Consider the following 441,656-nt stretch of genomic DNA (forward strand, 5'->3'; position numbering starts at 1 on the left):
CAAGGATTAATGATGGAAAATACTAGATGAATGAGTATTATAAAAGTTGCCAAAGCTCAGACTCCCATATCAGTTACACTTTACCTTGGTGTAGCAGTAAATTATTAATGCTGAAAACTGTTATTTCATTCATGAATAATTGAATATGGCACTGGATGGGTGATGGAGGGATAGTATACAGTGTAGGAATAAAGTCAGTGGCTCCTGCTGATCTAAGATGCTCTGCATGCTAAGCAAGAAAAACCCTGGATCATGTTGTGCACCTAGAAGGCAAGAATAGAATGGATGGATCCTGGAGCCCTTCAAAGTGCATCTGGCCTGGGCTGCTGAGTGATACCAGAAGCAGTATCTACAGAGAAAGTTTCAAGGAGTGGTATTTAAGGTGTGTGAAACTTCACAGGGAGGGTGTGTTTCTCTGCTCAGTATTGCATAGCAGTTTCTCTGCAAAGAGTCAAAAGGGGAAACTCCATTTGCACCATCAAACATGGGAGCCAGAAGGAAGAGCTGCCTGAGCTCTGTGATAGAGCTGACCTCATATTGTCAGGAGGGGAATGTGGAGTACCCTGGAGTTTTCCTTGAGTGCTGCAAACTGCTCTCTGGAGAACATTTCCCACGTCCAGGGATCTCAAACATGTAGATGCTCTCAGACTGCTCCTCAAAATTCTGCCTCATTCTTGCTTTTGTCATTTGCAGTCCCTTTCTGGAATGGGACTTCTGGAGTTCTGCTCAGGGAACAGAATCACCCTCCCTTGATGATAGACATTGATAAGGTCCCCTCTCAGTCATCTCAAGGCTGAACAGGCCCAACTCTCTCAGTGTTTTCTCATAAGAGATGTTTCCATTTCTTAATCATCTTTGTCTGGACCATCTCCACTGGGATCACCCCAGGAACTCCATGCCTCTTGTCCTGAGAAGCCGAGAACTGGACGCCGCATTCCAGGTGAGGCCTCACAAAGGCTGAGTAGAAGGGTAGGATCACTTCCCTTGACCTGCTGAGGGTGCTGCTGGCTCACAGATGGTGGCTTGTTGTCCACCAGGACCGCCAGGTCCTTCTCTATTGAGTGGCTTTCCAGAAGCTCAGCACCCAGCTTGTGCTTGTGCCTGGGGCTGATCTTCCTCAGGTGCAGGACCCTGCATTTGCCTTTATTGAATTTCAGATGTTTCTTTTCTGTTCATCTCCAACCAACAGAGGTCTCACAGAAGAGCTGTACATTCCTCCCAGAGTATCAGCCACTCCTCCCAGATTAGTGTCATCAGTGAACTTGCTGAGGAGACTTCTGCCCCTTCATCCAAGATATTGGTGAGCAATTTGAACAATACTGGGGCCAGTATTCACCCCTGGGGGACACCACTAGTGACAGGCCTCCTGTGCCACTGATTGCAAGCCTCTGGGATCTGCTGTTCAGCCAGTTCTCAATCCACCTCACTGTCTACTCATCCATTCCATGCTTCCTGAGTTTTCCTGAGGATGTCAGAAAAAAGCCTGGGAGGGGTGTGTGTAAAAACCTGGCTGGCATTGAGATAGACAACATCCACCACTCTCCCCTCATCCACCCCAGCAGTTGTTTTGTCATAGCAGGCAGTCAGGTTCCTCAAGCATGATTTACCTTTTATAGATTTGGTTGCTGCTCCTAATCACCTTCTTGCCATCCATGTGAACAGAGATGGCCTCCAGAATGACATGCTCCATCAGATTTCCAGGAAGGAACAGTTTATTGAAGCCCACCACAACTCCAACTATAGCATGTATGTTATATTTCTATGCCATATTTAATAGCATTTCCTATAGAGCATTGGAAAGTATGTGATCTCTGAGGATGCAAAACTGTGCTTAAAGTGCGCTTGCTTGGAGCACATGCACATCTTGGCACTAGAGCACCACTAAGTGAGCTGCAGGGTTGTCTATAGGTTGACCTTACAGCCCAGTCACCACTGGGGTGTTATTTTCAGTTTTCAGGCTTCACTATCTTTTCAGATGAATCATGAAACCCAGGGTGAATTACCAAGTTTCTGGGGTGATTTCTCTTTGTAGAAGTTTCACAGCTTAGTTATTTGTTGCTAGCAGGGATGGAAATGTTAAAGTTTTGGCGATGAAGGAAGATTTCTCACTGTGGTATGCCAGTTAATTGGTTCAGGGATGATCTGAGACCAAGGGCTTTTCAAGTATGTAAAGAAAATGAGGAAAAGGTTGGATTTACCACAATTTTTTTTATTTTTTCCTCTGAAGCATCTGATGGCTGTGCAGAATCTGCATTCAAAGAACCAGGAGTCTGATTTTCCTGTGCTGTTCATTTTAGTGTGATTACAGAGGAAAAAGGGGGCCCACCTCACCTTATCCTTGCATAAAATGAGACCTTATCATGCATGTGTGCAAATAAAGAGGAGAGTGCTGGGAAAAACTGCTTCCTGGAGTGAGGGAAAAGCTAAAAGTGCAGTTATTCAGTGTCTGCTTTCATCTTGCTATTCTCTGGATACTTCTACGCCCTTGCTGATGTTTTTTATTTATTTGTGCTTTGCAACATTGAGTTGGTACTTTGAGTAATGTCTAAATCCATGTTCTGTTGTCTTCAACACAGAGAGAACTTCTCCCCTAATTTTGCTGTCAAGGCAGCAATCCCTTGACTCTAGCATTGAAGAATATTATCTTGGTGCTCTTAGCATTGTTTGGCAGTGTTTATACCTGGCTCTAGTTAGACCATGCTGACAGTTTTTTCCTGACTTTGGGGTTATCACTTATCTTAATGAAGGGGATGCATTTTGCTTAACTGGCACTGTTCATGGTACATGATTCCATTGCCTGTGAGTGACTCTAAGCCACAGAGAAAGGCTCATAAACATGATATGGATGAAAAGACTAGCTGATGCCTTGTTTTAATTTGCAGAGATATGGTAGAGATAAGTAAATTAAATTATTCATTTATGCTAATTTCCCATGTACACCAAATAACGCATGCCACTTTTGTACTTGATTGTAATATCTCTAATTTATGGAGATTATAATATAAAATCAGCAATATTGAGAATTGAGTAATTGGTAGAAAGTCCATGGCTCTCAAAGAGAAAGGAATCTGCCTCATAGTAAGGCTATCTTTAGAAATGAAAAAGACGGGGAAAGGAAGGGTGGGCACATTTCATGGCATAGTAAAAAATCTATTTGAGTCAGGTAAACAATCTATAAACAATTGATTTGGAAGAGAGCAGGGCAAAATAAACCATACGATTGTATAGGAAAAAAAAAATCTAAAAAAAGTTTTGCTGTAGCTGGACATAATTTAGGCCAACAAAGATGTGTCCTGTTGCATAAATAATTTTTTTTGTGGTTCTTGCCTTATATCTGTATGATAGGAAGTAAGAGTCGGCTCTTGCTTGGTGAGAATATCTTTCTTTCCATGCAGTTGCTGCAATATTATAACAATGTGTCTAATCAAAATAGCCTGCTTACTTCAACCTGATCTCCTCCTGCATGACAATTAAAAGCCTCATTGAGCCAAAGAGCTGCAACTGAGAGAGTCTGTGAGCATGGTGGGCATCAGGAATGACTTCTCTCGCTAACACAGCTTGTGGACAGCATAAACACCCAGGTTTTATCTCTGGAATTGCTTATCATATTGATAAAGGTTAGTTAAGTTCACTATCAGCATTTTTATGAAAGATTTGATTGGAATGGTAATTTGTGCTTGTTAATTAGAAATCACATTGAAGTATCTTGTGACCTAGATATCAGGATAATTTGCATGCAGAGGCCTCTGCACCCAGTAGTGTTGTAAACTGAATGATTTTAGATGCAGCAATAATAAAAATGTTTTTTTCTGTTTGATGTTTCCCCCCTTCTCATGTTTTCTCCTCTTCAGAAGTATAACTATTACTGATACAGAAAAAAATCTGAAAATTACCAGCACAGTTCTGTGACGAGTGTGTTGCTAGACTGTTGCCAGCTTAGTTAGACCTCATGTAAAAACTGCATACACTTGTGTTTATTAATAAAAACGGTACCACATTTTGAGGGCAGGAGTCTCCTATTCCAAACTTTCCCCTTCTTTTTTTAATTTCTATGCCAGGTCCAACAATATTCAGAGTACTATTTGAATCACTGACAAACATGTAGTTCAGAGACATAGAAAATTCTGTCTCTGAAAAATGAAGGTTCTTGTAACAGGGGCATTAAAAATTGGTTTTTCTGTCTGTAAAATGTTCAGATGTTTCAGCTTCCTCATAAAAATACGGGCTTGTGAAGAGGAACTGATGTTAGCATTCAAATGCTGTTCTGTGTTGTTCTGATGTGCTTGCACATATCTCAATGAGTTGCTTGACTAAATCTGAGCAGAGTACTTGGAAAGGGTTCACAACTGCATCATGCTCTGCCTTGAAGAGCAGCAAGTTGGTTGATGGATGCAGTGTTGTGTAGCCCAGGCCTCTGATAGATGGATCCTGGACACAATCCTATCACAGGAATGTCCCATGGGAAAGCAAAAACTGAGGTGATGGTGTCTGGGTTGGCTACAGACTAATGCTGGACTTGTACATCAGTGTGGCCAAGTCACCATTACAGAGGAAATTGTCATAGATGCTGTATTTTTCCCTTTGCAAAAACTGCATTCCTTCTGGAACGGCCTGAGGAATGGAATTGGGTCATTCTGCTGATGTTGCCTTTTGAAAGGTGGATGAGGAATTTTGGGGTCTCAGAAGGCAAAGCCCATCTTCTCAAGAAGCAGACTTCTTTTCACAATTGCTGGTTTGCTTTGTTTCCCTCCTGACATGGGAAAAAGAAGTTGAGCTGAGTTCCATTTGAGCTGAGTGGTTAAGAGCAGAGTAGGTGTTACACTGAATCACTAAAGTTGTTTGTCCAGGTAGACATTGGATTCTTTGGTGTTAAAAATAAGCCAATCTCCTCCTAGCAGTCAGGGAAGATGATTTTATGTGGTGTGGGACTCCACATGCAGCTGCCATCCACATGTCTGTGGATGTGTGGACTTGCAGCTATAAAAATTCTTCTGGGCTTTGCAGGGAAAGTTTTGAATAGAGAAAGTTTTGATATGCTTTATTTGAATCTTTAGTTCCAGTACCTGTGCTGTCATATCTTCCACCTCTTCTCTATTAAAAAGTTGTTCTTTCATATCCTGAAATAGACCCAAGAGTGCTTGCAAAAGGAGAACCACCATCTGGTCGGTGGGATTCAGAGAAAGTCTCTCTTATTAATTTTTCTGGAGCGGAAGTAAAAGTGCCCAAGGGTTTGATCCAGCTGTTCTGTTACCTTTTGATGAAGCCCTGAAGTCTTATCTGAGCCCTTCTTGCTGTCTGCAGCACCTGGTTATAAGTATTAAGCAGGCAAATCTGCCACCGATTCTTTTATTTCATTTCAGTAATCAGTAAAGTAGTGCTGGAATACATTTGGGATGTTTGGAAAACAAGGCCCACTTAGGACGACTCTCATCCTTGGAACATTTGTAAATCTTGACTTGGGAATTCCAGCAGGGTGTCTGTGACTTGTATCTGCCTGATCAGGGCTGAGGCCACAGCAAGATCTTATCTCATGTAAAGCACTTTGCTGATTAATGCCATATAGGTAGCTTAGGTCTCAAGGCAGGGCTTTCACAGCCTTGTGGCAGTCACTTCATGTCTCCTGAAGCCTGAATGATGCAAGATTACTTTTGCCACAATTTAATTTACATTTTACTGATAAGGCCCAAAGTAGACCTTGTTCTCTGACTGCACAAGTCTCCAAATTTTTCCTTTGCCCTTTTATTGAGAATTAAATAAAGCTGAATGGAACTGCTGAAAAGAACAGTTGCTTTTGGAAAATGTTAATATCTTGTGATAAAGCAGTCATTGCCATTTTATGATACCTGACAGAAATTACCCAGTTTCTTTGCACACATAAATGGAATTATCAGCCCATTAGGTTAGATACATTTCACAGTAGGAAAATAAAACCTAATGTTTACTTATCAATGTTTAAATAAATTGTAATTATCATTCCATGACAGTCTTGTACTACTGCAATTAAGCTTTAAAATAAAAGGTAATTGGAATTAAGAGGGCTTATCTATGTTTCATTTAGAAGTTATTGTTGAAGTCAGCTGTGGTAATGTGCAATAACTTTCAGAAAACAGCACTCACCTGTTTATGCCATGGATTCCATGCAATGATGCTGGCACTTTAGAGAAGGAATTTGTGAACACCTTACTGAGAGTCAAAAGGAGCCAGCTGCATGTTTAGGGAAAATTCCTTATACTGAGCATTGACATTTTATTTTTCTCCTTTTCTTGGAATTGAGTGCCTTTTGAGACTGAATGTCTTTTGAGACTGAGCTGAGCTTCTTTGTTTTTCTCCCGCTCTTTGATTTCTGTTTCTTGCAAGAATAAGTTTTTCAGTTTTCAGATTTTTTCCACCCAGCGTGGCAAATTGAATGATATGGATTGCTGGCTTTTTGATTCAGCAGGCTGTGCACACAAACCTTTGATTTGCCAAGGAAACTCGGGGCTGGGTGAACAAAAAGGGCCCAAATATACTGCTTGGGGACTTCTAAATTCCCAAATTTGATGCAGGCAACAGGACTTAGACCTTCAGGGGATTGAGTGTATATATTCAATAGATATGGGGTGGATGTGGGGAGTGCCCCAGGGAGAGAAATTGGCTGTCCCCTCAGTAGCAGCAATGTAGAATCAGTAATGCTTTAGCTGAGACAGCTCTTTGCACTACTCCCTGAAAAAAATGGTATGTCTAACTCTCAAACACACCTTAAAGACTTCAGCAAAAGGATTTTAAAGGGGGCATGGGCTCTTCTGAAAATGGATGATTCAGAAAACACTTGGAACAAACAGCCTTCTGTCAGATGTGTCAGGAAATGGGGCATTCAGGTTCCCACCAGCAAAGGGATGTTCAAGCATCAGAAAAGTTGTAGCCTGTGGCTGCTTAGGTAAAAATGTTTCTTTTGGGACTGTGCCAGACACCAGGATAGACTGTTATCAAATCTTTTGTGCAGGTTGTTTTTTGTTGGTTTTTTTTTTTTTTTTATGTATTAATTTTTTGAAGGCTTAGAGAGGCATACTGTTTAGTTTTCTTTAAATTTCATTTGGATGTTGTGAATATTTTGCATAAGCAAAAGAAAGCAGCCATTCAGGTACATCAGTCATTTGTTTGAAGCTGTTCTGGTGGATTTGGAGTTGATCTTGTTTCCTTCCCTAAATTGCCCTATATCAAGAATCTAAATTGCCTAATTAAAGGTGATATTTGTTTGAGTTTCTCCCTTTAGTTCACCAACGGAGTGGACAGACCAGAGCCTCACAGGCAAAATGCATTTGACATGGGATGAGCTCCTTTGGTTTAGGCTTTCTTTGCACATGACCACTGATGACATTGCAGCAGTATTGCACGTAGTCTTTACTCCTTGTTCTCTTCCTGCTGTGAGTAGGATGAATTTTCCTTTTCGTCATGCTTTTCTGTTCTTCCTGGAGTCTGTGGGATTCCTGATACACTGTTAGGGCACAATAGCAAAGTTCCAAGTACCAGGAGGCACATCTTGAATATCTCCCAGATGGACCTGTTCGTGTCTCAGAAGCCTGACAGAGGCCACCGTAGCTGATGGACACACTCTCTCACACTGGGAGATCTCATGGGCTCATCCCATTTTGTGAGAATAGCTAGGAAGATGCTTCCTGCTCTGTAGTTACCCACAGTAATATCTTGATTTGAGAGGGACAGCCTATGCCAGAACATGAAGTCAGGACTGAGAAAGCACTGTACAATGTATAGGGGTTAAAGTTAGCTTTAATTGCCCAGATTGCTATCAGGTTTTGTCTGGTTTCTCATTGTTAGGTCCTAGTATTTCTCACAAGCCTATATAATTTTAGGGAGACACTTTTAAATGGTAGATTTAAGACCTATATTTTAATTTGGTACTGGGCTTGGAACTCTTCCTATGAAGTAGAGTCTATAAACATTCAAAATGCTCTGAACTAAAATTCTGTCACCAACAAGGAGCTGCTCCAAAAAGGAGCTTGTTTTTTAAAAATATTTTGAGGATTGTTGCTTTTTAATATTGAGGGGGACCTTTTTGAAAATGTCAAAGCTGGATCAATTTTTTTTCTTGGAGTGTTTAAGTGGATTTGGATTAAAGCTCATCTTCATCTTAAATATAATTTAAGAATGTAGAGTGAAGACATAATGACATTCAGGACTAGCAACTACGTCACTTTGAAAACTAATTAGGGAACAAATCAAGCTGGAAGATCATATTAGTTATGCAGTATTGCCACATAATTTTTTTTTTTCTTAAGGAAAGTAAACACACGAGACTATTAGTCAGCTGGGATAAATCAGACTTATTCCTGTTACTATGGATTTATATTAGCTGTAGATTTACTTTGACTTCTGGGTGGTACAATTCAAAATTACTCATTTCTGATTACCTTGAGATTTTTTTTTTAATCTTACATATTTTAGAGAAAGTCAAACTAGCAGCTTTGCCATTGCAGTTAAAGAACATGAGATGGCTTGGAAGAGAATTTTCATGGTTTTTTAATCTATATTCTGAGGTTGGAATGATAGGAATTAACTACCTTCTTGCGTTTAATGTGGTATGATTTTTAGCAGTTAGTCTTTGATATTCATAATAGGAATTTTTTGTTTGGTTTTTGGGGGGTTTGTTTGTTTGGTTGGTTTGGGTTGTTGTTGTTGTTTTGTAGTGTCTATTAAATCTAGAGTTTGGTTCATCATTTTCATCATGGGTAGATCAGAGGACCTAACCTGATTTTAATACCAGACAGGAACCTGCCCATGAAGTGAGGACCAGAATTCAAAATATTTGGAAGTGATTTTTAATTATTTTCCTTAATTATTTGTCAGTGTATTCACAGAATTCAGATCTTATTTCTCTCTTTTTTTTTTTTTTCTCTTAATATAAAGGGAAAAACAGTACCTAGATTAAACAAATAAAAAAGGAGGTGTCATCTTACAACCAAGTTTATGTTAAATTTTAGTGTTGAAGCCAAAAAAATGCCTCTGAAGCCAGCCAGCTCTGGAAGCTTTAGTTTGATGTGCTAAGCTAACATAATTGAGTGTGGTTACAGATCCACTGAAGTTAGAAGTAAAGTTTCCATTGTTAGTGGGCTTTCATCAGTAGTTGAAGAGGGGGGATGTCAGACACATTGATCTCCATGTTGGCTCTATTCACAGTTAAATTAGTGGGTTACACACAGTTTCCTGGGTCAGATCTGCAGTTTTGAGGGTTCTAAGTTGTGCTGTGTACTTTCAAAGGCAAACATCAGAGAGAAACATGGATCATCCAGACAGCTTGCTGAAAAAGAAAAAATCTTCTTCGTGGAATTGGTTGGCAAGAGGGGCAGCTGGGGGTGGCAGCAGTTTGCTAGTTACCAGCAGCTATGTCCCTTTGGTGAGGAAGTTCTTGTGAGAGCTGTGCAGCTGTTGTTCTGCCTTCCCTTACAACCGGTACCTACCTTTGATTATTGGAAGCTGAGAAACTTGTGGAGTGAGGTTCTTCCTTACTCTTCCTATGAGTGAGAGCACAACAAGCCACCTCTTGGTTGCTAACCTTCAGGATGTGCTTTGATTTCCTGAAGGGTAAGAGACACGCAGTCTGATAGACAGCCACAATCTCAGCTGCATCTTAACAGGCTGGGGTTTGTGAAGGAGCATGATGTAATACATATGATAGGTAAAAAGTTTTGAAACAGTAGAAGTAGTTTTAAAATTCCAGTGCTTGTTTATTCTCAGTTTGTGATCTTTACCTTGGAGAGCAGATGACCTAACACCTCCGTTTGAGCCTGAAGTGGTGGAGTGTCATCATGCTTTCTTATTCCAGATAAAATTTTACATTGGATGCAGTTGACATTTTGGTGCAATGGATCACAAATTAATGCTGGTATGAGCTATAAAAGGAAGGACATTAGAATAATCAAGTGGCTACAGAACTAGTTGAGTGGGGGACTGTCTATGGCACAGAATTTTTCTATACTTTTATGAGCCTGCTCGCTTCACTTTGTCTATATCCAACATACCTTAATTTTATTTTCTCTCCAACATAACTCAAGGGATTGCTGAACCTCTTGAGTTATGAGATTTTTGTGTCAACAGAAATTTAATTACTTTAGTGAAATGAATCACTGTAACCCATCTACAATAAATCTCCACAATATAATCCAGAGAATATGTTTTTTGTTGAACCATAAGGTGTGATCTTTATCAGCATTTGTCTCTCTATTAGTATCACCGTGTTAGAGACATACTTGTTCACTTTTTTGTTTTGTCTTCCTCTGTGTGTGCTTTTGCTGCTGTAGGCTGATCTGTTATGAAGGTAAGGACCTGTGCATGGCACATCTCCCACACTGAGGTTTGCATTTCACAGAGACACTGTTAGCACTCCTGAAGTGACTTGCTCACGCTGTGTTTGCCGATATGAGGTGACTACTTTACACAGGAGTTGACAGTTTTTCACCCTGCCAATTATCTAATCAATGTTAATGGCACATTGATTTGCCTTAAATTGCTCCTGTTTTAGAAATTAAGGCCTGGACTTCTTTTCTGTGGACTGTTTTCCAGGGCATGAGCATTGACAGGAGCTGGGGAGTAAGGACTTAAAATGAGAGGAAGGAAGGGTTTTGCTCTGTGTTATAGCTGGAATGGTGTACTCTGATTCATGTATATTTGACCTTACCAATGTGACCTGTAAATTTGTTAATTCAAACTGAGTTCTATATAGCAACAAGACAAGATTTCTGGTTGTGGGTTGGTGGTTGGTTGGTTGGGTTTTTCCTTAATCAGAGTTCAAAATGGAAAATAATGCTAGTGCAGGAGTCGGGAGTTCTTTCTCATTAGCAAGTTGATGAGCAGATTTCTTTCCAGTTCAGAAAGAGGATAAACTACTTTTAGGTGCACAGTAGATTTGAAAGCTTTAGTTTCCACTCGAGTTTCTAAGAAAAGTTGTGACTGGGGGGAAAAATATTGCTATTCTTTTTTTCCCACAAGGAAGACCAACCTTTTTTTTCCTTATAAGTTTCTTACTGAATGATAGTCTCAAAGGAGTGAAACTGGTTGTCATCTGGGTATTTTGCTCAAATATCTGCCATGGCAATACAACATTGATGTATTTCAATGTCTCATGTCCTTGTTATAGCCAGTAATTTGCTCTGAATCAAATTTGTTATTACTGTGTTATTTCTGTGTTATTGCAGATTTGTGATGGTCTACAAGATGATGTCTTGCCTTCTGTAACCCATCTAAATAATTTTCAGTTTTGATCCCTGTGATGTTACATTTCTTTCTAAAAGAAAATAATCTCTCTGTTGGAGTAAAGGTGTATAATCTGGTGCTATATAATTTGCTTTCACATAGGAATTCACTTTCTTGCACCATGCTTTGCAAATATGCTCTTTACACTTGGTGACCCATAGTCCTGTGAATATTATTGGAGCTGGTGTTCTATCCATGCTGTCAGAGAGGTTTCCTTGTTTTGGTAGCTGCTTGCAGTGAGGTCAGTGGGATCAACTATGATTCAGAGATTCTCTGAATTCTCTGCCAAATTTTATGCAGAGAAATCATCTGGCAGTGAAGAGATCTGGGATGTGCTGTTTGTGACAGAGGATATTTTTCTATCCTTCTGTTAGCCTGTTCACAGCCTTCAGCAGTCAGGATTACTCACCTTTTCCAGTCAACTTTTTCATAGAATCATGTAGAAATCCTTTCCTATATTTATCTTGAAGCTGCTTTACTGCAGCTTACTCCAATGGCACGTCTGCATCTTTAAAGATGTGGAAGACAGAGCCCTTGGCATGTTTTATGTGTGGACATTTTACATTTAAAGCTATCATACTTCCCCTCAAGACCTTTCCTTTTAGGTTATGCTCTGAACTTATTATGTCTTGTTGATAGGTGCTGTTTTCTAGACCTGAATTATTCATAGTGTTCATCTGGATTTTGTCTAGTCGCTCCTTTGGGTTTTTTCCCACCTAGTATGTTCGATTTGTCAGGATCATTTTGGACTTAAATGCAGTTTTACAATTTGGATTATGTCCCTGCTAGTTCCATATGCTCTTCAGTGGTGTTTGTCACTACTGAATCATTCAGGTAGTTCATGAAACTACTGTCCTTACTCAAACCCTATGGTGAATAAGCACAAAAGCATCTGACTTTAAGGATGGGGTTACCTCCTTCTTTTTCCCTCTAGATGAATGTTACACCTGTTTGAAATTGTGCAACTTAGGTACAAATGGGTTGGGCGGGTAATTTTTTAATTATTATTTTTATTTCCCTCTTTTTTCAGTGTCTGCCAGTTCTTACACTTCCATAGAAATGCTTCTTAATAACTGAAAAATAAAAATGTTATGAAGCAGCTCATAACATTGCTCTTAGGTCTTAAATAGAACTGACAGAGCAATTAATTTTTGCTATTCCTAATGACACCAACATCACAGAACATTTAGTGTACTTACCTGCACAGAGAGAAAGAATTAAAACATTCCTTTTGACCAAGGAAAGGATGAAAGAAATATGAAGACGGGAAAGTGAATACAAAGGACTACAGTGTACCTTAAAAATATGACACTCTGAAATGAGAGTCTCCAGGATATTTTCATAAACCTCTGCCATGTTGTTGCAGTGGAATGAATCATCTGAGGACATCAGCAAGCTAGTGGATGCTTTGTTTTAATTAAGGATTGCTTTAGTGCAGGCATATTATATTTTATATACATATATGTATATTTGCTGAAGCTTATATGCATACTAAATAGGCATAAACAGAAGTCCTTGGTTTCTGTCCCCTGTGCCTAGTGGTACATAAGGCTGTCAGTCCTCCCTTATAGGAGTACAGCTTTTTCTCTCAAGCAGCTGTAGCTTGTCTTGCTGTGACCCTGCTTGATCCCTCTGGCTGGCTTTAGGCAGTATTTTGAAATCTGGTTTTTAAAGCAAATAGCACAGCAGACCTTTGTGGACATATATTGAAATGGTTCTTTGCTCATCTTCTGCTCTGCTTGCCAAGAATCACATTGAAACTAAGCTTATTAATATAAAGTAATTTACTGCACATCCAGTATTCTCAATCTTTCCAACATGCTCTGTCATTGTACAATACCTTTGCTGTTTAAAAGTGCCTGCAAGATACTGACAAAGATTGCTGCTGTTACAACCCAGGTCCTCACTTGCTGTAAATCACTGCAGTTAATACAGCAATACCAATTTCTCCAAGAAATGTTGAAAATACAATTTTCCAACAGAAACTGCTTATTCAACAAGATCAAAACATTTTGTGGAACATACTGACTTCAGTCAAACTCCATTTATAAAAGAAATCAAAGCGAAGTAGGCTTTTACCTCATTAAAAGATAGCTTTTTGATTTTTTTACTTTGAAATTTAGATGAGGAATTAGAACATGATATTTTTAAACATGTTCAGTTTTCATTTATTAAATGAAATATTTGCACAAATATGTACTTTAGGGATATTTTGACAGTTGGCAGTTTATTCAGATGCTGATTTAAGTTTGTGAGTGGTGGGAATTCCTGCACATCTGAGGACTTTTGCTAGGCATTTAGGGATGCAGATCAGAAGCCATCATCACTGATGACTTCTTGGCATTTTCAAATATAGCCAATGATAGATTAAGAATGGAGAAGCAATTCATCCTTAAGATAGGAATGGTCCCTCTTGATATCTTATAATGGGGAAAGTATAGGGAATTTTGCATTTTATGCAATATAAGGCATACTTGCCTTATAAGGCTACGCATTTATGGATGAAAATGATGCAGGATTACTTTCAGATTTATTTCTGTATTATATAAACACATAACATGATAATAATGTCTTTAAGTACAGGTGATGAAACTTTATTAGCCTGTGATAGCTATGTCAATAAAAATGTGTAGGGTGTGCAGCTGTTCTGAAATAAGCTTTGAATTGTGTGTGGCAATGGAGTTATTGCCATCTTTGCTAGATAACAACACTCATTGTAGAATCATCAGAGCTTTGAGGAAATGAGCAGGAAGTTGAAACTCTGGGTCAAGATTTCCTGCTTTTCTGTGAAAGTGTGCACTTTATTTTGGACGAGAAGGGGAAATGCTGGCTCTGAGACTGTGGTTTAACCAAGTGGATGATGGGGAAGGTAAGAGGCAAGCCAATGGAAAACCTCTTGGGAGAGTATTTGCTGGGGATGTTCACATTAAGGCCATGGCAGTGTTTGGTTTCAGTGTTTCCCTGAACTGAAAATCTGATGATGAGATGGATGAGTGGGGTAGGCACCATGCCCATGTTCCTTTGTAAGAGCAGACAATGCTACAGTCATCTGAGAAAACTGGAACTTGCTGCCTTTGGCACCCCTTGTATATTTGTACTGTAGCCAGGAATGGTCATGATGTAAAAAGCCTTGGAGACACCAATGAGGTTTGTGGTAGCTGCTCCTGCAGTCCTTGGAGAAATTCAGTCTTAATCTATGATTAATTAAGAGCAAGAAGCAATTATGACTCCTAAGCTCTAGCTGATATATGATTGTAGTTGACTGCATGTCCATATAAATCTGACAGCCAAATAGTAAACAATAAAGTTGTGCTATAAAATCAGGCAGTGAATGCTCTGGTGTTGAGCAATGCTTGGATCCCACATAGTAGAGATGGTTTGTGCTTTACAAATAACTAATAATCACATACACAAAGTTTTGTAAATATCACCTAACATGATGGAATATATGTGTAACAATTTGATAATGTTTCTAACTTTGGACAGTTCTATTTACCTGTGCTTCAGGTGCATTTCTGTGTGTAGAGATGTGATCGCCCATCTGTCCAGGCTCTGCTTTTCTATTGGTGTTTCATTACTGTGGTACGGGCATTTCAGAGAGGACTGCTGCTATTTCTGCCACTTGTGTTATTCCATTTCCTGCTGTTCACCTGTTTCTGGATCCCTCAGTGCTGCAGCAGCACAGTTTTCTTTTGCTTTCATAGCACCAGACTAGCTGACAACAGGGAAGGATCCAACCCAAAATATAAAAGTCACCCCAGGACAATAAGAAACACCATAGTGTTATGAGGTATAACATGTTTCTTCAGAGTTACCTTGGATGAACTGCAGATCAAATTGAATTGAAATTCTAATTGCTGAGTCATACCCACATATGTGTCTGGCTGAAACTGGGTACCCTGAGAAATGAAAGATGCAAGTCAGTACAGCTCATTTCAGTGCTGAGTTTCCACTGATCTTAAATATACACAATTTCTGCATTCTTTTGCAGGAAGGAAAGAAGTAAAACACTGTCTGAGTATATTTATACATATATTTGCAGTCACATTTTTTTTACTTTTAAAGAGACTGTGGAATTCAAGGTTCACAATACCAACCTGTTTTGGTAGCAAAACAAATTACTCAAGGGCCTTTTCACTGTAGGGAATTTTTCTTCCCGAAGAGAACAAATCTGTTTTCTTTCCAAGTACAAATTAAAGAACAGGAGTTGCATTACTGTTGGCAGGTGAAAAGATGGCTTTTTCCATGCTGTACGCTGATCAGGGCTTAGAGTATGAAGCTGAAGTTACATCAGATACATTGTTTTAACCAATTCTTAGGCAGAGCAAATTTTTCTACTACATTACGGCTTTTTCATGATGGAGAGCATAGTATCTGCTTTACAATTTAACTTTGTTGCATGTTAAGATACCAGAAACTTTGCTAGACTTAGTTAGCAAAGTTAGCAAAATCCACTATCTCATCCTTTGCTTATATCCAGGTATAGCCTCTGGATATTATCCAGGGTTGTTAAGTGATTCAGAATATTTTAGCACATCTTTGCAATTTTGCTATCCCTTCAGGTGATACTATTCATTAAAACTCTGTTCATTAATTTACTACTGCCTGTGCAAACTTTCTAAGTGGCAGCACTAATATTCAAAGTTATCAGTTATTGTTTTCTTCCAAAGTATTTTGTTGTCTCAGCTTTGTACAAGCCAAACACTTTAATTGCAGCTTTTAATCTTTCAAAGTGCTTTGCAAAGATTAATTAATTAATCATCATAGCCCCCTTGTTGAGCCAGTTCAGTTGTAGTGGGCATAAATTGTAGGACTCTGTGCTTGCACCTGAGTGCCCACTTATGTCCCACATGGGTGTTGTATCAGGAAGATGTCAGAGGACTTCAGGCATTTAGGTTCTCCAATTTCCAGTAATTTACATGGAGGAATATAGAGGCTCTGGCTGCAGAGCTGAGCTAGCCTAAGTGAGATGTGTCCCAGAAGAAAAGGGTCACTGCGGACAGTGGATGAAGGCAGTGATCTCTGTCTTATAGCCCTTAAGGTTTAGGATAATGTAGTGGTACCCTTTGCTGTGACATCAAATATTCCAAATTTAGTGCAACTCATGCCCCTGCAGGTCTTGTTTGCTCATAGTGAGAAGCACATTCCTTCCCCTGAGCTTCCCTGCCCATAATTTAGTTGGGGGCCTGGACACCCTGGTTCTTCAGTGGCCAGTCCCAGGGACTGAGAGGTTCACCTAGGTAATAAAAATCAATGTATGTCAGCAAAAGCTATTTCCCTTCCCTCTCAAGAGTAATGCTTGCACCCAAAGTCTGCTGGGGGAGCCTTCTACATGAAATGCTCGTTCTTGTTGAAAAGTAAATTGGAAGCAGTCATGTCCTATAAATCTTTGACTAAAAAGATAGGTTGTCAATTTTATCAAAGTTGCACTGCAGAATAGCCTTAAGCAGAAGTTTCTAAAACCCTACTTCATTTTCTACAGATAAGGATAAATTATAAGCCTCCTTGCTATATATCTCTGAAATATAATGTACCTATGTCTGTAACATAGGCTATAAAATGGAAATGAGATAGCCAGCACTGCGGTGTTTTTCTGATGTACAGAGGTTATCCTGGTAATATATCTCAAAAACCTCCAGCAATATTTTAAAAGATCAGCAATGTCAATTTGCATAATTTGGTATATAATCTTTTCATTTTTCCTAATGGCTGAGGAATGGTGAATAAAATTTCACACTGTTCACAATAAGAACAAATAATTAAATGTGTGAAAATGCCACTGTTATCTGTTACACAAGGACCAAGGTGAATACACTATAGGTGTGACTTCCAGAAACCTGTCAAAATTATCTTGGGCTTATACCTTGCACTGATAGTGAAGTTACCACTGGAAATTATTTAATTACCTCTTTGTCAAACTGAATGGATATGGAAATTTTGTGGTTGACCTTTGACATTTTGCTAAATTTAGTTAATTAGATTCAGCATTTAACGGTGTACTTAGCTTGGATTACTGCTGTGACAATGTACGCAATTCTTTATAATAAATGCTAGGTACTCAGGGTTCATAATTCAGTGGGACTGCCAACCATTAGACCTTTACTGTTTTTAACTAGGTCTTCACTGGATGAAATCTGTTGGGCTTCATTTTTCATGAAGACCTGGGGTTTCCATTTTTTCAATGGACATATTTGGTTAAAAAAATTAAATTATCCTGTGAGGGAGATTTTCTTCTTGGCTTTGGGGGGGGAGAATTGAATATTTGCAAAACAATAAGCATTTCAAAAATAATTAGCACCAACTTCAAATTCCATGTTCTGCTTTCTCAGCAAGTGAGAAATAATTTCTTTCATTTTGAATGAAATTTTAACTGTCTGATTTGGGGACAAAAAATAGAAAATGCCACTTTGAAGGGAAAAGTCAATACCTCTGTTTTAAAACATGGCCACAAACTTCTAACTTGTGCTAGACTTTAGTCCTAAAGTCAGAGAGATCACCCCATGTTCTATGTTAATATGCTAGGTGTCAGAAGACTCTCATTAGCCTCTCAACCAGGTAAATATCTTTGGTTTGTTCAGTTGCATCTGACCTATTGATATGACAGGCTGTTTAATCCGCAGATATTTCTTCTACATCTACCTCTCTGGAAATATTTGTTCAGCAAGTTAAACTTATTAACTGACTTTTTCCAGCTCTTGAAAGCTGATCAATTCCTTGGACTCAAAGTATATAAAATCTCTCTCATACATCATCTTTTCATCTCATGGATCCCCATATTATAACTTTCCTCTACATGTTTTTCACTGGGGGCTGTGTTGAATGAGACCAGACCAATTTGATCTGGAGGTCCATATTTTGTCTTTTTTATTTGTGTTTTGTGAGAGCTTTCATAGCTGCTGTTGCCTTCAAATTACTGCTGTGCTGCAGGGCACACAGGGTGAGTGTATTCCAGCTCTGCCCAGATAAGACTCTAACTGGCTGTGCAAATGTATTTGCTCCAGAACTGTGTTCATTCTTGCACACAGTCACAAATTTGGAAACAATGCCAGTCACATTTTTTTTAATAGAAAGTCCTATAATTCATGATATATAAGGATATTGCAATTTTCTTCTTTTCCCAAAAGATCATTTTCACAAACTGAGTCATGCTTGGGAAGATATATTTTGGATATCTCTAGAGCAAACAAATATAGAATATAGGGGTTTTTTTTCCTCCAAACAAATACAGAATATAATTTCTTTTCTCCATTTAACTATATTGACAAAGCCTTATCTACTCCATAATGAAAAGTTTTGGTGACTCAATTTATCCTTTAAAAAAAATTAACCTGCCTGTTTAACGCATTTATGAGTTTGTCTCACCCAGAGTTGGTATGAATACTAAAATGTGTATGATGTGTTGATGCTTAGTCCTTGTTGAAAAGTGTCTTCACACAGTTAAAACTTACTTTCCTTCTGCTTCATCTTAAAACCAGAGATTTGGTAAGTCTGTGCTGTAAGATCCAATAAAGGAGTGAACTGAGACTTAAGGATCTTAATGCATCAGCAAAATATCATCTGCATATTGAATGTTCCTCCAGTTTAGCTTTTCTGTCATCTCAAACTGTTTTTTCAGGGAGTTTCTCCTGAAGGCTCAAGTGCAAGCACTGATTGAAATGAGGGAGGGGAATACCCTAGCTTCTCTTCCTCATCCTAGAAGAGCAGGGTCAGGCACCCATTACCACTTTCCCAGAAGACTGAACATCATTTTTTCATGTATTTGAAGACCCTGGTTGGTCTTAAGCCAATCCTTTCAGCTGTAAAAGAAAGGGACACCCTCACATCTCATGAGATTACATCTCATGTGAATAGTGGAAGTGCTCAGAATGTGCCCTGTTGCTTTGGTCTCCAGGAGGCCAGATCTGCATGTGCTGCTGTTTCATCATGCACAAAGTCCCCAGCTGTCATCATTTGCACCTAGCTGATGCCTGCTGTATCCAGTAACATCTTGCATCTGCTCTGTGGGTGTTCACTGCACAGTCACTGATTATTTCTTCAGCACCATATGTAGCCATTTCTGTGATAGTGGTGTTTACTGCTTGCTTCTGGCCTCAGATGGATGTGGAAAACAGTTTGTACTTCACTGAGACCTGTGGCTCATGAGCTTGACTCTCATTCTGGTGGCAGTACTGCCACTAGTTACAGGAAGTGATCCTGGGGTTTTAATGTCATGCTTCTTGCAAAAGCTTCTTAGTCCTGTGGCCATACCCTTCTTGACATTACCCATGTACAGGCAAGAGTCCCTAAGAGAAGTGAAATGTCTCCACTGCTGCTTTTAATAGAATATGTGGTTTGACTTAAACATCATTTTTGTTAATGCTGTGTTTCATTTAATCAGGCAGAGCACATGAGTGTGTGTGGGGAAATCAGTGGACTTGTTCTATGTGAACGAGCACTTACTTGCCTTTTTTGTGAGTGATTTCCTTATTTGCAGAGGCAGAATTGTAGTTTGGGCAATGAGCAGACACCATGCTGTCTTACAGGTGCAGGAGATGGAAGGGACAGGATAGTGCCCCTGCACGATATGGGACAGTGGGCTTGTATCTACATTGTTCTGTTCCAGACCTCAGTCCTTGAAATTCATCAAGACTGGAATATTTGCATTAGCTGAAGCCAAAAGTCTGTTGTTTGACTCACAGCTGAGATAGTCTGGGGGCCACCAACTTCCCAGAACTCCTAAGGCACATGTCAAAATCTCTGTGTGCCTGAGGTTCATTCAGCTTATCTCTGGTGCGAGTTGGAAAAGGGAGCTGTACGTATAGTTGCTGGGTGGCATATCCATGACACCAGCTTCCTGGAAGTCCCACCACCCTGTTGTAGAAAGGCACTGGCCCATTAGAAAGTTGTGGAGGACACTGGATGCTGGACTCATCAGCCTCTTCTGACTCAGAGCTTCACTTGAGAGCGGCTTTCCAAGGACCATCACAACTGCTGGCCATGTCAAACTCTCAGCCTGCTGAGCACCTAATCTTGTACAGAGTTAGGGAGGATAAGGCAGCTGAGAGGCATTAATGAAATGAGGAAAGAGCTGCAAGGACCAGTTGGTGGGAAGTAGCACAGGGAGATGAGGGGATTGAGCACTGAGATTTTGGGTGAAGCTGGTAAGCTAGTATATAACTACTTCTGTGAGTTTGCAGTTAGTCTATAGATTGTGTCACAAGGTTTCTTGAAATTAATTGTATCTTTTGAATATAAACTTTCCCAGGAGCTTTTTGGGGCTGCTTTTTGTCTTTTGAATGTACTTATGTGACGCAGAGCAAGGCATTAATGAGCCACACACTGAAGAAATTCTTTTCTTTGAGACTTTGGCTCTCAGTGATTTCTATACAGCAAATCAGAGTGGCAGTGGAAGGAATGCATGGGAACACAATGTGCTTAGAAAACCTTACCACTATTAAAATTCCTTGAAAATCCAAAGTGTAAGAGAACATGTCATCTACAGTTTGCCCCCTAACTGCAGGGAGCAAATGTAAGTTAAGAGAAAGACAGCCTTTGAAGTATTTGAATGTTTGAAAATATTTCAGTTAGTTTGTCCAGAGGTTGTCTCTGCAGGTGCAACATGGATCTGAACAGGTAAGACTGGCTTTAGAGATCTCATAAGGCAGGGGAAATGCATAAAATGGATCCTGGCAAATTACTTAAGCCAAGTCTACAATACCTAGCAAAATCTAGTACTGGAAGAATCTGAGATGGCTCAAGCCCTGCACAGATGGCCCTGCTCTGTGCAAACATTAGTGCAATGCATAGATCCAGGGAGAAGGTACCACTACATTTGAAGTATTATTCAGCAAACAGGATGGGGTGCCAGGACAAGACAAATAGCCTGTCAGCCTGAAAGTAAAGGGACACTTGTTAGTTTGAAGTTGGACAAAAGTTCAGAAGGCAACATGGTGCCAGAAACCATGTTAGCATTGTAGAAGAAACCATAGATGATTGAGAGAAAATAGTTAAAAGTCCAGGATGACAGCTGGGATCTGGTCTTTGCTTTAGAAATACTTGAACCAAATGTGTAGCTAACAAGGTAAAATAGATACAGTTTGTAAAAGCATCTGAGAATGGATCACCCAGTGGGTTAGAAACAAAACAAGTCCTTGGTTGCAAAAGGAAAATGCCGCTTTTGCAAGAGTAGAGTAGAGATTTACATATCTCTACCCCTGAAGATGTCCACAGACACCTTTCATCAACCTTTCTGCACTCTGCCAGAGTCTGAGCAAATCCAACTGGAGATCAAGATGCGTTTGAATTGTCAACCTTTGGCTCAGAGTGATTACAGGGGCTCGTGCCACAACAAGCAGAAGATGTCTGATTTTTTTCCTCATGAATCAATGCCTCAATCAATACTGCCAAGACATAGTATTTCCAGACTAGGAAATATTTCCAGGGGCAGCTAACCACTCTGGAATGTGTGATTGAGTATTTTCACATGTACCCATTTTACCATGGTAGGTGAGAGAAGAATGTTGTGCAAACATGGAACAGTCAACAAACTCCTGTCTGTTCACCTGTGAGCTGCATGTCTATCAGTATGTTTCTAATTCAACTTTACCTTACATTAACATGTTTCTTGGGTAGTTTAATCTTTCCAAGTATATGTTTGTGGTAGCTAAGTAGCCATTGAAAAGAAAGCTATAGAGATGGACTGATGTAAAAATAAGTTTTCTTTCAGTTCATCAAGCTTCAGTTTGGGTGCTGCACTCATGCTCCTGCTAAATCAACAGGAATCATGCAGTTTCTTGGCATTTGGTGAAAACAGCATTTAATTGAAGACCCAACCAGTAGTTACAGATTAATACTATTCCTCATTTTACTTCTGGACACTTTAATCAACCTGCCTGCATGTTAGGATCAATCAGTTTCAGCAGTTCTGTTCATTCATCTTTGTCCTGCCATTCATCTCATGGCAGCAACTGTGTAATTCATCTCATGGAGAACACTGTGTAATTGAATTTAGTTGAAATCTTATAAAAAGAAAAACTGTGACAAGCCACCTATAATCAGCTTGATTCTGAATTTTCAGAACAAGCATTAGCTTTGTATTTCCAGGAGGAACATATTGGGGGTCCCACAGAGCTTCAGTGAGAAACCTGGCAAAGACAGTGAAACACTGGAGTTTTGTAGTTTGGTTGCAAATTTTTTGCCATTGATACTCATTTAAAATAGAAATTGTTACATCTTGCTTGCTTTTCACTCAGCTTCTACACTGTTTGCTTAATTAGAAGGGAAATCCACCATCTTTTCCCCTGTGTAAGAGGTATAAAACAACATTGGGGGGGGGGGTATGTGTGTATCTACCTTGTTTTTTAAGGCTAATGTAAAAAATCATAGAGATGAAATCTCAAAATATTTTCACTGAAGTTGATGTAGGACTAGACTTTAATTTTTTCTAAAGTGCTCAGCATTTGATCCTCATTTCCACATGGGCTACCTTAGAAATGATGTACAGTGTCATGTTCATGTGGTTACTGCTTTTTTGAAAGCAGGATATTAACCACTTGGGTTTAACATGCTGTAAGTTATGTGTGTTGTCTTTAGAGTTTCAGCTGATCTGACTCGACTGAGTATTCCCATGGAGCAGTGCCTTTTTTAAGTCTTTTACCATTGCAGATCTTTCTGACAGAATTGGAGGACATGACTATAAACAGAAACCAACTTAAGAATACTCAAAGGATTTCTCACTGCCTATAAATTCTTTATTTTTGGTAGTAGTTTTACACATGAATTGCAAAATGCATTCATAATCTGAAATAAGGGAGGTAAAATTGGAGAAGGAAAGGTCTCTATATACATATGTATGTGAAGGGATTGCAAAATAGTCCATCAAGGACCTATTACAAGGGCTTATAATGTGTTACTCAAATAGGATATTTAGTAAGATATCTCTTTTCTTATTGCAATATATTGCCAAGCCCTTACAGAGTTAAACTCCTAGGAAGTGCATGTGCGACCATTTTTTCATTTTTTCAGTCCAAACGTGCTGAGGGGAATGTGTATCAGGATACAATTCTAATTTTTCCATAATAGTTAGACCCTACTAGCTTCCAGACAGTAATATTCATGGTCCTAAGGTTGTTAGAGTACATCATGTGTCCTGATTATATATACATATTAGATCGTTTAAGCAAAGTGCTTCAAAAATATGATTAGTTTGGGAGAGGAGTAATAAGCCTATTCCTCATATGCCTTTTTAAGGAAGCTAGGAAAATATCTACTTTTCTGGATCTTGACTCCTGTAGCTATGTCACTGAATAAGAAATGAATATGCTCAGAATGCAGCTTTTGGCTTTTTGGTGGTTTCAGATTACGACATCAATGAGTGCTTTAATGTTCTACAGTTGAGAATGTCTGTGCAGCCACCCACTGTGCAGCTTTTAACCATGAGGTGCTGCACAATTTTGAATTAAGCTTCCCATATTTTATGCACCATGCTGGAATGGCATGTAGAGAAAATGGGTATAAAAAAAAAAAAAGTAGAAGCTGAATCACATCAGAGTACCATTTTTGCATGTTAAGGGACTAGTTTAGCAGCCTGTGGCCATGCCTGGCTACAGGAAAGGAGTGGCTCTGTGTACAGCACGGTAAGTTGTAGGCGACTTGTTTCTGTACCCAGAAAAAAAACAAAAAAACCAAAAACCTTCTCAAATAGCACCATGGGCACAGTAGTTAATTTTCTCTCACTTTAAACAAAAGTACAATTAATTGTAATTGATTGCTGGCTATTCTTGTTATTTCTCTGCTGTGGGAGGAAGGTCTTGTGTAAGCAGTCCAAACAAAAAATATCCAAGACCCAAACCCTGTCACTGTAATGTGAGGTAAGTAAGAGTGGGAGACTACTACAGGGTGGGCAGTAAGCAGTGCACAGTCTGTTAATGAGGTCAATGCAATTAGCACAACAAATTCTGGCCAAATCATAGCAGGTGCTTGTGCCAAGAGGTTTAATGCATTTTTTCCTTTCATGTAAAAAAACTGTGGCAAGTGCCTAAGTAGAAACATGGCTTTATTTTGATTTTTGTCTGAAAGTGTTTTTTTTTAACTCAGTCTAAGTCAATAATGTCTAATTACAATGTTTTTGTGTGTACTCCCTTTGCTGCTTTCTATTAGTGTATTTTTTAAATCACTGCGATGCCTGGAAATAATTCGACTACAACATCCAGGATGTCCTCATAGGCATAAATATTATGTGGGAATGAGGTTGCTAAATCTTTTTTATCCACTAAATTTGAAACACATATAGATTATATTCTGAGACAGAACATAATTTAAAGGGGATGTAACAACTCTCATTACATTCCCATTAGACAGTAACGTAAACCACTTTCTAACTGTGGAAGACTTCATATGAGTAGGCTGTGTTATTGTATGCATGAGATATTATTCATGGTAGTGAGTAATTCCTGTAGTTTCGGAGATATTTGGAATATGTACCTGACCTGCGCTGCCTCCAGTGTTACAAGTACCCACTTTCCTTACTTTTCTTTCCTCATAACACTATAACAAATTCAAATTTTCAGTCTTTCTTTGGGTGACAGAGCTGTCTTCCAACAGCTACAGGTATAATTGTCTACTGGTGAGAACAGACCACTCCAAAACAGAGTGTGTTCATTATAACAAAACAGATTTTTTTTTTTTAATTGTAAGTTTTAGTGTGCTGCAAGAGGGAAGGGAAGAAGAATGGTTTTGAATGAGATTAGCTGAGTTATTCAGGCTGCTTCATCCCAGGTGAAATGACTTTTTAAAAAATAAATTCTTCCAGCTTCATTCTATTACACTGAGTGTTTCATATGTTGTAACCTTTGTCAAATTTTTTACCAGGGCTTTCACAGTGTTTCTAGATACTTCTACTGATATCAGTAGAGTTTGCCTTTCAGTTATTCTCTTATTTTTGCCAAATTTTACTAATTTTGAGGTATCTTTTAAAGCCTGAAAGGATCATTTCATTATCTAAATGCATATGCTAATAAAGACTCAGACATCCCCTCTATAATGCAACTCAGTAGCAGAGAGGTTTTGTAGGCCTGGAGAGGGATTAGAAGTGGGTTCATGATCCAGATTCTTTATGTCTCTGTTTATCCATTTTGCATTCAACAGTTATCATTTTCTTAAATCTACACAGCAGAAGAGACTAAGGACAGGAACATGGAGACTGCTCCCCTTCTGAAAAGATTTATTTCATACTAACAGCACTTATACATAATACACTCTGTGAAGAAGAAATTTGGGTCCAGAAAGTTGGTGGGAGTTTAGCTCAATGCTCTCAAAACGCCAAGATTTTGTTCTGTCTCTTGTGCTTTAATTTACTGTAAACAGCAAAAGCATTCCTACTTACATATGTTGGGAGGTTTGTATCATTTGTAAGGCAGTGCAAACAGAGGAAAACTTTATATGCAGCCTGTCAACAGCAAATGTCAATGGAAGAGCATTAGTAATAAATGTCATGGTGTGCTCTAATTACCTCCTACAGCTCTGCTCCTTTAGGGTAGATGTTCTATCCATTGAGGTCATGCTGTGGTACATATTAATTAAATCTGTTCAGTGTTATCTGCTGTTTCTGGAAGGCAGCAAATGTAATGTACAAAATAGTGGCTTATCTGGAAGGAAAAGAACACATCCCAGAGCAAAGAAATATCTTTATTTTTTTGAAATAGATATCATCTATTATTAAAGAAAACAGAATTGGTACCTGCTTGATTTTCTGCTCTTGTTAATAGCATAGTTTAGAAATATTGACTAGAAAGAGGAAAGGGAAATATGCTCAGACATGAAAGCACAAGGGCCATATTGAGTAAATATGTGTTTCTATTAAAATTATGATCCTGTAGAATCAGTGGCTAGTGAAGAGAGACATTCATAAGCATTGGAAAGAAATGCTGCTACAAGCAGCTCTTTGCCCTTTGCTTGCAGAGATTCCCTTTTATCTGATGGAGAAGCAAATTGTTCCAATCTGAAACCCTAAAACCCACTAAAGTCAGCCAGTGAAAAAATGTGAGGCTCTCCCTTGATGCACGTGTCTGGCTCAGATTTCTGGTACTCTTCTCATATATAATAACACTCCCATAGCCATTTTTGACAGAGCTATTTTTTTAGAACTATTTTTGCTTTTTTATTTCAGCTACAAAAATATATATCTGCACAGGCAAAACCACCTTTTGCCAGTCAAGAAATAGGATCACTGCTTGATGACACAGTGGAAAGTGGAAATTTTTGCAAACTGTCTGGGGAGAATACACTTTGGGTTTGAGGCAGCTTGCATTCGTGTCTTTTAGATCTTAGCAGAAATGCTTCTTAAATCTTTGAGAGTCTTCAGAAGAAGCAGTCTTCACTCCTCTTAGAATTACTGAAGAGCAGCTTATTCTAGGAGCAGGGAGTTGGTTCAAAGTGGATGAGAAAACTGCTTTGGTTAATTAACAAATTTAGTATAGTCCAAGAGTAATGAGTTAGAAACACTGCAGTCCAGTTTATTTGGCTCTCTACTGTCTAGTGTCTTGTTGATGAATTGGGTTCAATATTCTGTGGCAGGTGAAAAAAAAGGAATTTCCATTACACTCAGTTATAATGTTCATAATGTGTGGGTTTTTTAGGCTATGTCTGCAACATGAATATCAGTGGACAAATATTTAGAAGAACTCAAGAGTATTTAAGAACATAATTCTCAGGAAAGTTAAGGAGCAAGTAATTCCTCTCATTCCTAGATGTGCACATCAGTTTTGAAACCTGGCTACTGTTTTAAGTTTTTGAAGGACTATATTGGCCTATTAAGTATCTGATTAAAGACATTTTGGATGCAGCATCTGATGAGACACAAAAGTCTAACTCTGTCAATAGCATGAATGTACCTCATATGTGTTACAAAAGTTCTGGGTCCAGCCTTAGGCTCCATTAAGCCCCAAAAACCCAACTTAGCTGTATCCTGGGTGGATCCCACCATTACATGGTGATTTGATTTATGAAAGTGCTGGACTGCTGGTCATCTTGAATGCTGATGGTCTCAGCCTCGACACACACAGGTCTCGGCTGAACACAGTGTTAGTGCCCGTACATCCAATGGGGACCTGGCAAGCCTAAGATTACTGTGCATGTGCTTACACTGGGAGAGTAATGCTGTGACTGTTCTCTTCATCTTGGGGACCCTAGATTTTAGTTGGTGAGGGTTCAGGGTAGGGAAAGCAATGCTTCAGAGGGGCTCTGCAGGGCTGCTGAGGCTGTGATAAGCTACTTAAACCCTCTCCCATACCTGAAGTAGTGTTTGGATATTGAATAGCAACAGCTATTAGCATAAATTATTACTTTAAGGGACATACTTTGGTCTACTGCCAAGCAATTACAATAAGTAGTGTTTAACTAGGTGTTACCATGAAGGAGAATTCCTTTCTTCTCTGTTGTACAATCCAAGAGTTAGCATATAAAGTTCAAAAGATGAAATGGAGAAGAAGAGCACAGTGGAAGAGGATTGCATTGCTCTGTTACCACCCAGATCAAATCTCTTCCTCAGTTTTCAAAAGTACAAGGAACAAGTACCTAGATGGGTTCCTGAATTTAAAGCCAAGGTTCTGTCCTGAACGTTTCTGTGCCTCAGGTCAAATCCGAATTTTGGAGGAGAGTGAACCTGGATACAGAGATTATCTAGCTGCTTTTGAACTAAGGTGCTTTGTCTAGATGTGGTGTTTTGATGCTAACTTTTACTCCAGGCCTTTTTCTAGTTTAAAATGTTTCCGGATTGGACTTGTTTTTTTCCAAGGCAGGGAAGAAACAGGGCAGCCCTGGAAAAAGAGGATGTTGTTTTCTCTGTATCTCACTTCTTTACAATCTCTCTGCTCTTAACTTATAAATATTTAGCTACGAATACGCTTGTCAACTTGTCTTCATCCCATGCCTAGAGAGAAGGCTCCTGCAGATAACCACCGCCATTTGTTAGACAGATTTGCCCCAATCTGTCTGCCCTGAATATCCCTTAGTGCAGATATGTGCTTTATGGGGTCCAGGAATTGCTTTGGTCTCTGCACACATTGCAGTCTTTCAAGCTGTGGGTCACTAGTAGGTTTCAGAGGCCACGGGCACCTCAGCCTCTCACTGCTTGCTGCATTTCTTGATCAGGCAACAAGGAATTCCTGTGGTATTTACATGGAAAAGGAGATCTCATTATGGGAAGAGCAGAATATCTGGATATCTGTACTTAGCTCTTGGCTGTAGTTCAACTCTCATCTGTTTTCACCAGGGGCCGGGGACTGGCATTGACCTTTCTCAGCAGACATGAGGTAAAAAAGTCACATTAGAGAAGCTAAACAAAACAAACCAAAATATTGCTATATATTTTGAAGTGTGGGCACATAAATTCTCTCTCCACAGCACCAGGGCATAGGTATGTTACAAGTAATTGGAGGTTTGCATCTGTTACTTGATATAAGACCTTCCCAAATAGTGATTTTCTGCTGATTTCAAATAGTCATAAAGAAATTATTTTAATTATCTAAAATAAATGGATCTTCCCAAATATCAGTACCCAAATGTAGCTGTATGAGTGTTAGATTCTTTTTCTGTTAACCTGAGGTAGTAGCAATATGCAAGAGCATCATACAAAATAAATTTATGCCATTAATGATGTTGCAGCTGTCTAATGACATCTGCTCTTTTTATTACTCTACATCTTCTGGTGATGTGACAAATGATATGGCTAAGGCCATGGCACAGAAAGATACCTGGATGTCAATTTGCACATAGATGAGTGCTGCTTTCTGCCAACAACTCATTAGAAAGTCAATGAACATAGGCAGTTGCAGACAAATTTACAAACATTTCTCTTTATTACATCAAGTGGTGTCTTTGATGTCACTGAGGCTACTCCTTTTCTTCACCTACCTGAAACATCCCAGTGCCCAGCTGGGTCTCCACCTGCACTGAAGGCATCCTTTGGGAAGAAAATGCCAATGAATGAACTTCAAATCCAGTGCATTATTCCAACAATTTGGATGGATATGAATTAGGGCCCAAGACCTGCTTTAGGTAGCAGCAGAGTTTTCAATAGTGTGCAGCCCCCCTGTTTTCCTGGGATCACTGGATGGGAAACCACCTGGCACTCACAGTTATACTGGGAAGACATAGAGGGGAGTGCAGCCAAAGGGAGCTGAGTTTTAACTCCAATTCTGACATCATGCAGAGAATCTTGAGGAAGTAATTTTGCATCACCTATAGGTAATTCTGGACCTGTGCCTTTCTTAACATGTTCCATGTTGATTTTACTCTCTGGCATTAGTTTGAGAAATTCTTTTCAGCCCTGTAAACAGCTAAGTTGTTAAATTGCTTTTTAAAAAACAAGCAAAATTGCAGTGCTGGTGTGAAATAAAATTGTATCTATGCATGTTAATGCTTAAGCGACAAATATTCCACTTGGCAGGAGCTCCAGTTGCTTATGTTACCTTCCTAAATCTGAGTGCCTGCTGTCACATGGCACTCAGCTGTCAGGTATCCAAAATACTGCAGCCTTTGCTTCAGGACAGACTTGGTTCAGCAGCACGGCTGTGAGGGGTTAGAGTCTTGAGAAAGAAGTACTGGAAGCACTTTACCATGACCACCACAGCTCTCTGCTCGGTTCCTGCTGTCTGGCTCCAAAACAAATACCTGCATGTCATGTTTCCTCTTCTCACACTTTGCCTTTTTGCTCACTGTTCCTTATTGTGTGTTTATAGACTGTCTGAGAGTGATGGAAAGCTCTGTGCTTGCAAGTATTCTTCTAGATTTTATGGTGCACATAGCAATTTTAAAATGCTGTTTATGGAGGTTCCCACTTAAAGGACAATGTTTATAAACAACTGGTTAATTATACACCTTGAGATAATACGGCTGGTTTACAGTCCATATAGCTTAACTTGGTGTGCTTGGGAAATACTGGGGTTCTTTAACGCACTCCAGGTAAAATGGTTCTTGAGTTATTCACATTTCCAGCACTGAATCAGTCTTGCAGGAGGAGTATCCACACTTCAGTCATTAAGTAAATCTCCAGGAAACTAAGTGATTTTCGTCAATATTCATAAATCCTGAGGTCTGAAGTCATCCTGAAATCTCCTAGATTTCCAGAAATGCCACAGAGAATTGAATACAGAAGTCTTTCTAAACCTTTCTAAGGCTGACTTTCTTAGGTGTCATATTTTGAAAAAAAGTGCTTCAGCTTTGCTCTCCCAGATTATTTGGTGAGTTTCTTCAATATATGCACTGATTATGTTCACGGCATTAAGTTCTTGACAATCTCCTTGCCCTTCTATTTTCCGAAGTATTGACTTTTTTATTATTTACAGGGAGAAAGGGAAGGAGGCAGAAAGTATTTTGAAAAAACAGAGTTATATTCAGCACTACTTTGAAAAACTGTCACTTGCAAAAAAGTGTAAACATTCTTGGTATCTGTTATGATTTTGCAGAGTACTAACAATAGCAAAAGAGAGCAGATTCATAACAGGGAGTATTTTTCTTCTTTGAAAGAGAACTGCAGTTCTTTTAAAAAGGAGGATCATTTGTATTGGGCACTGTGGTTCTGACAGATTAGTAATAAAGCTGCAGAATTTTTCCTTTGAAATCTGTGCTTTGGGAAGATTTATGGTGGGACAGAAAACTCCATTTGATTCTGCTCAAAATTTTGGGCATGAAAAGCTTAAGTCTAAAATTCTTTTGAAGAGAGTCCAAAGTAATAGAAAAGATAATTTTGAAGGAGCTGTGGCTTAAAAAAACTATTTGTTTCAGTTAGGAGCTCTGCAATGAATTTTGTACTTTTCACAAGAGCTGTAATGTAGTTCTTCTGCAATGGCTTAAGGCCAAATACTTGCCACTACTTTCAGGAAAGTGATTTACAACGTGCTTGTGCCTTTAAATAACACAGTTTGACTTCTCTCCAGAATCTTTTCTGTCAAAGCCAGTCACTGCCAATCTTTAGTGACCCACAATATATTTCTTTAATCGGCTACCTTTGGATTAGATTTTTTCTTTTTGAGGTTTTGTTATCTCCTTGACAACCTTCAAAGTATAGCAGTGTTAAAAAACAACAACATTTTAAAATAGAGGCCTTTAAATCTGGCTGGTTGCTTGTGTTATGTCTTTTTGCTTGGTTTATGACTGTTGAGAAATTGCAATGCAGATAGATATATTTTTCAGCTATCCTTTAAAGGAAGTAGCTCCTGCCAAACCACCTTCTTTAATATCATTTATTAAGAGTGACTGAGTGTGCCATCTGCTTGGAGACACTGTGCTATATTCAGATGATGAAAAATTCATCTCACCTGTGTGATAAGGATTGCAGCACACATGCAGCAGAGTTTTTATGTAGCACTAGAGCTGATTTCCTCAGAGCAGGGAATATCAGCGGGATCTTTTAGATGTTACTGTGTGACTAGACCTTATGCTCTTTAGGAGAGGAGTTCTGCTGGACTTCAGCTTCAAATCTCACATCAATTTTGATAGCCTTAAATAGTTTTTGTACCTTGGAATTAATTTAAAGTGATCTTTTCTCCAAATTGATTACTGACATGAATTCATGTTCTAGAAGGGAATGGACAATATCTAGCCTTCAGGATTCATTCTCAGGATCTACATTTAGGGTCAGGAAGGTGGAATATTTCCTGGATAGTCACTTCTCTCTGAGTTTGTTCAGTCTACCTCCTTTACTTCTGTATCTACAGTGACTAATTCATGTGTTCTCCAGGGTTTCCTTCATGTATTGAGGTTTATTATTTTATCTCTGTTTCCATTTACTGCTATAATTTGGCATAATGAAGTAGATTTCCAGTTGTGTCCTGATTTTATGCACATTTATTTTCAGGTGGCTGCTAGAAAATCAAGTACTACATATAGTTATTCTTATTATTTTGATGGACATCAGTATTCAAGTGTCAAGTAGTTGCTTATCTCATTTTGTAAGGAAGAGTAAAGCACTTCTGTGAAGCCTTTTACATCATCTTTCCTATGTTTTTTTCCCCTGTTGGGATTTGTCTTTTCCTGTACCCTAGGCTGTGATATGTAGGCACTCTTTTGTGCTAAGTTTCCTGGTGCAGCTCATCCTATAGTGCTGGTTTTGGGAATGGCTCATTTTATCTCTGTGCTGAATATTAGGATGCATAAAAAAAGGACTTTATTTTTAGGGAGTAAGATCCAGATACACTTACAGTCACTCCCAATTCCTCCTGAGTGCTAGAGACATCATTTCAAACTACCATAAAAATGGATAAATAAATAGTTTTACTTTGAAGCAAACATATGACTGTGGAGCCCAGCTAGGTCCTCAGATGTTTAAGTACTGTTTCCACTGGAAAATGGGCCTGTCCTGCCTGGGAACACAAAGCAGAGTTTGGCATAACACAGAGGCTCAAAAATTATGAATTGTCAGTTCTTACTGCTCTAGTTTAAGGCAAGGCTGCAAGAAAACTAAATAACCACTCTGAGGCCTAACATTGCTTTTCAAGAAGCAGAGAATGTCTGTTGGGGAGATTTTAAAACCTGAGTTTATATTTTGAAATAAGTGGCCTGGATTTCACATATGTTACAACATACATTGCTTCTTGAATGTCTTACCCTTCTCTTTCCTGCTGCTGTCTCTGCTGCTCTTCACCATCCACATGGTTTTAACTTCCCACAAATAAACATGACGGATCCCACGCCACTCACTGTTAGACTGGAGGCTAAACCAGCATGGAGCCACAGCAATAGCCATAACACAAAGTATCCTTAGATTTAAGAACTCAGCCTGTGTTTTGCTGCTCCCACCATTCTCACAGAAGCCTTTCATTAGAGAAAGCTCATCTTGTTGATCATCCTGCTAGACTTGAAGTTCCAGAATCTACCACAAAAACGAGCTGGGTTCCTCTGACATTCCATTTCACCTCTCCTGCCTTTGTTTCCCCTACCTGCAAGGGGCTTCCAGTGTGGCCTTTGGACATTCTGCAAAATCAGGACCTCCTGCAACCTGCAGGACAGGTCAAATGGGATGAGCTCACATTAAATTAAAAGATTGCACCTTGTTGATGGAGACATGCTTTTTCCTTCCTCTGTAAATTATGAATGGTGATGGTTTGGGCAGCATTTCCTCAGTGAAAGCACTACCAGCTCAGTATTGTGTCTCACTGAGCAGCACATTCCTATAATGGTAGGCTTTTAAAATATTTTATGGGGTATTTGTATGGGACGGAGTAAGACTAAATAGAATTGCATAGAAGATTTTTCAGAAAATTTGCTATAAACCTCTAACAGGGCAAATCTCATTGCAGACTAATTAAAGAGATCCTGCTGAAATGAAATTTGTCTTTATTGCTCTCACTTGAATAGTCTGGAATATAGCAGTATAAGCAGACCAAAAGATTTTTTAATCTTAAGATATAGTAGAAGTATTTAATAATATTTCTCTCTGTTTAACTAAAAAAACAACATTGTACTAGGTCAAATCATCAAGGATCATCTTTTAAAGCTGATCCAATATTTCAAAACAAGCTTTCCAGGCAGTCCTCACACTTTGTCACTTCCACATGGTAGGCACTTTCTCTGCAGGTGTCAGCACCCTCCCTGCAGCTCTGATGAGCAGCCAGTGCTGTGCAGGCTGAGGGTTTGTTTAAGTTCAGTGGTAGCTGTTGATAGGGTTTAAACACCTATGTGAAGTCTGAAGCTGGAGCAATATCCTTGTGGTAAGAGAGAAGAGATGGTACCTGGCTTTAAATAGATTAGGTGCAGAGCTCTTCCAACTTCTTCCTGTCTCCAGACTTCCCCAAGTGCCTGGATTCTGTCAGGAGCAAAAATAACAGATGCCACAATCTTCATCTGCAGGCCAGAGAACACATCTTTATATCTACTTTGATTTAGGTTTGTGGTTTGTTTTTTTGTTTTTGGTTTTTTTTTTTTTTTTTATTTTCCATCTTGCCTCCTGAAACTTGGAAGAACTAAGAAATTTGTGTAGTAGAGGAGAAAGACTATTCTTAACATGTGTGATAATTGCACTGTCTACCCTGGTGTGTACTTCATTATATGATGATAGCTTATTCATTAAGAGTTTTATTACAAACACAGACATCTGACATTTTAATTGAAAGAAATGGAAAAGTTTGAAAATTGTTTTGTGCTCAACTCACGTAAAAATTACAAACTATTTCTCTTCCTGATATATAATGCCGATTTTTCAGGCTGGAATGCTCTACCTGTGAAATTTCATCCAGGAGTGCATTTTAATAGCTGAGTTCTTAACCCTTCTGAATAAAAGATTATAATGGAAATAATGATAGACTGAAATTCCACCCTTAATTTGAGCTGTGTTGGAAAGCCTGGATATAACATTATTCTATTACTTTTTCCTTTTTCAAAAATGGCTATGTACTTCTGTCACTTGGCTTTATGCATATTCATACACCATTTAGCACCCTTTGCTCAGCTGGATGAGGTATTCTGTAGGTAATCTAGCTCATTTATCTTCAGCAATGCAACTTGTGCTCAGCATTATTCACCAGTGGGGTGTGTTAGACTGGAATGGGTGATTTTTTGTTTGTTTGTTTTGTTTTGTTTTAGCTTGTTTGTTTAGTAATGTGTATGTTTTTTCAGTTGTAATATATTCTGAATGCTGTATGTTTAGATGTCAGGGTATTCCACATGATAAAGCCTGGCTGAGTTCATGAAATACCATCTGTAGAGCATTGCAGACCCTGTCCTCTGCTGCATTGTCCCCATGTATGTTGGTATGACCACTGGTGTAGGAGTGATGGAGAGGAGGTGTGACAGAATGGAATATCAAATTCTGAATCCCCAGGCGCTTTCCAGGCCGTTACGGTGAATTCTCATTTCTGGAAGACAGCAGTGCATGTGAACTCCAGCGCAGGTCACTTAGCTGCACAGGAACTTGGACCCACTTTGGGCTTCTCTGCCGGATTCTGGCACTGGCTGTGGAACAACTTGTGCATTTTTTTGTCTGCTAGTAAGTGGCCATAGAAGGGGAGAGAACAAGTTTCAAGTCCTCTTTGAAACCTCCTTGATGGGAAATTGTTGGGTTTGGGCTTTTTTAATGACTCTCTACAGCTTTAGATTATCAGGATTTACAGATTACTGAGGAATGTTGTTGTTCTTTAGCTTTAAACTTAAGGACAAACAGTGATTTATGCTCCACAACTTTGGAGCACTTGATTTTGATTTAGGCTGTTGCCTGCTACTTGCCAGTAGAAAGAGAATGTTAGAAACGAGCTGTGTCCCTGCATAAGGAAAATATCCTCTGGATGTAAATGTCCCATCAGTGTAGGTCTGTCAACCTGCATTTCAAGAAAAATTGATGCTTTCTTTTCTCCTTCCCTTTAGGCAATGGTGAACCATTCAAAGAGCCTTTTATTTGTTTACTGTGGGGCCAACTCCATGGGAGCACGGATGTCATGCATGATAGATTTATTGACAGATAATCATTTGTTTGGGGATCTACCGTGAAAAATGGTTGGACTTCATAAGCATCACCTTCAGAAATTATTTAGAGCCTTCTCTGTTTAAATTATGAATCTTTGCAGCAAGGAGAATCCTTGACAGAAGCTGTCTGAAGGAACAGGAAGCCTTCTCATATATGAGTAGCATTAACCAAGTAACCTCCTCCAAGGTACATTTACATGGCCCAGACACTCGTGCAGGCTCAGAACAAGCTGCAGTAATGTAAAATTGTGAGCTGGTTTCTCTTCCCTTTTAGGTATGTTCAGACCCTCTGTAGCTCAGGTAAAGACAGTATGGAACTGATTGCAAACCCAGATGTCCCCAGTACCTGCAGGGCTTGGGGCGACTTGCACAGTACAGCTCAAAAGTGAGTTAAATCAGGTAGGGAAAAAAACACCCTAAATATAAGGAGACGTAGAAAATGTGAACTTAATAAAGATGGAAGTAAATGTGAATAGTCTGGTACAGTCTCTGCAGAATTAGTAGTACATGTACAATTCAGAGTAGCTTAGCTTGTCCTGATTAAAAGACTCTGAAGAAGAGCTTTGCATTGATGCTTCATGAGTGGCTAAAACCTGCTGCCAGTTGCCTCAGTCTGCAGACCTCATAGGGAAACAAAAACAAAGATCCTGCAGGTGTTTTAATTGGTGTTCACAGAGCAGCCCTGTTGTGCTTCATGGATCTGATTCAAGCTGTTCTCAGTGCCGAGATGGGAGGTGGCAGTGCTGTTTCCATCTACACTCTGCGGGTGCTGCAGCCTCTCAAGGAGTCCCAGCAGGTGCCAGGGTTACAGAGCAGCTGGAGCCAGGCAGGGAAAAAGCATTCCCCTCTTCCTGGTCTAGGAGCCCAGCAGTGTGTGGCAGGTGAGCCAGCAGGTGATGCAATGTGGGGGAAAATGCAGAACAGCAGGGAATGTAGCACAGGCAGTTGCAAAAACAGCGGAGAAGTTAAATCCACATCAGTTAACACCGTAACTGGTACCTGATGGCAGTGCTTTCCCAGCAGTGAATGTAGGTTACTTAAGAATGATAAAGAAGTTACCTCTCCCAAAACACTATTTCCTTTGGGGGCTGTTTTATGTCCTATACCATTTACTTGATCCATTATGAACAGCTCAAATAAGTTTAAGACACACTATACAGAAACTGCAGTGCTTAGAAACACTGTATGGATATTGGATATATACTGATGATAATCCTGGCAGATAAAGGTAAGCCTTGAATACCTGCCATTAAATACTACAGTGTATTTGTTACAGTACATTTTCTCAATAAATTTATGTGAGAGAACATTTTGTTCATGTCAGGCCTGAATTGTTTTAAAAGTAAGAGGTAAAGCAATCTGCTAAAATTAGCTAGAAATTAGGCAAGTTATTGTGAAAACTGATGTCTAGCTGCTCCCTTTTGTTTCTTGCAGTACAGAGTGCTCTTGTGTCCAAATTATTATAGATTGATTCAGTTGTGCATGAATAAGGCTCAGTAATGTTAAAACAGGACAATGTTTTTTAGCATTTACAAACCATTGTGCATATTCAAAGCATTTAAAAATATGAAACTTTAGATTATGATCCACTGCAGTTAGTATCAGCCATGAGTCACTGGTCAGTAAAGAAGGCAATACAGGAGAAACATTTCCCTGCCTGTGTAAAAATTCTTGTTTGCCACATAAATGGAAAAATTCTCATCAAATGATATTTATAGGTCTCTAGGGTTATTTGTGCTCAGGATATCAAGGCTGACTGTTATATCAAGAGTCAAGCCTGATCACGCAAAATGTGAAGTGCAGTTTTTATTTAAAGCAGAATCAAAGCAGAACTGGGTCAAATTCTTCCCACTGAAAGTTGATTGAAAATGTGTGCCTGAATGTCTTTCAGCCTTTGAAAATCCAGCCTAGATACTTCATTTTAGGAATCATAATCAGTTAAACTTGTAGGGTTGGAGGCACGTACTTTGAATGTGTTATTTTCTATAGGACAATTTTATAGGCTGATATGATCCTTCATCATTGTACAGCAACTTGACTTCATGGTGATAAGCTACTTCATTCAGGTGTTCTATCAGTTAATATTTTAACATTTCCTGTAGGATAAGTGTAAGTCTGATGCTTGCTAATTTTTATTCTGATAGCAATTTTATACCTCCAAAGAATGTATCTTAAGGCCAGTGGGCACAGCACTGAAATGTGTGGTCTGCCTTAGCTGTTAGACTGCTGCACATGACTCTTTTTTCTGTACTTGGACTTTTATACCTGGCTGTGGTTCAAAAAGAAAGCAATGATTTTGGACTTCTCCATAAAGTGCTCTGAGATGTGGCCTATTAGTTAATAATTTTCTGTTTGCTTGCTGTCTCAAAATCTAATTTCTGTAACACAGTCCATGCAAACTAAGTGCTTTGGGGGCTAGAAACTATTGAGGTAGTCACATTTTCCTTGAAAACTGAGGTTTCATACGAAGAAGCAATGAGTTAATAAGTTACCCCAAATCTCTGAATTCATCTCCTCAGATTTCTGGCTAGCTTTACCTGCTAATGCCAGGCAATTTTCACCCATATTCTATGCAGCTGCTTTAGGTTTGCTCTTGTGCTAACATATTTAAGGCAGGACACCTTTTCAAGTGTGGAGAGGCTCATACTCGTGAAATATATACAAAGAAAATGGTGAAGACTACCAATGCCAAATTAATAAATTACATTATCAGTGCCTTAGAGAAAGAGCCATGAATCACATTACAAGATAAAGAATGAATTCTTCCCCTTTGCTTTTGATAGAAAAAGCAATATATGGTCTGAAGTCTAGCTTTGATATTTCTCTCTACTCTTCTCCCTCTCAAAGCTTTTTATAGCTAATAAAATTCACAGGTTTGCCATATCTTATTCAGTGAGAAGGCAACTTAAAAACTAATATGCTGAATTGGCACCAAGTGAAAGAAATTGATTTAAAAGATGACAGCAAAAGGGCCATGCTGAAATGTGTATAGTCAGGCAGTGTCACACTTCGTTGGAAAGCATTCAAATCAATTTCTCATTGATATGTATTCCTGAGGAGCTGTATCAGGCAAAAAAAAAGCTTCCTTCAGGAAGCTCTCATCTGTCCAGTAGGCTCCCATCAGTGCACTTCCACTGTGCCACCCTGGAAAGATTTACTGGATTAAATGTACCTTTACATTTCTCTGGTGTGTTAGAGCAGTCTGCCTGAGGTGGCAGACTATGCTGGAGCCCAGGACACCCCATGCTGATGTCAGCTTAATTTCTCATTTGTCCATTGGTCAGGGGCAAGGGCACATCCTCTTCAATTCACTTCAGTTTCTCCATCTGCAGAATAGGACAACTGAGTCTCTTTACTCAGGATTCTGAAAAAGTGTCTGAGGAGGAAAGGATGATACAGCAGCTCATTGCTGCTGCTACAGCTGTTAAACTTTAGTTCAAAACATCTGATTTAGATATCAGGGTTTAAGACCCTGATAGATTATAGACACTTTTCTGTTCTCATGCTGTTTCAGTGGCCATGCCAAGCTCCAGGTTTACACAGGAAGGACCAAATTTCTGAGGGAAGTTGTGGGATTTGTGGATAACAGTCTGAAGCAAACCACCAGCATTTATTTTTCAACATTAGAGTCACCAGCCACAGGAAGTCCTTCTTAATGTATTAGGGATAGCTGACTTTGGACTTGCACAGTGGCCGGTTGTCCAGAGAGCCAAGAGATTATCACAGGAAGCAGAAAGTTTTGGTAAACTCATAACTTTATGACAAAACCTGTTGGTATTTAAAAGTACAGATGAGCTTTTTGGAAGATACACAATACCTAGAGAAATGGAGATTATAGCCATAAAGCAAGGCAGTGAGACTGGACTGTTTAGAAACTTGTCTTTTAAGAAATAGTGACTGCAGGTTTCATATTCCCAGGGAATGAGATTGCATGTGCACCACAATACTGAAAGGGAATAATAATGTGAAATGGAAATAGAGCAGATGAGCGTGAAGGTTTTCTGGTTGCTGATCTTCCCTTCCTCCCCTGAATTAGAGAGTGTGTCTGCAGAAAAAAAAAAATGTTAGAAGTGGTTTCTGGTATTTTCCCTGGCAGACAATGCTTAGCAAGTTGCTAACTTAGAGGTTGTCTTTTGCATTTTTTTAAAGAAGATCATCATCATTCCTCATGTGCACGAAATCCTGTATATATGTATATCACCTCGGTGTTGCTGAACTCTCTGCGGTTTCAGAGTTCATTATTTGAGGGATTAATTTTCTATTCTACTTAATGGTTTTGTCTGTGTGGTTTATGGGTTTTGTTTTGAACTACTGAAAAATACACTTGCAAACGCTTCCTGTATCTTCAAAATCATAGAATCATTTAGGTTGGAAAACACCTCTAAGATTGAATTCAGCTGTTAACCTAACAGTGCCAAGCCTCGAGTGCCTGCATGCCATCCTTTTGGATGCATATTTCCCTTCCTGCTTCCCCTTTGCTCTTAAGGAGACAACCCTTTGCTGTTTGACTAACTAAATTATATCCCTTCCTCTTTCCCATAAAAATTTCGCAAGAAATGCCTTAGTATGTGCAGTCCAGCTCTGCCTTTGAGTTACTGGATTCTCTGAAAGTCCACCTTGAAGTGGATCCCACTCCTGATTAATTCCTTTGTGTGTGGAGGCCAGGTGGCACTGAAACCAGAGAGTCACTCCAGGACCAGCACCAAGCATTGATTTCCAGGTCCTCTGTAAGCATATCTTGTAGATGGTTCACATGAGGATGCATTTGAAGGAGCTGAAGGCACTGCATTAGTTTATTCAGTTATGAAAAGGTAAATGCAGCTCTTACCAGGGTCTCCTGAAAAAATGGGTGGAGCTGTCATGGAAAAAAAAAATATGAGGACTATGAAAAAAAGAGTTTCAGTTTTTGTCATACTTTATTCCTGTTTCTTTGGTGAAATGAATGGAAAACTGTTGGTTTAGAATTAAGCAGAAATGAAATATTTTCATTTAGTACAGGATGAAATGTTTTGGAGTTTTTCCCCCTGAGACTTGTGCCTTGTTTCTAGTTTTTATCTCTTATCTCAATCCACTTTTGTAATGATGAAAAGGAGAGAGCAGGGAAAGAAAAAAACTGCAAAAACTGAAACCTGAATTTTCCTCTCTGATTTTTATCAGCATATAATTTACTTTGGTAGTCAGAAGGTTTTGCCTCTCTAACCATCTTTACTGTTGATGAAGGGTATAAGGCAAAAGTGTGTCATCTGGATATGTTAGAAACAAGGTAACATTGCTTAAAATTTAATATTTTATAACAAAACAAGCTGATGCTTTGTAAGTAAATAAAATAGCATGTGAAGAGTATAGACGAGTCTTGCCAGTTTTCAGTCAGGTAATCATTGGAGTATTATATCAGTGTGTCAGTTTTTCCTGGAGGAATAAGCTGGGATTATTTGATTTGGTAGCATTTTGTTTCCCAAGTGGAAAAGTCTCAATATTTTCTGATATCTAGCAATCAAATATTGAGGATTTTATATCTCTATTGTTGTGCTATCAACAGGTCAGGACTGAGCCTTCTTGTATGTACTTATTTTTGAAAACAATAATAAACCCTCCAAACCAGACTTATTTTGTTGATTTCTTCTCAGCAATTCTTCTTGCACCTTGCAGTATCATTACTTAAACCAGAACTGTATTTTGGAAATATACTTCACTCTGCCAGTCTGGCTTGATGCACTTACTAGACAGTGAGATTTTCCTGTTTTGCAGAGGCTGATGTGTTAGGTGTTTGAGCATAAACAGACTGAACTGAAAGTTATCTAAATATTCAAGTGTTCAGTGCAGTCATTCACAGACACATCTTGTCATAGCAAGTGGCTGCAGTAGTGGAAGAATCCTGGAAAACATGGGGTGGGATACAGAGCTGGCTACCACCACTTTGCTCAGAATCATCTTGGGCATACCCCACTTTGAACACACCGCACTGCGAAGATCTGGCTGGCTGGGCCTGTTCTCTTATTTTCTTTGACTGTGGGCACAACAGTGACTATTGTAGTCTCTGCACTGCTCATCAAGCTCAGGTTTTATGAGTATCAGGCTGAAAGATGAGCAGTGATGCCTGCCTTTCAGCTCAGAATTCCAAAGTGTCCTCAACATCCCCTTGTAATTGTCCTACAGCAAAGCTGAGCTATGGGCAATGGATACATCCGGGGTGCTCCTTTGCTTTGGTTGTGTATGATACTAGAGATTAATTCATTGAATATTTTATTTAACAAAAATTAAAATAAATTAGTAAGCAGCATATTGCTTGGCCTGAACACCCAGTTGGAACTAGTAGTTTTCATTATCCCTCAAGAAATCATTGACTATTTTATGTGATGCAGTAATGTATTATTCATAGACAATTTCGTTGGTAACATTATTGTGGGATTGTCAATATAGCAAGAATGTACATAAAGACATGAAATCCTAAGGAAGAGAAAGACAGGTGATCTTCCATATAAATGAGAATGTACAGTGCATATTAATGCACACAGATGACTATAGATCTTCATGGAATCAGGCAAATGCCTGATCCTGATGGTGAGCCTTATGCTTAAAGCATGCCTGCTATTACACATTATAATGCCCTAATCTCTCTCAGTTTCTTAATGATAGACTTTAAATATCTACATGAAATGTTGTTCTCTGCCTGAAGCTGGATATTTTCAGTCCCATTGTTAGCAGTGCACCTGTATTTATTACATGGATGAATGCCTGCATTCCCATTCATTTCATTCACCAGGCTTGGGAGGTAAGAGTATGCACCTGGAGAAACTCATCTGCATAGCTTCAAGTCTCATCTACTGCAGTGACAGAACACAGCACACAGAACTGTATACCCCACACTGTCATCTGAGAAGGACTGGATTTCATGGTGTCCCTGGCAATGTAAAGTAACAGTGATTCAGAGACATTTGTTCCATCTCCTCTTGGTGTGAAGATGCATAACTTTTCTGGCATCAGTGGATTCACCTATTATCATTTCAGACCATGTCATCAACCATAACTCTGCCTTTCCTCTTCCTGGAGTTTCAGGTTTCCCAGCCTGAATGTTGAATCCAAGGCAACTTCTTGTCTTTCCGCAGCAGCTTTTTGTCAGCAGTGTGCTTCCTTTTAATCCATGGTTCTGCAGGCATTGTGAAATTGAGGAATGAGCCTTTGTTCCAGTGGTAGCAGACAGCACTGCTACTTAATACTTCCACCCCAAAGCACCACCCAGCTGGCATGGGCCCTGCTACAAGGGGTGAACTGAGCTCTGCCTCACCCAGTGCTGCTGCACAGGCTTAGCACAAATTCTTGTCTGCCTTTGGAGACCTTGGCTCTGTGACTGCATTATAAGGATATAGGGATTATAGCTCTAGAGCTACTGCCATGCCCATTATCAGACTGGAATCTGTATAAAGACAATGGATCTTGGATTTCACATCAAAGTAAAGGTCTAAAACTGTCACTGTATCCTGCACAGTGTGTCCAAACTGTGATCTTGAGGGATGGACTCAGAAACTAAGACCTTATGATACTTGCACTGAGTGCAGTGTAAAAGCATATTGTGTTAATCCTTTTCTTTTTGCTCTATGTCTTATGGTTGTCCTTGAAACCTTGCAGGAGATGTTGTTATCTAACTGAAATATATTGCTATGAGAACTTGCTACACTGCACTGGGCTCTTTAGAAAGCTTTTACCATTTCATAATTTAAATGTATGTTTTTTACTCTTTAATTGAAAAGTTGTTAGGAGTGAAAGGTTTGTGTGTCTGAATTGTTTGAAGGCTGCTTTGACTTTTGGTTGCCGAGGAAACCGTTTTAATGTAGAATTGTATTCCAGTGACTTCAGTCTCTGTTCTGTTATGGTTCATGCATTCCTTGGGATGGGAACTGTTTCAGTGGGAAACTGTTTCAAAGTAGTTTAGTCCCATCTGGGTTTGACATATCTAAAAAGTCCTGATGGGGCTCCAAAATTCAGCTTACACTGAAATTTCTAGGCCAGTTCTGTGTTCCATATGGATCCAGGACTGGACCAGGCACCAAAACTGCTAACTTGTGACTTTGGAACGCATGCATCATCACGTGTATTTTTTTATTCTGACTCATATCCTCAACTTCTTGTATTACTCTTTTGCCTGTTCATACAAATGGAGTATGCACCACCAAAGTAATGGTTTACTGAGTGGTGATTACGTGATTATAATGGAGAATCTTCACATTAAAGCCCCTATGAAGATGGGAAAACTGCTTTGTACAGGAACTGATGAAATCTTACATGAAGAAGGCAAAGGAGGTGATGGGTCTACAGGTCTGCAATCCTTGTCCCTCTCATGCTCAAGGTGTTGGAGAAGAGAATCCATCTCTTAGAAATCCATGTTGAGACTAGGATGCCTCTTCACTCTCAGGTCACTGTGTTGTCCCCAGAGATGGGTGACATTGGTGCATAGGATCTTCCATCTGTAATTTAGAGCTGAGCCATCAAAGTGTAGAGTATGGATTTGCTGAAGTCCTTGGAAATATTAGCTTGACTCTGGTCAGGTCATGGGATTTTTAGGAATGCAGCCTCTGTCTTGGCTGCTATTCTCATTGTTCCTGAGGCTGGGATAAAAAAGTCCATGTAACTTGAATGGACTTCTTCGGCAGCGAGGCCTCTCTTCTCACAAGTTGTCAGAACTGCAGAGCAAACAAATGATGCTACTGCTTAGGGGCAGGAGGACACAATTAAACCCAGGCATTTCCTTTTCGCAGGCAGGTGTCAGAAGGTTGAGTGGTAGACAGTTCTTGGCCTCTCTGCAGCATTTAGCAGACTATCTGGAATGGTATGGAAAGCCCATTGTAGTCCAGGCACTGGGCTGAGGAAATAGAGGGGAGGGGGAAAACTCTTGTAACTCAGCAGCTCAGACATCTCCCAGCCAGAAGCAGCTTCAGATCATGCAAGTTGCAGAAGTGCCTTTCACCAACAGTTCTCTCCCATGTCAGGAAAAGACAAAGCTGATCTACAGTAGTAGTTATGGGGAAAATAGCTTTTAAAAAAAATGTATTTTCTCCTGGAGGCACATCCTTATATACCTTTTATGTGGAGCATGAATACATTAGTACTCACTTCAATAGCAGGTTCTGCTGTGCAGCAAAAGGCCACAGCTGCATGGATGTGGGCCTCCAGCCTAGAAGGGGAATTGCATATCAGCTTTGGAGACTAATAAAGACATGACCTTCTTGCTTAATGAAAGAAAAATTTCCCAGGAGATGCTGTTCCCTGCTGGCTGTTTTACGTTTTCCCAGCCACAGGCCACAGTCCGGTCCCTCCTTTGCAGTCAGCAGCCCTTGTGTTGTTACTCGAGCACCAGCTGTGGGAGGGAGGAGGTCTGGCTGGATATGAAGCTCTGGGTAATGATCAGGAAATGTTTGTCAGGCAAAGAGGTCAAAAAAAAGTATTTTATTGCAAAAGAAGCACAGGATAGGAGGAAGTTCAGCAAAGAGAATTCTTGAAGGTGGCTGGGAGATGTGGGTGATGAGCCCTGTGTAGCCAAATGCTTTAAATGTCCTGGAGTTTGAGCCATCAGGAGCAAGGCAAGGAGGCTTCAGGATATCTGGACCATTTTTTCAGTCCTGGTGAAATACAATCATTATTACATTGAATGAGTTTTGAAGGTTCAAGGGCTGAACTGGACCATAGGATTGAGTTATTTGGAGAAACCTATGTGAAACTGATGTACTCATTTTGATTTCATCACAGTCCAAATAGTTCCTGAAAGTGAATTGTTTTCTGGGCTGCTGTTTGGAAGCAGTGGGGGAGAAAAATCTTGACTAATGTCAAAACATCCCATTTTAAATCTGCAAAGACTCCATTTGGGAGGAGGGTTTTTTGTTTGGTTGTTTTTTATTGTTTGGGGTTTTTTTTTTCCTGATTTTTAATGGTCTCATCATTATAATGCAATGTATAAATGCAATCTAATTTATTTCATAGCACAATGTTAGATCAGTCCAAAGCAATTATTTTTCTCTGAAAATGTCATGTTTAATTTTGCCTGTTAATGAATTTAGAATTGGAAATCTCAAAGCTGTTGATGGAACCAAATGTTCATCATTTTTTTGGACAGCTCTGTTCAGGTGCTCTACATTTGGCTGTGGTAGAGTCACTACATAGCACAGACTGCAGCGTCTTCCTCCTACCCTGAATCTTCACTGGTTGGGGTGAAATCACTTCAGAAAAGAAAGGCTTTTTCCTATGTAAACTGTGAAGTGGAAAGGAGTAGTAATTGTCATCAAGTTTTCCAGGGTCTACTGCAGTACTAATTCAGGCCACGTATCTTGTAACAGGCATTAACAACAACTGTATATATAAGTTTGACACATTTGAGTTCTAAAAACCTTAAACTCCAGGGATTCAAGCCAGCTTCATTAAAACGGTGGAAGAAAACATTAGCAAGTCATTTTAAATGGTGTTGGCATATATACACCTTTTGACTTGAATCACTTACTGTTGTCCCAGTAATTCAGTTGGGTTTTCTGGCACACTTTGTGAATCTAAGGAGGAAGTGGTAGAGTTCCCTTAGATTCCCACTGATGCTTTGGCTGTTATCTTTGCAGTACTGCTCCCTCTGTGTGTGTGGGTTTATTTTTATTTTTTTATTTATTTATTTTATCTATTGGGAAAAGCTTGTATTTTTTCATATGGAAAGCATTATGGAGCACAAACCCAATTTTTAATGCTGAAGTCTTTTAGGTATTTTACATCTTGGTTGCTATGGTAGGTAGTAGGGCTTAAATAATTCTGCTATCTGGACGTGTATAATCGTCTGTCTAACCGTTTTTGAAGCTGGTGGCCAATTTCAATTGTATTTTGAAGAGAAGCAGAGGTGTCAGAGGGACTGCACTCCTACAAGTTTTTAAGGATTAGTGGCTCAAAAAGGAGCCACAGTCAAGGAAAGCTAACCCTTTGTTAGCAGGAAGAGGATACAGAAGAAACTCTAGTGAACCTGATTTACTAGTTCATATGGCTCATTAAAATTATTTGTTTAAACCTGAAATACACGTAATTTATACAGAGAGCAGTGTGTCTACATGTATTTGTCTGTTATACACATACCTAATGTTCATTGAAATCCTTCCAGAAATTAATTGTGCTCCTTCTTGCTAAAAACAGAACCTCAGCTCCATCTGGTGGTTCTGTGATTGGCAAGACAAAACTAATGAAATAGGTCTTGTCTGTGATTTTGCATTTTGTCTAGTGAAAAAACATGAGCACAGAACCAAGCACACAGGTAAGTATTAACTCCCTCGAGATAGATTTTATCTATTACAGAGAAGGCCCTTATGTTTTGATTCCTTTCTTTAAGGAGGGTTGTTTTTCTGAACTTAATGTTTTTAGAGATTAGGGGGCTTTTTCTTCAATCATGAGCTAAAACTATTTAGGACAAAGGGGAAAATTTCCCTCTACCTCACCTCCATCTCTTGAGAGCAGAAGGTAAAGCTTTATGAGAAAGGTCAAATATTATATCTGAGTTGCAATGTCTTCCTGATTTATGGCTCTTGTCATGTGACCCCTGGAACAAAACTTCTAGCCAGCTCTAAAACCAGAAATACTCATGGACTGGTATAGCTAATTCTTCACAAATAACACATTTTGATAAAAGTCAATGCTAAGAGAAGGTATTTCCTTCCTTCATTGCTTTTTCTCTGCTTATATTAGAAAGGCCTTGGGCCTAGATTTTCTGTTTTGTAGTTGATTTGTAGTAAGAAATGAATTTTGTTCCAAGTAGGATAACAAAAAAAAATTTTGAAATTAATTTTTCATCAACAATTAGTGTTAAATCTGGTAGAGTTTTTGTTTTTATTTTGGTCATGTATTTTTAAAAGAAAAAAATTAGGGCAATGCTAAAAATAAAAAGAAACTGTTCAGTTCAAACAATAGGCCAGGCTTCACATTTTCAGTAAAATAAGTGGATGAAACATCTTTTTGGTGAAAAATAAAATGGCTTGTGGCAGTGAGCTGTGCTGTCTCTGATTTTGCATGAACATGAGGGCCTGGAAGTAGGGCAGTGAGAATTAGTATAGGCATGCATAAGGTCAGCTGAAAATTAACTCCTTTGCTCTTTTTCCATTGTGAATTGATACAACAGCACTACTGAAAACTCTGGGCTAGCTCGTGTAATTTAAATACATTCTAAATTGAAAAGTTTTGTTTTAAAAATGTTGATTTCCCTCTGCCTACCACTGTCTTCTGAACCTGACTAAACTCAATGGCTGTTTGGATAGGCTCAGAAACATGTCTTTAAATTTTAATAATGTGGCTGACATATAATTCTTCACCCCCTTTTGGCAATTAAAAGAATTGGTGGATCATCGTTCAGCTTTCAGTTCTTGTTTTGTATATTGCATGTGGCCATGAATGTGGAAAACCTTACACTTTAGGTCCTGTTGAAGAGGAGAAGGAAGAGATTGTGACCTAGTCTGATGAGAGGAAAGCCAAACCCAACTTCTTCAGGAGATACTTGCTGAGAGAAGCAGCAAGGCCCAACACTGTGGTATAGAAACAGTAATCCAAAACTGGAATTCATTATTCCTTGTACTACCTTTGTCCTTTGGCACAACCTGTCTCTACTTTGCAGCAACATCCCCAATGCTCGTACTGCTGCAAGCAGTGAGCAAACCTGAACCTACACAGAGGAAGAATGGAGAAAGTTGGATCAAGGCATTGTGAAGTGAAGCAAATAGAGCCAGGTAGAATGAACTTTTGAATCAAGAGCCTGAGTAAAACCACCATATCTTGCAGGCAATTTTAATCCTTAAGATTCAAATTTGCTACAGAGGTGCCTTCACTGAGGTTTACGGTCTCCATGTGCTCCTGGCTTATGTTGCACTTACCCATCGCTAGGCATTTGGTAGTGGAGAAGTTGCACATTCTCTCCTTTTTATACATTGCACTTTCCCATGTATGGGGAAGAGTTTTATATAGCCACAAAGAGTTTTATATGCCTTGGTGACATTTAATCTACATACTCTCCTCTACTTCTCAGTTTTCCTAATGAACAAGCTGTAGGCTGCATATTTTGCATACATTAATGCTTCGTCACTTCAAACTCGAGGCAGAAGACTGTTCCAGGCAGAAATACCACCTTCTTCCTGTCATAAGTCTTAATACAGGAGAATATAAAAAAACACAGCATTTGGAACCTTTCAACCAGTTTTAAGCAGCACAGGGTGTTTTCTGTCTCATCTGTTTATAATAATGCTTAAGATCTTAAATGAGAACAGTTTCTCCATGTGGGAAGCACAGAGTTCATTAATAATAAAATACAGCCTTTTCCTAAGTTGTGTACAGTCATGATAGACTGTGGCCAGGAAATGTTCATCGCTCTTACCAGGAATTGGTGCAAAAATCACCAGATATGACCAAGGTTACAGAGTGGTTGCATCAGAAGGGAGATTTAATCTCTGCTGCCAAAAATAAGAACATACACACATAGGCAAAATGTAGCAAATTACTTAAGACTGAGGCTAACTGAAACAAATGTGTAGTTTTTGTAGTAGTTTACTGCTAGGCAGTTAATGTAAATGGTGTGCTTCAGAGAAGGGAGATGAGCAAAATGGTTAAGCAAAGCCCATGTGACAAAACTATCCCCCCATTTCAGCCACTTGCACCTTTAAGTGGATGCTAAATGCATGTTTGAAGGATGGCATCTGCAAGATAATATTTTCCCAAGAACAAACAGCCTTGTTGGGGAGCAAACCTGTTCAGTGTTTTCTATTCCACTCATGAAATGGAGGTGAACTTTTCTGGCATTTATAGAAAGAAACAAGCCCAGAGGACACAAGAGAGCAATCATACTTGCACATGTTTGTGCTCACATTCAGGTGCAATGGGGGATTGTGGTATAAGAAGGCCAGATACTGATCTGGGGAGCACAGACTTCTCAGGACAGGCTGCAAGGATCCACAAGAAGAAAAAAAAAAAAAAAAAAAAAAAAATCATCACAGCCCATAGGGATCCCTTGGCTTTCCCCCACTTCTGAGCAGCCCCACTTCTGCTTCAGAGCATAAGGTGCAATTCCTCCATGTGCTTGTGTGCACATTTTCAATGTGGCATTAAGGAACAAGACTCTATGTACAGAGGCAGGATTTGTTGCAGGAGCATCCTATGCTGCCTCAAAAAGGGCACTGACTTAAAAGTTCACCATCACACATCCCCACAGAGACCCTGGAATGTCAGATCTTTAAGGATACAGGAGATCTAAAAGATTTGTTTTAGGAGGAAAGTGGTCTTCCCCTACTGATCTCTAAGGGGCATGGAAAGGATGATGGCTTGACAGGTAGATAAACACACAGCATACACCTCTCACATCCCCTTAGCAATCATCAAACCTTTTTTTAATGGTAGGGGAGACTTTTGGGGGGGGTTGGCTTGGGTTTTGAGTTTGGATTTTGTTTGGAGTTTGTTGCAGGTTTTTGGTTTTTTTTGTTTTTTTTTTCCAGGGAGCAGGGTTCATTTGTTTTGTGCAAGCAGAGAAATGGGCAACAAAAAGCCAGAACTGTGTGTTCATAGCAGCGCTGCATGTCTGTAGCATCACCACCTTTTCTGTGGAGATTGCAGTGTTTGGAAGCATTCCCTTACAGCAACTCACTAATAATTATTAGCTAGAGATCACAGGGTCCCTCTGGGAGAGGAGGAAGTATTCACTTTCTCGTGTAGTAGTTAGCTAAAACCTGACCTTTTGATCATAGTTTGACCAAAAAGGATAAAATCAATCATAAAATGAATATATATTCCTAAATCAATGCGTGTTTCCTAGTTGGCAACTTTTTCTGCACTGCAGTAACAGCTTTCAACACGCTTGATGCGATTTTTACACGTTGCAATTTGGTCTGTGGAGTTCTAATGATTGTATGTGAGGTGACATTGATTTTAGGCTTATTTTTCTCGTTTGCTGTTTTTCTAAGTCACCTGCTATGGCATCTGAATCTACACACATAAAATGAAGTGTCACAGCCATGGCAGTGTCATTGTCACTCCCTCTGAGCTTCCCTCCTTTGATATTAAGAGAGCCTGCAGAGCCCAGGCTCCTGGCTAAGCATCAGAAGGATGCTTAATGCAGGCTATCTGAATAGCCTTTTGCTGCCCTTTGTCATTGCTTGTAAGGCTTTCTTAAAGTCACATATTTACTTAACAATGGCGTTTTTAGAGGAATCTTTAGCAAGGACCCAGTGGAATTCATTTTGGGAGCGGTCTCTGAGTACCTTGACTTAAATACATTGTAGATTTGTGTAGATATAGAGGACAGTTGTAGTGGTAGTTTGGGGATTTCTGTCTCAGTGGTTGTCTGCTCTGTGAAGCTGTTTGCACTGCACTGGCTCAGAACAAGAAATGTGACAGTGGGTGTAATGAAAACATTGGGAGCTCTCATTAGGGCTGGCTGACCTTTCCGTCTGAGCTGTGGGTTTGCAGCAGGTTCCATTAGAAGAAAATATCCAAGGAACTGTTTAAAAATAAGTGGTCACTTAAAATAAGTGACAGCAGTATCAGCAGCAGTATCCCTCTGCTTCATAGGCAGCCTCACACAGATACTTCCCAGTCCATAAAAAAGTAATTTTTCAGGATCACAGAAATACCAATACTGGCACAAGGAAGATAATTTTCCACTATGGTGAAAAATTCACATGCTTTACCTAGCATTAACTTAATCAAAATATTAGACACATCAAGTGGATAATTTGACCTTGGCTTCTGAAAATTTTTGGATGACCCTAAAGAAAGCTTGGGCCAGAGAAGATAGACCAGACAATCAAATTTATCTAAACTGAGCTTTTGAATTACATTTATTCATACTGTGCTTGTTGAAAATCTGCATTTTTACCGCCCTTCCCTGGAACAGGTTGCTATTTCTGGCATCAAAATCGGTGTTATCATCAATGTCTTATCAATGTCTTTCTCTATGTCTTTCTCTATGTGTGGCAGCCCCATTCCTCTTCTCGTGGTCTACCACAAACACTGCTCTACTCAGAGATGTTGGGGAGGGCAGGACTTGGTGCACAGTTGTAACAGCAGAGACTCCCCCTCAAGGAGCTTCTGATTAAGATCTTGAGGCAAAGTGCTGTTTAATTTAAGGAAAGATAATACCCAGAGGTGATATATTCAGTCACAGCTTAATTGAAATCAAAGAGCGGGCAAAAAGGTGAGGGAGACAGCAGACAAAAGGTTAAGCAAAGCACCTTGTATCACATGTTCAGCTGAGGATTAGCTGTTGATTGTGGAGCATAAGCCAAAAATCAAGTTTTATTGTGTGCCCTACAGTGATTTCTGTGTTCAAAATGAAATCAGTAAAACAGGCACTTGTTTATCTCCATAAGTTATTGCAGCATGTGTGACAAGAAAATAAAGAAGTCATGAAATATTATTAGTGCTTTCTTTTTATTGATTACTGTGTTTCTTTAGCTGCAGGAAATACTGGAGAAATTTTATGGCTCCAACCTTTAGTTTAAAAATTAGTGTAATTATTAAGCTGTGGAATTATGAACATCTGCTTGTCGTACAGTTACAAAAAGACAACATTTACAAAAAAACACCTAATATTCTGCCTACATCAGAACACTTTCACACAATAACAAGAGCTGATCAGTAAGAGTAATAATCTGCTTTAAAAGGGGAATGTAGATGATAGTAAATAAGAACTGTTGAAACAGGCAGTGCAAGGCACATAATGAGGGTATTTCAAAGAGATTTGCAGTAAATACAGGGGTTTTTTTAATAATATGATGTTTACAAGTTCGTCTCACTTTTTGCTCCTGAGTCTATCACAGTAATTCCACTGGCTTAGATGGCACTGTAATCAAGTCAAGCCTGATGAGAGTTAGATTTCTATTTTAAATCACACTCACTTCATCCTCCTAGTCCACTTTTGCTCGAAAATGTTTCCTCCACAGAATGCTGTGCTCTTCTTTCAGAACAGTTAAATAGTGGGGGCAGTGGCTTTTCAAATAAGCTGTTGGTTTACATCAGCCTTTGTGGCTGACACTTTATCTGTCCATAAATTTTTAAGCTGCCATTACAGTGCTGTTGTATCTTAAGGGGAGTGATGCCTCACTTTGCCCTATCCAAAGTATCTTCTCTCTGCATGAGTTCTGTCTGCCCAGATTCAGAAGAAACTATTTAAAAGAAAGTATTTTTAAAGGTCGTTTCTTGTTTATTGTAAGATATTTCTGTTCCTAAGGCATCTTTTATCAGATGATTAGCATCAAAGCATTTTGTAAGCCTTGATCCTTTAGCTTTCTCAGTAGTCTCAAGGTATTTTGAGAGAAAGGCTTTGTGTAGCTCAGAGTTGAAACATACTTCTTAGCAGCACAGAGCAAGGTGACACAACAGCTTGGGCCAGAACTAAAAAGACAAGTTATGGTTGACTAAAACTGTGAGAGGAAGCTGATGTGGAGAATGGAATACATGAGAGCTTCATATGCAATTGAGACGTCCCTCTCTTTTACCTTCATCTTATTTTGTCCATAAAGCTCCGGAGGAAATAAAGAACTGGCCACTGAGCAGAGATTGCAGAAAACATTGAAAATGGAGGTGTAGATAGAGAAGCAATGCTGAGTCTAAGGTCAGAGCCAGCTTATGTCATTGGACTGCTCTGTCACGCCCAGCAGATGCATTGGATGAGCAGCACCACAGCTGGGATGTCTGGTCCTTGAAAGTCCTTCATGTAGCTGAGAACTTGGAAACTCAACAGCACACAGGAGAACTGCTGAGGATCTGGTAAGGCAAGCCAGCCAGGAAGGGAAAAAGCAAGTGACCATCCTTTGTCAAAAGGGATGTGGCCAACAAAGCCATCCAGTTCTGGCAATTACCTGTTTCTGTTGCTACAGTAGTGCTGAAAAACAGTTATTCAGTGTTAGCTATAAGCTCCCTGAGATGTTTACACATGCTCTCTATTTCACACTAAGAAATGGTCAAAAGAATATTGCAGTTTTCACTGTAGAAAAATTGAACGAGTGCCCAGTCTTTGCAAGAAAGAATAGGCAGATATGACCTTAGGTGTAAGAAATACCATCCAGTGAATCACCTGTTCCCGATTTTCAGGAGCATTTAGCACCTCCACCAGGGATAATGGTTTAAAGAGCTCTGTAGAGTGACTTGGTACTCTTTGGGAAAAATCTATTCCCTTAGCATAATGAAGAGATGTGCACAGGGTGAGCTGGCAGAACATGCTCTGACCCACTACAACACAGACATGTGTCTCAGTCTTCAGTAACTAGCTGTCAGTCCTTAAAGATGATGCTGAAATGGAAAAGGGTATGGAGCCTGGGAAAATAATGGCCAAATTTGTTTAACACACTTTACAACAATGGTTCTGCCACATAATTTTAAGTAACTCTTGTTCATTAGAGGCTGAGTTTCTGCATCCAGTGCTGTAGAAGCCTGAAGGAATCACAAAGAATTTGTCTAATTGGCATAATGGATGAAGGCTGCTGAAGCATGGGGAACGACCAGATCTTCCACACCAGTAATGATCTTATTGCCATAGTTACAGTTGTCTGACTCTCCCGCTCCCTGCAAGGCAACAAATCACATTAAGAATATTTGCAAAACCTTGAAAGTCTCACCTAGGGTACAAGTAGTTGAACAGCTGCGTTAAAAGCCAGTTCTGCCTATAGCCATGCCCAATCCTGCTTCAGCTGTGGGGGAAGCCCTCATTGTCTGTAAAATTAAAACCTTATCCAGGCACTGGCACCCCAGGAACTCCTTCAGCTTTGTGGATGCTGAACAGGCTGAGCCCTATGGAGGGCTATGAGGTAAAGTAGAAGTTTCTTATGAGCCATCCTGCCTAAAGAAGGGAATAAGCCTAATTCTTGCAAACCTGTTCAGATCAGGTGCCAAGTTAGGACTGAGATGAGAGTGAGTTGGTGTTGACTTGTCTTGGCAAGGCTGAAATGTCTTTTCTTTCCATGAGATGAGGGCATTGATTCCAGCCACCCATGAAATTTAAGCCATCTTTCATTTCCCATCAGGAAGCTGTGCTCTACCTGAACAGTGCAGGGGTACAACAGCACAGGATGTGAGTAAGAGCCAGAGCAAGGGCACTTACCACTCTTGTCTGAAGAGCCTCAACTCTTATTCGGTGAATTAAAGAACTGAAGTGTCAAAGGAATATGATTACTAACCCACTATGGCACTTTTAATGCCAGATCATATTCCAACCCTTAAGATTTGTAAGATTTGTATCTTTTTTTTTTTTTTTTTTTTTTTTTTTTTTTTTTTTTTTTTTGCCTCTTCATCTTTCTGTTAGCGAGCAACAGTAGCTTCTTTTTCCACTTTTTTCCATTTTCAGCCTCTCTTGTCTCTCTTGTCTGAGTGGTAAACAGGGTGGCCTGACTGAGTCAGGTGCCTTACAGGTATTAAGATGAATTTTCCTTTCCAAAGCACTTTGTCTCAATTTCCTGGCTTGTTAGGATCTGTGTGGTGGTTTTAGTAGTTTCAGCATACTCTGTAATCCACTGTCTATCTTCTTCCATGGAAAATGTGAGGATGTCATTGTCAGGCATGCACAGCAACTAGACTGCCAGGCATTCTTGCATGTATCTTCTTATTTTGTAAGCTGACTTGATAAATTAAGAATGGGTTTCACACAAACAGACTTCCAAGGCATCACTTAGTACAATTAATGGGATGGACAAAGGGTCATTTTATCAAGCACACTGTCTTTGTGCTCATCTGCCATCTCCTTTTACAGACTCATTTAAGGTGAGCCTGAAAAGCTTTCAAGGTTTCAGGAGAAGCATCCATTTGAATCTTTTAATTGAGACCAGAGAGCAGAAGCAGCAAACAAACTTGAAACTCTGGAAAGGGGAAAAATATGTCAATGGGTCTGAGACAAGCCTTGTTGCAAAGCTTTGTTGCACAGGTTTGGAGAGAGGCAGGGCACGTCTTTTTCTGACAGTTTGCTGTGACTTCTGTGATGGAGTCAGTAAGCCTCTCCCTCCCTCTCAAGCACAGTTTCCCCTCTGGACCATTGCTTTGCAGGGCTCTGAGGGTACAGCAGCTTGCAGAGGGGAATTTTTCAGTATCTCATGGGAAATATAGTCCACTTAGAAGCCCTCAACTTGGAGAGAAACTCTGACACAGAAATGCCCATGGGGAGCCACAATGGTACTCCCAGTTAAGTATCAGTGGCACCTGACAGTGTTCAACTTTCCATTAAAAAAACCAAACCAAAAAAAACCCTCTTTTTTGTGAAAAATGCTTTTCTACATCTTTTTTCTAAGCCTTTGTCTACATCTTTTGGAAAATTGAACCTGATTATCCAGCAGTGTGCAAGGGATGAACTCTGCATCTGCCCAACATGCTCCACACTAACTGCATTAAGCTTGCCTCCTTGGCTATATGAATGAATGCTTTGAACTGTCACCTGTAGCCAATTTCATAATGGCCATTAATAACATCTAAAAGTACATGTGTATTGAAAAAGGAGGGAAGCAAGCACTCTCCTTTAGGTGATTGAGCAGCTGCATTATATCTGCATTGTCTTGGCAAAGTTACTACTTTTGCGTGAAACCGTGGGTTGGGATTTTTTTTGCTTGTTGGGTGAATTGACAAAGATTGTATCAGGCGTGACTTAGAAGGCATTGGATCAACAAAACACAAGGACTCATACTGTATTATGCCTTTCACAAGTTGTTTGAACAGTGGGTCAATTCTCAGTTATCAATAGTTTGCAATGAGAGATCAGGCTGTGGTCTTTGATATGGTTTTTAAGTTGACCCCTACTGACTCAGCTGTGCATGCAGAAGATGTCTGCAAACGCATCTTCGATTTTAAGTTATAACCAAGCTGTAGGAAATAAAACCTCCATGCCAAATAAATTATAGAATACTTTATTTTACTTGATCTTGCCCAGCAAGCTAAAATAAACATGCATCCTTAGATGTACCAGTAAGTCATGTAACATGATAATTACTCCGTATGCAATCGTTACCTTTCCAATAACACTCATTACCCCAACAGCTCTCAAGCTTTTCTGCAGCAACACTTGGCTTGTAGCTATAACATATCATTTTGAAAGTTTCTGAAGGCATTTTTTTGCTCTGACTAGCATTGATTGCATTTCATTTACCTTTTTGCCTCTGCTACAGTTTATTGGCAAGAGTTTATCAATTAGTTCGGTCAAGATCCCAACAAAAACTACAGTTTCACCCACTAAAAATCAATAAGGAAACTCAATAACTCTTTCCAAAACCCAATAAGGAAGCAGCAAATAAAGTGTTCACAGCAGAAATGTGCACAGGGCTTTGGTTGAATAGTTTATCTGATGAAAAAATTACGGTTTTTGTTGACTTTAACTACCTACCAAATGCAGCCTGAACTTGCAAAAAAATTGTTCCTGCCTTGCCCTTTTGCTTTTGTTTCAAAATTCTGAAATAAAGATGGTGTTTTCAAAGAGTAAGTATTTTGATAGTTTAGAAAACATATCTTTAGATAAAGGTTATGGAAATGTGAAAATACTACTATTCTTGAAGGTTAAAACTATGCTAAAACCAAGCCACAATATTGTGTGCAGGAACAGGAAGGAAGAACAGGCAATGTTATGCTGCTCAATTCAGACCAAAGCAAACATTCTTTGCTTCCACTTCCAAGTGACTTTGTAATTGTCCTTTTGACCTCAATGGACATCCATTCTTCATGTTCAAAATGGGAGTCTATCTGGAGTATATTTTTGGGGACATGGGCTAAAGCTCATTTGTGCTTTTCAAGATGAGACTAATGTAGTGACCTTCATTGCAGAAAGCAATAAGAAATTATTTTTTATTGTAGTTTGGGATGAAAAATTCAAGAGGAATATATCTGATGATGAGCTAACTAATTCTAATGCAGAAGCAGTGGGTGTTTTCAGCAGAGCTACAGCAGGATCAGTTTTCAAATGCCTTTTAGATATGGGCAATAATTCTTGCTCTTTTATACTACTGTGGTAGCTACAGGCTTCCAGCCAAGCCAGGATCTGGTATCCTGTGTGATGCTGTAGTGTTTGTGCACACACTGCAAGACATTCCTGTCCCTGAAGATGTGCTAAAATAAGCAGATAAGACAAAAATACTGGGAAAAAGGAAATATTTTTTATTTTTCCTTGTTCAACTATGAAAATAGGGGAGAAGTTGAGATACTTCCTGATTACCCATGAAGTTGCAACCACAGCCCTGAGGCAAACCATTAGTACCTTCATTTCCAGTAGGATACTTTAATCTTGTATTATCCTTCATGTGCACAGGAACCAGAACACAGCAGTTGGGAAACATTGTGCTTCTCATATTTTGAAATGGTCCAGAGCAAGCAGCCATTTTTGGCATAACAAAACTGCTCAAGGCTTGTCAACAATTAACATCGTGTTCAGAATGGAAAACATATATTTTTAAAATCTGCTTCACTCTGATCAGATTAGAAAATAGTGTCAAGGCAATTAAGGGAAAATAAAGAAGGATGAAATTGCTCTCAGAGTAATGGAAAAATAATTATCAGTGTGCCCGCCAATGGCGTATTGTCCCTGCAGGATGCCAGAGGAGAAACATCTATTTTCAAAGTGCTTTTTGGGCCTCATCCTACATTGTGCTCTGCTTGCTCAGTTCCCACGCAATGTGGATAGAAACTAGAGGCCCCCACCACCTCAACAGCTGCCCTGAGCATCTTCCAGGACCAGCCCACCATGGACAAGAGCAGTTTGTGCACTGGCAATGAGAGCAATAGAAAGGAGCTGAAAACACAACAAAGGGAAATAAAATGTGTTGGAAAATTTCTTAATTGAAGATGATGGCTTTTAATCGTAATTTATTAACACAATTGCTGCTATGTTTCCAGTGACTGTCTGCTGTTTTGGAAAATTGTCTCCTTGGATGTGCTGACACAATTGTGTGTGGTTTTGGTGAGAGATCTCCATAAAACAGTTCAGGAGCTGGGAGACTGCTGGTATACTGGAAAGTGTGTTCAGAGGGCTTTTCTCAAGATCTTGGAGAAAAACCCTCTGAACTTTGGTGAGGAGATTATCACGAAGAGACTTTGAAACCTTGTCCTCCTGCTCACAATAAGCTACTCATAGGAAGGAGAACTGAAAATAAAATTCTGATTTTAATGAAAACTTTAGGTATGTTTACATTTGCTTTCATGGCCTTTAGTTTATAAACTCTTGCAGCAGCAAAGGGAGAGGCCAGAAGTTGTACTGGGAGCTAGCACTAGCACCAATGCAGTTTCTCATGGCAGAGGGAAAAAAAATTAGTGAATTCCATTAAGCTGTTGGATTTTATTCTGCCTTGCTGCTATTTAGCAAAGGTAAATGCATTGTGAAGATCAGGGGCACAGCAGTCATATGCTCTGGCCTGTGACATGAACACATATAAATGGTTCTAAAGTCTTCCCTTTCTTGGCTACACAGACAATGGCAGCAGGAGAGCTCATGCCTCACCCTCCTGCTCAAAATGTTCTTAGACCTTTCTAAGTACAGCCAAGGGGAGGACTTTCTTAATCAACCTCATTGGTGATCTGACTGAAGATCTTTAGCAAGGTTTATTATTTTCCTCATCTTTGGCCTGAGTTGGTGAGATGGGTAATTAATTATAGTTTATCCATTTGTCAGAATGATTAAAGCAGCTCTGCTGTCTAGCTTGACCTTCAGGTAACTGGAGAATTCTTTTCACTTAACACAACCCTGCCATTGCATGAAATTTGTGCAGCCTCTTGCACCTAATATTTTCCTCTACATTTTTCTGAATGTTTTGTATTCTTCTAATATGATTTTTTTTTTTTTTAATCTAGAAAATACATAGAATCATTCCCACTAGGATTGGAAGAATTTCTGAGGCCCACAAGTGTGGATGTTCTCAGCTCAGTCAGAGAGAAAGAGAAAGGTTTTCTAACCAGGTGAGAGCCTGGGAAGCAGTTGGGAAAGAATGTAAATAATTCTCTAATCTATCTTGTTGTTCACATTGTTTATAGATATGTTCTACCACTGTGCGTCATTCACTGCACACCAATGGTGTGACATGTTTTTACTCTAAGACCAATGAAATTAGCCCGCACAATGTTCTCTATATATAGAGCGGTGCATTTGAAATAAAGGGGAGTTCATTCTCTTTGCCTTCTAATCTGGAGTTCTCTGTTCCCGTCCTGCTCAATGGCAACACACAAGAACATTCATATTGAATATTGTGAGCAGTCTTGTAGGTTTATTAGCTTTTCTACAGATCTACATCCCTTTTATTGAAACTAATTTATAAAACTTCCCTGCCTCTTTGTGATTTATTCTCTCTTTCTTTACTGAAGCTAAAGATAAATCTTTTGTGATCCTACTCTCAGAGGTTTTATTGAAAACCACACTTTTGCTTATAGAGGCTCCTGAGAGAACCAGTTTAAATGCCTCCCAGAGTGGTGGAGGGTACTGAGGTATTTGTACTGAGACTCCAGACTGATGCTGGAAAGAGTATTCCTTCAATCTTGCTTGTGCTGAAACAGTAAAATAAACTAAGGATATCTTTCAGACTTTGTTTGTCTTTACCATTACTTGGCTTGAAAAGTCTCTCCATTCCTTCCTCTTTCCAAATTATCTCTTTCAACTGCTCTACCTAGACAATTCCTGCAGATATTCCTATTTTTGTCTTGGGAAGGACTTTTGATCTTGGATCCTAAATTGTAGTGGTACAGAACTGGCAGCATGATGGAGGACAGGAAGCCTGAAACTCAGCCACCTTCCTTCTGGTGTCCTCTTGAGAAGTGCCTGCTATTTGCTCCCTGGTGACTTTTCTCACAGCACCATTGTCTGCTAGTTCACCACATGTCAAAGGAAAATGTTCTGATTTAAAATACAATAGTGCCTGGTGATGATACTGTAATTGTGTATTCATATTCATAGATCACTTCAGGAAACTCCAATACTTGCCAGAGTATTGTGATCAAAGTTTCCATAAATCATGAGATTGCCCTAAAATCCCGAGACTCCAAGGTGTGTGGATGTATATTTCTCTTGGGTATTTCTTCAGGGTTTATATTTTTCAAGCTTTCCCTTGTCAGCTGAAAAGCAAGTCACTTACAAATAAAAGAAAAGCTGAGAATTTTCTTCGTGTTAGAGGGCTTCAGGAGCCACAACTTGAGCGTGAAATGTCACTGGGTTTGTAATGAAAACATAGGAGCTGGCAGGACTACCAGCTTTTTCTCCTTTGCCTACTTCTTAAAAACAAAACCCTTTAAAGTTGAACTACTGTTCCTATAATAATTGTAATTAAATATTACTGCCCTTTAATACATGCCTCCTATTCTGTGACCTCATGTAATTATTTTGCATTAAACATATGTTTAACAGGAGATAGAAATGCTTGATAATGATAAATAGTTGAGTATTTGGTGTATGTCAGGTGTGAGTCCACCTCTTTTTTTGTGTTGATGTCTTTTAGCTGCAGTTACAGATCTGCAATCAAGCTGTAGTAAATACTTTGAGGAAACTTTTGCATTATTCCTTCCAAAATAGGTTTTTTTCAGCAGCCCAAACTTTGGTAATTTAAAACCAAACATATGCATTGTCCGCACATTTCAAGAAGCAGCTGGATTAAAACCTTTTGGATGAGATTTTAATGAATGACTGTGTTCTCTCACTGAATCAGTGCAGGGAGTAAATTTTTAATGACTCATTAACAAAGTTAATAGTTTTGAAAATCATTACAGTGCAATTCCATTATTTTGTTTCTTTTTGCAGTGGGACTAATGCTCCATGCATCATAGTAATGTTTTTCTTTTGGTGCTTCCAACAAAAGTTGTTCTGACTCAGAGTTCCTCCAGGAAATGTGTTATGAAAATGGCAATTTAAAAATACTCTGAGATGCTCAGGAGTTGGATTTAGGATCACAATAGACCTACTTGAGGGCCGGACACTACAGCCTATATGGGCCCTTTTAGAAGGAGAAACATACCTAATATGTTTTTCCAAAAGTATTTGAGTAGTCTAACATCTTGATTTAAGTATGAATCAGAGGCCAAATTTCTATTAGCACTCTATATAACCCTGTAAGCTGCCTAGATATTTTTTTCCTTCTTTCACCGTTTGAAATATTTCAGATGGTCCTAGGTCTGCATTCATATGCCCACTGACCAGCAGTCTTAGCCTGGCATAATAAGAGATTTATGCACATTACTGTGTATTCCCTTCTATCTACAGGCAGCACTTCCTATTGGCTATATTTTATGTACAGGCATAACTTTTATAGGAACCTTTTTGTTACAGCTGTCACCATGAAAGTCATTCTGTTTCATTCAGTTCAGATCAACTACTTTGAGTGGATAAAAAGATACCTAAAATTATTTTCTGTAATTTATCTCCTAGTCAAATGCCTGTATAGTCCATTGCCCGCTGAGTGAAGAGAATTTATAATAAATGTTAGCTAACAAGCTTCTTCCTTGCTAACTAGAGCATTAAATTCATTGACAAATGTTGTCATGAGTTGGTTTGTGAGGAAATAAATGGAGTTCAGAAGTAAGGAGAAGAAATATGAGGCCACAGAAAAGGACCTGGAGAAATTTGAAAATTTAACACTTGTCAGCATTAGAGAAAACTTTTGTCCTGACAAAACTATATAGAAAAATATTTAATAAAGTGAATAATGGAGGTAGTACAATCCCCCAAATCATACTAAAAAGTATATAGGGGTTCAGAGACAGCAAAAGGGGTGAATTTAAAACTAAAACTGTGATTCCCATTGATTTGAGAGCAATTCATGGCATTAAATGAGATGAATACAGCTGATCCTACTGTTTGTGAACATTACCTCCCATAGAGTTCCTGGCCAGGCTACCCAAGGTGTCTGAAAGAACCAGGAGATGGTATTTACTGTTTTGCAGACAATGCCAGTATTGAACCCTGCACTCAGGAAACCTTGCAGCTTGAGCCTAAATGTAAAATAACCATAAGCAGAAGTGACTTCCCCTCTTGCCTATCCAGCCCCAGACAAGCATTTTGTAATTTTGACCCTTACAAGATCATTGAAATTAAGGAACCTCAGATTCCTAGTGAGGCCTTAAGGTGCTGTTCTGGGGGCATTACATTTCTGAAAGAATCTAAATTTTAAGACACATCATCTCTATTTTGCATGTTCCCTGCTTGTCTTCATATGCATCTGCGTCATGATGGGGACTGTGATCCAGGAGATCTTCACAGATTATATTTCCTTAGTCTGCAGGCAATAGACCCTGCAATAGCCTCAGTCTTGAGGTTATTATAATTGTTTATTATTTATGAGGCTATTATAATCGTTTTGCAGGGACTAAAGCCTGCTGTCATAAGAGTGAACTGGGTTACTAGCAGAAATTAAATGCTTTCAAGGACAGGACTACAGGGAATCAGGGTTTTATGAACCACCATAATTTCTACCTACCCAAAAACTGCTTGCAGATCCCACTATTTCAGTCAAAAATGGCAAGTTATCCATATGTCACTTATCTCATTCCTGCCCCCCTAATTTGTTCCCCTTTGACAGCGACAGACTTCCTTATCAGTCTCATGGTGCCGGTGCTTAAACTCAGGGCTGGCACTGCCTGCACCAGGAGCTGGCATGACTGAACAAGTCTTCAGGCAGTTTGGTTTCAAAGGAACAAATTTATTTTTTATATTGGAAGTGTCCCCTGATTTTAAGGACAAGAAAGAGATCCATGGAAAAAGAGTAACCATCTTGCAGGGTTCAACCTTGCTAAGCAGCACGGACAAAGAAAGGGAACCAAGATTTTTGGGCACCAGCCTGGAACCATCACGTCTGGCTGTTTCTGCAGGTGGTCTGTAGTTTCTTAACAGGTTATTGCTGTATTATTGTAGGTGCTGATACAGGTTGTAGTCAATCTATGCAAGCTATCATAAAAGTTGGATTTAGGTGCATGCAGCTTTAGGTCAATGCAGAGTGAGAGCAAGCAGCATTTGGAAGGGAGGCTGCTTCATATGTGCTGCCTGTCGCTGGATGTTTAATTCAAGGGGAAATCCAGTGTGGCATTGCGTTCTTCTCACCCCAGTCCGGACGGCTCAGGAGCCCAGCTAGGCTCTGCATTTCGTCCGGGATACCGAGGCTGCCACATGTGTGCGGAACTCTGGGATTGAGCCTCTGCGTGGGCCAGCCACGTTCTGTGGCCGACGCTGAGAGGAGATGAAGGGGCAAAGGAAGGCACACCCTGTCCTGCATGGCTGGAGAACTTTTATTCCCGCATGGCCACCGCGGTGGAGGGCGGCGTCCGCTCCTAGCACGCACGTGGTCAAGATGGCGGTGAGACAAAGGAAGCATGGGATTATATAGGAGGCAGGCAGACAAGGGTGGAAGCCCCCCTCGCCCAATGGGACAGGAAATGGGGGAGTGACGTGGACCACGGCAGCCAATGGGAGCACAACAGGGGTGGATACAGGGTTCTGGGACAAATGGGAATATGGGGATGGGGTAACTGACACAGAACTCTCAGGAATGAACCGGGGGTGGCTACAAGACTGACATGGGAATTCTCCTATGGCAGACAACCTGGAGTGAACCATTGTGAGGGGAAAATGGGGGTACATAGAACTGGCTAACTAACATTATTAAAACCCCACACTGAACCAACCTGGGATACAACAATCCAGTGCTTTGTTCTCACCAGAAATCAGTAAACTATGCTGTACACTAGAAGTTCAGTGTAGAACTGTTCTTAGGAATGGCAGTGCTGAAAAATAAAATGAGCTGATATTATCAGTGGCTCATTCAGCACTGCAGTATTTTTAATGGTACTTATTGATAATATATAGATTCTAATTGGTAATTCCCACTTTTAATTATCTTACATTTAGTTACAGCAAATGGTCCCTTGTTCTTTAATGTAAATAAATTTGTGTGAGCATGTGTTTAATGGCCTCTTTCATATTTTCCTTTTAGCCAACACTGGAATTTATTCTGCTCAAGCTAAGCACCTCCATATTTTGTGGCAGTTTACTTATCTATCATTCTTCTGAAAATATCACAGACAAGATAAATGGATTGGCACCAATTTGGTACTTGGGTGATTAATGTCAAAGCTATTTCTAAACCATTAGTTTGTTATACGTGGCATTTTATCTTTGTTTAGAAAAATAGATGCACTAAGTACGATGCTAACTATAGATTAAGAAAACTTAATTTATTTTGAAATGTAATGAACTTTGAGGGGATTGCCTCCAAAAGTAATGTCCTCACCCTTAAGTGCTCAGTGTTAAAAATTTTTATTTTAAATCCACTTTCACTCATTAGTTTGAGGTGATTGTCTGTCTAAATAATACACTACAGAAACACTGATTTATGTTTTGTTTTAAAAAAACAAACACCACCACTACTCAAAATGCATTGTTATTCCTGCACATCCCCAGCAACTGAGGGGACTGAACAATTTGATACTCCAATTCCAGTATCAGATTTTTTATATGTCACTTCTGAGTGAAAATACTTCATCCCCAACAAAAACCGAAGGCTGTCCTTTAGTGCTTTTTTCACTGATTTAAGTTACTTATGTGATTTTATGCCTGTATACAGCCTGGGTAAAGGTTTGGGTCTGGGTCCCACAGGGCTTTCCATTTTACTAGCTGCAATTTCTACTGAAAGAAGCAAAATTTCCAGCCAGTTCATGCAGAACAAATTTCAGTCCTGACTATGTAGCTGATCAGTGGAAGTCACAATGGTCAGCCAGGGGTGTCACACATTACAGGGAGGGAATGATTCTGAAGAATACAAACTATGAAACAGACACACAGTCACTGTGTGCAGTATGTCACCTGAACCTACAGAGCAATAAAGCAGGGAAAGGGAACTATGAATTACTATGGGGAGGGAAAGATGGTCAATAGTGTGATAGTAATGAGATTCATGGTATGGATTTCCATTTGCAGCTGCAGTGCTGCTGATAGAGAAGTAGTAACAACTGTGATACATCTCATGGAGGTTAGATCTTGTGTGCTATTTAAAAACAAGTTTTGCCCCCCAAGCCAGTTCTTGGTAGCTACAAAGTTATCCAACAGCCCAAAGAGACCCTAGTCCTTGATTAGCTGGGAAATTGAACTTGGAATGATGTCCTTGGCAAACCAATGCTATGGTTTGGAATAGCACACTGTATTTTGACTTCTATCCTTAAATATTCGTTTTTCCTTCTGTATTGTGTCTAAAAATACTTTCATATTTAACTCTAGGGGATTAAAATGGCTTGATTCTTGAAAGTGCTCTCCTAGCAGCAGCCAGGGAGATTGGAGAAGAGTGCCAAGCAACTTGAAGACATATAATGAGCACTGTCAAGCACATTTCCCCAAGGATAGGCCTCTTTAAAAGCCTTGATTTCCAGGAATCACTACGGAAATCAACTTGTGTCCCAAGCACTTTTGCAAATTAGGCTGCTTATGTTGTCAGTGAGATATCCTTGTGCAAATTTGAAATGTTGATAGATTTATATCAGGTTTCTGCAGGGATCATGCATGGTGACTCCTGGACATCCATGGTCTCATGGTGGACTTTGGTCATTTAAAGAATGCACTGACAACAAGAAATGTTTCAGTGTGTCCCACAGTCTGTCTGCATGTGGCATCTCATGTCACAGTAACTGAGAAAATTTTTTCAATTGAATACAAATAATTTTGTAAAATGAGAGCTAGTGAGAAAGAAAACTGAACACAGGAAGATAGAAAATGCCATGACAGAATTAATACAGTAATCTGTTAATCAATTACTGTTTGAAGAATATGTCAAGTTCTTTTATTTTGATTTGTATCAGATGGATCAGCACTGCTTCCAGGAATAAAATCATCATCTTTTTGTCCTTTTTGGTTTCCTTCCTTTCCTGGACACATAATCAAGATCTATAAATTTCTTCATTTTTAACATTCTGATGTGAATTTTTAAAAAAATACTTTTAGCTAAGTCTTAATAGGCAAAACACTTTTTTTCCAGTGATCACCTTAAGGCATGTTGATCTTCTTTCCTGCTCAGCACTTGGAGTGAAACCTTCATCTGATAAGAAAGCTAAGAGGAATCGGTGACAAAGGTGTACCTTAATCTCTATGCAGGAAGCTCTTTATTTCTGGATAGGAAATGCTGCAACTGCATTTTCACTACCTTTCTTGATATAAAATTTTAGGGTTTTTATTTTAAAACTGGCCGCTAAAACATATATGTGTTCAAACTCACTATATGTGTTCCTGCTTTTTGTGTTCCTGCTTTTGGTAAGAATCATAAAATTGTAGTAGAATAGTTTAGGACCTCCCTGCCATGGGCACAGACTTCTGTCACTCGCTACATCAGTTTACTTAAAGCTATGTCCAATTTGACTTTGAACAATTCTAATGATGAAACACCTTCAATTTCTCTGGGCAACCTGTTTCCGTCTCTCCCCCTACATTGTAAAAAAATGTCTTTTTTACATCTAGTCTAACTTTATGCCCTTTCAGACATAGAGGTTTTGAATCTTTGTATTTGCATTGCAAACTTGAGCACATTTAATTAAAATAAGAACAAAAGCATATAAGCATTTCCAATTACTTGGGTGTCATTAATATTTGGATTAATTTTCTTTGAGCAGCTATAATTTCTATGGGATGCTATCAAATAGCAGTTGTCTGGGCTGTTGCTTCTAAGAAGGGATCTGCTGCAGCAGTGTGGTAGATGTGAGCTGGAGCACAGGTCATTGTTTGGCTTGATGAACAAAACCTGAGTCATGCTTGGCATGCTGGGGTGGGGAAAACAGGGTGAAGAGCATACATTTACTGCATTGTGGAGGATAAAACAGAGAAAATAAGAAATGAGAGAGCATGAACATGTGCATGTCTGCAGGTGTACTTGTGTTCGCAGACCTCTAACTCTAGAACTATTCTTTCTCTGTCATCTGAATAAGGGTATTCAGGACATGTAGGAAACACCATTCAGCTGTGAGATATCTTCAGTTCACTGCACCTCAGGAGAGCACTTGACCTATCTACTTTTAAACTGAGTTGCTTTTTCCTGTCCTCCTTCTGATTGCACTGTTCCACTTTGAATGCATCATTAAAAGTTCCTTGGAACAGACAGAGCCTGTTTCTCTCTGGCATGCCAGGTCATTCTTAATTAATGCCATAAGAACATTTGGGGAAGCATTTGCTTGAGAAAGACTGCAAACATATGTGAATTCTCTAGTTACTCAATAGGTTAAGTAGTTTTCTTTTCTGTCCTGTATTCCATCAATATTTGAAGTTTCCATTGGGTTCAGTTTCTGTTCGGGGATTTTCCTCAGTGTAAAAGAAGGAGAATGTACTGCAGAGTTGCAGCATTTCTGGTTGATATTTTCTTTTTGGAGGGGTAGTACTTCAATGTGAATTACTTGTAAAAGGCAGGATTGTGACAGTATGCCTTAGGGCTGACTATCAGACTGGAATGAATGAATGCATTAGCTGTGTGAAACACTGCAGTCCTGAAGTCTACGCTTGTGCATTTGTACAAGATATACAGAAGGCTTCCTTGGATAAGGAGGTACTGAGGTTTTGGACAGGGAGCTCTTCTGTGTATTGATAGCTGTCTCTGGAGTTGTACTTGGACCTCCTGGTTTGCACTCTGCAAGAAATTCCACGTGCTTTATCCTACATGGGAGTGGTGATACCACTAAGGCTATAAATGCAAACATAAATGAAAAGCAGGGTGGAACAGTGCTGTAATTTCCTGGTCTTTTTGCTGCAAGGGCTGGTGACAGGTCAGCTTGAGGGTAATCCTTTCCTCTTTCCACTATATGTGTCCAAAGGCAGTCCTCAGCAGTGATAGCTCTTGTGAAAAATTAATTTACCGTTGCCAGTCCCACTGTATGGGCTCTGCAGGTGGCATTTCCTGGCAGTATCTTTTAGGATCTTTGAGGAGCTCAGGTACCACAAAGGAATGCACTCAAATAGTAGAAATAAAGATCAAGTTATCAACAGGCATTTGCTTTCTTTTTTTTTTTTTTTTTTCATAACCCTTAACTGCAAATACAGACTGTGCTACTGAGGTTTGGATCTGGAGTATGGGCAGGTTTATTTATACATCTGTGTGTATGTACCCCATAAAGGGATCAGGTCAGCTCATCTCTGGTGGGCACAGTTTTGTTCCAGCTCACATTCCAACAACCTTCAAAAGAGACTATGAAGTTCTAGGCCAAGAAATAAAAAGGCAGACTTGAACACTTTTAATTTCTAATTTGATCTGACTTTTTGGTTCATGTGGATGTATGACATTGTATTATTCTATGTGGGAGCTGATCAAAGAAGTGATAGATCCCTCACTGTCATTCACAGAGCACAGGATTTTGGGATGCAACACCAGACTTGACAGCTTCTGGGAGAGAAGGTGGATCTCTGCAGATAGGAATCAAGCTGTAATTTTGATATCCCCATCCTGGACCATCAGCCCAAACCAAGAAGGGAACTGCTGCAGGCAAAGGCTGCAGGGCCACATGTTTGTTGAATTAAAAAGGACTGGAGGAGAGATCAGCTGGGGCAGAATGACCCTGCTTTATGCCTCCACATACTTCTTGAGGGAATTGAGTACTGCTTTGTGTGTGACTGAGGTCCCTGTACAGTCTTGTTCAGAGTTTTCAACTTTGATGTAGTATATTTGCGCTGGATCCTGATAAACTTGTTTAGAGCCATATTGTAAGAAATGTGGTTTGGATAAAATTCTAGTACTGTACCAGATCATAGCTGATCACAACACACTTCTGCAAAGCAAAAGAGATACGGAACCTTTTTAGAAATGTGTGGTTTTGATCAAGAAGAGGTTAAAATATACATTTAACAGCATTTCATTTCTCAATTTACAAAGATCTTTTTGAATGGCTTTCAAACAGGCAACAAAATTGAAACAAAAGTCAGGTATACAGGAAATGTATGATTCCAGAAGTAATTATAGAGAGTGTTACTAAGACAGAGCACCTCAAACAATGCAACTTAATTATCCCAAGATAGATGTAGAACAAATCCTCGCAAGATTAATTAAGGTCAACAAACACATTGAAAAGTCTCACAGAGGGTAAAAAAAATAGGAAGGTTCTTTAGTCATTAATCCAGTTTTAAACCTGAAGGATTCTATAGAAACAAACTCAATAAGAGAGGAAGACAAAAAGTAGAAGAATGATTTACCCATGGAGCACAAAAGCTGCAACTTAAGAGTTCGAAGGTTTTGGTTTGGAGTAATTTGATGACAGTCAGAATGAACCATTTCTACTCATAACTCTACAAGAAATGAAAATGCAGGTATTATTAGCATCTTTAAAAAGACACAACTTTTGGGGCTAAAAATACAATGTTAAAAAGTCTGAAAACAGGGATCAATGTTAGTAATTTTGTTTGTCTGCTACCATGACTGTCCTTTGCTCTCCTGCAGTCTGTCCATGGTAGAGCCACAAGCTGTAGTATCCCCTCTCTCATATCCCTGCTCCGTCAAACATGCCTGGAGATGTGGAAGCTCCTTTTTGTTATTCAGGTCAGAGATCCATGTCGACTAAGAGCTTGTGTCTCAGAAGGGGCAGCCACAAAGATTGTTGAGTCAAGTTGCCAGCATCATGGGATTCAAAGTCATCTTGGACAAGTGTGTGGCAGCCAGCCCTCTCTACATCTTGGGGTTTTTTTGCCCTGTAAATTAACAGTCATGCTATTTGCCATTTCCTGCATGCAGGGTGTATGCCCAATAATGCACTGTGTAGGTGCCAAATCTCTTCACTCATTTGCTTAGCTGTAAATATTAATAGGTCAGAACACTTGACTTGGTGACCTAAGATGGGCATTAACTCAACAGGTTCTCTGCTGATAGCATTAGAATATTAACTCTTTAGAAGCTTGACCTTTTAATGACATACAGTTTTATAGGTTAAATAACAACCTTTTGATGGGTAGAAGAGACTTGGGATGGTCTAGGTTTTAAAAATCCCCTTGGTGTCTTCAGTGGCAGTTTTTCATTCAGCTTAGAATGAGATCCTCATCTGCCCTACCTGACAATGAAATTATTTTAGCAAATGAGAGGACATTTGCTTGTTTGTTAAAGTGGACAGAAACTCTGTAGGATAAAGCAATCTGAAAACATCAGTGAGATACTGGATTTATCAATGTAATGTCACTGGACAGTTGCAAAAAGCCTCACCTGAGTTGATGAGTTGGAAAAAGAAGTACAAGACTATAGAAAAGCCTTTTGATAGGTTACATTGTGTTTAATGATGTTATATTTTGAATTTGGGAAGGTCACAATTTGATACAGACTTTTAGTGACACAAAGATTGGTGCTACTAAATCCCCATCAACACACCTCAGTGGCACCTGGTCCCATTAAAAAATGCTGTAGCTCTTAAAATTCAACTAAGCAGGGAAATTTCCCAGGAATGATCTGAGAATCTCATGACAACTATTTGTATTTTGAGCTAAAAGGAACCATTTTTGAAAGGTGTTATTCACCATTTACCAGCTTCCATTGTTCACATAAGAGTTGCAAAACCAGAGGCTTTTGCAGTCATCACCAGTTTGCTTACCCAAGAACACAGTAGTGGAGCCCTTTTTTTGCAGCAACAGACTCCATATTTTATATATGCAAATATGAAACGTGTCAAAACAAGGGTTTTCCAGTGGAATAGTGCCGTTTCAGAAAGGAGAAACTTCCTGGGCACATATGTAATTTGATGCCTTTTTCAATTGGAGAGATTGGAAGCAAATAGTTTGTTCATGTAATTTAAGTAACACTGAATTGTTTCTCTCAATTGGTTAAAACATTTAATTTTCACACCGTTTCATTTAATTCCATTGATACTTTCATACTGTAACATTCTTTTTAAGCTAACATGTTCTTTATTTTTTCTTATATTGTTTCAATGTTCATTTTAAGCATCCTCTTCTCTTTTTAAACAAAAAAGATTCATCTATATGAAAACACAGCCTTTTGGTATTTCACAAGTTTTGCAAGCATTTTTAAGTATTTTTAAGGTTTACAAGAAACATCAACTCTTGTGCTATTTTGCAATACAAATGTATTTCAAAATGACATAAGATCTCACTGAACAGAAATATTTTCTTCACGGTTCTAGTCGATAAATTGCTTTTGGACTATTACAAGTACTGACAGGATGTATTATTACTTCTACTGTGTGGTATTTTTTCACTATGTCTTCAGTCTGAGTTCTGTCTAGAATGTGTTTAAGTACTCATTATACTGATCTTGTATCACAGGCTCATTTTTTTTAAAGAAAAAGAGTTATGCATTATTCAGTTTTCAGTCATTGTGACCACACACTGTATATAAAGGAGAGGGTCAGTGTCTTTCCAAAGAAGGACATTATGCAATTCCTATTCAGGTTATCCTAGCATAGCACTCTGCTCTTTGGTTTTTGTGGTTTGTTCATTGTTCATTGTTTCAGTTCAGCTTTTTTTTTTTCCTCTGGGTGGCCTGTTATTATTTCTAATCACAAACTAAACAGCTATTCCCATTAGTCAGCCATTTGGGCTTTCTGGTTTTGTTTGTGGAGGGTTTGGTAAGGTTATTCACATTCCTTAGAAGGGGCTGTGTTTTGTCATTCATCTACCTGACCCCTTAGGGTAGTAGCTGGGGTAGTAGTTATGGTATATGGGGTATTTCAAAGCAAGCTTAGACAGCACAGCCAGCATCCTGAGCTAACATCCTGCATTTCTGGCTGTTTAGATGTGTGCGTACTTTGGAGTGTTCTGCAGCCTACAGTCAGCTCAAACACACAGACATCATCCCAACACCTTCATCTGCAGATGGTGTTTGCCCCAGCCCTGAGGACATGACTCTTAATTTCAGTTTTCTTCTACTGCAAACTCCTTGCAGTATTTTGTGAATCACACTTTTGTCTTAGATAAACCCAATCAAATGTCTTTAGTTTTTCAGTGAGGCATGTGATTTACATGCTGACCAATGCTAGTAACTCTTTTGTACTCTCTCAGATCAAAGATAATCAGAAAAGCACTGAGGCAGAAAGGATATGCAGTGCTTTACATGAAGCAGCTGAGCAGAACTGACTCTAGCGGGTAGACATCCACTGAATCTCGGTTGGTAGGTTGTTGGCAGATTGGCCAAGGCTAAAGCCATAAAAATAACTTTCTTCTGGACTGCTCACACATGACATTTTGATGGTGAGGACTGAGTATTAGCAGTTTCAGAACAGCTTGATTTCAGAATTGTGTTTTGAAGTTTAGTGTTCATGCAGTAATTGTGACTGAAGACTTCTGGAGTGATTTAGACTTGTGATGAGCAAGAACACAGCCTTCCCTCTCCCTCATGCTGCCCCAGTGGTTGATGAGAAGAAAACCTACATAAGGTGTGCTCCAAGTGTACTTTCTACACTTACTTTTGCAATCCTTGTAATATGTGAATGTATTTTGGTGTTTTTATTAACTGCAATTAACAAGAAAGGATGAATCTGCTCTCCTTTGTGATTCTCAGAATGGGAAGAAATGTTGCAGGTTTGTTTTTTTCTCAAACTAGCTCAGAGCAGTGCAACCAGCCAGGCTTTTAGTGAAATGTGTAGCTAAATGTCCAAGCTTCTTTAGATAGCCCTTTCCCTGTGTTCCTGCTGGGAACTCATCCCTAAGGCTCCTGTGTGTAATGGTAGGGCACAGAAGAGGGAAAAGAGTGGCTGTGAATGCAGCTCTTATCCCTGCTTCACAAAGTATTTGTAATACACCTCTCTGCTGTCAAAAACCAAGTACCAGAGTTTATATGCTCCTCAGTTCCTGGAAAATTGTTCTCCTATTTATTTTATGTCCTGAGTGCTCTTACGACTCAGTATCAGTACTCTGCATTAAAGAGGAAGGCTAAACAAAGATACAGTATTTTGCTGGACTTGTCTCCTGTGATAACAAAAGAGGAAAACCAGAGAGCATAGCTCATGTAAAGTCCACAGAACACGGTGTCTCTTATTCCTGAGATTCTGCATAGGACCAAACTAAGTGTAAAAAAACCCACCCAAAAACTGAAATGTTAAAATAAGCTTTTCTAATGGTGTTGTTATGGGATCATTTGCTGTTGCAATAACACTCCATCAGCAGGTCTGAAAAAGGTGAAGGATTCCTTGGCCATGCTGGTCCAGATCTTTTATGGCACATTTTCCACTGCAGATGGTCATGTCAGAGCTGGAGGCAGTCAGGACAAAGGAAAAAAAAAAGTGCTACCTCCTCCCCACCCCCACCCCCCCCAAATTATAGTTTCCAAGGCTACAAAACTGAGAAATAAAATCAAAGGCATGACTGTCATTTGGTGTCACTGAAAATGTTTTGCTAAGTGTTCCAGTAAAGATGATACAGTAATGGTGTCACATTGTGCATTTATATGTCACAATGCTTTTTACAGTAGCTATAGACTTTCAGATGCACTCCTTGATAATTTGGCAATTTTATCATCAGGGAGTGATAACCTCTCAGATATGAAAGCTGATGTCAGCGTCTTCTGCCACTTTGATCTGAGTGAGCTGATGCCTTGAAAATTAATGAGAATGCTACATGTGAAATCAAAATCAATCTGCTGTGGATTCTTTCCTCTCTCCGCCTTTCCAGGAGAGCCGGCAGGGGGAGGGGGTCAGTGAGAGACATGCGTTATCAAATCTGAAGCATGGCAGAGTATAAAGGCTGTAATCTCATCTCAAGATTCTTATGGCTTTAATAAACTCTTCATACTTCATTCTTGCAGTTTACTGCATCATAGGGGCCCCTGTGCAAAATTGCAGCCATAAATTTTCCCTTCTGCTGGACAGATTTTACTCCCTTGCTTTGGTACATATGTCATCGTGCTTTCAACAGAATTGAGACATGACAAAACTGATTAAATATTTGTATTATTACCTTTTCAAAATATACAGAGAAAAGTAATTTCTTAGATGGAGGGAAGGAAGGCAAAAAACATTGTTGAGTATAGTTCATGGGGACTTCTTGGTGTTTACAAACAGACAGCAAACAGTAGAATTCAACTTCTGTCACCTCTCGCAATGAAAATTCCTTGTCACTTGATCTGAGATTGGCAAAATAGCTCTATTACCATTGGTATTTGGCAAAAAGCATTAGTCAATCATCCAAAAAAAACATTATTGTCCTGCCATCTGCTCCCACATCTGCTTAAGCCCTGATGGCCCCCAAGAAACTGTCTGCCATTAGCAGTGATCCCTAAAATAAAGTCTTTTTTACTAGGAGTAAGTGAGCTAAGTAGGCCATGTTCTCCCTTAAGATGCTTGTCTGGCTGTGACTGCACATTAATTATGTTTGGAGCTGACAGTTGTAAATTGCAGTAAGTGTTTTTTGGCCTCTGCTGGAGGAGTTTGTGGGGTGGAGCCTGTTCCATCTCTTCCTCACCCGGGCCTAGGCATAGCCTCAGCTCACCCTGCTGCTGGCAAAGCTTCCTCCTGTGCTACATGTACAGCCTGCTGGGGCCAGTTGATGTAGCACAAGGCTGGCAGCAGCAATTGCTGTTGAATTGAGGACAGCAAGGTGTGACACCTTTGTGTTCCTGCTGCTGTCACCCCTTCCCAGGAGGCAAGCACCAAGGGCTGCGGTTTCCTCAGCAGCAGTGCCAGAGCAGAGATGGTTTCAGTGTTCTGCAATGATGGGATGTCTGTGCCTCCCATTTTCCAGCAGGGAAGGCATCCCAGAGCTGCCAAGGGAGGGTAATTGCAGAGTGCAGTTGGAGTCAATACTGTTGGCAGGCACCTGTGACAGCAGTTTGGTGCACACAAGTGAGTGAGCATCAAATCACCAGTCTGAACTGGAAGAAGGCATCTCTGGGCACTCTGTGCATGCATTTAGATTGTAATCTGCACTACATAGAAACTGTACTTACATCTAGGAGTAAAGTTTTGTGTGTTTGGTCTTCATTGCCTGCTGTTTTCAGTGTTAAAATGGGATGACAGTGTGGCACTAGTAAAATATTTGCTTTATGTTTTGACAACTAAGAGACAAACTAACCAGAACCCTTTTTTGGGGGGAGGGTTGAGATGATCAGAAACATGTCTTTTTGCATGGACAATGACCTTAAGAGCTTCATCTCCATTTTCCTAAAATTCTCCAGTAAGCTGCAGAAAAGGTATCATGCATCACAAAAGTTTTCCACTATGAAAAACTGCTTAGTACTAAAACTTTAAAGTTAAAAGCACTGCCCAAACATTTCTTTTGTTTCAGAGACTTGTGTTCAAATTAATCATGACAAATATATAGAAGGCTTTTTTACTGATAATAAAAAAGAAATTTAAATAACCTTGGTGCCTTTGCATAAATGTCACAAAGTTTAAAATAACAAGTCTAGAGCACTAAAACTCAAAGGTCTTCAAATTAAGAGCCAATTTTAAAGTTGCAGCTATCATGCTGGTTTCAGCAGGGAGCGAGTGTAAAAGAATGCACTGTGTAAATTGAAAAAGCCGTGAAGATTTATGTGTCTGCATTAGCATTACCAAAATAATATTTTCCTTCTTTATTTTTAATGGCTAACATAATATCTGAAGTTTCCAAAGGAAAGGAAGAAAAGATACTAAACCTTAAATGTGAAGACAAGCATGGAAAATAAACATTTCACAGTGGAGGAGGCATGTAAGATGGATAGGAAGGAAGATGGATAGACAAAAAGTAGAGTTTCTTCTGGCCTTATTTCCTCTTGTCCTACAAATCTGATCACTCATTCTGATCATCCACATCCATGCTGGGACCCATTGGTCTGTAGGACACTGCTGCTATTTGCAACCCAGAGTGCTGAGAATGGAACATAAAGCCCTCCTACAGTGTCTGTGCCAGCTGTATGTATACGGTGAAAAGACCTTGAGGACCCTTATAGGGTTTCACTGATGTTTTGCCTAACAGGCTGTAACAAAAACAAAACAAACAAACAAACAAAACAAAAAAAAACCAAAACAAAAAAAAAAAAAAAAAAAAAAAAGTGATTGAAATATGGAACACCAGATTCTCATTCTCAGTGGACAGAAAAAAAAAATAGGATTTCCAAAGTACTTGTGGTATATAGGAAGACTGATTTCTTAGGAATTCATAGAGTTGGACAGAAAATTGTTATCCAAAAGATATTTTAGTGGAAAATATGGTTCCTGCTGAATTGTTAAAGGCATTTATTTTCAGTGGCAAAGCTGAAAAGTCCATTACAGGTCACTTTCAATACTTGAACTTTAAGGATCTATGGATCTATGAACATAAGAGGCTAGGGTGTGCATTCTTCTGGTAACTTGTATTTTCAGCCCTTTCCATTTCCTCTAGACAGAGTGTCCAAAGTACTGGCATTTCCAATGTGCACTGTGCTAAAATGCATGCAACTGAGCTGTACCTCACAGCCTGACAGCAAAATAGATCTAGTGCTTTAGGAAAGATGTAGTTCGTAGTAAAATCTTGGGCCATAAGCAGGGCAAAGAACTACAACTTCCAGAGGCCACCTTGGGGATCTCAAATGAAGAAGCAGCCACTGCAGCATTGTTCTGTCAGTTCTAGCCAGACAAGGACTACGCTGATGAGCCTTCACATCTCATTGCAAAGTCTATTTGCTCAAGGCTTTCCTTGAAGGAGAGAGGTTATATGCTGAAGTGATTTGACAATAAAAGCATCAATGTCAGTTCTGCAATCCTTGATGAACTCATAATGTTTTAAATTGAAATACATTTGTTCAGAGCCTGCCATGTGTATATATATCCATCAGAGAGGAAAATGAAGTACCATGCTATTTCTGATCCACCAGCAGCTGTACAGAGGCTGCTGCTCTGTGTCAAATGTGCCGCTTAACCAGGTGGAACAGGGGCAACGAAAGTTTTCACAGCCATACCCTCCTTCCATTGTCCTGCTGTATTGCTTGCTGCATTTCCATAGTCAAAACTTGTCTGAGCATTGGAAATTTTCAACTATATCCAGGACAGCTCATCACCCAGCTTCCACACCAAACCCTACACATTTCAGGATCAAGATGTGAGTCTACTCAGTCAAATAAGATGCTCTTCCTTGCAGGTTTATTCAGTCCCTGTAGTTGCACATGCAGGAGTAGAGCAGGATTCCAGAACAAGTCAGTTCAGGATCCAAGGGAAAAATTAATGCATATCTGCTAAGCAGGAGGGTGTCCAGGAGAACATATTAGCCCATTTACTCCCCAGTACTCTGATTAGACCTGTTTTAGTGAGATTTGTGATCTGTGCTATGTCCTGGAATATCAGAGGATTCAGTCAGTGTAAAGCAATTCTTGTTCATAGGAAACATGGCATTGTCTTTGGTTTTGAGCTGGGTATCTCAAGAACCAAAGGCAGGCTACAGACTTGGTAGCAGTGTTTGGATTGTCTCCTGTCATTGTCATGCATTGTCCTTGTCACTTGGCATTTGCTAGTTTTCTGTCCATTATGCTTGCTCAGCTACTTCATAAGTTCTCATAACAAAGCTACAAGAAACAGGTTAAGCTACATATTAATGTTTCAGTGCAACACTGCAATTTGAAAACAATAAACAGAAGCTTTTATGAGGTTGTAAATGTCTCTTCCATTTATAAATATTGTACTATAACTGCAAGCTCTCGGGTTATCAGGCAGTCAAACCTTTCATCAAAGCCAAATAGTTCCTAAAGTACCACTCTTAAAAATCTTTTGCAGGCATTAATGTTTCATTAGTTTTCTCAAATGAGTCTCCTTGGGAATCTCTATAGCAAGTAAAATCTAGCTCTAACCCATGGAAAAATTAACTGCATTTTTAATTCCCTTCTTTAGAATTTATTCCACATGGCTTGTGGTGGTACATAGCTGGTGTCCCAAATGTACTCAGCTTAAAGGGTAGCAGCAAAATTAATAACATATGTACAAGTGTACATTATACCAATGCACTCCCACCCTGCAGCCAGGATTCTTTCTGCCCATCCAGCTCTCCATCTATCCCAGAGGTGGGACTTCCTGCCTCTGCTTAGCCAAGCCAAATTTATGGAAACTGCTCTGAAGTTGCACGCACAGTGTAACAACCAAGAAAGCACTGTCCAAGTGTTTGACTGATTCACAGATTCTCAGGGCAGCAGGGACCCTGTAACTTCCATGAACACACACTGTTTCTACCCAATGTATTTGAAACAAATTGTGCCAGCAGCACACACAGCCTATATACTCACTGTTCCTTTCTACCTCCAGCCTTGCAGAGTACATATCCTCAATTCTTGTTCCGTGTTTAAATGTGCTTGATTGGCAACCTGTTGTTGCTGCATGTTGGCATGGAGCTTTATAATTGGTGTGAAAGAAAATTATTAGGGCATCTGTAATGGCTTTATCTCAGTCCCTATCTAGCCTTCCAAGCAGCGGTGAATTTTGTGCAGCTTAAACAGGAAACCTTTAATATAAAGCACGGATTGGGCCTGCATCTTTGAATTCACAAGTGACTGACAGTGTTTCCTCTGTGAGAAGGTTTTTGGGGAAGAGTCAAGGCCTGAACTCATCTGTAGATGTGCTTTGTAAGCATTTGTGGTCTTACAAAGTCTCCTTGGGGTAGAAACAAAATGAACTGCCTGCACATGCTGCCCTTGTTGGGATGTTGGGATTTAGCACAGCAGGTGCTGGAGGGAGGAGAGAGGTGAGGGAAAGGCAGGAGCATGTCAAGAAGGTGCATCTCTGGGTGCCTGGCTGCAGCTGTGGGAGTGGGCATGAGCACATGAAGTCCCAAGATTTATACCCCTGTCCACATTATTGGTTTGAATAGGGTTGTAGTTCAAAGTACAGTGAACTGAGCTGTTCCTTACTTGGCCATGCCCTGCTCAGTGTGACCCTGGCTCTCCCAGTTCCAACAACTTTGGGTTTTGGTGTGAAATGAACTGCTAGTATTGGGTAGAAGTGTGAGTCTTTCTTTGAGAGTGACCTTGAACATATTTATACCTGATGTCAGCATGTCCGTAGATTGCTGCAAAATGTCTACATTCATCTCATTCCTCTCACATCTCTGTTATTGAACCAATTGCAAGTGTGTTTACTGATACCCAAAAGCATTGGGAAACAGGGAGTCAGCAACAAAATGGTCACACATCTGACAGGACCCCCCAGGAACCTGATTGGACTGATATCCATTTCTGTAGTCTGGAAGAAACTGTTCAATCTCTGACCAAAAAAATAAAACTAAATTTAAAATTATAGAATTAGTAGAATGAAAAATAGTAATGGGCACAATCCCATTGTATGGGTGCCGTGAGACTGTGTGTTGCGATAGCTTGAGCTGCCCCTATAGCACCATCAGCACAAGGTTCTACATCCAGGAATGCACACCCTGGTTCCTACTCAGTAGGTGGTGTGGAGTGTCTCATAGAATGGTGTCTCAGGGAAGGAGCTGAGCATTGCAAGAGTCGCAGCCCACAGAATGTGAGATGATGACTTCTGCAAACATCTCCCTGTGGCAAACCATTATAATAGGGCACAGGGATGTGTTCCTGAGCCATGTGCTGGAAGCATTTGTCCTGCAATGTCACATGATCATTTGCAGTGAGTACAGAGTCCCAAATTGTGAATTCTCTCCCCAAGCTTTCCCTCTTTCTTTTTCTCACACTTGATGAAGTTACTCTGTGGCAGTGATAAGGCAACATGTAAATACCTTGCGGAAGAGTTATTTGTCATTAATGCAGGCAGTTTGAAGTCCTAATCAAACAGCATTTGAAGGGAAAACTTTTTTAATGAGAATTGCATTAAAGAACTCAATTTAAAACAAATGAAGGGATTCTTCTTTGCACATACCTCTTCCTTCTCAACCTTCGAGCTCTTTTTCTGTCCACTAAAGGGTTAAAAAGAAAAAAAGAAGGCAATTTGGGGTTCACTGAGTTCACATTAAGTCTTTGCCACTTAGGTCCTCACAAACAAGAGCTGGAAAAACTTTCTACTCAGGGAGAAGTGCAGCAGGGATTTTTGATACCAGAAACCTCTAGGGGGAAAAACGGCATCATGAAAATAATTGGCTGGAAAATGAAGCTGGCCAAAATGAGTATATAAATAAAGTGGACATGTTTAACAGGGAAGGAACAGCTAACCTCAAGCTGGGGCAAATGATCTTTCTGTGACATCTCTCTAGGGCAACTTCTAGTGTTCAGTCAGGAATTACGGGGTCGATGCAGAGATTATTTGGATCTTTGGCCTGGCTTTATGCAGAGCACAAGCCTGTAAAATTACAATGATCCTTGAAAATTTATTAAAATGGCTTAAAATTTTTTAATCAGTTTGGAAATGCAGGTCATGGACTCTGAACTAGAATAATAAAGCTTTAAGCCACTACCAATTTTCTGAGAAGTTTGTACAACACGACGGTTCAATTACTCTGTGTGCAGGTTTCCCAGCTAAACTGCAGCCAGACCACATTTGACATCTGTCCTTTCCTAAGTAAATGGGGTTTCCAGTCCTCCCCAAATTCACCCTGTACCCCACCATCACCAATTATTCTCATCAGTGAGGTATATCTGCAAATTTTTACAAGGTTATTTAAATACATTATTGACATCAGAATCAAAATATGCCAGGCATGAGAAATGGGAGACATTAGAAAAAGCTACGGGCACACATTACTGTGCAGGGGGATGCTTTCTTATCTACACAGTAATAATGGCTGTGCTGTTGTATCCCATTGCTCCTGATAAAAGAAGAGGTCATTGTTGTACATATTTTTTGACAGAATGAGGTCGCTGATGTTATCTCTGATTAGTTGAATAATGGTCATGACAGATTCTTAGTTGTCTTACCTTAGAAACAGCAGTCTGCTTTCCTATCCTGGCTGACCTTTTTTTTCTTAAAGGGAACTGTACTTGCAAAGCAGCCACTGAAGCTGAGAACTGTGGGGGCTGGGTTTTCTCCTCCTTCTGCAAGGGTAGTGTGAAGAAAAGGGGAAGAAACTTTAGTAGCGACAAGCGCTCCTGTTTATCTTGCAGCACGCATGAAGGATATGATCTCTGGAAATTCCTTCAGCAAGGCTGTGGCAGATTGCTGCCCCTCAGATGAGGAAGGAGAGCTCCTTGCAAGGTTATTCTATTAGATCATCTGCTTTGCCCTCAATAGCATCTCAGCCCTGTGCCCTGTTAGCAAGCATAATAATGTGACTAAAACATCTCTTAACATTTAACAGCCCCATTAATTTTCCATTGATGCACCCTTGACCTTGGGTATCTAACACATAAAATATTAGATTATGTTTTCGCAACTCTTTTGTACGCTCTCAGTTTTTCAGTGCTGGGAGCACAGACAGGTATAACCAGCTTAGTCAGACAACATAAAAATTTAAACTTTTTTGGCATAGACAACACTAGAGACACAGGAGAAATTCAGTGTCCTTGTCTTGTTTAATAAGTCTGCAGTCTTGAAAGTCTTATTAAGCATTCAGAAAACAAGAGCATGACACACTTAAAGAAAGTTTGTGGAAAATACCTTTTCTTCTTTTTTTAAATTCCTGTTGAAGTTTCCTTGAAAACTGAGAACTGAGAACAGAATTCTCATTTTTGATGCCTTACATTAATTTGGATTGAATGTGAATGTTTTATTTTCCTCTTCAATCAGTTAGCAAGCAAATGGAAAACATATTTTCTTGAAAAACCTTTAGGAAGTGAATAGAAATGAAGTTATTCGAAACAACCACTGCATTAGAGAAGCAATATAAATGAGGTTCTGTTTTCCTGTGAAACTTCTCTTGAATTTGACTTGAAATGAAATGAATTAGATCAGAGACACACCCTATAAGGAACAGTTAAATTATAGGGAGTAGAAAAGAATGTTAAAGTTAGAGCTAGAGCTGACCTGTATCTGTTCTCTGGATCACCCTTCCTCCCTGCCCACTATACTTGGATAAATTCAGAGGGTTTAGTGCATGTTCTTAGCTACTCTCTTAAGTAGCTCATGGGAACTAATAAATCCCTAAGACTTCATGAGGACAAACTTCAGTGAGTTAGGTGGCTACTTTCCTGGAAAACTCCTTCAAACACTTCTTACTTTATTTCCAGCAGGAGCAAGGATGAGATATATATGCAGGGTGTCTGGAAAGAAGGAATAAACTCTCAGCTGAGGCATGGTGCTCTGTTTCTGAGACTAGTGTGCCACAGGCAGTACCTCTTGGGATCTGGCAGGAAGGCAGGGAGGCTCTGACCCTCTGCAGTGTCTGTGCTGGGTTGTGTCAATCGTAACCACCTATGGAGCCCTCAGGGCTTGCTAGACACTGTGAAGGTTTGATGCTGCAGGTTTTTTGAGGCATGTTCTAAGCAACACCTCTTTTTCTTCAAATTAAGTGACTCGTCATTTTGCATCCTGTTAGGAAGCTAACTCAAAGAGCTGTAGTGCTCCAGTTCATCATCCTCTATCATCCCCTACAATGAAAACAATGAATGACAGCTTCATAGAAAAAGAGAGGGGTCAGTCTGGGATGGAGAAAAACAGACTGACAATCTAAAGTTATAACCACAAGGAGAAAGAAAAAATAATATTTTCTGAGGTTGTTATCAGGGAAAGTTAATAATGCTCTAATGAATATTAATTTATATCCATATAGATTGCTAACTTCTGTGTTTTTGCTGACATGGTGAGCAATCAGTATTTAAATGTCTAGTATTTCTTTTGATTTGCCACAATTAATGTTTCATGGAGTGTATGTGAGTCTATAAATTAAAACACTTTATTGCAAGTTGTTCTTCTTGGGGTTTTTTTTGTAAAGACTGAATGGCAAACAGAGCTACAAGGCCGTGACATACTCAGAATCAGGATACTGATATAAATATGGGTAGATGATGCTAACTAAGTTATTTCTTTTTAAATCTCTTCATATCCTGAATGGAAACATGGCTTTATATGAAAATGCTCATTATTCAAATTAGATGGATGTTATTATTGAGTACATTAATAACTTTTTCTCCAAATGCTCGCTTTACAAATGTAATTATTTTTAATCATACTGGTTCCACTAAATTAGAGATTTGGTTTCCTTTTACACTCAAATTCAAGGTCTCTGTATTTAAAAGCACATTATTTTTTATAGATTATTTCCTGTCATTTTACTTCAAAAGCACCTGATAAAACTTAAGTAAATGTGATTAAATAGCACAGGAAAGTTGCCATGGTATTTTTCTTCCTTTCATCATAAAATTGCTGGTTTCTTTATGGCAGGTTTAAGACTTCACAAGAGTGTGGGTGTGTAATTAACCTGATTTCTTAATGAGTGTATTGAAAACATATTTCCTTGCAGTTCAGTGACTGATAGTAAGCTATTGAGTATTTAGCCCTAGCAGAAGATCAGGACAGAGCTTTTATGACAATAAATACCACCTATAGCTTTTATTTTAAAGTCTTTTTATTTTATAAGTATATACTTTATTTTAAAGTCTCATAAGGTGTAGTAGACCTTTTTGACACCTCAAGAATAAGCACAAATTCTATTCCATGCTTAAAAAAATTCCAAATCCTCAAACCCACAGGAGATTTTACTACCTGCTTTTCCCCTGGTCATTGCACCAGAAAAAGCAACCCAGCATCTTGTGCTATCAACAACCATCTGCCAAAATTTCATTATCTGAGCTTTTCAGCTGCTTTGTGAGGGACAATTTAACTCCACAATGAAGACTGTGCAGGCTCACAACCAGATCCAGTCATTTTCAGTACTGCCTCTCTGTTAGTGTGTATAATTAATATGGACTTTGAGACATTAAGCAACAAATTCTGTAACTGGAAGATATTTCATGTGCAGATTAGAAAATAACCATCTGCCACATTCTTTATGCAGTGCTGTGGTTTGTTTTAGAAAGAGAAGAAAAATCTGAACATATTCACTGTTTTGCAAAGACCAAGAGAACCTGGCTTTGCCTTTGCTGGAAATATACACTCTCTACACATGTTTTCTACAGCAATTTTGCTAATATTTTAAGGAATCATACTTCTGCCTCTCCACAATTTGTCTCCTAAATGGATCATGCAAAGATGCAGATGAAGAAAAGAGATTAACTGATGGGCAATTGTAGTTTGTGATGAGGCAGAGATGTGCTATGAATATTTGTATTAGTTAAAGAGAACATAGGCATTCATAAACAGGTAAAAGAGAGCATACACTCAAAAACTGTTCCATTAATAAACACTGTTTACCTCATTGTGTTGACAATTTACCGCATCTTGAAAAAGTGTATGGAAGATTGTTCTTTTTTCATTCTTAATATGACAGGTTGCTGAGCAAAGTATTATAGTATTGATGGTTTATGGTTTCAAAGGCATTTGAAAGGCATTGAAAATCGACAAAACATCTATACCAGTTTTGTAGGAACGAGCAAACGTGTCATAAAGCAGGATCAGAAAAAAAGGCATTGAAGACATTGGTAGAAAATGTAGCTGTGGTAGTTGCTACATGCAGTGGCCCACTTGTAGCCTGTTGGGAGCAAGTGTCCACAGTGCAGGAAGGTGGAAGAAGTCCCAGAGGATCTGGGGTTCTCTGCCTATGTCCTCCTCAATGTTCTTCTGCAAGGGCCTCTTCCTGTCAGCTCAGAGTTTGAAACTCACTCCATAGACGTTTGAATTGATCCACAAGGGTTGTGCATGTAATTCCTGTTTTGATTTTAAAGATCTTACTAAGATGATTCTCTTGGATTTACACATGAAGTTTAAGGAGGTAGGGAGCTGTGTTTCACTGAGTTGTGCTTGTCTCACAGTGTTCTGTAAGACCCCAGGAGAAATATTTCTCTTTTGAACTTCCACTTGGTGAATGGCCACAGAAATCCAGTGCCATAATCTGTCAGGGCAGGAATTACATTGCCAGCATTCTTGCTTCTCACTGGCACATTAAAGACCTGGCAACTTCAGGAGTGGTAGGGTGGATTTAGTTTGGTTTTCTCTAGTTTTTTGTGTCAGTATTGGCTTGTCAGAGGCTGATGGAGGTGACTCAGTCACATCTGTTCCTTCAGTTGGAGGCAGCTAATATATCTCTCTATTAGCTTTCCCAGTTTTGTGAACGTTTTCAGGAATTTACTGTCTTTAAGATCTCTACCTTTTTGTCAAACTTGATGGAAATATTCGCATTTACTGAGGAAGATGTAGACGTGCACACACAAAGAGGGTGATTACGTAGCCTTTGTTTCCTTAGGAAAATTGGATAAAAAATGTCCACTGCATTCCTGGTCCCCATTAGTACAAACCAGTGAAGTTGTCTTTCTTGAAACGCTTTTAATTGTGTCACAGTTTTAAAAGAGAAAGAGTGATGAGAGTTTGTAGGAAATGGGCTGGCTGGTTTTTTTTTTTTTTTTTTTCCCAGTCTTCAGAATCCTTGACATATAACCTTTTGCTTATATAAAACACTTCAGCTGTTCATTCATAGGTTTAACTACGCTGAAGACTATTCAGTGGAAAGAAATCTTATTATCTCCAGCTTAATATTTCATTATCTGGCACAATATGAGGATATTAGACTTTGATTGCTGGTTCTCTTCAGAGATTACAGCATTTAAATTCTTATTCCCATCTGCATTTTAAACTTCTTTTTTTTTTTTTTTTTTTTTAACTGGTCACATTTATGTTGCATTTAAATCTTGTCTTTCAAGTTTTCAGGTTCAAAAGTTTAGGTGCAAAATATTCAAATTAGGTTTGTCCTAAATTTCCCAAACTATTCTGATGTTTCACATCCTAACAATATACAGACATGGTAATGGACATCAAGGAATTGCAATGGTCATTCACCACACACCAACATCACACATCTGACTAAAAAAAAGTCTGTTCAAGAAGAATATGATGACCTTATACACCTAAACCTTTTACAAAACTATTGATCTGTGACAATGTCACCCAAAGTTACAGTAAATAAGCTACTGAAGTAGTTTTATGGGTCACAGTAATGTATCTGTTTGGAATCCGTTGTACTCAGACAGGCATATACATTTGCTGTAAATGGATCTTCAATCTCTGTGAATCATTTTATTCTTTTTATACACACTATAAAATTGCCATTTTTATGGCCAGGCTTGATGTATGATATGGCTGAAGAGCTGTATGAGTTAATTAAAGAATAAAGGGCTGTCCCTTCTGTTCTATATTTCTGTTCATGACATTAGTATATGAGAACCACTGTTTTGTACCATGCAGAGATTTTGACTTTAAGGTAATCATATAGGGTGAGGTATGCATATTATTATACTGTGCAGGGCATGTGACTGGGCCCAAAATCCAGAGGTTTTGTATCACCAATGTAAGCATTTGCCCTTCTGAGGCACAAAAATCACTAGGTTGGAAGAGACCTTTAAGATCATTGAGTTCAACTCATGCCCTAACACCTCAACTAAACCATGGCACCGAGTGCCACATCCAGTCTTTTTCTAAACACATCCAGAGATGGTCACTCCATCACCTCCCAGGGCAGACAGTTCCAGTACTTTATCACTCTTTCAGTGATAAACTTTTTCCTAATATCCAACCTATATTTCCCTTGGTGCAGCTTAAGACTGTGTCCTCTGGTTCTGTCAATTGCTGCCTGGAGAAAGAGACCAACCCCCACCTGACTACAGCCACCTTTCAGGAAGTTGTAGAGAGTCATAAAGTCACACCTGAGTCTCCTCTTTTCCAGGCTAAACAACCCCAGCTCCCTCAGTCATTCCTCATAGGGCTTGTGTTCCAAGCCCCTCACCAGCCTCATTGGCCTCCTCTGGCTGCACTCAAGCATCTCAATGTCCTTCTTAAACTGAGGGGCCCAGAACTGGACACAGCACTCAAGGTGTGGCCTCACCAGTGCCGAGTACAGGGGAAGGATGACCTCCCTGCTCCTGCTGGCCGCACCATTCTTGACACAGACCAGGATGTTGTTGGCCTTCTTGGCCACCAGAGCACACTGCTGGCTCATGTTCAGCCAGCTGTCGACCAGAACCCTCAGATCCCTTTCTTCCTGGGCACTGTCCAGCCACACCATCCCCAGCCTGTAATGCTGCAGGGGGTTATTGTGGCCAAAATGCAGGACTCGGTACTTGGACTTATTAAACTTTATCTTACTGGACTCTGCCCATCCATCCAACCATTCCAGATCTGTCTGCAGAGCCCTCCTACCTTCCAACAGATCAACACACACTCCCATCTTAGTGTCACCTGCAAATTCACTAATGAAGGACCCAATCCCCTCATCCATGTCATCAATAAAAATATTGAACAGAACTGGCCCCAGCACAGACCCCTGAAGGACACCACAGGCGCCTGGCTGCCAACTGGATGCAGCACCATTCACCACCACTCTCTGGGCCCAGCCATCCAGCCAGTTCCTAACCCAGCAAAGAGTGCTCCTGTCCAAGCTGTGGGCTGCCAGCTTTTCCAGGAGTGTGCTGTGGGAGACAGTCAAAGGCCTTGCTGAAGTCCAGACAGACAATATCCACAGCCTTTCCTGCATCCAAGTGGGTGACCTGGTCATAAAAGGAGACCAGGTTGGTCAAGCACGACCTGTCTGTCCTAAACCCATGCTAGCTGGGTCTGATACCCTGGATATCCTGTAAGTGCTGTGTGATGACACTCAGTATAAACTGTTCCAGAACCTTACTGGGTACTGAGGTCAGGCTGACTGCCCTATAATTACCAGGATCCTCCTTCCCACCCTTTTTGAGAATGAGTGTCACATTGGCCAGCTTCCAGTCATCTGGAACCTCACCAGTGAGCCAGGACTGCTGGTAAATGATGGAGAGCAGCTTCACAAGCTCATCTGCCAGCACCCTCATCACCCTGGGATGGATCCCATCTGGTCCCATGGATTTATGAACATCCAAGCGGCTCAGCAGTTCTCTGACTGCCTCCTCCTGGATAACAGGGGGACCATTCTGCTCCCTAACACCATCTACCAACCCAGTTGTCCTGAGGACAAGCTGTCTTCCCACTAAAGACCAAGGCAAAGAAGGCATTAAGCACTTCTGCCTTCTCCTCATCTGCAGTTACTGAATTCCCTCCTGCATCCAGTAGAGAACAAAGATTGGTCTTACCCTTCTTTTGGCCATTAATATATTTGTAAAAACATTTTTTCTTTTTCTTTACAAAGTTGCCAAATTAAGCTTGAACTGAGCTTTGGCCTCTCTGATTTTTTTCCTACATGCCCTAGCAACCCCCATAAATGCTTCGTAAGAGACCTGACCCTCATTCCAAAGATGATACATTTTTATACCTAAGTTCCTTCAAAACCTCCTTGCCCATCCAGACTGGACATTTGCCTCGCCAACTTATCTTTCAGCACACAGGAACAGTCTGTTCCTGTGTCCTCGAGATCTTTGTTTTGAAGCACACCCACCTTTCCTGGACTCCTTTGTTTTTAAGGGTGGCTTCCCAATGAACTCTCTGAATAAGTCTCCTAAACAGGCCAAAGTCTGCCCTCTGGAAGTCCAGTGTACAAATCTTATTGGTACTCCTCCTGATTTTACCAAATATCAAGAACTCTATAATTTTGTGATCACTGTGCCCCAAGCAGCCTCCAACCACCACATCTCCCACCAGCCCATCTCTATTTGCAAACAACAGGTGTAACACAGCCCCTCCCCTGTTGGGCTTGTTCACCAGCTGTGACAAAAAGCTGTCCTCCACACACTCTTAAGAACTTCCTGGACTGCCTCTGTTCTGCTGTGTTAAGTTCCCAGCAGATGTCTGGTAAGTTAAAGTCACCTACAGATGAAACATTCTCCAGCTGCTTATAGAATAAGTTGTCCACCTCTTCCTGGTTGAGTGGTCGATAATAGACTCCCCAGTAGGATGTCAGCCTTATTGGCCTTCCCCTTAATTCCTACCCATAGGCATCCCTAAAATTCTTTGAAAGCTTCAATAACATCCCAGAACACAAAGCAGAGTAGTTTCTATAAATAGTAATCCCACCAAGAAAATGAATGTGGAAAAATAGGGCAGCAAAGGATCATTTAAATTCTGTCTGCTGCCGTCACAGATGCTGTCTCATCCCAGTTAGACACTCACCAGAGCTAAGTCACATCTCTTTCAGCCTCTGCTTTGCTAAGCTCAGTAAGACAAACCCACAGCTCACTCTTGAGAGATAAACTCACCATTTCTTTGATCATCCTTCACCTGTGTCCACTTGAGTTTGTATTTTTGCACAGAGCTGGCAAACACTGCCCCCTAAACTTCAGTCAGTGTTTCCCCAGGTTGCCTTCTGTGGAAGATCACACTCTTATCTCCTGAAAGGAGAAAATCAGGACCACCAAAATGGTTTATGTTGCATCAGCCTTTGGAGGTGAATGCGTGTACCCAAACACCTGACTCTGAACTTTGCACTAACCGGATATTTCCCAGTCGGTAGCTCTTGTCTCATACCAGACTAAAGATGAGCAAAAATCCCATAGTAAGGGAGCATCTTCAATTTCAATTCTTTCCCTTTGAATTCTGGCTGTTGTGCATTAAATAAGATATTTTCTTCCTTTGTGACCATGCGATAGAAGTTCCCATAAGCACTTTCCTTTCATCAAGAGAATATTATTTCAGAGAATATTTACAGCCAAAAGGAAGGTAATTGTAGCATAGGATGATCACTAGGAAGAGAAAAGAACGCCTCCTTATATTTACATTTTAGAAAGCATGAAATTCTGCTTCACTTACTCATCATTATCCAGTATGAGCTAAGACATTTGCAGAATATGTACTCTCCAAAACAGTTTCAAAAGATAAAGTATTCTGATTGCTCTGAAGTGTAGAACAATATTTTTCTCCGTATTAGTGTTAGAGAAAAATAGCACAAAAATGTCAGGAACCATTACTCATTGCTCTTTTTTCGCATAACTTAATCATGTGCCTTCATTTTGAAGCCCACATCCAACAAAGCAAATTCACTTTGAATGACATTGTTAAGAAATTATCCTTCTTCTGTACGGTCTATATTACTGCTGGGCCCCTTCTGTTTTAGTTTTTTCCTTCCTGTAAATGCTATTGTAGATGCAGATCTTTAATATCACATTGATACCTAGGTTTTCTCCTTGAGATCACTTTGTTGTAAGAGAAGAGGCACAGTCTTTACTTGTTAAAATGACAGATGATACAACCTCTCACTCCCATGAGGCCCTCATGGTTTGCTGCAAACAGGCTAGAAAAGCACAGTTAAAGAAATGAACACTTGAGACGGCAAAACACTGCAAGAAAGGTTTCAAATGCCATGCAGGTTATAGGTCTTTAAAAGGTACATGGATCTGTCATATTCCTTCCCAGAACTCAATTTCATCTGCACAAATATGACATACAACTATCATTCCTCTCAGATATTAGGCTTATCATCTCCTTGCCCTTTACAGCCTTCCTCGTGTCCTCTGTTAGCACTAATAAAAGCTAATCCATAAGAAAAGGCTCAAAAGACCAAGCAGACCAAGCTCAATTAGTTCTTTGATTAACTTCATAATTGAGCAATAAAGCCACAGAGTCAGACCTTCTTCAGCTGAAAGGGATGACAGTAAGGTAGAGCTGCCCAACATGCATTTCTGCACAATTTTATTTATTTCATAGTTTTTGTAACTTAATGAATGCATGCAGGGGTTAGGGGTGTATGCTTTGGTTAACACGAGGTAGGCTGCCCACAACTGTGCCCCAAACCTCTCTTGGGCTCGTGACCCTTTCCCTGACATCACACTTCCATTTCTAAGGTTTGGTAAAGGGGTAGTCTGGGTGTAACATGGGCTTTTATTAGGAACACCAGAAGACAAGCAGCCAGACCTAGATATTAACTTTTAAACCTGCTTTTAAACCTATGGTGAGAATGTCCCTCAGCAGTGTACTGCAAAAATGTCATCCTTTTTGAGGCAGCTCTGTAAAGAAGCATTGTATTAAAGAGGGTGAGAAAATCAAGGATTTGGGCTGGTCCAGGAAAGGTGCTGAGACACCAGTATTTGGGAGTCAAATCCAGATGTCTGTTCCTGCAAGGGAGAATCTATCCTTCTTGGCACAGTGTGCAGTATGTGGGGTTTTCCATGCATGTTCCTGCGCTGAGATATCCATATAGACAAGACACCAGGTATTTGGAGATGAGACAGAGAAATATATTTATGAGGACCCTGCAAAGAACTCAGACTGGTTTTCAGAAGTTTTCTCCTGAAATTGAATATTCAAAAAATTCTCTCACAATAAATGTATGCCCATCTGTGATATTCACAGTTTATTTTAACTTTATGATGCTGGAGGCAGACCTCTAATCTCAGCTGGTGCATTCTCACTGAAGAAATGGCCCTATAAAAGATAATGGGTAATTAATATAATAAAAAAATTCCTCAGTAATGACTGGGAATATCAGAACTTGGCTCATATTACCTTTTGGGACCCTGAAAATAAAATTTTATATTTCCCAGAAAAAAAAAAAAAAAAAAAAAAAAAAAAAAGGCTGATCTTTGTATTTTGAGTACATGCAACAACAAATAGTACACTTCCACAGTTTTGTAACATGCTGGCTGGAATTTAATTTCTTCCTTTACTAGTCGAGGAAGGAAGATCTGAAATATCCTCAAAGTCTAACAAGATGCTAATGTGCTAAAAAGAGCTTTGAATGAGCTTGTTTTAGTGAAAATATTGCAAGTGTGCTAATTCTAAGACCTCCAATGACATTAAAAAACACTCATTGACAAATGCTTCATTTTATCTTAATAACACTTGCTTTAATGTTGCTGTAAATGATACCAACTTTGCCATAATGATACAGCACTAGCATTTAAAATGTACCGTCAATGGTTATTTGTATTTTAAATTTTGCATTTTCATTTGATCCCATATGCTTTTGACAATGGATTGATTTAGAGCCAGCTGATTACAGAACACTGAATTAAAGCAGAATCTCAGGTACATTACAGAGGTGAAAGAGCAGTTAGATCCTATGCAACACCTGAGTTAATGTCTCTTTTCTAATTGAGTGATAGTCAGGCAGTTTGCAGTGCCAGCAAGTATGGTTAAATCAAATTGACTTTTAGTGTTAGACCAATGGTGCTAATAGACGGGGTTCACTGTCTATAATGGATATGGAAAGACAAATACATTAAAAGCAAAGGTCATTCTTATCTTTTGCTCTTGGCAGCAAAGACTTAACTGTACAAAGTTTGTTCCCCCTCCAAGAAATTATCGTTTCTACAGTTTATCTCAAATGAGTTTGGTAATGAAAATCTAGAAGGATTTTTTTCTTTCCATGTCATCCTCCATAACTCAAGACTTATCACACTTATACCTGGATGTATTATTTGCCTTTTCTCCTCATGCTCAGATGGGAGTATGGGTTTGTTTTCCTTTTTATTTTTGCTTACAGAATGTATTATAATGACCTCCTGATCTTTGAGTCAAGTACTAATGTATCAACTCATAAGCAACAGTGGGTCCACGTATGGGAAACAGGAAGAAGCTGGGAGTTTTCTGGAGGAACAGAGCATGTGGTGGGAAATATGCCTCTTTCAGCAGTCAGAAAGAGAAATAGGCATCTTGGTGAACTTGAAACACTATTCCCCTGCTGAGCTCATGAACTTTTTGCTAGTGCTAAAAGCATGTCATTTCCATGTAGCTGAATACTGCGGGCAAGGGAGGAGTTTTGATACTGTTTTCAGTATTAAATTTCAGGCATTGAGGGCTGCATAGTCTTAGCCCATTGATTTGTGTGGGGCTTGCAGTCTGCTTGGGGTTATGTGTGTGACTGTCCTGGCTCAGGATGGCAACCAGAGAGCTCTGAAAGCTCATGAATTGCAGATTAATAACAATGCAAGTAGCAGTTAGGGTACAGAATAACTGTCTTCAGAATAGTGAAAATGATGCATGTTTGCAGCTGAAGTTTTGAAGCTCTGATGATGAGGCAAGATGAAGGGAGTTTCATTTCAGTAAGGACTTCAGCAAAAGATAGCAACAACTTCTTATGCTTAGAAGAAAAAGGTTTTGTCAGTAAATAGCAGGATCTACTACCTATTGTCTGATGTTGGCAATGTCTGATTTGTAATGTTATGTTGTATGTAGGACTTTCTGACCCACAATAGGCTGCTGAGAGCCATCTGGGCAGTGCCACGCCCCACACCTGGTCACAAATGCAGAAGGAGAAATTCTCCTGGGAGTCTGATCTAGTAATGGTATCCATGTGGGATGTGCTTCAAATCCTGACAGCACCCACAGGGTGGGGACAGGAAAGAGTTCTCTTACTTCTGTTTTAGAGCCTTCTGATATGCCATACCCGATGGCCAAAATTCAATGGCAATTCATCATTCTGTCCCTCAGTGCTGCCTTACCAAAGGGTTTCTCTCCAGTCTCAGACTCCATGGTTTGTTTTCCTGGAGGAAAGTAACTCATGGAGGGAGTAACTTATGTATGCTTGGGTTTAATGAGTTGAGACCAAGCAGTGCTCTGTGCAGTGGTGCTGAATCCAGGAAAGGCTGCATGATCCTGCTTGATACAGTTTTTTTCTAATAGTTTTATTTTATCCACCAATAGTGCTGCCTATTTGTATTAGTTTGAATGATTAGTAATTTTTAAATACAACTTTCATACACTGCCTCATGAATTCCAGTGATTCTACCATGCTGTAAAGAAACATTTTGACACTGTAAGAATGAAACTTTTGCTAAAACATTTTTGACATTCATAAAGGTAAAATTTTAGTATGGTTTTCATGGTTTTATTATAGACCAGGTACAAAATTCTGTTCCACAGTACATTTTGAGTGTGCAACTAACATTCCTTACTTGATTTAGGGAGGACAGAATAACAAGCAAGCGGAATAGCAAAAGACTGGAGTTTCTAGCAAGTTAAAAATGCCATGGTTTGTTTTCCACTAATACCAAGAGAGATAAAGTTAATCTGAAAGTACACAGAAATTCACATTTACAAAATCTGGTCTCCACAAGGCCGTGAAATCCTTAATTTGTTTATTTCTCCCAGAAGAATATAAATCACTGTTGCATCACCAAATGTTTGTGAGTTTATCGAAAGGAGAGTTTATTCAGCATTCATTCCATTCTGTCATTAAATCCTCTGGATTATATGGCTGTTGTTCTCTTTTAAATTCCTGATAAATATGTTGCTGACAGCCAGCTGTTCTTTCCAATGCATCATAACCTACCATCCTAGAGTAGATCATTAGTCTGCTTGCATCCATCTATTTTATTTATGCCATTCAGGGAGATTACAATGGCCATCTGCAACTGTGGGCGCTTTTTGTTTGGAGGAATGCACCATCAGTGGCACAAAAATGTGAGGGATGGGGCAGAGTTTCAAGAATATCAACTCTCTTGGAGTGAAAAGGCTTGCCTGCTTAGTAGAGGGACACTTTGGTGTCTCTGGTGGCTTCGGCCCTTTTTCCCCTGAGGCAGTTTTGGAACCATGCAGACTGGTGACCCTACATGAAGCTTCTTGGGGCTGAACCCCCAGGCAAGGCATGGGGAAATGCCTGGCCCATCACACCACCTGGTTATCCCTGGGAGAAAAATTTGGATGTACAAAAATTCTCAGTTATGGCAAAGACTTTTCCCCCTCATACTACTATGCCACATTACATATTCTACTGTTTTATAGACTGTAGAATGTTCTTCTGTTGTTAAATAGAAGATGAGAGGTTTCCAGATTTTCCCCCTTGGCAGCAAACTGAATTTTCCTGCTGCTCTTTTGACTTTTCAGTGGTCTGAAGCATCAGGTTTGCTTCACTCACAGTTCAAGCTGTCAAACTCCCATGTACAGAGCAGTTAGAGTTTGTTTCTCCTGGGGAAATCGAACAGTATGTTTTCCAGTTTGCAGCATTCAGCCCACATGGTTTTTTTTCAGAAAACAAGGGAATGCTGCCCCTTGCACTTGTAATTTACAGTAATTAGCAAGGAAATGGTGCTTGCTTTTAGAGAAAGAAGCACACTGAGCAATTCATTCCTAAAAGAAGATTTGGAAAGGAGGCTTACATTGGGAAGTCATACATTTTTATTCCTGGTGTAAACATAAATATTCAACACTTCTTGCAAATCAAAAATCAGAAGGGAGAAATGCAGTGATCTTTGGATTGACTGAACTTTTTTTCCTAGCTTATGCTGAAATGCTTAATATTTCAGCTGTGTGTGACATGCGAGTAACCTGATAGATTGGTTGTATTAATTGAAAAAAAAAAAAACTAACCCAAAAGATCCTAGCTGAGACATTTTATTTTCAAAGAACAGATGGTTTTCTTTACTTACAGCTGTAGAATATTTTGCTGCAACATAAAGGGATCCCTCTGGGGATGAAGGAAAATGAGATGGAGAGAAAACGTTGCAGGGAAAATCATTAGAAGCTCTAGAAATAATAGAAATACTAGGCCTGACTTTTGGTACCACTAACCTTTGTTGGCTTCAGATGATAAGTCTTACTTGAGATCAAGACATTAGCAGGACCCCTACTTGCCCTGAGTTTCCCACCCTCCTCCCCATAAGGACAGCAGCAGGAGAAGCCCCATCTGCAGACATTTCTTGTGGCAGAGGACATTTTTTATATTTTCTCTACCAGCCTGCCTGGCTTAACCTTTTGACCATCCTTCAGCTGCCTCTTAATGTGACCATTTTATCAATGACTGCAGTTAAAATGGCAGTCAGTTTAGCCAGCTCTGTCTGCTGCTGCTTGAAATTTTATGTATTGTGACCTTTTTGTGCCCTTAATTCCTGCTGAAGATGCTCATCTCCTTGCACTGTAACCAATGAATCAATTTTATTTTCTCTGAAAGAGAGAGAATTTTTTTTTTTTGCTGAAAGTGTTGGAGGGGGAGCACAAAGCAAAGTTCCTCCCCCTGGTCCTTATCTGGAATAAGAAAACTCCTGCAGTTTTTCCCTCTTTGTAACTGCCAATTGATTGTGTATGTCAACTGTACATCTGTGGGCGCTGAAGGATTTGATTTTATTTCTGTTTGCTCAATGATATCTAAAAAGTGACTGCTTGAAGGACTGCTGAGAAGTGGGGGGTTTTGTCCACAGGTTTTATAATGCATTATTTGAATCTAATTATATCAGAATGGTGTAATTATACAAGGTATTTCCTTTTACTTGCTTAGGTATTCTTTTTGGATGATACATGCATCTGCAGTCCCAAGACCCCAGAACTGCCATAGATAAGATTGCCCCATACTGCCTCACACATGGCCAGATTTAGTGCTCTTGCAGGAACTGTTTGCCAATAAATAACAGTAGTCATTTTTCTAAGTGTTTGATGGCAGTGGATGCTGTCCTCACTTCTGTTGGTCTGGACAGTCCTCTGCCACCGAGAGCAAGTCAGATGTGTGCCTGAATGAAACAGGCTGGGAAGGACTAAAAGAATTGCCTAAGGAATGAGAAGCAAACATCAATTACTTGCTCAAGGATGAAAAAGTGTTTGGTATGCTACTTATTTAGATGGCTAAGCACATCTTGCTTCAGCATCCTGGCCTTGCACTTATAGCACATCTCCTGTCATATCTGTGATGCTCAAGCAGTTCAATGAGGGCTTGTGAAACTTCTGAAACTGCTTGTCAAGGCCAGGCCATCAGCAAAGGATCTCTGAAAGGAAGTGGCTGAGTTGGGCTTTGGTCTATCATGGATTCAGAACCATCAGCACCGGGATGGGGCAGTCTGTGGGGACTTTAACTCCTGCGTATGATTGCTGAATGCCCTCTGCGAGGCTCACACACTCTGACACCCTCAGTCAAAGTCCTGTGTGTGCGCTTAAGGATCTGGCTATCAGGCCAGATATCAGAGTGTGATTCCTGGGGTGTCCTAGGCAGGGCCCAGAGTCGGTCTTGATGATTTTATTGGGTCCCTTCCAACTCAGCATGTTCTATGATGCTGTGATCCAGCAGCAGGTCATGCAGTAATTCCCTGTGTAACTTGCATTACTCAGTACAAGTCTGTCATGTGTGTGAGTGACAATTATTCTAAAATTGGGATTTCCAAGCCAAGTGCAAAAGTGTTTGAGGTACAGCTTCCAGCAAATATTTGCATGTGATCAAATATATTATCTCTTTATTTCATTCTAGATCCATAATCAAGATCCCCTTTATTAGATTTCAGGAAATCTTTATTGCAATCCCTTTTCCTGGGAGAGGTGCCCAAAGTTCTGAGCCTGTGAGCAGAAGCCTGAATGAAGTAAAAGTAGTTCTCAAATGACTATAGCCCTGTTTAGTTTGTCCCTGTATCTGTAAAAGCACAGTATCTATCTTCCTTTCACCTGCTACACCCTGCTAAGTAGGAAAATGCGTCAAACATGGAGGAGAGTGTTGCTGTTTCTGTTGTTACAGATTTATGATTTCATAGCAAGATACTAATGCAAACCTGGAAGAACTAAACCTCTACTTTTGCAGAGAGAAGTGCCTGAGTACCTCCAGCCCTTCAGAGGTGAAGAGCAAAGGAAGCAAGGAGAAACATTTTGAAGCTAGGCTCAGATAGTGCCAGGTATTGCAACTCACTGCTGCAAGATTTAGCTCTCTGCTTGCAACTGGATTAAGGTGGGATGTTTGGCAAGTTTCTGAATATAGACTAACATTGTGCTTCACATTGGAAAGATATCTAAAAATGGCAGCAAAGTATTAATGCATATATGGGGAAACGGGGCTGGAATTGGTTAACAGTATACAAAAGACTCTACATCCTCAGTGTTTTGAAATGAAGGGGTTTTCCTGTGTACATAATTGTGTATATCAAAGCTCTAAAAACTAAGTAATTAAGAATTTGAATGACAAGCTTACAAGTCCAATGCAAAGCACCATCTGCAAAGAGATAAAGCAAACCAGAGGGTGGAAGAATACAGTGTATGTGTATATATGACAAAAATTCCCTGATGGTTCAAGAATAGGTGCTTTGTTTTTCATTAGATACAGTACTGGAGATGTGTCATCTTTAATCCATTTCTGTCAAGCGCAGTTGTCAGAAAGAGTGAAATTTCTTTCAAAAAAGACATAGCTGCTAATCCCTAAAAGCACAGTGCAACCACATTCTGGTCCTTCCAGATCTCTAATCAATATCTCCTTCTGCAAAGGTGCCCTAGAACCTTGGAAATGGCCTCATAATATTAATAGAAAAGATTAAAAGTACCCTTTTCCCCCTTTTCTTACCTTGAGGAGAGGGACATCTTTTTAAATATTTGTTTCTTTTGTAACTTAGTGTCACAGTTTCATCAGTCAACTGAAAGCTCATCAACTTTTCAGTATGAATTAGAGTTTTAAAAATGATTGATGTGGTGGTCTGTTTCCTTTGGAACCTGTCTTGTAGTGCTTTAAAAGAGTCCCCATATGGTGAAACCTGCAATTTTGAAACAAAAGCCTTTTCCCATTGAGTATGGTCAAGTACTCAGAATACTGAAAGGAATCAGTCATAAAGCTGTTTTACTTTTTCACAGGAGTAATACTATGTATTAGGAAAAAACTGGCTTACAATCAGATTTCTTTGACAAAAGATGTGAAGTTTTCTTTTTTAAATATGGAATTCATTAGTAATATTGACTAGCCTTATCATATTTCTTTTAACTATAAATGATTTCCTCATACTTGGTTCCTGAGTTTTCAAAGGCTTCAGAAGTTACATAAAAGCAGGTACACGATAGAAGACTGGGCATTGTGGATGTGTTAATATATGGCATATTTGTTTTTATCCTAAGCATACGTATTTCAGGACCCATTATCTTGTCTTTTCTTTTGATAAAGTGGTTTTAAATTGACTATTACATTCCAAGGAAATTCAACACTGATTATTTCAGTCATACAGTGACCAACACTCCTCACCTGGACAACTGTTCGTCCAGCTGGACAAGATGGAAAACTAAATGTGTTCTCAAATGTCCTCTCAGGGAAGAACTGGCTGAAAGGCAGTCTTTGGTGTGCTACACAAAGGAATAACCAAACATCACGACCATGATAAAGGCATGGAACAGCTCGGCTTTTGGAGCTGATACCTGCAGAAAGAGTTGTAAGTGTGAGTAACAGGTGGCAGAAGGATATGCAGAGACCATTAACATAAACATATTTCTGTGATGCTAAACATGTGTGATGTAAAAATCACCTTTAATTGTAGCTGTACAGCAGCCTCTGTGTACTCACCTATGATAAACCAGACCTTTCATTAAAAAATATTGTTCATATAGGTACTAATCTGTGTTCAGTGACAACACAACACTTCATCTACATTTATTTATTGAACACTGGGATAGGCATAGAATGTGTTTCTCTAAAAGCTTCCATGAATGTTAATGACAAGGAATATCACTTGTAGACAGCATTTGTGCCTAGGAAAATATAGAAAAGGAAAGCCAATAAAGCATCATGTGAAAAATATTAGATTGCTGAAAAGCTTTTTATGGTTTGAATTAATTTTTAGTTCATCAACACTTGTTATACCTATAAATAGGCTCTTGCCTTCCTATAGCTTTTTTCCTGTTACAGTGTGCTTTAGAAGTCTTCACATTCAGTGATTTTTATTTTATTATATTTAGTTAACACTGCAGGCTCTCTTTCAGAGAACTGCTTTGATAACAGGCTGTTTTATCTCAGTTCCTAGTACGATAAAAGCCAATTTGGAGTCACTTACTTTATACAAAACAATGGAAAGTACAAGATATTTTGATTATAATAGCAACTTTTTAAAAGGATGACCATCTGCCTTTATTCACTTCTCCTGCTTTCAGTGTCCTTTCAAGCTCCACTTTCCTTATGGAAAGATGAAATCACAGAGATCATTTTCCTGTCAGCTGTGAAGATGTGGTAACCATCTTATAAGACAAACATATGGCTGGGTCTTAAGGGCTTTTTCAAACTGGGAATCCAAATATAGGTTGCCAAGCTGTGTAAAGAAGCATCTGCCACGTCAGTTCCCCATCACAACTCCTCCCTGCACCACCAGAAAGCCTGAGCTGGTGCCTGCTCTTTTCCAGGTTGGCATTTTATGGCAAGAACCAACCACAAAAATGTAGAGCTGTGTATCTGAAGGCTTACCTTTAGACTCCTTAATCTGAATGTTTTAGGAATAATTTGGGACCGATGAGACTCATCCATATGGAGAGTTCCAGCAAAATCCCAGTTGTAATCTTCAGGGTGAGCGTGGAAAGACTTGGAAGTTGAGCAATCTCTCCGTGTGGAACAGGGAGTGATTATTTTGAGATACACTTTAGTCCCACTGGCAATGCCATTCACACAGTCCTTATTGGGCAGGCCAGGAAGGATCTGTTTGTTTGTTTGTTTGTTTGTTTTCTATTTACTTATTCCATCTGATTTATTTTTGCATTTCCTGACCACACTGTTGTCTAGTTCCTGTATCATGCTTTACTTGTGGTCTCTTTGTTCCGATGGCTTCCCTCCTGAAGACTGTTAAGCAGAAGTTGCTGCATACATGGATCTGTAGCAGCTCCTCATGGCTAACCAGAACATGTTTCCAACTTCAACCCCTTGATTTTCCTGCTGTCCAGTGCTCCTGCCCTCCTCCCTTTTGTGAGAAATGTTGTCATTTGCCTCTGTGAGCTGTTATGGCTCTTTTTGGAGGTTGACTTCCTTTGACCTTGAAACATGGTGGGATTCTGGTAGTGGGGTGGTCTTGCCCATGCCTTCCTTCTACTGGTGGCTCTGGGAAGTGAGGTCTGCACTTAAGAGAAAATACAGACAAAGGAATTTGCAGCTGACCACTTCCTCATCAGCCCCTCATAGGAGAAAGACCTGGATACATAGAGTTTAATAAGGCATTTTTCTCCAGGTAACCAGCATAATTATGAGAAACTTCCTCATTAAAATTTTTGTGTGAAGACAACTGTTTTTGTTGAAAATGTGCATGGTGCTTGTGGGCTAAAATCACTGTTGATGTTTTTATGTAATAATACTTTTTTTAACTGTATGGGTTTCTTTTCTTTGCTTGGCTTTTTTGGTGGTCTATAAGCAAGGTCTCTGAAATGTTTATCAAAACAAAGACTGGTGATTTTTATAAACGTTTTGTTTTGAAGAAGAATATGCCCCCCCCCATTCCAGGAAGTTAGCTTACCTTTTCTAATTGCCCTGAAAATCAGAGGAGGACGTGTAGGAAGGTAAAGGTGCAGGAAGTTAGATTTATTGCTATTTGTGAGGCCATTTAACACTGTTCAGAGCAGTTTTAGCTCATCAACACCCCACTGGTGAAACTCAAAATATCTATCATGTTTATCTGAGACAGCCTTCTGCAATGTATCTTCATTTGTTCTTACCTAGTGTTTGCTCTCACCCTTTACTTTACTTTTTACCTTACTTTAAAACTTCAGTCATTTACTTCAGGAGCCAAAACTCTTTTCTCCCTTACCCCATGTACTGAATAACCAACTAATAAACAGGGAGCTAACAATTCCAGAAGTATTTCCTCCACCTAAGCTGTTGAATAGGAACCGTGTTCCTAGCAATTGGAATCCCACTGGAAATATGCCTTGAACAGACTTAAAGCTGCAGCCATTGCAATCAAAAGATTAATAGATAAGTAATTGATTTTAATAAGTTACTCTCCAACATGGACTATTTTAAAACTTTAAGATTGTTAAAATAAGACATTTAATAAACACGAAGGGAAAAGCATTTCAGTAGCTGGATTAAAAAAAATCCAGACAACCACCTTTATTCACACATCTAACATTATCTGGAAAAAAAAGAGTTTTAAAAATATTGTGGTTAAGTATTTGATTAAAGAGTACAGAAAATAATTTTTCAAAAATACATCTTTATTACCAGTCTGGGTCAGAGATCCGGATATTCACTTTGAATAGGGTTTTCCATTGAGAAGAATAAAAATTTTGTTTCACAGGTTGCAAGTTAAAAAATGGAAAGTGATGTATTTACATTACAAAGATGAAATTGAGTTACAGTGGCTACTAGGAAAAGTGTTGCAAGCTAGACATTAGAAGAGGGATGTGAACCCAATTTACCAGGCAAATTAACTTTGTTAGAGCACCTGAGCTGGCGCAAAGATAACAGCGCCTTTAGGAGACAAACTGCCTGCCTTGCTGGTGTGCTCCAGTGTTTCTCTAATGATTATAAAATTCTTTAGGCAAGATTTTTTTTCAGTAGCCTAAGGGCACCAAAAGGTATTGATAAATGTGCAACAGAAATAGAATGAAAGCTGGACTCAATGCCCTAACTCTTCATATCGTAATACCTGATGAAACAGTTCTGGTTCTTTTGCTCTGCCTTACTAAAATTGTGCTCCTGCATGACATGGCTGCCACTGATTTGCAAAGAGAGCTACTCAATATCTCCAGGACTTGAATAACAAGCCCAGAGAATCCCTTAAAAATAATGTCCTGGAAAGCAGAGTAGCAGATAGAGCCTGGCCAAGCTGAAGGGGAGCTGAAGCCTGTCAGCAGTGTCCATCTGAGGCAGTTCAGATATGGACTGAAATGCATTTGGCATCTCTTTCCTGTTTGATAATGAGCTGTACTCTTTCACCTTGTGCCCAAGGATTTCACACTGCTTCATACAAGTCAGGTGAATGGTGTCTGGATGCAGTCAGGCACTGAACAAGGGGATCTTAACACTCTTGTTGGTGCAGATCGTTTTCTGCTATTTCCAGCCTTCAGTGTGAGAAAGGGAAGTGTGCCTCAATGATGTACCCAAGATTATGCCTCAAATTAGTTACAACATGGGAAGCGGTCACAAACGGACCCCTTGTGGGATCATGGGGCTGATCTGCCTACCTAAAAGTAAAAGAACGACAGTCCTCTTTGCAGTGAGCAATTTAAGCCAATTTGTATTAAACAATTTGCTACGAGATTTGATTAAAAAAAAAAAAGAAAAATTTTGTGAAGCTAGACTAAACAGTTTTCACAGCATAATGGTCATCCTTTGATGTGATGCTTTAGAGGATCTGAGGCAGAATGTGCTTTTTCTGTGTAGTTTAATAAAAATAAGGCTGTGAAACATCTTATGATGCAAAAATCCAAGACTCTCCTCAACATCTAACACTGAACCTTAAAATTACCATACCTGAATGTAGCAGACGAGTTGTGTTCATTAATTTTAGCAGCATCTGTGCCCATTTACACCAGCTAAATATCTAGCATTCAATATAAGTAATTTTCTTGTCCCTTTTCAATTAGCTCCATTACAGAAAATCTAATTAAATCATATCTTTTAGCAGGAACCAAGAATTCAAGAGATAAATTTTTGCATTTAATTAAAACCTCTTCATCTTGACCTGTTAATTTCCTGAAAAAGATATTCAGTAGTTTTTGCTCTGATCCACGTAGTTCCTAAATGAAATGGCTCATTTACTCTGAGTTGGCTCTTGAAGTGTACACTTAGGCTCCAACTCTGGTGACAATCTCAGAAGATTATGGGAATCATAGCTGCTTTTCTCCTCACTTCTGGATAAAATCTCTTCAGATACAGCTTGTGTTTCTTCTGGGCCCACAGAGACATTTGGATGACCATCAGGAAAGCAAAGATGCCAACTAGCAGGGAAAAAGATTTAAAGAAAAGGATCATATGTGTACTTTCAGTGCCTATTTCTGGAAATACAGTAGGGTTTATGGAAATATTTGCAGTCTCTTCTGTGGGCAGAGACAACACAGCAGTTCCTCTCAGCCTGGCAGTTGCTGATACACCATAGCCGAAGGCTCAGCCTCCACCTCAGAATTCACACAGATGATCTTCGCATTTGTTAGGCTCATCCTGTACCACGTCTGACTCCAACATAAATCCATATATCACAAGGCCTCCCTGGCCATGGTGCTGTCTCAACCCATGGCCTCTCTCAAACATATTTCTAGTTTACTTCTGAACTACAACACTTTGTTTCTACTTCTGCTGCCAACCATGACAGGGAGCTGTGCTCTGGCTCCCTGCTGTGTAGAGGAAGAGCTCGGCCCTAAAGCAAGTAGGCAGTAGCTGCCTGATCCAGCAAATAGGCACCAAATATTTACTGCATTTGCATTTTGCAAATTCATTATCCTTTGGTTAATGTAGAGGTGGTTAATCAGAAACATCCATTTGGCATCTGGACAAGTTAATCTGGGACAATTACAGCAAGAATCATGTGCTGCATATGTTTTTGCTCCTGCCATTGTAGGGACAGCCCTACATTGTCCCCAAACTTTCAGATAATTTCCATACCAAAGCCTAAAACCCAAGAACACTTCATCTTTTGAAACAAAATTTCAATTTAATTTTTGCATGATACAGTTTAACCCACTTTTGAAATTTGTTTATTTTCCGTTTGTAAGCCACGTGGGGCTACTTCTTACAAGTAGTGTTTATAGATTTCTATTTTGAAATGGAAAAATAATTTTAAAATGAATGTTTTGGAGAGATCCGTCCCAGGGACCATATTTTTGTGAGTGTTTAGGTCTCTAAGGATGCAGCAAAGTACTGAGGAAGAGTCGCAAATTCTACTAAGCAGGCTGCTCTTACGAGCATCTTGGAGGTTTATCTCATATGGCAAATTTGATGGCAACATTTCATACACTATAAACTTTTTTGGCAAATCTTAGATTTCTGGAATTCTCTTCCACAAACACTTTAAATGCTGTCTTCATTCTGTTTCAAATTTACCTGGCAGGGTTTGTGTCATCACCGTGAAACTAATCCAAGACCCAGCCTGTTGCAAAGAAAAAGACACAGTTAGTTCTATATTTTATGTAAAGCAAAATAGCAAGCTCCCCATGAAAAAATAGTGTGGTACTTGTACTGGAAATGGGAGAGGAAAAATAGTAAGAAATTAACCCCACAGTGTGCTGGATGGGGTGAAGAGATAGGTGGTAAATCTTTAGATCACTGGGGAGACTGTAGTGGAGGGAAATATAGACAAAAGTCCATGTGACAGTGATGTGAGGGAAAAGGAGGGTCTGGTGGAGAAATGTTTGTGGGAGCAAGAAGACTCTGATATACGAAGCACGAGGATGGATGTGCAGAGGAAACTACATGGAGGTGTTGCAGATTTTCTGCAGAAAAAGGCTGAAATGGTAACCACCTACCCTTTGCACATAAGCAGAAGAAAGGCATGTACCTCATATGTATAGTTGGGACAGGATACCAGCAAGAAGAGCCACGTGAAGGGGTTGTATGTTGGACTTGGAAAACAGGTTCTATTTCCTTGTGAAAGGGAAAAAAAAGGGTGGGGAAAATCAGAACCAGTTTCAGTACAGGGAGAGGGGAACTGAGCCTTATCACAGCCTGCCTACATAATAGCAATCCCCTGGGCCAATGCTCTCAGGGTACAACCTGTTAGAAAAGTTTCAGTGAAATCTTTTGAGGTAGCAAAAGCTGTATTTATCCCAGTGAGAAAGAACTTAAATCAATTTTCTGGCTCTTGCTGCTTTTAAGCTGAATTAAGCCCCTTGCAAGAAATAACATAAGCAGTTTCCTAACCACAGGCTTGAAAACATTCCAGAATAGAAACTGACTTCTGTGTGCAAAGTTGATCATACTGTGGTATTTTCTTGAATAGGGTGTTCTAGTGGGGAAATTACACTATTAGTGTCTGAAAACATATTTTACTTTCTGGTATATATTGTATAATCTTTATTCTCATGACACAAAAATGCAGGAACCCCAACTTGTTAAGAGCATACATATACACTGTGTAAGTATTCATGAGTCTTTCTCTGTGTATTTGCAAATATGCACGTACATCTTTGCCTGAGATGAATGTGTCTAAAAACTCTGCAATATAGTTTAGAAGGTTTTGGGACTTATTTAAAACTAAATACATTGATGTCAGTCACCAGCATGCTTTAAAGAACTTCAGTGCTTAAATCCATATTTAAATTGCAGTTGTGTCTAATTAAGATAAATTTGCTATGTTTTGAAACAACAGCAGTGTTGCTAATGTTTCCTTGTCACAATTTTTTGAAGTTGTTAGACCAATGGCATGGTTACTACTTCATCTTTCTTTATTCAATGGATGTAGGTACATAAATTACTGTACAACAGCAGAAGATGCATAGCTTAAGGAACAGGAATCAAAGACAGACCTGTATTGGTTTGGTGAGCTAAAGCTACGTTGATAAAGTGATTTCCAGCTTCACACATCTGCAAGACATTAAAAACATATTTTCAGTCATATGTCTAAAACGCTGTGGCAATTGTGTGCAGTGCATAACCAGAACCCTCCCCATTACAACTCAGTCTCTGTATCCAGGAAATATGTATTCCAAAAAACAGCCTGTGATCTCTGTCACACACACAAGTATCCAGTGAGCACTGTGGATGCAGCCTGGGGTGAAAGCCCCTGGCACAGCTCCACAGAGCTCTGTGCAGCCAGGCTTTCAGTGGGGCTCCCATGCCCAGCACATGCAATGTGTTTGGCCCTGGGGAGGTGAGGGAGATTTCCTGGCTCTAAGGAATTCATCAAGATTCTCTTCTTGATTTTTTTCTGGATTTCATCCAAGCTGGAAGGAAGCAGGTGAAAAGATGACCTCTGGTTTTGTAAAGATGTCACAAGTTAATGTCCCTACCCCTCTTCCTACATACACTTTCAAAGGTGTTCAGCAGAACAGGAAGGAAAAAAAGGGCAATTAAAAAAGTAGTATGTCGCTATTGGATACGAAACAAGTACACAGAAGCTTGGTAAGTTCAGAAGAGAAAAAGATTTAGTTTTATTCAAACATCTGGTATTTATAGAATTCTAAAGGTGACCGTGGATTGGAGGATGGAATTACCACTTCTCCAACCACACTGGTCCAAAGATCAATCATCTCACTCATAGAGAAATATGTAAACTATTCTATTTATACATGAAATTGTGTGGGAACTCTGACTATCAAATATGTAAACATTATTAGAAGGTTAAAGAAGTTTTATGAGAACTTTAAAACTTTCAGAACTATAAAAGAAAACTTAACATTTTTAAAAATCAGGGCAACAGCAGTAGTCTCTAAAATGCAGACTGGTTGAATGGACAGTAGTCAGGGATTGATGAAGGAGGGGAGCCGTACTATTCCTGGTTCTGGAACTCTCTGGTTATGCTGTTTCCAGCCATAACCAATTTCTCAAAGCTGGTCTCTAACATTTAGGAATTTCAAACCTTTGGGAGAGGTACTGTTTCTCTCCATTTGGTTATACAGCCTGTAGCGGAGGCTGATTTCAGATTTGCTTTCAGTACTTCATCAGTTATGACTGCTGAAGAATGAAAATCAATATTTACCCATATTTAAAATGGGAACTGGTAGGAAAATCAGTTTAAATTCCTGAAGAAGATGACCTGTCATCACAACTATGTAATTTTATGGTTTTCATTTTTCCCCTACTCTGTGAAGAAAACTAAAATGGTGTATACAGTACAAGCTCAGGCTGAATTGAACTTTTTTCTTTATTTCTGGGTTTGAAGACTGATTTGTCCTCTCAAATTGAAACAATGCAGTGTTAAAAAAGTTGCGTTTTCTTATATAATTTGTCATTCTATATTTTGCAACTGTCAAAAATGTTTAAGAAATCAAAATAAGAAGGAAAAATTAAAACCTAGAAATGTTAAAAGTGTGAAGTCACAAAATTGATACAAAAAAGGAAGAGCTTCAACTGTCATTTTTAAGTCAATTCTGAAAGTCATCCATAACAAATTTTTCTTAAAGCTAATTGAAAGAAATATGCAATTTCATTTTATATTGAAATGTGCTATTATCTGAAAGAACATTGTAGATAGAAGAATTGCTGAAGAATTTTCCCCTTTTTGGCAGAGATTTTTGTGGGGTTTGTTTGGAAGATTTAAATCAGGTTTATTCATAAATGGACCTGTTATTAGCTGTTATTCTGCATGGGTAGGTAGTTACAGTTCAAGTCCTGCTGTTCTTTTAAATTCTTTTAATTCCAACTAAATGACAATCCTCTACTATAAATACCAGATGTAAAACGCTAAACGGCCAGAAAATGCAATTCCATTATACAATACCATATCAGAAGCTATAACTCTAAGCATAGCAATGGATGTAATTTTAATTTACATACTTCCAATTATGAGCTGGGAATGTGATTTGTTTTTTTCTGATTGCTATTATTTTAAATAAATAGGTTTTGTGGTTAGAAGTGGTTTTGTAAAACACTATAGCTAATGAGATGACTATAGTATTGTAGAGCAAGAGATATTCACACACTATAATTAACCCCTACTAATTCTAAGTAAAATATGCTAAAGGCATTTCTGCACGGATTTTTATTTGCTTACCTTTGACTCTGCAGCTGCATTCTGCTGTGATTAACTCTTATGTCCCTCTTTAGACATGTGACTGTTAATGTTCTACATTGATAACACTGCTAAATTTAAGCTAGTCCTCAGTTTATCATATATAAAATATAAGGCAGTGGAGAACAGCAGATAAAAAGCTGAAACTATTTATGATTATAAAATATTGAAGCCTACACACTGTTTCCCCTCTTTATATTCCAAGTGTACCCTATGAGAAAAACATCCCTGCAAAGCTTAATTTCTCTAAACGTGAGAATCTTTCAGGAGGACCTGCAGAAACTCTTCATATTACTCAGTACTGTTGTTTACAGCAGCTTCAGATATATACACTTAAATCAGGATGTGTAATAAAGACAAGACTTAAAAGAGGGTTAAAAAAATTAATCTTCCAAATATTTTATTCATATGTTTTCGAAACCTGTGAAAACAGCTCAAATTATTTTATTTTTTATGTTTTAAATTCATTGTCTGGGAATCTGCCAACACAAGATCTGAAAGGGACAGGTCTTGAGTTTCCATGGGTAGGGAGGTCTCAAAAGAGCTGTCAGAATTCAGAGCCTAGACCAGGTGCTGATGCAGATCTTAAGGAGATTGACATATTTTATAGCAAACACCCCCAACAGGACTTTGCTTGATGGCATCATTTTCCTTACAGGGCACGTTACACTGATGCAGGGAAGGATGTTTCAAAGGAAAAGAAGGCTTTCTCTAAGCAGAGACTTTGATGAGGACTAGTTTTGCTGGCAGCACTGAATATTCAGGCAAGCAGTTTGCTTGGATTCAAACACCTCCTGAGCTTGAAAAGGGTGCACACAGCAAGGTTCTGGGCATACTGCTGGCTACCAGTGCCACAACCTCCTGTCTCTGCAGTACTGGGCTATTGCTTTTGGCTCTAGAGCATCATGGAGTGTGTGAACTTCTTCACAGAAGTATTATTCTTGTCTTTGCTGTACCTTACTAGAGCACGAAAAGCTGAGAACTGCATTGACAGACACAAACACTGCCAAAACTGTGACCTTTAAGGGTCCTGTTTTACAAAAGCATTTAAATATTGCTAACAAGTTTTTGGATATTTTTCTGAATAGTGTTTGCCTGATGGAGCCTAGACATATTATTGTCCCATCACCCTGTCATATTTCTGAAAACTGATCTGTATCTGATTTTCAAAGAGGATGCTTTGGCTACTGGCTCAGCAGTTCCAGAGGACAGAGAGGACATACATTTCCATGAGAACTTCTTATCAAGCCTCTGTCTCACTATAAAGTTATGTTCAAACAGCAGGTTGGGTATGATGAAGGAAGTTTTGATGAAGGAAGTCTCAGCCATCCTTCATCAGCTGCACTTTCCCTTGGCTTATCCCAATTTGGCAGGATTTATTTATATCATTTTAATAGCTGTGGATGTAAGTTATTCAGGGTACACTGAACTATTGCAAAATCTGCTTGGCATGTAATTCTTCAGTGTTTTAAAAACTACAAGTTTCACTCTGTCTAAATATAAGTGTTCTAACACAATTACCAGTAGTAATAATGCTGATGATGTTCTCACAGCTCTCAAATACAGTACTTCAGTTTAAACTCTGTGTATGTAAATATTAGTAGGACACTTCCTGACTGAGAAACCTTAATAGATTAGTACTAAATCCAGTCAAACTACACAAGGCTGTGGATATGGACTTATATGTATTTATACACACAAATGCACAGAAGCATTGCTGCATTTTACTAAATTGTGAGTTAATCCTATTCCATTATCATAAATAAAACTTCATTTTTGTACATACCAGAAAAGCAAAAGCAGCGTAAGAAACTTGTTTGTGGCCAAATGCTAGAAAACAGAATGAAATTATAAATTGCATTTTACAGTATGCACATGGTTTGCTATGGATGAAATTAATCTAGTGCTGAGGAGCAGAAATGCTTCTTTCCTGACAGGCTCTGCAGAAAGATTGGATATTATCACACACAGTATGAAGACAATACAACCAGTAACAGCACTCTAGAAATGTTTTACACCACTGATCTCAAGGCAGTTTTCACCCAACTGTTTTTAGTATTTACCAGCTTCATATATCCAAGTGTTTTGTCAAAGCAGCTGCTGGTGGTGAATCCTTTGAAAAGGCAAGGAGGGGAGTGGAGTGAGGTCAGTGTCAAAATCAGGCCAAGAATTGCAGCCTTATCCATAGACCCTTCTACTTCCACAAGCAGAAAACTCAATACACAACCTATCCATTACCTTCTTTTTACTTTAGTAGTGAGGCAATAATGAGGCTTTACTACACAACCACTACCTGCTTCACAGTCATGCAAGAAATACATTTAATATTTGTAAATTTTACCTGCCATCTGGCTGCCCCCTCCTTTTTCTGATTGTTCCCAAACCAGTGTAGCGCTCTACCATGTTCATGTCCAAACATTTACAATTCCCAAGCAAACCTTGGTCATAGCTGGAGGACACGAACCATGTGTACATACCTCACTTGCCTTGGACATGTCTCATCAAGCCTTTACTTTTGAGAACTCCTTTTTCCTGGCTGGCACAGGACTCCTCTGTGGTGCCAAAGACATTTTAAGGCAGTGGCAAGCAATTAGAAATATTTCTTCTGGATGCTTCCTCTTTTATGTCTTGAACAAAGAGTTTCCCCTATAAAGAAGCTGCACTTATTGATTTGATAGCCCAGACTGCTAAAAGCTGTGTCTAGGGAGTTTCTGCATTTTTTGCAGCATTATTGTTAAAGCTGCACCAAGTCCAACTGTCATTCAATGAATCATATAATTTTGAAATATAACTTTTGTGCTAGTTTGAAAGAAAAGCAAGTGTCATCTAGGAGAAATTTTTGATAGAAAAAGCTTAGCAATTTAACTAAGTGTAAATAAAAGTAGCAAAGCAAATGCTTCTGCCCTGAAGTTCATATAAAAATCTGAGATACAGAGGAAAAGAAAGATTAAGGTATAACAAGGAAAGTAAAGTAGCAGAAAATAAAATCTGTGCCAATTATTCTCAAAAGAAGCAAAAGTGCACAGAGCAAACAGAAAAAAATCATGAAGTAGCAACAGTGCAACAATAAAACATGATAAGACGGAACAAAATGATGGATGAAATCAGAAAATTAAAAAAAGAAATCTTTGTGTTATCAGCAGTATGTGATGGATTTTTACTGGTTTCTCAGGGGAAAAAAAAAAAAAAAACCTTAATTTTCATGGAAAGGATGTATCTTTAGCAAATAAATATCTCCTTCAAGAAAATGCAACCAGCTCTATTTCTCTCCTGCCTTCCTTAATACAAATGTTGTAAAGATGAGCAAAATATATTAATCTTTGTGTTTTCTCTGCTTGTCCAAAATGTCCTGTTTGTAAACTGGACAGCGATTGACCACTGCTGAACAGGCATGAACATTCAGTGTCACAAAGCAGAGGTGCTTCCAACACAACAATCTTCCTCCTGACAGGGAACAAAGACTAATTTCTGTCTGGATCAGCCATTAGATTTAATGTGGGACCAATTTCTTGATTTTGGAGAGCTTCAGGTTACACGGCAAAGACTTTTTCAAAGCGAGTTTGTCAGTTTTGTGTCCTACCCATACCTACATGGCGGCGTGTACCGTGGGTGGTTGATGTAGTATGCAATCCAGGATGTGAATCCCCAGTAAAAGGCACAGCCCTGGAACAGACAGATAATTTTTTTGAAAGGGCAATAAAGAAGTGCAAACTGTAACTTTAAAAGTATAAATTCTGCCAAGTATAAAACCTGGGTGACCATTGAAAGGCTTTGCAGTTGCTGGTGAGCCTTAGAATATAGATCTTTCTAAGATGCTGTGAAGCCAATAAAAAATAAATTTGGAATACAGTGTAGATTTTTTTTATTACTGTGTTGAATGTGTTTTATTCCTGTTGTAGGAATTGGCACTTGTCTTCTCCTTTTTTGATTTTACTGCTTATTACATTTCTATGAGTAGTGCTATAGAGGGCCCTCTCCAAGTCTAGGGCTGCTTAACACAGCTGAGCTGTTACTGTACCTGAAATTCGGCATTTCCAAGCAAGATAGAGCAAGACAAACAGAACACTAAACCAGACAAAACAAGAAAGAGTAAAAGTGAAGCCCTGTATCATAGCCATGTGTTAATCTCCTTCACCAAAATCCTAAATGTTTTAAGGGAGGGTCTTTACATCACACTGAATGGGATGGAGGGGTGATATATAATGGCCAAAATAGAGCATGTAAAATAAAAGAAAAGAAGGCCTGTGAGTAATGACACACTGTTGAAATTCAGGAGGCTTTGGAAGAGAGAAGACCTGGCCAGCTCAGTATCTTCCTGCCTGAGGCCTCCATCTACAGAAGGAGAATGCTTTTTTCCTACTTGTAATTTGATTTTCACTCCCTTGCACAAGGCTGTCTCTCTTGCTCTGTATTTATATTGCACCAAGGAAGCAGTGTATGATTTCTGTCAACACTGCTAGATGTTGCAGCAGCAGCAACAATTTTTATCACCATAAAACAGCACTGAGTCTGAAAAATATACTGGACTTGATAATCAGCCCCTTGGGTGAATGAGTCAAAGTGGACATTTACATGCAGGAGCAAAAATGGACATTGATTTCAATTTATATCCTTGGGGACATGGTCCTGAAATCTGTCCTGTTATCTGCATTTTCACTAAACATAATTCCTGGAGCTACAAAATAAATTAATTTATATTTTCCTATCTTCTTCCAAGGATTGATTTGATATGAGGATATTCTCTCTTACACAAGATGATAGAAATATTGTCACCTTTATCATATTTTTCAGAGGAGTGTGCCCTTCCGAAAACTTGTGAACAAATAATGTCTCCAGAAGATGTCTGATATAGTGTAAACAGTGACAGAAGCAGGCCAAGCTGCAAGAGAAAAAAAAAAAGAAAATTAAGGTAAGTGAAAGATTGTTTTTATTACTTCACTGTTAACATCATTAAAGGAATAAGACCTAATATTCCAAAACTGCAGTCACATTAAAATTGTGGGATTTAAGATACTGTCTTAATTGAAGCATCTGGAACCAAAGATTAATGGAATAATTTTCAGTGTTAGACAAAGTTCCTTGCATTTTGCAGGGAAGCAACTTATTTTTACTAGCCTTGAAATAAAAAGAGCTCCTCGAGCTCTGAATGTGATACATAGTCCTGACAAGAGATTTAGACAGGACACCTGCGTATACAGCCAGGCGTCTGACGTGCTTTTCCAGAAGATGTCTCCCACATTTTAAGGCCACCTTAATGCTCCTGTAGGATGTGTCTGACATTTAAAAACATTCTGAATATCTTCTGAGTCGTTTCCTTGTCCTTTGCCAACTCAAGTAGCTGCATGGAGGTAGTTTGTGTTTCATTTCCTTGTGGACGTAAAATGAGATTTTGTTGCAAGTTAATCCATTCTGATGGCTTTTTTGTTGCCTGTTATAAAGAAATGAGGCAATTGTGGTAGAAATTATTATATTGATTCTCTTTTGAGGAAGATTATGAAACAATAACAGGCATTGCTGATTTCCTTCCGAGAATGAGCTGCAGCTCATAGTGATTGAGTTTCAGAAACAAATGTCAGGAGTGATTCCTGATGGCATTTTATCTTGGTTACATTTACCATACTACCATAGCCCCTCTTGCTGTAAACCAATTATAAGACATAAATGAAAAGTGGTTTTCAGCATGTGAAATCTCAAATAATTTTATTATGCATTGTGTATGGTAGCTAAAGTCAAAGATTAAACAATTCCAAAGTAATTAAACCAGAGAGAGTTGAGCTAAGAGAATTTCGAACAATTAACGACTTATCCAAAGCCTGGAGCAAACTTCCAGCTTTGGTGGAAATTTTAAAATTAATTTGGCTTAGGATGGGGACCTCAGATGAACCCATTAAGGAGTAGTCACTGGCAGGATTCTGCACAACCCCTGCCCACATAAAAGAAGGCAAAGGCATTGCAGGTTCTTCTGTGCTGCCAGAAACTCTCTCCTTTTAAGCATATGCACAAGAGAAGGAAGACAAGTATCTTGCAGCTCTGGATTTGAATTCAATTATTCTGTGTTCTCATTCCCAGCTCCACTAACTCCCTTAATGTCTCTCCAAGTGCCTGTTCCTCCATCTGTAAATGGCATTATTACTCAGTATATTTCTCTGCTGTGTACCAGTTACCCTGATTCTGCAATCACAGTGTGGAAGTGTGTGGGAAAGCTGTACAGTCCTTGAGCCTCTTAGGTGCCTGTGTACCCTCCTATAAGCGGTCCAGCTTATGCAGGTGACAGGCTTTCCTTGATCACTTGTCACCCTTCTGCCAGGCACTAATCACCCAGAATGGGGACAATTCCACTGAAGGAAAGTTCCTTTAAGTGTGAACATTCCCAATCTGCCTGGTGCATTCTACCGCCGTCCTGTGAAGATGCTTCTTTTGAGTTTCTTGACCTGACTCATGACATGCACACCTGTTGAATTTCCTCCTTCCTGTGCCTAGGTGAGAGCTGGTGTGGGGGTAGTTATCTTCTGTGCTGGATGCTGATGCTGCTCATCTCAAGAGCAGGAACGTGCTTTAAGGCAACTGGGAGTGGGCTACCTGAAGTCTTGTCCTCTCTGTCAAGCATGACTTTGGGTTGCTACCCACTGTGATTATTATTTCTCTTTTTGACTTGATGTCAAAGTATTTGGGGAAAACACTGCATCTCCATGGTGACCAAGTGCAGTGACCATTGCTGGGATCCCATTTTTGGTCAAGCTTATGTGTGTTGCTAAAATGACTAACAGGTGTTGGTAATAACTGAATATGACACCTGGCAGGCAGCCTCATACCCCCTGTAACATCCTCAGCTCTGGAAATGCAATCTCCATCTCTTTGGTTTCTCATGAGCCAGGAAAATAATTCCCACAAGTGTCACTTACTGAACCACGGGGTGGCGGAAGTTCTTCGTGCTTTCCACTTGATCATATATAGTCGAGAGGCGAATGTAAAAGAGCAGATATATGAGAAGAGGCCCAGTGTATTCTGTTAGAAAAAACTAGAAATGAAAAATAAAATAGCTGTGGCAGAGTAGAAAATTGTATCAGGAAAGGTGCGAGAGAAAGAATATCCCTATCCACAACCCCTATTCATCCTTCAAATAACTTTTGGCTTCATTTTCAGGACTTAAATGACACATAGGGGATTCTTCTGCAGTCTCTTTAGCAAAGGAGCAAAATCCATCTAGGAAATGAGAGATAAGTTTCTGTGCAGAACATTAACCCAGTCAGGAATGCTTCATGCAAGGTGGTCAATATCACAGTTATCTCCTCTTTATATTTTTGGCTGTGCCATCAAGTGCCTATTTGGAATCTAAATAACACTGAAAAACAAGGCCAAGAAACTGAAGGCAGCTTGCTTTCTGCCAGTGCTTTTTGCAATTAAGTAGTACATCAGTTAAAAGCCAACCAGGCATGACAGAAATAAACACAGCTTTGAATCCTGGTAGCTTGTAGAGTCATCTGGAAGGGAGGCTATCATTGCTTGAAATTTGGTGGAGGATGGAAGAGCAGGACCAGCCTGCATGGTGCTTTGAGCTCTTTTTTGGTTACTGTGTGGTTCTCCTCCCTGTCCAGGTACCAGCAGAAATAGCCTGTGGTGGGCAGATCGGACAAATTACCCTACTGTGAAAAAAACAAAGAAGAAATCATTTCATCTCACCATTGTCACCCCTGCAAGGCACAGAGAGCTGAGAGGAGGGGCAGGGAGAGAAGGCAGTCATGGAGATGACATGAGCCACCCTCAGTTTTAATGTCTGACTTTTGTTAGGTACAGTCTGTATTGCTTTTAGTTGGCCACACACAGATGGAAGAAGTAAAATGACATTAGAGTGATGAGACATCTAGATTTGATCACCTGTCACTGACCACTGGACTGAATCCCAGAATAAAATGGAAGTGGTGTAGTCCTACACATTTACAATGACTGGCAAATCATAGCTCAAGTGCCTATCATTGCTTCAGGGAGAAAGATTTGTAACTGTTGAGTTATTTGGCTTTATGGTGTCTATTGGCACTGTTGTAGAATTGTTATGAATAAACACCTGTGGCTTAAGGAAGCAACACTGACTTTAGACCACCTTTTACAGAACTAGTATTTGGCCCCCAGAAGGCTGTTCTTCTAATCAGTCTTCAGAAGAACACTGGAAGAGAAAAGTTTTCCTGCAGGAATATCTGGCAATTAGGTTCCCTTTTCCTCTGTTAGAGGAGGAAACCTTTTGAAATTTTATCCTTTTATAGCAGGACAGTCCCTGAAAGTAACAACAGACTTAAGTGTTCTCTACCAGGGGAACATTAAATTCCCTTTTGTTCCAAGAGGCATTATGACTCCTGTGCTCCATTTAGACTCTGTATGATCCCAAGAGCAGGTGCGTGTTTGTGTGTGTGTAAAAATATTTAATCCAGGAGTCCAAGAGCACTCATTGTGGAATACCTCACAGCCAAGGGCTTATTAGAATTTTGTCCTGATAGCAGTTGTATGGATCTGTTCCAAAATGTGAGTCCACTGTGTTTGGCACTCTGCAAATTCTGTAAGGGATGGCCTCTGCTATTTAAGCCTAATACACTAAATCTAGACCATGGTGCTGTAGGGGACAGAGGTGCAGGTAATGTAGTCTGGGCAGGTCAGAGGAAGAGCCTGGAATGAGCTGCTTTGTTCAGTGTAGCTTTTTCTCTCTGCCATGAGCTGCGCCACAAAGTACAACCATAACTGCCAGCTTTCAACATCTGTTTGGCACAAGCACATTACAAAGCTGCCAGGAAAAGTTTGGCAGGACTTAGCACCAAGTTGTGTTTACTTGCAACTGCACCAAGTGCTCCTCCCTTACCCTCTCACTGATTTCAGATGTTGAAAAGAGAAGGAGAGTTTCGAGATTTAGTAAAAAAACCAGTCTCTTTTTAAAAGCCAAAGCTCCAGACACAAGAAAATTGAATCCTTGTGATGGGGTTTGATGTAGGAAGGGGGGATGCATGAGTGCAACTCAGAGAAGCAGTTGAGAGCACTCACAGTAGCTCTTGAGCTGGGGTGTGTGGAGAGGAGCAGCATCAGGGTGCTCAGGGTGGGGACAGGGTTCAGTCTTGTCTGCGTGTCAGTCACATCACCCAAGTGGAGGCAGATGGTGCAGGGTCAGCCATGAGATTTGCAATCACACTGGGCACTGTCTGGCAGACAGGACTGTACTTGCCTTTGTCATAACTGAGTCACACTGACACATAGTTAAGATCACCAAGTTTGATCTTAACTATGATCAGTAACATTCTGTTTTAGAGGATGAGGCTCAATTTGCTGCAGTAGTTTTTGCTGTAGTTTACTTTAGTTTAGGTAAGTTTCAGACTCTTTCCTTCTGTTGCATCTCCCATGCTGTGATCACTGCTCTCATTCTCTGGCCTACTGATTTTTAATTTGAAATAAATGAAAAACAAGTTCCAGAAAGGCAGGCAGAGAAAGTGCTATAAATTCCCATGAATTCAAGCAGGTGAATGGGAAAGTTGTCTTAAATTAACACAACATTACAATTATTGGTTCTACCCACTGGCAATCAAGGGCAAGCACCATTCTTTTACTATTGATTCTCAATGATTATATGCAATTAAGCCTAACTAGTATCTTCATACTCATCCTGTAGCTGACTAATTGCTGGGCTTGGGGAGTTACTTCTTGTGTCAAGGATCAGGTCAATCCATCATTCATATAGGTGCTCAAAATTAGTAATCTCTGCTGACACACTCTGCAAAAATAATAATCACAATTTAAACAAAGGCCTGAAAGTAATAACATTGGAGCTTGTTGTTTCTGAAAAAAAAAGTATAATTTTATTTTTTTAAAAAGTGATAATTTAAAACACAGAGCACATTTACCCTGTATAAATGTAAAAATAAGAAAGAAAAACAAACAAACAAAAACACCAAACCCCAATATTTAGAAGAAAATTATTTTTTCTTTACCATCTTGTGGTCCTGCCTAGATTATTTTGATGTATTGGGTACAACCAAATATGGTGATCCATAATAAACACGAATATCTTTCCCTGGAGGAGCAGTATGTCTCTATAACAATGAGCATATCTCAATAGGATTTAACTGTTGAACTCATCATAAACTCCCTGAAGAGATAAAACAGAAGATTGCCTTTTTTTTCCACATCTGTACACTCTTCTTCATATCTTGCACAGTGTCCAGTTCTCTTACCTTCCTTCTCTCCTCTCCAGTGTCTGACATTATATACTCTGTAGACCTCTTATTCTCAGTAACATAGAGAAAGTGCTCTTAAATGAAAGCATTCTGGAATCAAAACTTTCACCAGCATGGTCAGCATACAGGATGCTAAAATCAAGCTTCTTTAACCATCTCAGTTTATCAGTCCTCAGAGATCTGATTCAGCAACACCGAAACTGAAAATATCTACTACGTAAACATCAAAACAGAGATCTGAAATCAGTCAAAAGAGAGCTAAGTAGGAGCTTCCATTATCCAAGAGGTGATGGAACAAAAGGTAAAACAATACGAGAGAGCTAATCTGCAAATCAGCAACACATCTTGCATGAGCCAGATTGTACCTTCTTCTTTTATCTCTTATTCAGTTCATCATGCCAGGAACAAATTGCTGAACAGAGTAAAAGCCAGGAATTAAAATCCCAGACCTTGTGAGGTATATTTAGGGAAGTATGAATGCTGCAGAGGTGAAAAGAGTTCTTTAAAGTTATTGCAAGGATTTTCTGGCTGTTAGGGGTGACATAGTGCTTGACACTGTCCCAACAGGTCTGCCAAAGAGAGTAGAAAGGATTTTCATGTGAGTTAAAGTACCATGTGTACTGGTCAGGAAAAAGCAGAACAGGACAAAAGGAAGTTGTAAACACAGGCAGTGGAGTGGAGGGAATCTGAAAAAGGTCCAACCAAATCTTTATAAATGAATAGCCCACATATTAGTATCTTCACATGAGGGCATAGCTAACTCCTCTCTGTAATGTTTATGACCTGCCCTTTGTGTAATATCACACAACACACCCTATCTTGTTGCCTTTTGGCATAGTCTTACACTATCTCATTTATGACAAGCAGCAGAGCTGAGGAAAGGCTATACAGCCTCTTCCAGACTTCCCTTCCTGCAGTTCTTTCCATGCCATGTAGGGCCAGTTTCCCAGTCACCAGTGCTGCTTGTGATGTTTTCTATTCCACTGCCCACGGGATGTCAGGATGGAAACAGAGGGCATGGGATGAGGGTAATTCCTGCAGCCAGGACAATGACTTTGGGTTGCTGTCTGTAGTCCTCAGCCCAGCAAGAGATACAAAACAGCTCAAACATGTCCTGGGTAACTCTGATGGAAAAGCAGCTGCAGTTTATAAATTATCTAATGGACAGGGCTTAGTTTCTCTGATAAATGTGAGACAAAGGCAGTAGTTGCAGGTCGGAGCCAAGGTCAAACTGGCACAGTACATACTGCACAAAGAGGAGGATCTCCTGCTATCAGCAGACAGACAGACCATTGCTGTGTGTGACTGTACACAACACAGCTGGGATTTCAGAGAAACCCAAGAGAAACAGGCAGTTAAATCCTCCCAAGTCCCCAGATCACTTTAAACTTAGCATATAATTGCCTTAGACTCATTTTACAATCCCAGCCCTAAGTACTCTTGAGCTAATGATCATTAAGAAACATTATTAATTTCTAGTTTAATTTCTATTTCATACACTTTGTTACCTCATTAAAGGCCATATAGTTACCTGGGGATGATAATGGCATAATTTTAGCACCTCCCCTTAATCTTCACCTTTGTAAAAGTTTTGTATTTTCATGTTTGCAAAAATCCACAGCAGCAGCAATTTTGTGTCTGGTAATACAGTTCTTAAGGGCTGTTTGAATATTCAATTACTTTTTTGTTCCAGTTCTCACAGAACTGATCATCCATTCTACAAAACTTAAATTGTGCGTGGAGGGGCACTTGAAATGTCCCTTGTCTGGACAGATTTTGTAGGGACTCAGTGTTTATGAGTATTTCACGCTGCTGCTCAGTATTTATTGTAAATACTAGACATAGGGATGGATTTGCTGTAGGATTTTATAGGCAAATTGCAGCTGACTCTGTCCAGTTTCAGGAGCTGGGGCATGAACAGCAATGGATGCTTTTAGTCCCTGAGTCAGGCCTGTGAAATAAGGGAGGTGAAATCCCAACTTCCTCCTGTCTCTTCTCCTAAGACTGACCTGTCTGAAACATCAGACCACTTCTAACTATGGTCAGCATTCTTCCCTGAGACTAAAAGCCATTTCATGTTTCTTACTCAAAATGGAAAATTATTGCAAATTCACGAATGTTATTCTTATGCATATACATACATCTATGTTGTATATGTTTGTACCGATACACATTCAGTGAAGAATTCAAGTTCTGTTTGTAACCAAACAGCAATGTGAGTTCAGATTTGCTGCCAAATCTTTCCAGGTCTTTGACAGCATTTTGAAATCTGCCTTATAATGTGCATCATTTTAAAATGTGTATTTATCATCTGCTATGTAGCTGCATAAACAAAATAGTGCTTCTTTAACACCTGGTTATTGTAAATAACCTTATCTGTGCTTTTCATCCAGAAGTCTCAAAGAACTTTGGAAAGTGGAAAATACCGTTACTTTCTTGCCAATGTTTTGGAAGCTGAAATACAGAGAAATTCAGTGACTTGTCAAGGGCAGTGACTTGGGCAAAGGGGCACCTGGTCCTCACAAACACTGGTTCAGTCTCTGGTTCACTGTGCTGAGCACTGGTTCACCCTATGGTTCACTCTTCTCTGTGCTCTCCTCACACCCTGGATGGGGTCAGGCAAAATTCCCCATACAAAATAATTGTGCTGGGCTTATGCATTCTAGAGGGACTAAACTGCTCAAATTTGCATAGACTGACAAAATGGCAACCTCCTCAGTTACTCTGAATACAAATAGGTAAATGTCTACATTTACCAGCTCTGTATATCAAGCGGCTCTTTGTTCCTTAAGTAGCAGGAAGGGTTTAAGCATAAAGTTATGCAAAACTGAAAGAAACATATTGTTCTATTTTTGTTTACTGAATTCCTTCTACCTTATTTTTGCACTCAAAGGGTGCAAAGGGGTAAAAATTCAAGGGCATCCGTATAAATACTTAGGCATAGGTCTTTCAGTCTTTCAGTCTTTACTGTGCTTAACAGTAACTAGAACCCTCAGAATTAATTTTTCTAGTAGCTCTCTAATTCCCTTTGGCAACTGAAAAATTGACACTCTGGCATGGTTCATTGTGAGCTAGTGGCATTTGTTCCTGAGATCAGAGAGAAATTATTACAACACTGTTTGCATCATTAAAAGCAGCATCTGAGGAATCCAAATCAGCCAGCTGGGCAGTTTCAGAGATCTCCTCTTCCCTTATCAGTTCACTTCATGCTGCCACTGGGCAGTAACAAAGAGCCAGAAGTATGTGTGGCCCAAGGAAAGGCACAAACAATATAAAACCATGACAAGAAATAAGGCAAAGGCAAGCTGTTCTCTCCTGATAACCCTGGAGGCTGAAAAATATTAGACTTAATTAAATGAAAAATAAGAGCAATCTTGTGTGTTTAGTTTGCCTTTATGAGAGGTCACAATGTTTTAAAAAGTTCTCAGCTTTTGACTGGGATCAGCTCAAGACTTGGCCAACTGTACCAAGGCAGAGCAACACTTAATGTGTGTTCAAGCAGAAACCTCTGCCAAGTACAAATTGTTAGCTGTAAAACAGGTGCTTTGCATTACAAATTATTGTAGTTGGAAAACGTGCTGTCAAGGAAATAGTGACTTCTTTTTTTTCCTGGAGATCATCTTCTATACCAAATTATCTATTGATCCAAGAGGCTTAGCAATGAAAAACAATTTGACAATTTTTCTGTCTTTGGCACTTTTTTGTAGCTGTTCTTAGTCCACCCGCAGATTCACACAGAATCAAACTTTCTGTTTATTTGGCACTTCTGCAAAGTTTTTCAGGTATCCACAATTCCCTGAGTGTGTTATTCAATTTGTAGGGTCCTAGTCCCATGACTAATTCTGTCTGAATTGGCCACAAAATATGGAAACCCTGATATGTATCTGCTGAGAACCATATTCAGTGACATTTTCCTCTACATCAAACAGATCCTCAGCTCTCTCTTACCTGGACCTCAGATTCCTTCCTAAACTATGATAATATGAGTTTTCTTACTCTTATCATTTTTACACTGTCTCATTAGTTTGCTGGGATTCCCAGTCCTCACACTTCTTCAAACTCCTCAGAGCCTTTCTTTTTCCTTCTGTTGTAATTGTCTGTACTCTTACATCCCATTGAGAGGTTTTACCTTTACTGAAAGTCTCTACTGAAACCTTTACTTAAGTCTCTTCTTCTGTTCCCAAATTAGAGAAAATATCTTAAGTTGTTCCACATGGGGAGTCCAGGTCTAACCTCAGTGTAGAGAAGGTGGAGAAAATTAGTCTGCAGCAGTTTGGCTGTTTTTTTTCCCCAACCTATCAATATGCAAATTGCTTCCTATCACAATCATCCCATAGACATCCTGGGATTGTTTCACATTTACAGGACCAATGGATTGAGCTGTGCCTGGCAGTCAGAGCAAAATGCTGCTCCCCTGTTCATCAACAGGACCGAAAACTTTGATGCAAGAGGGAAAGAACCACACTGACCAAAACATTGCTTTCTCCTTGAGAGAACAACAGCACCTCTTCATTGTCCTTCCCCACTGCCTACACCTGCTGTGCATAACCACAGAGCTTCAAACACAGATCCCTTCCTGGCTTCTTGTTCATTTCCCACAATGTCTAACTTGGTGATAAATTTGCTTGCCAGACAGGAGAGAACAGATCAATTAGTGAGAAATGTGGATTTTCAGACCTCAAAGATGCTCCTGGGTTTAAAGAAGTATTAGTCTCCACATTTCTAAATTGAGCAGAATCCTTTTCATTGGAAAATCTTAAGTGGAGCAGTTCTGCTGCCAGCTTTACTATTTTAAAACCCTCAAGAGTCAAAGTACTTAAGCAATCCCTAATTTTAAATCACAGTAACAAAAAATATTTACTGAAGTCCTATGTTTCAGAGTTATTTTTCTGAAATTCACAGGCTTGGTTGTAAAAATTTTTTTCAGTTCTATGCTGTTTTCTCAGTTCCATTTGGATCCTTTTGGTAGCTGGCCCAGGTAGCAACAGGACAACAGAAGCTGATAAATCAGAAATTGAATCTTTGCTCAAATAAGGGAAGCTTTAGCAGCAGTGTGAATTTGAGCCAGAAGAATGAATTTTTTTTCTGTTTTTTCTTCTTCTCACTACAGCAGCAGTGTGTATTATTAGCAGTTAAACACCAGCCATGTTTCCAAAAGTCACCATGCCACATTGCAGTTATGTAAAAAGAGATGTCTGTCAAACATGCTTAGGCCCAAAATTGCATAGAGATTAAAAATAAAAGCCATCACTCCAGTAGTGGGAATTTCAAACATCCCTGGGGGTAAAATCTTTACAGGGCCATATAGAACAAATCTATAAACTCAGCTCCCATTAGTATCTCTGCAGCATCAGTCAGCAAACCTCAATTATGCCCTCCAGGCAGGGTAAAGAAATTGGTAAGTATTGTGCAGAAGTAAATTATGTGTTTCAGGTAATATTTGTTTTATATAAAAGAAGGGAGAGTAGAGCAAGAGTTATAACAAATTTCATGGTACTAAGAAACAGGTTTTGTTTGGTCCCTGAACTATATTCTGGAAATCAGCCTTGAGGGCCTCCTTTCTTCTAAAAGAGCCAGCTGAGGTTGAATATCTACTTTTCTCCCAGAAAAGAGCCTCAATGCTCAAAAGAGACTGACAAATAATTGTTCCAGTGGAGGAGAATCACAAATCCCTCACCCCAGTTTGTCCTCCTCCCTCCATCAGAGCAATCCAACCTCTAGAACTTGTTGAAAACTGATCAGCCCATCTCAGAGCTGTGGGGAAGTATGAGCCCAGGGGAAGTCTGGCCTTTCACAGCACAAAACACCAAAAATATTTTGATCACTGTGCAACAGTGTTTTAGGAAAGCTGAGAAGGAGGAAGAAACATCCTTACTGCAAGGTGTCAGCCTCTGGCAGAGGGTCTAAGTAGGCAACAGGAGACAACAAAGCCTTGAGCTGCCAAGGTGGAGTGTGACGAGTGTTGTAAACCTGAGGCTGTCCATGCTCCAAAAGGGAAGTCTTGATTTTCCCAGACTTATTGATACGCAAACTCTTTGTTTGGAAACAGACAGCAGCATCACCTTTTATTTTACAATGTTTGGAAAGGGCACTGCTCCCAGGAGGTAGAGGTCAATTCTGTTTTCCCCTTTTAAAAACCAGAAGTCGTTGTCTTGGTGTAAATCCCCAACACTGGTGTCCTTGGTTCTCAAGTGTGACCTCCAGTGAGGTGACACAACCCCACAAAACCCAACTCTGTGCTGAGTGCTCCCCTAGACAGACCCATGCCCAATGCATGGACTTCTGGAGAACCAACATGTCTCCATGTTCTTCTGTATCTATTTTTGGAGTCCAGACCTGAATGTGGCCCTTTGTACCTTAGCTGTCATTTTGCTGACAAGAAAATAATATTTTTATTCTGTGCCTTGTTTATTTAAATGTCAAACCTTTAAATCAGAAGCCTCCCTTACTGTGTGCATAAATCTGGTAGAGCATCAAGGGGGATGGGAGCACAGGAGATCTAAAGACAGTAAAAATGGCAGTAAAACTACACATCCTGTGTACAAATGCATTTCTAATTGCTGTTGTTAGAATGCAGTCTTCTGTGAACCTTTTCTCTATTGCTATAGACTAGCTATAATATAAAAGTATCTTTTAAATGTTTAAATGACGTGGCTAGGAAGAAGATTTCTCCCACTGACAATGGAGACAATTTAGAATATGGAGCAGAATGGGATAAGATGAATATTCAGAAACTCATGGAGTCAACTTTTTGCATGCAGATTAACTCATAAAAAATGCCACTGCATGCAGTACCTACTCCTGGTCATAACTGCAGTATTTATAAAGGGATATTAAGCTTTAGTTATGTTACTGTCTTAGGCTACATAAACCACCAGGAAAAGAGAGAATAAATAAGGTTCTTGCAGATTACTTAATTGTAGCAAACAGGAAGCTGCAGTAATCACAATTTTGCTTTGCAAGGAAATTCCATGGTTGAGAGGTGGTGGAATGGATTCGTGAAGGAAACAGGACTAGCATTAACTAGTCTGGTCCAGTATGCCATTAATCAGGATGGGGTAAAGCCTCAGTAAACTCACAGACCTCTACTCAAACAGGTAGGTCACACAGTGGGAAATGCTCTAGCTCCACTGAAGTAAACTGCTGGTCACCCCCTGAGAATTTGGATCCTTTCAGAACTGAGAAGGATGGACACAGGTCATATTCTTCTTCACAGGGACTAAAAGCTGCCAGAATTTGTGCTGCTCAGGAGAGGGAGAAATGCGTGTGATCTCAAGGAGATGGATATGTGACCTTATAGAGCTGATCCAGAGGATGACTTTTCCCAGGTCAAGGGTTACTGTTGTGGCACTAACCTTCACCTTGAGTGTACGTTTCAGCAGGTAAGGAACTGTAAAGTAGCATGTCCATTCCAAGTGACTTTTAGGAATTCTTCCTAGCCTGTAGTGACCTATTAGAGAGAGGAACTGGACTATCACCTGCAAGCTGCTCAAATATCTGACACTCAAAAGCTCCATCCTTGTAGGCACAGCCAAGGAAGGACAGTGGCTTGTAGTCCCACCATGTGAACAGAGTGGGATCTGTGAGCTGAGGTAAGAATCTAATAATTTGATCAGCAGCCATGCCAGTTAGGAAAAAACTCACTTGCTTCATTAAAGGAATAGCAAGCAATCGGTGGTTTGCTTTCCATTGCTATGAATAGTCTTACCATAGCTTTTATGGCTTTCAGAAGGTCTGTCTTACCCATGTTTCTCACTGCAGAAATTGGGAATCTTATTACCCATTGTACAGATGTGGGCTGTGTGTTACTTCAGCTAGTGCTCTACATGCAAACTGCAGCAAAAGCTTGTCAGGGCGATCATGAGACTCCTCTCAGCTCCTCCACATGTGCCTGCTGCAGGACATTGGAAAGGTCTCTTCTCCCATTCCTTCACTGTCCTTTCAAACCCTTCTACTGTCTTCTGTCTTTGGGCTGTGAAAGAATTTAATCTTTCACTTCTCACTTTCCCAAAGGATCCTGTAGGGTTAGAGTTCCCTAGATCCTATTTGAGTGAAATGTACTGCTTCTCTCTCAACACCCTGACCTTCCAACAGCTGCTCATAGGAAAATAACTAAAGTCAAACCAGGTCTACATACAGCATAAGACAGCTACTGTTGTCATGGCAAATGCTTTTGTTTTACAAGGAGATTAAAAAGTTTTTACTCTTGATCCTGGCTGGATCTTCTGCCTGGAATCCTTGGCCTCTCTCAGAACTGTTCTTTGCTTGAACAAAGATTAAGTTATTTCCATCCAATTTTTTTCCTGCATTAGTAACAGTATTACTAGAGATCCATTTATTCTTTACAATATCCTTCCACTCTCAAAGCTGAGGAGTCTTTCAGAAAATTAATGTATTTGGCTACAGTTCTGCACAGGCATATGAGCCCAAGATAAGCTAAAACTGTTTTTTAAAATTGGGTTTTTTTCCTCAGGCAATATTTTTATGTTCCCCTTCTAATCCTTAATTGGAAGTCAGAGTTAGCATCTTGATAACTTGGCTCACTCTCCATTTAATTCTGTTTTGAGTGCTGATAATCTAATTACACCCTTTTACATAAGGAAGCACAGGCTGAGGAAGTTGAAGCAGCTTGGTGCCAAAACACATTGCCCATTAAGATGTAGCATGCTGACTGCTACAAGGACATACTTACTGTGGTCCAACCAACCTGCTGACCCAGGTCTGTAAAATACAGTGTAATGATGGAGGAGACGGCAAGGCTTTGGATGCTGATGGAATCCTTCAAAAAGGGCCCGTCTGCAATGACAAAAATGGAAGAGGAGATGGCGTGAATAACAGGTACCCTCTTGGGGGCTCAGCATAGTGCTGAGGCTGCCCTGCTAGTGGTCCAGATGTAGGCCCAGCTTGGATTCTGATTTACTTTGGTGACTTGGTACTTATTCTCCAGGTTAGCAACTCAGAGCTCTTCCATGAGAGTTATTCTCTTCCCATTTTAACAAAAGTGTGGGAGTGCCGTGACACAGGGCATCAAAGTGTGACAGTTGTACGCTGCTGTCTCTGTTAATGTGGCCCATCAGAGAAAGGCCATGCAATCACACAGACAGCTCCACAGAGCACTTCTTGGTCTGGCTTGCAAGACTAATGGCAAAGTCTGTCTTACACAGGCTCTCCCCCACTGACATATTGTGCTGCAGCATTTGCATTCTCAGGCTGTTTTACAACAGGCGGTGCCTAACGACAAATGCAACTTCTTGGGGAAAAGCTCATGATACAAGATTTCTTTGCTAGCTATCTGACCTAGGTAGACCAGGTGTATCTGAGCATTTCGTTACTGTTTGCAGTATTCTGAGGCATCTGCTTTCAGTCCTAATGGATCTAGAGTGTGCAGGCAGACACATGAAATAACAATCTTTGGTTTTCTTTTTTTTTTTAATATAGGCGGTGAGCTGGCTATTGGAAAAATCTAACAGCCACTGGCACAGGATGTTGCCATGGCTGCAACACCTTTTTGCTCTTTATGTATGATCTCCCTTTCAATATCTATTTGTTGACTGTTTACATCAGTGAGGGTGCTAAATTCCATCAGGTGCTGATGGAATTTAGCACCCATCAGTCTCATTTTCTATGGCTTTGCAATTCTACACATCCACAGACCAAACACCAAACAGCCTCTGGCAGCTTTGTTTTCCACTGCCATGTCCACCAAAAACTTGTGGACTGACACAGAGTCTGCCTCTGGCAGCCAGCTGCATCTTCTAGTGTGGCAGTGAGCAAATATTAAAGCAGGTAGTGCAGTGAAGGAAGGAAGGGAGTGAATGGGCTTAAAACTGCCTTGTCCTCATTGTGAGATCATACACTGTATTCTGGAACATTTCACTCAGTGGTTATGAAAACCATTAGGTTCCTTTATTAATGAGAAAAACTAGTAAGTTAAGAATTGATGTCAGTTGATGAGAATGTACCAACAGTTCACCCAATAACACGTATAGAGAGAGCAATGCTGTGAGGAGGAGAATCTGCCAGGATTAGTAATACATTAGGTGGATTAGTAATTAGTAATACATTAGGTGGCTGTATTCAGCCATATGCATACTCACTGCGTTCTAGTTGCAGGCCAACACGGGATGGGTACCACTGGGGACCTGTTCCAATCACAAAGCATGGCTGTTAATTTCATGATAGAAAAGCTGAATTTCTGTTAGGTTTGGGGTGGGTTTTTTTCAGCTGATAGCTACAGAAGTGAGATGGAATAAAAACACCTTTCTTTTGGTCTTATCTATACAAAGAGAATACAAGAGAGCTGAGAGAAGCACACAATATACACCTTAGAGCATAAATCCCTTCTCCAATTTGAGTGTTGGAAGGGCAAACCTCAGTGCTGAACACTCCATCAGCACAACTTGTGTGTGCAGCTCTGGGAAATATAGAGAGGATACTGTTTATTGCTGTATTTGCCAAAACTCAGTACTAAATGTATCAGCCTTGCCCCTCCTTCTAAAAATATGCCCGTGCTAGAGTCTGGTCCAGGACTTTGTGTTTCCCATTTAGGAATGTAAAGCCTAACTAGGGATGTGCAGCTTGTATTAGCTCTCAACCACAGATTAATCAGGGAAATAGAGACACAGAAAGCAGAAGTACATGGGTAGCTAATACTGGGTGACTTATGACTTCCTTGATACCTCCAACTGGAGGATGTTTCCTAGAAGTAGATTTTTAAATGCTCTAGTTTAAAGGTCATTCCAAAATGCACAATGGCAGTTGGCTGTTGTTATTGGATTCCCTTTGGTGATTTGGAACAGACACCTGCCAGGTTGGTCTCTAGCTGCATTTGTTTCCCTTGGTGTCAGATTGAGCAGGGAATTGCCACCAACACACTGCACAGGGGATCATGGCTGTTCAAGTTGTTAATTGGCCAGCTCTTTAGCTCCTCTGTGCAGAAGGCTGTGCTTCTACAGCTGTGCTGCTGAATGGACAACACAAACATTCCTCCTTTGCATCACAAGTACAAGTAACTTTGTTTAACTCATACACACTCTTTTGTTTGCAGTTGAAGGTTTTTAGGGCTGACCTAGCACATTTCTGGGCTCAGCTGAAGCAATGTGGTGAAAACTTCCATAATCCATGGTGTTGACTGACATATGGGGGAAGCAAAGATTGTCAGAGAAAAGTGAGGATCCTGCTGCAATATCACCATCCCCAGCCATTTCTACCACATTTGTTTTTATTTCCTTTGACACATCTGACGACAGTTGATAGCCTGAAGGAGATTTGTTTTGTCTTTTCAATTCAAAGCCTATGTGAAATTGGTCAGATTTTTTTTAGATGTATGTTACAACTCTTAGTGATCCTGTGTTTAAGGTACAAATATTCCCCTACCTCTAAATGGAAAAAATTGTTTGTAGCGACTGTGATCAAACGTGGAAACATTTGCCCCAAGAAGCTGTGGGATCTCCTTCCCTGGAGATAGTCAGGCCTTGTCTGAGGATGACCTTGAACAGTCTTATAGGACTTTAAAGTTGGCCCTGTTCTGAGCAGGAACCCGGATCTGGAGATGAGCTGTGGAGGTTGTTTCTACCCAAGTTATTTCAGGGTGATGAGGAGAGCTTGTTCACTCCACCAGCTGCCAGCTGGAGGGGAAGGGAGCTGTACACGGTGTGCACAGTGCAGTGACACTCAGCACACTCTCATTTCAAAAGCATTTGGTCTGACTTTTGTAGGCAAGAACAAGCATTAGATGAACCCATGAACCAGGGCTAACAGCAGGAGGTGAGACATCCATCAAGTAAGTTGCAAACATTTTTTTCAAGGTACCACAACAATCCATGGATATTAAAGATAACAAAGGGAAGATAGAGAAGGAGCAGCTGTCTGACTTGTCAGGGAAGATATGATTTGCTCCAGGACAGCAGATATCAATAGTTATTTGGGAGCCTGAAATGCAATGTATTTGTGTTAAATTGGAATCTTCCCCCCAGCTCCCCCCTTCATATTACAGTATGTTTCAATAAAAGTCAATTTACCTGATCCTGTGGCAATGCTTTTTTAGGTATGGCTCATAATCTTCACAAGGGCAAACAGAGGTTGTGCATTTAAGCACGTCATCCACATTTCCAGTCCTTTACCCTCAGTACACCATTATGTTCAAACATACTCAAAGATTTAGACAGATGGAAGTGTGCCTTTGCTGCTGCTCGCCTGCAGTGACCTTGTTATTACATCAGTGTGTCTCTGGTTTCCATGCCGTGCTTGGAAAGCTGCTTCCAGAATACAGTGCATTCTGTTTCCAGGCCGTGCTTGGAAAGTGTATTCTTCTGGAAGGATCTGGAATTAGCTGTTCCTTCCCTGCTCTTACTGTTGGTAGGGGGCCACTAGCTAATGTCAAGTGGAAATGCTAAATGGAGTGGGGGATAAAGTCCAAACACGTTTCTGTGTTGGTTTGAGCGAGATCGCCAAAGCTTCCCACTTTCAGTCTTTACTGTCAGCAGATTTTAGCAAGGCTGTTCCCAAGTTTTAGCTGTCCAGGGTCCTGCACAAACCAGCGTTGCTTTCTGGAGAGAAGTGTGACCCCACAAGGAGTCTGCTCTCCTGCCTTGATAAGGCTCCTTTCAGATAGGAGATCTCACACATTCCAAGGCGACCTGCTCACCACTTGGTAACAGTCAGACAAATGGGCCTTGGCCCCACCTGTCACCACTTATTTGCCTTCCTCCTATGACTATTTTCCACAGGGTTCCTCTGAAAATCTCACTAGAACAGCTCTGGATTTCTGTTTGGCAATGTGGGAAGCTATTCCAATCCAGCCTGCCTATGGCAGACACACATTCCTCTCATTCCTGTAGCAGGAAAGCTCTCTTTTGTCTAAAAAGTGAAAGGAAGCCAAACGGAGGAGTAATTATCACTTGTATAAATTCTTGCTACCGCCTGTCAGAATGAGGGGTTGATGGCTCTCTTTGGTATCCAGAGCCAGGGCTGTCTGCCAGAATAGCTTCACCTGGCATCAGCAGGAGTTCAGGAGTGCATGTGGAGAGTCCTGCTCCCAGACAGGGTAAACACACACACTCACTAAGGGCAGAGGCACAGCTGCAGCTGTGGGCAGCCCTTGAAGGCCTCTCTGCACTCCCGCACCTGGCAAAGTTCCCCTTGCTTCCAATCTAAAGCTGAAGGGTTTCTCTTTTGCAGGGTTGTTTTGGGAGGGGGGAGGGGCAGTTAGCAGTGTAAAATTTCCAGTTTTTTCTTATTAATGTTTTCCATTACTGCCTCCTGCAGAGATTAATGGCAATCCAAGACCATGGGTGACAGAAGTTTATCTTGTAACTCCTGTTGCATCTAAGATCAGGCATATATTAATATTTACTTTCTGACATTGTGACAGCGCATCAGAGCTCAGCCACAGCAGGTCACAGTCTCTGTATAATCCTTGTGGTTAGCAGAGCTGTTCAGCTCCCTTATGCAGGGTTTATGGGTTTGGATATGCATTTCACACTTTTAACAAAGTTCTAAAAATAATATTTCAGCCCACTTATATCCCAGACTGGCTTTGACTTGGAAAAGCAGCTATAGACTGTCCAGAGAATAAGAGTGGCCATGGTGGTTCAAACCACAGATCTGTTTAGCCAATATTACATCCTCTAATGTTTAGTCAATATTGTGGTTCCTCCACATCTATTACATTTCTACCATTTATGTAAAACAGCTTTGGTTCCTCTCTTTGCAGCATCATTGGACAGCTTTTGAAATGTCTTCCTAGTTTTCCATCTCTACTTGGTTACGTCTAGTCTGCTGGCTTATCCTTCTCTGGAAAGCTGTTTGCCTCAGACCTCAATATGGTCACCCCCCAGTGGCAGGCATGTTGGCACCTGAAAGCTTTATCAATTCCTCAGCTGAAAAGACATTCACAAATTCCTTGAATTTAAGTGACATCAACTTCATTCTTCACTGAGCAGCCTGATTCAGCTGAGGATGTCCCTGACCATGCCAGAGGGGCTGGACTAGATGATCTCTGACTGTCCATTTCAACCCAAACTGTTCTGGAGTTCTGTGAGTTATTAAAGACATAAACATAACATACATTCTGTGTGTTACAATTCTTTTATGATTCAGACAAAGTTATATCTATGTATACAGGCTTCCATTAGTCTGGAAGTGTAAACAGTTATGACAGGTCTTAAGTATTTGACCATATTCCATCTTCTCTAGGAGGAATTTGTTCCAATTTTGTGTTAAAAACATCCATACATTTATTTTTAAAAACCACCTAAAATATTTTAATTCTATGATGTTTAAGGCATCCTAATTTTCCCAAACAGGATGGTATTAGCTTGGAAAGTAACTCAATGCTTACCTTTAATAACCTCTTTTAAAAACTGGATCTGAGGAAAAACATTTAATTTTGTGTGGGTTATTTGTTGTACCTGTCCTTATTTAAAAGAGAAATTAAAATACCAGCAAACTGATAGGACATATAAAAATGGACAGCCACCTTTAATTTTCCCACCTTAATTTTCCCAGCCAGCTATGGAATTACCTATTAATACTGGCTATAAAAAGGAGATGTAGTGCTGTCAAACAACCATACAAATACCAGCTAAAATGACAGCCCCAGTGTCATGCCCAGCTGCCAATACCACTGAGCAAAATGCACAGAAAACCAAGTCCTGCTGGTCCTGCTGCCCACATGGTGGGTTTTTTTCACTGCCTGTATACTAGAATCCCAGTAAATTAATCAGCTAATCCTAGGAAGCAAGAACAGTAACAAAAGGCCCTATGCAACTTTAACACTGTCCAAAGGTACTCTATCCACATGACTCAAACTGCCCTTAATGTGTCCTCCACCACTTAAATATCACAAGACGTTTTGAAAATTTAACAGCTAAAAAAATCTAAGTACTTGGTGCTTTTCAATAGTTGTGAAAATATGAAGGAATTGATCTAATTTTTATTAAGTTTTGTAAAGAATCTTCTACAAAAATATTAATGCACTGTCTGCTCTACAGTAAATTGCACAATAAAATGCCCATTTGTCACAAAGTATTTATGAAGTTATGTGAGCCTGTATGAGAACAAAGGTAACGTGATGAAGAACTCCCTTGCTGGGGAATTTGGTGTTTTCTTTAGAATGCAGATCTGCAAAAGCTATTCTACTGGGGAGAGAGGAGTCGAAGAAATGCAAAATACAACTTACAGACACAATTTGGAGATAATTAGCAGATTGACTTTCCATCATCAGCTAATTTTATTACCAGTTAAATTGTTTGCTTCTCATTGTATTTCATCACCCATGCATCTCTAATAACAAATAGCCTTAATAATTACAAACAATACCTGCTGTGATATGAATAGGGTGATATGAACAACAAAATTACTATAATCAATCATCAGCAGCATGTTGTTTAAATTTGCAGAAATAGTGGAAATTCCAAGGAACCACCGTGGCACCAACCTCCCTTATCTGATCACAAAAATGTTGCACATGAGCTGAGAAGTGTAACAGCAGCTGCTCATGTGAACTGAGCATGGCTGAAATGCATTCCACCACCTTAACCAGATGGCAGTTTTGGTATCCATGTAGCAATAAGAAGACTTTGCTAGGAAAGATTCACATTTTAGTATGTGTGGGTGTGCTGGCTTTGTGCATATTTAGAGACAGGCAGATGATCTTAAAACTTGCTGAGATCTTTCCTTGACAAGTAAACACTGAACAAATACAGCTGTCCCTTGTCTGTGACCTTAGACAGTGGCCATGCTGTTGTCTCCCTTGGTTGCCGCCTCCCTGTCTGAGTGTTCCCAGGAACACTTCTGAGAAAACAAGGATAGAGACATCACCATGCTAGCAACCACAACCTTTGCAGGGCTGAAGTTTGCCTACTTTTGCTTCACTGAGCTGACAGCAGGAAAAGCAGGATGCTGAAATGACTCGAAGCTATTGCTTTCTGCTTTTATTTGGAAAAAAAGGCTGTGTGATTTATTGTGCTAACATTGCACTCAAGTGATTCCTGAGCATGATGGCAGAAAGCAAAGCACACCAAAGAAATCACAGTAAAACTAAGCTCAGCCACAAGATCAAGAGAGAAAATATCTGAAGTGATTACTTACTGTGCTTGCCTCCACTGTAATAAATGGCAGCTGCTGAGAGCGGCAATCTGAATGATCGGCCCACTTGAAGAATTGCAGCTCTCAGCAGCAAACCTGGGGCAAGCAGGGCCACAGCATGTCTTCACATGGCCCCTCTCAAAAGGCCCTCTTTCGCTGCAGGCCAAGAGATGTTTTGACACACTAAGTCACCTGGGTCTATTTTCCAGGGCTAGTGCAGAGACCAGCTCTGGCCAGGCCCCCTCCAAGTACCACTCAGCTGACACCAGACTGAGCTCCTGAGCCCACCAGGGCTCACAAGGGTCAGGCTACCAATTGTGTGCTGCTTCCACCTCTTGTTAAATCTTTAAGGCACAGGGCTGACCTTGGGAGGGCACTTTCTGGATCCAGGATCATTCAGCTAGGCTCTGTTTTCCTGGTAGAAGGACCTTTGAGAGGGTGTATCAGAATATTTAAAGAGCGGGAGCAGATCTTAAGCTAGATCCATGATTTTATGGGAAGTTAGTGAAAAGAGTAGATCCAGTAAAATCTCAGCAGAGTACTGAAATGGATGCTGTTTTTAATGGCTTCATAGCTGGGGATAAATCCCTTTTCTTTGTCAGCTTTTTTCTCTGAATATTCTCTCTGATTTGTTTCATTTGTAAGTTTTCCAGGGAAGATCTTTGGCCATGTGTTTTACAAAGGCACCTTGAACTCTAGTTGCTATGGGGACACAAAAAAGCACTTTCTTAATGGCATGTGGAATTTGAAAAATTAGCTATTTGATCCTAAGCATCCATTTCTTTCCTCTGGTTTTTGCTGTACTTGAATTTATCAAGCTACAATCACACTGCTGGCTGAGGGAGAGCAGGCAGTGAGCTGGGTGAACGGCTGTCTCCAGACACACTGGCCAAGGCCAGAACTTCCACAGACTACTAAGCAAGTAAACCCCAGCCTGACTGAATATCTGGCTAAATGCTTCTGGTTTACCTGTTCATTTCATTATTCCCATTGGCCTTAAGTGTTTAAAATCTGTGACCACCTATTTTTCCTACATAAAGTCATGTAACAGTCACCCTGGCAGCTCCACTGAAGCCTCACCAGAGAGACTGGTCCGGAAGGTTTCTCAGAGCATACCTAATGTCTCTATAGCACAATGCACAAAATTCCTGCAGCCATTCCTCTTAAGAAAGCTGTCAGAATTTTGCATTTCTTTCCCAGGATCTGGCAAAAAAAGGATAGCCGTGTGCATATGTTGGCTCCTGGGAGCAGTTCAGCTGCTGTGACTGTGCCCAGATGTGTAGCTTCAGCCTGTAGGACTCAGCACTGCACCTTGAGTCACAAATTTACTTGACTGCATTTCCATTAAAAAAACTTATATAAATGCCTGAACTTGTTGAGGAACAGAACATTCCCCCCATGCCTTTTTTTTTTCTCCACTGAAAATAAAAAAATTAAGTCTTATATTTGAGCTATATTCTGATCAGGCAATAATGGACAAATTTCTTAAGAGTCAGCATAGTTTTTCTTAATGGAGATTGATTCTTATTAGTGGTAAACAAAATATTATTTGTCATTTGGATGTCAATTTATGTCAGTGACAGATTAACCTTTCAATGTTCCTTCTGAAACAGTCTGCAAATGAAAGCAACTGTAGAATTTCAGATAAGCAAAAAGCATCAGGAAAAAAAAAAAAAAAAACAACCAAGCATGCAACATTTAGATGCATATGTTAATATTTTTCTACATTATTTTTCCTTTGCAATTCCAAAAAAATCAAGGAGAAATGGGAAAAGCCAGCCCTGTGCATTTCCATTTTCCATGTAGCCTGCTGCAGAAAGCATAATTAATTTTGATCTTTCTGAGTGAATTTGCATTTAAATTAATGTGCGTGGGCAAAGGAAGGGAAAGGGAATGAGACTCACCTTCTATTTCATTAATAACAGCCACAGACCAGAATACAAAGAAACAAGAAAATAGGTACTCTGACAGGCCTGGAGCTGGAAGGAACTTTCCCGTGGGGGACTGCCCTTCATCAATGCAGGGAGGTGAGGAGGTGCTGAGCATGTGGTGCTGCGCAGGGACAGCAGCATGACCCCCACGGGGCAGTGTCACTGCAGTGCTGGCCCCTCACCCTGCCCTCACTGTGGCACAGTCACACACTGCAGGGTGGCAGGGGGTGGTCAGTGCAGCTGGGATCTGCCTAATGGGTTCAGGCACTCTTTGGACCAGGGCTTCCATGCACTGTAACTGCACTGGGTTTGTGTTGGAGTCCAGGACATCCCTCTGGCTGCCCTGGCTGTCTCGAGATCCTGGCAGGGGGCTCGGAGACCTTGCCATGAAGCCAAAAACACCTGTAGCTTCGATTTTAGCCCATGGAAAAAGCTGTCAATTTTATATGAGGAATTACAAGCCACAAGGGTTTGAGTAGTGTGGTAGTTGAATTAACACAGGGTGAAAAAAGTAGAATTTTGGGGCGTTTTTAGAATGGCATTCAGAGGACAAGATGGAGGGATTTGGGCATGTCCTGACCTTCTTCTCCTTCTTCTTGTCCTCCATGTCTTGGTGTGATGGTGACACTTTTCTATTGGTTTAAGGTAGAGACACACTGTCTAACATAAATGATAGATATTGGCACATTATTGTAAACATAGTATATATAGTTTTTAGTATAGAATGTAAACGCCACCCAAGGCGGCACACAGAATCCCATGGCTGACCTGCTAGACAGAGCTCAGCAGGTCAGAGAAAGACTGTTATAGATACAGAAAAATAAACAACCTTGAGAAGCTGATCCTACACATTTCAGACTCCTTCTTTGGCTGCACAGGCTGGGAGAACAAGGACTTTTACAATCTTGGGGTCATCCCAACACCCAGACCCCAAGAGGTTTGCTTCGTGTTCACAGACAGTTGTGCTCTGGCTCTGAAATGCCAGCCCAAATTAAAAGAGAGATGAGTAATTAATGCCAAGTGAGGACCTGTATTCTGGTAGTTGTCTTTGCCTTTGAGTCTCCCATCTCCACCCTCTCCACTCTGGAAAATATAACAAAGATAATTGTTCAGGTATCAAGGAATGTGAGAACTTGAACAGGATTCTCTTCCTAAATATAAGCTCTGTCAGTGAAGCCTTCACATGAAGGGCAACACAAACCTGAGAAATTGCACATTAAGGAACGTACATTTGCCAAACTAAGTATGCGTTTCAGGGCTGAAAAAGATCCTTCCTTCTCTACCTTCTTGTCCATAATTTGGCATGGGATTTCTAAAAATACAGCTTAATATTTGGTGGTTTATGGAATCACTTGTTGTCTATCTCAATCCATAAATGCTCAACTCTCTCTGCTGGTGTGGAGTTGCCAGCCCAGACAAGGTTTTCACTGGCAGCAAAATAGAGTATTTAAACACAGGTATTTGTCCATCCTCGTGATCTCAGGAAACACAGGTAGTAAGCTATTTAGGCCTGTTTTAAAATGTTGTTCCTTTTAAAACCTTTGTTCACGCTCATCCCATGCCAGGTTCTGAGGGAACAAACAGTGCTGTGCCTTGCAGTGTCATAGATATGCTGTGCTTCAGGACACTGATAACACAGGTCACTGCTCCCTCACTTCAGAAAGCTCTGGTGTGGCTACTGCTGCAATCAGCATGGCTGCTGAGTACATTTAGGTAGCAGCTCTCCACAGAGCTGCAAGAGGAACAGAGAGCAGAGAACTGGTGAGGTCAGTGTTTCAACCCAGTGCTGTTTGCACACTGCCTGAACGCACTCCGGTGACAGAAAAGGTTACAGCAGGACTGGAGCACTGCTGGTTTTATATTTCAGTATCAGAAAGAACACAGTGGTCCAGCAATCACAGCTGATACAGAAAAGATGGCTCAAAAGCTCATTTGTGCCTTCCCTGCTGATGTACTGGGAAGAATCCTACCCCAGGCTCTAGCTGTTTCTTTAAAAGCGTTCCACAGTCAATTAGCTAATAAAGTATGCTAATTAAGTATAATTTTCTTTAATATTGACTATCCAGGGGATATTGCTCTCTCCAACCACTAAGCTAATCAGGATGCCTTCCCTTGCTGACCCCCAAAGCAATGTGGGTTTTGTGTCTAATGGCCACACCAATGCCATCAACAATAACTGAGCATATTTGAATTGACACAATTTCATCCTCAGAACAAATTAACTTCTCATAAATTCATTGGTAAATTCACCACACTGAAATTAATCCCCACTAAAACAGGGCTAAACTGTTATTTCTACAGGAGCAGTGAGAAAAAGGCAGCAGAGATCTGCCCTGCTCTGGCAGCAGATCAGACACTAGCATGGGAGCTAGAGGCAGTCATGTTCCACTGTCCTTCCTAGGAGAAGCTTATTAGGGCTGGTTTAATTCCCCCATCCCACCACTTTACTTAGGTTGTGGAAAGGCTTTTGTGCCTCAGAAGCACTGCTATGAGGCTTGAGGGGACCTTATCACTCTCTACAACTCCCTGAAGGAGGTGGTAGGAAGGTGGGGGTCAGGCTCCTCTCCCAGGCAGCCAGTGTCAGGATGAGAGGACATATCCTCAAGCTAAGGCACGAGAGGTTCAGGCTGGACATCAGGAGGAATTTCTTCATGGAAAGTGTTCTAAACATTGGAATGGACTGCCCAGGAAGGTGTTGGAGTCACCATCCCTGGAGGTGTTCAAGAAACAACAGAACAGGGCACTCAATGCTGTGGTCTAGTTGACGAGGTGGTGATCGGTCAAAGGTTGGATGCAATGATCTCAGAGTCCTTTTCCAACCTAAAAGTTGATCAGCAAAGTACTTTTCCACAGCTTTACAGACACAGCCCATAAGGGACTTGATTGTGGTGCTACTGCTTGGTGAGTTTTCATTCTCGTATCTGAGGGGGGATGTTTCATCCAATCTATGTGGCAAACACTTCGTGGCCTTTGAACACCTCTACTGCTTCCCCTCTGTAAATGTGATAGACACAGCTCATCCAAACTGTTTGTGCACTCTGAACTTGCAGCCTAATGGCAAAACATAAAAAAAAAAAATTGATTTCCACTAGTATGTATTTAAACCAGAGCAACATACGTTGTTCCAGTATAACTCACACATCATTTGTTTCAGCAGTGAGTAATTTTCCACAGCAAATGTATTCAATATCATTGCGACTGGGGACAATTTAAAAAGAGGCAAAACTCTGCTACATTATTTTTACTGTGAATCATTTGTTCACCTTCTTGTCTTTGATGCATTGCTTTCATTAACTTGAAACAGTTGCAAATACCAAATTTTGTTTGAAAGCTTTCTTATTTTGGTTTTCTTAGGGTTTCTTTCCCACCATGCACGAATAAGAAAAGAAAGACAGAAATAGCTATAAATATGAGAGAGGGCTTGTGTCTAAACAAACACAAACCAAACCACTATCACAGGGTGAGATCTTTCACATTAAGTTCTGAACAGCCCCCCTTGCTCTTGTGCTCACCTGACCCTACCCCTGGAATTGCAGCTACTTGTTACATCACAGCTCTTGACCCCACAGAAGGAAGGGGCTGCAAAAGCACATCCAGGGAATCCATGAGGAAGAAAAGACCTGGGGGAAAGTCTGAATTTAGAACCTGAAGCTGCTGCCTCTTCTCTAGCCTGTCTATCAGAGATGACACCATAGAACTTGTCATTTATTTCTTTTGTTCTCACAGCTTTTTCAAGGAGGTAGGTTCCTCTCACTCTGGCAAGGGAAATTCACTTCCTCTCCTGTTACCCAGTGCCTGTTGGCTGTCTTTGACAAGCATTCCTGGGACATTTCATACACATCCATTCCAAGCAGCTCCTTCTAAGAGAAGCTGTTGGACCTTTCAGTAAAGTACCAACAGCACCATGTGCCAACTTGGGTGTTCAAAACTGCAGGGACTCTTGTGAAAAACCTGATATAGATGCAGAGCACATTTGCAGCCTCAGGTGACCTTGACCCTGCCTTAATCAACAGACATCTGTCTTATTAATGGACATGAGATTCTTTTCACACTAATGAAGGCCCACTGGACTTTTAGCCTCCTGAGTTCTTTGAATGAACGTTAAGCCCAGAGTCTGCTGGTGAACACCAGATTAACACTGGAAATGAGTCTGTTCTTCAGACAAAAAACATTAATATCTGAGTTTAAATTGATGTAGGAGCAGTTTTAAATCCAAAACTACTTTGGCATCTTCTGTTAACAGTTGAGTAGGCTTTAATTCCTCAAGACTGGATATTCCTATGGCCTGGATTACTTCTATAGGGCCTCCTACTCTAATTTTTCAGTTGTGCCATAGGCACTAATATAAGACACATTGTAAATAATAACAGGCAATTGTGGTAAACAAATTTGGATGTTTTTCATCTAGATCTGTCAATTAAATCTACTGTAAAGTCAAGAAAAGCAAAGAATCTAGCTATGAAATTTCCTTTCCTTAATGAGGCATTTAAATAGCATCTCACATTTGTTCTCCCATTGTTTACATAGGATGTCATTTGTGATGCATTGTTGGAGCCCTGTAAGTCTCAGCTGGGAACAATATCCCAGAGAGCAGAGGGGGACAGTTCTGCTTCAAGCTACATCTCAATAGATTTTCTGCCTTTTCTTTTATTATATTACTCATCTGAAATGATATCTGTAGTCCTGCTAATGAAATGCAATAACATCAGATGCAGCAGCTGTCAAAAAAAGAAAAAAAAAAGAGAAATAATGTGAATTTTCATTTAACTTCTTGAGTTGATCTTCACTTTTTCCATTGCTGATTTAAATATTGCTGGTTTTCTGAAGGTCATCTTATTTCTATAAGGCTTTAATGAATCCTGGCTTTTGTGTTTTAGACACCTTACTCCTTCTGGTTCAATAGGTCATTAAACATATTTAAGTCATTCTTTGTCCCAGGTGTTTCTTATGGGATCATAGCCAAAAGAGACAAAAGATCCCAATGTGGATGAAAGGCAGGTTAATTATTCTTATTTTATAGATGAGAAAATGAAGCTTAAAAGGAAGAAAGTGTCCAGCACACAACTCATCCCTGTCAATAGCATGACTCCCATTGGTCAAGTCTTAAAGACCTAAGTCTTAAACATCACATTCATTTCAGTGTTAATCAGGAGACTTCAAAAGTCCCAGGTGGCCTTCTGGATTTCATGATTATCTTTTGAAGACCAGAATGCTTTAAACATCTCTCTCTGAAAGTCTTGTTTACAGTTCTCTGTGCCCTGCTTCTAAATCAGCTTGGTGAGCCAAACCTCCGCCATATTTTCTGAATTCAATAATAAAATATTTTTGCAACTGTGTTTGTATTTCAGACAGCAAAACATCATGGATACATGATCAGATGCTTTTCAGACTGCTTTAGTATCTCTTTCTCCACAGCTTATAATGAGATTCAAGTGCTTAGCAGAGAAATGAACTGCAGGTGCCTGGTCTGGTACTCACTCTCACTGTTGTTATCTCAGCACCCCAGCTAGAAATGTCCAAATGCAGAATCTGTGCCTTAGCAGTGTCAAGAGATAGGAGTCGGGCTTGAATGGGAGGCTTATGAGCACAGCTCAGGATGCACAATAGCATCTGTGAAGTGCACAGAACCTTCTGGAGGGCGTATTCCATGGGCTCCATGCATTGTCTGTGCCTTTTGGAACATGGCCAGAATCATTTCTTCTGTAATTCCAACACAGAATGGTGTGGAGTGTGTGGTGCCTGAGTATAAGGTAAGCCTTCATTCACTTTGAAGATTAAAATAATGAGGTTAACTCAGTTTGGCTTCTCCTTTCTTTTAACAGTGTTAGGTCAATGATGCCATTCTCATTTCCTGACTGGCTGTTGCAAAGGAGTGAAAAAAATTCCCAGTTTCCACAGAAGGGCTGCAATTATTTTGACAGCCAAGCCATCAATTCAGGTCACACGAATCTGTATCAGCAGACAGACTCCTGTATTTTGTATAGAGAGATTTGCACAGATATGTCACGAACAAGCTAAGAGCAAGTTGCCCTCCGATGCTTCTCCCTGCACAGGATAGAGATGAAGTTAGTGGATGGGCCGGTCTTGTGACTAAAGCCCCATCCTCAGGCAAGAATTCTGATAGGCATGTGCTGCACAGGCAGGAAGCAATTTACTCACGGATGAGATCTCTGATTGTGAGCTGGGAAGGAAGAGGGTAACAACCAGTTTGAGTTTTGTGGCAGAAGCTGTTGCTTTCTTTGTGCTTAGAGCTGGGAAGCAAAAAGTAAAGAATTTCAGAAGATACAAGCCTTACTGTGGCAGTAACAATTCAAGGAGTTTCTAATAAACTGGGTTGTATTGACAGGCATAGAGAAGTAAAAAGATTTTAGAATTGTGTCATTTGAGGGATACTGAAATTCATCAGGAGCTAGCATCCTATTGATCTCTGCTGTGTGACTAAGACAAAAGAAAAATAAATTATAAATATAGGATGAAATAAATACCATGTTTCCTCCTAATCTAGTAATTTCCATTTACAAAGTCAACACAGATGAATGAGCAATTTATACTGATGAAATCACCGTACTTCTTAGGGCCTATTTGTAATAACTGCCCATCCCCAGCGAGTCGCCTTCATTGTGTGATTTCCAAATGAGTTGTTATGAATGCAGAGAGGGGAGAATTTATCAAAAACAATAGCTGGATGTGACTGCCAACCCAATATGCTCTGAGAATCCATACTGGGGACGTAATGCTGGGCCTCTGAGCTCTGCAATCAGACACTGCACAGCAGGATATTGTCTGTCCTTTGGAAAACTCCTTCATATATGGATTCTGGGCTACTGTGAGCTACTTAGGACACAATCAGGGAGGAATGAGTTTGAGATCTGATAAAAGCTATAGACTTTGTAGCTGCCTTTCTGTCCAGGGAGTGCGTCCAGCTCAAGGCGACTCACGGTGGGATCAGATCATTGCCCTCTTTCAAACATTTTGGCTTTCTCAAAGCCTGATCTTCTAATATAGGACAGAATAAAGATCCCTCTGGAAGGCTCTGTGCCCTAGATATAACTTATTTGGGTCTCTTTGGTTTGTGAAACACATGGCTGATTGACAGGCCAAGACTATGAAGTCAACTTTGCTGAGCCATAAATAGCATAATTCAGCTTCTCTGAGTCCCCAGCAGATGTATTCATCAGGCACATGAGTCTCTCCAGGCATCAAAATTGACAGATTTCATTAACTTTTGCTACCTGAGAATCCAGCTGTAATAGACAGTGTGGAGAAATCAGAGGAACTGCAGGTTCTCAGCAAGACTGTGTTATCAGACAGTCCTGATTATATAGAGCCGGTAGGCAAGGACTGGCTTAGCAGTCACCGCTCTCCCTGGTACTGCTCTTAATGACTAATCCCCACAGCATCCTTTCTCACCTCTCGGAGCCTTGCAGTTTAACATCACAGCTGGCCTCCAGAAGGGAATTACATGATGCAGTACAGTCATCCTTTCCAGCATCTCGCATCTTGTGTGTCAGCACAGGCCTGGCAAAAACCAGTTATTTCTGATGCTCTTGCTATTAAAATCCTGCTACTAGGTGCACCTGACTGCTCAGGTGTCATGAAAACCAGAAAAGTTTCACATTCAGAGCATGAAAACCCTTAGCAGCCTTTTTGGAAAGGAGGAAAGAAAGAGGATTTCCTCCACTAAAGAATTATTTTTAGTACTTCTCATGCCTTAAGCTGTGCTCACAAAGCCTGCCTTGTGATTTTTAAGTAATGAGTGATTCTCCTCCTTGCTCTTCATCCTGTCAGCTCAACTTCCACTGTTCGGTGTTTTGAAGATCTGCTTCAGGGCTCTAGGTGAACGAGGACCTGTTGATTTTAAAATGCTGCTCTCCCTGCTCTGCCTGAGCTGAGCACTCCTGGGTGACGGGAAATGCAGGGCTGCCAGTTCTCCTGTGGCTTCTGGGACACATGCAGGATGACAGCAGTAGGTAAAACCTGGCAGATGACACCTAACACACTGCCCTACTGTAGGGAGGAGGCTGAAAGAGAGATTGGTCCCATCATGAAGAAGGAATTGCACTTTTTCTTTGTACTTTCTCTAGAGAGAACCAACAGAAAATATTTCAGCTGCGTTCCAGGGAACATGGCTCCCAGGATCACTATAAAAATACCTGTAAGGAGCAGTTATAAGATGGTATACTAGGGTTCTAAAGTTTCATATTGTTCAGAAATTATGCTGTTTATTCTTGAGTGCCATCTACTGACAATTCCTGTCTTTATGATTTGCTTTCATTGGTATTGCTTATTTTAAATGCCCTATGTAACTTCTGTTAGCTTAGATGTTCCTTATTCCTTGACCCCTTTATTTCCCTCTGTGGACCAGGATACCCATGACATGATGTTTTCAGTTATCTCTTGGACTTCCCTTTTTCCTTCCACCCATCACCAGGCTTCCTCCCTTCCCTGCCTGCTCCTTCTGCCTAGAAGGCAATTTCTAGCCTCCCTATGCTCACCCTTCTGGCTTCATATTGTAGCTGCAGCTGTGCTATTCGCCGTGAGCAGGAGGTTGCCTCTATCAGTTTGTTACAACACTGCTGAGAGATCTTATTTCCTACTTTCCTTTCACTTCTTCCTCTTCTTTCAAGAGCTTTTTCAGCAACTTCCATGCAGTAACCTTGAAAATATTTAATGATCACTGACTCCACTATATTATATATTACATGTTCTAGGAGTATTTTATTTTAGTTATGTGATACTTGAATTAGCATTATTATTACAGTTTTTCATTTTCTATCTGTAAGATTTCCTCCCCCAGCAGTCCAATACATTTTGGAAAGATAAAAATAAATTAAAGGTGAAAAGTTATTGCCAAGGACAAAAGCTCTGGAAATTTAGCCTACAAGATATTTCTTTCTCCATTGAAAACATAATCTGTATAGATAAAGAAAATGTCAGGTAGCTAACTCATTATAAGCAACTGAGAAAATGGGTCAAGAGACTTTTTTCTTATACACACCATTTTTGGCTTGGTTCCATCTCTGCCAGCTAGCCAAAGGAATGAGGAAAATTCTAGAAAAGTCTCCTCATGCACGGCACCATTTTGATTGAGGTTTGTGCCTCAGACAGCTCAGCATGATGGCCAGTGACACTCTGACACTCAGCTGCCACTCAATCTCAGGCAGAAAACATCAAGCTGTAGAAGTGTAGACATTTGTCCACAACATGCTTTTACTGTGGAACTCCTTCCCAGAGGATTTTGCTGAGGTCAAAATTATAAGTAGGTTTAAAAAGGATTAGACAGATCCATGGTGGGCAGGTGTGATGTTTGCTATTAAGCATGACAGCCTGGCTCTAACATCCGTTACAGAAAGCCCCTGTGGAGCTGATGGCTGGAGGGGGCTGCAGCAGGGAATCTGCTGTTCTGGGCTGACCCCAGTTGGTGCTGCCTGTCCCTCCCACAGGCAGTGGCTACAGCAGCCAGGGGACGATTAAAAACAGCTTCAATCTGGACAAAGCCTTTGAATGCCCATGAAAATAGCACTTTGTCTTAAATGGTTATTCTCCACTAAGATCCCTGAATCTCCAGGGATAAAACTGGGATTGCCCCCCTGAACTCAATGCCACAAAAAGCACAAGGTTAGGCCTTTCTGGGGTTGTTTCAGTAGAAACAGTTTTGCTGAAGTGAGGGCTGAGGAGTACTTCAGAATTTGTTCCTGGACTTCTAAATCCATATTCTGCCTTTTGTATAAACACACAGCCAAACTAATATTTGACTAACTTAGAAACTACTTATCAGTAAGATGGCAAGTGTCACTTGCATCCCATTTCACTAATTTTAATGGCTAACAGCCTGTGCTGCAATTCATAATTCAGTCTCTTTCCTTCTTTCTTGAATCAGGCACCAAAACCTGATCAGTGACAGAGATGATTCTTGTGAAATTGCTGCACAAGGGTTCCTCTCACTGAAGGGCTGACAAGACACCAGCTGAGGAGAAAGCTTAATTACATGGGTTATCAAAGGAGAATGTATGCAGACAGGGAGACTGTTAAGGGGGTGTGCGTAGGAGTGTGTTTTAATGAGAGATCATAGGGGAACATGTGAGTCTGGCACACACAAAATGACAGAAATGAATGCATGAGCTGGTACAAAATAGTATGCTAACCAAAGGCACCACAGATCAGCTTTAGCCCCTTCTCAGCCCTTGCCTAAGAGAACTTTATTCTATTAGCTGTCATCCCACTAACTATACAAAGAGAAAAAAGTGAACATTTGATCTTTGCAACTGGGAAAGGAGGAGTGGAGTGGGGGAACCTCGTGGGACAACAACATCCAGGCTGAACGGGAAAAGAGAGATCAAAGCAATGAGCTGAGCTGTGAAGAAGGGACACAGGACACTGATACAGTGTACTCCCGGGAATGGGATGAACTGACATAAAAAATGAGAATTTAAAAAGCATTGAGGGCACTTGCCAGCCCTTCCATGTGCTGCAACACACTGCACGGACAGAGGTTTGGTTCATTATATAATACTGTGCTTTGTTGTATGTTTACTGTCTTGCTTTATACTTAGCTCCACTTACATCACTGGGGGTACTTGAGGAGTAGGATGCCTCTTAATATCAAAACAGGTGCCATTAAAATGTCTTATGCACAGCCTCACATAATTTTAGCCCAAATCCATTAAAAACCTCATTACAGTTATATTGGCGTAAACCTCACTGCCAGTGTTCTTCAACTGATTTCAACTTCATCAATATAAATCCAGTTTCAATTGATTTAAGAGATTCTAGGCAGAAGTGCATTGCATTTGACAAACTAATGGGAGGACATATTCTTATTGAAATATTTAAACTTTTGCACTCGATCTTTTCATATTCAGCAGTGTGGCTTTTGAACTTTTGCCATTTCGTATTTTACAAGCCCTTACAGGGAAGGAAAATAAGTATCTTTGGAGCAGTCAGGTTAACAGCCTCTCGCTTCATCAACTGAACCCATGTGCAACCACAGATGCCTTAAGCTTTAGTGTTTTATAAAATTATAAGGACACAGGAGAAGCATAATGTTTTTCTACGTACCCTACTCTGAACTCAAGCATATTAGTGGCTGACAACCATTTTTTTTTTCCTGTAAAGGGCATCTAGCTTTTAGTTGAACACACCCCTTTTTTGTAAAAATAATGACGGCTCAGTCAGTATCTAAGATGTCACCCACTAGACTAGGTTGCTCAGTGCCCCATCCAACCTGGCCTTCAACCCTTCCAGGGACAGGACATCCACAGCTTCTCTGGGCAGCATGTGCCAGTGCTTTGCCACCATAATTTCTTCTGTCTATTTAACCTAAATCCAGATGTTATTTAATCATTCTGAGCTCACATTCTCCACTACTGCAGCTTTCTGGTCCACATGGTCAGTTTCTGGCCACCTTGAAGCAGTCTATTGTTACTGAAGTTTATCCAATATAACACTGGGAGAAGAAATGCAGTACTGGTCTTGAAATGACACTGTGTAATGTTAAAAACAAGATAAAAACTACTGCCCCTCATGTGCTAGCAGTGATAAATTATGCAGTTCTCTCCTTCCAGTCTCTCCCATCTGCAACAGCTACAATAGAACCTTAGTTCAAACACTATTCTTATTGAGCTCTGGGGCTGTCAGGCCAGTCTCAGCTTTTGTGTAAGATTCCTGAAAAATAAATTAGACAATTTCTCTAAATGAAAGGCCTCTAACCATGTCTCCAGCCTGGTAACCATAGTACTTACATGCTTTGTGAAATTTGTGTTTCACATCAAGAACAGTAGATGCTGGAAGTACCTGGAAAAGAAAGCAAAATGCATAAAGGTTAATTTTCCTTTCTTCTTCACTTTGGGATCCCTTCTCCAACCCTCCCATGAAGAGATGCTTAAATTTGTCTGCAAGTCCTTCAGGCTAAAATGAAAAAAATCAGCACATTTGTTTTCACAGGTTGGTATGTTATTAAGGATTGTCCAAATTTGAATTATACATCACCTGGACCACCTCTGCTTGGTCGATGGAAGGGCAGAATCACAAGGGTCAAGAGGGAAAGCTGCTGGCCCTGCTTGATCAGTTGCCCCCTAGATCAAACTAGTGGGAAAACTTGAAGGATTTAGTTTTAAAGTTAGGTTCAAGCATGCTGAGGTCCATGTCCTGGAGACATGAAAGGGTTCTCTGGAGAAGGCAGTAGCAAAAGTGGTAGGTTCTGTCCTTTCTGCCTGAAATGAGTTTGCTTCTGCATGCTTTTGTTCATGGGCACTGAAGCAATTCAGATGTCACAGTTTTAGAGGGCTGTCCGGAGGCTTTTTAGGCTCTATTTTATTATGTATATTGATTTCTTAATATCCTTTGTACAAATTACCTGAGAAACACATTTAGAATTTACTAGAGCAAGACACTTGGATTTGCCTTTTGTTTACAAGGAAAGGCAATTGGACTCTTGAGGAAGTAGCATGTTGAGTTACTTATTAGCAGATTGTGACAATAACCATGCAAACGAATAAAGAACATAAGGAATTCTCCTAGTAGAGATCACTTAGCACTTTAACATAGGTTGTTTTGTTGAAAAGACTGAGTTTGGAGAAATACTGATGCAACAAAATAAAATTGCTGACTCTAAAGCAACAAATCAGTGCAGAAAGAAAAGTTTACTCTTATGTAATTTGACACTCCACACAAATATACAGTATATGTGCGTTTAATACTTATGAGTAACGCAACTTGCTTCCAGTAATGTGAACAGGCAGAGAGCTCAATACAGATTTCAGTGATCTAAAGATGTAAAATGACACCTGTGCTAAAAGGTAGTAAACTTTTGTAAGTTTTATCTTGGGTTTAGATGAGAACACTTTATTTTCCACAGTTACAGAGGATTTCACTGGGCATTTACAGAAACTGCTGTAAATGAAATTCCACTTAAACCCTGACTTGTCTCAAATGTGGCTGCTAAGCAATGCCAACTCCACCCAAATCAAGGCCTAGGCTCCTTGAAACCAAGGATTACCCTTTTACCCTGTCCCCAACAAGTGTGTTGTCTCAAACCATGCTGAACTGTACTAAACCAGTGTCTTAGGCAAGAGACACTGCCCTTGGAGACCCTTTTCTTCCTAGCTACAGGAAACAGTAGAAGAAGTCACTTTATCTTTCTTAGTTTAAATAGGAAAGAAAATATTTTATCTGTATTTGCTGCACTTAAGCCATTCCATGCAACACCCAGTAGAACATCTCCCGTAGTCTCTGTGTATTTTTCCCATCATGTGTGCAACATCTGTGGACTTGGGGGTGTTATGTTCTCAAAACCTCTAAAAATGTCTGAAATTGCTTTCTCACACTTTGTATCTCACACCTGTGAGGCCTGGAGCCCTGAATCCACCAGATATGGATGCAAGCACTGTTAGCTGGCAACACCTGTTGAGCATACAAGCCTGCAGACCGAAATCTGTCATGTGTCCTAGCATGCGGCAGATGTGCAGATGCTCAGAGCTGGCATTGCCAGCTGAAGGACGGGGATGGTCTTTTCCAGTTTGATGGAGGATGAGCTGCTTTCTAAATGCAGTATAAGCCACATTGCTGCAGGGCCTGCATCCCTACAGATGAGCACCTCACTGTGACGGGTTCTGGGATAGAGTAGCTAGGGCCAACCCATGCTCTGGAGAGCTGATCAACCCATTTAGGCAAAGAAAGCTGAAAAACTGTAAAGCTTAGCATGCTTACAGGGCAGTGCTGGCTCAAAACAGAGCCAGGTCTCCATCTCCAGCTCTCCTGAGTATGTTTTGACTTTGAGGCAGAGCTGCTCTCAATCTGTTCAAAATGTCTAGTCGAGCCCTTGTTAGCAACTCTACCTTTACATCCCTCTCCTTTTTTTCATCCTGAGACAATCAGTGCTTTCTCCTCTCCAAATCCTGCTATGGCAGCAATGGGATTCACATCACCTAACTTCAGCTATTTAAAAAATGAATCTGAGCTCATGTTTTAGGTCCACCTGTGGAGCCACCCACATGCCTCAGGTGTTTAGAAGCTACCAAGTGCTTGCAGTGTCCTGCTGCAGCCCAGGAGCCAGTGAGTGTGCCCCTGGGGGGTGACGGGCAGCACCACACAGCACTCCCAGCAGCAGCAGCTGGTAGGGCCGTGCCCTGTACATCCCTGAGCGAGGCAGAACTCATTAGCAGGACACTGCTGTGCCTGGCCACATCCAAGGTGCTTTAGGCCAGAGCTGGTTTAGGCCCTGCCAGCTTGTGGCCGGAGATGTGCTGGGCTGGCAAGTTGCAGTCTGGCGGCTCTGCGCAGGCTGTGGGGACCCCGGGAAGGCTCAGAGCTCTCATCCAGCCAGGAGGGCAGCAGAACACTTGTTTTATATGAGCCAGCTGCCTTCAAGAAGGACCCTTCCACTTGAGACAAACTACACAGGTCACCAGCTGAAGAATAACACAAATACTTTCCCACTTCAGAATGGGCTGTGACATAGAAAAATCGCAGTCTTCTTTCCCAGGCAGAATAATGAGGTTATAGCCACAAAAGAATGAAATACATTTTTTTATGATCTTGATAATTCTATGTCCTTTTCTAAAGACCCCATAAAACAACCAGTGAAGTTATAGTTTCTAATATTGATCAATGAGAAGATGGATGCTGAGACACCAGCTTACTAGTAAGAATGTCCTCTTCATAGACTATTAATTATCTTTTGTTCTTTTCATTGTACATCAATACAAGCTAAGGAATTGTAAGGACTGGGAAAGCATCTGCTCTTATTACCCTTTGTGCTAACTGAATAAAACACCCTGGAATATTTCACTGTAATTATTAGTCTTACTCTCATTTCATTCTTTTGAATTATTCCTAAAAGTGTTATAACCCTTTCTTTCCTCTATTTCAGCACTTTACAAATATGCAAAGGCAAAACAGAGTGAGAGACCACCCTTTGCTTAAAGCAAGATGGATTTCTGCTCTTATTTGGTATGTATTTTCTACAGCCTGATGGTCAAGCCAGTTTTCCCTACAACTTCTTCACTTGTAGTCTAATGCCTGATTTAAAGTGTAGTCAACTTTCCAGTAAATTACTATCATTTGTAAGGTTCAAGATTATTTTTTTTGAAAAAAATATTATGAATAAATGCATATTTTACAGCTGTGGATTGCAGTCATTACACTTTTCATTCAGAAAAAGATTATTTCAAAATGCCAAATCCTGGTTTTTCTGTACTTTCACAGCCAGAAAACTTTTACTTTTCCATTTGAACCAAATGTAAACTTTTCATTTACAGGAATTCAAGAATTAAAGGACCTTCTGGGTCATCCATATCAGTTCTATTCTTCCTTCAGACACCAATGCACAAAGCATCACATTTGTTTTTAAGATTCAAAATACCATATTAGTATTTTATGCTATGGCTGAAGGAAGAGCACTAAGTGGAAGGTATTAAGGGAACTTAACACTGCCTTTTGTGAGTGCAAGGCAATCAGATAGTTATCCACTTTCATACCTCTTTCACTTTTATAAGTCAAAGAATTATGCCAAATCTGGTGATCTCTATGTAATTGCATCACACAGTTCTTGCACTAAAGAATTATTGTAGGGGTCAGAGGTCAGCAGAATATCAATAAGAATTTGAATAATAGAATTTCAGCAAATAAGTAATCTTTCATTCAACATTTCTCTCTGAATACCTTTTTCTCTTTGTAACATGTAACAGTACCACTGCGCTGCTGAGTCACCTACTTTGTAACAGGCATTTTCCATAATGGCAGAAATTCAGAAATTCTGCCACTCCTGTTGCTCTTTAACCACTGCCCCATCTTCAGCCAGAGTAAATTTGTTCAAAAGGGTGACATCAGTTTATTGCAGCTGAGGATCTGGCTGCAAAACAGATAACCAGCTAATGGGAAAGCCAGGTAATTTCCAAATTCAGCACTCAACAAATACTTCATCATTACTGCTTTTGCACCCTATCCTTGTTTTGGGACCAGGTTGTATTATAAGAAACCAGCAGCATTCCACAGAAAGTTAATTAGAAAAGCACCTGTTCTAGCTGATATCTGTGTTATGTGAATTTGACTTCTAGATCAGATTGGCTGTTTCTTATTGTCAGTTTTGAAAGTCAGAATTAAAAACTGGACACTGTTTTGTTTTAGCCTTTCCCAGTGTGTCCCACACAGCTCTCTTGGTGAACCAGTGTGCTGGTCATGCCCAAAGAGATATAAATAAATGAGCTCACCATGGAAATGACGTAGAGGTAATTACATATAGACATTGCTGTCAGCAGCTACACAAAGGCTTTGTGTAGAATCCAGTATTTTACTCAGTAGACTGCAGTGAAGTGGCTGCCAAACAGCTGGCTCTGACCTCAATGCAGCCTTTCCAGAAGCAGGAAATATTCTGAATTACGGTTTGAGCTGAGGTAGTTTCCATCACACATACGTAAGTAGAGGGCTGTATCACTGAGCAATCTTCCAGATTATTTATTATCTGGTCACATGAACCTTGGCATATGAGATAATCTGACTGACTAATATTTCCAGTGATTATGGGCCAAATTAGCTAAGAATACACATAAACACATGCTTGCTGCATGCAGTCATGTCAATTTACACCAGCCAAGTTTGTCTCTAAAGATTAATTGTTTTTGTACTGCTAGCTGGGTATTTCTATTTAAAAAATAGAAATTTCTTCACAAGAAATTGCCTGAAAAAGTGTCAGACACAAAAAAGAGCTTTTTCTATTTCTGCTAAATATGAGAAGGGAAGTAAAGAAAATGTAATTCATTAGCAGAAAGAAGGTGTGCAGAATTCAACATACACACCTATTTCTGAGCAAATCTGACTAGATTGGTATATTCCCATGCCCTGTGACCTTTTATTAAGGGGAGTTGAGTAAGGTTACTGTTCACCTCAGCAGCTGAACAGCAGAACCTGTCAGGAAGCCTCTGCCACAACACTTTTCTACCAGGGAAATTGAATTTTCCTGCCAAAACCCTGGATGTGTAAATTTGTGTTGACTTCAAATTTTAAAAATGGAATAGTAATTTATTAAAAAATCTGCTTCTGGCACATGCTGGAAAATCTTTTTTTTTTTTTTTGTATTCATATAATGAATATATGTGCTATATTCATTATTTTTTATTTCTCATCTGTATCAAACTTTCATTATTTCTGCATTATTTTAAAACACATCTATCATGATAGTGCAAAATAATATAACACATGGCTCTCAAGTCATTGAAAACAATCCAATAGGAAATAATATGCAAATACATGCACTATTAAGTTGTAAAATAAATTGAACTTGAAATATTTATTGTGTCATAACAGATTGAAATATTTCAAAACTAATTCGTAATGTAATGTCTCCCAAATTCTACCTCATCAAAAATTCAAGACTCATTTTTTTCCACTGTCATTTTCAAAAGAAACAACATTTGGGATATGCATTTAAAAACAAAATAGTTGACAAAAATAAAGTAATATAAACCACAAATAATAAAATAAACATTTTTAATTATAATATTTTCTTAGAAATAAATATAGTGTTGCTTTATTGAACAAAGTATAAATAATAAAGAATAATAAGCAGTAATTTTGACCCATACTTCTGAGCAAGAAAGTGAGCTTAGGGTGGTGTTTATGTTTTTTGTTGGGATTTTGATTGCCAGTTCTAGCATAGATAAAGCATATGGCTGAGCTGTGGAAGCTCTGAATTTGTCTTCCCTTTTCTATCAAATAGCAGTATAGATTTTTGTTTGCTTTTTTATATATACACACACACTGCTAAAATTAAAAATCAAGAAGTGCACCCAAGAAACTCAACCAATATTTAGCACAAGATGGTCACAATCTATTTGGGGAACTGCATGAAATAAAAAAAGCCAAAAGATCAACCAACTCAAAAGAAATTTCACAGAAGAATATATTTTGGCAAAACAAAAGATTCTATGAGTAGCAGGGCTAATAAAGCAGATCTGTGGAGGGGAGTTGGAAGCTAAGAAGCAGCAGAAAGGAATGGGAAATGAGGGTGATATATGAGAACAACCAGGCAGCATCAGGTCTGTTAGAAATCCAAATACTTTTCATTATTCAATACCAAGTGCAATGAAGAGATGCTTGCTGTACTTCTGGTAGAGGTCCTCTGATTGCCACAATTTGTTCTTTTGAAGCACAAGAAATATAGCTGTTAAGGAAGAAAAGCTTGCATTTTAAGAGCTTTTTAAAATCCAAAATTGCTTAAACATAGTCAGATACAATAATAGCATTAACATATACTGCTGGGTATTTAGAGATCCATGACTACATGGCTCAGGTGTTTTGTGAAGAATCACACATTGAATTTCAGAAGGAACCTGAAGCATGTTCTGTTGGAGCAATAAATCATATGCAGGAGTATTTTAATGCTAATATTGCCTATAGGAGATGCCATTATGCACCTAACTTTCCATCATGGGCTGTGCTGTTAACTATTAGACTAATAAAACACCTACTGCTCCCTATGGTCTTGTATTGCTCCAGTACATTTATAATTTACAATAATCTCTGAATTATCTCTGATGCAATAAGGCAAATGTGTGGCTGGGGTAAAATGTCATAACTTTGGTGGGGAAGAGGACATTTTCACACTGGCTGGGAATCTGTCTCTACAGATACAATTTTGGCAATATTCACTGCTCTGGTGGCATAGCTGGCTTTCGCTGCTGGCCAGAATGTTCAGGAAGAGTTGGAGCACCCCCAGTGTCACATAAATTCACTCTTGTTTTTGCTCAACTTTGAAGCAACTTTAATTTTTTTGAATATTTATTATATTTGCTTCTTTATTTCTTCCCCCAGGCTTAGGCTTTTTTTATCTAAAATAAGAAATGTACAAAAATCTGTCATTTAAAGGCACTTCTACACTTTGATTAGTATCAGCTGAAGCATTAGTCATCTGTTGTAGCTTCTAGAATTCTTTAAATTATCCCTTTGCAAATGCTAAATGCCCTAAAGTTACCAGCTTCTCCCTTCCCCAGTCTCTCTCTTCTAGAAAAATCAAAGGCCATTTCTCCAGGTATTCCATTTAAAAAGCCATCTCACAGCAAGCAAAAAGTAATATGTATAGTTGCCTCTTTTCATCTGAAACCATCCGTAGCTATATTGACATTAAAATTATGTGAAGAAAGAAATAAGTGTCATGCATTCCTGCAACAGAATTTGAATATGTTTACCTACTCTACCAAGTATAAGTAATAACTGAGGAAGAAAATACTACTGTTATCACTTCCAGCACTGTGGGCTGGGCATAAGATTCAATGCTTACAGGCAAGAAAAGACACATATTTTATAAATGTGTTTTTTCTCAGTGCCCCCCAGCAGGGGCCAGATCCCCGTTGTGCTGGATGCTGTGAAAACATACAGTGAAAGACACAAGACACCATTAAATCCTCCTTCCAAAAGGAAGTCAAAAAAGAGGATTTCCACAGCAATGAGCCTACATCCAGCTATTTTTGTGTCTGTGTCCCATCAGCCATTTTGCTGTAGGAATTGCTGCTACGTGGGACTCAGCATCCATGTCTCACTATGGAAGCCCCCTACTTTGACACAGCTGGTTATTCACCTTTTGGTATCTCTGGCATCAGAGGTGGCATGCCATTAATGATAGATTGCTTGAATGAGAAAAATTATGATAAAAATCCTCTGCGTGAAATGAGACCACTGTGGATGGTCACAGGTTCTGCTCATTCTCCACAGAGAAAAATATACAGTCCTCTGAAGTGAAATATTAGAAGTGAAAGATTTAGGAGGGGGAAATACTTTAAATGGCCATGAAAGTATTTATCTCTTTCCTGGGAAAGGACTTCTTTACTTTGCTTCCCTAGAATGAGGCTAATGGGAAGAACCTGACATTAGAGGCAATGTTCTGGTACTGCAAAGAGTTCCTTTGCAGAGTTTCATTGCCTACTTTAATGACTGCACTCGCTCACCTAAAATGAATGTGATATGTCTAACCTCCAAGCCATGATGTGAGAAGTTATTTTTATTTGCTAGAGCTGACTGTGCAAAAGAGATGACTGTTTTCCTTGGCTGTTCACTTTCAGTGACAGAGCAGCAACCCACAGGCAAGAGAAAGAGATTTCTGATACCAGAGACAGCATTTCTGCATGCAAATGGTTTTGCTGACATGCCAGCAGAAATTCATTGCATTGTTAAGCCATAGCAAGCAGGTACAAAGACACTGCTGCTTCAGGTGTTTTTCAAACAAACAAACAAAACAAAACAGAAACAAACAAATCAAAAGAAGTTTGTAACTCCTTCAGAGAAAAATACGTCTTTCAGAGCAATCAGAATAAGTCCTAATTCATCTTTGGCAAAAGATGTAGTGATATACACACTGTAATATTTAACTGCAAGAAGTGTTGAATATGTACAAGTGACTAGGTTGATGCATAGACGTTGTGCAAGGGCATTTTAATTCCCTAAAAATATTAATATTCCCATGGCATTCATTGTAGGCATTGCACAGCAAACAATAGAACTCACAAACATATAGCTAGAAGTTCCTCCAGTGTGTACTGTGAGCCATAAATGTTCAATTATCTCTAACTGGGTTTTACAAAGACATTTCAGTGGGAGAAGGCACTGGGTAGAAGATGGAGAGATGGCTTAAGGAACAGTAAGAAAGTAGCCTCCATTATCTTTGCAACACGTCAAGGAAAGAGGCCCTTCCTACACATCTGAAGAAGCAAGAGCTCTTCTGCAGGCCTGAGGAAGTGTTCTGAAAAGGGGGGGTCACTGCACAGTAGCCAAAACCTGAGTTTGTGCCTCTGTTTACAGCTTAGCTTGCAAAATCACAGAGCACAAAACTACTGAGCTCTGAGGCTTTCTCTGCTGGTTTCTCCAGAGGTGATTTATTCTGTAAAAACTGTACCGTGTAACATTTCCTGCCTTAAAAGCAAGTCATGCAAAGTTAATTACATTGCACTGTTTGTGGGAAAATACATTTTACTACAAGTTAATTTGAAGAAAAAAATATTATAAAATGAATGCTATAAAGGAAACAGTTACGAGCTGCTTTAACAGCATTTATAAATCAAATCACTGCACATCAATAACTTTAAAACCAACCTACATCAAGTTTTTGGAACAATGTATGAGGGAAACAGTTTTTGAGTAGCCATGTATTTTTCATAAGTTGTGGGTGGCAAAAAATGTGGGTTATTTGTTAAAAAGTACAAAAAGGAATTGTTTTCTTTCATTTATAAGACTTGATTTTTGCATGTTCTGCTGTTTTCTGTGGCTTTTTGGAAGCACCACAGCAGCCAAAATCCTTAGACACTCTGTGATGCTATTTAATTGAAAATATTTCTTACAAGAAATCTTTAATTACATGCTTTCCTCTTTACACAGAGATAGGAATTTCGTCCATACAAATTAATAAATTGCGAGGGGAAAAGGGACTTTGATTATCTAGGCTCACCTGTTTTTTTACGCTGGCCAAAGAAGTGATTTATTGCTTGCTAAATACTTCTTTCACTCCTTGAGCAAGAAACATGCATGATTCATGTTTCAGCTACAGAATATCTTCACACAAATGCAGTATTGCTGTGCATGTTAAAGAGCTGAACATTGGCCCACAAGACACTCAACTCTTGCTTGCCATCCTTGCCTGTAAAAATATGGGCCAAATTTCTTGGCTAAATTTTCCTAACTGTGGCTTTCAGGCATCAGCTCTTGTAAGGCCTCTGGCTGCTTGGGTAAGAGCCTTTCTGCTCAGAGACATCTTCTCGGTCTGCCTCTCTGGGGAGCAGGGAAAAAAAGAAGGAAAACCCAGGATGCTGTCCTGCAAACTGACCCTGACACCTGGACTCTTGTCCTGTCATGGGCAGTGTGTGGAGCAGCAGGCTGCTCGTACACCTCCTCAAAACTTCAGTGCCTAGTCCCAAGACACCTCCTCTGAGCATTTATATACTGCTTTTAAGGGCAGTTGCAGCCTGAGTTGAAATAACTTTCTCTACTGCGCCTAGTTTGGGGACATTTTGTAGAATAACTGAAAAAAAAAAAACAAAAAAAACAAACCCTGAAGGTGGTTTGGGATTCCTCCCCATCCCCCAAAATCAGAAGCCTCTTCTCCATGGCACATCACCTCAGAATCAATTTCAAGAGCAAATCTGAGGGAAAAGATCTCATGCTGCTATTATTTCTCTTCTAAATTCTTTAAGTAACTCACTGGAAAAGCTTGTGTGCACCAAACTACTTGCATAATGTCATATCCATAGCAGAGAAAGTCCCCAGAGCAGGTTGACAATATTAAATAAAAGAAATTGTACTCCTATAAAGAATTTCATGTTCACAGCATGCATGTGCAAAATAAACTGCCACTGTTGCTGACTCGTGTGAATTTAAGTTTTGCAAGATTAGGTAATTTTCCTCCAGACCCAGCTCCTACAGGAGATGAATATGGGACCAAAATGTCTGGGATTTTTCTCTTCTTCTGCTTCCTTTCATTATTTTTTTCTGCCTTTCCTGGTTGTGGAAAAGTCTGCAATATGGTGTTTTAAAGGCTTAATAAAAAAAAGTATGTATTTATTCTGTTCCTTGAAGTTAAAGACAATCAAGAACTTATAATATATGTGACTGATCCTTCCCAAAAGTGTAAGATAGGAAAGAAAACTAAAGGAAATAATGCTATTTTTCCTTTTTTAAATTGAGAATTAATTCAGAGAATTAATTGTGCTGGATTCAAAACTCTGGATTGATGCCAACTCATTTCTCAAGATGACAAAATCAAATACACCTTTTATAAAATCCTGATACTGCATTGAGGACAGGAAAATATTTCTTGCTAAATACCAGAGCTAGTTAAATGTACCATAATTTTGCAGACTTTACAGAGCTCCCACTAATCTGAATGGAATTCACAGGCGCATGCAAAGGGTCTCTGAGAAACTCAACCTCTTGGTAACAGCTCCTGGTGTTTAACCACAGAGCATTAAGCATTGAATCACTCTGCCTTAGTTTTTATTGGGTGGAGAAAGAAAGGGTTCTTCTCTATGCCATTATAATACAGTTTTTAGATTTATTAATCTAAGAATATTATAAATACATTTGCTAAATCATAATATTCTGAACCACTAGCAATATGCAATAAGAGTCTAAATACATGCATTTTAAAATCTATGGTTCCTATGCTCTCCTATTCTGGCAAGCAGTAATTGCATGCAAACCCAAGAAATTAAGGTAATCATAACTATCTCACAAACAGGAAACAGGCATTAGAAGTGTCATGTTGGGCCTGTACCAGTTATATTTAATTAAACAGAAAATTATGCATAATCCAGTACACCAGTCTCTTGTTTGCTCTAACAACCAACTGAAATTAAGTTCACCGATACTAACAAGAGTTCATGGAAGCAAGGAACTCAACTTCTATAACTTCAGGGTTGACTTAGGGATTATCACAGCAAATAAAGGGACTTAAACAGTCAGGTGAATGAGCATTCAGAAACCAAATTCTTTAGGCAGTCTTGGAAATCTCATCCTTGTAGTATACTTGTACCAATTCCTTGGTACTGTGCCAAAAATATGTTTTAAAGAAGCCCATGCTGCTGGCCATGTAAATTGAACATATATTTCTGTTTCTGAGCAGAGACTTGCAGCTGTTATTGCTACCCTGTGTGTATTTTACCTCTGAATAAAGAGTACTTAGCAATCATCACTCATGTCTCTCTTTTCACTGCTACAGGGGCAGAGTCCATCCTTTGGAGGAGGTGTAGAAAATCTTCAGGATCAGAAAAAATCAGAATAAAGATTAAAACACAGGTCTGGTATCATCCCAGCAGCATGCAGCATGAAAGGATTCCTGAAACATAGCTCTTTGCCTAATGCTGTTTCTGTACTATACGTATTTTATTGACATTATAAGAAATCGGGGTAAGAAACAGATTTATCTTTCTTTTGATCAAAACCTAATTCTAAATGTATGTAGATAAGCTAACAACTGTGTAAATATCACTCAATAAAGTAATGTGAACACTACCATCAGAATTGTTATTAATAGTCCTCCTCTTTGTTTGACCATTTGGTGAATGTTTCCTCTTTGGCTAGGTTAGAAAAAATAGCAAGAAATATTTTGCCCCATTAAGAATTAACAAATGAGACATTTACCTTTAACTTTTAGGCACACAAATTGCAAAAACACCCTTTAAAAGACCAAGAACACTGGAAATCTGGTAGCATTCCACCCTGCATATTTCAAAGGCATAAAACATTTGAAGCAAACTTATCTACCTGTTCCAGCTGTTGCCAATGAGGATAAGGGAATTTTTTTTTCTAGAAAAACAGTAAGTCCCAAAACTCCACTAATTTTCTGAAAATTTCATAGGCTAAATAGATTAGGATTCCAATTTTCATGGCATGAAAGAGACCAACTCTTTCACTGAGGGACAATGAATCACAAGAACTGTGATGAAAATATTTATTAGGCATTTTTAGCTGTTATTTATGGGTTCATGAACTTCCGTCCTACCCAGTCCTCTCATCCTATTTATGCAATTCGGCTATAGTGGTTTTTTTTTTACTCACATTATTAAAACAAACAAACAGACAAAACAAAAGTTCAAAACACCTCTTTTAGCTAAGATCCTTTGTTTAAAACGAAAAATTTTTTAAATTGCCAGGTCCAATCTAATAAGCAGGGAACAGCTGAGTACATTTAGGTACCAGCAAGTACTCATGGTATTGTGTGCACCAAACTACTTGCATAATGTCATATCCATGACATGGTAGGCTTGCAATTGTATTAAAAATGAGTATCCATTCTGAAACAAATGTTTAAGTATCATGCTCTGAAATAGACACTGTAATCTAAGCGTCAAGAGTCAGCCTAAGGATGTAACTTTGTGCCCACAGAGTTGCCAAGAGTTCTAAAACAAACCAGTGCAGGATTATTTGTGAAAGTCCTGGAGAAGACCAGCCCAGGGTTATGACTCACAAGGAATTCTTAGTGTCTCCCAGAGAAAGGACTGAAAGTACTTCTACTATGGAACAAGACCATGCCACACTGAAAACAGAGTCCCTGAACTGACACCGTGTGAACCAGGCACAGCCCCAGCATGCTGGGATAATGCACTCACCTTGTCCACAATGCAGATCTGCCTCTTGCTTTGCACATCAACAATCTCTACTTCAAAGTACGTGATTTTTGAATGTTTGAGTGCTGGTGATGGTTTGATTTGGCCAGCAGAGAGCACCAGCTGAGACAAGTTGAAAAAAGAGCGTGAGTCATTGTGAGACATGGACAGAGCTCCTCCATCGGCTGCGAGATCCCTCCTGTGTTCTGGAGCACTAGGATTCTGGCTCTTGAGCATAGTGTGACCCAGAAGCAGCAATCGTCATATCAGCAGGGGACAGTTCCAGGGAAAAATGTTTCCTCCCTGCAGCAGTTAAATACAGCCACAGACCAACGAGACACAAAAGGTCAAGTGGCATTCCATTTTAAGTGTACTGTCTTATTTAGCAGGAGTGAAAACAATGGCTCTGTAATCTATGTCTATATTTAATCTGCTATCATGATGTCCTGTGTGGATGCTGCTGCTGTTTTCTTGTTTTCTTTTTTTCGTTTAAAACAGCATTTGAAACAAGACATCCTGAAATTCCCTATTAGCAGATATCAGATTCTGAAATTCCAGAGCCCCAGAGGGGCAACCAGAAATGAATGCAGTAAATTCCACTGTTACCTACTGAGACAGATGTTTAAAATGTCCATGTACACACACATGTACAGGTATAAATGTCACCTGTTCTAGAATCATCATCATCTGATGCCATCTATTCTAGAAATATCTACTAACAAAATAGCATGAGTTCATCAGCAAAAAATAGGGGATACTTGCAAATATCTGCTTGGCTTTAGCATGATGGATTTTCTGGTATTTAATGAGGTAGATCTTTCCTTATAGTTCTGCCAGGGAAAATAAACTGAAGGAAAGGAAATTATAACCTTAAAGGCATTCATTCAGGGCTTGGATCATTTCACTATTTTCTTATTCTTTCCTGACAATTTTTACAATGCAAGTCTACAACAAAACAAAAGCAGCTTTAATGGTAAGAATAAAGACTACATAAAACAACAAATTTTCTCTGAAGCAGCTTCCCCAAGCCTTGTTTAAACTTAATTTCTCCATGTATGGCTTTTTAATAGGATTTACCAGAACTAGCAGCACTTTTCCATCCTGATATTCTCCCTATATTTCCCTGGGCTGCCTAGGATTACAGTGTTAGAAGGGCACCATGAGTTTCTGCAGACAGCTCTTTCCACTGAGTAAATTCTGAATACATTTCTCTATGGTAAAATCTCAGGAAATGACAATCACTATTACAAAAATAATATGGGGTTGTTACAATGAGGAAATTAATTAAGTGGAAAAAAGCTTCCACAAGGTAAAAGTCACCACACAATTAATACCTCCTCTGGGATGCAGGGTGGAAACAGAACAGGTCTCTTTTCTTTGATTCTCCTATAACTTAGAGAAAATTAGTGGTTCTTTAGCCATAGTTCTGACTAAAGGAGCTAACCCAAACTCATAGCTAAGATGTTTTATGCCTACATGACATAACAAATTTTGAAGTAGCCTAGACTGAGAGAAAAGTGCCCACTGCTTGGTGATGCAGTCATGCAGCCTTAGAATGCCTTCACTGGATTTGTTAATGGAAAGCCCTGCAGGTGTAAAACAATATTGATCCCCTACTACAAAAAAAAACAGAATGAAATTTTGTCTATACTGAAATCAGTTTGTGTCTTGCTTGCCATTGGTGCAGAACAAGTCAGCATCTACAGGATAAAAGCAGCTGGACTTGAACAAGATTATGTCACATCGAAGTTCACCTGTCTCTGAGGTTAAAAGAAAGGGGTTCAAGGAACCGTCACCTTGGTGGAGTCAATACAGCAAGCAGAAATTTTGGTATAAGCTAGTCACAACACGGAGAATGGCAAATTATTGTCTTAATATAAGAGACTTGCTAAAAACAGCCACCTAATGATCACAGAACACACAGGTCCTAAAATCCAAGTGTGAGATACACTTGTTTGTATGTGCTACCCTAAAGAAACTATACAAACTGTTGTACAAGGGATGAGAAAAACTAATATCCCCTTTTAGCTGTAAGATTTATATGAATAAGTAAGCTGTAATAGCATATATAAATAAATTTCTAAATTTATTTCAATTCAAAACCCATAAAGAATAATATTGATCATTAAGGCTAATTTCTGTGTCTATAAAGGAACTGGTGTTATAGTCATTACTGCAAGTATATTTATAACACTTAAAAGGATAACATCTGAGCTGCTGCTGAGAAAAAAAGCTTTTGATTTACTGCAGACATTTAAATGATCAGAATTTTATTACTGACCAATGAACGCTTGAATACCTGAACCAATTCCAGGAAAATGCTTACAAAAATATACTCCCATTTTTTGCAATCCAAGCTAATAATTTGCAATTTCAATATTTTGATGAACAACCATCTTTACAGACCCAAACACCTTGCTGACATTAATTAGGAGAGCTTCCCTAAAGGCTGGCCCTTTCGTCCCTCTATTGTATTTTATTATTGTATTGTATTTTGATTTAGGATCAGACTGCAGCAAATGTAATGCTTGCATGTAAGGTGGATGAGAGCTACTCTACCAAAAATAATCAGGGATAGAGTTACCACTGATAACCCAAGCTCTAAAAGGGAGATGAATAAAAGCTGTGATGGTTTTGCCATTATTGTAACAAGTGCTGCACTTTCTTGAAATTGCATCAGTGGGTTTGGATGTTCCAGCTCAATATGAAGTCATCCAGCCCAAACTGGGTGGAAATACACACAGAAGGGAAATATTAATTACAGATGGACAGAAGGCACATCTTTCCTTTCAATGCCTTTATTGTACCTCATTCTCAGTCCTCAGCACTGGAGATGGGCAGTCCCAGCACAGGGGGACAAGTGATCAGCCTTATGGAGAGATTTATTGATCCTCACTACACAGCCATAAGGTGCTGTCCCCAGAGCTGTGGCAGGGCTAACAGCCAGCAGCCACCCAGCCCCTGACCTCAGCTTCATTCTGGGACTCTGAGAGGAGTCAAAGAGCACTCAGCAAGAATTAAATCATATCTGACAGCTTCAACTCACACTGAAGTTCAGGCCATATAAGGGGCTGATATTTTTGAGGGGCCACAAGAAAGGGCATCACTCTTCTCCAACTGTGGCTCTGCCTCCTCTCCTCACTTGGCACTCAGCTCACATGAGCTGTTTTGGAGACAGGCAGGCACTTGGTTAAGCCAACCTTCCAAAATGCACTTTTTTGAGGAGGCAGAGAATGCCTGCCCCCAAATCACACAGCCTGGCCATCATCTCTGTTTAATGGAACTGCTGATATTTTCAGAAAAAAAGTTACACTTGTGAAGGATTTTTTTCACCCTTTTAATCAATATCTGGAAACAAGCATCAGCCTTGTCTTGGTCATTATAAAATAGGTAACAAACCACTGGTCAGGGGCTAAGACTTAGCATTCAGTTTCTGCTTATGACACTGATTTCCTGTGAGGTGTTGGGGAGCTGCTGGTTTTCCTGCTGTTCCCTTCCTATTCCACATGCCATCCTTGTGTAAGGCTCTCTTGCACTGTGTATTTTGCAGACAGCCTGGCACAAAGGGATTTCAAAAGATCTCAGCTGGGGCCTTAAGGCGCTTCTGAAGTTCCTTTTCATCTCTGGTTATGTTTTGAACTCCTCCTTCCCCAGTGAATTCGTCATCTCCTTTCAGCCTGCGGAATGTCAGCTGCTAAGTCAGCAGCAGAGGGTCACCTCTGTCAGCCCAGATGCTTGTCAGCAGCCCCTCAATGTCACTTTTTTATCCCACACATTTGGAATGCTTGGCAGGACCAGGGTTATTCCTTTCCCAGAGGCTTTGCCCCCAAGACACAGAACTCCAGAACCCAAAGTATGTGGGGTTCAGAACCACAGGTAATGAAATCTAAAGCAGATTGCCAAGGTCACACTTACCCTAGTGTGCCATTTTTGGAGATTCTGTCATTGGTCTTGCTTGGGAGGGAGATCTGAACCTGTGTGTTCACATGGCCCTTGGCCTTACACCTTTCTCAGCAGCTGTGCAGCCCTTACACCTGGTATTGTGCTTGATCTAACCACCACTGTTAACATCTCCCTAGTAGATTTCATGCTCTCAGGGCCAGGCAGGAGTGTAACTGTTCTTCCAGTGTCTTTTTACTCAGCTGCCCAAGGAAGGATTTAAGAACCTGATCTAATTTACTCATTTGGAAGAACACTAACAACAATTTGTGTGTCTGGCTTCATCTGGCAGAGAGTTTAGGAATAGGTTTACCAGATGATTTGGGGGGCTACTGCATTTAAATGTTTGATTTGATTCTGCTACCCATAGCAATTAAGTAACAACTAGAATGTATTTCCGAAGCATTGCAGAAACTTAAGCATGAGCCTGGCTGCTAGAAAATAAAAATCAACAAAAACAACTGTGCATGAAACTCTGGCATTTCTTTGCCTGCACACACCTACCTCAGAAGTCATAAAATCAATTTAAAACATTCTATCTACATGTTTGCAGACAAAAATGCCACTTAGAAGCAGCTCCACAGCATTCCTACTAAAATTACTCAGGCCATTTCGTTTTCTCTCTTGAAGCTAAGTCTCTTAAATAAGTAGTGGACAAGAGAAAGACACAGAAGGAGTGTGCCCTGACTCTAACTCTAAACAATCTTAAAGCTATTTTAAATAATGCTGAAGTCTTTGGAAGGACTAAACCCCTCCAGCTAGGGGACAGGGTAAAAGTGATATACACCCATGTTCCTCCTCTTCAGCTACACTGGCAGGGCTCCTCAGCAGAGGATGACAACCTTTCTGACCCTGTGAGCTGTGAAATGGAAACATTACACGGCCACAAGCCTCAGGCCACATCCTTCAGGGGCTGTGAGAAGGGAGAGTCAAAGGAGCAGCTTGCAAACAGAGCCCTGGGATCTCCAGTGCCCCCCTTGTCCCTGCAGGAGCTTTTACCACTGACCAGACCAATGATGTTTTGTCAGCTGTTTAAAATCTCACTGTAGTAGCCTGGCTTTATCCTTCTGGCTTTAAAAAGTGAAAAGATTGACTTTAAACTTTGGTGTGGGTGATGCCAATTAGAAGCAAATTCACAGCACAAATCAAATCCAAAGGCAGTGTTTATTTTATCCCCCACAGACATCCATGAGAGACACAAGGGAAATAAGCAAAGTTGAAATAAAGGATAGTAATTCTATCTGCAAGCAGTACACAGTGAAACCTCCACCCCCAGCCCCTGTAGCACACAAACACACACCTACTTCTCTACCAAAATAAGTACAGCCTGATACAGAACTCAAATCTGATGATGGGCAGGATATATCATAACAGGCAGCTGCTGGACTGTAGTATGGAAGAAGCCCAAGAAGATGCTCCTGGTGATGAAGAGACCCAAATGAATCTTCAAAAGTGACCAGTCTTTTAAGGTCACTGACAATAAATAGCATATTCACAGTTGTGAAGTTTCAATTCTTGTTTACATGAAAACAGTGGAAATTGTGCTAGTTCATTATTTGAGGCATGAGGTCTTCTTCCCCATGCATCTGGAAATACATGGCTATCTGAAATGCTATGTGAAAACTCTTTTTTTTATAAACTTTTTTTTTTTTTAACTTAGATATTTTGTCATTCTCTTTCACTCAGGTAAATGTGTACGCCCTTTTAAACACACAGGAACATCTGAAAACTTGACTTTGAAAAGCCTAAGGAAAAATAATTTTTTTCTTAATTTCAAAACAGAGTCTATGATTTTTAAGCTAGTCTTGGCATTTTGCAGAAAGACGGGGAGATCAACACACATTTAAGTCCATGTACAGACAATATGCTTTGTACCCCATTGTTTCTTTGAGGCAAAGATTAGAAAACAGTATTAGAAATTGGACAAAAAAATGTCACCCAAACTTGTCCAAGAACTACTTTTAAGGAAAACTCCACTGACCTTTACCTGCAGAATTTTCGCTAGAGCATTACACCGATCCTTTAGCATGTCCTCAAGCTGCTTTTGCCTTTCAGTGGCAATAAGTGCTTTCATACATTTCCCTTAATGTAGTGTGACTCCCCTTACTGCATCATCAATTCTGCCTAATAAAATGGCACCTCAATTAACAGAGGTTAGAAACTGGCTTACAAATGTCCAGCTTTATTTCAGCTTTTCACAAAAGGCTTTGTGCACCTGAGGAAAGCCACTGGGATGAGCTCCCTGTCAATCTCAGCCCAGTAGCAAAGCTATCAAACAAGGCAGCATCTAGGTGGGTAAGACTCCTCAAAGCATGGGCAGACAGCCAGCTTCCATGGATCTCACTGTGGCTTTATGACATTGTGTCACTTCACAGAATAAAGAGAAAGGGCTGAGCAGATTAATGAAGGACAGGTGCTGATAACCTGTACTTTGCAGCAGTGAAGCTTACTCCATGACCTCACTTAATTTCAGCTTACAGGTATTACTGACAGCATTTTTTAAAATCTCCTCTGAGAACATACCCTGATGAGATAATGGATTGTAATTTCACAGGATAAGATCAAGTAACCACATTATTGGAAGCTGATCAGCCACTAAGTAAGGATAATGAAAAGAAATACAGTAAGGCAAAGCCATTTTTCACAAATGGCAGCAGTACAGAACTGGGAAATCCATATTCTTACAGTTGAGATTAGGTGCATCTTTCATTTGGGCAAAGTTATTACATGCAAGATGAAGTTGGAGTCACTTAAAGTAGTTTCAGGAAAAAAAAATGTTGTTCAAATATGCATTTTTCAGTGACAGTGAAGCAGTCAAAAACATTTACTCATTTGGATGAAAAGATTTTGAGGTTCAGAACAATCTGGTCTCTTTAATAATTTCTGACCAGTAGGAGGGAAGAACAGCCTTGATTAGAACACCTACAGATTCCTAAAGAAGCTATTTTGATGTTAACATATTCAAAAACTCTTGTTTGCTAATGTAGAATGTATAAAATCCCGAAAGCTCAGTGACTGCCACAAAATATAATCACGCTCTTTCAGACAGTTCTATCCAGAGACACATTTAAAAGTTTATAATGACAAAAAGAAACCTAACTCAAATTTACAATCCTTCTTTATTGTCTGACGTTCTTGGGGTGATTGGTCTTTCATTGCTTTTGAAATGCTACGTGGTATTTCTTCTCATACAAGAAGCCAAACTGTTCTCAGTCTTTTTCATTTCAGGGCTTCATTAATTAGGTTTCTGTAACATCTGTCAGCATAACCTCCTTCTTTCACAAACTTTCAAGTTTCCAGAAAAGTTCCCATTTATTATGACATTTTTAATATTCAGTCTCAGTCCCTGAGCTAAATTATCAGTCTTTTTTTACAATCATTTTGTGACTAAAAAATATTCTTGTGACACTTTTATTTCAAAGCTGAATCATTTTGAGAAACAGTTGAATTACTGGAAACTGGAATTAGACAAGTAAACAAAAAAGGACCTTATTTATTTCATTAGAGCTGTTGTTCAGTGCTAGGTTTTTTCAAACTTGAAATGTTTGAAAAATGTTTCTATGAATCAAAATCTGGGGGGGGGGGGAAGTAAGCATGCTCATCAGAATGAAATGCAATTTTTTTTCTTTAATTCTTTCTCTTGTTAAGGCTCTTCTGCTCCCAGACTACTACCATTCCCAGGAACAAGCCTGATAAAAAAGTGACAATGCCCCAATTTGAGTATTGTGCTAGTGCCTTCTGGTTTGACCATTATTTCTGACAAGCCTACATCAGACCACACTCTCCTCACAAGTGCAGGAAATCTATCTTATTTAAAGCACTGCAAGAAACCCATTCTTTATTTACACTTCAAAAGCAGAAAGAAACCTCACCTGTGGACAGATCACTTTTCTGCTGGGGCTGGGGTCTGGTCCAGCATGGGAAGTAGTTGTGAGTCAGGCAGTTCTGCTGGCAGCAGGCTGAGATGGAACTGTCGCTGACTTACTGCCACAAACTGAGTAGGTTCATGTGCTCAGGATTACCACCTCATCAAACCTGCCATCCTCAAAGCACCTGGAGACACCACATGCCCTGAAATAAAATCTGCCTTTCACCAGGAAACCCAGAGGATGCTAACAGAACCACAGAAAGTGGTGCCTCCATGGGGAGCCTAGTAGTACAACCGCATGTGTCATGCTGACCCATGAGAGTTGGCTCTCTCATAAGCCAGGTTTGCTCATGCCTAAACATGATAGCTGCGCACAGACTTAATGAACCTCAGCACAACATCAGGCCATCCTCCCATGCATGACAGGATGGGAGTCAAGGCCTCCCCTCTCTTACATTGTTGACCACAAAAAAATACAGACACAAACAAGAGTGCATTTAGTCTCTATAAAAGTATTATACCATACAGCAACCTGGCACAAGTTGAAAAGAACAGGATGTTAAGCTTGAGCTCCAAGGAAAATGGTACTGTTTGCTCCAGAAAAGCCTCTGTGGCTTCTTGTGAATCACCTGCACTCCAGTGAATAAGGCATTTTCCACCTGGCACATTTTTGCTGGCATAACCCAGTTTATCCACGCTTTATTTTATCACACCAATGTCGGCACAGAAGCATTTTAACATAAAAAATGCTCTTCTGTCCAGCCCAGCTGGCAAGGAAGAATGCACTAAGTTGATTGAGGTTTGAATGCACAGGTTTCCCTTGTCCTGTAGCAAATCAAAAGCAGAGAGGCTTGATGCAGCTTATATTCGTTACATGTGACAACTCAGTGATAAGAGGTTTGGCTCCAGAGGCAAGCTAAGCCAAAGCAAAAGATTGCCATGATGGACTCTAAAACCTTGACAGAACCAGTATGTGAGCCTGGGCTGCCAACAGGCAGCACTTGTTGCTTGGCACATGAGGACAGCAGCTCGTCACTCAACACCTCTGGAGTCTGAGCTCCAGTTGAACAGCTCTCAGTCAGGAATGACTGCAACCAGTCTGCCAGCAGTGGCAAGACAACTGATGCTGTTCCTAGGCTGACAACTGTCTCTGTAAGGCATTCCTGCAATTTCCATAGCCATCTCGGGGGCAAGGTCATAGAGATAGATGTGACAAGGAGAGCCCTGACATTTAACAGTCTGGGAAGCAACACTGGAGGATTATAGGTAAGATATCAACATGCTTCACCACGAGATGAGTTCCTCTAGCAGAAAGCAACTCAGTTCCCCAAACAGCTTAAAAAATGCTGTAAAATAAAGCCCCTGGTTAGAAACAATGTCTTCTCTCTATATCCAGCTTAGGAAGTGCTCTAAAAGGCTGAAGGTGCAGTTCATATACAAAGAGTAAAATTAAAGATTCAGTTTCACATCTGCAGTTTTCCAGGGCTAGAAATAAAATGGTGGGAAGGGAATATCCACAGCTGTCTAGTGGGACTTGATGCAGTTATTTTAAGTATAACAGTCTGATGAGATACATAAATTCTTTTTTGATTGTTGTTTTTTTTTATATTAATAAGAACTGTGGTTTACCTATGCTACCTTCCAGCAGGAGGCTGGGGTATGTCTGCGTTTGAAAGGACAAAGGACAGGGAGGTGTGAGTTGACCAGGGTCACATGCTGTGCGTGTGTGACAGCCCCACTGTGCCTTCACAGTGTCCCTCATCCTTCTCTGCAGAGCTGCAGACAACTGTGGCCATCACTGCCACACAAAAAACACTGCTCCAGCTGCTTTCTGATGCAACTTTCCCCTGAGACCAGACCACATACAACCAGCAGAGGTGCTGTACCTGAGTCCATCTAGTTTCAAGGTTTTTGTGCCTGATCTCTTGGTGGTGTGTCAGCCCCAGAACAACTGGCTGTGCCTGCAAGTTTCTTTTCAGATAAGGAACCTGCTTTGCTGTTGCTGCTCTTCATACAGAGGATCTGGGAGTGTCATTAAAACAAAGCTGATTTTGCATGCAAAAGCAGAACAGCCAAGAACAGACAAGGAAATAAACTTTTAAAAAGACTTGATCACTGTCTTTGTAGGTTAGGTATTAAAGTCTCAGATTTCTAATTGAACATTTGAATTCACAGCATTTAGAGCAAAGCTCACTGACCACTGGTGTCAACTTGTTGTAAGCAAGCTAAGCACAGTACACTACCTACCTAGAGAAAACCACAAACTCCATCTCAAAATATTTCTTTCACAGCACTCCCTTAGCAGACTAATACCCATTTAAACTTAGTTACTTGGTTCTTCATCAAGAAGAAAATACAGCTTTAATGAACAGGGCCAAAAAAAATTAATTTCTCTTGATGTTACTTCCAGAAAACATTTTTTTTTCAGCTAGCTGTAGCTCTCAAAGGGGAAAAAGACTGTCAGAACAGGAACATAGCAGCCTTCTATCTTTCTTTTGCACAGCTTACCACAAGGCAAGGATAAAATAATTTTGTACTTGTTCTGCTTTTATCATTTTTATTATAACTACCACAGCACACCATTTTAAAACACTCCTAAACAGAGAGGGGTTTTCAAGAACACCAGAGGCCCCAGGAATGCTACAACAAAGCCCAGCAGGTGACCTCTTGTAGGTGATGCACAGGCTGGAGTCATTGCCGTTGGCACACTCGGATGGGGAGACAGGCTGAGCTCCTCAGGCCCACACCTCGAGTTAGCACTGCTGAGATGCTGATAAAGAAATAGTCAGACATCTTCACTGGCAAAATCCTTAAAGGTTGTTTTTTAATAATGTTCTGTGGGTTGCTAAAGGGCAAGTTCTGAGCCAGAAGTTAATGGTTTCCTACTTGAAGCCCTTTGGACTTGGAGAGATAAGCATTCCAGAATCAGTAGTTTCTCTCATGAATATACTTTTCCAGCTCTCTCTTGCAAAATACCACTCAGAAAGGCAAAATATTCAGCAGTAGCATGTGCCTCATTTTCAATAGCTCTGTCAACTTTGTCTCAGAGAAGCTGAAGCAGAGTTTACATCTCTCCCTCCTGAAATCCAACAACTGATGGAAACAATGCAGGACAATGTAAAAGTGCCAGTGAAGCATCTGTAACTACTTAAAAAATGACAGAACAAGCAGAAAGTCATTAGTAAGACTACTGAAACCCACAAATTAAATTATATATTTCTCCCCTGAGGAAAATGGGAGGTTGAGCATCACAAACTATTCCAGAGGAAAAGACCATCTGGGCAGAATTTTGAAAATCACAGCAAGTGAATGGACTGGTCATTTGGCCAGAAGGAATTTATCAAAAACTGAAGGCCTCAGGGGGCTCAGTGGACAGGGACCTGGAGGCTGAGCTCTGAAACAACACAAACTGAGATTAAACTCTTTGCAGCAAACAGAAGAGACTTGGTTTTGCTGGAATAATACCAAAATATTCGTGTCCTTGATTAAAAGTAACTGAATGAAGCACTTAAAAAAATGAAATATTGTGAAATCTAAAAGAGATACTAACATTTTATGGGATAAAAGATTTAAAGAGTTTTCAGTTTAGTTATCTCATCCAGGTGATTTTGGCCTAGAAATTCATAAACTACAGCTATTCACACCATCCAGCACAAGAAACTGCATTTTATACCTTTCCTACATACACAGTGAACAGAACATAAATCAAGGCACCTGGATCAGGTCTGAGAAAAAAACCCTTTCCTCTTCCATGGAATTGCACACCTAAGGTCAGGCTCTTTGAACATCCTTGTAGATGCCCACCACCAGAAACTCAAAAGGAATGGAAGCTCTGTTTTCTGCTCTGCTTTGGTCACTGCATGGCTGAAATCCCGGGACTAGCAGACACCTCAGAAGAAGTAGGCAAGGATCCCATCAAGCTGTACATAATCAGAAACTGCACCTTAGACTTCAGCTGCAAAAAACCTTGCTGTAGCTCAGGACTCCTGTTGGACTTAAGTTACTACCCCATTCTCAGAGCAGTGCACGTGAACACCTGCTACCAGAGAGGGAAGGACAAGGCCACCATTCCAACATTAACACTTCAGACAAGTTTTTTATTATGGAAACATCTGCACAAATCTGTTAGCCCCAGCTCATTTATTGACACTCCTTAGGGGGTAGCCAAGATCAAGATCTGGGCTTTCCCCACACACAGTCCAATTAACAGCAGATACAAATACAAAACCATGGCCTACTTGAAGAACTGATTTTTAAAGATGGATATTTATAATTTTTCTGCAGAGTAAATGGCTAGGTTAAGTTTCATTCATGTTTATGAAGGTCCATGAATGTTCCTGTATGAGAGACAAATACAATTATCTTTACTATGGGAATAAATGTATAATGAAATCCTGGCTTTCCCTTGTTAAAATAATATACTTCACAATAAGCATAGATTTTGGCAAAGCAATGTTCCCCTGCCACATAGCACATGTTTAATGAAGTTACTCCTCAGCTGTTACTGAACTGAGCCAAAATGAGATAAGCTGAGTTCGTAAGCACTCCTAGTCTATTAAAATGGAAACCTCCACTGAAGAAAAATGCTTTACAGTTTCAATCTAAAAACTATGTCACTTATTGAAAAGACAATCATTCTATCTTCTCTCAAAGTAATTAGACCAGAAAGTAATCACAGAAGGGAATTAAGTATTCGTGGTTAGATTTCCCATCAGGATCACTCAGACCAGCTGTATTCATACAACCTCGTATCTTTCCATTTGCCTTCTCACATCCTGGCCAGCAGCAGCTCTGGCACAGGTATACTGAAACAATGCCAATGGCACTTGAATGCCCAGCAATTAATATGCAAGGTTCTAATTTACATATTTTAAACATTCTAGGAAGGTAATGAAAAGCCATTTTCTTAACAAAACAATTTTCTCTGGTCTGAACGAATTATCCCATTATTACACAGCCCACATGAACACAGATGGGAAGATTTTTTGGTTTCATTAAAAAAACCTGGGACTTTTTTGCATGGAAAACCATGTCACTGGAACAGTATGAGCTGCAAAGTGGTACTTTAATAGTCAATAAAGACAGAAAAAAAGACACTGCTTGCTACCTCACAGCTAACAGGTTTTCAGATTATGGAATTCATCTGTCACACTCCACTTAGCATATCTATATCACTTCACCAAGTAATGCCACCATCAGATAGTTATTTTAATAGTAAACAGGTAAATGAATAGTGTAAAGAGTGATAGAATGGGGAGGAAAAGGAGACCAGAGAATTAAGTTAAGACTTTTTTCTTTTTCTCTGACACTGTAGAGTGAAGATTCCTCTTTGGCTCACTTTAAAAGGGGAGCAATGTAAAAAAGAGAGAGAAAGAGACATATTTAACAAGGTAATTTCATACAGGAGAAATCTTCAAGCTTGTATCAGGGGCACATCTCTAGTGATGCTTGCAAGGTGCTTCCCAAGGGTAAGCAGAACCTACTGTATATATTTACATAAAGCAAACTGTGGTCCAAATTTAAGAGTGGCTTGAGACTCATCCCTAAAAATTCAAAGCCTTCATCTTTTCAGTCTTGGCTGGTCTGCCAAGTAGTTCTCAAGGTTCTTTAGCAGACTGGTTGTGCCACTGTGCCCACAGTGCCTCCTGAGTGGGCAACACGCACAGGTCTGCTCCACCACGGGGAAATGTGGGCTGCCCTTCACCCCAGCTCACACTTGTTAGCACAGATGAAGCTGTCAGGAGATTTTTAGTAGCCACTGAGTTTTGCTCCAACAAGTTGTTTCCCTCAGTTCCTCCGGCTCCAGCATGATCTTGGGCTCGAGAGGCAGCACAAAACACAACTGCATCCTGGAAGCTCAAGGCTGTAACATTTCATGTTTTGTTTTTAAACTGCCTTCAATTGCTCCTTTTCAGAGCAGGGGAACTGGGGAGTTTAAGGAGAACAAAGAAAGAAGAGCTTTTGCACACAGGGCATGTTTTCTAATGCAAAGCCCCAGCACATGCAGCCCACCCATAAAATCTGCCCCTTTATAAATTGGTGCTGCACACATACTGCCACATTTATTAACCACCCCATCAGAAAAGAAACCTGTTCTTCCAGTCTTCCCATTCCTTTTCATAAAATATCGTGTACCAATTGCACAAGAGATTATCTGAATTTTGCAGAGATCTTTTGTTCATTATTTACTAGAGGACAATAGCATACATTCAGGGAATATAAAAATGTTTTATTCACTATCTTCAGCTGAGTCTTATTTTTCCTCTACCCCAGTAATAGCATTAATACATTTGTACACATCCTCAATGTAGCATGTCACATTCCACCTGCAGATATATCTTTTTGTCTTTGAAATATCTATGAACTGCATTAAACAACCACTGTAAGCCATCTTCTGTTGATAACTTTATCATTTTTACTGCCCTGAATTATTCATACAAAGCCAACACCAAATAGCTATATTATTACAGGAAAGCAATTAAGGTGTGGAATGTGCGGTTTCAGGAAAATGGAAATCCCTCTATTCTGTTGCACAGAGCAGATTGTTTCCACCTTTTACTTAGGTCAGTGTCAGAAAACATCAGAAGTCTGCAGAGCTATTTGGGTGTACGTGTGTGGGAGGGGATGGTTGTTTAGTAGTGTTACCAGTTGCATAGAGGAATAAAGACCGGTTTCTTAGCCCCAGTGCCTGGCTCCAACAGAGCACTTGTCATCAACACACATATAAAGAAGTTGAGTGCAATTTTTCCCCTGGCCACAGATGGTGAAACAGAGCCGTGGCAGAGCCTGCCTCAGGTTATACTCACAGCTCCTGCCTGCTGCAAGGCACCTACAGCTCCCAAATGCTGGTTCAGCACACAAATTGGTCTGCCACACAACCACACCAGCAAACAAAAGCCCAGCCTCATCTCAGCAGCTGGCAGGGGCTGATTTTAAAAATGCAGCAACTGGTTTCAGGTGTTCTAACACTTGTATATTGCTTTCATGTACCTGTGAAAGCCACTGATCCTTTAACACCAGCCTGGAAATTAAAGTCTACACTGTGACTTAATTCATGGAAGAATCTCAGTCCATCTGAGCACTAATCCTCTATCTGTTTGAAACCTGATTTAGTAAAGACATTTATTTCCTTCACAGGACACTCCTTATATGAGATAAGACTATCCAATAATTGTTGGCTTCTTATTTTTTTTTTTCCTTTTAACTCCTGGAACACCGAATTAAGCAATCTAAAATACATATCAAATTCATGGATGTAGTTGATTTAATTAAACCAGCTGGGAAATTTGTATAGAACATCGGTATAGTTTTTGTGTTTAGACCAGATTTAATGCAAACATGCCAGAACAGAAAACAGGAACTGTCCCCACACAATCTTCCACAGCTGTCATTATATCCTGGAACAGCTAGCCTGTGATAAAAATGTATCCTGGATGGTACTGACAGAAAAGGGAAACATGCCACAGTGAGACATCTCCCCAAAGCTCCCTGTTCATCATGAAAAGCTTTTGCTATGAGAAAGTATAAATACCATTAGGCATACAAACATATATATATACACACATATATGAATACAGAAATATATATATATATTTGCGGGGGTTTTACTAGTCCCTGTAATTAGTTATTCTTTTCTAGAAAGCAACAAAGAAGTCAATGAAACATTTTTTCACTCTACAGAGACTTATTTGGGATAATAATTGTGAAATACAAAAGGAAAAAAAATTAAGCCAAAATAAGAGCAGGGTTCAAATACTGAGAGAAAAAAAGAAAAGAAAGAAGTCACTCTCCTTTGAACAGCTGAATTGGTTAAAAAAAATATAAAGAAATTTTTCCTGCTTTGCTGCTATCCCCCACATCAGCAACTGAGCCTTCTCACAGGGAACACAAAACAAACTGGGACTGCATAGTCAAGTAAAAATACCAAAACATGCAGCTGTTACGTGTGGGATGTGAAGTGAAGCCTTTTCCCTCTGCTCAGTGCTGTGCAGCACACAGATGGAACCACAGCCCTATGTGAATAGCAAAATGGCAAGGCTGAGCCTCTGTCCAGCACATCCTTGAGGTCTACAAGACATCTCCAGCCTCTCTGGAAATCCTGCCCACTCAGCGGAGTAAAGTATTAGGCAGAGAGGAAACATCCCTGTAAGCAACAATTAGGAAAGAAAAATAAACCCTCCTGCTTTTAGGTAGCTCTGTCCTCCTGCTAACATGTCCTTTCTTATCAACTGGAAACAGCCCTCATGGATGTACAGCGCAGAAAAATCATCTCTAGGTTTGCAAGAAACCACTTTGGGGTTGATGGAAAGGAAAAAACCTCTCTGTCAAGTCACTTTCTCTGTCATTTGAACAATGAGACAATGGTCGAATAGGCACTATTTGCTTATTCACACTCAGCAACCCAGAGCATAAAACAAACCAGGGAGCTGGCAGGTTAGCTGAACATAACATGTTGTGTAATTTATTATACACAGCTCCCTAATGAGCTGTGAAATAAATTCAGATGTGGCCATTTTAGCAAATTCACAATAATCTATGTCTCTCAAATACCTGTGCTACTGATTCACAGTTTGTTCAGAAATGGAAATATCACTCCCCTAGCCTGTTGTTACTGGTCTGAATGCAAGGGGAGCAGCAACAATTCTGTATCTCTTCTTTACATCAGGTACAGAGGTACCTGAATATTCCAGGCAATCTCAAGTTTTTCTCCTACCTGGAACTGCACAGTCTCTTTGCACCACCCTCACAGCAGGAAGGACATTTTCTAAGAATTTTGAGACAGCTTAGAAAACATCTTAATCTGAGAATTTGGGCAAGGACTATCCAGGCTACTCTTCCAAATAGTTATCATCGCTTTTCTTAATTTAGCTATAAAACAAGCTCTCTATTAAGCATACTTTGATATGAGATTTCGGGTTAGAGTTATTTCTTGGTTTGGGTTATGGGTTTTTCTTTTTCAAAAGAGAGAGGAGCAGTACACATTAAAGGTAGAAAAAAAAATATAGTGGGTTTGTATGACCTTCAAACATACATGATGGCATGCAAAAGGTAAGATGCACATATTTGAGCCCAAGGCTACAAGCAGCTATAAATTTACCACACTATAAATTTCTCAACCTTCAAGACACTTGTATTCTGTCACACCCAGTTTTAAGTCTCAGGCAAAGGTGATTTTCAGACTATTATATTTCATTAGCAAGAATCTTTCTGGATACTCATTTACAATTTTCCCTTCATTAATTAAGTCCAACTACTTCTAGTTACACCTTTGTGTGCTTCATTAAATCATTTAATTTCCTCCTTGGTATTTAACAGCCTTCAGTTATTTGCAGACCGCTGGGCCCTGTTCTCACCCTTTAGGTTGGCTAGTGGCCAAAACTAAACTAGCCAGCTCAGATCCTCAGCTGGCATAAATCACTTCAGAACTTTTAATCTTTCCCATACTGTACAAGTTGTTCATTCCAAGTCAACGATCTGCTCATCAATTTTTTCTCTTTCAGCTCTGACCTCTCCCTACTGATAACACAATCCCCAGACTCAGCACAACGTTCAAGAAACGAGTGCACCACGGTTCTTGTGTAAAGGCAACCCAGATTGCCACTGGCTTTTTCTATGCAGGTTGCAAGCCAATGTCTAATTCTGGTCTGCTATCCAGACAGTAGACTCTGTCTCTTTCAGTATTTTCTTTCCATGCTGTGTACATGTGGATGGTTCTAATAAAAATCATTGGGAAAAATACAATTTAATAAAACTCATCTCACTTCCATGTATAATTTTGTGGGTTTTCCCCACTCCAATGCTTTTGTCAGACTCTCACGTCTGTTTATCTCAGTAAAATGTGAGCACCAAACAAATCTCCTTGGAGTGTGCACCATTTAAGTGTTCGGGATTTGCCACCTCTGAAATGCAATGGCATAACCTACTCAAACCTACTTACCAGGAGAGATGTAGGGAACACCTGTGATGCTTACAGATGGCTACAGTGCAGAACTGAAGGAACAAAGCTAAAGTCCTCCAGTCTGAATTATTATCTAGTAGTGCTAGAGCTGTTCTGCAAACAGAAAACTAGTCCTTGGCTATGCTGCTTGGAGCACATGTAGTTCAAAGAATTGCAGGCCTGCCTGGGATTAATTTTACTGCTTGCTACTGAAGGAACTATGCCTGCTGCATAGTGCTGTCACGAGGTGCAGAACTGATCTCTCTAATTTGATGTATTGTCCTCAGTAATTTCCCAGTGACTTCAGTTGAATAGCTGACAGAAGGAAATAGCTTCAGGCTTCTGTGTCTCTGAGGACTCAGCTTCCCTCACAGCCCAAGGCAGATGTTGCTGTTTCTGCTGCTCCAGGGACTGTTCTTCTAAGCTCTGCTTCTAAGCATAAATGCAATCCCAGAGTCTAGAGTGCTCAGAGGTCATTCTGTGCCACACAGCTCCTCAGAAATCACCCCTCTAACAAACAGACTGCGGATGTGAAGCATGACAAATGGGCGTGCTGCGAACAGCAATGGCTCCTCACAACAAAGATGGCACGCTTACAGTGCTGATAAAAGACATGAAAGACATTTAACATCCAGCTTTTCAATTGCCTAAGTAGAGTGATTATTTTCCTCCAGAAAGAAAATAATCATGACTGGGGTATTGCAAAATAGTGTGAGCTGAACACAAATGCCAGGAAATAGTTTTCGACAGAAGTGACACAGCTGAGCTAGTGTTTAGCAAACAGGTCAGTAGCTGGGGCTATCCCAGAGGGCCCCAAATGTCAACATGGCCAAGTAATTTCTGTGTGAGACGAAGGGAATTACATCCTACCCATTCTCTCAGAATAGCAACATAAGGGACAGTGGCGTGACTGCCAGCTTCTGGAAAGATGACTGTAGTTGTTTCTTGCCCTTCCACCCTAAAATGGAACACCTTTTGCATCCCATAAGGCATATACATCTATCCCACAGAGCAGCAACAGGATGGTGAGCTGAAAATTACCTGAGTGCAGGTTAACAAAATAAAAACTGTCTTCTAAGACACACTGGAAATAACACTACCAAAAAAAAAAAAAACCCAAAAAAAAAAAAAAAAAAAAAAAAAAAAAAAAAAAAAAAAAACACCAAAAACAAACAACCCAAAAAAACCAAAAAAAAAACCACCAGCCCTTCATGCTCACCAAAGAGCAGTCAGGGAATCAGATGTTCGGATTTGCTAATTAGACAATTCCTTGCTATGTCTTACTAAATAATCACAATTAATCATGACAACTGCTTTAGAAAATCCTATTCTTTACCTTCAGATACATCAGGCTGAACACTCTCAACTTCTCAAAGCAGACTGATTAACAGGTTAGAAACTGCAGACTATGAGAAAGCTGTTTCCAATGCATTCATTCTTGAGACCAGAACTGGCCACATTATTTAAAGCTACTCTGGGGCTGCTCTAAGCTGCACCACACGTACAGGATCTTAACACAGACAGTACCAGTGCAGGAAACCAGCAGGCCCCAGACAGATATGCTCTGTACCTTCCTTCCATATGGGCTGTATATTTTTTCTTTCATTATTAGATGCTAGTAGTATTGTAATGAGTGCTAATATTTGTCTCATCAGTGGTCTCACAGGTCAATTCTGCTCTCAGTCACTAAATGTTTGGCCCTGATCTATGCCAAATGTGGGTACATCCACAGTGATCCAGAAATTAATGATGTTATTAACTCTTGACAGGAACATCTCCCATTCCCACATAAAGACCATTTTTCACCAGCTGTGACACATCCTGGAGCTTTGGGATGTCTTTCTAACCCAAGGAAAATCCACACAGAAGCTGTAATTTTAATTCAGGCCCTTTGAGTAGCATAAAGTAAGCTGTGTGTAGCAGAGTACAGCCAAATTTCAGTATACATGAAAGATTTTTGATATAAGAAGATAAGAGAGAAGTCAATACAGGAAAAAGTTGAAATCTGTGTAGTTTACCCAGCAAGTTATAGGAAGAGAAAGTGGCAAGTAAGGCTGAAAAGACAAAACTAGACCTGAGTCAAGAGTCAAGCTCTCATCAGGAGTTCTGACATGCTAGTGCACTGCAAATTATCCTGGACTTTAAAAGCTACAATTTGAAACTAGACAATTTTTAAGCTAATGAAATACAGGAAAAGCAAAGTCTATTTTCTGTTAGAGAGGTCTTTCTTCCTAGGAGGGTATCTTTCCTTTGCTTTCCATCACTTAAACTGTTTTAATTCTGCTACTGACAAAACCAAGTCCCATTATGGCACAGATAACTTTTCTCCAAAGTTATCCTGTTCTGTAAATCAGATCTGCAGAGACATTAGGCACAAACCTTGTAAGTTTTGAGATTTTCTAGACTTCCTGGAAAAATTTACCTCTCAGACTAACCTCTTGGTTATGCAAAACCACACTGATCCCAAATTCTAATGCTGATTTCTTCCCAGTGTATCTAAGTGTTAGGGCAGTGACAAGCTGTTTGCCTTCAATTTTAGAGCAGTTTTACCTCAAGACCCTATCTAATTTGGATGCAGCCACTTCAAAAAGAAGAAATGCGAGAGGGCATTTTCAAATGTCTCCTGCAATGCCTGCTTTAATTAAGCTGTGTTGAATCAACTGCACTTTGAGCTTCTTCTGCCTTTGTTTGCTGGGTATGAATCATCTTCATCATTTCTGATTTCATTCTTTTGGTGATGGAAAAGATAGCAGGAAAGGATTTCTCAGGATTGATTAACTAAGCTCTCACCCCATTGCCCTTGTTAAGTTTAAAGAGAACTGAAGGTTATAATCATCTTTATCACTGCACGATGCAGAGCCATGCAGATTTCCATCTTTCACTTTACCATGATTTTGCACTTAAAGGAGCACTTAGCTGTGCTAAAGCAACCATCCCCTCTCTCTCCAAGACAGTTCTGGATAGACCTAGACCACACTATGTTGTGGAGCCCCCTTTGATGAGCATGGCTTTGTAGAAGTGCGTATTGTGGTGTAGAGTACCTGAGGTTAATTATATGGGTGTTGAAATCAGCGCTTCGTCCTGCATGACTTTGTGTTTTTCAGGTTGGATTACAGGGAGAGAAAAATAATCCTGTAGCCATAATGGCAGTTATTTTTTGTCATCAGCAGAATTAAAACAGTTTAAGTGATGGAAAACAAAGGAAAGATCTCCCCTAGGAAGGAAGATTTCTCCTACAGAAAATATATTTTCCTGTGTTCTTTTGTTGAGCTTGCCTTAGTGATACTAAAGAGATGGCCTGATGGATCTGATGGAGCATTGATTCCATCTCCTGGTTGCCAACTGGAAGTCTGAATTGGAATAAGATTTTATTGCCACAGTAAAGCTTTGTAAGTCTCCTTCTTCTAAGCAGTAAAGCAGAACAAAGGAATTACAAAGAATAAACACATAAAATGTGGATTTTTCCAGAGTTTAAAGGTGAAGTTGTACAAATATCAGAAACTAATTAAGCTGACTGTGTGATATTTAGTTATCTTAGATCCTGGGGGAAAAAAATTGATTTCTGTTGCACTGAATTAAATTACATTTTCACACTGATTGACACAAGCTGACTTTACTTCTATTTGTCTTACATTATCTGAAATTTATTTCTTGAAACTGGGCTGCTGACCTTCTGCAGTGATGCTATTTTAGCACTGTATTGATGAACATAACACTTTGTCTATGGGTAGCATTGGTCTGAAAGGCCTTATATACATCTTACTTCGCTTGTTCAACTAAGTGCAGGTTTGAAAAGGACATTATTTTTCCTAAGTGAAACAGTATTTTTAACCTGCATGAGTATGCTGTGCTGCTACCAGCTTCCACATGCAGAACCTTTCATGTGAGAGTGTGAATGCAAGTAATAAAAGCTTTTTTTCTCCCTGAACTACAATCAGCTTTTAAAACAAAGTCAGTGCCTGGAAAACAAGCACTGTCACATGTTTGAGCTGCATGGCCCTTGCACCTGTCCCAGCTGATACCAAACACCCATCTTCTGGAAGATGAGCCTCAGTCCCCCAGCTGGTTTCAAGTCTGGTGCAGGAAGGATGCTGAGCTGCATGATGGCCCTTGACCAGCAGTGGGGCATGTGTGCAGTGTCAGGGAGGCACAATACCTGCTTTAGCCCACTGCCTGGCCTGCTCTTTCCATGACCTCTTCCACTGTAGGCTGGTTCAAGCATGAAATAAACTGCTGTACAAATATAGGTACAAAATGCTTCAAATTATGAAGCTCATCTTACAAAACCTCCAAATTCAAGGATGTAACATCTACTGCTTGGCAGTGATGCCACAGTGCAAGCATTTGATCTCTCATTGACAGGACAGCTGGTGTTCTTATCCTCTGAATGCTGACTGTACCAGCAGTACCAGCAGTCCACATCACTCCTACACCACAAAGGGAGAGGATGCTTGCAGCTGTGGATTAACAGGGAAAGGCAAGGAGGATGTGGTACACAGCTCTTAAGTGAACCAAGAAGATGGTCCCACATAAGTGGAAAAAAAGCACTAAAACATTTTTGGATGATACTAAACCTGCTTTCTTACTGTGAGAGAATTTATTATTTGCTTGGGTGGGAGGGAAAATAAGAAGGTTAATCTGAAAATGCTGTGTTGCTATTTTGATGCACTTGGTAATGGATGATCATCCTTTGATCTTGTAAAACAATTTTGAGAATCCCTTTGATTCCTATGGAAAACAGGCAGACCTGGAACTGTCCAAAGATTCCAGTTCAAACAGTTTTTTGAATGCCTGACTCCTTCCATTTATTCACGCTTCTCATGGATTCCTGATGATATCTGTAATGGAAATTGCATGTGACATGTCTTTCACACTCATGGGCTTATCAAGGTAAAGCTGACAAGTTCTCTTTTCTCAGCCTCTGACTCTACATGACAACCTGTAGTAAGCCTTGGCAACTTCCAGACAGATGACTACTTCTGTTTTGCACAAGACCAGAGATGTTTTGTTGCAGCGATAAAGTGCGTGTCGCTGAGTGCTGGGGTTAAGTGCTGCTCAAAATACACCAAAAGCAATGGAGAACTGGCACAAGAAATGATGAGAGGAAGAAAAGGAACTTCACAGACATGAGGACTCTGAAAAACTTGGTCACTTTACTGGGAGAACAGCTCAAATTGAAGTCAGTGGTCAAGCTTTGGATGAAAGAAAAAGATGAACTCCCACAGATTTCTTAGGATACAGCCATGTGCTCTGTCTACCTGCTTCCCAAATTTTTAGGTGGTTTTTCTAAGCACTGTGAATAATTTGGGCACAGAAATCTGTGCTCAGAATCTCTGAGACAGCAAATCAAGAGTTACATTATGTAATGGTTGCCTAAAAACCTTCCTATGTATTTGGGTTATTGTTTCTAAGCACTGTGGAAAGAGATTAAAAGGCTTTATCAATTTGCAGGTGTTTATCTTTCCTAAAAACCTGTCCTTCCTATCCCATCTTTAGCTCAAATAATGTTCATTAAGGCACAGTTCCCCTTCCTTTATGAAGGCTGAAGTAGATGCTCTCTTAAAAACTATTTGAAGAAAATCTGGATTCAGAATATTATGACAAAGACTTCTTACTCATTTGATTCATTCTTTCATTTTGGGTAGTTTACATGAAATGAGTGTAAAGATATTTCCTTTGTTACCAAAAATTACTCCAGTACCTCCTCGCACAGGAATGTACAGAGACAAAAAGTCCTAATTTGTAAGACTAAAGTTCGTAAGACCCACTAGCAAATGTGAGATGTTTGCAGATGGTGTTGATAAAAAGTAAAAGTGCCAGGATAAGCAGAAAGGATAGAAATAAATGAAGTAGAAAGGACATTCTAACAAAACCAAAATAGCCTTCAAAGATCAAGAGGTTGCAGCTGAGACAAATGAATAATGGTGGAAGCACAAGCTGCTGATGCAAAACCAGAAGAGAAATGATGGCTACAGTGGTGGCACTGGCCTTCCCCTAAATTCACCAGCATACATGGCCTCTGTTAGAGCAGATTTAGCCTGCAACCTGTTGTTTTTATTCTCATGCCAACATTAGCTCTAGGGCAGAGGTGGACACTGACTTTTCAGATGGGGCATGGGGACAGTGGTCACAGAGCAAAGCCAGCAGTGTTTCTCCTGCCCTACACTACCCTGCAACCCACCAGGTGCTTGCTCTTATTCTGCTCAGCCCATTTCAGCAGTAGTACTCAAGGACTAAATTTCCACTTAATTTAATTGAGAAAGGCTGTAGGGCTTTACTGCTATCATTGTTTAGCAGTTATTTTTCCTGAAGCTGCAATTATCACTGCCAATGCAATTCAGTGGGTAATGGAGGAAGTCAGGACAGTGTACGCTTCACAACCTCCCAGGTGCTACCTACCCATGACACTTATTTATGAGGCTCCCACTCTGCTCTCTGTTTTTCAGGAAAAATAAAAAGCATGAACTCTCCCTAGTTTAAACATCCAGCTCATCTTTTACCCGTGCATTTGAAGGAGTAGGGAAGGAGTGCTGGGGGAGGAGGGGAAGAAAGTCACTAAGTTAAACAAGGATAATTAGAGAACAAAGGCAAGAAGTCTGCCCTTGCTAATTTAGCCCTTGATGAGCTGATGAAGCATCAAAGTAAGAGACAGTTAAAGTCATGGCCAGGAAAGAATTTTAGCTACTGCATTGTGGACCAAATAAAGTTTTTGTAAGAAATGGTGGTGGGATTTAGGCTTTGGTAAATACAAGGGTCACTTGGCACTCATTAATTTGTACTGAGGTGCTTCCAGTTTCCCCCTTGAGGTTCCCCTTCAGAACTTGGATCCCAGCCCTTGAACAGAAGGTGCTCCTATGACAGCCATTCTACATATTTCACCCCAGTCTCTGAATTTTTTTAACTTCAGGCCATAGTCATTTACATTTTTCCATTAAGATTCTGCCCATAAATAATAAATAATAAATTCTGCTGATAAATGTTTCAATGCTTTCTTCATGAAGCCATCAAATCCAACAGACCAGCAAGTTGTTTCTACCTGTGGTCTGTATCCATCTGCAGCATTCACTGATGTATGTATAATCATGCAGAGAGAAGTGGCATATGTGACAACATTTAATACGCATTACTAAACTCAGACCACTGGAGAATGTTACTTTGATATGACGAATCATAATTTTATTACTCAAAGGACATAAACTAATTTCCACCTACAGTTTAGACAAACAGAAGGTATAGTTGTTTAGTTTCAATAGCAATTCATTATTTCTTTGGAACTGAAAGGACAAAAGAAAACCCTGAAACACCCATTAACACATGCAATGAGCAAATCTGCTACAAACCTTCTAGATGAAAGAATAAAATATTGGGCAAAAAAAATTTTCCCCCTTGTAAGAAAAGGCTCAGCAGGACAAAGGCAAGTTTCTTACCAAACTTACTGAAATAATGAAAAAGTAATGAATTATCCAGGCAAACTTCTGGGATTAAAATTGCAAAATAAAGGGCTTTCTTGATGTAATTATTTTGTATGCCCTGCTTATCCCTACTCAATACTACAGTGTTAAATTTCTTTAATCAATTAAACAGGTACATTCATGATGCAGAACAAATTAAGTGGAACAACTTTGGACAGGATTTGCATATGAATTTCTCTTGCCTTCAGCCTGCAGTGTGCTATGCAAGTATGCCATCAAGTGGTACAGAGAGAAAGAGGCAAAGAACTGATCCTCCACCTCAAAGACAGGAGACTGAGTGTCCCCTGAAATGCCACCTTTTTATCCGTAAATAACCAGGGACAAATATTCACATGCTACCATAAAAAGAGATAGGAGAGAACTGTATGGTTGGGGTTGCTGGGCACGTGGCTACAGGGGCAAATGCCTATGAATTCAAAAGCCTCTGAGGATCTTGTAACAGGCTTGTATAAAAACCTGACATTTCTTAAGTCTGCCGAGGGCTCTAATTACCACCCAGTGAGGTGTATGTCCCACATCACCGAACAAAGCAGCCCTTGAATGACCCTTCTGAAGAACTGGTGAGCAGAATGGCTTGGCCAGAGAGATGATCCTGATTTCAATGCAGCTCAATCGAGACCAGAACGGAAACTTCACTGCCATCTGGGACCTGCTGGTAGTGCCTGGCTGGTGAAAGGCCTCTGCACCGATGTGGAGACACCAGCAGATTCTCCATCCTCGTCCTTGCACTGCTTTCAGCCATGCTGGAGCTGATGAGTTTGGCTCTGACAGGAGTCAAGGATTAGGGATTAATTTAGGTACATAAAGAAACATTTTTGGTGATTTCTGAGCATTCCATAACCCTTCCATCACCTCAGCATCTCAAACCTGAATGCCATGTAACTATGAAAAAATGTTTTACTGCTTTGTTTTGGGGAGTTTGTTTTACATCCAGGTAATTTGAGCACATACAAGAAAATAGCATATTTCGAGAGCTACCAAGGCACCTGTAACTCAGTAAAATCACTAGAAATTAACTGTCCCTAAATACCTTTACAAATACGATATTAGGTGATTAATCTCTGAGCATACAAGTGCACTGTACAAACCCACTGTTTTCTTGGTAGGTGGTGTGGTTTTCTAAGTGCGGTGGGTGGGAAGACCAAGAGCATCTTAAAGCAGATCTTTTATTTTTCAGACTAGCCTGGCTTTGCTTTTACCTCATATATACCTCTCACTTATGAATTTCCATTGCACTTTGCATTCTGGTGGAACTCAGCATCAAATATTACCCTATTTTTTCCCCCAGTATCACCTGATGCCAATCACATCTCAACACTGCCTGCTTCCTTTGGTTAAAAAATTTGTGTTACAGTGCAACTCTGTAAGACAGTGTGTAGTTACTGTTGAAGCAGACATCTGAAATAACACAATAGGAAAATGCCAGGGAACAAGAACAATATGAGCAATAACTGAAAGATTGGTTGGGGAGCATCAGTAACTTGTGATTAGCAACACAGAGGTGTTTGAATTGGGAAGACAATTTATAAATTTTCTAAAAGTAAACAAAACAAACCTTTATAAATCAGCTTATTCTCACTGTGAAAAGTGCTAGGACACATCCAGATTTCCTCTTTTTCACTGATTGTGAAGACTTACACTCAGTACAGTTATTCATGGTCAGCTGAGCTGGGATATCTCTATCGGTATTTCTGTTCTTACCCACAGCCCACCTTCCCTGGCAAAAACAGTAATGGGAGCATAAAGGAAGCCCTAATTTACCCATTGAGGACTATCTGTCACACTGGCATGGTGAAATAGCCAGGTGGTCTATTCTCTTTGTTATCAATAAAACATATTGCACACTAGCAGACCCCCTATGCTACCAAGGAAGCATGAGGGAAAAGTTCCTCAGAAGACAATGGCAAAGAATGAAAGGTGATTTATTAGGAGACATATACCAAATTACCTGGGAAAGCAAGGAAAGGAGCACTCTGCTCACTAAAAACATATACACATCTGAAAATGCTCATTATTAAAACTGCAGATATTCTCTCCTCACCTCAAGTGCTGTTGGAAAAGTAAATCTGCTGATGCATGAAGGCATGACTAAGACATGGAAGACTTGGAAAGCTGTCGGAACCCAAGGTGTCCCTCAGACACTCTTGGATGTTCTGGGCCCAGGGCAGAAGCCTCTGAGACCCTGGCAGGCGGCCAGGGACCCCTGTGGTCTTGAGCTTGACCCATGGAACAATTTACCAACCTTGCAGGAAGAACAAGAAATCACAAAAGTTTAGATATTATAATAGAAGTAGTCACAAGGTGAAAGGTAGGATTTTTGAGTGCTGTACAGGGGGGTTTTAGGCCTTGTACAGGGGGGTCTGAGGTTTGTACATGGGGGTCAGAGGTTTTAAGATGGAGGGATTTGGGCGTGCCCTGTCCTCCTTCTTTCTTCTTCCTATTCTCCATGTTCTTGGTGATGTTGGCACTCACAGATTGGTTTAGAGTAGAAAGTCACTGTTCAACATAGGTAGTAGGCATTGGGGAAAAACTATAAACACCTAATATGTAATATGTGATATAAAAGATGGCACCAGCCCCTCGGGGAGGAGAGAGAGGAGACAGCCAGAGACGGGGACAGACAGAGTCAGGGACAATGTCAGGGAGTCTGTGTGCCTTGAGATAACATGCAATAAACTGCCTTGAGACCGGACGACTGAAGACTGCTGAGTCTTTCTTTGAAGGCATGGGTTGGAGGAGAGACTTCACCACCAGCCGGAGTCACCCCAATCCGGGGAAGGCTCCGACAGAAAGCAGCACATGAAAAGTAGAGGTTGTGCTTTAAAGTGATTAAGGAAAGTGAACATCAAAATTTCTCAAACTCTTCCAAGGTGCTGCCTTCCTCTCTCCTGTCTAGTCATGCTTGAGTGATTGCAATGCTGGTTCATGGAAAGGACAATTCGCCCTCTGCTCTTCAGCTCTTCTGTTGTAAGGCTCTAGCTTTATTCTCTCTTTAAAAAAGCAAACCTTAAATAAGCTTTTCTATTCCCCACAGTGTGGCTAATGTGTTGCTCAGTCCTGTACAGCCAGACGGGCCCAGGCTCTTGCTTTTGGTAGAATTTGGTCTGAAATTTGCTGCTGACAGATCTGTGTCAAATAAGGGCCATCACAGCTGAGGGCAGTGCTGGAGGCACCATCACATAGGTACTTGTGATCTAGCTGTATTTGCTGTAAACCCTATGTTTAGCCTGCAAAAATGAATGAAAATGCTCCAATTTATAGAAAGCAATAATGTATTATTAAACAGAGAAGCTTTCAAGCATCTCTGTTTGTTATGTGTGCAAACCTCCCTTAGGGAAAGCAGGCCGAGTTCAGTGAGACTCCGTGGAATACACAGAGCTACTGTGCAAAGGTTCAGAGGATCAGAGCTAATGGTGTTAGAAACCTCAATGGCAGAGAAGTATCTTACAGCAGTAGGATGGAAGCTGCCCATCCCTCTTCGCTGTCTTAAAAATTGACTTAGATGGCATTTTAATTGAATTTACCTTTTCCTTTCATTTGCTCTTCATGTCTTCTTACTGCAACTTGTGAGACTTCTCAATTTCAACTCTTCAAATTGATTTTCTCACAATTAATTGGACAATTAACTGTAACTTAGTAATTAGTTATCAAGTATGCTCATTATGCAAATACCTACAGATCTAAAATATATCCACATTCAATGAATTTAATAAGAAGGCATTGCTATGGATATTATAGAATTGTTCTTCACTTGCACCAAATATTTGACAATCAAATGTTAGAATTATATCTGGTTTTGCAGTCACCTCAGATTTTTTAAATGTGTTGTAGAATGTATTCACTGTCATCACAGACCAGTGTGCAATAGCTTAATTAATGCCGAAAGATCTGTAGAACATCCCTTTCATGTATCCCATGTCTCACCCATGACCCATAACTGGACTGTTTGAATTCCTAGAGCACCTGAGGGCCAGTCATGCTTTGTGCTCCTTGGATTCTGCCATTTGATCAGGTTGATATCTAGCCTGATGTGCAGCACCATGTCAACTTGGATTAAATTAATGGCAAAAGCTAATCACTGAAAGAGCAAGTACAAAAGGAGGAGCAATTTAACTGGTCATCACCTTGGCCAGGGTGGTTCTTGTTTCTATGCTTCATTCTTTTGTCTTCCCTCTTCATTCATTTATCCACTGATCCAGAGTACATTAATGTTTCATATAGAGAACCAAGGAACCATAAATGTCAGTTCTTGGGCTTATTTCAGCATCCCCCACTCCTGTACCCATAATCAGTGACTTATTTTGAATTATAGTCAGTTCTGCCCCCTCCCCCCCCCTTTTTTTTTTTTTTTTTTTTCTGCTGCTGCTGTTTTCAGCTCTATCATTAGCCACTCAGAGGAAGGTGAAAACACTGAAATGGAAAACTTTTGTAGGTCTACAGCCATTTCTGTGATTGGCTATTTTTATTTTTATGGCTGTTTGACAGGCAAAGTATTGGAAATACTTGGTCTGCAGTTATTTGTCAGTACTGTTAAAATATTCATTTTCCCAACAAGGTGGAAAGTACAGAAGGCCATTTTATGTTTGGAAAATTAAGCTGCATCAACATTTAGCAGAAGAAAGCTGCAGGAACCCAGGAGCAACCATAAAGAAAGGTATATATCACTTCAGAAATCAGAGTTAGAAAGAAATATTCAGGAGCACTTATGGGTGGGAATCCAGAATGTTTTTACTCATATATTGACCACATAAAGTTTTAATGAAAAACCTGTGATATGGTCAGTCTGATTAGGTTGTTTTCAAATATTTCAGCTTTCACAGCATGCTCAGTGGATGGCTTTTTGTTTTCCCTTTTTGAAACTTTCCCAGTAGAATATTTTTGAAGAATATTTTTCCCAGTCTGATTTACCTTTGTCTCTAGTTTCCCTGGTAATCTGACTGTATGAATAACCAGTTAATCATATCTGTGTTCCTGGTAATTCACTATTCCATTTGCAAAAAGATGTAGAAAAAGCCCCAAAGAATCCAGTATTGTGTAGTTATAAATTATTTTGAATTATTCTGCAGGTCCTTCTTTTTCTACTGTGGTAAATCTCCAGGAAGAAAAAGAGATCCAACCAAGATAGTTCTGGTTTATTTCCAGCATTCTAGGAATAGAAAATGTCTGGATGCTTTACGAGATGTAACCCATCTGATCCACAACTCAAGGATGTATAGACGTAACATTTAGTGGCAGGTTACACAGTCACAAATCCATAGATTCCTTGGGCCACGTTGCTCAGAAATTATGCAGTGCTTAGATGCTTTCAAGTGAAAGTGGGTTTAGGTAAAAGCAGAAGTAAAGCAAGGCCCAAACGAACTGTGTGTTGTAAAACCTCACTATGCATCATACTCTGGAAAGTAAATAAAAATCAGTGGCAGTATCAGCAGGAATGCAATTACATCTACTCATTGTGTAAACACAGAGAAAGAATTAATAATCCAATCTATCATTTAATGTTTTATATGCACCCAAGTAAATAAGCCCCAGTCAAAACAGTATCCCCTCTACCACAAATATGAATAAAATACAGTCACCACTGTTGTCAACAGAAAATGTATTTCCTTCAGGCAGCCTCTGGCATCTCTCTTAGAAATCATTTTAATTGAAGTTAGAAGATTAAAAGCAATAAAAGAGAAGGTTTTCCTTCATTTTAAACCTATATCCATTTCCATATAGGTTTTCATCTTCTTACCAGCACAACAAATGTTTTTGAGGTTTGATGTTAATGTGATGCAATTTCAGGAGAACTCAAAACAACATAAACCTTTTTTGACAGATTGTTGAATATCAGAAGCATATGTATTACTCCTTATGCTTTTTCAAAAGCTGACCTGTTGGCAGAAATGGAACGATGTCACTTTACTACTAACACTTAGATTTTGTCATGTACATTAGTCCTAACCCAAGACTGGAAATAGATTGGTGCAAGCATCCATTTACCAATGTACATTCATAATGTAGTTCAAGATAAACATGTTAACACTGAAAAAGAACATAATTTTCAAAAATTACAGTCACAGGCAGCAAAATGGTTTTTTCATAACTAGTTGAACCTAATGCATACTTTCCCTTAAAAGTAGCATTCTAAGGATTTATACGTGTGGTTATTTTCATCCTGGTGTTCATTGGTTGACCTTGAATTTCAGTGAGGCTGCCCAAAATATGATGAAGGGCTTGCTTGGTTTTGTTCGTTTGTTGTTTTGCTAGAATTTCTCTTTGCTTGGCATAAATGACAGCTTTAACCTCAGTTTAGTTATCTAAGAGTTAGGCATGTTTAATGATCTTCAGTTTGACAGCGAAATTATCTGTACACACGGATAACTTTGAGTACAACAGTTCTGTGCTCACTCTCAGTGGTGTTCATTTCCACTTCAGCCAGTTCCTTTAATTTGTAGTGTGTTGCTCCCTTGACCACCATCAGCTTCACCTCTCTCATGCTCCATTAGCCAGACAAGTGCAGTGCACTCTGCAGTGATTCCATAGAGTCCCCTCAATCAAAACTTGACTGAAAGGCTGCCTTTCCAGAAACAAGTATCATAACCCTAACCTAAGTCTCTGAATGGTTCAAACAGGAACCATGTTTTGGCCTGCATTGTTGGGAAACATCAGCAATTTTATTTCTGGTTGTTTTATTTCTAGGCTTACTGTAGTTTTGGTGTCTTTCTTAAGCATGCCCCTCTACATGTCCCTCTTTCAAAGGGCATTGACAGCCATCAGCCTCCTCCTGACCCCCTTTGTCTTCAGTTTTCCTTTTTTTGTAGGCTTAAGAATGGGGAGAGGACAATTTGCCAGTCCTTGTGGAGTTAGGCTAATAAATGCCATTTATTAGTATCCCCACTGCTTTCTCAATGACTCTGTATTCTTAGCCCAGTTTTCGGGGTTTTCATTTGTCAAGGTCACTACACATTGTTAACTTGCTGAGGGTTTCATCCCACAAGAGCCCCTATTGATTTACTCTAAGATATTAAATGAGTCAATTGCATAATTTTTCATAAACAGCATACAGTTCATTCCCTTCTTTGCCTCAGAAGCTTTACTTACTGTGAAGCTTTGACATCACTGTTGGTCATCCTCAGAATATATCCCACTAGTATTGCATTTAAATAAATTGAGCAGCCTGAAGAAATTTAATGTGAAGTGGCTTAATTGGCCAGTTCCTGCTTCTCAAACAAAACTGCTAGCAATAAACCAAGTGGCAGTCTGCCATTTCCCTCACTCATCCAAAGGTGCTTGTCCGTACGGATGCCAGTGATCCTGAAACGCACTCATTCCTTTTTATGACTTCCATACTCAGCAGTACTGACTACCATAGCATTTCAAAGTGCCACAGGCTCTTTAAAAAAAGTTGAATTACGTATTATCACAGAAGAATTCTAGAGAGCTACTACATAGATGCAACCACAAGTCCTAGAGTTCCATGAAGGGAGCCCAGAGTACACAAAGCCCAGTGACAAGTGCGTGTGTTGGAACATGGATGTCAAATGATTGCTTCCAAAATGCTCGCTGGATTCATAAAGATTGGACACTCAAATTTAAAAGCATTTGCCTGTCCACTACAGTTTTAGCCAAAAATCTCTAACCTTAAAATCTGCAGGATTGTCAGTATAGATAAGCCTTAAATTTTGCCCAGTGAATCCCTGTGATAGTTCATTACCTGGAAGGTTTTAGTCAAAGATATTTACTGCATCTCCCAGTTACTTCACATGAGGAAAAAGATGTCCTCTAAGGCACTAATTTGAAAGACTTAGATGCATGCATGCTGTGTGACATGCCTCCTAATACATATTGGGAGGAATTTCCTTTACTCCTCTAAATTTCCCTTGTTCTTTGGACAAAAACGAGTAATATGCTCAAAGCTCTCTGCCTGTGGGTTCCCTCAGCTGGTAGAGTTACGAAGTATGAACAGCACATCAGTGAGGTTAACCTCCCTCTGTTGGATACCATGTTTTTACACTTTTTGCTTTTCTCTCTTCCCATATTTCCTCTGCTTGTCATAGCTGCAAGAGGTTCAGCAAATTCTCAGAACCTTTGAATGTGTATTTGATATATTGTTATTTTCTTGTCCCATTGTTAATGTTTACAACATATTTTGTATTTGCAGGATTTTATTAAGGTCTGACATTTAGAAGCTCAAGGACCTGCTTCTAACCTCTAACTTTGCTTGCCTTGACTTTTAGAAAAAATGTCAGGCTTCCCTCACTTCACCGTGTTTTTCTAAAATTAAATGTGCTTGTTTTGCAAATACAGAATATACTGTAGAAATGATTTTCTCATCTTATAGACAAATAAACCAAAGCCACATCAAATGTTCTAGAGGTGTAGAATAAAATCTCACTTGTTTATAACTGTAGATGGCTTAATTTAAAATTCCAAAATTAATGTGACTATATACCTGTTTATTAATTTCAGACTAAATGCAGTACAATCTACTATGCACAGGGAATGATCAGGACTAATTTTGTAGTTACATTTTTATTTTCAAAATGTGTAAGTGTGTAAAGGTATTGTTTCAGACCTCAATAACTGCTTGCTGAGTTCAGGTGTACCCTTAAAACAAATGTAGTACATTTTCTTTTGTGGTTTTAGTTGTGGAGCATACATTAGATCACAGAGACATATTTGATCTCTGTGAACAGATTTCTGACAGTTTTGTGAATACAAACTGTAGCTATTTATGTTTCCCTCTGTTTCCATAACATTTGTCAATTGTACCCCATTCTAGAACTGTTTTAAGCTATGTGGGGCCCAAAGTACAGACCCTAGTTTAGAAATGTTCCTGTGGTGACATTTGCACATAAGAGCAACAAAGTTTAAACCTTGTCTCTAAATGCAGTCCTCTTTTAGGCAGTTTACTTATGTTTTTCTCCCATTTGCTCCAGCTTTTTCCCTCTTCTTCACTTTTTGAGTGTATGAAGTTTTTCATCTTTTTACCTTTCTTTTTCCAGACACATCACTGATGGAAACAAATCCAAACTTTTATTCTTCTGTAAAAGTTTGAGGAACAGTATATGCAAATTACAGTGTGTTTCACATTGGGAATGGAGTGACACCACCCCAGGCAGTGCTCCTAAAGAACTAAAGCCACCAAATGTGTGAAAACTTTACAAAGCAAAAAGCAGAGCCAGGGGAATTCACCTCTGCAGCCCATGACTATTATGCTAAGCAATGGAAATCAGTACCAAAGCTACTTTTAAGCTGGAAGCTGGACAGAGTGATGAATTTTTTTGTGGCCTGTAAGCACAGCTCTGAATTCAGGCAACTGCAAAATTGCATCACCCCCACAAGAACATTATAGTGGCTTTTGCCTCCAAAAGCTACAGTGCCTTTCACACCTGATGTGCAGAGGGGAAGTGCTGTCTACCAGCCCCTTCTCATGATGTACATCATCCACACACCTGTCACACCAGCCAAGGATGAAAAGGAATAGGTGTCACTTTGTTATCTTTCAATACCTTCACCTGCTTTTGGGTTGTGATATTAAGTTGGCAGCTCTGGCAGATCTTGAAACTCTTTCTCTCTCACCACCATTTGATGCAAATCATCCTGGAAGGAGTTTGGATTGGGGCATTTGTTCAAGATGCAAAGGTCCCTGTCTCAGTATTCTTTTGCATTCTTCTCAGTATTCTTGCTTAAGACATAAGCTGAACAACATGTTTCTACACACAAAAAGAAGTTGTTTAGCCTCTTGCCAGCTTAAAAATGTTCAGGATACCCAGTCTTGAAGAAATACACAAAGCAACATGGTTCTCCCATTTAGCTATGAGCAAGTCAAGGAAGGTACTTGATAAATCCATGGCCTGCTCAAAAAGAATGGGCAGAATTTGTACAGGGGTTGCTTTGCTGTGTTTGTTATAACAGTTGAGAAAAATATGGCACTTTCTCTTCCATCATCACAAAAGTAATTTTAAAAAGAATCTCAAAAAAAAAAAAAAAAGCTTCTAGAATCTTGTTCTTAAACATTAAAAAGATGGTGTTTTTTCCCTTTGTGAAAGGGAAATTGAAAATCACAGGACTGTGAAGATTAGTACAGCTAAAACAGATAACCCTCACACCAGTCTTGCTGGCAACTCCTTCAGTAATTTTTGCAGCCAAAAGTAAGGCCTGCCAACAGCACAAAGAAATCCAGCCAGGAAGACAGCTACAATCCTATATACCCATGCTGGAAAAACACATTCTGGATCTTGCTGCCTGTGCTCTGATGCTTGCCAAGCACACCCTAGGAGTGGCCACACATGTGCTGGCTTTCACAACAGAGAAACAGAGGAAAACAGGAAGACTGTGTGAGCCACAGCCTGAGCAGTGGGGAACATGCTGCCATAGGTTTTTTTTCTTCTAGAAAGAACTAGAAAAGACTTTCTGAGAAATCAAGGTGAGAGTGCACATAATTTTGTCTAATGTACAGGAAGAACTCTAGACACAAACTGAACACATGTGAACCACATTCCCTGGATTCACTGTCAGCAGATTGACCTTCATAAAGAACAACTGATTTTCTACACAGGGAGAACTGGGCAGCTACCAGCAAGGACAGGGAACTCCCCCAAGACAGTGCTGAATTTCAAACCCCATGGCACCCAGCACTTCTCAAAGCCATCGTGACGCTGCCTGGCCCACCCCATCTCACCAGCCCCTGGTGGGGGGGGCAGCGAAGGAGGCAGCAATGCAGGGCAAGGAAGAGGTGAAGGGAGTGCTAGAGCACAGCAAGTGACTCCACAGGAGGCCCTGGCAGCCTCACACAGGGGAAGAGAGCAGCCCTGAGCAGGGGCTGCAGACAGACCCACATGGTGGGTCTGGGCTGAAAATGGGGGGAAACAAAGAGCAGGGCAAAGGGACAGGTTTCACTAAAGGAATGCCAATACATCCCACAGGCAACAATGGTGAGAAGAGGATGCTGAATGAGCCAATGATTTCTGCTGATCATCCAGGCTTCTTCAGTACAACAACCAAGGACTCAAGGACAGCAGAGCCACCTCTGGGGACCAATGGACTGACTGAGGAAAACATCAGTGAAATGGTAAGGAGATTAGAAGACTTTTTTTTTGCCTCTTTCAGCAGACTGATTATGTGTCTCTCACAGTCTGCCTGTCTTTGGCAGATTGAGCACTTTTATTATTGCACTAGAATTTTCATGCATTTAGCAAGATGCTCATGCCCACACAAAGAGTTCTTTGTCAATTAGGTCAACAAAAGATCATCTTTGAGAAGTTTTATTCTATACTCTTGGTTTCAAAAACCTGTACCCAAGCTACAGAAACCAAATCAGTGAATTGCAAAACTTTCCTCTTCAGGCATATGAGCAGACCTGCTTTTCATTAAATCACTTCTGTGTCCAAAAGCAGGATCCTGCACACCCTAATCTGCTCCAGATGCTGAAGGAGAGAGAAAGGACACGACTTCTGGTTGATGTTGTTGAATCAGTATCAGCCACTAGGAGGGTCATACACACACTGGAGCATTCCCTCCAACCCTCCTAACTATGGAAACACCTTAAGAACAAGGCAACTATTTCTGACAAGAGGGAGCATGCCTGCAAGAAACCACCTACTCTATGAGCAGCAAAGTCAGACCAGGTCAGGCAGGTGAGTTCCACCCTGTATTTCAAAAGGGACAGGTAAAGGGATCTGCCCATCAATGCAGATCTCAGGGAGAAGCTCTTTACCCTCCCACAGCAAGGTCCCAGCCCCTCAGTTCATAATGGCTGCAGTTCAGCAACCGGATCAAATGTGGACTTGTGGAGCTCCCCCCAGCCCCGCTTTCCAAAATGCGCCTGCTGGCCTTTCAAAATGAGTCCAAAGTTTTCTGAATATCAGTAAGTCACAAGGTTCTCCAGGGGCTATTCTGTCTTCTGCCTTGCTCGGATGATGAGAAGCGCTATCTGCTTCCAGTGGTCCTTATGTTTTCCACAAAGGAAGGAGGCTTTTTGGTCCTGTAGGCAGGAGTGCCTGGGATCCGGGCCCCTCTGATGGTACTGATGTAAGGCAGAAGGGGAGGCTCCCGCACCACCAATGCAGTGCCCTTGGGAGTGTAGGCTCGGAGCAGCAATTCCTCTTCCGTGTGAGCTGTCACTGCCACCCAGCCTGCACAGCCAGAGAGAATATGGACAGTGAGGAAGACAAGTTCCTAAGATCAAAACAAACTACTGCCTCCCAGAGTGGCTAAAAACCTGAGCTACCCTCACATGGTTGCTTGAGAAACCAAGCTCAAAGCACCCAAAGCCATGTTACTCTTCTCAGACGCAGCTCTTTCCTGGTAAGGGATGGTGTGCACCTCCCCTTAAGAGGGATGGTGTGCACCAAAAACAGAAGAACAAAGCTTTCCAATCAATGGCCCTTTCCCTCTCATCTGGATAGCTGACAGTGTCACAGCCATTCCTGATGCTGTAGAACTTGTATGGCAGCCAGAGCATAAAGAATTCCAATGTTGCCATCCTGTACAAGCATGACTGTCAATCTCCATTCTTGGAGGCTGCCATGCTTCAGCTGGACTAAGTCATGGCTGCTATGGTTTTGTGTTGTTGACAGTCCTGCTCTGAGCAGGAAATACAGCCTCACCCCTTCAGAGACCTCTTCCCATCAATGTTTCTAAGATGCAGACCCTGCAAAGCAAACTAATGAAGAAATATTTAATTACCTGCAGAGGAAAGCTTGATATCTGCAACTGCCTCAGTGGTACCAATTCCTTTCAGTGTAATGTCCTGAGGGACAAGTGGAGGGAACTCTTTCATTCTCTCTTCCCCACCCATGGGAACCTAAGATTAAAACACAGAGAAATTATTTAACAGTCAAGAGATTCTTCAGCATTCCTACCTCAAACTAGCAAGCAAGGCACAAGGAAGAATAAAGACATTAAACATTTGTTAGCCAGTTAAGAGCTGGACTGAATAACCTCCAGGAGTTATTTCAGGTTTGTCAGAACAGAGTCAGGATCACATCCAGAGGAACCCTGTGGGAGGTGACCAGAGATGTAGAGCCCACTGCAATTTTCAGCTGCAATCTGTTCTGAAACCCCAGTCTGCAGGTTTGCCATGGAAAATATCCCCGTTGCTGCCTGCACTTTAAGGCTGTTCAAGAAGAGCCAAGTATGACTAAGCAGAGCACTACAAATCTCATCAGCCTGAATGCTAGAAGCAGAAACTCTGCTGAAAATGCATTATCTTGAGTGCTCTCTCCTAACACACCTCACCCATGCAGTCTGTGCAAGACTGCTCCACATTGCACATCTCCACTCACCTACTGCACAAGTCCCAAACTCCTGATAGCTGCGGATGATACCTGTCAGTTGTATCCCAGACAGGGGTCCAGCCTACCTGCAGCCACAAGCTCCCCCAGCACCTCCCCTTACCTTTAGGAATTCTTGGGCTGCATGCTTCTCATAAACGGTGTCTGCATTACTCAGTGTAGTAACATGGACTGGCAACAGGTTAGAAGCCAAGACAGAAAACCAGGTGGGCTTTTCTCCCTGAAATAAATACCAAAAGGATGTTAATTATGCTAACTGAAAAACAGCCCTGAATTGCTCCCTCCTGCCCCATTTCTTTCCTGCATGTTGAAAATCTGCCCTGCTTGATGCCCCCTTCCTGTTTGAGAGGTCCTTGCCTCTGCCAATGACAGCAGCCATGGTTTATATAAAATTGGGATTTGAGCTTCCAGAAGAGAAGACCCACAGCTTCACCATCCTGCCTCAAAGCACTCCCAATGCCACATTTACAGCCAGCACAGCTGCTCAGCTCAGGTAAATCATCAAAGAAAGATCTTTGCTCTCATTTAATTCAGTAAAACAAACTCAGTGTGCTTATTAAGTGCAAGAGGTGATGGACATCTGGAATGGTGCTTCTTCTCCTATCACTCTACACTTCTAACACACAGTGCTCATTCAACAGTACTAGGTTCCAGCTGCTCCCAAGCTATGCAAAGTCAGTGAAACAATTTCAGCAGGCACTCTCATCACATTTGCAGGAAGAGAGAACAAGGTCAGAGAGGAGAGAGATCTCTCCAAACACTGCTAGCAGCCAAAAATAAGGGCAGAAATTCCTTCAAGTTCAAAGATCTAAGCTGAGGCAGGAGCTTCTGTCATGATCTGAACACAACTGTCTTCCAAGATATCAGGAGGATATAGATACACAAAACTGAATATATTGATGTGTGCTCCTGCCATACCAGTACATTTTTTACTTTACAGAATCCTGCCCTCTTCACCTTTCTGGTTTTCTTCCAGCAGATCAGGAGTGTCCTTAGCAAAGTACCAATTCAACATTTCTGTGATCTTGGAAAGCAGACTGAAACAAAGGAATAGGCATACACAACCCTAAAACACAGCAGGCTACTGAGAAAATTATCTAAGACTTATGATAATGTCTAATGTTCTTGTGAAAGAAATTGCCCCTTACAGAGGAAGCATCATGGGAGGGCAACTCCACACAGTTCAGTAAAGGTGTATGGCATGGGATTTTTAATAAATGGAAGAAAATATTGGCAGGGGGGACACACAACACATTTGAAAAATACTTTTTACAGAAATTAAAATACACGCGCAATTAATTGCTTCCTCAGGCAAGTTCTTCAGAGGTCTGCCAGGAAAGAAAAATATCTATGCTCTTCTCTCTTAGCAGGCAGCTTTCACAAAACACAGAAATTAGGAAACCCACCTATTTTCCCAGTTAATTCTGACATTCTCCTCCTTTCCTCATCCCTCTCTGTATGTCATAGGAAGCACATGAAACTGAAGATGTTTGTCAGCATTCAAAAGCAGTTCCCATTATACACTGTAATACAGCATGCTGGTACCAAGTAACAAACCTTTCAACTACCCATCCCAAGGCATTCTGACTTCATGCAGTGATTCAGTAACTGATTCATCATCTCCAAAGCAGCAATGAAAGGGTCTGGGAAAGCTACCCAGAAAATCTTTTATGGCTGGTACTACAGTAAGAGATGAAGCAGCTGCTCCCAAAATCCTTTTTTCCTTTACCTCTAAGTAGTCTATACGTCCCAAGGCTGCTAAAAACAAGACCATTCCTGGCTTGAGAATAAAGGTCCGTGGAACAATGGCATGTGATGGCAAAACCAGTTTTACTTCCTTCTCTGTTAGGAGATTCAAAACCTGCAAAATAAATTGTTTTAACTCATTCCAGATGTTTCGATGGGAACAATGAAGTTAGTACTGGCATTATACTGATAGAGGAAAAAGACCAATCAAAGCAATGTCAAGAACATCTGACACAACAGTTCAATTCTGGTCTACACAGTAAGCAAGAAACAGGAAGAATCTCCCCTGCCAAAATCTGCCACAGACAATCTGCTTGTCCTCCACTCAGATTGATCATTGACTGCAGGAACAAAATTTGATCTGAAATTTAGTATGGAGCTCTCCAAACGAGAGCGTGAGGATAATCACAATCAGAAACAGAAGCAACTATTTCTGGATGCAGGAAGTATTTTCCACAAATATTCAAATCCATAAGAAGGGAAGAACACATACAATCTCAAGTTACCAAACCAGGTCTCTAAGTTGATGCCAGTCTTTACACTGGCTACCAGAGTACAGGTTAGTAAAGCAGGTTATGATCTGACAAATACATCACTAGGAAACCAGGAGTCTTCTAGTGTTCACGAAAGCAGCAATGGCACTCGAGCTGTAAAGTCTCAGCACAGTTTTTGCACTTCATTCTCTTCAGAACCTTCCTGTCTGCCTGTACGATTTAATCTTCCCAAAAAAGATGACCTGCAGCTCTGCGTGGGTACTAAAAGACTAAAAATCAAAACATGCCTGTTTTATACGTGCAATTTGTCAGCACTAGCTGACAGTAGGGCACTGCTCTACTGACAAACACCTGACAGACTGGAGCTAGTAGCAGCAACACTGCAGATCCCTTAGCTTCAGGAGAACGCTTTGTCTAAGATGTGGTTTGGTCATACAACTCTGGTTATCCTCCTAAGCTCCACCTTCTTCAGTAGGCTGGGAGAGCTGATGAAGTGCCAGCTCCATTGGGTGATGCTGGTGTGAACTTGCGAAGAGCACTCTTGCTTACTTCCCTTGATTCAGAGGTTGTGGAAGCTTGGTGATGCAGTCCTGCAGCTCCTTTGCAAAGCTGGCAGTATTACACTACTCAGAAATGCAACAGCATTACCACATGAACCCCTCTCAAGTATATACAAACCTTATCTTAATACAATTCCCAAGCTAAGAGAATCCTAATGCCAAGACTATGGCAGATGCACTCTCCCACAGGCACAGCTAAGGCAGAACAGTCCTCCTAAACCCTGTCACCCCAAAACACAGCATCACAGAGTACCTACACAGTCTTCCTTTACAATTCCTGGAGTGTCAAAACACCACCGAGCATCCTTCACTTCATTGTAAGTGAACTCCTCTCTTTCCTCAAACCTCTTAGGGGGATCTCGAGGATCTTCATCCATGCTGTAAGAGAGCATGTCAGGGTCGAAGTCAATCTCAGCACTAGACTTCTGCTGTTGAAATGTTCTTCCAACTCTTCCTGGATTAAAATGAAAGGTTTTCCTGGTAATTTACTTATTAACTTGCTTTCCTTCAATCAAACATCTGCCCCTTTCATGGCTTAAAAGAGATGCACATCAGTAGTATAAAGGTAATGAAGACACTATGCGGCTAGAAATTTGTGTGTTCAAAAGCCAAAACGATAAGAAATCCTTTCTATAATTCTTGTTTAGCACTCCTCATGCCCCAAAATCTCAGCAGGGACCAGATCACAGACACTTAGTTATTTCCAATTTATGGTAAAGCAGGCTGCTTTCTATTTTCAGTGCCTCAGACTGCCAAACACAGAATTATCTGAAAACCAGAGCTATCTTCTGGCAACCCCCTCTTTTGAATACATACTAAAATGATGTACAACCCCTGTAGCCTGCAGCCCAAATGTGATTAGTTAAAATTAAACTTATTTTCTTTATTTAGGAATAAGAGAGGCCCATACCTGCAATATGATATCCTTGCAAACTACTAAGCTATCAGAATTTGTCAGCCTCCTTCAGAGAGGAGATGCACTGCACAGAGGAACCCTCTGCTACTACAGCAGCTGACAGGTATTCAAAATACTAATGATGCTGCTTGTAGAGGACATAGAGGTCTTGCCCCCATTAATCTGGGAGCAAACACTGGTCAAAATAACTTAACCTTTGTGTAATGCAGTGTTTTTATTAGGGGCAGAAAGGTAACACCTTTACTCACCCACTAGGTAACCTTGCTTTCTAAGTTGATTAATGTACTTTTTTTCTTCACTGCTTAGTTGATCTTCTGTTTTTGTTGCCTCTTCTTTTAGCCTCTCCTGCCTTCGGAATATTCTGTCACATGTAGGGTTAATAATTGGAAATTTCAACAGGTTCAGTGTTGTTCCTGGAAAAATAAGCAGAAGGCACTTTTGGATCTCTGACTACTTGACACATTTCAGCTCTGAGGAACAAGATTACAAAAAACTGCTTCTATAACTTTTTGGTGAAACCCAGTAACACAAAGTCAGAGGGGGAACTACAGCTGCTCCCATAAAGTACCAGCCTCCCAACTTGGGGAAGCAAAAATAAGCCAACCACCTGCTTAAGAGCTGTTCTCACCTATAGTTTGAATAATAGGGTCTCAAAGCTGAGTGGTGCTGAGCCTTAGTATATCCCAGACAATTCTCAACCTTTTTGGTGAAGAAATTCCTGCTAACATCCAACCTAAAGCTGCCCTAGTACATCTTAAGGCTATGTCCTCTTCTGTCAGTGGCTGCCTCGGAGAAGAAACTTACTCCCCACCTGGCTACAACTTCCTTTGGGTAGATGCAGGGAGTGATAACATCTCCCAAACCTCCTTTTCTCTGGGTTAAACGCTTCAACCACAGGTAATAATGTGAAGCACGGCACAATTCTAGAGCTTGCTGCCTACCATGGAGGTGCTTAGGGTGGCACGTACCACTTTGGTGACAGGTTCTCCTGCTGCTGGGGTGGCCAAGAGCAGCCCAGAGGCACACATTTCAATGTTTTCCCCATTACCCCATATCTCCCATTACTCGTGCTACAAAGGGCCGAGCAGTGCCCTGACCTGGCCACGGGGACACGGTTGCCCTGTCGATGATGTCGGGGGCGCGGGACTTGCAGTAGTCGGAGCGCAGCAGGGTGTTGAAGAGCGTGGACTTGCCAGAGTTGGTGGCGCCCAGCAGGTAGACATCACCGGCGCACTTCCAGGAGCGTTGCAGCCGGCTGACCAGCCCCTCCATGCCGTAGCCGGTCTTGGCGCTCACCAGGCGGATGTCCACCAGCCCAGCTCCCCGCAGCCCGGCCCGGGCGCAGGCCGCCGCCACCCGCTGCCGCAGCCGGCCCAGGTGCCCGCGGCAGTCTGCGGGCAGCAGGTCCACCTTATTGCCCACCACCAGCACGCCCGCGGCGGGCACGTCGGGGCCCAGCAGCGCCGGCAGCTGCGGCAGCACCGGGTCGGGCAGCTCCATCACGTCAAGCACGTAGAGCAGCAGCGGCCCGCGGCCGTGGCGCGGCGGGCGGCGCAGGGCCGCGCTCACCACGCGGCGGTGCTCCTCGGGCGGCAGCCGCAGCCGCAGGGCGCTCCCGTGGTGCGCCAGCGCCCAGCACCGCTGGCACACGGCGCCGCGCAGCCCCGCGGGGCCCTCGGACAGGAGGCTGCGGTACCTCTCGGTCGGCACGAAGCCCGGCGCGCCGCCGTCCCCGCACTGCAGCTCGGCCCCGCAGCCCGAGCAGCTCACGCCGCTCGGCGGCAACGACGGGTCGGACAGACTCGGCACTGCCGCCGCCGCGCTACGCGCCCGCCGCTCCCGGCGCGGCTCCAGCTCCCGCTCCCGGCGCGGCGCCGCCGCCGCCCTCTCAGCCGGATCCGGCTCGTACTCGAGGAAGACGAAGCGCTCCTGCTCCTTGCCATGGCCCGCCGCCGCCGCCCCGCACGGCCGGAGCGGGGCGCGGAGCGGGGCGCGGGCCAAGCGGGCCAGGAGGGCGGGGCCCAGGCGGAGCATGGCGGGGCCGCACACAGCGCTACTGCCGCCGCCGCACCGCGGGGCGCACGCCTGACATCACGGGGCGCGCGGGCGCCTCGCAGGAGACGCAGGCGTGACGTCACGGGTCGCGCAGCCGTCGTCCCTCCGTTCGCCCGCGCTGCTCTGCGGTCCCGCTCGCCCCTCTCGCCCCTCTCGGCCCTCCCTCGGCCGCCGCGGCTCCTCCCGCCGCCACCATGTACGACGCGGACGAAGGTGATGGGTTTTCCTTTTCTTTCTCCTCGCCTTTTCCTCCCGCACGTCCCTCCTAGGGATGGTGCTGGGCGCGCCGGGGCCCGCGGGAGCCGGGAGATGGGGGGGATGCGGTGGGCTCTCCCGGCGTACCGGAAGGCCCCTGAGCCAGGCGAGGGGGGACACGGCGGTGGTCGGAGCCTAACTCACACGTTGTGCTTCCCCGCAGATATGCAATATGATGAAGACGATGATGAAATCACGCCCGACTTGTGGCAAGAAGCCTGCTGGATTGTTATTAGGTGACCTGCTAAAACTCGTTGGTTTTATCGCTTCAAAACCTGTGCTCTCGGTTTGCAGGTGACATTCAGCTTGCTCCCGGGAACACGTCTGGGAGCTGCGGGTTTGATTACACTAAACTGTGTGTTGCAGCACGTTCAGAGCAGGAGGGCTTTTAGCAGAAACAAAGGGCTGGAATAAGAAGTTCTGCTGACCTCCAGCACGCTTTTTTCAGTGAAGAAAGGGGTGGTTGTGGTTCCATATCAAACACGTGGTTTTACCCACTAATCTCACTGCTGTTGCTGGCATTAGGAAATCAGTACTTGGGTATTTTCACCATTTTGGTGTTTTTTTTCTAGCAAAATGTGAAGGTCCAGGACCTGTGTGGCTGGAACAGAGGGGATCCAAGCTAAAAGTTCTGAGTACTATTACTTGGACTTGGGGGCGTCCTCCTAGTTTACTGCAGCTAGGAAAATTAGTTGAAGCAAAGTAATTTACAAGTATTATTGAAAACTTGAGCTGGAGCCACTTTCAGTGAGGTTTGTCATCACATTTCTCTTCCAATTTAAGGGAAATTTGAGGCACTCACTGTGCATGCAGTTGTGGCTTAGCCAAGAGGTGGCAGCAAGTCTGTCACTCCAATATGTCTGTGTCTTCAGGCAGGGAGGGAAGTATTAAACATTTGTGAGGAGCATCTGTGTTTGAATGCCTTAGGTTAAGTAAACGTGTTTGATTTTGTACTATATTTCATGGCATGTGGAGTTTTGGTAATAAATATATCTTAAGTTTGTTTGTGTGTGAAGTACATTAATTAAATTTTCTTATTAACCTGCTTTTTTTTAGCTCCTATTTTGATGAAAAGGGTTTAGTCAGGCAGCAGTTGGATTCCTTTGATGAGTTTATTCAGATGTCTGTGCAGAGAATTGTTGAAGATGCTCCACCAATTGATTTACAAGCTGAAGCCCAGCATGCCTCAGGAGAAGTAGAAGAGCCAGTAAGTGGAGAACCTTGGCAGAGATTATGTGTTTTTACAATTCAAAGTCATTTTATATCAGTTTTATTCAACTCCTGTCGTGCTGTTTGAGTTGAGAAGTGACCAAGAACAAGTGGCTGCTGCAGCTCATATTGTCAGTTCCTCTGCAAAACTGCATGGACAGATTTAGTAAGAGCAGGTCAGGTAGCCAAGAGCAAGCTGTGTTTTGGTGAGATTTTGGTTTTTCAGCAGCTTTACCATGGCAAGGCTTATGGCTGAAAACTTCTCTCTTAGCTTTGACTCAGGTTAGGTCCAGGTTTTCAAAGGGTGCTGTTGTTCATGTTCTTCCCTTGGCACCATGTTCTGAAGAGGACAGATTGTCTCTATTCTGCACCCCGTGATGAGTGTGCTCCTCTACAATGAGTGTGCACCTTCTGCAGTGGCTCTGGTGCTTTCACCTGTGTCCCTTGTATAGTCTGATCCCTGTTCCATAAGTGCAGATGGTGATGAGCCATTGCCTTGATGTCAGTCACTACCTTGATGTTTCCCTCTAGGAAGCATTTAAAGGAACTCTAGGACACCAGAGCATTGAATTTGCTACATGGTTTTCCTGTTCCTTTGCTTTTTTTTTTTGCAGGCAAGCAACTATACTGTAGAGAATAACTGAGATACCTTTTGGTTTCTTTGATAGGCAACAGTTCATAAACATTTAGCTCACTAATGCTTAATATTTTCTCTGTTATTCTCTGTATATTATGGCAGAATTCTCTACTTGTGCAGTTCTGCAGCTGATGTTTGTGTTGCGTGTTCAAATCACAGGCTTCTTTTTGTACAAAAGCTATTATTTTACTTTCTCAAATCACAGAAGTTAGTGTCTTATTCTCTTTTATTATTATTTACAAGTTTTTAGGAATAGGTTTAGAGGTGAGAAAAAGAAAACTTGCTTTTCCCTCAGAGTCACTTGCAGGCAATCTTTCACCACATTTGAAGATGCTGGACTAATTTAAGGAAACTGTGTGTATAGGGAAAAACTTGATTTTTTTGTTTTTGTCTCCCTCTGCTTCTCAGTCTCAAATTTTGAAGGCAAGATGTTTCTTCCATTACAAGTAAATATATTCTTGTTTTTCCAGCCCCGGTATCTGTTGAAGTTTGAACAAATCTATCTCTCCAAACCTACACATTGGGAAAGAGATGGAGCACCCTCACCTATGATGCCAAATGAAGCCAGACTGAGAAACCTTACGTAAGAGCCAACTTTGTGGTGGATAAACACAAGGAAGAACTGCCTCTGCCTTATTAATTAATAACCTTTTGTAATATAGTAGTGCCTTGAAAATTTAATAATTGCTGCTTTATTTAAACTTCCATGTCTAGTTGTTAAATTCAGATGGTGATTGGTGATTTGGTAATAATGCTTAATACACTGGTGAGAGCTTGAATAACTGCCTTCATTAGTCAGGGTTGTACAGAAAGGTAGTAACTGACAGGTGACGCAGTGGTGTTTTTATTCTGTAGGTATTCTGCTCCCTTGTATGTGGATATAACTAAAACAGTTATTAAAGAAGGGGAGGACCAATTGCAGACCCAGCACCAGAAAACCTTTATAGGAAAAATTCCTATCATGTTGCGTTCCACATACTGTTTGCTGAATGGCTTAACTGACCGTGATCTTTGTGAGCTGAATGAGTGCCCACTTGATCCTGGTGGCTACTTCATCATTAATGGATCAGAAAAGGTAAGGGATATACCTTGCAGAGCCATCTTTACAGACACTGGAAGTTCTGTTACTTGTTCCCATATGTTTTGCCAGGAGCATAAACACTCTTATTCCAGTGTACCAGAGATACTGTGGGAGCTCCTGATCTTGCAGAAAGATGGGCTTTTAGTCATCTGTTCGGGCTTTCTCAAGCCACCTTTTCTTCTTTGAGGCACATTTCCCATCTTCAGTTCTTCCCTTCTTCAGTTTTGTCAGCTGCTTTGCATTTTGTGAACTGTTTGCCAGTAAGTGCTTTAGATATTTTTATTTCCATTTTCAGTATTGCAGAGCAGCATGCATTCTGAAATGAGGCAGTTCCTTACTCTGAGTGTCCTCCAGCTTGTTCACAGCTATATAGATGCATTTTGTTTTAAGAAAAGGTTCTTGCCTCCATTGCTGTGGAAGCGGCTTCAGAAAATCATATCCACACCCTGTTAGTGCCTCACCAGTGAAACTGACAGTTTTTTCTAACTCATAACCTGGGGAAACACAGCAAAATAATCAGAATTTTTTATTTCTTCTTGGGGGAAAACAAATTCTGGTTTTGATTGTTGAGCTGGCATTTAAATTTGCCTGTGTAGTGCTTTGGCCTTGGAAAAACAGAGAGTGAAATGCTTTCTTTATCAGTGTGTGAAATGTCTCGGCACAGCCAGCATGTGTGGTAAGTAATAAAAGACAACAGTGTTCCCTGAGTCTCTTGTTTGGGCTATTCCATCTTAACTAGCTTATATTTTGTTTAAATCTGTATTTTTAAAATACAGAGTTTGGCCAATTGACTTCATGCTGTGCAGTGCTCTTAAAGTTGAGGCACCTGAAGGAATAGTAGAAACACTGTGAGTGTTACTTTCAGTGTTCTCTTTTGTCAGTTATTTATTGGTGCTCCTGTTTCTCACACAGGTTCTGATTGCTCAGGAGAAAATGGCTACAAACACAGTGTATGTGTTTGCAAAGAAAGATTCAAAATATGCCTACACAGGAGAGTGTAGATCTTGTCTGGAAAATTCATCTCGACCAACAAGTACTATATGGGTCAGCATGCTGGCCAGAGGTGGACAGGTATGGCTAGGCAGCAGTAACCCCAGAGATTGATTTAGGAGTTTTGTTACTGTCCTGTCTCTTTGTGTCATTTGCTTTTGGGATTTTGAGAAGATTTTTTTTCTGATGCTAAGTTGTAAAGAAGATAAATGAAAATTTGTTGGTTATAAATTATGCTTGTCTCTATGATTAATAATTTGAGGATTGAAATGAAGACTCAATTTGTGGCAGATTTTAGGGCAAGGCTAAAAATAATTTTTAAATTACTATACATTAATTTTTAGAAAATTCAGACAAGCTGTGTCCTGTTTTTACGTGAAGAATAAATAGAAGAGCAGGGACCCGCTCTTTGCTGATGGCAAGCTAGTGTTGAGATGTGTTTTGCAGACCACATATTAATTCATATTTATCATCTAATTGTGCCATCTGTGAGGGACAGTAAGTGCTACTTCTAAAGCAAAAGGTGTCTGTACTCATTTAGTATTGCACTGATGTTTTGAAATTTTCCAAGAGCAACTTAAATAGAGGCTTTACAGTATTCTCACTCCTGATGTCTGAGGCACTCCTGATTTCCTCTGCATCCCACAGCATTTCCTTCTGGAGAAGGAGAGCAGCTACTTGAATAATCACTTGCACATTGGGTTGGAAAAGCTGAGTTAAGCCTGACAGAAGGAACACTGAAGGTGGATAGGATTCCTCTTTGCACTGAAGGAGAGAAATTATGCATATGGGTGAACAAGTAGTATTTATATTCCTTTGTATCAGCAAAAACCTTACAAGTTTTCACCGGCTTCTAAAGCTTGAAATGTTTTTAAAATAAAAAGTCATTGCTGGAGTAAGGTTGCAGAGTAGCTCCTTAGTTGGCCTGCTGAGAAGCCGTGTTTTCCTGTGGTGCTTGAATAAATATGTTTGTGTTGTATCATCCAAATCCAGAGAGAGACTTTTACTTAAAGGCAGGATGATTTAAGCCTAACCCTGCTCTCCCCCATCTTTGCAGGGTGCAAAGAAGAGTGCCATCGGTCAGCGCATTGTAGCAACTCTGCCATATATCAAACAAGAGGTGCCCATCATCATTGTCTTCCGTGCACTCGGCTTTGTGTCTGACAGGGACATTCTAGAGCACATCATATATGATTTTGAAGACCCAGAAATGATGGAAATGGTAATATATATTAAATTATTTCCTGTTCTCATGTTTGTGGTGTGTCAGTGCAGGTAGTCATCACTTGAATCGTTGTTCATTTTCCAGTTGTAATTTATTTATTATTTTTGTGGGTTCTGTATTAGAAATGTTGAAAGTTCTCTGCCTGAATCTATTCTAATGAGTACATTAAGGGAACAGAGCACAGTGGAAATTTTTAAGAGTTATTATGTATTTGGAGAGTTAGGGTTTTCTCCTGCTGTTGTTGACTTTAACTGTAAAATCTTGATTATACCTGAAATAGCATCAGACCTAGAATGAACTTGAATGAGAAATATTTTCTGAAGTTTAAACTATTTTTTGTGTTCTTCTACATGCTTCATTGCTGTCTCCTAATGCCAGAAAGACCTGGATCAATAATTAGCAGATCCTGAAAAGAATCATTAACAAACTACTGTGTAGTTTCCTTCAGCCCCAACAGGCACTGGTTGCTACAGGATTTTGCTGTATTTTTTTGCGTTAGGTCAAACCATCTCTGGATGAAGCATTTGTCATTCAAGAGCAAAATGTTGCCCTAAACTTCATTGGCTCAAGAGGTGCCAAGCCAGGTGTCACTAAAGAAAAGAGAATCAAGTATGCCAAAGAAGTCTTACAGAAAGAAATGCTCCCACATGTTGGTGTCAGTGACTTCTGTGAAACCAAAAAGGCCTATTTTCTAGGGTATGTCAGAACTGTCCCACAGCTGCAAATGGATATTTTTTACTCATATATATGATTGGAAGAATGCCTTGAAAGGAAGTTTGTTTTAACCTCAGTCTTCTGGATACTCTGTGATAAACCTTGGGGCACTGGTATATTTTTCAGGCTGAGAAAATGCAAATTTTGATAAACATGGAAAAAAATAAAGGAACAAAATGAGCCTCAAACACATTTTGGATCTTAAGTTAATATGATGATAGTGCTAAATGACTTTTTGATAACCAGTTGCGTGGATAACATCTAGAAATTAATAACTAAGATTTAGATAAGTATTGATAAGCTGACTGTAATGTAAACCACTCTTTAAAACTAGTAGTACATTGTCTTGATCACTGCTTACTGATATGCAGATGAACCTTAGCATCAGAGAGCTGTGATTTTGTCCCTGATTGCATGGTCTTAAACAGAGCCTGTATTGCAGTACACGGCAGATACTTAGCAAAAGAGACATGACCATCATGATGTAAATATTTTCTTCTCTCTGTCCTTAGCCAGAACTTTCTGTGGGTCATCCACCTCTAAGGATGTCCTGAAGAGGTTTCTTTTAGGGCAGTGGTATCCTAAAGATCTAGAATGGACAGCCTTTAGGAAAGAGTTCACTGACTTATCTATGAAAACATGTACTCTTTGTTGTGAATGTCTGCTGTCAGTTTAAAACATAAACTGTCTTATTTGCTTAGGTATATGGTTCATAGACTGTTGCTGGCAGCACTGGGAAGAAGAGAGCTGGATGACAGAGATCATTATGGCAACAAAAGACTGGATCTTGCTGGGCCACTCTTGGCTTTCCTATTCAGAGGGTAACTATCACATACACGTTTTCTTTCATGGTAGAGGCATTGCCAACTCTGTGCTTCTAAGTCAGACTAATTCTATTGTGTCAGTCAGTCTTGGGCAACACAGCTTCTATCTAATTGACTTCTTTGTGGAGTGGTTGAGTTTCCTATAACACTAGATGGCCAGCATTGACTTGTTTTGAAGCATATTTTGTGCATGTTTACAGACAGTTGCATTTACTTTATTCCCCTCTGCCTCCTCACCCTGGTTACAAATTACTTCTTTTCAGGAGGCCAGTGACATTTTTTCAAATAGCCCCAAGTAGGCTGAATTGCACATGCACTGTTTAATCAGATTTCTTGGTGTCTTCTACAGAATGTTCAAGAATTTGCTGAAGGAAGTGAGAATATATGCACAAAAGTTCATTGACAGAGGGAAAGATTTCAACTTGGAGTTGGCAATTAAAACAAGAATTATTTCAGACGGTTTGAAATATTCATTGGCAACTGGAAACTGGGGTGACCAGAAGAAAGCTCATCAGGCCAGAGCAGGAGTATCTCAGGTACAATAAGAGCTTTGTCAGGTTTACAGTTTTTATGGTAAAACTGTTCTCATGGAAGAGTTTAACATTGCTTAGCAGCCATGCGTGTTGTATGTTAAATAGATATATTCTTAAAAGGAAATTTCCTTAGGTCACACAGATGAAGACCCAAACAGTTGGATCTTCATGGGTCTGTGGTTTAGGTCATGGTTTTTTTGGTCATGGTTTGTTTACTTTGGCTATTGCATTCACTGCTAAACAGTTGTTGTAACTCTTGTACAGATTTTTTTGTTAGATCTTACACTTGTGTAAATTCCTAGTCCCAGGTAATCATCCAGGAGGATGGATTTCTTTTCTTTAGTTACTTCCAGTGCTTCACAGGCAGTTAAAAAAACTTGAGTGACACTTAATAATATAAAAGTTATGTATTCCATGGCAAATGATGAGGAGCACTGACTTTATTAGCCCAGGGTCTTGATGTGGTAAAAGCAAGCTCTGGGAACTTCTGCACTAAAACACTAGTTAGGAGCTTGAGATTCTAGGGGTAATGTGAGATTAGTGGAGGTGAACTAAAAAGTGCAGATAACAAAAATCAAAGGTGTTTTAGTTCTTTTTAAGTACATCATTTCTAGAGGGCGTTGATCCTTTGTGCTACGGTGTCATGATGCCTACCAGTAACACACTTAAGAAGCTTTGACTGACTGAACTCCTTCCAATGTGCAGGTGTTGAATCGCCTGACTTTTGCATCCACGCTTTCCCACCTGAGACGCCTGAATTCTCCGATTGGGAGAGATGGAAAACTGGCCAAGCCCCGGCAGCTGCACAACACCCTGTGGGGAATGGTTTGCCCTGCTGAGACTCCTGAGGTAATGAAAGCAGGATTTGTGTACTAACTGCCTTTCCCTCACGGACATCTTGTAGCCTTGGCACTTGTGATGATCCCTTGCACTTTTTTTAATACTGCTGACACAAATATTTAGCTTTATAGCTAACTGGGTGGTTGGAAGCATATTTTGCATCCACTTCCTTGAGGAGTTAAGTTTAAATTCTTTAATCTTCTTGGGGGAACGTCTTGATTTGAAAATGCAGGTTAACTTTGTGTTTCTGCTAGGGTCATGCAGTAGGACTTGTGAAGAACTTAGCCCTGATGGCTTACATTTCTGTGGGGTCTCAGCCATCCCCAATTCTGGAATTCTTGGAAGAGTGGAGTATGGAAAACCTGGAAGAAATATCCCCAGCAGCAATAGCTGAGTATGTGCAAATAAAACTCTTTAAACAGACTTAAACTTTGTCCTGCACAACACTTCAAGGGTTTGAGGGTTATTTGCTGGGGTGGGCTATTTTTAATTATTATTTGTTTGTATTTCCCCTTTCTAGTGCTACCAAGATATTTGTTAATGGCTGCTGGGTAGGAATACACAAAGATCCGGAGCAGCTGATGAATACTCTAAGGAAGCTTCGTCGTCAGATGGACATCATTGTGTCAGAGGTATAAATCTTTAGATCTAGAGTTTGGGTGTCCTTTTAGACAAGAGAGGATAATGCCTTGATAATACTTTGCAAGTTTCAAGTAGCATTATTTGCAAGTCTCTTTCTGAATATACTTCCTGTTGAGTTTGGTTTATGGTTTTTTTTGGGGAGGCTTTTGTATTTGGTGCATTTGATTTTTTTTTTTATTATTATTATTTTATGCTTCATTGGGTATAATTTGTTGCTTGATTGTGGGGTTCTTTTTTTTAGGGGGGGTTGTTTGTTTTTAAAGAGGATCCAGTTGAAAGACAAAACAGTTGAAAATAATCTTATGAAACGTTCCTGTTTGTAGGAGTGTTACTCTTTGTTCTGTGTTTCTGATAGTGCCTGGAAAGTCTTTGCTTTAGGGAATTTGGCTATCCTGTTTTGTGTTCTGTAGTTTTGATTCCAAGCTGAGACTTAGTATTCATGAGGTGGTGCTGTCTTGCCCAGGTCTCGATGATCAGAGATATTCGTGAGCGAGAAATCCGTATCTACACTGATGCAGGCAGAATTTGTCGGCCCCTTTTAATTGTGGAGAAACAGAAGTTGCTGCTGAAGAAAAGGCACATTGACCAACTGAAGGAACGAGAGTATAACAATTACAGGTGAGATACATTACTGAAATTCAACTGAAGGTGTTATTTTCCATCTTGGAAGGTACATGTTTTCTTAGGTTGGAGAGAGGAATGTTTATTGCTTTGTGCAGCACAAAGATGCTTTCTCGCACTCGTAGTTTAATCAGTTTTTTTAATCACACTGAGGCAGTGGTAGTAATTATAAGCCAGAGAAGTCCTTGTTCCTGTCACTGCTGAAGAGACCCATTTTAGGTGTTAATTGAGTTATTGATTGTTCAGTTGGCAGGATCTTGTGGCCAGTGGTGTAGTAGAGTACATTGACACCCTGGAAGAAGAGACTGTGATGCTGGCAATGACTCCAGATGACTTGCAAGAGAAAGGTGTGGCATATTGTTCAACATACACACACTGTGAGATTCACCCATCCATGATCCTGGGAGTGTGTGCATCTATTATCCCTTTCCCTGATCACAACCAGGTCAGTGCACCTCTGCTGACATACTGCTTTTAAAGCTGATAGAAAACCCACAGGTGTGTGTGTGTGTGTAAGGAGCTTTATGTACATAATTATTGGTCTTCCCTTTGTCTGTCTAGTCTCCCAGGAACACGTACCAGTCTGCTATGGGTAAACAGGCTATGGGAGTCTACATCACCAACTTCCATGTCCGTATGGATACGCTGGCCCACGTGCTGTATTATCCCCAGAAGCCTCTGGTAACAACACGCTCCATGGAATACTTGAGGTTCAGAGAGTTGCCAGCAGGTACGTTGTCAGTTCATGTTCATGGAACAAAAACACTACTCTTCTGTTTTGTTTCGAACATGTCACAAATGGTGTGTGTAGAGTACCTGAACACTTAGCAAATGTGTGCAATTTAAGGAAATAAGTATAGGTTAAGTGTTAGATTGTAGCTGGACACCTAGACTGCAAAAAAATTGTTGGTAGTGTTGCAACTGGGACTACATTACCCAAAAAAGCCTACTACCCTGCTAAAATCTCTCTGAAAAAACTGCATTTTCTATATTGATGTTTGATAGGTTTTTCACAAGGGTCACTCTTGACTCTTTTCTACCCAGAGTTGCATTTGCTGATACTGCATGTTTTTGTGTGTGGGATGTAGAGATTTTATCTGAGGAAGGGCAGAACAGCTTCACTGTGGAGAGTACAGCCTACTTTGAGTTAAAATAGTGTCTGTCTGGGCATGTGTGCATTCTTTCAAAATATTTTCTCTGCATATTGTAGGTATCAACTCGATTGTAGCCATTGCATCATACACAGGCTATAACCAGGAAGATTCTGTCATTATGAACCGTTCTGCTGTTGACAGAGGCTTTTTCAGGTAAGACTCTGTAAATTTTTTAACTGCTTGGAATTAAAAAAAAAAACTATATTGAGTTGTCTAGAGGCTCAAGAAAAATTCTTTTCATGCTGGAAGATGCTGTTCTCCAAATCTTTCCAACTTGAGAAGCATTTTAATTTTTTTTTAATGGGGATGGAGGGAGAAACACAATGAAAACAGTGATTGTGTATCTTAGAAAAACACCATGAAACCTCAGCACCCACTTTGTCTTCTTAATCTTCCATTTTGATCTTCATTCTGTTTAGGGTCCTTTGTATCACAGTTTAATGAAAAAACATTTGGACTCTTTCCTGGTGTATTTTCATATAAGTCTTGCCAGTTATCAGAACAATGTTGCAGCATTTTAGCATAGTCTTGTCTTTATTAGTGAGACATTTGCTACCAGTTCGGATTGGAATGTTCCTCTCCTTAGAAGGAACTGCTGTTGCACAGCTGGTGGCTGATGTGACTTCATGCATTATAGTATCTGAAAGCACTTTGGTGTGCTGGCAACTGAGGCAGCAAACAAAAACCCTTAAAGCACCAGAAAAAAACGTATATGAATTGGAAGCTTTTCACTGCAGCTCATTTGTACTGAGTGTGGCACTCCAAGGTAGCAGTGGAAGCCTAAAAAAGTTGGCAAAATTGCGTGCAGGAGGAAGGCAATAAGAGAATGATTTGCTGAAGATGTGAATTATCATTAGGAGTAATAACTGCTTCTGTGGTGTCAAGCATATACAAAAGTCTTTGCAGTTCATAAAAATTAGCATATAATCTTAGGTACTTTGGCAAAAGTGATGGTCACTGCAAAGTGACCATCATAATGCCCTCTGAAACTTTTCTGTGTGGTGGGTTGTTTTTTTGTTTTCCCCTCCTCAGTGAAGGTCAGATTAACAGGAAATCAGAGGAGAGGTTATTTGGATTTGGTTGTCATTAGTAACAGTAGCCATAATATGTGAAAATGAGATAGGGGGGAAAATGATGCTGGCTTCACTGGAGAAGACTTCATAACTTTGTTTCAGGTCTGTGTTCTATCGCTCATACAAAGAGCAAGAGTCTAAGAAAGGGTATGACCAAGAGGAAGTTTTTGAAAAGCCTACACGTGAAACTTGCCAAGGTAAGATAAAGGAGTGTTTTTAAATTAAGGTTTTGTGGACAAGGTAGTATTGAACTGATTCAGTCTTCATTCTGGCATACATTAATACAGACATTTCTATATTTCACAGAAATTACTGTATCAGTTGAGATATTTAGATTAGATGTTATAGCAGTTGTCTGAAGCTGCAAGCAGATGTGTTGAATTACTGCAGAACATCGAGTCAGTATGTTGAAAAATTTGGGAGTCTATTTTTTTTGGTTCCTTCTTCCCCAAGGTATGAGACATGCAATCTATGACAAACTTGATGATGATGGTTTGATAGCCCCTGGGGTACGTGTGTCTGGGGATGATGTCATCATTGGCAAAACAGTCACACTGCCAGAAAATGAAGATGAGCTGGAAAGCACCAACAGACGCTTCACCAAGAGAGACTGCAGCACCTTCCTGCGGACCAGTGAGACTGGGATTGTAGATCAGGTCATGGTAACCCTGAACCAGGAAGGGTACAAATTCTGCAAGATTAGGGTGAGCACTGATGTTTGTGCTTTCTGCTTTAATGATCTTTGGTCTGTATTTAAGTCACCAATTGCATGTTTTCCTGTGGCTTACAGGTACGTTCTGTAAGAATTCCACAAATTGGAGATAAATTCGCTAGCAGACATGGTCAGAAAGGAACCTGTGGGATCCAGTACAGGCAAGAGGTAGTAATTTATTTTTTTCTTCTTTCGGAGATTTTACCTGTGATGATCTTAGCATTGGAACTCTCTTAAGTGAATTGTCTGTGGAATATCTACTCAGGTGCAATATTGACTTAAATGTAGCTAAAATATTTTTAGAAGGAGACACAGCTACTTTTTACATATTTCAATGCCTTTTAAATTTTTTAAAATACTTAATTTGGATCCAGGCACATACTTTTCCTATACATGATTTCTAGGAGGAATTGATTGTGTGTTTCCCTGTTCTAGGATATGCCCTTCACGTGTGAAGGCATCACACCTGATATCATTATTAACCCCCATGCCATCCCTTCCCGCATGACCATTGGTCACTTGATTGAGTGTCTTCAGGGCAAGGTAAGAACAGTGTTCTATACTGCATGTCTCAGAATATGAATTGAAATTTGGTGGGGATTGTTGTTTGCTTTGAGCTTTTCTTTTTTCCTGAAGATAAACACTATCTAGTAGGTGTTAATTCACGTAAAAATGATTGTTCTCCAGTTATTTGATAGCAAAAGGAGGTTTCTTAGGGAAGATGTACAGTCCTGTAAATTTTATCCAGAAGGTCAGGTCCTACCTACAGTGTGCTTTTGTTCCAGACATTTTCCCCTGACCTAGAATAAGGAGAGGCAAAATTGTTTATAGTGTGTATTTTTTGAAATATGTGGCAGATAAACACAGTGAGATAGGATACTACCATTGGCATGGAATCTCAAATTCCAGTATTAAGAGTTACAACTGTTTGAAACATCTAAATATGGTCTAACCAGTCCTTCAGAAACCTGACAGACTTTTCCAAATCTCTTCTCTGTAGGTGTCTGCAAACAAGGGAGAAATTGGTGATGCTACACCTTTTAATGATGCTGTCAACGTACAAAAGATTTCCAACCTTTTATCAGATTATGGCTATCATCTAAGAGGAAATGAGGTATAAACAAAGTATCAATCCACTGTAATTTTTTTAATATACCTGTGATGGGTAGTAAGGCTTATGATTGCATTGACTTCTTCAGGTCCTCTACAATGGCTTCACTGGTCGAAAAATCACATCCCAGATCTTCATTGGCCCTACCTATTACCAGCGCTTGAAGCACATGGTGGATGACAAAATCCATTCTCGTGCACGAGGGCCAATCCAGATCCTTAACAGACAGCCCATGGAAGGCAGATCTCGGTAAGGATCCCTCCTAGTTTTTTTATGGTCTCTTGGTTTCCTGTCCAGTTTTTAGCCCTGAACAAGTAGTTAGTTCAGCTTTGCAGCTTAATTAGTTCGCCCCAAATAGCCACCCATTTTTTCATGTGATTGGCTTAAGATCTTGTATTGAGTGCAGGTGCCAAGGTTTTGGTAGAGGAGATACTGCTGGGGTGACGTCTCTGAGAAAGGACCAGGGCTTGCCCCATGCTGGACACAGCCACTTACAGCTGGCCCTGGCAGCCCCAGTGCTGGCCAGAGCTGAGCCCAGCAGTGGTGCTGGTAGCACCTCCTTGAGAATATATTTAAGAAAGGGTAAAAAATGCTGTGCAGCAACTGTGAGAGAGGAGTGAGGAAATGCAACAGGAATTGCCCTGCAGCCTGTGGAAAGCCCATACTGGAGCAGGCTCCTGGTAGGAGATATGATCTGTGGGGGACCCCTGCTGCTGCAGTCTGTTCCTGAAGGATTCTATCCCATGGGAAGGGCCCATGCTGGAACAGTTTGTGAAGGACTGTCCCATGGAAGGGGCCATATGCTGGAGCAGGAAAAAATTGTGAGGAGAAAGGAACAGCCAAGAGCAGCTATGATGCACTGACTGCAATCCCCATTCTCCCAGTCATCACAGGGAGGAGAGGAAGAGTTAGTAATGAACAAGTGAAGTAAATCTGGGAAGAAGATTGGGGAGGTGACCTTTTTAGTTTTGTCTTTGTTTCTCATCATCCTACTCCATTTTTAATGGGTGATAATCTCATTTTCCCCATGCTGAGTCTGTTTTGTCTGTCATAGTAATTGATAAGCAATCTCCCTGGTTTTATCTCCACTCATGAGCTTTTCCATCTTACTTTCTCCCCATGTCCTGTTTACATGGTGGAGACCAGAGAGCTGTTTGGTGGGTATCTAGCAGACAGCCAAGGTTAAACCCACCGCAGATAAGCAGAGGATGACTTAATTGTACACTTCATTTTGCTGTGTGGTTGTGCTGTGGCTGTCAGACACCAGCTGTAGAAATCCTCATCAGCAGTTATAAATTACTGTTCTCACAGTTTTAGTCTGTGGTGTTAGAGGAAAATTAACGCACCGTTTTCCTCCTGCCTTGCAATACGATACTTGTTCCACCAACAAGAACTGATGATTTTACCAGTGAACTCAAAAGTTGAGGGGTTTTTCTCTTCATTTTAGTGATGGTGGCCTTCGCTTTGGAGAAATGGAACGAGATTGCCAGATTGCTCATGGAGCAGCCCAGTTCTTGAGAGAAAGATTGTTTGAAGCTTCAGACCCATACCAGGTCCATGTGTGTAACCTCTGTGGAATCATGGCAATTGCAAACACGAGGACTCACACCTACGAATGCCGTGGATGCCGTAATAAAACTCAGGTGCGTGTGGTTTTCATCAGCCATTGTTTCTCCTTGTGGGCAGGAGGAAATGCCACTTGAATGAAGCAGGAGGATAGGGAAGTAAATATTTAAAGAAGCACCAGAACAATTGCTATTTTAGTTTCATAACTGTTTTAAGTGTTTATAGTGTTGTAGTCAATTTGGATGCTTCCTTATTAATTTTACAGTGTTGGCTTGTCACTTAGCAGGAAATGCTGCTCAAGTGTTGTACAGTGCAGAGTTTTCAGAGACTTTAAATGCTCAAGAACTTATTTTTAGAAGTAAAACTCAGAATCACAGGAATTTCGAGGCATCGCCCTTGTGACTGTTCCGTGAAGATATTTATGCTTGCAGAGCTGGGTCCCCACGGGAGGTCTTTTGTGCTGCACTTTGGTGGGTTTTTTTTAATTTAATAAAAGCTCTGCAGTGCATGCTTGGTTACAGAAGTATGTCAAGGGACAGCAGTAACAGAGATAAAAATAGCCTTGAACAGGCTTGGTTTTGTGCCAAGGACTGACTGCTGCAACTCTGAACAATGGCACTGGGGTTACAGAGTGATGTACTGGAAACCTTACCTGCATTTATCCACCTCAGGCACACTCTACTATGCACATGTTCTGTTAAATGGTTCTTGTTTAGGATCAGATCCCTTGGCTGCATTTTTACTTTAAAAATGTGTTCTGGAAAGCTGCTGTGTAGCCCCTACAGTCTCAGCTTCCTTCTTGCTTTGGTACTGTCTGTGAGTAATTCTCGTTAAATGTTTTCATGCATAACTTCAGATTTGCTTTTAAGCCAAAAACTCAACTACGTTATTTGTGTAGAGGATGTGGAAGTTGATGCTTTATGAGTTTTTATCACAAGACTTTTGAAATCTCTTTCCAGATATCTTTGGTTCGAATGCCCTACGCCTGCAAACTCCTCTTCCAGGAACTGATGTCTATGAGTATTGCACCTCGTATGATGAGTGTTTAGCCTTAAAAGGGCTTTTTTTTTTTTTTAATTATGAGACTCAAGTGCTCAGGTTTTGTTTCATTTTGTACACGTTACATTCAGAATTACAGTTTTACTCATCTGCTGTGTGCTGTTCAAAAGTATGTTTATTTCCTGTAAATAGAATTAAAATTTGTAATCGAGTTTGTGAATCTATTTGTGTATCTGTGAAAGAAGTGTGCAAGCAAATTGGGACTCAAAGAAAAAGGGAATTAAGAGGGACTGATTAGTCAGCTAGAAAAAGCCAGAGCTTGCAGCTTTCCAAAATACTAATTTAAAACTGTGCATAAGTGAAAGTCCTCACATCACAGCTCTGCACCATCATCTGTGGAAAAACAAAAATATGTTACACTCTGTCCTGTTCCAAAGGGGAATATTGCAACTTCGGCAATAGCTTTGGGATCTCTTGGCTGAGGATGAGATCTGACCCCTCCTTCCTTCCTGCCTTCTTTCCTTCCCTCCCTGCTGCAGGGGGGTGATAACAGACATGTTTTTCTGTGCTGAGATCACCTGGACATGGTACACAGACTCTCACGGTGGTGCTATGATGTCTGACAGTTTGTTCCATTAATTTTATCAATTTCTTTTAAAGTGGCAGTCTACATTTACTTATCATTTAGCTCCAGATGCCTCGGAGCTTTCCTACAGTTGAAAAGAACCAGCTGTAGCATGTGCTGGGCGTGTGCAAGAAACAAACTGTTCTGGGGTATAATAAGCTTGCTGTTCATGGCACAACTCAGTAAAACTCAATTTCATTCACATCCATAAATAAGATGTTTGAAAAGGGATTAGAGACTACCTTAAAATCATTAGCAAAGTTCCTGAGCATGATACTTGGATTCATTGTAAGCTTTCATTTCAGTGCCAGGTGCTGCTAATATTCTTCTAAGGGAAGTATTTTAGCTCTTCATAGATATAAGGACACAAAAAGTCAAGACTATATAGTTTGGATAAAGCTAGCAGGGATTAAAATTAAGGATTACGTCCAATAGGGGACTTGGGCAGCACAGTATTCTCTAGCCAGGTGCTTTATTCCCTGTCCCTCTGCCTCTAGCAGGGTTAGTTACTGTTTTGGCTCTCCAGATTTATTCCTAAGCATATCATGTGGCTGTGGTACTGAGCCATCCTCTGCAGATGGGATGAGGGTGGCTGGTTTGCCACCAGCTTTGCACACAGCCTAGCAAGGAGGACATGCTGTGGCAAGTCTCCTGAGGTTTCACATCCCAGCATGCAGAGAACGTGGCAGGAACTGGAACATCTGCTGTGCCAATACTGCTCTCAGGAGAGAGGAGCAGGGTTGAAAGCATCCAGACAACACTGAAAGGATGATACAAATGTAGGACTGGAAACACATTGGAAGTTGCTCTATTAAAAAACCCCAGAAGGTGTTTCCAGTTAATTTGGTATTTCCAGTACTTTACAGTATGCGGGAGGTTATTGAACAATCCCTTGAGAACTCCAGTAGCTAAGATTTGCTGGAATGTTCTGTCAAATGTAAAAAACTGCATGTTAAACTGGTATTTCTAGTGCAGGGGGAGGGTTTGTTGTTTGTTTTGGTGTTTTTTTTGTTTGGGTTTTTTTTCTGTTTGGTTTTTTTTTGTTGTTGTTGTTTTTTTGTGGGATTTTTTGTGGGGTTTTTTGGGTTTTTTTTTTTTTTTTGAAAGCATTAAACAGAGGTAGTCCTTTTATATCAAATAACAATAAACTGTTAAGGGAGAGAGCTTCTGAGTGTTCAGCCACACTTACCAACCTTTGGTCAGGGCTATTTCATGCAGAGTTTCCACAACGTGGATTTTTGCAGAAGCTGTTGCCTCTCCTTTGGCATTTGATGCATGGCACTCATATTCCCCAGCATCCTCTTTGCTCAGAGGAGATATCTAAAAGAAGAAACACATCCCGCTCCCCCAGTGAGCATCTCGTGCACTGGTAGAGGTGATTCTGTTTTCAGGTATCTTACAGAACTTCCTTGTGTCAAACCCTGTCCTCCCCACTATTCTCCCTCTGATTTTGCAAGTGGTATGCACACTGCAAAACACTGCATGCTAGACAGAGGAAGGGTGCATGTACCAGGTAAGACTGGAACCAGCAGCCACCCTTATCCTTCATCTCTAACTTACACAGGCTGTTTTCCTCTAAATGCCCTGTCTGTTGCCATTTGTCTACTGTTCTTTGTCCATGGGCAGTTTGCAAACTGCACTCTGCTGCCTGTGCAGCTCTGTGCACCCACAGAGTACTTACCAGCACCCAGCCAGTCACTTCGTGTTTCTCAGGGCCCCCACGGGTCTGGATAGCCAAGTTCTCCCGGTCCCCAGGCAGAAGCTCCATCCTCTGGACACCATACTGTCCTCGAATTATCTAGACAGAGGGGCAGGAACGGGTAAGAACTTAGGGGCTAACTTATGCTGGAACTGCATGCTGAGCATACCTGCACACAGATCAACATTAGATACACATGAATGTGTTTTGTGCAGCAGCAGTGTATTCCTAGTGTCAGAGTTTCACCTTATCCTCCGTGTAGTGCAGCCACACCACCCCAGTGCCTCAGCCCTGAGGCTGGGTTCCCCTCAGCAGCAAGAGTGGCCCAGTTTTCTGGAACGGATGGTGCTGGGCAGCAGCGTGTGCCAACATGCCCTGTGTTGATCTAGCCTCACAAAACCTGTGTGTGTTCCGAAGGGTGTGCTCAGCCGTGCCTGTTTCTGCTGCAGCAAACCAGGCAGTCCCTCCTGGTAGGCACAGCATCAATGGGAAAGCAGCACTGCAGTCTTTACCCAGTATCTGAGCCCAGAGCACAGCACAAGATAAGTGGTGCTCAGCCCTTGTTACAACCAGGTCAAGCTGTCTCTCAGCCATGAGGAAGAGGCATGAAAAGCAGAACAGCACTGACAGTCAGTGTAAACTCAGCATCTATTCATAAACAAGCAGAACATGCTGCGTGAGTCAACAAGCCCACATTGTATGTTCACCTGACAGTCTGCTCTTGAACCTCTATGAATAAAGCTTGCTGTCTTACAGCAAATTTTGTGCTAATCTAGTTTTTTTCTCCATAGTATCCTTTAGTAATGTTGCAGCTTAATTTTAAGACCCTTCACAAGTGTGCACAAACCTGTGGCACTTGAGGAGGCTGCAGGAGCCATGCAGTGCCTCTCAGCCCTACAGCCAGGATCCTCTCCATTCAACATTGGCCCCCATCCTAAGCCAGATGTTACCAGTGCTGCCAAAATCAACATGCTGCTGGCTACTGGAGCTAAATGACTGCCCCATGTGGTTCCTGTTCCCGACGTGGATGATGTCTAGCCACCTCAGAGTCACTGCTGCCAGTAGGGTGAAGGTGAAGGCAGGTCAAGGGACATTCCCTACATGCTCCAAATACCAGGCGCTACCAAGAGAAACACGTGTCCTGTCCTGGCTTGGGATCAGCAAGTTATTATTTCTAAATAATGTCTAAAAACTAAGCAAAACCAGATGTGTGGGGGTAGACTGAACTGCAGAGATGAGAGAACTCATCAAAGAGGTGTATTTCTACAGAGATCTGCTATGGCCTTTGTGCTTACCAGGCACTTTCAGCCACCTCAGTTTTGCTGTGCTGTAAGAGCTCCAAGCAGGGCCCTTACCTTGTTCCAGATGAGGACAGGGGTTGGGATGCCAATGACTTCGCAGCTCAGGTATATTTGTGCTCCTGTCACATTCCAGATGTCCTTAGGAGGAGTCACAATGGAGGGTCCTGCAAAAAGGGAGAAAAGCTTTTAAGTCCCAGGTGACTGCAAGCCTGCCTCCATGTAAAGCCTTTTAAGTGGGAGACAGCCAGTTTTGAGGATGAGGTGAAGCTAGGAGCAAAGTTCACTGGACTGATCCCACATCACAACACTTCTCTCTCCAAAGTGAGACACACACCCAGCCTTGAGCTATCCAGACCAATGGGCGCTTGCCCCAGATGAAAACTCAAGTGTTGAGCAGTTCAGTTGATGAGTCCTCCTCCTCACAAGTTTGAGGTTAGAAGTGAAATACTATTTGTATTCTGTCATCTCAGGGGCTGAGCAGAACTGTACCAACTGCTGGCCCTGCTTACCATGCAGTCACCAAGTCAGCTGGCATGGAGGAAAGGACCCCTAGGAGACAGGGTGCATCCCACTCACTCTATCATGCCATGAAGAGCTTGCCCAACTTTGCAGCATCATTTCTCCTGGCATGATTTCAATGTGGGCTAGCAAAATTCCATGTTATGCTGTTCCTGTTTTACCTGTGTGCAATGCTCAGCCAAAGGCTGGCTGGGTGGTGGCAGAGCTCTGCATGGGCAAGATCTGGGAAGGGAGAAGGTGAATGCAGAGCTCTGTTTTTCTCCAGAGAGCTCCAGATTCCTGGTTAAATAGAGAGTTGCTTCTAAAGCAGATCAGAGCAGGGTTGTTTTGCAGATCTGACTGGAGATGTTTATCCCTCAGGCTGGGAAATGCTGGAGACGTAATCCATATCCCAGGAAGGGAAGAAAGCCTTTTCTGTTCAATCCCTCTTTAGCGAGGCTGTTTTGCTAAACACAGCTATTAATTCCCTGCAATAGGAAGTACAGACCACAGGAGCATGAGTGTTTATTTCCAGTTATTGATAGCTCTAAGAACGCCACAAACAGCTTTCCCCCTTCTGTTCTGAAGATGCAGGCAGTAACAGGAAACTCAAGCTCCCATTACACTCCATCAGGAGAAGGCATTTCTTATGCAGACAGGTACTCCAGAGCCAGCCTGACAGAAGCTCCTGGGAATACTGGCTCACAGACCACACACAGCTCATTCCCAGTCCCATAAAAGATGGGCAGATATGGGTCCTGATGCTCCTTATGGGGTCCTGAATTTGCACTGATTTCAGCCCTGCATGTGCACTCTACCCTGCAGCCCTGTTGCAGACAGTGGGGTGCAGGTTTCAAGTGCATAGCATTGCACCAACATCTTCCAGCAGAAAACTGCTGTCTTCTTCCTTCTCATGATCTGTGGACAGATCCACACTAGTATCATCAGCCAAAGAGTATCAGCCATGCTTCTATTTTAGCCCAAGAGATGCTGAGGTGGTTCTCTGCTCCTGAGCAGCTGGTGCAAACCCAGAGAAGTGTTTGCTCTTCTCTTTCGAGACTTCTCTCTCCAGGAATGACTGTACACAGCCTGCTGGTGGGAAGCTACTTAGAGATTAGGGGTGGCTGCACTCAATATTCTCTGTTACAGAAGTATCTCAGTTCTGATTTTTAACAGGAGGCAGCTGTGGAGAAGCAGAAAAGTTTTATGTGTAGCCCCGGGCGATGGTTGAAACCACACCTAATAGTCAGCACAGGCTGATTTCTTGGCAGACACCACAACCCAGGTGTTCCTCATCAGCACAGAGATGAGTCTCATGCCTGAGAAGAGGATTTAAGCAGCATTTCAACACCCTGCTGAAGGTTTTCTCCCCTGAGTACCCTACAGTGGCCAGCCCATTGCCATCTGCAGGATGGGGCCACCTCAGGTCATGCACTCTGCTCCCCTTACCCAGTGCGGCATTTCCTGCACAGCCTAGCTGTTCTTTTTTTCTGGTGTCCCTTAAACAATAGGGACAATAAGGTGCTTGGGAGCTGTGAAGGGACACAATGTCCCCAGGCAGCTTGGCTGGACTCGTGCTCTGTGTGGGACCTCCAGCTGATATACACCCAGCAAAGCCTGCTGCTGCTACTATTATTCTGTTGTCCAGCCCTCCACATGCAAATTTGCTTTCCTAAAACAGAGCTTGGGACTTGTCCCCAGCTACCAGGGTTATGTCTGCCCCTGTAGGACACCATCTATCACTGTGGTTCTTCCATGAGGCAAGAAAACCACAAGTGCCATGATCACCACCTCTCACCACAGAAAAGGAGAGATCATGACTCTTACATTAAGAGCCAGGTGGATGTTAAGGCATTGCTGTGCTCTTCCAGGATCTGGCTAAATTCTCCCCTGGCTGGGAACTGGCAGCATTCAGCACACCACTAAATCCACTGCCTGAGGTGTCTCAGTCTTGGTTACTGCCAAGTTTCCCCCTGTGCCAAGGGTTCAGGCACCCACTTGTCCAGAGGTGTTTATTCACCCTGCCAGGATGAATAGGTCACACCATGATTTTTCAGCAGCAATTGCTGTCAAGGAAAAAGAGACAAGGAATTTCTACCCATCTCCTGGGTGAGGAGAAATTGTTTACCTTCTTGGACAGGGGAATTGCCTGCACAGCTTCACAGCAAAGCCCTGTCTGGCTTGGCACAGCAGTCACAGCACAGTGAGAGCTTGGCTGTTACAAGCTTGTCCTGAGCTCGGGATGTACATCCTGATCCAACCAGGCAGAACATGACATTTTACATTTGGCTGTAAAATGAGCTGGAAGTATCCACAGGCCTCTGCTTGTATCTGACACAGCTCTGGGGCCAGGAGGGAATATGCATCCTGAGAGATGCAGCAAGTGTCATGGGAAAAGTCACTGTGCTCTCTCTGGACATTTGACTTAAATCCATACAGACAAAACTCTAGAGCTGGGCTTCTTCCGCCACTAAAAATAAATGAGACAGGCCAAGAAGTCATCACATTTAAAATCAAATCACAACTGGCCACAGCAGTAGCTAAACTCTAACCACAGTGACCTGACACCCAGATGCATGGCAGTCACCCTGCTTGCTGCCTGTGCTGGTCCCACTCATGCTCAGCCCTCAAAGTGGACAGAGATGGACAGATGATATGGCAACTTGACACAGCAGGAGAGGCAGAGGATGGCAGAGCCTTGCATGCACTTCAGAAGATGTGAGGACATTCTCTCCTCCAAGTGCCCCTCTTGCTTCAGGAGTTCTTGTGAAGGGAGCAAAGCTGGGACCGGAAACAAGCCCACATGTACAGAGCAGATGTCTTGATTCTTGCCAGCAAGGAGTCCCCCTGCCTTCATCCTACAGCATGCACCTCAGAGGCCTTGCTGCTCTACTGGCAGCACTGCCCACAGAGGGGATGGTTTCTCCCTCAGCTTCCTTCAGGCTGAAGACCTAAGAGCTGCACCTGCCCAAAAATATGGTCACCGCCATCAAGATGGCTGAGTGGTCCCCACTGTCCTGCCAGGAACACTGTGGATTGTACAGATGCTTCCTGACTGCACGTGAGCCCCTTAACCAAGATGACAGCCCAGGCTTTTGATGGAGATCAGCTGCTCTCCACAAGCACTTCGAGCATTTCCTCTGTGCTCTGCCCATTGTTTGTAAAACAAATAGCTCTCCCTGGCCCAGGAAGGCGCTTCTCACAGAGCCCCAGAGCTCATTTACCCTGGGACAGAGGCTGAAAACACTTTTTCTGCAGCTTGCAGGGAACTGACTGCCTGTGTTATGTCAAAAATAGCAGCTGGAAAGGAGTTCCCATTGTTATATGTAGTTGCTTTTCTGCCACAGCAATGTGCACAGCAGAGCCTCCGGCATCCTCAATGAGGATATTATTTGGCATCTCTTCCTGACACCCCTCCTACACCAGGCACCCCTTCTGTGCCCAGCCTCAGCTGGCTGAGACCTGGCATCTCCCAGCCCACCCACTTGTCCCTCACTGATTCCTGGATGGTCACTCACAGCTGAGGGTTAGTGGCTCCTCACCAATCTTCTTTTGCTGTTCACACACACAATCAAATAAAAACCACACAGCAAGCAGAGCAGTAACTTTTTGCTAAAAACAAGGGGCCTACAGGTATGTGACTAAAGGCAAAATTCAGCTGGACATTAAGCACCGTGGGCTATGTTCTGGTGCTTGGGAGTCCGTGGATGCCCAGACCATGGACACATAAAGGCTGAAGCTCACGTGGGTGTCAGCCTGGCTCCCAGGCAGCCCTCCTGCTCACTGCACTGCCCTGCCACAGCCTCAGGTCACACACAGGCTGGGAACAGTCCCCGAGAGGACAAGCCCAAGCAAAAGCTGAACATTGTTCATTCTCACAAGCTATTGCAAGTCTGAAAATAAACCCACTCCACCAAAGTGCTGGTAAAGTACTTTCCCTTCAAAATTACTTTATATGGAAAAAGGGAAACCTTCCATAAGCAACATCCAGTCATGTTAGCTGGTATGGCCCCAGCTGCTTCCCTCCCAGGTCAGTGCCCTGTGAGAGGCAGCAGCAGATGGGAAATGCAGGCAGCTCCCAGCCTTCCCCACTCCCAAAGTCGCTTACAGCTTTCTGGCAGATGTATAAGCCTCCTCTGTTACCGCCTTCTGAAGGCATTTCTTGTCCTCCTGTAGCCTGTCTTTGAAGAGACTAAGGAGTCACAGAAGGAAGCATGTGTTGGATGCTGTGTCTGTTTGGCATCCCCCTCAGACTTCAGCAGGCCCTGGAAAGGCTGCGAACATGAACACAACTTTGCCCCAAGCCCTGCACACTTGAGCCTGAGTCAGGTCAGTGACAAGAGCCCTGGGCCACCATCACTGTGCCATGGAGCAGCTCCTACTTTCCACAGCACTGGGCTCAGCATGGTGCACACCACTGCCACTGGAAATCCCTGCCCTGCTGTTTTATCGTGGTTTGGGAACGCTGCCTTCAGAGACCTTGTGCATGACCTTCGTACTGTAGAATCATAGAATGGTGTGGGTTGAAAGGGACCTTAAAGGTCATCTACTTCCATGAGCTAAAGCCTGGAAAGAATGTGAAAACAAAGACAGAAAAAAGGCATGGCAGTATTTATGCATGAAAAATCAAGCAGGGCTCTCAAAAATCCAACCTGATTAGACTTGTTACATGGTAATCTCCTATTTAGTTCTAACCTCAGTCAACCTCAGCCCAACAAAGGATTGAACACATTCTTTAAAACACAGCATGCCTATCCAGCAATAGAAAAAACAAACACAGGGTGGAATTTGCTGATCAGTAGTCATTCCTTCCTAGTGAATTTGGGTATGCTGTGATGATTGAGAATGAAGACACAGGTGAAATACAGGATCCTCCTGAGCAGTGAAGGTTTTGCATAGTCCCTGGCACACTGTTGCTCTCTAGGACTCTGACAAGTAATATATTAAACAACTTCCATAGTAGCTTTTAGCACAGTAACCATAAAAACTGAAGCTCAAATGAACCAAAACCTTTTCAAATAGTGGAATGCCTTTTAAGTAGGAATTTATGACCTGTGCTACAACAGTGGAAGCCCCCAAAGTTACACATGAATTTTAAATCACCAGTATTTTTGAATACTGACAGCAATGAACAGCAGTATTGAGGAGTCAGTCATGAAACACAACAGAGACCAGGAAGGCTGGATGTGTTTTTATAAAGGAATTGTTAAATATTCAAGAGCCAACTGTCCCCAAGTGTAGAAAGACCAGGGGAAAAGACCAGCCTCATTAAACAGACAACTTAGGCTGGAATTCAAGGGAAAAAAAAGGAAGATCTATCATCTCTGGATGAAGGGTCAGGTAATGTGGGAGGACTATAAGGATGTTGTGATGTCACGCAGGGAGAAAATTAGAAAGGGCAAAGCCCAACTAGAACTGGATTTGGCTGCTACAGTTAAAGACAACAAAAAAAGTTTCTATAAATACATTGCCAGCAAAAGGAGGGTCAAGGAGTGTCTCCATCATTGGTTGAATGCAGAGGGTAGTGTAGTGTCAGGGGATGAGAAAAAGTCAGAGGCACTTAATGCCTTCTTTCTCTTAAATATCAAGACCAATTGTCCTCAAGATACCCAGCACTCAGAGCTGAAGTTGGTGAAGTTGGGAGATAAGCGAAGCCCCCATAATCCATGAGGAAATGATTAATGATCTGTGCCAGTTGGACACTCACAAGTCTGTGGGCCCTGATAGGATCCACCCCACAGTGCTCTGCCACAGACTTTCAGGATGCAGCACAAAAATGCTGGAAAGATCTACCTACAAATGCAACATTTTCCTTTGCAGTGGAAGCCAGCAGGTAGCAGGCCACTGCTGCAAGACCCCTGCTACCACCTGATGAAGAAACTCAAACCAAATTTCCAGGAGAATCAGGGAACTCGGTTCATTTCCAACCAAGACAACTTAGAAAAAACTTTTCTAAATCTTTCCCTAGCAAAGACAAAACCACTCATGAAATGTGTATATTCTTCTAAGACCCTTAAAATCCAGAAAAGGGTGAATGGGAGGAAAGAACTAAAGCAATCTGAGCCTCTTGTTAACAAATCTAGAAGAATTTCTTGCAAAATATGCCTGGCTATGAACTATGTTTTGTGGTGTCTAGAGTTGGGGGCCCTTGTACTTAAGGCAGCTGTATCAGGAGAAGATGAGCTAATCTCAGTGATAACAGCAGTCTGCCATTTCCCACAAGCTTTTTTTTCCCAAACTCCTGTTTTTGCTCTACTCTGGTAGTGGATAAAAAAAATAAAACAAGCCACCCACAAAACTATGATATTTCTGGCAAAGCCTCAACAGCTGAATTTGGATGGAATGAGCCAACAGATGTGATTCATGTTTCTTGTTTTGAAGTTGACCTGTGGGAACTTGGCACTTCTTTGTTTGCAGCACAGATGAACCTTTATGGAACAGTGAAGCATCAGCAAAGCAAAACCACTGATGGGGTAAATTGGCAGGAATTTGGAGGGGCGATATATCTGTCCCTGGGACTGCCAGTCTCCACAAGAGCCTGGCAGTCACAATCCCACATCCATCAGCCTGTTTTTTTAAACCCTGTGGACAGCCAAGAAGCCTCACACCCACCTTCTTCTGTGCCCCAGAGCTGGTGTGTGGCACCTTAGCAAAAATCCCCTTCCATGAGGGAGGCTGTCTGGGCTTCTGGGAAGGCAAAAAGATACCTCTCTGAGAGGACAGCATAGCTCCAATGATTGGGATCTCCTTGCTGGTGAGATTTAGACAAGTTTAATGCTGGTTACAGTCACTTGTAAAAGAATCTCTTCTGGTTCTGCTGTTCATCTGTGGGAAGGATCCTGTGAGACCCCATAGTCATAAGGAAAAGCCCTGCATGTCCCCAGTGCTGGAAAAACACTTTCATGGAGCCACAGAGTTTTAAACCACAATCAGATGAAGAGAAATAAAGCAGACTGCTTGGCAAGCCAGCAAATTTACCCTTCACACAAAAAGGCTCTGAGTTTCTACCCCCAGGAGGTCTTTGTAGGTAGGTAAAAAGCAGCACCAGTTGCCCTGAGAGTGAAACATTGTCCTCTGAAGTCTGCTGAGAGCTGCTTTGTGGTACACTGCATTTGAGCAAGTATAAGAGTTTGGCTTTTACCAAGAGAGAAGGGAGCATAACACAAAGAGAAAGTCTTGACTGACAACAGCAAAACAACCTGGACACACCAACCCTGTTGGAACAAGCATTAGGAACTTAAAACCATATAAAGAAGCAACTTTGGCAGTATTTCCAGCAGTCACATCTCTCAAAGTAGGTATTTGCTGGCAGCTAATAATAAGAAAGACTCAGGGGTATTTGTCCCTTGCTGCACTGGTTAGGCAACAAGTCAGTGCCTGGTATTTTTCTGCTCAGAAATCATCATCAGGAATCCTGATAGCTTCTTTTTATGGGGGTTGGTGCTTTGAGGTTAATTTTCTGCCTGGCTTGAGCTGAGCCATGCAACCCTAATTCTTTATGCCAGCTGGCTTTGCATGGCAGTCGGGACCACAGTCCTCCTGCCCCAGGTCCTAGCTGGCTGCAAACAGCCTCAGTGTGTGCACTGCAAATTGAATTTCGGACTACATTCCTGAAGCCACCAACTCCTTAAGAGGCACTTCTGAAGATCTGTGCACAGCTGTGTGACAGCAGTGACAGAGGGCAGCTTCCCAGCTGTTAGAGCAGCCTCCCCTCCTGCCAAGGGGGCCACCAGAGGAGGCACCTCAGACCACCTGTACCTACCCCACCAGCAGGCTTCTGCTTTGTGTCTGGACCTGCCCTGCTGCAAGACCTGGAGGCAGACGTGAGCTGCATTTTCATAGGCAGAGAGCAGACAATCTGTTTAAAGGCAATGTTGGAAAGCAGATGGAAAACCTCACAGCATCCACCTCCTGCATCCTCAGTGCTGTGATTAGCTACACAGAGGCTGCTGGGACACACAGGTAGAGATGGGATGTGAATAATGGTGCCCTGAGCAGGACAAACCCAGGGCCAGCTCTGAGTGCAAGTGTGAGGGCAAAGCACGAGCCCAGCCAGTAGGGAGCACCATGGCATCACTGCCTGCTCCCCCAGAGCAAAAAGACAGGCAGCTTTTTCTGCTGGCACAGCACCAAGAGCAGCCAGGCAGCTTCAAGGAGCCAGCAATCAAGTAGGATGCCTTTCTCTAGATATCCCCAACAGTCCTGCCCACATAAAACCCACTCCAGAGAGGACCAGCTGGATGTCTCCATTTGCCAAGTGCAGGTAGAGCAAGGGTTATTTCCATCCTTTCAAACTCTTCTCAACTGTGTCTCCCTTTGCCCTCCAGCAGGAAGTTTTGGCTGCTGCAGAATTACCTTTTTATGCATGGCTTCATGATTTCTGTAAAAAACACAGACATCACATCTGAGAGGTCTGGGAAACAATCAAGGACAAGGTCAAGGCAAATTCTGCAGGGCTGAGAACGTGCTCATTCCTTTTGCTATTTAATATCAAAGAAAGATCCAACAGGATGTGCAAAACAAGTCTTCCCCCTCCAGCTCCATCTGAACAAAAAATTTTTTTTAAATCCCAAGAGCAAACAAACACAGTTAGGACCCACTACTGAAAACATGTTTCTGGATCTCTTCTTAGATACTATCTTGAAAGGCTGCTCTCTCTTGGATGGAAAGGACGTGTGAGGGCATGCAGACACCTCAGAGCCCATCTATCACAAGCAGGAAGCCCAAGTGCTCTGTCACCCAAGAACTATCACAAAAATGACTGATCCTGCCTGTTTGTGGTCTCCCTGTGCTGGATCCCACCCTAGATAGTGCCTTAAGGAGATTGCATCTGTTTGTGATTGGAAATGGCAAAAACCAGAACTTCCACTATCTGACTACCACAGTATTCAGGTCCTTCTAGAAACCTAGAAAAGTGCCATCTCCTATCCGTAAAGATACTGGAAAAGGCTCTATCTTGTCAGGCTGATGGGATGGATGTTCTCTCTTGTCAGTGTTTCAAAATCCATGTGAAGATTACAACTGCCCACCCTTCCCACCCAATGCTCCTAACTGCCTGGAGTCTCTGAGGGATAGAGAAATACTTCCAGCTGTCTAGCAGAGTTGTTCGATGAGTCCTTGCCTCTGCTGCAAGCCACAGAGCAGTGCATATCACCAGAAGGCCCATGGCATAAGGAAGGTTCATGCAGCTCAGGGAAATCTCTGAAGGGTCAGCTGTGACACCACTGCTGAGCAGCCCATATCCATCCTGCTCCCTTCCCTGACATGCTGGGTCAGAGCTCTCCCAGCAGCAGAAGCCAAAAGAAGAATGGGTCCCCTGAATGATGGAGGACAGAACATTTTGCCAGTTGCTTTGCACCACATGCTTCAGTGAAATTCTTGAACAGGTAACATCCTGCAAAGGTGTCTTGCTGCAGATCTGCACACCTGAAGAGACCTTCTCCACGGAAGGGATGCAGTTTGTGCATGGAATGGCTGTCCCACTCTGAGACCTTTCCTCAGCTAAGCTGCTGCTGTGAGGATCAGAGGACAGAAAATTCTTGTGGGACCTGTTGGAGGCTGGCAGGTCAGTGGCCTTCCATAACCCCTGCCAGTGGTTCATGTTTACATTGACCTCATCAAATTCTGTCTCCATAATCTGGATCAAAGCCCCACCAGGTCAAACCAGCATCCAGTCTGGGACAGACACCAGGAAGTGCAGCCAAGGGTTGGGACAGTATCTTAGAAGTATCAATACCTGTTTTGCAATGAACTCTCATATTACTTTGGGCAAGACAAGTGAGAACACAGCCTTCTTCTCAAGTGCACACTTGAAGCATGACATTTTTCAAACCCACTGCTCACTTGCCTGGGCTGGCAGAGCCAAGAAGCGGCACACATTTTAGGACTCCTGACTCTTTCCTCCTGGGCAGGAAAGGCTCTTTCCAAATACTAGACACAGGCACAGACTGAGGCCATTCTCATCTCATTCCACATTGCCCCGAAGGCTGAAATTCCTTCCCTCCAAGAGTTAATACTGTACCACACTGTTTCTGGCTAATATGTAAGCCTAATGTTTTGGACAAGGTTTGTGAAAAGCCACACAAGGCATTTAATGGGCAACATCAAAGCATATAACTCAATCCTCACCCAGTCTTTCATGCCTGCCTTGGGAGTTTCAGAAACATTTTTTTTCAAAATATTTGGCCTCAGTTATGAGAAGCAAGAGAAAGAGGAGGTGGAGGTTGTGACCTGCAGATACTGTGTTTATGAGAACACTCCTCCTCCAAAACAGCATTGGCGCTGCAATCTTGTCCATGAGATGTTTAGTATATGGTTTGCATGCTATGTTTTACTCCTCCCTTCCGCCCAGCAAAAACTACTCTCAGAGGCCAGACCTTCTAGTAGAGGCTCTACAGCAGAACAATTTCTTCCTTGAGCACCATCCCTAAGACAAAGCTTGGGATGAATCAAGCTCCTGGTCGAAAATGCTGCAAGTGCAAACTACTACGTGCAGCTCACAGGAAAGTCACTGTTTGTTTTCATTTCAAACCAGAGCAAGCCAGTGAATGCTGGCTCTTAATTTCTGTGGCTTTCGCATCCATTTAATCATTTCCTTTCCTCTCTGCTTGCAACCATCCTGGACAGAACACCCCTGACTAGCTCACCCTTTTTGTTCCATCTCACAGCAGCCCAAATTGCAAGCTTCAGGCAAAGTATGAAAATGAGGGCGTGTAGTTCCAGCGCCGCAACAGTGAGTGCCCAAGTTCCTCTGCGTTTCTGCTCCGAAGAGTTACTCCAAGTTTAGGCAGCGCCATCCGACTGGGACTCTCCAGTCCATTTAAGGTGGGTCTGAAATCACGTCCATTTTACAAAGAAGCGCCCCGGTGGGATAAATCGGCAGGAGGAGCACTCGGGAGGCGCGGCGTTTGCCCCGTGAAACCGGGCAGCAGAGCGGACATCCCCCGTCCCGCACCCCGCCCGCCCCGCTCCGTGCCCCGCACCTTGCTCGCATGCTCCCTTGCTGCGCTGGCTGATGGCGGGCTCGCCGCGGCTCTGTGCGCGCAGGCTGGCGGCGCGGAGCTGGCAGCCGCTGCCGTACGTGAGCCCGTCGCTGCCGCACACCGGGTAGCGGCTCTTGCAGAGGCACACGCCGGGCGGGCCGGCGGCGGGGGGAACCGGGCCGCCCTTCGCCTTGCGGCGCTGGCGGCTCTTCACGCACTCGAGGCCGGGGCCGCAGCGTCCCCCCGCAGCGCCGCCGCCGCCGCACGCCTCGCCCTCGCCGCGCCCGCACTGCCAGCAGCAGCCGCAGGCGTCCCGCACCCGGCCCAGCGGACAGCCCCGCGCCGGCAGCGCCGGGCACCGCGCCGGATCGCAGGGCCCGCAGCCCCCCGCCGCCGCCGCCGCCGCCGTGCCCGGGGCGGGCACTGCCAGCGCCGCCAGCAGCAGCGGCAGAAGCAGCAGCGGTATCGCGGAGGGCGGCATGGCGGCACGGCGCCGCCCGCCCGCGGCAGCCGCTTAAGCCGCGGCGGGGAAACCCCTCCCCGGCGGCGCCGCCCCGGTCACGGCCACGGTCACGGCCACGGCAGCGGGGCGTTGCCGCCATCCCGCGGCCGCCGGACGCTCCGCGCCGCCGGCTGAGTCCCGCACTCAGCTCCGGCATCGCGTCTGTTCCCCCTTCTACTTCCAGGAGGAAGAGACCCGTGGGAGCCGGCTGATAGCCGGCTGAACACGAGCCACCTGTACTCAGGGGCCAAGAAGGACGATGGCATCCTGGTCTGGGTCAGTAAGTGTGGCCAGTAGGATCAGGGAAGAGATTGTCCCCCTGTACTCGGCACCTGGATTGCTGTGTTCAGTTCTGGGCCCCTGACTACAAGAAGGACATTGAGGTGCTGGAGCATGTCCAGAGAAGAGCAACAAGGCTCGTGAAAAGTCTATCGAGAGCATGTCTTATGAGGTGGGTTTGTTTAGAAGGTTCAGAGAGCACCTCATCGCTCTCTACAACTCCCTGAAAGAAGGCTGTAGTGAGGTGGGGGATCTATCTCTTCTGCCGTGCCTGCAGTGAGACAATGAGAGGAAAAGGCTTTAAGGTGAGGCATAGGAAATTCAGACTAGATATTGAAACATCTTTCACTGTTAGGGTGGTGACGCACTGGAATTGGTTGCCCTGGGAGCTGGTGGAGTCACCATCCCTGGAAGTGTTTAAAAGGCATCTGGAACTGGTGCTGGGTGATGATTTAGTGCTTTAGGGGTTACAGTGGTGGTGTTGGGTGAATGGTTGAACTTGATGATCTTAAAGGTCTCTTCCAGCCTTGATGATTCTGTGATTCTTGCCACTCACCCATGCTCAGCTCACAGCCACTGGCTGTGGGGGGCTGCAGAGGTGCTGGTGAGCCTGTCAGGTTTCTTCAGGAGTGGAGGCAAGGAAGAAAAGTAGAGCTGTCTGGTTTCTCCTGTCCATTCTTGGGACAATATTGCTTTCTGCTGCCTTCTTTTACCTGAGCTTGTGGCTCCTGTCCTGGAATGGCTCCTGAACAGTCACCAGTTTCTGCTGGTGGCAACAGCCCCCTGAACAGTCTCAGGAGGGGGGCTGTTGCCACCAGCAGAAACTGGGAATATTCCTCAGGCAGCACTGGGCAATGTTGCTGTCAAAACAGTGTCCTGAAAGTGCCAAACCTAAAGCACCATGGTGCTGATAAACCCCTCAGGCAGAGGGGCAGCAGCACAGCACATTCCCTGACCTCATGCCTGCTTGTGCCTGTGGGAGCTGCCATCTCCTGCAGGGCAGTCCAGGCCAAGACGATGTTCAGTTTGGTTCTGCCAGGGCCTGCGCAGTGGGTGCTGCTTTGGCACTCCAGGGAGGAGAAGGACAGAGGTAGTTGGTGTCCCACGCTGTGGTACTGAGGGATTTGGCACTGTCTGGTTTCGGTTGCCAGTGGCTGAGCCCTGCTGGGTAGCCCCCAGGTCACTGTGTTCCTTCCCATGGAGAGAGCAGCTGGAGCTGTGACTCAGGCCAGCTGAGAGGGGCTGCAAGTTCCCTTTGCTCCCAAATCTGCTCTGGAGGCATTGACCCACTCATGCTGCTGACACTGTGGGAACAGGCTCCCACCACATGCTTCCTTGGCTCTCTGGGGCTCAGCATGAGACATTCCTCCATTTCTCCTGGGAACCCTGGTATCTGCATATATGTCCTTGGGTTTCGCCATTCCTCTCACTCTGGAAGTGCTCTGTGCTGTTCTCCTGGGAGAAGGGCTGCCCTCATAAGCAAGCAGTACCACAGACTTGAGGAGTTTTACACATTTTGGTTGTTGCTGTGCTGTGTTTTGCTTTGGTTTGGATTTTATGGGCAATTCACTAAAGGACTGATGGAAAGGAGTGAAATGTACAGATGGACACATCTACCAGTTCTAGCTGCAAAAATCATTTTGCACAGTTCACCTCTTTTTGCTGTCTTCTGCCAGTTGCCACACATCTCCTTCACATGCCCCTAGATTCCTGTTCATCAGAGTATCACGAGCCCAGATACTCTTGGGCAGAAAACCAGAGTTTAATGAACCTGCTTACCAGAGCGAGCCTTTCTGACATGAAATCACTGTCAGTAGTCCACTTGGAGGGAGGAATAGTGTAGCTCTGAAAAGATGACATCAACACATTTCCTTTCCTTTCTTCCTCTCGAATCTCTTTCTTTCCATGCCAGGCAGGAGGCAGTGCCTGGAGCAGTTTTTCCTCAGAGGGAGGAGTTCATGCTTCGGTACAGAAGGACCTCTAGTGTCCCTTCCCAGCTGATGCTTTGGCATCCCTGCTCTAGCTCGGTATTTCTTGATCTCGAGACTTTCCTGCATACTGTGGAAGGAGATATGATCCTCAAAGTGCGTGTAGGGAAATGGCTGGGAGAGATAAGGCTGGGGTGCTCCTCCCTGGGCAGAAGTCACTTACTGTATGCTGCAGCCTCACCTTCTATGGCTCCTCCACATCCTTTTTTCTTCACCTCAGGGACCTCCGGGTGCCTCTTTGTGCACCACAGGCTGCTCCATTTAAATGCATTACACTAGATGCTCCTGCTGTCTCAGTAATGAATTTTCCACTGAATTTCAGTGAACATCAGTGTAAATCTGTAGATTCATGTTGTCTTTCTTGGGACTGTTGTAGAGCGCCCTACCAAAATTTCTTCTTAGTATTCAGCAGCATAAACTTCTCATAAACAGACTGAATTTAATCCATCAGTGGCAGCTATTATGAATACAACAAAAGTGATCTTATGTGTTTTGATCTGTTTCATCATTCACACAGGTATCCCTTATTTCATCACCAAGATTATCCTGCATGCATCACTCCAGTGAGACAATGTGGGAGGTGAGGCAGGCAGGGTGGTCTTTCTGGGATGGAGGAAGGTCACAGGGTCTTTGGAGGTGAGGGAGATTTAGCAGAGACTATGTGAGAATGGAAGCAGATGGCTTTTAGATGCTGATGTATTTCCAAATCGAGCGTTTCACTTGCGGTTTGACTTCCCCCAGCCAAGCAGCCCCTCCGGGTTAATGTGGGCTCTTAGCTGGGATACAGCTGAGCAGCAGAGGATATCTCTCGACTCTCCACAGGATGGACACGGGCGGGTCACTCTCCGAAGTGAATAATAAAGTCAATAGGCGCATTCTGCACATGGAAGACCCCGACATCCCTCCACCGCCTTCTGCTTTGCCCTCTCCTCCCACCCGGGCAGCAGCAGCTCCGCAGGCTGAGGATAGCCGGGAACCCACCGGAGCCTACTAGCCCACGCCTTTTCATCGCAGGAGTCAGAGTTTCCCAGCTCTGGGCTCTCAGGTATCGGGAATCCCTCCCGCTGCTCCTCCCGCTGCCGCAGGCCCTGATCAGTTTCGGTTTCCATTTCCCCGGCGCTGCGTTCCTGGCGCTGCCCGGGCACTCCCGAGCTGTCGGCGGGAGAGAGGGATGGCGGAGGGACGGCGGCGGCAGCGGGGCCGGAGGTGCGGCAGGGGAGGTACGGACTGGCAGGAGCGGCGCGGTCGGGAGGACTCTGGGAGCCCCCCGGGGATGGGTCCGCGAGTGGGTGAGGACGGGTCCGTGCAGGTGGAACCGCTGAAACTGCAACAATCTGCTGTACGGCCCCTCGGGGACGGGGCGTGAGAGGCTTAAACGTGTCCCAGTGCGCAGCACTCGAAGCGGCGGGACTGGAAGGAGGGAGAACGTCCTGGGGAATAGACAGGGATTTTCCTCGCTAGTTCCATGTCTGATGTGTGAGAAGGGTGGGCAGCTAGTCTCTAGAGGTATTAGGTAAATTAGGGAAGGCTTTGCTGATGACCGCCTTTCACTCTTGGGCATCCTGGGTCTCAGGCACTTGTGCTGGAGCAGAGGTACATGCGACTAACTGAGTCCCTGGTGCCTCTAGGTCGGGAGAGCATCTGCAGCCCCTCAGCTGTAGACAAGGAGGTACTTTTTTCTGCTGTAAAGAGGCAATGAGTGAATTTTCCATCATTGCTTCTCCAGCACCTTGTAAAGTGCTTGACTTGAAGGCGTTCCTATCCCCAAGACTGCGACAAGTCTGGGGTGGCCAGTTGCCTCAGGAAGTGCTTTGTCTCTGTCAGACACTCTCCACAGGTGTACAAGAGCAACAGACTGTGCTTCTGCTGATGTTTCACTGATTGTCTTGTGAGCTGGTGGCACAGCAGCCTAAGAGATGGAGAAAGGTCCTTTAGTGTAGAGTCATCCAGCATGAAACAAACAGTGGGTAGGCAGAACACTGAAACCCTAAGGGGCCTGAGAAAATAAGTTGCACACACTTTTCTCACTGTCTCCTGAGAAGCTGAAGCTCTTGCTGAAAGCAGTAGCACACTGAGACTTTGGGAAAGGGGCCAAAATGGTTACGGTTCCAGCTCCCATAGCATGACCGTCATGTCTGTCTGTGTGTGTCCTGCAGAGCGCACACAGTTGCAGAGGAATGAGGAGGTGTGCTGCTCAAACCATGATGAAACGCATAAGCTCATTCTCTCCCCTAACGGGAAACTTTCTGAACACTGGGCTAAAGCTTCAGCAAACTGCCCCAAGACAAGGTAAGAAGCTCTCACAGAGTGAAGGTATGGATGGCAATGGTCAGAAAATGCAGCCTGCTTTTGCCCAAGGTAACATCCAAGAGTTTGAGGCATGTTCCTGTTGTAGAGAGAGAACTGGAACACATACCTTCCTAGTATTATCTCCTTTTTTAACTCAGCCAGAAGTGCACAGATTTTGAGGATGATACCAAGATCTGAGCTGCTTGGGATGCACATGAGACAGGTTTGTCTCAAACTTAGTAAGGGTCAGTAGAACATACCAGAGCAATGCAGATGCCTTGCAAATCACCCCTGGCTTGGGAAAACCGCAGGTTGAAAGACACAAGCACGTCTGAACCTTACCACCTTCTGATGAAACTGTCAAGGTAACCATCATCTACAAATGGCCCAGCAGTTTGCTGTGTGATATTTCTTGCCCAGGGCAGGATAACAGAATCAGGCCGAGCATGGTTCTTTTCCAGCTTCTCGTGGGGCAAACCACAGTGAAATCAGTTAGCCCTGCTACAGCAGGTCAGCATAAGAGAAGGGTGAATCACCTTACAAGTGACGTATATTTTTCCACATATTTCCTGCTAAAAGTTATAGGGCTTGGTGAGCAGATGATCTTTATCCTTTACTTTGTCTCACAGCACAGCATCTATTTATTTTGATTTTTGTTTCCTTATTTTTGTAGGCTGGTGAAAGAACTGGGAAACCGAAATATTGTTCAAATAGCATGTGGGGACCAGCATGCCATGGCACTATCCAGAGGTAGCCTCTTTCAAGAGCACTTTTCCTCCAAACAGGAGTCACGCTTGCTCTGAGAAGGCAGTGTTTGTGCTACTTGGAGTAGCTGGTGACACCATTGTAGAGTAACGAGTAGTTGGGGACACAAAGTGCACTGGCTGTCAGTGCTGCTCCTTCTGCCCAGCACCCAGGGACCTGCATCTCCCTCTGTCTCTCTCCAGTTCCTGAGCACTGCCCCTCCACAAAGGTGCGCTGTGGAGAGCAGATGTGGCTGCCCCACTCTGCAGTCACCAGACCTGCTCATTCTTAAGTTGCAACACCTTTCTGGTAGGGAACTTCTGCAAGTATGACTTTAGGGGCCTTTATTCTTGCTGTGCTGAGTCACATGGCAACTTGGGACTGTCCCAAAGAGGTCAAAAGAAAACAAATTTGGCCACACACGATAGTCTTGCCTTGGAGCTAGGTCCCTGAAAGCAACACTGAGTTTTGCTCCTACTCCCAAAGTGCAAATACTCAAGGTAAGCAGTGAGGCTGAGCCGTTTTCTTTTGTTCTGTGTGTGAAGGGGGTCAGCTCTTCACCTGGGGCCAGAACACCCACGGACAGCTTGGAGTGGGGAGCCAAACCACTCTTACTCCTGAACCACAGCTGGTGGAAAGACTAAAGGGCGTCCCACTTGCTCAAATTGCTGCTGGAGGAGCTCACAGCACCACCGTGTCACTGTCTGGAGCTGTGTACTCCTGGGGAAAGAACAGTTTTGGACAGTTGGGACTTGGAGACACGAAAGGTAAGGAGGGAGAGCACCAGGAGGGTGTATTCCTGGTCAGTGATCTCACCAAATTGCCCCTCAGTATTGTCAAGCTCCTGTGGAGCAGTGGTAGGAGTAAAGTCTTTTGAAGAAAGTATATCTGGATATGTTCTTTGTTTCCTGACCAGGAAAGGCATGCAGGAATGGTGTATTTTGTGGTTGTTTTTCTAGAGAGAACTTGCAATCATTTTATGTGGCTAATTGGATAGTGTGGGCTCTTAAAACCTCTGAGGTCTTACACATCTATTTCCACTGTGTCCTCTCCAGGAAGTCTTGCATGAAGAAATTAATTTTACATTTTTAAATCTTCTTTAATTCTCTGTAAACACAAAGTGAGAGAAGAATTTAAATCACCTCTTATCTTCAAAATTAGAACGTTAGAGAAGAGTTGCCCTAGACAGACAGAACATCTAATCTGAATGTGTTCACACTCTTGAGAATCAGATACTTGGAAGCCAAGTACCATTTGGCAAGCAGATATGGAAGTACTGCATTTTGTTTCAGACCAAAGTAAATGAAAATAAAGTAATATGAAAACCATAGAACATTATGAGAAAGAATATGTTATACTGGAGGGAAAACGACCCAAACCCAAGAAGTAATTACATTAATTGCTGTGAGAGAGGGCTGGAAAACACTTAATCCCCCTGTCTTCTGATTTTTTCTGTATATGAGACCCTCCAATACTCTTTCAATTTAGCAGTATTATCTTTTTTCCAGACAAGGACTGCCCAACATATGTTGGAGCTTTAGGGCACTGGAAGGCTATATTTGTCTCATGTGGGGCAGATCATACTGCAGTTCTCTCCAAGGTGAGTCTGAAATGGAAAGTCAGCATCTGAGACCTCACCTTGTGAGAAAAGATACACTGCTAAAAGAGAGAGAGATGAAGAAAAGAGAAAGCATGGAGAAATTGGGATGGTAATGCCTGCTTCCACCTAAGCCTGAAGATGATCCCCAAGGGATATTACCTAAGCTATTGGGAAAACTGGTCTTTTCTCATATTCCTGTCACCTGCATGCAACTTTTGGTAGGCATATGGTGAATGGGAATCCTGAGGCAAAGAGGTGCAGTTCAACTCCCAGTACTTTATGAAATTTTGTTTTTATAGTACACTGGGGACTTCAGAAGCTGTGAATGACATCTAATTCACTAGGGTTTACTCATACAAGTAAAATTCTTAAGCAACAGGGAGTTAGTCTCAAGAGTTAAATTGCTTTTCTCAGGAGCTAAATTATGTGGATTTTACAGTGTGTGATCTGACTTGATGCAAAGTGAACCCTCCTCATGTTTGAATCAGGGATGTTTTGAATCAAGTCCCACATAATATGTTGTGTTTTGCTGGCCCTCATTCTCAGTTGCGACCGTTTGATTGTTGTTAATAATGCAGTAATCTTGTTTGTTTCTTCATTTCAAGGAGGGGCTGGTGTGCACCTTTGGAGCAGGAGGGTCTGGCCAGCTGGGTCACAACTCTACCCGGAATGAACTCTTGCCTCGTGTGGTGGCTGAGCTGTGGGGAGCAAGGGTTTCACACATTGCCTGTGGCAGGTGGGATGTGTCAATGACTTGTCTTCTAAGGTCAATGCCTTTGGGGAATCACTCAAGAACAGTAGGGAAGGGGGTCACCAAGATGTTCAAATCCCTGTATCACAATAGGTCAGTGCTGTGAGAGTATCCATCCACTGTTCAAGTATAAGCCACCCTCCTCCCAGAGCCCCAGTGAGAGCAGCACCCTCAATCCCTGGTGAGCACTGTGAGAAAGCTGCAAAAACCACCAAAAGTCTTTGGTCTTTTTCTCTTTCAATAAACAATATACTGGGTTTGTACTGTGTTCCAAAGGACAAAGGACTGTTAAAAGCCTGCATCAGGACAGTCACTGAATTCCCAACCAGACTGACATACTGGTAGGTTCTTAATAAGAATTGAAGATCAGTGATAATTACCCAGTTCCACTTTGCCCTCTGGAACTGGGCCAGAAAAAGTCTCCTGACAACTCACCTGGGCTTGGTATCAGGCTCAGCAGCACAGAAGCTGCATGTTTGAAAACGGAAGGGTGTGAAGCAAGCATGGCATAACACTATTTTTGTATGTGGAATCGAGGTAAATCACAAACATTAGAGGGTAGTATAGGAAATCCAAGTCCATATGTGTCTTTATTGCTGAATGTTTATGCAATGAAGAGTTGTAACACTGTGGTTAAAGGGATTCTTTATATGGACTGTCAGGACTTTTTTTAAATACAACCTTCAGGTGTACATTCTGAAAATGTATTTGTAAATTTTATTCTATTTTGCCCTGTGGTTTGACTTTTTTTTTTTTTTTTTTTTTTTTTTTTTTTTTTTTTTTTTTTTTTTTTTTTTTTCCCTGAGCAGACAGTACACCCTGGTCTATGTTTATTCCTTGGACAAATTCTATTTCTTTGGTTCTGGTGATGAAGGACAACTGGAAGATGAGAGGAAACCCAATCAGTTGATACCACTTCCTATCAATTCACCAGTGAATACTGGAAAATCCTGCCAGAGTAATGACCACTGCAGATGTATACAATCTGTACTTGTTTCTTTCATGGAGATGTTTGCTTTCTTGATTTCATGTTTACACTGAAAGGCAAACATTATGTCTCATCCTTGCTTGGCCATCCCAACAAATTCTACCAGGAGTTATTCCATTTGCTGCTTGATTATCATGGGTAATGGCCTCATAGAATCAAACTTTCAACAGATAACTACTATCTGAAGGGTTTTTTATTGTTCCACTTTTGTGCATTTAACTCTCTGAAGATAGTGACTATCTCTTCAAATGTTCCTACAACAATCTTTTTGTTCTTTCACAGAAAAGGGTGCGTCAAAAAAAGGGATTAAAATTACTGCAGGATTACACCAAAGTTTTGTCCGTTGCAAGGAGGGGAACAAGGTATGTGCACATTTGATCATAGCTTCTGATTTTACCACTTTCCACATTACTGCTGGAAACATTTGGATTTCCCGCCGTGCTTGTAGCACATCAGTTTTATATATGTCTATTGCAGTTTTTTCTGTGCTTTACCTACAGACTAACTTGTGTTGCAGTTATATATGTTCTGTGGTTAATGCATCTGGATCATTCTGATGACCCTTAAATTGTTCATAATTAGGCTGAAATCTTCTTGTAATGACTGCATAGAAGAAAAATAATCCCATCTGCTACAATTTAAATTTTGTCAAGGTTATCATGTATTTCACACAGAATTCGTATTTGAATGGAATTGCCACTCTGGAGGATAAAGAAGTGGATGCATGGATTTCTAATTCTAAATGTTGTAGGAGTATAAAAAGGTAAATCAGAAACTTGCTGTTTGGGTTTGTTTGTGGTTTTTTTTTCCCTGATGCATGATTTTCTCTAAAAATTATTATTCTTTGGAGGCTGTTGTAGGAACTATTGTTCAAGAATTTAGCCAAGGCACACTCTTGTACTTTGGCAAAAAGCTGATGAGGAGCTGACAAGTTAAATCAGTGAAAGACCCTGCCTGCAGACCAAGGCTTTGTGCAAAAAGCCTAATGCTGTTGGTGCAGCATACCCAAACTGGGAATGCTGCACCAGCATTTAAAAATTAGTGGTCACTTCTTTAATTACCCATTTTCAAAAGCAATATGTACATACCACTGTGGGATGCCTTACACTTACAGTCTTTCACAGGTTTTATATGGGATGTTATTTTCTTTGGGAAAGTCTGGTTCCAGCTGCTGATTTTGAGCATTTCGAAAGCTTGGCTAACTTGGAACTAAATGTTTCCCTGACCACTTTTAGAACAGTTTGGATCATGTGAAAAGTGGTGTTTGAAAGGGTGGAAGAGTGGATTCTTTCCAGATCTCAGTAGGAAGGGCCTGACAGCAAATTGCTTGATAAAATATATGCTTCAATAAGAACAGAATATATAAGAACAGAATACTGGGAGTTACTAAGTCTGATGTCCCTTCAGGTTCTGGGAACCCAGCTTTTGTGCAGCAGCAAATTGATAGCCTGATGGATTTTCCCTCCATGTGCTACAAAGATCGTGTCCATGGAGGGGATTCTCATCCCTCCCATGTTGCAGTGCCTTTTATTTTGCGTAACAAACAAAAGCAGCTAATGTTCTGACCTGTCAGGAGAAGAATCTCCATGATAACACTCAACAGAATGGAGCACTGGCTGGCATGGGGCAGAACCTAGAGCAGGTTCCCTTACAAGGCCCCAGAGAGCAGAGGTGGCTCACCAAAGATCAGTAACTCCTCAAGTACAATGTCTTCTGCAACACTGACAGAGAAGTGGTGCTAAGAAAAGTTTTCGTATTTTTGGTAAAAGTTTGTGTGGTCAGGTGCAGACACCCTTGTACATGTTTTTTGTTCTTCAGAGTTAAAAACCTGAAGTTGAAAGGACTAACTTTTTGGTTTTTTTACTATCAGGAATATCAGACTGATCTTTTCATCTGAGGCTTGCATCAACGGAAGCTTCCTGGACAAAAGGTAGCATACACTGACTTAGACACATCTAACAGAATATATTGGCTGCTTGTAAACTGTCAAGAAAGTGTTATTTTAGGTCACATATGTAGAAAAGATTTGTTTTATCTGAATTTGCAAGAAGCAAGTCTGTATTTTTCAAAGCTCAAGCTAATATTAAGATTTTTATAGCCCTGGACCTACTGAAATGTGCTAGAGAAGCTCACATTATAGAAGATTATTCTTTAGTGATATTTGGCAGATGATAATATTACCTCCAAGCAATATTACAGATCTTAAAGGATCCTTAATAGCGCCTTCTGGCACTGAAGTTAAAGTCATTTTAGGGTGAAATACAGGAGTCTACCATTAATAGTTCACAGCCACACAAGACAGAAAGGACAGGATGTTAATCAAGTCACAAAACAGTGGCTTGTGTTGTCTATCTTCTTAGAACACATGAAATTATACCCACGGGAGCTGGGGCTGAACTTTCCAAGTATTTTCTGATATTACAGTGCTTCATTATTCAGTAGAAAATTATTTAGTGTTCTTTTTTTTTTATGTTGTGATAGAGACAAACACTTCAAAACTTCCAAAGAAGTCTCAGGTGTAGACATATCAGAAGTGAAACGTTTTTATGGGAAGATCAGTAAAAACCAAACAGTCTACCAAAAGGTAAGGAATTGCTATAAGGTTGCTCACTGCACAGATGCTGAGGAGATTTGGATTTGTGCATGAAACTTAGGAATTTCATGCCAACGTAATTACTTTGGTAAAACATAATTGCATTTTAACCCATGTCTCTTTTTATTTTTTTTTCCCTCTGAAGGTGCAAAAGGAGATTAGGAACTTACTGCCATTGTTGTCTTCCTCTCCCATCTCACCTGAAAATTTCAGAGTCTACTTGATCTTGCCTTTCCTTCTGCAGGGGAAGAATGAAGATTCTATCCTATCTCTGATCCTTCTGGCTGAAGCCATCATGAAGCTCCAGCCAGAGGGCCTGCAAACTCTTGGTAGGGTTTTATGATGGTAGAACTGAATGATTTAAATGCTTGGTCATTTTCTTCTGCAGAACAAGTGTTATTATTACTGATGTAATGTATTCCAGAGCTTGAAATAATTGCTTTTGATAGACATAGAAACATAGGGACTATGCAGCAAGGCACAAGAATTTAAAACATTCTGTTTGAGATTTAATAGTTTTTGTAGTGCAAGTTTAAACTTTTTTTTTTTTTTTCAATTCATTTGATAAAAAGGGAAAAAACAGCTTCATCCACAAATTGCAGTGATCTGTATGTTACCTGTGACCTCACTAGCTGTTTTCTTTACAGAATGCCTATGGTCAAATTTAGAAACATCCATTTTCAAGAAGCTGGTCATTCTGTACCAGAGGGTTTCCCAGAAAATTCTGCTCTCATTTGTCCAGAAGATCATGGCCACGGGTCCAAGCCACCTCTTCAACCTGGACCCAGTTAAAACTGGGCCTCTGCAAATGCTGCAGATGCTTTACCAGGTGAGAAGGTGCTTGGATCCCAATTAGATAGGATGTCTCAATGTAGCCTAGAGTATTTTAATACTTCTCACTTGTTGAATTCTCTGGGTTTGACACTGCTTCAGGCTCTACACCAGCACAGTTTTGAAGAAGTCCTGCTTGAGTTATGCCAAACTGACCCTCTGTAGAAATGAAGAGCTAAAGCATGTTATAGACCCTGGCAGAGGGGAGAATGCTTTCAGTGGTATCAGGAGTGCATCCATTGATGCCTACACAGCTATGGATGTAGTGTCCTTTACGTAACATGCCCATTCCCCTTTCTGCTGGTGAGATCCCTCACCCCAGTAACTGCTCAGAGCATTTAAAAGACAACCTATCTGCTTAGCACATTGTGGCTGCCACAGTAATGCTCTGTGATGCTTTAAGAGCTGGTTAACCTGACAAATTCTCTGGGACAACAGCATTAGAACCGCTTTAGCTGTACATGAACAAGGGAAACAAAGGAAGCAATAACTATGTTCTTCTGGACAACCATACTTTCTCCTGTGAAGATGTTCAAAGTTTATGAAAGTTAAGAGCTCGAGCACAGAGTATAAATCAGAGAGACTTGTTAAATTTTGTTCAGACTTGAATATCCTTTTGGCTGAGAATGCAGAATTGGGCCACAAAGTTTAGACTCTGAAATTTGTATTTATGCAGATAAATAAACTAAAAAATGCAGCAGGCCTACTCCTCTGTAAGTGATTACATGATTTGGAGCTTTAAATGTTCACTGTCCCCCTGCAAATCTCTTTTCCAGGCAAAAATAAGGAACATGAATAGGGAACTGTGGAAACATGAAAGGCACTCCAAGGGAAATACACTTTTTCTGACGGAGTCCTGTTAAGGGATCTTAATTGTAGATGAAAATTGCTTTCCTGCTAGTTTATACATGGCTTTCTAAGACTTCTCACTGTGGAGCACTGTGCTTCTTGAGCACTTTTATTCCATAACCTCTGTGCAGGGTCTCAGAACCCTTTCTGAAGAAAGCCCTGTCAGTCCTGTCCTGCCAGACAGACACAGCTCACTAGTGTGTGTTTCAATGCAGGTGAACTCCAGAACTGGTTTCAGAATACATGAAAGCAACTTCCATGTACATGAAGTGGGAGCGATTATCAACATATGTTCACACTTCAATATAGTAGTAAGTATAAATCTTATCAGCAGTGCAAAACACTTTTTTTTTTTAATTTAAATAATATGTATATATATATATGGAAGTCAACTCGAGAGACTAACCCAGCACATTTCAAAGGCATCTCATTTTCCCTAGTCCTCCAAAGCTTTAAATTATGCAAGCCCTTTACCATCCCAGTGTTCCAGCAGCTACAATAGAGCCTTTCCTGAGATGATCCCTGGTTCTGAGAGTTGGAGCTGCCCTCCAGCATCTTAAGCAGCTCTGTTTGCTTTGAACTAATAATCACTGTGAAATAGCAGCACGAGGGATTGTTGCTATACTTCGTGTTTCTCTGGATTTTATGATGTTTAATTAAGAGAAATATTTTGAGGTGTCTTTAAACTTCTATTTATAAATCCTATTGAGCATGTCAATGTACTTACATCTTAAAACAAAGCTGTGGTAATAAAAAATAATCTGCGGCATTTCTTGACACAGAGTGAAAATTAGCTACCAAATGCAGTCAGTGTCAAAGGAAGCAGCATAAAATGGAAATGTGCATAGTAGGGGTTTCCTTTGGCAAAAAAAAAGTAAGCTTTCATGCAACTTGGCTGGAATTTGTAGGGCAACTGCCTAATTCCTTCATAAGCTTTTGTTTGCTAACATACCAATTTTGTACCAATTAGCCAGAGTGGAGGAGGAAGTTTGAGCAACAGCATAGAATCAAAAGCCAATTAGGATGTTACCTGAAGTTGGTACCTTATCACACTGTAGGTGTAACACTTTAAATTAGATTGTTTTTTAGATCAGTATCTAATTTTGGTATTACACATAATAAACCCATCAGTTTCTAAAAACAATATGCCATAACCTGAGTATCCAGGACATTTTGGTTTAGCTGAATTATGGAAGATACTGTTAAAATCACTCTCTCTCTTTTATTCTAGAGGTACTACTGTAGACAAGTGTCTGCACAGAGAGATTAGATACCTCTCTCTGCTTCTCACTCACTGGAGTGTGTAGGAGCTGTTTTTAGGATGTGAACCTCTGTTACTGCAGTGCTCATGCACTCAAGGTCTCATTTCAGAGACATGGAAGTTTGCCAGGGTACAGACTGGCAGTTCAGTCTGCAGACATGTCCCTGAACTCTGGTTTCACAAGGGAAAATCAGCATGTCTTTTCCTTTCTTCTTGCGCTTTCAGACAGTCCTAGAGAAGCTGAGCAAGTACCCATGTATCTTTGACAGGGAAAACAAGATCAGCGTTCATATTACAGAATGCAAGGCTCTGTCCAAGACCTCTATTGTAAGTGCAGCCAATTTTGTTACCAATCAGAAGAGATAAACACACTGCTAAGAGACTATTACTTCAATCCTTAGATACCCTTTATTCAGATGCCCTTTACATGGATCCCTGAGGCATGGAATTTTTGTGTCCGAAGACAATGCCTTCTCCAAGACATATGGAAAAATTTAAAATCTGCCTCAAACCAAGACTTCAGGAAGATGTTAAAGGTAAGATACTAAATTGTATTACTTGTTAGCTCTAAGTATCTTGCTGCAGTGTTCCTTGATTTTCAGTGTTACTGTATATTGGTAGAAGGGCTTCAGTATCCTCTGAGCATACAGCGAAAGAACTGCTCCTCAAATTATTATAAAACATGTTCCATAGATGGTGTAGAGTAAATCTAGAGGCAGCTTTATTCCAGGCAGCTTTGTTGGCATAAGTTAAATGCAAGTGGCAGTGCTGTTTACTGTGAGGTGGCTTTGGGGTAATGGAATAAAACCACTCAGTTGTCAAAGTCCAGTACTGTTGCTGCTAGACTGACTTTTGAGACTTTCTTCTAGTACATTAAAACCCCAGCGTCTGAGGAACCAGCATGAGGGGTCAGCAAGTAACACAGCCACAAAATTATATCTCTCTCATGGAGATGCTGTCTGAAGGGAAAGGAAGGATAGTGCTGGCCAGAGATGAGCATCTGATTACAATGCTGCTGTCTCCGTGTGCTTTAATCTGTGGCTTCCACACTGATCCAAAGGTTGTGGCAGTTGTGTTTCCCATAGGAATCGTGATGCTGGCCCTGCCCTGCAAAAGCCATTAGCTGGCTGATGTGGGAACAGGACGTCAGCCAGCTGCCCAGAGCAGAGTTCAGTTCAGGAACCACGTGCCCCACCTGTCACTAACACAAAGTCTGGCACCATGTTTGTGCCACAGGAACCACAGACCTTGGTGCCCTGGTGCTTTCCAAGTGAGCTTTCTTGCCAACAAGAGCTGTCAAGGCTTTTCTTTCCCATTTATTTAGGAGAAGATTCACAAAGACTCCCAGAGCTACCTTTCCTTCCTGGTTCCTCACTGCACCTATTTGAGAGAGGCATTTATTTAGAGACACAGTGAGGGTGTGCTCTGTACTGTCCTCTAGATTTCAAGTCTCCACCTATTGAACAAGCTCTGACAAACAGCTGCCCTTAGTTCAAGTCAGCCTTTGGGCACACCTTGTGAGCACTGCCTTTCACATTGTACATCACAATATTATTTACCCAGCAGCAGTCTGGAAAATATAACTGCACTGTTAGTATCCCACAGCATTTAAAGCCTGGTGCAGCATTTACAACTTGGTGCTTCATTTCTGCATTTTTCAGCAGGTGAAGGACATGAATGTGTTTTGTGTTGCACATACAAACTACCCAAATGCAAAACATAAAAAAGAAACCTTCATTGTAGCATTGGCCTGCCCCCTTCATATCTGTGTGCTGTTAGAATATTTTTCAGACAATACTGAGAACTTGGCATGTGGCACTCTCATCATGGCCCTAGAAAGAAAAGATCTGCAGGTACTGCACATAGAGACATGGGTATCACCCAGGAAAGAAATGTCTTCTTTTGACTCATCTCAAGTCTTATTATTAAACACCAGCCTGATGTATTTTAATTTTTGCTCTTCTGACAGTGAGACAAAATATTTTAGTACACATATCTGGTTAAAAAGCCCCAAAGTTCTCAGAGAGATTAATATAATTGTATGTTTTAATTTTAATTTATTTTATTCAGTCAGGGTACAGTTCTTCCTAAGGAAAACTAACGTTTCAATTAGTGCCACTACAAATGCACAGCACTCTTAAAGGATAAAACAGAGGGAATTAGTAGTTCTTATTACTCCTACTCTTCATCTGCATTAGCAGTAGTTAATAATGGGCTGCTGCTTCATACAGTTCCAGATCCTACCAGGAAAATGCCAGTCCCTAGTACCAGAAGGAAACTCTCTCAAATAAACTGCAATACTCGATGAGATTAAACAAATTACGTTGATTTAGAAAAGCCCAGGGGTTAGCAAAGGCACCACACTAGTTGTGTCTAAAAAGCTTAATTCCCATCCAGGTCCACAGGTGAAAGAACACATAAACTGGTACTGTAACAGGAAGGAGGAGGCTGTAGAAACACAGGCTGGTTGTGCTGGTGCAGCCCTGGGGGAAGTTTTCCTCTACGCTGGCCGAGTAGAACAGGCCTGCCAGGGACAGGAGGGGAACGAGCACAGTCAGCGTGGGCAGGGAGGGCAGCAGCCCTGCTCCGGCCATCAGGCCCCGTTACCGCCGTGCCCGGCGGCTCCTCACGAATGCTCCGAGCCCTCGGCCGGCGGCTTCTTGTGCGTCCTCCTGGCAGCCTCCGGAACCATGTTCGGGATGCCGTCGATGATGGGGTACGCGATACCCAGCTCCTCGTTAATGAGCTCGTTCGTAGCTTCTTCGTACCTGGTCAGCCAAGTGGGGGAGGGGGGGAGAAACAGCCAAGCGAAAACGTAAGGAGCAGGGACTAACCTGGGTTTGCCCAGGGCTCGGGCGCAGCTCCCCCGCCCCACCTCACCTCAGCGGCCGCTTGGAGAGCGGGCACACCAGGAAGCGCAGCAATGATGGCTCCAGGGGCTGTGGCCGCGCTGAGCCGGAGCCGGAGCCGGAGCCGGAGCCCGAGCCCGAGCTTTGCTCCCGCTTCTGCTGCCGGCGGCAGTGCCGGCCGTGCGCGGGGCCGCCCCGAGCCGCCCGCCGCAACACCAGCAGCAGAGCCGGGCCGCGCAGCATGGCCGCCGCTTCCGCCGCCCACAGCCCGCCCCGCCCCGCCCCGCCCCGGGGGAGCGCGCAGTCCTGTGCGTGTTTCGGAGCGTCGAAAGGATCAAGTTTATCTTAAGTCAGCATGGCTTTCGGTGTATGATCTTTGTACACTTTCAAGCTTAATCAGGAAGAAAGGAGACCTAGTCAGTGGAACAGGCAGCAGCCAGCATTTCCTAGCCAAGGACATCCGGGAACTGAAAAGCCTTAAGGATGCAGTGAATTTAGATGTTGAAGTATGTCTGTATATACATTGCTAACTTGGCAAAATACTCAAGGTCCACGTAGCCTGTAGAACTGTGTTCATTATAATAGTTAAAATCATGCCCACAGGGACCCCTGCCCAGGTGAAGACCCTTCCCCTGAGGGTGTGTGGAAGTTAGCTGGGGTTATGCAACTTGTTTGGAAATTACTAACCAAGCATAACAGACTTGGACAGTTACTAACTCTGAATTTCTGTGTACAAATAATGGCTCAAAAAGTCTGGTGGGGTGTGCTTGATTTGTGGATTACCACCGAGTACCCAGGTTGGCACAACTGTGAGATAAATAATCAGCGTCTCTCGGTTGTGTAATTACTGGCTTGTTGTACACCAGGTAAGGAATCTGGTTTTGTGGCCAACATGGATGTTTCCATCTACGGGTGTCTCGGGCCTTGCAGGTGTCTTTTTTGGGTGAGATGGGGGTGGACGAAGGTGCGGTGTCCCAGGAGCTCTTCAGTATTGCAGCCAGGACCCTCTGCCAGCCCAGCACCAGCGCCTTCTGCCACTTCGCCTCCGGCCTCGTGTGGTTCCCCAGACAGGTAAGGCAGCCCTGCAGGGGTGGATGGGTACCCCACCCATGGGAAAAGGCAGTCATGGCTTGTTCCTAACCAGGTGTGTTTGTTCCTAACCAGGCCCCGAGCTGTGAGGATGAGGACACCTTCCTCTTGATCGGGACACTGTGTGGAATGGCACTGTTTAACCAATGCACGGTGCCCTTCCCCTTCCCCAGGGCTCTCTACAAAAAGCTACTGGACCTGGCTCCCACCCTAGAGGACCTTGAGGATCTGCTGCCAACCATGGGCCGGTATGAGCCAGTCATGGTGTGAGCTTTGGCTGGGTCCCTTGCCTTGACCATACACTGGGAGATCCCAGAGGCTGAATTTGTGGTACCCATAGCATCTACATTTGCCTTTGTGAAGCTGCTAGAAGCCACAGATTTCCAAGGAGGTCCTTGTCCAGGGCATCGATGTTGCTCTCAGAGGCTGGCATTGCCAAAACAAAATGCCAAACCTCATGACTTAGAAGGTGTCAGATCTCTGCTCCACCAGAGCTTAAGTCCACACTGTGAATATATAAGTGTTCAAAACACTTTGGGATGTAGTTTGGACTTGAAAGAACTAATGACTCAATTATTAATGTTGGGTTTTTTTTCCTGATTTACTAATGATCAATTTCCACAATATTGCCTTGCACAAGTACAGTATTACAAAATGCTGCCAATTCTGAGAACACTTGTACAAAGTTTCCATGCACTGCAAGAGGAGATACCAGGCAGACATAAGAGGCAGAGGTGCTGCTGCCACCAACATAATGCTTCTAGGCCCCTGAAGCCCAGTCTTCCAGGCAAGTGATATAAACAACCAAGAAGATGAGAACCCCATCCCATGAGCCAGTGACTCTGTTGAGGTGCTAAATTCATTGGGGTTCCTCAGTGAATTGGAACACAAGGTTGCCTGCGATACTTGGAAAGGTGCTGCACCCCAAAACAATTCTCCCAGATCATCCCTCCGTTCCACACTTAATTCCTCACTAGACAATGTCTGGAAGCAAGACTGTGGTCCCAAACCCAGTTGTCACTGAACTTTGTGTAAAATTGTCCACACAGGGCATGGGGATGGACTTGCCTGGAAACTTTTCTAACCAGAGGCATTTGTGCTCAGCTTATGTCAGCAGCATGATGATGTTTTTTAGCAAAATTTGGAAGTGCGCTGAATGGTCATGTTTCTTCTCTCTTTAATCCCTTTTGTGTTTGGATAGGAATCTTCGGAAAATTTTGAATGAAGAAAGTGATAGCTTGGACTTGGACTTCACGGTAAGACATCCCACATAGGTACTCGGGCAAGACAGTGTCCCAGTGCAAATGACACAACTTGTCTGTAAACTCAGATTAGTGAGAATGCCATGTCAGGCCCTTCAGGAGGAATGCGAGATGTAGCACATACGTATCTGTAACATATAGATACAGCAGCCAATGTTTTAATTTGTTTGCATAGATAATGGAAGGAAGAGATTCCACAGATGTTGTTGAACTTAAAGAAAATGGTGCCAACATTCCTGTCACTAAGGATAACAGGTCAGTTTTATTTTTATATTTCTTAATCCTGTTATCTTGTTACAAATGTATGAAATAACATGTCTGTACCCATCCCCATATATTGTTAGAAAATATTGACTTCTGTATTGTGCTATTGGTCTTGGTCCAGTAGGTTGTACACTTTCAGTTCCTGCTGTACTTGCTGCACACATGCCAAACACTGGCAGTTTGTGCAAGCAGTGGATAACACGGGGATCCTTGGATATCCCGATATCTGCATATACAGAGACCTGGCATTAACAGGAAAATTCCTAACAAATGTAAAAAATAACCTTGAACAGTATTTTCAGGCAAAACCAGATCATTTGTTTGTGAAACCCAGCTACAGGTACACCTCTGTAAGAGTTTTTTAAGAGCAAAATGTTTCCTGCTTAGTTATGTATATGGAATGTATCTTGTACATAAAGGAGAAGGAGAAATATATCAATAAGGCTTCATGTCAATATTATTATGTATGTCTTATTATGTATCAATATTAATCTCTGCACAAAGGACAGAGAGGAATCGTGTGTCCTGAATTATGCGGATGACCTGAGGATCCATAGGGATCCATGAAAGGGCTGTTTAAGAAGCTTGAAGTAGAGCATTTACATTGAGTTGATCGTACAGTACAATGTCACTACACAAATCCCCATCTGAAGTAGAGATAAGTGTGGCGAGTGCTGGTCCTGGACGGCTGGGACGATGGAGATGAGAAATCTCTAGAGCCTGGTCTTAGGATATCTGTTTTATTGTGGGGGCCCTGCTCAGAGCTGCCAGGCGCAGCCCGAAGCAGGCCCCAAGGAGTGGGGGCAGGGCGAGATACTGAGAGAGTTCCAAGAGAGGGTCCAAGAGAGCAGAGAGAAGGGAGAAGAAGAAAATGGCCCCGGCTTCTCAGGTACACCTTATCAAGGGGGCTTGAAGGTGGGTGCGGAAAAGGACTTTGGACCAATGGGATTACAGATACATCATACTTCAGGGGAGGGTTACAGGTGCGAGATAAACTCTACATTTTTGAGGAATGAGACAGAACACTTTATCTGACCCTTTGTTTTGTCTGTGGGTCAAAAAAGGGAGTTATCTTCCACCAGCTACACCACTGCCCACCAGCTACTTAGCAACCAAGGTCTGTCATCTCAAAGCTCATTTTCATCTCAATCTGGCTCACATTCTCTGCACTTTCCAAATCCCCTGCTAGGCAATCGTACCTATAAGGCCTTCTTGTTTCATCTTCCCCAACAATAAGAGTGAAACTATTGATTAACAGCTGTGCAAATATTTATTTCAATTTCAGGGAAATTCTTGGGCATTCAATGGGAGTTAGGTCTGCTAGGTTCCATCTTTTATAATAATCAGGTATCAGACAGGATTTCATTGGAGCATTCACATGAAGTACAAGGAGTACTTCATGTTACCAAAATGAATCCATTCTGGCCAGCATTCTCTTTTACTTGTGAAGATGCTCCCAGCTTATTCAGTGAATAACTAATTGCCAGTGACAACTGGTCTCAGTGAAGACTGAGTCTGTACACCACAGCAGGTCATATGGAATAAAGGAATAAAGGAATAAAGTATAAAGTTCTCTGTAATTCTCCTTTCAGAAAAGCACCACCAATGCTTGTTTGGTATCTGTTGCAGGAAAGAATATGTTGATTTGTATGTGAATTATAAATTCAATAAATCAGTACAGAAGCCATTTGAGGACTTTATGCAAGGGTTCTTAAGAGGCTGCCCAGCTAGAAATTGGAAGATGTTTTTCCCTGAAGAGCTGCAGATTCTTCTCCAGGGACACACAACATTTGACTGGCATCTGCTGGAAAAGGTATTGTATACAAGCACAGTGTCCTTCTGCTCTGTCTGCTATGCATAAACTACTTCTGACCCGTTCTTTCATTGAGTGCATAACAGATGGACAGAAGCTCAGAGAACTTTGTCTTTTTTTGATTTGTGTCTATGTTCTGCTTCTAATCTATGTCAGCCACAAGAATAAAGGGGAATAGGTATCAAGCCATAACTCAGGGATTGGCATATGAATCTTTGATAAACAAATGAACAAGCAGATTCCAGAGGTTAAGGGGATTTGAATATCTATGAACAGGATTATAAAATTTATCATATAAAATGTTGCTTTAAATATAAATGGAAAAATTGAAATATAAACCTGGCCTGTTTTATTTTTGTCTCTTTGACAGAATGTGATATACGGACAGTATACAAAGTTAGATCAAACCATCAGGAATTTTTGGACTGTGTTTTACAAGCTACCAGAAGAAAAAAAGAAAATGTTTCTTGGTAATATATATCGGGCATTTTAAACTTTGCATAGCCCTTTTCTTTCCCCCACAACACACATACTATATACTATACTATACTGTAGTTCCAAGATGTAGCTTTTCACAGTTCACCCCTGCTGCTGCCATATTTTCTAGGGAAAACCACAAAAAATAACGCAACAAGTTGTACAGGGACAGCTCTGACCCTTCTCACATCCCCTGAGGTTTGCTTGAGTGCATTGGACCACGCTGAAGCTTGCAGTTACTTTATCCCTTACTTTTGTGATTGTGTTGTTGGTCAGAGCCTGCAGTTTGTGGGAGTACACTGTGTTGCTGTGAGCAGTTTACCTTTCTCAAGGCATTGCAGAAGCTAGGTCATCCTTTTCAAAGGTAGAAGGCCAGACCTAGCCTGGCCTTTCTCATCCACAAAGTCTATAATCTAGAGTAAAAGAGGGCTTGTGACTACTGAATCACTAAGAGACTTTAATCTATATTCAGGTGCAAATTCAACAAAGCATAATACTTAGCTTAGGAAAATATCTGTATGTTTACACTAATTTCCCTTCATGATTTTCATTAACATTAATTACTTTAATGATTTTCAGCTAACATTATTTTATTTTGTTTTTCCATTTGCTAACTTGTTCTTGTTTTTGTTTTTTTTGTTCCTTCAGCTTTTTTGTCAGGATCTGATCGAATCTCTGGCTATGGACTGGAGTGTTTTAGATTTTGGATTGCAGATCCTCAAGTAGAAAATCCAGATGAGAGCCTTCCCCATGCCAATACTTGCCACCTGATTTTGTTCCTCCCTAGATATAGCAGTAAAAAAATACTCAAAAAGAAGTTGCTTTATGCCATAGAGCATAATGAAGGTTTTGGCCGTGCCTAACTCTGGGATAGAAGCACTTAAAAGCAAAAATAAGAATATGAGTCTTTGTTCACTTGCCATATTTTCTCTTAATAACTCAAATTTACTGGTTTCTACCCTGCCTTATTTTTACTGCACTTTATAAACACCTGAGTGCATGTATTTGCTGAGATTTTACATTGCTTATAAAATTAATCTTCAACCAGATATTTCATAGTTAGATTGTAAAGTTAGGAAAGAAGAATCCTGTTTGGCACACTTCAGAGAAGCAAGCTGATAACCAAGCATATTTACATATATGTGCAGGCAGGGTCTGCACTGTTCTGGTTACCTTAGGACAGTGAACTCCCAGCAGCAGGGATTCTGTGATTTGTACATTTATGCATTAGCAAGCATACAACCGGGATGTGCTAAGCAGTCACTCTTGCAAAGCAAAGCTGGGTTAAGGTTTTCATCTGTGTTACTTAAGGGTTCTCATGGGAGCAACTAACACATTTAATGAGATTGTGAATTGAAGGAGGAGTCTGTGCTCACCTGGATATGGTGTATGATTTATCTGAGAGAAATTCGTAGGAGAATTTGATCATGCCTAGAGTTTTTCAAAAGCTGTATTAATGAATTATAATAATACAATTTTTTATTATTTAGTGTGATAATTGTGATATTTGTCATGTTTCTTTATATCTTCTAAGGAGATGTTTCACAATTAAATCATAAAATCTTAGGCTTGCAGAACAGCACTGTCTACAGAGCCCTGTGGACATAAGGCTGGCAGAGCTTCAGGAATGTCATTGTCAAAACAGTGCAGAACACTGGCAGGGTATTAACCATGTCAGGCAGGATGTGTGTTTACTGTGTATTTTGCTATGTGGAGAGAGGGAGAGAAACAACAGCCATGGTTTTTCAGCAGTCTTCTCTTTGGTGCGTTAAATGTGTCAGGGGACATCCATATGTAAAGAAGACACTGTCATAAATTAAATGATGATGGATTAAATTTTCACCTCTGTAGCTGTGTTCTTCCTTTCTTATGCATCTGCCTACATAGATAAGCATAGCATGCAGTGTGTCTGTGTTCTCTGTCCTCCTTGGAATGGGGGGGCCTTTCACAAGTGGAGTCAAAGGCTGATGTAAGCATGTTTCAAAGAGATGCATTGTATATACTGAACAAGTCAGTCTTTCCTGTATGATGCAGAACTACATTGTTACCTACTTAAAAAAAAAAAAAAGGCAAGTTTCCTTTTAAGTTACAGTATAGTAATTTGTAAAAATTAAAAAAAAAAAAATAATTCAAGCACTCACCACAAGCACCAGGGCAGTACAGGAAAGCAGATGGCATGGAAATGTTGATAGGAGGAGGGGAAATAGGACTTCAGAGGATGGCAGCTCCCAGCAGAGGGGAGCACATGGCCTGCTCAAACCTAACCCCTGTCCCCCTCACCCCCCTGGAACAAACAGGACATCACAGGGATGCTTACATCCTCTGAGAAAGGCAGCACTCTGGTGTATTTTTGTGGAAAGAGGGAACTGGCAGAAATCCAAGGTGTTGCCCATATCTCATGTCCAACTGATGCTGCCACACTGCCACAGATTTCTATTTTGGCAGCTTAGCCTGCTGTTCTTCACTGGCCTGCTCGTGACTGTTGTTTCCCTTTTTATGGTTTTCTAAGCCTCTGGTAGGACTGATGTTGAGGAAGATGAAACAAGAAGGCCTTATAGGTACGATTGCCTAGCAGGGGATTTGGAAAGTGCAGAGAATGTGAGCCAGATTGAGATGAAAATGAGCTTTGAGATGACAGACCTTGGTTGCTAAGTAGCTGGTGGGCAGTGGTGTAGCTGGTGGAAGATTACTCCCTTTTTTGACCCACAGACAAAACAAAGGGTCAGATAAAGTGTTCTGTCTCATTCCTCAAAAATGTAGAGTTTATCTCGCACCTGTAACCCTCCCCTGAAGTATGATGTATCTGTAATCCCATTGGTCCAAAGTCCTTTTCCGCACCCACCTTCAAGCCCCCTTGATAAGGTGTACCTGAGAAGCCGGGGCCATCTTCTTCTCCATCTTCTTGTTCTTCTTCTTTCTCTTTTGCCTCCCCTTCTCTCTGCTCTCTTGGACCCTCTCTTGGAACTCTCTCAGTATCTCGCCCTGCCCCCACTCCTTGGGGCCTGCTTCGGGCTGCGCCTGGCAGCTCTGAGCAGAGCCCCCACAGTAAACCAGATATCCTAAGACTGGGCTCTAGAGATCTCTTGTCTCCGTCTCCTGACTGTTCTGGACCAGTGCTCGCCACAGACTTGGAAATCCAAAGTAATCTTATGTGCTGTGTAAGTGCACAGAATTTGGAATTCAGAATAACCCATTAGAGATTAAATGATAATAGGTTTATTTAGAGCCTGGAGGTATTTCCTTCTCATCATTTATGATGCAACATCACATGGGAGATTAAAGCCCAGAGTCACTTTCAAGGCTATTTTTAAGTTGTCCTCAAATAATCCCCACTTTTATATATATGTGTATATATACACACACTACATAAGGACTTTCAGAGTAGTGCACTCTCTGATTTTCTGGAATTAATTTGGACACTGGACTGTGTCTACATTTTCTCAAGCAGTGCCTGTTATAAAATATGCAGGAGAATATAAAATGAGTGAGCATCACATTCAGCTGTGAGCTCAAAGGGCTTCACACAGGCAGCAAAAGTATATTGAACCTGCAGCAGGATTTTTTTTTTTAGGCCACTCATCTGAGCTGAGCATCACCTGTAGACAAGTGCAAGAGCAGCCTTGAAAGTTCTTCAGGAAGATAAAATGTAACCAGTTAAAAAATGGTTTCAACAAGAAACTCCTGGCTCCCTCACACGAATTCCAGGCTATGCTCCATAATTTTTTTGTTTTGTTTTGTTTTTGGTTTTTTTGTTTGTGTGTGTGTACCTTCCCTTCCTTGACTACGCAAGCAGAAACAGAGGAAACAGAGTGTAAAGGGAAATGATCTATTTTGCAAAGGTCTCCAGCTGATGAAACGAACAAAACAGAAACAAACACAAACACAGAAAAGTATGTTTTCCTCTATGTATGCTTTCAGTTATTCTAGAAGCTGCTTGTAACAGTGGTTAAGCCAAAGTAAATTTGGTTAAGCCAGTATTATTTACTGGTTAAGCCAGTAAATTCTGACGTGACAGGTGTAATTTTTATTGGAGTAGCTCTTTATTCTAAACACCCATGATCCATGCAAATACAGGTGATTTTTCACCTGATCCATCACACATTTTCTGCTAAATGCACAAGCACTGCAAACTGCCAGAGATGCAGCGTAAGGGCCACGAATACTTGTGGGCACTGGACATACCTTAGGGACTTCTTCCCCCCATACTGAGCCCTTGCAAACATCTGTCTGTGGTTTGCTCCAATATTGACTGTCATTTTGGTGATCTGAATGGTATCATGCTTGTGCATTGCTCTTTTGGAGCCCAGTCTTTTTCTAATAGATGGCACTAAAACCAGAATCAGTACTTGGAGTTACATAATTGCTTGCTCATTGGCCTTTTTTCCCCCCCTCTCAACGGAGATTTTGACAACAACCTTTTTTGAGGTTGAAACGTTCTATAAAATTTGAGTTCCTAAACAAATGAGCTTGCCAGGTGACCAGAGGCCACATAAAAGGAAAAAGAAACAGGCTAAATGAAAGAAACTGACTATTGTTATTAGTAAGCGACATTTTGTGCTTAACGCACTTTCAAACACTGGAAAGCTGCCTTGCCATTGGGACCTTCATTTAGAACAGCTTACATTTTGGAATGCGCTTAACTTCGCCCGTCGGATTCTGCTGTTAGAGCGGCGACTGATCGGAAGGCTAAAGCCCGGCAGCCCAGCGGACGGGGGCCGCCTGTGCATACCGCTCCGCCCGCGCCCCGGCTGCTGCGGCATTCCAGCACTGCTGGGAAGGCCAGGGCCCTGCCAGGAGCGCTGAGCCCCCGCCAGGAGCCCGGAGCACACGCCGTGCCTTGGCCACTGGGAAGGAGATTCCCGGCCCACCCCGCACCCGCCGGGGGTCGGGCCCGCCCTGCGCATTGGCCGCGCCTCGCGTCACTCGCGGCGGCGGCGGCGGGGCCGGGACTTCCTCGTCGCCGCGGCGGCAGCGGTGGGGCTGGCGACGGTGAGTGCCGGGGAAGGGTAGCTCAGCCCCGCGGTGCGGCTGCTGCCGGTCCCGGTACCGAGCCCATAGGTGGCGGAGCCCCCGCTGCCCTCCCCGGCGCAGGACGCGCGTTCCCAGCCCGGGGCGGGGAGCCCGGAGCGGCCACGGGGCTACGGCAGGAGCGGCTCGGCGCTGCTGCTGCTGCTGCAGCTGCAGCTGCAACATCACCTGGCTGCGGGGTGGGCACGGGGCTGCTGCCGCTCCGGGGTCGGTGTGTGCCCTCCGGGAAGCGCCGGTCTGGGCGTGAGAAACAGCCGCAAGAAGCCCGGGGTGTCCGGGGTGAAGGAAGGGAGCGAGCGGTGGTTTTACCGGGATTGCAAAATGGAGGTGATGGCGGGGGGGGGGGGGGAGTGTCATATTTGATTTTAGGTATTTATTTTTATATGTTTTCTGTGGGGGCATCTCCATCTGAGGGCATGCGACTGTGCAGTGCAAATACTCTGCTCGTGTTAACTCATTTGCTGGTACACTTTGTATTGTCTTGCTCTGTAACCTGGTTTACATTGGACGTTGAGTTGGACTGAAACGGAGGTAAAAAGAAGAAGAAAGTGGGCTTGGAGGCTTGGTGCAGAAAGAGGCAGTAAATCCCGTAATTGTTAAGCAATGCTGGTAGAAGAAACGCATTTGTTATCTGAAATCTCACAAACAAGAGGGAAGGAAAAACTTGTTTATTCATGCCCTGCCAGTTGACAGATCTCTTTGTTTAGAGAGCACTGAGTGTTGTTTGTTGCAATCGTGATATTTACTTAGGTGACTTTCCCAGAAAGGGGCAGAGTGGAAATGTGATTTTGAGGAGAGACTCTGCATGACATGAGAGCTTTTAAAAAGAGAGAGGAAAAGAAAAAAGACAAAATACCTCCTGTCATGATCATACATGCAGCATTATTATTTTACCAAACCACGGGGGCTGTTTTTTCACCAAAGGATATACACTTAGTATGTCAGCAAGACCTTATTATAGCAGAGGGTGAGTCTTCCACCCACAATGGATTTCCTCAAAATATTCCTCACAGTGTGAGGTTTTCCTAGCTCTAGCTGTGCTATGTACGTCCTTCGCTGCTTTGATGATTAATTATTCCTGGAATGTCAGGGTCTGAGGATGTGGTGTTATATCTTCCCCTCTCTTTTTTATGTGTGGGGAATCTCTGCAAATGCCTGGCTTTACTGCATTGCATCTGTTCATATCTCTGAAACATGAATACCAAGCTGGCTGTGTTGGGATTTCTGAAGAACAGGAATAGGTTATGTGGTTGGGTACTGCAGTTCTTGTGCTTTTTGCAATCCAATTTTTAAAAGGAACTCTGAACTTTAATCCCTAACTGATGAATTTAAGAAAAATCTCTCCCCTAAGGATTTGCCCTCTGCCAATAAAATTTCAGCTTTTTTAAGGTGTATTGAGCTGAGCACTAGGACTATTAATCACGTACATAAAATTTCAGGTAAGTAAATATAAATCATATATTTAATGTATATATGTGTATGTGCAGGCACATGTCTGTTAGTTAGTGCTTGCCTACACTAGAAACTTCTTATGTCATTGTTTTAGTATGACAAAGGTATGCAGTTTGTAGAGGTAGTTTGCGGTGGCACAGGCACTTTTACTTCCTCTGCTACTGGCAAAAAAGAGTAACTGCCTTAACCGGATTGGAAACTGAGTGTGAAATTGTCATTTAAAGTCTCGTTGTGTTTCGGGACACAGCTCCTACTTGAACATATAATGTATTAAGACCTCCAGCCATTTTTTTAGGGGGAGAAAAAACCAGTCTTAAAGTTGTGGTTTTAAAAATGTCTTCAACATAAGTAAATTCACTAGGCCATATGAAAAATTTAGCTGTGCCTGTACACACAAATTGTGAGTGGTTGTCTTTTTTGCTCTGCTCTCCACTGGAAAATGTTGGTCTCTTTCTGTGAAATTGAGCTGCACAGAGATTTATTGGCAAAATGTTGGAAGATGGGGGTGGATAGAGATGGCATAGTCCATAGAGATGATTAAAAAAAAAAAAAACAAAACAGTGAAAACCAGATTTTCTATGTCTGGTTAAATATGAGGAGCTTCAGAAAATCTGGCCTTGAGCATGAATGGAGGGTTGAACTCTGAAATATCACCCTAGTGTTTACATGGATTACTGGGAGTTGAACGCCTCCTATTTCAAGTAGTGTCTTAACTGGAGGAAAACCCCATCTCCTATCAATCGTGTCATATTCCCTTAGGAGCAAATTCTTGTGTGGAATATGAGCACAGGGAAAGTAATTAATGTATTTTTAGCAGTTTTGAAAGAAACCAGCACTAGGGAAGATGACTGTAGTCTATAGGGAGCAGACTGTTGAGGTACCCTTTTAGAAGGTATCCCAAATTAATATTTAGCTCATGTCATTGTAGTTCAAGTCTATACTGGTGAAATCTTCTCAGCTCAGAGGCAGTATCTGTTTATCCTAGCAGGGAAGGTGATTCGTGGCTCTTCAGGATTGCTGCTTGTGTCTTTGTAACACACAGTTCCCCAGGCTGAGAAAAATGGCTGCCCCAGATTTCTGCCGTTCCAGTGTCAATTTTGAAACGATTCCCTGTGCCTTCGGGGTGTTGCTCATGCATTTTTAGTTTGGGTTTTTTTGGTGGTGTGATAGAACATGAAGTTCGCTCTAAATGTAGCTGTTTAAAGCACATTTAAAGCACATGCATACACTTCAATTTTCTTGTGTCCCACGGCATTCCTATTCTTAGCGTAGCCAGCAGAGAGGGTATCTTCCATCAGGCTCTTGTGCTTAGGGCAACCAAATACAGAATGCACACCATGACTGATTTAACCAGGCAGAACCTTGTATGCTCCTGCTTTTTTAGCCAGGCAGAGAGCCTTGTTAAAGGCTCCTGCTTTTTCTTCTGTGTGCTTTGGAGCTGGCCAGTGATAAGCACACATGGATATGAATGAGTTGAATTATGCTGTGAAGGAAGAAGGGCTTCTAGAGATAAAAGGGGTCCTGCATTACTTTAAAGGACCTAAGAAGAGATCCTAGTAAACAGTTTGTGGTAGGAAATTGCACCACTGATGAAGTACTGACTGGACGATCCAATCCTCTCCCTTCCCCTTCCAGCTCAGTCGTGCCTCAGTGGAAGTGACTACAGCTGACAAGCAAAGGGTAAGTGATGAACAGCCGTGTCTTAGGGCTTAGATTAGGAAAGGCTTTATTGCTAATACCTAGAGCTTGAATTAGCACCAGGTTTTGGAAGCAAACCAAATGCATGTGTTTCCTGTCTGCTCGGAGTGGGAGAAGGAATCTTTGGCACTTCAGGGGTTACCCTTTGCTTTTCTATCTTGTGCTGTGCTACTAAATGCTGCTGCTCCTGCAAGAACTTGGCATGGTGTGTCCTAAGACGTGATGTCTCAGATCTTTCATTTTCTTATGTTTCTCCTTCCCTTTGGGAAAAAAAAAAAAAAAAAAAAAAAAAGCTGTAGCCAGTTTCTAGTTCAATCAGAGGAGTTCTCAATGTCTTATTGGATTAGCATGCTTAACAAATAACCAAAACCTATTGAGATTAGGAGTGACAAAGGAGTATTAGTAAAATCTTTCACGTGCTTCATATGGAATACTGTTTTATTCCCACAGCTTTCATCCATTAGCATCCTGTTGCCTTTATCAAGTTCAAGCCAAGTAATTCCTTGGACCTTTTATATTGCTATATTTTTTCCTTTCTTGTGTTACCCCACTCTGAAATCCCTGACTTTCACTGAGCACAGCACAGAAGATAACTTCTGACTGCTGGCAAATTGCAGCAACATGACCTGCAACGTGACCTGTCCATTGCTGTCAGGGCCAAGCTGTCAATGTGCTGCTTCACATGAACTGTTGCTTCTTGTGTAATTCTTGCTGCAGTTTAGGGGTGTGTGTATCTCAGTGTTTGGCTCAAGTTTAGTGTGTGTGTGTGCATGCACAAATTTGGGTTGCAAGACTGTGTTCAGTTGAGCAAAGTACTCCTTAATCTGTGTTTATCAGAAATAACACATTTCTGCATTGGCCAGTACACCACAAATGTCTGTGTAATTCTGTTCAGGGCTAGTGTAACCACATTGGAGGTAATTTTTAAAGATTTATGTAGAAGTGGTCTCAAATATGACACTCTAAAAGTTCAGATTTGGACCTGTTAGTCTGAAAAGCATTACAGTTGGTTTGGGGCATTGTTTGATATTTGGGTTTTGAAGCAGAGTAATTCTGCAGTGTAAAAGCTCGGTCTCCTGGGTTTCAGAACATTTCTGCTGCCTCGTAGATGGAGATGGCCAAGGCATGAAGATTCTGATTCAGTACCACAGCTGAGCTGTCTTGATTACTCTTTGTCTGTGTAATGGTTTACTGACAGTTCACAAACCTGACAGTCGTGCAGGAAATGCCTTTTCTGGTTGTTTCCACCTGCTGCTGTGAACAGCTGGATCTCTGTAGGATCATTTGTGGTGTACTTGCTTCATTCACACTCATTCCCCTGTCTCTTTTACCCAGGAAGGATACATGACTTGCTGAAAAGAGAGAAAATGCTATGCTGGGGCTACTCGTCTTATGGACAGCCTGGGATAGGTAGCAACCTCCAGGTCATCATTCCTGAGCCACAGGTGTATGGGTTCATCCACGATAGAAATGTCAAAGAAGTGGCATGTGGAGGAAACCACTCTGTGTTCCTGTTGGAAGATGGGGAGGTGTATACCTGTGGCTTGAACACCAAAGGTCAACTGGGGCATGACTGTGAAGGAAGCAAGCCAGGTAAGTCTGCTTTTTATACACATTTCAAACTGTCTTGAGGCTGGTGGGCTGAGAACATTATGAAAGCTGCTTTGTGCTGATTGCTGTAGAGCTGGAGCAGCCAGCAGAGCTGATAATCGTGTCACATAACACAGTAGTGATGCTGAATAACACTAGCTGTCTCTGGAAAGCTAAAGCTGAGCAGCACGGGTGAGGAGACCGGTCTGCTCACTTTGCCTCGGAAATGCATCAAAACAGAGGCAAGCGCAGATGGTCTCAGGGCAGATTTTGTTATCTGGCATTATGTTGTCTCTTTATAAAGAGGCCCATGAGTCACGAGTGTCTTCTGCTTTGTCTTTCCAATTGCACTGCATTGTTATGCCCACTCTTATTCTGCTGCTGCTGGGAATTTTCTCACTTACACCAACGAGTACAAGTGGATCTGTGTTGAGTAGAATTGTGGAGAACAAAATTGTGTTTGGCCAAAACCAAATTTTGTTTCCCCCTTTCAGAATCCCTTGTCAATTTGTGCCTTCACTCCTTTATGCTTTCTTAATCTGAAAGAAGGTCACTTTAGTGTTGTGTTCCCTAGACTCACATTGCATCTTCTTAATTGTGTTCTGATGGACAGAACTCATGAGTGCTGAACCACAAGCAGCTATTGCCTCTCCTTCCCAGGGTGAAGGAGTGGTTTAATTGTAAGTTGTTCTTGGAAGAAACCCTGAAGCCTTTCTTCTGGACTCTTTTGAATGTTGGCTTTCCAGTTTCCCTTCCATTAACTTCTTGGTTTTGGCATGTGGTAAAGATACAGGTTTTTCTGTTTCCATAATATAAAAGTCCTATGCTGTGGGTAATTAGAACAAAAATTCCTCAAACTACAGGCTACACTCTGTAGGGCTTGGGTCTTCTCTAGTGTCAACTATTATTGCATGATAGAGAGAGAGGGTGTATGCAAAATAGCTTCAGTTCCCCATGCAGTATGTGCAAATCTGACCTGACTGACCCTATTGTTCCTTTCTTCAGTCAGTGTCTTTTGTCTCTTTCTCTCAGAATGGGTTGGACAGGTGCTGGGTGCTGGATTAGAGCAGTTCACCTTGAATGCGCCCTGTCTTACTTTTCCTACAAGTAGTTTCTAGATAATTACTGAAAGAGATTGGGAATAGCAGGAGTGCTTAAGTCCTCTCTGTGCAAGTCTTCCAAGGACTTGTAAATTTAAGCCCTGGAATAAATGAGATGCTTGGTGAAAGGAAGCCAAGCCTAGTGAATATTCAACTCAAACTGCTGAGGATACTTCATCTTGCAAATCACCCAGCTAGCTCAAGACTAGTGCAGAGGCCCCAGAAATTCAGTATTGTTTTGAGTGCTGCAAAGATGCTCTTAGAAACATCTTCAGGCTACGCTGCTGTTTTACCCATAAAATTGTTTAATTTTAAAATTGGTTTTTAAGCGTAAGCTACTGATAAAAAGGGAAGATTCACAGCAAGTAGATCAGAGCTGGAAATGGACTTCATGAATCCTGAATGCTGAAGTGTAGACCTCTCTCAGCTAGGTATCCTGCTTTTAGCTAGACTGGTAGAGAGGGCCAGTCTGAGCTTCTGGAATAGAAATGAAAGGTTCTTTGTGTTTGATCCCAAGCACCCTTTTCCTACCCCTTAAATTAGAGTCTGTCACCAAGATGTGAAACCACGTCCCAGTTATCCTACAGGTTTATTTTTTTTCTGAAAAAGGTTCTGCAGTCCTGCTCTCTGAGGAGCCTGTGGCCATCCCAGAGCAATGGTGTTTCAATATAGCATTACTGGCTGTGGCTCCAGTAGGATTTCTGCTGGCTGGGGCAGGTGGGAGGGACATGCTGTAAAGCAAGGAACAGCTGCTCTTTTTAACTTACAGTGAACAGTCACAGCAGCCTTTATGGTAAAAGTAAATTGGGGGAGAGCCCCATCACACACTCTTCTGTGCTTTGTCTTGCAGCACTGGGAACTGAATTTCTTAGTTTTCATTTGCAAATAGGAACAAGAAGAATCAAGCCTTCCTCTTCCACCCTCCTTGCTCTGCATGGGATAAAGATGGTATAAACCTTATACCTTCTGTGTAGAAAGGCATGTTGAAGATGTTTCCATTGTTGTGGGCCTGTGAATGAAGCCATGCCTGATAGGTGTTGAAGATGCATGTGTGGAACACAGGGTCCTGAGCTGTTGGAAATGATAGAGAAGACTGTCAGGAGGAGTCTGCAGTAGAGAATGGGAGAAATGCCAGGAACTGGGAGTCCTGGAGCTGCATCTCTCCAGCCTTTGCTGGACAGGGCAGTGTGGGCTGAGGTCTCTTGGTTTTCCTGCCGTGTAGCTTGGTCCTGTGAAGCCTGTGAGGGCAACTGAAAGTGGGACCTCTGCCCAGCTCTGGAAGTGAGCTCCATCTCCTGATGTAGGAGGCTGTGACACAATACTGATTGTCCCTTTCAGGCAGTCCCTCCTCTGGACTTCAGAAATGCTTACCAGGGCTTTACAAGTGCCTTGGTTTTTGAGAGTAACATGGAGACACGAAAATGTGCAGGGAGTTTTGAACCTTGTGGAGGCTGCATTAACTTCTAGGGGTGGAACGATCCCCTTCCCACTGCCTAGGTCTTCCCTAAGAGGAAACTCCCTTTTATTTCTCACTATTCAATTTTGCTTCTCTTCATGCTGCTCATGAAAATGTCAAACAGTGGTGCAGAATTGTTTCAGCAATTCCTCTTGGAGGAGCCCTTTAGAGGGCACCTTTTGAAATGAAAGAAAACGTGTTAATTAAAAGCTGCATTTATGGTCACATCTGCTGACCTTGTGGATGTAATGTGGAGAGGGGGGATAGCAGCTGGCAAAGTGATTCTTACACCTCTCCTCTACAGGGAACAGAAATTACTGGGGGAATGCATGCCACTGAAAGAGCATAAGTCAGTAGAGGTTTATTTTCTGGAATTGCCCTTTCCTCTGGATTTTACATTGAGGTGCTAAAATTAATATTTAGGGTGCCTAAGAAGCTTAGCTTAACTAAAATAACATGCCTTTTGACTAAAAGCTAACTGCTTCTAAGTGTTTCAGACTCTCTTCTTTTGATAATACCAGGGTGATACCAGGTGTGGCACTCTCATGGCTCTATCACAAGCCATTTTCTCACATTGTCACATTGTTTACTAATTCATTTTTGCTTCTAATTGTGGTGATCAGTGAGGTACTTGAAGAGTCCACCCCTCTTAGGGGTGGATATCTGGCTTTGTTAGTACTGATATGATTGTTTTTCCCCACCTCTTTTTTTTCCTTTTCCTCCTCAAAACATTCTGTAGTTTGTATTTCTGCAATCACTTGGCAGGGATGCAGAGGGGGAGGAATGCTGTTCCAGTGTTCTCTCACCATGTCCATGATTAATAAAGCTTCTGTCTGACCTGCCCTAATTTTCACTTGTGTTGTTATGCCCTTGAAGTCTCCAGAGTCTCTGACCATATCCTAGGAGAATCAACTTAGCAGTTTTGGTAGTGAAGCACTGAACACACTGTTTTGCAAAATTAGTCTGAGTTTGCATTGATTTCCTGAAATTTATCAGATGATAGCATACGTTATATCTCTAATGGGAAGCAATAATTTTGTACTGCAGTAGTTTTAGAAAAAAAAAGTTGTTCTTCATAAGTATATCTAAATTTCACCTTTTTCAGTCCTGTAATTTCACTTGGATTGATTTTCTTCAGGTCTGCCATAATGGCTTGGCTCCCTGTGATGATTCTTAGATAAGTGTTTTATCTGAGTGTGCATGCTGGAGAACAAAAGACAAGCTGAGGTACCTATGGTAAAGGCTCTTTTGGGATATAGGTGGAATTATAGAGGAGTGTGAAATAACTAGCTGGTTGTTAGTAGTTTGTAAAGCTTTAAAAACCTGCTCGGAGTCTGAGATGTGAAACTTGTTTTCGGCTCTAGAGATTTGTTCTGTTCAAGTCATTTGGACTTCATTTGACTTCTGCTAGTGAGAAAACTTGGGCTTTGGTAACTAGTGTCTCAAGAGAGTTACAGAACAATGTCTCAAGCCAAATTTGCCTCAAACCTTTTATCTGGTAAGATACAGCAGACAAACCTATGGTTTTTTTACAAAATTCCTTGTCTGGATGCAAATTTGCAGGGGACCACTGCCTTTCTGTACATTGTGGAATCTTATCTGCTCATAGTTGCTGATAGAGATATCATCATAATGTTCGTTCTCTTTCAAAAAGCAGGAGAAAAATACCACCAAAACAAACAAACAAACCAACCTAGGTGATGCAGATCATCTGGATTTCTCTGAATTGAATGGCCTTTCTTTTCAAATGTTAGTCCACTCATCCTGAGCCTCAGCACAGGATTACAGCAGCAGAGAGCTCTGTGTTCAGGTCAGGGCAACATGCTTGTTAATCATAAACCCCAGAACAGCTGAGAATTCAGATGTGCCACCTGCTTGGAAGGACAGTGTGTGTGTATCTTCCTGTTTTAGCCTCTTCCCGGTGGGTGAGAAGTCAGCCACGAGGTCCTGGTTGCTCTGGAGGAGAGGTGGCAGGTCTTGTGTTTGCCGTTAGCAGGTTGCAGACAAAGAGCTGTTTATGTTTCAGCACTCGTTGTGAATGTTGTTTGTAAAAAAAGGTAATTAAACTGGTCTCCTCTTGCAGAAGTTGGGTATGTTCATTTGTACTCATCCCTCTTGCTCTTTTGATCGATCACAGGATCTGACCAACCTATTTCAGGTTGCTGTGCCTTCACTAGTGGCTGCACTAGATTTGCTTTATGGAGAATCAATTTCAGCTGAATTGATGCCATTTGGGCTTCAGAATGATTTTAAAATTAGATGTCAGAATTTAGAATTAACTTAATTTAGAAACAATTGGTATTTGGTTGAATGAGAAGTAAAGGAAGTGCTTTCCCTGAGATACCTTAAATATGCCTGCATTGTGTTGAATTGGCTGGCTGAGGGATTTGAATATGCCAGATATTTATAGTGGGAGTTGTTTTAATATTTGTGTGGTCTTGATCATGTGAACTGACTTGTGCCAGTATTTTCTGAGACTGTAGGACTAGGAGAACCTACACTGAGGAGAGAGAAGGCTCTTTAGGAGGGCCTAAACAAGTAAAAATCTGATTTCTTGACAGCAAAGAAATCTACTCAGCACCTGAAATATCTGTAGTATGTTCTCAGATGCAGCTCTGAAGTTTTGTCTCTAAACACACATGTATTATTAGAACCAATAGATTCCTCTCTTGATTTCATTTTGCTGAGAGATAAAAACAAGGATGAGCCCAGGGAAGGAAGATACTAGTTTTTTTACAATCAGTATGATCTGTTGTTACAGAGGACACGAGGGACAGTTTTAATGCTTCTTTACCTTAAAGGCAGAGCTGCAGTAAGAATGACCAGCTTTTTTTTTTGCCTTCTGATTGGGGATTTGTAGGGCAATTTGGCAACCTAAACCTGTACTTACCTCTGTGGTATTTGTTACTTGTCACTCCTGTATCATGCATACTCTTCAGAGACTTTCTGAAGGTGCAGCTGAAATAAAAGCCTGCCAATGAAATAAAGGCTGCCTGGCTTGGAAGGAGCATGAAACCTGGCATGGTGTGTGGCACTAATGACTGGCCCCTTTCCTGCAACCATGCTGAAGCTGGAGGATGTGTTCAGAATAAAATAGGTTGGGTAACTGTGTGTGGTGAGTTAAAGGAGAGGGCAGGGAAGAAGCTGGAGGTGATAGAGTCAAGTTTTCTGAATGCCCCAACCTTTTTTTAGTCAGAATAGTTGTTTGTGCTAGAAAAAAGTAATGACTCTGTTAAGCTAAGTATGGCTGACAGTCACACCTTCTAGGAGAGATTTGAGTAGTTTGGTGGATGTTGATTTTGACTCAGTTATCTTCAGACAGCCCATATTCTTCCTTAAGCTGTATTGGAAATAAGACTTTTTGTCTTGTCCAAGATCTGTGTGAAACTTCTTCTCAGAAATCAAGTATTTTTGGTACCTGAAAAGAGCTGGTAAGACATGCTCACTCTCTTCAACCCCTGACCTGCCTTTTAAACAGCTGCCTGCCTATAAAAACTCACCAAAAAGGAATCTACAGATGCTCATATATTTTCTCAGAATGCCCACTAGATAAAATTAATAAATTTTTTTAAATGTTTAATAGGACTGAATTATTTGCCTCTCTCTTTCCAGTTACCGTGCTTGTTTGCAGTAACATATTTTCAAGCAATATTTGTGAAACTGGTGGGAAAGCAAGGGCAGAGGTGCTCTACTGAGTGTGCACTGTGCAGGTGTGGCTTTTCAGAAATATGGCTTTGTCTTGCTCCCGTGCAAACCACTGCAGGATTGAAATAAATGGGAACAGAGTGAGGAGCAAATCAAGTGCTTTTGAAAATCATGTTACTTAATCAAAGCCTGGGCCTACCACAAGTGAGACTCTCAAATGTCACAGCTTTGCAGTGTGTAGTACCAGCCCATCAAATCTGGCATCTAGGCACTCATTTCCCTAATTCCCCCTTACACTTCTGGTATCCATTCTCATGTCATGCCAAGGTTTAGTGCATCCTGCCCACCTTGCACTTCCTGCCTTGGAGCTGTGGGGTTTGCTGGGGTGTACATGGTGGACCTGGGGGCTTTCTCAGTAGTCATGGACCAGCCACAGCTTCTGTGCTGCCTGCCAGTGGCCAGCAAGCCTGGCTGAATGACCACCTTTACAGCTCCCTGCCATAACCTGAGGAGGAAAACAGGCTCTCTCTGGGTTTTCTGATCATAAGTTTTCCCTGTGTGTTTCTGCAGTGACTCATGGTGGTTTATTTCTTTGAAAGAACTATCCTTACTAGTTTACCTCCAGGGTCTGAAGGTGGAGTCTTCCCTCTGCCAGCTGATGCTTGCCAGACTGAAGCCCTCTGTGCCTGAGCAGCCCTTTCCAGGAGCCTGCTCCAGATGCTTGTGCCCATGCCAGTCTGCATCTGTAGCTCCTCAGAGAGGCTGTGTCCTCTAGACAAAAGGCAGCAAAGTGGGGAGGGCTTTCTGTCTGTGCCTGAGGAAGGGCTTTTCTTTCTCAGGGTAGGTGTCTGCTCACAGCTGTGAGGGGCAGTAGCTGGCAAAGTGTATGTGATGTAACACCCTGGAATGTCACAGTGGCCTCTCACTTCTTGCCTTTGTATTCCTGCCTTGACATGACCAGAAACAGCCTTATAAAGTGAAGGCAGTGTTAATAACTGAGCCAGCTTCTCTCAGATTTTAAGACTGTAAGTAGCCATGCTAAATGAATGAATGAGCAGTACCACATGTGCCATGCAGGTAAACCATCATTGCAATAAGAATTAAGAATGTCTCTGGAGGAAAGGAGACTGCAGAATCTTTTGTTACTTGGAACTTCTCAGGCTTGACCTATGAACTGTGTTGCCACCCCTGTGATCAGCCATGTGCTGCTTTGGTTTGTCCTCTGTCCTTTGCTGTCTTCCCCCCACACTTACTTTTCCTTCAGTGACTCTACTCTCTGTTTACATTTCCTCCCTTGTAACCAAATTACCAGTCTTATCAGCTTCAGCGCTGCTGTTGTCTGTCTCTCTGATAAGGCTTTTCTTTCTACTGCTTTGCTTTCTGCTGCAAGCATAGCACCATTCACAAAGTTCAGGAAAGGAAGACCTCAAGATTTGCAAACTGGACTTGTAAAACCCAGCCTTCTTTATAGATATAGTAAACTTAAGGTGTTGAAAGTCAGAGGATGTTACATTTTGATGTAAACATTGCTTGCTCATTCTTCACAGTTTTTGCCCCATGCTGAGAGAGGTTTCAGCCTAAGGTGTGCAGCCATATGTAGGTGAGAGCAGCAGGCAGATAGCAAGGATAGCTGTCATAGGGTGGGGATGTGGTCTCCCCATAGGGTTTGCTCTTGTAGTCTGGTGCTGTGCAGGTGCAGAGCACAGTGTTTCTCACACCCTTGTGTGCAATAGTGTCACGTAATCTGAGCACAAGATGCAGCAAGCATGTAATGCCTTCTCAGAGACGCTCTGGAAAGAGCAGGAAGGTGAAATTGCAGAGCTAGTGTCAGGCAGGGCGGTTCCAGCTGTCTACGTGTTGTGTGTCTCATCTGCCTGGCTATGCCAGACACTGTAGAGTCACCAAGGTGTGTTCTTGAAACTGTCCAACAGCCCTGGACTCCTCCCTGTGCACCTTCCTCTCATTTTACTGCTGACAAACCACAGCCTGCAGAAGTGGTGTGAGTGAAGCCACAGGAGCAGTTTTAGCTAGCTGGGTTAGATTATGTTTTCAGAAAGCACATGACAGCTTTGCAAAGTCTGTGTTTAGTTTAAGTGGTTTACAGAGTCTGATTTCTTCGTCCCACTCCAGGACTCCAGATGTTTCGTGTGACAGCTGGGAGTGTGGGATGCCTAGGTGGGCAGAGTTGAAAATGGGCAGATGTCGGAATCTGTGATATTTAAATGATCCCGAGATTGTAGAAAGTCTGTCTTTCAGCCCCGCTACCAAAGAAGAAGTCATAATTCGTCTGTGCTGGTTTTCAAGGTTGTCTATTTCTTCTTATCTAAAATATTTTCTCTCTGACCTGCAGCAGGTCTGTCTTGCAGGACAACGTGCGGGGCTCTGTCCCTCAGTGGGATGTTACAAACATTATATACTAGAAACTATGTGTGCTATATTTACAATAACAAGCCAATATCTATCACCCATGTTGAACAGTGTGTCCCCAGTCTAAACCAATAGAAAAATGCCAACACCACAGTGAAACATGGAGGGCATGAAGAAGAAGAAAAAGGACAAGGCACACCCAATTTCCTCCATCTTGCCCCCTTTGAACCCCTTATCTAGAATCCTAAAATTCTACTTTTGCACCCGTGCCAAACTAATTACTACTTACATCAAACACTCAGAGCTTGTAATTCATCCTGTAAGATAGAAAACTCTTTTCCATGGACAGAGATCAGTGACAGTGTCTCTCAGGGCTCTGTACAACCTGAGCCCCTGCCAGGGTTCCAGACCTTCCAGGGCAGCCAGAGGGATGCCCTGGATTCCCACAGGCAGAGGGAAATCAGAGGGCCCTTCTTAGGAGCTTTAAGGGAGCGGGGAAGGGCCAAAAAGGCCTTAGCAAAGACCATGATTTCCCCCTCCCCAATTACCAGTTTCCAAGTAGTAGAAAAGCTGGTGTGTGTACTTGTGCTGTACTGGTTAAATAGCTGGTATTTTACTGCTAATACTGATAAAAACAGTGAATAGCTAGGACATGGAAATTATGCTGACAAAAAAAGGAGAAACATTAGTAAGGGGAGGGAGATATCTTCTCTCTTAGTGCACTTTCAGTTGATTGTTTCAATTTCATTTTGATTGTTGCACATTAGTTTTCTCTTTTTCCAGTTTCTTTAAAGCACTTAGACACATTCTAATGTTCAGCTGCTGTGACTGATCAATTTGGGCCATGATGTTTTTCTGATTTTCTTGTGCTTGTTGAAGGCAGTAGCAGATTTTTATGAAGCTTTTGGCTGTTGAATCAGGCTTCCCTAAGTGCTAATGCTGTTAATGTCACCTTGTTAGATGGTTAATTGTGTTGATGCAATTCATCTCCAAAAGGAGAGAACTCTGCTCCTTTCCTATAAGAAGGCTTTTCAATACTCAGAGAAGAGAATGCTTATACAGGTGAAATTTAGGTCGCTCTTGGTGTCTGAATATTCAGCTACCTGGTGTATTGAAACATTGTATCTCACACTCCTGATTTTTACATCTGGGTTGCACAATGCTTACACATCCTCAGTGTGGATGTGGACTATATTAACAAGCATGGCAGTGCAAAGAAATTGGCTCATCTGTCCTCAGACTTGCAAGCTGCTAGCATTTAACCCAGAGGAATTTCTTACCTTAGCTTACCTGTTTCTGTGTTCCCTGTGTTTCTACCACCATCTCTTATCTGGGCAAGCTAGTAAGACATATTTTTGAGAATCTGTGAGCACTTTCCTTGCAGACACCACCAACAAAGAAGAGCAAATGCTCTGAGTTGCTCATTGTCAAGCTGGGGAGGCAATGAAGAGTTTTGACCAGATGTCCAAGCAGACTAAAATCACTTGAAATGCTTCCAAGACACAGCTTCTTCTGACCAGAAAAGCAGATTTTGCCACTGAAGGTGTAACCTCCGGGCTGATGGTTTCTCTGTAGTTTCCAGGCAGTAGAAGCCATCTGGTGCTGCTCCTGTACATCCTGGTACACATATGGCTGAAGGATTTTGCCCTGTCCTCTAGCAAAAGCCTGTCCTGTGAGCAGCTGGAAGCTATACATAGACAGGGTGTACCAACTCTCTGATAAAATTACTAGGAGTGTGAAAGCTAATTAATAATTCATTGCCTGTGCATTCTAATTAGAGCACTTTAAGTGAGTGCTTTGTGCTTCTAGCAGTTGCAGACACTGAAGATGCTGTATAGCTTTCCAAAGATGTAGGGACAAAGCATAGGCCCTGTTTTATAAATAGGGAAGCTATGGACTGATGGTGGGCTCGTCAGGGGTTTTCATTCTTGTCCCGGCCTTACTGCCATTCCCAAACCTTCAAGCTAAATGCACTGATTGTCAGAAAGTTGAGTTGTAGAAACATGCTCCACTTACCCTCAACTTTTGCTGGAGTGCTGTTGCAAAGCAAGAAAACACAAGAGCAGGCCTGGAAAGCAGGCCTGTCACCATTCACAGATGGGCTGACTTGAAGACATTTTGCCTCATTCTTTACTCCAGTGTATTTTATGAAGAGATCTAACAGGGTTAAAACCAGAAAAAGTCAAACTTTGATATACCTATTTCTGTTGAGATCCACAAGTTAAAGTGACAGAAGAGAGAAATCAAAGCTGGAACTCCAGCAGATATGAAGAACTGATAAATGACTTCTAACATTGGTGCTGTTTTGAGACAGCTGACAGTTTCAGGAAGAAAAGATTATTTCAGTGCCTACTTCTTGGAACTTAGGAGTTTTTGTTTGTTTTTTTAAAGTTTTATGAGGTGTTGAAGCACTGTATTGCATAACTGCTTCAGCCCTTCCCTGTTGCTTTCAGGGTTTTGTTCTGATTAGCTTTGTAGATAATTTTGCCTTTTAAGCCCCACTTGACTGGTTTTATTCATCAATTACACAAGACACAATACTAAGAATAAACTTCACCTTTTGTACTCTTCATCTCAATGCAGTGATACATCTTCTCTAAGGAGTGAATAATGGTGTTGTGATGCTTTGGAATTTAAACGTATACCAACCACTAAAATATCTAATATTTTGATGTGAGGAAGGGATGGGAGGTCAACAAAGTAGTAGTTGTCAGATGTTTTTGATATCCCGTGTAAGCTGAGAGGTGGTACATTCAGTGACTTGGCAACTGACAGTGAACTGGGACCCCTGTTGGAGTGCCTGGGCAGCCTGTGATCCCAGGAGAAGGCTGACTTTTTTCCATCTCTGGAAGGAAATGTGTCTGAGTGTATAAAACTTAAAACTATTCGGCATTTACATTTCTTTGTGACTTTTCAGGCAAATTGCAATTGACAGGGTCTTAGGAATGTATTGTGGTAAGATGGGCCATACATGCACCTTTCTAAAGGCAAAGAGCTTCATCTCCAAGGCAGGCATGGGTTTTTTTATGACTGTGGTTATCCACCAAGTCCAGGTGAGACTGTTCTCTGTTCTATTGGTGAGAAGTACAGTCACTGAAGGCTTTCAGTGGCACAGGGCAGCCTTTCAAAACAAATTAGTATTTATTTGTCTCTTGGGATTGCACACAGAGCAAGGTCACATTTATGTTGCAAAATTAAACTTCAGATGAAACCAGAGGGGACTGAAACAACCTTGGATTTCTAGACCTATTGGATGTCCTCTCAGTGTCCCAGTGTGTGAAGTCCTTGCCACAGCCACATACCTCAAGGTACTCTTTCTCTATTTGCTGTACTGCTGTGGTCAGAATCCTGCCTCCTCCAGCTCCTGATGCTAATCTTTTGTCACTGGAGTCTTCTGTCACCTCCCCAAGGTGCTTCAGTGATTCAGGGTCAGCTCCTGCAGGAAATAAGACTTACTGTGGCAAATACTGCTTTCCCAGGGAAGTATTTTACATGCATGCAGGCAGCAAAACAGTGTCTGCTGTGGGTGCCCCAGCATCCCATATTGTCCATGTTTGCTGTTTTGTCAGACTCATGATGTCCCCTGGAGTGTTCGGCAGTGTGCAGGGAGCAGCTGTGGAAGCAAGGCTGGCTGGTGACTTTGGGACCACTTTCAGGAGCTCAGGTGCTCTGGCTAACAGCCAAGTCTCAGTGCACCCTTCCAGCAAGGGTGAAGTGCTGAAGTGATGGGTTCATAAATCAAAGGGTTTTCCTTGGAGAGGTGGATGGCTTCATCCTGCTCTCCTTTAGATGTTGTGATCCTCTCCAGCAGCAGCTTTAGTTGTGGACCTTCAGGTTACAGAAACACACTTGTCTGAGCTTAGGTGGTTTGTTGGGCACAGTGCAGCAGGTAATGTTTGTCTTGCTGGGTGTCTGAGAGGAAGAGACCAGAGTCACATGTGCTGCTGGGACACCTTGTCTGCTGTTTGTCATTGACCTTGATCAGCCCTTACAGCTGCTGGTTGTTTAGAGCTCTCAGATAAAAATAGGTTCCCTCATTTATGTAAATGAACGTGAACCAGACTGACAAAACAGTGCTATAGTTGGATGCTTGTGGATGCTTGGGCCCAAGTGGGAAGCTGTGTGTCTAAACTGAGTTACCACCCTCAAACCTGGCACTGTCTCTGCACTGGCAGTGGGACTGGGTGAAATCAGTGTTGCTGGAAAGAGCTGCAGGGTGTTATTGGGTGGCAGGTCTCAAGCCCTCCTAAGATGTTTGTGTGCATGTTACTTGTAAACTGCATGTGTGTTGCCATTAGGTATTTTGAGTGAAATGAAGCACATGTTTAGGTAACATTTTCCTCAGCTAGAATACATATTTAAATAGTTGTCACCTTTTTCTTCAAAAACACCCATTAGGGATTTTTCTCCTCATTTCCAGACACAGAAGGCAAGCCTTCCTAGGGGTAGCTTTTTCTACACTCATTTAAGACATGTAGATTAATTGGTAAGCAGGTTTTGGTGCTAAGTGTATTAATGATTTCTGGATGCCTGTGATATGGGGTATCATTTTCATGGAATGACATGTAATGACCCTTGCCTCTCATGTCCCAGGCAAGTGGGATTTTGGTAATACTGATCACTGCCTTGTAGCTTACAGGATGAAATCTTGTATTTGTTCAGGGAGGAAAAAAAAAGAAAAGTAACTTTGCTTCTGTCTGGCATGCAGGGAGCTTTGCCATGAGTTGTGTGGTATTTTCAGTGTTTTATTAAAAAACAATACTTTTTTTTATGACCATTTGTAAAAATTGTGTAATGAGTAAGATGTTGTTATAGCTGTTTTTAGACTAGTTGTCAAACTGGCTTCAGTTGCCTAACATGATGTAAGGATGAAGAGTCAATTGTGGGTTGTCTTCCAGAAAACTTGAGTGATGATTTATTTAAAATTTTTATTACTTCATCTCATTTTGCTTCATTTATATGGTTTTTTTTTTTGAGTGTTTAACAGTGATAGTAATAAGTTGATAGGTTCAAACTTTTTCCAAGATTAGCATGGAGGGTGTTGTAACACATACACGTCAAGCAACAAATCAGGGTGTGGTGGATGGGTTGTGGATGACATCCAGCTTTGTGGATGACTCATCTTCATTGGATATGAGAGCTGTGGAAGGTCAGATATGTTTTACAGGGTCTCCTATCTTCTCAGTGTTGGGTGATCACTGAATCAAAACTGAGTGGGGAAGCCTCAAATCTTGGATATCTGTTTCTGAATAGATAGGATATATATTTATAATAGAATATAATACATATTTAATATATTTTATATATATATATATATTTATATAATAGATATGTAAAATAGATAGAATATGTTTTACAGGGTCTGCTGTCTTCTCAGTGTTGGATGATCTCTGAATCAAAACTGAGTGGGGAAACCTCAAATCTGGGATATCTGTTCCTGAATATGTAGATAGATTTTATCTGTTCCTGAACAGATAGATAGATTTTCCTGGGTCTCTGAGGCTGGCTGCCATTGTGCTTGAGGCACACATACCTGCCTGCCTTCTGTACTTTTCAAACCAGGCTTTCAGAAGAGCTCAGCAGTGACATGTTTTCAGTAAACCTGCTGCTTTTTCTCCTGTAGGATGTGTTTTAAAACTAAAGTGGGGACGAGGGCACTCACCTGAATGGCTTTACGTTTGGATTTGCACAGCCCCAGCGTCCGCGTGTCGCTGTGAGATGAGTGCTGTGACCAGAGACGTTGTCCCTCTGTTTCCCTCAGAGCAAATCGGGGCACTGGCCGGGCAGCACATCGTGCACGTGGCCTGTGGGGAGTCGCACAGCGTGGCCCTCAGCGACCAGGGCCAGCTCTTCTCCTGGGGCGCCGGCAGCGACGGACAACTGGGGCTCACTACCATAGAAGATGCAGTGACAGTACCAAGGTAATCATTTACCAGGGTCAGCTTTCCTCAGGGAAGCTCCTTGGAGGTGGTGCATCAAGGGTTGCTCACTTTCTCTCAGTGTGGCAGGAATAGGGCCCTTCTCATGTTGGGATGAAGGTGATTCTTTCTCCTTTTCACTGCTGCTCCCTGAGCCCTGCAAGTCCTCAAGAGGTTTGGGCAGAACAGACCTGCCCATGGATGGCTGAGGGATGGAAAAGAAAATCAGAGCGTGCTTAGCTTCCTCCATGAAAAATACCACAATGTTTTGCACAGAAAAAGGAGGTGCATGAAAGAGTATTTAAAAACAGAAATGCTGTTTGTACTTCAAGGTGTTTTATCATGCTGTGTTGATAGCAGATGCAGTTTCTCATTTGGTCTGCCACTGCAGATCCAGTGCAGAAGTTTGGGATGTGTCTATAGGATGCCTGTCATTGTCAAAATGGTATTTAAAGGAAGAGTTTCAATGACAAAAGATTAATGTTTGAGCTGAAGGGCTCTGTGGGAACACAGTCCTTAACTTGCATGTGGTTGCAGAAAACAGAAAGAGAGAGGCTTGCATAGCAATGTGATAGTGCCATTTTAAAAATAACATTTTTGTGGAATAACTTGAACCTTTGACATGCTGTTTTCTGTGCAAAGCACTGAAGAGGGTTTGGTGCTGTAACTCACTGGATCTGCTAGGCCCATAACAGCATGAAAAATGTCAGTGTCAGAAAAAGAATAGTGAAAGACACACCAAGAGCCAGCGATTTTCACCATTTCCAGATGGTTGGATTCAGTGTTATAGCAGGAAATGTAGTTGAGTTACTAGTCAAGTGTCTAGAGGTCTCCACAGATTTGTATCTGTTACATATGGATCTGTATTGCCTTCAAGACACTGTTCCTCAGTCTCAAAACCATGGATTTTGTGTCTATATACAACAAATATCTTAGTGGAAATGGTAATTTTTATCTAAGGTGATACTGTATTTGTGGACACTAACTCTAAAATCAAGTCATCATCTTTAGGTTGATAAAGAAATTGAACCAACAGACGATACTGCAGGTTTCCTGTGGAAATTGGCATTGCCTGGCTCTGGCAGCAGGTACTGTAACATCTGTTATTAATTACCAAAATTTGTGCTGTTATTTTGCATAGTGTCCAAGACTGCATATTTCTGCATAATAAATCAAGGACATCCCATGTTCTGACTCCTTTGGGCCAAATGGGACGCTATAAAATGGATCAGGTACCATGAATATTGAGGAAGAGCTTTGCCAAAACTGTGGAGAAATAAAACATTACACACAGACCATCCACTGTCTCACTGGTGAATGATGGCAGGAATGCTTGAAAGCCTTCCATCTTGATTTAGAAAGATGTGTGTAATTAATTTCTTTGTTTTGAAATTTTCCTTGGCTGTTAGTCTTTTATGTGAAATGTGGACTTTTTTTTTGTTGCACTGTTTGTTACAGCAGTTGTATTTTGTATTTTGCACTTAGTTGCTTGTGTGTTCATTTGCCTGGTGGCTTCAGGCCATGCTGTTTTTTTTTTTTTTTTTAGCAAAGAATGTCTCTCTTGATTTTGTTTTTTTTTTTTTTTTTTTCTTTTCATCATGAGGCTTGGGTGGGAGCAAAGCCTCCTTCTTTTTATTTTTGGCAAACTTGCTTTTCTGTTAGCTACCTTTCACCCACCATTCTCTTTCTTTCCTTGTTTCAGATGGTCAGTTCTTCACATGGGGGCAGAACAGCTATGGTCAGCTGGGCTTGGGCAAAGAATGTCCCTCCCAAGCCAGTCCACAGCGTGTCAAGTCTCTAGATGGAATCCCTTTGGCTCAGGTTGCTGCAGGTGGAGCCCACAGTTTTGCCCTTTCTCTCTCAGGAGCTGTGTTTGGCTGGGGAAAGAACAGCTCAGGACAGCTGGGCCTAAGTGATGAACGAGGTATGAAAATTACGGTCCTAGGTCAAAGAAGGACAGACTCTTGCCTAGTGTCTCTTGTTGCATTGGCAGTGTATTTTTACTGAGTGGGTCTATAACACTCAACAGCTCCTCCTAGGACAAGATGGCAGAGAAAGTTTCTGTCTCTCTTTTCATACTTAGTAGAAACAGAAACAAGTTTTTTCCCCTTGTGGGTTTTAATTTAAGTGAGGAGGGTTAAAAAGAGAGGTCTTTCAAGTGTGTGTGTCAACATGCAAATATCAAAGAAGTCGTCATATTCTTCCTCCCTCTTCTCAAAAATATTTTGCCCATTTTGTTTGAAGTTGGTTGGAGCAAAGGCTTTCTCTGCAGAGCAGCAGGCTGAACCCATCTTCTCATTTCCCAGCATGATTTGAGTGGTAAGCATCTATATGCTATAAAGTGATGGCAACACTGAATATCTCAGTACTGTAAAATGTTGTCTAGTTTATTTGCTGCACAGTTTACCAGACACATAGGGCCAATGGTAGTTTTCTCAGGTACTAGTCTGAAAAGCCCAGATCTCTTCTGCTTGTTCTTCAGACACTCTTAACTTTTTGGAATAAAACAAGTGAATGGAAGGTTTTCTTTGGAGCTCCAAATCAACCTCCTTATTGGTTTCTGCATAATTCCTGAGCAGATTTAAGTATCTAGGCAAGTTTCTGAGTGTAGATGTGATACCTAGCATGCACCTAGATACCTTGTACTGTCTGTAAAGCAGGGCTGATCTAATAGAAGAGCAGCAGTGTCCTTTCCATGTAAAGTGGCAGATAAATGCTTCTAATTAAAACAGAGGTGCAGTTTACATATGAGAGGCTTACAGTGACATGAGACTAATCGTAAATGAACAGAATAGGCATCAGCTTGTGGGATGGTGCTGGCCAGGGATCATATTCTGCTTCCCCCTCAGTGCCTGGCATTGTAGTAAATATGTGGTATTTATGGTAAGTGAATCATGATAAGACAGTGTGAATTATACTTGTCAAACATGAGCAGCAAGGTCTGCAAATACGAGTATTCTGCAGCATGGTTATTATTAATAATTATGCTGTAGAGAGAAGAAGTGTCACTCCTGTGAAAAGAAAGATCAGAGTGCTAAAATACAGAAAAAAGTAAATCAAAAATACGCTCTCTAAACTCATGGAAGTGTGACTGCTTTTCTCTCACTACCCAGTAAAAAAAGCACCTTACAAATCCTTAGGTGAGAATCTGATGAAATGGGCAACTTCTATAGGTAGAAACCTGACTTTCTGTTGGTATAGAATAAGCAGTTGCTCCCCTTAATATGTAATTGTTTTGGGGTGCCTACTGCTCCTTTAAGTGCTTAACTTCTATTTTTACTGTATTCATCCCTGGGAGACAGACTTTAAATGATTAGGGGTGGCAGAGTGAAGGAGAAAAGCATCACTTAATGGTTGGTAGTGATTAGTCTTTGCAAGTAGGAGGGTCTTCTGCTTAAAGGATGACAAGAGAAGGAAAGCTGAGTATTTAAATACACACTGGGATTCAGCTTACCATGTGTCTTGTACAAGTGTCTCCCACGTGTCAGGGTTGTTCTATATGGAAAAGGCCTAAGTAAGGTTTTGGAAACAAATATTTGCAGTCATCCCTGAGAAGTCTGAATTGGAGCATGAAGCTGAAGGTGGGTGTATCTAGGCTGCACTCACCATGTCTCCCAAACAGCAAGTGCATGTTGAATTAATACAAGATAATCAACGTGTGCTTTCTTACTCTGGATGATTTTGTTTGAGTTAGTCAAGCCTTTTAAGAATTTGAGGGGAAGATAGGCAGTGAAGTACTCAAGGCCATATGGAGCCTTTTTCACCACAGTTGTTAAAGTTTCCCTTGTGCTCATAGATCACGTCTGACAATCAGACTGGCAGTGCTTTTCTTGGACATGCAGGTTTATATTTATGAAACAGCTGCTTTATTTCCTTTGGCTTCATTGCAGACCGAGAGTCCCCATGTCACGTGAAGCTGTTGCGCTCTCAGAAGGTTGTTTACATCAGCTGTGGAGAGGAACACACAGCAGTCCTGACAAAGGTAAAGATGCTGACCTGGGAACCCTGCCCACTCTCTCACCTGCCTGATGGTTTCACAGTAGTTTTCTGTGTAATGGTAGAAAAACACAGATCGACTTACTGTGTTCCTTCTGACCCCAGTAAAAGAAACTAAATGGAAAGCGTAGCCTCACTACTTATTCTGAGTTTCACTGACAACACAATCCTTTGCTGGTTTTGCAGATGAAAATGTTAATAATCCACAGCAACGAATAGCAAAACTCAGGTGAATTGCTTAAAAATAATAGCTTTGGGAGGAAAAAAAAAAAAATGAACAAACACACATCCAAAGGGGTGAAAATAGAATTTTGTTGGAAAATAGAGTAATACTGTGCATCAGAATAAGATGGAAGCTAAAATGAATGAGTGTTTAAATTTAACATTAGCAGTTACAACATTTACAAGAGGTTTTCAGTTCCAAACCTGCTGCTTTCTAGCGGTGTATAATTTAGTGGTCAGAGGACAGGGCTAGGGTTTGAAAGAGAGCAGCTCAGTTCTTGCCTTGGCTCTGCTACTTTGTAGTTGTTGCTTCCTGTTTTGGAGCCTCAGTGTTTTCCATTGTAAAATGAATTAACTGAATATGGGATTCCTGTGGGGAAAAATAGCATTGTAGAAAACTTGTTCTGTAGGAGCTTGTCTAGTGTAGAGATAACCTGAAGGTAATTCTGTTAGTTTCTGATGGGTGGCACGGTATCTTATTTGAAAGCTGCGTTAGCAGAACCCAAGTTTCTTTTCTGAATCTTTTGAAAATCCCCATCAGTCTCTACCTAAGCTTTGGGCTCATACTGAAACTGTAGTCAGAGAGATCCTGCTGGGTTATGGGTCCCTAAATGGAGACTCTGCTGTTTGGTTTGCTAACAGAGTGGAGGGGTGTTCACCTTCGGTGCAGGTTCCTGCGGGCAGCTGGGCCACGACTCCATGAATGATGAGGTGAACCCCCGAAGAGTTCTTGAGCTCATGGGCAGTGAAGTATCCCAGATTGCTTGTGGCAGGTGAGTCCTGTGTGCAGTCAGAAGCTTTTCTTTGGTGGAGGTTAACGCTGATACTGAATCATGTAAATAGGGGGAAATAGTCCTGCTTCTGCATTCTATGTATCAAAGCTAAATGAATTTAAATCTTACTTTCCATGAGAATTTTAAGGCACTCTAAATGAGATGGTTTTTTAATTTGGGTTGTACCCTGCACTCTAACCTGTAAAAGATACCTTCCCAACTTAATAATTCAGCAAGACTTTAGAGCAGAAGCCCCTTTGGTCACAAGTTTCCAGCCTCTTTAATGAAAAGTGATTTAGCAGCACTGGTACTGTGTGGTTGCCTTTCAGTATGTACAGGCTTAGCAAATGACAAAGCTGATCCTGTGAGCCTGATACCAGCTGTGTGTCTGCACAAGCTGCTCTTTGTCCCTTCCACCTAAAGGGCTCCATCCCATAAACTGGTGCCATCAGGTGGCAAAAACTGAGCATTGGTGCCCATGTAAAGGTGCTGCTTGGCACCAGCTTCTGGCCTAGGAGAAATGAGAGTAAGTTCTAGGCTGCATTTGGTTTGGTTTGGGGGGGCTTTTTTGTTTGGTTTTGTTCTTGGTTTTTTTGGGGAGGGGTTTGTTTGTTTGTTTGGGTTTTTGTTTGTTTTTGTTTTTTGTTTTAATTTATTGTTAAACAAGGCCCAAACTCTGTACTCATCTCTTACAGACATCACACTTTAGCCTTTGTGCCTTCTTCAGGAATGATCTATGCATTTGGCTGTGGAACAAGAGGCCAGCTGGGAACAGGGCACACTTGCAATGTGAAGTGTCCCTCTCCTGTCAAGGGTCACTGGGCAGCTCACAATGGGCAACTCTCAGGGAAACCTGGTATGTACTGTGCTCAATTTGAAATGGCAGATGGACATAAATAATTTCACCCATGGCTGTCTAAAGACATCTTAACAGTGTTCTGTGAAATTTCTGGAAATGCCAAAGGAAACCCATCCTATTGTCCCAAATGCACTGTGGTAATTTCTGGGTGACCTTTTGCTCTCTCTGTTAATGTGTGCTGTCTCTCTTTTTATGGCAGAGCTCAGCATCTGGCAATCCTGAGACTTCATGAAATTGTACTGATACTTTACTAATACTGTTCCAAACACTTTGTTCTCTCTTTAAAGCCCCTATTGCAGTTTAAAAATGACAGCTTTCCCCTCCTGCGTACCACTTAGGCAAGTGCTACAGTGCTTGAGTTCCAGCTGATTTCAGCAGGGCCTTCAAAGGACACAGGTGCTCCTTGTAGTTGTACTGGCAGTGCAAATGGGAGGGGAGAAAGTATAAGTAAGGTTTTACATTCATCAGCCTCTAACATAACTCTGTCTTTCTCAAACAGATGCCTGTAAATACCACATTGTTAAACATATCTTCTCTGGAGGAGACCAAACTTTTGTGCTTTGCTCCAAATACGAGGTAAACCAAATGGAAGTATCTTTTCAAGTCTTCTCCCCTGTCCCAGCATTCACAATACAGCTTTTGTTTTTGCTAAAATCTTCTGTAATGGAAGTATTGCTTTGGGCTCCATTCTCCCTTACAAACCTTACCAATTCTGACAGTTGTTACAGGGATTTCCAACTTCAGCGGCTGAAAGTTGCCTTTCTTTAGAGGCAAATCAAAGCTATTGGGAAAACACTGATTCCAGTTTAATCAGCAGGGAGGGGAATCCAATCTTTGCAGGCTGGAAGCAGGGGGCTGCTTTCCATCTGTGGTACTGACTCTTCTGCAAGGTTGGTGTGTAGAGCCATCAGCCAAATGCAATGGGATTTTGTCAATCAGTGCTGGATGGAGGGCTGAATGCTAAATTGGTTTTCCCACTTCTGTCTTCTTTTTTCTTTCAATAAATGTTTGGGATAAACTTTTGAGCCATGGAAATAGGTCTAAAATAACTGTACTAAGCCTGTAGTTACATATGACAGTATTTACAAGGGCTTTGGTACTTCTAGGAAGTGATACTTTGATTCTTTTATTTTCCTTTTTTTAAAATGTATTTGAGGATCTTTTTTTTCCCCTCAAACTTTTTCATACCTTCCCTTTTGGACTTCTTAATAATGCCACAAAATTTCTAACCAAACCTTTTCAGAGACCACACTAAGGAAGCTATCAGTTATTTATTAAAACAGAGATTATGGATAGGAAGGAATTGTTTTACAAGCCTTGTCTTTGCTGAAATCTGTATCTTCTCACAGAATTCCTTGCCTGCTGATGATTTCCGGACCATAAATGAAACACGTTACACCTGTTTAATAAATGATGAAACTATAGATGTCTGGAGGCAAAAGCTTTTAGAAAAGAACAGTTCTAATTCTGTCAAGTAGGTATTGTGGCACTGGACAAGCCTTTTGTTGAAAGTTCTATTTAAATAATTTTGTTGGCTTCCGTGCCATGCTTTCACTTGAAATTTAGCAACTTTTTCAAGTGTGGTTCTTGGTCGTTTCCAAGGGGAGGAATTGCCAGTCACAAGGCTGCCAGGTGAGAGCTTCTGAGCAAAACCAGAGGAATTTGAGGCTGCCTCAGCATTGCAGATGGTGGGTGGGGACTTGATTTTAAAGTTGTCCTGCCTTGTGTGCTTAAAATTAATGAGAAGCAACAAGAACTTGTGAACAGACTGATAAAGTTCTTTCCCCAGTGTGCCTGCCATGAGAAGGGCAGAATTAGGTAGAAGGGAGGCACTAATTCCTCCTTTCAAAGAGGGACCTTACATGATCCTGAATGAAGTCTTGCCCTCTGTGCCTCTGAAGGGGTTATCCTGACACTGTTTTCCATAAAAGGAAGGGAAGAGAGATGAAGAGATTTACTGCGGCATCCATTCATAACCTGTATCTCTGTTTTCGTTTTTCTTCCTGCTGCGATCAGTAATGTTGTTCAGATACTGTCCTCAGCTGCCTGCTGGAATGGAAGCTTCTTGGAGAAGAAGTAAGTGCCCCATTTCCACATGTATGGCTTTCTCTTCATGCAGACTGGAATCCCTTTGCTTCACGCACTTCTGCAGTGGGATTTGATTTTTTTTGTCAGGCAGGAGATGAGGGCAGAGGATGTTCCCTAAAGGGGTGAGGTGGTCAGAACTGGGTAAGGAAGGCAAATGGTCTAAGAGAGTGCATGGTGAGTGTACTGTAAGTGGCACAGATTGCTTGGAGTTGCCACAACTTACTCTTCCTTATGAAACAGATATAAATGTCTTTGAAGAAAGGGATAGGAATAGGACATTAAGGGAAATTAGGGATGCCAGGTATCTGGATAGTCTCTTACCCAGCTGAGCTAGCTGGTGCGTGTGAAAGTATACTTCCACACAGGCTGCTCTTGAAAATAAATCAAGGGCAGCAAGGAAGTCCTTTCCTTTTAGGTGACATCACATGTGGAAAGTTTTGTGCTCCTGCTTGCAAAAGAAGGAATTTCAAACAGGTGTAACCCACAATAGGTGGTGACAATGTTGTAAGACACATAGCTGAGTCAAAGGCTGTGGGTTGGGAAGGCTTGTGTTGGCTGTGTCTGTAAATGTTGAGGAGGTAACAGCATAAGATGAGGAGGAGGAGAAATTTTTCTCGTGATGTGATGAGTAAATGACCTGTAACTAGGTGAAGAAAAACTTACTGAACTCTGAATAATCTTTACGTAATACATTCCGAGAGCAGCTTGAAGGTAGTTTGCTAATTATTCTGGTGTATTTCTGCTTGTCCAGTGGCTTCTTTTCCAGTGTTGTGACATGTTATTGCATCAGGAGAGTTGTGTCATGTTGGTTTAAAACCCTTGCTGAGGTATGCAAGTTGTTGAGTCACTTTAAATAGTCTTATGTCTCCTTTGAATGTGGAAATGAGTGGAGTTTATGGCTTCATCAGCCAAATACAGTTGTTGTTCCACTTCAGTGGTGTCTTGGCTAGTGCAGGACTTCTACAGAAAATCTTCAACCAAATGAACGTTAAATTCTGAAGGCTTAAATGAGGCTGTATTTAACTGTGTATCTTTATACATGAAGTCTTATGTCAAGGTGCACTTGACAGAAATACCCCAATGCATCCTTCCTGTGCTCTAAGGCCATGTAGGCCTGTTTGCCTTGCAGGATTAGTGGGGAAGCAGCTTTTCCTGGCTGTGTGCCTGAGCACAGCCAGCACTGCCTTTGCAGAGCAAAGCCCCAAGTGTGCTCTGTACTACAGTGTGTCTCTGGGGAGCTGTTTCCAGCCTGGAGCCTGTGCTGTTATGGGAATAGCCATTCTAGTGCAGCAGGCCATGTTTAGCTCCTCATGTTCTTACAGTCACACCATCAAACTGACAAATGCATCTTGTCTTTAATAGCTGCCTTCTTCTTTAGGGTGTCTAATACAGTGCTCTTAAGTCAGTCAAGGAGTCCTGGGGACACCAAAGACTTTGAAGTGTTTCTCTGCAAGAATTTCAGCCCTAACTGAGGCCTGGAGGAATTTGGAAGGAAGAATCTTTCTTTCTAGACTTACAAATTCTCTAGTGGTCATTTCTCTATTACTTGCTCTCAGGCCATGTCAATACACAGGTAATGGGGTTTCTTCCTTAACCTTATGCCTGTCTGATTTCTTTTTTAAAGAATCGATGAACATTTTAAAACCAGTCCAAAGATCCCAGGGATTGATCTGAACTCCACGAGAATGCTGTTTGAGAAGCTGATGAACTCCCAGCACTCCATTCTCCTAGAGCAGGTATTGCATTTCTGAGATTTGGATACTCAGAGGGGAAAATTAAGGCTTTGTCCCTCTCTAACATGCATACCAGCAGCATTGTTGGGCAAAGGTTGTATTGCAGATCTGAAATCCAGACACTTAATTATACTTCTCCTTTGACCTGGGCTGTTTTTGACCTCCTCGAATGTGTCTCCAAGGCTTTTATTTAAAAACAAGTTTAACCTCATGGCATTTAATACTTGAATGTCTGCTGGAATAAACTCTGTGTATATTATATTTGTAATTATTGTGCGTCTGTTAGGAGTTGAGTACTTCATGGCTGTATAACTTATTCTAACTCAGAGAATTTCTTTCACAAGTGCAGAGCTGTGGGATAAAAGCATACATGTTCCCCTTGCCACTTTTAGCTATAATATTTATAGCTTTGGGTTTTTTTTACCCCGGGTTTGACTTCTGAAACAGGCTTTTGCCATTTCATCAGCTCTTAAACATTGTCCACATTGTAGGCTCTCTATCACCCAGGATAAGTCGTCTCTTTTGTTTTGCTTTCTCTCTAGATACTGAAGAGCTTTGAAAGCTTTTTGATTCCTCAGCTGTCCAGCTCTCCACCAGATGTTGAGGCAATGAGGATCTATCTGATTCTCCCAGAATTCCCACTGTTCCAAGACTCCAAGTATTACATCTCTCTGACACTTCCTCTAGCAATGGCTATTTTGCGCCTGGATACCAACCCCAGCAAAGTGCTTGGTAACTGTCATTTAAAAATTGTTTTAATTTAGAAGTAAAATATCATTTCAAAGAGCACTTAGTAGGGAGGTTAATGTAATTTACCTTATCTACTTTACCCACATTCAGAAACTCAGTTCCAGATGAATTTGCATTCCTCTACAGAAGCATAGATTTTTGTATATCATGAAGATTAAATTATCCTATTCTCTTAAATTTGATCAGCTATTGATCACTTTAGGATATCTTTCTGTATAAGGTAGAAAAAGAATACTAAGTATAATATTAAATTATTTTGTCCTCTACAAGATGCAGACAAACCTTGGTCTGTGACTAAGTTTAAGTCTGTGACTTCAGCTTTTCTCCCACTTCTGAGTCTTTTAATTTCTAATATATTTTCTCTGAGCTTATTTTAAACTGGACAGAATATATGCTGCTTAATGATTGTTATTCACATTTATTAAGCTACTACTGTTCTTGTTATCTTACTCTGTTTCTTAAGGCTGGCTTTTAAAATGCCATGTGATGCATTCAGACCTCCAAAAGAATTCTAGGCTCCAGGTTTTACTTTGCAGGTGATCGGTTCTAGGAGAGAAGCTAATAGTCAGGCTCCCTTCAGGGGAAAGTAAGGGTTACCCGTCCTTGGCAAGGAAGAAATCAGCCTCTCTAAAGAGGGGGAGTTAATCCTTTAGTGCAGATGTGCCAGGAGACAAACTCTGACCCCTGCTAGAAAAGTATGTGGTGCTACAGAGTATTGCCCAGGCAGCTCTTTGCTTGTCACTCCTGAGAGACAGATGTTTGCCCACAAGATCACAGTATCTTGAATGCCAGATACATGAAACAGTGTCTCAAATTAAAGACTGAAAAACTTCAAATTCAGGCTCTCACCCTGATCACGGTTTGGACTGGGTAATGACTGCTGTGGCTGGATGGGAGTGGAAAAGGGAGCAGCTTTTCTGTTTCTGGTATTTCAATGACTCTGCCTCACTTTCCTGTTGCTACAGCTAGGGCAGGAATAGGGAAGTTTTTTGAAAGAGTCTTCAGGTATATTCCCCTTTTTTTCAGTAACCCCTTATTTAGGGGATACTCTGGGCTTTGATTGAAGTTTATATTGATGTCCTCTGCTTTCCAGATAACTGGTGGTCTCAGGTGTGCCCAAGATACTTCCTCAGGCTTGTGGACCTCTATAAAGGTGCAGTGGTTTACCTCCTCAGTGGAAGGAAGACACTGCTGATCCCAGTCCTGTTCAGCAGCTACATTACAGCTGCTCTCAGGCTTCTGGAGAAACTCCACAAGGTGAGAGGAAAGCCTGGGCATGTGTTGGCTCAAGATGATTCAGTCCTGTCTGCCCTTGGCCAGTTGTAAGCTGTCCATCAAGTCACAACGTGGGAAAGATGCTTTTCTAAGTCCAAGGTTCTTGAAGATGGTTTAGTCCTGACTCAAAGACTAGAAATAAAGTTACCCTAAAGAATGGCATCACAAATACCTGTCCCTTGACGGTCTCTGCTCTCGCTGGGTTGTTGCTGGGTGGTCAGGGTGAGGAGGAGAGGGAACTAAAATAAGTTATAAAGTTCTATTTGATTCTTCTTGGTTTGTACCAAAATATAGGAGATTGTGTATTGTTTGCAGAACATTCTGGGTCCTTTTGTTGCAAGCTGCTTAACTGAATTTATGAAAGCAAACATATGAAAAACGCTGAAATATGTTAAAATATGTTGAATATATCCATCTGTTCTGTTCACTAGGTGAATCAGAAGGTTAAACACGTGGAATATGATAAGTTTTATATCCCCGAGATTTCCAGCTTGGTGGATATTCAAGAGGATTATCTCATGTGGTTTTTACAACAGGCTGGAATGGTAAGAGGTTTTACGTATAGTTATGAAATAGCTGTCCATGTTTGTGTCTCTGGCTGTAGATCTGTATTTCCAATATCCTTAATCAGAGCATAATGTATTCAGTATAGGAGCTTCTAGATGTTAAATATCTCAGATCTGAGTGCTTTACAAAATTGACTTAAAAAGTCGAAAGAGCTGGAGCTAGCAATATTTAACCAAAGCTTGCAACAGTCTCTGTGATTGTTCATGTTAATTCCATTCAATCTTTGCACGAGGTGATTAATTCAGTCACTGGATCCTTTTAATGTAATCAGGACCTCAGGAGCCAAATCCTGTATTCTAAAATTATAATTTTTGCCCTTTACTTCTGCTGTTTAGGCAGGTATTGTGAATAATGTAGCCAGTGATGTTAAAATGTTGCTCTGTAAGAGGAGGCAGTGTGGCGTTCTGGCTAGGGGACTGATCCAAGCCTCAAGAGATGTGGGTTCTATTCCTGGCTCTTCCAGTAACCTGCTGGGTGATCTTGGGTAAGACCCTTCACCACTTTTATGTGTCACTTTCCCATCTGTAAGAAAGGAGATAACTAAACTGAGGGCTGGAATATGATGTGTGGGAACCCAGTGAGATTAGTCATAGCAAGGAAAGGAATTTCAAGTGTAAAGCAACCACCAAAAAACATCTGCCAAGGGATGCTGCAAGAGTAAAACCTGACTGTAGTGATAACTTTTGTGTGTGTTTTCATGGCCTTTGTAAGTGTTGTGTGTGCTGTGCCCTCATCCTCTACTTCCCATCATTTAAAGAGTGCTACTGTGCTTACCTTTAGTGAGCAGAACAATAAAGTACTGACTTAAATTTATGTAAGGGATAATTAAAAATGTGTCAGTATGGCTAATGACGAGTAGTTTGCATTGCAGGGGTGTTCTTGTATCATAATGTAGTGGCCTTATAGTCTCTTCTGTTGTCTCATATGGTTTCTGCATTTGTTACTCTTCATAAGAGCAAGTTTCACCCATGGCAGACCAACAGAGGATTCTATGCCAGTCAGTCCTCTCAGTAATGTTTGATGTTCATGGTTTGAATTAGACTTGTGCATTTTCTTGAGAAGGAAGGTCCCATGCTTTTCTTTAATAGGAAGAAAAATGGGTTGTTGGTCCCAAAGGAGGAAAATTTACTTTGGGTCACTTTTGGACTAGTCCGTCCAAAAAACCCACAAGACACAAAATTGAAAGAGTAAAAGATTTTCATACTTTTCTTTTTCTTTCACAGAAAGTAAGGCCATCCATCATGCAGGTAAGAAAATTGTTTCTCAAGACACTTATTTAAAGAAGTGCTTTGTAAGCTGTGGATAGGAACAAATCTTGCCTGTCTTTCTTGCAGGATGCTGTGACTCTCTGCTCTTACCCTTTCATCTTTGATGCTCAAGCTAAGACCAAGATGTTACAGACAGATGCAGAATTACAGATGCAGGTAATCATTCTCACTCCCAATTTTCCTGACATATTTCTTTTTCTCTGCCTTTTGCAATGGTGCCTGCATGGAAAGGATGTTAACTAGGAGCTGGTATGTGCAACAATTTGTTGTTTCCATGATACAGGAGAGCAGTGCAGCTGGAGGGCCTCTTTGCCTTGGATACTGTAGAGGTAGTTCTTGGTGCCTTTCCCTTCAAAATTTTTCTCTGGCAACGTCAGGACTGCCAGATGTGCATGTGGTGGAAATTTAAACGGTACAGGGAAGGAGTAGTTAATGTATTTTTGATAATCCAAGGATAAGTAGTAAAGTGAGGAGCTGTAAGACTGGATAAGTAGACAAACATTCAGGTAAGTGGACACTTGTTTTGAAATTTCTGCAGGAGTGGTTGTTCCTTCTAATAATGAGGTGAGTGTTGTAGACCAGCTGCTGATGCTGTTTGTGGTTGCAGGCAGCAGCTGTTGCCAGCAGCCCACCCACCCAGGTGCAGTGAGGGGCACAGCCCCGGGGCCCTCTAGGAGTGTGCTGACAGCAGGTGCCCAGCTCCAGCACCCTGTAGGTGGCAGCCAAGCCAGCTCACAGCCCGGCTGTGACAAGGGCAGCTGGCCTCTGTGCCAGTGGAAAAGTCCCAGCGCCAGGCACTTTTTGCACAGGTCCTTCCTGAGACGGGCACAGCGTTGGGCACTGGGACCTGTGTAAGCAGGGCATACAGGCACACACACAGTACAGAGGGAGCATGGGATTCTTGAACCCTGGAGAAACCAAAAAGGCAGAAAGGCATGTAGTTGTTAACTGTTTTCTATTCATAGGAAGAAAAAAAGGCTTCGGCATAGGCTGCTTTTCAATTCTTTTATTTACAGGTTGCAATAAATGGTGCAAATTTGCAGAATGTTTTCATGCTTCTCACCTTGGAGCCTCTGCTGGCCAGAAGCCCTTTCCTGGTACTTCATGTTCGCAGGAGTAACTTAGTTGGTGATGCTTTAAGGGAGTTGAGCATCCATTCGGACATTGACTTGAAAAAACCTCTCAAAGTAAGTTTCCCCCGTATCTTTAGCACCCTCTCATTTAGCAAACATTTCTGCAGCCTTTCAGCCATTCACATTACCTCTTCACCAGTGTGCAGTAACTTCTCCATAGGTGTTGCACACAGGAACATTTGATCTAGTCAGTGCAAGGATTCAGTCTTTTTTCTGACCCCTGGAGTGCTTTGGCAGTGGATAGTTTACAAGAAGGCAAGCACAGGGTTTGCTCTCTTCTCCTGGTGTGTTGAGTGTACAAGGGCCAGGAAAGGAAGCATTTTGTGATGTTATGCAGTCTCTGTTTTACCCTTCTGCAGGAGCAGGCTGTTTACAATAGGATGTGTTTTATCTCTGAGAGATTGCCACAATCTTCAGTAGCTGCTGTAATGCTGCTGCTTTGATAGTTGGGACAACCAACAGGTGGTTATTTGTGATTTGCATGAGGATTTAAACATTCTCAAAATACCTGATTTGCCACCCCTGTTCCCTTTCTGTCCCTGCAAGCAGAGCACTGAAACCAGCTCGTGGGTTGCTGTGGGTTTGGGCATGTTGGACAAATTGCTTTGCCTAGCTCTCAGTTAGAGAGAGGTCTGATTCACTCAGTCTCAGCTCTGCATTCCTGTCACTGACCTGCTTTTTCTACAGGTCATCTTTGATGGTGAGGAAGCTGTTGATGCTGGAGGAGTGACAAAGGAATTTTTCCTCCTGTTGTTAAAAGAACTACTCAACCCTATCTATGGCATGTTCACTTACTACCCAGAGTCAAACCTGCTGTGGTTTTCAGACACGGTAAGCCCTTGCCCTCTGTACGTGCAGGTTGGAATAATATGCTGCATTTAAATGACAAGGAATTTAGTGGTAAACTATGGGAAATAAATGTTCTTCCTCTCATTTTCTACTCATGATACAATGTGAACTCTATTTTCAGTTAGTGTAAATAGGTCCATTAACCTTAGTAGAATGGTGATGGTTGTGCCTGTTAAAGAGTTGGCTCTCTCTCTTTATTCTTATCCCATAATAAAACTTGTATTAAGGGTCAGGTGACAGGTAATAGAACTCTTATTATCATGAATGTGATGGTCATGTGCTGTTTTAGGTTTAGGTGGTAATGGCATAGAGCCTCCCTTGCTGTTCACATAATTGCAGCCAATCCACTTAGCCATGCATCACTATTGCCTTTGGGATCTAAAGTTGTTAATGCTTTGTGTGAGGAAGCTCTTAAGCAGCAAGGAACATGGCTTGTAGTGGAAGGTTGTTGGTTTTGGAAGAGTGTGGAATGCAAGATCTGTACCTGTCAGATGACTGGAGATGGTGGTTTATGTTCTTTTCGTCACCTCCATAGGCAGCAAGGTGGGAAATGACATAGCCAGTCTTTGCTTAAGGTGTGGCTATCCTGCTAGGGGGGTTACAGGGAAGGAAGTGGCCTGGTACCTTCTGTAAACTTGTAAACAGTATTACAGAGCATTCACTCCTAATGTCAGTGCTATAAAGCAAGTCTTTTGGCACCAGGAGTGATGATGGTGTAAGCACTGGAAATGAGTCGTGTATTGGGAACATTTAATGAATATGGGCAGCCAGTCTGTGACTGACACAGCAGTGTGAGAGTCAGTATGTGAGGAGAGGGAGGCCTGTGCTAGCACCTCTGCTGGTGTGTCTGCCTGGCTAGAACTGTGCTGGTTCAAAAGCTTTTAATAGAAAATAGGATGGGTAATGGGGAGAGGATTGCTAACACATTTTCTTCAGTACATAGACAGTAAACGTTGAAGCACTGTTAGTATGTAAATGCAGAGGTATTTAAAAAGGAATTAAAAGGCAGGTAAGGTGAAAAGCTGCTGTTTCTACAGCGATCATGGCTTACAAAAGTAATAGAGCATGGGTTTTGGCGCTTCATTTCTGTGACGCACACCAGTAAGAAATTTACAACCAAAGTGGCACCTGATGGGAGCTCTCTGACTCTGTCCCAGTTGGAAAAGCAGGGTCTGGCTTCTTAGTGCATGGAGGAAAGGGTGCATTGCACCAGTGACAATGTGTCTCATCAGGATTTCTCTATGTGGTTTTGCAGTGTTTTGTAGAGCACAACTGGTTTCACTTGATTGGCATCATATGTGGTCTTGCAATCTACAATTTCACAGTGGTAGACCTTCACTTTCCCTTGGCTCTGTACAAAAAACTCTTGAATGTGAAGCCCTGCCTAGAGGATTTGAAGGAGCTGTCCCCTACGGAAGGAAGGTATGAAAATCAAAATTTGCAGCTTTTCTGGGAAGGTAGACCATCCAGCTAGGAACAGGAAGTGCCAAACTAGATAAAAGCTGATGAATAAAGCACCTCCTGATCCTTTTGAGTAACTGATTAATTTGGATGACTGTGAAAACATATGAGCTGGTGGTGAATTTTGTGTACAACTTCTCTCCCTAAGCTATTGGATCAATCTGCTTATGCTCCCACCCTCCTGACCCCCAGAAACTGGGTACCAACACAGCCAAAAGAGACCTCCCACATCTCCTTTGAGAGAAGGAGTGGAAGCCTGTCCCTGCCCTTTGTGGTTGTGTACATGATCCTGGATCCCAGCCTCAGCCTTTCCCCTCGAGTCAGGCTCAGACAAGCAAGCAGGGAACTGTGTGTAGGGCTGTGAATCATCCCTTCCATGAGCCAGAGCAGCTCTGACCTGCTCCTGTAGCAGGAAGAAGTTGAATGGAGTGAAAGAATTACTTTTTCCAAGTGGTGTATTGAGTCTTTTCTACCTAATTGCATAGGGATGCTGGTTCCCCCTGACACTGGGAAATTAAGATACCACTGTCTGAGTGCTGTTTTATTTCTGTTTCTGAGTATCCATCTGATTCATCTACACAAAATGACAGCTATATTTATCAATAATGAGGTGAAATGCTAGGAAGACAGCATCAGGATTTTGGGGGGTAGCAGAGTATTTTCTGTATGATGGGCATACAGATACAGTCTACCTCTGTCTCTTCCTCCACTCCCTCAGACCTTTGTGTGGTGATGACATAGAATTAGAACTTTAGAACTAGGAATGTAATTCTGTTCCAAAGCCAGGATTGTTAAAGATGATCCATGAACTAGGTAGTCATAGACTTCATTGATAGTTTCTGTGGACTGGCATTTATCCTGCTTCTAACAAAGCATCTCTTTATTTGAGGTGTGTTTCTTACTGCTTCAAGTGACTCAAATTCTTTCTCTTGCAATCCTACTACTCAAATGTATGACACTGTTTACTTCTGCTGAATTTGTTTTCCCTGTTAGAGGTATGGCTTTTAAAATATCTGATAATTCTTTTTTTTTTTTTTTCCATTTCTTTCCCTGCTTGTTATTTAGGAGTCTCCAGCAAATTTTAGATTACCCTGGGGAAGATGTGGAGGAGACATTCTGTTTGAATTTTACAGTAAGATGAGTTTGACATATCAGCTTTCTGATTACAGTGGTACAGTTGAAGCCTATCTATATTTTCATGTGTATTCTGTCTGATTCCAAATGCCTATAACACTTAGCCCGTGCTAATGTTAAAATGTTCTTTGCTGTCAATTCCCTTCTTCTTTTGTATGTATGTAGTCCTAAAAACTGAGCTAGTAAGTAGATTAAGCTGAGTGGTTTTCAAAATAGCCTTGTTGTCACTGTTCAAAGACATGATGCTCTAACAGGTTGTGAGTGATGGCTTCATCTTGATCTGGATCATTTTTTGACTCTCTGTCCAAGGCCTGTCCTGGGGTAAAAACAAGGTACCATAAAACTGCTCCACACTGTGAAGAACCTTGCTGAGCAAGGAGAGTGGTTCCCATTTCCTTTTTGCATTAATAGACTCTCTTAGATCAAATTTACCTCTGGAGTGAGTCAGACCTGCATCCAACTGTGTCATGAGGCAGTGAAGCCATAGTGGTGATAATGCAGGCTGTATAAAAAAAAGGATACCTTTAAAGTAACAGAAGAGACTCTTCTTCAAATTCTTTTTCACATATAAGGGCCTTTTTTGTCTATGGTAACTTGAAAATCGGCCCTTTTGTATTTTTTTCAGGTAACCAGTTAGTGTACAGAGTGTAGGGTTGTACTGGTGCTATCCTAGGCTGGTAGAAGTAGGAAAATGTCTGTGTCATTTATTCTTCCAGTTAGAGAAGAATTAACCCACTGAGTTTCTGTTAAAAAAGGGAGTGCCAGAACTCGTGTGCTTAGTTAAAAACAGTTAGGTTTTAGTTACCAATCTCTTGGGTTTTTTCCCCCAGGAAATTTACCTAAAATAATTTTTATTCCTTTCTAATTTCACATTTCAACTTAATAGCAGTCCAACAGCAAATGTAGGTGATGGAGGGTGGTGAAGCACGCAGGGTACTTGGAGAACAGAAGTTTCTGCATGTACCGTTGTCTCTGGCCAACCCTTTACATGCCAGTCTTCAGCTAAGAGGACTCTGTCTTTGTTATAGGCACATACCCTGGAAAATACTTCTGGTAAAATTAATTGCCTGTTTTTGTACAGATCTGCAGGGAAAGCTATGGTGTGACAGAGCAGAAGAACCTGATTGAAGATGGAGATAAAATTCTAGTGCAGAAGGACAATAGGCAAGTGGGGCATCTGTGGGGATGGATTCATGCTTGTGGTGAAGTCATGTGCCACAGAAACCCTGGCTGAAGGGAAATGTGGGGGCTAATTAGCAGTCACTGCAAACGAATTTTAAGACCAGTTGCTCAAAAGTTACTGGGCACTAGTGTCACTTGAACAAAAATCAGGTTTTCATCATATTTCCGCCAATGTTTGTAAAATGTACCATGCACTTGGATTGACATCTTTCCTATAAAAGGCCTCTATTTAGACCCTTGGTAGTTTTTCTCATTTTAAGTAGATATTTGAGACATGATTTTGGCCCCGGTTAATACATCTGATGGCTTACAGAGAAACTGTATGTAACCAACAAAACTGAGCCTGGCAGACTTGTTTGTACTCTGGATTTTGGAGCCGGAAACTTTCCTTTGAGCACAGCCTGACTCCTATCCCTGATCACAGCCAGAAGGGCGCCAGAAGGACCTGCTCTACTTGGATCCCTTTCCATTTGACTGAACACCCCAGAGTTATTACTAGCACAGCTACCATTCCTCCCCCCCCCACTTTTTTTTGTCCAGCTGCTGAACTATTTTCTTCCCATAATCTTGTAATTGGATTTCTACAAGTGCCTTTATTACTTGAAGCAATGTTCACATTCTTTCTCTGCTGGCAAAACATTGTGATCCAGTGACTAGTCAGCAGCATGGTTAGAGACTTGTACTAGGATTGCTGGAGACCTTGCTGGCAAGGCTGGAGATGAAGTAATTTCCTATTAATCTGATTATTTAAAAGGGTTTTGAATGTGTCTGAAGCCACTGCTATAGCAAAAGCTTTGTCTGTGTTACTTCTTACCTACTTTACTACTCCCCAAAATGGTGAAATTACACAGCTAAAGAACTGCGTCCATGCAAAACTCACATGGGTTTCTGTCTCCCTGCAAAGAGAAGATGGATTTCAGGTAAACCAGAGGAGCGTTTAATCTACCCACTGTGCAACAGTGAAGGAAAGATAAAAAATGCCAGTGTTAGAACCCTTTAGGTTTTTAGGTTGAGCATATACATTCAAAAGAAAACCTGCCTTTTTTTTATTGTATGCCATCCAGTACAAAGGAACATAGATAGTAGCTGAGAACACTTGGGAAGAGAACCAGGGTTAACTACTGGAACTGTTTATTAAGTCAGGATAGGAAACAAAGGAAGAAAATCCTTAAGGAGAAAGGCTAGTGTGTAGTTCCACCAGCTTAACATTCCAAAATTCAGTTGCTTTATCCTGACTGGAGTTCTGAACTCAAGCTAACCTCTAAATCCAAGTCTAGACATGACTATCAATTTACCTTACAGTGCTTAATGACTTCCTCCACCTCTACATTTAGAGGCCAGGGACCAATTCGCTGCCCTTTGGCCTGAGTAGTTTGTTGTGTGCATGTCTGTGGGCACTGCCCTTCCCGTGTGAGGAAAGTTCATTTGGAACCAGGAATGGACAGGACTGCTGTAACTGACAAATGCAGAGTAGGAAATGCCTGCATTTTCCCTTTTTCCTTTGGAGTTTATAAAATGCTCTTGATGCAGAGTTCATGACCATAACAGCCGGAGAGGAATTAAGCAACAGTAAAGTGCTTAATCAGCTTGATTGCCCTAATGCTCAGGTGACTATGGGGAAAATGACAATAAAACAAATGCACTGGAAAATAATTGGCATATGATTTCTTAGTCCAGGTTTTCGGTTTTGTTAGTCTGCTTCCTTACTTCCTTTTTACTTCCTCACCTGTCCCTTGCTGCTTTTGCATAGTGTATGTGGTGAGAACTCCATCAAATGGCCAAAATGTTTCTTCCAGTTGAAACCTCCTCAGCTTTACTCCTCTGGTCAAGAACCTGGGGGACCTCCCATGCCACCACTGCCAGGGAGTAAGCACACACACTTGCTGCTGAGCACTCTGTCTATGTTGCAGTGACTTGGTGAGAGGAGGGCAGTGGGTTGAGCCTGCTGGAGACTCGTGTTTGCAAAACACTTTACAACCAGAAGCAGGAAAACCTGGCAGTGCTGGTGCCTAGACATATAATTAAAAGTGCTTTCCTTTGCCTGCTTTCTCTCAATGCATTAGGGAAGAATTTGTCGAAGCCTACGTAAATTACATCTTCAACCTCTCCATCCAAGAGTGGTACACAGCCTTTTCTACTGGCTTCCTGAAAGTGTGTGGTGGGAAGGTCCTGGAACTCTTCCAGCCCACAGAGCTCAGGGCCATGATAGTTGGAAACAGTAACTACAACTGGGAGGAACTGGAGGAGGTAAAGCTTCCCTCTTGTACCATTTTTTGTTTTGCACAGGTGCCAGGATTGTGCAGTTGCATGAGATGGGCATTAGTCTGTGTTAGGAGATGGGATAAGCCACAATGCTTTTTTTTATCATGCTCCTTGTACGCCTTGCTGTCACATGAAAAGTTTCTCACTGTGCTAGCCTGCTACAGATAAAGCTCAGGGAGGAAATTCAGGATGAGGAAGGACAGGGAGAAGGACTTCCATCTGCTTTTTTTAGGGATGAAATTGATGACTGAAGGAAGGACACAAATGGTTTTACCTTTGCAGTAAAACTCCACTGCACAAGGGCAAAAACTACAAAAGGGTTCAAAGGGGAGTCTGGACACCCAAAAAGGGTTGTATCCTCTCAAAATCTGTGGAGCAAGTCACTCACAGTGCAGAGTGTGTGATCCTGTTCATGAGTTCAGCCTGTGAAAAGGCACTCCAGAATTGCTCTCCACAGTTGTAATTAGCTGATTAGGCTAATGTCTGCCTTCCTCACATTGTCAGGAGAGCCCTTGCCATGTCTTTGATCTATGCCATTGCCTATCACCCATCCTGTGTTCCCTTTCAAAGCTATCAGGCACGGATCTAATGTCAGATACTAGAAAAGATCAGGTCTGGGTTCTGCTTAGTCTTTGCTTTCTAGTGCCAGCTGAAAATGTGGTATTTTGGTTTTTAATAGAGCGCTGTCTATAAGGGAGATTACACTGCCACACACCCAACTGTGAGAATGTTCTGGGAGACCTTCCATGAATTTCCCTTGGAAAAGAAGAAGAAATTTCTCTGTAAGTATCTTGCAGTGGTGTAGCATCTCCTGGAATTAAAAGACTTGGGTGGGAGTGGCTGCAGAGCTTCATTGCATTGAGTTGGGTGATCCAGCATGAGTGACAATATCTGCTAGTCAGAGCTGGGGCTTCCCTCTATTGTGTTTTTTTTTCCCTTCTGTCCTAGCCACCTAGCTGGCTCTAGGTGGCCCTGCTTGAGCAGGGGGTTGGCCCTGAGGACCTCCAGAGGTCACTTCAACCTCAGCCACTCAAATTCTGTGACTGCTGGAAGGATAAAGGCCAATGTTCGTGCCTGGCACTGGCCTCACTGTGCTGCAGCTCCCCTGGGCACCAGCCAGTCCCTGCATGGAGTCCAGTCAGGGTTTCAGCCCCTCCAGGCAAGTGGGGCTGAACTTTGCCTGTGGGTGCAGCCCTGGTGGGAGGTCCCTCACCTGTTCCACCTGCCCAGTCTCCCCTTGTGCCTCTCGCAGTGTTCCTGACGGGCAGTGACCGCATTCCCATCTATGGCATGTCCAGCCTGCGCATCATCATCCAGTCGACGCCCAGTGGGGAGCAGTACCTGCCCGTGGCTCACACCTGCTACAACCTGCTGGACCTGCCCAAGTACAGCAGCAAGGAGATCCTCAGTACCCGCCTCATGCAGGCCATCGACCACTACGAGGGCTTCAGCTTGGCCTGACCCTGCAGGGCCGGCACAGACTCCTGGGTGCTGAGCAACAGAACAATGGGCTTGGGCTTTATTTTTGTAAGGGAATAGATCTGAACTTTTTTTTTTTCTTTCTTTTTTTTTTCTTTTTTTTTTTTTGGGGGGGGTCTAAATATAAATAATAATAATAGAGATGATGCAGTCCCAGCCTGATGCTGCCAGCATTTTGTGGGGCTTCAGCAGGGAGAGGCTCTTGCTTTGAATTTTTTCATCTACTGAACAAAACCAGTACAGTGGGCATTTCTGTCGCTTCCCCTCCAACATGACATCACTGCCCTCCTGGCAATTCCTTGTAGTTTGCTTTTGTTGCCCCCATACACATACACTCTTACCTCTTCTTTTAGTTCAGTGGAAATATTTTGATGTCCTTTGCATTTAGGGTATGGTGGAAACAGAATGAAATACTGTTTGAAAATACTCTTTGAAAAGCTGTGATGTCCCCCCACCCTTTTCCCCTCCCTTTTTAAATGCAAGCTGGTTCTTGCTTGCTTTGAATGGAAATATCTCCTCTGCCCTTCAGTCCTTGGTGGATGGTACTGGGCTGGGATGTCATTTGTGACCCCAGAGTGGTGCATTACTGATGTTCTGTCTTTTTGCACCAGGATGTCTTACGGAAAATATTGTAGTTGACAGAGGTTGGCTTGTTTTTCCGCACTTGTCTTGAATTTTGTTTTCAGGCTTCTCAAAGAAGTCTCAGAATCCCTCTGGAGTGAGGTCTGTGTTCAGGCTTGTGGAAGGACAAACCCTGCCTATGATAGCAGGTTTCTCTAAATGCCTTCCACGTGTTGTGTTTCTCTCCTGGTAAGTCTGCAGTCTGGGTGGGTGAGCCACTCTCTTTTTCCATCCCAACAGGCCTGTTACTCCAGTACAAGGTGAGGTGGCTGCTTTTACTGCTGCCACCTTTGTCCAGAGGAGCTGTATGCATGGATGTGCGAGTGCAGGGGTGTGTGAGTGTGGGAGGTGTGTACAATCTCTCCAGTCTCATCACGTCAAAGAAAGAAGATCCCCATTTGAGTGATAGCCCTGTCTGGAGACTGGTTTGATCTTTGCAGTTAGGCTTACTTTACTTTGCTGTTTGAGAACAGCCCTCTCACTTGGCAGCTGTTTTGCCAGGGGACCTGAAGGACAATCTGTATGAATTAGACTGAAAATGTAGAAAAATCTCTACCTAAATCTATCGTTTATAATTGGAGAGCTTTTGTCCTCTTTTCCTGAGTCTCACTGCCCCATTAAGTGAAGTTTGAATTATTTTTCTCCCTTCTCCCCTGCCATTTTTCAGACTTTGATGTAAATCTCATTTTAAGCCTAGGGTGGTTTTGACATTGACTTGTTATTAGGGCATAGTATTTATGCACCATGTTCAATTTACAGTATTGAACTTTGCACCTCGTAACAAAAGGTTTTAGGCTTCTGGATTATTTTTTTTTTTTAAGATGAGCTGTGGGCTACATCGAGAGCCCCCAGCCTCTTTCTAATGCAGCATTGAAGACAAATATACAATTATATCAAATGTTTATTTTCGATGTGTGTGTACATAGTACAGTATTATGCAATAAATTTGATGTTTAATTCTGATGGCGTGGCTGCCTTTCCGTGTCAGGAAGCAAAGGAGAGAGGCTGCTCCAGGCACCAGTGTTGCCTCTCCCCCAGTCCTCTCTCGGACAAAGGGAAGTCCTCCAAGGAAGAGCTTGGACTTGAGACCAGCCTTCAGTCATTGCATAAATGCATATGTGGTTTGACACACATATTGCACATACTTATTTGTTTAGATGGATGGATCATATGTAGACACAGGGATATGCACATATCCTCTTATATACAATGTAATGTGTGCACATTACTGTGTGACCTGTATTATTGTGTAAGGTCTAGCTACTGTTGTATCTAGTGTATATAGTGGATTGCATTAGTGTAGATAGCACATATTACACTACAGAGGTGTGTATATGTTTTATATATTATATAAATGCAAAATGTGTGTATATTTATATTTATACATCACATATCTCTTTTCCAGTAGGAAGTGTCAGCCAAGTTCAGCTGAGGAGGAGGAGACAGGAGGGGCAGGGCTGTTGAGGACTTTATGAGCCACTTTATTGAGCTGAGCCATCTTTGGCAGGATCCCACACAGAACAGAAGCTGTCACCAAACACCTGCAGTCAAATAGTTGTATTTTCTTGTTTTATACAAAATACAAACCGTACACATAATGTTTTTCAATCCATTTGTGTTGAAAAGGACACCATTGATTAGTTTGAAGTTTCTTTTACATAAATAATGTAAACAGAGACCCAAGTCTAGAGTCACTGAGGTGTCATTAGCTGAGGAATGCATTCCCAAGTTGCTTTTGTACACCAAATGCAGTCTGAAGAAAAGGGATTGTTAACAATTTTTTTTCAGTCAGGCACCCACACCCACCCTGGTACTGGTTTCTGCATTCAGCCAACCCAAATATTTGCTATACACCAAGTTTTTTACAAAATTATGTGTTCTTTGATGTATGTACATATCCATTATTCTAGGAGCTGGTTCCCTGCATGCAGGTGTCCAAGGGGAAGCACAAGGATCATGCACTTGCTAACCATACAAGGTCCAGTAAGCGTTCCAACTCTCCGTGCTGAGAGTGATTATGCAAGTTGGTGAAACTTCACTGTCCTCTCCAAGAACTGGAGATGTCAATCCACTCCAATCTCCTAGGGCAAGAGCTTTTTGCATGAATCTTCTAAATGTAGGGCACCAAGACATGCAGTGGGCGTGTGGGGTAGGCTGTCCAGTTTGGACTCTCTGAGCCAATTCCTGTGTCTTCCACCCCAAGCAAAGGGCCTCTGACACCACATATTGTGGCAGTCAAAGGCACCAAAACCTTAGTTGAACACCTGAGGGAGAAACAGGAGGAGCCCAGGAAATCCTGCTCAGCCATCAGCACATTTAATAATGGTGCACCAGGCCCACTCTGGCCCATTCAGTCCCCTTCTACCACCTGTGGGTTACTTTGTACTTCTCCAGGTATTGGAATCCCTGCAGACATTTGTTTTTACTCAATCTGTAACAATTTTGGTCGGGTTCCCCTGCTCTCACCTCTGCAGCAGCAGTCAATCACGGACTTGCAAACAGCTCCAAAGACGGCTCCTCTGGTGGGAGGATGGCTGGCAGCACTTACGCTCCGAAACTTGCACACACCAAAAGTAACATCCAATGTATCAGCAGAATGATTAAAAGAAAAATGTTTTAATTTCACTGCCATTAACAGAAACATCCATTGTTCAACTGTTTACTCAGGAGTAAACAAAATAAAACCAAATGCAAGTTGTTGGAATGGCAGGTTTTCCCTCTTTCACTCATGCAATCTTATTTTTTGCACAACCCATTCATGGCCAGCATTTACATTTTAATGATTTATTATACCACAATGTGGTAACACAGACACATCTGAGGCAGCCCCCATGGATGGGAAGCCTGACAGACCCTACTGCCATCCTACAGCAGACAGCTTTGTTCTTTCTAGTGACATGGAAAGAGGTTATCTTACACAAAACAGCTTATTTATATCATATAAAGTACAATTTTGTACAGTACTTCACACCTTTTAAAAAGCACAGTCTTGTATTTAATGTTCTCCAGTTAATAATCATTGATGTTGGCACAGACAAATCATCAAACAAAATGCACAGCTCTTGTTTAGATTGACTTGGTGTGGTGGGGCAAACATAATTTCTGGCTATTTGTGGTCAGTGGGAAGTTAAATCATCTGTGTGAGATAAAGACAACGTTTCAGTGCTCAGGAGTCCTCCTCCTGCGCAGGTTTGGGAGAAGGGAGTCACAGCATCTGCAAACCCAGGATAAAGTTCAGCACTGGCATGTGTCTTTCCAGGACTGGAATTCTAAAATTCACTTCTTTCTGATAATCTTTTCTAGCAGTTCCCTTCACAAGGAGGCAGCTAAAGTTTTGCTTTGTTTTTGGACATAGGAAAGGACTTGAACAGTTCAAAAAGAGAGATGGCTAGGTGTGTTTTTTTTTTTTCTTTTAATGTACAATCTCCATTAATAGGTTTTGTTACTTTTAGTTTTCAAAGTTCAAAAATATAAACTCTCTAAAGTTCATAACTGTACTTATATTTCATAGAAACGATCTGAAATTCTAGCAATATACCATGTAAACAGCAGTAACTAAGCATCAGAAAATGCTACAATCTCATCAGTTTAAAATTAAATTGGACTGTTGCCTATAATAGCATTTATCAAGATATGTCAGGGGAAAAGCTCAGCTGTTGGGGGTGTCTTAGGTTGCAATGCAAGATGTAACCAAAAGTATCTATTCTATTACCAACTGTTAAAACCGCGTGCCACAGTGTTCTTTATCTCTTATAAGACCCATCCCTCAAGACTCCAGGGGGATATCTTCTCTTAATGGGCCATTGAGTCTTACAGCATGACTGATAAAATTACATCATCCCATTGTGAGATGCTCTGCCCAGTGGGAGGAGCCAAGCATTCCTACCTGGATATAATCTGAGACTTGGAGCACTACAAGGAGCCTTTTTCTGCTGGATTCCCAGAGGAAGACCAGGCCCATCTACACCTATACTGAAGCTTCACAGGAAAGCTACACTCTTCTACAGGATCACTGGTTCAACAGAACCACATCTGTCACTCCAGGAGGACTGCAGCCACCATTTAATAAGACTGCTACCAACACCCTGACCGACAGGGTGTCAGGTCGTATTCTGACTCTTGTCAGTGTTTTTGTGCTACTGCATTTTATTTTAATTTTCCTAGTAAATTGTAGTTCTGACTTGGGGTCTCTCACTGGTTTGCTTTCAAACTATCATAGGGGGTTCAGTTTCTTTCCTTTTGTTCCTTTTTACTTAGAGATTTTTTTTCCCATAAGTTGCTAGGAAACATTTAACAACTGGGTTCTTCAGAAAAACAGGGTACTTAAGAAAAATAAAATACTTGACCAGGCTTAGGGGAGGAGGGCATCTGGTTGTACCTCTTTTATCTGGGAATTTCCCTCTGAGGGGCAGAGATACCACGAGAATTGGGCAGGAAAAAGATGGGCCTGAGGCAGCTGCAGGCTCTCTGTTGGCTTTGGAGGACAGTCAGAGCTGCTGTTTGGGGAAGGGAATTAGCTTCGCTACCACTTCTGCCGCCGCTTTCCCAGCTGCTTCTCCTGGCTCTGCTCTGGTCTGGCTTCAGTCTCACCTTGCCGCCACCATCAGGAACAAGATGGGTGTGCCCACGCCCCTGGGCTACCTGCCAGGGCTGGGCCGTCGAGCCATGGGTTTCACCACCCGCTCTGATATCAGCCCTGCCCGCGATGCCAACGACCCTGTGGATGACCGGCACACCCTACTGGGCAAGAGAACTGTGGGGAACCAGATGAAGAAGAACCAGACAGCAGATGATGATGGGGATTTGAATGACACCAACTATGATGAGTTCAATGGCTATGCTGGGAGCCTGTTCTCAAGTGGCCCCTATGAGAAAGATGATGAAGAAGCAGATGGATGAATGCAGGAAAGAAAGGAGGGAACAACAAGAAAAAGAGGAAAGAAAAAAAGTACTGTATGGAACAACCCAAAATTCAACTGTGGTTCTCAGTCTTGAAATGGAAATTAGCAGAGGTTACTGAGGAGGAGTGGCTGAGTATTCCTGAGGCTGGGGATGCCAGGAACAAGTGGCAGAGGAATCCTCGTTATGAGACGCTGACTTCCGTCCCCAGCAGCTTCTTTGCAAAGCATTTGCAGTCAGAGGAGACTCACACTTCCATGGACCCACGCCAGACACAATTTGGTGGACTGAATACTTCGTATCCAGGGGGTTTGAATACTCCATACCCAGGAAGAATGACACCAGGCTTGATGACACCTGGGACAGGTGAATTGGATATGAGGAAGACTGGCCAAACCAGGTACACCTTGATGGATATGAGGCTAAGCCAGGTGTCAGACTCTGTGACTGGCCAGACTGTAGTGGACCCAAAAGGGTATTTGACAGACCTGAATTTCATGATTCCCACACACGGAAGAGCTATCGATGATATCAAAAAAGCCCTGAAATCTGTCTGAGAGACCAGTCCTCATCATCCACCAGCCTGGATAGCATCAGCTTGACTGGAGGAGGTCACTGGCAAACTCCAGGTGGCTCGAAACCTCATCATGAAAGGAACAGAGAGGTGCCCTAAGAGTGAAGATGTTTGGTTGGAAGCTGCTCGACTTCAGCCAGGAGATACAGCCAGGGCCCAGGCTGTGTGGCACCTGCCACATTCTGTGCAGATCTGTATCAGAGCAGCAGAGCTGTAGACAGACATCGTGCCAAGAAACGTGTCCTTAGGAAAGCCCTTGAGCATGTTCCAAACTCGGTACGTTTGTGGAAAGCAGCCATGGAGCTGGAGGAACCTGAGGATGCCAGGATCATGCTGAGCTGGGCTGTGGAGTGCTGTCCAACCAGTGTTGAACTGTGGCTGGTGCTGACAAGGCTGGAGACATATGAGAGCGCTCATAAAGTCCTTAACAAAGCCCAGAATATCCCCATGGATTGTCACATCTGGATTACTGCTGCCAAACTGGAGGAAGCCAATGGAAATAATCAGATGGTAGAGAAAATCATTGACAGAGCCATCACATCTCTTAGGGCTAATGGTGTGGAAATCAACAGAGAGCAGTGCATACAGGATGCTGAGGAATGTGATAAAGCTGGAAGTGTGGCCACGTGCCAGGCAATCATGAGAGCTGTAATTGGGATTGGGATCGAGGAAGAAGATCAGAAACACACCTGGATGGAAGATACAGACAGTTGTGTTGCTCATAATGCCCTGGAGTGTGCCCGAGCTATTCATGCCTATGCCTTGCAATTCTTCCTGAGCAAGAAGAGTGTGTGGCTGCAAGCAGCCTACTTTGAAAAGAACCATGGAACTAGAGAATCTTTTGAGGCTATTTTACAGAGAGCTGTTGCTCACTGTCCCAAAGCAGAGGTGCTGTTGCTCATGGGAGTCAAATCCAAGTGGCTGGCAGGAGATGTGCCAGCAGCCAGGAGCATCTTGGCCCTGGCTTTCCAGGCCAACCCCAACAGCGAGGAGATCTGGCTGGCTCCTGTGAAGCTCGAGTCAGAGAACAATGAGTTTGAAAGAGTAAGGAGGCTGCTGGCAAAAGCTCGCAGCAGTGCTCCCACAGCAAGGGTCTTCATAAAGTCTGTGAAGTTGGAATGGGTACTTGGGAACATTGCTGCAGCCCAGGAGCTCTGTGAGGAAGCCCTGAAGCACTATGAGGGATTCCCCAAACTGTGGATGATTAAAGGACAAATTGAAAAACAAAAAGAGCTGGTAGAGAAAGTACAGGAGGCTTATAATCAAGGGTTGAAGAAGTGCCCCCATTCCATACCCCTGTAGCTTTTGCTGTCCAGGCTGGAGGAGAAAGTCGTGCAGCTGACTAGAGCAAGAGCCATCTTGGAAAAGTCTCGCCTGAAGAATCCAAAGAATCCAGACCTCTGGTTGGAGTCTGTAAGCTTGGAGTACCGAGCTGGGCTGAAGAATGTTGCTAACAGTCTGATGGCCAAGGCACTGCAAGAGTGCCCCAATTCAGGAATGCTGTGGTCAGACGCAATTTTCCTTGAAGCGCAGCTGCAACGAAAGACCAAGGGTGTGGATGCTCTCAAGAAGTGTGAACATGACCCATATGTCCTGCTGGCTGTGGCCAAGCTGTTCTGGAGCAAGCATAAAATAACCAAGGCCAGAGAGTGGTTCCACTGCACAGTGAAGATAGACTCTGACCTGGGGGATGCCTGGACCTTCTTTTACAAATTTGAGCTCCAATATGGCACAAAGGAACAACAAGAAGAGGTGAGGAAGTGCTGTGAGAATGCTGAACCTCGCCACGGAGAGTTCTGGTGTGATGTCTCCAAGGACATAGAGAACTGTCAGAAAAAGATCGGAGAGATTCTTGTGCTTGTGGCAGCCAAGCTGAAAAATACATTCTAGAGTGTGCTGGCCTCAGCTGCCTCAGAGGTCTCTGTAGGACTTAACCTGCCCTTTCAGTGACATAGATTTTGAAGGACAGTGTTGGGGGTTAGGTTTCTTTCCTTTTGTTCCTTTTTACTTACAGATTTTTTTCCTATAAATTGCTAGGAAAGATTAACGACTGGGTACTTAAGAAAAACAAAAGAAGTAGCCAAGATCAGGGGAGGAGGGCATCAGATTGCATTTCTCTTATCTGGGAGTTTCTCTCCAAGCAGAGAATTGGGCAGATAAAGGATAGAGCTGGGGCAGCTCTCCTCTCTCTTTTGGCTTTGGAGGAGGATGGTCAGAGCTGCTCCCTGAGGAAAGGAATTCGCTGCTGCTACTGGAGCCCAACCCAGAGCTGCTGCTTCTGCTGTGGGGTAAGCCTCTCCTTGTGAGAGCAGCCACTGAACTGGGACCTTATTAACACTTACCTCACTAAAAGAGGGACCTGTCCCCATCTGCTCAGGTGCCCAGGATGCTGAGCTCGCCCCTCTCTGCCCTGCTGGAAGCCAGGCTCCTCTGGCCCACCCTCACTGCCTCTTTGGCACTGCTCCGAGTTTTCACTGCACTGCATCCCCTGCCTTGCCGAGACATCCTGCGGTTCCAGCCATGGCTCTGGAATAGCTTCTGATACTTCTCCTCTACCACCCCAGGATTTTTGCTCATTCCTGCTTGCTGCTTTTGAGAGTCCTGCTGGGACACTGAGATCAGCTGCCCTGGGGGTTTCTGAAGGCTTCCCTTCAAAGCACTTTTTGATCCAATCTGTCAGCCCAGTTAAGACACACCAAGGATCAGAGGAGATCCCATCTCAGGAGATGGGAACTCAGCACCTCTGAAAAGCCAAGCCCTAGGTCAGCACACAAGTTCTCTGGACTGTTTGGAAATATAAAATTCAGTCTTTGCTGGTTTTATATGGAACAGGCAATTCTGCAATCAATAAAAAACCAAACCAAGCCATGAGTCCCCATTCCAAGTGCTTTCACTAACACATCTCTGCCTTACCGAGTGTCCTGGGATGACTATATGATGTTTGTATCCCCAATCATCTGTTCTGTTTATGCTGGGTATTAAGTTCTACACCTTTAAGGCTGGTTCCAAGAGCGAAGGGGGTGGCAGAAGCAGCGTGCAGTTTGTTATCAGAAATGCACTGGCTCCCTGCATCCTGCTCCTGGATTGTGTTGTCTGCAGAATGGACAGGGGGACAGAGCTCTCTTTTGCTTTTAGTCAGTTTTTAGCTAGCTGAGGCAGAGAAGTTCCTTGGATTGTGGCTTTTCCTTTTCTTGGAACTGTTCAAAACTGCTTTGGACCAAAATCTCAGAAGAACACTGGGAGTTCACACCTGTGGCCCACCGGGGCTGGGACACTGCATTCCAGTGCCAGAGGGACTGAGACACACGCAGCGAGCTGAGCTACACCCCACAAAAAGAACTTTCTGAATTTGCCATCACTTCAGAACAACAAGAGGTTTTATTGTTTGGTATTGTTCATTTTTTATGTTTGTCAGTGCTTTGCTTGTTAAATAAACATTTTTTTTCCACTTTTCTCCAAGGACATCTTTTCCTGAACCAGCTGGGGCAATTTGCCCTAAACTAGGACACCCACCCTGATTAGCAAAGTGCACGTGCAGCCCATGACCACCTTTGTAAGAGTTCAAGGGATCCTGAAGAGACCAAAATAGAAGCAATTTTGGCAAGAACACACACAGCACACATAGCAAGTGAAAGGGGATAAAGTACCCTTACATAAGTACCACAAACTAAATACAAGTATTTGTGAACCCACTTGCCCTTAATAAAGAAGGAAGGGGAAGAAGTTGTTCTGGGAGTCCTTTTGGCTCCTCTGGTGTGACATGCATGACACACCAGTACTGGAGTTCATCTTGGTTATTTGGCTTCTGTACATTGGCAATGATCCCCTGGGGAGCTGAAGAAAGCATTACAGAAGTGCCCTCCCTTGGGATTCAGGGTGGAGTGTGGCTCAGGGAAGACCAGGGGTGTACATAAGCCTCTGGAGTGGGAGAGTGAGCCCAGGTGTCCCAGGATGGCAGAAGCCCTGAACTTGGGGCCTTTCTCTCCTTCAGGCAGCAGCTGTTTGACATGAGCACCTTGTTGGGGGTTAGGTTCATTTTCTTTTGTTCCTTCTTACCTATAGAATTTTTCCCATAATTTTCCCCATTAACTACTGGGTACTTATGGGTACTTAAGAAAAACAAAGTGGCCAAGCTCAGGTATCTGGTAGCACTTCTCTCATCTGGGGGGGGGGGGCGGGATTTCTCTCCAAGGGGCAGACATACCGTGAGAATTGGGCAAGTAAAGGGGTGGGGGCAGTGGCTAGTCTCACTTTCTTCCTCTCAGCATCAGAGGACGGTCAAGCTGTTCTTACTGCTGGGAGGATTCTGTCCTGTACTGCTTCTTCCTTTCTGGGGTGAGCCTTCTCCTTGTGAGAGCAGCCACTGAACTGAGACTTTGTTAATGCTTACCTCACTAAAAGAGGGACCTGTCCCCATCTGCTCAGGCGCCCAGGATGCTGAGCTCGCCCCTCTCTGCCCTGCTGGAAGCCGGGCTCCTCTGGCCCACCCTCACTGCCTCTTTGGCACTGCTCCGAGCTTTCACTGCACTGTAGCCCCGCATCCCCTGCCTGCTGAGACATCCCATGGTTCCAGCCATGGCTCTGGAATAGCTTCTGATACATCTCCTCTACCACCCTGGGATTGTTTTACTCATTGTTTTCTGAGAGTCCTGCTGGGGCACTGGGATCAGCTGCCCCTGGGGTTTGTGGAGCAAAGTCTGTCTTCCCTACCTTCCCGAATCAGCCGAGCTGCTATCACCCACCACGTGATCCCCAAGCCTGCGCCACAGCGCCCCCTGCAGGCGCAGGGTAATCACCACACCTGCCCCGCCTGGCCGGGAGCCAGCAGCACCCCTGCTGGCCGTGCCCAGAACTGCACCAGAGGGGAGGGTGCCGCAGCCGAGGGGGCTGGGACTGTGTTCCTGGTTCTGTGTGGTGTTAATGCTGTGTTGTTGGTGTTTGTTTGCTTTAGTATACACACTAGTAAAGAACTGTCATTCTTGTTCTCACATCTTTGCCTGAGAGCCCCTTAATTTCAAAAATTATAGTAATTTGGAGGGAGGGGGTTTACATTTTACATTCTAAGGGAGGCTTCTGCCTTTCTTGGCAGATACCTGTCTTTCAAACCAAGACACACCTGAATCAGGTGTCCCAGGACTTTCTTTTCTGAAAGTCATAAACAAATTTGGAAACAGTAAATTGTCAAAGCTTGCACTTGAGACAGGTGCACATTCCACAGGTAGAGCACAGCTCCATGCTCTCAGTTCCCTATGGTATCCTCTGTACTGCCATACCTCCTACACTGGGAAGAAAAACCCATCCTTTGCTGTCACTATCAGTGTTGCTGCTGCAGTCCACACAGGCGTGATGTGCACAAAAGAAGAAAATTTAGGTGAGTGAGTTTGTGGGACACCTGTGTGGACTGTTCAGCTTGGGCACAGGTGTCCGTATCACAATGAACATTCCTACTAATGGGGTGGGTCTTCCAGATGTCTACAACATATTTGACCCTAGATATTTAACCAACCACCAAAATCCCAAGGGACTCTGACTTCCAAGCTTTTGAAACCTCTTCTCTTCCCTGTTGCCCAAGTGTGGTCAGAAGGTCTCAGTATCACCCTCCAAGCAGAACAAGCTGGTAAGAACCTGGCTGCATGGCTCATTTTCTTTAATATCCCAAACATTCAGGTGCTTCTTTCTACTTTGGTTGAATTGGGCATCAAAAACGTGGGAAGAAAACCTAACACAAGCCTGGGCAAAACTGCAACTCACACCAGCTCTGGGTGATGACCAGATTATTACAGCATTTCTGTAGAGCAACAGAAGATGCTGGACTCCAAACAGGTCAAAAATCTGAGCAAATCTTTACTGTAGCTACAAGAAAACAGTCTTGGTGCTGCCTGACTTGTGCCTTAACATGAGATTGGTCAGGGCACTTGTCTGTTCAACTCAAGTAGAAGCTATTTGATGATTTCATTGTTATTAATCCTATTCTGCTTCTTGCTATATCCTGGGAAAAAAAGAACAGCATGGCTGGCTTTGATATTGTAAATATTACAGGATCTGTAAGCAAATCAATACAGAAGGATCCCTTCAGTGCAGTCACTGAGCGCAGTGTTGTGTCTCCTACACTGGCAAACTCCATTTTGGGCATCAGGCCTGGAGAAACAGTGGGCAACAGCAAATGTAGAGAGTTACAGAAATCCACCATTCCTCCCTCTCCTACCTCTGGGAATGACCCTTCAGTTCCCAGGGAGCTCCTCAGCTCTCCCAGTCAGGCTCCCGCTGCATCCATTTCATGCATTTGTCTGTTTGGTGCTCTCTCTTCTTTGTTTATTGGCAAAAACAATCTCCTCCTTTACAGGATCTTGGAGCTAATATCTCTCTTACTGATCAGAACTTCCAGCAGCCTCAGCTTGGCCTTAACCTGCTTGTATTCATTGTACTCTTCAGCCATGGGAGTGCGGTCTTCTTTCTGCACATTCCTAGTGGGAGTGAAAGCAGACCATGAAGATTTCTGTAACAGGAAGCCTCCCTCTGTCCACCAACAAGACCTACAAAACAGCTCCTCTCCCCCACTCCTTATCAGGGAACAAGACCAAAACATTTATCCTTTGAGAGAAAAAACAAACAAACAAAAAAAGGGGCAAACAAGCTGCTCCAACGAAGTGTGGGATGCTTGTGTGCTGAGACTGAGCACAACCCCACAGTTCCAGATGCAAAATCCTACTCAAAACATGCCCTGCTTCTCTGAAATCACCAGCTCTACAAAACAGCTGGAAAACACTTCAGGAGCTGAGTGTTTGCCTGTGAGCCTGGCAAAATAAAATACAGCCTCCCCTGTTTTGGCATCACAGCACTTATACAAACAGGCACACTCGCAAAATGAAAGACGGTATTTGATCAGCTTGCTCTTGGCTTACAGAAAAAATTTAAGTGTCCAGTGATTTTACAAAAGCCCCTACGGATGATGGCTGGGGGCAAGAAACAGACAAGGTAATTTAAGAGTATAGATATATGAAAACATTCTATCAGCTTGATAATGAGGGACATTTTCTTAAAACAATAAAACCAGTTACACTAAAGCAGAAATACTTGATAAAACTAGTGTCTGAATAGCTCACAGATAAGCAAGAATAGCACAGAAATCACTAGGGGAAAAAACAAGTTATTTTAACATTGAATAACTCTTCCACCATTCTGAATGTGGGTAAAGCAATGATAATGATTGTGACGAAGAAATACGTAATATTGAATTCAGGTAACTTTCCAAATTTGGAAATTGTTGTAGATGCAAAACAGATTAAAAGTAGCTGAAAAACAGAGAGGCAGCTGAAAAATTGTTACCTTCCATTTTGTCGGAAAAAGTTATCTTCAAAGTCTCTCAATTTTTTTCTGATTCGCTTTTTCTCTTCCCTGACTTCTTGGAGCTGCTCTAACAGTTCAGGGCTGTTGGGTTTAAAGATAAATGAGATTATCCATATGTACGCAGTAAAAACAGGAAACATACAGTAGACCTACAGATGTTTAGTTGTACGTATGCCAAGCAACGGAGCTGCTCCTGCAAGCAGCTCTGGCAGCCTCACATTACTTAAAATATAAGTTCTCTGAATTTAGTTCAGCAAAATGATCATAGTCTTAAGCTGCAGCTTCTAAGGAGGTCAAGTGTGCACTTCACAATTTACCACTAACTTCTGTGAAACTTATCTCCTGCAGATGGGCCTGGGTTTGGTGACTTTTATAGAATCAAATTCAATGGTCACAACTTAGGGCTACCACCCACATGTGTTTGCACCTGACTTGAAACTAGAAAAGCTAGTTCCACTTGACCTTTCCAAAACATGAAAAACCTTCTGGAGTACAGGGTTTTCATGATAAAGGCTTGCCTCTGGTGGAGTTACTATTTAGAGATGGAATCCAAAGGTGTGTAAGCTAAGAATCAGTATGAGGACAAGGTTTTTTCTTTCCAAAACCTTTCTATGAGGGTCTATTGCATTTAAAAATGAAACATGAAAACTTATGGCTCAGATCGTAAATAGAAAAAAAACCCTAGACACTTTTCTGACAGAACACTATCTTAGCAAGAAATAACTTTTTGCAGTTGCCTGTGAATTCAACATACATGGATGCTTCATGGAGATTTGAAAGCCCCTTATCCTGACTGCTCCTGGATGGCATCTTATCATCCACCGGGGAAACAAAGCCATCAGCATCATCTTCTAGTTGATCCAAGAAGCTGCGCACACTGAAATCTGTTCTTATGGTAATTGTGAGATCCGGCTTCACATTGCTGTCCTCCTCAGACCCCTCCTCTTCTTCCTAACACAGGGACAGAGCACCCCCACAACAAGACAGTTATTGCTTCCCTTCTCAGGAACAGGCTGCCCTCTCACCACACGCACTCGGGAAGTGGAAAAGCAGAGCAAACACTTCAATTGCCAAGCAATATACAGGACACCAGAAGACCATCAGTAAGACACCCTAGAACCAATGCATGACAGAGAAATTGCCACCACAAACTCATATTGGTTAGGGAGACCCAGAGTGACACAACTGAGAGAAAAAAATACTTGGGGTTCAAAGCAACCTGTTTCTTTGTTTAGTTTATGTATTCTGATGTAAATGAACCCATTTACAGTTGTTACACATATTGTCCAAAGCACACCAGCCATCCTCTGCATTTCCCTGCAAGCATTTCCCAGCATAGAGACTGCCAGGTTAAAATGTGGAATTTTCTCTCAAAAGAAGCAGCTCAACAGCTCTCTCTAATGGCTGAATTCAAGACCTCAAATGCTCATACAGTAATACCAGTGAGCTCAGATGAATTTTACAATTACCCAAATGTGGGACATGACTGAGTATAAAAGGACTGCTGCTGCTAACATGTTCAAACATTAGCTCTGACCATTTTGCTGGAATACGCTAAAAATTGGACTAGAAACTTGGCACAGTGCAATTTCCCATTTCCTCAATGCACACTGATGAACTAGTTGTGTTCCAATTTTTTTACAAAATTTATAGGCATGAGATTTGGAAGTCCCTGCTGCACTTGGTATTCACCAGTTCACTGTGTTCTCAAAAGTAGGGCTTGTCCTGAGACACTGTCCAGAAATAATTTTAATTATCAGGGAACAAGGCCCAGTCTCTTATGTATGGAGACATTTCTAGAAGGTAGTTTTCAACCTTAATATAAGGAATGAAGCTACTTAGAGAAAGCAGCAAATGCCAGCATGGACAGTAAATATGTATGTATGTGTAAATGTATTTATTTTACAGCCATGTAACTCTACCCAGGAAGGATCTAAGCACATGAATATCTTTAAAAGCTTTTGGGGGCTAATATCACTGAAGTCTTCAAGACAAAAATATATTGTAGCACCAGGATCAGAAGTAGACATTTTTAAAATTTGTTTTTTCATGTAATTCCTTGTGAATAGTTCAACTACTCCTAAGAGACTGGTCCTGTATTTCAAGCAAAAAGGGAGAAGGTAACACCAAGGCCTGGCTTAGTCCCGTTAAACCCTCAGTGATTTATAAATGCACACATTTAAATTAAATTACAGTTTGCCCAGAGTTTTCTTTTTAATTTAAAGCTCTAGGCCACAATAATACATCACAAAGCCACAGGCTGAAAATTACAACCAAGATTGAGGATGGAGGGTGAAGAAAACATTATCTGGGAAGAAGCTTTGAGTAGCAATAATAACAGAAGATATATTTAAGATATATTTTTATATAATATTATATTAATATATTATTTATATTAAAAGATATATATATAAGATGTAAACAAAAGAAGTTTGAATGCATCTTAGGAAAATCTGCATGGAATTTATGGAAGTTGAAGCAATATTTAGCACATGATTAGACACGACCCATTTCTCGAGACATTCAGCTGTGCAGTTTAAACAGAAAGCACAAACCAGCAGTCACATACTGTTCTTAAACCCTACCAACAACTCCAGACTGAACTGGGGAGGGGAGGCGATCTTTCACTGCCATTTCCCTGTCCCTAGGCATGCCACCCTGCCCAGACTGGGAAGGGCTGCAGCAGGAGAACACAGATCCTGCTGTGCCATGGAGGAGGATTTGCTAAGTCAGTCTAAGCAGTAAAAGCAGCACACTTTGCTTTAGAGGAATCTCTCTGGCAACAAAGGAGGAGCTCCCATGCCCTTTTCTGGGAGAGCCCCTGGAAAGAAAGCAAAGGGACAATTTCCATAAGCAGTGTGACAAAGTTGCTCCTGAGGACTGATGCAAGGTGTTTTCCTCGCTGATACCCATAAGCCTGTCTTGCCTTGCTGTAGACACCAGCATGCTGCCCAAGCCAGCAAGCAGCTCAGGAGCCAGCCTCCTGCCACGGGAGGAAAAGAAAGTGTAGAAATTTCATTTGGACCTCAGAGCCAACACACTGCATCTGGCTGTCACAAGACCTCTGAAATAATTTTGCTCTTAAATACAAAGGAGCAAATTAGAAGGATTCTTAGCCAGAACTCCAACAGAAAGGCCGTCTAAGGCCTTCCCTTTCAAGTCTCACATAGGAACCTCACTTAAAACATGCAGCAACATTTACACCTTGAACCAGAATGATCATACACAAGATTCATTTAGCATGCACCTGCTTGGATTGTTATGCAATTATGAGGCATTCCAGAGTTACAAATGTCAAATCCCCAGAGTATCCTATCATGGGCACTCCCAAAAAGCAAGAATCCTAACGATTTTTCCAACACAAAATTCAAGATATTGTACCAAAATGTTTGGTAAGGTCACCTCAAAACACCTTTCAAGTTTTTAGTCAAGTCTCCCAAATGCTTCTAGAAAAACTCACCCAGAAACACACAAATACTGACATTGTCAGTGGCCTGTCAAATATTTCCCTGCCCATAGTGGACCTATGCAGGAGCTAAGTTCTGGGGCCTTTTGCTAACTTCCTGTCTTTAATTCTGAGAGTAGTTCAGTATAAAGCTGCCAGATGCAGCTTCATAGAGCCCCATTTAAGTGTAAATAGGCACATCATGTTAACAGGCTTAAGGCTGTCATCCTGATCTTCTGCCAGAAACTCTCCAGGTTTGTATTCCCTGCAGGACACTGCTGAACTGGTTTGGTGCTGCCCCGGCACAGCACCAGCCTGTGGTGGCCATCAGGGATCACCATAATTGACAGCTCTAAGTTCTCACACTGGGTGCAAGCAGAGGTGGAGAAAAAATGACACACTAAAAGTAAAAAACAGAAGCAAACAAAACCACTCTCCACCAGACCAGTACTGCAGATTTCATCCAGCAGTTATCTGGAAAATACTAAGAAGCTCAGTGATCATTAACCAGCTTCCAAACAGCAGCTTAACATCTTCAATCTGCAATCTGGTATTAAAGAATATGTGCCTTGAATAGTCCATTAATATACAATCCACTGGACTCAATCACCTAAGATCTCTAAGTCTGCAGTACTTACATTTAACCAAGCTCTGGCTGGGTAACAGGAATATGACCCAGATGTGCTGAAGCACTTCTCTCCCTTGTTACACTGCAAAGGCACAGAAAGCAAGCCAGGGCCCAGCTCCATGCTGCGTGTCCTGGTCTGCTGTTGGATTTTATTCCTCAGGGCAAGGCCCAGTATCATAGCAATCTTCCCCACCCCGAGTTATTATTCCACAGCAGCACAAGAAGAAACACAAAAATCCTGCCATCCAAATCTGACCAAGTATCAACCAGCAGAACCAAGCTGTTCTTACTTCATCCTTATTAATTTAAGAACACCCTGTACAAGGTGTGCCTTGAAAAAGAGCCTGGATAAAATAAGTGGAGGGGAGCAGGTAAGGATCTCATAAGTGCCCTGGCAAGGGTTAGTTTTGTGAGAGCTCATTCCTGCCACGGTGCTGTGAGCAAGCCACAGAGCCTGGGAGTGAGAGAAACTACTATAAAACAAGTTAGTGTCTTTTAAAAGAAGGAGGAAAGCAAGATTAAAAAGCAAGGTACAGGGCTAACTGTGATTTTTAATTTTTTTTTTTTTTAAGCAAAATAAAATATATTATGCGCAGATGGCGGGGAAAGGAGAAGGACAGGAAAGAATGCAGAGCCAAGGAAACACTGTAGTCTTATCTACAACAAGGGAAGAATTTGATCAGAATTGGCGAGGCTTAAAGCAGCTACTGATTTTTCAGGAGGACACTGCAAAAAAAAATCAACACTGATAAAAAAAAATCAATCAACCATTCTGTTTCATTGGTATAAGGGGAAAGTTGATGCAAACTGAGCAATTAGTTAGCAGCTGGAGGTCTTCACCTTTATCTCCTTGAAGAAGGAAGCAGTTTCGCCCTCGATAATTGGCTGCAGCAAAGGGCTTCTCCGCTTGCTGGAGGGGGAACCCTGTGACAGGTGTTAACAAGTATGTTACATTGTGAACCCCTTTCTCCTCCACCACCTGCTCTCCTCATTCTCACCCACACACTTACTCTCAGCTCATCACTGGACCACCAGGAGAAATACCTTTCTCAAGAAAGAAAAATAGGCCTAGAAAACCCCCTAAACCTTGGGCTGTTTTCTCTCAGGATGCTGCTTAGCAAAGGACACCACTGTCAATCTGTTTTTAAAAAGAAACTTGGATGATTATTAGCTGGGTAGTGACTACAAGGCAAAGGCTGCAAGAAAATAATCTCCAGCCCGAGGCCCATACACACACAGAGCATTTGGCTGGCTCTCCAGAGCTACAGTGTAAACTCAGCCAGGCTCTCCAGATTTGCTTTCCAGGAGCCTGATTTCCCAGTGAAGTACCCACCGATGTAGAGATGGATTTTCAAATGTATCCTGTCTCTCTGCTCTCACTGTCACTGTTCTCACTCAGAAGACTGGGAAAAAAATCAGTCTCATCTCTGCTCTGCTAGCCTCTGTGGATTTTCAGTTTTGTGTCTTAACAGGACCTGGGCTCTCTTTGACAGCTTTGCATTAAACTGCCCATGCACACCTACTCAGCTTCCTCCTAGACTGGCAGCACTGTCTTCACAGCACACATTTTGGGGACTATTTTGCATATTCCATGAGGAACAGCCTTTTATTTCATTTTAAATGCAGGACCAAGAACACCTCCCAGCATTTGCAGAAAGAAGCCCCACTCCTCTGTGACACTGCATTGGGTAATGCTGTGCCAGCCCGTTCACTTCAATGGCTGTCTACAGAAAGTGGGCAGGACATGAGCACTGCTCAAGAAAAGCAAAAAATGTTCATACATGACAGAGTAAACAAAACTTTGATAAAAGAACTCTCTTTCCATAGACAGGCTTGAAGTATTCTGTGTGGGTTTTTTTGATTAATTAATTTAAAAAAACTGGACTACACATATTGTCCAAAATTAAAGACAGTGGATTTTCTCCCTAGAGGGTTCCTTGCTGGTGGCAAAGCACCACCTTGAAAGAGGGAATATCCACCACTTAAGAGGATCTCTTTAATACAAATGAAGTGTTAGAAGACTGAGGGTTCTTTCTTTCAGCCAAGGACACAACTGGCATCTCCTGTGGGATCTACTCAAGTCTGTGTTCTGTGTACAGGAACCCTGTACACAACCCTGTGGAACCAAGCAGCATGGAAGACCTACAGCTCAGCGTGGGTTGGTATGGAAAAAGAAGTGAGGCTGTAGCCAAACAGAGGATGGATGAAATAACAGCAGCAGCCCAATGGAAAGAGAAGAAACAATACAAGGTGAGATGTGCCCCATGGCTCACAGATGGACACTAAAGTCCCTTGACCAGCTTTGCCCAACTTCAGTATCAAGTGTGTCATTGATTCACTCATTTGCTTGATCTTTGAGTGATAAGGGAGGTTGGGACTTAGCCTTAGTGATTGTGTTGTACGTGAAGTGTGGTGATTCCTGCTTCCTCAGTTTGAAACCAAAGAAATACCCCACAAAAGAGTGCTCTACTCACAATAATAGGGATGGTGTTGGCTCTGGAGAGGATCTGTTTGACCAAGCGATACCTGTCATACAACGGCTTCATCACCTGCCGCTCATTTTTGGTAACCTGAAAAGGAAAAAGAGGAGACATCCATGAATCCTGCAACAAATGCTCCACTCTAGAATTCATGTGGCTGTGATCACCCTCAGTCTGCAGATATTGAAGAAACTTGTATGGGGATGACAGGAGAGCAGCATTAACCCTGAAACTGCTGTCCATCACTGCATCGCTTGTGCCTGATGCCAGCTGAAGCTGTGTGGGCTGTCTTGTAAAGGGGCTGTAAGAGACAGCTAGTTTAAATGACCAATTAGGGATCAGATGTCCACAGCACAAAATGACCTGCTGAGGCAGCACTCTGTGCTTGCAGTCACGTCTGCCACGGTAAGCACAAGATGAGCTTTCCATCCTTGTTCTTGTGGCCGGCCCACAATAGCCGGGTTCATGACCCATGAAAAGAGAAAGCAGCTGCACTGACTGGCTGTTGCAATGTGAGGAGACTTCCCTTGAGTACGGTAAACTACAGATTTCACAACAGCTGACTTTCTGGCTTTGTTATTCCTCCTAATTTCCTGTACAGCCAGCAGTTTTTCCTCTTTTTAGCCTCCTAACCTTGCCCTCCATCCCTCCTCACAGCCACTTTGCTGGGAAGGATTCACTGCTTGGAAGTGATGAAGGTGCAACGGCTGTGTGGCACAGAGAAGAGAGAATAGTGCTGTGATGTCCACCTAAGGTGTTCCTTAACTCCACTCCTCCTTACTGCTTGTTGTGCTCCCTCCCCAGTTTTGAGAGCGTTACAACCTGAGTGTGTTAATTTCTGGTTTTCTTTCAGGTTCAAGGTGGGTTTTATTTCTTCAGTGTTTTCTTACAGCACATTAGAAAACAAACAAAATCCTCAGCAATACCTGATCATCATTCAGCACTGTCTGACCCACATCCTATAAGTGTTCTTCCACTAGATCTTTTGTCTAACTTTAGATTATAAAGCTCTTATGAGGAAGCTTTAACTTATGCCTTTCTACTTGCTGCTAATCACTAGAGCACCTGAACAACTGCGATTTAAAAATCAGCATCAACAGAGTAACCCCTAGGGGGCTTTGTGCAGTGTCTCTTTGTGCAACAGAAACAGGAGAAAAGGGAATACAGCTTGAGACAGTGAGGCAATTTTAAACTGCCTTTTATTTTGTCTACAGTTGACTTTCCCTGGCATAATCTTTCTAAAGCTTTTACATCTCCCTCCAGAGAAAGAGACGATTTTAGCTTGTGAGGGGCAGAAAGGCTGTAAGTATTGCCAGGAGTGGGATGGCAGGAATGAACTCTAAGAATCTGGAGGTAGCATCCATCTTCCTCCTGATAACCAAGCCTACGTTCCCTATGCTGGGGGCAAATGAACAGGGAGGAAAAGGAGAAAGATCTTTATTCTTTTCCTGGTTCAGTGTAAATATCCCTTGGCCTGATAAGGGGGATATAGATGAGCAGTCTTGAGCTCTGGGGGCTGAATGTCCTACACCCCCAAAGAACAGCAGGGCTCCAATTCCTGACAGCCTCAAGCTGCCTGTTCATTGAGTAAGCAGCTCTCATGGATTAGAGGGATGTGAACAGCATGAAATAATTCACTCAGTCCTCTTTGTGTTGAGTTTTGTGCTGTTGTGCCTGCACTCAATTGCACTGGCTAGCAAGTTGCCTCCAACTTTGGACATTTCTCTGTAACCCATCTGGAACACAACTAGAGAAACCGGGTAACCTAAACATATATATAATATTATTCCTAGCTTTACAAGATTAGCAGTTTGTGGAACAGGAGGTACAACACTACTGTTGGCTCAGACAGTCTGTTACTTAAAAAAACCCCAAGACTGTGATGAGGCTTATGTTGGGGCTGAGAATCAAACCTTCAATTAACAACATTTTAAAGCTGATTAACAGCACTGTTCTGCACAGAAAAATAAACATAAGCCTTGGAATGGGTACAAAGTCCTTAGGTATGTTGAAGAATGGAAGTTAAACAACATCCTTCAATGTCTGAGTATCAGTGTGGAGGAGCAACACAGATAATTAATATAGGTGTTGGAAGTTAAGTGTATGGAGTCTGAGCCTGTCCTGCAGCTCATTTACACCAGCAAACTTTACAGAAAGCATATTCTGAAAGTAAATATTTAGTACATGGGCACACTGTCTCATTAGGCAAACATAAGTAAGACCAGTAAAGTATATTTTGGGAGAACATCAAAATGCAAAGAGACTGTTAGAATAATGGAGCCTTTGACACAACTCTGGGGCACACTCGACGTGGCAAAATAGCAGCAGCTGAGAACAGACCATTGCTTGCATTGTTAGAGCAGCTCAAGAATTTCTGCAGAGACAGACTTTTGGTTTAACTAAAACAGTTTAGTTCCACCTTTGCAGGTTCATCTATCACTGGTGCAGAAAGACCCAGCTGCACAATAAATCTGAGCTCCATTGTTTTTCTTGTTTAGTTAAATATCTTTAAGAAAAAAAAAAAAAACCTTGGCTGAACTATCCGCATTCTCCTCAAGCTCTCAGTACTTTTCCACTGCTGCACTGCCAGGAGCTGAGAACAGCAAAAGCTGATCAGTTTTCCTTGCCATACAGTTCAATGTTACTAGGTATAGACAGCTTACTTTAAAACAAAACAAATTTAAAAGTAGTTGTATAAATGAAGATTGGAAAAGGTAGGTGGAAATAAAAGTATGCTGACAAGATAGGCTCTGGGCTTGTTATCTTTTTGAACAGATTGAAGTGAGTTCACTTCAGTAAGATGCCAACTTTTGATTTATATAATTGTAAAAGCAGCAAAAAAAGACTTGGTCTCACAGAGAACAAATCTGCCTGTCCTCTCATGTAACTATGCCATTTTCAGTTGCTAATACAGTTGTGACTGTATAATATTAGCACTCCATGAAGGCATTTAAAAAAATTAGTGAGACTTTTTAAAACAATGGATAAAGGAAGATATAATTCAGAAGGAAAATATCAGGAATCTCAGGCAGCAACAGAATGACAGATTTGTGAGCTGCATCAAGTACTCCTTAGAAGCAGTAATTTACTGGTCCCAAGCCACTGCTCAGGGGATTAGCAGCACTCTGAAATTAAGTTACTTTACCTATACAGCTGGTCACAAAAATTATAATGGCATCAGTGAAAGAGAAGGAAGAACTCATAAAAAGCCAGCTTCATGGCCTGGAAGCCACTGTGTTTCTGCCACAGCAGGGATCAACAGGAGACAAAACTTAATTATCTGTATTCATAAATAAGTTTGCTTTTATACCATTGATACTGGAAAACTGCAAACTTCCTGGCAGGTGGGCACCACACACAACTATTCTCATGCAGACTGTCCATTGGGCTTCAAATTGGATGTCTGTGGAACCTGATGAGCACAATTCCAAAATAATGTCCACTCAGCCTGTAGGCTCTGTCCTGCAGGTGTCTGTCTAGCCCAGTGCTGTGCGAGGACATCACCCTGCCTGGAACAGACTCCTCAGCAGCTGTGGAAGTGAAGGATCAGGAAGGTGGATTAGAGGGTGCACGTGTGGTTTGGAGAGCAAGAAGTTCTAGTGACCTGACATCAAAGGGGCATTAGGGGCATCATTTACCGCAGACAAAGACCTAGAAAGATGTACTTTGAGAAAAAAAAAAAAAAGAAATAAAAAAAAAATGCTGCAGTACATACCGGTCTGCCATGAATGCCTTCATAATACAGCAAAGCTTTCTGAAGAGCCACTTTTTCAGCTGCTATCTGATCTCGTGTCATGTCCTGTGAAAAATGGCACAGAGAGAGGGAAAGGGAGGAAGAAAAGAAAAAAAGTCAGATTCCTGGACTCAAGAAATACTGATCTGTGCCATAACCTAAGTCATATCATATGATCATTACGTTTTAAAGATTCATCTCTACCTTCCAGTTGTCTTTTCCCAGCTAAATTGCCAAAGAGACTGTTAATGGGAGTAGAATCCTATGCTCAATGCAGGCAGATTAAACACACAAACTTTGCATATGAAGGTATTTTATGTACCTAAAGTGGATTTACAGATTCAAGTGTGCTTTGAAAAAAACAATGTCTTTTTGCAAATTCTGCTATGGAGTGAAAGGCTGTAGCAGACAAGAGGGGACAAAGCCAAAAAAAAAAAAAAAAAAAGGGAAGACAGTTAGAGACAGAGAAGACTTCTCTGACCAAGGTGGCCAAAATTCCCCCACTGAATTTGCCTGACACCAAGCCTTTTCTCCCTATCACAGCATCAAATACTATCACAGTCCCTCTGTAAGCAGCCAGGCTGCGGATTCTTGCTACAGTCAGAAAATAGTCAAAACACCTGTTGTACGTTTTTCTTCCGCAGATCCAGCGAACGAAGATAATGCTGTCTGCCTCACTCTTATACAGCAGTGTACAATTTACATGTCAGCAGACTCAAGGACTTCATTTACAAGGCTGCCCAAACCTCAGGAGCTCACATCAGACATGAAGACCTCCCTGCTGATAACCCTCAGAGATTACAGCAGCTAACAGAGTTCAATGTGAAACTCTGAAGGTTAGCAATAACACACCCTGAGAGAATTATATTCAGTTTTGGAGTGAACAAGAAGCAAACAGATGACACAATCTCCAGAAGCACTGGAAGACTCAGAATTTGACAAAAACTTTTGGATAGAACAACAGAAATAGCCAAACACAGGACAGGAAAAAGATTGCAATAATTCAGAAACATTACTAGGAATATGCAAGGGTCAGACAAAGACAACAAGATAACATACTACAGAAACTGAGCTCTGGGTAAAAAAACAAGATACTAAAGACAGAGGGAAAGGAACTAAAGTAAGTGACCCAAGACTAAAGGCTGCAGACTTTTTAACAAAATGTAGAAGACTACAACATTTTCACAAGTGACTGTGCAGTCACAAGTAACCTATTTGCACTTAAAGGCCTGAATCTGACCTGGCTACATTGTACCTTAATGTCTTCAGGTCGATTTGTCTCTGCTCGTTTCTCTTGAAGCTTCTTCTGGATGGAGTCAAGGGTCACTTCCACGGCAGGCTTGGCAGATTTATCTGACAGGTCTTGCTTCTTGTCATCCTCCTTCTCCAGCTGAGAACCAAAGCTCTTGGGGAGCGTGTTGCTGCGTTGACGCACAACAGGGCCAAGGTCTTCCTCTGAAATCTTCAGTTTTGACTCTGAGCAGGCAAAGATGAGCAATTTTTAAAATGTGACAGTGTCAGGATCACTGCCTCACATCAAATCTAAATGAGGCAGAGTGAAGCTACTCCCCAAAGGTGCACCAGTGGTGCCGCTCACCTTTAAGTTGCTTTCGGAATTTGGCCAAATCATTTGTCCATTTGAGCACTTCAGGGTTGGCTGCCTTGTCACTGTGGGAAGGCTGGGAGGAAAGAAAAGCCATGGTGAATCTGTGTTAAACCACCAGGAGTGATTCACTGAAACAAGTGTGTGGCACAAAAGGGTACAATGGAATTTGGACCCAGCACAGAGCACAGGCACTGGCTTCTGACTGGCAGCTGCACATCTCTGACCAGCCCATTTCAGACCTTGCTTTAATTGCTCCTGCTTGTCACAACACTCTGTCTTAGGTGCATCATGAAATGGTTTTCTTTTTAGAAAATACAGAACGTTTGATGCCAGTGATTAAGTTGTAGGAGTGACTCAGAGGGCTGGATGCACATTGGATTCCTTGTGTCTATTGTTTCCGAACAAGAGGGCACCCCTAAAATAGAGGAAACCTAGCATGAACAGTTGGAAAAGTGTTATGACACATGTATCCACACCAAAGGCTGCCTTACATCCAAAGATATCAAATGACCCAAATTCTAGGCTACAACAAGCTCTGAGTATTTTTTCAGCTTTTCCTACTGCAGGCCAGATCTTTCCAGTACAATTCTTTGCCATTTAGATAGCCAAAGGTGCACACATGCACAGCTTTACAGTTCCTTACAAAGCTTTCTGTGCATCAGAAGGGCATATCAGAACAATTAAGAGTCCAGTACACTGTTGCTGCTCAGCAGCACTTGACTGTGGTTCCTTGCTCAGGAGTGAAGGCAGCTGCTCTCTCTCCTCTGCAATGCACAGGTGTCCTGGGATTACCATCATGCAAATGAGATCAGCAACTGTGCTTCCCATTTGCTGAAGTTAAATAAATAAACAAACAACAGAAGTTGAACACAGCTATTCCTACACGCTGTCTTAAGCAGTGGTCGAAATCTTATGAGTCATTAGCCTTCCTCTCTTGTGCTGCATGGATATTGCATAATACCTGGAAAGGTAATTTGCTCGGTTTGCACACAGATTTCTGCGGGGGGCAGCAGGTCTTCTGCCTTTTGTTTTTTCCTTTCCTCATTATAAAAGCTTTCAAGCCCCTCTGTATGTTTGGCATATTTCCGTGGTTTCCCTCTGTAAGCTTGATCCACTTCCCTGGTGTCCCTTCCCTTTGTTGCTAATTCATCCATCTCCACATAAATGCTTAACTCCTACAGACTCACTCTGTATTTCCTCTCCTCTTCAAATTTGTCCTCAAATCTCCTGATCTTTTTCTTCAGCCCCTGAATCCTCCGGGTGAGTTGCGCAGGGGTGAGGTCTTCTCTGTCATCTTCATAAGATCCTAAAGACGAACTCCGTCTCCTGCCAAGAGCAGAGATTGCAGGAAGAGCTTATCCAAACAGCCACAATACATCTTGATACAGATCAGGCCACTTCACTTTGTGTGAATAAAGACAGGGCCCGCAAAAGTGAGAATGCTATGTTGCTACTCTGCAACGACAGATAGCAAAAGATGCTCTAACAGCCTTAGATATTAATGCACAAACCCAGAAATTAACTACAAAGAACTTTTTATAAAATATCAGTTCCCTGTGAGTAGGGACAGAAACCCAACACAGCACAGCTGATCCAAAGACATGCTGCTTGATGCAATTGTGCAAACCCTTTGCAGCTGCGTGCGAAAGTCAGTGCCGGCGAATCACAACCCACCTCATGAAGGAATGAGAATTGGGAGGAGAAGGAGGCACTTCTGTATCATCCAGGTACTGTTGGCTCTGTCCATAGGCATAGAAGCGAGGGGACAGCATGGGATCACTGTCCTCATCCAGAAGTTGGCGAATCAAACACCCGGCCTGCGGGGAAAGGCGAGCCTCATCTGAGTCTAAGCCGTCTCGCTGCCATGAGGAGAGAGCAGGGATGGGCTCTGGGAACAGTAAGACAAAGGCTGGTTTTATCAGGTTTGTTTTATACATAAGACAGACTCCAGGTAACTTTCTAATGAACCTTGACCTGCTCATCCTGGACTGTGACTCTTGTCACCAGGCATTCTCTGGTCACTACTCCCACCTGCCCCTTGTGCAAAGCATTACAAAGCCTGGCCACAGCAGGTAACCTACACAAATATAAGTCATCTCTTAGATGCAACAGAAAACTACCCAAAAGCTGACTAGGAATTACCATGGACTGATACCAAATGAGGCAATCACCAGCTAGCACCTTTGAGGAAAAAGTTATGCTGGATAGAGAGCATTACTGGCACATGGTATATAGAAGAGGCAGTTGGATTCCAGAAGGAATTTTTTTTCAGTTTCAGGACATACAAATGTTGTAAATGAATAGTGTATTAATGGTTCTCCTATTGGCCCCAGCACTCCAATGCGACCCTGTTGCCTGCTATTGGAAATTCCAAGCCTAGGAGTAAGCATAGGTTCTTCTAACCTGCAAGCAAAAGGTGTCTCACATTACCTCCTGTTCCACAGGATGCTTAGCCCACATATTAACAATTATAGTAAAATGGTCTGAGTTTCCCCTTTTCCCTTTCACATGCAATCCTGCTGCTTACAGTATGGTAGAAAAGTGAGGAAATCTTCAGCCCTCTGGACAACCTAACCAGCCAGAAGTAAAAACAATGTTGTACAGGGAGGTGGTGGAGTGGGAGAGAAAGGGAAACCCAATTTAGCACTGCTGATTAGCATAATAGAGCCCACGGAAAGCAATCGCCTCAATCTTGTGATCACTCCCTCCAGATGCCATAAGGAGTCTAACATTTTCTGTTCAGATAGTTTACTAAGCTGATTTGCATGCTCCTACTTAAACTGTCTAATCCTGTGGTGCTGAGAGCCAGGCTTTGAACTTCTAAATCTAACAAATAGTTCTAGAGTCAAGTAACAAAACAAAAACCTTATAGAAAGCTCCCAGACCAGTCGCAGAGCTACGGACTAATTGTTTCCTGTGCCTAGTGTGTCTGTTCTTCATTCACAAAGAGAGGGGGCTTTTGAACTTATCAGTTCATGAATAAAAAGCAGCATTTCCTTTTGCTGAAGAAGGTTAACATTTTCAGAGCTCAGAGTGGATTTCATGAGGATTCTCCTCCAGAACACCTCTGTGCTGTTTAACATTCCTCCTCTGTACAATTCGGGCAGTGTGAGACCATTGTCAATGCAGCAGTGATGGACTCAGTGCTGTTTTGCTTATGCACATCTTCAAATGATGCTCTCCTCCTTTTGCCTTCTTCCTTAGCACATGGATACAAATGGCATGCCTCTGCTTAGAGGCTGGTGCTGCATACACACTGATGTGCTACCCTGAAAGGGGTGACAGGAGGTTTTTGCACAAGCTTTTTGCATAAGAGCCCCTCAAAGGTGCTGTGGTAAGAGAAGCACATGTAAGCCTGGCTCACAGGGGCTACTTCCATGGGGTGTGCAAGCCCCAAGTGTATGTAGGCTGTTTTGCCATGGTTTGGAAAGCTTATGTAGCCTGAACTTCCTTTGAGTAATTTCTGAAAAAAGAGTTTTTCTAAGCTTTGTTCAGCCTTGGCATTTTCTAATACCTGAAATATTTTGCATCTACTTCCCTGAATCTCTCATGGTTTTAGGAAGGGTCTCACAAGATCTTTTGTAGCAAAATAAAGGGTAATACAAAAGGAAAAAATGATTAATAGATTTGACCAGCAGGAGCAAGAGTTAAAGGATGCATGAAATTCTTCTAGACATCTCTCACTTCTAATTGTTTGAATACCTCTCACCTGCAAACTGAATTTCCTCTTGGAAATTGTTAAATAACACCTCCATGGGATTTACATAGATGGAATAAACTTAGAAAAAAATCAGGCATATTTAGCAGTAACTAAATTAAGCTCTACCTCACCAGCTAACAAAGCCATTATTAATCATGCATGATGTATGTGACTTAATTGAAGCTGGATTTAAAACCAGATAGCATGCGACATTTAGGGAATTGCAATGGCTCCAAAAGCCTCTGATCAAACCCCAAAAGACAGCAAAGCACTTTATGTAACCTAATTTAGATTGAGGTGTGTCTACTTTATATTTTGTTCATTTCAAAATACTCCCCCAAAACAGAAACTCCCATTCTAAAGAAGAAAGTGTTAAAAAGGAGAAGGAAAAAAAAGCCCTAAAAGGAAAAATTAAATTTGGGACTTGACAGAAGAAATGGCTGCTACAGAAAATCAGCTTTCTTTAACCCTTGCCCCTGGAAGGCCTGACTCTATGGGTAATTTTGTTTCCCTTGCTGACTATATACATTCAGAAGACAAGATCTCAACTAGACACAAAATGGCTGGACCCCTGAGAGCAACACAGCAATTCATCAAGGAACATAATTAGATACGTACAAATTACAAATTTTATCTACATCAGATCACTAAGTGGACCAGCACTGCAGTCCAACTGCCTTCTCTCTCCTGCTGGCCAGGTGCCAGGCCCTTCAGGTGGAACCACTGGAATTGCTGGATCACACAAACACGCAGGAACCCACTAAGGATAAGCTGCTCTTTTTCTGACAGTGCACAATCAATTAATTCCTCTTTAATCGGATGCATAATATCTTTTGTTATTCATTTAGCCAAGATAGCTATCAAAGCATTGAGCTTTTTCTGAAGGCTGCTGAACTCCTGGACTGAATGGTTTTGAAGTATCTGCTATGAAGTCCAGTTTTAAGGCATCCACTATCATGATTAACGCTGTCAGCCTTTCCCCCTTCAGCTAATTGAACAACAAAATCTCAACAGAGATTGTAAACATTTCACCTTTTCTTTGCCACTGACTTGACAGAGCGGGTACACTTACTCCTCTTCTGTCCTGAACAGATCTTTCCTGCTCAGGGAAAAAATCTCAGTTTTCTACTCATCTCCACATTCTTTTCATGTACTATTTTTCCCCCCTCCATCTTCCAGAATGACAACTTTTCATGGGAAAAAAAAAAAAAAAAAAAAAAAAAAAAAAAAAAAAAAAAAGGGAAAAAAAAAAAAGGAAAAAAGGGAAAAAAAAGGGTGAAAAAAATTTTAATGCCTTGGTCGGACTCTCTAGGCATTTCTTTCAAGCATGCCTTTTCTAAGCTGGTGCAGAAGCAGTGAACTGTGTGCTGGTAGTGAGGCTGCAGTCCTTCAGAAGTGCTGCTCTCCCTCTCAAAATCCTACAACCAGCTCATCTTTCAGAAGAGCTGTCAACCATCTGTCAGGTGTGGCTCTGCAGAGCTCCACAGGCACACAGAGCATTGCCTATGGCAGTACAAGCTCTCTGCCAACCTGCTGCATAGAGGGCTGGAGGTTTTAATAAACCTGAACCATTAAGTGCTTCACATGAGAAGAAAGCTTTATTGTATCAAACTAGTGTATTATTGGTGAGCTCCAAGCCATCTTGCTGACAAAATCTGTCTTTTTTTTAAATCACTACATTGTATATTTGTCACAGGGTTACTGGGGGCTGCAAGGCCAACAGAAGGGTGTCTACACACAAATACCACTTGAGGTGCAGCCAGCAAAATACCACAGGCATCTCCTGTTTCCTTCTCTGCAGCCACACAGCTCATACATGCTGCTAAGACTGCTTTTACACACACCCATCTGTCAAACAAACGAGGCCAAACCTTAGCTACTGTAAATTGAAGTAAGTCCAGAGGGATTAAAAAGTCTAAACTCATTACAACACCTGAGGTGCTAGCATCAAATGTCACTTGAAAGACTCCAGAAAAACCACTCATAATGAAATGAATAAAGTAATTTAAAACTCCATCCAAAGCATTCACTAGCTCAGTAACAACCTATTTTCATCCTATAAATAACTATGAAAATATCCTTGTTTGAATACATCAGCAGGCATTCTTCCTACATAGATCAAAAGAATAACCCAAATACAACACTACCACACCTCTTCACTTGTGAGATGACACATCTCTCAGCTAGCAAGCAAACTTTGTATTTTGTTTACAGCATGTCATAACAATCACAAATACAATTTTAATATTTTGATCCTGTTCAGTAAACAATGCAATTTTTTTCAATACTCAGTTATAAAAATAGAATCACTAGAGATGCATCACAATAGAAATGCCTCACTCCCTTTTAATTTCTTATGCTAAAGAGCATTACACACAAATAAACTATCAATCTAAGTCCACAGTGTTGAAAAAAAGAAAACTGAGTTCAGCTTCCCTTCTGCTATACTATATGGATTTTTTCTGTATTACTTTGGGTTTTTTCCATGGGAAAGCATCAATTAAGTCAGTGTCAAAACTATTTGTAGATCAGCTTCACCCTCAAGGTCTCAAGTGCTGCAATACTTGAACTCAAATTGTGTTTTTAACTTCTGCTTTTATTTTTTTTTTTTAAAGCTTGAAAAAAAATGCCAGCTGATTGCTTCATAAGAGCTTGTTATTGCAAACTCTGCTTGAAATCTCAGCTACAGAACTTTTTTAAATATTAGTAATTGGGTGACATGAGCAGCAATCACACATCATATTGATTTATTGGGCAGCCTGCTGACAGGGCCAGCCGCTGCTATGGAGAGCAACATACTTCCAGATTTTCCTTGAAGACAGGATAGCAAGTTCTGGGCTTGAATTAGAAACATTTGGTGAGAAATCTGCACAATAGTGCTGGCCTGTGAGAGAACACTCTGTTCTCCTCAGTTACTGCACCCGATTCAAACGTAATCCACAACAATTAGAAACCTTAGCTGTGGAAGCAGCTCTGAACACGCCTGCTCCCAAAGCCATCTCAGTTGGCAGCCACTGACCAGCTTAGCAGGCAAACCCAGCAGTCAGATGTGACATCCCAGTTCACAGGGACAGCTTGGTCCACATCCAGGGCAATAAAACTGCCTGATCCACATCTGCCAAATGCACACCAGGAAAATACTCCTGGACCATGGGAAATGCACTGAGGCAAGGAGCTCAGCACTTGAATTTGGCTGGGGCACTGCTCATGCCCTGAGTTCTGCGTCAATAGCCTGATGATTCCTACATAAGCCTCTATACTTAGCAGGTGAGTGGGATGTAGAAGGTGGGCACATGGCAAAGTGTGAGGCTGCATTGCGGGGAGCAGGGAGAAAATGTCTCTGTCCTCTCTGTGCTCAGCTTTAGGTAACAGAACACAGCCTGGAGAAGTACAGTAAATCTCTCCCTTGTGTACAGATTTGACTAGGAGATGAAAGTTATGGGAAAAAAAAATCTGGTAGCAATTACTTCTAGTATAACATGAAGGGCAAAGGGCCTGCCAGCTCACCTAGCAGCAGTTATCATAGTTCTATGCCCCTGAATGAGGGCTTTTAGGGCAGCTCTGCTCTTTAAATGATGGAGAGCCTGCCTGAGTGACAAATAAAATCTAGTCAATGGACAAGGTTGTCTTGTGTAATTTTGTGCCCATTGTTGAAGGCTCTTTCCTAACATTTGACTGAAGGCAGTGACAGCTACAGCTGAAGGCAAGTCCTCAACCTGTAATTGTTCTCACACATCACTTGTGCAAGTCCCAGCAGTTGCCCTGGTCACTAGATGGTCTGCATTTCCTACAGTATGATATAGACAATCGTGACCGCAAACATTAGCTCAACTATGTCCTGAAAGAATGGGTAATTTCCCAAGACATGGACCTACCAAATTTGCTAGAGCAAAGCAATAAACAGCCCAGTATTAATTAGGGCATTTGAAGGCACAGTCCTTTCTGTTTCTCGTTGGGGATGCAACCAGAGCTGTGGCACGGATCCTGCAGAGATGTGTGAAGGTTTGAGTGATTTGGGTTGACTGGGAGGGGAAAGGGAGGACGTCCTGGTTGCTAGAGGTGTGGATGGGTGGTACAACCCTGCCCTGCAAAGCCAGTCTCAGCAACAGACTCTGCTGTTAGCTACAGAAGCAGTCTGAGAGTTGATGTTGAGATATTCCTCTTTCTGGCTGCCGCAAGCTTGATTCCATATACACAGCTAGGAGAGACTCAGTCTCTCCTTGCTGAGACACAGAAGGCACCATTTTGCTGCTGTTCACCCACACCAACAAAATGGTGATTCTGGAAGGCACGCGTTTCAGAAGATGATGTCTCTCTCACCCCAGACAGCTGATTCTTTTGTAACTGCCCACCTCCTCCTCCTGCGAAATACACGTGAACAGAAGGGAGGAAGAGCAATCAGAGAGAAGCACAGTCACATGTGCCCATAATCCTGCCTCATATTTGCAGAGCAAGAAAGCTAAAATCCAAACATAAGAGCATGCCTACTAAGAGGGATCTGTACCAAAGAAGCAACTTATTTCATACAATGGGAAAGCCTCTGGCAGGCAGAAAGGAGCTGTGTTCTCCCCTTCAGGCATTCATGTGACTCCTATTAGTAATGCAGGAAGGAAAAAAAAAAAAAAGGTAATTATTCCCCAAGGTTCACAGGACAGCTGAAGCCACACATCACCTCTGAGAACACAGACATGCTCACCCTGGCTTGAGACCCTGCAGGGCTCTGCTAATTGGCCCCTCAGTAAACATCCAGCAGCCAGGGTCGCCTGGGAGCCCTTCAGTGGTGCTTTGATCAGCTGTGCTGCATGTGTGGCGATTCCAGCCAGGGAATCCCCACCTAGCAAGCAAATGGAAAAATTCCCTCCCGTGCACAGTGACTGCTTGCCTGGCTGAATCAAAGGCAGCCATGGCTGCAGGTTTTCTTTACTTGCACCTGAAGTGTCATAACTACTCAACTCCTAGAGGGAAAGGCAAAACATACTAGGTCACGTACGCTGTAGAGGCAGGAATAGAGAACTTCCCTTCTCAGTGTTCCTCAGAGATTGTTATTTTAGAGCAATGAATTAGTTGCACATTTCCCCTCTCTTGCTTTATTAAAACACCACATTTGCGTTTTCCTGCTTCTTCCCTGTCAAAACCCATCTTTCACTCCTAAAGCATAAACTAACAGAAGAACTCTGGCTTGTACACAGACACGTACTCTGTAACTAGAATAGGGTTTGATCCCAAAACTACTGGACACCTCCATTTCATCTCAATTTCAAATGAAATGAAGGTCATAGCACCCACAGAGTTTGCCCAGATTCCCACCCTTAAACGAGTAAGTGTATAGCCAACCAAGCGTGTACTCTACAGAGGAAAGCTAAGAAATAGTAGTACAGCAATTTATATGACATACAATCAATTTAACACTGCCATTTAAGGTGGTCATCAGAATTCCTTCACAGCATACACAAAAAAAAGTTCTTTGTAAGACAAAGTAACAGATAGACAGCATCTTTTACCAGCTGTGCTTTTCAGGTGTGAATCATTATTTCCAAACAGTGATTGAAGGGAAGTTCTTTTTAGACTCTGAAATACCCACTTGCTTTGAAGCGTAGGGCAGTCTAGCTTAATTACCATTGACCAGTCACTAAGAAATAAGGTATCTTGAAATCCTTAGGGATTTAACTAAATAGTACTAAATAGAACATGAAAGTAACTTCAAGAATAAAACATTTCATTTTCCACCTCTAAGTGACAATTATAGTTAGTACCATTCAGTATTTGCTTCCAGTTTCTCCAAACTTTCAGTTCTATATTCAAGACAAAGTTGCTCTTTTATTGTTTTTAGCAAGGGAACATGGTCACATAAAGATACACCCAGCCCACTCAGGTTTCCCTCTCTCCTATTTCACTCACACAACCAGCCATCACGCAATCCTACCTTCCCAGTTGTTGTCATCACACAGTGATGTTAAATCCAGCCGAGGCACTTCAGATACAAAACTGTTTTCCTGATCATCAGTATCTTGATTTCTTTGCAACTTGTTTTCAGGCATGCTTGGATGTTCTTGAATCTTCATACTTGAAGTCAGCTATGTTCCCATACACCCAAGGAAATGAGAGAGAAAGGAAAAAAAAGTCTCAGGATTCAGAGGGGAAAAAAAAACCACTGCAACTCACAGCAGAATTAAGCTCATGCCTTTAGCTAAAAAGATCCAAACAGATCCTGATGTTTCCAGCTCCAAATCCAAATCCCTTGCTTGGTGACCCTTGTGTACTAATTGCTCACTCACACCAGTAAAAACATCCGTCCATCTGCCTTCCTTGAATTTTTCCTTCTTTAGAAAGCTACTGCAAGTTCCTGAGACTGCCTGCCCTGACAACTGCATGCAGCTGAGAAAGCCTCCAGTAGTGGAGTGGGATGAAATGGGAGGGAGGGAAGCAGGGAGGCAGGGAGAAAGGGAGAGGGAAGGGGGTGGCTTCGTACACTTCCTACAGGAGCACAACTCCTTCGAGCAACAACAAAAACGCTGCTGCTGCTGCTGTGAGGTTGTAGCAATATGGTGCCTTCTGAAAAGCAGGCACCAGAGCTCCCGAGGCAGCAGCCGCAGCCAGTCAGCAGTGCAGGCTACGTACATGAATGCTCTCATGCAGGCTGTGCTGGCTCAGATCAATTAGTGCCAGCTAAGCTGTGCTGGCTGCACATTCCCTGATTTCCTGTGGTTGTTTTCTAGCTGGGCGTGGGGAGAGCAGAACTATTTATGGAGGAGCTCTGGGTATTAAAGCGGTGTTGCGCAAATCCAAACAGCAGTAGGGTTTGGCATCTCAGCTGGAAGCAGTGTGGACTCTGGGAAAACGCCAAAAAAATTACAGAAGCATCCAGTAACAGGAATAAAAAAACCAAAAAAGCAGAATTCTGTCAAGTACATGATTCATCAGCTAGTACTACCTAGAAGAAATTGCTGTTTGTCTCAGCACTGTTCCCCCTGCACATACCACACGTTGTGTGCATTTATGCAGAAATCCCTGCCATTCCCACAATCCAGAGACACAGTGCGCGTGTCTGTGACAGCACCTGATGAGAGTGCTTCTGGCACTCCAAAATAAATTAGCTGTAATGCCTCACAGAGGGCAGTAGGGAAAAGGAAGTGTATTGCATGTACATAAACATGTAGTGCGATATGTATAAACCCACCAACAAACACAGAGCTAGATGAATAGACAGGATTATGTTACTACATAAACTATTTGGATTTGTTAAGAACAGCTTAGGCATAATTCTCTCAAATATAGTCTAGTGGGCAGTCAGCATGCAGATTTTCCCTCTGAAGGTATTTTGAAAATCTAGTAAACAATCTGCATACTCTGATCTGGGAAGAAAACGGGCCAAAAAAAAAAAACCAACCCAGAATTTCTGGATTTATTTTCCTTGTGAATCCAGAAGTATGGCCAAATGCTTCAATATCCTTAGTACATGCCACTAAGGCACGTTTACTTTTTTTCATCTGCAGAAAGCTAATGATGTGTTTGGTGCATCTTTTCCCTTTTGAGCAGAGATAAACAAGTAATTTTCATGAAGAGGGAAAAAAGTTGCCCAGTAGACAAATCATGTGAATAAATGTTTTTATCTGGATTCAGTTCCATCAATACCTGCAATTGAACAGGGTGCTAAATAATCTCATCTAGGCTTCCTTTCCCCAAAAAGGTTGGATCAGGTGATCTTTTGAGGTCCCTTTCAACCTGGGCTGTTCTACTGTTCTAAAAATCTGATGAATACCCTGGTATTTGTAAAGAGTGTTCTGCGTTGTATTTGTGTAAGGTGTGTATTTCCTGTTCATTTCAATCAATGGCCTTTTTGAAACATTATAACAAAATGAAAAACTAGATGATACTTTGCCAAGCACTAATAACTCATGCAGCTTGACGCTAAATCTGATTACAAATGTGTTTATTGTGAGAACTGTAAGTGGAAAAATGCTAATTCACCATTCAGTGTATTTTAAGCTGCTTCCTGGTTGGGAGGACTTAAATATTTCTCTAAGGTCCATTGACAAATTTCCTGCCAGGATTTAAATAGTCTGTGTACCTCACAAACAAAGACATTTGATCAGTGGCCAAATGTATCAGTTGATAAACTGCTTATAAATTGCCAGCACAGTATTTAAAGGTGATATTTTAAGGCAAGGAAAGAAATAAAGCACCGAGTTTCAAAATAGGTGCTATTTTTAATAACAAAGAAGTGCGAAGGAGAGGAACGTACCTAGATTTTAACAATTTCAGAGGGAGCAACCTGAGAATACCATCTCATCACTACTGCTGATACTAATCAGAGATAAATGTCTTTCTATGAAGAGTGTACAATCTCCTGACTTATTAAGACTCTTAAAAGATATCTGTAGCAGATATAAGGGCACATCCCAGATAGATAAACATTTCTATTACACATATATTAGAAAGATCATATCAATGTCTTCTTCCTCCTGAAGTCATTTCAGTAATTGGAAATCTTTAAAAGGTGTGTAAAAACAGGCCTGTGCCCTGCCTGCAGCCAGTTACTCTCCTTTCCTTGCTCACTGATGTAGGCTCTAATACAATGAATAAATCATTAGGTGTTCTGAAGAACAATGGTGGTACAAACCCAGGAGACTCAAGAAAGCAGATGTTTAACTTCCTTTGCATTAATGCTCCAAACCCATAGAGCGGTAGATAATTCAATATTCCCATCACTTATTTTCTTTTTTGATTTCCTGAAACCACCAGCTGCCACTCTCTAGGAAAAGGATCAAGTAAAGGAGAACTATTTTGCTTTAGGTATGGATGAAACCACAATTTCTTAAAATTAAGGGGGCAACAAGTTGATGATGTTGGTAACAGTTGGTCACAGCTCACTGCAGATATTACATAAATGACCACAAAAAATCTTCAAAGCAGGCACTTGAATTCTGCTTTTTAGGAGCTGTTTCTGCAGCCATGCTTTGTAGGCACCAGTAACTACAGATCTAAGCAGCCTGGGGATAAGTCAGCTGCATTCATTCTCCCTGCTCCAATGGAGATTGAGCATAAAGAGTAGCTCAAACAGCAAGAAATAAATGGCAACAGAAAGACTTTTAAATTCTGATCAGGAGGTTGTATTCTGTTCAATTACATATGGATTCCAATCAACTCTACATAAAAGGCTTGCTTCCCCTACATGTGATCTTCAATTACAGCCACGAGCAGGAAGCATCCCTAAGCACATTTTAGGAATACAACCTGATGCAAGAACACAGCCATTCTGCTGCCTTCCCCCTACCTGAGCCACGCCAACACTCTTCTACACTTGTTGCCATGTTGGTATGAATCTTAAATACTTTTCCCTTATCAAAACCTGGGTACTAGAAACCTGTGTTTTTCATCCTGGAACTTAGTTACTTCCAAGAGCAGATTATGAAAGTCACAAAACCACTGAAAATTCATTTGAGGCTTGTGTTTCAAGGTATTTTTACAGTCTCATGGAGACCCAAGTCAGCAAAACTGGTAGCTATAGCAAATTCCAAAACCTTTCCCTAACATTTTTAGACTGGAGGCAGGGTGAGAAAGAGAAAAGAATAAGAAGAACCTTGTCCCTTCCTCATCCTGAATGAGTTGTTTGTTATGAAACGTATGTCTTTAAGCTGCTCTAAGCAAAAGGCTTATAAGGGGGAAAGAATGTAAAACAACTCTGCCGGAATGTAACATTTTCTTGACCTTGTAATTCCTATATAATACATACTCTCTGGGTTAAGATCCTCTCCTGCAGTTAAAATGTTACACTTTAAAACTTTTCCTAAGGTGTAGTTTATTTTAAGCTTATGATTTCATATTTAAATGTATCTCCACCAGGCTAATTTAAAAGCTTAATAGAGTATTGCATGGCACAGCAGCAACAGCAGCTTTTCCACATGCAAGTGGGTACGTGAGGAACAAGCTCTTGCAAAATCTAGGCTCTGGAAAATACAACAGCTCACGAGCAAGTGCAAGGGATTACTGACCCTCTGGGAGCAAAGCAGGAGATCCATGATAGCCCAGTCAGAGCAATGATCAAAGGCAGTCCTGAACACCTTTTGCAGGGGCTACGTATTTCAAGATCCCACAAATTTAACCAGCTACTACACAGCTGATCAAAACTCAGCTGTTAGCAACCTTTTACCTTTCCTGCTAGGTGGAAATAATTCCTACCAGAAATGAAGACTTTCAAAGGCAATATATGCATAGTGGCTTTTATTTTTAAAAGAAATACAAGAGGAGTCTAATTTAAAAATACTACCAGCTTTCAGTCACCTCCAGACAGCCAGAGAAATCAGACAGTGGCTACAGCTGCTTTACTGTGCCCATTTTAAATGGATGCACAATTGAGGGAGAGGTGCCTTAGATAACTCTCCCCAGTATTTTAAATGCTTGGCTGTCTAGAGGTTTTTTTAAGCAAATCCAAATGAACCTGACTGCAAAGGGATTCAACCATACCCAACCCAAATCTTTGAAAACACCATAAAGCCAATGCAAGAAGTGTGTGTGTGCATGTGTGTAAGAGAAATGGAAAGTTGGAGGAAAAACTGCTGCCATTAACATCACATCTCCCCTCCTGACATCCATCCCAGGCTTTAACTTAGAAAGAAGCAGGAGGTGATCCAGTTTTCTAAGACAAATGGATTACAAACACCTATGTTCAAGAGCAACAGGCTGTATTATGAAATGATAAATAAAAGGCCAAATGATTTTAGAGAAATCAAGAGAAACAAGCTAATCTCACTACCCTGGCAGATAAGCAGACAGGTGTCCTCTTTGCCATAATTAATAAGGGAACTTCATATCACTTAAACCACAGTGCTGACTTCAGTGATCCTTCCCTTTTTGGCAAGGAGGGATCAAAGGGACTGAAGCAGAAGCTATAAGACTCCCCAATGGTTGAGAGGCTCCCTAAACTATGTAAATAAAAAGCAGGGGTAAGGGACAGAAAAAGTACATGCTAACTCCATTTATCTTGTGAAAAACAAAACTATATGCATAACTACTTGTTTCTGCTCAATAAATGCTCATTTAGAGACCACAGAACTGAAACACAAAAATAGCAACAAAAAAAAAAAATACTAACCTGAGAATGCCTGAAAAATACTTCATCGTTTTCACTTTCTTTGCTATTAAAAAAAAAAAAAAAAAACAACAAAAAAAAAAAAAAAAAAAAAAAAAAAAAAAAAAAAAAACAAAAAAAAACCATATTACAAACACAAAACCAGACTTGTAACAAAACCAAGCAGGACTTCTGCACACAAAGGTTTTTACATTTACTCCTGCACATTCACTAAATCACACAGTAAATGAAGGGATGCATTTTTTTTGCTTCCTCTCAGGAGCTGTTTGAGAACAATTATGTAATTTAATTCCAGTGCCCTAAATTCAAAACAATACAACTATCCCAACAAATGTAACTGTTGAGAGAAATTGTCATCTCAGGTGAGCAGAGGGAGGCTGCACAGCTCTCAGAGAATACTGAAGCACAAGGGAAAGGGCTGGATTCCCAGCCCAAAGGCCAGGTGAGACAGGCCCTGCATTCCTGTGTGGAGCATGCTGGTTCAGGTGCTGTACAGCTGATTTCTTTTCAAGTCTGCACCATCAGCACCTTCAGTGACATTCCTTTCAGGGTGGGAAAAGAGCCTTGGTGGCATTTGCTGCAGGGCAAAGCCCACACAACACACTAAGTGCCTCCGTGAAGCTCTGCTTGGAAGTTAACATGGTGGGCAATCTGTTCTGCAGCATACATGTCGCCCCCACAGCCTGGGTGGGAGATCTCTCAGGCTGTACTACAACCATAGGGAAAGGAAAACTTATATATACATAAAATAAAATTAAAATTACCTTTCTTCAGATAAAATTTCCATGTCATCAGGTCCTATTCTCTCTATAGGTTTGGATGAGCTAAAGCTTTCCATACTCTGCAATACAGTGAATATTAAAGCAGTAAGATGTCTATGAGAAACAGATTCAAGCTGCAGGCCATTAAACAGATCAAATAAAGAAATAGCCAACAGGATTTCTAGGAAAAAGGTAACACTCACACTACTGCCCACTGCACTAAACAAACCCCACACTTTATTGCCCATAAACTGCAAGAAAACCCAACTGCTCACTGCTTTGTCTCTTTCATCAGACAACCTCAAACGTCAGAACAGAATAATGCTGCATGGTACCCTGTCAGCTCCCGTTTCACCCACTGACAAACAGCCTAGGCTTGGGAGCAATTCTTTGGTCTGTGCAATTCCTGTAAGAGCCGGTATCAAAATCCACAGCAATTTCTCAGCAGAACTCCTTTATGTTCATGTTAGAAAACCCTCTACTTCTCAGCCAAACCCTTCCTTAGTTTCTTCTTAAACAGGCATAAGAATGAAAAGAGACTGCACAGATGTAATGCTGGGCTAATATGAATGCAGGGCAAGCAATGCAACTGGTTATGACCTCTTGTTCTGAGATTTGTTTTGGCCACCATTAAGAACATTAACACTGTTGAGTTCTGTGAGGACAAGCCACGTCGCCACTTCAAGCACACGTCCAGGAGGCTTTCTACCCTGGGTTTTGGGGAAGTCCCTCTTAAATAGGAGGAAGTGGGTTCCTGCCCTGGAAACAGACTACTTGAGGCAGTCACAGCCTTCTCGCACCTGCTACACCTCCAGCCCCATATGGTGACACATATGGTCAGTCATTCCAGCCTTGCCTAATTTGATTCTTCAAGTCCTACTGATACCTGCCTACCATGTCCCTAAAATGCAGTTATAAGGTTTTAATGCTTGTGGTTGGTTTGCCTGGGAGTATAAGCGGAAATGACAGTTTCCCCACCGCTGACTTGTGCTTTTGAGCCAGATGCAATCAGTCAGCTAAGAGGAAAGCTTCCCCACACTGTCCTACATACTCTTTCAGGCTTTGAAAAAAGGAATACTCAGGAAAGGGTGTTTAAGGAGAGACAACATCACAAACTTGTTTACATGACAAAGGCCTATTAGTAAATGCTAAGGTGCATGTTATGTTATACTCCAAGTAGGTAGTCTAATTGGGGTTATTATTTGATGTGTAAAGGTGTAGCCAAAAGAAAGCTAAACCATCACACATCCTTCTGGCAGTCTCTGAAATGCCAGTATGTAATAAACACACTCAATAAAACTTTAAAAGCAGTCTCTGGTCTTCTAAAACAATAGCACCATGCTCTCTGCAAGATGTTTCATAATGATACTTGCAGTTGATCATCCCACACTTCCTATAGCAGAGCAAGCAAGAATCACACTGCTGGTCATCTTGGCCAACGTGCTTTTAATACAAGATTAGTTCATTTTACATTCCTTTCAGCCTTTACCCTTCAAGAGATCAAAAAATGAGGGGCAGGGTGAAGTTCAGTGGACACAGCTAAGTTTGAGGACATTTCTTCTGGGTACAGTTCATGAAGATTTGATGAATGCATTTCATGTCTGCAGCAGAAGTGGACACTTCCATCAGTGCTTTCTTTCTTAAATCCTGATAAAAACTCTCATTTACATTGAAACTGCTTTACATGCCACAGGCACAGAGAAAGGTGATGAAAAGATCATAAGCACTAGACCTTTGCCTATCTTAAGAGTGCATTGCTACAAGCAAAGACAGAAGTTTGAATGTGTCTATCTCACTCTGCTTTCATGAAGTATCACATGAGAAGATTGTGAATACTGAGCACTAAATTTAAGTTACTAAATTGCTAAATTGAGCATGGTGTACAATTTTTGGCATCTTGCCTTCTTTTGATCATAATGAAAAGCAAATCCACCTCTCTCTAGAATCTCTGCACAAGGTAAGAACAGTAAATCATTGCAATTTTGTGATCTAAACAAAATGAGTCCAAAAATAGGTCACATTAAAAACTTGCTTTCAGCAGGCTCTAAAACTTAATCAAGTAACACTGAAAGAAATGCCCTATAGGTCAGGACAGTGTTTTCACACAGCTCTTGATGTTCCTGTTAACTATGCAGTGCATGTTTGGTGCAGGCACAGTGCTTTTGCCACTGCACACAGACCCTGCACTGAAGCACAGTGCAGTTTCTCAGCTGCTGACATTCCAGTCAGTGTTTGCCCTGGCTGAGAGGGAAGAAAGGTGAACCAGTTTTATTCTACAGCTTGTAGAAGTAGTCAAACTGTCCTCTAATGCAAAGGTCTTATGAGAATATGCTGGAAAAGTTCTACAGTATTCCAGATTTTTATGACATTATAATGAAGTCATTGATGTCTTCAGTAAAAGGTGGATAAAGGAATCACCTTTTTGGCCAACACACTTCTAAGTGCTTTCCAAATTGCAAAAACACAGGCTTTAGAGAAATAGCATAAAATACCTGTGCCATCTCATTATCAAGTAGTCACTTGAAATCTAGTTTCAGAACTTAGCAGAAATAAGAAAATAAACATGACCTGAATATGAGAACCTACATCTAAGGCTCCAAACTCCTTGCAAGGCTTTTGAAAGACTGGGAGAAAGACCTATATATCCTTTTGTGCTTTCAAAAATGCTTCACCAAATTCAAAAGAAAAAAGCAAAAAGTTGTAAAAAGATAAATTGACTATGCATGGAGTATCATAGTAGAAATATGGCTTCTCAGTTGCCATATCACAAGGGTTACAAGTGTCAAATCCAATGTTTCCCATAGTCCAAAATAGGCACTGAGGCCTGTACTGTAGGCAAAAGTGGCTACTTAAAGGAATCAGATGTGCACTGAAATAAAACAAAAGCTTTTCTCATCCTAGTAACAGACATCAAATAGTGCAGTGTGCTGGCTTACCACAGGACTGTCCTGGTTGTCATTAAGCTCTGAGAGCTTGGTGCTGGATTTCTGACGTTTTGATTTATTCCTTTCACTAAGGTATCCAGAGCTGGTGTCTTGTAATTTTTCTACATCTTGAGCAACTAGAACACAATCTTCAAGACTGCTGAATCCAGAGGGGATGTTTTCCTTGTTGACAACTTCCCTAAAAAGAAAAGGGACATTACAGTAAGAGGATGCTTTAAATGCTCTCTTGCTACATTTATGGTAGCAATAGAGAACTACATCATAATGACTGGTGCAGTTCTGGCAACACCATTTATTCCCTATGAAACAACTATCTCTGGTTCTTCCTAATGCAGCCAAAAACACACACTGTGCAATGCTAAATCCCACTGAGGAGCAAAAGCCAATTGTATACACCTCAGGTGAGAAAGCTGTGAGGATCCATGTTTGGGATTTGATTCACTTGCCACTAAACCCAACACACAGAAGCCTTCACATGGAAGCTGGACTAGCCCCTGGCTGCCTGTGGAATTTTTATAGAGAGTATGAAGCATATTTTCCTTTGAGACACGAGCTTTTAATTTAGAAAAGTGATTCACAGCTGCAATCCAGGGATCTCCTTTGGTGCATGACACTGCATAATTGGCCCTCTTACTCATAACTCTCAAATGCAAGAGCAGGACTGTGTGGTGCTTTAGTCAAATGCTTGATTTCTATTTGGGAATTACACAAAACATAAAAGGGAATGTACCTCTGCAATGGTAACACAAGTGCTAGGAGAGAGAACTGTTTTGCTATGTTGGGAAGAGGATGGGACAGCCAGCCCTATGTCACCATGTGATGCACTTGCTGGGACTCTCTGGGTTTGCAGGCTTTGTGCATGTTTACCAGAAGCCTGGCATATGGCTTATCTTGCCCTGTTGGATCCTTCAGCAGGCAGCTTTCCATTTACCACTTGTTAAGTAGTCCTCCCTCTACTTTGCGCAGCAGTGAAGATGCACATACACATCACTACACCATGGGATCAGGAGAAACACAAGGCGTCTCATTACCCTGCCAGAGGGTAATGGCAGCTGGCTTACACTTGACACTGAAATGGGAACATTTGCTAACTGTGTGGCTATCTTACACAGTCACACCTACAACTCTAAAGCCTGCTTTCATGGACAGCAGGAAAACTCATCTAGACTTGACTGGTGTGATAAGAAACCAGTTACTCTGCAGTATCTGGACAGTGACAGCATGGCAAGTATTCGGAACAAAAACAAAACTAGAAGGTTCCAGTGACTTTCTAGATGACAGATCTCTAGGTTTTGTTGGTGGAAAAGATATACAAAGAGGTATGATAAATCTCTGACTAAACTTCTAAGATAACACATTTGCCTTTGTGGAAGTTTTTACAAACCCTTTAGCAGACCAATTACACATTCAGAGCCTGTAGATCATGTAATCTTCAAAGCCTGGGAGTTCACCTATGTGATTTTGTGATAAACACTCTTCCTGCCTGTAGTCCCATTTTGTGACATTACAAATCCTCTTGTGATCCATCACAAGGCAAGGAGATGAAGTCACTAACAATCAAAAAAACAACAGAAAGATGTTTTGAAAGGAATTCTCAATTTTGGTAATTTACCCAGAGAAATCCCAGCAAGCTGACCTAAGGGAACCAGGGAAAACAATTTGGACCACAGCCAGCACTCAAAACTTCAAAAAAATCCTTGGCTCCAGCTTTCTGGACTGAGCCTGAGTAACTGTGTCAATCATATCTAGAGGCAGTTCTGTAACGCAGCATTGAAGAAAAGCCCTGCAGTACTATATGCTTCCAAACACGTACACTAGCCAGTCTCTGACCTACTTACCTGAGAAACCTGTCAGCAGGGCTACTTAACAAGAAAAACTACTTTAGAGCTGCTGCCAGATACTTTGGTGACTTGCAAGTGCCAATTTCCCAGGCCACATTTACAGCGTATTTTGATTCATTATGAAAATGATGCCTTTTTTTTTTTTTTTTTGTAACTCCAGATTTTTGTACAACAGCAGCACTGACACATTTACACATCTTAGGAAATAGCATGGATGCAATATTAACATGAGGTATTCGTGGCTATGCATCTGTATAAAAGTAGCTTCATATAGGAAGGTACAGATCCAATAGAATTTGGGGAATTCAGCACCCAGGAAACAACAACAAGAGACTAGATGTTTTGGAATCAACTTCAAATCCTAGCAATCCAACACTGCAGTGAGGCATACGAATTCTTCACAAGAACTAGTGCTGTGTTACAGATAAACACAGGAGTTGAAGGTGGCCTTGCAAAGTCTGTGCTACAGTTTCTCAAATACAGCTGTAACTTGTGTAACAAGTTTGTTAAAGCTGCAGTGGTAATACATTTGTACCACACAATATATGTCACAACTAGAGGAGTATGAATGGAAAAACAGGTATTATCTTTACTCTTTGACAGACATTTAAGGAAATTCACTACTAAGTCATGTTTAAACTTTGTGTAATAGGGGGGATTAAAAAAAATTAGATTCTGATTAATCAAAAGGAAGAGTCTTCTAATTTCAGACAAACTCCCAAGTCTCCTCACTAAACCCAAACACAAGCTGTGCCTCCACACACAAAAGGGGAACTTAATCTCATTTTATGTCTTAAGACATGCTGAATTCAGAAAAGCAGCTGGGCCCAATGTTTTTATCTAAAAAAAAAGTTAAAGGCAGCAGAATCAACTGCTTGGGAATTTCCACTAATGCAACAAATACTGTAAGTAACCAATTCCAAATACTGTAAATTAAAAACTTGACTGCATAACCCCTTAGATTCTTATCATGCTTTGCTCCACTCCATGATCTCGTAAACTCTAAATTTCCCAGCTCTGACTGATGCAATGGAGCTCTGCAAGGGCACTGCAGTCAGGGCAAAGGTCAGTCCCTTCCATAACAGAGCGTAGCATTGCCTTGATAAGAAGACATGACTGGGGTAGACTTAAATATATTTTCCAAAACAAAGAAATCAGGCTCATACATGTCTCTGTTTCTCCAGGCTTCCTCCTGCTCTTTGTGGTGTCGCCTCCTCTGCCTGGCAGACACATTAGAAGAGGCTGAAGATGTCCCGGATTCAGAGTCCTCTGAACTCTGGCCGCCTGAGCCATGAACATCAAAGAGATGCTGCTCCACGGCTGAGCGGATTGTCTTCTCTAAATACCTGTCAAGCCGAAAAATAAGGTTAATTGAGCTCAAAGATTTTGTAGAGCTCCCTCTCTGCAACAATAAATAAAACAAAGGTATCTGTGGGTTATGTTTTCTTAGGATGGCAGCACAAAATATTCCAGCACCACGACATATGCAAAGAGCAATGCCAAAATCTTCAGATACCCGCTGGTTCAAGTTCCTTGGAATAGCTGAGCCTTTCCCAATTAATATTGCTCTTTTTATTTCTAGGGATGTCTGAAATTTCAGTAAAACAACTAATTTTACTTACTGCAACTACAGACATTGGTGTCTAACTTTCATCCTCTACTGAAAAGCCCCTGCTGTGACAAAATTGTATTTGATACCCAGCCATGTTGACAGGGGTCAAGTCTGTTGTGCAAAACAAGCTCAGTAAGGCAATGGATCACCTGCAAGAAGATGATTCACTGCTGTCTCAGAGGGATGACAATATGCAATAGCTTACTACAAACTCCTCACATACACTGTGACCAAGCATGGGTTTTGTTCTGAGTTCATGCCATTTTTACAGATTTTTGGCCACATTCTTGTGTATTCACAGCCACCCTGACACTGGTGTGAGACCACCCCCACACTCTATGGCACTAAAATGGCTTCCACACAAGCTACCACAAGAGAGTTCCTGCAGTTGCATCAGTTAAAGGTGTGGGACTACTTGAACTTTCAACACAAACAAATTTTCATTTTGTGGGACTACTTGAACTTTCAACACAAACAAATTTTCATTTTGGTACTGCCATTCTCTTGTAATATTCCCTTCCTTCCTTCATCAGAGGAAGCTTTTATGGGAAAAAGATTTCTTTTTCCAAAGAGATCATATAGAAGCACATTTTTGTATACATCTCCATCCCCTCTCTGTTTCTTGCAATGCTTTAGCAGTCACTGAAGAATGGGTTTTTCAAACATGCATGTCCCAAGTCCATGTATGGCTTCTACTGTTTTTTCCATAATTAAAATATCTTTTCAAGATTTGCTGGTTAATTTTCAACTGAGTAGCTACAGTATGGGAATCTGTGCTTGGGCTCATTTTTCCTTTACAAAAGCTGTGCTAAGTTGCTATACTTGAAAGCCTGCTGAGACTGCAGTTCCTGGAAAATTCAGAAGACCTTAGCAACTGCAAAAGCCCAGATGGTTTAACTAGGCAAGTATGTCTGCATTTCACTATTGACAAAGATCAGTTCTGCAAACCCATCAGCCATTGGGAATTCCCAGCTCCAGAAAAGGAGCCGACTCATTTTAGCTCTGCTCCTCCCAGTTACAGCAGTAGGGTCAAGTCACATCCTCTGCTGGGATGCAACAGGGAGCAAACAAGAGCAAGAAGACGACAGTGCAAAAAACTTCTCAAAATATGCAAGTTCTGCCTAAGCAAAACATCACAGGCACAATGAGCAAAGAACCAAGGGCCTGAGAAGTTTTCAGGAGGAAGTGATTTATTATCCTTGTAAATTAATTGCTTTGGGAAACACTGTCTCTTTTTTTTTGCTTATGTAAGAACAAGTCTTAAAGAGAAATCAAAGCATAACCAGCAATACTTTAAAAAGCTCCAAGAAAGATAGCTACAAAATTGTAAAAGACACTTACTCTCCTGTAGCAGGAACGTTGCTACTGACTTGTGATACGTGGGTACTGTATAAAAGAAAAAAAAAAAAGAGAAGAAAGGTAGATCTTATTATCAAAATAAGGTCTTAAAACCTCTTGCTCTTTGCAGTGCTAAGATTTAAAGGTCTGAACTGTCTCAACAACTGTGTATACATGTCGCAGGTTTTCCCCTTAAGGAATTTTCACTCCCACTGTGACGTGGCACATTTTGACAAGTCAATATCCTCAACGATTAATTTCCCTGTCTTTCCCATGAAACAGGCAAAGGTCTAACAGCAAGTATTTCAACCTCAACATGTTACAGTTTTTTTCCTTTTCACTTGGGTTTTCTGCAGCTGATGCTGTAGCCTTATGACAGCAGTCTTTGCCTTTTGAAGCTAACTTGAAAATGTATACATTTAATATTTAACTGATCTGTTTAACTATTCTCTCTTTGAACATGTTCAAAGAACATATTCATATTCTTTGCATCACACTTTAAAAAATAAAATCTACACATGCTTCTCTCCTTTTTACCTCGGTCTGTTATCAGGCTCAGGAAGAGCTGACACAAATGTAGATGCTATCACTTGCTGTTCAGAGCCCTTCTGAACAAGCTGACCTGGCACAGGTGTCACTGCTTTCTTCCCTCTGCCAAGCTGAGTCCCATCCTGCCCCTTTTTCATCCACTGAACTCAGCTGACTCAGCCTTGCAGATAAGGTGACACTGCCTATTCATCCTTCCTGCGACCTCCCTTAACAAATAAACTACAGGCCTAGGGGTTTCATTTCAAATTATTCCCATATCTGCAGAGTACAACTGGCTGATAAATCCCAGTAAAATGTGGTCAGCTGGATGCAAGATGTTCTTCCTGCCAAAATAGCCACTCATTGTTTTCAGTCTTCACCAGTTTCTCTCAAATAATTTCATTGCAGAACCATCAACAGCTGATTTGCCTTTGCTACCCAAAGGTTTCCTCTCTGCTTCCCTTGAATACTTTGCACTTCACTTTATGTGGCTAGAGCTAGCTAAGAAGATGCAGCACTCTCAGACAACCACTCTGTGGCTTTACTGGGTTTGAGTGTCACTTGAGCAGAAGGCAGGCAACAGAGGAAGAGAAGGATAAATGAGGGGTCACTGCAGCTATTTTAACAAAATCAACAAACCAGTGTGCCTCCTCCCCACAAACACCCAGCTGCAAGTTATGCTTGCAATGTGCTTCAGGCTGAGCCAGTTTGCTCACCTGGCTCTAACCACACATACATCCTTGCCAGTCCCAGCTTCACTCAGTGCTACTCTCCAGTCCCAGCACAGGTCACTGGAGTGGTGGCACACCAGGCAAGCAGTCATAGACTTGCCAGTATGTTCCACATTACCTGGGCAGGACCCGAGCAGGTCCTGAGTTGTGTCATTCAGATAATTTCATGAAGACATGCCAACAACTATTACTGTACCTATTATTACAGATAAAATATCTGCATACAGGAAACAAAATTTGCAAGATCACACTCTTCCCACATCTAACATCTTGACTATCAACTACAGGATGGCATTGGAATTTGAAGTGAACATTTCAAGCCCCCTACCTGCTTTCTGGTTTGCTTACTGGAACTATATGGCATCTTCCCAGCCCAAAACTAGTTTTTAAGACCTGGTCTCCCACGGAGACATATTAGCAAGTAAGGTGCTAGTGTGCTAAGGTGGGTTAACCCACATTATAAGATACAATTCATGCGCTTGCTACAGCTCCTACACTCATGGGAGTAGATTAATGCTGTATCACCTTTCTATAGTACCTACATGCAAGCCAAACTGAATGAGGTTGTCTTCCATATCACACTTTTCTTCCCTGTTTTCATGCCAGGAAAGTGGTAGTGGAGAGGAAGAAAGGATTGTTTGGCTTTTAGCTTTTTTAAAACATCCCTAGTACTTTCTACCAATAAAAATTTTTCTAACACCCCAGTACATTCTAACTCACAGTTAACTGTGTGCTTTACTACCATCAATTCAGCTTTAAGTGCATTAACCTGACTAATTTTTAATGATGTGTAACAATTAATTGACTGCATCTAGAAAAGCCCAATTCAGGCAATACAGATTCTGTAAGAAAGACAGTAACATGGTGATTTTCAAACTACTGACAAATAACAAGGAAGTATGCATCCTTTACATGCCCGCTGAGTGGATGACTACAAAATGAAGCTCTGATATTCTGATTTTATTGTACTGAATCCAAGTTTATCCTTAGCTCTGTGATAAGTTAATGCTCTTTTATTAGCCCCCTCTCAATAAGACAGAGATTTAAAATCAGAGTTTTTCTAGATACACTAACTTCCTTTTAATTCCACAGTTGGTAATTTTTCTAGCTATTTCATTTTGGAGCTTAATTTAAATGTGTTGCTAAATTGCTTTACTTACTCTCCACCAACCTTTCTTACACCAAAGAACTTCACATCCAAAACAAATGGTGGAGGGGAGAGAGTTACACATTGGTTTTAGGATTGGAGCCTTCTGCAGGACACAACAGGCGGTGCAAGAGCACGTTGGCAAACGCAGGCAAAGACACCACCCTGCAAGGATTTCAGAACCCAGACAAGCAAGCAAGCAGGCAGGGTGTATCCTGTGGGGTTTTCCAAACTTCTTGGGTGGCAGAAGCTGTTCTGCTGTTGGATTTCTGCGGAGCAGGCAGTGCGAGCCATGCCTAGAAGAGCCCTCTTGGCGTGCCCGCCTGTGCAGGCAGCTGCCTCGCTCAGTAAATCATCTGGACAATGGGAACTCATATTCTGCTTCAGTTAATTATTTTCTCCTCACATCTGCTCCATTTCATTGATACGTACAGTCAATTATCTCCACAGCTAGATTATCTTTATTAGATTATGCAGCTGCTGTTGCAGAGCATGCTGAGAAATACCAACTTTTCATAGAAATTACAGGTTCTCCTCAGGTGACTGAAGGCAGCAGGACAGCTTCTCAGTGCTGAGGGACTTTTACTTTCAGAAAGCCAGCCCGAAAACCAGCATAAAGGCACACAACTGTTTTAAGTGCTATGAACTTTTGAACTGGTTTCTTATGAGCCTCATGCTTTTCCTTCTGACTTCTGGGAAGCCTGACCTCTAGAACTTCCCAGTTTTGTCTAACTTGTTTATCCAAGTCTTTTGCTCACTTTCAGAGGTGCTCTATCAGCTCTGGATAATGTCTTACTTCACACATAAGGCAAACTCTTATTACATGGAACTCTTACACAAATATCTTTCTTCTGTTTCAGCCTCAAGGATGAGAAGGTGCTATTTTCCATCATCATTAAATCTCACCTGCACACCCTAACTAGTGCTCCCTAAGTTTGAAAGATGTGCACCAGAGTGAGAATTATCTCATGTAATGCCTGCAGCTTGTCTGGTCTACATTGGGCATCTTGTGATAGCAGATATTGGATATAAATGCCCTTTCTCCTGATTTCTTTCGTTCAAGCCACTATTTAGCAAAGTATCTTAGCATCTAGACAAAAAGAGTGAAGAAGAAACATCAAATAGAGCAAACTAGGAAACTGACATACTGGTATAGTGTTTTCCCAGATTGGGTTTTCATTTATGAAAATCATAGTCATTCATTAATTCTTGACAATACCTAATGGCCTAATTCATAAGCTATACTTGCAGTCTGGTACTGAAGTCACCTGTTGCTGACATGTACTTACAGTCCATCTGCTTTATTCAGGAAGCAATGGTGGCTTTTGTTCTTGTTTTTGCTTTTTTAAAAGCCAAGCACAACAGTAAGAAAGCCTCAATAGATGCAAAAGCTTTTTACCATTTTGCTATTCCAGCAAAGTTGAGGATGTTTAAATGGCTTTGACATAACACATGGGAAATTCCTGACGTCCTCCTGAATATAGTATTTCAATCCCTGATCTAGGGATTCAATTCCTGATCTAGGAAGTTCCTAGACATAGGTATTTATATGGTCTAAATGCTATCCACTCTCCACACTGGACATGCAATACTGCAAACTCACATGGGATCCATTTTAAGACAACTACTTTATTTTACACACTTTCACCAAAGAGAAGTGTTGTGATGGCATACAAATTGTGAAAATAATGAGTTTAAAGACAAAACAAAAGGTGTGTGCTCTTAGTTATTGGGATGTCCTATCACACAGAGGACATGTTTTCATTATTTTCTCACCACCTTCACACTTTCACAAGCTCCGATCAAATTATCCCTCCTTTAAACGTGGTAAATTATTTTTTACACTACTTTGTTACTACACAAAAAACTAACCCCACTAAAAGCAACTTTATTCAGTATTCCTAATCCTGAATAGTTTTTCACTTGCATCTTCTTTATGACATATGCACACTGACACCTACTGCTTGGAGCAGAGACAAGCCTGCAGGGGATTCATAGAGGATTCAGCTTGGTGAATTTGCATGACTGAGTCAGTGCAGGCTCCCCTGCAGAGCAGAGAAATAATCCCCAGGGAGCCTCAGACCTGCATGGCAGCCGGGCACCCTGAGCAGGGACACCCAGTGGCCTGGTGGTTACTTTCAACCAGTGCAGGTGTGATGGACACAAACATGCATCACATTTGTGATGGAGCCCAGAATTCCTGTGGACTTAGGACCTCTTACGACACGTCCCACGGAGGGAGAAGCATTCAGTGTGAAGGTGGCCAAGCAAATTTCTGAGCAGGTGAGAAATCCAGAACAAAGTTTTACGGTTTCTTCAGGAAACTGACCTGAGAACAAACAGCATAAAACATCTTACCCAATAAACTCCAGGGTAAGAATACCTGACCTGCATTATTTAAAAAGAGTTGTCTCAAATAAAAACTGTTAAAAGGAGAAACAGTCAGTTGTACTGAATAATGCTCACAGGAGTACTTCTAGGAAAAGAACCAGGCACAACTGTCAAATGCCTTGCCCAGCGCTCATGGGTATTTAGTGCAATCTTTGGCACTGCTTGTGAGGTCAGGTCTCATCTCAATTTCACTTTAATGCTCTGAATGCTAACAAGGAAGCTCCACACTACAAAGCTTTTGCTTTTCTCCCCTGTAATACCACTCTGGCTTATCTCAGGACACTCCCATCAGGAAGCTCCTCTGAAAGCATCTACATGACTAACGTCACATCTAAGGCACACAGGCCAGCACAAAGCATGCCTGAGGATTCCCTGTCTTCCAAAAACTCCTTGCACACGTGGAGTGGAATTGTGCTTACAGGGATTTGCGGCTGCCAGACGCTGCTTCATTACCTGAAACTGCTGAGTGTTTCTTAGTACTGATTACTCAAACACCCTGCAGCTGGTATTCACAGTCTCACTAAAGCATTATTCAAGGAGCACTTTTTAACAGTCTCAACTCCCTTTACCACAAAGTTTTGTTACAAAAGGTTTTGGAACATAAATGCCCTTCAGGGATTACTCCCTGGAACAATCAATCACCTAGCAAGGTTTTCCTCTTCTTTTAACAGCATAGAAATCTTCTTGCCTTGTACTGAGCATAGCTGAGCCAACAAATTATCTAATCAAGGACTACAGAGAGGGAGAGAATAACTCTGGTCAGCAGCAGGTGAATGGATTAAAACCCCAGGTCTCTCCAACTGGTCAAGCTGACACCATCCTTATTATGCCCAATGAGAGAGGGCTCCAGCTACAAAATTAATAATTTTCTGCCCAAATATATTAATAAACTATTTGTACACATTCTCTCTTGCAGCAGTATTGTTATTTAACATAAACATCCTCCCCTCTCTGTCTAAAATTCAGGGGGAATATGTGTGCTCTGGTTAATTTTGTACAGTAGCTAGGACTTCCATGCTCTTTTCTCCATCTTATAACAGTCTTCCCATTTCTTTAATCATCTTCACAAACCTAAAGCTATTGGAACATGAGTGTCTTGAAAGTGTTTAAGGCTTCACCTGTCTCTTCTATAGGGGTATCCATACTTCTAAGTGTGCTGAAAATACTTCCTTTATATATCCACAGTCATGTGATTACTTCAACTTGAGTATTTTTATCCCACACCTCCCTTTCAACTCTTCATGAACAAGTATGTTCACATCTTTTTTTTTTTCCCCCCAGCATTTCCAAATGTGAGGAACCCCCCTTTCAGGGCAAAGATTTTCATTATAAAATCTCAGGTATATGACTTTATTACTTATGTTGTTATTTCTTTTAGTATCTATCTTAAATTTGATGCTTATCTTTATGAATATATATTAAAATAACATATATATGACAGTGAGATGTTTTATAAATATATCCATATATATCACTCTATATATCTCACTGTCAAATATTTTCTCCCAGAGGACACTGCCAACCCATTCACCCTCCTAAATTTCTGCTATAAGCTCAATTAATCAACATGATTTGACTTTATTATGCTATCAAGGAAAAGAAGTTCAAGTGGCTATCAAGGAAAAGAAGTTCAAGGCACTTCAGGATCTCTAGCAGCAACCCCCTTCCTCTCCTACCAGCAATATCTATAGGTCTCACCTCCTCCCTACCCATCTTTATGTCCTTGTACTCAGGCCCACTTTTTCCATATAGATGGCATGATATAAAACGTTTTGCTGACATCAAACAGATTAAGTATACTCCTTTTCTTCCTCTCTCTAGAAAGTCTTTTAAAAAATAACATGGTTGTTCTGGTGTTACCACTCTTTACAAACCCATGTCACATTTTGTCTCATTTACTGCTTACTTTCATACTGTTACAGACTGTTTATTCCCTTACAAAGTAGCAGTGGTGATAAAGTCTTGACTTTCCCAATATTGAAAGAAAATAAACCAACCAATCAGTGTCATTTTAAGAAATAGTATACTTATTGGTGGTGTTCTGACAGTTCTGACTTAAAAGTTAAGACCTTCAGCATTTGTCTTATTGTTAAAAACAGCAATTAGGAAAACATCTCCATTGTTAGCTGACATGGTACAGCACTGAATACTCAAGTCTGATTTGATCCTACTAAAACTGATTTATGGAGGGTGTGCTGGTTTTGGCGGGGGTAGAGTTAATTTTCTTTCCAGTGGCTGGTATGTGGCTGTGTTTTGGATTTGTGCTGAACACAGGGTTGATAATGTAGAGATGTTTGTGTTACTGCTGAGCAGGACTTACACACAGCCAAGGCCTTTTCTGGTTTTTGTACTGGCAGGGAATTTAGGGGTGTGTGGGAGGTGGGAGGAGTCACACCTAGGCCAGGTGACCTAAACTAACCAAAGGGATATTCCAGACCATGTGACATCATGCTAAGTGCATAGAGTGGGGGGAAAAAGGAGGAAGGGGAGGGGACATTTTCAGTGATGGCATCTGCCTTCCCAAGTAACCATTACATGTGGTGAGGCCCTGCTCTCTGGAGATGGCTGAACACCTGCCTGCCCACGGGAAGCACTGAATCAATTCCTTGTTCTGCTTTGCTTGTGTGCATAGTCCTTTCCTATTAACCTATCTTTATCTCAACCCATGAGTTTTCCAGCTCTTACCATTCCAGTTTTCTACCAAATCCTGCTGGTGGGGGAGTAAGCAAAGCAGCGGGTTGCTGGCTGGGGTTAAACCATGACAGAGGGACAAAATGTTCCTTCTGTCTGGCAAGAGCCAAGTATTATGCAGTGTCTGGAAGCTAAAGAGCTCTTGTTCCCACTTACTTAACTTGTTGTATAATTATCTATATGGAATTACTGCATTAACACAGCAGTAACCGCCCTGTGCCCAAATATTCATGATTCACTTGAAGGATTACTTGAGCAGTATTTCAAGCTATGTAAGTGTGGCTGGTAGTAATAGAAATAGATTTGACCATCAGACAGCTAAAGCAGATAATCTTCCCTTCCTTGCCCATGGTGTGAAATGCAATTCCTACACGTCGTGCACAGCCTCTAGGGCAACAACTTGAACTTTCAAAGTTACACAGAAAAAACCGGCCACCCACTCAAGTTCTTAGTTGTTGAAGCACCAGGAATTGCCCAGCCAGCACCAGCTCTCCTGCCAAATTAACTGCACTTGGCAACTGACCTCAGGATTTCTGATGTGGTACAAACAGAAGCAAGACTTACAAGTTGTTCCCTTTATTTACAAGTAACTGTATCCCAGCAATGTTACAAAAGACACAGGCTTGGCAATAAGCCTGTGTATCAAGGTGCGCAGCTCCCTCTCTACTCCTACCAGCCATTTCCTCACTTCCCAGCTATGTGTTTATTCCTGACTGTTCCCTTCCTATTTGCAAGACAGATTCCCATGGAAACCCATCCCTTCATTTCAGTGGACACACTCATTCTTTGTTCTCCCCCATCAAAAGCCTACATCTCTATTTAAGATGTTCAAATTTGCTCCCTTCCTCTCAGAAATGTCCTGCTTTGAGATCAGTTTTCTCAGGCCCACTCCTTGCTCCCCATCTCTCCTTGGTGATCTTGACAAGGTCAGCCAAAGAGAATCTCCTTCATGGATAATTTTTCTATAATCCAGGAAAGGGCTTGGAAGGACAGTTCTGAGCAGTAAGACAGATGGAAATGTAATGAAACCCTAAAATCGTTTGAAGGTCACATTTAGCCAGAAAGAAAAACAAAGGGGCGATCAATTTTCAATGGAAAAATATGAAGAAGATTTAAACTAGGGAAAATTTGAGACAGGGCAATGCATGCATGCAGCTACAAAATAATCTCCTGAAGGAAAAGGCAGAATCTCCTTTGATAATTTGGAGCTTTTGAGGCACAGATTGGGAAACATCTGCACAAATGAATTGCAGGGAATGATGGTGCATCAACCCAAATGCAGATGGGATCATGCTACCAGGCTAGTCCATGAACAATTTCCTGACAGACATCTCTGCAGAGTATGCATTAACTGCACTCTTTCTATGCTTCATGTTAGAAAAATTCTTTAAGAAAAAACACAAGCTACAGAGATAAACAGGAATATACACCAGAGATTAAGAAATTTCAGATATCACTGTAAGAATTCCAATTATCACTGTTCTCACAAAAAGCACCACTGGGATTTCTTTTTATTTGTTTAAACTCTGTAGAGATAAAAGAACCCAATTATAATATCTGGCCCTTCCTACTCTGCAGCCCTTCATTGTTAATTGCTCTGGCTCCTGTTCTTCCACTAAGTATAAATGAAAGCACTGGAACTGAGCCTGCTACTGAAGCAAACAGAGCAAACTTTCACAGATGTCAACAGAATTAGACCCCTTTTACAAGCAGTGACTTTGCCCTGCAGTTGGCAAAACAAGAAACAATTTGTTCAAATGCAGCATGAGCACCATTTCCTCCAGTGAGGCTTGCTGGTACCCAGGCACTCTCCTGCTTTTCTAGGCTGCAGCAGGGAATTGGATGGGCTGCTGACTCACCATCTGGTTTCCTGGTTTCTTTCTGAGCAGCACATGCTCTCAGTTCCTCAAATCCTGTACCAAAAATCTCTCCCGTGCCTGCAGATAAGTTACTCAGGCATCTAAGACACGTAACAAACCAAAGAAAAGAGGAAAACCATGTCCATCTTGTAATAAAGACCTTAAACCCTGGGCCTCCTCTCTAAATACAAAATAATCACAACAGAGATGGTATCTACAAACACTCATCCCACTAACTGAGCAATAATTACAAATGTAAAATTAATGCTCACTTTGATTACAGTCTGTTCAGCACTTCTGAACCCCTCCCCACACTCAATTCCAATAATGAGTCAATCCCACACAGAAAAATAAATGAAAACAATGGAGTAAATACCTCACGTAGAAGGGTGACATAGGCCGCTCATCTTCTTGGGAGCTAAAAACAAAACATATTTTGTAAGTTAGTATGCAGCTCTGTCTTGTATTTGCAGCTCAAGATACTCACTCTTAAAAAGCAGAGACAACGAAAGTGAAATTGCACCTGTTATAGAGGTAACACTTAAGTCTGTTTTGTCCTCTGGTTGATGCATGGAAGAAAGCTTTAAGTTACTTTCCTTAAATCCTGGCAATCCAACTCATTTCTCAATGTCCACAAATGTGGTGTAACAGATCTCCTGCTAGACAGCCAGGAGTCATTCTGACTCTGCAACAGTGCTAGGGCTATTCCCATAGCAACAATAAAGCATTTTGCCAGGAAAACCAAGGGAGTAGTTTGTTGTCTGCTGCTCCAGAATGAAACAATCTGCCTATTAAAGCCAAATTTGGGAAAAAAACCAAGGGACATCTTGAGTAACCAAAGAAACAACCATGGCCATAGGCGTATGCATGAGGCTACCTATTCCCCAGTTTTATCACTCCTGTGGAAAGTTTATTTGAATGACATTCCTGTAAGCTTGAGATCAGGGATTGCCATTGGCTGGCTTCAAGGTCCCCTGACAAAACATTTAGTTGTGTTTTAGTCATCAACTGGCCTGGCCCCAACATAACCACCTGGCAAGTGACTTAGCAACCCTGATCCAGCTCATTGTGCCTGTGCTGGCACAAGGATAACACAGCATCACACATGATCTCTTGAATTTCAAAGGATTTTATTTATTAGCTTATAAAAGCTGCTCTAAGTATTCGATAAAGGGGAAAAGAACATCTCTAGGATTTGCAACTAGGAAATCAAGTACTCAGGTACTTTCTGCAGTTTCCATTGGAGCCAGCATGAAGCTCCCTCAGCAAGATGAGCTTAAACGGGCCTGTAACCAGGTAAGTACCCTGCCCTCACACTGTACAGAGCCAGAGACAGATTTAACCACAGCTTATTTCCAACCCAGCCAATGTTACAACAGATGCACAAATATGATGTACAAATTCATTGAGGGGAGCAAAGCACAAGGGAGAAGGCAAGATACAAGGGAGTCAAAAAGGCAGGCTGACAGATAAGCAAGCCAGTGTTCCAGAGAAATAATCATAGGGATTCAACCTCCCAACTAGAATATGGAAAGATTCACAAATAGACCTCCACAGAAAAGACCTTAAAGCACATGATGCGGGAAACCCGATTTGAGGGATACACCAAACACCAGACAGGAAGGAAGAGAAACTGCCTCTGAAATCGGTGAGGTCTGCCAAAACTTCATCACCTCTGAAAGGCAACAGTGACTGGACAGCTTTCAGCAGCTCCCCAAGAAGACTGGGAGCACAACTGCTACAGGAAACCTTGCTGCCACTTCTACAAGCCTGTCTTCAGTAGCCTGAACAAGCTGCAGTGCCCAGAGCTGCTGCTGCTCCCACAGCCAGGCAGGACACAGCAGTGCACAGCAGGTGGAGAGTGCCTGTTTGTCAGCTGAGGCTAGCAGCACCTCAAGAGTCTTCATGAGAAACTGCTACAGCTTTGAGACTGCCTAGAAAAAGTTGATGGAAACATGGAAATACCCATTACTGCCTTCCCTGAAGACAACCTGCAACAAAGACATGGGTAGGAACCTCTGCCAGGTAAGGCTCCCTCCCCTGATGGCATGCAGTCTCCCAGCCTGCATGCATGCTATTATTTGGCACTTACAGAACATACATTTTTTTTTAAGTGTAAAGAAAGTACTTTTAACTCGCAAAGCTGCTGGTGAAGTTTTTTGCTATGTTCAGCTCACTGTATTAATAGCTGTACTTGTAATCTCAATGCAAACGAATCCAAGTAGTGGACAGAAATCATGAAAAATCTTTTCTCACATAAATGAAAGTTTACAGTGCCATCAAGATTTCTGTGCATTAGTGCAACTTCAAATGTTGCACTAACGCTGCTTTATGTTCAAGTGGCAGTTGCTGAAGCCACACCAATCATGCTTTCTTTTCCATCATAAACACCCCTCCTTATTTCAAGGTTTGTAATTAACTTCCAAATTAAAGCAGCACAATCATACAAAGTCCAAATAATCTTTTACATTTATGCTCCCAACATTTGTTTTGACAGAGCAGATGGAAAAGTAGTATTCAGCAGGGACTCTGAATCCTCTTCCATTTCCTTCCCTTTCTTCCACAGCAAATGCAACTGGATGCTTCTTAATTTCAAGCAAGTTTCCTAATTGTACAAAAATTTATCCACCCATACAATGAAATTGAAGAGAAACAAATATTTTAAGCCCATTAGCTGGGAATGGCAGAGAAAGAAGCTCTTACAGAAGTCAGAAACCAAGTATGAGTTTCATTTAGATCATCAAGTTTCAAGATTTCATATGGTTGGTAATAACTGTAGCTGTGAAAAACCTCAATAGTGGTCCATAGTTTTACATGTGCAGCAAATGAACAGTAGCTGAATCTGGTGTGAAGACCTCCAAGCTAACTAGTATGAAATCCAGACTTTTGAGAAAACCATAAAAATCTTCTAACTTTCTACCTTGCCCAGCAAAGAACTTATCAATTAGACAAACAGACTTAGCAGTAAATTAAATTTCGGGGGTTTTTTGTTTGGTTGGGATTTTTTTATCCTCAGAGTTTTGTCCAGAATTATGTATGCTTTATGTCCAGAAGGCATGAAATAACTTTTAAAAACTCCAGTTATTTATTAAATTATCATGGATTACCTGGCCAAGCAGGTGAGGGCAAAATACAGCAGTCTCTTTTTTCTCAAGCATATAAATAGCTCCCCTAAATCCAGGGATTAAACAGAAATTAATCACTTCCATGAAATACTTGGGAGATAACCTGACAACTTTGTACTAAAAACCAAAACAAATACTAGCCAAAATAAAAAAAAAAACCAACCCAAAACAAACATAAAAACCCACAGCAAACCAAACTTGTTCTATCTATTTCACAGGTAAAAAATTAATATTATGTATGTTTGTGACCACCACTGAGCTACTAAAAGGTTTGTCAGACTGGAAGAAACACCAGTTTAGCCCACCAGTTAGTTTAGCACATCTTGGGATTTTCAGGCACATCCTTTCTGGTTTTGAAGAAGGAAATATGAAAGCCTGGGTGAAGTCTTACTGCAAAATGATGAATTTCCATTATAGAAGGAGAGTTATCTTTTGCCTCCCTCTTTTGTGACAGGAATGTTACAGGCAATGTTACATTCACTCCTCACATTCTTAAACAGGTAATCATGGTTTTTTTGGTTTTTTTTTTTTTTTCTGACATCTCAAAGAACCATAGAATCATTGAGAGTGAAAAAGACCTCTCAGAACAAGTCCAACCTTTAAATCATCTTGCCCTTCAGGCAGAATAAGGGTGCTGCTGAGCCTGTTGTTTCCATTTAGATGGAAAGTTCCCAATTTATTTAGGTGCATAAGGAATACCTCTGTCTCAGCCCTCTCCTCACTGGACTGAGCTCCCACTGCAGGTCAGAGTGGCTCAGGGTCCTTCCTCCTTGTTTCATTTGCACTTAATCAGAAGCAGTTCTTCTGTCTTAGCTTCCTGGCACTGGAACCTCCATTACAAAGCTACTGCTGCTTTCCTACTCCACATCTCTTTTCAAAACTTAAATGGGACATTTAGTCGATGAAATTAAAAAAAAAAATTCCAGATTTTGGCTTTGGGGTTTTTTGGTTGGAATTTTTTTTTCTATGATTATGAAAATGTACTTTGACTCACGGGTCAACATTTTGCACCAGAGATGAAGGGCCTAGACACTGGCAGGGTCTTGCTGCTCAGACAAGGTCATGTTTTCCTATTGCCTTGCCAGAGGCTCTGTTTGTTCTGACCTCAAATGTTAGATAAGGGAATGGCTATTCTATTCTACCACAGAAATTCTCAACTTCAAAAGAAATGTAGTTGGTTTTTAGTGAGAATACTTTTTTTAATGCAAAGCAATAGCTGCTTCTATTTTTAATGCAATCAAACAAAAAGCCAATGAAAAATTCAGTGACATCAAATTACTAATGATATCAAAAATTATGCAGGTTTTGGAGGGAGGAGAAGGAAGGCTATGTTTGGGTGACTTCTTAAGGCTTCAAACTTATCTCCCTCTTGTTTTCTTCTCATCATTCAGAACACCTATGCCTCCTTGGATTAAAAGACATACAATTTTTGCAACTACTGAGAATTTTAATATTGTTTATTTACTTATTATGACATTCAACACCAACATCACTAAAAACAGCTTCAAGGAAACATTGATTTTGAGGCCACAGTAGTGCTTTTTGCTGAAGGTCTCATCTTATTCACAAATTTTTCAGCACTTCTTCACCCACCCAAGTCATTACCCCATAAAAGTTATTTCAATGTTGCAAAAAATTGCAAGATTGAAATAGCTCATGAAAATTTATTGCATGCTTATTTTCTTCAATAGAGCTATTTACTCAGAGCTTGTGCTTCACAGCAGTGGGTAAAAGGCAATGTTTTTGCAAATGAGAAATAGCAGGCAACACAAGCTTTTGCCTTCAAATAAATCCTTCAAAATAAACCTCCTTCAAATAAATATTGAGATGCATTATGCAAAAGAAGAAAGAATAATACCATTCTTGATGCAAGATTAACCATAAGTTTAATCATAACACTGCAGTGATATAATGGTCATCATCTAAGACACGACCTACCCTCAATCCTGGAGCAATGCCACCCTTGCTCTATATTAAACAGAGGGGGAGGAGGGAATGCCATATATGCCGTTTTTAAAAAACAAATGCTCAACAGCTATTTTCCTGGGAGAGTTATTTCCATGCCAACATTTCCATTTTCCCGGAAGAGTAACTTTAATAATGTGTTGTTTCAGATATTTATCTCCAGTCTTCACAATAGTTGTGCTTATACCTAACCATGCATACCACTGAAACTTAAGTAAGCTACTCAGCAAATGAGCCACATGTCAAAATCCAAGGCTGACAACCCACCTTCTTTACTCTGAACTCATATATTCTGCAAAAATATCATACTATGCAAAATATCTCCAGTTACTTGGGTGTGTGTGAACTGGTTTAAATATTGAACTCCAAAGGATCCCATCATCTTCCTCAAAGATGTTTCTTCAGCATGTTTTTCCTAAAGACCTCTCAAATAAATTACACTGCACAGGCATCTATCTAGAGGCATAACTGCACAGGCTGTATGTGAGGAGGAACTGAGACTGAAGCATTTTATCTGAATAGGAAAAAACGTATACTGAAGGCTTTTTGCACACCTCCTCCTACTTCAAAGCAACATTAGAGATCAAGGAAGTATAGGCTATCCCATGGCAAGCTGAAGTGAGCAGAACTTCTTGCTGATTAAGTGCCGCTGTGAGCAAGAGGCAGATTTTCCATTTATATTAACATACCTGAATATCCTGGAGCCCCTGACAGCATAATTTTGTGTAATTATTTTCTGCTTACTATTTTCCTAGATTGCAAATATGTTTATCATTTTTAAAATGACGTCAATGTTAAACAGCTCACTTTTGTTGTTTTACTTCTTAAGCTAGTTGGGTCTTATTATGAAAGATGGGGCACTGTCTTTTCTTTTACTTGTGGTTTGGCAAGAGTCTTCACTAGGATAAAACCAGAAAATAGCTCAGAAAGAGGCAGAATGAATGTACGAGCCAAAGTCTCACCTCTTCTCAGAATTTAACAGTGAAGTTGCATAACACACACATACCTGTTGCATTATAATGGCAAAGAATTGTTACTAGGTAACCAGTGATTTCAGTTTCAGGATTGTTTGTTAAAAGCTTGCACACTTCAAATAAAGGTATATAAGAGGCCAGTTTTTAGGCAAATAATATTTTTTTGCTTAATCAGGTGGACACCTCAGAGACAAACACCAAAGAAAATTTCCACACCAATTTCCTCTTTTAGTCAGAGCCTTCCACCCCCAGTGGTACTGAGGAACAGCTTCCACAGGCTCCTACACTCACCACGTCACAGCTGTGAAAAGACAGGGTACCCAGCTATGGGTCAAATCTGAGCTTGGAAGACAAAAAATTCACATAGCATTTTCTAACAAGCTATGACTTGAGGAAGATGAGAGCCACAGGTTTAAATTTTTCTTCATTCTTCCACCAGAAGAAAAAACCCACCCAAACCGAAAGCAAACGAAGAAAAAACTAGATTCAAGTTCTCTTCACCCTCAGAGAGCATATTTCACATCCATATTCCAGAATATACTTCATTAGGGCTTGTCAAGCACTCCCAGTACCTTGGATAGAAAGTGATAAGAAAGTCCAAAAGATCAGACTTATTTACAGTACAACTTTACACACAAAAATGTTCATAAATGTGATAAAGAGAAGACAGCAACCACTGCTCCCAAAACAAACAAACAAACAAAAAAAAAAAAAAAGGTGGTGAAATACAGCATGTTCTTGGGCTAAACTGCTGGGTATTTGTGAAAGATCCCAAACAAACCAACCAGTAAGGTAAATCAAAGAATCCTGGTAACTGCAGGTGAGACTGCCCATGCAGACAACTGCTGCTGTACAGGTTAGAAACAGATCAGTCACATTCCCTACTGCTTTCAGATGCACTTGCTAAAAATATTTGTGATGGCTTCACTCTTCCACTACCTTGACTTGTTAAGCAACAGGGGCCATCGATCACAAACAAGGCCCAAATGTGTAGCTGCCTTTCTTATCTCCTATAGAAACTGGTAGATATTATTGACAAAGGCAGCCACAGGCTTCAGCTTTGCGCAGCTGTTGTTAAATCTGCAATATACTGAGCTAGAATACATGAATTAAAACATGCATTAACAGCATTAGTGATGCTCTAACTAGGAAGCTGGGATATCAAAGTAAGCTAATGCTATTCTGAAAAGATGGTAGCCTAACAGCAATGGAAGAGACAATTACTGGTGGGTAAGTTGTTGGAAAATCAGTGATGCAATCCATGTGACATTCACCGGTGCCTTCTACAGTGCTTGGGCAATAGTACCTCCTGCAGTGAGGATTCAATGCATTTGGCCTTCCACCTCTTCCCATGCAAAGAAATATAACCCTGATATCCCCATTGTCATTTCTTTGCCACAGGACACCATACCCATCAGATGCCTTTCCACAGATACCTATATATAGGATGACACCATTATAGTCCATATGGCTCTGTGCAAGCACTTTATATGATTTTCTGGAAGACAGATTCACAGCTCACACATATCTTGGTAGACACAGAGCCCTTCTCCCTCTCCCAAGTTTTACACATCAGCTACACATTTGAATTGCTTCAGCACAGGAGGGTTTCCATGGCCGGTACAGCATGGCCAGCCTTGTGGCCCCAAAGAGAGTATGGAGCAGAGCACCTGCAGGAGATGGGCAGGAGCAAGTTCCCTCACCCAGGAAGGGAACCAAGTGTGATTACTGCAGGCAGCTCATTCCCTTTATTGGGAGGGAAAGACAGATTCTTTCAGCTTGGCAAGTGTCCTAAATCACAGAACCTGAAGGGTGCAACTACTCTGATTAAATCTAGTAACAGGAACCATGCCCTCAGCTGGAACAGCAACATCAGCCTGTCTACCCCACAGCAACCACAAACTATCCATGCTGGTACTAACCAATACTGGAGGTATCAGCTTTCCTCAAAGCCAGCGAAACTCTGCCCTGAGGGAGGGAAGAACAGGAAAATAAAGGTGCAACCTGGAGAATGCCATTGTAAAGGGATCTGGCAATCTCTGCCAAAAAAACCCAAGGTGCTAAAAAGAACAGTATACACAGCCTAAAAATAGATGAAGGAGATGGGAAAGAAACCAGAATTGTGTGAATTATTTTAACTGAAAAACTCAAAACCAATTCTGTACCATGCTTACAGCTTAATGGAGTTTGAAGAAAATGCCTCATTTTTGAAGTGCTGACTGCATCTCTAACTGATCGAGACTTAGTCCTTGCAACAACAAATAGTCTAATTAGAGCCAGCCTGTGAAACCTATCCTCCCCTGGGGTGAAGAGTCAAGAGCACAATAACAACCACTTGTTCCGACCACTGATAGGACAGTCAGATCCTTGAAAGGTTAAAAATATTATGTGAGACTGGTCCTTCAAATAGAAATGATGCACCATGACCACTTTAAGACATTCAAACCATATTTCTGTTTCTGTGCAGTCATCAACATGGAACCCCATGATTCCAATAGCACCAAAGAGACTTTCTCCACATCTACCTGCAGAAGACCCTGCACTTTATCAAGGCAACAACAGTTTGGGCAGCAATTTCAGTTACTGTTTTATTGTGTTCAAGTAAGCAGCAACTCTGCAGCTTCTTCTGAAACAGCACCACCACAGTGCTGAAATGGCACAGTAAATTTTTTATTTACTGTTTTGTAGATTACAGAAAGATTCAAATACAACTAGGGGAGATAGGGACTGCTTAATTTTGAGAACTGAACGAATAGTAAAAATAAAAATAAGAACTTGATGACCCAATGAAAGGGCTGTGTACACTCCTCCCCGCAGCGGGTCTGCGCCCTGCCATTTCAGAAGCTTGACTGCAGCTGTCCCTGCCATAGCGTGGCGGGAGCACATGCCAGCACAGGTACTCGCTGACAGCTGGTGCTGAAGGGAGGTGTGCGTTGGCATCCTGGAAACACCCAGACCTTTTCCTCCGAAAACTAAACCTCTCGCCCATGCTGCGGCAGGCTGGGTGTGTGAGCTGCCAGCCGGAGGTGGGCTGTGCGCAGGGGCAGCCCGGCCGCGCTCCCGTACCGCAGTACAGCAGCCGCCGGAGGGCTCGGGTTTGCCCGGGCGCACGGAGACGCCCGAGACCCTGGGCTGGCCGGGGTCCCTCTACACCTGAGAGACGCTCCTACCCCGCACGGAGAGCGCTGTGTGGATTTCGGGGCGCTACATCGAATCCCCCTCTCCGCCCAAGGACGCCGGAGATCTACCACCCCCAGAGATCCGCTAATAGCCCCACTTGTTGCACCGCCCCGGCGCGGGGCCGGGTATCCCAACTCCCGGGTATTCCCGCTCCCAGGCGGGGTCCGAGTCCCGGCTCCCCCGTGCCGGACATCCCGGCACAAGCCCTGGGCTTGCCCGGGGGACACGTACGGGCTGGACACGTACCTCTGCAGGGGCATCACCTCGCACGCCATGCTGGCCATGGAGCCGCTGCCCGCCCGGCTGCCCGCTGCGCCTCTCGCCGCGCCCGCAGCGCCGCCAGCGCCTCGCCGCGGGGAGCGCCCGGCCCCGGGGAGGGGCGAAGGGGCCGCCGGGCCCGGGTTGGCGGCTGACGACGGCCCGCCCCAGCGCCGAGAGCCCCGGCCCGGCTCCCCACCTGCGACACCCCAGCCGCGGCCCTTGTCCCTGCTCGCCCCACCGGGCTCGGCAGGCACAGTTAGTTAACCAAAAGCGTCTTCCGATGTCCAGTTGGTTCTGGGCCTGCAAAAGATGCCACAAGCTCAGGGCTAATGGCTCTTTTCAAGAGAAAGACCCTACAAGGTCTTCTGTATCCCTTTCAGTAACCCAACGCCCTTCTCCCTAAACTCGCCCAGGGTGCAATGTAGTCTCTCCCGAGCTCCCTCCCCGGCCGCAGGGGTGCTCTGCTCCGGGAAGGGCAGGCGAGGTGCCCTGGGCACCCAAAGCCCCGCAAAGCTCCATGACATTCTGGCGGGGCTGCTCTGGCTCTGCCCTCACACACATTTACCATGGATCAGTGTCTAGCAGGGCTGGCAAAACCTCTAAACTTGATCGCTTCGTGTTGCGGTACACACTAGGGCAGTTTGAAAGGTTTGTGCCGTAGCTGGCCACCCAGTTCCGACCCACTGCAAAGAGAGCTCGTCTTCCCTTCACATTTCAACTGCTGAGCCGAACTCATGTTCCCAGTGGGCTATTCTCAAGCACTTCTGCTTCTACATCTGTGGCTGCTGACCAAATACTGCTGTGAAATAACAAATCACACCATTTCACTGGGTAAATTATGGGGCTGGGAAGAGCGGTAGCAAAAGCACCGCACACAAAGGGTGTGATACTTACCAGGACACAGCAGCCTTGAAAAATGAACAGCATAAAATCACTAAGGTCTTGCACTGAAACGTTTAATGGCTACTAAATGAGCATACCCAGGGTTTTACTTTTCACCTTTGCAGCTCCTCTGCCCAGAAGCCCTGAGGAATTTTCCCCAGCATGGGAAAGAAACATTTCTGCTGCTGCCCTGCCTGTGAACAATGTTATCACTCTGCATACTTTGTGTGATGGGGAAAGGGATGATCCTAATCTGATAAAGGGGCCTAAGAGTGTCCTTTCAACACTTTAGGTGGTACAAACATAATGGCACATGTCAATCATCAAAAATTCAAGTCAATATTGGAATTACCACCCCGTTCAACCCCAGTGAGGATTAGTACTGGCTTGGGAGAAAGCTGTGGCAGGAGCTTAGTACCTGTATGTTTAACACTTCCATAGAGATGTAGGTCATGCAAAGTAAACATGAGCCACATCAGCTTTCTGGAGAAGCAGCCAACACTCCCAGGTTAGCAGACGGTATCAAACATTTCACAGGGATGCCCAACAGATCTTGACCTTTGCCAGCAGGAGGCAGGGGCATTTTCTGTCGAAATCAAGAGCGGTGGGCACTTGCAGCCTCAGAAGGCAGCAGCATGGAGAGAGACACGGGGGTCAATTGAGCCATGGCTTCGCTTCAGTACCCTGAGCTGTTTAATATCTGCTCCTGTCAGCTGGCTGACTGGAAGAAGTGCATTAGTAATGCTTCTGCCCATTGCCTCAGCACAAGCCTGTTCTGCTGTGACAGTCATGCCAGGCACAGCACAGGGCCCCTTTTTAGGAAAGTCAGCAATGCTGATAAAGCACTCTGCCATCATGGATCTGGGCTGATCTTATCCATCTCAATCAAATGAGTATCTTGTTGACTTCCTGTTAAATTAGATGTTCCATATGTGCTTATAAGCAACTAAAACTATTAGAGAAAGATTTTACTCTGATACATAAAACTACTTCAGTATAAAACAAAAGCATCTTGTAACATTTCACAGTTTGACCATAAATCAAATGGGCTTCTCCTGGCCAGTCTTTTTTTTATACACACACAATTATTCATAGTTTATTACACTTCAATAAACTGAGTGTTACCATTGGGATGCCATTAAAAAACCTTAATTTTCCACATTTAACTAAGGACCCATCTACATGGGCAAGGAGTCAGGGTTCTCCAGAGCAGCTTGCTGAATAAACAGAAGTGGAATAACTAAAATAGCTGCTGTACTATGAATTTATAGCTATTCTGTCATAACTTCCATGGGACTTGCTTGTATAAATAAGTTTAAAAGTACTAAGCTCCTTGACAAAGAATTCACTAACAAAAAGAGATGCTGTAATAACCAGAAAGATTAATTTATGGGTTAGCATCAGTGAAGAAGGTTAGCTTGTGGCATCATGCTAAAATTAACCAGATGCCAACAGTAAAGTTGCAGGACTCCTTGTGCCCTCAACACCTTCAGATCCACATTTTGTTTCTGTTCTCTTCTTTTGCAGTCCCCTCAATGGGTATCAGCTTTCTCCTTTGCATCCTCCTATGTCTCTTTCAACATTGCCAAAACCATCACAACTAAGAAGAGGAAAAGGAGCTCATGTGTCCCTGCACCTACTGGCACACAACTTCAGCAACTATTGGAAGAAAGGTGACCAAAGCTGAAAAAATGCTATCTGGTTGTTAGCATTGCTGGTTTCCCAAAGTTTTATCTACTCTGAGAGCAGCTGCAGACACTGCAACAGAAGATTTTAACATGGAAAAATATCAGAGTGAAATTTTTAAAACTCCTTTTGAGGACTGTGGCCAACCATTGATAAGAGTGGTAGTACAGGATGCATGTCACCTTAGTTTTAGTTCACACTGTCTCAAACGGCCTTTTGAATCTCTCAGCTGCTAAACAAGAACACAAATCTTAATTCTTCACCTCCCCTGTTCATGTGTAGGGACCACAAGTGATTTATTTGTGGCACAAAGCAGGCAGACAAAAACTGCCAGAAAGCTGCAGTCTTATCTCCAAACAATTCCACTTCCTTCACACAGATGTTGACAGTAAAACCAACTTGCTATTTGTCAAGAGGCAGGAATTCTTACCCTCCCCTTGCCCTCTTATACTTTTTTTTAACTTGCATAACTCAGGCTGGGCTAGCACACATAAAACCTGGGATTATAGAACATTTTAGTTTGGATTTGCTTGTACTTGTTGAATTTGTTCTCCCATGTTAAACAAAGAAGACAAAACCTCTCCTGCAAGTTCATATAGTTCTTGCATTTATATTACTCAGAAAGGCCAAACTCATCTGTTGTCACCAACAATGCACCACAGAAGCCCTTTATGGTACCACCAACTATAGAAACAGAGGATGAGGAAAAATCCTCTCTCAGGACAGGCACAGCATCCTCTTCACTGACTGTGTACTCCCTGGTGTATTGAGAACACTTCAGGAAAATAGACAGCAACTAACAATGAAAATGATAGTCCCTTGAAATACCAACACATACCGCCACACTTCAGCACCTACACCAAGGCAACACCTGTGTTCAAACTATTTGATTTGTAAATTTCTTACTGAGTTTCAACAAAGGAAGAAAAACACTGGCTGGAACTAAATATGAATAATCACTTCTCTCCATTAAAGTTTAAAGAACAAGTGCACGTTTGGGAAGGAAGTCTCCTGTCAATCATCATTACAGAAGTGCTTTCTCCTCTTTCTTTCCTTTTCATACTTTGCTGCACAGCAAGTAATTTTCTCAGCATATAAAGCAACAAGAGAAGAGGATCTGTGAGCAGCACCAGAGGATAAAAGATATGTGATCTAAATAATGGATTTTATGAGGATATGGTTTTGTCTGCCTCCTGAAAAACAGTTATCCCTTGCTTCACTGCACAGACATACACAAATCAGACACTATTCAAAAATTTAAAAAAAAAAAAAAAAAGAAAAGAAAGGCAATCTTTCCTGGTCTGACAAAATCTGAGGGCTTTTAAGATGCTACTCAATACCATCAATTTATTCTGACAATGTTTACTAAGTTATGCAATACCTTCTCTCTGGCAGAAACACTAAATACAAAGGTAATATCTTGCCGGACTGAAAGTTACAAAATGTACTTTTCAAAATGCTACCAATACAAAATTAAAAATTCCATTATTTATGTACACGTACTTATATTAATAGACACATTTTCCTCTTAAAAGTATCTATGCATATGAACATCTGCCATTATAAATAATAAATACCCTGGAAAATCTCCTGCAAGCCAGAAGACTTGTGTGCACATATAAAATGCACGTCACATGTAAATAGAAACTGTACTTGGAAACTGTGGCCCTTCAAGTTCAAATAAAGTAGACAGACAATTAAAAAGGCTCCCCTCCAAAAGGGCACAAACAGGAAGAAAGACCAACTAATACGTTAAAAACATAATTTAGTGAAAGGGGAATCCTCAGAAAGGTTTAGAAATAGTAACAGTGACTTTACAAAGCTGGTACTCAGCCCTGTTTCACTTAAGGATATTTCAAATATTTCTAAGTAAATGTAAAATTGTACTGGTGGTTATTTTTGTATGTTGCGTGCAAGCCAGCATTAAAACTTTCAAAATCTGGGAGCTGTGTGCAAGATGGGGGTACAACATCATGCTTACAAGCCCAGTGTGACTGTGGCTGAAGAAATTATCATCATCCTCAGAGATATCAACATGGGTATTGCATTGAAAAGGTGTATTATGTATGTATTTCCTGCTGGGTTGGTTGCTACAAAAGACTTTGATCAGTTCAAGAACTCCCATTCCCAAGCAAGTTGTGAAAAACTGATGAGTGCTAAGAGACAGCCCATGAAGGGCACACAAAAATTAAACCCACACATTTAGTGCTTTTCAAAGAAAATTGTTGATGCATGCAGGAAACATTAATACTTGACCTAATACTCACAAACTGATGAAGACTCAATGGTTGGAAGTCAGAGATTGGCAAATTATGGCTAGAAATTAAGACATTTTAAAGTGGTGAGAATAATTAACTACTGATGTAATTAATCAATAATTATAGTGAATTTTTAATGTTCTTACAAATCACAGTTGACTCTGTTTAGGAACACCAAGCCTTATACAAACAGTCTAGATGGAATTTGCAGAGTTTTCTTTCTTATTTTTGTAACTGATACTCCTCTTGTCCAAAAGAGGAGCAGGTTGCTCTCAGCTGACTTCATTTTACCCCTGTAAATTGTACTGGCATAGAAATACAAGCCTTGTTGGCCTATCTGTGGAGAATATACTGGGTTTTGCACAATAGCTTTTCTGTTCCCTCCTGCAACTCAGGAGCCAAATTACCTTATAAACCTTTTAAGCTAGTTAAAATCTGTTAAGGAGGAAACATATTCCAGAACTGTTCTTTAGACTTGCAGGGACAAGAGAAAAGTATAGACCAAACTGAAAGCTTCTCAGAGCTTCAGTTTCTCAGCACTCCTGATCTCATCCAGCACAGAAGTTCATTTCCCATTGCAAAGCACACCACATGCTCCATGGAGACCTGGATTTGCTGCTGTGGCTTCCCTTCATTAAACAGCAGTGTCCTTTGCAAGCGCTGCCACACCCACTTGTCCGCTGCTTTAACTTGTTCCAAAGGACTCTCACCCCATGGGATAACCCAGAAATTATTTCTTGGCCTCCATCCTGGAGAAGAGGGAGGATTTGGAGTAGGTTCCTAAAGAGTTTCCTGGGAAAGCAACAAGTGATGAATGGTTGTGCTGGCTAATCTGCTGTGGGAACAGGGTAAAGCATGCTGAGTGACAAGGTCACTAGGTTCTTCATTTGCACCAGTTAGTGCAAGTGCCAGAGCATTGGGAGAGCAAGCAAACAAGCAGGAGTCCAGTCTGGCACAAGCTATTTTCAAAGCAGGCTTTCTCCAAAGCTCTGCTAATCTAATGAAACTCCTAAATTTTAGTGTCCAGTGAAATTTCTCCCACTCTTCTAAATTGTTATTTCTTTAAAACACTGAATTGTTATTTCTATAAAACTGTTTGCACAAAAGCTTTTTAAAATACAGCTGTTTCAGACCAATTGTCATTGAAAATGATGAAGAACAAGCATTCATTTATTAGCAAAAAGGTTTTAAAAAATTTAAGTGAGTCCCTGGTGCTCCCTCCATGATTTATATTGCCTACCAAAAATGTCACTATTTTTACACTTTCCCATGTTCCAAAAACATCCTTCCAATCCTCTACAAAATTACTATCCTTTGAAGTCCCTACCTCTGCACCCTTCATGTTCCCTGTTTCCTAAAGCACCTTCAAGTGACATGCTTGTAGTTCTCACAAGAAACAAGGATATGGGAAGGGGCTGAGGAAAGCAGAGGAACAAGCCACACTGTTCATGTTTGTCACACGTGGCTTTTTACTCCACTGAAAGATAAACTGCTGTCCAGGTTGGCAAAGGAGGCAGTCTGGCAGAGTCACCCTCCAGAAAAAAACCTCCAGGAATAGCTCCTCTTCTCCAGCTGACAAAGTGACTGAAAGAAGTCCTCCCTTTGCACCAGTGCCCCAGTGGCCAGCCTGGCTCCTGGGAGAGCTGGTGGGAAAAAGATGACTCGGCAGGAGAGATGGACTCTGTCTGGGAAGTACTAAAACAAGAGTGAGCTGGGTGAGAATAACTCCAGCTCTCTGCCTAGAGCTGCAAGATGCATCTGCTACAGAAGCAAGGGAGAGCCTGCTAAAAGGCAGTTCTGACCAGATCCATTAAAAATGACTGCATTTGAGCAGAACACAGTCCTCTCAGGTCAGCCTTGGAGCTTCTTCCTGTGCCCAGCTGTGTGTACAGCAAGAAACAACAAATGGTTGTTTATGCACAGCCAGATACAGAGATACTGGGCTTAATCAGCACAGCTCACTACTGTGCCCCTCATTTGCAACATCAGCTTTGAGCCTAGTCGCTCTGCTCATGTCCAGGCCGTGCAAACACCCTTCTGTCCCACTGCAGGACATTCCTGTCAGGACTGGCATAAGTGGATACTGCAGGAAAACAAGTTCAGCATACAAGTTCATTATCAGGAACATTCGGAACAACGTGGGTAAGGTCTGTAAGTTTTCAACTTCCCAACCACCTCTCAGAGTCTTGGGAAAAGAAGATATTTTTCTACTAAAGGAGCATACATCCAGCAAAAGCTAACAAGATTTTAGAGGAAACTTTTTTTCTGTGATGCTCAATAGCTCAGTTAGAACAGTGGTCACTTGATTTTTTTTTTTTTTCAATTTGACACTTTCTGAAGTTTCAGGGTGGGATTTTTTGAAGGAAACATCTATACATTTTATAAATTATGTTGTAGTGTTCATAGTGCTCCCAATCATTTTACAGTGGCTAGATAGTTCCTAACCATAATGCAGAACAATAAAATTGTTATTTTATTAGATATTAATCCCTCCCTATGTGACTCGAACTTTCTGAATGCATAGAGCTTGAGACTGTGAAAGGACCTGAGGAATTGGTGGTGGAATCTTTTGTTTCCAGGAGTCCTGTCAAAGCCTTAACAACTAGAAGTCACTAACAACCAAGCAGTTTTTGGTTTTTCTTTGCAACTACCTAGTGGCCTCTCTTTGCAGGCATCCCTAGCACAAACACTATTTCAGCAGGTGCATAATGAAAAGAAAAGCTTTGGTACAGGAACAGAACTATCTTCACACTTAACTGCAACCCTCTCCAGCCAGGAGGAAGGCACTGAGCCAATGTAAGAAGTGCAATTTGTAGATAAGCAGTCAGCTTGAGATCATACTCCTCACAACAGATGAGAGGAAATCTCTCATGGCCACTGACTATGAAAGAGAAGGATTTTATAACACTGAAACAGCTCGGAGCCAAACCAATGCAAGCAAAGTGACAGCAGCAGTGAGTGACAACTCTTGCCGTGCCATGCTCAGCCTCTTCTTATTAGACAGCCAGCTGACCACTTTGAATAAAAATATACATGTGTGTCATAGGAAGCCACAGCTGAATCCAGCAGCCTACGCTGCAACGTGCTGAACACAACGTCCAAACACTCAGTTCTCCCAGCTGAACTGGGAAATTGCAGCAGCAAACAAACCTGACTGAGAACCCTGTGACCTCTGCCTGCTGATCTTCCTGTGGGGACTGCCTGCAGGACACAGGCCCAGGTCCCCTCTGAAGAGCCACAGGGGAAGGAATACCTCACAGCCTCAGGTGGTCAAAAACTGCTGGCTCTGCAAAGCTAACAGAAAAGAAGCACGCTGTGCTGAACCTCCCCATCTGAACAATGGACCAGGCACTTCAGCAGACAGCCTAAGGAAGTTACAGGAGAGGGAACTACTTATTGAAGTAAAAATAAGTCAAATCACAGTGCAGAGGCTTTGCTTCTTCCCTACTTGCTTGAAACATGGGTTAGTGATGGGTATTTTGGTTTATATACACATGAATATTAAAAGCACAAAAATTTCCAAGGTTAGCCTAAACTCCTTATTATTCACTGTGCATTCCCAATAACATGTCATGTATCCTTTTGTTTAACAATTACTTAAAAATCATACAGACATTTGTCCTTTATTTCCTTAGCAAATCTATTATGTGATCCAGTTGGTATCAGAAAGCCATCAGCTTCATGAGATGTAGGCACTTCCTCCTCGTAGCAAAAGCAGATAACAAAATAAAGAATCCTTCTAGCTGAGAGAGCAATGCCTGAGGTACAGAAAACAAGTGATTTTTTTTCCAGCTTTGTTACTCAATTACTGTGAATTTACTGTAGTCCCTTTCTGATTTCTAAGGCTGCTGGATGTTGCCCCAGGAAATGGGAAAAGCTAATATACTTGGCTTATGGACCAAATGAAGAACTTTTGTTTCCATATGCACAATATGACAATAAAAGTGCATATGTGCCTTCTACCTCAAATAGTCACCGGATATTTGTTTCACGTATGATTCTTCTTGCTTACAAGATGAACTTCCACTTCTGTGGCACAGGTCAGGCCATAAGATTCAAAATATTCTCCATCCCACAAGCCATAATTTGTCACCATGTAAATCTTGCAAAGACAGACAAAGATAAAATGGGTAGAATTATAAAGGAAAGTTAGAATAGTGTGATGGACAAAGCCTAATTTAAAGGAGTAACCTGTGCAGAGTGGAAAAGAAAGGTCAAATGCTTGGAAAAGTACACTGAAATCCACCCAGGTGACTTGCATGGAAAAAATCTACATAATTACATGGGTCTGCAACTGTTATTACATCTGGACTATAGACAGGGGAGAAGAACCCAGGAAGAGCTCCGACCACACCCTGATTTTCCATTCACAGTCACCTGTGGAGAGACACAGCAATCACAAGTCTTTGTGGTTGTGTTTTCAGAAAACTAAACACTTTTCTTAACAATTCATTATGTAAGGCAGTTCCTGCTGCCAGCATCCCACAATGCAAGAAAGATGGGAATTGATTGCATAGGAGGGTGGAGACAAATGTACTTGCAAAGTTAAATGAGTCAGCTTGGAAAAACTAATTCAATGCAACCTAAAGAGAGAAAGTGGCAAAAAGTAACAACACTTTACATAAAATGTTCTCTCTGAGGGCTCAGAACAGGGCCTGCCAGAGGCTGCTGCACACTGAATGATGCAACTGTGCTTACCACCTCCCTACCAATGTTCCAGACCTTTACCCCTTTCTGGAATCGTTTCTTGAAGAATCCATGGCTGTTGGAGGGCAGCCCTGCCTGCTGCCTGGCTGCAATCCCTTATGTAAACCTGGCAGCAAGGCTCCTCAGTGGTAAGGCAAATTATTACTTTTGATGGGGACTGAATGTACTGGCATGACAGACTTCAAAAATGAAAAAACCCCAAACCTAAACAAAAATAGTCAGCTAAGCAAACAACACTAGCCCCCCTGTTTGATTTGTTCTGGCAAGAACAGGCCAATTCTTATCACATGCCAGAGACTAACGATAAGTTTTGGCTTGCCTTGGTTTTAAACCTCAGCTGCAAAGAGGAAAGCAAATAAACAGGGAAAGTGTTTACAGTAAGCACAAACTTCTCAGTGTACAAATATATGTATGTTTGCATACTTCAATAACTAGCAGTGAAAATACACAGTGTCATTAAGAAGAAGGCACAGCAGGGTACATTAACCAACCCTTTATTTTAGGGATGCTACCAAGCTACTAGGCATGTGGCTCCTTTACTTTCAGGACACAGGCCAGATATAAGGATTTTTGTGAACAAAAGGTTGATGTAAACAAACCTTCTCTTTGAGAACACGCACGTGTTGGAAAGCCAGCACAGCATTATCTCTGCTGGCAAATCTTATTGCAGCTGTCATGGCAGTCACAAACAGGAATTTGTGATCTCTGGCACACAAAGACATAGCTACAAAATACAGAAGGCTGGCTTACTGAACAACTGCTGTGGCTCTGAGGACCTGCACAGTGTTTTTCATAAAGTCTGTCTGCCATACGTGGCACCCATTCCCCAGCACCCAACCATTACTAGGCAAGGATGAGTACTCAGCTCACTTCTTTGATATTTACATGCACAGAGCCCAACAGCAACACAAACAGCAGGAAGCTCTCCCACTGAGGGATCCCTCTTCAAAACAGTCCCAGGAGTGCAAAGAGATGCAGCTCCAGCAAGTGCTAGAACAGACACGTACAACAGCAAAGCATATTTCAGTGACCTTTCCTGGACAAAAGATCCAGCATAGTGTCAACCAAAGTCTGCAGACAGCTTGCACCCCTGGTCAGTATCAGGAAAGACATTTATGCTCACCATCCTCAATCCCCTTCATATTTGGAGTGCAGGAAGCATTTTCCCTCCTCCCCGAAGGCTCTCTCTTCTCTTTACTTGTATACAAAGTTTAGCACAAAAGGCAAGAGAATTGCTTGCAAGAGGCCCTCCTACCTTTATATCCATGTAAATCTTAATATATCTAACCCTGAAGTAAAAGCCATTTGAATCTATTATTTGAAGCAGTTATTTGAAGTTTTAGTACCTCTAAACATATTCAAAATCAGGCCAATTCCTACTGCAGTTATGTATGAACCGGAGCTTTGAGCAGACTTTGTTACTCAAAGACCAGACCTTCTAGACAGAGAAAGAAAGAGGGACCCAAAGAAGGACTCTCAGCTTCACAGAGCTGCAGGCCCACTCCAGACTCCTCTCACTGAAGGTCTGGTAAGGCCTCAGGGTGGCCCATTACCTCCAGCCCACTCTCCAGTCCACAAGTTGTTGCCTTCCCCAGCTCCTGAGTCTGCAGTGTGTGTCTTGTGGCTCTCAACCAGGTAAAGACAAAGGATGTGTGTGGTTCCCAGCCTCTGGAGGTTTGGCTGCCCTGAAGGTCTGCACGGGAACTCTTGCAAAAATGAGATGAGACTGACAGAAGTAAGTTACAGGCTGCATACTGCCTAAAGACTTTAATAATTTTTAAGAGGACCAGTCTCTCCTGCCCCTTCCTTTTTCTCTCTCCTTCTCCACTGTTTTTGGATTTACTCAAGAGCTGCATTACAGGTATGCTTTTCTGCTACTGCATAATTAGCAGTTTGCCCTTGGCATACAGCTATAATAATGAGGCAATTTTCAAAACAACACATGCCTTATGTGCTAGTGGGGACTGCAGGCACATAGAGTTAATCCACCTATTTTGTTCAGAAAAAAAGAACATAACTTACAACATTTTCTTAAGATAACTCTTGTGAACAGAAGGTGATACAGATTTTATGCTCTGCAAAGTTTTGACTCCAACTGATGTATTGCATATTTCAGATGACAGCAGCACCTTCAAAAAATTCCTGCAATGAGGAATATCATACCTGTAAGGAGGCATAACATGACTTTCAGTATTTTCAAAAAATGGTAAGTCATTATAGAAGACATAGTCACAACTGCAGTTGCTACTTAATATGTGGATCTTCATTTTAAGGACAACTGTATGAAGACACATATTAAAAGGCATTTTAAATAGTATTAAAAATCACCAATCAACCAGAAGTCTCTTCATTTCTCCCTGAAGGCTCTAGTGTCAAATTAAACAGATGGAAAATTTATTGAAGATTGCAATCCTTGCTGGAGGGAGCCTTAGGGGCTTAGTGTGTGTGGTTATTTCTTCACTGCTACACTTTTAAAGCTGCTAAAAGTGGAGTTCTGTATTTACTGTTCTATATAGCCCTTCATCCTCTTCTAATCCACCCATATCATGGTATTTGAGCATGGAAAGGGAACAAACCATAGGTGTTTTCATGAAACAGCAAATGATTATCACTGCCAAAAACAACCTTTATTCTTTTCTAACAAAAATCATATCATAGTTGAGCACATACAGTAGTTTCACTAAAACTTATCTGGTAATTACACATAATTAATGATAAGATTTATTTTAGAACTGTTGGTACCTTGTGATACAAAACCCCCCAACAAGAATAGCAGTGTGTTTGCAAAACACTTTGTAATCTAGGTCAGATGCCAGAGTCCTCCTGCTGAAAAAGGTGAAAACTCCTAATAATAGCCTTGCACTGAAGTAACACCAGGTAATACTTCATTGTGGGCTTAAATTACATGGAAGTGGCACAAGGCTGCCAAAAGCATGTTTAAAACTACTCATTCCTGATATATCAGAGCTCTACATTGATGCCAGGGAATCAAGGTTTGTGCCTGTTGCACAGACAGGTATCCCCCAAGCATGGTAGGTTTGCTAGATACCTCTCTCTGCTCTTCTCCTGGTCCAGAGCCTTCTCTCCATCCCATCCTGCCCAACAACCTGCCAGCCTGAAGCTGGGAAGAAAATAACAAACTCTACCTACTCCTCCTTCAGCAGCAGCAGTAGATGACTGACAAAAAAGTAACAGAAGCAAACAGCAGCACAGATATTCAATGCAATTAGGTAAATATGTACAGAAGTGTGACAGGATAGAAAACTAGGGCATTCTTGAACAAAATGGGATTACAAGAGAATTAATTTCCACAGTTCATTAATTTCCCAGATAAAATCAGAGATGCAGACATCTTTCAAGCCAAGGCTCGAGCATGAAGATCAGGCTTCTGCCTAGTTACAAACACATTTCATTTGGTGCTTAATGTCCAGTGCCAGCACTGGCCCAACTGTACCATACTTCAGCAGTACTCTTCTAAGCAATTACACATTGACAGGAAAGGAGGATTCCCTACAGCAAATAATTACTTTATCTGGGGACTGTTCTCTTAAAGGAGTTTGTTGGGCTACCTCATGAAGTACATCAGTCACACACACCTTCCCAGCCATGAGACCTGGCAGTTCTTTATTTCAACCCTTGGGCACTTCCTTTCTCTTTACACCTTGGAACACATAGCAGACTACAGGCACACTCCCTGCCAGCCTCCAGCATATCAACACAAGAAGTTGGAACTTCTGCCACAGCCCCACCTGCCTGGCCTTGTCTAGCTGCTAGAACTGTATTGCCTTCTCCAATTTGCCAGCTGACCTGCTCTGATCATTGATTTCTAAATAATCTCAGTGAAAAGCAGCTGGATTGATGAAGCCATGTAAACAAACTTGACATGTTCTGGCTGCAGGAATTTTTGGGGAAGCTTGGGGAGAAAGAAACACACAGCTAACATAGCTAACAGTTAAAGAGGATGTGTGCCTGCCAAGGGCTAGAAACCAAATTCAACATCTAAGCTTCCCCACCATTACTATGAACCAAAATCTGGTGTTATTGCATAATTTGCTAACTTGTCTCGTAAACCGTCTGTCTGCTCTGGTGCTGAGAATAGCACACATCTCCTGCTTACACAGTGAAGTCACTCAGTTACGTGTCTGGCAGTGCTGCCTCTGCTTTGTGTTCCTGGTTGGTATGCTGGGACACTGCAGGGTTGTGTTTCATGATGTGTGAATAGCACTATTTCCCACATCAGGCCAATTCCATATTTTGGTAGCACACTGTTATTTCCCACAGTAACTTGAATCCCTCATGTGCTGCATTAGACACAAGAGGAGAGAGACTCAATTCAATATCCTGAGAATAATGAAAAGATCCTGGTTCAGCCTGATGTGCAGGGAAGGACTTTACAAGAAAGCAAAATGCCCATTGCCTGTTCACCTACCAGACAATCTGCCAGCAATCAAAACTCAAAATACTCTTTGAGATAGGTACTCTTATAGATGCTTTACACCGACAGACTCTCATAGATAAATTCACAAATATACTTGTATAGATACTCTACACATAGTCTTCTATTCTTGTCTGAATCAAGTAGTACTATCAGTAGCATGATTTTTGCCAGAAAGAGAAAACCCTTCAAAAGCCCCTTCCTTTTTGGATTTAAGAGTGAGATTGAAGTCAGTCATCTGTTAAGACTTAAACTGGGCAGATCCAATACACTTGATTATTCAAGAGACACATTTTGGTTGCATCTTGTGCTCGGTGTAATTTCTATTTCCTGTCTGTAGATCAGACCTGTCCACTTGCACTCCTTCACCAAGCAGGCTACCTTCATATGCTTGAAATTTTATGTTGGAGAGGCAAACCAAAGCACACAGCTGGCTTTGGAGTGTGTGGATTCAACCAGAAAAGGCACATTAATTTATCTTACACCCCAGTATACTGTGTAAATGTTCAAAATTACCAGAGCCAGAGATGCAGGTACAGAACAAAAAAAAGGGAAAAACACAAAGAAAAAGCAAAAAAGAACACTAACCTGGAGAAAAACACATCATTGTTAACAAAGGAGATTTCATCTGCTAACTCCACCTCCTTCCCACATGAAGCACTGTCTGTTAATTGGAGGCTGACTTGAGGTATTCCATCTGATTGGCCTGGTTGTGGCAATAGGCACATTTGGCTGGATGGTTCCGCTGGGGATTTGGTCATCTACAGAAGCAAGAAGAGAGAAAATTGAAATGTGAAAAGAAGAAAGGCCAGAACAGGCCTTTCACATAACCTGTAACTGAAAGACATTCTGTACTGGTGTACAAACAGCAAAGATGACAAGGTGCAAAATAGTATTACAAAATACATATAAATCAAACACTCAGCTTGATAAAGACTATTTAAAGAAAAATAAAGGTGTGTCTATTGAAAGAGCAGGGGCAAGAAAAAAAATAAGAAAAGAAAGGTAAGTGAAATAAATATTTATTTTCTGTATCACAGCAGACAGACTAAAACAGTTTGCATTGAATTTGCTTCCTGACACAACTGGAGAAACAGATGCTAACAGCAATTATTATAGCTCTTCTCAACTCCCTTCCTACCCTTTTTAATGACAATTGATATCAACGCGTGCCCTAAGAATGCTTAGGAGAGAAGAGCAAGTTTGGAGGTCTGCCCCTCATTTTAACAGCAAACAATGAACCTAACCTCTGTGATTAAGTTCAGTTTGCTCTTGAGTTCACTTCTGGTTTTAGCCTTTGCAAGATCCAATGGCTGGGAGTTTTGCAACATTGTTACACATTGATTAAAATAGATTAAAAAGTACTTCTATTTTAGGTATAGTGACATAATCTTTCCCTTGGCTTTGAATTATGAGAATTTGCCAGTAACCCTTCCTTAACCAACTCCACCATACCAATCCTGACTTCATACTATTCCAGCAGAGGTCTCTAATCAGACAGAAAAATATGAGCTTGTCTAGTCTCTCATTTTACAGAAGTCATACTCGTGTGTTTGATAATTTTTGCTGCTTTTCTCTACACCTTTTCACCTACTATGAAGTCCTTTTTAAAATGTACTCAGAACTGCATATGGCATTATATATGAAGGCAGATTTAGTGGTGGCCTCTCATGAAACTCTAACTTCTACTAATTTGCTTTCATGATTGCTTAATTTGGAGCTCATCAGTATACACATTTATATAATTTGTGGGGGTTTGTGGACATAGTTAGCACATAGTAATGGAAACTCAACTAATCAGTTTTTCATCCAATAAAGAGTAAATTAGAAGCCTTCGGAAAGTCCTTGTAGCCCTGTAGCTTTTAGTTTTTCCTGCCTTGAATACTTTTCTATTAGCAGTATATTAGGTATTTTCTAGGTTATTATGGAAACAGTGAAATAGCACAGATTCCAACAAAGATGCTTAAGGGACATCTCAGAAAACCTTTCTCCACCACAAAACCAATAATATCTTTTTACTGCTTTCTAGTTATTAATCCATAAGAAGTTTTCCCTTCTGATCATAAGAAGTTTCCCTTCTTTAGAAACCACTGACAACCCCATTAAAACCTTTTGAAAATTCAAGTGCACTATACTGATTATACTTATGCACACGTTCACAGGCTCTTCTGTAATTTTTTTTTCTCTAAGGAAATAATGCTGGTGCCTCCTAATGACTTTAATTATCTATTTGTTTCTCAGTTCTGCTGCCTGCTGTAGTTGTTACAGATCTGCTGCACAGTAAATCAGAATTTCTGAATTCCTTTTCATACCTGGCTTACCCTAAGGGTTTTTTGTAAAATTTATTTTACTTCTGTTTCTACTACTTCATTCCACTCACAGTTGCTTTCGAATGCTTTGTGTACATTGAAAAGTTTCATGCGACAGAAGGCTGCTTCTTACTGAGCTTTGTAGAGAATAAAATGAAAAATAAACTATGTATCAGTGCAAAGGGAAATCAGAGAGACATATTGAGAGAGCTTCCCAGTTTCAGCCTCTGGACTGCTTGCTCTGAGTAAGATCCTGACTTTACTGACATCAATGGGCATTTTGCCTGAAGTCAGGATCGCACCTTTGGACCACGGCTGGTTCCAGCAGCATTCCGTTGGCCCATCACCTGCAGCAGCCTCTGGCTGTTCTCACCATGGGAACTGGGCACACAGCACATGGGCACCAGGCAGTGTCTCCCAGCTGGAACAAAACAGCAGCAGTGCAGTGATTTCAAAGGGGAAAACCATGTCTGTGGGGAGAAGAGGAGACAGGGAGCTATACAATGGCAGTGCTACAGGAGAGAATCACAATAGGAGACAGAAGGGCCTAGGGTCTGGAGGCACTGAAGAAGAGACCAGAACCCAACTGGCTACAACCTCCTTTCAAGTACATATAGAGAACAATGTCACCCTTCAACTCTTTCTCCAGGCTAAAAAAGCTCAGCTCAAGAACATATGACCTGCTGCATACTGAGATGCCTGATGTGGTGTGACACCTGTCAGAGCAGTATTTTGTCCCCGGCAAAACCAACCACTAAACAAACATACATCTACAAATCTTTGTAAATACATACAAGACTTCACTTTGGAAGATGATACCAATAAATCCAAGGACAAGCCTCGAGAGTAGGCTTCGGCTGAAGAAAAAATTATTTGATTTTTGTTTCCTGGAAGTTTTTTCTCTGGTGAAGCTCAACCTCAAATTGCATTTGATGAAGATCAGACTCAGCCTGAAGGAGGTATCTTATGGGCTGTCACAGCATAGCTACAGTCTGTGGCCACTGGAAGTATGGACTCTGCTAGTCTGTAATTTAAAGTACACCTTCATTCTCAGCCAAATAAAAGCAAAATAGCAGCAGGTGCTACTGACAATCAAAGGGACAATAAAGGCTAATAAAAACAAAAGAACAGAACCAAATAACAGAACCAAAGAACAGAACACTACAAGGAAATATTACACCGTACATCCTGCATTTAGCTGTTGAGTTTTGCTGTCTCAAAGTTCAGATGCAAGGAACTGTGTTTGCAGTTGTAATAGAAACTAGACAGTTTTATGACCAGTATAAACATGCATCATGATGGATGTTGAAGAAAGAGCAAGAAAACCTTTCACCTGGAGGCACAAGCTGACCAGCCAAGTGACATCATCCTACACAATACCAACAAGAAGATTCCTCGTAACTGACTGGATGCATCATAAGGATGTTTCATCTCCTTGTGAGGTGTCAGAAGCTCCTGGGTTCAAAGATCAAAGATAAATCTGACATATTCTAAAGATCTGATGTAGTATGGTGAGTAATCTTTCTCTGTTCTTGAAGAACAGAAGCTGCTCGAGATGAGTCTGGAAAGCTCTGTGCATATGAATCAACATGGTCTGAAGACATATCCTTAGTAAAGGTCATCCTGCTTTTCTGAGTACCTCACTCATGTTCTCCAGTAAGAAAACAAAAAACTTCCAGTATCTCAAGCTATGCATGAACATGTTCAAATAATTGGACAATTCATACCCATTTGATTTAAGTAATTATGAAGTCTAAAAGTAGATCTTTTGGAAGAAACTAGCCGTGAGTTTATACTTAAATGTCATCACTGAAAGGATAATAAAGGTATTATTAGGATAAGGTAATCCTCAAAAAACCCACAAGGTATTTAAAACATACACAGCATATTTTTTTTCTTTAAAGGTGTATGAACGTAGTACTCTTCCAGACAAGAGAAACCTCCCTCAAAAATTTGTTTAATACACAAATGGAATTCTTACAGTTGTCCACCAAAGCATAGAGGTCCATATGACTTTTTGAAAGGCTTCATGGTTTGTCACCCTAGTGCTTTTTCAGCTTAGAAGTTGTCTATATCAATACAAATATCCCATGGAATAGAAAAACGTACATTTCTTTGGAAAAACACAGGCATGGCTGAGCAATGCATGGAAATTTGGAATGCTGATTTCTTTTCACTCTAGTCTCAATTTGGCTAGCTATCAGCACAAAGCTTTAATGTCAATCTGTCCACTCATCAGCATTACCTCTGCTTCATGAAGGACTGAGAAAGGGAGAACATTAGCCAGCTGTAATTCACGCCTGACAGCTAATCAACCTGACTCAACCAGTTCTGCCCAGTCAAATGACCAGGGAATGAGCCACCTGCCAAAGTCACCCACACTTGGTATTTGCCCACTGAAACCTCTTGAACAAATATATTCCACTCACTCCATTCATACATGGAGCTTACAGCTTTCTGCCAGTGTTAATGGCAATGACAATTAACACCAGGCCTTGTCTGGAGACATAAATTTTGCCAGAGGGTTTAGGTCACTCTGAATTGCCTCAAGAGAATCTGGTGGAAATTCCTGCTGAGACAGCAAATCCCTTCAAGTCATTCAGAGCAGACCAAGTATTTATGCTGTACTTGTGTTGTTCTCCAAAATTTCATACTGCAGCCAGTTCTCAGACAACACCATCTCCACCACCATTTTACTGCAGTAAAGGACTTCCGGAATGAATTTGGACAGGATAAATCTCCTGCAGTTGTGAGTACCAGATATATTTCAGGCCCAAACGGTTTTCAAAGGCAGGAATAAAGCTGCAGTGAGACTTTTCAGTTACATTCATCTCACACTTCTTACATTATTCTCTCACTTCTTACATTATTCTCTCACTTTCTCTTCCTATGCTTCTACTGAGGGTGTGATTATGTTACTGGCCATAGCACGGAATTTCTGTGCGTGAGGAAGTGCCAAAATCATGGTTTGAATGCTATGTGGACTACACCAGTAGGGACAAGGAAGTTAGAGAGGCTGTGGAACAACATAATCCAAACCAACCGGAATTATCTGCTATTTTTTCCATAACAGTAGAGCTGAAGGCAAGGGAAGAAATGCAGATGTTATCTGCTGGACCTTGCAAGGCCTTTGACAGAGCCCCCACCACATCCCTCTCTACAAACTGCGGAGACATAGACTTGATGGATGCACTGCTCAGTGGATGAGGATTGACTGGATGGCTGCATCCAGAGAGGAGTGGTCAAGGGCTCAATGTCCCTGTCAAGACTGGTGACAAGTCCTGTCCCTCAGTACAGTTGTCTTTAGTAGGGCTGCTGTCTTACTTACAATGGGCTTGTGCCCAAATGCCTCCCCAAAACTCATATTCTATTCAGAAGGTAATGTAATGTAAAAATGTCACTAAAATGCACCTTGATTCATCACTTCACCTACCACCTTCAATATTGATTTTAAAACCACATAGGAATATTACAGTTGTGAAGTTTTTCTCAAATTAAAGATGCCTCATCATCTCAAATTACTGACACTGGGAGACAAAGATCTGTTCTGTAGTTGTTCCAGGTTTAGTAGGGTCAACACATACTTGAAAAATAATTCAGTTACCAACTCTCTTCCACACTCAAAACCAAGCTTGAAATCCTTCCTTGATTAACTGCCATACTGAAACCATAAAGTCACAATAAATGTGGTCATCCTTACAATATGTGCATCTGCCACTGCCAAATTTGGATTTCTCTTACTCCACTTTTATTTTTAGGCATTGGATGACTAAAACGCCTCCTCTGCACTCTGCTCTTCTCAGATATCAAAGTTATAAATTTGATGCAACCCTAAAGTGTATGAAGCTTTAAAGTTCAATGAAATTCTGATGTTTTATGCAAATTCAGATGTCCTAATGAGAGCAAGACTCTTTGGAATCCTTTAAACCACATCCCAGTCCTGCTTGTCCAACTTAATTTCCTTTTATGTTGAGGTAACCCATCTAGTTGGTCAAGGGAATCCTTTGGATTTCAGTAAAGCTTTCAATGCTGTCTCTTATGGTATCCTAGACAAAATGTCCAACACACAGCTGGATAAATACATCATGGGATGGGTGAGCAACTGGCTCATGGGTTGCGCATAAACAGTTACAGTGACTGGGGTGACATCACTGGTGACTTGTCACTAGTGGGGTTCCACAGGGCCCAATCTTAGGCTCTGTGCTCTTCAACATCTTCATGAATTACTTGGACACAGGACTTTAAAAGATACTAAGTAAGTTTGCAAAGGACCCTAAATTGGGAGGAGCTATTGACTTCCTCTGCAGAGGCCCTGCAGTGAGACTTTGATGAATCAGAGGACTGGGCAATCACCAGCCATGTGAACTTCAATAAGGCAAAGTGCCGGATTCTGCACCTGGGACAGGGCAATCCTGGATCTACTGACAGACTGGGAAATGAGAGGCTGGAAGGCAGTGCCATGGGAAGGGACCTGGGGGTCCTGGTCCATGGCAAGTTGAACATATGTCAGCCAATGTCCTGGCAGCCAGGAGGGCCACCTGTGTCCTGGGGGACATCCAGGGTGGTTGGGCACTGGAACAGGCTCCCCAGGGCAGTGGTCACAGCACCAAGCCTGACAGAACTCAGGAAACAACACCACAGCCTCCGTATTTGACCAAAGCCACAGTGAACAGCAGAACTGCTCAAATGCTTGAAAGTAAACACACACTTTTGCTAACACTGCTTGATTCCAGAGGTAAGGAGCTAGCAAATACTCTCAGAAAACCTACGATACTCAAGCACAGCTATGCAGATATGGCATTTCTTGCTCCAGAAGTAGTTTACTTGTCACTGGCTGTGAATCCAGTAATTTTGTTTCAGTAAACTCTCAAGGTCAAAATCATGTCTCTTATTAAACAAAGCATATTGAGTGAACAAACTCCAAATTTTCCCTGAAGGCTAAATATTAAAACTGTACACTCCAGAAAGATGTAACCTGAACCCAAAGCTATCCTGTCCTAAAAACATTCAAAATTAAGAAATCAACGTAGTAGTAAGATTATCTTAACCTGTGACTCCCCATGGCACACAAACAACACGAGGTTGTTGAAGTGAACTACCAACACCTTAAGGCCCTTTTTCTGCAAGAGATCAGGCACATTTGCCTAAGGGAACCCCTTCAGCCTCCTGCCCCATACAGCTCTCCAGGCAGCTCTGTCAAAATGCTGCAAGCGTGCAGTCTGCATGGGATGTACGCCAAAAAGCAACAAGATGTACGGGCCTTGAGCCAGAAGATACAACCAGCTCCCAGCAATGGCCAACTGCTGCCTGGCATCTGTTTGCCAAAGGAAGTGTAGTGCAGGGCAATATTCTGAACTGAAGAGAGCTTTATCCAGGTGGAGAGGAAAGAGTGGGATTGATGCGGACTTTGCAGGTCAGGGATCCTAGGATTCTTAGCAAAAGGCAAGTTGAGGACTCTCTGGTGGATTAAATAGAAAAAAAATCCTTAAAAGCAAAACAAACATGCATGACTTCACAATGGAGAGATACGACAGCCCATTGTCTTATCATCTCTGTGCAGCAACAAACCTTACGGCCTCTTGAGAAACACAAAAATCCAGTCTTAGTCACAATCCTGAATGTATCCCACAAGGATACTGGAAGTTATTCACATCTAAATCCTAGAGTTATGACTACACTGATGGAGCACTGCTCTTCTTGGAATAACTTCTGCCTCTTGTCCACTTTGGACTCTTAACTTGAACAGATGATGCATCGAGAGGAAGAAGCACAAATATGGCCAGATGATCACAATCACAGGAGAAATATAGGAATGAACTTAGAAGGTTGACTATGGTGGCAATTCCTGCTCTCAGCTTCCCACAGGGTAGACTTTCTGCTCATATCTGTATTCACCTGCCCATTCAGAACAATAGTGACAGCAAGAAAATTACGGTAAGTTACTGTAGTTACAATGGGCATTATTATTTGGTATTTCAGTATACTCTTAAAATAAGTGTCACCTCCAGTGAAGGAATCCTAAAGCAAATGCTCTGTAACTCTGCTGTGCTGTTAAAGGGCAAATGTTAATGAGCCCATCAAACGCCAGAGAACAAAGGTAAGTCAGTACAGTGCCCATTACATTCCTTCATCCTGCTGGCCAACTATTTGAGGTGTAAACAACTAAGTGGTTGCCAAAGGATTTCTTCATTAGAAAAATGTGAAGTTGTGCCAAAATTCAGAACTGTTCCACTGAAGTCCATGTAAGCAGGTTGGAAAGTTTAAAACCAGCTGTTAAGAAACCTGTTTTTCTCCATGTATGGTGCTTCTCCTGTTCCCAGCATGACAATGAATTACACAGTAATGAAAAAATTTGCTGCCTAAAAGACACTGTGGGCACTGGTCTAAACTGTGCTATATCCCATAAAGTGCAGACAGATTCTTCAAGGAAAACAGATTAGTTTTACCTCTGTATTTCTCCCACCTTGCATTACCCTATGACCAACTCATTAAGCAGGGAACCTGAACAACTGAAAAGACAACTGTAAATGCTGACTCCAGCTTCCACTCTTTCAATCCCTTTTCCTTCTCAGCAATAAGGAATGCTGTTTACAAACTCTGTAATAAAAGCAGGTTTAGGCCTTAGGAATTTCTGAACAGAGGTGGAGCAGCACTCTCATACCAATAAACTGGCACTAAACATGCCCAAGATCATTTTTATGACTCTCTGAATCAACACTGGGTAATACAGATAAGCTGAGACTCCACTAGAAATTCCACTAGGTCACGTAACAATCCAGCAACAAAAGGGCAGGAATGATCCTGTTCTTGGATCATTCACCTCTGAACTAGAAAAGGAGTTAAAAAACATTCTGTACTCTAACAGAACTTTCAAGGTGATCTCATAGGTGTTTTCTATTTCCCATTTTTATGGCACTGTATCTTCATTACAACTACACCTCCGTTTAAGTACAAGTCATTGCAGACAAATGACTCAAGTGAATCATGTGTGTTAAATCAAATTCTTCTGTCACCTGATAGCAAAAGTTAGAAATCAACATTCCTGCAGTTAATGTAGGACCAGGCTGGCCAATGACTGAATACTATTGACTATGCAATAGTCAGAGATTTCAGGAATCATGAAGTACAATAACTGCTTCTATTGTTGAACAGAGGTGAACAATGAGAACAGAAGTGCATGAACTAAAAGCAGAAAACCTCTGATAGCACACTATGTAAAAGCACATGTAGATTCATGTGCTCAAGTACAGAAATGCATTTAATTTGCACAAAATAATACTTCCAAGAGAGCAGGAGATCCTTATACTGGGAACACAGCAAACAGCACTAGCTAATAACCTATTAAACATTAACCTCCAAAAGTCTGTTAAATGCAGGCTCTGGCAAGAAGTCTTAATTGCACTGGGCAGAATGCACACAAATATATTTTTCTGGTTCTCTAAGAAAAGATCTTATTTACAGTTTATTCCAACATTTGCAAATGCCCTGCCCCTTCCCTACTGTTCTTCAATTCATGCTGGTTTCTACAAGGCAAACATTACTGTAAGATTATACCACTCCTCCTACAAACTGGCTGTTTTTTTTCTAACTGTACAAGACATCTTTATATTAATTAGGACAAGGGAAAGAACTCACCACCATTAACATGAAAGCTCCAAATTGAAAGACAAAACCTACTAGGAATATCATGCAGGCCTAATAGTCACAATTTCAGGCTGTCCAAGTTCCTAGGCTACATTTGAAAACTTACAAACAAACAAAACCAAAATTTCAAACACAGTTTAAGCTGAGAACCCACTGCTGTCAAGTGTTTTGCTCTTGCATAGTAGCTTGTGAAGAACTGGCAGTATGTTTGATTTTACCCTTTAAAATCCAGAAAGTAGAAAGAACATGCTCATTTCCAATAACATGTTGTACTTCAGTAACTAAGTATATTTTGGAATATATTTTGTTTTTCTAAACATCCTGTGAACTTACAGATCAAGAAGTCAAGTCAATTAAGATATTTCTGACCACAGTTAAACTGATACCTAACTCTACTAGCATAGATTAAATAACTGTACATGTTCAGAAATCTGACTCTTGCTCTCAGAACACTCTTTAGTACTGGGATTCAATAAACCTAAATTGTAATTTTCAGATGTAAATATTTAAAGTCAGGCACTTGCATTCCACACAGAATAGTGAGACTGACACCATTTAGTCAGGTCACACTTGCAAGGACTTAAAAGAGCACTTGTCTGTCTGCATTTCTGTTAAGGAAGTAAGCAATTACACCAACCTTTGTATTTGCATTGAAAAAAAATAACATCATTACATAACGACCTTTTTGCATTTCAGTGCATCTTTGAATTACTGAAGCTTGAGAATTCTTTGAGATTTCTATTTATTCATTTTTAGCACTGCTTGTGAAATTCATGAAACAGTGGAAACAGTGGGATGAAATCTGTTGTGCTTTAAAGCCTGATTTACCTTAAAACCCATGACATGGCTCCTGTACAACTGGGATAAATGAACTTGGAGCCACAAAATGACTAGCATGGAGAAGTACTACCTGAGCATCACTTTTCTAGAACATTACAAATCTCCAGAGAATGCTCTAAGAAGTATGGCGTATTAGCAATTGCAAACTTTCCATTCTCGTGTAAAGAAAAAAATCTCCAGTGCAGCAGACTGGATACAAAACAAACTTTGTTTTGTTCAACTGTGTGTACTCAACAATCAGTGTTAACTGTTTACACCTGGAAAGTTACCCAAGCCCTGCTTACTGTCAACAGCTGCCAGCAATCACCTCTTTGTTTCACACCCTGCAAAACCTGCTCAAACTAGAGTACCTGCTCACGTTGGCATCAAGTCCCACCACAGTTAATAAGAGAAATATTCTATCAAGAGTACTTGGGCCAAAGTAAACCATCAGCATCTCTACAGGACACTGTCAAATCCAGGTTTTGAACTAAACTTCTCTAATGATTTTCATGCAAAAAATGACAAGATCACAGAGAAAGCCAGAGAACATTTGATTTCCTAACTATGACAGGCAGTATTTATTGGCAAATTGTGCAGTCAGAAGTCTATCAGCATAAAGCAAAGTTTTCAGTAATTTCCTACATCTGCAAATGTGGCAAATGTAGAGACCTGCAGCTCCTCCTAACCTTACACTATAATAATAAACTGTACTGGTTCCCTTATCCATTGCCATTATTAAGTATTAATAATTATGTGAGAGGGATTCATACAGCATACTTGCATCTTACACTGTTACTTCTCTTGGATACAAAGTTCAAAACAGAACAGAACACTATCCTCACTTTTATCCTTTTCAACAAAATGTTGAATAGGCATAAAAATTGTTATGTTTCAGCCTCAGTCAACTCTAGTCATGAAGCTACTGACCTGTGCAGTCAATTTAAAGTCTTTTGTATTTGTAGCATGCTACCACACTAACACAAGACTTTAACTGCAACTGATTATGACTGCTTAAGGAAAGATTTAGAAAAAAAAGTAGCTACTAAAACCAATGGTTATACATTGTGCTGTATTTTAATGACAATAAATTTATTTGTTGATAACATAATATTCCCAGTTATCTTTGGAACAATCTCATTATTAATGCTGTGCTCATCCTCTCTTTCCTGCTTGATTCAGTAATTAATCTGCTTCTGTCTCACACACTGCATAATCAGAGGTAACTATCCTGTGGATTTCTCAGTTCAAGTTTTAAATGCTTCTAGAAAGCACCAGATCTATTTTTTAGCTGTTAACATATAGAAGACCACTTTAATTAAAATAAATTTGAACTTTTATAAATGCAAACCTTTTTCTTAATTAAAGCACAGCCTAGGTTTTTTTGTTTTGTTTTTGTTTTTTTTTTTTTTTATGGAAACAAGGAGTCAGAGCCCCTTTTGCAATAAAGAATGTGCCATTCTGACTTCACCAAAATGTCATCCAATTTACTTCATCACAGTGTTTGGCCTTGTGCCCCAAAAGAGAAAAGCTATTATATGGGATTGCTCACTGACTCTGTGCAGGGGCTTTGACAGAAAAAATAATTGTTGTCAGCACAGTGATTAGGGTTGCAAATACCAGTGGTAATTTTCCACCAGGAAGAAAATCCCCACACACCATGGTAGCTTGTAAGGGTCATGGGTGGTGGAAATGTTCTGTTGGACTGCTCACTATGCCAGTTCAAAGCAGAGAAAAAAAAAAAAAAAAGAAAAAAAAAAAGAAAAAAAAAAGAAAAAAGCATCAGGTACCCTTTGACACTAGTGAAAGCCACATTTGTAACAAATAGGAGTCAGTTCTTCACGAGAGAGGAAGCAATTTGTGGCACACTTGCACAGATGGTATGTTGGAAGCAAAAAGCTTACACATGTGCAAGAGAGACGCGAGACAATTACTCTGGACATCACTAAATACAAAAACCCTATAAAGAGCAGGAAAACTCCTGAGAATAGTCACAAACTGAAAAAATGGAGGAAACACCTTGCTGCCCTATCCTTCTCCTCCCTTGTCATCTGCTTATGGGCAGTGTTGGAAGCAGAACACTGGGTTAGATGGATCTCCAGTGTGAGCTAGCACAGCCACTCTTATGTAGGATGAGCAGACATTAAGAGGATTATTCAGTGAATTCCATGCTGCAAATGACTACAGGAATGATGCATTAGCTGATTGCATGAGGACAGACTGCAACAGCTGACACTTTACTGGGTCAGCAGCTGTACAGCACAGAGAAGGGAATATCCTGCTCCCTCCATGTAACATTGCAGTGCAGCCTTTGCCTCAGGTAGGTGTCACCAGGGCCACACCTGTGAATGTTCCCAAGGTTACAACAGTGTTGTGCATGGAGCAGTGCAAAAGGAACAGTGGATTTAAGAGTTCCTGACTCTCCCTTTATTTGATGCTGGAGTGGCAAATGCAGCACCCCCTGCACTAAGTTCCCTGGTGCACAGCAGGGCAGGTGTGACATGCAGCAGTGCTGTCAAGGGTGCCAAAGTGTTACAGCACTGCTCTTCTCACTCACAAAATGAAGACAATATGTTCTTCATTTCATTCTTTGCATGGCCTTCCCCTCTGTGACCATGCAAAATAGCTCACAGCTGATTAAGGCTCCAAAAGACATGCAAGGTATCAAATAATCTGTATTTCTAAGACTAAAATCATGTGGCCAATGGTATGGAGATCTTCAAAGGCATTTTCTAATTCACATGGTCACAGGTATTTTTATGAATGTTAAGTGGATGGAATAACTGATTTTTATTCAGTTATCAGTTCAAAGAGTTGTCATTCAGTTGCACAGATACCTTCAGGAAAAATACAGAAAATTATTACACATGAAGAGTATCTGAAAAAACAATCTCCTCAATGTATTAGGCATTCCTTCCATTTTGTACCTAGAAAGTGATAAAAACGTAATTGTTAGAAGGGGGAACAATGTCAGTAAATCATACTAAACAAAACTGGTAACAAACATTGAAACATCTAGTATTTATAAATAAGTTTTTTGCCTTGGTTAATATTACCATTAAAATACTGGATCAGTTTCTTTCTGTCTGCTGTTCTGCCTTGCTATCATTTACACTATACTTTAATAACCACTGTTCAGCAAAGCTGCTTCAGATAGAAGTGATAAAAAGGAGAATCTCAGTGTTTGCAAAAGAAACGCATCACTGCTTTTCAATATAAAACTAATACCCTTTTCAGTTCTACTTTCATTTCCTTTTGTTCTCCTAAGACTATTTATATATATGCCCTTTTACCTGAGACCATAGTTCTTAATAAACAGCTAAAAGCTACTCTGTTTCACATCAGTACAACCTTAACCTACTGCACTCATTGCCATAAAACACGTACAAAGGTCATGAGTTGTGATACGTAAGCAGTAGAGAGATGTGGAAATCCCTTCTTTTTAGAGAGGTCTGCAATATGTGAAAGGAAATGACAAACATAGTAACAATCCCATGATGCACCTGAATGCTACCAACTCCATCTGTGGAATATCATGGTATTTTCCATGGGAAAGAGTAAAATGTGTCTCTACCCATGCAGAAGGACTGAATACTACAAGAAGTTAAACTGGTAGTGCCAGGATCAAACATAATTCCAGAATTTGTAAAAGGTTACAAAGACTTTACTGAGGGAAAACATTCATTTTCCATGCCCATCTCCACAATCTGCAACTAAAACTATGTTATCAACACTGTTTCCAGCACAAATCCAAAGTACAGCCCCATACTAGCTACTATGAAGCAAATTAACTCTACCTCAGCCTAAACCAGCACACCATCATATATAAACTGGAAGGGGATTAAGGTGTCAATGACACACCCCATAAGAAGCTTGTAGCAGAACTTAACATCAAAAAAACCCCAAATTGAACATTTACAAAGTGTCACAAGAAGACTTCTTTCTTGCTGGGTTTACCTAACTCTATGTGTATGTGCACAGACGTGTTCAGTAACAACAGAGCTCACATCTGTTCAGGGGAACATTTTATTCTATTTTTCAGTTTTGAAACTGGGATCTGATTTATCTATTCACTGTAATATTATTCATAAATGGAAAATGGATGATCTAAAAGAGAGCTGTGACCTAGATATGGGAAAAATACCAGCTTTCCAGATCTGCGTCTCACATTACAGTTGCTTAAACTCAGTCTTGAAAAAGCTAAATTGTATTTTCAGATCTAAAAATCAAAATACTCACAAGGAAAGAAGTTTTTCACAATGGAATTCATTGAATGTTACTTTCAAAAGAAATACCAGATCTGCAGTAAATTAGGGAGTCTTAGTGTCTCTATATTGTTCTAGTTACTTGTGTAAGGTTCTCAGTGCACAAAGAACAGACCCCTTTCTTAACACTGAAACTGAGAAGTTCACTGCTGGCAATTAAGGTCAAGTGCTGCTGAGATCTGCTGGACACATCAGATTTTTAAGAGCATACATATCCAGACTTTAGGAGCATCTGGTCCTGCGCATCACATGCTCCTGTTGCTCTCAGACTGCCCTGAGCCCAGTTTATGACAACAAGCTTTGAGGCACTAAAAGTGCTCCAGGCAGAGCAGGGTGCACCAATCAACTTCTGGACAAACTGTGATCTTCACAGTACTCACAGGAGGGGTTTGAAAAAAACTCATAGAATTTACTGAAGTCAATGAGCATTTCACTGCTCTTAATATGGGAAAAGGAATTAATTTAGGAATTAACTCCTTCTGAAGCTCTCACCTTCAGAGTTTTCCAGATGAAGCTAATGGCAGAGGTCAGCAAGAATTAAATGTCACAGACAGAAAAATCTCTTACACTTCTTTACTTTGGGTCAGTTCTGACTGCCTGCAATGTGTCCTTGTCACAAAGACAATGCTGACTGCTGATTTATACAGAAGGGATAATGCTGATCATTTTGTGTAACCTGATTAACCGAGTGACTAATTAAGGAGAAGCAGAATAAACACTGAGGAATCTAAACAGGAGGAACTGAGAGTTGTTTTAGCTGAATAATTCTCACCTTCTTGCTAATCTTCTTTTTCCCCCATGGGTACAGCAATGATGCTCAGCAACAGCTGGAGAAGCTCACATGCTTATTTTACTGTAGCCTGTTTCTTGGTGCTGACTTTGATGACTCCCTTTTGAAAGATAATGATGTACTGCCTGAGATGGACTGCTTCCAAGTGCTAAATCATAATGTCATACCCCTCCAAAAAAACAAATCACCGAAATCCCCATAACAAAACAAACAAACAACAACAAAAACCTCAAATAAACCCAAATCAATAACAGACAATGAATGAAAAACACTTCAAATTTAAAAAAAAGTGCAAGTACAGAGCAGGACATACACATATGGATCTTATTTTCCCTACATTTTAGCTATGTGGAATTACCATAGGACAATGATAGTACCAATAAGTATTTGTTTCAAGAAAAAAACTGTGAGAGACCAAAAGCAAAATTCTTAAGCACCTCAGCTACAAAATTTGTCAGCTATATTCAAACAATTTACAGTATACTAGAAGTATAGACAGCAGGAGGGAAAGAGACATTTGTTATGCACCTGTCTTTCCCTTGTATGTCCTGAATCTTGGCAAATTTCTTCTCATAATGTGTTAAAATTAAAACATGGCTGGTGAAATTTTAGCAAAAGAAGTACCAGCATAATAATTTATTACAGAGTTTAGCATTAGCATTTTTGTGTAAATATTCAGGACAGCATTTAGCAACACCACAAGTGACAGATTTATAATCCTGTAAATGCTTCAGTGAATTTCAAGAGCAGAAACATTCTGGTTTAATAATACATACACAGGGTTGTCAAAGCCAGCAGAGCTAGAAGCACTGGAAAGCCATTTCAGAATTATACAAGGAATTGTTCAGGGTTTTTTTTTTACTTGCCTTTCTGAATCACAGCCTAAACATAACTGTCCTCCTCACTCCAGACTGAATTTCCTATAGGTGAAGGGTTTGAAGGCTTATAAAGTTTCCCCTACAAGTCTCATATTGCTCATTTCCCATCAGCTCACATCTTAAAATGTCATTCTGGCTGAATCACTATACACCCTTACTATAAACATGCCCATCTGCTCGCTGGTGGACAACTGCAACGTGAATTCTAGCTGAAGAAACACTAAACAAAAAAAAAACGGAGACAGACTTCCACAGGTGCTCCTTCTCCTCATGCACTTTCCACCCATCTTCACATCTCCCACGTGAACCCACTCCTACTCTTGGGGGCTCCTTAGTCCACGCAGGAGCAAACTGGCATGACTTGCCCAAATAAGGGGACGCTGCAGAAAATGGAAGTGTTTGTTCAGATCTTTGGAAAGGATTTCCAATGATCCATTCCCGCTGTCACCTGATGGGAAAGAATTAATCCAGTACTGAAAGCTGACCATTAACACGATGCTAAAATGGTCCCAGACATGAAAGAAGAATACAGGAAACTACCACGACCCCACAGGCTTAGCCAGGGCAGTGTAACATGGATTAGAAACTGATGCCTTTTTTCCTGACGTAAATGAGGGGCTGCTCCTGTGTCTGCTGAGTGTGTAACCCTGAGATGACAGGGATAGGGACTTATTTAGAGGGAGCCCATTAGTTGTGGAGTTGGTGGCTTCTCAGAAGTTTCTCCCAGATCTTTTCAAGGTATTAAAACCTCATGCTATAGCTGAGGAAGGGAAAGAAGCATCTGTAAATGAAGATCTAACTTTGCTCATGGCGGGAAATCAGCTAAAACGTGGCTTTCAGTGGAGGTGGAGCTTTAAACTTAGCTGCAGAGGGACCAGTCAAGCCAAGATAGAGAACTTTGTGACAATCTTAACTTTCCTACCTCTCCTCAGGGACAAAAGGCTCAAATCTTACCTGAGTATGAATGATCTGCTCAGAGTGTTCAGTGGGAAGGAGCAAGCATTCCACTTTAAGCTAAGTTAGCTGGAGCACTCTCCTTGACAAAACAAAAATGCACTTTGGGGTCTTGCCTGACTGGGACGGGAACTGTACACTTTGCACACACCAAACACCCAGAGGTGCAGCCACACCTGCAGCAGGGGACTGCCTGCACATCAGAAATCTCAGAGCAGGCTTGCACAACGCTGTGCATGCACGTGTGCTGCCATTTAAAGTGCAAAAATCTACTCTGTCAACTCATCCTCCCCTGCTGAAGTGGCAGCTCTGGCTAGAAGACTGGAAACAAACAGGATAAAAATGCAGGAAGGTAACTGCATCTAAAATAAGAGTTCTTTTGAAACTATGTGTTTTTGCAAGAATCAGCAGGAGACCAATTTCTGCAGCTCTTCAGGGATTGAAACCTGCCTGTTCAGAGGTCATAAGAATGCACCTACAATATATTCAAAATGATAAAACTGTACATGTATTTACTTGACTTTGTAGGATCGACTTTCAGTTTGATTTTAATGTTATAGTACAATAATATTATTTTAATGTTGTATTAATTTTCAAAATGTACTTGATTTTTCTTCTGCATCAGGTGAACAGGGTATGTATTCTACCACCCAGCTGAGGAGGAATGGGAAAAGCCTTTTCCCATTCCTGTCCCAAACATCAGGATCAAACCAGGAATAGCATTACATCCTCATAATGTCAGTGTTTGTGTGCCAGTGCAAATATTTATGTGCTCTGAGCTGACTGGTTCTTGAAACTAGAAGTGCTCTGTCAAGAAGGCTTTGGAGGGAAAAGGTCAAAATACAAGAGAAAAAAAAAAAAAAGATCTTGTAACCCTGTATGACTAGGTAATAGAGTATATGTTTTATTTGAAGATAATACTGAGCTATAAACCATGCTATTAAAGGAGACCTGTTTTACCTCAAGCCAGAGGAAGGAATAATTCTAGAAATCTCTCAAGAGCATGTCTCATCATAGTCTGCCTGCCCAAATTTCCCTTGCCCCTTGAACTACATAAAAATCTTCACTGCCTATCTTTGATCATTAGAGAAGCCTAATGACCGTTATTCCAAGATCCCAGCTCATTCCTGTTGTAGCAATACACCACTGGCTAGCGCTACAACGTAAGACTACATGCAGCTGCAGTTCAAACATCCATTCAAGACCTTTGTATATTAAAGGTCCTTGTTCAAAATTATAATTTCTGTGGTTACCATAGGTTTTGTAAACCTATTTCTTCCAGAAGATTGCAAAATTGGCAGTATTGCAACTCAAGACTGACTAATAGTTCATTATATGAATTGGCACTCAGTTTACTAATACAAAAATCTATCAGGACCATATGGATTCACACTAGGAATTCTATTCCAAAGCAAAATATAAGCATTATTTTATTAGGAACCCCTGGTACATTTATAATGTGAAAATGCACAATAGTAGATGTACTATCAGAAAATTAACTGTTTACACACAACACTGCCTAATAAAAACCAGGTATTTATGATCCTGACAATGTGACCACAGAGCAAGCACCTAATCAGAACGTTCAACCCACTTCAGCCATTTCTCTCTAACTAGCAGAGCCGACTGATCAACAGACTGAGACTCTTACTGACTTAGGAAATTAAAGTAAAGCTTGGGTTAAGAACTGCAGTAATAGCTGACTGGAAATGAGACCTGTAGACTCCAATAAACTCCAGTTTATTTCAGAATTAAAAAAAAAACAATAAATCAAACCCCATAATTCTTCTATTATAAGACATTTCCAGATATAGATATATTTCTGAAGAAAGCACATGTTATACTTCCACCTACTGGCCACCAAACTGGATAATCATCTGGTATCATTCTAATAGGTGGAACAAAATCCTTAGAGGCAAGGTGTCATGAACCTGACAGTCCAATTTCCCACTGAAAGAGAAACTATTCTAAGACAATTTTTTTTTTTTGCTAAAATTGTACTTTAAAAAATATGTAGATGTTTCCAAAGAAACACTTTCCATAACTTCCAATTATAATATTACAATACGCCTGAGCAATGAGCAAGAGGAGGCTTTACAGCCCTGGGAACAAAGCAGGGACTGAAATGCAACTTGCAGAGATTTCCAGCTGCCTTATTTTCTGAATTATGATCCACTGAGAAAGAAAAGAAGCTAAGAAATCCCTTTTACCTGGCACAACTTGTCCTTCCCAATGACTGAGCAACCTTTGAAAGAAGAAATATAACTGGGATTAAGGTGGTCCCGTGCCTCCTCAGTGCATGTACAACAAGAATGGTAGTTCAACTATCAACAGCCCTACAAAATCACGTCTTTTTCCCCATCTCTAACACCAACTAATTTTCAGCCTCCTTAAAACATACATTTTTTTAAGTTGCCACAGTCTGTGCCTGATTCAAATGCTCTTGCTTCTTCTGGAAGCCTGCAGCATTGTTGATTTCCCCTAGATATGACCAACACAGTAAACAAGATGCAACTTGCTCCACTGGAGCTGTTTTTCCTTTCCAGTACACTGCTCCAAGAGAAGCTTGATGCTTCCATGACTTCATCTAATGATCCACATATTCTTGTTTTCATTTGACAACAAGAATAGTGGGACAGGGCTGTGGGAATTCAGAGAAAAACATAAACATGGAAAAGTGAGGAAGTGAAGGCAAGTGAGGAAGTGAAGTGAGAGTGAAGGCAATCATGGGAAAGGTAGCAGTGTAGTGACTCAGGGTGAAGCGCTGGCAATACAGTCAGGGATGTGGGGGAAGGATGATGGAATACCCGACAAGGAAGTGAATGAGGTCATCTAAATCTCTCCTCACCCTCTTGCTGTTCCCAAAACAGAAGCTAAAAAAAGTCAAATAAATGCATATGAGTTTGGTAAAAGGCAAGTCTACAGTTTCTTCACTTTGCTTGCCATTCACTCCCCCATCCCACCATCATTCATGCTTGAATGCAATACCCTTAAAATCAACAGGGCCTAAGTTTATGAGAGCACTGTCCTAAGCATCCTACATTCTTCAATCCTTACAATAGGATTATTTGGAAAATTTCTACCCACCTACCTGCAGATATATCAATGGCTTTTCCAGAAGCAGTAACTTTGCCTACAAACAGCTTGCTGTTTTCTGGACACTGTGACACAGGCCATGCCAAATAATTCTCTGAAGCATTTGTTCTTCTATAACACAGACCACCTTCTACTGTATGTAATGGTTCATGCATTAGCAATTTGGCAATCACTTTTCTCTACTGAATCTCATTATCACTTGGTTTTCTCTTCAAGTGTACCATCTCTATTATACAAATTGACTAGGATAGGGGATATTTGCTAGGATACAAAAAATATAACATTTAAGAATAATATGAAGCATCCTTTCATAGAGCCACCTGACAAATTTCAAAAAACCTTCTTAGTACCCTTGCTACATGAAGTAAGATGATTGTATTTTTTGTGTTTTAGTATGTGCCTTGATTAAACTAGAAAGTTCACACCCAAATTAGATGGACAACAAACAAGGTCAAATTTTTGCAGCAGGCTACAAGCAGAATTTGGAAAATATCACAAGGTCCAAAGATGCAAACACAACATGAACCTTTGTATTTAGGCATGTCTCTCTCAGTCAATCAACTGTCTCTCGAGGCAATGCAATGGTCAATACTTCCCATCTCACTTGAGTAATTACATCTTTTATTTTTTTTTTTTTTGGAGTAATTCTGATTGTCATCATGTAATTTGATAGCTTGTATCCCTCAACAGCTGTGGGAAATTTCCCAGATCTCCAACTTCTTGCAATTCCAATTATTACTAAGTCCTTAGAATTGAAAGACTATCTTGACTTTCGGAACTGGCTGAGGCTTGAAGGAGAAGGAAATACATCTGAAGCTTTTCTTCTGGGCCCTGGGTTTTTTTTGTTTTTTTTTTTTGAAATATGTTCTTTTCCTAGTTCTGTTGCTGAAATGACCACCAGTGGCTAAATATCACTGTCACTGGCCAAGCAGAGCACTTCCACTACCCAGAAATTACTGTGACACTGGACAGCTACCAGTGATTCTACCTCCTTCCACAGAAGCATTTCAGCTGAGTGCTAGTAACAGGTAAAAGACAACTAAATACAGCAAAATACTTCCTCACTGATTCACCATGTAAGAAAACCAGCAACCCTTCTAAAGGCAGCTGAGCCCAACTTATACCAATTCAGCAGACCCTCCTGTGATACATCACAAAGGCAGAGATGTTATCAGCTGATTTCGTCTGAATGGCAGAACCTGGGCTCACACCAAACTTCCTGTTCTGTCAAGGTCAGAGACACTGTATTATTATAACTTGTTTTCCAACAACTTCTATTCCAGACAGTGAAGGCTAAAGTGATTTTATCAGTGGGCAAAACCCTACCAAGAATAGGCACATAGTTCAACCCTTCCAAACTCAAGAATTCACACCCTGTAAGAGAGTAACTATCAGCACAGTTAATACACAATAAAAAATGAGGCAACTGCAAACCATCCTCATAGCTATTTCCTGCACAGACTTGAGGTTGCTTCCTGTGGTAGAGACAGCACAAGCCAGAACAAGGCACTTTTGGCTGCCCCACTCATCAGCTTTTGAATTTTAGAATCCTTTGATGTTACACATGAACCCTCTTCCCACCAAAGGTGTAATACTCTAACTACATCACTTTAAGAGCTCAAATGTACTTACTTCGAAGAGTAACTCTTATTTAATGCTTCTCTTCAAGTGCATTCAGAAATGGCTGAGTCAGAACACCTGACTTCTAAACTCAGGTGCATGTTTGAGACAGGCAAACTTCATGCAAAGGCAAAGGTTAGAAACCTCACACTGTCCGAGAGTACCAAAATTAATCATCACTGAAGTACACAATAAATTATAACCATGTCAGAAACCCTGAACACTTCCTAGAATTATTCTGCCTCCTCATTTAAAAACATTTAAATTTCAGTGAATATATTTCTTGCATAAATGTGTAGCCAACAAAGAATAAGATGTTTAATAGAATGAACTTCCAGACCAGTCATGAAAATTAGCCTACCAGCAGAATCAGTGTGAAAACTGCATACCAATCAACAACACAGAACATTATTACAAGAGTCTGCCTTCCACTTCTCTAAAAGATCTGAATTGAAGCTTGAAATAAGCCTGAATTATTGATTTGCTGTGAGAAAATGAAATATTAGGTATACTCACTTTTACCAAAATTATTTTTGCTAGCTCTTCACATACAGGCTTTTCTTCGTCCTTCTTCAAGCCTTCTAATTCAAACAAAGTATTGTAATTTTCCAGCATTTTTGCCATTATCTTGTTGCAGATCTCCTGTTCCTTTATTGCTTCAAATCCAGAGGGCACACTAGAATTGGAGAGATGACAATGCAGAGTGTTACAGGGACTCAACATACAAAAGGTCCTGCAGAGGGTCTCTGTAACATTTCATTTGTGGAAACAGGCTGGGTGGCAGGCGCAGGAAACTTTGAATTTGAAAGGAGGCCTGTGCCTATGTTGGTAACAACTATCACAGTTTGCTTGCAGTTTTTCTTATCGATATAAAATACCAGACCTGTTGGCCGATCCACCCTCTCCACAGAATCCAGGTAGGGATAGAATTGAGACAGCCACCAAATGAGGTGCCACCAACTCTGCTGTATGTTGGGTTTCATGACCCACAGGAGAGACAGCTCAGGCATTTAGATGCTCTGAACTGTTAATTCAAGAGTCAGATTCCTCCAAAACCTTGTTTTGATAACCTCAAAGGGACACTAGAAGGATAAGTGAAAAAAATAAGAAATCCCATATGCTAAGCAAAACACTGAACATTAAACAAGGTCTTTGCCTTCAGACGACTCAATGCTGTACACCAGATTTTTTAATCTAACTTTTGAGTTATCATTTCTTTTGAAAGTAAGGTCATAATTCAAAGGGCTTTCTAAAACATGGAGATGGATGCTGCCTTCTGCAGAAGAGCCTAAAAGATTAATACAAAAAGTGGCTCCTAAGCTCCATTTTCTGGGACAATAACCAACTACTTGGCTGCTGATGAAGTAGATTCTTTCTCTCTTGAAACAGGCCCCCTTTGCAGCTTACCACAGATCTTAGAGGCACACAGAAGAGGGAAGATAATGTATGTATCTGCATGTTTCCTTACGTATGTCACACGACTCTTTCACGCAGCAAAAAATGCATGTCACTCGCAATAGAGCTTCATAATTCATTGAAGCTTCTAGTGATCATCTGCTGGAAAGATAAACTTTCTGCACATTTTATTGGACAATTTTATTGGCCCCAAACTGACTTAAATTCCATTTTAATGCAAAAGTACAATATCTGAGGAATCTTCTTCTGCAATCATTCAGTGTTACCTATTGTACAGTATTTCCAGCAGACACAGTCTTCTCAGTAAGCCACAAAGTGGCTTCACAGATGTGAATTTCCTAAAGACCTTAAAAAGTGGCAGAGACTGATGATCAGGAGTAATGAAATACAGGAAACATTTAGAGTGAAGAGGCAGAGAAGCCAAAACCAAAAAAAAGTTTCAGGTACCTTTTGGCTGAAGACAAGACATTATGTGAGAAGAAAACACAACCCAAACCCCAAAGCAAAATAAATTCCCTCTGAGCTATCTTACAGGGATGTAACTTGAAAGTAAACCACTGCTTACTGCAAAGAGTAAATTGAAATTTACAAATAACTACCTACCCTAAAACTGTAACTGCAGTTTATTGGGGCCAGATGTACATTTCAACAAGAAGGCTCTGAAAGCTGATGCTCCCAGAAACTTGTCATCAAAAAGTGCCTTTTTGTAGGGGCTATTGATCCTTTTCAATGCTTTATTCATACATGTACATGTCAACAGGGAGAGTAACCCACTGTAGCAGAACACATCTTTGTAAACTCCAGAAGAGAGTCTTTAATGCTATCGTTTCAACATTTAATACATGCTAGAATAGCAGGACCTGAATTTTAAAGGATTGAATTATTTTACACTGTAGAATAATGGCAACTGTAAAAATGTGTCAGTCTCAGCTGATTGATTTCTTTAGTGTGGAAATGAAGAACAAATGGGACAACTTCTATTGATGGATGTGCATGTAAGCTCAGGCCAATTCACTTTGAAGAATGCCACATATTCACTAAAACTTAGTAAGTGGCCTGAAGAAAGTGTATGTATGCAGTAGGCCCATGCAATTATCCCGATTGAAGGAAACCCCTCTTGCCATGCTAAATGATGTGCTCCAGTGTTGGCATGTTGCAAAGCCTGCCTGCTTGCTAGCTGAGGCAAATCCTGACTATTACCTTCCTGATTTGTTTCTCCAAAATAGGGTACAACTTAAATAACGGCACCCCTATGAATCTTATTCCCAGGAAAAGGACTGAAAATGTAATAGAGCATGTGCAAGTCAAAATAAAGACTCCAGATAGCAAAATTTTCACCTAAGCCACATCTGCTGGGAAGTACAGCCAACAGTTGCCTATTGGCAACAGCTAATACAAAAAAAAATCTATCTGGCTGAAAAACAGTCCAGTCTATAAAGTTTTCATAAAACACAAAAACAGTACTTAATTTCTGCCCAATTCCATTACTTTCTTGCCCTCCTTCCCCACGCTACCTTGTCAGTTAAAATTTATTAAATCAAACCTGTGAAAAATCCAACATCCTATTTTGAACAATTCTGTATTATTAGGGTGAGATACATATGCAAAACACAAGGCTAAAGCTCGTGGCTTCAGTCTTTTTTAGCACCTCTCTCTGAGTGTAACTAAGCAAAGGACCATGAATTTATTTATTTTAATGGAAATTTAACATATTTTATTCATTGCCACCTCCCTGCCACTTAAACAGGCATATTTAACAAAGTTTCTAATATATCTCTCCTATAATTGCTATTATTTGACCTCAATCACGATAAGGATTATTACACTCTATGAACTCTCCATGGTGACATTTTCCTTTCAACAAATATATGCTGAGCTGAAGATAAGTTTATATTTTGAGCACACACCACCCTGCCTATTTATACAAAGTAAACTCCATCTGCTGCCACACTGCATGATCTACCAGTTTGACTAGACTTTTCTGAAAATGTGTGTAAAAAAACAGCATTTTATTGCTATTCATTTTACAGCTCTACTCGTTCTGAAAAGTCATGACATCTACAAATGTCACTTCAACTGACTAAAAAAAGCCAGATCTGTGAGAAAATATTCTCTCACACTTCCACTTTCCTGATGCACACCCTAATCCTTGGAAAATTTTCATGATCATTTGTGAAGATCTTGTTAAAACATCACAGTATAAAACTGTTCATAGTCATGGTTCCCTTATGTCTATTTTCATGCTAATTAGGCATTACAACTGCGAGGCTTTGAGAGTTAGACACACAATTTACTCCAGTTACAAAATCCTCAACAGAAGGACTTCATCCCCTTACAGCCACATATGTACAAATTACTTCAGTAGCAGCACCAGAAGCATCAGTTTCACTACCACAAACACCAGAAGGGTGCCATAAACATGATATTTCTATAGTTATTTCTAGAAGAAAAAGGGTTGATAAGTTCAGATCTATCTTAGCGATTTGAACAGGGAAACTCCCACTGAGGTTATCACAGTGGCTTGCAAAGTCATCAGCAGACACACAGCATAGGCAGAGCAGAAGCAAATTCCCTAGTGTCCCCTCCCTTAGATTCCCCAGACACCTGCCCTTCCCAGAGAGATGCTCTGAGTGATCTGTGATCAAAGCACAGCATGTCCACTTTAAGTATTTGGAAAAAATGTGCCTTGTCTAAATGAAGCATAAGCATTAACAGTATCTGCCACAGATAAAAAGGTCAACCAAAGGTACATCAGTACCACAAGTTTTTCAGGATATTAAAAACTGAAATTATTGCTGAAGTAATTTTAAAGTAGAAAAAGCAGTAGTTGTCAAAACATTACTTGGTAATCGGATCAGGCTGTCAGCTCTTCATTTCAAAATCTGATACCCAGCAGCATTTCACACTTCTGCACAATGTCCTACCAGAATGGCTGGCCCACCCAGTGCAGCTCCTGTCAATGCAGACCACACCCACATGTTCTTTGGGTTTTCCAGACTGAGTTCATGTCTCTTTCCACAGGGATGCTCAGGAATCCTTGTCTCAAAGGGTTAAACTACAGCAAGGCTCTCTCACAGCTTTTACTCAGAAGTCAGGTGACCTGAGGTCAGATTAACTCACTGTGCAAGAATTCCTTACATCTCAGGCAGTTAGTTAAATGAATTTACCTCAGGGTCTCTGTAAACAAGTTGTAACAGGCTGAATACAGAGTGGGCTTTCCAGACAGTGAACCTCCAGACTCTACTGAGAGCAGTGCAGTGACACACACAAACATGACTGCATGTAGCACAGGACAGGCATCACCACAAAGCTCTGTCACCATCCACCACACCTGGGAAACTTGCTTCAAGTGGCCAGGAGGACCTGGGACATAGTAATCTGTCTATAATGAGCTGAACTGAGGTCACTGAACTGATTTCCCCAGGCAGCAACTGCTGACACTTCTCTGTCACAACTAAGAACCAGAGATTTCCATGTTAAGGGGTCATCTCATTATGAATTCCCAACAGTGCTTGACCCCACCCTGTCTGAGATGAAAGATGCATAATACCATTTCCCCAAGTGGCTTTCCAGAAGCAGCTTGCATGGAATGACAGCACTGTAATCCTAATTTACAATCACAGGGGGCTATATGTTCTATAGACTACTTTTGCTGCTTGTACAGTACCTTTTGTAGAGAAGCACCACAGACACCTTACCTTTCGCCCAGGGAATCCTGCCAGAAATGAAGGGACTCAAAGGACAGGAAACACTGCATAGATTTTTTGTTTCTCCAGCCCCGGCAAAACATTTTCATTAGTACATCAGATTAGTACATCAGATTAGTACATCATGAGTCCCTCAACAAGCACAAGTGGAGATTTTGAGAGCAGAGTTGCAGTAATTTATAGAGGTTACAACTCGAGGCAGTATGTTCTGTGCCTCTAGGCGGACTTCACTGTGTCTGTAACAGATGCAACCTCGTGGCCATAACTTGTCCACTTCAGGTGATGAAAGGGATTTGTCCTAACACACCAGTCCACAAACTGGTGCAGCTGAAAACAGGGACATATTCATGTCTGCAGACTCTGCTGCAAGATCACAGTCTAATAAGTAGCTGAAGATACATCAACACTCACTTGAGACAGTTGTTCATCTCACTCTGTGTGATTCATTTACATACTCTGCATCATTTGCAGGATTACATCTCACCAATCTGGGTGAAATGCAATGACAGATACAACTACTGAGATTTTGCAGAAGTGTTTTAGCTCCTGTGATACTGGAGAATCAACTCTGGGGCATGTACCTGCCTGCCTGTTAAAATCTGTTCCAGATTATTTTCTCTAAGCCTGGCTGGCTTAAGTAAACTCGGTAATTCTGTTCTATCAGCATTGCTTGCAAAATAACAAATAATTCATAAAAAATAATAGCACTAATAAATAATAATAAAACAATAGCACATAATAAATTATAATAATTAATAATAAAATGTAAAATGCAGGTAACACAGGTAACAGGAAGCAGCTAGAGCAATGCTGCCACAAAGGCTTTACTGACTGACTTCATTTATATGCAAAATCTTTTGCTTCAGCAAAAGCTCCATTTTTCATCACAAAATTACAGTGACAGTAGGCATCTTAGAGAGCACAACCTATATGAAGGGGGACAAAGGGCAGTCCATAGCCTAATATCCCCTTACAAAGTGCACTGCTCTCATCTCCAAATATTTCAAAGGGGAAGCTCTTCAAAAACTCTCCTTTTGATTGTATTTGAGCTGTATTGCTGAGCTCAAATATTTATGAGTATTTAATGATTATGGATGAGAACATTTATAGCCTTGCTATATTGATATTTTAAACTGTCATTATAGGCTTCAGCATACTGAATACTTATAAAAAAATCCTTTACAGTGCTGGAAAATGCAGTATTTAAAATCTATATGAACACTTTCTATATGAAAGGTTACGCCTGCATGCTCTAATTAGCAAGAATTCATGTTTAAACAACAATATTCAGTACTCAGTTTGCCCCTGATCCTGGATGCACATTTGTTTTGAAGACTGATGCAGGATTGGGGCTGCACTGCATGAAAAAAAAGCCCATCCACATAATGCTCCAAAGGCCAACATTACTCACTGAGGACTATTAATTCAGCCCCTCTGCTTTCACTTCAGCTTTGTATACCCAAGCCATGCAGGCTCCAAGGCTACTAGAAACCAAGGTAAGACATTCATGCATAACTTCAGATCAGATTTTAATTCTTTCAAGTTCAGCATCTCTGAAATACCTACATCTACCCTACAATCTACCATTTTCTCCATATCGAAAGATAATATACTTTTCTTGTTACCCTTCGTGCTACATAATCATCATACATAAATAACTGCATCTAATTCCAATATTTTAACTAGACACCTGCATTTGCCAGCCACTTTTGGGGGGATGGAGCAATCCCTCACAACACATTTAATCTCTGTTGGAATGAAACACAACCAAGCTCACTGGGGCTTGAATGATGGAGGCCACCCACAGAGATCATTGAGAGAGAGCTGCAAAAAATGGTGCAAATCGATCCCTCTGATTACGCTGTTATACCTCATGTCTTACCATGCCAACCAAAGGACAGGATAAGGGCTGCAGCTCCTCTGATACCCAGCTCCTAGAGAACAGAGAGGAGGAGAGAAAACCTCTCCATTTCAGCACAAGCTGTTAGAGCCAAGCAGAGCCCACATAGCAGGCCTTAACTAAGGCTATGTCTCTCCAGGAGCTGAAATTCAGGTCAATGGACAATAACTTTCTCCAAGAGTAATCACAGTGCAAATGTTAATACTAGATTAATAAATAAATTAATAAAATGTTAATAATAGATTAGGCCAGTGACAGAAAAGACAGCTATTTTTGTTCCTTCGTGCTTGAAGCTCCTCCAGGGCTGTATTTCTCAATATACTTGACCTTTGCCTTCCATCACAATAAATCTGAACAAACCAAGTTGGGAGAAAACAGTGAACCAAATATCAAATCTTTTTTTGAGCTGTTTGACCTTGCCCTTTGCATGTTCTTGTATCTTACATCACACTTCATTATAAGGAATGCAAACAGCCATTTTTTCCCTTCTATTCATTAGAAATACAGAAAGTACAAGATAATCTTTCTTAGAAAAAGCACTAGTGCAGTTTGTCAAACAGACAGTAAGGAAGCAGGGGAAGTACTGGATAAGATAAAAGCAATAAGGGTTGAAGGTTTAGGAGATGGGATACATTACAGAGGATATGATGTAGAAAAACAGAATGAGATTAAGGGAATTAAAATGAAATTTAAATATCTGGAAAGTGGCCAAGCAGCATGATTTATTCAACTGTTAAACAACTTCTGTTATGGAGTAGGAGATACTATGCTTAAGTAGCTAAATTGTCACTAAAAATACCTTGCCAAAAGAAGTCCTTCACTACCAGCAGATGGGCTTTATCTTCTCTGACACTGTGCGCTAACTACACAAACTGACGTTACTTTTAGACATGAGTGTGAACTTCTGACAGAAAAATCTCAGTTCTCCCTGCTTTGGCAGTGTAATTGCTGACAAGCTGGATGCTGAGCCTTCTTTCCTTGTCGTGGAGAAACCCCCCATGCACTGCTCTGAACAATGCAAAGCGAGAGGAGCAATCACTTCAGCCTCCTGTCAACATTTAATTTTTGCAGCTTCTCCATGGGCTACCTGCAGCCAGTAGAGAGAGACAGCCCTTGCCAAGCAGGCTTCAGGCAGCCTTCCTCTGTAGCTCCGAAATGTGTTCTGAGGATCTCCGTCTGGATGCTTGGCCAACCAACTGGTTAAGCCCAATACCTAAAAACAGTACTGCAAGTTTTTTCCTCCCCCTATCAAATCTTTGTTGGTACAGATAGTCACAGTTCCAGCAATATAAGACTGCATCCATTAACACAGGAGAAAAGGGTATTTGAACTGTTGCTCACAATGTTTCTGTCTGGAGTACAAGAATGAACTGCCTTGAAAAGATCAGATCTGATGAAACACATAGCTTGAAATACCAGATGGTGAAACTTAGTTTAAATAAAAATCGACATGCCTAATTCTAACCTATTTGGGTGTTTTAAAAACACATTAGCCCTTTGGTAAGTGTGAAGCCTTGCTTTCAATGCCTCTTTTGCCACATGAGCGTTTATTTCAAGGTGTCACATCTGCTGGGCTGGTTATGCTCACATACAGACTCATGAGCCTTTGGTTTTTCACCTCCAGTGAACTCTGCCTTCCTCAGTCTTCTGCAATGGAATGAGGTGTTTCCATCTCTGTATCTTACAAAAACTCTTATATCTTTTCCATGTTGTCTTAGGAGCGTAGATCAGTTGTGGCAACAACTATAGAACTTTTAACACATACACCTTGGTTTAATATTAGGAACGCCAGTTGCAATTCTGACCTGCAATTCTCTGCATTCTACACCAAAAAAGTATGTACAGCTAATTTTTAAACTCTCCTGAAAGAAGTGATGAGTAAACTAAAAATTATTCTAATAGCCACTTGAGCCACAATAGCAGCTTGAGTCACAGAGATTTAGCTATTGAACTCAAATTCTTCTAATTACTTTCTTTGTTCTGAATTCTGCTAATACATTTAGACAGGAATTCCCAAACTACCCATATGAATGCAAGTTTAAAAAGTTGTTTTGCTTTTCCTTGTCAGAAATTCACAGTCTTGTGCTTCCAGTAATTCTCATATTCATGCATTCCCATGCATACTACAGTCTTTAGAGCATTTTTTGTTTTGGAGAGGAAAACATTTTTAAAATATACTTTATCTTTTTGTACTAACATATCAAATGCTTTAATCCTGAAATTCACCTTCATCATCCACCAGCAACATCTTAAGATAAGGCAGCTGTGTAGTCACTAGGACAAGCTTTAGTTTAAGTGTCTCATCCCTCCATGTTCTCTCCCTAATCAGTGGAAAAATATATGCTCCTTAAAAAGACAGCAGGCAACATCTAGCCCAGGTACAAGGAACTGTCTCAACATATTACAGGAACCTAATTTCTACTTTCTCTCTTTAAAGAAAGCTGCGTCTTTCCAAGAGGGATAGATTAAATTAATTGCTTCACAAGACTGAGTTTTACTAGACAACTCAGTGTTAGTCCAGAGTGATGTTTTACAAAGATCGGTACAAATGCAACATTGATACAAGGAACTCACTTGTCTCTTCTTGGTGATATCACACACATTTCAAGACTGTTGACTGAACTAAACTGCTTAGGTGTCTCTCATGTCAAAGATCTTGGATGCCAGCCAGTGGGCTCATTGCAGAGGTGAAGGTGCTAACGCTGCACTGTATTACTGCAGTGACTCAACAGAAACCTTCTCACTCTAGAGTGTTCTTGCATCTGGAAATAACTGCTCTGGCTACTGCTGCAAGCTCCACCAGCACATAATACATGTCTTCAGCACAAGCACCCAGAAACTGCACCCAGTGAAAGAACCCAGTAAAGCTATTGACCCCAGTAAGGAGTTTTAAGAGAGCAGTGGATCCCCACAAGCTCCAGAGCAGTTTCTGAATACACTAGAACAGAGAGAACACAATCATTGGCATCTGAGGGCAGACACCAGATCACAAGGCCAAACATGCAGACAGTATGAAGTATCCATCTCTAGAAATTATATAGCACCTGGGTGCTGCATTAGAGTCCTTTTCCACCAAGGATCCTTTGTCAAAGGCTTCTGGAGAGAAGCACTCATATCAACTGATAGCAAAGGAAGAAACCAGTATGAGTACAAGCCTCCTTGCACTGATACAGTCTGAAGGCCTTTCACTGTTATACTTCTGCTCTGCTACCAAAACAGCAATACAAAACTGATAAACAGTTTAGCAAACAGCAAGAGGAAATGGGAGAGCAATTCTACTTCCATTTGGCTCAAACATAGCTTTAGCACTGAAGTTTAGCAGAGCCCCAGTCACTGCCTCCGTCTGATCACCCTGACAAAGTAGATTTCTGACATCTACATTTCTGGTCACCTGCCAGCCTGCCATAGTAAAAAGCCCAACTTACTGAAAGCAGTTTGGTCCAAATACAGTGGCAAGATTGCAAAGATTCATCCTGTTCTCTACGTGATGTTCAGCAACCTTTGTCAGGAACTGGCACAGGTACTTCAGCAAGCTGTAATGAGCATCAGGCAGTTCTTTAAGGAGTTCCTTCAAGTAACTTTCCTTCTGCATGTCATTTCTAGAGTCTAGGAAAAAGAAGAGAAGAAAAAATGCATATAGTATGCATATAGTATATGCATATAGTTTTCTTTGTTGCTGCCAACTTAATTACATGGGTGAGCAAGCAGTGGGAGCTAAAATTCACTCCTACTTCTGCTCAGAGACCACAACTTCTCTGTTTTCCTCAGGGAATGTACATGTTTGTCCTGAGGCTCACCCTGGCCACCAAGGGCGCCATTTCATTCTTACCTTTATGCCGTAACCTTTTTCCTGAGCAGATTGAGCAGTTACTAACAGTCAGCCAAGAGCTTTAAAACATGTTTATCCCCACCTGGCACAGCTAAATCTGCTTTAACTCCCTCTCTACCAGATCTTCAGATTCCATGCTCCTTCTGGATCTCATCCCTACTTCCCAAACCTTTCTCATACTATTAATTTGCCTTCCCATGAAAACCTTGAAAAATAAGAAAGCAAGAATGGTAAAACAAAGGGTCTCCTGAAATGCACAGTGTTATAACAGCACTACAATACCTTCTGTGGGTGACAACTCTGCTACATATTCAGGAAGGGAAACTTTCCTTATGGGCAACAGACTGTTCTGATCACTGCCACACTCCAAAACAAGTCAAAATGTGGCCTTATGTTAGACATTAGCTTTGTTATACTGTACAATCTTCTAGAATTTAGGTATGGATAAAAGTTTTCCATAGTGAACTGAGTCATATCCAAGTATTAAAGTAAAAATTGCATGAACTTCACAGATGCTGTGTTTATACAGACCCAGGTGGTGAACACAAGCTTGGCCTCACACACAGCTTCTGCTTAATTGTGCCCTGATGCTGAAATTGAAATCACATGCAGAATGCTTTGCTTCCCTCCTCCATCCCATAAAACACCTTCCAAAGAGTGATTTATACCCCCCAAAATCTTGGATTTATATGTCAATAGAAGCAAAGTTTTGAAAACAAGTCAGTACTGCTTTCCCTTTATACAATAACGGGATGTGTTAGTTCTTGGAAATATTAATTTCTACTCTCCACAAAAGTGAAATGTTACTGAAACTTTCCCATATGCATGAAAACCCCATGGACTCTGCAATATCATTTTCAGACAGAAGACCTCATGCCCTGAAGGTTTTCTGCACCAATCTAATTATAAGCAGTATCCATTAGCATGAGGCCATCTGTGCATTTCTAGTACTTTTTTTCCTTATTTTTCAGCCTTATGGGTTGCTGGTGCTTCTCTGCTGTATGCCCTGCTACCAGCATGCAGAGAAGAGTGGCAGGAAAATATCCCACATCTTGTGCTGCAAGAAAAAAATAACATTTTACATTTGTTTCACGATTTTTAGAGAGACAAAAAGGAGGGGAAAACAAAAATTGTTTTTTGTTTTCAAAGTATGAACACCGTTTAATGTATGTATAAACACTTCAGAAGTCCTGTTTTTGTTTTCATCTTTCATTTCCCAAAATATTCCAGGGCTGGGCAGAACAGTGTTTCGGGAGGAGAGTGCTTTGAAAAGTGGTTAGCTGCAATATTATTTCTGTTTTACAATCAGACATTTCTTGTGGCTAATAAACAGGATTTGTCCCGCAAATAAATGGCAAACAAATGAGGCTTTTTATATACTTATTTGCCACTTCATACAGCGGAAGCTTGAGGGACTTCATCTGCTTCCAGGCTTAGGATTCCTGCCTTTCCTGACATGCCTAATACTGTACATGACAAGAAAGCCTTTTTAAGTTTTATACGCATGGTGAATTCACTTTTATATGTCTGTTTTGGTACCACAGACTTAGTATGAATTCTTTCATCACAGCAGACCAAAGTTTAAAATGCCAGTCAAATTACAGAGCCAAACATTTTAACCAGCTGGTTAACTATATCCTTTTCTGTCGGAATCTTCCCCAGATTGGGGTGACTCCGGGTGGTGGTACAGTCTCTCCTCCAACCCGTGCCTTCAAAGAAAGACTCAGTAGTCTTCAGTCGTCTGGTCTCAAGGCAGTTTATTGCATGTTATCTCAAGGCACACAGACTTCCTGACATTCTCCCTGACTCCTTCTCCCTCTGCGTCTCTCTCCGTCTCCCTTTGTCTCCCTTCGTCTCTGTCTCCGTCTCTCCCGCCCAAGGGGCTGGTGCCATCTTTTATATCACACATTACGTATTAAATGTTTATAGTTTTTCCCCAATGCCTATTACCTATATTGAACAGTGGCTTTCTACTCTAAACCAATCTGTGAGTGCCAACATCACCAAGAACATGGGGAATAGGAAGGAGAAAGAAGGAGGACAGGGCACGCCCAAATCCCTCCATCTTAGAACCTCTGACCCCCATGTACAAAACTCAGACCCCTCTGTACAAGGCCTAAAACCCCCCTGTACAGCACTCAAAAATCCTACCTTCTACTTTGTGATTACTTCTATTATAATATCTAAACTTTTGTGATTTCTTGTTCTTCCTGCGAAGTTGGTAAATTGTTCCATGGGTCAAACTCAAAACCACAGGGGTTTCTGGATGACTGCCAGGGTCTCAGAGGCTTCTGCCCTGGACCCAGAACATCCAAGAGTGTCTGAGGGACACCTTGGGTTCCGACACTTTTCTTCTACATATAAGAAATTAGGTCCTTCAGAAAAGTCAAATATCAAACATGCATGAAGCAGATGAGAAAAAAAAATCTTATTTGCTTGCTTATCACAACCTTTTTTATAGTTACAGACAGGAAAAATTCACCATGACCTTGCTACTAGCAATCAGCTTGGCAACAGCAAGAAATCTGATCTATGATTGCAGCAAAATTTCAGGAGGCTTCTGAAAGCTGTATTAAAGGGAATAAAAATAAGGAATTACAGTGCATTTGTATTTGCACTGATCAAAGTGCACTCTCTGACCTGATTACTAATTATCTTTTTATGAATCTTAAAAGAAAACAAAACACAAATAATTTCCATGTAGCCAAAACATATTCCTAACATACTTTTTTCTTTAGATAACAAAGCAACTAGCACAGTGTTTTCTACTAGAAATTGCTTGCAGTCATGATAAGTAAAGCCAAAGCCATCTCCCAGAAAAAATGTACCTCTACCATCACCATCACCCTGTCATCTAATTAGGGAATGCCCTTGATAACTAATTGTCTCTCTGAGTCTCCCACTGGGACTTCAGACTGATGGGTACTTTTTCATTTACTGGAGGAATTTACATCCCTTCCAAACTAGGAAGATGCTAATAACCACCACAAAACATGCCGAACACAGGTTTGCACTCTAACAAACAAAGCTATTGGGCCCGTGGCCTTAGTAATATTTTCTGGGTAGCATGTCCCTGTTCCATTAACCATGATGTTTTATGGGGTATGCATCAACATCAAAAATGTTATTGCTGGGCACAGTCAAACCTTTGTTCATTTCTGTACTTTCAAGAACAGAGACAGATACCACATCACAAGATCATGAGAAATTATCCTAATTGAAGGACGTAGAGATACTGAGTGACATGAGGCAGCAAATCCCATTTACTGAGCCATCAAGTTCCTTCTCTTTGTGAAATCTAAGAAAGAAAACAGTGCTTGCTCTCTGTCCTCCTTCTCCAGTAAAAAGACAAGCGAAGAAACTCAAGTTTTTCTTCCAAAAGAATTCAAAAATCAGAATTAATTTGTTGATTCTTCTGCTGATGACATTTTATGGATTTCGGCTTTATTTTTAAAAATTGCTTTAATAATTTGTGGTGAACCTAGGCAGTGACATGCATATACAGTATTCCATGCACTTTGTACAGTTTTCAGGACAAGTCTACTACTGCTACCCATTACCATATTTCTTCAAATATAATAGCTTTTCAACTTATTAGAGAGCAAAACCAGTCCTGAGTCATAACAACAACCCATTCTTTGTAGCATTCCTCCTCCTTTTCAGTTTGTTTCAAAGTCAGTCACTAAGGTTTACTGAGCTGGTAGTGACTATCAGAAAAACATCAGAGCACCACCGTGGTTCACGCTATTCAGGATTTTCAAGCACAGCATATCCAGTTATTTTGAAAATTTTGCCTAGGGGAAAAGGAGAAAAATAAGAATGAAGCCTAAGAGGAAGGTACTCTCAAGTCAGACAAAGGCATTCAACTTTTCATTCTGGGAGCCTTCCAAAAGCCATGTGCAATAGACAGCATCCCAGCCAAGGCCTGCAAAAGAAGTCTAGCTAGATGTGCAGTCAGCCAGGGCTTAAAACCAAGAATGAAATAGAGTGGATTGGGCTGAGGAAGGGAACAAAACCAGCAGCCTCAGGCCATGTCTAGGCTCAGCAGCCTGAGGATACAAAACACAGAGGATCAAGGAAGCCAGCAAGGGCAGCTGGCACCTCAAAGCTGAACTAGGGACTCATTAGTGAAGAACTGAGTCAAGGAGACAAGTGAACAGGACAGGCAGTATCTCAAAAAAAGTTAATTAACTAGAAACAGGAGGCTGAACATTGTAGGAGGTACAGACATATTTGTAAGGGTGTTTTCCGTCTCATTTAATTTCAGCATACACCCACAGCTCACAACAAGAAGGACATAATTTCCAGTAGTTCATGCTATTTCTGAACATATTGAGTGTCTCTGACACACTAGATACACAATTTAATTCCCCAGTTCATCTCTGTTCATGTTACTCCTTCATGCTGCCTGAACTTCACTAAATATATGGAATTAATGCAAACAGGTATGCATAATTGTCTTGCTCAAGTCTCAAATGGTCTGACCCCAAACAACTCCAGTCCAGAAGCACTGAAGCCACATTATCACAGTGCCCTAGCTAATTACCTGTGCTGGGACATGAGGAAGAAAGGCAACTGCTCAGTGTCATCCTACCACTGCATAACTTCCAGCTGCCTTGCATGCTACCAGACTGGAGGGTAGACAGAAAAGCTTGCATCTGTTAGCAGTTCTCAATGTGCCCTGGGAAGCTGATCTTTGGCACAGAGGCAGCAGGTTGTGCATTGCAGTACCATGGCACCCACTGGGCTGCAAGAGGAATTAATGCATTTCTTTCCACCTCCTCAATCTATGCAAAGTGGGACTCCAGTCTCTCTCTGCCAAGAAACAATCTGCTTGAGACACCATCTTTCAGTCATGATCATACCTCAGAGGGGAAAAAAACTCATGCCTTGTTGCCTTCAGAAGAAATGTTGTAAGCCCTGCTCATAAGAAGGCTGTCATCACAATCCAGCCTGAGACACCTCACTCTCTATCATTACAGCACTTTGCAGTGCTGTACTTATCCTTCATTCCAACATACTGGAGGAACAGCACACTTCTTTTGCAACTCTGGTGAGTGTCCCCTGCATAAAAATCCAGTTCCATGAGTTTTTACTGCATAATGAACGTCATAATTATATAGAAAACAGAAATTATTTCTCTAGCTTGGAAACAGCTCTGATAACACTAAAATAACCATAAAAGCCAAAGGAAAACGTTAAAATCATGCCAGAAGAACCTGGAGAATCACAGATATCCAAAGAATCAGATTTCACGCACTGCTGCAGTTACCATGGTGTGAGAAACAATGCTCATTTTTAAAAATTTCAAAGGTTTATTATACCTTAACAAAATACAACAAAGGACTGAATAAAGAAAAATTACAGCGCTGGGAGGATGGGACTACAATGCCATGTGCTCACTCACAAAACAGCTGCTCTGCCTTTTATACCCCTGAGGGGGTTGCAAAAGGTTACCCTAGCCCCTCTCCAAGTCAATTCTTCTTCGCCATCCATTGGTGGAGATTGCTTTCTTGCAACTTGATTGCGGGTCAGGTGTTGTCATGCTGTGCCTCCTAGTAACATGCCTACCCTCCTCCCAGCTGCCCTTTGCAAGGGGCACAGGTACATGCCCTCCCTCCACATGTCCCAACTACCGAGGCTGTCCAGTGGCAACAACACAAGGGGGAGGATTATGGGGAGCACAAAGGACATCCAAACAACACATCACAATAAAATCAATAAACTCTGCATAACATACACATAATATTCATCCCTTAATTGCGAGAGCCAACCATCTTCTTCACAGGTTTCTCCCTGTGGGATTACAGCATGGTTGGGATGGGGACAGGAGAGGGAAGTATGGATGGGACATTATGGCACAGTCTTAAAGGCCAGGTCAGTCTTGACATAAGATGAATTACATCTACTGCCTGTTACCTTCTAGGCAATATTTAACTGTTTAGCCTCACAGACCTATGCTCTAGCATTCCCAGTAGGGTCCTGGAAAGAGAATAGTAGCACTTTCTGTGCCTTTGGGGTGGTAACAGACAGTGTTGTCCTAAAGGAAAGGTCAAAGAGAGACCATGCTAGATTCCTGCCTCCTGCCTCTTACCCTACAAGGCTACAAAATTGAGGAGGGCACACAATTGAGCACCTTTTGTTGTCCTATCTTCCCAGGGGCTTGACTAGCACAAAGGAGAGGATTCACTGCTAGTGCATAGCACACATGGCATTCTTCACCCCTTACATTAGGAGAGGAAGGGAAGGGGAAGTATAGGTGACAGTAGATAAACTGCTACATTTTGTCAAGGGACACCTCTTGTCCCTTAACTGAAGGGAGAAAGAGCTGTGGTCCCTATTTCTGTGTCCCTATTTCTGTGAAGGGCAGCTCACAGTTCTTGGGGACCAGGCACACATGATAAGAAAAGCTCCCGGCCTCTCTGCAGGGGTGACAGTGACTTTGAAACAGTGATATTATTTAATTATCAAGATATTATTTTGGACTGAAAGAGGGAAAGGTAAATCACTGCATCAGATCTTAAGAGCTCTTCTGTGTTATGCATGGAAAAATATCTACGCAATCGACATTCAAGCTCTTCTCTTAACTTGAAAGGGGAGTAGCATTAGTTAATGTTAACAATTGCACTGTGTTACATTTGATCAAAATTTAGTGTTTACAGAGAAAGAGAAAAAGGTAGGAAGTGGCAAAAGGAAGGAGGAAAATAAAGCATACCCTAAGCTAGTGTTTTTCTTGAATCCATGATTTTTTGTTTGGACAGTGTGGGGTGCAGAGTAGCTTTCTTTTGAGATTCAGGATTGAGAGGCTAGAGCTAGAAGGGTTGTTCAGAGAGAAGCCTCTTCTCTCTGATCTGTACCAGTGTCATTCTTTAATTCTTATATAGATGTTTAAAACTTGACACATCCACTCTTCCTTTGACTCACACTACAGCCAGTACACTTGGTTGGACTCAACTTCCCTCTCAGTCCACCTTATTACACAATACTGCATAACCTTATCTTCACTCTTGGTGTTGGGGTCACACCTCTACAAGGTTTGTCTACTCCTCAGAAGGCTGTTTAGGGGTATACTTGTTGATATCTCTTCACTTTCCCTTTCTCCCTTTGGAGATTCCCTACTTGCTCCCAGTCCCATCCTGACAGCCAGCCACAGGCCTTCCAACAAGGCCCGCCTTCCCAAGCAGCTAGAAGAAAAAGAAGGAAAAAGGAAAGACAGAAAAAAAAGAGAAAGAAAAAAAGGGTAAAAAAAAGGACCTTACCTTCTTCCTCAAAAAAAAACAAAAGCAAATAACCCAACTGCATCCTGGGGACTCTTTTACCATTGGGTTGGCTCCGCTCCTTTTTGTGCCACCACGTCGGCGCCTCTTGGTGTACCTAGCATGGGCGACCATCAAAAGCCGCTCCCGTGGCTTCCCGTGATCGCTTGGCTTTATGATGGCAAATACCACAGGGAAGCTGGCACAGCCCAGTGCTCTGGTGCCTTCCAGTGCCGGGTGGGGCAGCTGCTGAAAGCCACCCACATGGTCCCCCTCGGTTTCTGAGGTTTACCTACACAACTGAGGTTTACCTACACAACTGAGGTAGCCCCCAACTCTCAGCAGCACCGTATGCAAACTGCATTCACTGCTGCTTCTGCTGGGTCAGCAAGTGCTGGGGGTTATTGTGCTGGGTCCCCGCTGGTTGCCACAGACTAGCTCTTGTCCATGGTTTCCTGCCGCCGGTGACCTCGCGCCGTGGCTTTTTCTACCCCTTTTTTCACTCGCATCTCACTTCCCATGGTTCTCCTGCTTCCCTCTTAACTCTGTGTCCTGCTCACAGTTTCTTCCCTTCCTGTCTCTCACTGACATCCTGCTTTTTACCGTTCCCCGCTTTCCTCTTACTTTGTGACCCGCCCTATATCTGCCCAATACTCTTTAGCTCTAATGGACCAGAATCTGGTCCCATGCATTACTTGCCTGGAGTTAGCATTTGTGCACTCAGAATTATGGGTGAATAATCTGGCCAAAACAATTATGAGGATGGTACACACCTTCCCCCTCTTCTTTTTCATTACTCAGTCTCTTGTTGTCCCCGGGGTGTTGACCTGCAATCGCTGATGGTCCTAGGAGAAGTCGAGCGAGCCGTCGAATTTGCAGCAGGGCACGCTTCCCTTTCGAAATCTCCCAGGGCCACGGAGACGAGGTGTTTCTCCTGGACGAGCCCCATTTGTGAGAAATGACACTCACTTTTAAAAATTTCAAAGGTTTATTATACCTTAACAAAATACAACAAAGGACTGAATAAGGAAAAATTATAGTGCTAGGAGGATGGGAGTAAGCTGTCCTTTGCTCACTCACAAAACAGCTGCTCTGCCTTTTATACCCCTGAGGGGGTTGCAAAAGGTTACCCTAGCCCCTCCCAAGGCCTGCCAGTCAATTCTTCTTCGCCATTCATTGGTGGAGATTGCTTTCTTGCAACTTGATTGCGGGTCAGGTATTGTCATGCTGTGCCTCCTAGTAACAAGCCTGCCCTCCTCCCAGCTACCCTATGCAAGGGGCACAGGTACACGCCCTCCCTCCACATGTCCCAGCTACCAAGGCTGTCCAATGGCAACAACACAAGGGGGAGGGAAAAGGGGATTACAGGGAGAACAGAGGACATCCAAACAACAAATCACAACAACATCAATAAAACTTCTCATAAAGTATATATAATATTCATCCCTTAATTGCGAGAGCCAACCATCTCATGACCCATCTATAATAATGGTTAAAAGGTCAGCTCTCATCTATTCATTTTCACAGTAATTGTTCAGATCGAAATTTGACCTCCAAAATCCCCCAAGACAAGCTGTATTTTTGGTTCTGCTTGTTCATGTAACTCAAACAGCTGCTGGCTACTAAGTGTTCTGTAAACTGACCTGTTGATCTGGAAGGGAGCTGCTCCTTCCCTTCCCTGCCTCCCAAACCACTCCCTGAAAAAGGCAAGGCTGTTCACAGGCACCAGACAAAACCATGCCAGTCATCACAGGCAGTGAGCAGAAGGAGGTATATGAAATAAAACTCACATCTTGCTGCTGCCCACTGAAAAAATATAAATTCCATAAGATGAGCAATGTCAAGAAGCCAGTATGGCGAAATTGTTATGAACAAGTTCGGTATGGTTAGAGCTGTTAATACACTTACAGTTGTGATAAGCTAATTATGTTAATAAATGTTAAACCCTTGCTGTACCCCCCACTGTTAACCCCCTCACATACACCCTTGTTGTACCCCTCACTGTTAATTCCCTTACATACACCCTTGTTATATTCCCCCACTGTTAACCCCCTTACACACACCCTGGTGGTACCCCCTTTACCTGTACCCTTATTGAATCCCTTGGGTATTGCCTCTGCTGCATCCAAAATGGCGGCCAGAAACAGTCCCGCAAATATGCAAATTAAGCAAAGCTCAAGAAAACCCAACAAAAGACCCTAGAAACAACGAGCTAACCTAAAATTTGGAAAACTAAGTGACTATATCTACTGGGGAGAAGTCCCTCTACCCCACCAACACGGTTTTGGAGGTCACTACCACCTAAGTGTAACTGGACTAGAATGAGGACCCTAGCTGACGAGCCACAAGACATCTTCCTAGCCACGCCCGTGAGGACGGAAGCCCCAGTTCTGCTGGGGCAGAACTGATCACCTCCTCCTCTGTGTCGCCAAAGGGAGCAGCGGCAGTGTGCGCGACGCCTCAGGCCCCCACCCAGAGCTGATCACTTAATAAAGGCCTAAAAAAAGGGAGCTGGTCTCCTGGCCCTATTTATTTCAGAAATGGCATTAAAATTAATTAGACTGAGTAAGAAAGGAAGACAGAGTCCATATTTCACTGTACCTCCACTGGAGGAGGGAATGAAACAACAACCACAAAAAAGAAATTTACAGTACCAGTAGCACTTTGTCTTGATGAAAGCAAGTGACCTGTGAAAGGGGTAAGAGCTGTGTGTACAGTTCCTAGTATGTACAGATGTCTTAAGAGTCAGTGATCAGATACAGAAGATAAGGAGTGAAAAGCCAGAGGGAATAAACAAGCTCAGGCAGGGATTGCTGTATTGGTGCTGCTAATTTCTGGCTGAGGTTTCTCAAAGTACAGCCCATTTCACACAGTTCTGCTCTGCAGTGAAGCCTCAGCCACAAAAGAGATTGTGATGGACATTTTTCATCCCAGAACTCCCCGTAAGGAGCAGCCTTTATTAGTCAGGCGCTGTGAGGAGACCGGCCGACACGAAGGTCACTATCAGTGTGTCCCTGGCCTGCGCTTGCAACACACATCTCCGATCAACATCATTTACAGAGGCAGGCCCTTCCCATCTCCCACTGCCATTGTCCTTCTCCAAGGGCACAGAGAGAATGCCAGGACACACCACAGTACACTACATGATGTGTTATGGAACTGCATAGTCCTGGCATTAAGCTGAATATTTATTTAAACAAAAGTATTTTAGGATTTGAGGGCAGCATGCAGAGCTCTGTTTCACACAACACTGTACAGGCTGCAGACAGCAATGCCAAACCAGCTGTGTGGACTTCCTGAACACTAACAGGACAGCTTCTCTCTTACATAACAGGGCAGATTATTTCTCTTTGATTTGGTAACAAATTTGATAGCTGGAATTGAAAAGGGTTACACCTACAGGTAAAATTTGTAATTTTCAGTCCAGCTATTTTTAACTAGAGGAATCACTCTTATAACCATTTTTACAGTAAGTAACTATGTGTTCTTCTCAGGTCAAGATCTCAGCTGGCTTAAAACATGCTGATAACAATCCCTAAAAATACACCAGAAGAAATCTAACATAATCCCAAAAAAACATTTCCCATGCAAAGCTTCAACAGGAGAGAATACAGAGGTTGTGACAAAGCTTGTATTTGCCTTCCCTGTAGACATGTCTCAAAGTGGCTCCAGATTCAAAGTTATTTTTTAATAACCTGTTGACTCAGAAACAGTTTGACCTACTCTCTTCACAGTTTACAAAACGAACACCCAGGCATGCACTGTCCTGGTACCATTTTGCAAGCAATACCCTTGCACATACTTCGATAAGTGAACAGATAACTCCTGCAAGCCTGCGCAGCTGGTTGATCATTTAACTGCAAGCAAATGTCCACCTACTACTTAAGCTTATCTGAACACTATGAAAATCATCAGTGCCTTTCATAACTACTCATTTATGCTGTATTTTCTGGGGTGTGAAAACCCTTCAAGTTTTCTCCAAACTTTACAAAAGCCTTCCCCTTGCCACAACAGCCAACTGGCATTTTTCAAGTAAGACTTCTTATTGCCTAATCAAAATTTTAATAGCACTAAGCTTGATCTAATTGTGAAATACAGACAAACTTAGCTATGAAGACACGTCACAATTGGATGGATTTTTGTAGATCTGGATTCATAAGTTATACCAGTAACTTTATTTGGAAACAAGAAAGTTTGGTGAATAAATCTGCTAAGTAATGATATCCATCTAATTTCTCTAGAAAGTACTGGGGGGATTTTGCCCTTTCTGTAGGAGACAGAACAAATGAACCTTTCCACAAACACCACAAAAGCACTGTTCACAAAGGACTCAGCAGTTCCTGGTACAATACACCAATATGACCTTTGTGGGGGCAGAGATATGGAACAGCAAAGGTGTGACTTATTTATTTATTATTAATTTACACTTAAGCTGTGATTTATGAAAAAGAACATAAATACAGCTCATGAGTCAGACCTGGTGAAATCTAAATGCCCCCAAAGAAAGCACAGCAATGACCAGAAAAAAAGGACTTTCTAAAACAATAGCACCTTCCTACACAACACTTCCTGAACCCTATCCTTGTGCACCAGACAACTTTACTAAATAGGGAAGGTATTTTACACAGTCCACATACAACCTACAGCTGAAACGTCTGTACTCAAGGTAAAGCACAAAGCTCTTCTCCAGTGCATCATCAACACTTTCTATAGCCCACAAAACAAAAGGAAGAAAGAAAACACATGGCACTCCTCTTGGAAATGGCTAAACCTCCTCTTCACTGAAGGCAAGAAAAGTGGGAGACATCAAGACAAGTGTGTGAGAACTATACACCAGGGATGCATGTCAGAGAGCATGTTCCTCCTCTGCATTCTCCAGTAACTTTACCCACTCATCTTGTAGCTTCTTAGGAAAACATAAAGAAGAAGTGCTGACTGCCTGCAGCAAGAGAGATGAACTGTTAGTGACCCACATGGTCAAGGAACGGGGCCAACCACCACTTATTCCACCTACCACCACCAGAGATTGTCAGATACAGATGAATTACATTGAAACTTGCATAACTCTCTTTAAAATGATTTCTCAACTTTCCACAGCAGAAGTGGTGGTCTTTCCTATGGTTGATCCACCACTTCAAGGTGGATGAGGGGTGTGAATAAAAGAAGAAAAGAAATCTTCCAGGTTGTGTGCTATGACAGGGAATAAAACAAAGTCTGCTGTTACTTGCAGACTGGTTGGTTTTTTTTTATGGACAATCACATTACTTAGTGAGAAGCAGAAACTTTGGCAGTGTATGCTTTTGGCCCAATCTTAAAAGCAGATTAAGTTCTCACTTCTCAGCGTCCATTACAATGAAACTGTCAGAAACCACCCTAGCAAACAGAAGTAAATCTATGTCCTAAAGACACTGCAATTATTTTCTACAAGCATACCTGAAAAAAAAAAACAGCTGATCATTTCACTTTATATTCAACATAACTGGATTAGAAAATCATAAATAGTCCAGAATTTACCAAATACATGAGAAACATTTTTTCTGCCTCTTGTAACAGAACTGCACATCTGGGAGCAGGTAAGAACTGAAGCCAAAGGAAATGAGGAACAAAGTAAGTAAACTAAGAAACCAGTTATCCAGAAAGAAAGTGCATTGAAGGGTGAAGACTTTACCTCTCACTTACCCTGGTAAAGCTGAATGAACCTGGGATGTAAGGCAGACGTGATAATTCCATCTGGCAGCTCTCTCAAAAACAGTTTCAGCAGGCTGGCTGCTGAGTACACATCACCATCTTTAACGAGTTCCACCTCTTCCCCACGTTCGTACTGCAGACGCAGCTGCTCCACCATTTTCATGCTGCCATTCACTCTGAAGAGACCTTCCTGTGTCATACCTGTAATTATATATTAAGATTGAGCTGAACCACACATCCCAGTGACATGATGAAACAGATATTCTGGTCTGAATAACATACATGTAGTAATACAAATGAGTGTGATTAATACACCACAATATAAAAAAAATACTATTCTATCCTCAGAAATCCCCTCTAGTCAGGTAGTTAGACTATGTAAATAACAAATACTAATGACAACATCTTGAGGCCTGGGATACTCTTTTGAGAACCCACAATACTACAATGCCACTAAGCTGTCTCACACCATGAGAAATCAACTGAGACCGACACTTTCCATTGGTATATTTCAACAGAAAAGGAATCTACAAAACCCTTCAGTTGTTTCATTTTTGCAAGTAGCCCATTACCTTGAGCAGGACTGCCATACTCACACATTTGGATTACTTCCAGCTTCATTGACCATCATGAGGCAAAAACATCTGAATATGTGCTGAATGCAGCAGTAACTCCATAGTAAGTAGGAAATCTCAATAAGCAAATAATGTATCATGGACAGCACAAAGCACGAAGTATTTCACAATGAAAAATAAATGGTATCGATCACTACAGGCTAGTAAAGGAGATGTACAAAAAAGGAGGCTCCAACAGAGGAAGCCATTAATCATGCTAAATTGAACAGCACTTTTTAGGCATTTCTTAAGATTCAAAACCTTCTGGGAAGACCCTAAAACTGACCTCTGTAAATTATTTTTTCTCTAGAACATTTTCACTGCAAAAATTCTGCCTTTCTAATACAGTGTCTATATATATATATATATATATATAATATACTGTCTATAGACCTGTTTGTTCTTCCTCAGAAGCATAACACTAAGAGGATTGAATGTGTATTGTTTTCATCAGTTCAGACTAGACATCAAGGAACTGCAATCTGACAGAATGCTTCCAGTCCAAGAAATAAATTCTGAGGCAACAGAGTTTGTAGAGAAAAATAATCTCCTTTATTGGACTAGAAGACAAACTGCTCTAGCAAGGGGATAAAATGGACAACCACTCAAAGCATTTTACTTGACTAATATGAGATACTGCTGGTAGAGTTTGTATTCCTGCATTCAAAACAAAATGCATTCTCATGTGACATGCTGTACTGCCATCTCGAGGGCAGAAAACACCTCATCCCAATAAAGATTTTAGTTTTTGCAATACTAGGTGAGCAAAGCCACAGCCTCCACACAGATCAAACTTCCTTCCCCCTCTCTCACTCATTTATGGAAATAAAGAGAGGCTAGAACACCCTGAAAACAGTAATTAGAAACTACTAAATGCACCACAGGGAAATTTGGCTTCATCTATACATTTGGAAATAGGCAGCTTAATGCAAACTTAGTTTAAGGATGTAGCTGCCCAACAGTCAGCTCAGCCTGGGTGTCTGGGCCTTTGTTAAAAATGCTTTCACAGTTAATTTTGCCATTAGTTCACAAAACAAACCTAACACAGACATGGGACACTCATTTCAACAACTCTCCATATGAGAGTGTATCTTTGAGATCTTCCTTGCATTTTTAAGAAAAAGAATGGCCTTTATCGGGGCCCAGATAACTTGGCATTCAGAAGTCCAGCTAATCTTACTTCAGAATAGAAAACTTGGCTTGTTTAGTCCATATTTGGGACATAGTCGTGTGGGATTCCAATCTTTTTAAGGAACACAAAGCACAGCCCACAACTTCCAGTCAAGAGTGTCTGTCAGTTTCTGGTTTTGATTAAACCCTAAATGATGGAAAGCTTTTTCCATTCTTTCTCTTCCAGTGTCCTAGCAAGCCACTTTTATACAGGTTGAAGTAGATCAAGCAAGATGCTGCTGAGTAAAGGTAGGATCATGTTTCACATTTGCACTGTACCTTAATCCAAGCTAATTTTCAAGCCATGTTTGCATCTATGAGCTTCTGAGGATCTACCAAGATACAGTCATAGAATCTAAGCCTCTACAGTTGGCTTATCATTACTGAATTAGCTAAAAGAAAACCTTAGCGTAAAACCAGATGCAGCTCCTTAGAAGATGACATTACCACCACAAAACCTTTTCCATTGCTGACCAAATGCCATACAAGACATCTGTGCACCAGTGGTGCTCTAAGTTTCTACAAGGAAATGTATCTCAACAACAGGAACTAAAGTCCCATTAAATGAATGCAAAGAGAAGATAAGAATTGAACACCTACTTCCTTGAGGGGATTAATAATAACTGGAATATATCTGAAAGCCCGTAAGAACTTGTATTCCTTTCCAGTAATATTCTCTGATGGGGTGTGTGTGTATGTGTATGTGTGCCTGTGTCTATCTCTATACAGAAAAAGTGTTAAAGACAAATGTTTTGTAACTGGAAAATGACACAAACCTTCACAAATGGAATACATTTCATTTATATACTGAACAGCTTGTTTATGAGTGTGCTGCTACCTAATGCTGTATGTAGTTCACCTTTATAAACATATTAAAAAGTAAGTTCAGCATCAAGGCAGAAATAAAAAAAAGAAGCAAACCACATACAGTAACATTCTTTGCCTGTGGTTCATGCTACAAAAAACCCACATTCTTCCCTTTGAAGAGTCTTACATAAAGAGTGCTGCTAAGGAGAAGCAACTCCACTAAGCTTACCATGCTGGGTGAGGTACTCCACTATATTCCACACAACTATTGGGATTCCATTTTTGGTTAGTCCCTGCTGCTGGAGCTCCAGAAGACTCACACCAAACACCTTTGGACAGGTTGTGTCCCTCTGCTTGTTCAGTGGAGACACTGCTATCTTTTTCATGTCCTCCTTCAATCTTACAGCCGATTTGCTTTGCTTAAAGGAGCAAAGGGAAAGAAAAGCGGGCATTAGTCACATTTGCTGCAGAAGGTTGTGTGGTCACAACACAAGCACATCCATCAACACTGGCTTTTATGCTCCGTAAGGGTTTGGCCCCACTTTGTTTTAATCCACAGGAAAAAACCTCTGTGAAGTAGGAAAGTAAAAATGAACAGAAAAAAACACTAGAAGAGGAACAAGAATGTAGGTAGTCTGTAGGTAAGGGAGAAAGACTTTTGCAGACAAGCTTGTTACTAGAATAACAAGTAACTGGGAATAAGCAGGCAGGAGACTGCAGTTGTTAACTCATGAAACTCACGTGGGTTACAAAAGTAACTGGTCAAACACAAACAATCCCCATACACCACCAGCAGCTCAGTTTGGCCCCAGGATGCCTGTCAGGGCAGTACTCTGGAGAAGGCGCACTACACTCTTCCACATACTGTTTCCTAGGGATTCATTTTGGCCACTGTCAAGTGAGATGGATCCTTATGAAAGATTTTCTGTTATGTTTAGTATCTGCTAAGTCTGAAATTTAGTTACTGAGGTTTTAAGGTTAGAATGGGACTATGTAATCTAATCACACATAACAAGGGGGGGGTGGAAAACCCACTGCACAATAAACCCTTAATCCCATAGGTTCTTTTGGAGGCACAACATTCTCACAAGTTTTGAGTTGCAGTGACAGAGAAACCATGGGAGGATAATTAATAAAACCCAGCAGAATAAAACAATACATGATTAATTTATAGGTCTGATAATAGGCAGAAATCATAACCAGCCTACAGGACTGCACATTTGGGAAGACAGTTCAAGGCAGAACAGCAGCATCATCTACCACAGCTGCAATCACTCTGCAGGAACTGGGAGCCACCGCTACCACAGAGTTCAATCTCTTTCTTTAAGAAGTCCATCACTGGCATGTTGCCTAAAAATAAACTTATTCCTACTGTGTACTGTGTTGCATTGACAAACTGGTAGTAGAAACTGTACACATGAGGAATACTGTATAGTAACATAAAAAAGTGCTCTGACTCTTGCCTAAGTCTTGACACTTCACTGTGTTAAGACAGATTTTATCACAACATACATATTTTATTTTATTTTAAAGAGGCCTTTAAAATCTCTTCACTTGAGATACAATATTTTTATTATAGTCTGTGAGCAGCATAAACATCTGCTATGTTGCTATTAAGCATGACTGTCCTTTCAGATATAAAATGATCTGGCAGTTCACTCACTTGGCTGTGCTTTTCCCATTAAACAGTTATTTGAAGCGTGTGTGTGCTCTACATTCCCAGGTCCTACACAACACTAGTGTGATATTTAAGAAGGATGTTGCTTATATAAACATCACAGGTATGTTTTATTATTTGTGAAACAGAACCACAATATTACATTATTGTGACCACTTTATAAATATTTACAATGAACAATAGATGCAACAGTGTTTGAACTAAAACTGACTAACATTAAAATACCACATCTCTTTTAAAAAGACATGTTCCCGTTCAGGATTAAATGAATAATAAACAACATTTATTCCAGGCAGACACATGACAAGGTAAAAATCACGTAGACTAGGTTAAATTCAAAAGACAGCAAAAATCCTTTGAGCAGTTTCTGAGCAGCTGTGATGCTTACGGAGCTTTTCCAATTAAGGCCTCCAATTAGCCTCACAATCTTGCTCAGTTACAGGTCTCCAGCCTGTTTTAACATTTGAAAACCTGAGTCACTGAGTTGGATTTACTTGTGGAAACTCACTATTTAAATCCACATGAGAAGCGACAGACATTTGCCATGTCCACAGAAACATGAGGAAATTTTTGAGCTTGCTTCAGGATCTGAAGAGGCTAACTAGGAACAAAAAAAATTATGTGGTTACCCAAAATACACATCTAACCAAAATCAAAATAAAGCCATCCCCTCAAAACACCTCTGAAACAAAGAGTTCAGTGTTATGTTGCCTTATAGATGGAAGATCTGACTTTGCCCAGGGAAAAAGCGTCCAAGTATTAATGCCACTGTTGCTGATTTCCGAGACTGGGAAAGCAACTTAGATCATCCCTGCACCATGCCGCCAAAAAGTTCCGCCCAGACATTTGGAAAAAAGCTATTTATACGCTACAGGGACGCACTTTTACAGCACATCCAACAACTTTAACGCCGAGAACGCGGCAGGGCAGTTGTTCTCGGGGTTAAAAAAAAAAAAAAAAAAAAAAAAAAAAAAAGGGGCGGGGGGGGACTAAAAGAAAACCGCCTGTAATCGCCTTTACGAGTCTTTGCTTTTCCCAAATGAGCGGCAGCTGCCGAGCGGGGGGAAGGAAAAAGAAAGAGAAAGAAGAGAGAAGGAGAGAACAGATGGAGAGCGCTCGGGACGAGGAGAAGGCGCCGGGCCCGGACCGACCTCCCTTGCCCTGGCCCCGCGAGGGACCCCGGCGGAGGGCGGGAGGAGAAGGAGGAGGCTGATCCAGCCGCCATCCAGCCGGCCCCGCTCCCGGCCGCGCTCCGCCGGCAGCGCCGCCCCGCTCCCGTGCCCGTCCCGCCGCCAGCCCCTACTCACGCGTACGGCCAGCGCCCCGGCCCCCATGCCGGCTGCCGCTCCGCCCCGGCCGCCCGCCGTCGCTGCTCCCGGCGGGCCCCTGCCGGCGGGAGCCCCGGCCCCGAGGTGCCGCCCGCCGCCCCGGCCCGCCCCGCGGCCCGCGGGGGGAGACTTGCCAGGCCCCCGCCTCCCGCCAGAGCGGCCGGGAGGGCTCGACGGGGGCGAGTCTGCCTCCCGGAGCTTCCCCGGGTCGTGGCGGTCGGAGCGCGGGCCCCGCGGCCGCACCGGGCGGCTCCCGAGCATCACCGAGGCCCCGGGCCGGGCAGCCGGGACCTGCTGGGGAGCGGAACCGCTCCGCTTGTGTGCGAGCCTGGGCTCGGGCAGAGCCGCTGGAAGTGTCGCCGCGAAGCCGCTGAGCCCAGTAACGTTAGCGGGGTGCGCGGGAACAGCAACCGCGCCCGCCCGAATGGAGAACGGAGCCGGGGTAAACAAACGGGGCCTGGAGACCGGGCAGCTGGGCCAAACAAACCCCTCGGTGCCACGGCACTGTCACGGCCCCGCAGAGCAGGATGCGGTGCGACACCTGGCCCGAGTCTGGAAAGTGTGAAGCAGTCCAAGCATTGGCCCCTGTTATGGTTTTCCATCTAGGGATATGTTGGTGAAATAGGGAAAGTATAAAGTGAAAAGTGGAGGGGAGGACACCCCACGCAGCTAGTGACTGCCAGCCAGCACGGCACGGCAGTGGCAGGGAGAGGAACTGTATTTCCCCCAGTGCCCTTCTCCCCATCACTGCCACTCGGAAGCAGTGTTTGTCCTAGAAATACAAATTACGCTTCAAATCAGAACTGTCGTGGCGTTTAACTTTTTTTTTTGTGTGTGTGTGTGTGGGGGGGGGGGGGGGGGGGGGGGGGAGAAAAGTGCAACATATGTGCTTAATTCTATATCCACTCAGATGTATGCACCACTCAGCAGGGCCTGAGCATCATGGTAGGAGGGAAGGTCTTCGGAAATTGCCTCTCAGAAATACTTGACTCTGGCACAAGGACGAAAGGAAGTCAAGCCAAGTAGAGAAAAGGCAAGGAAGAAGAGCAATCTCTTTCGTGTACAGTTTCTGTTTTCCTCTCAAAGCCACTCTAACCTGAAATTACAACTTTCCCAGCTGGTCAGTTTACAAAAGTTAGACATTGATGTTTTAATTTCACTTTGGGACTCTCAAAGTGAATTGATATAACATCCCC

The 441,656-nt window shown here is 41.6% G+C and overlaps 9 protein-coding genes, 1 long non-coding RNA gene and 1 pseudogene across 20 annotated transcripts; 5 read left to right on the plus strand and 6 right to left on the minus strand.

Annotated features, from left to right (window-relative positions):
- Positions 1 to 103,819: 103,819 nt before the first annotated feature.
- On the minus strand, positions 103,820 to 162,218 carry TECRL (trans-2,3-enoyl-CoA reductase like). The gene is made up of 12 exons (XM_053974886.1): positions 161,985 to 162,218; positions 148,641 to 148,692; positions 128,977 to 129,021; positions 127,572 to 127,675; positions 115,574 to 115,689; positions 113,445 to 113,550; positions 112,262 to 112,334; positions 110,458 to 110,501; positions 106,468 to 106,525; positions 105,501 to 105,586; positions 105,047 to 105,092; positions 103,820 to 103,947 (listed from the first exon to the last, which is right to left on the minus strand). The coding sequence occupies exons 1-12, from the start codon at positions 162,216 to 162,218 to the stop codon at positions 103,820 to 103,822; spliced, it is 1,092 nt and encodes a 363-aa protein (XP_053830861.1).
- On the plus strand, positions 140,510 to 160,853 carry LOC128805901 (uncharacterized). The gene is made up of 3 exons (XR_008436637.1): positions 140,510 to 140,638; positions 151,769 to 151,848; positions 160,595 to 160,853. It is a non-coding gene; the product is annotated as an uncharacterized LOC128805901 (long non-coding RNA).
- Positions 162,219 to 196,193: 33,975 nt separating the features above from the next.
- Positions 196,194 to 206,227, minus strand: NOA1 (nitric oxide associated 1). Its single transcript, XM_053974884.1, has 7 exons — positions 205,291 to 206,227; positions 204,442 to 204,606; positions 203,535 to 203,731; positions 202,207 to 202,338; positions 200,581 to 200,697; positions 199,870 to 199,987; positions 196,194 to 199,316 (listed from the first exon to the last, which is right to left on the minus strand). The coding sequence occupies exons 1-7, from the start codon at positions 206,225 to 206,227 to the stop codon at positions 199,111 to 199,113; spliced, it is 1,872 nt and encodes a 623-aa protein (XP_053830859.1). The 3' UTR covers positions 196,194 to 199,110.
- Positions 206,228 to 206,384: 157 nt separating this feature from the next.
- On the plus strand, positions 206,385 to 222,646 carry POLR2B (RNA polymerase II subunit B). 2 transcript variants are annotated; one of them, XM_053974870.1, is made up of 25 exons: positions 206,385 to 206,461; positions 206,667 to 206,739; positions 207,560 to 207,710; positions 208,820 to 208,932; positions 209,205 to 209,424; positions 210,343 to 210,501; positions 211,478 to 211,642; positions 212,145 to 212,341; positions 213,061 to 213,180; positions 213,533 to 213,719; positions 214,422 to 214,565; positions 214,811 to 214,950; positions 215,077 to 215,188; positions 215,662 to 215,816; positions 216,066 to 216,264; positions 216,381 to 216,549; positions 217,030 to 217,126; positions 218,149 to 218,243; positions 218,500 to 218,750; positions 218,837 to 218,926; positions 219,194 to 219,301; positions 219,759 to 219,872; positions 219,958 to 220,118; positions 221,317 to 221,512; positions 222,395 to 222,646. In XM_053974870.1, exons 1-25 carry the CDS (start codon positions 206,443 to 206,445, stop codon positions 222,482 to 222,484), a joined length of 3,525 nt encoding a protein of 1,174 aa, XP_053830845.1. In that variant the 5' UTR covers positions 206,385 to 206,442; the 3' UTR covers positions 222,485 to 222,646. The 2 variants fall into 2 exon arrangements, with proteins under 2 accessions (XP_053830845.1, XP_053830846.1); XM_053974871.1 differs by lacking the exons at positions 206,385 to 206,461; positions 207,560 to 207,710 and having other exon boundaries at positions 206,662 to 206,739.
- Positions 222,592 to 238,029, minus strand: IGFBP7 (insulin like growth factor binding protein 7). Of its 2 annotated transcripts, none has more exons than XM_053974887.1 (5): positions 237,540 to 238,029; positions 226,114 to 226,223; positions 224,741 to 224,857; positions 224,253 to 224,379; positions 222,592 to 222,827 (listed from the first exon to the last, which is right to left on the minus strand). In XM_053974887.1, exons 1-5 carry the CDS (start codon positions 238,018 to 238,020, stop codon positions 222,808 to 222,810), a joined length of 855 nt encoding a protein of 284 aa, XP_053830862.1. In that variant the 5' UTR covers positions 238,021 to 238,029; the 3' UTR covers positions 222,592 to 222,807. The 2 variants fall into 2 exon arrangements, with proteins under 2 accessions (XP_053830862.1, XP_053830863.1); XM_053974888.1 differs by having other exon boundaries at positions 224,249 to 224,379.
- LOC128805894 (probable E3 ubiquitin-protein ligase HERC4) lies at positions 236,959 to 261,818 on the plus strand. Of its 5 annotated transcripts, none has more exons than XM_053974880.1 (24): positions 236,959 to 237,381; positions 241,131 to 241,353; positions 242,146 to 242,597; positions 243,271 to 243,347; positions 243,887 to 244,108; positions 244,850 to 244,941; positions 245,547 to 245,677; positions 246,502 to 246,650; positions 246,963 to 247,042; positions 247,334 to 247,443; positions 248,551 to 248,610; positions 249,162 to 249,264; positions 249,419 to 249,602; positions 249,921 to 250,102; positions 251,169 to 251,264; positions 252,440 to 252,541; positions 252,616 to 252,750; positions 255,994 to 256,134; positions 256,228 to 256,400; positions 257,354 to 257,408; positions 257,590 to 257,669; positions 259,308 to 259,491; positions 259,862 to 259,961; positions 260,617 to 261,818. In XM_053974880.1, the coding sequence occupies exons 3-24, from the start codon at positions 242,431 to 242,433 to the stop codon at positions 260,829 to 260,831; spliced, it is 2,838 nt and encodes a 945-aa protein (XP_053830855.1). In that variant the 5' UTR covers positions 236,959 to 237,381; positions 241,131 to 241,353; positions 242,146 to 242,430; the 3' UTR covers positions 260,832 to 261,818. The 5 variants fall into 5 exon arrangements, with proteins under 5 accessions (XP_053830855.1, XP_053830854.1, XP_053830857.1 ...); XM_053974879.1 differs by lacking the exon at positions 236,959 to 237,381 and adding an exon at positions 238,159 to 238,492; XM_053974882.1 differs by lacking the exon at positions 236,959 to 237,381 and adding an exon at positions 238,159 to 238,492 and having other exon boundaries at positions 247,355 to 247,443.
- On the minus strand, positions 254,252 to 254,808 carry PIGY (phosphatidylinositol glycan anchor biosynthesis class Y). The gene has a single exon (XM_053974890.1). The coding sequence runs from the start codon at positions 254,806 to 254,808 to the stop codon at positions 254,578 to 254,580; it is 231 nt and encodes a 76-aa protein (XP_053830865.1). The 3' UTR covers positions 254,252 to 254,577.
- Positions 254,841 to 255,338, minus strand: PYURF (PIGY upstream open reading frame). The gene is made up of 2 exons (XM_053974889.1): positions 255,095 to 255,338; positions 254,841 to 254,982 (listed from the first exon to the last, which is right to left on the minus strand). Exons 1-2 carry the CDS (start codon positions 255,304 to 255,306, stop codon positions 254,841 to 254,843), a joined length of 354 nt encoding a protein of 117 aa, XP_053830864.1. The 5' UTR covers positions 255,307 to 255,338.
- A 3,098-nt stretch (positions 261,819 to 264,916) lies between the features above and the next one.
- HERC3 (HECT and RLD domain containing E3 ubiquitin protein ligase 3) lies at positions 264,917 to 308,837 on the plus strand. 2 transcript variants are annotated; one of them, XM_053974876.1, is made up of 25 exons: positions 264,917 to 264,957; positions 269,482 to 269,739; positions 284,066 to 284,225; positions 285,234 to 285,310; positions 285,925 to 286,146; positions 288,113 to 288,204; positions 289,083 to 289,213; positions 289,909 to 290,069; positions 290,572 to 290,648; positions 291,422 to 291,546; positions 292,089 to 292,148; positions 293,785 to 293,896; positions 294,436 to 294,625; positions 295,737 to 295,900; positions 296,350 to 296,463; positions 297,709 to 297,732; positions 297,820 to 297,909; positions 298,770 to 298,940; positions 299,574 to 299,717; positions 300,991 to 301,157; positions 302,262 to 302,328; positions 303,412 to 303,494; positions 305,576 to 305,759; positions 306,454 to 306,556; positions 307,027 to 308,837. In XM_053974876.1, the coding sequence occupies exons 2-25, from the start codon at positions 269,514 to 269,516 to the stop codon at positions 307,233 to 307,235; spliced, it is 3,153 nt and encodes a 1,050-aa protein (XP_053830851.1). In that variant the 5' UTR covers positions 264,917 to 264,957; positions 269,482 to 269,513; the 3' UTR covers positions 307,236 to 308,837. The 2 variants fall into 2 exon arrangements, with proteins under 2 accessions (XP_053830851.1, XP_053830853.1); XM_053974878.1 differs by lacking the exons at positions 264,917 to 264,957; positions 291,422 to 291,546; positions 293,785 to 293,896; ... (11 more) ...; positions 306,454 to 306,556; positions 307,027 to 308,837 and adding exons at positions 265,276 to 265,323; positions 268,084 to 268,128 and having other exon boundaries at positions 292,089 to 292,135.
- A 579-nt stretch (positions 308,838 to 309,416) lies between these two features.
- FAM13A (family with sequence similarity 13 member A) lies at positions 309,417 to 440,902 on the minus strand. 4 transcript variants are annotated; one of them, XM_053974873.1, is made up of 24 exons: positions 440,440 to 440,521; positions 437,684 to 437,873; positions 434,855 to 435,064; positions 421,516 to 421,696; positions 411,584 to 411,743; positions 389,281 to 389,453; positions 386,280 to 386,420; positions 365,596 to 365,637; positions 355,876 to 355,920; positions 354,089 to 354,268; positions 351,073 to 351,259; positions 348,140 to 348,216; positions 347,379 to 347,421; positions 342,210 to 342,360; positions 334,261 to 334,474; positions 333,774 to 333,912; positions 332,578 to 332,659; positions 332,236 to 332,456; positions 330,963 to 331,046; positions 327,242 to 327,337; positions 325,608 to 325,691; positions 321,449 to 321,645; positions 320,674 to 320,775; positions 309,417 to 319,811 (listed from the first exon to the last, which is right to left on the minus strand). In XM_053974873.1, exons 1-24 carry the CDS (start codon positions 440,464 to 440,466, stop codon positions 319,685 to 319,687), a joined length of 3,153 nt encoding a protein of 1,050 aa, XP_053830848.1. In that variant the 5' UTR covers positions 440,467 to 440,521; the 3' UTR covers positions 309,417 to 319,684. The 4 variants fall into 4 exon arrangements, with proteins under 4 accessions (XP_053830848.1, XP_053830847.1, XP_053830849.1 ...); XM_053974872.1 differs by lacking the exon at positions 386,280 to 386,420 and having other exon boundaries at positions 440,440 to 440,902; XM_053974874.1 differs by lacking the exon at positions 325,608 to 325,691.
- On the plus strand, positions 312,489 to 315,243 carry LOC128805895 (pre-mRNA-processing factor 6-like; annotated as a pseudogene).
- Positions 440,903 to 441,656: the final 754 nt, after the last annotated feature.

The sequence above is a fragment of the Vidua macroura genome, chromosome 4 (genome assembly GCF_024509145.1).
Source record: "Vidua macroura isolate BioBank_ID:100142 chromosome 4, ASM2450914v1, whole genome shotgun sequence".
Classification (NCBI taxonomy): Eukaryota; Metazoa; Chordata; class Aves; order Passeriformes; family Viduidae; genus Vidua; species Vidua macroura.

Bases quoted from the DNA above. Each gene is read 5' to 3' on its own strand.
- TECRL (XM_053974886.1), bottom strand. From the start codon at position 162,218: ATGCTCAAGAGCCAGAATCCTAGTGCTCCAGAACACAGGAGGGATCTC. The intron at 127,676-128,976 runs GTGAGTATGCAT...TTGTCATTGCAG, and splicing joins TGGCCTGCAACTAGAACGCA to ACGGGCCCTTTTTGAAGGAT. The intron at 112,335-113,444 runs GTGACAATATTT...TGTCTGTTCCAG, and splicing joins CTCTGAAAAATATGATAAAG to GGCTGTGCCTTTTACTGGGG.
- NOA1 (XM_053974884.1), bottom strand. From the start codon at position 206,227: ATGCTCCGCCTGGGCCCCGCCCTCCTGGCCCGCTTGGCCCGCGCCCCG. The intron at 202,339-203,534 runs GTAGGTACTCTG...TTTATTTTGCAG, and splicing joins GAATTGTAAAGGAAGACTGT to GTTTTGAATCTCCTAACAGA. The intron at 199,988-200,580 runs GTAAGGGGAGGT...TTTTAATCTTAG, and splicing joins CAGCCCAAGAATTCCTAAAG to GTTCCCATGGGTGGGGAAGA.
- POLR2B (XM_053974870.1), top strand. The intron at 217,127-218,148 runs GTAAGACTCTGT...ACTTTGTTTCAG, and splicing joins GTTGACAGAGGCTTTTTCAG to GTCTGTGTTCTATCGCTCAT. The intron at 218,751-218,836 runs GTGAGCACTGAT...TGTGGCTTACAG, and splicing joins ACAAATTCTGCAAGATTAGG to GTACGTTCTGTAAGAATTCC.
- IGFBP7 (XM_053974887.1), bottom strand. From the start codon at position 238,020: ATGCCGCCCTCCGCGATACCGCTGCTGCTTCTGCCGCTGCTGCTGGCG. The intron at 224,380-224,740 runs GTAAGTACTCTG...TTCTTCTTTTAG, and splicing joins AAGTGACTGGCTGGGTGCTG to ATATCTCCTCTGAGCAAAGA. The intron at 222,828-224,252 runs GTTGGTAAGTGT...GTTTTTCCACAG, and splicing joins TGAAATAGCCCTGACCAAAG to ATGATGGTGCAGAGCTGTGA.
- LOC128805894 (XM_053974880.1), top strand. From the start codon at position 242,431: ATGACCGTCATGTCTGTCTGTGTGTGTCCTGCAGAGCGCACACAGTTG. The intron at 244,109-244,849 runs GTAAGGAGGGAG...TCTTTTTTCCAG, and splicing joins GGGACTTGGAGACACGAAAG to ACAAGGACTGCCCAACATAT. The intron at 247,444-248,550 runs GTAAATCAGAAA...TTTTACTATCAG, and splicing joins TGTTGTAGGAGTATAAAAAG to GAATATCAGACTGATCTTTT.
- PIGY (XM_053974890.1), bottom strand. From the start codon at position 254,808: ATGGCCGGAGCAGGGCTGCTGCCCTCCCTGCCCACGCTGACTGTGCTC.
- PYURF (XM_053974889.1), bottom strand. From the start codon at position 255,306: ATGCTGCGCGGCCCGGCTCTGCTGCTGGTGTTGCGGCGGGCGGCTCGG. The intron at 254,983-255,094 runs GTGAGGTGGGGC...TTGGCTGACCAG, and splicing joins CTCTCCAAGCGGCCGCTGAG to GTACGAAGAAGCTACGAACG.
- HERC3 (XM_053974876.1), top strand. From the start codon at position 269,514: ATGCTATGCTGGGGCTACTCGTCTTATGGACAGCCTGGGATAGGTAGC. The intron at 296,464-297,708 runs GTAAGAGGTTTT...TTTCTTTCACAG, and splicing joins TTTTACAACAGGCTGGAATG to AAAGTAAGGCCATCCATCAT. The intron at 297,733-297,819 runs GTAAGAAAATTG...TCTTTCTTGCAG, and splicing joins TAAGGCCATCCATCATGCAG to GATGCTGTGACTCTCTGCTC.
- FAM13A (XM_053974872.1), bottom strand. From the start codon at position 440,721: ATGCTCGGGAGCCGCCCGGTGCGGCCGCGGGGCCCGCGCTCCGACCGC. The intron at 437,874-440,439 runs GTGAGTAGGGGC...TGCTCCTTTAAG, and splicing joins CCGGGGCGCTGGCCGTACGC to CAAAGCAAATCGGCTGTAAG. The intron at 347,422-348,139 runs GTAATTTTAATT...TTTTTTTAATAG, and splicing joins GAAATTTTATCTGAAGAAAG to CAAAGAAAGTGAAAACGATG.